This window comes from Cetorhinus maximus, chromosome 4 (assembly GCF_964194155.1).
Source record: "Cetorhinus maximus chromosome 4, sCetMax3.hap1.1, whole genome shotgun sequence".
Lineage (NCBI taxonomy): Eukaryota > Metazoa > Chordata > Chondrichthyes > Lamniformes > Cetorhinidae > Cetorhinus > Cetorhinus maximus.
In genome coordinates, this window is record NC_135882.1 from 73,980,015 (window position 1) to 74,556,730 (window position 576,716).

The 576,716-nt window shown below is 44.4% G+C and overlaps 2 protein-coding genes across 4 annotated transcripts; both read right to left on the bottom strand.

The window, feature by feature from the left end:
• Positions 1–2,836: 2,836 nt before the first annotated feature.
• On the bottom strand, positions 2,837–55,263 carry terf1 (telomeric repeat binding factor (NIMA-interacting) 1). Of its 3 annotated transcripts, XM_078540313.1 has the most exons (10): positions 54,769–55,263; positions 48,161–48,256; positions 42,979–43,112; positions 41,157–41,252; positions 40,808–40,957; positions 37,773–37,867; positions 22,465–22,530; positions 21,813–21,919; positions 18,849–18,934; positions 2,837–4,688 (listed from the first exon to the last, which is right to left on the bottom strand). In XM_078540313.1, the coding sequence occupies exons 1-10, from the start codon at positions 54,953–54,955 to the stop codon at positions 4,512–4,514; spliced, it is 1,194 nt and encodes a 397-aa protein (XP_078396439.1). In that variant the 5' UTR covers positions 54,956–55,263; the 3' UTR covers positions 2,837–4,511. The 3 variants fall into 3 exon arrangements, with proteins under 3 accessions (XP_078396439.1, XP_078396442.1, XP_078396441.1); XM_078540316.1 differs by lacking the exon at positions 18,849–18,934; XM_078540315.1 differs by lacking the exon at positions 48,161–48,256 and having other exon boundaries at positions 54,769–55,016.
• A 55,440-nt stretch (positions 55,264–110,703) lies between these two features.
• LOC144679689 (potassium voltage-gated channel subfamily B member 2-like) lies at positions 110,704–486,683 on the bottom strand. Its single transcript, XM_078540320.1, has 2 exons — positions 485,868–486,683; positions 110,704–113,221 (listed from the first exon to the last, which is right to left on the bottom strand). Exons 1-2 carry the CDS (start codon positions 486,444–486,446, stop codon positions 111,158–111,160), a joined length of 2,643 nt encoding a protein of 880 aa, XP_078396446.1. The 5' UTR covers positions 486,447–486,683; the 3' UTR covers positions 110,704–111,157.
• Positions 486,684–576,716: the final 90,033 nt, after the last annotated feature.

Below are 576,716 nucleotides of genomic sequence, written 5' to 3' on the forward strand. Positions count from 1 at the left end.
TAAAAATACTTTCATGGGATGTGGGTGTCACTCCCTCAGGCTCTACACCAAAGGACTTCTCATCCTTGGAGGTGATTTCAACCTCCATCTCAACTGATCATGTTCTCCATCCTTTGAGTTCACTGCCCTCTCATTCTCCCTAAATCTCCTAGATGTAAACTCCCCAACCCATATTCATAGTCACCCCCTTGACCTTGCCATCTCATGTGGCCTTGCTGGACCCATCATACCAATTACAGATAAGGCCAACTCTGATTACTTTGTTGTATCATCCGCCATGCACAACCCCCTTCCATCCCTGCCATTATATGGAAACAATTCTCATCAACGTCATTAATAACAGACTATGTGACTGTGGCAAAGATAAACTACCCCATCTCGTCATTCTTGACCTGCATGCAGCTTTTGATATGGTTGACTGCACCAGCCTCCAACACCACTCCACTGTCATCCAGCTGGGTGGGACTGCACTCACCTGTTTCCATTCTTATCTATCAATCACAGCCAGGGAATCACTTGCAATGGCTTATCTTCCTGCTCCTGCACCATTACCTCTGGTGTCTCCAGGGAATGATCCTCGGCCCCCTCCCATTTCTCATCTACATTCTGTCCCTCAGCAACATCATCTGAAGGCACAGCGTAAGTTTTCACATGTATGCTGGTGACACCAGTTCTACCTCACCACCTTCTCCCTTGACTTCTCCACTATTGCAAAATTTTCAGCCTACTTACCCGACATCCAGTACTGGATAAGCAAAAATTTCTTCCAATTAAATATTGGGAAAACTAAAGCAATTGTTTTTGATTCCTGTTCCAAACTCCACTCCTCCCCCTGGCAGTGGTTTAAGATTAAACCTGAGTGTCACATTTGATCCCAAGATGAAATTCCGACCTCACAATTGTGCCATTAATAAGACTGCTTTTTCCACCTCTGTAACATTGCCCAACTTCACCCGTCTCAGCTCATCTACTGCTGAAACCCTCATTCCCGTCCTCATCATCCCCAGACTCAACTATTCCAATGCATTCCTGGCTGGTCTCCCACATTCTACCCTCTGTAAACTTGAGGTTATGCAAAACTCTGCTCCTGTATCATAACTCACAGCAAGCCCCCTTTCTCTTATCACCCGTGCTTGCTGACCTACGTTGGCTCCTGGTCAAGCAACACCTTAATTTTAAAATTCGTATCCTGGTTTTCAAATCACTTCATGGCCTTCTTTTCTGTTATTTCCTCCAACCCTCCCAAGATATCCACACTCTTAATTCTGGTCTCTTGTGCATCACAGAGGATTGCATCACACTCCTGACTTGTGCTTTGTATATGGACAGGCTTTTGGAGAGAAGTGAGGTACTCGCTGCTGAATTCCTAGCCTCTGACCTGGTCTTCTAGTCTCATTATATAGTTGGCTGGTCCAGTTAAGTTTCCTGGCAATAGTAATCCCCAAGATATTGATGGTGGGGGATTCAGCAATGATTCACGGGGAGATGGTTAGATTGTCTCCTTTGGAGCTAGCCATTGCTTGGCACTTGTGAGACACAAATGTTGCTTGTCACTTATCAGTCCAAGCCTGTGTTCTTTTGTTGCATGAGGGAATGGACTGCTTCAGTATCACAGGAAACTCAAATCACAGAATTGTTATGGTGTAGAATGAGGCCATTTGGTCCTTTGTGCTTGCACTGGCTCTCCAAATGAGCAACTTACTGGTACTGAACGCTGTGCAATCATCAGTGAACAACCCCACTTCTGACCTTCTAATGAAGGGAAGGTCATTGATCAAACAGCTGAAGATGATTGGGTCTAGGACACTACCCTGAGGAACTCCCGCAGTGCTGCCCTGGCACTCAAATGATTGGCCTCCAACTACCACAACTATCGTCCTTCATGCTCCTTAGGACTCCAAATGGTGGAGAGTTTTCCCCTGATTTCCATTTACTTCAATTTTTCTAGGGCTCCTGAATGCCACACAGTCAAACGTTGCCTTGATGTAAAGGGCAGTCACTCTCACCTCACTTCTGGAATTCAGCTCTTTTGTCTTTATGCTGATTCAAATCTGCCACCAGGAATTATAAAGGTCATTGGCTGGTTGTGCATGCAATCATTCATTGGATCCTAATACATTCAATTAATTTGCAAAGAAGAATGCTATTGAAATTTGATATTTAGAAACAATGCAGAAGTTGGAAGTTGTAACTATACATTTGTAATAGGGGTTGAAATCTCTGTCCACCATCACTCTTCCTGTCACATTCTTTGATCCTATGTGGTATTCCCTAGCCTAGAAGCCAAGCTCAGGGCAAATTGCTCTTGGTTTGTTTCTTCCACTTGCAAAAATTGGGTGATCCTAAGAAAATCAGTTTATCCACTCTTGCAGGCATTGAAAGCTTTCCAGTTCAGATATGGCCATAGAAACCAAAGGTTTAATTAATTAAACAGGAAGGATGCAACAAGACAAAGTACCAGTAATACTCCGTTACAGACTGAAAAACTTGCTCAGTATTCTTGCTCAAGTGCTAAGCCCTTTAATTAACAGGATAATTCTTGACATTTACATATTCTCTTTTACTTACAATGCTAATTTACATGGGAAATTTGTCATGATAGTGTAACATGTTTAGGCTAAAAGTTGCTTTGAATTAATTTTTAAACATGACAGAGATGACATACATGAAGTATTGTCTTATCACTTTGGGTATACTGGAATTTATAAAATACTAAAGGTATGTTAACATTTTCAAAATTAAAAATGCAATGGAAAGAATTGGGAGTCAGGTGGGGGAAGAAATGTTAATAAAAACAACTACTGAAGCTTGTTATAACAAGAGACAAATGCTGTAATCTGATCTCATGTAAAACATTTATTCACAACATATACAGATATTGGAACTTGACAATGTTGCTACCATTTTATTAAAAAAACCTTTTCTCCCCCAAAATTTAAAGTACCAGCTTGTAATTCAATAAAAGCTTTGGCAACATGTCTCAAGTTGCCGCTCTTCAGTTTCCCTCCCTATAGTTAGCACTCCTGCAATTATACAAATAAACACCAGGGATACACTGTCTTCTTACTGCACATAAAGTACACAACAGATTTACACTGTGCAGCTAAACTGCATCACAATGTGGAATATGCATAAAGTTTAAGAATCATTTTTGAGATTCCAATAAAAATTTTGAGAATCCTAAAAAACCCCGAACTCCCAACATTTCACCTTTCGGCCATTTAGAACTTTTTTTCTACTGACAAGGTTTCTCTTTCAACTAGGGGAAGATTTGAACGGGGTTTGCAGACATTGTCACAGATCACTTTTGATTCATACGAAACTGAAAGAAGCTATCACAGCTTTATGGAGTAAAACTGGTCCTGCCAGTTTTTTTTTGTCTCATCACTACCAAACTAGGAGCCTGTAAAATTCATCCTAAAGGTTTCTTCCAATAATAGCCATTGAGACTAATGTTTGAATTCTATTCTCCTGGCTTTAAGTTTAACATTTTAATAGGACGTAAGACTGTCAAATTATTTTCATACCCCATTTCACACAAACAAACAATCACCATTCTCTACTCTGAAGGGGCGACATATGGACTCAAAAAATTAACTCTGTTTGCCTCTCCACAGATGCTGCCAGGCCTGCTGAGTTTTCCCAGCATTTTGTGTTTTTATTTCAGATTTCCAGCATCCGCAGTGTTTTACTTTTATTACTATTCTCTATCTGGTCATCACTGCCAACATGTTCCTTTATACCAATATTACTAAAATGCCATTATGTTGAGATATTTTGGTAAAATAATTTTTAACATGCCGCTCAATTATAACATGGTGTGAACTTTTCATTGCAAATTCTATGCTAAATGACAAACACCAAATAGAATATTCAGCACTTCCCACAAAACAGACCAATAGGCTCTCGTGTAAAAGACTACACTCTTCAGGACCCAGAAGCTGGCTTAGGTCTAAACAGGCTCTCGCATATGCAAGTCTTTGATAAATCGCTTCCCATTCACTAAGCTTGAACATCAAATTCTGGGAAAGATTGAAAAAAAAAGTTATGCCTTGATAATCTCTGCATTACTTTTAAGGAATGCATCATTAAGATACTGGTGGGGCAAAAGTGTAATGTGAGATGGTTGTTGACAAAAGGATAGATTTGGGGACTATCAAAATGTAGCTGCACATGTCCCCATTCCTCCCTGACTTGGCACATAGAACAGAAAAAGTATGCAATCCTCATATTTCACAAAGCATGCATTTAATTACAAAATGCAAGACACAATTTAGATAAACAGAAGATACAATGTGTACAAATAAATGCTACATATGAGAAACTTACTAGATGTGGCTGATAACAAGTCCTGCTCAAAGCTCACTGAATAAACATAGATGTTTCAAAGTGATGGATCTGGCAGTTAAGTAAAATGATCTACACGTTGCCATAAAAATGTGAAAAATATTGCCAGTCTATCCCCCTTCATTTATGGTGGTGGCCAATCACCTTCTGAAATTTTTTATTTCTCAGGTATCATCATCAGAGTTGATCATACAGAGCTTTTTCATGGTTCTCCACCTGTCCTTCAGCATTACACTGGTACGATTGTTGAATTCATAGTGCTCCAGGATCTTGGTCCAGTTTCCAGATCCAAATCTTCGCAATCCTAACTTTAGTTGTGTATCTTCTTCCCATGTCCAGGGCTTTAAAATAAATAAATGTTTATATAAATAGAGTAAAAAATGAGTTGTGGGTCTTTATAAATTGGATAAGTTATAACCATTCTCTTGTAAAAGTTAGAGGAGTTGCCTGGTACTAGATCATTCACAAGTGAATAAATTATATATTGAAGAATTTTTAAAATTGAGTGTGAGAGAACGTAACTATACAGGTGCTAGGACCTGCCCTATAAAAATTACCTGCATAGCATGGTAAAGCTATCCACACAAAATATTACAACATCTTGCATTTTGTGCTTCACATCTTATTCTCGCCCCTAATTAATTAAGTTTGGTTTGCTTATTTGGAAAAGAGGTTTTGAGATAATGGAACTGAGTATTCAAGATTATGAATGGAGCTGACAAACAAATTGTTTACTGCGGTAAAAAGTGAAAATACCAGAACAAATTGACATTGGGAAGTTAGTCATGTGAGGTAGAACTTCTTCAATCAGAGAATACGTGAGTTACCAAAGATCTTCACTGAAGACGACACTACACATTAAAGACACACCAACATATTCCAGTAAAGACAAAGGGTGGGACCAACAAATCCAGGGAACCCTGGATGTCGAGGGATATACAGGATTGGATAAAAAGAAAAAGGGAGGTTTATGGCAGATGCCGAGGGCTCAAAACAGCAGAAGCCCTGGAGGAGTATGGAATGTGTAGGGGGAACTTAAAAACGAAATTAGGAGAGCAAATAGGGGGCATGAAAAAACATTGACAGGCAAAATAAAGGAAAATCCAAAGTTATTTTACAAGTACATTAGAGTGAGAGGATAACGAGGGAAAGAGTAGGGCCCATTAAAGGGCCATGGTGGTAATTTGTGTGTGGGCCGGAAGATGTAGGTAGGGTTCTAAATGAATACTTTGTGTCGGTGTTCACAAGTGAGAGGGACGACAAGGGTATGGAAATCAGGCAGAAGGACTGTGGTATAATTAAAGAACTTAGCATAGAAAGGGAGGAGTTTCTAAGTGGTCTGGCAGGCTTAGATGTTGATAAATCTTCAGGCCTGGATGAAATGTATCCCAGGCTGTTGAGTGAGGCAACAGAGGAGATAGCAGGGGCGCTGGCAATAATTTTCAATACCTCTCTGGCCACAGGAGAGGTGCCAGAGGACTGGAGGACGGCCAATGTGGTACCATTATTCAAGAAGGGAGGAAGGGATAAACCAGGGGACTACAGGCCAGTCAGTCTAACCTCAGTGGTGGGGAAACTACTGGAAGCAATTTTGAGGGACACAATTAATCTACACTTGAAGAGGCAGGGATTAATCAAGGACAGTCAGCATGGTTTTGTTAAGGGGAGGTCATGCCTGACCTATTTGATTGAATGTTTCGAAGAGGTGACCAGGTGTTTAGATGAGGGCAATGCATTTGACGTAGTCTACTTGGACTTCAGCAAGACTTTTGATAAGGTCCCTCATGGGAGACTGATAACGAAGGTAAGAGCCCATGGGATCCAAGGCAATTTGGCAAGTTGGATCCAGAATTGGCTGAGTGACAGGAAGCAGAGGGTGAAGGTCGAGGAGTGTTTTTGTGACTGGATGCCTGTGTCCAGTGGAGTTCCACAGGGATCGGAGCTGGGTCCCTTGCTGGTGGTATATATAAACCATTTAGACTTGAATGTAGGAGGGTTGGTCAGTAAGTTCACGGATGATACGAAAATTGGTGGGGTGGCAAATAGTGAGGAGGATAGCCTTAGATTACAGGATGATATAGACCGGCTGGAGAGATGGGCTGATCAGTGGCAAATGGAATTCAATCCAGATAAGCGTGAGACGATGCACTTGGGCAGGACAAACAAGGCACAGGAATACACGATGAATGGTAGGACCCTGGGAAGTACAGGGGATCAGAGGGACCTTGGTGTGCATGTCCACTGGTCCCCTAAGGTAGTGGGACAGGTCAATAAGGTGGTTAAAAAGGCATATGGGATACTTACCTTTATTAGCTGAGGCACAGAATATGAGATCAGGGAGGTTATGCTGGAACTGTATAAAACACTGGTTAGGCCCACAGTTAGAGTACTGCGTGCAGTTCTGGAGTCCGCATTATAGGAAGGATGTGATTGCACTAGGGAGAGTGCAGAGGAGATTTACCAGGATGTTGCCTGGAGAGTTTTAGTTGAGGAGAGATTGAATAGATTGGGGTTATTTACCCTGGAGCAGAGGAGATTGAGGGGGGACATTATTGAGGTGTGTAAAATTATGAGGGGCATAGATAGGGTAGACAGGTAGGAACTTTTCCCCTTGGCAGAGGGATCAATAACCAGGGGGCATATATTTAAGGCAAGGGGCAAGAGGTTTAAAAGGAATGTGAGGAAGAATTTTTTTTACCCAGAGGGTAGTGGGAATCTGGAACTCACTGCCTGAAAGGGTGGTAGAGGCAGAAATCCTTATAACATTTAAGAAGTATTTCGATGTGCACTTGCGATGCCATGGCAAACAAGGCTATGGGCCTAGTGCTGGAAAATGGGATTAGAATAGTTAGGTCCTTATTTCACCGGTGCAGACTCGATGGGCCAAAGGGCCTTTTTCTGTGCTGTAGACCTCTATGGCTCTACTAATGGGTCCAAGAGAACTAGGTATGCGAATAAACAAATTCAGCCCTGTAAAAAGGTCAGGTCTTTTTCTGTCCCTTAAGGTCCTGGCATCAAAAACACATTTTGTTCAGAAAAATTTATGAGAAAAGAATGATCTTTAAAAAGTTACAGTCTGTACTGCTGAAACAACTGTCCTCTTGTGCAATGGTATCCCGCATTTGATAAAATAGAATATTATAGAGATCACTTGCAATGATCAGTCATTTGTAATGGCTAAAATCTGCTTTCCGAAACCACACTTCTGACATTACAATACAGCACACCCTAATAAAGGAAAAGCGGCATCACAGGTCGGAAGTTGAATAAAAGCAGAAAACTGAAATTTGTGGGTAATGTACGTTTTGGGGGCTGGAGGGATGTAAACAATGGTGCTTCTCCAGAAGTCAGTCAATTTGGAACAATTGCTCATTTTACATATATAAACAAAAATAAATAACGTAGACTTGAGCATCGGAGAAGAAACTACCAAAATATGCAGATGATACAAAAGTAAACTTTAACTTGTATGCAATTTCAGGTAGACGTAGATGGGGTGGTAATTTGAGCAGGTAAGTAGCAGATGAAACTTAAATACAGACCTAAGTATGAGTTGATTCTTTTTTTTTGGGTGGGGGGGAAAGAAGAGGGTGAGCGAATAAGGGTAAATATGCACTTATAAAAAACAGTTGAGTGCAGAAACAAGGATACCTGGGGATTTAGATAAACAAATCTTAAAAGTTAGGAAGCCAACTTAATAGATCAGCAAACAAATAATATTGATCCCAAGTTTTGTACATAGGGACATGGAACATAAAAGCAAAATTTTGTTTGTTTGTTTTCACCGTAGCTTGAGTGAGATGGAGACCGAGTGAGTAGTGAGTTAGGTTCACGTGGGAATTTGGTGCATAAGGGAAAGAGGCGCTTTAAGTAATGTTTATTTCAACTCGTAAAATGTGTTAAATATTAGTCAGATTTATCAGTACTAGCAAAGTTTATCAACAGCTGTAAGGTTTATTAAGTTAAGGCCAAGTAAAACAAAGTTAATGTAAGTGAAGTTAAGACATGGCAGGGCAGCTTGGTCGCATAGAATGCATGTCCTGTGGTATGTGGGAAGTTGTGGACGCTACTGGTGATCTAGACAACCACATGTGCAGGAATTGTAATCAGCTGAAGAAATACAAATTCCAGGTTTTGGAACTTGAGCTGGAGTCCCGGTAGCACATCCGCGAGGCTGACAGCTATGTGGATAACACGTTCAGAGAGGTGGTCACATTGCAGGTCAGGAGCATGGAGGCAGAAAGGGAATGGGTGGCCGCCAGGAAGTCCAAGAGAACCAGACAGGTAGTGCAGGATTCCTGAGGACCTGCTTGATAAATGGTTTTCCATTTTGGATACTGGTGAGGGCATTGGTTCCTGGGAGGAGTGCAGTCAGAGTCAGGTATGTTGCCTCCCTGGTGCCAGGGTCAAGGATGTTACAGAGTGGCTACAGGACATTCTTCTGGGGGAGGGTGAACAGCCAAAGGTCATGGTCCACGTTGGTACCAACGACTTAGGATGGAAGGGGAATGAGGTCCTGAAAGCAGATTCCAGGGAGCTAGGAAGGAGACTGAAAAGCAGGACCTTTAAAGCAGTAATCTCAGGATTACTTCCAGTCGCACAGATTGAACGGGTGGCTGGAGAACTCATGTAGGAGGGAGGGCATCAGATTTCTGAGGCATTGAGACCGGTTCTGGTGCAGGTGAGGCTTGTATAAGATGGATAGGCTGCATCTTAGCATGACTGAGGCTAACATCCTTGCAGGGAGATTTGCTAGTGCTTTTGGGGAGGGTTTAAACTAGATTGGCAGGGGATGGAAACCTGAGAGGGAGCTCAGATTTGAGGGAAGCAAAGCTGATAAAATGAAGTAGAAAAGTAGGAGACAGACGAAGTATAAACAAGCATCAAATAGGATCAGAATAGAGACAAATGTTAAAAAAAAGCAGGATTAAAGGCACCTGAATGCACGTAGCATTTGCAAAAAGTTTGGTGATTTGAATTCACAAATTGAGGTAAATGGGGTATGATTTAATTACCATTATGGGGACATGGCTACAGGGTGATCAAAATTGGGAACTGAATATCCGAGGATATTCGGCATTTAGGAGACATAGGCAAAAACGAAAATGAGGTTGGGTAGCACTCTTAACGATGGATGAGACCAGTACATTAGTAAGAGAGGATCTTAGATGAAAGGGTCAAGATGTAGAATCAGTTTGGGTAGAGCTAGGAAACAGCAAAGGGCTGCAAACATTGGTGGGAGTTGTTTATAGGTCGCTAAATTATAGTGCTAATGTTGGGCATGGTATAAATCAGGAAATTAGAGATACATGCAAAGTGGGTAATACAGCAATAATGGGCGACTTCAATTTACACACAGACTGTGTTAACCAAATCAGCACTATTGCTCTGGAGGAGGAATTCCTGGGGTGTACATGAGATGGGTTTCTGGAGCAGTGTGTTCAGGAGCCAACTAGGATCGGGCTATTTTGGATTTAGTGTTGTGTAATGGGAAAGAGCTAATTAATAACATTGCTGTAAAAGAGCCTTTGGGAAATAGTGAACATAATATGATAGCATTTTGCATTAAGTTTGAATGTGATAAAGTTCATTCTGAAATTAGGGTCTTAAATCTGAAGAAAGGAAATTATGAAGGTATTAGGGTCAAGTTGGCTATGGTGGATTGGGAAAATACACTAAGAGATTTGACAGTACACAGGCAATGACTAGTATTTAAAGAAATACTACACAGTCTACAACTGATACACATTCTTCTAAGGCACAGACACCCAGAGGGAAAGGTAAATCACCGTTTAACAAAAGAAGTTAAAGATTGCATTAGATCAAAGGAAGTGGCTTAAAAGGATGCCATAAAAACTGATAAGCCTGAGGATTGGGAGCAATTTAGAACCCAGCAAAGGAGGACCAAGAAACTGATTATGGGAAAAGAGAATATGAATTCAAACTAGTGAGGAACATAAAGGCTGCTTGAGGTATGTGAAAGGAAAAGATTAGGTAGAATAAATGTGGGCCCATCACAGGTGGGGACAGGAGAATTTATAGTGGAGAACAGGGAAATGACACAGAAACTAAACAGTTACTTTGCATCTGCCTTCACATAAGAAAATACAGAAAATATCGAGAAATACGAGACGACCAATGGACTTGTGAAACTGAGGAACTAAAGGAAATTAGTATTAGTGAAGAGATAGTACTTGAAAGTTAACTGGACTAAAAGTTGATGAATCCCCTGGGCTAGATGAGCTTCATCCCAGAGTGTTGAGGGGGGTGGCTAGAGATAGTGGATGCATTGGTGGTTATCTTTCAAAATTCTACAGATTCTTCAAAGGCTCCTGCAGACTAGAAAGTAGCAAATGTAACCGCAATATTTAAGAAGGGAGATAGAGGGAGAATGGGAAACTACAGACCTATTAGTTTGGTGTCAGTAGTAGGAAAAATATTAGAATCTATTAGAGGAGATGCTGCGGTAACTGGACATTTGGGAAAAAATGGTAAAATTGGGCAGAGTCAACATGGATTTATGAAAGGGAAATCATGTTTGACAGAGGAGTTTTTGGAGGATATTACTTGTAGCATTGATAAAGGAGAACCAGTAGATGTGGTATATTTGGATTTCCAGAAGGTTTTTGATAAGGTTGCACACAGGTGGTTAGCAAATAAAATTAGATCACACGGGATTAGGGGAAATATACTAGTATGGATTGAGAATTGGTTAACAGACAGAAAGCAGAGAGTAGGAATAAACGGATCACTCTCAGGATGGCAGTGGGGTACCACAAGGACCAGTGCAAGGTCCACAGTTGTTCACAATCTATGTAAATGATTTTGATGTAGGACCAATTGTAATATTTCCAAATTTGCTGATGACACCAAACTGGGTGTGAACTAAAGTTGTGAAGAGGATGCAAGGAGGCTTCAAGATGGCTTGGACAGGCTAACTGAATGGGCTGGAACATGGCAGATGGAATATAATGTGAATAAGTGTGAACTTAGTCACTTTGGCAGAAAACTTCTTAAATGGTGAAAGGTTGGGAAGTACGAATGTCTATGGGGACCTGGGTGTCCTTGTTCACGAGTCACTAAAAGTTAGCACGCAGGTGCAGCAAGCAATTAGGAAGGCAAATGGAATGCTGGCCTTCAGCACAAAGGGATTTGAGTACAGGAGTAAAGGTGTCTTGCTGCAGTTGTATAGAGCTTTGGTGAGATCTTATCTGGAGTACTGCATAGTTTTGGTCCCCTGCTCTAAGGAGGGATATACGTGCCATAGAGGGAGTGCAACGAAAGATTACCAGATTAATCCCTGGGGTGGTGGGATTGTCTGTATTCCCTAAAGTTTCGAAGAATGAGGGTTGACTTCATGGAACTTACAAAATTCTGACAGGGCGTGACAGGGTAGATGTACATGTTTCCCCTGGCTGTTGAGTCTAAAACCAGGGGACATAACCTCAGGATAAGGGGTAGGCCATTTAAGACTGAGATGAGGAGGAATTTCTTCGCTCAGAGGGTGGTAAATCTTTCAAATTCTCCAGCCCAGAGGGCTATGGAAGCTCAATCACTGAGCATGTTCAAAGCAGAAATCGATAGATTTCTGGAGACCAACGTCATCAAGGGATATGGAGATAGCATGGGAAAGTGGCATTGAGGTAGATGATCAGCCATGAACTAACTGAATGGTGGAGAAGGCTTGATGGGCTGAATGGCCTACTCCTGTTCCTATTCCCATCTTCAAACTCCTCCACTCCAATGTTGACAAATTACACGGCTGGCAAAATCAGGGGAGGAAACCTAGCCTTAATTATCTATGAAGAGGAATAGCAACGGTGCCTTTAATGTAGTAAAATGCCCTACGGTATTTCACAGGAGAACTATCAATCAAAATTTGACACAAAGCCACAAGTTATATTAAGGCAGATGACTGAAAGCTTGGTTGAAGAGGTAGGTTTTAAGGGGCTTCTTGAAAGGAGGAGCAAAAGGTAGAAAGGCAGGCAGGATTAGGAAGAGAATGCCAGAGCTTTGGGCCCAGACATCTGAACAATGGCTGCTAATGATACAGCAATTAAAATGAGGGATGCTCAATTGACCAGAATTGGAGAAGTGCAAATATTTCAGAGTTGTAGGGCTATCAGAGGTCACAGAGATAAGCAAGACCATGGAGGGATTTGTAAATGAGGATGCAAATTTTGCCAGACTGATTGCCAAAAAAACTGAAGAGGTAAGAGACAACATAAAACTAAAAGAAAAAGCGTACAGAAGTGCTACAAAAAGCATAGATCCTGGCAAATGGGAAAGGTACAAAGACCAGCAAAAGGGTGAAAAAAGACAGTGCGAGCCACAAAAAGGGACTATGAAAAGAATCTTGCAAGGGATGTCAAATTCAACACAAAAGAAATTACAATCACATTAGGAAAAAAAAGTGGTCAGGGACCCTTCAAACCTGATAACAGTGACATTGTCAATGAAAATAAGGAAATGACGTGCTGAATAATTACTTTGCTTCAATATTTACAGTAGAGGAAGTGGTCAGTGCATCAAAGCGTACCAAGGGAACTAATACTAAATCAGGGTCAGGGACTCATCCAAATTAATTTAAGCAAAATTCCAGTAATGAAGAAAATATTGGCACTAAGGGTGATAAATCCCCAAGACCAGGTGGCCAGCTCAGGATTTTAAAGGAAGTAGCTGAGAACATTGCAAATGTCCTAACTATAAAATTCCAAATGTCTGTCAACTCAGCAACTGTTCTTTAGATTGGAAAATTGTATTATGTCGCTAAACTATTTAAGAAAGGGAAGAGAGGAAAACCAGGGAATTATAAACCACTTGGCCTAACATCTGTTGTCAGGAAATTACTGGAGTCTGTAATTAAACTGGTGGCTAAACACCTTGAATATATTCAGCTGATCAGAGACCCAGTGTGGATTTGTAAAGGGGAAGGCATTTCTGATAGATACTCTAATTGGCAGGATATGACTAGTGGTGTCCCGCAAGGATCTTTGTTGGAGCCTGTACTATTCACTGTATTTCTTGACAACTTAAATGATGGGGTAAAAAACTACATAATTAAATTTGCCAATTACACAAAGATAGGTGACATTGTAAGTACAGACACAGTGTCTTAAAACTGGCAACCTTGGGACCAAGTTTTGCTGGGTTTTGGATCTTGCCAGTGTTCAGGTCGAGCGGTTGGGGCTGGGTCACATGTGGTCAAAGACCGCTTGGGCTCCTGAGCATGAGAAAATATAGGCGGGCGACGCTGACAACTAGTTGGCTTGCTTTTGCACCAATGTATACCTATACAAACAGGCCAGTAAGTTATTTTACTCATTTAATAATAATTAAGATTCATGCATGATAGCTTAAAAAATGCCCAGGTTTTGGGCATCGCTGGTTTTTGGATAGCCAGATCTGAGACACACCATCTGCAGTGTAGATCAAAGCGTAAAATTACAAAGCAATATTAACAGATTAAATGAAATGAATGGGCAGAACTGTGGCAAATGAATTTCAAGGCAGGCAAATGTGAAGCCTTTGGACCTAAAAGGGATTGAACAGGATATTTTCGATATGTTGAAAAGCTAGGAGCAGTGGAGGTCCAAACAGGACTTGGGGCTCCAGACACACAGATCATTAAAATATCATGAACAGGTACAGAAAAGTAATCAAACAGGCTGTTTGAATGTTGGTCTTTATATCAAGAGGGGTGGAACAGAAAGGGTTAAATGTCATGCTTCAGTTATACAAAGCCATGGTTAGACCACACTGGAGCATGCTAAACATTCTGGATGGAGTGCAAGATAGAATAACCACAACGATGCCTGCACTCCAAGGATTAAATTACGAGGAGAAATTACACAAACGTGTTGCATTTCATGGGATAATTTTCTTGAAGTTTTCACGATATTAACAGGAACAAACAGGGTAGATAGAGAGAAACTATTTCCACTGGTCAGGGAGTCTAGGACTAGGGGCATGATCTAAAAAATTAGAGCCAAGCTTTTTGGGAGCGAGATTAGGGAACACTTCTATACACCAGAGGTGGTAGAAATTTCAACTCCTTTTCCATAAATCAGATCAATTGCTAAATTTAAAACTGAGATTAAGAAGATTTTTATTAACCAAAGGCATTAAGGGATATGGCCAAAGGCAGGAATATGGAGTTGGGTCGCAGATCAGCCACCAAATGTCAGAACAGGCTCAAGGGGCTAAATGGCTATTTTGGTGGTGGAAAGAATATGGGACTGAAAGCTCAACTCAGAGACAAATAGGACATTATGGTAAAAGCAAAATACTGTGGATGCTGGAAACATGAAATAAAAACAGAAAATGCTGGAAAAACTCTGGTCTGGCAGCATCTGTGGAGGGAGAAACAGAGTTAATGTTTCGAGTCCATAAGACTCCTCTTTAGAGCAGGACACTATGGAAGCTGGTTCAGCCCTGGCAGTGGCCAGAAAGATGGATGAAGTTTGTGACGGAGACTAAAGATAATGGCTCTGGATTTCCTAATATTTGACTGTTGAAAATATCTACCTATACAGTACCGGATGTTAGGCAAGCAGCATGAAAAATTAGAGGCAGTGAAGGTCACAAGAGAGGTGGTGGTGAGCAGTGCTGTGTGTCATCAATGTACTTGTGGAACTTGATGTTATGGTTTCAGATGATACTGCCGAGGGACAGCACATAGATGAGGAATAGGAAGAGATCAAGGTGTGACCTGTGCAGGGCTCTAGAGGAAACGTCAGGAATGGGAAGAGGAGCCACTGCTGGTGTTTCTCTGGCTAGGGCTGGATAGATAAGAATAGAACTTGGCAAAGGCAGTCCCAGGCAGCTCAACAATGCAGGAAAGCTGTTGGAGCACGGTGCAGTCAACTGCAGAGGCTGAAGATAGGACAATAAGGGTCAGTTTACCATGGTCAGCCACATATGATGTCATTCACAACTTTAATAAGGCTCATTTCAGTGCAGTGTTAAGGGAGGAATTGCAGGATACATGGACACACAAATTCAGGCAACATATTGGAGATGGGCTGGTAGTTTACACGGGCAGTAGGATCAGAGGCTTGTTTTTTTGAGAAGTGAGGCAGATTTGAAGGGGACAATACCCAGGGTTGAGAATGGCTGAAGCCAAAAAGGTCTATAAATGTTTTGTGACAAGGACACTTTTTATGATCTGTAATAAATGAAAATGCTTCTAGGCCACTTCAAATAGGTGGAATTATGAGACTTTAGGTGGGTAAAAACATTAGTTTTCCCTTTGTTTACCTTCTATCATCATCAAAATTGTGGACAAATGCATTTGTATCCTGTCACAGTCTGTTTACCCTTTCCCATATTAATATTTTTCACTCTTCTCTTATCTCTACTGTTTGATTTACCACATCTTCTCATATTTGATCTCTTGCCCCCATTATTTAGTTGAAAACCCTCTCTACTTCCCTCATCATGCGGCTTGCTAGAACACTGGTCCCAGCACGATTCAGGTGTAGACAGTCCCAAGGGTTAAACCCTCACTTTCCTCAGTACTGGTGCCAGTGCCCCACGAACCAAAACCCACTTCTCCCACACCAGTCTTTTTGAGCCACACATTCATCTTGCTAATATTATTTGCCCTATGTCAATTTGCATGTGCCTCAGGTAATAATCCAGAGATTACCACCTTTGAGGTTCTGCTTTTTAATTTAGTGCCTAGCTTCTCATATTCTCTATGCAGAACCTCCTCCCTAGTCTTACCTATGTCGTTGATACCTACATGGACCACGACCAAAGGATCCTCCCTCTCCCACTGTAAGTCCCTCTCCAGCCCTGGGCAGATATCCTGAACCTGGCACCGGGCGGGCAACACAGCCACCTGGACTCATGCTCTCGCCTGCAGAAAACAGCATCTATCCCTCTGATTAAGCTGTCTCCTATCACAACCACATTCCTCTTTGCTACCCCCACTTGAATGGCATCTTTCACCATGGTGCCATGGTTGGTCCAGTCATCCACCTTGCAGTCCTTCTCCTCATCTACACAGGTAGCAAGCACCTTGTACCTGTTGGACAAAGTCAGGGGCTGAAGCTCCTCCATCACTACATACTGATTTCCATTACCTGCCTGACTCACAGTCACATCCTCCTGTCCCTGACCATTGACTAACTCTAAAATTCTGCCTAACTTAAGGGGAGTGACTGCCTCCTGGGACAAAGTGTCCAGGTAACTCTCCCTCTCCTTGATGCCCTGTAGTGCCCACAACTCAGACTCCAGCTTAGGAACTCGGAGCAGAAGTTGCCTAAGTTGCAGACACTTTCTGCAGATATAGTTGTCTGGGATTGCAATGCATTCCACAGGTTTCCACATGCTGCAGTCATGGCACACCACCAGCCCTGTCATTTCTGTCCAACCTCATTTATTTAATTAGTCAATTAGTTGACAATTTACACAGATAAAGTAATAGAAAGTTTCACTCATCTGGCTTGGAGACAAGGAAGAAAACTCACCAACAATCGGAGGCTGGAAACGAAGTAGAAAAAAAGAGCACCTCTTTCCTCCTCTGTCCCTAATTTCCACCTGAATCAAATTCTCAACTCCTCACTTAATCTACATCTCACTCAGGTGTGGTCTCGTGTGCATGTTCTGCTTTCCACGTACAAGTTTAAACTCTTCCTGCTTTTAAAATCTCTCTGCTTTTACACAAACTGTTGCAGCTAGCTGGATTCAAACCCTAGTTCCAGAGATAAAACAACAGCATGCTAAACTAGTGCAGCAGGAGTTCTCCTCATTTATTCCCCTTTTTAAACAGGAAATGGGGTTCTCAATTATTGTATCTTTGTCTGGATCTCTACTGGTACTCAGGAAGGTTTCACTTTATACTGGAGACTCCAACAGCAGCAGTAATATAGAAAGCACTTTTTTTTCCCACATCTTTGTAATGAACAGTTTTCATAAATTATTTTTTACAGCCAGGTGGATGTTAGTTGTGACAGTCAGAGAGAGGAACAAATGCAAAAAAACGTATAATTTGGCTAATTTGGCAAAATACCACTGTTACCGAATACGAGGGAGATAAGATTGTAGTTTTTTCACAAACCCTTCAAATCTCATTTGTAGCTGTATTAATAAGGAAGGTGTCATGCAGAGGATTGGTGCATGTCTGCACCAGGAAGAAGTGGAATAGATAGAAGAAACGAGAGTCATCTCTAAACCACAGTCATGAGCATTCTAACCAGCAGTTCAACATAGCATTAGAAAAAGTTTTAACATCCAGCTCGCCTGCTCTTTGCCCTAGCTACTGTTGGGGGAATCACAGAACACAAATAGGAATGTCAAGCACATCCAAAATCGAACCCAAAAAAAAAATCAAAATATTGTGAATGTTTGGACCAAAATGACACACTTAGCAACTACAGAAATACATCACAACTGGAGATACCGGAGACTTATGATGATTTTTATTTATTCACAGGATATGGGCATCACAGGCTAGGGCAACACTTGTTGCCCATCCCCAATTGTCCTTCAGAAGGTGATGGTGATACACCTACTTGAACTGCTGCAGTCCATGTGGTGTAGGTACACTCTCAGTGTGGTTAGGAAAGGAGTTTCAGGATATTGACCCAGTGATAGTGAAGGAACGGCAATATAGTTTCAAGTCAGGATGGTGTATGGCTTGGAGGGGAACTAACAGGTGGTGGGGTTTCCATACATCTGCTGCCCTTGTCCTTCTAGATGGTAGTCAAGGGCTTGGAAAGTCTTATCAAAGGAGCCTTGGTGAGTTGCTGCAGGGCACATTGCTGCCACTGTACATCGGTGGTAGAGGGAGTGGATGTTTAAGGTGGTGGATGGGTGCCAATCAAGTGGGCTACTTTGTCCTGGATGGTGTCAAGCTTCTGGAATGTTATTGGAGCTGCACTCATCCAGGCAATTGGAGTATTCCATCACAGACCTGACTAGTGCCTTATAGATGGTGGACAAGCTTTGGGGGAGTCATGAGGTGAGTCACACACTGCAGAATTCCCAGCCTCTCTTCTAGTCACAATATTTATATGGTTAGTCCAGTTCAGTTTCTGGTCAAAGCTAACCCCAAGATGTTGGACAGTGCAGGATTCAGCGATGGAAAATGCCACTGAATGTCAAGGGTAGGTAGTTAGATTCTCTCTTGTTGGTGATGGTCATTGCCTGGCATGTGTGGCGCTAGTGTTACTTGCCACTTATCAGCCCAAGCCTGAATGTTCCAGGTCTTGCTCCATATGGACACTGCTGGCTTCAGTATCTGAGCAGTCATGAATGGTGCAATTATGGATAAAATACGAGGAAAAGAAATGAAAGCCTAATGTACACCCTATAACCACACCCCGGAGGATTGGTAAATGAGAGAAAAATCTGTATATTGAAAAAATGATCAAATAATCAGCTCTCTTCTACCCTGTCATTAAAAAAATTGGCTTGGAAAGAAGCTTATGTTTCTTTTTAACTTCAACAACATAACCTTTCAGTTCACGATTTTCCCTTTATCAAGTGCTTACTCTTCTCTTCCTCGGCACTTCTGAATTAACTGATGTGTTTTGTTTTTTACTTTCCACCAGATGTCCATTACTGGCGATTTTCTTCTCTGTAAAAAATAGAAGAGACAATATTTGTACAGCTGCAAAAGCCTTTATCTTCCTCCAGATTATCCCAGTGGGTCTAAACTTTGCCAATTCTAACATTAGCATCCAAATTTCTAAATGGAACCGTGCTTTTAAATACAATGCCTCAACACTGTTGTGGCTTGGCTAGCTACACGCATACCAACAATTTGCACTTTCAAACAAGACCTTGTTTAACACTTAATATTTTTGCCCCTATTTCAGTGTTCCAACATCCTACTTCATTTCCAAACTGACAAGATGGGAAGGTCAACTGAGCCCAGATCCTTGTCAGTGCTATTTGATTTTGACTGTTTGAACACCTCATGAGTGGGGCGAAGGAGGTGGATGCAGGTGAATGTGCTCCAACTTTCTCTCCCATTTCTCTAGGAGGTGCATAGCTTCTGTTCTCTCACGTTTCCAGTGGCATAACAGAAATCAAGAGCTTTCAGCATGGGGAATTATGGGTACAAAGCTGTTTCTTACACCCAGTTACATAGTGCATTAGCTCCTAAAAATACTCTTGAAACAAGTCTGATTGGAGCTTATGTTAGTGAATTCAACTTTTAAAGTTAGGCTTGTGGTTCGAAAGATAAATTCTCTATTTTTTTTTAAAGTCTTAAACAGAAATGGGATGAAAGCTCAACTCACCAAAATAACATCTTATACTTTATCGTGTAACTTTATTTGAAAAAAAATTCCATTAATTAATGTTCATGGATCAACAGGCACATTGTTTAGACAGACAGAATCTGACAACTTGTATTTATATTGTGCCTTAATGTAATATAAACATCCTAAGCAGCTTCACAGGGATGTTATAAAGCAAAATCTGGCACTGAATCACAAAAGGAGATATTAGGGCAGATGATAGTTTTAAGGAGTATCTTAGAGGAAAGAGAGTTAGAGAGGTTTGGGAGTGGAATTCCAGAGTTTAGGGCCTAGGAGGCTGAAGGCACAACCATCATTAGCGAAGTGATTAAAATTGGGATGCATAAGAGGTCCAAATTAGAAGAATGCATATATCACAAAGAGTTGAGGGGCTGGGGGAGATTATAGAGATAGAGAGAGGCAAGGCTGTGGAAGGATCTGAAAAGAAGGATGAGACTTTTAAAATCAAGACATTGTTTAACTGGGAGCCAATATAAGTCAGCCAACATGGGGTGATGGGCAAATGGGACTTGGTGTGAATTAGGCCAGGGCAATGGGACTTTGGATGCCCTCAAGTTTACAGAAGATAGGTTGTGGGAGGCCAGCCAAGAATATATTTGAATTGCCACATCTGGAGGTAAAAAAAGGCACTGATGAAGATTTCATTGGCAAATGAGTCTGAGGCAGGGGTGGAGTTGGGCAATGTTGCCGAGGGGGAATAGGCCGTATTAGTGATAGGACAGCTATGTAATCGCAAGCTGAGCGCGGGGTTAAACATGACACCAAGATTGCAAACCGTTTGATTCAGGCCCATAACAGTTGCCAGGAGAGTATAGGGTCGTGGCAAGGGAAAAGAATGATTTCGGTATTCCCAATATTTAAGTTGCAAGAAACTTCTATTCACCTGGTACTGAATGCTGGACAAATAGTCTGACAACTTATAGTGGAGTCATACAGACTCGAAATGTTAACTCTGTTTCTCTGTCCTCAGGTGCTGCCAGACCTGCTGAGTTTTTCCAGCATTTTCCATTTTTATTATAGTGGAGGGGTCGCTCAAAATATAAGGCAACACTGCTTTCAGTGTTTAATTATTTGAAGTTGGGAAATTTGATGTGCTGGGAGGAAAAAGCAAGGGACTGGGACAAATTGGATAGCTCTTCCAAAGAAGACATGATGGGTCTATTAGCCTCCTTCTGTGCTGTATGATTCTATACTTGCAGGCCCTTGCCAGTGCCATGCGATTGTGGCAGCTGGAACACATCACAAGTGGCATGCTTTCCAATTCAAGATGATGTCAGCCTTGGCTCAGTGACAGCGCTTACCTCTAAGCAGACAGCTGTGGGTTCAAGCACCACTTCAGAGAAATAATCTAGGCCAACACTTCAGTGTAGTACTGAGGGAGTGCTGCATGCCATGAGATGTTAAACCCAAGGCCCTCATCTGCCCTTTCACGTGTATGCAAAAGATCCTTATGGCACTTTTCAAAAATGTGGGGGAGTCCTCCACCTGGCCTAGCCAACATTTATTCCTCAATCAATGCCACCAATACAGATTGTCTTGTCCTTTATCTTATTGATATTTACAGCATCTTGAGGTCATGGAGGTGTGATAGGAATGCAACCACCTTTGTATTTCTTTCTTTATTGACCTTTTATGCAGGGCCACATCCAAAACATCCTCAGGAATACTTCAACGTATTGGGCCATGGACCCAGGCCTAGAAATCTAATAGTGAGCTTCTGATTTCAATCATGCACTGCTGTCAGTTGACAAACGACCAGTAAAGAATTTCCCACAGGGAAAGTGAATAAAATAAAACAGTAGAACTAATTGTTCTATCTTAATAGGGCTCTTACAAGTTGGGAAAACCCTATTTGCTGACACTTCAATTATTTTTTCCATACAGCATATGAAGGAGGGAACATACTGATTTTCAGCTCAGTCAATAATCCACAACCAGGCAGATCAAACACATATTTCAAGTCATGAAGCAGTAAATCCACTTAGAACGACAGGTGAAGGGAAGGTTAACTGGCCACAATTCAGAGTACCACTGCAGCAAATTACTTTAGTTTCTTTCGACCTAGACCTTGTCTGTTATTCAGATTGGAAGGCTGCAATACAATTAACTATTAAATGCTTGTATTTAGACTAATCAATGCCAATTATTGAATCAGTTATTTTACCAATCATTACCTTCTGATATACCTACTTTTCACTGTTGACCTTTTTCTTTTTCCTGCAAAAACTTTGACTGTTTCAGACTTTATCGGTTTCCAAACTTGATGCTCAACAGAACTGTAAAGGTGTCTTTTAGATCTGCAAGAAAATGTATTTCACTTCATAATTTTGGTGGAATAATACTTATACTTACTAACATTTATAGAGGAAAGTATTTAAAACAGGAAAGCATCTATAACTAAAAGGTAACAATTTAATTTTCAGATTTACAAGCCTCTACATGAACCTCTGCATTTATCCACTTTGTAGGATTGATGGGATATTTGGTGCACAAAAGCACGATTTAGCATTTATAATCACAAGATAATTGGACTTTTAGCATTGAGTGGCAACTGCAAATAAAATCTGGATGGTTAGAGTAATATCGTAGATTTCTCTAGTTCTACAACAGTGGGAAAAAATAAAATACAAACACTTAATTTTAATGTTCATTCTCTTTTAAAGCTTGTTCTAATATCAGGAAGTTTAGAACATATCTAGACAGTAATTTCAAAGCTCTTATTTCAGTCACGTTATTAGCATTTTAAAAAATATATCTCACTTCTGTAATAATAGTTCCCAAATTCAAAAACCACAAAACAGAAAGGACAACAGGCAATTGGAACTGTACAAGCATAACAGACCTTTGTGCACTTGTTTTTATGTTATTCAACTCTGCATCTGCTTCTCCACTTGATGAATCTCCACTGCTAAAAACAAAAAGGATGGATTTTCACACAGCTCCAAACAAGTTGTAAACATAAGGAGCAGAAATTACCATTGCAGACAAAAGCAATGTTTTCTAGCTCAAGCAATATTCACTACTGTTGCAGTACTAAACTCTTGTTCATAACATGTTTTATAATAAATGGCAAAATAGTGCCGCAATGATCAATGCAATGCACTACTGGAAATGATGTGTCAGATGTCAAACATTTTCAGAAAGTTAGCATCTGAGATCACAGAAATTTTAAGTTATTTCCATTGGAGTGGGTGTGTGCCCCATGTGCATGGGGGCAGCAGGAGGAGCACACAAGTACCTTAAATTTATCAATTGAAAGATTAAACCCACATTTTTGAAGTAGGGGAACATTCACTATGGAATGGGAACCTAACAGAAGGAAACAGGCCACAACATGCACTTCATCCAAGCTCTTCTGGTTTTATAGAAGTGGCTAATCATTTCAGTTAGAGGCACCTGCATTAAAAGATCAACAGAATACAAGGAAGAATATATGCATCCTCCAGAACAGTACTAAGCAACAGAGGCCTCTTCAAATATCTATTCATGCTGCTTCAGGAAAGCCAACGGGAAAAGCAATTGCAAGTTAGAGTCAATTTTACTGTCTTAGTAAATTGTTCTGAGATGAGGAGCAATTATCATATAGAATGTGTTAAGCAATGAGTCCCCAGTTCAGCCCTCCCTGCACTGGCACACTATAGTGTTTCCTCTCCCAGTGGTGTGATGTGATACCCCTGGGATCGTTCTCCAGTGCTGGTAGATGTCCAATAATTCTCTGCTTCAGCTTTCGCCTACCCCAATATTGCCAGACTCTGGAATTTATTGCCACAATTCTGTCAGGTGCCATGAATAATAGGAGTTTATGGAACTAGGGTTGGGCAAGCTCAAGGAAGGAATTAAAGGTGACGATGAAGATTTTAAACTACCGGCATTGAGTGAAAGGGACGATGGGTGAATGGAGTCTAGTGCAGGACAAGATCCATGCAGCAGAGTTTTGGTCAAGTTAGTGTTGATACACAGACAGATGGAAGAGATGCAAGGAAAGTATTGAAGCAATTAAGACTGAAATTATGTGGGTTATGTGGAGGGACTGATTTACAGACACAGTATTGCAGAGGTAGTAGACAATCCGTATATCGGGAAGGATAATGGCCTTTTAAGTGTAGCTTGGGTCAATCAGTGCTTCAACATGATAAAAGTGAATCTGTTGCAACCGAGTAAAATTTGTGGCAGGATCTAAACAATATACACACTGTTGGAAATTGGAAGAGATAGCAAACTAACATTAGTTCAAGGTTTGAAACTTAAGTTTTGGTCCAAATTAGCAGAAAGCCCACCATTGAAATCTGACAGAAATTAGACACTAAGGGCGGAATTCTTCCAAAATGAAATTAAGCGCGGTGGCGGGTGGTTTTGGCAGCGCCCAGCCCGCCATCAGTAATGACGGCAATTCACACCCGATTCTGTGCTTGGAGCCTCTTAATTATGCAAAGGCACGTTTCGCTCCAAATCACCTGGCGGGTCGGGAGCCGTAGCTAGTGGGTTCAAAGGTCTGGGCGCTGTATTTAAGCGCTAGTCCAACACACAGTTTCAATCTCTCCAGACCACCAGAGATGACTGCAACCCATAAGAGAGAGAAAGGTCAAGAGCCTCAGGATGAAGTCTGCACCCCGGTTCACGTAGCAGGCCCTTCAGGCCTTGGTCAGAAGGGTGCAGGAACAATGGCATGTGCTCGGCCCCACAGATGGCTGCAGGAAGCACAGCAGCCTCACCTCTCGGGCCTGGTACACAGTGGTGGAGTAGGTCAGTGTTGCTGACACTTGCACCTGAAGCGCCACCCAGTGCAGGAACAGGACGAATGATCTCATCCACTGCACCAGGGTAAGTCATCCTTCAACACTCTCCAATATCAAACTCTCATCATGGCATTATGCACTCAAACAACTCCTCTCTTCAGGGGTTTCACCTGCCACCATTAACAACCATTAGCGGGGTACCCATATTAACACTGTTCTCTCACCGAGACTTTCACATTACCACCATCCCATCTATCATGTTGTCCATCCTCTTGCCCTTTTGGGGAGGGCTCACCACACACAGTGGACATGCATCTCACCCAACCTCTGCACCATCCCCACTCATCACATGCATGCCTTTCTTTTTGATACAAGCCAAGTTGGCGCACAATAGGCACGAGAGAGTGCAGACCTAGGGAGGGATGTCTGACATCCTCGCCCTCAGCGAATTCAAGGAGGCTGCAGCCAAGCTGGCTGGGGGCGACAGGCATCGCTCCTATGGGGAAGGGGAGATCAGCCTCTCCAACAAATCTAGTATGGATCACAGCTCCATCACCTCATCAAATCCTGACATTCACAGTGAGTCACGTGCAGTCTTATCTAGCTCATGCTCATTAACCAAAACTCTCTTTTCTATTTTTTAGGCACAAGCACAATGAGGCCCCCAAGCCATTCCAGCACCATCCGTGCGAGTCTCCCAACCTCATCTGAGGACGAAGCTCCAGAAGAACCGCCACGGCGCTCACGTGCACCCTCCACCAGCTCAGAGGCACACATGTACAGATGTAGATTAGGCTTGGCCTCACTTTCTAGAAAACACCTGACAGGTTCCTGCAGCAGTCGGAGGCAGGAACAGCCCAGGTCTCTGGCGCTCGGAGAGCTGCTGGAGACCAGCCACCTGCTTGGTCCGAGTCAGATGATGAGTCTCTGGAAGCGCCTGCCAAATGTGTGGAGATACAACGACAGGCGGTGGAACATCAGGCAGAGATTCAGCAGTCTAGAGCGAATGATGGTGGAGTCAGTCTACGTTCTGTCTGATGTTGTGGCTCCGACATGCAAGCGCCTCGAGGTCACCATGGGAAGCTGGCGACCCACCATGGAGACCTTGGTCCAGCAGATCTTGCCAGATTTGTGCTCAGCCCTCCACTCCATGGCCACACCCTGGTGGGCACCATCAGGATGTAGGCAATATGGGGAAGAGGCACCTTGACCCCCCTCCCTCCACTCCAGATACACAATCTCTTCCAGGAGTCAGGGTGGGGCCCTTGGGCACCCACAGGGAAGATAAGCGTCATCAGGACACCCCGGAGGCCTCCTCTCAGGACACTCCATGGGTGTGCAGCTGCTCACAGCCCCCTCTGCCTGTGACCCCATCCACTCCAGCTTCTCAGGCTGTTTCTGCCTCCGAGCAGGAGACCCTTATCAGGCCAAGGCCTGCCAGGCCACAGGCCACCAGAGGACATCCGTCAAGGTCATCACAGACATCAGGACATAGCAGTCAGCAGGCTGCCTCCACCTCTGCTATGGATGTTGGGGCTGCACCCAGGCAGCTCGAGTTACAAAAGTTATGAAAAATTGATGTTATTTTTGGGTCACGGGTGTGCTAGACATGTAAAAAAATTCCACTTTTATTAATACATTTTATGGTTATGTGAATGTTCCTGTCAACTGAAGGCGCTGAGATTTTGTACTTTGGAGTCCTTTTATTTTGAGGTTTAGCCTTCCTCCCACTCAGTGACAGTGCTCCACTGTGAGATTAACATTCTTGTGATGTCAACCTAAGTTGAACTAGTATCTTCACTCCTAAAATGTCAGGGAGATGTGTTTAAATCTTTATTGGAAATGTGTGATGTAAGTGTTTCTCACCCTTATTCCTCAAGGAACACCATTGAGTGATCAGCATTGATAATCTAGCGGCACGTGTGTCTCCTCAGTGGTAGTGGCAGAAGAAAAGACATGCCTAGGGATCTCCTCCTCCCGTGCATGTCCACATCTTAGTCGCAGCAGTGTTGGCATCATTAGATGGCAGCAAAAGCTTCAAGTCTTCTCTCGCATCAATCTTGTTCTTAAGTGGGCTTTCAGTTCTCAGAGTGAGCTCACTCACAGGGCGCCACAGACCAAAGCAAAGATCATGGCCTGGCGATTCATGAGGCAAGTGTGAATGCGGGACTTATTCTCGATGCAAGTGGGCGGACATCCCGGGTTGAAAAAAGACAGCATTGAGGGCTAAGAGAGTTGTGGCCATGATCCCCCACTTGACTTTACTCTTCCTGGAACCTGTCAGCAATTAAAGTATCATGAGCATGTCTCCCACGTCTTCCTTCCTCCATGGCGTGATCGCGCTCATACTGACCCTCAGCAGCCTCCTGAGGTTTCTGGGCCTCCAGATCTTCATCCTCTGTTGAGTTTTCATCCTCCTCCAGGGGGTCACCTCTTTGCAAAGCCAGACTGTGAAGGATGCAACACACTGCGATTATGCGTGAAACCCTGTCGGGAGTGTATTGGGGTGAGCCACCCGAGTGGTCCAAGCACCTAAAATGCATCTTCAGAAACCCTATGGCCTGGTCTATAATGGAGCTATGGACCTGTGAGCAGCATTGTAACTCTCCTCGGCACAACTCTGAAGGCGACGTACCGGTGTCATCAGCCAGCGCTTCAGTCGGTACCCCTTATCCCCAAACAGCCATCCCTGCAGATGTAATGGCCCCTTGAAAATCTCAGGCACCTGGGAGCGACTCAGGATGTAGGAGTCATGGCAACTCCCAGGGTACAGTGCACAAACATGCAGTATGTGCTTCCGGTGATCACACACCAGTTGCTTATTGATGGAATGATAGCCCTTGCGGTTTATAAACATTAGGGCCTTGCTGCCATGGAGCCTGTATAGCCACATGGGTGCAGTCTATTGCACCTTGCACTCTTGGGAAGCCTGAGGTGCCAGCGAAGCCAGTGAATCTTACAGCCTGGCTACCTTTGTCCAGAGCATGCCTGACATAATGATGGGCCTTCCTGTAAAGGGCATCTCTGACCTCCTTTATGCACGATGTGTTGAGGACTGAGAGATGCCGCACAGGTAAGGCTAAGAAATTGAGTGCCGCGGTCACCTTCAAAGCCACTGGCAAGGGATACCCTCCAACTCCACGGGGCATCAGGTCTTCACGAAAAACGTGGCATATGTAATGTACCAGATCTCGGGACAACAGACGTGCACGGCAGTGCCTCTCATTCATTTGTAAATAGGAGACTCTTGGATGATAAACCTTCGGCCTGGTGAGTCACCCCCGTTGTCTGGGTCTCTCCTCCTGACCCTCCTGTTCATGCTGTGGCTCCGCTTGACCACATCCCTCCTCCTGTAGCTGCGTGCAGAGACACCTCTCCCTCCTTCGCCTCCTCCATTGCATTAAGACCCTGACAAAGGTAGCATTGTGCCCTGGATCCATATCTACTTTTGTTTTCTCTCTGCAAGGAAATATTGAAGATATTAATGATTCAAGGGACAAGAAAGCAAAGCTCAGAGGATGACATGTTTGGAGACTGTAAGGGTCCATAGTTTTTCCTGTCCTACTTGTATGGTGGCTGATGCCACCTTGTCCCTGAGGCACTAGCACACACATCGAGGTGACCAACATGGCATCACAGATATGTAACATCTTGAGCACTGCATGGGATGCTAAAGTTTATGTGAGATGTTTGACCCAACCTAGCTCTGTGCTCCAATCTCTGATGTGGCATATGAATGACCAACAGTTGCTCATGGTCAATGGATCCTTTGGCCCATTCGGAGTATTACATCTGGTAAACACATGACAGGCCTTCATTGATGGAATGCCATATATGATACAGCTGTGTCTCCCTCACAATTGCCTGCATTCCCAAATTCTACATTCTTTTGTGTTACACTTGAGATGCAGTGACTGTGATGTGTAGCCACCATGTTCTGAGTAGCCCTTTAAAGTGCTAATGAAGCCTTTGGTTTTCAGTGGCTTTCATCACAAGGTCTTCCTCCTTTCTTTCTAAACAGACTCCTGCTCACTCCGGCGGCAACAAGAGGTTAGAGGGCAGCCCCAGAAAGGTCCTCATGATGTTTGCCCTTCCCCCTGACTGCCATCCACAGCTTTTCCTCCCCGTTGTCCCCTTCGTGTTTGCCAGCTCGACCCTCACCTCACAGCCCACCCCCAGTTGAAGTGCTAGTCTCTAAAAGTGGAGGCCTGCATTAGTACCACAGCACAGTGGTGTTCCTCGGGACAATGAAAGCAAAAGAGGAGCAGTCCAAACCTACAGCCCCAGCAGAGTGGCATTCATCGTAACAAGACTGGCGCAGCGCTATGGCAGGTATGTTCTGCTCACCTCAAAGTTACCAGCGAACTGAGGTCCGACTTGTGCAGGCCATCCCTTTTCAAACAGGTTTGATGCCGACATAATTTCCTGCTGGCGTGACGAAAGATTGGAAGACGTGGCATGACATGCTAATGAATGCAAATGGCGTTCACGCCACTAGTTGGCGGGATATCCGACCCACCATGAATACACCGTCGGGAGAATCGCGACCTGTTTTTACAACGGCAGATTTCCAATTTTTTGCCTCCTACTGGATTCCCCGCTTCCGCCTGCCATGAAGCCTACTTCCGGCAGGATGGGAGAATTGTTAGTTTCATTATGCTACATTGCCCTAGTTACTGGCACTATACGGTCATGTAACAAAGATTGCTTCCCGATTCAGACAGCAGGTAGGATTCTGCAGAAATTAAACAGCAGGTTTCACTTTTCAGTTTGTGTGCACCATCCAGAAGTAGTTGATGAACCCACCACATCAAGCCAGTGCATTTCTGTGAGATGACTGCTGTAGAATTCAATAGCAATAGATATTGCAGCAAGTAATACTCCAACATCCAAGAACCCTCCCCCCCAACTATACACCAGGCACCAACTTCCTACAGGTCCCACATTTGCAGACCACCATTCCAATATAACTAAAGTAATCCTGCTACAAACCTGCTTCGCCAACATGAAACATCTTCCCTTTCAACACTTAGATCAACCTTAGTCCTTAAAGAGACAAGATGGCCCACATATGTGAATAATCATCAAGGCGATTGATTTACAATTTACATGAAAATGTGGACAGTCATAAAATTTGAACCCAAAAGTGATCTAACAATGCTCCATTAAAATATAATTTTCAATTACTTAACTCTCATAAATCGTACAGCTGAACCTGACACACTGTAAGCAATATCAAGGGAGATATACCTAGAAACTGTAGATTTAAATAAATTTAATTTTTAATTTTATTGATTTGTGCCTCTGGAAGACTTTCCACCAATCTGTGTCCCCAGTGATATCCTATATTCCATTCAAAATTTAATTATCATGCCTTTCCCCCAGCAAGTTCCTTTGCAGTCAGTCCCTGACTGTTTGTAGTCTTTGGCATCTCTATCACTTCTGCTTCAATTTCACTTCTCCCCACTCCAACATCGATTCCCTGTTCTTCATGAATCTTTTTCTTCATCCCTGGTCTTAGCAGTGTGCTCTACAAGTATACAGCCCTCTGCATAAAAATGTTTCTCCTGCTCTCTGCCCTAAATCTCTTGTATTTAATCTTACATGCATGCTGTTTCATTCTAAACTCCTTAATCACTATTAATTGGATCAAAATCAAACAGCAGCAAATAAAAGCCCGTGAATTAGAAACATACAAATAAAAATATCACAGATTCTGACACATCTTACCCCAGTGCTCCCAGGGTCTTTACCCACATTGCTACATTCATTTTCTCAAAAATCATAAAACCGCTACTCAATCTGTACAATTATACACACATAAAACAGATATACATGCTTAATTTATCTTTTAATAAGTGTCAAGATGAAAGCTGCCTTGCCCCAATGAGTGCAAAATGGAGCTTGTTGCCAAAGATCTGAAAAGTGCCGGCCTGGAACTTTAATTCACAAATCAATATGTAAGGCAGAAAGGTTAGGAAAGGAATTCTAGAGGTGGACCTGGCAGGTCAAAGGGAGAGGGATTCCCAAGACACTGGAGTCAGGTCAATCTGACTAAACTTCATTATGGCATTGATGGGTATGCTAGGCCCAGACGAGGTGTAAATATTTGCTCAACTATTATGTTCAACAATAAGCAACTTGCATTTATCTCTTAACAGAGAAAAACTTCCCCAAATTGATGCAAAAAAAAAGATACTAAGTACAAGGAGGTGATTTTAAGGGGGGTGTTCAAAAGCCATGTTAAAGTAGTAAAGGGGAGGCAGAGATGCAGATGGTTTAGTGAGGCAATTCTAGAGATGGGCCTGGTGGGACAAAGGGAGGGGCGTACTCAAGATGCTGGAGTCAGAGAAATTGTGCACTTGGGAGAAGCGTGGAGGGGTTGAAGTGCTGGAGGTTACAGATTAGTGTGTATGAATAGATTTAATAGGCAGAAACGTGTATTTTACATTTGAGGCTGGGGAATCAGGAGGTAATGCAAGTCAGCAAGAACAGGGGTCATAAATTAGAGAGAATTATTGCAGGTAGCATACATACAGCAGAGTTTTGAATGGAGGTCAGCCACTGTAGCATTGGAGTAATAGAATCTGAATCTTAGATGCATGTATCAGTGTTTCAATGACAAATGAGTTGAGGTAGGAGTGGATGTGAGCACAATTAGAGATGGAATTAGGTGGTTTATGTGTTGTAGAAGACATGGAGTTGGAAGCTCAACTTTGTACTGAATAGGATGCAAAAGCTAAAAAGTCTGGTTTAAGCAGCTTGGACTTATATAGCACCTTTAATGTAGTAAAATTCTTAGCCAATGACAGTGTCAGGAAGCAAGATAGAGCAAGTGACAAGTATTCAGAGTTTGTGGTTGGGCTGAAGCTGATGACATTAGTATTTCCGGTCGTTGACAGGGCCCTCAACCGTGTCCGGCCCATATCCCGCGCATCCTCCCTCACGCCTTCTCCTCCTTCCCAGAAACATGATAGGGTCCCCCTTGTCCTCACTTATCACCCCACCAGCCTCCGCATTCAAAGGATCATCCTCCGCCATTTCCGCCAACTCCAGCATGATGCCACCACCAAACACATCTTCCCTTCACCCCCCGACGGCATTCCGTAGAGATCGTTCCCTCCGGGACACCCTGGTCCACTCCTCCATCACCCCCTACTCCTCAACCCCCACTTATGGCACCTCCCCATGCCCACGCAGAAGATGCAACACCTGCCCCTTCACTTCCTCTCTCCTCACCGTCCAAGGGCCCAAACACTCCTTTCAAGTGAAGCAGCATTTCACTTGCATTTCCCCTAACTTAGTCTACAGCATTCGTTGCTCCCAATGCGGTCTCCTCTACATTGGAGAGACCAAACGCAAACTGGGCGACCGTTTTGCGGAACACCTGCGATCTGTCCGCAAGAAAGACCCAAACCTCCCTGTCGCTTGCCATTTTAACACTCCACCCTGTTCTCTTGCCCACATGTCTGTCCTTGGCTTGCTGCATTGTTCCAGTGAAGCCCAACGCAAACTGGAGGAACAGCACCTCATCTTCCAACTAGGCACTTTACAGCCTTCCGGGCTGAATATTGAATTCAACAACTTTAGATCTTAAACTCCCCCTCCCCCCATCCCCACCCCGTTTCTCCCGCCTCCCCCATCCTTTTTTTTTTCAATAATTTATATAGATTCTTCTTTCCCCACCTATTTCCATTATTTTTAAAGCTAAAACTAAAACCTTGTTAGTCTGTCCACCCCACCCCCACTAGAGCTGTACTTTGAATATCCTGTCTTCCATTCTTAATTAGCACTTTTCTTAGACAAATATCACCACCTTCAACACCTCTTTGACCCTTTTGTCTGTGACATCTTTTGATTATCTGCTCCTATCACTGCTTATCTCCACAATCACCACACCCTCAACGTCTCTCTCCACCCCCCCCCCCCCCCCCCGCCGCACCTTAAACCAGTTTATATTTCTCCCTTCTCCTAACTATGCTTCAGTTCTGCCGAAGGGCCATGAAGGCTCGAAGCGTTAACTGATTTCTTCTCCGCCGATGCTGCCAGACCTGCTGAGTTTTTCCAGGTAATTCTGTTTTTGTTTAGTATTTCCAATGCTCAGCTGGAAGAAAACTGGCTTATCCAAGATTCAATATTGAACAAGAGGTCTGACAGCACAGATATATTGAAGGGATAAAGTGAGATGGTGGAGCTATTGTGATGGCCCCATGTCTGTAGATGAGTAGCTAAAGGTCAGCATGCAGCTGAGGATCAGGGGGCCAAGGCTGAATCCTTGTGCAAAGTGATTTTGCAGAGAGGGAAAGTGAATCCATTGTTACAGATGATCAGGTTATGATCAAATAGGTAAAAATGGAACCAAACAAAGGCAGTTCCACTGAGCTGGAAAATGGGAGAAGTGTTTGAATAAGATCAAATGTAATCAATTGTGTCAAAGACTACAGAGGGATAATGAATCATAGCCAGAGAGAATGTCATTTGTAGCTCTGGTTGGTTAGAGCTGTTTCAGTGAGGGAAGGATAGAAGTCCACTTGGAGGAATTCAACTGCAGTTGTGGGAAGATGGGCACAGGTGTGGGAGGTAATATGTTCAGGAGTGGGGAAGAAGGTTGAAGGTGAGGCAGTAGCCTGAAAGGACAAAATCGTTGACACAGTTTCTTTCTAAGGGAAAATGAGATGGGGAGTAAACTGCTTATGTCAGTTAGCAAGACAGCCAAGAAGGGAAATTGAGCAGTCAGAAATTTAGTGGGATTAGGATCAAGGGAGCAGGAGCTGGATCTCAGACGAGATAAGTTTGGAGAGGACATGGGGATAATGGGAGAGAAACAACAAAGATATGGGTTATTAGAGTCATTGAATTGGATTCACTGACAGTTCTTAATGCAGAGATCTCGAGGTTTGATACACATGGCAAGCTTTCCACCATCCTTAGGCTTCTTTAAATATTCTTTCATGGGATGTCAGTGTTTCTGGCACAGCCAGCATTTGTTGTCCATCCCTAGCTGCCCTTGAAATGGTGTTGGTGAACGACATACTTGAACCAGATGAAGCACATGATGAAGCTGCAGTCCATATGGTGCAGGTACATCCACAGTGCTGTTAGAGAGTTCCAGGATTTTGATCCAACTACAGTGAAGGAACGGCAATATATTTCCAAGTCAGGTTGGTGTGTGCCTTGGAGGGGAACATTTCTGCCACTGAGAGTAGGTGGTGGAGGGAGTGAATGTTGAAGGTGATAGAAGGGTGCCAATCAAACCAGCTGCTTTGTCCTGGATAGTGTCAAGTTTCTTGAGTGTTGTTGCAACTGCACTCATCCAGGCAAGTGGTTTTAATTTTATTTACATCGCCTATTTCATGCCACATATAACAGTGAGACAAGACTCACTGAAGAGGCACCTGCCTCACTCTGTGACCGATTTGACAATATATCCTCCGGCGTTTTGCATTAACTCAGTTACCCCAAGGCTCTACTCTTTCTTCCAGTTTGTTCTGCATCTATATCATAAGACCATAAGACATAGGAGCAGAAATTAGGCCATTCGGCCCACCGAGTCTGCTCCGCCATTCAATCATGGCTGATAAGTTTCTCAACCCCATTCTCCCGCCTTCTCCCCGTAACCTTTGATCCCCTTACCAATCAAGAACCTATCTATCTTGGTCTTAAATACACTCAATGACCTGGCCTCCACAGCCTTCTGTGGCAATGAATTCCATAGATTCGCCACTCTCTGGCTAAAGAAGTTTCTCCTCATCTCTGTTCTAAAAGGTCTTCCCTTTACTCTGAGGCTGTGCCCTTGGGTCCTAGTCTCTCCTACTAATGGAAACATCTTCCCCACGTACACTCTATCCAGGCCTTTCAGTATTCTGTAAGTTTCAATCAGATCCCCCCTCATCCTTCTAAACTCCATCGAGTATAGACCCAGAGTCCTCAAACGTTCCTCAGATGTTAAACCTTTCATTCCTGGGATCATTCTCGTGAACATCCTCTGGACCCTCTCCAGGGCCAACACATCCTTCCTGAGATACGGGGCCCAAAACTGCTCACAATATTCTAAATGTGGTCTGACCAGAGCCTTATAAAGCCTCAGCAGCACATCCCTGCTTTTATATTCTAGTCCTCTCGAAATAAATGCCAACATTGCATTTGCCTTCCTAACTATCGACTCAACCTGCAAGTTAACCTTAAGAGAATCCTGGACTAGGACTCCCAAGTCCCTTTGCACTCCAGATTTCTGAATTCTCTCCCCATTTAGAAAATAGTCTATGCCTCTATTCTTCCTACCAAAGTGCATGACCTCACGTTTCCCCACGTTGTATTCCATCTGCCACTTCTTTGCCCATTCTCCTAACCTGTCCAAATCCTTCTGCAGTCTCCCCGCCTCTTCAACACTACCTGTCTCTCCACCTATCTTTGTATCATCTGCAAACTTAGCCAGGATGCCCTCAGTTCCTTCATCTAGATCATTAATGTATAAAGTGAAAAGTTGTGGTCCCAACACTGACCCCTGCGGAACTCCACAAGTCACCTGCTGCCATCCTGAGAAGGACCCCCTTATCCCCACTCTCTGCCTCCTGCCAGACAGCCAATCTTCTATCCATGGTAGTACCTTGCCTCTAACACCATGGGCTCTTATCTTACTGAGCAGCCTCCTGTGCGGCACCTTGTCAAAGGCCTTCTGGAAGTCCAAGTAGATAACATCCATTGGCTCTCCTTTGTCTAACCTACTCATTACCTCCTCAAAGAATTCTAACAGATTTGTCAGGCATGGTCTCCCCTTGATGAAACCATGCTGACTTTGCCCGATTTTACCATGCACTTCCAAGTATTCTGAAATCGTATCCTTAAAAATGGACTCTAAAATCTTACCAACGACCGAGGTCAGGCTAATCGGCCTGTAATTTCCTGTCTTTTGCCTCACTCCCTTCTTAAACAAGGGGGTTACATTAGCGATTTTCCAGTCCTCTGGGACCCTCCCTGGCTCCAGTGATTCCTGAAATATCACCACTAACGCCTCCATTATCTCTTCAGCTATCTCCTTCAGAACTCTGGGGTGTAATCCATCTGGTCCAGGTGATTTATCCACCTTCAGACCTTTCAGTTTTCCTAGCACCTTCTCCTTGGTAATGGCCAACATACTCACCTCTGCCCCCCGACTCTCTTGAACTTTGGGGATGCCACTCGTGTCTTCCACTGTGAGGACTGACGCAAAGTACCTATTCAGTTCCTCCGCCATTTCTTTGTTCCCCACTACTCCTTCTCCAGTGTCATTTTCCAGCGGCCCAATGTCCACTTTTGCCTCTCTCTTACCCTTTATATATCTAAAAAAACTCTTGCAATCTTCTTTTATATTACTGGCTAGTTTACCCTCACATTTAATCTTCTCCCCCCTTATTTCTTTTTTAGTTGTCCTTTGTTGGTCTTTGTAGGCTTCCCAATCCCCTGGTTTCCCACTGCTCTTCGCCGCATTGTATGCTTTCTCTTTAGCTTTTAAGCTGTCCCTGACTTCCCTTGTCAGCCATGGTTGCCTCGTCCTCCCTTTAGAATGCTTCTTCTTCCTAGGGATGAATTTTTGCTGTGTCTCCCAAATTACTCCCAGAAACTCCTGCCATTGCTGTTCCACTGTCTTTCATGCTAGGCTCATCTCCCAGTCAATTCCCTCATGCCTCTGTAGCTGCCTTTATTCAACTGTAATACCGTTACATCTGATTCCAGCTTTTTCCTCTCAAATTGCAGGATAAATTCTAACATATTATGGTCACTTCCGCCTAAGGGTTCCTTCACCTTAAGCTCCCTTATCAAATCTGCCTCATTACACATCACTAAATCTAGAATTGCCTGTTCCCTAGTAGGCTCCACCACAAGCTGCTCCAAAAAGCCATCTTGTAGACATTCCACAAATTCCTTTTCTTGGGATCCACTACCAACCTGATTTTCCCAGTCTACCTGCATATTGAAATCCCCCATGATCACTGTAACCTTGCCTTTCTTACACGCCTTTTCTATCTCCTGGTGTATCTTGTGCCCCACATCCTGACTACTGTTCGGAGGCCTGTACATAACTCCCATTGTGGTTTTTTTTACCTTTGCGGTTCCTCAACTCTACCCACACAGATTCTACATCATCTGACCCTACATCATTTCTTGCTATCGATTTAGTTTCATTTCTTACTAACAAAGCAACCCCACCCCCTCTGCCAACCTGCCTATCTTTTTGATAGGATATATATCCTTGGATATTTAGCTCCCAGTCCTGATTCCCTTGCAGCCATGTCTCCGTAATGCCCACCACATCATACCTGCCAATTTCAATCTGCGCCACAAGCTCATTTACCTTATTTCGTATACTGCGTGCATTCAGATACAACACCTTCAGTCCTGTATTTCCCGTCCCCTTTCTCAATGTCGTCCCTTTATCTGATGTGCTTGAAGTTAGATTCCTAGCCCTTTCCAAACACTCTGTCCTATTTTGTGTTCTAGAGACTTTAATAGCCTCTCCTGGGCTCTCCTTTCTTTTCAGTTTTTTTCATAATTTTCCATGAAGTTGAATCCACCCCCCCACCCACGCTAACCTGCTGCTGTGTTTCCCATTAGTCATACTTCTTGGAGTTTTACCCTTCCCTCCCCCCCCACTTTCTAGTTTAAAGTCCTGTTGGCCACCCTATTTACCCTTTTCGCTAGAACATTGGTCCCAGATCAGTTCAGATGGAGACCGTCCCAACGGTACAGATCCCTCCTGTTCCAATACTGATGCCAGTGCCCCACGAAATGGAACCCCTCTTTCCCGCACCACTCCTTTAGCCACGTGTTTACTTCCCTTATTCTCGCGTCCCTATGCCAATTTGCACGTGGCTCGGGTAGTAATCCGGAAATTATAACCCTTGAGGACCTGTTCTTTAATTTAGTTCCTAGTTCCTGATAATTCCCAAACAGGTCCTCTTTCCTAGTCTCACCTATGTTATTTGTCCCGACGTGGACCACGACAACTGGATCCTCCCCCTCCCTCTCCAATATCCTTTCAAGCCGGTCAGATCATATCAATGGTTACTTTCACTCATGTTCAATCCTCTTTTTCTTTTGTTAATTATTTTACTTTTATATAATCTAGTTTCTCTTCAACAGTGCCATAAGTAGGGCAAAGAAAATTGTTTTTAACTATGCTAAGAGTTTCTTCACGTAACTCAAGCGAAAAATGCTACGTTTTAATCTTCGATAGCTCCACCTTTCATTTACCGATAGTTCAAATAGCTCCACTGCATTTCTCACCCCATTCAAAAATTGTTTTTATTTTGCAGATAGCAACACAAAATTAAAAAAAAAATCAAAACAGATTTCCTACTTATTTGCCTTAGTTAAAGCGTAATTGGTTCTTCACCTTTCAAAATACAAATGCTTCCTCAGTACCTAACACACTTACCTTTTTCCATGTTGGTGTTCACAATTACCCTCATCTTCAGAACTGTCCAGGTCTGTATCTCTTTTCTTTCTAGACTGCACCACTTTGGTTGCTGCCTGAAAACAAAAGATAGCTAGCTACATTATTAGTCATGCTAGCATGGTTAAATGTGGCTGTGATACACAGCCTGTAATATGTCAGAAAGCTGTTTACTTATTTTGCCTAATTTTCCAAAAAAAAAAATTGGCCTAAATCTTCTGGTCTCTGGATCATCAGAGACCGGATATACGACAGAAAATGCGTGTCAGGACCCTGCGGAACTCCTGTCGTGCTGACCTCCAAGGGAATTTCCCAGGAAGTTCCAACTTCCGAGAGGCAATTTCCCTGCTGTCTATAACCTCCACAAACGTCTCAGACACTGAGCTAGAGTCGGCGACTTCGGACAGTTCCAATGGATACACCCCCTGAGCCCCTCCACCCAACTACCTACCCAAACCCCGACTAGCAACCCCGCACCACCTGACTACACCCCTTTGACTCCTGCCCTAGCCACCCCTCCCGACCATCTGACCACACCTTCAACCCAACCTGACAATCCCCCGACCTTACTAGCCCTCCTACCCCCATCTCACCTCACTTACTTACCATCTCACCCACCTGACATCACACCACACTACCTACTTACCTTACCCTACCCATTCCTCCATTCACTAACAATCACACTGGAACTTTAAACTTACTATACAGCAACTAGTGCCATAAAAAAAGGATGTGTCCTGTCTTCCCAAACTCTCCAGTGTTGTGATGGAACTCTGAGGAACGCTGCGCTCTGCATTCCTGATTAAAGCCAGGCTTGGAAGACCCGCAAGAATGCAGAGCAGTGTCAAGGCAGGGCAAAGTTTGAGCAAAGCAGCAATCTGACGTTGATTGCCACTCCTAGGAAGATCTGGGGCTTTTTTTTTGTAAAAGGAGAATACCAACTACTGCTTGATATTTACTTTTAATGAAAACTCAAACAAACCCTAGTTTGCTTTAAAAAGAAAATCAGAGCATGTGGCATGGCTGGTTGTTTCCCCACCAAAAGAACATTTTCATAGTCAGTGGAAATTTGCTACTGATAAGTTGGTCAGTCAGTAATGAACATTTGAATTCGATCCATAGAGACTGAAGCCAACCTGCTTCTAAAATAAAAGACATTTGACTCTTATAGTTCAGTACAAGTGTCATTTTGCTTTCCAATACCCAGATTTTGGGACTAAGGCCATTTGTATTTATTACAACTTTTTAAAGGAAACCTATATTTGCCACATTAAAGTTGATCAATAGCAGGCCTATGAGCTAGGTCATGCAGGGCCTTGGTAGTCACTAATCATGGGAAGGTTGAGTGTCAGGGAAATCTTCAGACATCAGTCCGTAAATTACTAAATCACTCATCAGAATTTGTGAAAATATATGAAATTCCAACTGCAGGCCCAGCCAGCAAAGAAGGCTTCAGCTTACTTTTATCTTAGCTTGATAAAGGAGGGGGAAGTAGGAAATATGAATATCAGGGCCAAAACTGAGGACACACATAGAATAGTTAATACATACTTATAGGAAAGATATGACCATTATATCCTCCACATACAACAATATTCCAATGAATGACAGATATTAAAAAAAGACAAGATAAAGGGGTTCAAAATGAATAAGTGCCCAAGGATGGACGGTATTTACTCCATATTGCTAAAAGATTACAGGGGGTGAGGGTGTGTATGGAGATAGTGAGCTGTTGATAAAAGTAGGTTGAAGTTCAACTCAAAATGGTGGCAATTCAAAGTGCAAGGATGGATAAGGAATTACTGAAGAACAAGAAACACCATGTATTTTTTAGGGGAGTTTCCAAGATTTCCCTGTTCATCCACGTCCTTCAGTATCTCACCACTGAGCGTATTCTTTGTTTTGCTTTCCAAAATACATGGCCTCGCATTTATGTACATTAAACTGCCCTTGCCACCTGCCTACCCATTCTAATTGCTAGAACCCATTATAAAAAGACAAAATAAATTCACAGTTAACAGAATAATGATGTTAACCTGGTATCAAGAATGATTAAACAAATGGAAAACATGAGGACTTATATATCTTTAGACAGACACAGAGATAGTCATCACTTGGCACATTGGAGGCAATGATGAATTTTATGATTTATGCCTGCTTTCATCACGTGGAGCCCCCAAGATACAGAAAATGGTCCACATTTTCCAGGATCTCGCTGTTGATCTTAATTGAAGCAGGAGGTGTTTTGCTGTGGGAGCCAGTTGGAAGAGGATCTTAGTTTTCCGAGTGTTTAGTGAAAGGTCCATTTTTGCGTATGCTTTGGAGGAGGAGTTGACAATGAACCGGTGCTTAGTTTGAGTGAGTGCACACATAAGCATCATTTGTATACTGAAGCTCTATGACTGAAGTTGGAGCGGATTTATTTTTGGATTGAAGGCGGCGTAGGTTCAACAGTTTCACATTTTCTCTGTACATTATCTCCATGCCTGTGGATAATTTGCTGGAGGTGCTAATCAGTGAAAACCAGCTCCACTGGATGGGACATGTTGTTTGTATGCCTGACACTAGACCTCTGAAGCAACTGCTCTACTCAGAACTCAGTTGTGGCAGGAGATTCCCTTGGGACAGCAGAAACGCTTTAAGGATGTCCTCAATGTATCCCTGAAAAAGTCAAACATATCCGCCCACTCATGGGAGATCCCAGCTTGTGACCAACCAAAACAGAGAAGGCTCATTTGGGAAGGCACTGAACACATTGAGAGACTTCGTGCATAGGTGAAGTTGAGGTGTCAGGGGGAACGCACTAACCTCTAAACAACCCATCTACCCTACCTTTCAAGCACCACCTGCTCTGCACATGGTTGAGTCTGCAGAGCCTGCATTGGACTTAGCAGCCATTTTAGAACTCATCGAATCAACGTGGACAAAAAAGAGTCTTCAACTATTTCAACGGAATTACCTCTGAGCTGTGAGGTAACAAGAAAAAAAGTCATCTAGATGATGCAAGCAACACTTACTTGAATTAGGAAGTTTGACTCTTTCTCATTTAGTATTCTGTTTGCAAGAGACTCAGCATTTTCCACTAATCGTTTGTTGCTAAAGTTGTTAAGGAATTTATGGCATGGATCTTTCTTATTGATAATCAAGGACAGCTTCCTTTTTAAAGGCTGAAAAACAAAATAAAGCAAAGGAAATGATCAGTAAAATACCTAAGGTATACAAAAAGAACAGATTATCAGTAAATAACTGTCTCAAAAATCAATAAAACTGAACTGCTACATTGTGACACTTAACAGAAAATCTGCTGCTTGTAACAGGTGGTTCATTGTGACATCTTTAAATGCAAGAGATCTGAAACACAAATACCTGGTCTGATTCAGAGGCTACATTTTCTTGAAATTGTCGTTCCAGAACTTCAGAAGCTCTCTTGAAATCTCCCTTTTCCGTACAGACTGCCACACTCTACAAAGCAAAAGTAACAGGAAAGCTTTTAAAAATTATTTTAAAAGAGGTGCATATTCAATGTGGGAATTCGGAAGTATGAGGGGAAATTGAATGTGCCATGGCACAGCACACAGATGGTCCAGTTGCCTAACAATGTAATAAAATGTACTATTATCTCTAGCAAATGTCTGTCAATTTTATCCTATCGTATTGTTTAACTGTTCAGTGCACTCAGTCTCCATGGAAATATATAAAAAAACATTTATATAACATCTTATCCCATTTTCAAAACATTCCAAGCACTTTGCAACCAATTAATTACTTTTGAGGTGCAGTTACTGTTATGCAACCGATCCAGACAACCAATTAGTGCACATCAAATGAGTTGATTGGCTAGTTATTGTTGCCCAAAATACTGCAGGAACTTCTTCCTTTCCAGTGCCATGAGATCTTACATAATTCACCTGCAGCGACAGGCAGGGCTTCGGTTTAACATCTAGTTTGAATGGCAGCATTTCCAACAATGTAGTACAATCTCTTTTTGCAAAATCCAGCCACCATAAAGTGGCATAAAAGTGACATCTCAGAACATTTTAAAAAAATTTATGACATAACATTTAAAAAAAATCAACTGTACCCATTCCATCTCTCAAATTACTCCTACTCCTCCTTTCCACACAGGTCCTCATCAACCAGCCTTCACTCTGCTTGCAAACAACTTTCTGATCTTTAACACTGCCTTTATGCCCTGGCTCACCTGAGCATCAGCCTCCTGTGCATTGATAAGAATAACAGATGTATAATGTACAGCAACAGTCTACTGCTGCACAACATTTTTTTCCCCCCAATAGCGGTCTCATGCTCCAGAATTGCAGATTCCTCTTGGCCCTTTAGCAATGATAACCTGTATTGATAATAGCTAGTATTACTTGAGCAAGAGAGATGTACACATTTGTTAAAGATAAACAGCCTTACATGGCTAGGCATAAGCAGTAATTGCAGGCTAATTAACTACGGAGTCTTCCCTCCTCCCACAGAGGGTTAACCAGCGTGTCAGCAAGCATAGAAGCCACTTTGGTTCACTGACAGAAATAAACAGCTTGTGGGGACAGCTAACAAGTAAAATACTTCGTGAATAAATAAAGGAGCAAGTGGGAATTAAAGTGCATGAGGTGCATACAAAAGATAAACAAGAATGAGGAACTAGAAGATAAACAGAGTGAGGAACTAGAGGGAGGCAGCCTTACAGAAAGAAAGTTGGAGGCAATCACATGACGACAAAAGTTGAGAGGGGGCATATGTACAGACACAATGATTTAGAAAGAATTAGGGACACAATTTTCTATTTATGGTCTTAAGCAAGAGCACACAGCATCATCTATTAAAAGGCTCCTAAATATTTATAGAAAATATTACACACCAACCATTGCCACAGGAGCATAGAACACTTTAGATATGGACATATGTGCATGCACAAAAATGGTATCAATTGTAGATTTCATCACTTAAACAGTTAGACCTACTTCAGTTTTCAATTTACAACTTAAAATAATTTAGCACCAACCAAACATTAACTGTTTTACATTGTACACATATCCTGGTTGTTTATATTTCCTTTTATGAGTGCTAACAGAAGTATTTATCGATAAATTAGATTAGCACAGAATATGTTTAGCTACAAAATCAATAAGGTTTTCTCAATGACACCCTTCATCACAGTCACCACTCGAAGCACAGAACTAACCTGAATTTGAAGCAACTGTTTTAGGTCTGAATATAGCACATCTTTCTTTAGCTCCTTGCTATCTGCCATTTCAATCAAAACCAATAATGCAGATTCCAATGGAGTTATACTTTCATCTTCATCAAATTGGACATCTGAAGTGCAAAATAAAAAACAACCATTGCTTAAGAAAAGCTGATTTGTGAACTGTATTACCTTTATTTATCAATGTGTATTTATTTTAAGTTCTTGGCCCAGATTTTGCTGCCAAAATAACAGTTTAATTCACATGGCATTATTGTGTAAATAGTTTGGGACCTTGTGATAAGAGAGATACCCTGTGAATTTCAAATCGCCGTAAATTGCTGGATTACTTGCACCAACCTGCTGTCTTTAGCCTTGGAAAAACGGCAGATCGCCCTCATCCACGCTAAGTTTCATGAAATTGCTGCATTTTTAAAAATATATTCATTCATGGGTCGTGGACATCACTGGCAAGGCCAGCATTTCTATTGCCCATCCTGAATTGTCCTTGAGAAGGTGGTGGTGAGTTGCTTTTTAATAAAATAAAATACAGATGTTTTCCAGCTTTGGCATGCAGGGGCTGGAGGACATCAGTGTGTTCCACATCAACTACTACATCTTCAGTAAATGTATGCAGCTTGAAGAACTCTGACTCAGAGTTGATGAGCTGGAGTACAAGCTTCAGACACTGCGATGCTTCATGGAGGGAGAAAGTTACTTGGAGAAAGTTACTTGGACACTGTTCCAGGAGGCAGTCACGCCCCTTAAGTAATTCAGATTTGGTCTGTGGTCAGAGAAAGGATGGTATGACTACAAGTGAGGTAGATATGGGGATCCAGAAGGTAGTACTGGGGTAGTTTCAACCATTGCATTTGTCCAACACGTACAAGTTACTTGCTGCCTGTATGGACGAGAGAGAGGACTGCAGGGAAAATAAGCAAACTGACCACATCACCATAATACAGGAGGCCATTCAAGTTTGGGAAATAGAAAGGAATGTAGCAGTAACAGGACGGTATAGTTTTTGGGGGGCGGTGGGGGGGGAGAGATAGATAATATTCTCTGTAGCGAAAGCCTGAATCTCGAAGGCTGTGTTGCCTGCCCAGTTCCAGAATTAAGGACATTTCTTCATGGTTAGAGAGAAATTTGGAGTAGGAGGGGAGGGATCCAGTTGTCATTGTCCATGTAGATACCAATGATACAGGTCAGATTAAGAGGATCTGCTAAGGGAATATGAGCAGTTAGGGGCTATGTTATAAAGCAAACCACAACAGCAATCATTTCTGGAATATTACCTGAGCCATGAGCAAATTAGCTTAGGGTAAATAAGACCAGGGCGTTGAATGCTTGGCTCAAAGATCGGTGTGGGAGAAATGAGTTTTGATTGATGGGGCACTGGCAGCTGAACTGAAGAGAAGCAGTTCCTGTTGAGGAGCTTTACTTGAACTGCATTGGGACAGGTGTCATAGCAAAATGAATAACTAGGGCTGCAGAGAGGGCTTTAAATTAACTATTGGGGGGTGCGGGGGGAAGGGTTCATGCGGGGGAAGGTTTAGAAAGTTACAGAGAAAGGACAAGGCAATGTAGCAACATAGGTTATAATAATGGGAAGGGAAAACGTACACAAACATGAGTGCATCAACAAACATAGCCAAAATAGGGAAAAATAGCAATAAGATAGATTTAAAGGCTCTTTATTTATGAATGTAGTGTGCTAACTGATAACATAGATGAATTGATGACATAAATAGAAATAAATGGGCATAATATGATAGCCATTAGAGAGATGAGTTTACAAGGTAACCAAGTCTGGGAACTGAATATTCCAGGGTATTTAATATTTCAAAAGGATAGGAAGAAAGGAAAAGGAGGTGGGGAAGCTCCATTAATAAAGGATGAGATCAGTACAGTAGTGAGAAATGATCTTGGTTTAGAAGATCAAGATGTAGAATCAGTTTTGGTGGAGTTGATAAATAGCATAGAAAGAAGTCACTAATGCGAGTAGTTTGTAGCTACTTACAGGGGGCCTTAAAAGTAGGACAGAGTATAAAGCCATAAGTAATGGGGGCTTGTAAGCAAGGAACTGCAATAATCGTGGGTTATTTTAATTATCATAGAGCTTGGACAAATCAAATTGGCAAAGGTAGCCTTGAGGATGAAAAGTGCATTTGGACAGTTTCACATAACAATACATTGGGGAACTAACCAGGGAACATGCTATTTTTGACCTGGCAATGTGTAATGATACAGGATTAATTAATATCATAGCAAAGGATCCTCCAGAAATTCACTTTCAATTTAAGGGTGAAAAATTTGGACCTGAAACTGGTGCCTTTAACACAAATAAAGGAAATTACAAAGGTAAGAAGACATTCAAGGACATATTCCACAACTCTCATATATTCCATTGAGAAGGAAAATTTTAGAAACTAGCAAGGGATGACAAAATAATAAAGAGCAAGAAGGAGCAGACACAACAGCCCAAATGGCCTACTCCTATTTCTTATGTCCTTGTGAACGAATGCAATCAAGTGATGAAGGTATGGCCACAGTACTGTTAGGTAAGAAGTTCCAGGATTTTAACCCAGCACATTAATTGCCAATAAAGCTCACCACAGAAAGTTAGGCTACTAAGTAGATATGTCAAGAAATATTTGTTCCTGCAAAGCCACTCAACTTCTCTGGCCTCAAAGAGGGAAGAATGGAAAATGTGGCATTGCATTCCTGCAGTAGATTGTTGTTAGAGATTTGCTTCAATCTTATTGCACAATTTTGTCTTTTTTCTCTCTCTCTGCTAATCTTTATTTCCCTCTCTATTCAATTTCCACGTAATATTTGACTCTAATTCACCCTATTGCCTTCTCCTTGGTTTTTGTCTGAATTCTTCACTCAAATTGGTTAAAGGGACAAACTTACAATCCCTTTAATTAGCAAGATCACCTTGAATCAAAGAAAAACCTCACCATCATAGCACACCAAAAGGTGCCCCACTCTTGCCAAAATTGGCCATTATGTATACACTCAATGGAACATTTCAAACTATTCTGAAATAGACATATTCTTTTAAAACACAGAACTTTTGGAGTGTCAAAGAAAGAAAGGCTTCTGTGTATAGAATAAGGGCCGCTTTACAAATGATCTCATCCATCAGAGTTCTCATTTTGACTGCCCAATAGTAAACCTAGTTATGGTTTGAAAATAGATGACAGAATAATTGATAAAATACAGCGAATGAAAAATCAAAGCACAGCGACAGTGAAGGAACAGTGATACAGTTCCAAGTCAGGATGGCGTGTGGCTTGGAGGGGAATTTGCAGTGATGTTTGCATACATCTGCTGCCCTTGTCCTGGTCGAGGTTACAGATTTGGAAGGTGTCGAAGGAACCTTGGTGAGTTGCTGCAATGCATTTTGCAGATGGTAGACACTGCTGCCACCGTGAGTTGGTGGTGGAGGGGGTGGATGTTGGAGATGGTGGATGGGGTGCCAATCAAGCGGGCTGCTTTGTCCTGGATGGTGTCGAGCTTCTTGGTCTCCACCAAGATCATCATAATATATCTCCAACTCAGGACAGTGTGCAACTGGAAGAACTTTATAAAATAATTTATAATAATCACAAATGGTTTTTTACAATGTAATCATTACACTACTTAGAAACAAATTGGATGTGGCCAGTTTTTTATAATTTACAGCCAACCCAAAATTCACAATGTATAAATGGGTGTACAGGCGGTGGTGTGTCCATGTGCCCACAGCCCTTTACCTCCCAGGTGATAAAGGTCATAGGTTTGGAAGGTGCTATCAAAGCAACCTTGGCAAGTTACTACAATGCATTTTTTAGATGGTATACACTGCTACCACGGTGCGGCACAAGTGGTAGAGGGAGTGGCCATTTAAGGTAATGGATGGAGTGTCAATCAAGCGGGCTCTGTTTTGCTCTGGATGGTGTTGAGCTTCAAGTGAACAGCTTGAAGTTAAGTGCTATAGCATTATATCAAAGCAGTTAGAAATTACATCAGAATTCTACAAATATGTTTGTGAACAATGATTTTATAACTGATATAAAAACAAAATAATGCGGATGCTGGTAATATGAAAGAAAAACAGAAATGCTGGAAAAACTCAGGAGGTCTGACAGCATCTGTGGAAAGAGAAACCGAGTTAACGTTTTGAGTCTGTATGACTCTTCTTCATCTTATAATCTCTTATTTTATAACTGATCCTGGACTTCCATGCTTCTGAATGAAACACAGTCTTCAGTTAACATATTGTCAATACAAGCCCCTGCTGCATTGCCAACTATGATCACTACCGCCTGGGAGGAAAAGGGCTGTGGGCACATGGGCACACCACCACCTGTACACCCATTTATACATTGTGAATTTTGGGTTAGTTGAAAATTATAAAAATCTGGCCACATCCAATTTGTTTTTTAGTGTAATGATTACATTGTAAAAACCGTTTGTGATTATTATAAATTATTTTATAAAGTTCTTCTTCTAGTTGCACACTGTCCTGAGTTGGAGATATATTGTTATGATCCTGGTGGAAGCAAAGAAGCTCGATACCATCCAGGACAAAGCAAAACCCATACTCCACATTTACAAGAATTTTAATAAAGCAAAGTTAATAAGATTGTATCTCATGTTTATACTGCTGTCAATCCTTTCACTTAAAACCAGTTTACAACCAACAGAATATCTGAACTCCTGCTGGAATCCAACACTGGAATCAAACATTTTCATATAATTAAAATTCAGTAAAGTTCATTGCTCTGATTTGCAACTTTTTTCTGCCATTAATGCAGCAATTTAAGTTTTTTCTGCTTTTTAATAGAATGATTGAGAGATGCACGTCTGTCAATTGCCTGCAGATATGTATAACATGAATTACAAAATTAAAAATACTCAAAACAAAATATTCTGCTCCAGTTGTGATTCAACATGTTTACGAAGAATGTGATTTTAATAGTCTGTAGGTGACTTGTCGAAGTGCAATTGTTCCAATAGCTACCTTTTGTGCATTCTTTTCAAGCATGTGGCTACAGAAAAAAGTGCAGCTGTTAATTACTATAACTTATATCATTTTGATAAAACTACATATATCACCTAATAACTGGGATCGCAATTCATTTAAATCTTGCATTGGGGGCAAATAAAACCATAAAAGTAAATTAATTACCAAGATTTTTCCCTTCAACAATTCGAGACAGGATTTGGCAGATATGCACCTTCTTTGTCTGTTTGGTCTCTATAATGGATGGGTGCTGAACAAAACCTAAAAGAAAAAATATATATCTGTCATAATTACTGTCTTCTAAGTTTGCGTAACTTACTCAATAAATTAATTTTAAATGCTTTTTTCCTAAAAGCAGTCTTGTAGCCTTCCAGAAACTCACTCGTCAACAAGACAATGACGAATCACACTTCATTGCGGATGAATCTATTGACATCCTAGCTCTAGCATAACTCAGTTTGCGGCTGGCAATGATTGCCCTCTCACCAATGTTTTCTTGCCTGCTTGTTCTATCTCATGTCCTGTCTAAATTGATGAAGCAGTGGCTAACCACTTGTCATGGCGACCTTCCTAAAGGCATTTTTAAAACAATCAAACTGAAGGTGGGTTGGTCCTCCACTGCACGTTTTTCCAGGTCTTCAGAGGAGGAGGAAGATCAGGAAGTAGAATTAAAGTTTTAACTGGTAGATAAATGGAGGAATCTGTTTAAGAAATTGGTAGGCATCTCAAGCGACTGCTCTTTAAACATCTTGGAGTTAATTACAGCTAGAAGTTAACCTATGTTTATCTTACAAGGCCAGTGGTAGAAGTGTAAAACTTGAACAATGAATGATGCTTGTAAAGCACTAGGCTTGTAAAGGAGCCAAAAGGTCTAGACTCACTTCAATAAAGGATTTAAATTATGTACATAGTTCCCAGATCAAAAGAATGTAAAACCAGATTGTAAACAAGAGAGTTCCTTAACAGGGTCAGCAATCCCGGGAGGCACGATTATAAAACGCACTTAGCAATATAAATTGTTCTTATGAGTTACAGAATCAAAGAGTTGTGTTGAAGCTAAAATAATTTGTTTGCACCATCCCAAAGAATGCCAAATTGCCATTGAGATAGTGATAGGGTTGGTTGGAAGGTTCTTTTGTTTAATTTATGTCTGTGTGTTTGGTGACAGAAGCCAGCAGTAGGGAATATAGAGGGGCATCTGCAGCTTTGCTTTGGTATAGACTGCATCTCACCAGATTGAGAAAGCCAACAGGAGATCCGTCAGTTAGGCCTCCCCATCAAGCAAAGACAACACTATCATCATTCAACACGTTGAATGCGAGTAGGGACTCAATCTCAGTTTGGATTTCATGACAGGAAAGCAGCTGGAAGATTTGCTCTAGCCAGAAGAGATCTACAGTGGTCTTCACAGCGCTTTGTGCCAGGAAGTAGTCAGCAGAGTTAGCTTGGAAAGCTGTGAGATAGCAGTTGGGTATCTGCTGACAACCCAAGGAGCTAAGGCAGCCACAGTCATGAGGTTTATGAAGAAAAGGTGGAGGGTCACATAGCCAAAAAGCTAATGGAAGGACTTCAGGACCTCCATGGAATCTTACCTTAGAGGAACAGCTGGAATACGAAGGAGAACTAAAGTCAATTCTGGAGGGCTGTGGGATACATTTGAGTTGGTTCCAGGAAAAGTGAATGAATCTTCAAGATTTCCTAAGAAAAAGGAACTACTGTGGCGTAGCATAAGTCTTTATAAGCTATAGTGTTAAGTTAGTGGTGCTTGCTTTAATTTCTTTTTATATAAAGTTTGTTTCTGCTTAAATATATGAAATCTTGTGGGGTAGTTCGGTCATTTAATTTCTGTGTGTTCAGATTTCTTCTTTAAACATTAACAGTCCCAAATAGGATTGTAACAACACAAACATAGCTGGAGTCAACTTCCAAATAGAGCAGTGGAGATGAAAACTCTAGAATTTAAAAAAAATGTTCCTTTGCTGTTGGAGACACTAGACAGGTTGTATTTAACATCCTTTTCCAGTTGCAGTGAGATACTTTTAGTCACACCAGGTTGTCAGAACTGGCTTTGTGCAAGCTGGACATGGAAGCCATCCTGACACATTCCTTACGGTGAAGGATCCCATAGGCAAGCGTTCTTGGCTTTTAGACCATAAGACCTAGGAGCAGAAGTAGGCCATTCGGCCCATCGACTCTGCTCCGCCATTCAATGACATCACGGCTGATCTGATAATCCTCAACTCTACTTTCTTGCCTTTTCCCCATAACCCTTGAATCCCTTACTGATTAAAAATCTATCTATCTTAGCCCTAAATATACTTAATGACCCAGCCTCTACAGCTCTCTGCAATAAAGAATTCCACAGATTGACTACCCTGAGAGAAGAAATTCCTCATCTCTGTTTTAAATGGGCGACCCCTTACTCTGATATTATGCCCTCTGGTCCTAGTCTCTCCCACAAGGGGAAACAACCTCTCAGCATCCACCCTGTCAAGCCCCCTAAGAATCTTATCTGTTTCAATAAGGTTGCCCCTCAATCTTCTAAACTCCAATGAGTACAGGCCCAGCCTACTCAACTTCTCCTCATAAGAAAATCCCTCTGTAGACTCCTTGTGTCATCCACACCACTTGCCTTCCCACCTATTTTTGTGTCATCCACAAACTTGACGATAGTACATTCACTTACCTCATCTAAGTTATTAATATATATTGTAAATAATTGAGGCCCCTGCACTGATCCCTGTGGCACTCCACTAGTTACAGGTTGCCATCCTGAAAATGCCCCCTTTATCCCAAACCTCTGTCTTCTATTAGGTAGCCAATCCTCTATCTATGCTAATACACTACCACCAACTCCATGGGCTCTTTTCTTATTAAGTAGCCTTATGTGCAGTACCACATACAGTGCCAGGTTAAAGCCCTGACAGATGCACTCTGTCATTTTAACTGGAGTGACACCTATTTGTCATCATCTTGGAGCCCACTCAAGTGCAATGGAGGATGAATGCCTGGTGAACTGGACTAAGCTCAACATCAAAATCACTTCATGACCTGACATTGGTCTTGGCTACAGGGTACATCGTTGGTCATATACCAGTTGCTGGTCTGGTAACAGTGGGTTCATTTGATCCCTCCTCCTTGATCTGTTTGAAAATTCAGTGGAAATTTATTGATTTCTTCAAGACAGTGAGACGCACTAGGTCTCTGCTTGTCTTGAGTGTCCCACTTAGGGAAGGTGGCCAGTTGCTGATATGCGCTCACACCCAGGCTCTGGCATTGCGCCTTGAGATGCTGAAGATATACTGACACATTGAGAATCTTCCAAGGCTGTGTGCGCTGGCGACATTTTCTTCCACCAGTTGCATGGCCTGGATTCCAACAGGCAGTTTCCTTTACATCACTTTGCAGTGATTGTCCACGTTGTTGCAGGAACTGTGAGGGTGTTTTTCCAGGGATGATACAGAAAGTAAAGAGCCTCTGAGATGGCCATAAAGGGCCTTAAGCTGAAATGCTAAGTCAGCACACATTTAGAGCAAGATGCCAAAATGGTGAAGGGTTTGACATTTGCAACAGGAACAGCTATCCCTGGGATTAAGGGGTGGATTGGTATTAAAACTGATGTGGTGTATATGGAATTCCAAACGGCATCTGATAAATTATGACCTAACTGGCTTGTTTACGAAGGGGGTGGGAAGGGGGTACCTAGCAGAAATGGTATTAATCCTGTTGAATCATCTCCTCCGTTTACATGTTCAGCAATGTGAGGCTGGCAGAGAGAACGTAAACGAAAACGTAAGCACAGCTGCTCTATGATGATGCAGTAGGTAAATGTAACCAGAGGCAATAACTGCCTGGATGGCTTGGCATTACATCCACCCATCAACAGATCCACCTCAGAAACAAAGTTTCCAATGTCTCCTGAAACGGTGCATCAGGGAGGCTCAAACTCATGGAGCTTTTCCATCCAAGGTCACAGGTTTGGACAGAATAGGCAGACTGGGGGCAACCACCAATTTCAAATCTATGCACACTAAACTGCAGCTTGTGAAAGGTCCAGGTTTAATTCCAAGTCAGTAGTTGGTTTCAGCTTGATACTATTTGGCCTCCATGCCTTCCTAGGCTCAAGAGAAAAAAAAAATCAGCTTGAGTTCCTGCTTCTTGCTGCCATCCAGTAAACAGTTGTTAAGCTAACTGGTCTACAGTTAGCTGTCTTTTCTCTCCCTTCCTTTCTGAATAAGGGTGTTACATCAGCAGTTTTTCAATCATCTGAGACTTTTCCAGAATCTAAGGACTGGAAGATTACTACCAGTGCATCCACTATCTCTGCAGCTATTTCCTTTAATATCCTAGGATGCAACCCATCAGGTCCAGGTGACTTATCGTCCTTTAGACACATTAGTTTCCCTAGTGCTTTTTCTCTAGTGATAGTTATTGCATTTATTTCCTCCCCTCCTTTTGCCCCATAATTATTTAGTATTTTTGGTATGCTATTAGTGTCTTCTACCATGAAGACTGACGCAAAGTATTTCTTCAACTCCTCTGCCATTTCCTGGTTCCCTATTATTTCCCCAGCCTCGTTCTCAAAGGGGCCTATATTGACTTTGGCTTCTCTCTTCCTTTTTATATATTTAAAGAAGCTGTTACTGCCCGCTTTTATATTGCTTGCTAGTTTACACTCAAAGTTTATTTTCTCCCTCTTTATTTACTTTTTTGGTCATCTTCTGTTGGTTTTTAAAACTTTCCCAATCCTCTGGCTTACCACTCATCTTTGCCACATTGTATGTTTTTTCTTTCACTTTGATGCAATCCTTAACTTCCTTGGTTAACCATAGTTGGTTTATCCCATTCCTACAATCCTTCTTCTTCACTGGGATATATCTTTGTCGTGACTCATGAACTATTTTCTTAAATGTCCGCCATTGTTCATCAAATGCATTTTCTGCTAAACTCCTTTCCCAGTCCACTCCAGCCAACTCTGCCCTCATTCCTTTGTAATTACCCTTATTTAAGTTTAGCAGAGATGTTTCCGAACTAAGTTTCTTACAAAAGTTTCTTCAGTTACTCACAAACTGAATTCTACCATGTTATGCTCACTGTTTCCTAGGGGATTTTTTTACTCTGAGATCATTTATTAAACCTGTCTCATTACCAGATCCAAAATAGCCTGGTCCTTGACAAAAACAAAAATACCTGGAAAAACTCAGCAGGTCTGACAGCATCTGTGGAGAGGAATATAGTTAACGTTTCGAGTCCGTATGACTCTTCAACAGAACTAAGGAAAAATAGAAGAGAGGTGAAATATAAGCTGGTTTAAGGGGGAGTGGGACAAGTAGAGCTGGATAGAGGGCCAGTGATAGATGGAGATTGCAAAAAGATGTCATAGACAAAAGGACAAAGAGGTGTTGACGGTGGTGATTTTAGCTAAGAAACGTGCTAATAGGTGACATTAAGGGTAGAAAGCAGGACGAGCAAGGTACAGATAGCCCTAGTGGGGGTGGGGTGGGGGGAAGGGATCAAAATAGGCTAAAAGGTAGAGATAAAACAATGGATGGAAATACATTTAAAAATAATGGAAATAGGTGGGAAAAGAAAAATCTATATAAATTATTGGAAAAAAGGGGGATCAGAAAGTAGGTGGGGATGGAGGAGAGTTCATGATCTAAAGTTGTTGAACTCAATATTCAGTCCAGAAGGCTGTAAAGAGCCTAGTCAGAAAATGAGGCGCTGTTCCTCCAGTTTGCGTTGAGCTTCACTGGGACATTGCAGCAGGCCAAGGACGGACATGTGGGCACAAGCAGGGTGGAGTGTTGAAATGGCAAGCGACAGGGAGGTCTGGGTATTGCTTGCGGACAGACCGAAGGTGCTCCGCAAAGCGGTCACCTAGTCTGCGTTTAGTCTCTCCAATGTAGAGGAAGCCGCACTGGGAGCAGCGAATGCAGTAAACTAAATTGAGGGAAGTGCAAGTGAAATGCTGCCTCACTTGAAAGGAGTGTTTGGGCCCTTGGACGGTGAGAGGGGAAGTAAAGGGGCAAGTGTTGCACCTTCTGCGGTTGCACAGGAAGGTGCCATGGGAGGGGGTTGAGGTGTAGGGGGTGATGGAGGAGTGGACCAGGGTGTCCCGGAGGGAACGATCCCTACGGAATGCCACCAGGTGATGAAGGGAAGGTGTGTTTAATGGTGACATCATGCTGGAGTTGGCAGAGGATGATCCTTTGAATGCGGAGGCTGGTGTTGGATCCACAACAGATTGTTCTAGGAAACAGTCCCAAAAACACTCTATGACTTCTTCCTCCTGGCTACCTCTGCCAAGATTAAAGTCACCCATGATTAATATACTGCCTTTTTTACACAGCCTCATTATTTCCTGATTTATTCTCTGTCTGACTACATAGCTACTGTTAGGGGGGCTATAGACTACTCCCACCAGTATCTTCTTCCCCTTGTTATTTCTTACTTCCACCCATATGGATTCCGCATCTTCTGATCCAAGATCATTTCTTGATATCGTACTTATTCCATACTTATCCATCTTATTACCCCCTTTTTTATCCCCACCTTTTATCCCATTTTCTATCCTTACAGGCTCAAAACGTTAACACTGTTTCTCTCTCTACAGATGCTGCTACACCTGCTGAGTTTTTCCGGCATTTTCTGTTTTTGTCGTCCCATGAATGAAGTAGTCTGAAGTAATGAGAGTCTAGAAAGGAAGACGGTGGTTGACCCCAATGAGATAGAAAATCCATTACAGCAACGGTTGAATAGTAGATACTGACCGTTCATGGCGTCCCTCAACATCCTGAATTCGTCGTACATCCCTGCCCCAAAATACCGGCACAAACAGTAATACATGAAATCCATCATCCAGCCATTCGCCACCTCCACCATCTGGGAAAAATCATCCCCGAGAGGCAGGCCTCCGAGCCCCTCACCCCGAACCACACTCAAGCCACGGGCCTCCATTTCACCTCACTCAAAAACCGTCCCCCGCCCCCCTCCCGTGTAACACCAAACACCGTCCCCCTCTCCCCCCGTGTAACACCAAACACCGTCCCCCTCACCCCCCCGTGTAACGCCAAACACCGTCCCCTCCCCCCCACGTGTAACACCAAACACCGTCCCCTCACCCCCCCCGTGTAACACCAAACACCGCCCCCCTCACCCCCCCCGTGTAACGCCAAACACCGCCCCCCTCACCCCCCCGTGTAACACCAAACACCGTCCCCTCACCCCCCCCGTGTAACACCAAACACCGCCCCCCTCACCCCCCCGTGTAACACCAAACACCGCCCCCCTCACCCCCCGTGTAACGCCAAACACCGTCCCCCCTCCCCCACTACTGTACAACAACAAAGAAATCGGGAGCCATGGTGTAATTTGGTAGTTTTCAGATGTTTTGTCAGCTCAAATGTATCATTTAAGGCAGCTTATTTTCGGAAAGATCGTTAAACAGATGCTAGGCCGAACATCATAATATTTAAGGGGTCCCAAGACCTATTTTAAATTGACTCTAGAAACAATGCCTGAACCAAAATGGTTTGCCAAAATAAAAACAGAAATTGCAGGTCTGGCAACAACTGTGGAGAGAGAAACAGAGTTAACATTTTCAAAAAACTACTGCAGATGCTGGAAATCCAAAACAAAAACAGAATTACCTGGAAAAACTCAGCAGGTCTGGCAGCATCAGCGGAGAAGAAAAGAGTTGACGTTTCGAGTCGAAACCAGACCTGCTGAGTTTTTCCAGGTAATTCTGTTTTTGTTTAACATTTTCAATCCTTATGACTCTTCGTCAGAGGTAAAGAGAAGTGATGGATTTTATACTATTTGAGAGGGGGTGGAGCAAGTGGAGAAAAATAGAAGGTCAGGGATAGGTGGGAGCTTATGAGATTGACAAAGATGTCATGCACACAAGGTAAAGGGAGTGTTAAGAAGCAGTGACAGATGGTCCTAGAAGGAGGGGGGGGGTGGGGGGAAGGTTGGGTTCAGGGAAAAGGATTATAAATAAATATAAATAAATAAACATTAGATTAAAAAGGGGGTTAAGATGGAGGAGAGAGTTCATGGTCTGAGGTTTTTGAACTTAATCTTAAATCCAGAAGGCTGTAAAGTGCCTAATCCGAAAATGAGGTGCTGTTCTTCCAGTTTGTGTTGGGCTTTTATTTCAGATTTCCAGCATCCGCAGTATTTTGCTTTTATCTTGGTATCCTCTGGTTTCTGCCTAGTCAGATTTTTAGCCCGTAATGTTTTGACCCATTCAGGCAAAAATTAAAACAAAAACAGATAAATCTTCAACTTATATTTTCATGATTTTGCACATAGCTATTTCACGGCTAAAAATGAATGTGTAAATCATCTGTGCATTAAATTGAAAAGTAGATAGTTCACAGACATTGCTGCGATTGTATGTAACTGTGTATATTTTATTCGTTCATGGGATGTGGGCATCGCTGGCAAGACCAGAATTTATTGACCATTCCTAATTGCCCTCGAGAAGATTGTGGTGAGCCATCTTCTTGAACTGCTGAAATCCATGTAATGTAGGTACACTGACGGTGCTGTTAGGAAGGGAGATCCAGGGATTTGACCCAGCAATGAGGAAGGTATAGTTCTAAGTCAGTGTGTGACTTGGAGGGGAATTGCAGCTGTTGGTGTTCCCATATGCCGGCTGCCTTTTTTATGTCCAACTATCCTCAGCTGTACCTTCCCTCTATCATGGGGTCAGAAGTAGGATTTTCACCATGTGCCGGTTACCTTTTTTCTTCTAGATGGTTGCAGGTTTGGAAGGTGCTGTCAAAGGAGCTTTAGCGAGTTGCTGCAGTACATCTTGTAGATGGTACACATTGCAGCCACAGTGAAGGGACTAAATGTTTAATTTGTGGATGGGGTGCCAATCAAGCGGGCTGCTTTGTCCTAGATGTTGTTGAGCTTCTTGAACGTTGTTGCAGCTGCACTCATCTAGGCAAGTGGAAAGTATTCATTCACACTATTGTGCCTTGCAGATGGTGGACAGGCTTTAGGGAGTGAGCAGATGAGTTAGTTGCTGCAGAAAACCCAGTTTCTGGCCTGCTCTTGTAACCACAGTACTTAAGTGGCTGGTATAGTTGCGTTTCAGTCAATGGTGACCCCTAGGATGTTAATGCTGGAGGACTTAGCGATGGTAATGTCATTGAATGTGAAGGAAAGTGGTTATATTATTGAAGATGACCATTATCTGGCATTTTTGTGGCATGAATGTCCTTCCCAAGTGACAGCCCAAGCCAGAATGTTGCCCAGGTCTTGCTGCATGTGGGTATGGACTACTTCATGATCTGAGGAGGTGTGAATGGAAATGAACACTGCAATCATCAGTTAAAATCTTACTTCTGACCCCATGATGGAGGTAAGGTCATTGATGATACAGCTGAGGATAGTTGGACATAAGAACTACCCTGAGGAACTCCTGCAACAATGTCCTGGGATTGAATTGATTGGTCTCCGACATCCACAAACATCTTACCTTGTACTCGATATGGCTCCAGCCAGTGGAGAGTTCTCCTCCTGATTCCCATTAGCTTCAATTTTACAAGGCCTCTTTGATGCCGCATCCTGTCAAATGCTGCCTTGATGACATGGGCAGTCACTCTTACTTCACCTGGAATTCAGTTCCTTTGGTCATGTTGGTCCAAGGCTGTAATGAGCTCTAGAGTAGACCTAGCGCAACCCAAGCTGAGCATTGGTGAGCAGGTTGAGTAAGTGCCATTTGCTTACTGATACCTTCCATCACTTTGCTGATGATTGAGAATAAATACACTGATGGGGTGGTCACTGACTGAATTGGATCTGCCCTGCTTTTAGCAGACAGGACATAACTGGGCAGTTTTTCACGTTGCTGGGGAGCTGCCAATGCTGTGGCTGCACTAGAGCAGCTTGGCTAGGAGCATGACAAGTTCTGGAGTACAAGTCTTCAGCATCACAATGGGAGGTTGTTTGGGCATTTAGCCTTTTTTGTATCCAGTGTGCTCAGCCATTTTTTGATATAACTTGGAATTGTTGTGGAGTATCTAAAAAACACTTGACACAGAGTCGACTGTAAGTAGATTCAAGCAGCAGTTTTTATTTAGTACAAATGTGCACACAGGGTGTCCCTGCAGAATGCTCGAAAAGGCAATTCAAAGTTCCACAGTTTCTGTCGGTTATATATACCAGCTTTGGGATAACTCATCAGTTACTCATAATGTTCTCGTACGTCTAATTCATTACATCCTTAATTCCAAATGAGTTTACAACATTAGCATGGAATGACTTGTTCATCACCTCCACGGTTACGGAGGAATTTGTAAAACAATCATGGAATGACCTGACCTTTAGCACAAACGATGTCCACACCCACAGTTAATTTTAAAACATAAACTTTGCTTATCTTTCCTGATATTTTGCTGTTATGCCAAGTCATCTGCAGATCTTGACCCTGAGGTCAAGCTATCAGTTTATTACAGTATAACTCATGGACCATTCATTGATTTATTTTATCCTGACCCAAATGTCACATTCCTTAGTTTATCATGGGTTAGTCATCAGCTTCCAGGCCTGGCTAAAGGTCATATGCATTCTAGTTTTTTTCTCTGCAAACACTTTTAAAACTTATATCCACAACTTGGCCAAGCATGAGTAATCCCATGATGCATCCTGATATGCCTCTTCAGTTCCCCCCTTTTGGCCCTTGGCTATTGACCTCCACGATGGTCAACTAATGCTAAACTATCCTATGCTCCTCGCCCTATTATTGTTGGCCAGGGCGGTGGTTAGATTCACACAGTCGTATTTTCTAAACTACGTCTAGTGTACTGTTTCTCCCCAGGCTTGTGCAATGCTTTGGTTACTACTTTAGGAACGGCTTGGTTCTGGCTTTGCTGGCACCGGGTGCCACATTCGACCATAAATCCAATAGCAATTAGCAGTTGTACTACCACCAGTATATGAGGGGTAATTCTGATCCAAGGATGAATGTCCACCCTATTACCCCAGTCCCAAATCTCCCACTACCATGGTTTTTACATATTTTTCCAATTGCTTGACTTCCTGTTGAACTCAGTGATACTGCTTTGTTGCCCCCGCCAGGCCTCTTTCTGCACGTCCAGTGGATGTTCCGGCAACTTCAGGACTTGCTTCCCTTGGGAAGCAGGTATCTCAGTAAATCCTCCTTTAAATCATCAGTTATATTCACTTGCTTCTTACGAGGAGGCCGGATGTGGGTTATTGCTGAATGTCCGCATGTTGTTGGGGCCCGGGGGTGGAAGCAGAAACTCGAGTTGATCACTGGGCAGTGGATGTCATCTTACTGGTAATGAGGCCCGTTGGTGGTCATGCAGTATTCCCCTTCTCCATGGTATGCCGCCGGCATTGGTTCATGGCGGGCACTAGAAATTTCAAGGGTACAGTTTAGAATGGTGTTAAAACCGCATGTAGCTCTCTTCCTCATCCCTTTGGGATGTGGGCAGACAACATTATTCCCTTACTCCCTACACCCAACCAGCGAGATTCTTGTAAAGTGGGCTCTCCCCTGGGTTGCACATTTGGACACAGGGTAGTACTTTAGCCAATTGTCATCTCTTACGTTCTTGAAATTTTCCACCTCATAGAGGGGTTTGGATCCCCCTTCCTGTGAATTAGGTATGACCAGGACTATTGCTACTAATCGCAAGTGTGTGGTGACATAGTGTTTGACTGTTGTGTTCGCTTGTATCAGGTTTTGCAAGGAGCAATTTCCACCTTTGGGTGCCAAAGTCTGTAATGTGTCATCCGTGATCCAGTCCAGCACATATCCACTGTGGAATTGGGCCAGATTGTGCCGGACTTCTCCCACCAACCATGTGCCATAGGCTGTGCATACACAGTCTCTGCCTGTGCATGTGGAGGCCTGATGTAGGGATGCTGGGACCTGGTTAATGTTTTGGGCGTGGTCTTCTAGAACTTGCACGGATCCTAATAAGGTTCCGGCCAGGCTCTCTCCTGTCTGTCCTTGCTGTCTTTCCAATTCATTGTCTCATAACATAAGTTCCCACAATATGGAGGTCAGGTGATTAACCTTGTCATCTATCTCTGCTATGTCCAGGGAGTTAATGGTGGACATCCCTGCACCATAATTGCTGCATCATTAATTAAGCGTAGTTTACAGCAGGCGCGTTCCACCATGCGCATGGCCTGGATGCTCAGAGGGTGTCAGAGACTATCATATCAAGGAGTCGGTGATAGAAGGACCTTGCCTGTGTCTCTCATCACACTGGTAGTTCCATCTGACTAATACTAAGTACACCTGAGACTATCTCATGATGTATGTTCTCAAACAAGTTCATACTGGAGTCCCATACCACAAGTCCATTCTAGCTTCCAGGTTGGATTTGGGGGCACTGTAAGGGCTCCCTAATGGTTGTAGTCGTGGCCCAAGGGGCTGAGGTAACTGGGATCATGTGGGTGGTTGTGGTTGTGGGAGGATCCCTTGGGCACACTCTCCATCTGCCATACTCCCTCCAAAACTCCTTCGCACCATTCCCGGGACATATTCCCCAGCCTATTAAGTTGATGCTCAGGGGATCTGAGGTGGTACTGTCAGTTATTACACTTGGTGCACATACAATGCATCGTCTGGGAGGGTCAGACATTTCCCTTTTTCTTTGTTCCCTTTACTCAGGAGATTCCAAGGATACTTCTCATGGCAGCATAGTTGCACTGCCAAGTGTCCTGGGTTATATCTTAAACATACTTATTTGTTAACAGTGATATTTAAGGACTCCTGATCGCAGTTGGCATTAGTCAAGCTCTTGTAGAACTGGCCTGACTGGGTCCCTTGGTCAAGCGTCTTGGTTTCTTCTATGATGAGGCTAATCATGGTCATCAAACATATTAGCAATATCATGGTCTTCATGTCCCTGTAAGAGAGTCCATAACGGACACCGGTCATCACCAATTAGTCCTTATTATTCTTTGCACTTCCATACTTCTTAATCTGTGTCCAGTGTTTCCACCAGGCTCTCCCTTTCATGTCCACACATGTGCATGTATTGCTGGTCATTAGTACCTCGTAAGGTCGTTGCTAACAGGGCGCTAAGCCTGGTTTTGTGGGCAAGGCCCTGACCGTCAATTGATCCCCCACTTATGGCAATCTTTCCTTTTCTCCTGCCTCATCCATTTCCATATCCCTGATAATCTGCTGGTCCCTAACCTCTTGTCTCAAGTCATGCAATTACTTACACAACTCTTTGATGAATCATTTAACTCTTTCCCGAGCTGGCCCTATGTCCTCACTGCCCATAAAAATGCTCTGGGGCAGCCTCATGGCTCGTATGTTCATTATTTCGAATGTGGTTAGTCCAATCACTTGGTTAGGGATCACTTGGTTAGGAATCACCTGCAGCCTCATAAGGATACTGGGTAGCAGATCGGCCCAGCCCTTGTCACTTTCGGCAATGGCCTTAGAGGGTGACACTTTGCGAGTCCTATTCATGACCCCGCCTCCACCACCTTCTGAGGCAGAGAATTCCAAAGTCCCACAACCCTCTGAGAGAAAGAATTTCTTCTCATCTCTGTCCTAAAAGGGCAACTCCTAATTTTAAAACAGTACCCCCTAGTTCTGGACTTACCCACAAGAGGAAACATCCTTTCAATGTCCACCTTGTCAAGGCCGTTCAAGATCTTGTATGCTTCAATCAAATCACCCCTCACTCTTCTAAACTCCAGTGGAAATGAGCCCAGTGTGTCCAACCTTTCCTCATAAGACAACCCACTCATTCCAGGTATCAATCTAGTAAACCTCTTTTGAACTGCCCCCAATGTATTTACATACATCCTTAAATAAGGAGACCAAACTGGACAGAGTATTCGAGGTGTGGTCTCACCAATGCCTTGTATAACTGAGGCATAACATCCTTACTTTTATGTTCAATCCCTCTCGTAATAAAGGATAGCATTCCATTATCCTTTTTAATTACTTGCTGTACCTGCAAACTAACTTTTTGTGACTCATGTGCTAGAACACCTAGATTCCTCTGCACCTCAGAATTATGCAGCCGTTCTCCATTTAAGTAATACTCTGCTTTTTTATTCTTCCTGCCAAAGTGAACAACTTCACATTTTCCCATATTAAACTCCATTTGCCAGATCTTTGCCCACTCACTTAACCTATCTATATCCATCTGCAACCTCCTCATGTCCTCTTCACAACATACTTTCCTACCTATCTTGGTGTCATCTGCAAATTTAGCTACCATGTCTTCACTCCCCTCATCTAAGTCATTGATGTAAATTGTAAAAAGTTGAGGCCCTAGTAGAGACCCCTGTGGGACTCCACTTGTCACATCTTGCCAATCAGAAAAAGACCCATTTATGCATACTCTCTGCTTTCTGCCAGCTAGCCAATCTTCTATCCATGCAAAATGCTACTCACTATGCCATGTGCTTTTATTTTCCGTAATAATCTTTGATGTGGCACCTTATCAAATGCCTTCTGGAAACCCAAGTACATACGTCTACAGGCTCCCCTTTATCCACAGCGCTTGTTAGTCCTTCAAAAAAAATCCAATGAATTGGTTAAACATGATTTTCCTCTCACAAATCCATGCTGACTCTTCCCTATTGCCTTGAGCTCTTCTAAGTGCCCAGTTATAACCTCCTTAATGATCGATTCTAATAACTTCCCCTCTACAGACGTCAAGCTAACTGGCCTATAGTTTCCTGTTTTCTGCCCCTCCCTTCTTGAATAAAGGGGTTATATTTGCTACTTTCCAACCTGACGGAGCCTTTCCAGAGTCTAGCGAATTTTGGAAAATTAACACCAGCACATCCACTACCTCATTAGCCACCTCTTTTAAGTCCTTAGGATGCAGTCCATCAGGACCCAGAGATTTGCCAGCCTGCAGCTGCATCAATTTGCTCAGTACCGTTTCCCTAGTGATTTCAATTTCACCAAGTTCCTTTCTCCCGTTCACCTCCTGATTTGTAGCTATTACTGGAATGTTTTTTGTATCCTCTATAGTGAACACAGAAACAAAATATTTGTTCATTTCTTCCACCATTTCTTTATTATCTACTATTAACTCCCCACTGTCATTCTCTAGAGGACCAACACTCACTTTACTTACTCTTTTCCTTTTTAATTACCAGTAGAAACTCTTGCTATCCATTTTTAAATTTCTGGCTAGCTTCCTCTCATACTCTAACTTCTTTCTCCTGATTAACCTTTTAGTCATTCTCTGCCATTCTTTATATTCTGTCCAATCATCTGTCCTGCCACTCGTCTTTGCGCAGTTGTATGCTTTTTCCTTAAGTTTGATGCTTTCCTTAACATCTTTAGTTAACCACGGATGGTGGGTCCTCCCCTTAGAATTTTTCTTTATATTAGGAATGTACTTATTCTGAATACTCTGAAATATCCCCTTAAATGTCTGTCACTGTTTCTCTATTGATCTATCCTCTAGCCTAGTTTTCCAGTTCACTTCAGCTAGCTCAGCTTTCATTCCCACATAGTTGCCCTTATTTAAGTTTAAGATATTAGTCTTAGACCCGCTCTTCTCCCTTTCAAACTGGATGTAAAATTCAATCATACAGTAGCCACTGCAATCTAGGAGTGCCTTTACTCTGAGGTCATTAATTAATCCTGTCACGTTACACAATACCATGTCTAATATCACCTGCTCGCTGGTTGGTTCCAGAACATGCTGCTCCAAGAAACTATCTCAAAAACATTCTAAGAACTCCTCATCCAGGCTACTACTGCCAATCAGATTTTTCCAGTTTTCCAGTGGGGCTTGATATTACAGCACACTATCCCCAGTGAGTCATGACACAGCTAAGCAGTATGCCTTGCCTCGGCTGGGGGGCAATGGTCTGGTAAAGTCTATGTGAATGTGTTCCCAAGGTCCCTTGGGTCTGGGCTGATGGGCCATTTTGAATTTTCCAGCTTTACCAGCGTTGAACTGGGTGCAGGTGACGCATCGTTGACAATGCTTTCTACATCCCTGCCTGTTCCCGGCCACCACCAATGCCGCTCTACACACCCAAACATGGCGCTGCTTCCAGAATGTTGATTTCCATACATTCTGAGGCCATTACTCATCCATCCTTCCTCCAGTTTCTATACTCATCTTTACTCGCACTCCTCCTTTCCAACTTTTCCTTTTCTGTTCTGGGCGTCTCATCATATATTTTCTGTATATATACCTCCTCCGGGCCAGTAGCACGGGCTACCATGGGCTCCGACATCCCAGCTTCTGCTGCTTTCTTTCCTGCCACATCTGCCCACTGATTTCTCTTCTGCAGAGGGTCCTGAACCTTCTGATGTGCCTTAATTTTTATCACAGCAGCTTGCCAGGGTAATCGGACTGTTTCTCCCAATCCTCTTACCACCTCCTTGTGCTGTATATGCCCCCCACTAGGGACACATTGCCTCACCTAATCCAAGCAGTCATGTAGTCATGAAGACCCTGAAAGCATACTTGCTGTTGGTATAGTTATTCATGGTGCAGCCTTTGACTAGCTTGAGGGCTTCAGTGAGGGCCGTAAGTTCGGAAACCTGTGCAGAGAGGTCTCCTGGGAGACTTCTGTCAGCAACAATGACACCCCCACTGTCTACCACTGCCCAGCCTGTCCTCGGGGTTCTGCTCACATACTTTCGTGACCCATCCGCAAACAGAAGAAAACAAACAACAGAGGTTTTGCAAGCCATGAAGGCATCCTTTAAGCCCCAAGTGAATGTAAATTATGAATGATATGTGTTCAACATTAGGGCTCAAGGTGAAAAGGAGTCCATTGATCAGTATGTGAGTGCAGTAACAGAGTTTCCAAAATCATGTGAATTCAGGCAACTAAAAGAATCTGATTAAAGGCAAAATTATGTTAGGCAAAAGAGACCCTTCAATGAGAGCAAGTCTACTGAGAGAGGAGAAACTTATTCTCAAGAAAGCGATAGACATGTGCAGAAATGTGGAGGTTGTAAAACATCAGCTAGAGCACATGTATGGCAGAGCAGATCAGAAGATACATCATGTTGAGAGGCATCCCAGGCCAAAAGAGCTGAACAATTGCGGACAATGGGCAGGATGCAAATACTGCAGAGGACATCATACATAAAGAAAAGAAGGATTATCCGATGTAGGGAAAGCAGTGTTTTAACTGCAAGAAGCTGAATCATTTCGTACAGAAGTGTTTGGCTAGAAAGAAGCAAAACAAGCTTATATGGATGGCCACTGGAGAGATATCAGCAGAAGAATCTGTGAAGCACTATACACCATACAACAGGTCAGTTCTGTCACGTCTATAGTTGATAAGTGGTTTGTGACTGTTAGAAGGATGACCGCAGAAGGAGAGCATCAAGTGAACAAGAAGTGTCAGGTAGACACTGGTGAATCATGCCAACATCGTGACCTTCACAGACTTGTGTGAAGTGGCTCAACATGGCGATCCAAAAATGAAGCCCTTGAAAGTAAGGTTGAGGCTCTATGATGGCACGGTATTCATACCAAGAGGACAAATTAGTCTGAGAGCCCAGTGCAATAGCAAGAAGGAAGATCTAGAGTGCCATATCATGGACAGTACACAACAGCCACTCATCTCAGCTGGAGCAAGTCTAAAGACTGGACTGGTAACCCTGAATGTGCCAACAAAGATTTACAACATGTCACAGCACACTAAACCATTGACTGCTGAACAGATCCTAGAGGGGTACAAAGATGTGTTTACAATGTTTGGATGTCTATCAGGGGAATATCATCTAGAAGTAGATGAGAGTGTAAGACCAATTCAGCATCTGCCGAGAAGAGTTCCAGCTACCCGCAAGTCAAACCTAAAAGACAAGATCAAAGAGCTGGAAAAGAAGGGAGTAATTAAGAAAGTGACAACTCCTAAGACTGGATTAGCAGTATCGTAGCAGTAAAACAACCTGGAAAACTGAGAGTATGCTTAGCCCCAAAGGATCTAAATAAAGCGCTGAAGAGATCTCACTACTTCATGCCAACCATCCAAGAAATTTTGCCACAACTTGCCAAGGCAAAGATCTTTACTATCCTAGGTGCAAAGGATGGTTACTGGCAACTGAAGCTGAATGAAAGCAGCAGTTTTCTAACTACATTCTGGACGCCAGGAGATACAGATAGTTGCGCATGCCGTTTGGCATCTCCACAGCTCCAGAAGAGTGTCAACACAGACAGCATGAGATAGTCAATGATCTTCACCAAGTGGAAGCCATAGTGGATGATTTGCTAGTCTATGGATGTGGAGGCACAATGGAAGAAGCCATAGTGGACCATGATCAGAATTTAATCCGACTGCCAGAGTGAGCTCGCCAGATAAACCTGAAACTGAACAAGAAAAAATTGCAATTGAAGATGCTTGAAGGCAAGTACATTGGTCATGTACTGACAGCAAAAGGTCTTTGCCCAGATCTAGACAAGGTGAGAGCTGTAGCAATGATGCAGCAACCAACAGATGTGGATGCAGTGCAACATTTTTTGGATTTGTGAACTATTTAGCAAAATGTTTGCTTCATTTGTTGTCGGAGTGTAAGCCATTACGCAAGCTCACTGCTAAGGATATGCAGTGGTATTGAGGCACAGAACAAGAAACAGTGTTCACTAAAATCAAACAACTAGTAACGACAACACCAGTGTTGAAGCACCACAACATCAATGCTGAAGTCACCTTGCAGGGTGATGCCAGTGAGACAGGCTTTGGAACAACCTTAATGCAGCAAGGACAACCAGTTACATTTTCTTCTAGGGCATTAACGCAAACTGAAAAATGCTACACGCAGATTGAGAAAGAGTGCCTGGCTATTGTTTTTGCTTGTGAACATTTTCATCAACACCTGCCTGGGGGAGACAAAGTAACAGTGGAGTCCAACCACAAGGCACTTCAAAGCATTTTTCTCAAACTGCTACTATTTGCTCCAAAGCATCTACAAAGAATTTTATTTCATTTACAGAGATATCATCTGGATGTGACATAGAAGCAAGTGAAACAGAGGTACATTGCTGACAAGCAATCGAGAGCAGCACTCCCATGAAGAAAGTTGAGGATGAGACAACAGAATGTAAAATCTTCCAAATTCAACATGAGGCAGCAGCTTAACATGCTCTGGAAGTCATCAAACCAGCAAAGACATTGGATCTCACAGACAAGCGCCAAGCTCAAATCAAGTGAACTACCCAATGAGATGCAATTCTCTAGTGCTACAAGAAGTAGTGATGAAAGGATGGCCCGAGAGCATCGAGGCCACACCTGTGGTCACGAGCATATTGGGCATACCAAGACCAATTTACAACCCAAGATGGCACCCTGTACAAAGGAAATAGAATCATCATTCCTAATGAGATGGGAGGAGAGATGCTGAAGTGCATCCATACAAGCCATCAAAGAATTGAACCAAGTCTGAGAAAGGCAAGAGACGTACTCCACAGGCCAAACATTAGCAATGAAATTAAAGACCACATTGACCAGTGAGGTGCTTGTAACAAGTACCAGACTAAACAAACTAGAGAGCTGTTCAAAATGCATGACATCCCAGACAGAGCATGGATGAAACTGGGATTAGATGTCTGCACTATAGCAGGAAATGATTATCTTATTACAGTAGACTATTATTCTGACTGCTGGGAGTTAAATCAGCTGACTTCAATGATGACAGGAGAAATAGTAGAATGCCTGAAAGTACACTTCAGTCGCTATGGCATTCCAGACATTGTGATGAGTGACAATGGCACTCAGTTCACGAGTGAAGAATTCAGTCGCTTCACAAAGGATTGGGAAATTCAACACATTCGACAAATTCATCCTCTCCCAGTCAAACAGAATGACTGAGGTGGCAGTGAAAATCGCCAAAGGAATCATCAAGAAATCAAGCGAATCTAGCAAACATGAGCAATGAAATTAAAGACCACATCAGCCAATGTGGTGCTTGTAATGAGTACCAAGCTAAACAAGCTGGAGAGCTGTTGATGACACATGACATCCCAGACAGACCATGGATAAAGTTGAGAGTAAACTTCTTCACTATGGTAGGAACAGATTATTTTGTCATTGTAGACTATTATTCTGACTGCTGGGAGGTAGGCCAGCTGACTTCAATGACAACAGGAGAGATAATGGAATGCTTGAAAGCACACTAGAAAGGCATTCCAGACATTGTGATGAGTGACACTGGCCCTCAGTTCACAAGTGAAGAACCCAGCCGTTTCGCAAAGGATTGGGAAATTCAACACTATACATCACCCCTGCAGTATCCCCAGTTGAATGGAAAGGCTGAGGAGGCAGTGAAATTTGCCAAAGGAATCATCAAAAAATTGAGCAAGTCTAACACTGATGTATACTAGGGAAATCTAAAGTGGAGAAACACGCCGACTGAAGGCATGGAAAGTAGTCCAGCCCAAAGACTAACGTCATGCTGCACCCAAACTACTCTTCCAATTGCAAAAAAGCTCCTGAAACCAGAAGTAGTAACAGGTGTGAGTGAAAAAATCAAGGTGAAACAGTAGAAAGACAAATTTCATTTTGACAAGACCGCCAAACCATTGCCAAAGCTGTGCATTGGAGAACTAGTCAGGATACAAACTTTCAACACTCTCAATAGGAGTCACTCCACATGGCTTCTGGGGACATGCATAGAGAAGTTGTCACCTCGACTGTACGCAGTGGAAGTGAACAACCGAATATACCAGTGCAACTGCAGACATATATGAAAACCCGAGAAGCTGTTCCTTCACTGCAGGCAGCCAATCAGGAAGATGAGATCTCAGCAGCTGCACAGAGTGCAGAACAACTATCACTTCCAAAGGTCTACCAGTACCCAACAATGGAAATGGAATGACAGCAACAAGGACCACAGCAACAAGTGGCACAGGAATGACACTCCTCGGAGAGGTAACATCACCCTGGTGAACAGCCAATGAGAATGTGCGTACATACCATTAAGAGACCTGAACAATTTAAATACTATGTATGCAATGTAGGTGCAGAGACTGACTAGAATAATGTACAGCTTGTTAATGCATGAGAACAGTGGGTAAGTTGGATAACTCACAGTTACACATGACAGTGCATGCAAATTTGTCTGTTTGTTCGTTAGGAAAAGGGGTTGTTTGGGTTTTGAAATGCAATCAGTTCTACATGTCCTGTTTGGCTTGCTGAAGTCATGTGACCTCTGCCATGAGGGACGCCCTGCAGGCATCCATATTACACTCAGTTCAATAAAGGCACCACACAAGAAAGACTAATCTTTGAGCTCTTAACAGAAAAAATGCCCCCACTCATGAGAGGGTTGAGAACAAGAGGGCACAGATTTAAAGCGATTTTCAAAAGAAGCAAAAATGGCATGAGGAAAAGCTTTTTTATGCAGCAAGTGGTTCAGGCCTAGAAATATACTGCTTGAGAATGTGGTGGAGATGAGTTCAATTGAGGCATTCAAAAGGGAATGAGACTGTTATCTGAAAATGAGGAATGTGCAGAGTTATGAGGAGAAGACGGGGAAATGTCACTAGGTGAGTTGCTCATTCAGAGAGCTGGTGCAGACACATAGGCTGATCAGCCTCCTTCTGCACTATAACAATTCCATGATCCTGCGAAGTCTCCAAATGTTAGCAAGGAGAAGGTTACAGGGTTGACTGGGCTGGGTGTGAAGTTGACATGTCTGGTGCCTTGGTAGAGTGTGGTTAGTCTGTTCAGTTTTATTTGAATTAGGCTTTCTAGTCGCTTTGTTATAAGCCTTTACTTCTTGTTGATTTACTTTCTTTCAATCTCCGCAAATGATCTTTTCATTTTGCGTAGTCTGTACAGTTTTTCCATACCTTTGGTTAAAAGAATGTACCACGTTTTGCAACCTTTATTGCTTTTTAAAATCTGTATTGGATTGGGTACAGTCTGGACCCTGGGGTAGTATTTGCGATGGGCCCAAAGGTTTTACAATTTGTTTGGTTTTGTTACCTTTGTCAAAAATAACACTGCTGATTGCTGGCAAACCATCTGGCATCTGGGTACTGTAGGCTGTGAACTGAAATCCATCTTCTTCAGACCTGTATGTTTTTTAATGTCCAAGTCTGTGAAGAAAGCTTCAACCAGCCAAACATCTGAATAGTCATGAAAGACAGTTGAATTCTCATTTTTTTTAAATTCAGGATTACTTTTAACTCCACGTCCTTTTTCATGGTTTAATCATTCAGCATTCTTTTCCAGGTGACACAGGTGTAATCCCACCACCTCTCATGAAAGTAGTTCATTTTTCTGTTGAGTAAAACCCTCATTACTGGCTTTTAGGTCTTTGTTAAGGTTATTTCGATGTTCAGTTAAGAAAGCCTGATACTTTTTTTTAGTCAGTTCATAATGTTTTCTAATTTTGTTGCTTTTTGTCCTGCCACAGATTTTCGGCTTTGCCTAATTCCTGTCTAGCAAGAGCAATCGCCTCTTCATTTCGAAGTTTTAATTTACGTTCAAGAACATGGATCCTTCCTCGCAGCTATATTGTGTCAGCATTGAATTCAGCAGTTTTACTCTTCTTCAAAGCATTCCTTTCCTTTGCTTCATCATTAGTTTTGAATACTGTTGCCTGCTGCTTTATCACACCATGCTCACGTTTTTTTCCTGCAATTTTAATTCAGATAGCTTAACTTGTCTCCAACTATATTAAGCTCTTTCTTTTCAGCCTTATGCCCCATTGTCCTTTTAAAATTAGTAGACTGAGTTCCTCACTGTTTGGACACACCTCTAATTGAAACATTAATTTTCATAGCAGGGTTATAGGAAGTCATGGACACTTTTAAGTCACTCAGTTTTTCCTGTACAACTTCAGTTTCAACAGCCTCAAGGAGTAGTCCGAAACCACTGGAGACAGCAATACCTTATCCCCAGCCAGGTCGTTTCCTAATAAAAAATCCACACCGTCAATCAGCAAATAATGAACCACCCCCATAATTATAGAGGCAGTAATTAAACCACACTTTAAATTAATTCTATACAAAGGAATGATAAATAATTTCCATCAATACCCCATATCAAGATGTCTTTATTTAGAGAGGATTTATTTCTGGAGGGAAGTTCCTGTCACCTGCAACATCAGTGACTGTGCTGACCTTGTATTTCTAAGAATAACAATTGGCTTCCAAGCCTCACCAGCAAGCAATGAGGACAATTTACCTTTGAACAAAAAATTTTCATAATTTCCTGCGCCCGGACCCACTTTAGCGGTAAAAATAGGAAAACCCATAGGTTTTTCATCAGCTTTATCCACTGGGACAGTATTTTCCAGCGGAACAGTGTACAATCTTAAAAATACTACAGTTCAGCTTTTTAATTTCTAACATTCGGCCTTCAGATGTCCTTTTTTAATGACAAAGATAACATGTCAGTGCCCTTGAATCAACTTTAATTTCCAGACTGCCTTTCTTACTGCTCAGAGAAGAATGTTTCTTCCCCTGGACCATTTTCCTCCAATGATCAAATCTCTCCAATTTTGCTGTGAGTTCACAAACAAAGGCTTATTACTAACCTGGTTGTGAGACAACTCGTGGTCATCTGTGATTACTGCAACCTCCTTTATCATAGAAACATTATGGTCTTCCAGGTGGAACCTTATTTTCAAAGGGACACTATTTTTAAATTCTTTCATTAGCATCACATCTCTAAGGTTTTCAAGTCTGGTTCAACCCTCATAGACCTATACAACCTATCGAACACCGTTTCCTTTTCTAAAGCAAATTCCACAAAAGTCTGTCTCTGTTCCTTCCTTAAAATTCTAAATTTCTGTCTGTAAGCCTCTGGCAAACTCATAGGTGTTGAGAACAGCAGTTTACACTGTATCATAGCCACCAGACTGTTTGTCTGAAAGAGATGAGTACACCTCCAATGTACCTCCAATGTACACCTCCAGTACACCTACCAACATACCCTGCAGCAAAATAGGCCAATTTTCTTTTGGTCACTGCAGTTTTGTGGCAATTTTCTCAAATTATACAAAATACATTTCAACTCCTTCCTCACTAAATTTAGGCAATAGATGAATACTCCTATGCCAAATCAAAACCAGGGGCAGAATTTTGCTCTTGTCGGGCGGGCACGGTGGGCGGGCCTGAGAGTGGCTAAGAAACCGCCACCAGCGATCGGGCCCCGAGAGCGATTTCACGCTGGCTGACCAATTAACGGCCAGCCAGCATGAAGTGTGTGCTGCAGCGCTGCCAGTGTGGAGGCGGGAGGAGTGCGAGTGCTGGAGTTCGTGCTTGTGCATGGGTGCGTGCAGTAAAAGCTCCCTGAGGCACAGAGCTGCTTCAGGGAGCTGAAGATTTTTATCAATAAAAATAAAGATTTTTAAAATAATGAAAGCATGTTCTCTCATGTGACTTTTTCACGTGAGCAGAGACATGTTAAATATAGTGTAAAAAGATTTTTTTTTTTAATCACTGGTCGAAACCTCACTCTGCCCATGGCTTAGGTTTGCTAAAAATGCAAAGGCCACTTGGCCTTTTTGCCCACCCGCCCGCTAACTGAACGGTTGGACGGGCAGCGAAAAATTCCAATCAATTAGTTGATTAAGGGCCTTAATACTCCGCTTAATTGTTGGCGGGTACGCTGCTGACCCTTGTGTGTGCCTGCTGACCGAAATATCGCGCGAGTGTTCGATGACATTGGGACGCTCGCGTCATTTTACGCTCGAGCATGTCGGGCACACGCCCGCATGCCAAACGGAAAATTCTGGCCCAGGAGTTAATACTGAGGCATCCTCAAGTTTCACCGCCACCCCCTGTTCCTGTAATCTAAGCTTTTCTTTGTCCAGTTCAAATTTTGTCACCTCCTATTTGTATTTCTTTCCAAAAATCTCTGAGCAACAGAAGTAGCTATATTGAATTTACACAGAATACAGCAAAAGTAATTGTGAAGTCTTGTTTTTTTGAACTGTGGAAAATTCCACTGTACCCATTTTACATCTTCTGAATTTGACCCCACAAGAGCCCTCAATTTGTTTTGATCCCGCTAGAGACTAATAACTTTTAAAAAGAGATGAATTTCCCAGTGACCGACAGAAGTAACTGAAGGACAAGATTTCATGATTTAAGACTTTTACTGTATGACAAACTAAAATCAACATAGATCAAACATTACTTAAGAAGCAACTAATACAGCAAAATAAAGAAAAGGCACTCTCACATTAACTAACTAACTTAATTGAAATATATCTTACAACCCTTTTTACTGTGCACTGCATATCTGGAAGATGTGTAGCATTACAAGACAAAGTCCAAAGTTACTCCCGGCCCTCCAGCACACTCATATCTTCCTGCTGCACTAGGTAACAACTTCCAGTGTCCTTCGAAAATTGTTGCACTCAGCCTGATGCTTACAGATCCAATTTTCACCAGCAAGGCACACCTCGGCAACTTCTCGTCCCTTAAATCTCTGAAAGTCTTGCTGGTTTTGTTCCCCTTTGAATAGAAAACGAACCCTCACAAGCACCCTGCTTGGTTGCTAACACAAAATAGTCCTTCTTTGGTATTCACAGCTGTAGCTGCTTTGCTTCTCCACACAGCAGAATTTGTTTTTTCTCTCTCTGTGTCTCAAAAAGCAGCTGTCCCCTTTCTGTGAGTTACTGTGTACAGGTGTGAAAACTGTCACTTGATTTCAATAGGTTTCTGTTTGAGTTTCACCTCCGTGGCAACCAGTTCACATAGGCATGTCCCCAGCTGGGGTGCTTCCAGAATTTCCAATTTTACATTAAGTTAAAGGAGACATGTTACAGCATAACCGTCTTATGAAGTTCAGCATTCATAATACATGAATGAAGTCATACCTTATAAAATATACTAGAAGCATATTCTTTTTTTATATATGAAATTCTTCTATAGGCTATTTAGTGTCTTTAAAATAAATGAGTTTATGCCTTCATTAAAATTGCAGACAAATTAATTTGAATTAGTTAACATGATTGTTGTTAATATCCTACAGCATGATTTCAATGTCTCAATGCCCATTGTCAGATCGCTACACTGATCGGAAATAGTCTGGGAGTTCCTCATATTGACTGGACAAGTGCACACATGACAAAAAGGAAACAGCTGAGTAACTTAGTACGTACAAATAGTGAAATAAAAACATAAAATGCTGGAGAAGCTTAGCAGGTCTGGTATCATCCGTGGAGAGAGAAACAGCGTTAATATTTCGAGTCTAATATGACTTCTTCAGTGCTGGAAATTCTGAAGAGGAGCCATATTAGACTCAAAACATTAACTATGTTTCTCTCTCCACAGATGCTGCCAGACTTGCTCAATTTTCCCAACATTTTCAGCATTTAAAAGGAAATGATGGTTACAATCAGGTTTCTAACCTTTTATCTTTGCAGGCTGCATAGATGGAACAGAGCCGCAGAGGGTACATTTAAGGTGCATAATTCGTTAAGATCCGAAAACAGGTTCCAAGCAAGCTGTTGACTAGCTGCACTCTTGAGCTGCAGATGCAAAATCGTGAGAGTACAAGTTCAAGCTAGCTTGCCTCTCCTAATGGGCAGGTGCATTTTGGCTGGGGTGGGTACTGGAGGTCATTGTAAAAGTGAATCTGACCTGTGAAAGACACAAGAATGGCACAACATGGCTCAGAGCAGGTGCTAAGATTTTCTGAAGCCGCATTGGAGGCCTTTGTGGGAGGTGCAGACAAGGAACGATGCCATATATCCACAGGGGGAGGCAGAATGCAGTTGGACCAGATATTTGTGATGGTTAATGCCAGGACTATAGTTCCAAGGAACTGAATGCTCTGCTCCAAGAGGTTCAATGAATTCAATGGCCAAGATCAGCGACTGCATCTTCAAATGCCATATCCCATCAACTGTACCACTAGCCTCACACACTGCTCATATCTCCATCACTCTATCATCACACCATATCTCCATCACTCTATCAATCTAAGTCAATTATGACTTATTCCTAACATTTATAGCTTCACCTCATTCTCACAAATTTGGCACTGCTGCAAGCCTCACACCCAAATCTTGTAATGTCAGCTATTCAACCATGCCAGCTATATCATGTAAGCACGTTGCCCACTCTCACTGACACACTCCCCTCTTTCTTGCAGGACAACCACAGGCAAATCTGATCACCTAGCAAAGCTGCTCCTTCACCACAATTGGCTGGTCAGGGAGAAGGGATCTCACCAGCTGTACTGAGTTCAGAACTACCATCAAACCCAAAGGTCCACATTTCCCCATCAACTTCAATGGAACAACAACAATCACCAAGGCAACAAGTGCCAGGGGAATGACACTCTCCGGACAAGGAACATCACCCAGATGTACAGCCAATGTCAAAGTGCACACATTGCATTAAGGGACCTGCACGGTTTAAAGGCTATGGGTAGAATTTTGCCCTTATAGGGCGGGCGTGGCATGCAGGCCCAGGAGCGGTCACAAAGTCGACCGCCACCCGCGATAGGGCCCTGACATGTTTTTCATGCTGCCTGGCCAATTAACGGTCAGCCAGCATGAATTGCATGCTGCAGCACTTAGTGTTGCCAGGGTGGGAGCAGCAGGAGCGCGAGCTCTAATGTTCACGCATGCTTGCGGGCTCGTTCAGTTAAAGATTTTTGACATTACAAATAAAGAATTTTAAAATAATGACAACATGTTCCCTCATGTGGCTCTGTCACATGAGCAGGGACATGTAAAATATGTGTGCAAAAAGTTTTTATTTTTTTAAATCACTGGACGAAACCTCATCGCGCCTGTGGATGAGGTTTTGCCAAAAATGCAAAGGCTGCTTGGCCTTTTCGCCCGCCCGCCAACTGAATGGTTGGATGGGCAGTGAAAAATTAAAGTCAATTAGTTCCTTAAGGGTTTTAATAGTTAACTTAATTGTTGGCAGGCGTGTTGCCGACTCCTGCACGCGTCCACCAACCGAAATATCGTACAAGTGCACGATGACATCGGGACGCTCAACCGACGTCATCGTGTGTCATTTTACACTTGTTCGGGTCGGGCGCGCACCCACCCGATGAGCGCAATATTCTGCTCTATGTGTTCAAAGCATGTGGAGTCACTGACTAGAAGAACAAACAGTTGGTAATGCATGAGAACAGTGGGTGTATAGTGGGGAACTTGGGTAACTCACAGTCACACAGGATCGTGCATGCAAATGTATCTTTTTTTCTCTAGGAAAAAGTTGATGTTTGTATCTTTTGTTCGATATGAAAAGAGGGATGTTTGGGTTTGGAAATGTAACCAGTCTGACATCTGGCTTTCTGTAGTCATGTGACTATGCTATGAGACATCTTAAGCTCAGTTCAGTAGAGATAGACATTGATGAAGACTGCTGTCTTTATACATGAAACAAATCCAGATCTTCTGGTTCAGAGGTAGGTACACTACCCATTGCACCACAAGACCTCCATTTGAAACTTGCCAAACTTAAAATTTAATAGATCATTAACTACATTTCTTAGTTTAATCTGCTGCCCTAACTTAGAGAGAAAAAAAACAATGGTAATATTCATCCACCAATCATCTACTTACTGTAGTGTATTGTGTGATGTTATTCCTTGATATTTTTGTCAAGTATATGCTGCCAGTGGTCCTCCTCCTCCCACTGCTCAGGTCTGCATTGATCCGTTGGAGTCTGGAAGATACTGTGAGAGAATTTGGAGCCAAACTTTTTTCAAACTAAGGCACAATCCGGAACTGTTATAGTTTTTTCAGAAGTTCTTGACTGAGGGCGGAATTTTCCGTGCCTGCTGACATCGGGCATGTTTGGTGGTGTGAGCAGACAAGATGGTGAGAAGGCCAAAAATCACTTTCATGACGTCATGAAATCGGTTTGTAATTGCACGCTCTGCCTGTCAATGGTGGGCCGCGTTTCCCACCGCCGGACATCGAGAACCTCATTGCAATACATCTGCATATCATTATAAGACCAGCCCAGCGGAATCATGCCCCCACTGCTGGATCATCCAAGCACAACTGCATATATAAGGTGTGCATTTGGGGGGGCTGCACTTTGAGGGGAACTCGGAAGTGAGTGCACAGTAAGGTTGCACTCACGACTGCACTCACATGGTGCTCAGATCTCTGTGGCAACAAGCGGTCAACTACATCAGCCGCAAGGGCTTCCACTCGCTGAATGTTCAGCTGGTGTGCAACCACCACAAATGCACCCTGCAGTTGTGCGTATGGTTCCCAGGGAGTGTCCATGACTTGTCTTAGGTCCACGATGTCTTCCAGAGTCCACAGAGGCTGCAGGGATGGCTCCTCAGGGACATGGGCTACCCACAGAGGACGTGACTGATGACACCCGTGCGGTGGCCTCAGACTGCAGCTGAATGAAGGTATTGCGAGACTCATGCTGCAACTCACACCTTGGTGTAGCAGACCATTGGGATGCTAAAAATGAGGTTCTAGTGACTGGACCGTTCTGGTGGAACCCTCCAGATAGTCTGCAGAGGGTGTCATGCATCATTGTCACCTGCTACGCCCTTTGCAACCTGGCGCTGCAACTGGGAGATGAACTGGTGACGACGGAGGTGATGAGGCCATCGCACTGGCCAGATGAGGCGGGCGCACTCGGGAGGCTCTCCTAGCTGCTAGATTTGTGGAGGATGATGACGACATGCAGTGAGGAGACACCGTAGATCCTCACATTGCATCTTTGAACGTTTGACTCCAGTCTGGTTGATGGCAGCGCAAATACCCTCTGTGAGAACGTTCCTGTCATGGAGATGCAGCGGAGGCCCTAATAATCACTCGATTGCAGGAGGATGATGATAACGTGCAGTGAGTACACTCCATAGATCTTCACATAGCCTCCGTGAATGTTTGACTCCTGTCTGGCTGAGGGCAGCTCACTTGTGCTCTGTGATCAGGGTCATATCATAGAGACGCTGCCGTGAACCTTTGTCCACCTTCAGCACCTGATCCCTTTAAAAGCACAGGGTCACTGATCACAGATGCTGAAGAGATGGGAGTCAGTCCCACCTTAAAGGTGCTGAGAGCACTCAGAGAGAATGAGAGAACTCTGGAGTCTGCCCACGACATTCTGGCAGCAATGACAAGCATCATCAAGGTACAGGCGGCAGTAATATGTCCAGTGAGTGTGAGGTCAGACCATCACTTTGGTCTGAAGGCTGCACAAAGCACAGGGAAGAAGCCCTGGACTGAGACACCTGCCTTTATCTTGTGCAGGAATTAAGGCTTCACATCTGAGTGACATGAACATTGCTCACCAGAACAAGGAGCCATAGGCAGGGAGAAATTCTTGGGAGTTTATTTACAATAGTGAACATTATGTACAACTGATTAACACTCATGCCCAGGCTGTGCAACTAATTCATCTTAATTCTCCTAACCCTGCCACTATGTCTTGGTGCTCCCCTAACATCCATAGCGGTGGTAGAGGCAGCCTGCTAACTGGAATACCCTGTCTGTGACGGCCTTGGTGGGCATCCTCTGGAGGGCCGAGACCTGGAGGGCCCTGGCCTGTTTTCGGGATCCTGCTGTGTGGCAGTGGCACTCTTGGTCTGTGGAGCTGGAGCTGCTGAGGTCACAGGAAGAGGGATTTCGGATGGGCTGGACACTCCCGGAGTCACTTGCACGTATGGCCCTATGGGTGCCCAATAGTCCCTGGCTGACTCCTTGAGGAGAAGGGGAAGCTGGAGTGAGATTGAGTTACCCCACATCCCTCTCATGTACACACTGTTGGAGGCCAACTAGGACGTCAGCAATGGAGTTCAGCTGGCGCAGCAGTGCAGGACCAATGTCCTGGACCAAGGTCTCCATGGCAGCCTTAATCATACCAGCGTTGACCTCGGTGCATTGGCATGCCAGCGCCTGAAGGCGGATGGACTCCTCGATCTGAGGAGTGCAGCGGACATCCCTACCTGATGTTCTCGAGCTTGCCTTTGCAGCTCCAGCAACTGAGGTATGACCGAGTCCAGAGGCTTATCATCTGCATTGGACTCAGCAGCTTTCTGGTCTCCAGTGCTGGAGACCGGGGAAGTGCCTGCATCTACCTGCTGTGGATCAGCCAGTGTGACAGTGTGATGTGCTCACCAGGCTGTGATCCCGAGGCTACTCTAAAGCTAGGTCCCACTGAATTGTGTGTCTCTGTGCTCAAGGAGGGTGTGGGTGAGCGCTGTGATGGGTCTTCAGTGAAGGTGCTTTCAGATTCTTCTTTAGATGCTTCTTCGGGGCTTGATTGGAGGCCCTGGGTGGTGGACTTGATTTTCTCCCAGATGTGCCTGCAAAAGCAAGGAGAGATAATTTGTGCATGGCAGGCGACTGTGGAACAAGGAAGTGACTCACGGCATGGTTGTCTGATGGATGTTGCACTGCACCTCACTGGGTAGAACAGCGCCAACCTCACCGTCAACACAGGAACAGTCCAGAGCTTTGCAGGTCAGCTGGATGACTCTATTTTCAAAGTCCATGAGGACCTTGATTTCAGACATTCCTCCACCAGTCTGCAACCTCTCCCTCTTGTTGTGTGCCAGCTTGTCCTGCATGAATGCAGATGGGGAGAGTGTAAGTGGGACATCTGCCAGGCCAGAGGATAAATATGCCTGCTAATATGTAGGATAAGTGTGGGTGGTAAGTGGTCCCATGGACAGATGAGGACAATGAAGGTGTGTGTGAGAGAGTGAATGGTGATGCCCCTTGAACTAGCAGTGTTTGAGACCCCTGTGGATGTGTGATGGGTTTGTAAGTGTGCAATTTGGAAGTGATGAGAAGAATGACTTGCCCTGGCAGAACGGATGAGATCATTCATCCTCTTGTGGCACTGGGTGGCCGTCCTCTTTTGCAGGGCATTGGCACTGACCATAGCTGCCACTGCCTCCCAAGCCGGATTGGTGATGTTGCTGGCCCTCTTGCGGCCAGAATGGGGGTTGAGGACCTCACGGCGGTCCTCCACAGCGTCCAAAAGACGTTCAAGGGATGTGTCACAGAATCACCGGGTGACCGTTTTCGTGCCTTTCGGGGCTATGTCTTCTGTGGAGCAGTCCTGGGCTGGAGGCTCTGAGATGTGTGCATGTTGCTGCACTTTAAATATGGCACCCGGTGTGATGAAGCAGCGAGGTGATGGTGTGGCGGACGAATGAGAGCCTGCCCGCCATTGAAATGGCATGTTTCCTGGGAATGCATGATTAATGAGGCAGGATTGGGATGATACGGCGCAAAAACGCGCTTTTCCAGCTGGTGGGAAAAATGTTCTTTTTCCCACCCACTGCCGCACTTAGTGTAAATCTGAGATGATTTCGCCCCGAGTCTATGGAGGAAGTTACACTGCTGATCAATCTCAGGTCGCTCGTTCTTAGCTCCCTCATGTGGTATGGACAGTGTGATGCAGGAAACTGAGAAACAGGGGGCTGTCCCTCAGTTCCACGAGCAGAATTTTTCTCTCATTGGTTGGGTGTGCACCTGACCCGAACAAACGTAAAATGACGTTGGGCGAGCGTCCAGATTCCATTGTGCACTCGCGTGATATATCGCGGAGTCGGCAGCTCACCCGCTGACAATTAAGTGGCCTATTAAGGCCCTTAATCAATTAATTGGCTAGAATTTTTTGCTGTCTGTCCAACCATTTGGTTCGTGGGCAGGCGAAAATGCCAAGCGGCCTTTGCATTTTTGGTGAAACATCATCCATGGGCAGGATGTGGGTTTGACCAGTGATTCAAAAAAATAAAACCTTTTAACACTCATATTTGGTGATGTTGCTGGCCCTCTTGCGGCCAGAATGGGGGTTGAGGACCTCACGGCGGTCCTCCACAGCGTCCAAAAGACGTTCAAGGGATGTGTCACAGAATCACCGGGCGACCGTTTTCGTGCCTTTCGGGGCTATGTCTTCTGTGGAGCAGTCCTAGGCTGGAGGCTCTGAGATGTGTGCATGTTGCTGCACTTTAAATATGGCACCCGGTGTGATGAAGCAGCGAGGTGATGGTGTGGCAGACGAATGAGAGCCTGCCCGCCATTGAAATGGTCCCTGCTCATGTGACAGAGTCACTTGAGGGGACATGTTATCATTATTTTTAATATCTTTATTTTTTATTTTAAAAATCTTTAGCACCCTGAGGCAGCCCTGTGCCTCAGGGAGCTTTAACTGCACTCACCCACGCGCATGCCTGAACTTCTGCGCTCGCCCTCCTCCCCCCCACCCCCACTCTGGCAGCGCCAAGCCAGCCAGTGTGAAATCATGGTCAGGGCCCAATCACGGGCAGTGGGCAGGTTCCCGACCACTCCCGGGCCCGCCCACCGAGCCCGCCTGACGACCGGAAAATTCTGGCCTCTGTATTATGATCCCCAGCTGAGATTACCACTGGACAAGCCTGATCCCAGGTCGGAAACCAGCTGATTAGATCCTAACTTTGTTTGTTTAGATACGTGGAGAGGGTCTACTGAACAGAGTCATCGGAGTTAGCTAATGAAGTTTTAACAAAAGAATAAAACATTTGTTAAACAAGAAGAGGGAACCCTGCACCTTTACAGATATATACAGATGTGTAAGGATAACATAAGTTACAAAAGCTATCTTATACTGTAATGTTCACAGTAAATACACAGCCAATGTAAACCAATTGGCAACCCGTGGTCAGACGTACCACACTCTGAAACCAAGTGACAGATAACACCTCAGGGTTAAATTATATCTGCCATTTATCTGCCCGTTTGACCATCCCGTCTATATTTTCCTATAGCCCAAGACACTCAACCTCACTGTTAATCACCCGGCCAATCTCTGTGTCATCCGCAAACTTACTAATCCTATCTCCCACATAGTCATCTATGTTATTTATATAAATGATGAATAATAGGGGACCCAGCACAGATCCCTATGGTACACCACTGGACACTGGCTTCCAGTCACTAAAGCAGCCTTTTGTAATGACCCTCTGTCTCCTACAACTAAGCCAATTTTGAATCCACCTTATCAAATTACCCTGTATCCCATGTGCGGTTGCCTTCTTTATAAGTCTTCCATGTGGGACCTTGTCAAAGGCTTTGCTGAAATGTATATAAACTAAAACAAAAATAGCTGGAAAAACACAGCGGGTCTGACAGAATCTGCGGAGAGGAACACAGTTAACGTTTCGAGTCCGAATGACTCTTCATCAGAATGAAAGAAATATAGAAATGTGGTGAAATATAAGCTGGTTGAGGGGGGTGGGGCAGGTAGAGCTGGATAGAGGGCCAGTGATAGGTGGATGCAAAGAAGAGATTGCCAAATACGTCATAGACAAAAGGACAAAGGGGTGTTGATGGTGGTGATATTATCTAAGGAATGTGCTAATGGTGACATTAAAGATAGAAAACAGGACAAACAAGTGGCAGATGGCCCTAGTAGGGGTGGGGTGGGGGGAAGGGATCGAAATGGGCTAAAAGGTGGAGATAAAACGATAGATCAAAATAAATTTAAAAATAGGTGGAAAAAGAAAACTATATTTAAACAATATAAATTATTATATATAAGCTACATCAACTACACTACCCTCATCTGCACACCTGGTCACCTCAAAAAATTCAGTCAAATTTGTTAGGCATGACCTCCCTCTGACAAAGCCATGCTGACTATCCCTGATCAAACCTTGCCTCTCCAAGTGGAGATAGATTCTCTCCTTCAGAATTTTCTCCAATAGTTTCCCTACCACTGACGTGAGACTCACTGGTCTGTAGTTCCCTGGCTTATCTCTACAACCCTCCTTAAATAGCGGAGCCACAGAGCTGTTCTCCAGTTCTCTGGCACCTCCCTGGTGGCCAGAGGGGAATTAAAAATTTGGGTCAGAGCCCCTGCGATCTCCTCCCTTGCCTCCCTCAGCAGTCTGGGACACAAATGATCCGGACCTGGAGATTTGTCCGCTTTTAAGCCTGCCAACACCTCCAATACCTTATCACTCCCAATATCAATTTGCTCAAGAACCTCGCAGTCTCTCTCCCCGAGTTCCATACCTTCATCCTCATTCTCTTGGGTGAAGACGGATGTCAAGTATTTGTTCAACACTCTAATGATGTCCTCTGGCTCCACCCATAGATTGCCCCCTTGGTCCCTTATGGGCCCTACTTTCTCCCTGTTTATCCTCTTCCCATTGATACACTTATAGAATATCTTGGGATTTTCCCTACTTTTACCAGCCATAGCTTTCTCATATCCCCTTTATGCTCTCCTAATTGCTTTCTTAAGCTCCACCCTGCACTTTCTGTACTCCACTAATGCCTCCGCTGATTTGCTTCCCTTGTACCTGCTAAAAGCCTCTCTTTTCCTTCATATCGTATCTTGAATATCTCTGGTCATCCATGGTTCTCTGGGCTTGTTACTCCTTCCTATCACCCTAGAGGGAACATGTTGAGCCTGTACCCTCCCCATTTCCTTTTTAAATGCCCCCCTGTAGATTTCCCCACAAGTAGCTGTTCCCAGTCTAGCATGGCCAGATGCTGCCTTATTTTACTAAAATCCACTCTCCCCCAATCCAAAACATTTTTTTGCAACTTGACTATTTCTTTGTCCATAACAAGCTTAAATTGCACCATGTTGTGGTCGCTATCACTAAAATGCTCCCCCACCATCACCTCAGCCACCTAACTGGCTTCATTCTCCAGAATTAGGTCCAGCACTGCGCCGTCCCTTGTTGGACCCTCTACATATTGACCTAAAAAGTTCTCCTGTACACATTTCAAGAAATCCACTCCATCCAAGCCCTTAACACTATGTCTATCCCAATTAATGTTGGGAAAGTTGAAATCACCTCATATAATTACCCTATTGTTATTGGTTTTACACACCTGCGCAGATTGTGCACATATTTGCTCCTCAATTTCCCACTGACTATCTGGGGGTCTATAATAAACACCTAACAATGTGGTTGCCCCTTTTTTATTCCCAAGCTCTAACCACAAAGCTTCATTCGATGCCCCCTCCAAGATATCATCTCTCCCTACTGCAGTAACTGACTCCTTAACCAATAATGCAATGCCCCCCCACCCCCTCCCTATCTCGCCTGAAGATTCTATATCCCGGAATGTTGAGCTGCCAATCCTGTCCCTCCTTCAACCATGTCTCAGTGATGGCTACTATATCATAATTCCACGTGTCAATCCCCACCCTTAACTCATCCGTTTTACCTGTAATACCTCTGGCATTAAAGTAGAGGCCATACAGCCTTGCCTTACTCCCTTGAAACTTAATGCAGCGGTACTCCCTCTGACTTGCTTAATTTACTGTATTATGATGTGTCCCTATTCTGCTAACATTTTGTGTCCCCTCCCCCTGCTGAATTAGATTAAACTCCTCCGAACAGCACTAGCAAACCCGCCCGCAAGGATGTTAGTCCCGCTCTGGTTCAGATGTAGACCGTCCTGCTTGTATAGGTCCCACTTTCCCCAGAAACAGTCCCAGTGATCCAGGAATCTAAAACCCTCCCTCCTGCACCAACTCTTAAGCCACGTATTCATCTGTGCTACTCTCCTATTTCTGTGCTCGCTAGCACGTGGCACTGGGAGTAATCCAGAGATTACAACCCAAGAGGTTCTGCTTTTCAGTCTACTGCCTAACTCCCTGAATTCTTGATGCAAGACCTCATCCCTCTTTCTACCTATGTCATTGGTATAAACATGTACCATGATCTCTGCCTTATCACCTTCCCCCTTCAGGATGCCCTGCAGCCGTTCAGTGACATCCTGCACCCTGGCACCAGGGAGGCAACACACCATCCTGGAGTCACGTTGATGGCCACAGTAGCGCCTATCCGTTCCCCTGACTATAGAATCCCCTATTACTATTGCTCTTCCTCTCTTCTTCCCCTCCTGTACAGACAGGCTGCTTGTGGTGCCAGAAGCTTGGCTCTGTCTGCACTCCCTGGAGGAACCAGCACCCTCATCAGCCTCCAAAATGGAATACCAATTTGTGAACGGGACCCCAGGGGACTCCTGAACTACCTGCCTGTTTCTCTTGGACTGCCTGGTGGTCACCCATTCCCTTCCTTCCTCAGGTCCCTTCAGCTGTGGTGTGACCACCTCTCTAAATGTGCTATCCATGATGATCTCAGACTCGTGGATGCTCCACAGTGTCCCCAGTCGCTGTTCCAGCTCTGAAACCCAAGCTTCCAGGAGCTGCAGCTGGACACACTTCCTGCACACATGCTGGTCCCAGACACTGGAAATGTTCCCGGCTTCCCACATGGAACACGAGGAGCACACCACGGCTTTGAGCTTTCCTGCCATGACTTATCCCTTTAAATCAAACCTTTTAAATCAATTACTCTAGGGCCCTTCTTTCCTGATCCTGAGAATGCTATGAAGCTCCCTTTCCTGCCATACAGGGCCTTTGTCACTTGCTGATGCAGCAATGCATGGTGAATTGTGATATGTTGGCATCGCCAGGCCCTGTCTGAAAGGACCTGCTTGCATAGAAATTCAGGACAGTAGTTATCTTCATGGCCACTGGCCTCACCGGCTTTGCCCTGCTGTGAGGCTATAGGGCCGGTTGGAGGACGTGTCAAGTTACTGCCTCCATAGCGAAATGAAGCCATCTCAGACAATGTTTCTGGCTAAGATGGAAGTAGGAGAAGTGCTCCCCTGAATATCCTAGGTAGGTAAGGTCTATATTGAGAGCCCTCCTCCCAGCTGTCCACAACTTCACCTCACTAATACCTAAGATCCATTTCCCTGTCATTCTTCTCCAAGAGGGACTGCAACTATTGCTCCTATTAGCAACAATTGGCTTTCTGCGGACAGGCTTTAAAACTCCACTAACATCTTTGGCAAAGTCCAGCAACACTCCCTTCTGACACCAACAACTCTCAGAACTCTTTCCAACAACACTGAACACTGTACTTCTACTCACCCTGCAGCAGCAAAAGAGTCAAAGTACACCACCTGAAGGTCCCATGCTGATCTCTATAATAGCACTAGCGGTGCCAGGTTTGGGGTGGTTCCCTCATGTAGCTGAATGCACATTTAGCTGATAATGTTTAAGAGAGGATATTAACAGGACCAGCGAGGTCTAAAATTGCAGATCAGGCGCCGAATCAAAATTTGATGTGATTTAATGTCATAATCCGTCCACATCTGATGCATGCACAGTATGCCCTCACGAGCACCCTTACAAGAATGGCACACCATGTGGTCCTCGCTGAAATTGCCAGAAGTGGTTCAGCTGCTATTTCCCAATTTTTGGACTTTTCTGGCACCAGAACTAGTAACGCTTGAATTTTGTACTAAAAGTTTGACCTATTAATAAGAAATCAATCTTGAACTGTTAGAGTTTAGTGGAGTGTGATAGGCCAATTATGTGGAATTTATCTTCGGCAGGAGTTCAGTTTTAGAGGGGTCTCAACACTGAGATGCAAAGAAATTAATGTTTCTATGACACAAATAGAATTTGATACTGATTAAGGGTTTGGTGCTGATGGAAGTTGAGACATAGGATATCTATATTTTTAAGTTGGTCAGTTGGACACAGGATGGCAGCACAAGATGACCTGGTGATGTGTGTGGAGTGTGATATGATGACCATCACAGATCTCAGCAAATGCAGGGGTAGGACATTGACACTGATTGTAGGGAGAATGCGTCTGTGAAGCAGAAGATCTCAGTGCTTGCAGAACAATTGTCCTACACCCAACCATCTTCAGCTGCTACAACAATGATCTTCCTTCCATCATAAGGTCAGAAATGGGGAAGTTCACTGATGATTGCGCAATGTTCACCACCATTTGCGACTCAGATATTGAAGCAGTCCATGTCCAAATGCAACAAGACCTGGACAATATCCAGGCTTGGGCTGGCAAGTGGCAAGTAACATTTGCATCACACAAGTGCCAGAAAATGACCATCTCCAACAAGAGAGAATCTAACCATCACCCCTTGACATTCAATGCCATTACCATCACTGAATCCCCCACTATCCACATCCTGGAGCTTACCATTGACCAGAAACTGAATTGGACTAGCCATATAAATACTGTGGCTACAAGAGCAGGTCAGAGGCTAGGAATCCAGCGGCGAGTAACTCACCTCCTGACTCCCTAAAGCCTGTCCACCATCTACAAGGCACAAGTCAGGAATGCGATGGAATACTCTCCATTTGCCTGAATGAGCGCAGCTCCAAAAACACTCAAGAAGCTTGACACCATCCAAGACAAAGTAGCCCGCTTGATTGGCACCCTATCCATAAACATTCACTCCCTCCACTGCCGCACAGTGGCAGCAATATGTACCATATACAAGATGCACTGCAGGAACTCATCAAGGCTCCTTAGACAGCACCTTCCAAACCCGTGACTGCTATCATCTAGAAGGACAAGGGCAGTAGACACATGGGAACACCACCACCTGCAAATTCCCCTCTGAGCCACTCACCATCCTGACTTGGAAATATATCACCGTTTCTTCACTGTCGCTGGGTCAAAATCCTGGAACTTCCGACCTAACAGCACTGTGGGTGTACCTACACCACATGGATTGCAGTGGTTCAAGAAGGCAGCTCACCACCACCTTCTCAAGGACAATTAGGGATGGGCAATAAATGCTGCAAGAGCCAGCAATGTTCACATCCGGTGAATAAATAAAAAAAAATACTTCAACATCAGAGAGTTAGCTCCTGGATTGTACTTTCCAGAATTTGGTCACCCAAGAGGCAGTGGGCAGAATTTTATGTATGATGTGCAGGTGGCGGACCCCGCACTTCAGCGCTTAAAATGTCGCGTGCCGACGTCAGCGCGCGCCATCGCAATATTTAGCTGGACGCGCGCGCAATGAAGCGCGATGCGCACCCGCCATTAATTAATGGCCTTGTTAAGGCCCTTAACTTGGCAATTGACGCTGATTTTGAGGCGCCCGCGCGATCTTTGGCTTGGCGCATGGACGCAATGGGCAGGCAGGTAAGTGACTTTTTAACAAGCGTCATCACGGGTGGGATATGTGGGCTCAGTGGGGTTAATGTTTTATCTGAAGTTTTAATGGCAGCAAGTGTTTTAAACTTGCCTGTGTGATGTGTCGCAGTTCAGATCGATTTCCAGCAGGTTTCTCTGTACTTTGAAGCTTCAGCTCAGCACTCTGCAGACAGTAATCTTTATTGGGCCTGCAGCTTTCCCGAGGCCCCCATTTAGCATAGGGGTATGGGTTCTGACATCTGTACTGGAGGCAGCTCCTCTGAGGAGGAAGGGAGGGATAGAATAAGGAGGAGGCCAGGACTGGACAATCAGCCTCCAGGGGAGCCACCTTTGGGAGGCCAGGCGCAGGCACAAGGGGCGCAGGGCCAAGAGGTTGTTCAAGGTGGAAGGGGCCGCAGAAGACGCCACTATCCTGCTGCCAGGGTATACAGGTGGCGAAGCAGCTACCTCAATATGACCGAGGTGAGGTGCCGAAGGAGGCTCCGACTGTCAAGGGGGACAGTGAACTATATCTGTCAGATGATTGGCCCTGAGATCTCCCCTAACCATGTGGGTGGACACCCCATGCCAGCAGCTCTGAAGGTCACAGTTGCCCTCTACTTCTATGCATTTGGCTCCTTCCAGGGCTCAGTGGGTGATCTTTGCGGTGTCTCCCAATCAACTGTCCACACTTGTGTCAAGCAGGTTACAGACGTTCTGTTCAGGCGTGCATTGACCTTCATCCACTTCCGCTGCGACCAGGCAAGTCAGGCACAGCGAGCCAGAGGCTTCGCGGCCATTGCTGGCTTCCGCCACGTCCAGGGTGCAATAGACTGTACACATGTGGCCCTCAAGGCACCAGCAGGTGAGTCCGGTGCCTTCGTCAACAGGAAGGGCTTCCACTCCATGAAAGTGCAGATAGTGTGTGACCACAAGATGCAGATTCTGCAAGTTTGTGCAAGGTACCCAGGCAGCTCCCACAACGCCTACATCCTCAGACACTCCCAGGTGCCGGGGCTCTTCAGTGCTTCGGCCCGGCTGGATGGATGGCTGCTGGGTGACAAGGGCTATCCCCTCAGAAAGTGGCTCATGCCGCCTCTCCTCTATCCAAGAACAGAAGCTGAGGAGCGCTACAGTAGGAGCTATGGCACCACAAGGGCTGTGGTGGAGAGAGCCATCGGTCTTTTCAAGATATCGCTTCCGTTGCCTGGACCACTCAGGTGGCGCACTCCAGTACCCTCCAGATCACGTCTCTGTGATATTGGTAGCATGCTGCACTCTGCACAATCTTGCGTTGGAAAGGGGGGATGCAGTTGACGATGAAGACCTTGGCGCAGTGGATGAGGCTGCACATGATGAATCTAGCAGTGGCTCAGAGGATGAGGAAGCACAGGGCGATGATGAGGGGCAGCACGCCGACCCGCTATTACACCAAGGAGGCAGGGACATCCGGGACACTTTAATCCAACGAACCTTCAGTTAGCTCCACACACATGGATCTGCAGGACCAGCATTGCCTGGTGCTTCCACACGTGGCACTTAGGTGCTACATCTTCCACCTCATCAGCTGCAACTATGGGCTTAGTACAGAAACATCAATGTCCACTCAAACACTCATGATATGTCTGTGAAACATACAAATGCAGCACAAAGGAAACACCCTCAGCCATGATCACAAATGTGGACTTTATTGCCACCAAAATAAAGCACAAACGTCGCTCTAACGTACATAATGATATATTCCCTAATCTAGGGCCAACATAAATTCACTAGTGACAAACCCGTGGAGTGCCTAACGTGCCTTATGCTTATGTTTGCGGGTGCTACGTCTAGGTGCCGCCCCATCGCTCGAAGGGGCTTGTGAGACAGCCTGCTGGCTCTGCTGTCCTGTTGGCCTCGATGACCTTGGCGGCCGTCCTCTGGCCTGTGGAGCCTGTGCTGGCCCCGCCTGGGCGGGAGTGGCCAGTTCCAGAACTGGCACCTCCCCAGTTGTTGCAGCCTCAACGGATGCACGGTCACTGGCAGAGGGGCGGAGGAGCTGCCACCCTCATCCAGAGCGTCCTGAGAGGAGCCCGCAGCGACGACAGGCAGCTGCAACGCCGACGTGAGGTCACTTTGAACCTCACTGCTCACCGCAGATGGATGGGCACCGAGTTGGGACACTTGGTGCCCAGAACATCTCCCACATTGCGAATGACCACCTTTGGCCATTAGCGCTGTTAGGACTTGCAGGTCAGAGCGTAACCCCATCAGAAGCTGATCAATCCATTGGCAGCCCCTCTCCATGAGAGTCGCTAATCTCTCAGTGGAGGAAGCCTGAAGCTCTGTCCTGAGGTTCATGCCTTCACTGACACTCTGCCTGGATTCCTCCACCACAGAGACCAAGTGAAGCACACCCTCATGCAACACTGCCAGATGCTCCCGCGCACCCTGCCGCTTTTCCTGCAGCTGCTGCATGGCTGATATCTCCAGAGGCACATCATTACGGCCCGACTCAGCATGTGCCTGGTCCCCTGCAGACCTCCAGCTGCTGGCTCCATCGGCAATCTCTGTCCGTGCCATCTCCTCCAATGATTGTGAAGTGCCCTCTGCACTGTGCCCGGGACACTAGCCGATGTTATATTCTCCACCGATGTGGTAGTCGCTGTGCTGGTGCCTGGCCCGCTGAAATGGTGTGATGCAAGTTGCAAGTGACGCCCCTCAGGTGTGGAGTGGGGGGCTCCGGACTTGTTGGGCATGATCATGCGGTGGTGATGCTGAAATTAATAAGGACAGTGCATCAGTTAGCGTTCAGTCAGTAACACCTTTCATCCCTTTCCCCCCCCAGGCTCATACTGTGCTCAACCTTCAAGAACCTAAGGAGACCAACATTGGTGGGGTGGTAAATAGTCAAGAGGAGGCACAAACATTATACGTGCATACAGACAGGCTGGTCAGATGGCCTAAGGAATGCCACATGGAATGTTATGTGGATAAGTGTGCGGTTAAGCACTTGGGCAAGACAAACAAGGTACGGGAATACAGCAGAAATGGCGGGACTGTGGAAAGTCACGACGATTATAGGGACCTTGCTGGGCAGACCTGTTAAGATAGCAGAACAGGAACATAAGGCGTTTAACAAGGTAAAAGCCAGACTTGCCTTTATTAGCCGAGGAATAGAATGTAAGAAAAGGGAGGTCATGCTGCAAGTGCAGAAAATGCTGTCGAGGCCACAGCTACACTTCTGCATTCAGTTGTGACCTGCGCTTCATGGGAGGGATGGCATTGGAGTGGGGAGAGTGCACAGGTTCCTGACCTGGATGCATGCTGGCTTGGAGAGTTGGAGTCATGAGGAAATATTGCATACACTTGTGACATTTGCCGTGCAGCACAGGAGATTTACAGGTCACATTATTGACCTTCATACCGTTATGAGGGGCATAGAACGGGTGGACAGAAAGCAACATTTCTCCTTAGTGCAGGGATGACTAACTAAATGGTGGCATTTATTTAAGTTGAGTGCCATGAGGTTGACAGGTGAGGTGCTGAGGACCTTTTGGACAGAGTAGTGTGGGACGCAGTGGCTGAAAGGGTGGTGGAGGTACAAACCCTCCTAAGATGCAATAAATCTTTGGATGCGAAGCAGTGATGTTGTTAGGCCATGGGGATAGTGGACACAAATGCGATAAGGCGACTTTGTAAGGTGCTAGAGACGTGCATCCTCAAGGGGCCAAGGGACCTTTGTGTATGACCTACACGTCTGAGTGTATCAGTCTGTGAATGAGCAGTGTTGCTGCGTTAACGATTGCAGCAATCATCAGTGCTTTGGATGGTGGGGAGACAGAGTGGATGGGACTGTGGCCTTCAAATACCTGGCCGCTGCACCCCAGCCTCACCGCCACCTGCCGACCTGGCCGCCTGCCTCCTCCCCACTTCCATGGCCTGCTCCTCAAATGTGGTTACGTGCTGCAGCACGATGTGCTCACCACCAGTCCACAAACGCTCCTGGCTATTGTGTTCTGTTTTTGCCTACAGAACAGGGAAGAGCATTTATTGGGGCTGACCGCTCATGTACTCTGCACACACACGCCGCACCCCAACCACAGTGGCCCATCTGAGGCCTCCAGCGGCTCCTGTCCACACAGTATTGGAATGGAGGCCAGTCACCAGAAGATAGTACGGCTGCTCCCAACCCCCTCCCCCAACAGACACCTTGGACACATTCGGCGTCCATCACTTTGAATAACACACTAGTCTTAGCGCCCATGGCAAGGAGGCGCAACTAGGTGCGGCACCGAGGCCAGCAGATGGCTCTTGGCCACGACACCTTGAGGCTCCCCTTCCACCTTCTTATCACCATCAATAAGACATGTGTTGGAGTTCTGAGTTTGTGCCTAGCTGCATCCCCTGCAGGTTGCCCCCAGACTACTCAAATACGAGAAACACCAATATATGCTGCGGGGAGAACCCATCTTCTCCTCAACCACTAAGGCTGACGTAGGCATGGTCACAATCTGTTTGCCCACCCAGCGTGCACCAAATGCCCAATGCAGTAGCGACACTAAGATGTGGGGGTGGGGTTGGGGGGCGCTCAAAGGCTAAGGCTACCTGCTGGGTTAAATGGCCAAGGCCGACATGGTACTCACCCTTCCAGAGTTCAACAAATCATTGAAGCGTTTGCGGCACTGGGTTCCTGTGCACTGCACAGCATCTTGAGAAGTTACTACCTCCACCACCTCCTGCCACGCCTGCCTGGTGAAAAGGGGGGCCCTCCTCCTCCCATCCTTCGGAAACAAGACTTCCCGATGGTTGGACACCTCTTCGAGGAGGACAGCAAGGCAGGCACCTGAGAACCGAGGGGCACAGTGGCCTCCCGCTGGCCTACCCTGCAGCCTGCACCCCTCCTCCTCCTCTGCCTTCAGCTCTTGTGCTGCCCGGTGACTGGCCATGGTGAACAGCCTAAAGGAGGCTGCTTGGCCGCTCCCTATACAGACTGCCGGTTCCCCATTGGAACCGGCGGTCTGAACACGTCCACCACCGATTTAATTTTCCCAATGAACACGGGAGCCAAAACCCTGCTGGGTGGGCCTTAATTGGCCTGCCCACGCAAAATGGCGGCGCGGCCCGTTTTGGCAGTGGGGATTGGCTGCCCGCCCACCGCCGAGTCGGTCGGGCCCGCCCACTCGTCAAACGCAAAATTCTGCCCAGTGTTTGACAGTTCAGAGATACTGTAGAAAGGGGGAAGTGGGTGACCATTTGAACTCATAGATAATGAAGATGATTTCCCAATGTCTCATATCCTGCAATGACAGATTTAATTAAGTGGGTGGCCAAATGATTTTGTAATAGCATTGGATTGTCATAGAGTCATTACGACAAAGAAGGAGGCCATTCAACCCATTGAGTCAGTGCCAGTTCTCTTTAGAGAAATCCAGTCAGTCCCATTTTCCCAGTCCACCACTGTAATCTTGCAAGTTTACTTCCCCCAAATGCTTAATAGATTCCTTCTGAAATCATAGGAATATAGGAAATGGGAGCCTGCTCCACCGTTCAATTAGATCATGGCTAATATTCTAACTCAAAGCCATTTTCCTGCACTACCCCATTTCCCTTGATTTCTTTGCTATCTAGAAATCTGTTGATCTCTGTCTTGAACATACTCAATGACTGAGCCTCCACAGACCGCTGGGCTAGGGAATTCGAAAGATTCACCACTTTCTGAGTGAAGAAATTTAACCTCATCTCAGTCCTAAGTGGCCTAACTTTATCCTGAGACTGTGTCACCTGGTTCTAGACCCCCTCAGCCAGGGGAAATATCCTTCCTGCATGTACTCTGTTGATCCCTGTAATTATTTTGTATGAGTGAGAAACTGCATCTACACTTTTTCCTTTTGTGCTTTGGGGTTCTGCGGTATCTGGCCGTGAAAATATCAGCCATTCCATTGTTGATGAGGAGAAATCTAATTGCAAAGAAAGACTTGTGCATGAAAGTAAGTTAACCAATAATTTAAGCTGCATTGTCTACAAAGAGTTACTTAAAATTAATGAGTGATTCAGACCTCAATGCTATTGCATATGGGAAATCAATGAGCATGCTTATGACATTTCTGGTTTTGTAAATGCTTCCTCAGCGTTATCACGGGCAAATACAGTTAACTTTGGAAATAAAATAAGTCACTTTTTATTTAAAAGGAACAATGATTTTAATTAAAACAGAAGTAGTAGAAATAAAAGGGAATAATTTTATTTTAATTAGCTGTGTGTATAAAAATAGATTGTAGGAAATGCTTTTCCAGTTAATAATTTTTAACTAACTGTTAAACAAAAAATACCTTTCTTTGACAGATATCTGTATGATTATTCAATCTTGGATCAGAGGAATAAAAATGTTCTTCTATACAATAAATAGATGGAAAACTTGCCATTAAACTTCTATTGGACTTTCAACTAGAAGTTGATGATTAGAAGCTGGAGTTTGCATGTGAGCACTGACTGACAGCCATATCAGCCAATTTTATGTAGTATGAGCAACATCAAGCTTCAGCTGGCCTGACGATAATGTGAAGGATTATGAACATCAAGTGCCGTACTCCCAGAAATAATCCCTTCTAAAACAAACCACACAGAGAAAGACCCTTCGATACAGGGTCACTCAAAAATTTGTAGAGAAGTATGCACCCAAATTCTCGATATGACTTCCCAGCACATGACTCTTTTTCTCACAGGTTTTGTAGCTGTGAAAGCAAGGGGTAAAATATAAAAAACTCAGGCAGTGCATTCCAGATCTTAACTCTACACTATACTCTTCACAGTTCAAAAAACTTCCAAGTCTTGTATCAATTTATAGGGGCTACAAATCTAAGAGCAGCTTAGAATGTAAAATAATTAAGCTTTGTCAAAAATCTCCTAAATTTCTCCTGAAACAGTTGAAAAGTATAAAAATATAAAATATATTTGAATTAAACAGATTTGTGAGCAAAGTTAGAGCTCATGGAATAAAAAGGGCTGTAGCAACATGGATACAAAATTGATTGATTGATAGGAAACAGAGAATAGTGGTGAATGGGTGTTTTTTGGACAGAAGGAATGTTGATAGTGACATTCCCAAGAGGTCGGTGGTAGGATTCCTGCTCTTCGTGAAATACATAAATGACCGAGACCTTGGGGTACAGGGCACAATTTCAAAATTTGAGGATGATACAAGACTTGGAAGTTTTTTGAACTGTGAAGAGTACAGTGTAGAGTTAGGATCTGGAATGCACTGCCTGAGAATATAGTGTAAGCAAGTTCAATTGAGGCATTCAAGAATGTGCAGGGCTATGGGGAGAAAGTGGGGGAGTGGTAGTAAGTGAATTGCTCTTTCAGAGAGCAAGCACAGACACGACAGGTTGAATGGTTTCCTTCTATGCTGTAATAATTCTATGATTCATTCCATTCTAGACTTAGGATCAGAAATAACATTTATTTACATTTCTTGTAATTTCCAAAAATACAAAATAATCAAATAAAATCAGATTTTTATTGCTTTGAAGAATAACCATACTTAAAAGAAAAACACAGGAGCAACAAACTAAATCTTGCAAAATTGGCAGTTCTCACTGATCTTTCAATTGGTGTCAGATGAGATTGATTCTGTAATTGATAGAGCACAAGTTGGACAATGTCATGTTAAAACTTGTAAGGGATCGATGTTGCCTCGGGTGAGGATGGAGTTTGCAAGGGTCTGAAATGGAGGACACACAGCTATTCACAAGGGCAGCGAGGCCCAGCCAATTATAACATCCAGTTTCATTTAAATTCAGTAAATCTGTCTCCTTCTTAAAGCCAGTGGGATTGATGTTAGGGCTGGTGGGTTGGAACAGGAGAAGCGGGGGACCCAATGGAATGGTACCCAAATGGTCGTTTGGTAGTACTGAACTTGAGTATTACTGAAAAAAGAGGCATGTCAAAGCTTTTTGTCTTGCACTCATCAGGACACTTCACCAGAATGCCAATATAAGGGGAAAACAACAATTTATACTATATGAGAAGAGAATACTGATTGATTGGCAAGTGAACTCTGATTGGTAGAACTGTTGCCAAGGAGAATGCACCAGTGATGGTGACTGATAGTTGACTGCCAAGCATTGTTTGAAAGTTAAACCAGGCAGCTTGACCCTGATTGGTCAAGGCATTGCCCTGAGGAATGAGTCAGTGAATGGCTGTCACTTATTTTGTTTAGCTGAAACAGGTACAATTGTGTACATGTTCTTTCTGCCTGTAAAGAACAGGGCCCCTGTATTAATATATGTAGCTTCCAGTACACACAAATTCCATGATTGGACACCATTTGTTAAATAATCCTCAGTGTGCTAAGAATTACACTGACAACAAATTTAAGATTGTCAGTTGGGCTCGCAGTGTGGCACATTTGCGTGTACTGGAAACTAGATATATTAATACACAGGGTCCTGTTCTTTGAAGACAGAAAGAACATGTACACACATTGCACCTGTTTCAGCTAAACAAAATAAATGATAGCCTTTCGCTGACTTATTTCTCAGGGCAATGTCTTGACCAATCAGGGTCAAGCTACCTGATTTAAATTTCAAACACTGCTTGGCAGTTAACTTTTTCCAACTGAAGTTCCATCCCTCATGTTTCGAATCCACCCAGGATTACAGGTATCTCCCGGACATACAACATTCCTCGGACTTCTGTTCTCGCCGCATCCTGAGATCCACACTCAGTGCCATGCGCTGCCATATGAACACACTTGACCTCTCTCTCTAGCAGCACCGACTCATTCTACCTCAAAGCTGTCCTTGTACCCAGTTTCATTTTATTCTTCATCTCAACCGACACCTTAACAAGAAACCTTTCCTCTTCCTTTCAGGTGCTAAGAAATGCAAGCTCCAACAACTTATTGATACCAATGCCCACCAAGGACCCTCCATCCTTTCCCATCCCTCGGACCCCATCCCTTCTTCTAATCCCAGCCCTTGCCATGTATTCACTATACCCTCTGATCTTCCGCTCTCTGATGCTGAATGTTCAGTACTCAGTAAAGAACTCAGTTTCATACCTTTGTGCCCTCACCTCAATTAACTTTGGGCTCGGCACGATGCTGAACTCTTCTGCCGCCTTCATCTCTGTGCTCACTTCTTTGGGCAGGAGTCCTCTCCCCATTCCATGGATCCTTTCACCCGCCTCCAATATTCTCCCTCCACCTGGAACCCTCCCTTTGGCCTCTTACCTGCTCTTGATCTTTTCATTGAGAACTGTCGGCATGACATCAGCTGCCTCAATTTCTCTGCTCCTCTCACCCACTCTAACCTATCTCATTCTGAACTTGCTGCACTCTGTTCCCTTAGGTCCAACCCTGACTTTGTTATCAAGCCTGCCGACAAGGGTGGTGCTGTTGTTGTCTGACGTACTGACTTCTACCTCACAGAGGCTGAGTGTCAACTCTCAGATACTTCTTCCTACATCCCCCAGACCATGACCCCACCCTGAACATCAAGCCATTGTTTCCAGGACTGTCACTGACCTCATCTTCTCTGGAGATCTTCCCTCCACAGCTTCCAACCTCATAGTCTCCCAGCCCAAGACAGTCTGCTTCTACCTCCTCCCCAAAATCCACAAACAGGACTGTACCGGTAGACCTATTGTGACAATCCTGTCCCACGGAACTCATTTCTTCCTAACTTGATTCCGTTCTCTCTACCCTTGTCCAGTTTCTTCCCATCTATATTCACGATTCCTCTGATGCCCTACGTCATATCAACAATTTCCAGTTCCCTGACCCTAACTGCCTCCTCTTCACCATGGATGTCCAATCGCTCTACATCTCCATCCCCCACCAGGATGGTCTGAGGACTCTCCGTGCTTTCTTTGAACAGAGGCCCAAACAATCCCCATCCACCACTACTCTCCTCTGCCCGGCTGATCCTGTTCTCTCACTGAACAATTTCTCCTTAAACTTGTCTCATTTCTTCCAAATAAAAGGTGTGGCTATGGGTACCCGCATGGGGCCCAGTTATGCTTGTCTCTTTATGGGGTATGTGGAACATTCCTTGTTCCAGCCCTACTCAGGCCCCCTCCCACAACACTTTTTTTGGGACATCGATGACTGATTCGGTGCCGCTTCATGCTCTCGTCTGGACCTGGAAAAATTTATCAATTTTGCTTTCAGTTTCCACTCCTCTATCACCTTCACATGGTCCATATCTGACATTTCCCTTCCCTTCCTTGACCTCTTTGTCTCCATTTCTGATGATAGACTGTCCACCAATATTCATTACAAGCCCACTGACTTCCACAGCTACCTTGACTACAGCTCCTCTCACCCCGCTTCCTGTAAGGACTCCATCCCATTCTCTCAGTTCCTTCGCCTTCGTTGCATCTGTTCCGATGATGTCACTTTCCAAAACAGGGCTTCTGACATGTCTTCCTTCTTCCTTAACCGAGGTCCCCCCACCACGGTGGTCAACGGAGCCCTGAACCATGTCCAACACATCTCCCGTGCCTCTGCCTTCACCCCTTCCCCTCCCTCCCAGAACCATGATAGGGTCCCCCATGTCCTCATTTATCACCCCACCAGCCTCCGCATTCAAAGGATCATCCTCCACCATTTCTGCCAACTCCAAACACACCTTCTCCTCACCACCACTGCCCCCCCCCCCCCCCCCCCCGCCGCCCCCACCATCAGCATTCCATAGGGAATGTTCCCTCCAAGACACCCTGACCCATTCTTCCATCACCCCCAATGCCCCATCCCCTTCCCATGGCACCTTCTATAATTGCAGAAGGTGTAACACCTGCCCCTTTACCTCCTCCCTCCTCACCGTCCAAGGGCCCAAACACTCCTTTCAGGTGAAGCAACGCTTCACTTGCACCACCTTCAATTCGCTGCTCCCAATGCGATCTCCTCTACATTGGGTAGACCAAATGCAGACTGGTTGGCTGCTTTGTGGAACACCTTCGGTCTGTTCGCAAGCATGACCCAGACCTTCCTGTTGCTTGCCCATTTCAACACACCATCCTGCTCTCATGCCCACACGTCCATCCTTGGCCTGCTGCAATGTTCCAGTGAAGCCCAACGCAAACTAGAAGCAGCACCTCATCTTCCGATTGGGCATTTTACAGCTTTCCAGTCTTAACATTGAGTTCAGCAACTTCAGATCATGAACTCTCTCCTCTATCCTCACCCCTTTTTAAATCTAATTTTTCACATTCATTTTTATTTTTTATGCACTTATTTTTTTAAAATTCATTTATTCATTGTTTTATCCCATTTTCTATACTTTTGTCCCCAACACCGCCCCCTCCCCCCACCCAAACCCCAAAAGGGCCATCTGTTACTTGTTCCATGTTCTTTCACACAGCGCTTCCCCTTGTTCTGTTATTATCACATTCTGCTTTCTTACCTTTATGCCATGATCAGCACCTTTTTTAGCCCTTACCACTTACATTAACACTCCCTTTGTCCTTTTGTTCATGACATCTTTGTCTCTCCTTTGTGCCCACCTATCGCTGGCCTTCTATCCAGCTTCATCTGCACCACCTCCCATAAACAGTATAAATTTCATCACATTTCTACTTCTCTGTAGCTCTGAAGAAGGGTCATACAGATTCAAAATGTTAACTCTGTTTCTCTCTCCACAGATGCTGCTGGACCTGCTGGGTTTTTCCAGCATTTTCTGTTTTTGTCTTGGCAGTTAATTGTCAGTCACCATCACTGGTGCATTCTCCATGGCAACAGCTCTACCATTCAGAGTCTACTTGCCAACCAATCAGCACTCCTCATCCAATATAAATTGTTGTTCTTCCCCTTATATTGGTATTCTGATGAGTACAAGACAAAAAGCTTTGACATGTCTCTTTTTTTCAGGAATGGTACCCATTAGGAGGTAAGCCCTCAGGGTTGTGGTAGCTTGCAGAGCTGTTGCTGGTTGAGATGGGGAGTGGGAATGCTATGAATGGGGAAACCTAAGGACTCCTGCTCCACAATGATTTCCGGTAAAGGCGCATATTGCATGTTTATGCTATTTCTCAAGAGCAATTACACCACCACACTTGACAAATCATGCAGGTAATCTACTCCTCGACAGTTAGCCAGTCAACTTAAGGCAGATGCAATTTTGTTTTAAATGTAAGAATTTTAGGGGCAGAAGGTTTTGCCTTCCTCATTCTGTCATTAGTTTACATCCACCACTCTGGGGGTTGGCACATCTTCTGACAGATGGCAATTCTATTGAAATTTAGCTTGTTTTTCAGAACGGATGGAGAACTGGTGTTTCTGACTTACACTCCAAATTCCAGTTCCCAGCAGAACTACACCACTTTTCAATCAAAATAATATTGCTGGCTGAAACATCTGCTGCTCTGTTGCCGTAGTTTCGGTGGAAACCTAAATAGATGTAGTTATATATAGAAACAAACGTGATGGTTGTTGAACATTTGATTGTTTGCCATGTCAAAGTATTGTATGAAGTGCTGGAGGAGCTCTTTGCTTCTTACATAGATATAACCAACTGATCTTTAACTCCAGAAGCAAATCAATGACTATGGCATTGCTATAAGTTGGATATGAATGCTTTTCAGAGTGTACAGTGTTGCAAGATAGACATTATGAATGATGATTTGTATACACTTTTATTTGATATCCTGTTTATGCTAATAATTGTGATGGAGAACAATACTGTTAATTTTTACATACATTTTGACTTAAACAAGTATTCTGATGTCACATGAGTTTTATAGACAGCTACATGCACATAAATATGCTGATTTGTACAGAAACACTTTGCAGTTCAGTAAAATCTAGTAATACAAAAGTATATAATAGTAGTTTTAACAAGGTGAAATGCAGGAATATAGAAGACACCAAGACAAATTGGCTGAGAGAGGAGTCGGATTTATAATTTAATAGTGAAGTGCTGAAAAAAGCAAAATGGATTCACAAAATCTTGTCTAAAGAGAAAACATTCCACTTTCCTGGCCTGTAACAAGCCTTATTTTAACAATTAAGAAATCACTAATTCAAATACTCTTAGTGAACCAAACCTTTTTGTTCCAAAGTGTTCCGAGGAAGTCATGTTGAACTTGAAACATAAACTCTGTTTTTCTCTCTCCACAGATGCTGCCAGACCTGCTGAGTTTTCCAGCACATTCTGTTTTTATTTCAAACTTTTTGTGTTACAATTAGTAGAATAATTTATATAAAAAGGAATCAGAATATTTAGTCTCAAGTGACTTAATCCTTGGGCAATGCGGTAACCTTTCCAAACAAACAAAAAGTTCTACATTGTTTATTTTAAATGAAAACTTGTAACGGTAAAAACTCTATTGTGGATCAGCACTTGTACCTAACTTCATAATCTTGCATCTTGGATCTTCACAGATAGTGAAATGGATTGATCTGTAGGGGGTCTTGCCCATTGATCAATGAATCAGAGAACCCCTGTCAGTTACACAAGGGAGGCCCAATGGAATTAAGTGCCCTTCAGGTACTTAATGAGCCATTGTCAGGCCTCCCCTGTGAATGAGGTCTACAGCAGCGGAAGTCACGCCCACTGAGAGCTGCCAGCTAATCAGAGGCCGGCAGCTACGGGTTGCCCCCAGCACCAGTGGTGAATGCGGCAGCACTGCACCCACCAGAGGCCCAGGAACATCATGGGATCCCAGGCCAAAGGTGAGTGAGGATGGGATGGAGGTCGTGAGGTGAAGGTCGCAGGGGGAATTGGAGGCAAGGGTAGCTTTCAGCACCCCCCTCTTTTGATTCCAGGTCCTTTGATCAGGCACAGAGTGCCTGATAACAAGGGATCCCTTGCCCCATTCCCTCCACCCACCCCACCCCCAACTGGGAGGCCACTGGCAAACCAGACAGGGAAAGCTGTGTGCCTCCCATTAAATCCTTGGCCCACCACTAAATTGCGGTGGTCTCAGGGAATAATAGGTGTCTATAGGTAATAGGTCTCATTAATGAGTCCAGTTGACATCCTGCTGCTGGTGCTGGGAATCCTGTATCAGCCCCTTCTGTCCTCTGACTTAATAGGGAAGGTTCTCCCGCTATTGGGAGACTGATGTGGGACCTCTCCAGTGATTAAGCGGGCCTGGTTGCTATGGTTCCTGCTGTGGCAGGTTGGACTAAATCCATAAAATGTATGCTTCTGAAGCCTATGCAGAAAACTCTTTCTTCAGATGGTTAATATGTGCCATTTTTCCACTTTGTTGATATAACTGTCATTTCTTATGCATGAATAATAAAGGAGTCTTTCATTTTCATATACTGCTAGGTACCCTACATCTTTGAATAACTGGATTGAAGTATTTAGTTGCAACCAGAAAGATAAAACTGCAGGTTAATCAGAAAGAACTAATTTGTAAAATAAATAAAATATAATATAAAGGGGCATCACATATAATACTGACATTAGATAAGAGTTACTGACGAGCTGTAATGAAATAAAAACTTTCAGACAGATTTCTGCTGGTTTTGTTTTCTCCAGAGGGAGAATTTTTCTCCCCATCGGTTGGGGGGGGGGGGGGGGGGGGGGCGTTGTGTGGGGGTGGGCATGGGCGGGTGCGCAGCGATCCCTGTGCGGGCAGGCAGGGGGTGGGTTGCCTGAGTCGGGGAGTGCGCTCTTTTGCCTCAGGGAGATTACTCTCATTTATGAAACATTGAAGAAAGGTAAAAAAAAAAATTTAAGGACATGTCCCCTCATGTGAAACTGTCACATGAGCTGGGACACGTCCATTAATTTTATTAAAAATTTTCAAACACTTTAAAAACATTCATGAAATCTCATTCCGCCCGTGGATGAGGGTCCATGAAAAATGCGAAGGCCGCCTGGGCTCTTCGCCTGCCCGCCAACCTTAAGGTTGGATGGGCAGCTCAGCTAATTGCTTTATTGGCTTTTTAAATGGACTTAATAGGCCTTTGACAGTTCGGTGGGCGCGTAGCCGAGTTGGCTGTGCACCTGCCGAACTGAAAATCTAAATGAAGCACGGTGATGTCGGGACGCACGCCTGATGTCACCGTGCGTCATTTTACACCTCAGCGAGCGGGCCCCGCCCCTGCTCACCGAGCCGAAGATTCTACCCCAAGTGTACTCCTTTAGTCTATAGATGGCTGAGAACCTTTTCTTTAATTGTCTGCTGGATTCAGTTTGGTTTTGAATACATTTCATTCACAGACTGCCACTCAGTTGTGACATTATAATCACTCAACAAAAGTAAATATTACAGTAAAGACATGATTATATAGATTAATAACAACCAGAACAAATTTATTGAAACTTCAACATAGGTTTGTGCCTGTGAAAGAGATATGGTTGACTGAACACACTCTTAACAGCATCTAGTGAAGCTGCCGGGAGCAAGAAACGAGGCAGGTGAGGGCCCTTAATTGTGCAGGAGGTGAAATGTCAGCTTCTTGACAGGGGGATGAAATTGAGAAGAAAGTTGATGGCAGATTAAACATGAATCATGGTTAGCATGTCATGTATATCCATTGAATCACATAGTTACCAGATTAAACTGGACCTTTGCGATTAAGTCGGCAGCAAATGGGAAACACGTGCCTTCAGATTCATGACTGGTTAAAGGTGGTGTTCAGCAGGCAGTCTCCCTAGTGGATTTGGACTGAGTAGGGGCTGCTTTTCTTCTATGGGGGTTTTTGCTGGACCAGGGAAGAGGAGGCTGAGCTGTTGCATTGAGCTTGGGTGGTGTCTCGAGGGAGGTTGGAGCATGGCTATCCAAGGGAGAGAGGTCAGGTCATGATGGCCCAAAGAAGAGTCATGGGGGACAGGGGGAGGGAGCTGGATGACAGAGGGAAGGTTAATCGCTGCCGAAGGCAGCTCAAACCTCATAGAGGAGAGTTCAAAGATGATTGAGGCTAGGTCAAGGGTGAGGCTGGGAGAGTTAAGGGTAACTGACGCAGTCAAGGGTGATAAGGGGAGGTTTGAGGATGGGGTGGGGGTACAGGTCCAGAGTGCTGAGCGGAAGCTTGATGGTGATGGGAGGTAGCTCTAAGTTAACAGTTGATCAAGGGTGATGGTGGGTGGCTTAAGGGTCACAGAAGACAGGGCAAGGGTGATGGAGGGTTGAGGGTGATGGAGGAATGGTCAAAGGTGACCGAGAGAGTGTGCAGGGTGATGGCAACTTCTTGCACCCACCACCCCCCCTCCCCCCACCACACAATTGACCATGCCTCTCAGCTGTGCTAAGCTAATTGGCTGGCTGCCACATGATTGCATGTGGCCAGCTGTTCTGCCTCTGAGTGGAAGTCCTGCTCACTTCTAATGCTTCCATCAGGACATTTGCTGCAACATCATTCCGCTCATTGTTTGTACTGACGGAATTTTAACTCTTTCACATCCTAACTAACAGTCCTTTTCACATGGACTGAATGGCCCAGAACTTTGGATCTCTGGGGGAGGGGGTGGGGGTCGTACCCCAGAAGCTACGCTGGGGGATCCTGCAGAAGCCCCCATGCAAAGACTGCAAGGCAACTACCTGAGAAGTTTCAACATCTGATGGGCAATTACCCAGCACCAGGAACAATCCAACCCTCTGATCAAAATCAGAGACTTTGGATGGTTCCGACTCCCTTAGCAGAATAGTTACCCAAGAAAAGTTAGAAGGATTAAAACCACGTCAAACTCCTGGGTAACGATGATACTGACCACCCTGACTCCCCACTGGACTCCTCGACTACCCTCCCAACCTCCCCTGTCCATCCTCCCACTCCCTGACTGCCCCCTACACCCCCACCCCCTGGCAACTCCTCAACTATCCCCCCACCTCACCTCCAACCTCCCAACTGACCACGCAACATGCCCTGACCCATGCTATCCCCAATGCATCCTACCCCCTATCCCAGCACCCAACCCCGCACCCCCCCTCCCCACCCCACCATTCCTACCCACTTACCTTCTACCTGGTTTCCAGAGACCTAAACTTACCTGGTTTACGGCAGCTAGTGCCACAAGAAGGGGGCATGGCTTCACCCCCCTCCCGCCCCCCCCGCCCCCCCGCCCACCTCCCTTCATGATGCTGCACCTGGAGGCCTTCAGAACCAGTACGCTGCACATTTCTCACCAGACCTGAGTCGGAAGAATGGGCAAGAAATGTGCAGCTTCTAACCTGGGTAAATAAAAAGGAGTGGTGCAGCAACCTGACAGTGACTGCCACTCCTCGGGAGCTCTGGCTCAAAGTTTTCTGCCTTTCTTTAGTTAATATGTTCAGTAAAGGTGAATGACAAAGAATGACAACAGTTGGAACAGAATATAACAATACTTTAAAATAGATAAGCTTTTGCTCTCCATATGAGCAAATGTAACTAAACAAAAAACAAACTGAAATACTAAAGGTATACTGTCTTGTAGATGAACGACATTACTTTCAATGTAAGTAGCCAATAATCACATGTACTCGAGATGTAGTATTACAGTTAAGGTGTGCAATGGTACTGCTACAGAAAAATAATGTAATTACCTTTCTAACTAATCAGAAGATTTTTCAAAACCCCATGTAACTGCTCGTACATCTGACATATTACCAAATTAATTATGGCTGTCCTTATAGAAAAATGATTTATTATTGTGCTAGTGTTAAAAATCAATTATTGATATGGCATACTGGTAAGCAAAGCCATTTTAATATTTGACAGTAATTTATATCTGCTGTGCTGCAGCCATTATTTAAGTGCAAAGTGCCCATATGAATGCAAAGTACCAGTAAGTTGAGAAGTGGGGGGAGGAGGTCGTATTTTTACAAGCCAGGTGCCTTCAAGTGGCTGTGAGCTGGCATACTATTGGCTTTTAAAAATATACTTTTAAAGTGGCCAAGTGCAAAACCCTAATTCTACCACAAAAAAGAATACTTTAATTGATGGCACTGAACCTCTATATTGCCAATTTTAACCCTGTCTGACTGTGTAAACTGGACAGGTTTTCAATTAAAATGGGTGTGGTGACCTGGCAGCCGTGGTCTTGCTTCCTTCTTTCCTTACAGCAGGTGTTTTAACCTGATCTTTTTCACAAGTGAGTGGAAATCTGCAGAAAGGCAGAGTGGGGAAAGAGTCCTACTCTAATATGTAGATAGGTCTGCTAATGTCATGCTGATGGCAACCGGATGGTAGAGAGAAACAGGGCCAGAAGTGTTGTATAGCTAATTAAATGTATTTAATTTTATTTGGTTTCTTTGCGAGCCAGAAAGAGCATGAGCATTCCTCTAGGCCCCATGTGGAAACCTTGGCCTGGATTTTAGCCCGGAGCCATGTTCCATGTGGGGGCTGGGTGGTGTGGGCATTGGGTGGTGTGGGCATTGGGTGGTGTGGGCAGGTGCTGTTTTGCGGAAGAACTAGATTCCTTAAAGTACCACAATTTTTAACTGAAGGGCTCCTTTAATTTTTTTTCTGTCTACAGTCAGCCCAAATGATAGATTGGAGGCCTGTTGGGTGGTGAAGCCTGTAACTAACACAAGGTCTCAGCTGAGGAGGGCAACTCAGTCTAATTGGGGGGAGGGAGGGGTTGGCCCAATCACAGATGCATTCTTAATCATCGGGGGAGCAGTGGGATCACAGTGCAGGGATTTTCTATCATAGGACAGATCCAATGGTGGTCAGGGGTGGGGAAAACGGCTGGTATTTGGGGAAGCTAATGGTGAGCAATGGGGTACATGGTGGTGTGGAGCAATTGATGGCCAGGGGACGGGGGACAGGGGGTTGCGATGGTGAAGTGGCGGAAAGGGGTGGAGACACAGGGGTTTTTATGGTGGGATTGAGGAGCAGATGTTGATCAGGGAGTCCAATGATGGGAGGGAGGACCAGGTGGTAGGCGGGAAATGGGGAACAAATGGTGCTCGGGGATCTGATAGTGGTCCGGGGAATCCGATGGTGGCCAAGGATGCTGATGATGGGGTGTAGCATAAAAAAATGCATGGCCAATTACTGGCTAGTTTGTTGAGCCAGGAGAAAACACTCATGTTCCTGCTGGTCCATCAGCAGTGCTGAAGGGATTCAGCTGTTATCACTCACCTGCCAGGTTTCCTGAGGCCTTGGAAATCCAGTGAGTTAAAAAATAGTATGATAGTGTAGGCAGCAGCCTCATTATACAATTTAAATTACCAATCCCCCTGCTACGCACCTGCAAGTCGATTGGTCTGCCTTGTACTGCCTCCATTAAAACTGCAGGTGGGCAAGTTCAAAATGGGTTGATGTCCTGTTTCAGAATTTTAACCTCTGACTTGTCCCAACCCCCCCATTTGGGGAGTTAAGATGCAATTGTTTATGCTTACCCTCCCCTGGGAGGTTTTAACCCCTGAGCTTCATTTGCAATACCCACATTAGCCTTACCTCCTGGGGCTCAGACTGACAACTTCTGGCCAGAGTTAAAGTCAGGGTTCATGTTTTACAATGTGTATTGCAAAAATAGCTTAATTTTGTCATAAAAATAAAATGGATCCCTTAGCATGTTACAGATGTATTGCAGATCTGATGTTATTGATTTATATATGGACACTTGAATAAATAAATAAATTGTGACAGCATGGTTTTCCATTGGATCAGAAATTATTTGCTAGAGTCTTATAAATGTGTTATTAGTGCTAGAAAGTGCATTTTGTTTTTTCCCTACATAAGCTTTACATTTTAACAGTTTTGCCTCAATGTTTTTGATTAACAGTGTATATTAGTGGCCTATCTGAATACAAGCTAACATTTTGACTGTCTTAGGAATGATTCTTGCATTAAGAGGCACACAGAAAATCCCACCTGTTTTCATTCAAAGTGTTTCTGCTCTGGCAGATGAAAAATGAGTTGTTAATTGTTTTCCAGTCACTTTTCCTTTTTATGCCCCAACTTGCCCACTGAAGACACTTCTATTAGGAGTGCTCTGGTATTTTCATTTCATCAAAAGCTATTTTTTCATAAAACCACAAAAGATACTTTCAGTTTCAAGCTATATTTTACCTATTCAAATATCATTCACAATCTACCGATGCCTTCATAGCAATCTGTCTGGCATAGCCAGTATCAAAATGCTATCAAATGTAAAGATCTGGTTCCGTTATTTGAAAAAATATTCTGCAGTGCTATTTGTCAGTAATTAAGAAACAAAAAAAATGATGTTATTTGCTCAGTGAGAAAGAAACATGATATCACTTTCACAACTTAAGGTATCAAACCACATGTTGAACACAGGTTAAAGCCATTACAGTATGCTTCTACTGTGTTAGAATGTACTGATCTGTACAGAAAACACGGTCCAACAATTCAGGCATAAAGTGTCTGACTGGCATTAGTTTAGTTTATTGGAAAAATGTCTATCCTATCAAAGCTATAAATAAAACTTACTGAATAAAACAAACTGAAAGATTTGCTTTCAGTATTCTCTCATTAATTAATGGTTCAGAAGTATTCACAGTACACCACTTAAACAATGACATTAACCAAAGTGCAAATGAAATATGTGAAATCTTATATATTAGCAAGTACAGTAGCTTTTCAGCGACAAGAACTTAACAATCTATAGGGAAGTTTCCATGTGCACTATGTGCAAAAGAACTGTAAACATATTCGTAAAGAATAGCTTTACAGTTCTGTCACACATAATTTAGAAAGGAATTTTTCCAATATGATGAGAATTTATGACCATACACCAGGAATCTCCAGGATAAACTGTCAGATAGCTCCATAGGAAAATCTCCAAATGCAGATAATTTAAATTCTGACCACTGAGTAGTCATCAATTTTGAGGAAGTGGATTATATGTTTAACTACTTATCTTGTGAAGCACAAAAACTTAGACAAATGGACATTTAACATTAATCGTGGAGTCAGCAAAGTTTAGAAGGGTAACAATAAATAATTATTCCCCTGAAAACCCTTTAAACTTTTGTGGTAGTCTTGGGTCCTCCAAAATACACAAATATATTATTCAAATAACCCATAAAAATAGAATTCTGACAAGAAAAATACAGTTTATCCATTTGTAATGACTATTTGGCAAGTATCAATATAAGATAAACCAGTGAGAGACTAATGCTGTGCATTCTGATTCCTGGTCATTAAATCCTCCCCACTCTTTCAAAACTCAGTTTTAACAAAAATATATTAAACTAACATTTATGCAAATCTCAACTTAATATCCTCTTATTACAAATAAATATAGCCTACATAAAATAGTTTCTGCCCCTTTTTTAATGAACATATACCTAATCAGGATAGAATGAAATGATGTCCTGGAATTTCCTCCATGGGCACGATCGGGAAATTATGCCCAAAATCCGTCTGACAATGCGCCTAAACGGCTGAGGTGAACTTGCACTTCAATCTCCGTGTAAACTAATAAGCATAAGCCCTATCGTAAAATTTTCCATGAATCAGTGCAGTCAATAGCGTAATCAATTTGTCACTCAAGCAGAGCTCATGGGCGGAATCTTCCATTCTGGACTCTATGTTCGGTGTGGGCGTGGAAATGGGAATGATTTCCGACGGGGTTGGGGGGGGGGGGGGGGGGGGGGGGGGGTCTGATCCTGCACTGGTCAGCCTACTACCTATACATCCGTGCGGAGCATGGCAAATGTTGCGGCGAGGCGGACAGGAAGTCGCTGTCTCTGCTGTTACCTTATGGGGTCGAAGGTCCGGGCACCATACTTGAAGGGCACCCGGCAGCCTGCACTATCCCTTCCACCTTTGCCCGGCCACTGCCCCACCCTTCCCGGCTAACCCTTCCTCTCTTCCTTGGTTGTCCTTCTCAACTTGCACTGCAACCACCTGGTCTCAAGCATAGGCTGACATTTACAGACACTCTCAAAAGAGGATAATGTAGCAGCAACTCAGCGTTAATCATGGAAGAAGTTGACCTCACCAAGTGCATGCCATTTAGTTACAATTGTAAGAGTGAACATTCCGATTTCTCGCTGATGGAGAATTTAATTTGACAGGGGAACTTAATTCCAGTGAAGTGGCCTTTTAATGAGCACGCATGACTTGCTAATGCATACAAAAGGGCTTCCTGACATTGTTTGTTGGGAAGCTCGATCCACTTTAACTGGCCTTTAAAGTTCTGAGAACTTAATTCCTAAAGTTAATCCCGACACTGGGGAACTGAGTTTTGGCCTCATGACAAATTAAGTTCCCCTCCCGCCAGGTTTCCCGCTGCTGGTGGGACTGGAACATTCCATCCCATCGGTCCTCAAGGTGCTCGGGTGGGTTGATATAAATGTGAGGAAAAGATTTTCACGCGTTAGACCTGAGACTACAAGGTAATCAGCATTCATTTCTCTGTTACATTAACTTTACAATAATTAATTTAAATGGTTCTGTATAGAGCCTGAAGTATTTTTAATTTTTCCCTCCCAGCAGAGGAATAGCCAGAAAGTGGGCCTTCAAGTTTCTTTTAAAGATGTATGATTCCTGTCAGTAGGGCAGAAGCTTTACTTCACTATTGGTCATTATCAGTCAGCTGATTTGAGCTGGATTCATGTGGCCTTCGGTGCCTGTGCAAATGAGAATCTGGGTACAACATAATGAATTATCCCACCCCCAAAAAATCACAATTGGAAGAAACTCATGTGTTCTGGTGCTGGGGGTATAACCATTTTGTGAGTGGGGATTCACTTGGGTGCAGAGTTCAAAAGACACACTTAAAAGATAGCAGATACTTGGGCATATTGCAGTTGTGAGTATAAGTCATTTACAGCCAAATTTTAGCAATCTTTTACAGTGTTTAATTTATTTGTGCCCAAATTATCTTTGCATAAATCAGGAGGAAACTCCAGGTCAATATACTTGTTATTTCTGTTTACTGGTTGCACCTTTGCAACAACACTTTATAAACTTCCTCCAGGCATCGTGCTGTGAAGGAAAAAAACTGCATCAGAGTAATCGTTTTCTGTAATTGCTTCATTTTATGAAACCTTGGCATATTCCCAACTATTTACAAAGAATTATATTTTACAGGCTCTAAGCACCTCTGTTTCACATTGGTTTCCAATTCATGCACATATATGCTGTCCTCCCTTTGTGCAAATCCTAAAATATTCCAGTGTAGTGAACTTGTGGTAGCATAAAATGATTCTCATCTTTTTACTGGAAAGGTGAAAACATCTCCAAACTTTACAGCACATGGGCTCCACATGGAACCCTAAGTTTTGTCGCACTGTTCTCAAATCCCTTGTCTGCAGAAAAGCAGTCTCTGATGTTTTGAGTCAAACAGCGGCTGTATTAAAAGATTCATCATGCCATGCAAAAATATCATAGGCACATGAATTATGCCATTTTATTATATTAATAACAGGCATCATCCAACTAGCAGTTTTAAAGAACCAGAAAAATTGATTTTACTTTATCCATAGTCACATGCTGGTTTCGCATGAGGATGAATAGCCTCCTTCCCCAGGTGTCACATGAATTTCTGGTGTAAACATGTGATTTTCCATTTTGTATCCAGTTTGGTTATCGTCTTTTTTGCCATCTCCTGCTGCACCATATGTGCAGTTTGGACTGGTGTATTTTGGAGAAACAGCATCCACAACAGACACATCATCAATGTGGTTTTCATCCTTGCTGTGTTTATCATGCCCCCCACTGCAGCTGTTCTCCTGCTGGTTATTGGGTTCTTCCATCAGTAACTCTTCATCTTCACCACTGTCTATATCAATGCAACCCTTCCTCCCTTTTGTTTGGAAAGCAAAAAGTTGTGGTGATGCTTTACTGGATGTCTTATGAAAAGCTGGTATATCAGTACTCAAGGGTAGCCTCTCCTCCTGAGGAGAATTCTCCTCTAGCAGAATGGTACTGATGTGATTAGGTGTAGACAATGACATGTCTGTCACTATTACAGGTAATGGTCTGGCTGTACTAGGTGTCTGAGGGATGCCACTTTTAATTTCCATAAAATTCACTTTAAGTGACCTAGATTTCAAAGGATTCCTGCCTTTCAATGAGCTCTTGGGGCTTTCCACTGTGCTGTTTAAGTTGGAGCACCCTGGCTGCTCTGTGGCAAAACTGAAATTTTCATTTGCGTTGAGCTCACAAGTACCATCCTGGAACATGCTGTTTTCCCCGGTAATGAAAGGCTGATGCTCATTAAGGGGACTAGGACTAGCAAGCCATCTCAAGTGCACTTGCTCGGCTATTTTTGAAGGGTGTGAAGACCTTTCAGCTTCAGTAAAGTCAGTGATACAACTAGCAAAGCTGTCAATGCTAGATATGCTCCGCATGTCCAATATTGGCTCTGTGGGAGCAGTGAGCAATGGGTCAGTTGAGCAAGGAACATTTTCCATTTCTAATTCTTCTTCATGTGTAGGTGATTTATTAGACTGGTCTGTCTTGCCACTATTAATATTTGGTTGAGACTGTGTCTTTGTCATTTGATTGTATATTTCTTCCAGCTTCTGAGCATTCAGACGCTGTGGGCTAGGGATAGGGTTATTCAACCGTTCACTTGAGTTATGCCTGCTTAGCTCCTGGTATTTAGACTCACAGGACTTATTGGAGCTTGTTTCTGACATTCTCCACCTCCAGTTGCTTGGTGAAAGATGATTGTCCAGGGGTTTTTCTTGTTTAATCATATTATCCTTCCCTTTCTCAACCGCAATGTCCATAAGTTCCATGCTGCGAGCAAATGCATCTTTCAAGTTCATTGAGACAATACTTCCATTTCTTTTGGCTCTTTCAAGAGCTTCTCTTCTTTTAATTGCTTTCTCTTGTCTTTTCTGTTCTTTGTAGAATTCTGAGAAATTGTTTACAATGATTGGTATTGGCAGGGCTATCACTAGCACTCCAGCAATGCAACAAAGACCTCCAACTATTTTCCCTAACAATGTTTTAGGATATATGTCCCCATATCCAACTGTTGTCATGGTGATAGTGGCCCACCAAAAAGATGCAGGAATGCTTGTAAACTTTGTTGCATCTTCATCCTTTTCAGCAAAAAATACCAAGCTTGAAAATATCATAATGCCCATAGCTAAAAACAATATTAGCAAACCTAATTCATTATAGCTTCGCCTGAGTGTAAAACCCAAAGACTGCAGTCCTGTTGAATGTCGGGCCAGTTTAAGAATTCTCAGTATCCTCATAATACGGAATATTTGAACAACTCGTCTAACATTCTGGAATTGGAGCACACTCTTGTTTGATTCTGTGAGAAAAATTGTGATATAATATGGCAAGATAGCCAAAAGATCAATTACATTTAATGGACCTTTGAAAAACTTCCACTTATTTGGCGATGATAAGAAGCGCAAAAGATACTCCATTGTGAACCATGCAATGCACACTGCTTCAACATGGGCAAGTTGTGGATTGTCATTGGCTTGTCCAAACTCGTCTTTGTCCTGAAGTTCAGGAAGGGTGTTGAGAGACAAGGCAATAGTTGACAACACGATGAATAGGATGGATACGATGGCCAGAATCTGCAAAATACAACAAAACACAAAGAACTATTTAGTTTTTTGAATATCTGACAGGGAATGTTGTTGAAAGATTGCAGCATTATGAAATGTTTTACAAAGGTAAATGAAACAAGGAAACATTATTCTGAAGGAGAAAGCTTGATTTTCATGACAATGTAAAACAACAGTTTTGACATTTTGTTATTAAATTTTACAAATTGACAGAAGTTCACAGTGGTGTTTGTGTAATTTATTAATACATAACAGAGCAATTTTAGAAATCACTTTTCAGGCTGGTAGCAACACATATCAAAAAGTCACAAGTGCAATGCCCAGAATTTTCTGTCAGTTAATAAAGCTCCATTAATGAGTGAAAAATGATAACCAGCGTTCCTTGCCAGTAGTACACATTTGTAAAATGGGCTCTAACGTTTTTACTTTTAAAGAAATAAACAATTTTTAGTTAATTAAATCCATTGTTATTGAATTAAAATAGTATTTCCAGAAGAATCCTCCTGACAGGAATAATAGGAAGTGCCCAATATTAAGAGTTACAGCATTTTTCAGCAGGCTATTTTGTTTATCATTTTAACAGCATTAAACTGGTATAATAATAAGAAACAATACTGTGCACTTAACGGCAGAACATACTTACCTTACTTTGCTTTCTTTGTAAATGGATACATTCATCTCAAGTGACATTAGAGGTAGAGAATACGATGGTGCGTGCACAATGGTCTGAAACAGATTGGTGCCTGTTCCCAGAACGTTGGGTGCAGAAGCCTAAGGCTTACATTATGTGTAAGTGCACCCTAGTGCAGGCAGACAGCACAAAGAGAATAGATACTTGCAGGCAAATTGGACACTCGGCCTATGAAGCCACTGAACTCCGTGCAAATGGGATGGCTGCCCATAATGCGGCTAAAGATCCTGGGCAGTTCTCCATCCACACAGAGCCAATTTGAGGAATATAGGAGTGAAAGGGTGTAGAAACGCGTTCTGGGAGGTTTCTTAGCCAAACAAAACGAACCTTATTTACATGAGAGCTTCCGTGACTGCTTGTATCCTGCCAACCTCTCATACAGCCACTTTTTCCCAGAACCCCTCCCTAGAATTCATTCCCCTGTGCTAGCCACACACTGGTTGAACAAAATCACGTGACACCTACCTAGTTGAACTGATCTTAAAGCAAAGTCATCACAAAGTGGACACTGCCATTCAATTTTTTAAAAAATCTGCATTTTGTCTCCCTGGCTTGCCTAGCAGCTCCTTACTTGGTGTACCTGCTGCTCCTCTTAGATCTCTAGCCATTTTCTCTCTCTACCCCAGTAAAGTGTCTAATGCACAATTGGCAAGCAGCAGTTCTTCACTATTTGTTAGCACCTAACAATACATTTCTGGTACACAAGGGAAATCATGAGAGACCAGTAAATTATGCAATGACTAATGTGCTTTATGTAATAAGGTCAGCGTAATTATGTATAGTCAGGTTTATAGCAGCTGCATTGGGCTGGTCTTGTGGTGCCTGAATCATATTATTAATCCTTAAGCATAATTCTCTATTCTTGGGGAAACTTCCCTGCTGAGAAATGCATGCTGGCAATTCGGATGCATGTTGCATGTTGCACAAATAAAGGTTGAAAAATTGTGCACAATACGCACACGCATTTCTGATAACTGCCATAGGCAGGTGAAGATCCAACTGTGAGTACAAAAATGACCCTTGTTTTCACATTGCACTCCATGGGATGGAATTTAGTGGTGGTGATGTTGGTGCCATACACTGGTCTGAGGACTAGTGGGAGCCCCGCATCACCTTTCCACGGGAGGCCCGGCATTATTCCAAGGTAATCACTTCTCTGGACAGCGTTGGGCCTCCCACTGAATTAAGAGCCCAAATGGGTGGAAAATTCCACCCCCAAGAGCTGTTGGCCAATTAGAGGCTGGCAGCTTTTCAGCAGCAGCAATTCCACTGTGGGTGGTGGCCACTGCCAGTATTGCATAAGGTCTACCCAGAGAATTGGCGATGGATCCTCTGGAGTTGGGTGGGTGGGATGAATTAGGGATCCCAGGGAGGAGGGGCACCGGCTGGGTGGAGAGTGGGGAGGGGGTTGACAGTAAGGGCAGTGGGTGACTTCCTGCAGGCCCCTCCCCTTCCCAATGCAGGGTTAATCAATCAGGCACAAAGTACTTTTGAACAAGGGGCAAACCCTAGAAGGTTGCAGGAAAACCCAACAGGGTTTGCTGAGCGGCCACTCCGGATTTAATCAGAGGGAGGTGGGAAGGTGGCTGTATCTCTACCCTGTACCATCCTGCCCTATCAAACGGCCATCCCCTGAACTCGGCTGCGGAGGGGGGGGGGTAAGTGGGGGGGCATTATATTCCAGACCATGTATTAACTGCTGGCACTAATGACATACAGACGACACCATCAACTTGTTATTAATGTATAATTTTCCTTGGATTAAATAAGTAATTATTTTATGATTAACAGTTCAAATATAGACATGGCATTATGGCAGAAGTGGCAATTTTCCTGCTTTCTCCCTTATTTAATATTTAATGGCACTCTATTTAAAATTCAGTATCTTAAAAATTATTGAAATAGAAATAAAAATTTTAGCCTGTCTTTCCTTGTGAAACCAGTGAGGAGCCAACAACAGTCAGACATTATAGTTCTGACTTTTGATTTTGTCATTTCATGCTGTGTGTACGCTACAGGCACTAAAACATGGCTCTGTTTTATATTCTAAGATGTTAAATGATAGAAATCAATAATTTGATACACTTATTGAAATCTATAAGTTAACAAGATTTATTGACACTCCTAAAAGAATTGTAACCATGAAGGTTTATGGATAAACTCAGCAGGTCTAACAGCATCTGTGGGGAGAAAAAAAAAGAGTTAACGTTTCGAGTCTGTATAACTTCTTCAGAGTCATACGGACTCGAAACGTTAACTCCTGTTTTTTTTCACAGGTGCTGTTAGATCTGCTGAGTTTTTCCAGCATTTTCTGTTTTTGTTTCAGATTTCCAGTATCCGCAGTATTTTGCTTTTATCTTAAGGTTTATGGATATTTCTGTAGTTTGTTACAGATCTGATACAATAAAAAATGGCACAGATTGATTAACTTCAAGGGACTTGCTAGAACAGAAGTTACGGTCATTTTTTTTTTGCTTTTCCAATCTTTATTTCACTCCTACTTAACCCGATGCTTCTCTTCTCTTTATTTCTCCTTCTGTACCTGATTTGACAGTGAATTCGTCTGCTCTAACATACGCTTCGCAGTCCTTATGCTATTAATTTCACAAACCTAAACATGCAAGGGCAAGTCTAATGGTAGGCATTATTACATTCACTTTTACAGGAAATTAGGACACTATTGGGCTTTAATAAACTAACATGAGCATTTATAATTTGACCAAGTAATTATGATTGCGAAAAGCGAATGCTATAGTTCACACACAAATATACTGCATTGATTTAACTATTAAAAACATAGTTGTAGAATTAGGTCTGTGATTATATTCTGAATAAAATTTTGGGCCAAAATATTGCCGTCGGCGTATGGGGGCGGGACCGACATGATGACGCGCAACATGACGCACGGTGCCGTCGGGTGGGCATCCCAACGTCACCGCGCGTCACTTAGATTTTCAGTTTGGCTGGTGAGCAGCTGAGTCGGCTGCGCGCCCACCAAACTTTCAAAGGCCTATTAAGGCCTGTTAAAAACGAATTAAATCAATAAAATGAGCTGCCCGTCTAACCTTCAGGTTGGCGGGCAAGCGAAGAGCCCAGATGGCCTTTGCATTTTTCATGGAACCTCATCCACGGGCAGGTTGAGGTTTCATGAAGTGTCTAAAAATTCAATAAATTTAAAAAAAAATTCATTGACATGTTCCAGCTCATGTGACACTGTTACATGAGGGGACATGTTTTAAAAGTTTTTAATTTCTTCATTTAAAAGTTTAAACCATAAACTGATTTCTGCACTCTTTTGCGTGCATGCGCGAAAGAGCGCAGGCCACAACTCAAGGAACCTCCGCCCCCCTCACTGCACAGGGAGCGCTCAGCGCTTCCGGGCATGCGTCACGCTGGGCGGGCCTTAATTGGCCCGGCCACATAAAATGGCGGCATGGCCCCAATCGGGGGCGCTGATTGGGTTCGTGCCCACTCCCGCCCACCCCCACACAACTCCCCTGATGGGGAGAAAATTCTGCCCTCTGTTCCTATATCACAAAGTCCCCAAAAGATTTCGCAATGTTAGTGGTGGGTGAGAATTTGGAAAACCTATCTGAGGTGTCAGCATTAAGCATTCGCAGGTTAGGTGTACCTATTCAGCTGCAGAGTTCTGCCCTGCTTTTATTTTGTACCTTTGCAGAACAGGCACTGCTACACTGCTTTGAAATTTCAATTTTTCACAAAAGGCAGCTTTTTGACCTCTAAGTGAGATTCATACTCACTCAGAACTTGGAGACTACCCAAACTGAATTTACATAAGTCCTTTATAGCCAGCAGAGAAAAGAAACTGCCATCGCATGAGACTGAGCTGAATGTGATTGCAATTCCCAAAAGCAAAGATTCAGAGTACTAAATTACTGTGCCAACCTTGCCGCTCTCCATTATATTGTACTTTTAACTGGTTTTAAAGAGGTACAAATGATGAGACGGCCTCTTTTAAGGAGATTTTGATGTAATCTTGAGGAAGTTCCATTAAAAATTAACTTTACAATAAAAGGTAAATGCCATGGCAACTGATGGAATGCACTCTAGTATTAAACATTCAAAAGCTTTTACAGTATTTCCTTGCAGCACATCAGTGCAAAATTGCTTTATTGCTTCCTGCCTGCTGTACTATTACATCAACTGTGTTTTTGTGCATCTAATATGTCAAACAGTATTCCAGCATAATCAATACTTACAGCGACAGGAATAAAGACAGCTTTACTCAGTTCAGGTCAATGTAGACTTTGAATGACAAACACTGGCTTCTTCAAGCATGCGCAGATTCATGCTTTTGGAGGCCAAAAGCTTAAACCATTCTCATTAACTTTAAAAGCCTTGAAGATTTCCTCTACAGTGTGAGGAGGCAATTTTCACCATATACTTTAGATACTAAAGAACCTCTGAGATAGCCAAGATAGGGCCTTCAACTGTAATGTCTGTTTAACCCACTGTTAGCGCAAGGTGCCATCTTGGTAAAGGAGTTGAACCTTGAGCTAGGAAAGGCTGTCCCAAAATGGGTGAGTGGAGGCTGTGTATATCATTCCACGAAAATTGCTTCTAAACAGTGCTTGAAGACTAAATCTGCAGGTCTCCAGTTTAAATCATGGTAATCACAAATTAACCCCAAGATTATGAGTTAAAATCAGACTTTCAAACAGGTAAGTTTTATTAGCAAACCAACCAGTTAGCTCCCCTTTTCACATCTTTCTCCAAAATAACCCCTTGACTTCTTATGAGAAATCAAGATAATCAACAAGGGAATGTTGAACTTGGCTGTATGAAGGAGTTCAATTCACACAGGTAAGGACAACACAGGATGCTTTAGTAATATATGTTAAAAATCAGTAGAAAATGAAGTATATGTACAGGTGGTCTGAAAGGGACAGATAGGTCAAAGTAGTGTGTGTGATCCTTCATTAAGAAGGTTCTGATGAAGGTTTATGCCCAAATTGTTAGCCTATCTTTCTCTTTCACATGTTTATTGACCATCTATTCCAAACATTTTCTGTTTTTATTGCTGACATGCAGTATTCAGAGTTTTCTTTTTTACATTGACTTCAATAGTTTTGTTAATACAACTGCATAATAATTGCACTCTTGGATGTGCTTGTACAAGGAACACAAAGTTAGCTTGCAGGTACAGCAAGCAATTAGGAAGGCAAGTGGCACGTTGGCCTTTATAACAAGAGGACTGGAGTACAGGAATAAAGAAGTCTTGCTACAGTTGTACAGGGCTTTGGTGAAACCACATCAGGAATACTGTGTGCAGTTTTGATCTCTGCAACGGTAGAGGCACTGCCATGGAGAATGCTGAAAAAGGCACAATGCTGGGCATGTTCTTTCTGTCTGCAAAGGACAGGGCCCTGTGTGTGAATATAGAATAATTTAACTTAAAAGCTTGGCAGTGAACTATTCCCTGGTGCATTCTCCATAGCAACGCCTCTACCAATTAGAATTTACTTGCCAACCAATCAGCACTCTCTTCTCATAAGTATAAATTGCTATTCCCTTTGAGATTTGGAATTCTTGCGAATCTGTCCTGAGGAGTGCAAGACGAACAGCTTCAACAGCATTTCTTTTTCTATCAGCAATACTCAAATACAAGTATATTAAGGGTAATCAGAATTCTTTTGTCATCTATTTTTGTAAGTAGTTTATTTAGTTCCTATTAAGTTAGTGGTAGTGGGCAGGAAAAATGATGTTTTACACGCTGGCCGCAATGGCGGCTTTTCACGCCGAATCGTCCCAATTCCACCTCATAAATCATGCATTCCAGGGAAACAAGAAGACTGCAGCCCCCTGATTCAGTGACACATCCCTGGAATATCTTTTGGATGCCTGGAGACCCGCCGATATGTCCTCTACCCCCACTCTGGGTGAAGGCCAGCAAGCAAGGTCACCAATTCTGCATGGGAGGCAACGGCAGCAGTGGTCAGCACCAATGCGATGCAAAAGAAGACATCCACCCAGTGCAGAAAGAGGATGAATGATCTCTGTTCCGCCAGGGTAAGTCATTCTTGTCATTGCTCGCAATTCACACACTCACAAACCCATCACACATCCACAAGGATCTCACACCTCAAGGGACAACAGCACCAAGTCTCAAACACACCCTCACATCTCCATCAAGCTGATATCCTCTGGAGTTCACGTCCTCATCCCATCCATGGCTCCGCTCACCACAAAAGCATTCCATGCAGTGCCATGCGTCCTGCTCACACTCTCTCCATCTGTTTCCATGCAGGAGAAGCTGGCTCACGTCAGCAGCAGGGAGAGGTCCCAGACCAGTGGTTGGAGTAGCCCTCATTAGATCCCTCACTCACTTTGAGGAGTGTGCCATCGCACTGACCGGTGAGGATGTGGGCCCTGCCTGCAGCGACGGTGAGGTCGGCTGCGAATGCCCACATGAGGATCCAGCACCACATCATCCCTCTCTCAATGCAACTGTAAGTGCTCTCTCTCCTGCTTTTGACTCTGCTGCCATGCACTAATCATCTCTACTTTGGTTCACAGGGAGCTCTGCCAAGCAACCGACACCCTCAGCCAGCCAGACCCTCAGCTCCATCCATGTCCTCACCTCCAGCCAAGAGGCCACCTCCTCCATTGAAGAGCTGGAAATAAGCAGCCTGGAAGACCCATCACAGCGCTTACCCACACCCTCCACCAGCGCAGAGACACACACCTCAGTGGGACCTAGATCTAGAGCAGGCTCCAGAGGATATCAGATCTAGAGCATGCTCGGGTTCACAATCTGGTGGTCACTGCATGGGGATGTGTCTGCAGACGGAGGAGGCAGGATCAGCCAAGCTCCCCGGCAATTGGAGGACTGCTGGGGAAGAGGCATCTGTGAGGTCCAAGTCAGATGATGAGCCTCTGGATTTGGCCTTCAAACTCATCCTGGAGAGTCATTAGAAGGTGGGGGAACAACATTCAGAGCTGTTGGAAGCCCTCAACAGGGTGACACATGACTCAGAGGACTAAGTCCGCCTGTGCTCTGATGAAGTGGGTGCCTACATGTGCACATATGGAGGTCTCGATGAGAAGGATAGTGGGTGCATTGGAGACCCTCATCCAGCAGAACGGTGAGATGCGCGCAGACCTGCACTTCATTGCAGGTGAGTTCCTGGAGTGGCAATGCGAGAGGGAAACAGAGCACCTCGACACCCCTCTGAGTGCTCCTTCCCCTCAAGGAGTCAGGCCGAGGCCCTCAGACACCCGAAGGAAGGAGGAGTGGCAGCTGGACACCCCTGGGTCATCCACTCAGGAATCTCAGAGGCTGCCCTCTCCCTCCGAGTCCCCTTTGCCTGTGACCCCCTCAACCTTGTTCCCTGTCACTGCGGAGGGAGCAGTTGGCTTACAGGACGACAACCCAAGTCCTCGGCTCTCCAGATGACCCACGCAGACATCATCAGAGGTAACAGGGCCAACCATTGCACAGACTGTCTCCACCCCTGCTGCAAATGTCAGGGCAGCACCTAGAAGTGATAGGCCTTGAAAAGTTAAGGAATTCTGATCACAAGTGGTTACACGGGTAAACACATTTTATCACTTTGTAATCTGAAAATATAATCTGTAATGGTGTCTTTCAGCTTCATTTACAGGCTTCATGAGTCCTCCCTCTGCTCCCCCCCCTCCTCCCCCCCACCCCCCACAGCAGCTCAGCTACATGCAGCCGGCCCACAAGTAATCCTAGAGGAAGTGTGTGTGTGTGTGTGTGTGTGTGGCAGGGCCTTTTGGACCCTTGTGCAAGCACTCTCCCACGCATGCGGATCCTTCCTCCATCACAGTCATCTCAATGTCCTGAGCATTTTCAATGCTGCCTGCTGGGGTTCCCTTTCAGTTGTCCATCTGAGTTGAGCTGCATCTCCACCCACCCACTGATCACACTCCCATGCAGCACCTGTATCCATCCAGCACAAAGACATTTTTGTAATATGATACTGAAGTACGCCTTTAGCTCCCCTGTCCTTTCCCCTCCTCCAGTCGCCCATGTCCTTTCCCCCATCACTGTTGAACTCCCTCCATTGCATCACCTTCCACCTCCCCACTGTCATGTACCAGCCAGAACCCTTTTTTTCCCAGAATATCCAGGTGAACATGCACATTCCCTACCTTCCTGAGAATCCCACCCCATCCACAGTGACCTACCCCCCCCCCCCCCCCCCCACCCCGAGGGTCCATGTCTGTCTCCAAGTCACCCATCAATGACCCTCACTGTCCCTTCTACCGCTACTGTTGCACCCACACCCCCCCACCCTACTGGCTCAGCCTGCCCTCTCTCATTCTCATCATTCCTTCCTACCGTGCCAATCCTCATTTCACTCCCCAGGAGGCAGTCATCGACTCCACAGACCCCTCCCTTGCACGTTCACCTGGACATCCCCCCCTTACCCCTTCCTCCATCCTTACTCCTTAAACCCTTGGACTCCTTTCCCCCTGTGAACTCCTTCCTCCCCCTGGACTCCTTCCTCCTCCCGAAGTTCTGCACCCCTCCTTCCCTCTTCCTCCACCCGAAGTCCTTCTCCCCTCCGAACTCCTTCCCTTGCACCTTCCTTCCCCAGTTGCCGCCGCATTTTTCCCCATTACACTCTCCTCCCCCGTACTTCTTCTCCCCCTCCAACCTCAGCCCCCCAACACCTTCACTCCCCCCTCCCAATCTCAACACCTGCCCACCCCCGCTAATCCTGGTATACCTTCCTCTTCCAGTCAAACCTAGACCTTCCTCCCCAACCCTCCACGGTACAGCTGGACCTTCCTCTCCATCCCCTCGACGATCATCCGTAGCAGACCATGGCCAAAATGCTGGTCACGAAGCAGACTCTCAACGGTGACATTCCACCCTTCACAAGCTGCTTCACGGCTGAGCCATGTCCACTTAAATCCACCCAGCGTGCGATCCATGTGTTCCTCCAGTGTTCGTAACTGTAGTGCTCCAGCATCTTCTGCTTCTTGGATGTCTGCGATATGAGCAAGGCCCTGACGGTAAGTCCTGACTTCTGCATGTCACACTTGTCAATAAGTGTTCTGCACCGACATGTTTTCCCGCCAACGTGGGTGGTAAATTTGATATGGGGGGATGATTCCGGCAAGCAGGACTTATAATGATATGCAGATGTATTTAAAATGAAGTTCCCAACATCTGGCAACGGGAAATGTGGCCCGCCATTGACGGGCAGAGCTGACAATCGTAAACTGTTTTCATGATGTCATGAAACCGATTTTTGGCCTTCCTGCCATATTGTCTGCCATGATGCCCGACGCCAACAGGCACAGAAAATTCAGCCCACTGACTCAGCTGGCCGAGACCTGATGGATGCATCTTCCAGACTGCAGCAGGTGGCAGGGGAACCAACAAGAAGGAAAATCCTACTGGACTTTGTCATCACCAATCTGCCTGTCACAGATGCACCTGCCCATGACAGTACAGGTAGAGGTGACCACAGCACAGTCCTTGTGAAGGCAAAGTCCCTTCTTCACACTGAACATACCCTCCATTGTGTTGTTTGGCACCAACACCATGCCAAATGGGATAGATTTCGAACAGATTGAGCAGCTCAAAACTGAGCATTCATGGGGGCAGTGCACCATCAGCAGCAGCAGAATTGTATTCAACCAGAATCTGTAAACTCATGGCTTGGCATAGCCCCACTCTACCATTACCATCAAGCTGAGAGGATCAACTTTGGTTCAATTAAGAGTGCCAGAGGGCACACCAGGAGCAGTACCAGGCATACCTGAGGTATCAACCTGTTGAAGCTACAACACAGGGCTACTTACATGCTAAAGAGTGGAAGCAGCACGCGATAGACAGAACTAAAACATCCCACAACCATCCAGCCCTGCCACATCAGGTTGTGCATGAAGATGGAAAATTAAACAACTAACAGGAATAGGAGGGTCCACAAATATCCCCATCCTCAATGTTGGGAGAGCCCAGCACATCAGCGCAAAAGACAAGGCTCAAGCAATTGTAACCATCTTCAGTCAGAAGTGCTGAGACAATCCATTTCGGCCTCTTTCTGAGATCTCCAGATGCCAGTCTTCAGCCAATTCAATCCACCTCATGTGATATCAAGAAACAGATGAAGTCACTGGATACTGCAAATGAGCTCTGCCAATATCCTGGCAATGGTACTGACGATTTGTGCTCCAGAAGCAGCCACGCCCCTAGCTAAGCTGTTCCAGTACAGTGACAATTGTGCTGCCGTTTACCTGACAATGTGGAAAATTGCTCAGGTATGTCCGGTCCACAAAAAGCAGGATAAATCCAATCCTGTTACCCGATGCTCAGTTTGGGTTCTACCAGAGCCACTGGCTCCTGACCTAATTACAGCCATAGTCAAAACATGGACAAAAGAGCTGAACTCAAAAGAAGAGGTGACAGTGACTGCCGTTGACATCAAAGCAACATTTGACTGAGTCTGGTGTCAAGGAACCCTGGCAAAATGTAGTCAATAGGAATTAGGGAGAAAACTCTCCATCAGTTGGAGTCATACCTAGCACAAAGAAAGATGGTTGTGGTTGTTGGAGGTCAATCATCTTAGTCCCAGGACATCACTGCAGGGTACCTCAGGGTGTCGTCCATAGTATGTGCATCCTGCCCTTTGTCCGCAATTGTTCTGCTCTTTTGACCTGGAATGTCTCTCAGCATAATGTATCTCCTTGTCTGCTCTGCCATACATATGCTCTAACTGATGTTTTACACGCCCCGCATATTTACACATATCTATCGCTTTCCTTAGTGTATGTTTCTCCTCTTCCAGTAGACTTGCTCTCACTGAGGGATCTCACAGCCCTAAGACTATTCGATTTTTAATGAGATCATCTTCACATGATTCTGCAAGCTGCGCTACTACAGTCACATATTGATTAATGGGCTCATTTTCACCTTGAGCTCTGGTGTTGAATACATAGTGCTCATAAGTAACGTTCACTCAGGGTTCAAATCATTTCATGATTTTCAAAATCTCTGCCGTCTGCTTTCTTTGTTTGTCAGTTAGATTTAGGGTGGAATACAATTTGTAGCAGTCCCTCAGCAGAAGTGTTAGAAGTGTGGCTCCTCTTATCGGCTCTGACTTGTTAATTAAATCTTTTGCAAGTTCATATTTTTGCCATTGCAAGTAGAAAGGAGAGGTGGTGGCGTAGTGGTATTGTCACTGGACTAGTAATCCAGAGACACAATGTAATACTCTGGGTACCCGGGTTCAAATCAGCAAATGATGAAATTTGAATTTAATAGAAGTCTGGACCATGAAATGATTGTCATAAGAACTCATCTGGTTCACTAATATGCTTTAGGGAAGGAAAACTGCCATTCTTATCTGGAATGGCCTACATGTGACTCCAGACCCACACCAATGTGGTTGACTCTTAAATGCGTCTGAAATGGCCTGGGAAGCCACCCAGTTGTATCAATCCGCTAAAAAGTCTAAGAACTGGGTGGACCACCCGATATTGACCTAGGCACCGGCAAATTCAGCCCTGTCGACACTGCAAAGTTCTCCTTACTAACATTTGGGGGCTAGTGCCAAAATTGGGAGAGCTGTCTTACAGATAGTCAAGCAACAGCCTGAGATAATCGTACCCATGGAATCATACCTTACAGGCAATGTCCCAGACAGCACCACACCATCCTTCGGTATGTCCTGTCCCACTGGAAGACAGACCGAGTAGAGGTGGTGGCACAGTGGCATACAGTCGGAAGGGAGTTGCACTTGGAGTTCTCAAGATTGACTCCAGACCCCATGAAGTCTCATGGCATCAGGTCAAACATGGGCAAGGAAACCTCCTGCTGATTACCACATACCGCCCTTTCTCAGCTGATGAATACTCCATGTTGAACACTTGGAGGAATCACTGAGGGTGGCTAGGGTGCAGAATACACTCTGGGTGAAGGACTTCAATGTCCATCATCAAGAGTGGCTCGGTAGCACCACTACTGACCAAGCTGGCCGAGTCCTAAAGGGCATAGCTGCTAGACTGGGTTTGCAGAAGGTATTGAGGGAACCAACAAGAAGAAAAAACATACTTCACCTCATCCTCACCAACCTGCCTGACACAGAAGCGTCTGTCCATGATAGTATCGGTAGGAGTGACCACCGTACATTGTGGAGACGAAATCCCATTTTCACATTGAGGAGACCTGCCATCGTGTTGTGTGACACTACCACTGTGCTAAATGGGATAGACATTGAACAGATCTAGCAACTCAAGACATGGCAACCATGAGATGCTGTGGGCCATCTGCAGCAGCAGCAGAATTATACTCAACCACAATCTGTAACCTCATGGCCCGGCATATCCCCCACTCTAACATTACTACCAAGCCAGGGGATCAACCTTGGTTCAATGAAGAGTGCAGGAAGGCATGCCAGCAGCAACACTGGGCATAGTCAACCTGGTGAAGCTACAACACAGAACTACTTGCATTGCCAAACAGCATAAGCAGCAATTGATAGACAGCTAAGTGATTCCACAACGAATGGATCAAATCTAAGCTCTGTAGTCCTGCCACATCCAGTTGGGAATGGTGGTGGACAATTAAACAACTCATTGGGGGAGGAGGCTCCGCAAATATCCCCATCCTCGATGATAGGGGAGCCAGCACATTGGTGTGAAAGATAAGGCTGAAGAATTTGCAACAATCTTCAGCCAGAATTGCCAAGTTGATAATTCACCTTGGCCTCTTCCGGAGGTCCCCAGCATCACAGATGCCAGTTTTCAGTCAATTCGATTCACTCCATGTGATATCAAGAAACAGCTAAAGGCACTGGATACTGCAAAGGCTATGGGCCCTGACAACATTCCGGCAATAGTATTGAAGACTTGTGCTCCAGAACCTGCCGCACCCTGAGCCAAGCTGTTCCAGTACAGCTACAACACTGGCATCTATCCGGCAATGTGGAAAATTGCCCAGGTATGCCCTGTACACAAAAAGCAGGAAAAAGCCAACCCAACAAATTACTGCCCCATCAGTCTACTCTCGATCATGAGTAAAGTGATGGAAGAAGTCATCAACAGTGCAATCAAGTGGCACTTGCTTAGCAATAACCTGCTTACTGACGCTCAGTTTGGGTTCCGCCAGAGCCACTCAACTCCTGAAAAATATATATAAAAATTAAAAAATAAATATTTGAAAAAAGGGGATCAACATTAACACTCCTTTGATCTTTTGCTTATGACATCTTTTGCAATCTCTCCTTTGCCTCCACCTATCACTGGCCTTCTAACCAGCTTCACCTGTCCCACCCTCCTCAAACAGTATATATTTCACCACATTTCTACTTCTCTTTAGATCTGAAGAAGAGTCATATGGACTCGAAACATTAACTCTGTCTTTCTCTCCACAGATTCTGAGTTTTTCCAGCAATTTTTGTTTTTATTTCAGATTTCCAGCTTCCGCAGTATTTTCCTTTTCTCCTCTGAATTGGCTTCTCCTTACCATCATTGATAAAGGTATCACTGTAACCAGTTTGTGCTTTACCCCTTGGGAGTTGATTTCAACACCTGGGAGCAGACAGCAATCTCCAATGGCAATGTGTGTCAGGGTCCTGGCAGGATTCAACTGCCAGGTTTTGTTTGAAGCCCGCAGCTGCTCTGCCATTTCCGCCAATAAGCACCTACTGGTAGCCTGCTAGGGCGTGGGGTGCAGGTGATCCTGTGGTCTCAAAGCTAGGAAACCTGGAGTAATAATTGCCTGGACTGTCCCTGTGAGGATCGGAGGACCGCTCATGCACCTTACTAAGTATAATGTAAAATGAGTGTAAAACACGATTTACGTAATTCGTCAAAGGCAGCAGTATTTTAAATTACAAGCCTTTTAGGCATAGTCTCAGTAGCTTTTCCAACACAGACCTTTAATTCCTGTGTGATAAGCTTCCCATGCCTGTTGCCAAGAACCTAACTAAATTATGTAGTCTAAATGGTCATCAAAGCAATGAATGGAATTAATCATTGTCATAAATTATTTTCTTTAAGAATAAATTCTGGCAAGTGCAGTTTGAGAGTTGGAGGCAAGCTTTAATGTATTGCTTTTAATGCCAAATGACTGACTTCATTGATAACTGACATCTTATTTTAGCAACTTAATTTTCAGATACTTCATCAATTAAAAATGCAAAAAGTTTCTGAGCTTTTTTTAATAAAATATAAGCCTCAAAAGAGAGCTTTTTTTTAAACTAAATACATACAACTAAAAATTACCAGGTAAGAATGGTTACAGCACACAAGGAGGCCATTTGGTCCCTTATGTCTATGCTGGCTCTCTGTAAAAGCTATTCAGTTAGCCTACATCCTGCCTTTTACCCATAGCCCTGCAACTGTTTTCTCTTTTGTTAATTATCCAATTCCCTTTTGGAAACTGTGATTGAATCTGTCTACACTGTACTCTCAAACCTAGGCATTCCAGGTCCTAACCACTCTCTTTTTTTACTCATATTGCCTCTGGTTCTTTTGCCAATCACCTTAAATCAGTGTCCACCAGTTCTTGACCCTTCCACCAACGAGAACAGTTTCTCTATTTTTTCCATGTCCAGACCCCTAAAACAAACATCAATTCTTTATAAAGAAACAATTTTATTCTCTAGTCAGCTAGCTGAGTCACATCATTATTTCGCAGTACCTGTTAAGCAGATGTGTGGTGCTATGATAGGTTAATGTTCGCTGCAATATTACATGTTTCAAATAACACATGCAGTAGTCAACTGTCCTTAAAAGTGTGCATTTACATTCATACAAGCATACAATTTTTTTTCTTCTGGGATGTGGACGTCACTGGCTGGGCCAGTATTTATTGCCCATTCTTAATTGCCTTTGAGAAGGTGGTGGTGAGCTGCCTTCTTGAACCACTGCAGTTCATGTGGTGTAGGTACACCCACAGTGCTATTAGGGAGGAAGTTCCAGGATTTTGACCCAGTGACAGTGAAGGAATGATGATATATTTCCAAGTCAGGATGATGAGTGACTTTGAGGGAAACTTCTAGGTGGTGGTGTTCCCATGTGTCTGCTGCCCTTGTTCTTCTAGTTAGTAGAGGTTGTGGGTTTGGAAAGTGCTGTCTAAAGAGGCTTGGTGAGTTCCTGCAGTGCATCTTGTGGATGGTACACACTTCTGCCACTGTGCGTCGGTGGTGGAGGGAGTGAATGTTTGTGGATGGGTTGCCAAACAAGTGGGTTGCTTTGTTCTGGATGGGGTCAAGCTTCTTCAGTGTTGTTGGAGCTGCACTCATGCAGGAGCTGCACTCATGTAGCATATTCCATCATACTCCTGACTTGTGCCTTGCAGATGGTGGACTGGCTTTGGAGGGTTAGGAGCTGAGTTACTCGTAACAGGATTCCTAGCTTCTGACCTGCTGTTGTAGCCACAGTATTTATATGGCTAGTCCAGTTCAGTTTCTGCTCAATGGTAACCCCCAGGATGTTGATAGCGGGGGATTCAGCAATGGTAATGCCATTACCATTGGTAACCATCAAGGAGTGATGGTTAGATTCTCTCTTGTTGGAGATGGTCATTGCCTGTTACTTATGTGGTGTAAACGTAACTTTCCACTTGTCAGCCCAAGCCTGCATATTGTCCAGGTCTTGCTGCATTTGGACATGGACTGCTTCAGTAATCGAGAGTCATGACTGGTGCTGAATATTGTGCAATCATCAGCGAACATTCCCACTTCTGACCTTATGATGGAATGAAGATCTTTGATGAAGCAGCTGAAGATGTTTGGGCCTAGGACACTACCCTGAGGAACACGTGCAGTGATGTCCTTGAGCTGAGATGATTGACCTCCAACAACCACAACCATCTTCCTTTATCCTAGGTAAGACTTCAACCAGCAGTGAGCTTCCCCCGATTCCCATTGATTCCAGTTTTGCTGGGGCTCCTTGATGCCACACTCGGTCAAATGCTGCCTTGATGTTAAGGACAGTCACTCTCGCCTCACTTCTGGAGTTCAGTTGTTTTGTTCAAACTTGAACCAAGAATTAGGAGCAGGAGTGGGCCATTCAGCCCCTCATGCTTGATCTTCAATAAGATCATCAGTGATCTGATTGTGGCCTGAACTGCACATTCTACCTACCCCCGATAACCTTTGACTCCCTTGTTAGTCAAGAATCTATCTACCTCTGCCTGGAAAATATTCATTAACTCTGCTTCCACTGCTGTCTGGGGAAGAGAGTTCTGAAGATTCGCGATCCTCTGAGAGAAAAAAATTATTTCCATCCCTGATCATAGTAGCTTGCAAACTATGGAAAATATCTGGTTATGTAAATCAATAAGTTCTGACATTTTCCATCTGCAGGATATTAATTGATCCCTCCCCCCCCACCCACCAGTCCTCATTGATATCAAGGATATTTTAAATTTTGTCTTTTCTGAGGGCCTTTGCTAATGAGAGCATTTTTCAACTTCTCATCCGGTTTTCTATTCGGCCTTTTGAACTAGGCCCCTGTCTTGGCCCACCATTATATTTTTTCAAGTCCCTCCGTGAAGTTGCCTTCCCTGTCATCATTAATGAATCATGTTTCAACCCCCAAGGATGATCAGTCAGCCACCTTGCTCTCCTGCACTGTGCTTCCAGCTTTGACTTGGCCAAAGCACTTTCAGGTCAGTGTTCAACTTTCAGTGCAGCTATACCAGCTGAGGTCAAAGTTTTCTCTCAGGACTTGCTGACTCTTTATTTTGACCACATTGGTTGAAATGAAGCTCCCCATGCTGTGTGGTTGCTGAGCAGGCAGGTATCAGAAGAAGCTCAAGTGTCTACACTGTGGCTCCCAAAACCAGCCTCCCAACTGAAGCAGATTTCTACCTTCTACCTTGCTCAGTGAAGCAATTTGACTGTAACCAAGAAAGTTTTCTACCGAGCTCCCTCTCCCACTAAGGCAGTTTCTCAACCATAAGCCCATTACTGGCCATGATAGCTATCTGACAGCATAGCTACCCTGACCCCCTTGAACAGTGACTTGCCTGATCCCCACTAGCCCCTTCTCTTCCATCTCCAAGCTTTTCCTTCTGCCCCTTCCCCATTTCCATCAACTGCCCTCATTCACCTCCACTCCCCACAGTAACTGCCTCTACTACTCCATATTCCTCTTGCTGCTCTCGTTCACCCTCTCCTCCACTTCCCACACACCTCATTGCTCCCCATTTTACCTCCCCTTCTCTACGGGCCTCTCTTTCTTTGCTTTTCTTTTTGTTTATTCTCCCTCTCCTTTCACTACCCCTTCTTTCCTTCCTTCTCCCCTCCTGACTGCCTGTCTTATTACTCCCCACTTCTCTTCTGTCTCCCCTTCCTCACTTCCCTACTCTTATCTCTCCTCTCCATCTTGTGCCTTCTGCTGCTCTCTATCCTTTTCTCCTCTATCCTTCCCCACCTCTGCCTCTCTGCTTTTCATTTCCTTCCTCATCACCCTCCCCTGTTCTGACTCTCCCCTCCTCTCTGGAATGACCTCTTCTGTCTCTTCCTTTCTTCTCTTTCTCCCATTCCCCACCATGCTCTTATCCTCTCTCCCCTTCTCCTCACTCTTATCTCCCCTCCTTCTGTAGCTGCAGCAGCTACAATGTTCCAAGTGTGTGCCCAGGCCTTGAAAAATGTGGCACACCTCCAACATGGCCAGAGGGTTCTGGAGAGGAAAATCTACTTTGTAGTGTTTCCAAGCTCCCTTCAGTACACTGCAGCTTTGAACTGGACTCAAAGCAATCTGAGATGTGTATCAATCCTGACCATAAGCTGAATAAATAGGCTTCCTCAATTCTTAACATAATAATAGCATGCTGTCATGATGAGCAGGAATCCCTGCATGGTAGAAAACTTTTATGGCAGCTACAAATTAACCATGATTTAATTAGAATTTTTGCTGAGCAGGCTCTTCATGAGCAGTATCTTCATTTATGCATTAGAATGGAGTTATCTTATTACGATGATTAGATTAAATGGCCTACAGTATAAGAGGTCAGCAACAAACCTTTTATCATAATTATAATTAATCAATTTAATAAATGGCACTTCATAATACAACAAAAACACTCTGATTTCAAGTTAAATGTAAGAGGCCAGATAAAATTCAACAGTGAAACTTAAGTGACATGGAGTAAATATAAAAATTGATTCACTGACTAAGATATATCATAAAAAACATAATGGGATTGTTTTTTCTGTGCTTTGTGCCTGGGGCCTCATTTCCCTGATACAACATACAGAAGAAAGGGATGGGGATGCCAGATGTCTGCCCCTTTTATGTTGCCCTAGGATATTTGGAGCCTCCTATGAGGGAAAAGGAGAAGCAGACTGGTTGCAGCTACAATTGGCCGCCATGGCAATGAGACAGAATAGGGTGTTTCCAACGTTGATGGCCACATTTTCCTTCTCCAACACCACAAGGATTCTCATTTTGAAGGCATCTATAGAAAATGAGCTTTAGTGCCTCTACCCAACCCCTCTCCAAATGGATCAGAGACAGGCAGGCAGCAAACACAGCATGAGCTGAGGTACTTGTTGTTTTTGGACAGTAGTCAGAAGGTTCTGATGTCAGCAGCCATTCCTGTTGCAGCAGGTCTCTCAGGCTGACTTTTCACCCTGCTTCAATGCACGAAGACTTGTCTGACCTACATTTAAGAAACACAAGTCACTTCAGGTCATTTAAGGCACATGCCTTTTGCCTCTGATGAAAGGCCATTGACCTGAAATGTTAACTCTTTGTTTCTCCTTCCATAGAGGCTGCCTGATCTGCTGAGTTTTTCCAGCATTTTTTGTGCTTATTTCAGATTTTCAGCACCTGTAGTGCTTTTGAATGTCTATTGCTTGCCTGCAGTGGCCAGGCATAAAGTAGACACCTATTTATTGCACAGACAAATGTAATTCTGATCCTATTTCTGTATTTAGGAATAAAGAGTAAGGCTAGGGTGAGTATGCTCAATGAAAATTACTCCCTGCGTGCTCTATTTTAACAGTATTAAGAAGATATGTAGGAAATTTGAATTTAGTAAGTGATTTCTTTCCCTCCTTGTTTTCTGCTCATATCCAACGTTCTTCAATGATATGAGTTATTGGAATAACCCTCAGTGGTTTTATTCATTGATGTAGAAGTTGGAGTTGAGACCAACCTGGTTACAAATGTGGAGAAGCGGAGCTAAGAATGGCTGGGTACGAGCTGGTACTCAGCAAACATTAACTTTTCCTTAGCTTGTTCTGAAGGTAAGCTTGAGCAGTTCATTCAAACTCAACTACTATAGACTTACATATACACATAAAAGACTCACTCATTGAAATAAATGTTTCTAAAATTATAGTGGCAAAGAATCTAGTTTAACAGTAAACAGGAAATGGCTGAAAGGAGTATCCAGCAGATGAACTGGTTGCCATTACACTGAGGTGTACTAATTGAAGTTGTAAATTATGCTGGAGTATTACACACTTTTAAAGGTTCTACATTGATGCACACAGTTCTAACAACAACTTGTACTTATATAGCTTTCTTAACATAACAAAATATCCCAAGGTGCTTTGTGAGTGGGGAGGCTAGAACACCTGTGAGAATTTAGAAAGATTTGGGGTTATGACCAAGGATGCAGACTTAAGGAAAGCATGAGGAGGGATATGGCAAGGAGAACTACAGCAAGGCAGAGGGGTTTAGGGGGGGAATTGCAGAGTTTTTGGTTGTGATGCCTGAAGACACTGCCAATATTGATAGAAAAATGGCAGCATTGCATAGTACATTAGTGTAAAGAAATAAACTGAAATTTAAGACTGGAGAAGGTTGCAAAATTAGCATGCATAAAACCATGGAAGAATTTTCAAAGAGAAGTGAGAATTTTGAAATAAATATGCTGTAGGGAATGGAAAACCAATGGATATTGGTGAGTACAGGTCCCTGAAGGTGCTGGACAAGTAGATAAAGTGGTTAGGTGGCATATGGGATACATGCCTTTATTAGCTAAGGCATAGAATATAAGAGCCGGGAGATTATGCTGAAATTGTATAACACACTTTAGCTGGAGTACTGCGTGTAGTTCTGCCCACCACACTATAGGAAAGATGTAACTTCACTGGAGAAAGTGCAGAGGAGATTTATGAGGATATTGTCTGGACTGGAGAATTTTAGTTATGACAAATGATTGGGTAGGCTAGAGTTGTTTTCTTTGGAAAATGGAGGAGACCTAATTGAAGTGCATAAATTTATCAGCAGTGTAGATAGAATGGATAGGAGGGCCCTTTTCCCCTTGGTTATAGGATCCATACCTAGGCATGGATTAAGGGTAAGTGGTAGGAGGTTTAGAGAGGATTTGAGGGGAAATTTCTTCCCCCAGAGGGTGGCAAGGATCTAGAACTCACTGAAAGAGTGGTAGAGACAGAAACCCACATAACATTTAAAAAACACTTGGGATACGCGCTTGAAGTGCTGTAACCTACAGGCTACAGACCAAGAACCAGAAAGTGAGATTTGGCTGGGTGGCTCCCTATCAGCTAGCACAGACACAATGAGCCAAATGGCTTCCTTCCTTGCTGCAAATTTCTATAATTTTATGATTTTATGGTTTTGGGTAGGGGATGGAGTGGGGGAGATGTGAGAAAGAATTGTTTTATGCTGCCCTTGAGGGCGGTGGAAGTGGAGATGATGAATGATTTTGAAAGGAAATTGGAATGCCAGTTGAGGGAAATAGACTTTCAAGGTTACAGGAATAGAGCAGGGGAATGGGACTGACTGGATTGCTCTACAGAGTGTCAGTATGGACTTGAAGGGCCTCCTTTTGTGCTGTAATGACCCTTTGCAATGGCCTTGCAGGCAGGGTGGGCGTAAAATCGCGTGTATTCCAACATTAGCACATGAGGTACAGATTTAGCGGACAGCAAGTCAAGTGGGAACGGTGTATGGTTCCAACAAGGTAGTTAAGGCAATTAAAGTGGCAATTGAGTGGCATTTTATGTGTCAATTCAAATTTTCCAAACAGTACAAGGGGACCACAGGGCTTTAGAGCTTTGGTAAGTATATCAGGATAGCAGAGGTCAGTGCTGCATTTTGAAGCCGTTGGGTGAAGAAATGCGCCTTTACAGGAAGGCTGGGGAATAGCATTTTGCAGCAAGGAGGGGGAGTTCAGGTGCCAGGGTTTTGGGGTTGGACCTCCATCTGACTGCTGGCACTTGGATGTATTGAAAGGCAGCTGAGAGGGGTGGTTGGAGGAAGCATCTGGGTGAATGGCCCTTCGGACTGGCAGTGACCTGTCATGGGCATCACCCACTCAAGAGGAGAAGGACCTAAGAGGGAGGGATCTGGACAACAGCAACCTCATGGCGAACTTCAGGGGCAACCTCGGGGTGGGGAAGTGGCAAAAGGCCACAGAGGAGATCATGAGCAGGTGCCAGTGTGGAGAATAGCCCACAGCAAGGGTGTACAGACAGAGGGTGAACTACCTTCAGATTTCGGAGGGGCAGTATCGCTGAAGACTGTGCCTCTCCTAAGAGGCCGTCACACATCTTTGTGCCATGGTGACTGATGAGCTGAGTTCCATTGGCATTGGTAGCTACCCGATCCCAGTGCTGGTGAAAGTCCCTTAATTTCTACACTTCTGGTTCATTCCAGGTGGCGAGTTGAGATGTGTATCATCTCCCAGTCAGCAGCACATCATTGCATCAAGGTGGTATCCTTCAGGAGGGCCAGCCAATATATACAGTGTTGCAATGATCTGGACAGTCAGTGTGAGGCAGCCAAAGGATTTTCTACCATTGCTGGATTCCCCCAGGTGCAGGGTGTGAAAGTCTGCACGTCTGTAGCCATCAAGACTCTCAGTGGCCAGCTAAGAGCCTTCATTAACAGGAAGGGATTCCATTCCCTCAATGCCCAACCTGTCTGCAAACACCGACAGTAGATCCTACAGGTGTGTGGTCAGTACCCTGGAAGTAGTCATGCCATCTATATACTCAGGCACTCCCAGGTGCCCCAGCCTTTCACTTCCTCGCCTTCCCATCATCAAGGTTGGATTCTTGGTGACAAAAGCTACCCATTAAAGAGATGGCTACTGACACCAGTGAGGAATCCTAGGATGGAAGCAGGAGAGTTATACAACACGAGCCACGCGGTACCCCGAACCACCATCAAGCAGACCAAAGGTCTCCTGAAGATGAGATTCAGGTGCCTGGATTGTTCTGGTGGGACACTTCAGTATGCCTCAGTAAGGGCCTCACTGATTGTGGTGATCTGCTGCACTTTGCATGGCCTGTGATGACATTGGCGGCTGTCCTCTGGCTGCCTGAGGCCTGGCGGACCCTGGCATGCTCAGGGGTCCTGCACAGGTGCAAGAGCCTCCTCTGTCATCATGGCAACTTGAGGCACTGGCAGAGGGGCTGAAAAGCCACTTTCTACACTTGGAGAACCCTGAGAGGAGCTCCCAGATGAGGAAACCAGCCACTCCTCCTCCCTTGCAAGGCACACTTGCACCTCCCTGCTAATCTGAGATGGGTGAAGACCTGGTGGAGATTTCCAGTGCCTCATCCCCCTCTTGCCTTGCCACTGTACCACTGAGCTTCTGGACAAGGTGATGGGCATGCAGATCTGTGCACACCTCTGGCATCCACTCACTAGTCTGCTGGATGTGGCTTTCCATGAACGTCAACAATCTCTCTCTCAACGGGGGAGGTCAGGTGTGCAGACGAGCGGAAAATGCCAACAATCAGGGACTGGATAGACTCATCCACTGTCCGAACCAGGGTCTGCATACATTCTGGAATCTCTGCCAGATCTTCAAACACTTCATCTGCTGCCTTACTGCTGACTCCAAAGGCACATCATAAGCCTTGGGCTCGACAATGGTCTAGCCTGTGAGTGTCAGTGGCCTCGGCTGTCACAGCGTCTGATAACTGGTTAGGTGCGTGTGCGGTGCTCGTATCAGGTTGTGACCCTGAATTTACTGGTGAACACATAACCACCGAGGTGAAAATATCTGCACTGGTGGAGGGTGCAGGGGAATGATGTGATGCTGCACCCTCTGAGGCCCCTTCCTCCTCCTCAAAGGTGGATGACTGTCCTCTGAGAGGGCTCTGTTTTTGTGAATGACCTGCACAAGAAAACAGAAAGATCAGAGTTTTGCCCTTCAGAATTGGCTGATGCTCAGATCAATGTATGTACAGTGGAAGACACAGAAACACCATCCCTCATGCTCGCCTAAGGTTTCCTCATGCCCACTCATGGAGCTACTCACCCTTTTGCGACTGGACTCCAGCCTCACTGTCCATGATGGTGTGGCTGTCCTGCCAGTTCAAGAGCCTCCTCTTTCATTGGCATCAAGATCACAAGAAATGGCACCTTGTTGTCAATCCGGGCCATTTCTTTCCCATTGTGAGCCCTCTTCTCCTGCAGGAACATGCTGAGGATTGTCAGTTGCCCCACAATACCTGGAAGAGGAATGTTAGTCATCCCACAATGCCCTTAGGGTGGCACCTTAGCTGTTCACTTTGGGGCCACTCATATGGTTCCGACATTAGGCCACTCTGGAGTGACTTGCAAGTGTTGCCACCGCCAGGTTTTGTGACCCTGGGCTGAGCTGGATGCATTCCTTTGTCACCAACATGCTGGATTCTCCCTCTCCAGCAGTCGCAGCCTCACGCTTTTCCACTTAATAAGGAACGGAGGTGTGGGGGTACTCACTTTGGCAGAATGGAGAAGGTCATTGACGCACTTGTGGCACTGCAACCAGGGTCTCTCGATAGCTATTGAACTGCTCTGAAACCTGTTCCAGGCTTGCTTGGTTATTTGGGAGGTCTTCTCCTTCTGAGTTTGCAGAAGAGAACCTCCTGCCTTACCCGAGTAGCATGGGGGAGAACATGCAGGGAGTCGTCATTGAACCATGGGGCCACCGGGATCTTCCTTCTCCAATGCTGACAAGCTCCTCTTCCCATTGACCTTCACAATGCCTGCCTCGCCGACCTTTTGGCCTTCTCCCACTAGGGCTGCTCTGCTGGCTAGGTCTTCAGCGAATGGCTGACTTGACTGCAAGGGAGCTTTGGCTGCATTTCGATGCCAACAGCCCTTTAAAGAAGGTGGCAACACATCTGTTGGCATCAGCTGAAACTGTGGTCACTGCTTAAATACCTGCCACCAACTGCTGAATGGTTAGCCCCTCCCAACCTGCCAACAGTTAATTGATAGGCTGACATGAGATAGAGGTACGATTGGGTTAGGAGAATCAGTGCCATCCAATTCTGGCCCTAGCTCCTGAGCGATTCATGTAAAATCCCAGCCCCTGACTCTAGGACAAGTGTAGTAGATGACAGAGGCTTAGTATGGAATAGGATGCAGGTAGTGGAGCTCAGATGTGTTGGAGTTTGTGTTTGTTTTCCACTTAAGCAAGGAGCTGAGTAGGAAGTTAGAAAGAGGTTAAGATGCTTCTTTGTGTTTAATATAAGCAGAGACATTAACACTAAACAGATCCCAGGTGTGCAATTTACAGTTTTGAACTATCTACCTGGGGCATCAACAAGCATGAAAAACATAAACAGGTTCAAAGTGGGAAGTTCCATTTGTCATCTAGGCTATAGGAGATGGCCACATAGCATTAATGTATTCACTTTCTCTTTTGCTTCTGTTTCTTTCCCTGTCTGCTGTTTTTGCACTTTCTCTCTTCACCACCCACCTGCGTGTCAGGTTTTTTAGCACTTTCTTCAGTAGGCAGTGAGAGAAAGCGGAAGACAGCTATGGAGGCAGAGCATTCCTCAGCAGTAGTGAAAGGCCTCTATTAAAACCGCAGGGCTTATTGTTTTAAATAGAAGGCTTATGTATCACAACCTTCCATGTGAAACTCCTCTGCAGGGAACTTGATAGGATATGACAGCAAATATTTCACACAATATTACGTTAGAAAAGGGTTTAACTCTACACAGATTAATGGGACATTTTGTAGTATGTTCTGTTTTTTTGGTAATTGCATTATACCACTGCTTGGATAATAATAAGTACAACATGAAGCAATGCAATTTTAGCTATGAGCCTACAAGTATTAAAAACTGAACTTAACTGATGTTGATATTATTGCAGTATCACGTCAAACTTAAAATATCAAGTGGGTATCACATCTCTCTTCTGTGCCTCATGATAGGTTTTACTAGTACATTCATTTCTCCAACTGCTTCTTATGTCTGCCAGATCATGTTCTGGGTTGTTTCTGCAACAAGGACCCTTTTTATGTGGCAGCCCAACTCACAACTCCTTACCAGTAGGACAGGCTAGATGGTGGGCACACTCTGCTCCCAGCAGACACAAGAATCCTGCTGGAGGTCAACCCAGAACCTAGCGTTCAGAGTCTGGAACTCTCATCTCCACTTGCCAGGGTCATCTGAACGCTTAACCTGCTAATTTGGAAGCAAGAATTCTATCACTGAGCCAAGGCTCACACCCTGAGTATCACTTGGACAAGTAGAAATAGTGAGCGGGAAATCAGCAGCTCTTACAGCGCACTCCCGCTATTATTCTGGCAGAAATGCAACAGAAAGACTTAAAATTAGGTTGGGACCAAGATATGCCAGGTAAAATGAGCAAACAAAACATTGCAATCATACAAAGATAATAATAAGTAGTTGTTTTAATACAAGTTAGAGTGGAACTTACATGTTGAATGTGCTTTAATGATACAGCAAAATAGAAATAGGTGATAGCATGACTAATATGGAAGTCTGATAACCTCAGAAATTAAATTATAAATCAAATGAAACTTATTAAATAAATTATTTCATAATAATGGCTCTGAATGCATCCAATTTGTCATTTCATGCATATTAAAGTATTCTAATGGCTAGAATTCTGGAATCTTTCAGTACAAAAGAAGGCTATTCAACTTGTCACACTTATGCTGACTCTTTTAAATATCTGTCTAATTTAGCCCAAGGCCCTAGCTGTTTCCCCAAAGCCTGCAAAGCCCTCTTCAAGTATATGCCCAATTGTCTTTTAAACATTCCTATGAAATATGATTCCAACGCCTTTCAGGTAGTGTGCTCCAGATCTTAACAACCCCCTGTGTGAAGAAATTCTTCCTCATTTTCCCTCTAGATTTTTGGCCAATTATTTTAAATCTATGAATTACTGACCCATTTGCTAGAAGAAATAGTTCCTCCCTAGTAACTCGATCAAAACCTCTATTACATCTCTGCTCTGAGTGGAACAATCCAACTTCTCCAACCTCCCCACATCACTGACTCTCATCCTAGTTGGAAATCCTCTCCAGGGTCTTAACATCCTTCCTAGTGTGGTACCTAGAGCTGTACACAATACTGCAGCTGAAGACCAACCGGATATTTGTAAAGGTTGAGCATGCTTCCTTTTTTTTGAATTCAATGCCTCTATTTACAAAGACAAATATTCCATATGCTTTCCGAAGCATCATCTCAACTTTTCCTGCCACCTTCAAAGACTTGTGAAATGCAGCCCCCGGTCCCGCTGTTCGTATTCTGTCCCCCAAAATAGATTACATTGCCTCTCCATGTTGTTTCTCCTAAAGTACATCACTTTACACTTACGTGCATCAAGTTGCATCGGCCATGTGTCTGGCTATTGCACCAGTCTGTCTCGTCATCCTGAAGTTTCCTACTATCATGCTCACTATTTACTCTGTTGCCAAGTTTTTGTCATCTGCAAACTTCAAAATTGCACTCTCTATACCCAAGTCCAGGCAATTTAGTTTTAACAAGAAAAGCAATGATTCTAATACTGACTCCTGGGAAACCCCACTGCTTACTTCTCTACAGCCAGGCAATATCCTTTCACCAATACTCTCTGCCCCTTATCCCTTAACAAATTTAGAACTTGTTATAATTTGCCCTTTAACATCACGGCCAGAATTTTGACCTTGATGGGCGGGCGGGCCCTACCAGCTCGGCGGCGGGCGGGCAGCCGAATTCCGCTGCCGAAACGGGGCCAGCCACCATTTTATGTGGGCGGGCCAATTAAGGCCCACCTAGCGGCCTGCCTGAAAGGAAGCGCATAGCGCTTCCTGTGCAGGGGGTGGAGGGATTCCCCATCTGTCAAAGTGCACTCTTTCGCACATGCGCGCGAAAGAGCGCACTGCTCCCTGAGACTAAGTGCTGTCTTAGGGAGAGCACTGAATGATTAAAAAACTTCAAAAATAAAGAAAGAAAAAAATTATTAACATGTCCCCCTCGTGTCACACTGTCACATGAGATGGGACATGTTAATAAATATGAGTGAAACTTTAATAAAGTTTTTAAAAACTGAGATGAAACCCCATCCTGCTAGTGGATGAGATTTTATCTTTTTTCAGGAGCCTGTTGGGGCTCCTGGCCTGCCCGACAGCCTTAAGGTTGGACGGGCAGGTCTTTCAATGAGCTTAATGATCCTGTCAATGGCCTCAATTGATTTCGCCGTCCGCCCACCTTCCTAAAAATTTAAATGTACCGGGATGACGTCGGGGGTTCCTCCCGATGTCATCCTGCGTCATTTTCCCGTCGGCGAGTGGGCCCTGCCCCCAAATCGCCAACGGAAAATTCTGGCCCACCTGTTTCTAGTTCCCTAAAAAGTCTTTTCTGAGCTGCTTTATCAAATGCCTTTTGAAAGTCCATATACATCTACTACACTACTTTTGTCAGTCCTTCATGTTATTTCATCAAAGAACTCAATCAGTTTGTCTTTAACAAATATGTGCTGGCAGTCCCTTATTAATCCATACTCCACCAAGTGAGAATTAATTTTGTCCTAGACAATGATCTCTATCTGCTTTCCCACAACTGGTGTTAGACTGAATGTCCTGTAGTTACCAGGTTTATCCCTTTCCCATTTTTTCAACAAAAGTGTAACATTTGTAGTACTCTGGCACCTCTCCAATATCAAAGCAAGATTTAAAAATTGTGGTCAAAGCTTCCACTATTTTAATCCTAGCTTCCCTCAGCAACCTAGGATGCATCTCACCTGGACTGGGTTACTTGTTAACTTTAAGTAAGCCTATTCAGTACCTCCTTTCTATCTATTTTTGTCCTTTCCAATATCTCAACTTTCTTTTCCTCTCTGACATAAACTCCATTGTCTTCTTTTGTGAAAACAGATGCCTCGTTCAGTACCACAATCATGCCCACTCCCTCCACAAGATTTCCTTTTTTTGTCCCTAATCAGCCCTTTAACTATAATTTCATATTTTATATGTTTATGCAAGATTTTTGGTTTCCCTGTATGTTTATCTGCTGATCTTTTCTCATACTCTCACTTTGTCCATATATCCTTTTTCAATTTCCCCTTGCACTCTTTGTACTCTACCTAGCTTTTGATTGTATTCTGTATCTGACATTTATCACAAACTTTTTTTCTGTTTTACTTTAATCTATATATCTTCTGTTATTCAAGGAACTCTAGCTTTGGATGCCTCAACTTTTCTCCTTATGCAAATATGCTTGATTTGTACCTCAGCTATCTCTGATTGAAGACCTACCATTATTCTTATAAGATGGGAACAGATAAACACTTATCTCCAATTCAAATAATTCATCCCTGATGACTCTGACCTTGCAAACCACTACTCCACTCCAATCTCCTCTTTTCTTTCCACTCCAAAGTCCTTGGTTGTCACCTCCCAAATCCTTGCTGCAATTCCACGTTTAAATCTTTCTAATCAGGTATCTCCCCCTGCCACATCAAAGTCACAGAGGCATCCGCTGTGACCGTGGTGCACTATCCCTCCTCATCCTTTTCACCTGTCTGCAACCTTTGACACAGTCGACTCCAACATCCTACTCCAATGCCTCTCCTCCATTGTCCAGCTGAGTGAGTCTGTCCTTGCCTGGTTCCACTCTTATCTGTCCAATTACAGGCAGGGAATTTTTTGCAGTGGCGTCTTGCCTCCATACTGTCATCTCCCCAAGGATCGATTCATGGCTCCCTTATAATTCTTAGCAACATCATCTGAAAATGCAATGTTAGGTTCCACCTGTATGCTGATAATACCAAATGTCTACCCAGCCACCAATTCTTTTGAGCCCTGCACTGCCTCTTTGTTGTCACATTGCCTGCCTCACATTCAGTCCTGGATGATATTAAAAAATGAAGGATTATCAGTGCTTTTAGTTTCCTGGTTTGCTGTATGTGAGAATTCTTCGATGTGATTAGCTGCTTACCCTGCTTGATGACATCATTGTTCCTGGATGTCTGAAGATTCCTAACTTCAAATTAATGTTGGAGCAGGTGAAATCCATGCCATGGAGGTCGCTAGATCTTTGTGGGCAGCTTTCTTTGAGGCCAAAGGTGAGTGACAGTGCTTTGCTGCTGATTGCAAAATCTGGGTCATGTCTTCAGTCATCACTTCAAATTTCATTCCCAGTGACCAGTTACCTCCCGCTCCTTGTCCACTATTTCAGACTGAAGCTGTTTTGGTCGCCTGCCCCAATGTTTACTACTTTGGCCCAGTGTCAATTGATTACACTACTGTTAAGCACCTTGGGATGTTTTACTACATTAAAGGGGTCAAATGCAAGTTGTTGTTTCTTTTGAAATTTTTCAGATAATATAGATTATTAAACCTTTGCCTAGTGGAATCAAATGACAGACACATCCAAATCTCAAAGTTTTAAGCAGATAATGCTATTTTCAACCATTTTCAACATAACATAACTCATCAAATCTTCCAGAACATAGAGGGCAAAGTACGTTTTATGCGGAGAATTTTCTCCCCGTCGGGCAGGCCGTTCAGGAGTGGGGGCGGGCAGGCGCGGAGCCAATCGCCGCCCGCAATCGGCTCTGTGCCGCCATTTTACGTTGGCAAGCCAATTAAGGCCCACCCAGCATGAAGCGCGGCTCCTGAGGATAGCGGGAGTGGGCGGGCGGCAGCAGGAGTGCAATGAGCACTGGGTCCAATGGAGACCCGGCGGCCTGTTCAAATGGAGCGCTGGCAGCCTTGCAAAGGCTGGTCATCATGGCCAGCAGAAGGGCTCTCCAGAGCGCTGCTGGAGAGCAGGCCAGGCAGGGGGGTAGGGCAGCGCGGCAGTGTGCCCCTCAGTTTTCTGATGAGTGCCTAGCTGCCCTCCTGGGGGAGGTCCTCGATCCCAAGGACGGGAGGAGGAGGCCCTCCCCACCTGACTAAACGTGCCTGGGAGGAGGTGGCAGACATAGTCAGCTCACAAGACGTGGTGTGATGCACGTGGGTCCAGTGCCGCAAGCATTTCAACTTGCGCTCGGGAAGGGTGAGCATCAAGTTGGCAGAAGTCATTTAACATAGCAGGTAGGCTTTCCTCCCAACACCCCCCCCAACTCTGAGTGCAGTTACAGCATTGAATCCTTCATGGCATATTTCCCTCGCTGGATGGGCCAGCAGATATTGCCCATGCCTAGTTTGCCCTGAGAGGGTTGTGCTGAGATGGGTTCTGCTAGACTGACACCCAGAGTACTGTTTTGGGGGCAATCTCAAAGATCTGCACCTAGGCGTAATGCTGGAACTCCAAAACATGTCAAAGTCAGGGTGCTAACATGCTGGGATGGAAGCTTCCAGGTGGTGAGGCACCAATCCATCTGAGGCACTTGGTGTTCCACGTGCTTGTGCCTCCTTGCTTAGCAAGGTTAGACTATGTGGTGTCAAATGTGATGGAGGCAGCATGTGGGCAAGGGGCGGGGGGGTGGGGGGGGTGGGTGGAGGTCAGCCCTGGCTTCTTGGTGTGTGTGCAGCAGCTGCAGGGTTACAAATCACTGGAGGCCTGCAACGTCCCACTCTGGTTGGGGTGGCAGGGATGCGATGGGAATCCAGATACAGGGTGGACTAATCAATGCTCCTTGCTCCTTTTCAGGAGAAGACTGCACGCAATGCACCCAAGTGGATGCGGACTGGTGGAGGCCAGGCCCAGTTCGCCATCGTGACCAGGTACGAGCAGGAGGCGATGGAGCTGGAGAGGCGCCATGCGCCCAGGTTCACCAGTGGCGGTGAGGCTGGGGTGCCACGGGGAGGTAAGATTGCCGAGCACTGAGGTCACCATGTGTGTCCCAGCAGCCATGGCACTGCTGAATGTTCAGTGATTTAACCTTGCAACATAGCTTGACCATTGATTATGGAAGGATGAGCGCATACTGATCCGGGGGACAGGCATGCACATTGACATTGTCTCCACTTTAACTAATCAAATGTCCTTGTTCTTCCTTTCAGCATCACCGGAGCAGGGCCGGGAGGAGGTGGCAGAGGGGCCACCTCTGACACCCGAGGGCCCTGAACAATTGAACTTACTAGTGTCACACCATCTTTGCCAGGCAGGCACCAGCGCAGATACTAGCACCTCGGTGGGAATTAGATTGTCGACTAGTGTCCTGGGGCACAGCGATGAGGGCACTTCACACTTATTGAGGTGCGGGCGGAGACAGAGAGTGCCCATGGCGCCAGCAGTTGGAGGATTCCTGGGGACCAGGCATATGCTCGGTCAGTGGCTGATGATGTGCCTCTGGAGTTGTCTTTGAAGCAGCAGATGCTGGAGGTCCAGCAGGGTATGTGGGAGGATCTGGTGGAGATACATGAAGCAATGCGTGGCATGGTGCCCATGCTGGAGGAGTCCACGCAGAGCATCACCGATGCAATGAGCCTCATGGCCGAGTGCCATGCTTCCTCCATGGAGAGAGTGGCGACTCTCGTGGAGAGGCTCCTCCAGGAGAACAATCAGGGCCTCCTGGGGTTGTACTTGGACCTGCAAGCCCTCACAGCGGCATTGACCTCAGCTGGTCAGTGCCAGTGTGGGAGATGATTTGGACACCAAGTACCCTAGCTCAGTGCCCATCCATCCATGGTGAGCAGGGAGGTCCGGAGTGACCTCATGTCGGCGCAGCAGCTGTCTGTCATCTCTGCGGGCTCCTCTCAGGGCACTCCGGATGAGGGCAGCAGCTCTTCCGCCCCTCTGCCAGTGACTGTGGCATCCGATTAGGCTGCGGCGACTGGGGAGATGCCAGCTGTGGAACTGGCAGCTCCTTCCCAGGTGGGGCAATCAAAGGCTCCACGGGCCAGAGGACGCCCACCAAGGTCATAGAGGCCAACAGGACAGCACAGTGAGCAGTCTGTCTCCAATGCCAGTGCCAGCGAGGGGACAGCACCTAGATATAGCACCCAGAAACATAAACTTAAGGCACCTTAGGCACACCATGGGTTTCTCACTGATGGTTTTATGTTGCCCCGCTAGTAGTTGATGACCACTTGGTGTGATGCGTAACAACTTTGCATTCATTTTATTTTCTGCTTCACTTTGTTCAATCATTAAATTTTGATATGTGAGCATGGCTCAGGGTGATTTCTTACTTCTGCAGGTGGACGGGAACCCATGATGTTATGAGTGGCATGTTTGACATTGAGCTTTATTGACAAGACACTTAGTTAGTGTTCCTACCCAGGCAGATTTTGCACTCAGGTATAGTGGATGGAGCCTGCAGCCCTGGCTTGTGTTGGAGGTACATCTGAGGTGTGTTAGCTGAAGGTTTGTTGGATTAAAGCCTCCCGGGTGTCCCTGCCTCCCTGGAGTATGCCCGGGTCACCATCTACCCTCTCAGCGTTCTCCAGTGCGTGCTCATCCTCGGACTCACTGCTGGACTCATCGTGTGCAGCCGCAGCCACTGCGTCTACATCTTCTTCATCCACAGTGTCGCCCCTTTCCAGCACCAGATTGTGGAGTGCGCAGCATGCAACCACTATCAGCGGCACACGATCTAGGGGTTATTGGAGTGCGCCCCTTGAACGGTCCAGGCATCGAAGCACATCTTGAGAAGACCGATGGTTCTCTCCACCACAGCCCTTGTGGAGGTGTGGCTCCTATTGTACCACTGCTCAGCCTCTGTTCTTGGATGGCGGAGTGGCTTCATGAGCCACCTTCTGAGGGGATAGGCCTTGTCGCCCAGAAGCCATCCATCCAATCGGGCTGGAGCACAGAAGAGCCCCAGCACCTGGGAGTGTCTGAGGATGTAGGCGTCATGGGAGCTGCCTGGGTACCTTGCACAGGCTTGTAGAATCTGCAACCTGTGATCACACACTATCTGCACGTTTATGGAGTGGAAGCCCTTCCTGTTGACGAAGGCACCGAGCTCACCCGCTGGCGCCTTGATGGCCACATGTGTACAGTCTATTGCATCCTGGATGTGGGGGAAGCCAGCAATTGCCGTGAAGCCTCTGGCTCACTGTGTCTGGCTGGCCTCATCCCAGCGGTAGCGGATGAAGGTCAATGCACGCCTGAACAGAGCGTCTGTCACCTGCTTGACACAAGCATGGACAGCTAACTGGGAGACTCCACAAAGATCACCCACCGACCCCTGGAAAGAGCTGGAGGCATAGAGATGAAGGGCAGCTATGACCTTTAGTGCCACTGGCATAGGGTTCCCACCCACAGCTGGCGCAGATCTCAGGACCTATCATCTGTCAAATGGAGGTGACTGTCTCCCTTGAGAGACAGAGTCTCCTTTGGCACTGCATCTCAGACATATTGAGGTAGCTGTTTCGCCACCTGTAAGCCTTTGTAGTAGTATAGTGCGCCCCCTTCGGCCTTGGGCTTCCTGTTGGCTCTGCGCCCCTTGTGCCTGCTCCTCTCCTCCCAAAGGTGGTTCTCCTGGAGGCTGAATGTGGACTCCTGGCCTCTTCCCCCTTCTTGCCGTCTCTTCCTCCTCAGAGGTGCCTCCAGTGGAGAGCACAACTCCCATTCCCAGGCTAAAGGAAGGCTTCCTGAAACCAGCAAGGCCCCAGAGATGATGTTTACTCAGAGTCCTGACCTGAAGCTTGTTACTCCTGTCCAAGCAGCTGTGAAGAGTTTTGAAGTATTCTTGCTCACACAGGCAAATATCAGTAACTTTAAGCATTAACTGTCATACAAATAACACCCGCGACCCCACTCATCCCCCTTATCCCGCCCGTGGATGAAGTTGCCCATTGTGTCTGTGCGACGACCTGAAGATCGCACGGGCTCTGAAAAATCAGCGTCAATTACTGCCTCAAGGGCCTTAAGTGGCCTATTAATTAATGGTGGGCGTGCATCAGAGATCATCGTGCGCCTGCCCACCAAAATATTGTGATGGCGTGCGGTGACGTTGGGACGCTCGCACAACATCACAGCGCATCATTTTATGTGTCGGCGTGCAGGGCCCGCCCCCACACACAGACAAGAAAATTCTGGCCTATAAATCTCCAGTTCAGCATTGGGTAGACTTGGTTGCAGAGAGCATGAGGAATGTCATTAACAGCTTTTTCTAAAAATCATATTAGAGCTGTAACTAGCCTCTTTCTACTTTGGAGTTAACCCTGAGTTAATTGACAATGAGAGATATATTTGTATAGTGCGATTACAATTCTTCTTTTTTCATTCAGGGCCATTCAATTTCCTATGAAAAAGCCACTGCCTGTGCAATGTGATATATGAATTTCAGTGTCAGTGTGATGCTAGATATGTAGGCCGTACGCCCCAAAGACTGGCAGGTCGTATCAAACAGCATGTCCCTTTCGCTATTTGCAACGGGCAAGGTATGGACCGTATCCAACCAGCCCGTGCTTCCAAAATGCAGAACACTGTGTCCAACATTAGATGTGATTCCACAACTGGACAACATTTGCTAAATAATCCTCAGTGTGCTACAAGTTATGCTGACAACCAATATAAGATTGTCAGTTGGGCTTGAAGTGTGGCGCATTTGTGTGTACTGAAAGCTACATATATTAATACATAGGGCCCTGTTCTTTGCAGACAGAAAGAACATGTACACACATTGCACCTCTTTCAGCTAAACAAAATAAATGATAGCCATTCGTTGGCTCATTCATCAGAGCAATGCCTTGACTAACCAGAGTCAAGTTGCCCTGTTTCAATTTCAAACAATGCTTGGCAATTAACTGTCAGTCACCATTAATTGGTGCATTCTCCATTGCAATGCCTCTACCAATAAGAATCCACTTGCCAACCAATCAGCACTCTCTTCTCATACAGTATAAAGTGTTGCTTCCCCTACATTGATATTCTTCAGATTGTCCTGATGAGTGCAAGATGAAAAGCTTTGACAAAATGTCTTTTTGCAGCAATACTCAAGTTCCATTTGTGTAGAAAACATTTGATTTGATCTCAGGATGTAGGTGATGCTGGCAAGATTGTATTTACTTGCAATCTGAAGTTGCCCTGAAGGTGATAGTGAACCTTCTCCTGAAACTGCTGCAGTCTCAGTGCTGATGGTGCTCCCATGATCGTGGAATTTCAGGATTTTAACGCATGATGATAAAGAATTGGCATTTTATGTCCAAATGAGGATGATATGTGATTTTGAGGGCACCTTGGAAGTGATGATGTTCCCATGACACTAATGCTCATCTTTTTTGTGATAGACATCATGAGACTGGAAGATGCATTTGAAATAAGCTTGGCAAGCTGCTGTATTTCATGCTTTATATGATGGGGAGGCTTCAAAGAATCAGGAGATGAATTGTAGAGTACTCACCCTTTACTGCGGTCTTGCTGCCACTGTGCTGATAGAGCTGTTCCTGTCAAGTTTTGGATCACTGATAATCTCCATGAAAATGGTACTGTGGGACTCAGCAATGGTGCCATTGAAAGGCAGAGGTGGCTAATTGGATCTTTCATGTCACAGGTGGTTACTCTCTCACATTTTTGTGACAAGATGCTACTTGCATTTACAAGAAGTCTTGAATGTTGATCAGATCATGTCATAGGCTAGTATGAGTTGATTCATAATCTGAGGAGTTGGAATGAAGCTGAACAAGGTGGTAGCATTGGCAAACAACCTTATTGGCAGAGGGAAGGCCATTGATGAAGCAGCTGAAGATGGTTGGTCCAAGAATGCTTTATTGAGGAACTGCAGCAGTAATATTTGACTTTCACCAGCCACTTCCTTCCTTAGTAACTTATATAACTCTAGCTTTTCCCTTGACTCCCATTGGCTCCACAGTGCCATACTCAAATTGAATCCTACCTTGATATCAATGGCAGTTAGGTTAATCTCTCCTTTGGCATTCAGCATGTGTCCATGCCTGAACAAGGTTGTGGTGTAGTTTGCAGCCAAGTGATTATGGTCAAACCCAAATTGAGTGTTGTTAAGTAGGATAATGCTAAGTAGCTATTGTTTGATTTTGATGACTCCTTCTAGCATTTTGCTGGGGATTGGAAGGACACTCATAAAGCAGTCATTGGTTGGATTAGATTTCCCTTGTTTTTGTGGATAAGACATACGTGATAGATGTCAGTGTAACTGCTACAATGGAATAGCTTGGCTAAATGGGGTAGCTAGTTACAATGCGCAGATCTTCAGCACTACAGCCAGGATGTTGTCAAACAACACAGAACAATGCATTCAGGCACTTCTTAATCTCAGTCAAGATGGAGCAAAATAAAGCAAAATACTGCAGATGTTGGAAATCTGAAACAAAAACAGAAAATGCTGGAAAAACCCAGCAGGTCTGACAGCATCTATGGAGAGAGAAAAACAGAGTTAACGTTTCGAGTCTGTATAACCCTGCTTCAGGCTCTGAAGAAGGGTCATACGGACTCGAAACGTTAACTCTGTCTTTCTCTCCATAGATGCTCTCTGACCTGCTGAGTTTTTCCAGCATTTTCTGTTTTTATTCAAGATGGAGCAGTCTGGGACATTGGCTGAAGATATGACTTTGAGTACAACTATGTCAGATTGTTACTTGACCAACCTGCGGGATGGCAGCCCCAATTTATGCACCTGCCACTCTACATTAATGAATACTATAAGGGTCAATGCAAATGTCATAGCCAATATTTATCCCTCAATTAGCATCACTGAAACAGATTATGTGGTCATTATTACTTTGCTGTTGTGGGAGCTTGCTGTGCACATATGGCTGCTGCATTTCCTACATTACAACAGTGACTACAATTCAAAAGTACTTCATTGGCCTTAAGGTGTTTTGAGATGTCCGGTTGTCGTGGAAGGAGCTACATCAATGCAATTCTTTCTTTCACATTCTGCCACAGGCTTAAATGCTGGCAAGACACATACTTTACAGGGTAGCATCAAAGCGGGACCTGCATGCAGTGAGCCATGGGCATAAGTGATCTGCAGCCAGGGCAGGGGAAAATGGTAGCACAGGTGCCAGCTTGCCAGATGATAAGGCTGCACATGAATCTGCTGCAGAGGACTCGAATGAGGACTTTGTTGGGGTGGGTACAGGAAAAAATTGACGGGTATGCACACAGAAATGCTTGGTGCTGTCAAGCCTGCCAGAAAGCCTACAGTCACTGTCAAGGAACTTGGAGAGTCCAGCACCAACCTTGCATATGGCCTCGTGCAGAGCTTAGCACCCCTCCTTTCCATCCTGGAAATGGTGGCCAACTCCACTACCATGCTGTGGACCCAACATGATTTAGTGTCTGATGGTCAATGTCTCAGCTTCTAATGCAGCACAAATAGATGCCACCAAATGCCTGAGTGCTGCACTGGAGCTCAGACTTGCGTCATGCAAGCTCAGTTGGATGTCATGCAAGCTCAGATGGCTGCCATCATGGCTATAGACATCAGTGTTCAAGCAAACTTTCTGATTTTCACAGCAATTGACTGCCAAAACATTGCTAGGATTCTTATGTTCTGGGGCAATGGCAGTGGCACTTTGCCAGTGCCTCTGCTGTTGCCTGTCAGCCAGTTCAGACTGCTGTTGCTCACGCTGAGGTGGAGCAACCCAAACGTAGGCCTTCTAGGGCCAGAACGTCCCGCAAAGCTATCTACAGTATCCCCCACGGAAAGTCAACATCTTTCCATTAGCCATGCTGCCGCCACTCGAGTGTACTGAGGAGAAACACTTGGCCAGGCAAAGGCGCACAGAAAACAGGCACTTACGGAATCCACAAGGGAGATGAATTGACTTTTGCATGAAATATTGAATGGTTTGTTTTATAAAGTTGTTTTAGAATGTTTGTTTTGTGTTTGTTTTTATTTCACTGTTTTGGCCCAGAGGACACTGTGATGGTTAGTAACAAAGGGAATTAGGTAAAACATGGAATGGTTGATGATAGGATTGTATCATGGCACTGCGTGGATGTACTAATCACAGACAGCCTGGCCAGCAAGGGGATGTGTTGGTTACCTCCTCCTTTCCCCTCCTCCTCAGCTGGTCACTGTATACTTGGTGGCATTGTCTGTGTCCTCTTGGTGGTAAGATTGTGCAGAATGCAGGGCTTCTGCGGAGCGACCACAGTATGAAAACATTGCTTAAATATCCCAATGGTTTGTTCGATGACATTTCATGAGGCAGAATGGCTCTTGTTATGTGCACGCTGCGTGCGTGGATTATGCACTGGAGTCATAAACCAGGTAGTCAGCGGGTAGCCCTCATTACCCAGTAGATACCCTCTGGTTTGTTGTGGTGGATGTGGCCACAGTTGAGTGGTGCAGAATAAAGGCATAATAACTGCTGTAAACTACTTCCTTGACAAAGGAAAGTTGCAGTTAAAGGGTTATGTACTGCTAGCCACTTCACAATGCATATTAAAATAAAAACCAAGAAAATAGTTGCAGGAGTAGGCTATTTGGCCTTTTGAGCCTGCTCCGCCATTCAATATGATCATGGCTGACCCTCTACCTCAATGTCATACTCCCGTTTTCTCCCCATACTCCTTGATGCCTTTAGAGACCAGAAATCTATCTATTTCCTTCTTAAATATATTCAATGATTTGGCCTCCATAGCCTTTTGTGGTAGAGAATTCCACAGGTTCACCACCCTCTGAGTGAAGAAGTTTCTCCTCATCTCAGTCCTAAATGGCCTACCCCGTATCCTGAGACTGTGACCCCTTGTTCTAGACCCCCCAGCCAGAGGAAATATCATCCTTGCACCCAGTCTGTCCAACCTGGTCAGAATTTTATACGTTTCAATGAGATCCCCTCTCATTCTTCTAAACTCCAGTGAATACAGGTCTAGTCGGCCCAGTTTCTTCCCATACGACAATCCTGCCATCCCAGGGATCAGTCTGGTGAATCTTCGCTGCACTCCCTCTATGGCAAGTATATCCTTTCTTAGGTAAGGAGACCAAAACTGTACACAATACTCCAGGTGTGGTCTCACCACGGCCCTGTACAGCTACAGTAAGACATCCTTGCTCCTGTACTCAAGTCCTCTCACAATGAAGGACAACATACCATTTACCTTCTCAACTGCTTGCCGCAGTTAAGTGACAGATTTGTCATCGGAAGGGCAACCATTTTCAGATCATTCTGGGAATGTGGTAAAAACCTTGGTGACTAAAGGTTAGTGTCCCAGAGTGCTTTCAAATTCTGCAGGTTACATTCTCATTGCTCTGGGATTCATGACAGATTAAAAAGTCCAATTCTGAAACTAAACAGTTTGAGTAGATGTTGGGATGAACCCATATTCTGTGAAGGAAAACTAACTGTTCTTCTCTGTGAAACAATTCTCATCTCAGTCCGTTACCAAGATAGTCATAATATCTCTCCCAGCACACATATTTGGTGGAAGCTTGTTGAGGCGTTGGGGGTCTCGACTGCTAGCTGGGGAGCCAGCAAGAGACCTGCACTGCCTCTTTTCGAGAAGACCTGCTGAACCACAAGCCAATTAGGCAGTGGCGAGGTCAACGTGGAACTTCTTTGGAATCAAGACCCTAGGGGCGGAAATCTCGCCTACTAAGAGTTGCCGGCTAATCAGAAGCCAGAAGCACTTGTGCTCAGCAGTGCCATTGGGGAGGCCGTGGGTCCTACCAGAAGGACAGGCACCTGAGCCCCAGGATTACAGAGCAACCCAGTCCAGAGGTAAATAATATGGGTGGGTGGGGGGGTTGGTCTCGCAGGGTTGAGGTCACAGGGACAGGGGTGCTAGGGGTCAGCAAGGGCAGGGGGTGGGTCTCAATGTCCCCTTCTCCCTCCTGATGTCCAGTCCCTTGATCAGGCACTGGGTGCCTTTGATTGAGGGCCCCCCTCCCCAGAGGTGACAAACTGGCCGTACAGTTTTATATTGTGCACCCCTTATGACAACCGGCCTGCCAGCAGCTGGGTTAATACCAGAGGCGGTGGGACGAAGCCCTTAACTGGTCATTAATTGGCCACATAAGTGCCTCAATTGGCAGCAGGGCGGGAAGGTTGACCATGGGCCTTCCAATCCAGAAGTTAATTCTAACGAAGGCAGGAAGGTAGCAGGGTCTGGGTATGCCACCATCCTGCCTAAATACATGCCCTTCTTGACTCCAAGCTCACTACCAGTGAGAGCACAAGATTCCAGCCATAAATACAATCTATTTATATTGCCTTATTGGTATCCAGCAGAAACAAAAATGCTACAGTATTTGCCCCAAATACGTGAAAACAAGTTCAGAAATATTGTTTTCAAAAATCTCTATTTAGTCTTTGTTAAGAATACAGGAATATCTAACATGAAGTGACTAAGGTTTTCCAGAATTCCTACTAATGTTGGTTCTTAGGAGTTTTGTTGAAAAAAGAACAGATTACTTTATCTTCTTTCAGTTTATTCTCTTGGTCTTTCAAGCAGTAATTATTTTTCAACTCAACTTCAAAGTAATTATTGATGATCAAAATCAGTCAGCTGATTGTTCTCATGATATATATGCTCAATGTTCACATTCAAATCAAACGCACACTAAACAAAATATGCCAGTGTCTGAGATGTGAACATGCACGTTTTCCCACTATAATTTTTAAACATCTCCCCTGTGAATTTATTTCTTAGAATATTGAAGGAAATGTTTTTTAAATTGTTTTCAGGAGACTAGATTCTGTGGTAACAACATATGAATTCCATTGTGTTTACCAATTTCTTGGAAAAGCGCATAAATGCAAAGGAAGACAGTGTGCTGGAGTTTTGGGGGCAAGTTCACATCTGTTTTGAATCTACATATATGAAGGAAATTTAAGTTGTATGCTCTTTTGGTTGGGTGTGTGGTGGGGGGAGGGGGGGTTGCTATGCTGATGAGTGGTCAAGGAAGTGATTTAAAATTTTGGAGAATCATTATAAAAGCTTTGGGAAATTGAGGAGTTAACAAAAGAGCAGTTCTAAGCCAATTATCACTGAATTTCCTTGATTTTGTCCCCACCTGCAATTGGCAATGTGCCTTGAATATTTTTGGGTACAAATTAACAGTATATCATACTTAATGTTCAGATGATAATTTTAAACCCTTCACTGAAGAAAATCATGCTGTTGCTGATACTTTACAGCTAACTTGCAAATTCATGTAGTAGCTTTTGTAGTTAGTTGCTCCCAACTTTCGGAGCCTCAGCCTGTCTGTTGTTCTGCTGCTTAAGTGGAAATGATGGTATCCACCTTTCTTAGTTTGACCTATGTTTAATACAAAACAAGAGTGTCCTACATTATGAGCCACCACTAACCACAGAACATAATAGAATCATAGAATATTAGAATGGTAACAAGCACAGAAGGCCTTTCGGCCAGCCATGTCCATGCTGGCTCTCTGTAACATCTTTACATCTAGTCCCTGCCTTATCCAATACCCTTTTGAAAGTCATGATTGAATCTGCCTCCATCACACTCACGGGCAATGTATTCCAGATTCTAACCATTCACTGCATAAAATGTTTTTCCTCATGTCGTCTCTAGTTCTTTCGTCAATCACCTTAAATTGATGTCATCTGGTTCTCAATCCTTCCACCAATGGGAACAGCCTCTTCCTATCTACTCTGTCTAGGCCCATCATGATTTTAAACACTTCTATCAAATCTCTTCTCAACTTTCCCCTCTCTGAAGAGAACAGCCACAGCTTCGTCAATCTATCCACATAACTGAAGTCTCTCATCCCTGGAACCATTTTTGTAAAGCTTTTCTGCACCCTCTTCAATGCCTTTACATCTTTCCTAAAATTACATGCCCAGAATTGAACACAATACTCCAGTATTGCTTCTGTACTCTATGCCTCTATTTATAAAGCCCAGGACCCTGTAGGTTTTATAACCACTTTCTCAATCTTCAACGAGGTGCCTCTGCTCCTCCACCCCCTTTAGAATTGTACCCTTTATTTTATATTGCCTCTCCTTGTTCTTCCTAACAACGTGTATCGCTTTACACTTCCGTGCATTAAATTTCATCTGCCATGTGTCCGTCTATTCCACCAACCTGTCCATATCCTCTTGAAGTCTATAATTATGTTCCTCACAGTTCACAGTACCTCCAAGTTTTCTGTCAGCTGGAAATTTTGAAATCGTGCCCTGCACATCCAAGTCTAAATCATTAATGCAGATCAAGAAAAGCAGTGGTCCAAACACCGGCCCCTGGAAAACCCCATTATATAACTCCATCCAGTCTGAAAAACAACTGTTCATCACCACTCTGCTTCCTGTCACTCAGCCAACTTTGCATTCATGCTGCCATTGTCTGCTTCATTCCTTGAGCTTCAAATTTGCTGAAAGCCTGTTATGTGGATGAGATGAGCAATGAGTTAAGTGCAATTAAAATTAAAAAAAGCGCATTGGATAAATGAATCAAAATCAAAGAGGATAAAGCTCCTTTTCTGGATGGATTGCATCCACATATTTTAAAAGAATCTAGGGAAGAGATAGCAGAGGTGATACTCACATATTTAATAATTAGTTAGAAAAAGCTGTAGTGCCAGAGGTCAGGTAGACAACTAATGTGATCCCTATATTTATGAAGGCGGACAGAACATGCCCAGAGAATTATAGACCAGTCAGCTTAATATTGGTTTTAGGAAAAATAATAGAATCCCTACTGAAGCAGATAATAGAAGAAATCTAGAAACAAAAAAGTAAATATAATGAATAGTCAGCATGGATATCAAAAGGGAAAATCTTGCTTGACCAATTTTATTGATTGCTTTGGGGAGGTAATAGAGAGAGTAGACAATTGTAATGTAGTAAATGTAATTTATCTGGATTTTCAAAAGGCCTTTGATAATAGACTAATGAATAAAGTCAGAGAATGTGGGCAAGGGGACAAGTGGAAAGATGGATTGCTAGCTAGCTGCAAGACAGAAAGCAGAGAGTGGGAGTAAATGTTAGTTATTCAAAATGAGAAGCTGAGAAGCAGCGTTCAACAGGATCAGTGCTGGGTCAATTGTGTTCATGATTTACATTAATGATTTGGACTTTGGAATCACAAACACAATTTCTAATTTTGTGGATGATACCAAATTGGCAGGAATAGTGAATATTGAGGAGGATTGCAATAAATTACAGGAGGACATTAATATAACTTGCAGAATGGGCAAATAATTAGCAAATGATGGTCAACACAGATAAAAGTGAGGCAGTGCATTTTGGTAGAAAGATTAGGGAGGTCACTTATTACTTGGAGGGGGCAAGTCCAGGTTTGGTAGAGGAATAAAGTGACCTAAGAGTACAAATACCCCAGTTAATAGTAGTTCTGTCACAAGTTAGCAAGGCCATTAAAAAAATACAAATCAAACCGTAGGCTTTATTTCCACGAGGATAGAATTGATAAGTTGGGAAGTAATGTTAAACCTGTACCAAAACAGGATTAGGCAACACTTGGGGCGGGATTTTCCAGCACTGACACCAGTGGGCATTGTCACAGGCTCTCTAATGCCGATGGGTCTCCAAATTTTCCCGTCCTGCCCATGATGATGTCTGCCAGTGTCGGGGCCAGAAAATCCCAGCCTTGGAGTACATGCAGTTCTGGTCACCATATTATAAAAAGGATATAGAGGTACTGGAGAGTGTGCAGAGAAGATTTACATGGATGATACCATAACATGCAAGGGCATATATATCAGAAAAGGATAAACAGTCTGAGTCTCTTTTCTCTTGAAAAAAGAAGGTTGAGGGGCGACCTAATAGAGATCTTCAAAATTAAGTAAAGTTTTTATAGAGTGGATAGAGAGAGAATGTTTCCACTTGTGGGGAACAGCACAACTTGAGGTCATCAATATAAGATGCATGCATCTAGCCACAGTTCTAAAGGACCATAGGTATCTCTCTTCATCAGAAGACATTTTTGGCTACTGTTGGCTTGAGGGGTGCCACTCCACAAGTATGGGGCAAGACCTCCATGAACTACCACAGCCAGTATGGGGATTGAACCTATGCTGTTGGCGCCATTCTGCATCTGACTTTAGCCATCTAAGCTAACCGACCCCCCAATATAAGATAGTCACCAAGAAATCTAATATGGAATTCAGAAGAAACTTCTTTATCTAAAGAATGGTGAGAATGTGAAACTTGCTACCATAGTATGTGGTTGAAACCAATAGCATAGATGCATTTAAGGCAAAGCTCGACAAGCATATGAGGGAGAAGGGAATAGAGGGTAATGACGGGAGATTTAGATGAGGAAAGATGAAAGGAGCTGTGAGTGGAGCATAAACACTGGCTGGACTTGTTTGGCCAAATGGTCCATTTCTGTGCCTTATATCCCATGCAATTTATCAAATAACTTTTGCAAGCCAATATACATCTCATCAACCGCTAACCCTTCTCTGTTATTTCATTGAAAAACTCAATCAAATTATTCAAATATGATTGCCCTTAACAATCCTGTGCTGGCTTTTCTTAACTATTCCATATTTTTCCAATTGAGTGTTAATTCTGGCCCGGATTATCATTTCTAAAGCTTTCCATAAACTAATTGGTTTGTAGTTCCTACGTTTATCCTTACACTCTTTTTTGAACAAGTATATAAGATTTGCAATTCTCCAGTCCTCTGGCACCGCTCCTGTATCTAAAGAGGATTGGAAGATTATGGCTAGTGCCTCTGCAATTTCCAACCTTACTTCCTACTGTATTCTTGGATGCATCTGATCCGGTCTTAGTGACCAATCAATTTTAAGTACAGCCAGCCTTTTTAACCTCCTCATTATCAATTTTTAGCCATCCAGTTTCTCAAATACCTCCTCTTTTGCTACAACTTTGGCACCATCTTCTTCCTTGATAAAAACAGATGCAAAGCAGTCACCTGGGACTGCATTTTACAGGAGGGCGGACTGCTCACGCCACACCTGGAAGTAAAGTCAGCCATAACACAGTTGCAGGTAGTCTAATTTGGTGGAGAATGGGACTTCTGCCCCTTACTTGGGAAGAAGTCCCACCCTCGGGGGCTGCTGGCCAAACCGATTGGCCAGCAGCTCCATTACTCCTGGCAGCACTACAGCTGAGTAGTGGGCGCTGCCGCAACTGCAGGAAGAAAGCCGAAGAGGACCATGGCTGCCATGAGAAGGTAAGTCCTGGGATTTCAGGACAGGGAGGGATCCCAGAGCCAGGGAGGGGAAAGAGAGGGGTGGAGGGCCGTGTTCCATCAGGCAAGCGGTGTAGAAGGAAAGGGATTTGACATATTGTTGGGGCGATGCCCCCAATGTATGCAGGGCACCCCCCCAAATGTGGTGCGCTCCACTTGTTCCCATCTTTGTTCATGTGGCCTTTAAAAATGGCCTGCCCACTACCGCCTGACTGCCCATACCAACCGTGTTATGGCATGGGCAGTGTAATATTCAGGTCAATAGGCTTGTTAATAAGCCTAAATGACCCTTAATTATTTACTTACATATGGCGGGCAGGCTGCCAATCTCAGAGCCTGCCCAGCTTGCGTATTATGGGGGTGAGCTTGGGGGTGGGCAGGAAGGTGGCGTGCTAGCCACTCGACCTGCTTTTTCCAAAAACACACCCGGCAGGGGCACATAAACTCCAGCCAGCTCTCTGCTTCTGTACATCTTTTTTTTTTGGTCACTCATCAGCTCCACTGCTCCTTTTACCATTCTTCTATTATTTATATGCCTATTGGAGACTTTTGGATTCCTTTTTTGTTGACTGCCAGTCTCTTCTCATATTTTTTCTTAGCTGCTCTTATTTTTTTTAAAATTTCCTCTCTGAATAGTCAATATTCTGTCTGGTTATCACTTGTATAATTTACCTGACATCTATCATATGCATCCCTTTTCTGCTTCATCTTACTCTCTATCATTTGTCATCTAGGGGGCTCTGACTTTGTTTGTCCAACCTTCATCCTCATGGGAATGTACCTCGATGAGGTTTCAGAGCTGCTGGCTCCTTGATAGGGCTGGCAGCATCAGGAACCTGCCTGCCATTCTTCATTGGACGAGGTAACAAACAAAAAGATGAGGATTTCAGCATCAGATAAGCTGACACTTCATGATGGTTGAGTCCACAAGAGTGTTGATGGAATTAACCACCAGTTCCTTGCTAGAAAGGATACTGTGCAAGACCCTATGCCAACTTTGTGTCGGACTCTTTGACGCTGAATGCAAGCTTCCTAGCATGCTTCCCAATGCACCAAGCATTCTGGTGTGTGCACCTATCAGCCATTTTCTGTAGTCTAGACTTTCAAAGTCTTCATCTGAGTCCTGTGCAGCTGAACTTGTGTGCGGCTTCACCCTATGGTGAGCTGGCATGTGCATTGTCCTTGCCCCCCAACCCTGGCTGCAGTGCACTTGTGCCTATTGTCTTACCTCATGCATTTCACACCTCTATGCTATCCTCTAAGATATATTCAGTGCCAGTAGCTAAGCTGGTGGTTGCAAGTGAGAAACCAACTGATGGTGCATTTTCACCATCACTGTTTTCTTGATCTTCCTTCACTGCCTGACATCTTGGGTGCCTGGAAGTGAAAAAGGGACAAGGGGAAGGTTGTGGTGAGGAGAGAGGATAAAGTAAGAAGTGAATGCTTACACCATCTGCAATTTGCAAGGCAGAATAAATGGTGGGATGAAGGGAAACTGGGAAACGAGAAGAAGGATTAGTTATGAGGATACTATCATCTTCAATGGATTCACCACATCATTGACCTTGGAATCAGAGGCCTTCCGAATGTAGCCAGCATTGTCTCTTTCATGCCTCTCCCCCTGGTGTTAGTTCATGTTGTCTCCGGTTGTGTGTCATCTTCTATTGCAAGAGAAGGGAAGTGTGTCAGTGCATGCCATGCAATATGTTTGGCTGGTGTGTCTGTCATGGTCAAATAGCAGGAAGTGTTAGCAAGGTGTGACATTAATTGAGGTATAACATTGGCCAGGACACCAGGGATAATTCCCCTGTTCTTTGCAATAGTGCCATGGGATTTTTTTTTTACAGTTATTCACGAGAGCAGACAATTTAACATCACCTTGAAAAGGAAGCATCTCTAACAATGCAACATTCTCTCAGTACTGCATTGGAGTGTCAGCCTGGGTTTTATGCTCAAATCTCTGGATTGCGATTTGAAGACACAACGTTACAATGCAGAGGCTAGAATGCTACCAACTCAGCCAACAGCTGACACCAAGCAGCAAATGAACAACACTATTGTCACTGGCTGCATACAACAGTCATGAGAATGAACAGCATGAAGATGACATGTTACCTAGATTACATTGAACAGGTAATTGCACTTTGGAATCCCCATGCCAATTTTCAGGTGTTATCCAATTTAACCCCTTTCCTCTTATTAACTCAAGAATTTAGTGGAATGAAGCATCAAGCTTGTACTGCATATTTTGTGATGCTGTAAATGCATTCATCAATATAGCAAAATCAAGGTCGACAATGTAACAGCCAGCTCACAGATGTATAATCATAAGTGATTTTCCAGCTCGTGGGTTTATTTGTGACTTGAAGTTAGAGAAAACAAAATTAAATAAAAATCCCACCTAATCCCATACAGTTGAATGACAGGAAGACTTAGTATAAAATTTTATTTGTATTCCAGCTTTCCATGCCAATGTTGAAACTAATTAGAAAGTTTCCATTAGATAAATGATCACAAACAACACACTCCAATCAGGAAGTTTTGTTTCAAAAAGAAGATATACCCCAGAGCCCTAAGCATGAGCTGACATTTATTATTGTGTTTTTCATAACGTTCCTAGTCACCTTGAAGAGGGTGCTAACAACAGACATGAAATTGTGGGAGAGTGGAGGGTTGTTCAAATGTGCTTCACAGCTAATCTACATCACCATTATTTTTGGAAATGTTTCCAGATGGATTGTCATAGCTAGTCAGTGTGTAATGACATTGTCCGGTAGCACAGCTGAGCCTGTGACCTATAAAAAATGGTACCAGCTATTGCTGATTTTAATGAAAGCGAAAATGCAATGGGAGGCGGACAGGAAAGTGGAGTTAAGGCCACAATCAGAGCAGCTACGATCTTATTGATTGTCGGAGCAGGCTCGAGGGGCCAAATGGCCTACACCTGCTCCTATTTCCTATGTTCTTAAGATCTTGTGCACCTACTGCAATGTCAGCTGTGAAAATGATTAGCATCACATAAACTAGCTTGATATTTATAGAATTTTCTCTTAATCAAATAGAGTATTGCCTTATGCAGCTTTCAATGCTACATGTTCTGTCAACTGCTCCTTGAAAGTAGGAACCCTACCAAATTATAAATTGCACTGCTCACTCTTTTTGTCTTGCAGGTTCCATGAAGAAATAAATAAACTGTAAAGACTACCTGAATATAGCACACTAATGACTTTCTTTATATGTCTTAATGTGACAAATGCTAATTGAGGCTGTCTGAAAGAATACAGTTGCAAAAAAAAAATCAAGAGTACAAACAATGATGTTCCCCAAGTGGAAGTGGGCTGCGAGTTTTCTGCCAGATGCTGGCATGTCTCCAACAGTCTCCAAGGGGCTTGGGAGGAGGTGGTGGCAGAGTGCAGTCTTCTGATGTACTAACCAGCTGAGAATTCTACAAAAAGACCTTCTAAGTCTAAGAGCACTCTTGAATATTAATGTGTAGGAAACAGGGCCAGGGAGAGAAATTATGGGCCCCAATACTTCTTCTATTTCTGGGTCCTCAGGTGTGTCTGTGCAACAGAACTTAGCAAAGACTGGTTCACAATTGTATCTGTTTCGTGATCAGCAAGTCTGAAGTCTCTGCTGATTGCTACTTCTCACTACAATATATTTTCAATATCTACTATGCAACACAGATTTATCACGATATTTCAATACCTCAAAAAACTCATAAAAAGCAACAAGGTAGAGTGGGATAATAGGTAAGTAGGCAAAAGGACAAGATTGAAGTCAATAGAAAAGACTTGAGAATCATGTGCAGTGTAAAACAGGTTACTGATTCACTATGAGCCCATTACGCACTCCTGTCCTGGCAATCTCACCCCACAAAGCCCGCTCACAGTAAACTTTCATTAGCAACAAAATAAACAGAACTCCAGCCATGATTCCAGCCTCTATTCGCAAGATAGTAATGGATGACAAAGACCATCTAGCCCAGTTCATCTCACCCATCCCAGATGACATACGAACATACGAATTAGGAGCAGGAGTAGACCATTCGGCCCTTCGAGCCTGCTCTGCCATTTGATAACATTGCCTACATTATACCAGTGACCACAACTCAAAAGTAGTTAATTGGCTTGAATGCGATTTTGGACATCGTGAAAGGTGCTGTATAAATGTAGGCTTTGTCTTTCTTTCATTACGCCTGCATGCAGTAGGCAGAGTGACTGTAGCAATGGTGAAATTGCTGTGGGGAGGTGGTGGCATAGTGGTATTGTCATTTGACTAGTAATCCAGAGACCCAAGATAATGCTCTTGGGGCCAGCATCTGAATTCTGCCACAGCAGATGGTGAAATTCGAATCCAATAAAAATCTAAAATTAAAAGTTTAATGGTGACCATGAAACGGATTTTGATTGTCGTAAAAGTCCATCTGATTCACTAATGTCCCCTGAGGGAAGGAAATCTGCTGTCTTTACCTGGCCTGGCCTACATGTGATTCCAAACCCACAGCAATGTAGTTGACTCTTAACTGCCCTTTGAAATGGCCTCGCAAGCTACTCAGTTGTATAAAACCACTACGAGGCCTACAAAAAGGAATGAAACTGGACAGATCACCTGGCATTGATCTAGGCACCAGAAATGACAATGGCAAACTCAGCCCTGTCAATCCTTACTCCTTACAAACATCTGGGGGCTAGTGCCAAAATTGGGAGAGTTGTCTCACAGACTAGTCGAGCAACAGCCTGACATAGTCATCCTCATGGAATCATACCCTACAGCCAATGTCTTAGACGCCATCATCTACATCCCTGGGTATGTCCTGTCCCAATGGCAGGACAGACCCAGCAAAGATGATGACACAGTGGTTTACAGTCGTGAGGGAGTTGCCCTGGGATTTGTCAACATTGACTCTGGACCCCATTAAGTCTCATGGCGTTAGGCAAAGCATGGGCAAGGAAACCTTCCGCTGATTAACACGTACCGCTGCCTTCCCCACCGCCTCAGCTGATGAATCCGTACTCCTCTATGTTGAACACCACTTGGAGGAAACACTGAGGGTGGCAAGGGCGCAGAATGTACTCTGGGTGGGGGACTCAATGTCCATCACCAAGAACAGCTTGGTAGCACCACTACTGAATGAGCTGGCTGATTTCTAAAGGACATAGCTGGTAGACTGGGTCTGTGGCAGATAGTGAGGGAACCAACAAGAGATAGAAACATACTTGACCTCATCCTCACCAACCTGCCTGCCGCAGAAGCATCTGACCATGACAGAATCAGTAGGAGTGACCACCGCACAGTCCTTGTGGAGACAAAGTCCGTTCTTCCATTGAGGATACCCTCCATTGTGTTGTGTGGCACTACCACCATGCTAAATGGGATAGGTTTTGAACAGATCTAGCAATTCAAGACTGGGCAACCATGAGGTGCTGTGGGCCATCAGCAACAGCAGAATTGTACTGAACCACAATCTGTAACCTCGTGGTCCGGCATTTCCCTCGCTCTAACATTACCACCAAGCCAGGGGATCAACCCGGGTTCAATGAAGAGTGCAGGAGGGCATGCCAGGAGCAGCACCAGGCATAGCTAAAAATGAAGGGTCAACCTGGTGAAGCTACAACACAGGACTACTTGTGTGCCAAACAGCTTAAGCAGAGAGCGATAGAAAGAGTTAAGGGATTCCACAACCAATGGATCAGATGTAAGCTCTGCAGTTCTGCCACACCCAGTCGTGAATGGTGGTGGACAATTAAACAGCTCACTGGAGGAGGAGGCTCCACAAATATCCCCATCCTCAATGATGGAGGAGCCCAGCACATCAGTGCAAAAGATAAGGCTGAAGCATCAGCCAGAAGTGCCGAGTTAAAGATCCATCTCAAACTCCTCCGGAGGTCCCCAGTCGTCAGCCAATTCGATTCACTCCAAGTGATATCAAGAAATGGCTGAAGGCACTGGGTACTGCGAAGGCTATGAGTGCTGACAATATTCTGGCAATTGTACTGAAGACTTGTGCTCCAGAACTTGCCACGCCCCTAGCCAAGCTGTTCCAGTACAGCTACAACACTGGCATCTACCCTGCAATATGGAAATTGCGCAGATATGTCCCATACACGAAAAGCAGGACAAATCCAACCCAGCCAATTACCACCCCACCTTCCATCATCAATAAAGTGATGGAAGAAGTCATCAACAGTGCTATCAAGTGATGCTTGCTTAGCAATAACCTGCTCACTGACGCTAAGTTTGGGTTCCGCCAGAGCCACTTAGCTTCTGACCTCGTTACAGCCTTGGTTCAAACATGGACAAAAGAGCTTAAATCCCGAGGTGAGGTGAGAGTGACTGCCCTTGACTTCAAGGCTGCATTTGACTGAGTGTAGCATAAAGGAGCCCTAGCAAAACTGGCATCAATGGGAATCAGAAGGAAAGCTCTCCTCTGGTTGAAATCATATCTAGTACAAAGGAAGATTTTTATGGTTGTTGGAGGTCGACCAATAAGTTCCAGAACATCACTGCAGGAGTTCCTCAGGGTAGTGTCCTCAGTCCTACCATCTTCAACTGCTTCATCAATGACCTTCCTCCCATCGTAAGGTCAGCAGTGCGGATGTTCACTGATGATTGCACAATGTTCAGCACCATTCACAACTCCTCAGATACTGAAGCAGTCCATGTCCAAATGCAGCAAGACTTGGACAATATCCAGGCTTGGGCTGACAAATGGCAAGTAACATTCATGCCATACAAGTGCCAGGCAATAACTAACTCCAACAAGAGAGAATCTAACCATCGTCCCTTGACATTCAATGGCATTACCATCGCTGAATACCCCACTATCAACATCCTGGAGCTTACCATTGATCAGAAACTGAACTGGACTAGCCATATAAATACTGTGGCTACAAAAGCAGGTCGGAGGCTAGGATTCCTCTGGCGAGTAACTCACCTCCTGACTCCCTAAAGCCTGTCCATCATCTACAAGACATAAGTCAGGAGTGTGATGGAATACTCTCCACTTGCCTGGATGAGTGCAGCTCCAACAACATTCAAGAAGCTTGACACCATCCAGGACAAAGCCACCCGCTTGATTGGCTTCCCATCCACAAATATTCACTCCCTCCACTATTGGTGCACAGTGGCAGCAGTGTGTACCATCTACAAGGTGCACTGCAGGGACTCACCAATGCTCCTTAGACAGCATCTTCCAAATCCATGACCACTACCATCTAGAAGAACAAGGGCAGCAGACACATGGAAACACCACCACCTGGAAGTTCCCCTCCAAGCCGCTCACCATCCTGACTCAGAAATATATCGCCGTTCCTTCGCTGTCGCTGCGTCAAAATCCTGGAACTCCCTCTCTAACAGCACTGTGGGCGTACCTACACCACATGGACTGCAGCGGTTCAAGAAGGCAGCTCACCACCACCTTCTCAAGGGCATTAGGGGGATGGGCAATAAATGCTGGCCCAGCCAGCGACGCTCACATCCCATGAGCGAATAAGAAAAAAATTGAGGACCAATGGTGATTCACTAAAGATAATTAATCACAATTAATCACAGATCAATCAACTGATGTTAGGAAGTTGCCTACAAAGAAATCACCATATTTACAAAAACAATTCAAATTCTGTAGCTAACCTCCCCCCAGTGCCCCCATAGCCTTCCCACTATAACCTCCCTTGAACGTTCACCAATCCCCAGTCCAACCTCCCCCATAACCTCCCTTCCAACCTCCCCCAACATCTCTCCATTCTCCCCCAACTGCCCCTTTAACTTCCCCAAACCCCCCTCTGTCCTTCCCCTAACTGCCCCTCTAACACCCCCTCAATCCCCGCATCCTTCCCCCAACCCCACTCCAATCTTCCCCCCAACCTTTCCCACAACCCCATCCAACCTTCCATCCAACCCCTCTCCAGCCTCCCTCCAACCTACCCCCAACCCTCTCCCCAACTTGCCCTTCAACCTTCCCACCAAACCCCCTCCAATCCCCTATTCAACTTTCCCCCAAACCCCCTCAAAACTTCCCCCACCCTCCTCCAACCTTCCCTCACCCCTCAACTCCCCTTGAATCCCGCCCTCCAACTACCCACTTCCCCCCAAACCCCTTACCTCCCTGTACCCCCTCCCCACCTCCAATCTCCCCACAACCCCCCACCTCTCTACACTCCCTCCCCCAAACCCCCTCCAGCCTCCACCAACCTACCACATCCCTAAACCCCATCACTCCCCCAACCCCCCACATCCCTACACTCCCTCCCTCCCCCAACACCCCTCCAAATCCCCCCTAAGCCCCCAACCTCCCTACACCCCCTCCCTATCCCCAGCACTCTACCCCCACCCTCACACACACACACACACACACAAATGCACACAGCATCCAACTGGTTGTAAAATTACAGGGATTCATTTACCATTTTTCAAGAAGGAACACTCTCAGTTGCTGCTGTTGCTTCTCACCTTCGGGCAGCTTTGTGGTTTCCTCATGGGCTTTTCAGAAATAAAAATCGGAATCAGGAATGTGCCTGAAGGTTGGAAGTAGCAGCAGCAACTAGTGAAATTGACCTGACACTGACAGACCAGCTTAAAAAATATTGGAGCTCTCAGTTTTACAGGTCATTTTTTTAAAGCCGGTCTTTCAGATCTGTAACTCTGGCTGCTAAGCGTGGACAACAAGAAACTGTTTGAAACACTGAGCCTGGGTACAGGCTTGCATCCCCCCTAGACCCCTGACCCTATTGTTGGTACTATCGGCACTCCCCTCTCCCGGGCCCTGGTAGGAAACATAGCAAAGAAATTAGACTGGGCCTATTTTAGGAATAGAGAACTAAAAGTCACAACCTGCCTATGTTGGTTGGAAATGAGGTGGAGAGTTTCTATAGATATTTGAATAAGAAAGAGTTAACAAAGTGAGTGTTGGTCCTACAGAAAGTGAGTCTGGGGAATTAATAATGGAAAATAAGGAGGTGACAGATGAATTGAACAGGTATTTTGCATCAATAATAATAAAAACAGAAAACGCTGGAAAAACTCAGCATATCTGAAAGCATCTGTGGAGAGAGAAACAAGAGTTAATGTTTCGAGTCCATATGGCCCTTCTTCAGAGCAGGGGTATTTTGCATCAGTCTGTTAGAGAATACAAGTAACATCCCAGAAATAGCTGTAAATAAGGAATTGGAAGACAGGGAGGAACTCAGGAAAATTACGATCACCAGGGAAGTAGTACTTAGCAAATTGTTGGGGCTGCAGGCTGACAAATGCTCGGGTCCTGATGAACTTCATTCTAGGGTCTTAAAAGAATTGGCAAGTGAGATAGTTGATGTGTCGGTTTTAATTTTTCAAAGTTCACTAGATTCGGGGGAGGTTCCATTAGTTTGGAAAGTAGCAAATGTAACTCCTTTATTCAAAAAGGGAGGGAGAATGAAAGCAGGAAACTCCAGGCCAGTTAACTTAACATCTGTCATAGGGAAATATTGGAAGCTATTGCTAAAGATATTATGGCAGGACACCTGGAAAAATTCAAGGCATCAGGTAGAGTCAACATGGATTTGTGAAAGGGAAATCATGTTTAACCAATTTATTGGAGTTCTTTGAAGGAGTCACATGTGCTGTGGATAAAGGGGAGCCAGTGGATGTACTGTACTTAGATTTCCAGAAGACATTTGATAAGGGGATTGCGGAAATAGAGTCATAGAATCATAGAGTCATAGAGGTCTACAGCACAGAAAAAGGCCCTTCGGCTCATCGAGTCTGCGCCGGTCAAACAAATAACTAACTATTATAATCCCATTTTCCAGCACTAGGCCCATCACCTTGTATGCCATGGCATCGCAAGTGCACATCCAAATACTTCTTAAATGTTTTGAGGGTTTCTGTCTCTACCACCCTTTCAGGCAGTGAGTTCCAGATTCCCTCCACCCTCTGGGTGAAAAAATTCTTCCTCAAATCCCCTCTAAACCTCCTGCCCCTACCTTAAATCTAGCCCCTGGTTATAGATCCCTTCATCAAGGGGAAAAATTCCTTCCTGTCTACCCTATCTATGCCCCTCATAATTTTATACACCTCAATCATGTCCCCCCTCAAACTCCTCTGCTCCAAGGAAAATACCCCCAGTCTATCCAATCTTTCCTCATAATGAAAACTCTCCAGCCCAGGCAACATCTTGGTAAATCTCCTCTGCAATCACATCCTTCCTATAAAGTGGATTCCACGCAATACTCTAGCTGTGGCCTAACCAGCGTTTTATGCAGTTTCAGCATAACCTCCCCGATCTTATATTATATGCCTCGGCTAATAAAGGCAAGTACCTATATGCCTTCTTAACCACCTTATCTACCTGTCCTGCTACCTTAAGGGACCGGTGGACATGCACACCAAGGTACGTCCCTCTGATCCTCGGTACTTCCCAGGGTCCTACCATTCATTGTGTATTCCCGTGCCTTGTTTGTCCTGTCCAAGTGCGTCACCTCACACTCATCTGGATTAAATTCCATTTGCCACTAATCAGCCCATCTGACCAACCCGTCTATATCCTCCTGTAATCTAAGGCTATCTTCCTCGCTATTTACCACCCCACCAATTTTCGTGTCATCCACGAACTTACTGACCCTTCTACATTCAAGTCTAAGTTGTTTATATATACCACAAACAGCAAGGGACCCTACACCGATCCCTGTGGAACCTCACTGGACACAGGCATCCAGTCACAAAAACACCCCTCAACCATCACCCTCTGCGGAAAGTAAAAGCTCATGGTGTAGGGAGTAAAATATTGGCATGGATATAAGATTGGCAAGCTAACAGGAAACAAAGGGTAACCATAAATGGGTCTTTTTCTCGTTGGCAGGATGTAACAAGTGGTGTGCCACAGGGATCAGTGCTGGGGCCTCAACTTTTTACAATTTATATCAATGATTTGTATGATGGAACAGAGGGCATGGTTGCTAAATTTGCTGATGATACAAAGATAGGTAGGAAAGTAAGCTGTGTAGAGGGCATAAAGAAGTTATAGGGGGCATAGATTGGTTAAGTGAGTGGGCAAAGATCTGGTAAATGGAGTATAATGTGGGAAAATGTGAAAGCCCATTTTGCAGGAAGAATAAAAAAGATGGTGAGAGATTGCAGAGCTCTGAGATTCAGTGGGATCTGGGTGACTTAATGCATGAATCACAAAAGGCTAGTATGCAGGTACAGCAAGTAACTAGGCAAACTAATAGAATGTTATCATTTATTGCGAGTGGAATTGAGTATAAAAGTAGGGAGATTATGTTTCAGTAGCACAGCACACTGGTGAGATCACATCTGGAGTACTGTGTACAGTATTGGTCTCCTTATTTAAGGATATAAATGCATTAGAAGCAGTTCAGAGAAGGTTTACTAGACTAATACCAGGAATGGGTGGGTTATTTTATGAGGAAAAGTTGGACAGGTTAGGCTTGTATCCACTGGAATTCAGATGAGTAAGAGGCGACTTGGTTTAAACCTTTAAGATCCTGAGGGGTCTTGACAGGGTGGATGCGGAGAGGGTATTTCCTCTTGTGGGAGAATCTAGAACTAGTGATAACGGTTGAAAAATAAGGGGTCACCCATTTAAGACAGAGATGAGGAGAATTTCTTTTCTCCAAGAGGATAGTGAGTCTTTGGAACTCTCTTCGTCAAAAGGCAGTGGAGCAGAGTCTTTGAATGTTTTTAAGGTAGAGGTTGATAGATTCTTGAAAAACAAGGTAGTGAAAGGTTATTGGGGGTATGCGGGGGGAGGGGTTACAGTCAGATCAGCATTCATCTTATTGGATGGTAGAGCAGGCTCGAAGGGCTGAGTGGCCTACTCCTGCTCCTAACTCGTATGTTCGTATATAAAGTTTGTGTATCCGTCTCATTTCTCCGGTTGTAGCGTGGCCACGAGCAGCTCTCAATTTGTACTGGTCTCCATTGCACTGCCACATCCTCTGCACACTGCAGGAAGGGTGAGTATTGTGAAGAAACCGTGTGCTCCAGCCAGCCTTCCCTTTTGAAAGGTGCAGTCCCTATAAGAGAGTTGCAGCACTGCACTACAGGTTGCTGAATAATTACATTGCAGCATTGAAGAAAAAATAGAATGGCACAACATGCCAAGGAAAGAGCTTCCCACTTTAGTGATGCTGCCCTGGACTCACTGGTCACACTGGTCAGAGAGGTGGAGGCCAGGAAGGTGGCTTTGTTCCCACCAGGAGGCAGGAAACCTTCCAACCCACCTAGAAGAGAAAGGGGCAACAGAAATGTGGGAACCCTAACACTTCCAAGTTCCCCTCCAAGTCATATACTATAATGACTTGGAAATATATTGTTTTCCTTCTTCATCAATGGACCAAAGAAATTTCTGGAACTCTCTCCCAACAGCACTGTGGTTGCACTTTCAATAAAGACTGCAGAGGTTCAAGAAGGCAGCTCATTATCACCTTCTCATCACCTTCTCAATGGATATTAGAGGTGTGGAATAAATGCTGGCCTTGCCAGTGATGCTCACAACTCATGAATAAGGGAAAACAAAATACTCTGATCTATCACAAATACAAAGCAACAAATTCCTTGCAGGCTTTGCAGAACTTTTCGCAAAACTCTGTTAGCATTGGCTGTATGTTAATAAGTGCAATTATGAAAAAGGTCAATAAAATTCAAGGTTATAAAGATTTGTGGGTAGTAAAGAAGAATTGTGTTGTAATAGGATATGTAATTTGGCAGACAAAACTTGACAGGCCACCAGTCTATTCTCTATCTTTATTTAGCGAATATATAATGCAAACAAAATGCAAATATTTTGGTTATTATTCGAAACTTATTGGTCCAGTTAAAAATCAGAGTGCAGCTGATTAATTATCAACTGTTGTTGGAGAGGACATCCTGAACCAGTTTTCCTTTCCTTGTAAAATTCCTCAATATTCATCTCAGAGGCGGAAAGCAGGAGCCGGGGCAATTTTCAAGTCCTGGAACCACCTTTGTGGGAAACTGTTTAAAGTCAAGATTTTCATGTGGATGAGCCCTTAATTGGCATGGAGACAGGTTTCCTCTCAGGCAGACTCTCAAAGCTGGAGGGCGGGCTCCAGAAGCTTGAGGGCCAATGAGAGATCTCAATCATAGCACCTGGCAGCAGTACCTGGTAAGTGGGAAGGCGATTCATTGATAAGATGCTTTCAGCCACTTCTTAAAAATGTAATTAAAAAGCACAAAAAGGAGCCAGGCCACCATGTTGGGGGGTAGTCCGTCTTTAGGGTGGCCTTTGGTTGCACCTCTATCCAGGCAGGCAAGGAGGCTTGTACTTCTGCCAGGAGCACTGGACCCCAGCTTGTTGCTGGGTGTCCACCTCCAGGCAGTTGATCTGCTCTGTCGCGTTGGGAAACCGGAGACTGACTGGAAAATCCCTACTCAACAAGTCTTTTACCGACCCTTATTGCTTACCCGCTGCATGATGGGTGTTGGGGGTGGGGGGGGAGGATGTGGCCTTCCCAGACCCGGAACCCTCATAGGCCATAAAATAGGCCTGGAAATTCAGCCCAGCATTTTCTCTAATCAGACAACTGGCATCAAATTTTAATGTTTGAATTTTTGTGTTACCTTTAAAAAAGCAATGAAATTATGATAAAATTTATCCTTTAACATGATTTTAATACCCACCTAATCTACCTAAAGGTGTCTTTAGCTCTAAATTGACCACCCTGGCCGCTTTCTCCCAGTCCCTTCAGAGGTGAAACTTGAGGACCTCCTACCCACCTTCCCCCACCCCCCACCAGAAACATGACCTCCCTCCTCCTGTTGACCTCCATCACTAGAACCTCCAGCAACACATTTGTGAACTTAGGAGCCCTTTCAGGCAGTGAGTTCCAGACTCCCACCACCATCTGGGTGAAAAGATTTCTCCTCAATTCCCCTCTCAGCCTTCTACCTCTTACCTTTACATCTATGGTCCCTGGTTATTGACCCCTCCACTAATGGAAAAAAGTGCTATCCTATCCTCCCTATCTATGCCCCTCATAATCTTATACATCTCTATCAGGTCCCCTCTCAACCTTTGTTGCTCCAAGGAAAACAACACTAAATATAAAAGTCAGCATTCCATTTGCCTTTTTCATTATTTTCTGTGCCTATTCATTACATTTTAATGATCTCTGTGTGATTCTGTGAATTAAGTATTGTTGAAAAAAGGAGAATGTTGAATCTTTTTGTCTTGCACTCATCAGGACAGACTCAAGAATGCCAAATTTCAAATGGAGCAACAATTTACACTGCATGCAAAAAGGGTGCTGATTAGTTGGCTGGTTGAGGCATTGCCATGGAGAATGCACCAGGGAATGACCAGGGAAAGTAGGGAGAATCCCAAGATATTCTATTAGTATATCAATGGGAAGAGGATAACCAGGGAAAGAGTAGGGCCCATAAGGGACCAAGGGGGCAATCTATGGGTGGAGCCAGAGGACATTGCTAGAGTGTTGAATGAATACTTCACATCTGTCTTCACCCAAGAAAATGAGGATGAAGGTATCGAACTTGGGGAGAGAGACTGCGAGGTTCTTAAGCAAATTAATATAGGGAGTGACAAGGTATTGGAGGTGTTGGCAGACTTAAAAGCGGACAAATCTCCAGGTCCAGATGATTTGTGTCCAAGACTGCTGAGGGAGGCAAGGGAGGACATTGCAAGGGCTCTGACCCAAATTTTTACTTCCACTCTGGCCACGGGGGAGGTGCCAGAGGACTGGAGAACAGCTAATGTGGTTCTGCTATTTAAGAAGGGTTGTAGAGATAAGCCAGAGAATTACAGGCCAGTGAGTCTCATGTCAGTGGTAGGGAAACTATTGGAGAAAGTTCTGAAGGAGAGGCAAGGTTTGATCAGAGATAGTCAGCATGGCTTTGTCAGAGGGAGGTCATGCCTAACAAATTTGATTGAATTTTTTGAGGAGGTGACCAGGTGTGTAGATGAGGGTAGTGCAGTTGATGTAGTTTATATAGATTTCAGCAAAGCCTTTGACAAGGTCCCACATAGGAGCTTATAAAGAAGGCAAATGCACATGGGATACAGGGTAGTTTGATAAGGTGGGTTCAAAATTGGCTTAGTTGTAGGAGGCAGAGGGTGATGACAGAAGGTTGCTTTAGTGACTGGAAGCCAGTGTCCAGTGGCGTACCACAGGGATCTGTGCTGGGTACCCTATTATTTGTCATTTATATAAACGACATAGATGACTATGTGGGGGTTAGGATTAGTAAGTTTGCGGATGACACAAAGATTGGCCAGGTGGTTAACAGTGAGGTTGAGTGTTTTGGGCTACAGGAAGATACAGACGGGATGGTCAAATGGGCAGATAAGTGGCAGATGGAATTTAACCCTGAAAAGTGTGAGGTGATACACTTTGGAAGGAGTAATTTGACAAGGAAGTATTCAATGAACGGCATGGCACTAGGAAGTTCTGAGGAACAAAGGGACCTTGGCGTGTATGTCCATAGATCTGTGAAGGTGGAGGGGCATGTTAGTAGGTGGTGAAAAAGGCATATGGGACACTTGCTTTTATCAATCGAGGCATAGATTACAAAAGTAGGGAGGGCATGTTGGAGTTGTATAGAACCTTGGTGAGGCCACAGCTGGAGTACTGTGTGCAGTTCTGGTTGCCACATTATAGGAAGGATGTGATTGCAGTGGAGAGGGTGCAGATGGGATTCACCAGGATGTTGCCTGGGATGAAACATTTAAGTTATGAAGAAAGGTTGGATAGACTTGGGTTGTTTTTGTTGGAGCAGAGAAGACTGAGGGGCGACCTGATCAAGGTGTACAAGATTATGAGGGGCAGGGACAGGGTAGATAGGGAGCAGCTGTTCCCCTTAGTTGAAGGGTCATTCACAAGGGGGCATAAGTTCAAGGTGAGGGGCAGGAGGTTTAGGGGGGATGTGAGGAAAAACTTTTTTACCCAGAGGGTGGTGACGGTCTGGAATGCGCTGCCTGGGAAGGTGGTGGAGGCAGGTTGCCTCACATCCTTTAAAAAGTACCTGGATGAGCACTTGGCACATCATAACATTCAAGGCTATGGGCCAAGTGCTGGTAAATAGGATTAAGTAGGTGGGTCAGATGTTTCTCACGTGTCGCTGCAGACTCGATGGGCTGAAGGGCCTCATCTGCACTGTGATTCTGTGATGTATCTGGACTCCAAAGTCTCAGCGAACCTCTACTTTTTCTAGCTTTTCACCATTTTGAAAGTACCATGTTCTATGTTTTTAGGTCCAAAGTGGATGACCTCACATTTGCTTGCATTGAAATCCATTTGCTAAAGTTTTGCACATTCACTTAATCTATCTATTTGTAATTTTACACTTTCATTTACACTGACAACAATGCCACCTATCTTTATGTCAACAGCAACTTTGGATATGTGGCTTTCTATCCAATGTCTAAGTCGTTAATTAATAAGGTGAATAGTTCGGGTCCCAACACAGATCCTTGTAGGACACCAATAGTCACATCCTGCCAATTTGAGTATCTGCCTTTATCTCTATGCTCTGTCTACTGCCGCTGAGCCAAATTCCTAACCAGGTCAATAATTTGCTTTCAATTGCATAGGCTTCAACTTTTGCTAGCTATTCTTATGAGGGACTTCATCAAATGCTCTCTGGAAGTCCTATAACAATATGTGATGGAACCTACTAGGGATAAAGCTAACTTGGATCTAATTATGAGCCAGGGTTAATTAGCAATCTCATAGCAAAAGATCCTATTGGGGAAAGTAATCATAATACAACTGAATTCCATAATTAACTTTGAAAATAACACACTCCAGTCCCAAACAAAAAATTTAAACTTAAACAAAGTCAATTTTTTAGGAATCAGGGGAGAGCTGGATATGTTTGATTGGGTAAATTTGAGTAAAAGGTATGGTGGTAAATAAACAGTGGGAAACATTTAACAAAACAATTCAAATATTCAACAAAAACACACCTGAAAAGCAAAAACCCAGCAAGAAAGATTCATCCGTGGCTTACTAAGGGAGTTAAGGATAGTATTAGATCAAAAGAACAGGCTTATAATATTGAAAAAGCCTGACGATTCTGAATGTTCTAGAAAGCAGCAAAGGGTGACCAAAATTTTGATAAAAACTGAAAAAACAGAATGAAGTAAACTAGTCAGGAATATAAAAAACAGATTGGAAGAGCTTTTATAAGTATATAAAATGGAGGAGAGCAGCTAAAGCAAACTTTGGTTCCTTAGATATCTCTTGGACAGGAGAAATTATCATGGGTTGATAATGAGTCATTGAACAAATATTCATGCCTGTCTTTACAGTAGAAGACACAAATTACATACCAGAAATATAGGGTAACCAAAGGGCTAAGAAGAGTGAAGAACTTAAAGTATTTAATATCAGCAGAGAAAAAGTAATGGAGAAACTTAAGGGATTAAAAGCCAACAAATCCCCAGGACTTGATGACCTGCATCTAAGGATTCTAAAGAGGTAGCTGCAGAGATAGCGGATGCACTGGTTCTGATTTTCCAAAGTTCTTTGGATACAAAATTGTCCCAGCAGATTAGAACTTAAGCATTTTACAGCTGATAAAGTAGTTCTGAATTTTAGATACAGGTGTGATGTAGGAAATTTGCATACAGCAAACGCCCACAAACAGCAATGACCAGATAATCTGTTCTAAATGTGTTCACCAGGTTCACTCTATCCAGAGTTTATGTGTAATTTTTGTATCATGGAACAGAAGTTGTTGTCTTAACACTTAAGGAAAAAGCAGCCCACTTGATTGGCCCACCATATAACACCTTCAACATTCACCTCCTCCACCACCAATGCACAGTGGCAGTAGTGTATACCATCTACAAGATGCACTGCATCACCAAGGGTCCTTAGGTAGCACCTTCCAAACCAACGACCTCTACCATCTAGAAGGACAAGGGCAGCAAAAGCATGGGAACACTACTGCCTGCAAGGTCCCCTCCAAGCTACACACCATCCTGACTTGGAAATATATTGCCATTCCTTCACTTTCGCTGGGTCAAAATCATGGAACTCCATCCCAACAGCACTGTAGGTGTACCTAGACCACATGGATTGCAGTGGTTCAAGAAGGTGGTTCACCACCACCTTCTCAAGGGCAATTAGTGATGGGCAAGATAAATGCTGGCCTAGCCAGCAATGCCACCGTCCCATGGAAGAAAATAGAAACAAGCTCCCTGTTCAATATCTGTTAGTGTATAGTTATGATTGAGAGGTAGGCCCAGCCTATTGAGACCTGCAGACACCTGGGCTCAGCTCACTGGGCCACAGTTTGATTACTTGCTACTCAAGAAAGGAGGGGGAGTAAGAAAAGGAACAACAGGCCAGTTAGCCTGACATCAGTCATCGGGCAAATGCAGGAATCTATTACTAAGGAAGTCTTAACAACGCATTTAGAAAATCATAGCATGGCCAGACAAAGTCACCGTGGGTTTACAAAAGGGAAATTATGTTTGACAAATTTATTACTGTTTTGAGTGTAAGTAGTAGGGCAAATAAAGGGAAACCAGTACATGCTGCCTCGCGACTATATTTCTACCTATCTCACCATTTCTTATTCAAATCCCTCCAACTTGGTTTCAACCTGACCACAGCACCAAGACCCCACTGGCCAAAGTTACAAATATCATTTTGTGCAGATGTGACCATGATTCTACTCAACCACCTCGAGGTTCCCTGCTGCCAATGTCTCTTTCTCTGCAGTTCCTGCAGGCACAGCTCTCTTTTGATTTCGCTATTACCTAACTTAATGCAGCCATTAAATTGCTGCAAACACGCTTCTGCTTACATGGTCGCCTCTCGCATGTCCCAGGCGTCTCATCTTGGTTTTCTTTTTACTATCAACATGATCTTTTAGCAACATTGGGTAGGGTTTTCCTGCGGGCTTCGGGATCCCAACGCTGGGGTAAAGAGCAGATTCTGAGCGTACAATCGCCAGCAATGGCATTACCTCGGAATTGTCCTGGAGACTGCCTCCGCTCCTGCCAGCAGTGTCTGGTAAAATTCAGCCTGTCATTTGGATATATAGATTTACCCTCAACATATGCTGACATTGGTCAGCTCTATACCTTGCTGGCTCTTGTCACATTTTCAAATTGCCTGCTTAATATGAAGACCGGGATAAGCTGAAACTTCAACCAGCTGACTATCAGTAAAACAGGTCATCCTATTCACACTCCTTTCAAGTGAAGCAGCATTTCACTTGCATTTCCCTCAATTTAGTCCACTGCATTCGTTGCTCCCAATGCGGTTTCCTCTACATTGGAGAGACCAAACGCAGACTGGGTGACCGCTTTGCAGAACACCTTCGGTCTGTCCACAAGCATTACCCAGACCTCCCTGTCACTTGCCATTTCAACACTCCACCCTGCTCTCATGCCCACATGTCCGTCCTTGGCTTGCTGCACTGTTCCAGTGAAGCTCCATGCAAACTGGAGGAACAGCACCTCATCTTCCGACTAGGCACTTTACAGCCTTCCAGACTGAATATTGAGTTCAACAATTTTAGATCATGAACTCTCTCCTACATCCCCACCCCCTTTCCAATCCTCCCCCTTTTTTCCCAATAATTTATATAGATTTTCCTTTTCCCACCTACTTCCATTATTTCTAAATGTATTTCCATCCATTGTTTTATCTCTACCTTTTAGCCTTTTTTGATTCCTTCACCCCACCCCAGTCCCACTAGGGCTATCTGTACCTTGCTTGTCCTGCTTTCTACCCTTAATTAGCACACTCCTCAGATAATATCACCACATTCAACACCTCTTTATCCTTTTGTCTGTGACAACTTTTGGTTATCTCCACCTATCACTGGCCCTCTATCCAGCTCTACTTGTCCCACCCCCCCTTAAACCAGCTTATATTTCACCTCTCTTCTATTTTTACTTAAAGGGTCATTCGGACTCGAAACGTTAACTGTGCTCCTCTCCGCAGATGCTGCCAGACCTGCTGAGTTTTTCCAGGTATTTTTGTTTTAGTTTAGGTCATCCTATTTGATGACCTTTAGTACATCCAATCCCCTGGCTGTGAGACTATGAATCTCTGCCGTTGCTGATTCAACCTGAGTCAGAAATCCTGGCCTGTTTGACCCAAGGCACAACTTTCTTCCATACATCTGTTTTTGTTTTAAATATCGAAACCACTTTCTTCCACCCCCACAACATTGCCGGCTTCCAACCAATCTAGTCAGTAAATTGACTGACATCTGTTAGCATCCATGCAATGGAGCCTACAACTGTGAAGCTTATCATTGCCAGAGAATAGACTAATTGGATGGTTCAATTATGTTCCTAGTCTGCTTGTAGGAAAGGAAAAAGGATTAATATTTCTAAGGGATAATTTTTTGCTTTATGTATGGCCATCCTAGAGTCTCATCCACATTTTAGGGGTCTGTTGCATTGATTTTTGAACTATTGGCCCGGATCTTCTTGAGGAGCGGCAACCATTGTCAGATTGCCGCTCTGCTCGAAAATTTCCCCGACTCGACACTGCTCCACATTTCTTCCGGGACCTTCCGAGTCTGGTTTTTCCAGAAATGTGGAGCGCAGCATCCATTCAGGAAGTCCGTTGAAGCAGAGTAGAGGTGGGGGAGACTAGACACATTCCCTTTATACGGCACTAATTGACATATGGTAAGTTTAAATGTCCAGTCTGAACATTGTGAATGGATGAGTGGATAAATGAGTGAATGGGTAGGGTGGGAGGGTAAGTAGGTGGGTAGATGGGTGAGGTGGGTGAATGAGTAAGGTGGATGAAGTGGACAAGTGGGTAGGTTGATAGGCTGGGCGAGGTAAGTGGGTGAGATGAGTAAGTGGGTAGGGGTAGATGGTGGGATGGGTGAGTGGGTATGGTGGGTAGGTAGGAGGGTGGGTAGGTGGTTGGTGGGTGAGGTGAGTAGGTGGGTGACTGGGTAGGTGCATAGGGCAGTTAGGTGGGTGAGTGGATAGGTGGGTCGGGTTGCTAGTCAGATCTGGTTGGGGGGTAGTTGGGTGGTGTGGTGTAGTCAGGTTTGGTTGGGACAGGGGTAGTTGGGTCACGTGAGGGGTAAGACAGGTGGAATCGGGGGAGGGTGGTCACGCCAGGTGGGTAGTTGGGTGGTCTGGGAGGCAGCATGGTCGGGAGGGGTAGTTGGGTAGGGCCAGGTCGGGGGCTGGTCGGGGGTTAGTCAGATAGGGTAGTGGGAGTGGGGTTGGTTGGGGGGGTATTTGGGGGATCAAGGGGGTAGTTGGAGGGTCAGGGGGTGATTGTTGGATCAGTTCTGGAGTTACCCAGAGCTAAACTAGGTTTCAATCTGTCTGACATTTCCTGGTTAACTATTCAGGTAAGTACCATGCAACTGTCCCAAGCCTCCAACTCTAACTCAGAGTTGGAGACATTCATGGAGGGTCCCAGGGGGCGTGGGAATTGCCCATTGGAAGTTGAAACGTGCTGGGCAATTCCCACATAGGTCAGTGCGTCAGGACTTCCACAGGGTCCTGACGCACATCTTAGGTCATATGTTGGAGACTGGAAGATTTGGCCCATTATTTTAATTGGCTGTAAAATCATGGACAGCCTGTGTACCACCTCCACACTGTATAGGAACAGGAATAGGCCATTTAACCTATTGAGCCTGTTCTGCCATTCAGTGAGATCGTGGCAGACCTTAACACTTGAAAGCAGTGTAGAGTCAGAAAATTACCCCTCTGAAGATTTTTTCCCCTTTTAAAATTATCCTCTGACGCTAAATTCCATTTTGGAATGTCTAAGGTACTGCGAAATAACCATGTTAACAAGTTGAATCACATTTCTGCTGGAAATTGATTAGCCCAATAAATATCCCACAAGCTTTCATTTTCAGATAGAGGGTACATGATAGAGTGAGACTTAATTTTCACTTAAGGTACAAGATGAGTGACATGGCATCAGTCAGAATCACACACAGTGACAAACTGTATAATACTTGAATGACCACTGGAAACCAATACTGCTGTGAAACAAACCTCACCTTATACTCTGTGCATATGCTGGTTCTGGTAAACTCAAGAAAATTATAGCCCAGATTCAAAGAAAGTCACTTCTTTTTGTAGTAGACTGAGCAGATATCTGTCACCAACAGGTCATTAAGTTGCCTTGAGGGACCTGCATTAGTGAGTACTAGGCTGTGGGGGGTAAGGTAGGCATAGTGATATCTGCTGTTTCAGGCAAAGCTGTTTTGTTAGTTATTCTTTTATAATTATTGGTTTTATGTCAGTTGATTTTATAATTATGGTACGTTTTATTTTGTTTATTTTACTTAATTTTAGTTAAAAACATAGCTCCTATCAATGGATAAGGGGTGAAAGCAGGGAGCAAATCAAGTGATTAAGCATCATCTGTGGAGCAGTGATAGGTTTATTCTGGAATTGTGGGTGTCTGTCAAGAATGAATGAGTCCCGATGTTACTGCGCGCCATGCGATATTTCGTTGGGTGGGCATGTGATGATATCTGCTGCGCGTCCGCCATTAATTAACAGGCCACTTAAGGTCCTTGTCTCATCAATCGACGCTGATTTTTCTGCGCCCGTGTCCACGGGCGGGATAAGAGGGTTCACTGGGGTCGCGAATGTGCTCTCTCAAGTATTGATTTTTCAAAGTTATGAAACTTGCCTGTGTGATCTGCAATACTTCAAAACGCAAACCAGCTGCTTTGTCTGGACTCTTAACCTTCAGGTCAGCACTCTGCAGTGAGTAATCTTTTTTGGGCCTGCACGTTTCAGGAAGCCTTTCCTTAGCCTGGGAATGGAAGCTGAACTGTCCACTGGAGGCAGCTCCTCTGAGGAGGAAGGGAGGGCTAGAAGGGGGAGGAGGCCAGGAGTGCACTTTCAGCCTCGAGGGGAGCCACCCTTGGGAGGACAGGCGCAGGCACAAGGGGCGCAGGGCCAAGAGGTAGAGCAAGGCGGAAGAGGCCGCAGAAGACGCCACTATCCTGCTGCCAGGGTATACAGGCGGCGAAGCAGCTACCTCAATATGTCTGAGGTGCAGTGCCGAAGGAGGGTCCGTCTCTCAAGGGAGACAGTCAGCTATATCTGTCAGATGATGGAGCCTGAGATCTCCGCTAACTGTGTGGGTGGGCACCCCATGCCAGTGGCTCTAAAGGTCACAGCTGCCCTCAACTTCTATGCCTCTGGTCTCTCCAGGTGTTGGTGGGTGATCTTTGTGGTGTCTCCCAATCAGCTGCTCACACTTGTGTCAAGCAGGTTACAGATACTCTGTTCAGGCATGCATTGACCTTCATCCACTTCCGTTGGGACCTGGCAAGCCAGACACAGCGAGCCAGAGGCTTAGCGGCGATTGCTGGTTTCCGCCACGTCCAGGGTGCAATAGACTGTACACATGTGGCCATCAAGGCGCCAGCAGGTGAGCCCAGTGCCTTTGTCAACAGGAAGGGCATCCACTCCATGAACGTGCAGATAGTGTGTGATCACAGGATGCTGATTCTAGAAGTCTGTGCAAGGTATCCAGGCAGCTACCATGATGCCTACATCCTCAGGCACTCCCAGGTGCTGGGGCTCTTCAGTGCTCCAGTCCGGCTTGATGGATGGCTGCTGGGTGACAAGGGCTATCCCCTCAGAAGGTGGCTCATGATGCCTCTCTGCCATCCAATATCAGAAGCTGAGCAGTGGTACAATAGGAGCCACACCTCCACAAGGGTTGTGGTGGAGAGAGCCATCGGTCTTCTCAAGATGCACTTCCGATGCCTGCACCTTTCAGGGGGCGCATTCCAGTACCCCCCAGATCGTGTGCCGGTGATAGTGGTTATATGCTGCGCTCTCCACAATCTAGCGCTGGAAAGGGGGGATGCTGTGGACGAGGAAGACGTCGACACAGTGGCTGCACATGATGAGTCTAGCAGTGACTCCGAGGATGAGCATGCACAGGAAAATGCTGAGGGGGTAGGCGCTGACCCGGGCATACTGCAGGGAGGCAGGGACACCCGGGAGGCTTTAATCCAACGAACCTTCAGCTAGGACACCACAGAAGGACCTCAAGGACAAGCCTGGTCTGTAGGCTCCATACTCGATACCAAAGTGCCAAATCTGCCGGGTTAGGAACAGTAACTAGGGACCTTGTTAATAAAGCTGAACTTCCTACAAAGCACACATAACTTTTTTGGAAACCATGTACATGCAGAAGAAAAGAGGCACACTCAGCCATGGTGACATGTCTGAATTTAATATCAAGGGCAAAGAAACTTAATCCAAAAAAATGACAATGGTGTTCCAATTCAAAGCAAATCATAAAGACCTCATCTCGGGCCAACACAAAAACACCAGTGATAAACCTGTGGTGTGCCTAAGGTGCCTTATGTTTATGTTTCCAGGTGCTACGTCTTGGTGCTGCCCCATCGCTGGGAGTGGCATCTGAGACAGCCTGTTGACTCTGCTGTCCTGTTGGCCTCGATGACCTTGGTGGTTGTCCTCTGACCCGTGGAGTCTGCGCTGGCCCTGCCTGGGAGGGATCTGCCAGTTCCGCAGCTGGCATCTCCCTAGTTGTTGCAGCCTCACTGGATGCTACGGTCACTAGGAGAGGGGCGCAGGAGCTGCCGCCCTCATCCGGAGCGCTCTGAGTAGTGCCCGCAGAGACGACAGGCAGCTGCTGTGCTGACGTGAGGTCGCATCAGACCTTTCTGCTCACCGCGGATGGATGGGCACCGAGCTGGGAAACTTGGTGCCCAGACCATCTCCCACACTGGCACTGACCAGCTGAGGTCAATGCTGATGTGAGGGCTTGCAGGCCCGAGCGCATCCCCAGGAAACCCTGATGGGTCTCCTGGAGGAGCCTCTCCATGAGAGTTGCCATTCTCTCCATGGAGGACGCATGGCGCTCAGACATGTGGCTCATTGCTTTGGCGATCGTCTGCATAGACTCCTCCACCATGGAGACCAAGCCAAGCAGAGCCTTATGTTTCTCCCCAAGATGCTCCCGCACACCCGGCTGCATTTCCTGCCCCTTCTGCATCGCGGATGACTCCAGAGACACATCATCAGGCACCGACTGAGCATGTGCCTGGTCCCCTGCAGTCCTTCGACTGCTGGCGCCATGGGCCCTCTCTGTCTCTGCTAGTCCCTTCAGCAACTGTGAAGTGCCCTCATCGCTGTGCCCTGGGACACTAGCCCATGCTCTAACTCCCACCAAGGTGCTGGTATCTGCGCTGGTGCCTGCCTGGTAGAGATGGCGTGACACAGGTGAGACTACAGGGCTCTCAGGTGTGAGAGGGGGCCTCTGCTGCTCCTCCTCCCAGCTCTGCTCCGCTGATGCTGAAAGGAAGAACAAGGACATTGGATCAGTTAACGGGGAGACAATGACAAAGTGCATCCCTGTCCCCTGGATCATTATGCGCCCATCCTTCCATAAGCAATGGTCAAGCCATATTGCAAAATTAAATCACTTAACATTCAGCACTGCTATGGCTGTTGGGAGAACAATGGTGACTTCACTGTTGGGCATACATACCTGGCCGTGGCACCCCAGCCTCACTGATACAAGTGGACCTGGGCGCATGGCGTCTCTCCAAATCCAGGGCATTCTGCCCAAACCGGCTGAGAATGGCTAATTGCATCTGGCCGCCACCAGTCCTCACCCGCTCTGAAGCATTATGAGCATTTTTCTCCTGAAAATGAGAGAGGAGCATTGATTTGTGCAAATTGTACATGGACCCTCTTCGCAAGCGGCCCACCCCAACCAGAGTGGGACATATCAGGACTCCAGTGCCTCCTCACCCTGCTGCTGCCAAACACTCACACAAAGATGAGTTCCCCACCTGTTCCCCACCTACCCCACCGGACACATGCTGCCTACATCACATTAGGCACCACACGGTATATCCTAGGAAAGCCGACCTGCTGGGTTAAGTGACCAATGCCAACATTGTCTTCACCCTTCCAGAGCACAACAAATCGTTGAAGCGCTTGTGACACTGGATCCAGGTGCGCCACACCACGTCGTGGGAGCTCACCACCTCCGCCACCTCCTCCCAGGCACGTTTTGTCATGTGGGGGGCCTCCTCCTCCCATCCTGGGGAACCAGCACCTCCCGCCGTGCTGCCACCTCCTCAAGGAGGGCAACAAGGCAGTCATCGGAAAAACGAGGGGCACACTTGCCCCCCGCCCTACCCTCCAGCCTGGCCTGCTCCGATAGCCTACCTTCCGGCCTAGCCTAACCCGATGGCCTACCTTCCAGCCTGGCCTAAGCCGATGGTCTACCCTCCGGACTTACGTCACCTCCATAGCCCCTCTGCAGAGCCCTTCGTCCAGCCATTGCAAGCAGCCTTTCCAAGGTTACCAGGCCTTCCTTTATACAGGCCGCCGGGTTTCCATTGGACCCGGCGGGCTGAGCGTGCCCACTGCCACCCACCCTCTCCTGCTATGAATGGGAGTCGTGAAGTACGCTGGGCGGGCCTTAATTGGCCCGCCCGTGACAAATGGCAGCCCTCTGCGCCCCCCTGCCAGCCAGAAAATTCAGCCCTTAGTATACCATCATTTTTGAATAGTTAAGAAAGATAGCATTACAAAAGAAAATTATATTTTATAATTTAAGTTAATTTCACTATGCCATACTTGAAAGTGGACATGAGCAAATTTGGACAGTTTGTTGCTCCAAAACAAAATATTGATTTTTAACTTTATGCAGGAGAGACAGTGATAAAGACTGAGGATTGAACTCAAACCACAACCTTTAAGTAAAAATAACAAGGGAACAACTCCTCCAACTCCAAAAAATCTTGCAGTCAGGAATGGAAGTTCCAAGGGTGTCAGACCCTGAAGATTTTTGGTCCCAGGTGTTCCCACTCAAGCTTAAAATAACCAGCTTTTACAAACAGGCTAAATGTTTCAGCTATTAATCAAAAGTATAATACCACAGCTTTGCCTATCTGAATATGACGTTTCATTAAAATGCTTATAATAAAGAAATTACTAAAGCAATATTTTGAAGGAGCCTCATGAGGACTGTCAAATTTTAAAGCATACTGCAGATTGCCGAACCTTTACTTTCCTTTTGGATGAGACAGCAGCTATTAATAAACAGTAAATGTCTGAGTTCTGGTAGATCTAATGTCCATCATGTTTCAATAACTATATCCTTACTTATCTGCCAAATGCCTGAATGAACATTCTAACATACTTGATCTGAAGGGGTACTTTAGGGTAAAAGTGAAACAAAAGGCTCCACTAGGGAAATTATATTGCAACTTTTTGCATTTATGCAATGTAGCCACAGGACATGAAAAATGGTGAGAGGGCTCAGGAGTCACCTGATCTAACATCTGAGCACACCAAATCCATACAGTGTGATACCAGAAAAATCTTCTGAATTCTCACCAGTTCTGGTATAACTTTAGTTCAGTCTGAAGACATATTTTGGAGTCAATAAATAATCTGTTCATCTACTTGAGAATTCCTCTAACTTTGCAGTGATTTTTTTAAAATGTAAAACAAAATTAATAAAAATATACATCAGAAAGATGTGAGCTCTGTGCATGTGTCACAGCTGGTGCTGGTCAGATTTGTGTTGCTGTCTTAATAAACAATGAACATGATGGATATGGGTTAAGGAAGTTGTCATCTGATTGGGTTAACCATTGGATATTAGGCCATGATAGAGAAACACAATATGGCCATGCTGGCTATCTCTTTCCAAAACCATTTGCTTCAAATACAGCTTTCTGGGAGGAATAATTTTTCTATATTTTGTTTCTCCCCAGTGGCTTTATGCTTGAAGTTTACTGCTTCAAACCCAGCTACTAATGGCAATAACAACATTTTAGTATGCTATGGTTTATGTTGGTGTTGGAATAAGGAGCATGGGCTGAATAGCAGAGTGCTGCACTTTAATCAGTTTAGACACTGGAATTTTCTGTGTTACCACGTTATGCAAATCTAAATGAGTTGTCTACATCTGTTCATTATTTTCATCAACATTAGTAGTTTGAACCATAGTTTCACATAGTTTAAAATTGGACATCTTCCACTTTATTTTTCCAACTGCACCTTTGAAAAAATATGTTATACAGCAGTATCACTGCAGTGAGTGTGTGCACAAGCAGTTGAAGAGCTTCTTGTACGACCAATGCATCTTCTCTGTGGTGTAACTGCATGATTGTAACAGTAAACAGCAGTGAACTCTAGTAGGAATGTTCATTAATTACACATCTGGTGTGTCAACCAAAATGCCTCTTTTAACAAGAAGTTGCAAATGTCAGGAAACTTCAGCTACTTGATAATGTTAGTCTCTGGTCAATTTATAAGAGTGGAAAATCTGTAACAATTGATCATTGCTTCACTGATGATAATAATAATGTTGAACCTAGTCTTTAAAGGGGTGGTGTTGCCATGGAAAAGTGTCTTGTCATTTGCCCTGTTTATACACTGGGGTGAGTAGGATGATAGTTAATGCAGTGACTTTGTTGCAACTGCTGTTACAATTTCTGTTATATCTGAATTAGTGTCCCCAGAAAGTGATCACTGTCTTCCTTGTGTATTCCTTTAGCTTGCTAAACCTCAAACTCATCCTGTATTAATACAAACAAGTTAAATTGCAAATTGTCCAATTATTTCTTAATATATTTGACAAAATTAATAATACAAAAATTTAATCTAAACTCATGTTTACATTCAAACCAAAAACAGTGCAAAGGTTTGGACACAGGCACTGCCTAGTTTATTTTAATTGCATTTCATGTACAGTATCACATTTATCAAAAATGGAATTACCATTAAACATATGTATTTCTTCTCTTAATGTTTCTTGGTATGGGTTTAATCAACATACTTATTTCTGATCCGATTCTGTCTTTTAATCCCTGATGGACGACTCATGCCACTTGTTCTTCCCACACCTTCCATTACATAGGATTACATAGGATACATTGCACCGAGCAAGGCCATGCGGCCCAGCCAGTCCATGCCATTGTTTATGCTTCACTCGAGCCTCTTCCGATCTTTTCTCATTTAAATCTAGCATTGAAACCATCTATTTCCCTCTCCTTCATATACATGTCTAGCTTCCCCATAAATGCATCTATGAATTGCTTCAACCATTTTCTGTGGTAGTGGTTCCACATTCTCAACACTCTTTGGGTGAAGTAGGGTTGCCAACCCTCCCAGAATGACCAGGAGTGTATCGGATTTGCTATCCATCTCTGGCAGCTATTAAAATCAATCCAGGAGATTTTAAAACAATATTTCAAGCAAATGATGCTCATAATTCATACAGAACCTCTGGATAGTATTAATTCATTGAAAACGGTGATCTGATTGCATTCACAGCGTCATGAAATAAAAGGTAAACTGACCCATATGTGTACTGCACTGATGAACATCACTGCATTGCCTGTTTTCCCGCCGGCATTTAGCCTCGACCTTGTGAATAGGAGGAGGTAAAATTAGGAGCAAATGCTGCTGTAAGGGCAACCTAACCTAATAGCATTGGCAAGTGTCTGATTCTCTTCTCTATTGGATGTCCTGGTTTTAATGATGTGAGAAAATACTCAAAACGTTAAACTGAGTACTGGTGAGAAAGGTTTACAGCATGTGCCATTAGTTTCTGTTTGTTTTTACCTGTGTGTGTGTGGGGTTTGGGGGATTCCTCAGTCTCTGACCCCTGCAATCCACACAGAGCGGAGCTGGATGCTGAGCCATGGACGGCGCTGGAGAATAGGTGCTGAATCTGGGACATTTCACCCTCCTCCTGCTCATTGCCCATGGTTCGTGGGACTTTGAGTTAATGCAGGTGATCCCAGGATACAGACAGGACAACAGTTGATCCTAGAGAGATTTTTTTGTTGGGTTGAGGGAAAGGGAATCTGATTTTAATGGGATTTTTGGGGAGAAACCCATTGTACCAGTAGTGCAGATTTACATTGAGTCCCCAGGGACAGACAACGCTGCTGAACATCTTCCATGGTTTCAATGGGGAGGATTTTCCCCTCGTCGGGCCGGTGTGGCGGGGGGCCTAGGAGCGGCTGCACAACGGTCCGCTGCCTGTGATTGGGCCCTGACCGCAATTTCACGCTGGCTGGCCAACTAGTAGCCAACCAGTGTTAATCGCACGCTGAAATGCACAATGTTGCCGTGGTGGGGGGGTTGGAGGAGGAGGGCGAGTGCAGAAGTCAGTGCATGCGCGTGGGTGAACTCACAGAAAGCTCCCTGAAGGCACAGAGCTGCCTCAGGGAGCTGAAGATTTCTAACATTAAAAATAAAGATTTTAAAATTAAGGTAAACATGTCCCCTCATGTGACATGAGCAGTGACATGTTAAAATTGAGATTTAAAAATTTTTATGCTATTTTTAATTAACATCAGAAACCTCATTCTGCTGCTTGGCCTTTTTGCCCACCCGCCAACTGTAAGGTTGGATGGGCAGGGAAAAGTTCACTTTAATTAATTTATTAATGGGATTAACAGCCCTCTTAATTGTCAGCGGGCGTGCTGCCGACTCCCATGCGTGCCTGCTGACCGAAATATCGCGCGAGTGAGTGATGATATTGGGATGTTTGCCCGACGTCATTGCGCGCGATTTCACGCTGGTGCGTGTTGGGAGCCCGCCCGCCTGCCAAGCTGAAAATCCAGCCCAGTGAGTGATTCCCCAGAGACAGACTACGTGAATCTGTTGTGATGGTAGAATGAGTTTCTGCCTCTTTATCTTTTAGGCAGAAACTGATGGGAATGGGATTTTATTTTGGGGGGAAGAAAAAATGGATGAGATTTTAATCCAGGCAGGAGCTGGAAGCATTTACATGTTTTTCATGTTTCCGCTTTAATAAAAGATGAACCTCAGGGCGGTTCATTGAAATCCTGCATTATTGCTGGTTTACATAAAGCTGCCGTGAATGGACAATGTTGAATCCTCAAGTCTGCCCTGTACAAAAGAGATATATTTCCCACTCTGTACGAACAGGGACATTCACAATCTTTCTCCAGGGACTTGTTTTCCTTTCTTGTGCTCCTTTAGAAGCTGCTCATGCTGCCAGCTTTCCATAACGTCACTTCCACTGGCATCTCCCAGAATATGTTCAGCCAGAGTTGGCAACCGTAGGGTGCATTCATTTCTTCTGAATTCCCTATTGGATTTCTTAGTGATTATCTTATATTAATGGCCTCTAGTTATGCTCTTCCCCGCAAGAGGAAACATTCTCTCTGTATCCACTCTAACAAAACCTTTCATAATTTTAAAGATTATTTCACCCTCAACCTTCTTTTTTCAAGAGAGGAGACCCAGCTTCTCATTATACTTTTGATATCTCCCATGCTCCACTTCAGAATTTAATACTCCCCTTGTGGACGGACTGGGAGGCGGTCGGGGTGGGAGCGTATAATGGGACGGAAAGGTGAAGACCCTGTTGCCTTCCCTACTGCCCCCACCCAGTTAAGCCCTGGAAGGGGAGAATCGAGGAAGGCCTTCCCATTTGGAGGCCACTTAAGGGCCTCATCAAGATGCCACTGATATTCAACTAGCAGCAGGCGGGGTCCATGCCATGTGGGCAAACTTCAAGGCAAGCATTGGCAGGCATGCCAACAGCCTGGTGGGGGGAGGTAGAGTTCCTCCTTCTTGGGCATCCTATGCCTAATGGAAGGACCTGCCGGTGGCAAGTGAAGGACCCTAGCAAAGACACTCACTGCCCTTTACAATGAACCCCTTCCCCTTCCTTGTCAGGGCCTTAACTGACTGGCCCCGGTGTTCCTGCCTCACTCACTTTTGTGTTGTCATGAACAGCAGATCATAGCCCCGAATTACTTACAGGCATATTGAAATTTTTTAAAGAAGATTTTTTTTTAAAAAAAGGACCTACAAGCAAAAGCTGGTTGAGGCTGTAAAGTAACCACTTGCTGGAAAACCACCTCCTGTTGAGTTATATCCCAGACTGTGGACATGAACTGAGTTGAAAGAAAGAAATTTCTGGGCAAAAGACATGTTTGTTTTTCCCTTCCAGGAATACACAAGAAAAGGAGTTAAAAACCAACTACAACCTGGTCTCTGTGTGCTAGTTTTGGTGTTCCACGCCTGGTGTGCTGTGAAGGTCACAGCTGAAGAAATTCAACTAGGCATCCCTGTGATTGCAGGTAAAAAAGTCCTCTCTCTCTGATTGCTGGAGGCAAGTCACAAGTCAGCAAGTCACATTCAAAAAGGAAACAGGATAGCTGCTTTCAGCTAACCTGCAGAACCAAGAATCTCCAAACCCACTGCTCAACTGCCCAAAGTCAGCTCTACTGGAATCATCAAACTTAACAGCCGCAATATTTCATAATCTACTCCTTACGGACAAGCCAAAGACTGATTTGTATATCTTTTTTAAGCTTATATTTCTGGACTCACTTCTCATTTCTAATCTGTGTATATGTGTGTTGCGTTTTTATTATTTTTCTCCCATTTTAGTAACTAATAAACTCACTCTTTCTTTGGTTCAAAAAAGCCTGATTAAATTGGCTCCTTTTAAAACATAGGGGAGAATTTTCTCCCCGTCGGGAGGTTGGGCGGGAGCAGGCACGGGTTGGCGTGCAGCTGTTTGCCGCCCGTGATCAGCTGCGGGCTGCCATTTTATGTGGGTGGGCCAATTAAGGCCCAACCAGCGTGACATGCACCCGGAAGTGGGGGGGGGGAGGAGTAGGCTCAGTCAGGCCCTGCGCTCTTTCGCACATGCACACGAATGAGTGCAGAAGTCCCCCTGAGGCACAGAGCTGCCTCAGGGGGATTACTTTGGTTTTTAGAAATTTTAATGAAAGAAAAAAAAATTAAAGACATGCCCCCTCATGTGACACTGTCACATGAGCTGGGACATGTCTATGAATTTTATTAAAAATTTCTATTAATGTTTTAAAACCTTCATGAAACCTCATCCCGCCTGTGGATGAGATTTCATGATAAATGTGAAGGCCGCCTGGGCTCTTCGCCTGCCCGCCAATCTTAAGGTTGGAAGGGCAGCTCAGTTCATTATTTCAATTGGAATTTAAATGGCCTTAATAGGCCTTTGACAGTTCGGTGGGCGCGCAGCTGATTCTTGTGCGCGCTCGCTGAACTGGATATCTGAATGATGCGTGGTGATGTTGGGACGCACGCCCGATGTCACCGTGCGTTATTTTACGCATCAGTGAGTGGGGCCCGCCCCCGCACACCGACCAGAAAATTCTGTCCATAGATACATTTGGACTGAGAAAAAGTATCCACGAGGGAAGGGATCCTTTTAAAACTACCTGGTTGTGACCAGTCGAGGGGGTTGAATAAAGAAGGGGAGCCAGTTCATCCCTCCTCACCCGGGAACATAACAATTTGGGGTACCTCGTCTGCAATCACAACAAATTGTGGGACCTCGTCCAGGGACTGGTTGTAACAATGTTAAGGCTCCAGTGACAATCCACAGCCTTGGGTCTCCTGCAGTACTGCCAGTGCCCACCACTCCTGGTGGCAATGTCAGCACAGGAGACCTGCTATCCTCTGACTGGACAGCAGCTCTTGAAGGCAGGACATCCACCCCGCACCAGAAAGTGCAGTATGAAATTGCCCCTGGTGGATCTGGGAACCTTGAAGGCAGCCAATGAGCTGCCTAATTGGGACTTAATCCCAAAGGGGCTCCAGGAAATGGCTGCAGCAGAGTTGGATGGGCCAACTCCCACGACGATTAAATTCAGCCACATATTTCTGATGCCCTCCAAAATTTATGCACTTTATGTATGACGTATGGTGCACTTTATGTATGGTGTATGGTGCACTTTATGTATGGTGTATGGTGCACTTTATGCACCACAATGCTCTCTACGCTAGGAGGCTTCCCATATTTTAACTTTGATATATTTTTGATAATGGTCTCAAAATAATATTAATAAAATTAGAACCACCAGCTGTACAGCAGATATCCGCTTTATCATACTTATTTGTTGGCCATTATTTTGTCTTGCGATACTTCAGAATTTTATCCTTAATACTTTGAAAACAGATGTGATGATATCAATGTAAATTTCAGAGGTCCACCACCACCAGGGCAGCCTTGTATTCTGCAGGTGTAAGTAATAAAATTGGGTGTATAACCTTGCTTGCCTGATGCATCGCACACTTAATTTTCTGAGGCACCATTTGGTCTCATTTTAGAGGCTGCAGTATATTCATGTGTGGGTCTCACCAACATAACTAATTAAAGGCAAGACGGTCCTTCTAGCATAAGGGTGTTCAGGCATAGCAAGGGTTAATGTGGGACTGGGGAAACTGTGCCATTCATGGTATGATGTAGAGGGTCATATGTTGGTAGACTGTGTGTAGTAATAGTCTGAAAGAAGCCAGCATGGAGGCAGCACCCATGCTGGAGATGTATATAGTTATAGGTTACCAATAAACGGTTTATGTTCAAGCATATAAGCCTCCAGACCTCTTAGTGAGACACCAAACAATCTTACAACAGCGCCCTGCTGAATTTTATGATGTCAGGTAAGACAGCCCATTACATGGGCATAGGAATTTGGGAAGTTCACATTGAAGCAGGCCTCTTAAAGCAAGAAGGTAAGATTTTTTTAGTGAGCTTTAATTTTCCCTGTGCTGAATTTTGTCTTGTTTATTAGTTGATATTTTCACAGCATTCCTACATTTTTATTTTGTTCTCCCCATCAATAGTTTCTATTGCTACTCTGGAATAGCTTTGACATGATACTTGACAAAGAGGTGAGGATGGGTATTCCTTGGATGTTTCAAACATGCTGTGCAACTGTGATGATGAGAAGTTCACGAAGGGTCAAAAAATGCAGATGGTACAATCCCAGCATTGTTCTAGCCATAACCATAACAACTTCAGTGCCTACTTGGACATGTCCATCTTCTCTGCCTTGTGTGTTCTCCGCCTCCACTTCACAAGACAGCCTGTCAAGGGCCTGCTGCACAACAATATGTTCTGGACCAGGGGAAGTGCTTTCCATTGAGGCTTTCCTGCAGGCAAGCCAAGTCACTTACAAGTCACCTCAGGAGGCATCTGGTACACCACACATTCTAGAATGCCTGCATGTACCTTACAGAGCCTCTTCATCCTACAAACTAGGTTTTACTGAGCAGAATGGCTGCTGTTAGTGACCCATTCAGTGGTTACAATGCCACTGGAGTTCTATGGATTTTGTAGGACTATAATTTGCACCAGTACATGATGCTTTCACCTGATTCAGATGAAAAAACAGCAGCATTGAAATCATCACAGGGTGGGAAGGAGCAAAGTACAAAGCAATTTCTACACTCCAGGTTTCCTGGCCATGGATTGGATTTGGTCCCCAATATCCATCAAAAAGCTACTGTGGGACTTCCACACATTCTTTTACATGTTGTAATAACGTTCCCAACAGCTTCAGACCTCCTATCTGTTTTAAAACCAAACAGAATTTGGAGCCTAATTCTACACTCTCTTACTCCCTCTCCACGCACATGGGTTATAATGAAAAAGAAAATCGACCCCACAATCTTGGCACTAAATATGGCACAAGTCCTATCCTTTCAAGTTGTAAAACTTGTATATAAACAAAATGTAGGAGCAGCAATAGACTATAAGCTGCCTTGTTAAAGAAGAAAAATCAAATTAGCTCCCACTCTAAAGAAGAGTCATACAGACTCGAAACGTTAACTCTGTTTTTCTCTCCACAGATGCTGTTAGACCTGCTGACCAGAATCTTCATGTTGTCGAGGACATCTTCATGGGGTCGGGCCCCGCTCGCCGACACGTAAAATGTCCTGACGTCACCGCGCATCATTCAGATCTTCAGTTCGGTGGGCGCACACCAGGATCGGCTGCGTGCTCGCCGAACTGTCAAAGGCCTATTAAGGCCATTTAAATTCCAATTAAAATAATGAACTGAGCTGCCCGTCCAACCTTAAGGTGGCGGGCAGGCGAAGAGCCCAGGCGGCCTTCGCATTTATCATGAAACCTCATCCATGGGCGGGATGAGGTCTCATGAAGGTTTTTAAACTTTAAGAAAAATTTTAAATAAAATTCATAGACATGTCCCAGCTCATGTGACACTGCCACATGAGGGGACAATTCTTAAGGAATTTCTTTTTCCTTTACTTAAATTTTTAAAAATCAAACTAATCTCCCTGAGGCAGCTCTGTACCTCAGGGGGATTTCTGCACTCTTTCGCGTGCATGACCGCAGGCCCTGACTCAGCCTACTCCCCCCGCCCGCAAAGGGAGCTCTCAGCGCTTCCGGGTGCGCGTCATGCTGGGCGGGCCTTAATTGGCCCGCCCACATAAAATGGTGGTGTGCAGTCAATCGCGGGCGGTGATCGGCTGTGCACCCACCCACGCCCGCTCCTGCCCAGCCCACCCGACGGGGAGAAAATTCTCCCCGCTGAGTTTTTCCAGCATTTTCTGTTTTAGCTCCCACTCTATTTTATTTGAAATAACTTTAAATGCTACATTCTAATTCCATCCATGGCAAAGCTACACTAAATACGTTTGAAGTATTAGATGGTGTATGGCGCCCTCTAGCAATTTTTAATTCAGGATCTTGATATTTTACTTTGAATGAATGTGCTGCAATTTTGACAAATTAAGTGATTGTTGAAAGTACTCAAACATGGAGAGATAGGAATATGTTCATTGTGTACTTTAATTTAAAAATAATTTGAAGTGGTTTAGGCATTTAATGTGGTAAGGCACAGTGTAAATGGTGATTATTATTATACTAATTTGTTGAACTAATTTGTATAGCTTAATGCAAGCTCCATTTGTGAAGGATCTGGGCTTTCAGCTAATTCAATTCTACTGTGGTAGGGGGCAACCAGCAGAATTCATAAAAGTTCACTGATGTTAGAGTGGAGTGATATTGGAAGTTCTTAGCAGTTCATTTTTATGGCTACTGACAAGAATTGACTGTGTTGCTGATATAACTACTGTCTCCTCTTAACATTACTGAGGCTATCAGATGGACTTTAATATAAAATTGATGGATCCTATGCATTTTAAACTCACCAGTTTAAGACAGGCACATTGCCAAAAGGTATGGTGAACATATTGTATACACGTCAATGCTAAAAATATGAAATTAGATAAGGGCCTAATAACAGGAAGGCACAAAAACCCTCTTTTAGATATCTACTCCTTAAAATTGCCTTTCCGTATAGTGGGAGTTCGCAAAAGAGTGCAGAAATCTTCCTGAGGCACAGAGGTGCCTCAGGGAGCTCAGTTTTAAGGTTAAACAGTTTAATAAAGTGGTCAAAAAATTTTCATGATGTGTCCCAGCTCATGTGACAGTTTCACATGAGCTGGGACATGTGCATTAATTTTAATAAAAAGTTTTGTGAAAATTTAAAATCATTCATGAAACCTCATCCCGCCCGTGGATGAGGTTCCATGAAAAATGCAAAGGCCGCCTGGGCTCTTTGTCTGCCCGTCAACCTTAAGGTTGGACGGGCAGCTCAGGTAATTGCTTAAGTGGCTTTTTAAATGGCCTTAATAGGCCTTTGACAGTTCGGGGGGTATGCACCTGAGTCGGCTGCGCGCCTGCCGAACTGAAAATCTAAATGATACGGGCTGATGTTGGGATGCATGCCCGACGTCACCCCGCGTCATTTTATGCCTCGGCGAGCAAACCTCGCCCCCACTCGCCAAGCCGAAAATTCTGCCCTATATTACTTTCAACATAATATCACATGTGAGTGCTCCAGGGATTTGTTTTGCTGCAACTTATGTCAGTATCTTGTGTGGATTCAAAGGAAAAAATAAAGGTGATGCATATTTAGGATAAAATTATATCCCAGGCCAGATCCAAGAGCTCCACATGCACTATTTTCAATGGGCGAACTGCACATAATGGGCAGAATTTAATGACTATGGCGTGTTTGGTGGTGGAGGGCATTTAATCAGGAAGGAGGGTGGCGGATGGGGATCCCGCTGCCTTTCTGCCTCCTCCCTGATTAATTCTGAGGTGAGAAGGCCCATGGATGGCTGCAAATTGAGGCACTTAAGTGGGCAATTAATGCTCACTTAAGCATCTCATCCCGTCGCTGCTGGTATTAAACCAGGGGTGGGTGGGGGCCTCGCTATGTGGGGAGCATTACAACCAAACCCGTGCAGGGTTGTTTGCAGGGGGGAGGGGTGTGTCTTGTTCAAAGGCACTCTGTGCCTAATCGAGGGACCAAGCATTGGGAAGGAGGGGCCAGCTAAGAGCCACCCATTGCCCTTGCTGCAGACGCCCCTCCTGACATCACTCACTTGTGGTCTAGGATTCACTAACAATGCTAGGCCTAGTGTAGGTGTCATTCTGGCAGCAGCCACTGCCTCCCTGGTGGCGCTATCAATCAATAGAGGCTTCTGATTGCCCGGCAGTTCTCGGCAGGTGGGACCTCTGTCCCCAGTGTCTTTGATCCTGGGGAAGGCCCGTCACCAACCAGTTAAGTGCCTATGTGGTATTTAATTTGGTAGGACTTCCCTCAAGGAGGTAACCGGCTCTCCAGCCAGTGGGTGAGATCCCGCTCACCTCCATTACAACCAGCCCAATTTTTCTACATGTAGCACATCAATAACTGTAGATTTCTATATTGATTTGGGTAGTATTTTGCATTGTGACCCCATGTGATGACCTCTCGCTTACTTGTGGGAATAGACATATCCAAAAATCATAAAACTAGAAGGCTGTGACCAAAAAAACTGCTTCTCCTTTACATAAGGTTATGTTCTGCCAGCCAGTAGTAGTTAAAAGAGAAATCTGTTACTCAGAACATCCTCGTGGAAGTATGAGAGAGGACCCAGGGGAAGAAAGACAAAATGGGAAGGACGAATTTAAAACAAACAAAATAATTAGCTTCAGGTTGTGCAGTGGATTTTAATTTGATTAGTATAGTTCACTCTAGGGGCATAAAGCATTTCTGAAATAGTGCTGCTATCTGTGACCAACTTTTGGATATAAGGCTGTTTCACTGATATGCAGCTCATGTCATTACTATTCCAAATTTGCAATAACTGCCATTAAACCTTTAAAAACAACCCACAGGGGAAAATTTAAAAAATTGTGGAATGTGGGCAGCACTAGTCAACATTTATTGTTTATCCCCAATTGCCCTTGAGAAGGTGATGGTGTGCTGCCTGACATCCCATGTGACTGTGACAAAGGTAAACTTTCCCTCTTCCTCCTTCTCAGCCTGTCTGCGGCCGTTCAACACCATCCTCCTCCAACACCTCTCCACCGTCATATAGCTGGGTGGGACTGCTCTCACCTGGTTCCATTCTTATCTATCTAACCACTTGTAATGGTCTCTCTTTATGCTCCCACACTGTTCCCTCTGGTGTCCCCCAAGGATCCAACCTTGGCTCTCTCCATTTTCTCAACTATACGTTGCTGCTCAACGACATCATCTGAAAGCACAGCATTAGTTTTCACAGGTACATTGACAAAATCCCGTTTTACATCTCGGTTCCTCTACATTTGATAAATTATCAATCTGCCTATCCCACATTCAGTACTGAATGAGCAGAAATTTCCACCAATTAAATATTGGGAAGACTGAATCCATTGCTTTTGATCCCCGCTTCAAACTCCATTCCCTTGTGACCGACTCCATCCATCTCCCTGGCAACAGTCTGAGATTAAACCAGTCTGTTCACAACCTTGATGTCACATTTGACCCTGGGATGAGCTTCTGATTTCATATTCGTGCCATCACTAAGACCACCTATTTCCACCTCTGTAACACCACTGAACTTCGTCCCTGTATCAACTCATCTGCTACTGAAACCCTCATTCATACCTTCGTTACCTCTAGACTTAACTATTCCAACACATTGCTGGCTAATCTCCCACATTTTATAGACTCATAGGGCTGAATTTTCTGGTTGGCGAGGGGGCGGAGCGAGAGTGGGCGGACTTGATCGCCGCTTGCAATCGGGTCCGCATCGCCATTTTACATGGGTGGGCCAATTAAGGTCCGCCCAGCGTACTTCACGACTCCCGTGCACAGAGGGAGTGGGCAGGCGGTGGCGGGCACGCTCAGGCCACTGGGTCCAATGGCGACCTGCATAAAGGAAGGCCTTGGCAGCCTCGGAAATGCTGCTCTCAATGGCTGTGCAGAGGGGCAATGAAGTTCATGCAAGTCCGGAGGATAGGCCAACGGGGCAGGCCAGGCCGGAGGCTAGGTCATTGGGGCAGGCCAGGCTGGAGGGTAGGGCCGGTGGGGGGCAGTGTGCCCCTCGTTTTTTGATGACTGCCTTGCCGCCCTCCTCGAGGAGGTGGCAGCATGGCGGGAGGTGCTGGTTCCCCAGGATGCGAAGAGGAGCCCCCCCACATGATGAAACATGCCTGGAAGGAGGTGGCGGAGGTGGTGAGCTCCAACGATGTGGTGCAGCGCACCTGGATCCAGTGTCACAAGTGCTTCAACTACTTGTTGCGCTCTGGCAGGGTGAGTACCATGTTGGCATTGGTCATTTAACCCAGCAGGTCAGCTTACCTCCTGCTGCCTCCCCCTCCCCGCCGCCCACCCCACCAAGTCTGAGTGTAGTGACAGCATTGAGTCATTGACGGCATGTGTCCTTTGCTGGGTGGGCCAGCAGATATTGCCCATACTGAGATTACCCTGAGAGGCTGATGAAGAGATGGGTTTTGCCTCCGCAGTATGTGTTACATTGAGTCCCACATGACTGTTTTGGGGGCAACCTGGAGGAGCTGCACCTAGGCGCTGTGATTGACATGTCCAAGTCAGGGTGATGACATGCTAGGAGGGGAGCTCAAGGTGGCATGGCAACGAACCATCTGCTGCGCTCTGTGCTCCACGTGCTTGTGCCTCCTTGCTATGGAAGGATATACTGTATGGTGCCTAATGTGATGTAGGCAGCATGTGGCCAAGGGGGGATGGGAGGTGGGGAACAGGCCTAGGACCTTTGTGTGAGTGTTCGGCAGCAGCGACATGAGGAGGCTCTGGAGGCCTGATATGTCTTACTCTGGTTGGGGTGGGCCATGCGCGAAGAGAGTCCATGTGCAATTTGCACTAATCAATGCTCTTCTCTCCTTTTCAGGAGAAGAATGCTCATAATGCAGCAGAGTGTGTGAGGACTGGCGGCGGGCAGGCACAGATCGTCATTCTTAGCCGCTTTGAGCAGGAGGCCCTGGATTTGGAGAGGCGCCATGTGCCCAGGTCCACTGGTGTTGGTGAGGCTGGGGTGCCACGGCCAGGAACGTATGCACAACAGTGACGTCAGCATTGTTCTCCCAACAGCCATAGCAGTGCTGAATGTTCAGTGATTTAATTTTGCAACATGGCTTGACCATTGCTTATGGATGAACGCATAATGATCCGGGGGACAGGGATGCACTTGGTCATTGTCTCCACGTTAACTGATCCACTGTTCTTGTTCTTCCTTTCAGCATCAGCACAGCAGGGCCGGGAGGAGGAGCAGCAGAGGCCCCCTCTCACACCTGAAGTCTCACCGGCGTCACACCATCTCTGCCAGGCAGGTACCAGCGCAGATACTAGCACCTCGGTGGGAGTTCGAACATTGGCTAGTGTCCCGGAGCACAGCAGTGAGGGCACTTCACAGTCGCTGGAGGAGCTGGCAGAGACAGAATGCCCATGGCGCCAGCAGTCGGAGGACTTCAGGGGACCAGGCACATGCTCAGTCGGTGTCTGATGGCCTCTGGAGTCATCCATGATGCAGCAGGGGCAGGAAATGCGGCTGGGTGTGTGGGAGCATCTGGGGGAGATACATGAGGCTATGCGTGGCTTGGTGTCTGTGGTGGAGGAGTCTACGTGGACGATCGCCAAAGCAATGAGCCTCATGGCCGAGCGCCATGCGTCCTCCATGGGGAGAGTGGCGACTCTCGTGGAGAGGCTCCTCCAGGAGACCAATCAGGTCCTCCTGGGGATGCACTCTGACCAGCAAGCCCTCACATCAGCATTGCCCTCAGCTGGTCAATGCCAGTGTGGGAGATGGCCTGGGCACCAAGTTTCCCAGCTCAGTGCCCACCCACCCACAGTGAGCAGGGAGGTCCAAAGCAACTTCACGTCGGCGCAGCAGCTGCCTGTCTTCTCTATGGGCTCCTCTCAGGGCGCTCCAGATGAGGGCGGCAGCCCCTCCACCCCTCTTCCAGTGACTGTAACATCCACTGAGGCTGTGACGACTGGGGAGATGCCAGCTGTGGAACTGGCAGATCCCTCCCAAGCGGGGCCAGCACAGGCTCCACGGGCCAGAGGATGACCGCCAAGGTCATCGAGGCCAACAGGACAGCAGAGCCAGCAGGCTGTCTCAGATGCCAGTCCCAGCGATGGGGCAGCACCAAGATGTAGCACTTGGAAATGTAAACATAAGGCACCTTAGGCACACTACGGGTTTATCACTGGTGCTTCTGTGTTGGCCTGAAATGAGGTCTTTATGATTTGCTTTGAATTGGGACACCATTGTCATTTTTTTGGAATAGGTTTCTTTGCCCTTGATATTAAATTCAGACATGTCATCATGGCTCAGGGTGCCTCTTTTCTTCTACATGTGGATGGTTTCCAAAAATGTTATGAGTGCATTTTGGGACATTTAGCTTTATTAACAAGGTCCTTAGTTACTATTCATAACCTGGCAGATTTGGCACTTTGGTATCGAGTATGGAGCCTACAGCCCAGGCTTGTCCTGGAGGTCCATCTGCGGTGTGCTAGCTGAAGGTTCGTTGGATTAAAGCCTCCCAGGTGTCCCTGCCTCCCTGCAGTATGCCTGGGTCAGCGTCTACCCTCTCAGCATTTCCCTGTGCATGCTCATCCTCGGACTCACTGCTGGACGCATCGTGTGCAGCTGCTGCCACTGCGTCGACGTCTTCATCGTCCACTGCGTCCCCCCTTTCCAGCTCAAGATTGTGGAGAGCTCAGCATATAACCACTATCATCGGCACACGATCTGGGGGGTACTGGAGTGCGCCCCCTGAAAGGTGCAGGCATCGGAAGCGTATCTTGAGAAGACCGATGGCTCTCTCCACCACAGCCCTTGTGGAGGCGTGGCTCCTATTGTACCGCTGCTCAGCTTCTGATATTGGATGGCGGAGAGGCATCATGAGCCACCTTCTGAGGTGATAGCCCTTGTCACCCAGCAGCCATCGATCAAGCCGGGCTGGAGCACTGAAGGGTCCCGGCACCTGGGAGTCTCTGAGGATGTAGGCGTTGTGGGAGCTGCCTGGGTACCTTGCACAGACTTGTAGAATCAGCATCCTGTGGTCACACACTATCTGCACGTTCATGGAGTGGAAGCCCTTCCTGTTGACGAAGGCACCGGGCTCACCTGCTGGCGCCTTGATGGCCACATGTGTACAGTCTATTGCACCCTGGACGCGGGGGAAGCCAGCAATGGCCACGAAGCCTCTGGCTCGCTGTGTCTGACTTGCCTGGTCCCAACGTTAGTGGATGAAGGTCAATGCACGCCTGAACAGAGCATCTGTAACCTGCTTGACACAAGTGATTGGGAGATACTGCAAAGATAACCCACTGAGCCCTGGAAGGAGCCAGAGGCATAGATGTTGAGGGCAGCTGTGACCTTTAGAGCCACTGGCCTGGGGTGCCCACCCACACAGTTAGCGGAGATCTCAGGCCCAATTATCTGACAGATATAATTGACTGTCTCCCTTGAGAGATGGAGCCTCCTTCAGCACTGCACCTAAGACATATTGAGGTACCTGCTTCGCCGCCTGTATACTCTGGCAGCAGGATAGTGGCGTCTTCTGTGGCCCCTTCCGCCTTGGTCTACCTCTTGGCCCTGCACCCCTTGTGGCTGCGCCTGTCCTCCCAAAGGTAGCTCCCCTGGAGGCTGAACGTGCACTCCTGGCCTCCTCTCCCTTTTAGCCCTCCCTTCCTCCGCAGAGGAGCTGCCTCCAGTGGACAGTTCAGCTCCCATTCCCAGGCTAAGAGAAGGCTTCCTGAAACCTGCAGGCCCGGAAAAGATTACTAACTGCAGAGTGCTGACCTGAAGGTTAAGGGTCCAGACAAAGCAGCTGGAATGCGTTTTGAAGTATTGCAGATCACACAGGCAAGTTTCAATAACTTTGAAAAATAAATACTTGACAGTACAAACTCACAACCCCAATGAGCCCTCTTATCCTGCCCGTGGATTAAGTTTATACAAACGTCTTCTACCTGCCTGCCCGTTGTGCCTGTGCGCCAACCCGAAGATTGCATGGGCGCCAAAAAATCGGTGTCGATTGGTGAGTCAAGGGCCTTAAGTGGCCCGTTAATTAATGGTGGGTGCACATCGGACATCATCGCGTGCCCGCCCAACGAAATATTGCGATGGTGCACGGTGACATCGGGACGCTCACCTGATGTCACCGCATGTCATTTTACTTGCAGACGTGCGGGGCCTGCCCCCACATGGCAAAGGGAAAATTCTGCCCATAGACTCATAGACGTCTACAGCACAGAAAGAGACCATTCGGCCCATCATGTCCACGCCAGTCAACAAAGATCTGACTACACTAATCCCATTTTCCAGCGCTTGGCCCATAGCTCCGGAGGCTATGGCAATGACTATGGCTGTTGGCTATGGCTCTGGCTTTACCCTCTGCTAACTTGAGGTCATCCAAAGCACGGCTGCCCATGTCTTAATTCACACCAAGTCCTGTTCACTTATCACATCTGTGCTCACTACATTGGCTCTCGGTCAAGTCATGTCTTGATTTAAAATTCTCATCCTTGTTTTCAAATCCCTCCATGGGCTCAACCTTTCCTTTCTCTCCAGCCCCTCAACCTTCCACAATATCTGCACTCCTCTAATTATGGCCTCGTCAGCATCCACAATTTTAATCGCTCCACCATTGGTGGTTACGCCCTCATTTACCTAAGCTCTGGAATACCCTCCCCACACTCTCTTTACCTCATTTTCCTCCTGTAAGACGCTCCTTAAAACCCACCTCCTTGACCAAGCTTTTGGTCACCTGATCTAATATCTCCTTATGTGCCAAGCTGTCATATTGTGAAGTGCCTTGGGACGTTTTGTTACATTAAAGATGCTACATAAATTTCATTTGTTGTTGCTGTTCTTGAATTGCCACAATCCGTATAGGGTAGCTGCACCCCCAGTGCTGTTAGGGGAGGGAGTTCCAGGATTTGACCCAGTGACGGTGAAGGTACTTCGATATATTTCGAAGTCAGGATGGCATCTGTCTTGGACCGGAACTTGCAAACGGTGATATCCCCATCTGCTCACTGTCCTTGTTCTTCTAGGCTGTAGAGGTCATGGGTTTGGAAGGTGTTGTTGAAGTTGTTGCAGTGCATCCTGTAATGGTATACACAGCAGCCAGGGTGTGCTGGTGGTGAAGGGAGTAAATATTTAAGGTGGTGTTCTTGTAAAAATCCTCTTTCAAACTACATGAACAATAAAACTAACTATATTAATCTGCATAGAAACCATGGAACATGTCTTTTAAAATTCAGAATTTTCTAAAGCACTCAGAATGATTCCTTTAAAGACCTGATTAGTTGTCAATTCTTCAAGGAAAGGATAAGTGACTACTAAGAGCTTCATCACCTAAATGCTAAATATAGGAAGCAAATCCTATTACAATTATCCTGAAATATCCTCAGGCAGAACACAGCAACCTTTCTTCAATGATTTTTACAATAGCTCTCTGAACAGACTGAGACCAGTTTTGAAGATCACCCATAAGCAACCTTTCTAGAAGTGCTTTGTAGTGCCAGCCTCAACATTAAGCTGTTGCTTCACATTTGCTCATCTGCAAAAAATTAATCTGGACCCAGTTCTAAATGTGAACCTAGATGAGCTTCAGTGAGTGTATGCATGTATGGCTCTTCCTGTGGGGTTAACCAACCTGATTCTAGCTATCTATTGTAATGATGACCAAAAACTATTTTTCTGAAATATAATTTGCTTTATGTTGCATGAATTTCTCTGGGTAACTGAATGTTTTACTCTTGAAGGTTAATGATATTGTTTGTATTTAAAAGTACTTTTTTGCTATGTAGTTTTTTTCTTTGCTAGTATGGCCATCAATATGGCCTATTCGCAGGGTTCATCAAATTTGGAGGGTAAACCTCCCCCTGCGTGGGAGGCCATTAAAATTTATGGACACAATGGGCGGATCTTAACAGGACATGCTCGCACGTGGCGAAGAAGCTGGTAGTGGGTTGGGAACCTGCTTGTCATGAAGCAAGATTTGCTGTGTGTCTTTAACTCAGCCATGGTATTAGCATCCTGCTTCCAGATTTCCTGACCAATCAGAGAGGGTGGGCAGATGATGTGCCAAATCGGCCAGAGGAATCCAAGAAAGTAAAAGGTCTCCAGCTGGGGTCAGAATGGCTGAACTGTACATTTATGTCTGTAGCTTCAGCAACTACAGCAATGGAAAAGAGCCTTGGGAAGGCTGCCTGCCCCCCTACCCCCCGCCACCCCGGCTTTCCAGGTCTCAGACTCCAGCTGGAGGTCCTACTGTGGGATCTAAGGGACTGATATGAGGTGATATTTGCCAAGGAACAGAAAAGGATGTCAGCCTTTCAAACTAAGCAGATTTAAATGGAAGGAGCTGAGGAAGTGAGCAGTAGAAATGTGGTTGCTCAAACCTGAATAGAGGGCACCAAGAGTTTCACAGACATCAGGAGGGGAAGAAAGGTGAGTAGCCTAATACTTTCAGGTGCCAAGTTCCAAACTTTCCTAGCATCCTTCTGCTCCAGCTAACACACCATGCAGCTCCATTCACCCCTCTCTCCAGGTACCTCATGGGAAAAGAGATGAAATGGGGATGTGAGGAGGTACTTCAGAGCACTGAGGAAGAGTCATATTGACTTGGAACGTTAACACTGTTTCTCTCTCCACAGATGCTGCCAGACCTGCTGAGTTTCCCCAGCATTTACTGTTTTTATTATCCAAGAAGATGGAAATCATTTGTCAAGCAGTAAGAACATACTCAGTGAGGAAGTGCTATGAGCACCAGCCTCTCACCTAGGCAAGGCTGCAGCTAGTCAGTTTCACCTTTTCTAGGCTTCCCAGCCTGTCAGCATACCTCACAGTGTTCTTGCCTGGTTAGCGCTGGCAAGTTCCACAAAGCTCAGGAAACCCATGCACTGGCTGTCAAAGCCAGAATGCTAAGTTCAACTCATAGTTGAAATACTTTAATTACTCACCCAATAGCTCCATGGGGATTCCCTGCTCACCTGCAAACCCACCCAGAAGTGGGCGGGATCAAGTTGGGTTACTGGCCCGACACTAACTCTTGGGGCTTTAATCCTCCTGCCCAATCCCAAACCCGCCTTCTCTTGGCAGTTAAAATACTGCCCAACTTCATTTCAGATATATTCGTATATTTCATAGGGAAAAAATAATACTATTTAATGTTAAAAACTGCAGTTCAGCACTAGTTCCTTAAGGTTTCGTAAAGGCATTTCTAACTTTGCATTGGCACATTAGGACAACAAGATGATACTGAAGTGGAAATTACCTTCATAGAGGTGAGAAAAATTAATGGAAAGTTTCCCATTGGGAATCCTCTGTTCCATTCAGATCGACAAATTTGTATGTTCAATTTTCTTGTTACCACCATCAAGCATGGAAAATATCTCCAGCATTGTGATACTGGCATAATATAACTAAAGCACCATAATGGTATGCTCACTGCAGCAACTATCTACATTTCTACAGTGCTTCTCACATGTGTGAAGAGAAATTGCTTTATATTAAGGGGGAGAACCAGCAAATTCCTCATGGAATGGGAAAGAGAAAATAGACAGAGCATGGTGCTGAAGGCATGATAGAAGAGTGTGAAGGACATTTTTAAAAACTGGGTGGAAGTAGCAAGACAGAGTGATCAAGGCAAGAAGTTCCCAAGGCTGGCTGAGTCCAACGGGCAGTGCAGGGCATGAAAAACTCACTGTCAGATGAATTTAAAGTGGAGGGTGTGCACAGATAAGGTATATTCTGGGAAGCCAATGTGGTATCACCCACTTTATGCCCTTGTTAAAGTTGTAAGTACCACCATAGAGAAAATTACAATTAAAGTTTCATAAATTGTGTATATCCTCTGCTTGTATCAATTTAGATTAGTTCTAGTCTTGTTTGTATATGCAAAGGTTTATTTAAACAATCAGGTCAATTGAAAAGTAAAATATCAAACTGGAGATATAGCAAACTGTGAGGAAGAATGAATCAGATTTTAGGCAAGTGTCGAGAGATTATTGGGTGAGAAGACTGATGATAGATACAATATTCAATGTAGACAAATTGGGGGTATTAGGTGTGCAGGATGGGCTCTGTGCTTGAAGTATGTGCCCAATCATGTGACAACAAAGAAGCTCCAATTAATTCCCCTCATGAATTTAAAATAGGCAGACTGCCAGCATTACATTTGCTGTTTACTGGCAGTACGCTTAATTGGGAGTGTCAATTTCACACATTGCCGATGCCATTTAAGGACAGCCTGCATGTCTTGAAGGGGAGGTGTACTTTGGGGCAGACAGCTATCACTAAAGAAACTGCAGAGGCCTGCTAGTTTTTTGACACTGCTTTGAGCTTTTGGTGGAGGGTGTTGAGTAGGAGGATGGACATCTTTTATCTATTTTATCTACCAGCTGGCAGGAAGATTTCCAGGCAAAGTGCCTAGCACGAGCGGGCAGAGGCAGTAGAGTGCATCAGTACCAGATGTATCACCTCAATGACATGGTTGTAATGGTGAAAAGTTTAATGACCTACAAGAATAACTAAGGTAAGCCTCCTAACTTCTGTTCCTCATTACTCTCTTAGTCTTGCACTCTCTGTGCCCCCACCAGTGTCAACCCTTCTATCCCCAAATTACCAGCATTCGCTGCAGCACACTCTACCTCCTTCTGCTTCTACTTGAATAAACTGCATCTGTTTGTCTCCTCACTATTGAGCCTTTCACCTCCCTACATCTCTGCCATCTTGTAGAAGCCAGAAACATTATTCTACACTGATATGCATGTCCTCAAGGCTTCTAACGCTGAAAATCTTTCCTTCTTTCTTGCAGGACAAGCTTGTTTACAATAATAAGAAGCAAGCAGCCAAAGGAGGAGGGCCATGAATCATCCATGTGCTATCTCCAATTGAAAACAGGTCATGGACAGTGTGAGCAGGGGGCTGTGTGTGAAGAGCGTGACATTTTGAAGGGCTGCTGTCAAGTCCTATAGGGTTTTAAACCATCTTTCCTTCCTTCCCTTCTCACTTAAATTCATCTTTATACATGATGCATGACAAATTGCTTCTGATTTCAACAGCCAACCATCTGTCTCTGCTTAACCACCTCATTAAGTACTAACTCTTTCTTCCATTTCAGCTTGTTTGACAGCACCTGCCAAACCCGAAATCTCTACCACATAGAAGGACCAGGAGAACAGATGCATGGGAACACCACCGCCTTTAAGTTTCCTTCCACTCACCATCCTGAATTGGAGCTACATTCTTCACTGTTGCTGGATCAAAACCCTGGAACTCCCTTCTAACAGCACTGTCGGAGTATCATCACCACACAGACTGCAGCAGATCAAGATGGAGGCTCAGCACCTCAAGGGCAACTCAGGATGGGCAATAAATGTTGACCACAAATGAGAGAGATGTAGAAGTTCCAATCGTTTCTTGGGGAGCAGAACAGGAAGAGGGCAGCACTGTAGTACAGTGGTACACTCAACCGTAAACTTGCTGACACAGTCAGAGACTAGTACAGGAGATGCACTCAGCACAGGAGCAAGGGTAGGGCATAGGTCAGTCCAGGAAGCAGCTCAGCTCCGCTCAACCCACCACTTTAGTTTTCCTTGGAGGGGTGCGCAGCACTCTTTAGGAATAGGCAACTTGCACTGCAGAACTTAACATTTGGGGCTGGGCCAGGGAGAGAAATCATGAGCCCTGGTGCTTCTCCTGTTTCTGGGTGCCTAACTTCTCCCCCACACTTTAACCCTCCCCCTCAATCCGGCATGAAAAAGTTTTCCTCTTTCAAGATTCACCAATCAATTCACCAAACAATCACATTAAGGTTCTAGGAAAATGATAATGCTATATATCTTAATATGATCATGGCTGATCCTCTATCTCAATGCCATATTCCTGCTTTCTCTCCATACCCCATGATGCCCCTAATATCCAAAAAATTATCAGTTTCTTTCTTGAATATACTCAGTGACCTGGCTTCCACAGCCTTCTGTGGCAGAGAATTCCACAGGTTGACCACCCTCTGAGTGAAAAGGTTTCTCCTCATCTCGGACCTAAATGGCCTGCCTCACATCCTGAGACTGTGGCCCCTGGTCCTAGACTCCCCAACCAGAGGAAGTATCCTCCCTGCATCTAGTCTGTCTAGCCCTGTGAGAATTTTATATGTTTCAATCAGATACCCTCTCATTCTTCTAAACTCTAGTGAATAAATGCCCAGTTGAACCAATCTCTCCTCATACGACAGTCCTGCCATCCCCGGTATCAGTCTAGTGAACCTTCACTGAACTCCCTCTATGGCAAATCTATCCTTTCTTAGGTAGGGAGACCAAAACTGAATGCAATACTCTAGGTGTGGTCTCACCAAGGCCTTGTATAACTGCAGTAAGACATCCCTATTTCAGAACTCAAATCCTCTTGCAATGAAGGGCAACGTACCATTTGCCTTCCTAATTGCTTGCTGCACCTGCTTGTTTATTTTCCTTGACTGGTGTACAAGGACACCCAGATCCCTTTGTACATCCATATTTCCTAACAGAAACTTTTAGTTAATTGCTAAATTAAAGAAAGATTAGACTTTAGGTAGAATTTAACCTTTAAACTCCCTCAGTCACCAATCTCCAACTGAAGCTCTCTACTGCAGCCAATCACAGCACGCCTGTGCAGACCAGCATGGGTCATTAATATTAATATTAAGAGCAGCAACAATATAATGCAGTGTTAGTTTGTATGCACCCTATGGGTGACTATCCGTGACTATTAAACAAACTAGAGAGTAAAAATTTTACTTTAACAGTGTTAATTTGACAGGAAAATATCCCATTAGTTATTTATAACATCATGCAGTTGATTACATTGATTTCGGTGACTGCCTCAGCCCTCATTAACATGTTATACATTGCAACATATGGACACGGTGTCAGTAAATTTATATTTGGGAGGAAGATTCAACACTTGTAACCCAGATAAACTGCACAAGATCTTTTCCATTCTGTAGAAGACGACTTTCTTCTGCCTGGGTGCATGATATTATTCAATATAATTATTTCATATAAGGGGTATAATTGGATTCTATTTTATCAGCAATCTTACAGGGTAGAAAGATGGGACAGAGTCGTGCCCTTGTCGGGCGGGCTTGGTGGGGGCGGTTGGGAAGCCGACCACTGCCCGCGATCGAGGCCGGAAGGTGATTTCACGTTGGCAGGTCAATTACGGCCTGCCCAGCGTGAAACATGAGCTTCAGCGCTCAGCACTGCCTGTGCGGGTGTGGGGAGGAGTGTGAGCGGGGCAAGTGCAAACTTCGTGTATGCGCACGAGTGCGTGGTTGCAAATCTCCCTGAGGCACAGAGGTGCTTCAGGGAGATGAACAGATTTTTAAAAAAAGATTTTATAAATGGTTCTGTCACATGAGCAGGGCCATGTTATTAATTAAGTTTTAAAATTTTAATTTTATTTGCATTTGGAAACCTCAACCTGGCCGTGGATGAGGTTTCCAAAAAGGTGCAAAGGCCGCTTGGCCTTTTTGCCTGCCCGCCAACTGTAAGGTTGGACGGGCAGCAAAAAATTTATTTTAATTAATGTTTTAATGGCCTTAATAGGCCTTTTAATTGTCGGCGGGCACGCTGCCCACTCCGGTGCCTGCCCGCCGACTGAATTATTGTGCAAGTGCGTGATGGCGTCGGGGCGCTTGCCTGATTTCATTGCATGTCATTTTAGGCTCGGTCAGGCATGCGCCTGCCTGTTGAGTTAAAAATTTTGCAAATGAAATGACTCCTGAACAACAAAGTGGAATGATTGAACAACATAGGTCTTCACTGTCAATGAGAAGCCCTCAGGTGTCTCTGCAACACACCTTTAAGAGGCCAGAGGACAAAGACTGAATGGTTCACAATTGTATCTGTGCTTTTTTGATCAGCAAGTCTGAAGTCTCTGCTGATTGCTGCTTCTCACTACGATATATTTTCAATATCTACTATGCAAAACAACTTTATCACGATATTTCAATACCACAAAAAATTCATGAAAAGTACCACCATAGAATGGGATAATTGGGAAGTAGACAAAATCACAAGATTGAAGTCAATGGGAAAGACTCTTGAGAATCATGTGCAGTGTAAAACAGGTTACTGATTCACTATGAGCTCATTACGTACTCCTGTCCTGGCAATCTCACCCCACAAAGCCCGTTCACAGTAAACTTTCATTAGCAACAAAATAAACAGAACTCCAGCCATGATTCCAGCCTCTGTTCGTAAGATAATAATGGATGACAAAGGCCATCTAGCCCAGTTCATCTCACCCATCCCAAGATAACATACGAACATATGAATTAGGAGCAGGAGTAGACCATTTGGTCTCTCGAGCCTGCTCCGCCATTTGATACCATTGCCTACATTATACCAGTGTCTACAACTCAAAAGTACTTAATTGGCTGTAAAGCGATCTGGGACATTGTAACAGGTGCTTTGTAAATGTAGGTTTTGTCTTTCTTTCATTACATTTGCATGCAGTAGGCAGAGTGACTAGCAATGGTGAAATTGGAGGCCTAATGCTGATGCTCTAAGGATAATTAATCACAGAGCAATCAACTGATATTAGGATTGGTTGCTGCAAAGATATTACTACATTTACAAAAACAATTCAATGCTGTGGCTAACCTTCACCCTCTAACCTTACCCCGCAACTTCCAGCCAACAACCCCCCTCCAACCTTGCCTCCAACTTCCCCAGCCACCGCACCCCCCCCAACCTCTTTCCAATTTCCCCCCAACCCCACTCCAACCTCCCCAACTCCCTCAAATCTCCCACCCCAACCCCCTCAAATCTCCCATCTCAACCTCCACCTCAACCACCTCCCCAGCCACATCCCTCCTTCTGCACCACAGCTCCCTCCTCACACACACACAAACACACATACTGTTCAATTGGTTATAAAATTACAGGGATTTGATTTACCATTTTTCGAGCACAAATATTCTCAGTTGCTGCGCTATTGCTGTTGACGTATGGGCAGCTTTGTGGTTTTTTTGGCAGGCTTTTAAAAAAAAAACTCGGAATCTCAAAGCTGCCTGAAGGTTGGAAGCAGCAGTGTAACAACTCAGTAAAATTGACCAGGTGCTGAGAGATTGGTTTTAAAACTATTGGCACTCTCAGCCTGGGAGATCCGTTTTTTTTTCAGGTTTGCAGCTCTGGCTGCTCAGTGTGGAAGATGAAAAACTTTATTTACAACACTAAGCCTGGGCCCTGCTCTGGGGTAAGGCAAGTGCCCTATTATTGGCTTGGATGTTATGCCAAGTTAATCGAGGAAATTCTTACAAATGTCACTAACTTTGATGGCATCTGCACTGGAGGTCCCAAGTGGACACCTCCCAACGTTTAAGGCAGATGCTCCCTCCTCGCAGATTTGCAGCCTTGCTGGTCATTTTACAGAATAGCTTGGCTGAGTAAAAGGACCCATTTACAATGTCTATGCTGTCATACCTATCCAGATTTTTCTGAACAGTTGGTCTTGTTGCAGCAGGCCTAAACTGTAACATAAGGTTGTAAAAATGTAATATTTCAAAATGTCAAGGATTATATAATAGTCAATCTTATGCCAGTTAAATTGCCATATTGCTTTTACAGCGAACAAAACCCTCAGCTGTTGTGCAATTCACCCTATTATACTGTGGCCAAATTCCCACAATACTAGGGGAAATGGAGAAGCAATAAATAAGCATACTTACACATGATCAGTTATTTAAAAGTCCTGAATGACTTTTGTCCACGTTTATAAATCTCACACTGTATGTAACTCATCCTATATCTTGTGGCTGCCTCACGATTCTTCCCAAAGTGGGATTGTTCATTCTCTGCCAATTATTGTTGAATTAAAGGCAATTTTATACTGTAGTCACATCTATCAGGAAGTGGAATAAGATTAGCTTAATTTCTTTCTTAATTGCCTGCAAAAGAAGACATTTATCCCAACATTATAAGATGCTTTAAGAGGAGACTTTCATTAGTTATTATTTGTTGACTGCCTATTTCCATTGATTCTTTTGGATTGACTGTAAATAAATTTTACACAGGAAAGACAGTGCGACTGAGATTTTGTCAACACTGTGCCATTTGCGACGTCACAACCGGAACTTTGTGCCACTTCCACTTTCTTTTTTTGCTGTTTCTCACCCGATTATAATTAAAATTCTAAGTGCCAGCGGTGAGCATGGAAAACACATGCAATTTCAGGTCAGAGGAAGCTTTTCATTGGCGAAACCCACCGTCAGCTGACAATGCTGCATCGTAGGGGGCCTATTAAAAAGCCTCCTGTTCAAGCAGCGAGGCTGTGCATCACAGCCAGGATGCTCCACTATTTGAGAGTTCCATATTCTTTGGAAAGATGAGTGAGTGCTGAATCAGGCTAGCCCCACTGTTCAGCAATGTCTCCCTGCACGTTCTCCTCCAGGCTTCCAGGGAAAAGGAGAGGTGCTCTTTCCTGAAGATGGCATCAGTAGGCCCTCCCACCAGAACAAGGTGGCTGGACGGAGGTGACAGAGGAGGTGAGCAAATGTGGGGTCATGCGTCAAACCTGGGTCCAGTGCAGGAAACTGGTCAACAACTTGCTCCGATCCACATGGGTAAGTGCCAGTGTCGCATCTTCAACAGGAGTCTCTCATGCGGTCATCAGTAATGTATATATGCAAGCGGGCTGGCTATGCCAGAAGAGTGAATGACAGGACCATGTATGTGATGAGGGCACATGCAGTCAAGGGAGTTGGGTGTCAGTTGGCAGGTCACTAATTCGGCACTTTGTCATGCATAATGCCAGGAAGAGGGGACACACAAGAGGTGTTCCTGACCTCGGGCTCCTCACAGCCGAGGAGGAGGCAATGGAGATTGCTTGGGAGGAAGGAGCATGACCAGACACAGACGGTGAGGCTGAACCAGCTAGGAGTGAGGAAGACACACCATCCTGGTGGTGGCATGCAGGCACACAGGATGGATGCGATGAAATGTGAAGCGTTCAAACAGTGATGATTCTTAATGTGATTCTTTTTGTTCTCCACAGCAGGTGGAGGATATCCAAGGACCAGACTGTAGCCATGGGTGGAGCCCAAAGACTCCACCTCTGGGGATAAAGAAGCCAGTGCTCTAAAGGATGCGCTGTCATCTACCTCACCATTCACCCCTGCCACCACAGTTACACCCATACAGTCTGTGGAGGGGTCAATACACACGATATAATTTGTTTCCTGTAATCATTCATAATTATTGAGAATTGCTGGGGCATGTCATAGTATCAGATGTAATAGTCATGTTCCGGCTCATGCTTCACATAATGTGATGGCTAGAGAGGGGATAAAGACACAGGCATTATTCCTGAATGCGATGTGTTGTGTTTTTGTGCATTCTTCAATGTTCATGTGAATTCTTACTTCTATGATGATCATTCTGTGGAACATGGCTTACAAAGAAGGCAAGCTGGCCCCTCATCTATGCACCCAGGAGGATATTGGCCCACTTTACTCTCATTGGGTATAAATGACACAAATGCAATTGCATTCAAAACACTTGAAAGATGGTGCTGGACCAGAATATTTGGGCAAGGCGGGCTGTTACATGGGTGTTCACATATGCTTAAGATGCCCTTGGTCATTAATGGGTATGTGTGGTGATAAAGGATAAAGATTTATGGTTTACTAGGCAAGGAAGGATGGCAGGTCTAGGTCTACACCCCAGGAAGGTGATAGAGGTCAGGCAATGGAGTGATGGTCATGCAGATGCATCATTTGTTGTGCGAAACGTGTGTAGCTCAGGTTGTCTGTGGCATGCATTGCCTACCTCTTCATGGCCCTGGCATTCAGGAAAGGCTCATTTGGATTTATGGGCTCCTCCTCATGCCCCAATAAATCCTCATCATCTGAGGAGGGCTGATTTTCCTCACACTCTTATTCTTGCAACATCTGTCCACATTCCACCGCCAGGTCGTGCAGTGCACAGCAGGCCACTACTGTTTGTGACACCTTTTGGGGTGCGTATTACGGAGCCCCTGCAGACTGGTCAAGGCAACAGAAGCGCATGTTAAGAAACCCAGTTATGTGCTCGATGATGACTCTGGTGGATGCATATGCTTGAGTGTGGCGCTCCTGTGCCTCGGTCTGGGGATGCCTCAATAGCGTGTACCACAGGGCATAGCTCTTGTCACCGAGGATCAATCTGGGCTGGGGCTTCAAAAAGCTTTGGGAATCCATGAGTTGCACAAGATGTATGCATCATGACAACTCCCTGGGAAATGAGCACAGACATGCATTATTCTTCTCCTGTGGTCGCACATCAGTTATATGTTCAAGAGTGGAACCGTTTACAATTTGCAAATGCAGCTGGCTGTTCCCAGGGAGCTTTAATGGCCACATGCAAGCAGTGGATGACCCTTGCACCCGAGAAAAGCCAGTGATGCCACCAAACTCGGCTGACGTTGGAGCCTGGCTGTCTTCACCTGTGGCAAAGTGGTTAAAATCATAAGTAGGGCATCGGTCAACTCCTTTATGCACCTTTGTGCGGCAGTGTATGAGATGTCAAATGTCAGCCATCACACCCTGGGAGCCACCACTGGCATAGAAATTGACTGCCGCTGTAACCTTGAGGGTCTATGTGGCTACATGTCTTGATGAACAATGCAACATGTCTTGGTGACCAGTTCCTGGGGCATCTTCAGATGTCTCTGGCATCACCTTTGTGACATGTGGAGGTAGTTTGTTCTTGTCCTCTGGATGTGTTGACGTGCCAATGCCTGTCTTCGCCAATGCCTTCCCTGGATGTCTGCGTCCAAACCAGCCTCTGGTGCTGCCTGCTGTTAATCTTGTGGCCTCTGTTGTTGAACAGCAAGAGCTCTCCTTCACTTTCTCTCCTCCTGCTCCCAAGGTTGCAGGAATGTCGGATAAATGAGACCATGGTAATGGCAGTAATTGCACTGTGTGAAAAGGGCACAAATACACGCGAGATCATGCTTGCCCATGGTTCTCATCCATTTAACTAATTATCAAGGAGTCTCTTTAATTGGCCAGTTGTGCACAACATTAACTCCACCCACCCAAAATGACCGTCATTCCATTTCAATCGAACTTATATTCGGAAAAGCTATGCTTGAAAAAAGACAACATAATAATGGTGTGTTTTAAAGTTGAAACCTGCTCCTACACCTACAACAAAAACAGAAAATGCTGGAAAAGCTCAGCAGATCTGACAGCATGTGTAGAGAGAGAAACAGAGTTAATGTTTCGAGTCCGTGTGACCCTTCTTCAGAGCTACACCTTCTACCCTCCTCCATCCTTGACTCACCCAACGTAACCTTTCTTCTCCCTTCTGTTACCCTTGAACCTCCAACCGTTACCCTGGACCCTATTACCATATCCTTGTATATTCCATCTCTCCTCCCTGTGCCTACACTCGTGACCATTCCAATGCCTACTCTGATCTTGAAACATCTCGCGATCTTTCTCCATGCATTTGCTACTCACATGACCCACCCCATGAGGCCTTCCATTACCTGGCCTTGACTCTGTACCAGCCCCCATACCGAATACAACTCCCCCCTTTTTTGACTGTGACTGTTCCTTCCATCACTAAGCATCCTCAATTTGACCCTGAGGGCCCTACCATTGATAGCACTGACCCTGACCTTCATACCCTTCATCCATCTTTCAACCCCTGCCTTGACTGCTGTCCCTAACCCTTCCACACAACCACCTTACAAGACCACCACAACCAGGGTGCTAGGCCCTTCCCTCCACTGCACTTCCCTGCACATGAACACCAACCTTTCAACACACACTGCCTTGTGCAATGAGTTCAAGATGGACAACCGGTTACCCTAGTCACAACTGCACAAAACCGAATAATGCATACTACTTTTAAACGATAGTGAACCGGGTGCCACAAGATTCTTGTGCATCGTTAACTTTATCCGAGGGTAGGACTTGTTGAAAACTATTTCATGTTAAAGAGTATTCATGGCATGCAAATATATTACAAGTACAAACTCGCCATGGGCTGACGTAATGCCCGATATGCCACTGACTTTATCTCTGCATCTCAACCTGCCTTCGGGAAATTGAAATTTCCCATTCCACCTAATTAAGTTACCTCGTATACCATACTTCCCGCCCTTGATGGCTCCATAAAATCCCACTCCCGCCCCCTCCCCATCCACCCATCCCTGGGCTTCACACAACTGAAACAATTCTGCGATATGGGAAGGTAAATCAATTCTCTGACAGTTCTGTTTTAGGGCCGGACATTAGTATGCAGATGATAACAGCATTCTCCAAATGGAAAGCAATGAAAACATCCAAAGACGTACAGTAACCGTTACTGCAACTCAACCTGCGCTTCTCCAAACAGAACAGTCCCAGCTTTGCTAGTCACTCAACAAGTGGCATGAAAACAGAAGACAGAACATAATATGAATACTGATGTATGAATACAGATATATAAATAGTCCACAGAGGAAATCCCCCCCGAGGGAGAAATAGATAGAAACATGACAATAAACTAAGGAGTACAATGAAAATGGTAGCATTTGAGAGTGATGCAAAAAAGGAGAGATTAAAAATGAAAATAGAGCCTGAGAAAAAGCCAGACTTAGAATCATTGTCACAGTAACTACTGGAAAATTCTCGCTGTTTATTTAGTGACTACAGGATCATGTATAATAAGTACAGGATTATTTTTAATGGGTATATCTCTCTTACAAAATGGAATTTTAATTAGATTTTTCAGGATGTCATTATCTTGCTAAGTCCTTTTTAAATTTTATAATAAAATTGCATGGTAATATAGCTTTCATTGTTTTGAAAATATATTGAATCACAAAACTAAAATTTCATCCTAGTTCATAGTCAGTAATTGGAATCCGCTGTTATATAGTTTTAGTAATCCTGGAACTTATTTAAGATGATAGCCAAAGGAGAATGATAGCACATATGGTGTTGCAGCTTAGAAAATTCTGGGTAAACTGTTGGCTATTAAAAGATTCTGAGAGCATCTGAACCCTCGTACTGGCAGCCAAGAATGAGGTGAGGACAAGCAAAATCCCAGCGTGCTTACTGCTTTCACAAGGCAGTTGTAACAAGGCAGTTACAAGACACTGAAACAAAGCACAAAGGGGGAATTTTATTTCCAAGGATTGGTAGGTTGGGGGCAGGTGGGAAGGTAAAATTCTCACACCTGACCTCAACTTGCCAACTTTTGATTTTTATAGAGTGGGGGCCACGGGGGCGGTTGGAGTGAGCAACCTGCTCTCAGGAGACGGGTCAGTCACTTGAATCTTTTAAGGAGGCTGTTTGCCTCCATTTAAACTGAATTTTTATTTTTAACACATGGAGGTCAGCATTTGTGAATCTGGATAGTAAAAAGGAGCCAGAATGTTTTTATTGTAATTTCTGTAGGCTAGGAACAGTGGGAGTGTTTTCTCCAGACTCCAACATGTCATGCAATTGGACACCCATGAACAAACACCACGGGCAGAATTTTCACCTCGGCGGGCAGGCGTGCGCCCAACCTGTTCGAGCGTAAAATGACACACATCAGCCAAGCGTCCCGACGTCAACGCGCAATCGCATGATAGTTCAGTCGGCGGGTGCATGCGGGAATTGGCAGCGTGCCCACCAACAATTAAAAGGCCTATTAAGGCCATTAAAAAATCAATTAAGTCAAATTTTTCGCTGCCCATCCAATCCTAAAATAAAAATTTTAAAATTTAATTAACAATATGCCTCTGCTCATGTGCCAGAGTCACATGAGAGGACATGTTTTATTACATTTTTCAATTTTTTTTTTAAAACAAAACTCTTCATCTGTGCCTCAGGGAGATTCCTAAGCGCGCATGTGCGAAGTTTGCACTCGCCCCGCTCGCACTGCCTGCCGCCTGTAAAGGCACCGCTGAGTGCTGCCGCTTGTGTTTCACGCCAGGCGGGCCTTAATTGGCCCTCTAGTGTGAAATCGCCTTCCGGCCTCGATCGCGGGTGGTGGTCGGCTTCCCGACTGCCCCCGCCGAGCCCGCCTGACAACGGCTAAATTCTGCCCTTCATCTCCCTGAGGCAGCTCTGTGCCTCAGGGAGATTCTCAAGTGTGCACTTGTGCGCATGCGGGAAGTTTGTGCTCGTCCCGCTTGCACTCCCCCCTCCCCACCTGTACAGGCAGCGTTGCCTTCACATTTCACACTGGGTGGGCCTTAATTGGTCCGCCAGTGTGAAATCGCCTTCTGGCCTCAATTGTGGGCGGCGCTGGCTTCCCGACCTCCCCCTGCCCGCCCCGACCCCCAACAAGGGCTGAATTCTGCCCCATGTTTCCCCTCCCCCCTCCCCACTGGGATATCCGATTCACCCGAACTCTGGCTGTCACATAGGAAACCTGTTGAAAAATATAAAAGCAGTTCAGCCGTTAAATACAGCAGGACAAGCAGGAAATCTTCACTTGCAGGTTTCCATTCTAAAAATTCTCATTTCCTGCTCTTATCTTGGCTCCGCGTTATTATTGGGGCTATTGTGGCAAAAAGAAAGGAACATAGGAAATAGGAGCAGGAGTAGGTCATTTGGCCTGCTCTGCCATTCAACTAGGTCATGGCTTCTACCTCAACACCATATTCCCGCACTATCCCCATATCCCTTTAAATCTTTAATATCTAGAAATCTATCGATCTCTTGTCTTGAATATAAATCAATGGCTGAGCCTCCATGGCCCTCTGGGTAGAGAATTCCAAAGATTCACCACCCTCTGAGTGAAGAAATTCCTCTTCATCTTAGTCCTAAATGGCTTTATTCTGAGATGGCGTCCCCTGGTTCTAGACCCCCTAGCCAGGGGAAATATCCTTCCTGCATCTACCCTATCAAACCCTGTAGAATTTTGTATGCTTCAATGAGATCTCTTCTCCTTCTTCTAATCTCTAGAAAAACAGGCCCAGGATGGAGGAAAGGATGAAAGAAAAAATAGCAATTACATAAAGAACTTACACATTCTCATAAATTAAATGGGGGCAATTTTCATCTTCAGCTATAGACTGGCAAAGTGGATCACAATCCTTTAGAGATTGCGCCCAATTTTCATTTCCATAATGGAAATTTTTTACATCGGGGTGGCAGGTTGAAAGTCTAACCCAATTTCTTTTTAGCTGGCAAAACAACTAAAAACTGCTGTCTACAAATGCTACATTTCCTACAAATACATCTACTCAGGGAGGCAGGACATTTTTGAATCAAATTAAGGTCTATATTTCACCAATCTTTTTTTTTAATTTTTAAAGGAAAGTAAGTTACAGAAAATCTTTATTATCTGTCTGAACTATTCAAATAAAACAATGGTTAATGTTGGAAGAGATTTATTCCATTTTTCATCTGGCAACAATTATACAACATGAAATGATAATCTCACCTGAAAACTACTGGGTTAAGCTACGCTCCTAATAACTCACACAGTAAAGCTAAACAGAATGCTGGAAAACACTTTCCTGACAGTTGAGGAGCTCATACATATAGCCAGTTTCTTAATCTATGTGCAATGGTTCACAAAGGCAGCAGGAAGCAGTTGTCTGATACTAGCTTTTAGTCCTGGGTGCTGTAGAAACCATCTCATTTATATTGCACAGTGGTTTTCAGAAAAATCAGCTTAACTGTGGAGCTGATGGCTAGAACATGCTTAATGGCTGGACAAAGTCCATGGAAATTAGTGAGTACAAAACGGCTTTGCTCTGGCATATTGCCAGCCTGACGAGCTCATCCTATTTCTGAACAGCACATGTGGCAATCTGTTTTTACTGCTGCCAGAAAAACCAGCGGGGACCTCCTCTTTTGGTGGAACAATCTCCATTGGCAGCACCTGCACATTGTTTACTGGCTTGCCTCCAAGGGTATAGATGCTACTGGAGACAAACTGGCAAAGTGAGTGCAGCATTTAAAAAAAAACTACATGAGATCGAATCACAAGAGTGAAGTAAGAGCAACTCAGGAACATCAACTGAAGCCCAAGATTAGATTGCACTTGAAATCAGCCCCTTCTGCTAGTATTTATTATAACATAATGCTGGACATTAGCTAAGTGGTTAATTTTGTTAAACTTGCTGTTTCCATGCATAGCTCTCTGCTTGGAACCCAGGGAAGAGAAAGAGGCACTCAATAAAATTCATATCGGTACTTTAGGTGGTAATTAAAAAAAAATTCCTTGTCTTTTGTTCCTCCTGGTTGTATTTCTTTTCTCACTTAGGGTGGGTGAGGGGGAGGGTGGCACTGGTGGTTGTTGTTGGGTAGAGAGCTGAACTAATTTACTTCCTCCTATTGTTCAGGTCTTGCTGAGTAGCACATCAACCACGACTGAGAGGGCAGGTTGGTGAACTGCAAACAAACCTTTAATGGAGGCAATTTATAATAATGTTCCCATCTCTTGAAGAAGTATTGAGTTTAACCTTAGTATCCTTTAACCTTAGTAATAAACAACTCAGAAAAGCAATTAAATGGAGCAGGAATACGTAGGGCAAACTCATAGAAAGAAATATTCTCCTTCTTCTTAGGCAGTCCCTTGGGGTGACTTGCTTCCACTCTGGTTCGTTGGGACTGAAATGGCTGATAAGTCCAATGCGCAATCTGCAGACTCTGCCACATGTAGGGCAGGTGGTGCTTGAAAGGTTGGGTACATGAGTTGTTTGGTGGTTTGTAAACTCTCTCCGATGCCTTGAATTCACCTCTGTACCTTCTTGATGACGTCTCTCGATGTATTTGGTGCCTTTCCAAATGAGCCTTCTCCATTTTGGTCAATCACAAGCCAGGGTCTCCCATGAATTGGCAGGTATGTTTGACCTCTTCAGGGATGCTTTCAGGACATCCCTAAAGCGTTTCTGCTGTCCTCCTGGGAGTTTCCTGCTGTGACCGAGTTCCGAGTAGAATTTATATGGAGCTCTTCATGACCACCGGATGTCTCAAAGTGTTTTGCAGCCAATGAAATATTTTTTGAAGAGCAATCATTGTTATAATTCAGGAAATGAGGCAACTAATTTGCACTGTGCAAACTCCCACAAACAGCAATGGAATAATGATCAGATAATCTGTTTTTTGTGATATGCATTGAGGGATAAATATTGGCCAATACAGTGGGATAACTCTCCTGCTCTTTTTCAACACGGATAAGAGTGGCTGAAGACAGAAAGGTCTGAAAATGTTTTGTGACAGGAATCACGTACACATTATAGCACAAAGCAGCAAAGTCACTGCAGGGTGAGGATCTGGAAAATTATAACACTTATTATCATCTGGGCGAAATGCAGATGCTTCTAAGTCACTTCACATGGGTGGAATTGTAAAAATACCATGAGATAGATGCAGTTGGGATCAAATTTGGACTCTAAATCTAACAGCCACCTGATCTGGCCAGAATGCTGACTTTCCAGTTACCTCATGATAAAGGGACAGAACATGATTCTTAGTGACGTATCAGTGATACCCGGGGGAGGGGAGGAGGAGTTGGTTGGGATGGTGGGGCGGGAGAGGTGGGGGGAAGAGGAGGTAGGGAAGGCAGATGGGACAAGAGGAAGGGGGGAGGTTGGGAACAGTGGGAGGGAGTCTCCTGTGGGCAAGTATAAAAGAGGAAGAAAGCCATTGGAAAGGATTTAACTTTTTTCTTTTTTGTTTGGCGATTGTTGTTCTAGCAGTAAAGCTTGTAAACTCGAAAGTCAGGCCCAGGAGGAGGGCTTTAGAAGGAAAAATAAAAGAATTAGGAATCTTATACATAAATAAATAAAATAAAGTGAGCAATATTGCCTGTTGCCCATACTCTCTCTCTCCCTCTTGCCCTGAGAGGCCTCCTTCTTCCCCACAATCCCTCCTCTACTTCCAGAATGCATCTGTGTCTCTCGCTCTCTCCCATCTTCCCTTCGTCTCACATTCCCCCTCTTTCACAGTCACAGCTGGAGACATTTTATCTGCACTGGACCCGCTGCCATCTTGGCTTCCTGTCGTGAAGCTATTAATGTATATAATATTTTAGAAAAAAAACTTTCTTTTAAATTAAAGGTTTAGTCTGCAGGTCTGTCTTAATTTGATTAAAGTCAGCTAGTTTGGGTGCTTTGATATCTACTAGTTTTGATATGTAAGGGAGATAGCGTGCATTTGCATTTTTTGAATAAAGCATTCAAGAAGTGGGGTGAAAATTGACGTCTTTCTAGAAGTTACCAAGTGTTATGTTTATATTACTAATAAAATTGGTACTATGAAACGGGTTTTATTGTTAAAAGGTGAAGTTCATAGAGGTTGTGCATACAATGAGAATTTGAATTCAATGGGGCTGGTAGGTATAACTTCAGTAGTTTTTGGGTGTGCAGGGCAGAGGCAATGTAAGATCAAAAGGCAGCTGCAAATCTCCAACTGGCTCCCCAGTGAAAGGAAACTCATTTTGAATTCATAAGGTGAAAATGCTTTGCCTGGTGTTTGGTTAAGTCTTTGGGTTGCTGTTGCCTTAATGGAGATTAATTTGGGGATTTATTAAAAGTTATGATAGCAGTAATTTGTAGCCACATGTACATATATTTTACCCTGTGTAAATTAATAAAATGTTTAATTTAGTTTAATGTAAAACCTCGAAAACTAGTGGTCTGATTCCTGAATTTAGAGTTGCATCTCAAACATAACACTTAAAATTATACGTTATGACAGTTGTTTAAAGTTTCCCTCTGGGATTTTTAAAATAACTCCGCTTTACCAACTGCATTGGTCATAACACTTCCCTCTGTCCTCTGGATCCACCAAAGGCGGTGCCGAGACCCAATTCCCTTCTTTTCTTTGTCTGTTATCTTGAAATAGGAGGGTTGGTGTAACTGGGAGAAGGATGGGGGCTAGGGACGGCACTGTTTATTTATAAATAATTTTAAGAAGACTCACCTCAGTGCATCCTCCTCGGCAGCTGCCAGAAACAACCCTCTCCCCACTCAATAAAAAACACACAACTCTAAAAGGATTTTAAAAAATAAATAATTCCAAAAGGATGAAAAATAGTGTCAACTGTCTATGGACTCCCAAGTTCTGAGGTTCTGCTCTGAACAGAATTGTTTCCGTCTCTTTCTCCCTCTCTCTTAGAGTCGGGGAAAGTTTTTTTTTGGTTTCAGTTCTCTTGTCTCTCCCTTGCTGCTGCTCCAGATCCACCAATCACAGGCTCCGTCCCTTGCTGCATAGATTCTGTCTCTGGAGGAGCAGCAAGAGTGGGAGGGAGCGAACCTGTGATTGAAAGAGCTGTTACCCTTCCCGCCCTAGGGCACCTTAAACTTACCTTGTCCTCCCTGCTAGGAAGGGAGACCCCGCCATCGAAAAATTTAGGCCATAGTTTTCTGGTTCGGAAGACTTAAAGATTAATATTTGGTGTATCCATGCCTATGGTATACATTACCTGGCAGCTCTTTCCTCTGTGCTGTGTCTAATATCTTTATTCTTAATGTCCTTCTTACTTCTAACACCCAATGCCCCTTTATAACATTATCTTTAATGCCTCTAATTTGTATAATGCTTTCCAATATCTAGAGCTCTTCATGTCTCCTATCCCTTGCATATGAATGACCTTCCATCTGTTCATCTTCTAAAGAAAGCTCAGCTTAAATTACTGAAAACTCTGTTTTCTTCTTTCATGGGATATAGGCATCACTGGCATGGTCATATTTTATTGCCGATCCCTATACAATTAAATCGCTTTCTACTTCAGAGGGCAGTTAAGAGTCAACCACATTACTGTGCGTCTGGATTTACATATCATGCATGTGCATGCTCACATAGCGATCTGAAATTACTGGTAAACAGTAAAAAGCTAGTAATAAATTACTAATAAACAGGCCACTCACAACAACAAGCTCGAGTGGAGGATGGGCTGAGCATCAACTCCCAATGGGCAAAGCAAGAGCGGATAGAGAGAGTGCGAGAAAAACAGCAGGTATGATTGGAGGAACAGTATGTAGAGAGTGAATCTTTGGTTAGAGGCAGAGTGAGCATGGCAGAGAAGAAATCTGTGATTCGAGGAGCAATGAGCATAGGAGAGAAGGTGTCTTTGATTGAAGGAGCACTGAGTTCGAGTGTGGGGAGCGGCAGGTGTATCCAGAAGTGAGCATTTTGCAACACGAATGGCAGAAGGCCTGGAGCCGAGACAGGGCCTCAGAGTTCCAGCAGAGAGTGAATTTCAGGCTTCGGGTTCATTAGTTAGGGATGGAGAGATACTGCAGGAAGTTCCCCAGTAGCTGAGCTACATGAAAGTGATGGAGCCCACAGAGCATCTGGTTGTGAGCCCTGAATCAGAGCAGGACTCAGAAGTGATTCCCATTCAGCAACTCTCACTGCCCAGGACTCAAACTGCAGCTGAATAGCCCAGAAAGAGCCATAACAACGAAAGGTTACAAACCCAGTGGGCACGATGCATCATGGCCAGGTAAACACACAGTCTGGGGTGAAGTTTATCAATGAATTTCATCTCAGTGAGCACCTAATGCTTTCTGTTGGGTGGGTTTATGATGTAGATTTATACCAGCCTGGAAACAGAGGTTAATTGAAGCTGCCTAGGTTAATGGATAATGAATGAGTGGCCACATTATGGGCAGAATTTTCTGGATGGCGGGCGGGTGGAGCAGGAGCGGTCGCGGGCCCAATCGCTGCTCACAATCAGGTCCACGCTGCCATTTTATGCAGGCGGGCCAATTAAGGCCCGCCCAGCGTACTTCACGACTCCTGGAAAGGCTGCTAGCAATGGCTGGGCAAAGGGCGCTGCAGAGGGGCAACGGAGGCTACGCAAGTCCGGAAAGTAGGCCATCGGGACAGGCCAGGCCAGAGGGTAGGGTGGGGTTCCAGTGTGTCACTGGTCACTTAACCTAGCAGGTCGGCTTTTCCCCCCCTGCTGCCCCCCGCCCACCAAGTCTGAGTGTAGTGAATACATTGAATTATTGACGGCATGTGTCCTTCGCTGGGTGGGCCAGCAGATATTGCCCATGCTGAGGTCACCCTGAGAGGGTGGTGAAGCGATGGGTTCTGCACCCGCAGCATGTGGTACACTGAGCCCCACATGACTGTTTTGGGGGCAACCTGGAGGAGCTGCACCCAGGTGCAGTGCTTGAACTGCAGGACATGTCAAAGTCAGGGTGATGACATGCTGGGAGGGGAGCTTCAAGGTGGCGTGGCAACGAACCATCTGCTGCCCTCTGCGCTGCACATGCTTATGTCTCCTTGCTATGGAAGGATATACCCCGCGGTGCCTAATGTGATGTAGGCAGCATGTGGCCAAGGTGGGGGATGGGGAACTGGCCTAACACCTTTTTGTGAGTGTTTGGCAGCAGCGGGGTGAGGAGGCACTGGAGCCCTGATATGTCCCACTCTGGTTGGGGTGGGCCGTGTGCGAAGAGAGTCCATGTACAATTTGCACAAATCAAAGCTCTTCTCATATTTTCAGGAGAAGAATGCTCATAACGCGGCAGAGCATGTGTGGACAGGCGGCGGCCAGGCGCAGTTAGCCATTCTCAGCCGGTTTGGGCAGGGGGCCCTGGATTTGGAGAGGTGCCATGCGCCCAGGCCCACTGGTGTTGGTGAGGCTGGGGTGCCACGGCCAGGTATGTATGCCCAGCAGCGGGGTCAGCATTATTCTCCCAACAGCCATTGCAGTGCTGAATGTTCAGTAATTTAATTTTGCAACATGGCTTGACCATTGCTAATGGAAGGATGAGCGCATAATGATCTGGGGGACTGGGATGCACATTGACATTGTCTCCGTGTTAACTGATCCAATGTCCCCCTTGTTCTTCCTTTCAGCATCAGCGGAGCAGGGCCGGGAGGAGGAGCAGCAGAGGCCCCCTCTCACACCTGAGAGCCCTGAAGTTTCATCGGCGTCACGCCATCTCTGCCAGGCAGGCACCAGTGCAGATACTAGCACCTCAGTGGGAGTTAGGGCATTGGCTAGTGTCCTGGGGCACAGCAGTGAGGGCACTTCACAGTCGCTGGAGGAGCTGGCAAAGACAGAGAGTGCACATGACGCCAGCAGTTGGAGGACTGCAGGGGGCCAGGTAGATGCTCAGTCGGTGCCTGATGTGCCTCTGGAGTCATCCGTGATGCAGCAGGGGCAGGAAATGCAGCCGGGTGTGCGGGAGCATCTGGGGGAGATACATGAGGCTATGCTTGGCTTGGTCTCCTTGGTGGAGGAGTCTATGCGGACGATCGCTGAAGCAATGAGCCACATGTCTGAGCGCCATGTGTCCTCCATGGGGAGAGTGGCGACTCTCGTGGAGAGGCTCCTCCAGGAGACCCATCAGGGCTTCCTGGGGATGCGCTCTGACCAGCAAGCCCTCACATCGGTATTGACCTCAGCTGGTCAGTGCCAGTGTGGGAGATGGTTTGGGCACCAAGATTCCCAGCTCGGTGCCCATCCATCCACGGTGAGCAGGGAGGTCTGAAGCAACCTCACGTCGGCGCAGCAGCTGCCTGTTGTCTCTGCGGGCACCTCTCAGGGGGCTCCGGATGAGGGCAGCAGCTCCTCCACCCCTCTCCTAGTGACCGTAGCATCTGGTGAGGCTGCGATGACTAGGGAGATGCCAGCTGCGGAACTGGCAGATCCCTTCCAGGCGGGGCCGGCACAGGTACCACGGGCCAGAGGACGACCGCCAAGGTCATTGAGGCCAACAGGACAGTCAGCAAGCTGTCTCAGGTGCCACTCGCAGCGCCAAGACATAGCACCCGGAAACATAAACATAAGGCAACTTAGGCACTCCACGGGTTTATCACTGTTGCTTTTGTGTTGGCCCGAGATAAGGTCTTTATGATTTGCTTTGAATTGGAACACCATTGTCATTGTGTTTTATTAAGTTTCTTTGCCTATGATATTAAATTCAGACATGTGACCATGGCTGATGGTGCCTCTTTTCTTCTGCATGTGTATAGTTTCCAAAAATGTTATGAGTGCTTTGTGGGACATTCAGCTTTATTAACAAGGCCCTTGTTAATAACCTGGAAGATTCTGCACTTGGGTATCGAGTATGGAGCCTACAGCCCAAGCTTGTCCTGGAGGTCCATCTGTGTTGTGCTAGCTGAAGGCTCGTTCGATTAAAGCCTCCCATGTGTCCCTGCCTCCCTGCAGTATGCCCAGGTCAGCATCAACCCCCTCAGCATTTCCCTGTGCATGCTCATCCTCGGACTCACTGCTGGACTCACCCATGTGCGTCAACGTCTTCATTGTCCACAGCTTCCCCCCTTTCCAGTGCAAGATTGTGGAGAGCGCAGCATGCCACCACTATCATTGACACATGATCTGGGGGATACTGGAGTACCAGCTGCTTTGCCTGGACTCTTAACCTTCAGGTCAGCACTCTGCAGTGAGGAACCTTTTTCCTGCGAGTAGTCCAGGCATCGAAAGTGCATCTTGAGAAGGCCGATGGTTCTCTCCAGCGTGGCTCCTAATGTACTGCTGTTCAGCTTCTGTTCTTGGAAGGTGGAGAGGTGTCATGAGCCACCTTCTGAGGGGATAGCCCTTGTCACCCAGCAGCCAACCATCCAGCCGGGCCGGAGCACTGAAGAGCCCTGGCACCTGGGAGTGTCTGAGGATGTAGGCGTCGTGGGAGCTGCCTGGGCACCTTGCACAGACTTGTAGAATCAGCATCCTGTGAACACACACTATCTGCACGTTCATGGAGTGGATGCCCTTCCTGTTGATGAAGGCACCGGGCTCACCTGCTGGCGCCTTGATGGCCACATGTGTACAGTCTATTGCACCCTGGACGCGGGGGAAGCCAGCAATGGCTGCGAAGCTTCTGGCTCGCTGTGTCTGGCTGGCCTTGTCCCAACAGAAGTGGATGAAGGTCAATGCACGCCTATACAGAGTGTCTGTAACCTGCTTGACGCAATGTGGACAGCTGATTGGGAGACACTGCAAAGACCACCCACCGACCCCTGGAAGGAGCCAGAGGCACAGAAGTTGAGGGCAACTATGACCTTCAGAGCCACTGGCATGGGGTGTCCACCAACACAGTTAGGGGAGATCTCAGGCCCAATTATCTGATAGATATAGTTGACTGTCTCCCTTGAGAGACGGAGCCTCCTTCGGCACTGCACCTCAGACATATTGAGGTAGCTGCTTCGCCGCCTGTATACCCTGGCAGCAGGACAGTGGCGTCTTCTGTGGCTCCTTCCTCTTGGCCCTGCGCCCCTTGTGCCTGTCCTCCCAAAGATGGCTCCCCTGGAGACTGAATGGGCACTCCTGGCCTCCTCCCCCTTCTAGCCCTCCCTTCCTCCTCAGAGGAGATGCCTCCAGTGGACAGTTGAGCTCACATTCCCAGGCTGTGGGAAGGCTTCCTGAAACCTGCAGGCCCAAAAAAGATTCTTCACTGCAGATTGCTGACCTGAGGGTTAAGAGTCCAGGCAAAGCAGCTGGTATGTGTTTTGAAGTATTGCAGATCACACATGCAAATTTCAATAACTTTGAAAAATCAATGCTTGAGAGAGCACATTCGCGACCGCAGTGAGGCCTCTTATCCCGCCCGTGAATGAGGTTTATACAAATGTGTCCTACCCGCCTGCCCATTGTGCCCTGGTGCCGACCTGAAGATTGCACGGGTGCCGAAAAATTTGCATTGACTGATGAGTCAAGGGCCTTAAGTGGCCCGTTAATTAATGGCGGGCACGCATCGGATATCATCGCGTGCCCACCCAACGAAATATCGCAATGGCGCGCGGTGACGTCGGGATGCTTGCCTGACGTCACCGTGCGTCATTTTACGCGCATGCCTACGGGAAAATTCAGCCCTATGAGTTTCATTTCATTGTTTGGCAAGTTGAATGGATTTTCAAGGTTGTTTATGAACCAGGCTGAGACTTTCAAGCTGTGTGCATCCTCCCTGCTCCTTTCATATTTCATCATGTCTCATGAAAGTGTGAAATCTTTTTTTGGGAAAGAGGAGCTAAAAGCCTTCATGTGCAATATATGAGGGGAAGGTGAGGAGAAGTAGAAGGGGATGTGTGAGGAGAGGGAGAATAAGACCAGTGACTGGAAAGTTAGAATGGGACAAGCAAGAGTATAGGCAGGATGGAATGCAGGAAGAGAAGCAGAATGGAACGTGTGAGTTGAGACAGAATGAGGCTTATCTGGAGTGGTAGATTGAGGTGTATGAGGAGAGGGAGAATGGAACATGTGTGAAGTGGTAGTTGCGACATATGAGGAGAGGGAGAATGGATTGTGTGAGCAGAGGTAGAATGATCCTCTGAAGGGAGAGAGATAAGACCACTGTGAAAAGAGGAAGATTTGGATGTATGAGATTAGAAGTAGAATGTGACTTGTTTGTTTGGATTTTGAAGTACAACAGTACTATGTGTCCTATCTGGCTTGCCATAGCCATGCGTGACCCCTGCTATGGGGCAGTCTCTCTGCAAGCAGACATTTTACATGAGTTCAATAAAGACCCTCACTGAGGAAGCACTGAAATCATTGAACTTGAAACATGATGTCAGAAGTGGAGATGGAAATAGAGTTTTGGAAATTCTGCAGAAAAACCACAGCTCTGAAAGGCAGATAGAAATGTTCAAATCTGCTAAAAGCTGCTGAAAAAGGACAAGGAAATGAAAACGCAAACCAAAGGCTGCAAGTAAAATACTGGTTGAGTGAACATGGCTCTAAACTTCCCCCTCTCAGCTCCTGTCAAAATGAAAGGTGCTATGTGGAAGAGCTGGCAGTTTTCCCACTTGCAATGACAAAACTACGCACTGGCAATAGATTTAATGAACATGCCAGAGTCAATAAGAGTAGCCACACTGCTGGGGAGGGACTGCTACAAATTGTATTCCACCCTAAATCTATCTGATGAACAAAGGAAATGGATGGCAGAGATTTTGAATCCCTTGACCACACATTTTGAACCCTCAGTGAACGTTGCTATGAATACTATGTGTTCAACTCTAGAGCTCAAGGTGCAAACAAGCCCATTGCACAGTATTCGACCTCAGTAGTACAGCTTGCATAATCATGTGAATTCAGACAGGAGAAACTTATGCTAAGGAAAGTGATAGACATGTGTAGAAATGTGGAGCTTGTAAAACGTCAGGTAGAGCACATGTTTGCTGAAAGACATTCCAAGCTGAAAGAGCAGAACAATTGTGGACAAACGGCAGGATACAAAAAATATGGAAAAATCATACAAAGGAAAAGAAGGATTGCTCAGCATGGGGAACGCAGTGTTTTAACTGTAAGAAGTTGAATCATTTCACACACAAATTTTGACTAGAGAGAGGCAATGCAAGTCTTTACAGATAGCCACTGTCAAGATATAAGCAGATGAGTCTGATGAAGCACTATACATGATACAACAGGTTTGTTTTGTCAAGTCTATCGGTGATAAATGGTTTGTGACTGTTAGAATGATGACTGTAGAAGAAAAGTATCAAATGAACAAGAAGTGTCAGATAGGCACTGGTGTGTCATGCAACATCATGACTTTCACAGGCCTGTGTGAAGTGGCTCAACATGGCGATCCGACAATGAAGCCCTCGAAAGTGAGGTTGAGGCTATATGATAGCACGATATTCATACCGAGAGGACAAATTAGTTTGAGAGCCCAACGCAATGGCAAGAAGGAATATCTAGTGTTCCATATCATAGAAATTATGCAATGGCCACTCATCTCAGCTGAAGCAAGTCTAAAGCTTGGACTGGTAACCCTGAGCGTGCCAACAGAGATTTACAACGTTGCAGCACACTAAACCATTGACGGCCAACCAGATCGTAGAGTGTTTACATTGTTTGGCTGTCTATCAGGTGAATATCATCTAGAAGTAGATGAGAGTGTAAGACCAATTCAGCATCTGCTGAGAAGAGTTCCAGCTGCACACAAGTCAAACCTAAAAGACAAGATCAAAGAGCTGAAAAAGAAGGAAGTAATCAGGAAAGTGACAACTCTTACAGGCTGGATTAGCAACATGGTAGCAATAAAACAACCTGGAAAGCTGATCGTATGCTTAGACCCAAAGGATCTAAATAAATAAAGCGCTGAAGAGCTCTCATTACCCCATGCCAACCATCGAAGAAATTTTGCCGAAACGTGCCAAGGCAATAATCTTTACTGCCCTCGACGCGAAAGATGGTTACTGGCAAATGATGCTGGATGAAAGCAGCAGCTTTCTAACTACATTCTGGATGCTATTCGGGAGATACAGACAGTTGAACATGCCGTTTGGCATTTCCACAGCTCCGGAAGAATATCAACACAGAGAGCATGAGATAGTCAATGAACTTCACTGAGTGGAAGCCATAGTGGATGATCTGCTAGTCTATGGATGTGGAGACACAATGAAAAAAGCTATAGTGGACCATGATCAGAATTTATTAGGACTGTTAGAGAGAGCTTGCCAGATAAACATGAAACTGAACAAGGAAAGTTTGCAATTGAAGATGCCTGAAGTCAAGTACATAGGACTTGAGATCCCATGGGATACAGGGGAAAGTGGCAAGTTGGATCCAAAATTGGCTCAGCAACAGGAAATAAAGGGTAATGGATGTTTATGCAAATGGATAACAGTTTTCAGTGGTGTTCCACAGGGCTCATTGTTGGGGCCCTTGCTGCTTTTTGTATATATTGATGATTTGGACATAAATGTGGGAGGTATGATTGGGAAATTTGCAGGTGACACAAAAATTTGCCACGTAGTTGATAGTGAAAAGGATAGCTGTTGTATCCAGAATTATATCAATGGTTTGGCTGACAGCAAAAAGTTTCTGCCTGGATCCTGACAAGGTGAGAACTGTAGCAGCGATGCAGTGACCAACAGATTTGAAGGCAGTACAACCATTTGTTCAATTCATGAGCTATTTAGCAAAGCTTTTGCCTAATTTGTTGTCAAAATGTGACCCATTACGCAAGCTCACTGCCAAGAATGTATATTGGGCAATAGAACAAGAAGCAGTGTTCATTAAAATCAAACAACAAGTGACAACAACACCAATGCTGAAGTACTATGACGTCAATGATGAAGTCAGCTTGCAGTGTGATGCCAGCGAGATGGTCTTGGAGTAACCCTAATGCAGCATGGATAACCAGTCGCATTTGCATTCAGGGCACTAACGTAAACTGAACGACGCTATGCTCAGATCGAGAGAGCGCCTGGCTTTTGTTTTTGCTTGTGAGTATTTTCATCAATACCTGCTTAGGAGAGACAGGCCATGGATGAAGCTGGGAGTAGACTTCTGCACTATAACAAGAACAGATTATTTTTATCACAGTAGGCTATTATTCTGGCTACTGGGAGTTAGACCAGCTGACTTCAACGATGACAGGAGAAATAGTAGAATGCCTGAAAACACACTTCAGTCATTACGACACCCCAGGCATTATGATGAATGACAATAGCCCTCAGTTCACAAGTGAAGAATTCAGTCGCTTCACAAAGGATTGGAAAATTCAACACATTCAACAAATTCATCATCTCCCAGTCAAATAGAAAAACTGAGGTGTCAGTGAAAATCGCCAAAGGAATCATCAAGAAACCGAGCAAATCGAGCACATGTAAATACAAGGCAATCCTGGAGTGGAGAAACACACCGACTGAAGGCATCGAATGTAGTCCAGTCCGAAGACTAATGACATACCACACCCAAACTACTCTTCCAAAAGCAAAAAAAAAACTACTCTTCCAATAGTAATAGCATCCAGAAGCTGTAACGGGCGTGAGTTAAAAAATCAAGGTCAAATGGCAGAAAGCCAAATTTCGTTTTGGGAAGACTGCCAAACCATTGCCAGACCTGAGCATTAGAGAGCCAGTCAGGGTACAAACCTTCAACACTCTCAACATTAGTCAGCCCTCATGGAAACTTGGACACGTGTAGAGAAATTGTCACCTCGATTGTACACGGTAGAAGTGAACGACCAAATATATTGGCGCAACCGCAGATATATACGCACAGCTAACGAAGCTGTTCTTTCACAGCACAAAGCTGTTCCTTCACAGAAATAGGCCGGCCAGGGAGAAGGGATCTCACCAGCTGTACTAAGTAAAGAAATAGCATCAATCCCAGAGGTCCATGTGTCCCCACAACGGCAATGGAACAACAACAGTTATCATGGCAACAAGTGTCATGGGAACGACACTCTCTGGACAAGGAACATCACCCAGATGAACAACCATTCATACAAGCATGCGTACCATTAAGAGGCCTGCACAGTTTGAAGACTATGGGCTGAATTTTCTCCCCATCGGGGGCGGAGTTGAAGGGTGGGCGCACACAGGCGTGCTTCCGATTGGCGCCCCAAATCGGGGATGTGGCACCATTTTACGTGGGCGGGCCAATTAAGGCCCGCCTAGCGTGGCATCCACATGGAAGTGCCATGCACTCCCTGTGCGGGTTGGGGGGGGTGGAATCCCAAAATCAAGAGTGCGCTCTTTGGTGCATGTGCACGAAAGAGTGCACTCATCTCCCTGAGGCTAAGTGCAGCCTCAGGGAGATTGGCTCTAAATGTAAAAAAGCTCAAAAAAGAAAAAAAAAATTCCTAACATGTCCCCTCATGTGACATTGTCACGAGTTGGGGCATGTCCATAATTTTTACAAAAACTTTCTAAAAATTTTTTGAAACCTACATGAAACCTCATCCTGCCTGTGGATGAGGTTTCATGCTGTTTCTAATTCGTGTCGGGGCTCCTGGCCTGCCCGCCAACCTTAAGGTTGGACGGGCAGGTCCTTTAATTACTTAATTGACTCTGTCAATTGCCTCAATTGGCCATTGACAGGCTGGTGGATCCACAGCTGATTTCGCTGCGCCTCCGCCTTCCTGAAAATTTAAATGGGCACAGTGACGTCGGGAGTTCCGCCCGGCATCACCGCGTGTCATTTTATGCATCGGCAAGTGGGCCCCGCCCCCGCTCGCCGACGTGTAAAATCCTGCCCTATGTATACAATGCAGGTGCAGAGACTGACCAGTAGAACAAGAGTCATACAGACTCGAAACTCTGTTTCTCTCTCCACAGCTGCTGCCAGACCTGCTGAGTTTTTCGAGCATTTCATGTAGTTTCATGGTTACCATTACTGATATTAAGTTTCTTTAAAATTCCAAGTTTATTTAATTAACTGAATTAAAATCCTTGGGCAGAATTTTGCCCTTGGTGTGCAGGATTGGCGGGGATGGGCGGGAAACCGACCGCTGCCCGTGATCGACAGTGCACCGCGATTTCACGCTGGCGGGCCACTTAAAGCTCACCCAGTGTGATACATGAGCGACAGCGCTGACCTCTGCCTGTGCGGGCAGGGGGAAGAGGGCGAGCAGGCCTAGCGCGAACGTCATGCATGCGCGCGAGAGAGCGCTGAATAGTCCCTCTGAGGCACGGAGCTGCCTCAGGGGGATTAAGAAGATATTGAAAAAATTAATGAAGCACAGAAAAATGTAATGTAACATGTCCCCTCATGTGTCTCTGTCACATAAGCAGGAACATGTTTTTAGTTAAAAAATACATTTTTGTTTCGTTTGTATTTGCTTTTGGAAATCTCATCCTGCCCGCCAACCGTTAGCGACAATTGATAACTTACTGGCTTTTTAATTGTTGGCGGGCGCATTGCTGGCTCCAGTGCGCACCCGCCGACTGAACTATCGCACGACTGCGCGATGACGTCGGCACGCTCGGTTGACGTCATCACACGTCATTTCACGCTCGGTCGGGTTGGGTGCGTGCCCACCAGTCAACCTAAAAATTCTGGGCCTCGGCTATGGAATTTGAACTCATGGCTCTGGATTACTAGTCTCATAACATAGTTACCACGCTCCTGAACCTGTCTTTGTTTCTGCTTTTGTAATAAGTCAGTGAAATCTTCTGAGTTGAAGGATTGGAACTTTCTTTTTGAAGTGGAATTAGCCAATTATTTCAATATCAGTTCCACCTGCGATGGAGGCAAGATGTAGCCTTCTAGTGGTGTTCCATTACAGTGATTTGACCAGAGAGGGACTAGCAAAGGATACTGGGTGGGATTCAGGAAAAACCATATAAGGATAAAGAGGAGGTCAGGAAAGAAGCAGGGAAGCAAGCTCGGGAAACAGCACAAGACAGATCAAATGGAATACAGGAGAAAGACTGGCAGGCAGATCAAGAGCCTGTTTGGCCTGACCTCATTTTTATGCTGGGTACTGACAAAATATTAATTAGTCCTTATTGTGGCTGTCTTTGCAGCATCGACCATAAGCAGCTTCCATTTATTAATTGAAGGTTAATCTTTTTCGGAAGGTGAAGTAACTTGCACTTTTCTACCATTTTTAGTTACCAAGGATGCTCATTTCTCTACAGAGTATAGCAGTTGTTTAGATACGTCTTACCTCAGGGCAGAGGGTTAAAAACAATAAATCATTCTAGAGAGATTGGATAAAAATGTTTATCATTTGTGACTAATTAATTTTCTAAAGTATACTCCTCAAGGATCCCAGAATGTCTTCTCAGTGAAGCTCTTTTAGTTTGATTATGGATGCTGGCATAATCCCACCATTTTTTCAAGTGTTAAAAAATAACACTTGGAAGTCAAATAGTCAAGTAGGTAGTGAAGAATGAAGAAAATGAAAAAAAGAGAAAGAACATGACAGAAGAAATCACAGAAAAATGGAAAGCGAGAAAATGCCACTTCCGTACTACACTGTAGGAATCAGTATGGGTTCTATTTCACAATGATGTTGGTGAAGAGCAATGCTTTCAATGCTCACATTGTCATGGAATTAAGGGAAGTATTGCTCATGAATGTGTAATGACTGTCCTCCTATCATTGGAGTCAATTTTAATAACTGTATACAGAGGTGAAGAGGTCATCAGCTCCTTTCAATGATTTAACACTGTCTTTCAATTACACATATAAAATAGATCCTGCAGATAAAAACACCACAAAGCACTTTACAAAGGGAAGAAGGTGAGAAATTCTGAGGGGGAAACAAAATTATGGTAAAAAAATAGGCTTTAAATAAGCTTTTAGAAGAGAATTAGCTAAAAACAGAATTTGTATTTCATTTTATCTATCTCTTTTGCTGAGACTTTGCACCAGCTACGATTGTACTAAAGCCACTGCTTATCTTTTTGGACATCTTTACAAACACCGATATGCATTTGTCTCTTCTATACTGTATTTTGGCATTGTTGTGGCTGGACACAACATGACACTGAAAGTGAAAAATAAATTCAATGGATTAATACAAAATTCAGATCCCTTGCAGAAGTTATAGGATTAAAAGATGGATTACTATGTAACACAGAGATGTGAAAATTAAGGTTCAGGACAAGGTGGACTTATACTTATAACCAAAAAAATTTCCTGATTTAGTTGGTTGTGCTTAATTTTTGTGGGCTGTGCGACTGCATAACTGGATTAGAGGTTGAGACTCATATTCTAATGACAGGTCCAAATCAATAATCCCTGGAAACATTTGTCTATTCAGTTTCACACTAAACTGGGAAGTTCCATGTTTAGTCCGATAAGAGTAACATTTGCAAGGAGGCAATTGATAACCTCAGGCAATTGAGGTTACGCAACTGGTCATTTTCTGTCCACAAATATTAATGGGTGGAAAATTATGGGATGCAAACCTATGATTTCCTGAGATGTGATTCCTGTAAGAACCTCTCTTTACTGGGAGCAGATTAAAATAGAATAAACATCATGCAGACTAGGTTGCATGGTGGATAAGAGCACTGGTCTTATATCTTTGGGACCTGAGTCCAAATCCAATACAAACTGAGGAGAGGACAAGCAGGACATATTTTTCCTCTGTGATGGGAGCTGGAGGTCCACCAACATTACCATGCCGGTTTGGGAGTAGGTCACCAGTGCGGTCAGCACTAACGCACTCCAGAAAAGAACTGCCATCCAGTGCAGGAACAGGATGAATGATCTCATCCGCTCCACCAGGGCAAGTCCACCTTCTCCTCACTCTCAACTCACACTCACAAGCCCGTCAGGTATTCGCAGGGTTACAAGCCACAGGAATCTCACACACTACCAACACAAGGGACATCACCACTGATTCTCTCACACACACTGTAACAGCTTCATCTCTTGTCACATTCTATACAGTTTGCATCCTCAGCCCTAAGTGGATCTTATAGGGTTGAATGGTGACGTGCATTGCAGTCGTTCACAGTCGGTGCATCTTTCATTGGCCTCCATGTAGTGTCCGTCAGATTTGAGTGTGGTATACATATCCACCAGAACTAGGGTCACTCATGCGTCCCTGGCGGCCTGCAGCGTTATCTCATATCTGCAAGAACATTTAAAGATCAACCCAATAGTAGTCCGCACTTTTCCACTTGCGTGATGCAGAGCTATGGACCTCGCTGACACATGTTGAGCCTTGCGCTTCCTACTAGAGGGCTAAAACTAGGTGAGATTGGAGGTGTGCATAAAGGCCACAGATGCTGGACTTTGATATGGGAGGATGCTGTGCTGGGCCAGAAGGTCTGACACTGGGTTAGTGTCTCTTGACATTAACCCTGTGCCAGCTCTCAGATGGTCAGTCGACATAGTTATGTGCTCGTTACAATGGCATCAGTGTACCAGGTTTCCGTGTGAATGGGCGGAATTTTTCTGCTGTGGGGTTTTACGGTTCCATTGAATTGAATGGTGTTTAGAATGGCTCGCCACATTTTACGGCCCCGCTCCTGCAGTGACAGGGCCTTAAAATTTTGGCCAATATGTCAGACTGGTGGAATGAAAATGTGGAGCCTTCAAATGGGAGCGAAGCTCCAATACATCTGATGTGTGCTCTTTGTTATCAAAGATTAAAGTATTCAATGAAAAATGGAGTGTCAGCATTTTTGGGCCCTCAGATGCCAAGGCTAGGCTGTACGGGAACTTGATAGACTCCAAACGGAGGAATGTCATGCGTGCTTGACAGAGATCAGACTACAATGCTGCTGAAGCATTCACAGTCCACTGAAAGGTGAGCTGAAGTGGAACCAATTCCTGTTGATGAATTGTAGTGGATGTTCCAAGGGAGCTCTTAAAGCCACATGTGTGCAGTCAAAGGCACCCTGCACCCATGGGAATCCGGAGATCGCTGCAGATCCCACTGCTCTGGCAGCCTGGCTGTCTTCATCCAGGGAGAACTGGACGTAATTGTGTGCCTTGCTAAATAGGGCGTTGGTAACTCTCGGATGCACTTATGATCAGATGTTTGAGAAATTCCACTGAGGTCATCATTGGAAACCTCAAACGAACTACTTGCTTAAAAGTTCAGAGCGGCGGCCACTTTGAGAGCCACTGGCAATGGAGGGTCTCCCAGTCCCTGCAGCGTCAGCTCCTCCTGGAGAATGTGGCAGGTATGAGCCACCACGAGCCTTGATAAGCAAAGGCATCTATGGCACTGTCTCTCGCTCATCTGTAAATATGAGGAGCGTCTTTGGTACACCCTTGGTCATTCCAAAGGCCTTCATTGAATGGGGCTTCAGGGTCTTGAGGGTACCTCGCTGGCACTTGTTCATCACTTTGCCCAGCCTGACAGAAATGGGCCCTTCTTCTCCTCCTCCTCAGTTGCCTGATTGCCAGGCTAAACAGAACATTGGCTGCTCCATTCATTATGCCCTCATGCTTGTCTCTGCAGAAACATTGGACAGATACATGATTGCACTAGGACTGCAATGGTCACCTTCCAGTCGCAAGCTAGGGAGTCACTATGAAGCCCATGGGTTGCATTCATCCCAACCTTTCCATACCCACATCTTCCCTTGCGGCGGTATCACTGCCTCAAGGATCACCAGTAGGGACCCCTGTCCCCCACAACCCCACCCAGCATCCCCAGAAACGCCACAGACATGACAGGGCTTTCCCACAGGGGCTTCGATTTGACTGAGCACTGCCAGGTGATAGCAGTCTCAGTGAGGGCACTGTCAGACTGAACCCTGAATTGCACAGCAGCCCCAACTTACATTAATGTTATGATGGTATTGTGGGGGGGGGGGGGGGGGAAAGGGGTCATGGGGAGCAGAGGAGGTGGTGGTTTGCAAAGCCTGAACCTGCGAGCTGCGAGGTCTGGAGGTATTTGAGCCATTCACATATGCATTTTGGCCATTATCCCTTTACAGTTGGTTCCTTCTGACTCTTGTGATTTCCTAAGAAAGAGACAAGGGATCTTTGGAAGCCAATCCAAAAATGGCCCCAATCAGCAATAGGCTCTCGCAACATGAGTTAACGTGCCAAAATTCCTTAATTGGCATTTGGCTGTTCCTAACATTTCTCAGCTGTGCCCTCCTCTCCATTTGGTAAAGCAGAAATTAGTAGGGCCCAAAAGTGCAGTGGCCGACTCCTCCTACAAGCCCTAAGTGCCCTCCCTGGCGATTGAAGAGCATCATGTGCAAGGTTCCCTCCCTCCAATCAGTCTCCTTCCTCCCCCGCTCATCCTTGATCCCATGCCATTGTCGTTGATATTCCTGTTGTCCCCCTGAACCATTTGATTTTGATGTCTCACTGCCCCATGTAATCCTGACTCCTCCCCAACTTGAGGCCCATTTCACTCCGAGACATGCGCCCCCCCCGCCTTCATGAGACCACTGAGTGTCCCCCCCACCAGATTATCTGTTCCCCATAAACAGGCTACTGATGCCTCCCCTGACTGTGCTATCTGCGGCCCAGTATCAAGCTACCAATCGCCAGGTCTGACATATGTGAGGGACTGACCACGCCCTGTGCACCATGCTTCACATGACTGACACAGAGCTGACAGGTCCTCCATCTCCCAAGGTCAGGGCCAGCACAGGCTTGCCTAGCATAGCCCTCTAAATTGTGGCAGGAATCCCCAGAACAAACTATGCTTCCTGGCCCTGACTACTTCTTTCATTATTTCTCAGGACTGTCTTTGCTTTCTGGCTCTGATCACAATTTCCAACCCCACCCCCACCCCCGGCCATATGTCTCTGTGATCTCTTCCCTAGTCATTCCCCTACTCCACCAGCCAAGTCATGTACATCTGTGTACCCTTTTCCCGGCTCCATTTCCACACCCCTCCACCCACTCACCACCTCCACGTCCAAGTCAAGTTTTTGCTTCAAGCCCCTTCCCTTGCCTCTGTCTGTTGTCACGCCCACCCCTAGTCAAGCCTTTTGCCTACCAACCCCACCACCCCCGCCCCCACCGCCTTCCCGCTGGTCTCGCATGAGAAGCCTTGGCTCTGAGCCCTCACCTTACCTTCCCCTGGTCTTGCCTGAGCAGCCTTGGCACGGAGTTGGAACATACGCGAGCTTAGTGCAGTGAAAGGTAGGCGAGCGCTGCGCACACACACCTCGAGGTCACAAAAGCAGTGCCGTTCGCCAGGTGCACATCACTTATTTGTGGCCGTGAATCACACCAGCCTAATTAGTCTGATTAGGGTATGGTCATTTGATCTGGAGTAGGGGCGTGATTCTAGCAATCTGGGTTTTTAATGAGTATTCATTAGATTTAAATGCATGCAAATGTGGTTCCCGACAATCTGACCCACCATGAAATTCGAGAGTGTAAAATTTGAAACTATTTTACATTGGCGGGAAACTGCCTTTTGGCCGCACTCCGAATTTTCCAGTCCTGCCTGCCGTGATGCCCGCCACTGGCGAGACTGTAAAGTCCAGCCCTATGTGACATTAGAGGGGTGGCACCCTGAATGGCAAGTTCAGAGAAAAAAACTTGTGATTCACAATGCCTTACGTCAGATCACCAGAAATAATGCCAATTCATCCAGAGTATCCTCTAGTCTGTAAAAATTGCTGTAGTTATGAAAATGAATAGATTTTATCATTGGAAGTTTGTAGAAAGACTGCAGTGACAGACTTCAAGAAAATTCAGAAGTGCTTACAATGCACCTTAGGAGTCATGTGGGGTAAACCCACTATTTGTTCCAGTTATAATTACAGCCTTTAAGAAAGTATGAATTTAAATACATGCCTGGAAAGCTAATTTAGCATTTAGGTTCCATGCAAAGAAACAAAACCCCAGAGCTCAAATGATAAAGGAACATAAATCAACACCAAGCTTTGGACAGTTCCTGCTCTTCCAGTACATAAGACCTTTGATCCCAATGTGTATTACATTTTTAATAACATGCTGGATGCAACAAATTGTCAATCTTGTATTTAAAATCAAATCTTCTAACAGAATTTTTAGAGATAAAACAAGTCAGATAACTGCAATAACTCTAACATTAAGAAGATTATCATCTATTGTATCATTATGACATGAATATTGCCATTGATCTTTCAAAAAAGGATTGCTGTTTTTATCAATCGTATGCCCAGAATATGCTAGAATATTCTGTTTTATGTGATTGAATGTTGTGATACCTTGTCACTGAAGTATATTGATTGTACTGAACCCAATGGTTTGTCAACTGTGTACTAACACCGTAGGATCAATTGTTTTGTAGAATGAAAAGTAACTTGATAAGTGCAGTGCATTTAGTTATACTAATTGGTGAATTTAATATTAAAGAATGACATCAATTATAAAACAATTGAAATTAAAACTACCCTTTAGCACGACTGAGAAGGTGATAGCAGAGGGTTAAACAATTCCATTCAATAGAGCTTGAATATCCTTTGCCAACAAAAATGCAAAAACCCCTGTGTTTTTCCTCTAATTAATCACCCGCTGATGTGAGCAGAAATGTATAGCTTTAAAATATGCTATTTGTTAATTATGGATGTAAGCTGCAATTCTCCTGTTTTCTGTGGAAAGAGGTATTTCAATCTTTGAGACTGAATAACAAATTGCGTAAAAGAAATCTGAATAATACTCACAAATTGGAGCACAGGTTATGGAGTTTAAGTTTCTTGGTTTCAGCCAATTAAATAGAACATATTTGTGCAGGAAAAGCAATTAAAAAAATTGTGTGAACACAGCCATTCCTCTGAACAGCACATTGATATTCACTGTTAACAGACTTTAATGAACCAATCCAATATAGGCAACAACTACAGAAGTTCAGCAGGGAACACATCATTTGAAACAATTGGGGTCCAATTCCAAAATTTGTTCATCAGAAATTTAAAAGGAGGCAATTGATAACCTCAGAAACCACGAGGAAAGACTTGTTTTAGTGACATTGACTGCCTTTATCATTGTAGAAGTACCGGTCAGGAGGTTAGCAACTAACACAGCAAAAAACAAGCCTGAGAGGACATCGCTACCCTAGTCAACAAGTGTACCTATCACTTATAGAATCTGGTAGCAGGTCAGAATGTTCTCTGAAAAATACACTAAAGAAGCAAGCTTTTCTCCTACTCCTTGATGATCTCACAGATGCCCCATGATCTCTTGCCCAAGTTAATCCCTCAGAAACGCGCCCCCCCACCTCTCCCCACCCACAATCTCTCTTCTCCCTGTGATCTGCCTCCGTAATATCTCTGTCTGTGATTTTTCTCTCTCCCATGATATCTCTTACCCCCGTGACTCTTCCCCCTGGAATCTCTCTTCCCCTTGAGATTTCATGGGTCATCTGCAAAAATCTCTCCATCCTCCCTCCATGATCTCTTTTCCCCTGTGATCTCTCTGAGCCCTCCATTCTCTCTCACCACATGATCTCAACAAACCCCCATGATCTTTCGGATCCCCCCACCCCCCCCGTCGTGATCTGTCTCTCTTCCCACCACCTGCACCTCACCACAACTATCCATGACCTACCTGGTTGCCATCAGCTGCTGCCTTGTATTGCAGGCCTTCCTACCTGGCAGCCGGACAACCTCTCAATCTGATTGCTTGTTGGGCCAGAAATGGGGCAAGGCGGTTCTAATGAGGTCCATCTAGCTCGTACTTCATTGTTTCCCAGTCGCTGACAAGCTTTCTCCACTCTCTCCCTGAAAATACTGGGGTCAATGTCTTGGTTTATCTTGAGACCCTTCACACTATCCATTTGTCTATTCTGAGGAACTTTATGACATCAAATCACAACATTGTCATCCATCAACTCAGAAATGACAATAAATTTGTTAGGCATGAATTGCCTTTGATAAATTTCCACTGGCTTGTAATTACTGACATTATTCTAGTTAAATGCACTTGAGTTGGGCTTTCTTTATAATAGACTCCAATATTTTTCTCACTGTAGGTGTCAAGTCAACAGGCCTATAATTTTCATCTACATGTCTATGAGAAATAACTACTCTGCTATGTGGTTGTAGTGTTTTACAATTATTTTCAATGTCAAAAAACTGGTGGTAATTTTAACCTTGAGTGATAACCTGGAGTTGTAAAACGGGTGTTATCAATTCACCTATTTTCAGCAGAAGAAATATATATTATGAAGATGAATTGATATTGCTTGTTATATTACTATCCAAAGCCAAAATTAACCCCATTGAGATTACAGTGTTTGATTGGTCTCCCTTGTCTTGGGACAACAATGATGTTGTCCAAATCCTCTGGTCTCCGTTTATTATGAATAGTCAGGGCTTCACTGACTGAGTAGCTAAGCCATATATAGCAAGAAAGTCCTATGTTAAATCCCTGGTCCATGTTCAGTTAGAAATAAATAAACTACTTTCATTTATATGACACCTTTCACAACCTCAAGGCATCCTAAGTTGCTTTAAAGCATATTGAATACTTTAGAAGTGTAATCACTTTTGTAATGTAGGAAAAGGCGGCATCTAAATTTCATATAGCAAGACCCCATAAACAGTAACATGATAATGACCAGATAATTTCGAGATCTTGGATGATGAATGAATACTGGCCATGACACCAGGTGAATGTCCCTGCTCTTCTTCAAATAGCACCATGAAGTCTTTTACATTAGCTGAGGGACCAGATAGGGCCTCTGTTTAACATGTTGTCTTTAAGACAGCACCCCTGGCAATGCAGCACTCTCTCAGTATTGCACAAAGATGGCAGCCTAGATTATGGGCGTGAATATTTTTAAGGCTGAGCTAGGTCGATTCTTGATTAACAAAGGAATCAAAGGTTATAGGGGGTATACAAGAAAGTAGAGTTGAAGCCACAATCAGATCAGCCATGATCTTATAAAATGGCAGAGTAGGCTCGAGGGGCCGAATGGCCTACTCCTGTTCCTAATTTATGTGTTTGTATTTTCATTTGTAAATATGGAAATGCATGTAAGGGTAAATTCCATGATCCCACATCCCCGCAGGGAACAATGTTCTCAGGGAGTGTGGATCAGAAAAACAGTGTTATAGCCCTATCTCCAATCTGCGCTGCCCTTGAGCGTGACTTCCCCAATCGGAAAACAAGATTGTGGAATTTATTCCATAGAATATCCACTAGTAAAGGAACAGTGAAGGGGTGTGAAAACTGAACAAATATGGAAATGTTCCTTTTCACAGCAGGAACATTACTCACCTTATTAAGCAAAATTTTCAATAAAAAGAAAAAATCTGACAATTTAGGCAGGCTCTTTGAACATTGAGGATGGCATTCCATAAACTCAGTGAATCCTCCTAGTACTACAACTCATATACTTTGCCTGATGAACTGTCAAAGAGACTGTTCCATTTTCGCTGAAATGTTTGCTCTGTTCTACTCTGCAGTTGGCTCTTTATTTCCTCATACTAATTTGCTCACATCTCCTCTTTAAGCTGTTGAGCACTTAGCACCAGTTGCCATCCATTGCCTCTCTCAAGTAGTCAATAATTAGAATTCTGAGGGACAGGATAAATCTTCATTTAGAAAGACTGAATTAATCAAAGACAGTCAGCATGGATATGTCAAGGGAAGGTCGTGTCTGATTAATATGAGTGAATGTTTTGAGAGGGTAACAAGGATTGACGGAGATAGTGCATTTGATGTAGTCTATATGGATTTTAATAAGACTTTTGATAAAGTCCTATGTGGCAGGCTAGTCATGAAAGTAAAAGCTGCGGGATCCACTGCAAACTGGCAAGTTGGTTCCAAAATTGCCTCAGAGGCAAAAAACAAAGGGCAATAGTTGATGGGTGTTTTTGTGACTGGAAGGCAGTTTCCAGTGGGATTCCACAAGGCCCAGTTCTAGATCCCTTTTTGTGGTATGTATCATTTGGACTGGATGTCAGGGTATGATTAAAAAATTTACAGTCAATGCAAAATTGGCCATGTAATTCATAATGAAGAAGAAAGATGTTGACTGCTGGAAGATGGCAATTAACTAGTCAGGTGGCCAGAACTGTGACAAATGGAGTTCCAATCTGGAGATGCATGAGGTAGTACATTTGGGGAAGGCTTATGAGGCAAGGGAATACACAAATGAATGGAAGGATACTGAGAAGTGTAGAGGAACAGGGGGACCTTGGAGTGCATGTCTACCAATCACTGAAGGTGGTTGGACAAGTAGATAAGATGGTCAAGAAAGCATATGGGATAGTTGTCTTTATTAGCTGAGGCATAGAATATAAGTGCAGGAAAGAACTGTATAAAACACTGGTAGGCCACAGCTGGAGCACTGCGTGCAGTTCTGGTCACTGCACCATAGGAAAGATGTGATTGCACTAGAGAGAGTACAGATGAGACTAACGAAGATGTTGCCTGGACTGGAGAATTTCAGTTATGAGAAAAGATTGTATAGGCTAGGGTTTTTTTCTTTGGAACAGATGAGGCTGAGGGCGCCTAACTGAAGTGTATAAAATGATGAGCACTAGACAGAGTGTAAAGGAAGGCCGCATTCCCCTTGGTTGAAGGGTCCATAATGATTTAGGGGAAGAGGTAGGAGTTTTAGAGGGAATTTGAGGAGGATTTTTTTCCATTCAGTGGGTGGTGGGAATCTGAAACTCGGTTCCTGAAAGGGTGGAGCAGGCAGAAATCCTCATAACATTTAAAAAGTACTTGGATACGCACTTGAAGTGCTGTATCCTACAAGGCTATGGACCAAGAGCTGGAAAATGGGATTATGCTGAATGCTACTTGTCGGCTGACGTGAACATGATGGGCCAAATAGCCTCCTTCTGTGCTGTACATTTCAATGATTTCTATGTGAAACTTAATAATGAGTTATGCAGACTATTGAAGCAGAAGCGGAGCCAAATTACACTCTTGACATCTATACATTTCAAGCAGAGGTTTACTGAATAACAATCGAGACCAGGAACCTAGGTCAATTTTCCCCTTCCTAATCCAGATGTGCTGAGGCCATACCACACCATGATTAAAATCAGCTAACTCAGTTTTGAATCAGAAGATAGGGTTTCAAGTCCACTCAAGAGAAGTGAGCCCATAATCTAGTTTGCCACCTTTGTGCAATACTGAAACAGTGCTGCACTGTCGGGGGTGCTGTCTTAAAGATGGCATGTTAAACAAAGGCCCTGTCTGGTCCGTCAGGTGATGTAAAAGATTTCATGGTGCTATTTGCAGAAGAGCAGGGACATTCACCTGGTGTCATGGCCAGTTTTCACTCATCATCCAAGATCTCGAAAAGAAAACAAATTACCTGGTCATTATCATGTTACTGTTTATGGGATCTTGCTGTATGAAATTTAGATGCCACCTTTTCCTACATTACAAAAGTGACTACACTTCTAAAGTCTTTAATTTGCTTTAAAGCAACTTAGGATGACTCGGCCTCCACTGCTCTTTGGGGAAGAGAATTCCACAGGCTAACAAGCCTCTGCGAGAAAAGAAATCTCCTCATCTCCAACTTAAATGGAAGGCCCATTATTTTTAAACTGTGTCCCTTAGGTCTATTCTCTCCCATAAAGGGAAATATCCTCTCAGCATCCACTTTGTCAAGTCCCCTTAGGGTCCTATATGTTTCAATAAGATCACCTCTCATTCATTTAAACTCCAACAGATACAGGCCCAACCTGTCCAACCTTTCCTGATTAGCTAACGCCTTCATCCCAGGAATCAGTCAAGTGAAACTTCTCTGAACTGCTTTTAATGCATTTATATCCTTTCTTAAGTAAGAAGACCAGAACTGTACACAGTACCCCAGATGTGGTCTCACCAACACCCTGTACAACTTGGTGCACACGAGCTGTCACATATTCAGCCATTCCTCACAGCACAGATAGTTATCAAACAATTCCCATGACTTTTTGCACCACCCCTTCAAGTGTGCAGGCTGCCTTTAAATGTTTTACTTGTGAAATTGAGCTTTCTACTGAAATTGCAACCAATGAAAAACACATAGCTCTGGTTGAATGCAGCAATTATATAAAGCAGATGCAGCACCAATTTAACATGCTGCCTGAAATATCAATTGCTTAACTAAATACTGGATATCATATTCCAATAACTTAACAACTGCAAAGGAAGACCTTCCAATGCCAAAGACACTTGTTAGCCAGATTAGCTCTAAAGGATTGTGTAAATTGTTTCACTTCCACTTGTGGGAGTTCCACAAGATTAATCAAAAGATAACATTCTGCAGTATTATTCATGCCTATAGATACTTTCTATAGAAAGTAACAGCTGAAAATCCAGAATAGCTGTTGGGGTTAAATTGGATAACTCTGAAAAAAGGCATGGGGATTACAGTACATGACTAATCTGTGCCCATTCATTGAAATGTGAGAGTGTGCACCAAAGTTTTCTGATATTGCACTGGTCTGGGTGCAAGATGTGAAGAGGAGAAGGCATCCTGTATCCTGGGGTACAGGAGTCCCTCCAGACATATGCCCCCCACATTTCAGCATCTGGTGTCCAACATCACACCTTCCATTGTAGCACAGTTTACTTTCGAGCACAAACAGCTTCCGTCAAAGATTTGAGCGCTGAGTGAAACTATAAATTGGATTAGAATGTGCATTGCAATATTTTTATATTAAATACTTGTAGTTTCAAATTCTCAAGTTATGGCGATTTCATTCGGAACTGAGTGATAAATGCTATAAATGTAATGTAAGAATGGTCTATTTGACAGAAAAATAAATTAGAAAATACAAAGAAAACATTTTAGATGAAAGATCTGGTTAGCTGAGATTGTAGAATATGCCAAAATGACACTCATTTATTCTTTCGGGAGGATTAGACTTTATTAGGTTCAATTTTATTTAGAATTCTAGGGATGCGTTGCTCAAAAACACGTCAAGTGTCTCTAATCTCAGTCAAGGTCACAGCGTACGTATCAGCCATCACCTGTAAAGAGCAGCTAAGAGTGTCTTCACTTGATGCTCCAGCTTGGAAGGAATTGTTAGTTTGTGCCTGTAGCTTAAATTATGTTAGGTTATGATGATAACAAATGGCAACCCCTCATTTGTCTTGCTGTGTGGTTTCCTCTGAGGTGATAATTAGTGTCAAGAATACATTTGTTATTCCTAACAAGCCGATTAACCATTCCAGTGGTATCATAGCACAATCCATGCCGATAAGAGGTAAAAAAGTGCCAAAATTGTTAACCTAAGAAACTGTAGTTTCAGTTCAATAAAACCATGTTGTACATAAAATGTGATTTCAGTTTTATATTGTCAAATATGAATATTTTTAAAACTCCAGCAATTTATATATTACTCTCCTCAGGCCTTCTTGTGTCACTCAACATGGCCCAGGTGAGACGTAAGACAGTTTGGGTGAGAAATTGGGCTTGTTAGCACCATTTTTTATATACTACAAGAGCTCCAAAATGGTATGATTAGTGCACACGCAAATTATGAGGTAGACTGCACACCGTTAGTACGTCAGAAATATCCAGGGCAGGTAGGTCATGATATCAATCAGTGTTCAGTGCTGATTCAACACTATCGGTGACATTTTGGAGCTCATTGATCACAACTGCCAGCACTTGCTCCCGTCAAAATACACTACCCCTTTAAGAGGTGCAGGCTTGCTTTAAATAGTGCTATCCACTCACAATACTGGCCTCCTGCTGATGAGTCCAGCCAATGAACAGTGTAGTTAGTGCTGGCTAGACATAGAGATCATTCAAATAAGCATTTGGCATGTTGCCTGCATTCCCATTAATGGACAGTTCCTTTTCCCGCCCGCTACCACACTTAGTGCAACTCTGGGACGATTCTGCCCTTTGCATTTTATAACTGTCTTCATGGTAGAAAACACAAAACACATCCCAATAATAATAGAAAATCAAGGGGCAAAAGAGAGTGGGAACTTAAAGCAATCTCCATCACTACAGAAAAATTACTAGGAAAACTAATGGGGCTAAAGGCTGACAACTGCCCTGGACCTGATGGCCTGCATCCTAGGCCCTGAAAAGGGCTGCTGAAAAACTGGGTGCATTGGTTATAACCTTCCAAATTTCCTTAGATTCTAGAAAGGTCCCAGTGAAAGATTATTAAGAAAGTAGTAGCAGTTCATTTAGAAAATCATAATATAATCAGGCAGAGTCAACAAGGTTTAGGAAAGGGAAATCATGTTTGACAAACTTATTAGAATTTTTTGAGGATGTAACAAGCATAGTGGATAAAGAGGAATCAGTAGATGTAGTAGTGTATTTAGATTTCCAAAAGGCAGCCTATAAGGTGCCACATAAAAGGTTACAACACAAGGTAATAGCTCATGGTGTTGGGAGTAATATATTAGCATTGATAGAGAATTGGCTAACCAACAGGAAACGAAGATTAGGGTTAAATGGATCATTTTCAGGTTGGTAAACAGTAACTAATGGTAACAGTAACTAACAGTAACAGTAACAGCCACAGGGACCGATGTTGGGGCCTCAACTATTTATGTTAATATTAATGGCTTGGATGAAGAGACTGAGTGTATTGTCACCAAATTTGCTGATGATACAAAGATAGGTAAAAAGGCAAGTTGTGAGGAGGATGCAAAGTAGAGAATTTTACTGATCCCCAGGAGATGGGAATGGACCCTACCTGCAATTTGGATGCCTTTCCCTTTAAGGAACACCAGCGCAAGGACCATCTGGCAATGTCACACCTGTTGTTTGCAAAGTGATGCGTGAATTCACCAGGTCTAGTTTTGCCCAAGTTTGGGATCCTGGCATTGCAATAGCTGGGTTAGGCTGTGCGACATCAGGACAGCACAACTTTTAAAAAATTTATTCTTACATGGGATGTGGACATCACTGGCTAAGTTAGCATTTGTTGTCCATCCCTAATAGCCCTTGAGAAGGTGATGGCGAGTGGTCTTTTTGAATCGTTGCAGTTGATGTGGTGAAGTTACGCCCTCTGTGCTGTTAGGAAGGGAGTTCCAGGATTTTGACCAGCGACAGTAAAGGAACAGTGCTATAGTTCCAAGTCAGGATAGTGTGTGGCTTAGAGGGGAACTTGCAGATGGTAGTGTTCCCATGCATCTGCTGCTCTTGTCCTTCTATGTGGTAGTTGGTGGAAGTTTGTAAGGTGTAGTCGAAGGAACCTTGGTGAGATGCTGCAGTGCATCTTGTAGATGGTATACACTGTTGCCACTGTGCATCAGTGTTGGAGGGAGTGAATGTTTAAGGTGGTGAATAGGGTGCCAATCAAGCAGGCTGCTTTGTCCTGGATGGTGACAAGCTTCTTGAGTGTTGTTGGAGTTGCACTCATCCAGGCAAGTGGAGAGTATTCCATCACATTCCTGACTTGTGCCTTGTAGATGGTGGAAAAATTTTGGGGAGTCAGGAAGCAGAATTTCCAGCCTCTGACCTGCTTTTGTAACCATCATATTCATATAGCTGGTCTAGTTCAGTTTGTGGTCAATGGTAATCCCCAGGCTGTTAATAGTGTGGGATTCAGCGATGGTAATGCTATTGAATGCCAAGGGACTTGGCAGTCTTTTGGGTTTTTGTGTGCCCCCAGAAAGTGGCACTATACCTCTGTGTCACTGTCTTGAGCGATGCTGTGCAATTGAATTTCGTACCCAATATCTGGTCATTATCACATTCTGTTTGTGGTTCCCTGATCTGCATAAATTGGCTGCCATATTTCCCATTATTACAACTGTAACTACATTTCAAGAAGTATTTAATTGGCTGAAAAGCCCTGAGGTCGTGGAAGGCATTCTTGCTCTCCTTGACCAACCATTTGGCCAGCTACCCAATTATCTCCTTACGTGGCAAGCTGTAAAGTTGTAGTACCGTCACGAAAGTATAATAATTCTCATAATATTATTGTGATTTAATGTAAAAGTAGGTTAATAGCGGGGTTTAGATAGTTTCTCCCTGTGTGTGTGGGGGATTTAATTAAATTGGAGACAGCTAATCTGGATTCTTTGACTCATCATAAGAAGCTAGGTTTGAAATGCTAAATATGTAAACATGGCTGAATTCTTAGAATGTAAGGTGAGGAGAATTTGCATGTTTAGATAAATCAGGGCAGTTTGAATTTGAAAGAGGTGGTAGGATGTTTACACCCAGCTAGGGAAGCTAGGCCAAGCAGTGTGTTTGTTTTTCCCAAGGTTACTGACAATATTAGCACCATGAAAAGGTTTATATTTTGAGAAAGGTAAAGTTCCAAAGACATTTAGGAACAATTGAATTTACATTAAAAGGGAGAAACATTTATAAAAGAGAATGAGGCTTTGTGTCAGGGAAGGCATTGTAAGATCTACCAGAAGTGTGAGAAGCCTCCAGTATTTGTGCATTAAGCCTCCTGTCTACAGAAACCAAAGCTGGGAAAAGCCACTTTGGATTCTACTGTCCAGGGTAGTGTGTTGATTTGCCTGGGTCTGTTCAAAATCTATTTTTTTTTACTGTTGCCTTACAGAGGTGTAATTGGAAGCCAGATTAATTAGGGGTTTTAGGAGTTATTATAGTAGTAATTTGCAGACCTATGTATGTGCTTGAAATCTTTTCTTTTGTTAATAAGTGTTTAATTTAGTTTTTAAAAAAACATCTGAAGTCTTAGTGGACTTATTACTTCTGAATTTGGTGCACACATCTTGAAATAAATACAAATTGCAAAATCGTTGTGATAGCGTGATCAAGTTTCCCTCGTGAATTTGATCTGCCTGGCACACATCATCTGCCACGTCATAACAGTACATAACTCTCCTGTGAAGCTCCTTGGGATGCTTTAGTATGTTAAAAGTGTCAAATAAATGAAAGTTGTCGCTGTATATCAATGCAAGTCTTTTTTGTTGCATCATTTATTATTTTTAAGGCAGGTATAATGTTGCTTTCTGCATTGAATCTAGGTTCTAAATACAGTAAAATTTCTGTTATCTGGCACTGTACCAATTGGCATGCTCCAGTAACCGGAAATATATGTTCACCACTCCCCGTCTGACCCACTCTCACACAACGACCGGGATTTTCCATGCCTGCCGGCATCAGGCATGTTCGGTGGTGTGAGCGGATAATATGGCGAGAAGGCCAAAAATCGGTTTCATGACGTTGTGAAACCAGTTTGCGATCATCCGCTCTGCCTGCCAATGGCAGGCCGTGTTCCCCACCATCGGACTTTAGAAACCTCATTGTAATAAATCAGCATATGATTATAAGGCCAGTGCGCTGGACTCATCCCCCACGCTGGATTGTCTGCCCATATCAGTGGTAAAACATGCCGACATGTTTCACAATAGCATATATAAGGCGTGCACTTGGTGGGCTGCACTCCGCTCGGGACTTCGATGTTTGTTTGCCTATCTTGCTTCGGTCAGCACTTGCTGTCATCAGCGCCAGGCTTCACAGACAGCACCACATCACTTTTAGCGGGGCTCATGGGTAGGTCTCTACCTACCAGATCAGCCACATGTGGGTGGCTTTTCAATGGCTGCAGGGCTAGGGCTTGCTTGGGGAGGGGAGAGAAGTGGCCTCAGCCAAGGGAAGAGGCAGAAGGACAAGTGCTGTACTGGTGAAGGGGGTATCCCAGGGTGTACATGGGGGGGAAATGTTGATCTGTGCAAGTGGCCTCAAGATGGTGAGGGCTGAGGAGGCAGTCTCCAGAGGAGATGAGGCCAGATGGACATGTGAAGGTTTTGTGTGAGAATGGGTGATGATTGTCCCTTGAGCTGGCAGTGAGTGAGATGCTAGTGAATATGTGATGGGCTTGAGTGTGTCAATTTAGAGTGATGAGATGATTGTAATACCCTGCCTGCACAGATGAGATCATTCATCCTCTATCTGCATTGGGTGGCCAACCTCTTCTGTGCAACGTTGGTACTGATCACCACTTCCATCGCCTACCAAGCTGGAGTGGTAATGTAGCTGCCCCTCCTGCAGCTAGAGCAGGGGTAGAGGACATCACAGTGGGCCTCCACGGCAGCCAAAAGGCTCTCGAGGGCTGCAGTCTTCTTGCCTTTCTGGGCCATGTCTTCTTTGCTGCAGTCCTGGGCTGGAAGCACTGAGTGTGGATACTTTAAATGTTGTGCCTGGCATGATGAAGCAGCGAGGTGACGGTGTGGCAGGCGAAGCGGAGCCCTCCTGCCATCAAAATGACGTGTATTCCAGGACGCATAATTAATGCGGTGTGTTTGGGATGATAGAGCGGGAAAACCCACCATCGCAGCTGGCAGGTAAAACGTCCTTTCACCCGCCCGCTACCACACTTAGTGCAAATCTGGGACGATTCCACCCAACCATTCATAATTGCGAAATTCATGGGCAGTTGTTATCGGCGGCCTGCCCTCTCTCTGGTCTCAGCCTCCCACGGTTCTGCAGCACCACGATACCTTGGTGCTGCTCACTCAATTCGCATGCTCCTACACCTCTCGTGAGACCTCAACACCCTCATTATCATGAGATCACCCAGGAGCTTTCTGATTGGATGAAAACAGAGAACTCATCTTACCTATTAGTTAACCAGCATTTTGATTGATCAGAACCCCCCATTCCCGGAGCATGACAGATTACAGAAATTTTATTGTAATATCAATCTTTCCTCTAGATTATGTTGCATGAAGTCTTCGCTGGACTGTGTAGAGATTGGCAGTTAGATAGTGTGCAGTCTTTGCACACTAAATCCATCATCAACATCATTGTCTATCATTCACATTTGGGGTTTCGTTTTACACTTCCCTGTGATGGGTTTGAAGGCGGGTGCCCTTGCTAAATCCAATGGGTGACCTGCCTGCCACCTACCTGCCCACCTCTGCTGCCACTCCAATTATACCAGTGGTGGGGGTGGTGTCGGACGGCCCGCTACCAGTGGGCCAATTGAGGCCCTTAAGTGGGCAACTAATTCCCACTTAAGGACCTCATGCTGCTGCTGGGATTTAATCAGCCCTCATCAACTGGCCAGTTTGGCAGGTTTCCTAGTGCAGGCTAGTGGAGGATGAGAGGGATCCTCCCTTAATGGGGCCCCTGAGCCCACTGAAGGGACTCCCCCAAAGGTTTTATCACACCCCCAAGTTGCCCTCCCCACGTTGGCCTTTTAAATCTAGCTCCCATCCTCCCATTGAGGGGCCTGCCAGTTTGGCACCTGGCGAGACCCCCAACAACAGTCAAGAAGCTCGACACCATCCAGGACAAAGTAGCCCACTAGATCGGCACCCCATTGACTAACTTCATCATTCACTCCCTCCACCACCATCGCACAGTGGCAGCAGTGTGTACCATATGTAAGATGCACTGCAGTACCTTGCCAAGCCTCCTTCGACAGCACCTTCTAAACCCCTAACCTCTACCATCTAGGACAAGGGCAGCAAATGCATCTGGAACGCTACCACCTCCTTAGTGACACACCATCCTGACTTGGAACTATATCGTTATTCCTCTCTGTTGCTGGGTCAAAATCCTGGAACTCCCTTCCCAGAAGCACAGTGGGGTGTACAGTACCAGATGGGCTGCAGCGGTTCAAGAAGGTGGTTCACCATCATCTTCACAAGGGCAACTGGGGATGGGCAACAAATGCTGACCTTGCCAGCAATGCCCACATCCCATGAAAGAATAAAAACACTGACCCAAATCCTAATCCAACACTGCACACCTCTGTCCTGAAGTATTGGAAAGCTGCCAGCCTCCGATTGGGGAAGGAAAGTGGCTTATGTGCTGTTTTCAACCATCTCCCAGTCTGCCATACATCCATGTGCCAGAGGGAGCCAGGTAAATGCTCGCAGGTTCTAAAGATTTTCATCTTGGCCAGGTTGAAACGGGAGAAGCTGTGGCAACTCTTGCAATGCAGAAGTACATAGGCGGCTAAATCAACTGTGGCTCCAGGATCTTAGCCAACACTTGCAGCAGGGTCAAGAGAAAAGTGAACCGAAATTTCGATTTAAAAACTTAATGCTATGCTTCCATCAAGCTGCTACTGAATCACTCTGGCAGTACTTTTTAAAAAAAAAAATACATGAAAACTGCTCGGTCTGGGATTTCACATTCAGACTCAGTGGGGGTAATTTTAATACCCCACCTTTACATGAGGTAAAAAATAAAATGAGAAAATCACAAATCCATGCCCAATTCCATAATGTCCCATTTCCCCAACCAAACCCCACCAAGTTCTGTTCCTCTCACCACACTTCCCAGGACTTATCTGATATCTGCTTCTAAGCTGCTTTCCAGCCTGAAGACAGCTAACCTGACAGTTTGGCTGGCTGATCAGCGGCAAGCTTGTTGAACAAATTTTAAATTCATATTCAAACAAAAACAAAAATTGCGGGAAAAACTCAGCAGGTCTGACAGCATCTGTGGAGAGAAAGAGTAAACGTTTCAAGTCCAGATGTCTCTTCTTCAGAACTTAAATTCATACTTTTGGCTTTCCCTCAAAATCCTTCACCCTCCCCTCCCACCCCCGCTCATATGCTTGGTTCTGAGTTATTATCAGTCTCAGTATCTCCCAAATCTGACTGCACAGGTAACATTCCATGGTATTACATACATTTACAGTAAAGAAATAGGTCATTCGGCCTAAAAAATCTTCACCAGTTTTAATGTTTCAAACGAGCCTCCTCCCTCTTTAGCTCATCTCACTTCGCCCATCAGATCCTTCTAATCTTTTTTTCCTCATGTACTATCTACTTAAAGTCATGTATGTCAATGTCATCCTGGGATTTTGTAAGTCAATATTGCCCTCAGTTTCATGAAGTTAATATTGTCCTGCGGTTTCAACTGGAAATCTTAATGTTACTGATATTGGAGTATTGTTTTTAGAGATGCAAATCTGTCAAAGTCAGGACCTGCATGCAGTATTGTCGAGCCTGGGACTTTGACTTTGCTGCATACCTACATAGTTTTCCGGGTACAGGAAAGCTAATACAATAAAAACTCTATTTAATTTTATTTAATTGTTTTGAGATAGTATTCTTGATCATTGGCCTTCATTTGGGGGAGTTTTTCAGTTGCACGTAATTTTCCAGCTTTTCAGATATTTATTTATTTATTTTTGCGTACATCAACACAAGGAGCCGTGACCTGCACTTTCCTGCAGTCCTTGGAACATCTGACTGGACTGCAATAAGAAGATTAATTGAAAGCTTTGGATTGCTCTCCATTTAAACAGATTATGGGTTTCTGAATTCAGAATTAGTAACACACAACTTTAGAGATGTCTCTGATGTACAAATATTGTGTATTGGAAATGCAAAGAAAAATAACCACTTCTATGTTTTGCTTTCACACATAAGTAACTTTGGAGGAGTAAGTTATATCTGCTACCATTCCGTATGTTAATTTAATCACTACTGGTTTTAATCACATCACTCACACAGGATAGAAAACATCAAGGATGACACAGGTGCTTTATAGAATTCTAAACCTTTCACCTATGTGCAGCTTTATGACAAGGAAGAACTTAAAGTATTGACTAATTAAGTTTTTTGAACATGTGTGTGTGTAACTTCAATATCTTAACAGAAGACATTTATCCAGGAAGATTCTGCCCTAGAAATTGGATCATATGGTGGCCGTTTCCTATGGGAGATGCAAGTACAAAGTGGTCCAATTTAGGAAAAATGTCCAAATAGCATTGAAAATACATCCACTGCCATATTGGATCACACACTGCCTCAGCAGCTACTTAAAACAGATGATAATTCCCTTCAATATGCTAATGAGGGGCTTAATGCCTGTTTTAGGATACAAACCAACATATACTAAGGGCAGCAGTTATTGGGTCTTCTTCATTCAGGATTACCAGATACAGCCTAACTAGTGGTCATTAATGGAAGAGGATGTCACCAAAGAGGTAAGTGTATAAGAATTTTTTTTCCTGTATGTGCAGCCAGGAACATTGGAATATTCATCCAAGTTCTACATCAAATCCTGGGCTGCTGCCGACCACTGCTTGCTCCCCTCCCAATTGCCTTCTCTGAGATCCTTGACTGGTGTCAGTGCTGGATTACTTTTCTAACCTGGCGTGACTAGGACCTGCCTCTGAGGCTGTGACTAATGCTCATGGCTCACCTGCAATAAACAAATCTGCTGTGGTCCTGCTGCTCGCATACAATATCTGGATCATGACCCAATTTGGATGCAATCCAATTTCTAGACTACTGGGCATTTTTCACAGTAAAGAGCAGATGAAAAATCAATGGAAAAGAAACCTAAGTCAACATAAATCAACACCTTTGACAGTTGTTCATGGATTAATGTAATAGGTTTTCCAGACCAAACTGTTAGCAATGCCTACATAAAACAAATACTATATTTATATGGAAGACTGGAGCAGCCACAGTAGAATTCAACGTCTAGCTCAAGACGATATCATTCTGAATAAAATCCACTTTAAAAATTATTTTTTGGCTCATGATAACTATTTCTCCAAGCCTTTGGCTTTTACTTAAAACACATTCAGTAGAATGGCTGCTCAAAACTCAAAAGGTTTATGATAAGTACATTTCAAAAAGTATTATTTTCAGTTTTCTATAATTTTAATCATTGCAACATTTAGGCAAACAGCAAAGAAGCACTTTTCTTTGGCAAGTTACAAAAGAATAACTGAGCTAAAATGTTAGTGCTTAATCAAACATCACCAATGTGACATAAACATACAAAACTCAGTTTTCCATTTAGCTTAAATGCTGCATTTTAGACAGACAGGAAAAGAATAACAAATAAAAACATGACATAATATTTAGCCATTTAAGTAACGGCAGGATATATGCTGCCGGTAGCTGCAATTTTCCAAAATGGCTTCTAGCTCTCAGACCTGCAGCTCCATATTATGACAATCTCAAAACAACTTCTCTGGCGGAAATTCAACTACCCCATCTGTTGAAACCAGATGCAGGGGCTGGAGGCAGTATATGGAGCAGATGAATTATTTGCTCCAACCCCAAGCAATTCCAGTGGTAAAATACCTGAGTACTCAGGCATATGCCTGCCTGAGACTGGCGGAGCTCTCATTAATTTATCATAGCCCTATTACATCAATATGATCCTGATGCTACCTTAACCAGAAAGTCAGTCTGGCAAGAATCTGGTCAGACCATCGAAGAGGCCCTGCAAGCTAAGTTTAAAGAAATTTCCTTCATATGGATTGGAGCAGCAGAACTGTGGAAGCTAAAATTTTCACATACCTTTTTAAAAAAATTTTCATTGGTTCATTCCCTCATCAGTAACTCTGTGGCCATAAGGTGCTCTAACTGATGGCCAGTTACAAGAACTAATTCAGGTTGACCAATTGTGGCTGGGGCAATAAATGCAGGTAGCTGAGATTCCAATCTCCAGACATTTGGAGAGAACAATTCCTCTCTATATTATGTTACTGAAATTCTCAGCATTTTCTGTACAAGTGTAGATTTGTTGGTATTGGTAAACAAGTATTTAAAATTGGGAAGGCAAGCTGATGAGCTTTTGCTTACCAGTGTTTGCTGTAAATGTCAGCTAATAAGACATCTTGAAGGGCAGAATATCCTTTATGATGAACAGCATACCTTTCTTAAAGCTAGATCAATAGAATTACAACTCATTCTTAACATCCACGATCCAACCTATAAATTTGACAATCACATCACCACAGACCTAGCTACTTTATATTTTTCCAAGGCTTTCAACTGTGTACGACAGGTGAAGCTACTTTCCAAACTAGATCATTATGGAGTTTGAGGAAGTACCAAGCAATGGATAAGAATGTTTCTTACCAAGCGACAGCAAAGAGTCACTGTGGATTGGGACACCTCAAACTGGAAACCAGTCTTAAGTGTTGCGCCCCAAGGTACCGTCCTGGGCCCACATTTGTTTCACCTCTTTATAAATGACATCCAGACATCTTTGTAGATGACTGCTTTGTCTATAGAGCCATTACTGAAGCCATAGATGAGGTTCGCCTTCAGGGAGATCTAAGTAATCTTGTCAAACAGGCCAATATACAGGGAATGAAACTCAACGTAGAGAAATGTAACATCATGTGAATCAGCAATACTTGATGTCCACCAATACCAAACTACACAATGCATGACTCGCCCTTAAATTTACTAAAGAATGTCATTACTTCGGAATCCACATGCAAAATAATTTAAAGTGGAATGTACAAAATCAATACGTAGCCTCCAAGGCATCCAAAATGCTTGAGTTCGTAAAATGGAACTTCCATCAATACTCAGCTACACTAAAGGAAATGCTGTACGAGACATTGGCTAGACCACACTAAGGGCAGAATTTTCCACTCCTGCCAGTGGTGAGAATCGTGGCAGGTGTGGGCCCTAAATTTGTCATGAATGAAAAAATCAATTTCCCGCAGGTGAAAAAATAGTTTGGAATTTTGTTCTCCCAGCTTTCAAAGCAAATGGAGCTTCCCACTGAGTAATGTTGGGACCTACATTTGCATTCATTTGCATCTCATGAATGTTCATTAAAAGGCCAACTTGCTGGAATCACGGTCCCGCTCTAAATTAAGTGCCCCGCCAGTGGATAATTAGAATGTTCTGTTTTACAACTTATATAAGTGGCGTGCACCTGACGAGTCTCACTTCATCTATGACTTGGAGGTCAGTAGATGCTGTTTTCACATTCCTTTGATACCGTCACTGGTAAATATCAGGTGCCTGTAGCACAAGTTGTGCCAGACTGGGCATGGGAGGTACCACCAGTCGAAGGGGGGGTGGGGTGGGGTGGAGGGTTGGGGGGGTGGTGTGTGTGAGATGGAGGCAGGTCTGGGGGTGGGGGATAGAAACGAGAGGGGAGGGTGAGACGGAAACAGGGCAAGGGTGGGGAGACAAGAGGGGAGGATGAGACAGAGACAAGACAAGCTTGTTCTTTCAACTGTATCATTGATCACTGAATGAAAACATGGTGCTCATCACATTTGTAAGTGCGGCCAGCTTCCAATCTCCTCCTATCATCCACCAAGTTCCTCCCATCCTCCTCTATAGTCACTGCCTCCTAATACACACTCCTCCTGTAATTATCCAGCTTTCCCATTACCCTTGACCCCATCATTGTACATGTTGGTGTTCCTGTTCTTCCTGTTGAACCCTTCAATGTCATGGAGGGATAATGGATAGTCTCATGGAGGGTTCTCGAAAAGTAAGGGTGTAAGTTGCCTTGTGAAGGGGTGGGATCAGATCAATAAAGGACATGGGGACATCAACAGAGGTCCTAACATCCCCAGCGACCTTCTCCCAGGCCGGAGTGGTTAGGTGGGAGGACCACCTGCTCCCATCCCTCAGAAAGAGGACCTCCTGTCTTTCCTGGATGGCCTGGAGGAGAATCCCCAGGGAGGCTTTACTGAACCATGGGCCAGAGGATTTGTTTCGCTTCGGGGCCATTGCTTTCCTCTCCACAACAACACCCAGGCCTGCAGTGAGTGTGTATCTGTCCGAGTGCAGTTTAAATATGGTGCCAGGACCTTTGACCCCATGAGTTAGTAGTAGGGCGTATGGCTCCCGGCCCACCCCACTACAAGATTCGCAGAGCTCCTCACTGATGCATAACTAAAGAGCTAAAAAGCGTAAGATCATGTATGTTCAACTGCCCTGCCACACAGCAGGAATCATGCCAACTTTCCCGCCCGCCACCAGACTTAGTCTCCAGAATGGAAAGTTCCACCCTTGGTGTAGCCACTTGGGAACCATATACTGCTAAAAGCATTACCCTCCTTGAGAAAGTTCAATGCCGAGCAGCTTGTTTCATTACTCGCAAGATTCTAGTGCCTCTAAGATTGTCATGTCACTAGGCTGGCACAGTCTCCAGAACCGAAGAAAAGCTCATTGACTGAGATGCCTCTATAAAATTTTGAATGAGGAATTAAATACTTCTAAGCAGTACAATAAGGCCAAAAGTGACTGAGCTTGACGAGTTCATAACCAACAACTCCAACTCGAGTGCATTCATTGTGCACCTGGTGTGAAAATTCCCTGGCGAAGACTATGGAAGGGAAGCTTTTCAAGTGCCAAACATCAAGCTATAAAAAAAGACATATGAAATCCTGGTCTATATAAACAGGTACAGTGAGCACAAAAGGAGAGAAGTAATGCTAATCCTATACAAAATACTGTTTAGAGTACTGTGCCCAGTTTTGGGTGCCCTTCCATAAGAAGCTTGTCAAGGATATGGGGAGGGCACTGAATCGATTTATAAAAAATATATCAAGGAAGACTTTAGTTACAAGGAGACACTTTTGCTGCCACTCAATTTATTTTTGAATATTACAGTATTAGAACATTGCCATTTCTAAATGTTTATGGATAACTTTGACAACTCTAACAGATTGCATTTGGCAGGATTTTACTCTATAGCTGAAAGTTCAGTGCAGATACCTTGTGGATTGTTGTGTGTTGGTCATTCTTTGGATGTTAAATAATAAATATCACCTTTAAGTTGGAAATAGGGCAATTTATCCACAATAAAAAATGTAAGTTCAACGAACAAGCAAGTTTCACTATTTAGTTCTTTTTAAATTTTGGAAAGACTCATTGTGGGCAATTTTAAGTTTAGATGCACAGCAGGTGGTCACTCACTATGCACCTCCTGTGAAAAAGTGGAAGACTACGAAGGAAAACCTTACCAAGTATCAAGTATCAATCTATAAAAAAAGACATATGAAATCCTAGACTATATAAATAGGCACAGACAGTACAAAAGGAGAGCAAAAGGCAATCCCAGGGGAGAGCTGCACACAGTCTGATAATGGGCCAGGGTATTTTTCTGAGGCCAGAAGGAGCCCAACAAAAATGTAAGGTTAAAAATATTGTTTTGTTAACCACTGTTTAGGTTGGTACAAATGGAGAAAGTGGTAGTGCCATGTATCTGCTCACAGTGTGTCAAAATACAATCGGAGTCCTATATAGGCCAAATGAGCAAGTTTCCTTACCACTAGCAGCATTATGGCTGCTGATGGGTGCTTCTGTTGCCCTTCTCAGGATAGCAGCAGCTGAAGCACCAATGCAAACAGGGTGGTAAGTCAGTAGGTGTAACTTTCAGACTGTGACTACCCTGTTAATGCTGGATGAAGGTGCAAAACTAGGGAGCATTCTGCCTGCCAAAAACAGACACCTTCCAGAGCTTGGTATTTTGCATTTGGAATTTGACACCTGAAGATCTCCAGCTGTGATTTTCCTTTTTTAGACAACAATGCATGACAATTACATAGGGTTAAGAAAATCATTGTAATGGCCCATGAGCCAGTCTGTGAAATTATACTTGAATAGCTGTTTTGAAACCGCTGACACACGGTAAGAGATGAACTAAACAGTTCCATGAAAACATTTCAAAGTGGCCACCTCCACTGTATCTTCCTACTGGAAGATCTTACGACCAAGCCCCAGGAGTACCCATCATTCAGACTTATCTATATTTAAGTGGGAACTCTCAGCAGGCTGTTAGTGAACTGGTTTTGATAATACGGCTCCCATCCAAGAAGGAAAAAGGCTTGGATTGCTGCTCATGTTTGTTGTTGCGGAGACCCACAGAGATTGGTCGTGGCTAAATCTAGAGCATCAGGATGTGTGAAAGTAAGTGGGCTGCAAGAGAGAAAAAAGTACTAAAAAAACTGAAAACCAATATTTGTTTTTGCTTTAACTAACAATAAAGCAAAATTTTGGGGTATTGTGATACAGACATTATTTAATTTTCTGCCAGTAGTATTTAGACATTTTAAAGGCTAAAATGTTGAATATTGCTTGTGTACAGAGAAAAAAATTGAGAAAATAATTTAGAGACTTCTCATTCTCCATTGCCAGAGGTTTAAAACATCCTCACTGTGAGAACAACCATATTTACCCTGGGGCGTTGGCTACATTACGCTGTAAAACTCTGCTGTACCTATGGACCACATAACTATCACATTGCAAAATACTTCAAAGCACTTCACAGAGTGAATTACTTCTGGAGAGCAGTGGCTGTTGTTACCACATCTTTTTACATTATGAGTTTTCCCTTCTTCTGTTTATTATTATCCACAGCAAAAACTTAAAAAAATAAGGATGGTGGCGGCAGGAGGGAATATTAATCAGACTTGAATTCATTTGGCAATATCTAATAGCTTAGAAGTGAGACAATCAAGACAGTGAGTTTCTAAAAGATTGACAGTCACTAGAGTTCCCAACCCTTCCAGTTTGACTAGAGCCTCAAGAAATTGGTGATTCTTCTCCTAAGCATTGCTGCTGGCAATTTGGGAGGGAGATTTCTTGTATCGCTAATTTGCACATGTGCTCCAGCATTGCAGTCTAACTCTCCAATCAGGTTTCTGGCTGTACTGCAATACTGAAAGAGTCTTTATCAAAGTCACAAATGACATACTATGTGACTGTGATAAACTATCGCTCCTCATTCTTCTCGACCAGTCTGAACCTCTGACATAGTTGACTATACCATCCCCTTCCGACATCTCTCCTCTGTCATCTGGTTGGATAGAACTGCCCTGTCTTGGTTTAATTCTTATGTATCAATTTGTAGCCAGTAAATCACATGCAATGGTTTCTCTTCCCAGTCCCATACCATTACCTCAGATGTTTCTCAATATCTATCTTTGGCCCCCTCCTCTTTCTCACCTACATGCTGCACCTTGGTGACTTCATCTGAAAGCATAATGTAAAATTCCATGTGTACATTGGTGACACCCTGCTCCACTTCACTCTTGACCCCTCTACCCTCTACTCTACTGCTTGTCTGACATCCCCAGTGCTGGATGAGCAGAAATGTCTTCCAACTAAATACTGGGAAGACCAACATTTTCTTTAGTACTCACCACAAACTGCATTCCTTAACCACTGATTCCCTCTTTCTGGTAACTGTCTTAGGCTGAACTAGACTGTTCACAATCAAAAACAAAAAATGCTGGAAAAATTCAGCAGGTCTGACAGCATTTGTAGAAAGAAAGACAGAGTTAATGTTTCAAGTCCGTATGACTCTTCTTCAAAGAACTCGAAACGTTAACTCTGTCTTTCTCTCCACAGATGCTGTCAGACATGCTGAGCTTTTCCAGCATCCGCAGTATTTTGCGTTTATAGACTGTTCACAACTTTGGTGTCATATTTGATCACGAGGTGAGCTTCTAACCACATGTCTGTGCTATCATAAATTCATAAGAAATAGGAGCAGTAGTAAGCCATTCAGCCCATCGAGCCTGCTCCACCATTCAATAAGATCATGGCTGATCTAATTGTGGCCTTAACTCCACTTTCCTGCCTGTCCCCCATAATCCTTAACTTCCCTGTCAATCAAAAATCTGTTTAATGCAGCCTTGAATATATTCACTAAGATTGCCTATTCCCACCTCTGTAATGTCACCCTACTCCTCCCCTGTCTCAACTCATCTGCTGTTGAAACCCTCAGCCATACTTTTGCCACCTCTAGACCTGACTATTCCATTGCACTCCTGCCAGCCACCCATGTTCTACCTTCTGTAAACTTCAGGTTATCCAAAACTCTGCTGCCCATGACCCAGCACCAAGTCCTCTTCATCAACCACCCCTGTGCTTGCTGACCTTCACTGACTCCTGGTTAAGCAACTGCTCAATTTTAAAATTCTCATCCTGGTTTTCAAATCCCTCCATAGCCAAACCCCTCCATATCTCTGTAATCTTCTGGCAGGCCTACAGCCCTCTGAGATATCACTGCTCCTCTAATTCTAGCCTTTACGGCATCCCCAATTTTAATCAGTCCACCATTGATGACTGCTTTTAGTTGACAAAAATCTAAACTCTGGAATTCCCTCTCTAAATCTTTCTGCCTCTTTACCTCTTTCCTTCTTTCAGCTGCTCCTCAAAAGCTACATTTTAACCAAGCATTTGGTCATAAGCCCTAGTATCTCTTTTTGTGGCTCGGTGTCAAATTTTGTTTGCTAATGCTCTTGTGAAGTGCCTTGTGATGTTTTACTATGTTAATCACAGAATTGTTATGGTGTAGAAGAAGGATCTTTGGCCCATCTTGTCTGCACCAACTCTCTGAGCATTTTAACTTAGTGCCAATCTCCTGCCTTTTCCCCATAACCCTGCACATTGTTTCTATTTAGATAATCATTCAATGCCCTCTTGAATGCCTCAGTTGAACCTGCCTCCACCACACTTCCAGGGCAGTGCATTCAAAACCCTAACTACTCACTGTATGAACAAGTTTTTTCTCATCCCGCATTTGCTTCTTTTGCAAAGCACTTTAAAACTGTGCCCTCTGGTTCTCGATAGTATGTCAGTTGTGACTTTGATAAAGACTCTTTCAGTATTTACGAGTGGGAACAGATTCTCCCTATCTACTCTGTCCAGGCTTCTATCAGGTCTCCTCTCAGCCTTCTCCTCTCCAAAGAAAACAGTCCCAACTTTTCCAATCTTTCCTCATAACTGAAGTGTCTCATCCCTGGAACCATTCTTGTAAACAAATGGCATTGTTCCCTCTATGGAATGCAGCAATTGGGAATATGCTGCACAGCAAACAAACAGGCTGCGTTCAAACAAAGTTCCCTTTAAGATTTGAGCATGTATGGCAATTTGAAAGGGACCATGTAGTGTAACAAACCAGCCACACAGAAGTTAGAGGGAACATTGGTTAAAGGTGCTATATAAATGCTGTTGTTGCAGTGTGAATATATTCCGGGACACCACTTTATGCTCCCTTCAGTTTTCATTCAGGTGCCAGTTGCATGAGGCCCAAGTGCATAATTTCCCACCCCTAGCCTGGTGACACTGTACCCACCATCGCAGAGCCATGGGAACATTTGAGGATTAGGAGATAGGGTGGGGGGGAGGGAGCTGAGGAGTTAGCAATCAGGGATTGCTCAGGTATCAGGAAAAGGTGGAGGATGGGGCAATGGGAGTGAGGGGAGGAATGAAAGCATGCAGGTTGGGGGTGTTGGGGAGAAAAATGGTGACAGGACAATGGGAGGCTGGGGAGAGAGATAGAGTCTGGGGGTTGGGAACTAGGGGAAGAGATGGAGACTGGGGAGTAGTGGCCCATGTTGTAGGATGTTGGATACCGTTCAGTAGGTCTTAATGAAGTCTTCATGGTCTTAAGTACTTTAACTGTACGTATTTATTAACTACAAGAACTATGTACATATATACAGTAAGGGTTCAAGCTAGGAGCTGTCTCCATGCTTGCTTGTGCACATGGCTCTGTCTAACATGAAACTGACCCCGAGGTGCAGGTCATGTGTTCTTTTGCATCACTGTGTGGGTGGTATTGTACTCAGTCCCAGGTTAACCCTATATGTGCCAGACCCTTTTACTACACCTCCTCCCAAGTCTTTATCCAATGTATTTCAAGTTAATCTAGTTTACCCCATGTATTTACATTGTTATTGCTACCCCATCTCTCCCCTTCAATTCTTTGAATTCTTAGATTCAGGCGATCTGGAGGCCTTATCAACCTTCCATATCTGATTTGCACTACTGTCGGAGGAGTGATAGGCTCTGTTGCTGCAGGTCAACTCTGTTGACCTGCAGCAACAGAGCCTACAGACTCCCACAGTCTTGGGACAGTACAGGATATATGCCTGGTCACAGCAGGCATAGGTCCTGCTTGGTGCTTCAGGTGTTGTGCTGGGTGGAATTCCTGGAGAATCTGATGAATTCCTCCAAGTTTGGTGCAGGAGAATGTATATAAGAAATGGCTCCACCTAACCAGATTGGAATTTGTGACAGAATACAGAAGTGACAGAAACCTAGCGGATCCGCGTTCTGCTCCAGTTTTTGGTTCTGGTGTAGGTGAAACTCCCAATTTTTGCCTATCCCCAAAGGATAAGTTTCAGGCACTTTGGGGAGAATTTGAATACACTCTGAAAACTGGGTATAGATCACGCTGGGTAATTAACCTGCAACATTCACTGCGTTGCTGCCAACATTATTAATTGGCTGCAAACATCAGCAGAAGGAACAAAATCATGAATGGCTGGTGCTATTTAAATGCAATCTGTACCTCTTAAGGGGAGGTGCACTGTGGCTGCAAGAAATGGTGTGAGCTTTTTCAAAAGGCAATGTGAACTACAATACTTTGATAAATGGCTAAACATGCAGGAGGGTGCAAGGGCTAAGGTTTTAAGACAATGCACTAGGGGTTTTGGTCGAACAGGTATCCGCAACAGGGGCAGGAGAGCCTCCAGATACATGCTTAGGAGGTGGTGGGAACAGGTAGTGGTGAAAAACAATGGTGTTACTCCAAGAACATGGACACAGTGCAATAATAAGTTTAACAATCTGACACAAATTGTCAAGGTAAGTGAATTCATCTTCAAATAGCATATCCTACTAACTGCACCACTAGCCTCATCCATTGTTCAGTTTTCTAAACCCCCAACACCTACCTATCAACAATCGCTATCAATCAGTACTCAACCCAAAAATTCATATGCTTCGCTTTACCCTTACATGCTTAATATCAAGCAAGCTTTACATCCACAACTCGCAGCCCACACTCATTGGCACATCAGCCAAACATACTGCAGAGCACTCACTGACACACGCCCCTTGTTCATGCAAGAGATGATGATACATAACAGCTACCCTTGCCCTACTTTTGAGGTTGAGTTGTGGCTGCATAATTGGCCAATTTCAATCATGACCTCTTTAGTGAAACGAAAACACCTCAAGCATTGAAACTGAAGTTGAGGTAAGGAAAACGTTTCCCAAGGGCCCTCAATGGATGTGGCCTCCTGCTCACAGCCCTTATCCTCCTTCTCTCCCTCTTCTAGCAGCTTGTCCTGCTCTTTGTGGCCACTTTTCACTCCCCCAGTCTCTCAGGCCACCCATGTCTGGAAGCTTTAAAATGAATCAGTACTTCAGCCCAATCCAAAACTTATTTGTAGACTATTCAAAATTTAGATAAATGTATAAAGCTTCAAAAATGGTTGCCATTGCACCAGCAGCCGGAAGAAATAAGCCAGCGACTATCTTGCAAATAGTTCATGATCACTTTAAATAGCACTGGTAGGGGCTTTAATAATGTTCAATGTCATGTTCAGATGTGTGAAGTCAAGACCTTGGTGTAGGCAGAAGCGTGGTGTTTAAAAATGGCAGTGCTTCATACTGATTGTTTAATAACCTGCCTGCTCTATATGCTGCCCACGGTTGTTAGATGCATGCTAAATCACTTGACCAAAATGCGTGTATCCTAGACCCCATTTTCCAATGTAACACTGATAGGCACTGCAAACCCCAATTTCTCCCCCATAGTATTACATGTACACGTACATTTTAGACTAATGAGTGCCATTGTATAACACATCCTGCATTTTTTCAAATGTAATCACGAGAAGCAGTCAAACAACCAATCTATTATAGACGCTAATGACACTCATTAAACTAAAATGGAGTTAGCCTATATTTTTCTCTTTTTGGAACTGGGAGCTACAGTACTTGGCCAGCAATTTCTGTTTTAATTTCAGACCTAATTGCAGGCTTTCTATGTATAGATTTCCAAACAGATTTTCCCAGTTCACATTCAGCGAAGTTGGTTGAGCTACATTTGCAATAAAGTTATTTAAATGCACAAGATAATTATGGACGAGGGAGGCAATTTGATCTCTTAATTTACCCATCTACAAAGACACAAAATGCCTCCTATTGCTGCATCTAATTGTTTTGTATTTTTTTCAAGGATTTTGCCTCCACCGCTCTAGCTCGGAGCCCATTCTATGTGTTGATCTTCGTGGAAGAGCTTTTAAAAAGTTATTGAATTTATTTAGTGTTCTTTGTCCTACTCTCACACTTTGAAGTAGAGTTCTGGGTTTATCTTTTTCATTCCCTTAACAATACTACTATAAAATAATTTTAAAATCATTTTTGTAAACCTTTGAAGCCTTACAAGATTAAGGGGTGCATTTTTTTGAGGGTCCTCCTGGTCTTTTGTCATAACTTTGTCAAAAAAGCCATGAAAGCCATGGAAAAATTGTATAAATACCACTTTGTGCCAATTTTCTTGGATTTTTGTGGTTCTTCCATTGCAGTTACAGTGATGAGCTATTTCTTCGGTCTTTCAACAACAGTTTGCTTCTATATAGTATCTTTAACTCAGTGAAATGTCCAAGGTGTTTCCCAGGAACTTCATAAAGCAAAATTTGACACTAAGCCAAGGAAGGAGATATGAAAAAAGGTGACCAAATGTTTGGTCAAAGAACTAGGTTTTAAGGAACACATTAAAGGAACAAAGAGAGCTAAAGAGGTTTTGCGGAGGGAATTCCAGAGCTTGGGGTCTGGACAGATAGAAGGCACGGCTGGCACTAGTGAGGCAAAAGAAATCGGGGAAGTACAAGGGGCAAAAAAGTGGAACCCTGATTTCTTGGAGGAATGTAGGACTGGAGTATGTTGCAGAGATAGGAAGGTAAGCTTAATTGGATGAATGGTCTTTTCTTGCTCTGGACATCCTGTGTCCTGTTCTGATGTAACTGCATGCAATACATACCTCAGAAGGGTCAAGTAAGTCAAATGTCAGTTAGCTCAACTAGATGAAGCTGAACTTAAACTCTAAGGGTAACAGATTTCAATCCTATCAGGGCTTTGTATTCATGAGCAACATTCCTGCGAATTTTGTTTTGGAGTTCATGGATGATTTATGTACTTTTACGTACCCTTTAAATACATTTGTGCAGCTGCCAATATTGGGGCAGAATCTTGTGAAGTCATTGAGACTCTTGGTCACCCACCAGTTGCAGAGCTGGCAAGAATTCTGCATTGCCTGTTTTTGAGAAGGCCTCCGTATCTTGTGCCACTCAGGAACTTCACAGGTCAGCGGCAGGCCTTGCCATGGGATCAAGGACACTGGAGGCAGAAGTCTCACCCACCGTTGAGAGCTGCTAGCCAATCAGAGGCTGGCAGCTCTTCTGTACTCAGCAGCACCACCGGGGAGATTGTGGCTGATGCCGGTACTATATCCACCTGAGGTCTTGAATCGGAGAGGGCATCTGGCATAAGTGAATGATGGCAGAAAAAGGATTGTGGGGTGGGGTGTGGCATGGGGGTGAGGAGAGGGGTCAGGAGTAAGGGTAGGTGGCTCTCAATGGGCTCGCCACCATCCTACCTCACTTCCCCTCCCTGGGAGCCCACAAACAAATGCCAGGGTTTGCTTGTCATTGTCCCCACATTGCGAGCTCTCTGCCTGCCGCTGAGTTAATACTAGCAATGGTAGGATAAGGCCCTTAAGTAGGTATTAATTGCCCACTTAAGGGCATCAATTGGTGGCAGGGCAGTATGGCTGTCCACAGGCTTGGGAAGGCCATGGGCTTAATCGGGATAGAGATGGGAAGGTGGTGGGCTCCCTATGTCCCACTCGCTCACCTGATTAAATGCAATACGCCATCAAACTCGCCACGGGGGAGGGCACAAGATTCTGCCACGGTAACATAAAGTGGCTGACTTATGCACAACCTGCGCAGGAACTGTGGGAAGACTCTTCATAAGTACTGTCCCTGGCTATTGCCTACTGTTGGCAAGTAAAATACCATAAGATAATAAATATGTCATAAGGTGATGGTCCCAAGCTACTGCCTTATGGATGTGTTCTAGTCTGGTTAGAGACCACATCAGACATTAACAGATAACATTTATTAAATGGAAAATGCAAAATCACACTAAGTAGCTCCTAATCTGTCCTTATTATTAAGTTTCAATCTGTTCTTCATAGGTTTCGTATTTTTCACCTGATTTTAATAAGGCTAATCAATGGGAAATTGGTGATGTCTCTGCGCACCCATGCTACTGAATTGTCCTGATTCTCTCATCCAGTTTGGTAGGTTAACATATTGAATAATTTTAATAGTCTCCTTACACAGCTTGAGACTTGTGTTGGAAGTGTTCTTCAGGGACATGCATGGCATCCTGAGGGATGTGGTCAATTGAAGGTAAATGGCAGCATTGGAGGGGAAAGGCTTAAAATAGGTTTTAAACATTTGTCAGCCTTTTCAAAGGCCATACGGGTAGAGTATGGAGGGAGGAAATGACAAACATGAAGGGGAGTGAAGTTCAGTCCATGATGAGGCATAAAATTGGCTCTCTAGCTTTCAGCAGAGAAGTATAGCCCTTGGTTACCCTCTTTGATTGGCACTTCAGGGGTTCCATCCCTAAAAGAGTGTTGCAATATGCCATGGCAGGGGGACTGAACACTTTGCACTGTTGGGGAAAGGAAAAGGTTAATACACAATTTGCTGAAAACTAGGAAAGAAATAGCTGCTGATGTAATTTACTGGTTTATAGGAAAACAGGGCATTGGACACCGATGTGTCTGGCAGTTCTATAACTTAGCTGATAACGATAAATAAGTGATGACAAGCACAGGATGAAAGATTGTAATATGTAAATAAGTGAGTAATAACAAGCATGGATACATGTATCTTTACCCTATTAATTGCCTGTGATCACTTGTATCTATCGATCATTGGCTCTCGGGTCAGTGTCCCCAGCATATGTTGAATAAACCGGTCTAACTCTACTCTCTTTGGACTCTGTGTGGTAACCGATATATCCCACAACAGCACAAAGTCATAATTCAACATACAATAAAAGCCTTGCTTCCAATGTTTTCAAGTAGGACAAATATTACAATGATAACTAATTCTGAGTTATAGGCATAACTGAGGGCAGTGGTGATCTTGCCAGCCATTCATAGTGACATTTATATGTTGCAACAAATCATGGATTCATATACACACAGGGATTTTGCCAATTCAAGCTGTCTGTACTTGCTTTTTCAAAGAGCTATCTAATTAGTCCCACTCCCTGTTCCTTCCCCATAGCCCTGTAAATTCTTTCTACTGAATTTGTATCCACCACCCTATCAGAAAATGTATTCCAAATCATGAAAAAATGTTTTCCTCATCACCTCTGATTCTTTTGTTACTTATCTTATTTTACTGGCTCTTTCTAAACCTTTCATGATTTTAACATGTGTATCAAATCTCCTTTTAGCCTTCTCTGCTCTAAGGTGAACAACTCCAGCTTCTCCGGTCTATGCATATAACAGTAATCCCTCATTCCCGGATCATTCTAGTATTGGCATCCTTCTGAAAGTATGGTGCCCATAATTGAACACAATACTCCAGTTGGGGCCCAACTAGTGTTTTATATACATTTTGTATAACATTCTGATTTTTGTACTCTTTCCTCTACTTATAATGTCCAGGGCTCGTATGTTTTGCTAACCTGCTCTGCCACCATCAAAGACTTGTGCACAAACGCCCCCAGGGCTCTGTGTTCTCACAACACCTTTAAAATTGTACAATATCACATGTATTAACTTTTCTCATTATTCCTGCCAAAATGCATCACCTCACACTTCTCTGCACTGAATTTTATCTTTATGTGTTTATCCATTCTACCAGTGTATTTATGACCTCTTGAAGTCTATGACTATCTTCCTCACTGTTACATTTCCTTTTAATGTGCATTGAATTCTGACTTTGGGCCAAGTGATCAGTCTGCCTGCCAGAACATAGAAAGAACTAGGAATGATGCTCTGCTAAGGGATTTTGGTGATTTAGGGTCCGAATTAAAAAGTAGAAGCTCAAAAGTAATAATCTCTGGATTGTTACCTGTGCCACACATCAATTGGCACTGGGATAAGCAGATTAGAAGGTTAAATGCATAGATGAAGGACTGGTATGGAGGCAGGGATTTTGCTTGATGGGACACTAGTACTAGTATGGGGAGAGAGAGAGCTATCCCATTGTAATGGGCTCTAGAGTAGAACAGCATTTTGAGTAAAAGTAAGCAGAGTGGGTCACAAAGGGACAGTGAGAGCAACAGAGGTAATAGAGGATTAGTCACTAAGGCAACATCAGAGAAAATTAGAAAAAAGCCAAAAAGGCACTGGGCAGAATTTTTAAAAGGGATCGGGGTCTGGATTGGAGGCGGGCAGGGCTGCAATTTGGCACCACTGACCTCTGGCCCTGCTACAATCCATTTTAAAAGAGACCGGGTCAAGGTTTGATAGGTTTAAATCAATTGCCATTAACAAAATGTAATTAAGGACCTATTAAGGCCCCATTCCCTCACCGAGTGGTATTTCCAGTTAGCAATACAGGCAGCCCACATTCAGGCCAATGTGGTGGGCTCAGGGTGAAAAGGAGGCATGATGGATCGCACAAGGGATCCCCAACCCCACCCCCAAAGATCATGGCCAGGCAACTGTGGTATTTTAAAACTGAAAATAAAGTTACCGGCCCTTGGCCCTTGCTGTCTGCATCCTCACATCAGCAGCTCCCTGCCAATTGGTAGGGCTGCCAATTTCTGAGTGTTGGGTGGCCTCCCATTAGCTCTCCAGTGTCGGATGCCCATTTGCTGTCCTTGATTGGACAACAAGCCCACTCCCTGGCCTTTGATTGGCTGAAGATTTCAAAATAGCAGTGGACATATCTAAAGCACACTGTGTGGGGTTGGAACCCAGAACTAGTCCTCATTTTCAGTTCCAACTCCTGATTAAAAATTCAGGTCACTATATCTGAATGCACAAAGTATTCGCAACAAATCAGAATGAAATAATAGTACATATAGAAATTCATAGGTTTGATCTAATAGCCATTAGAGATATGGTTGCAAAGTGACCAAGTTTGGGAACTATATATTCCAGGATACAGAACTGTTCGAAGAGATAGGCAAAATGGAAAAGGAGTACCACCCTGATAATAAAAGACAGGATAAAGACAGTAAAGAGAAAGGATATTAGTGCAGAAAACCAAGAAGCAGAATCAATTTGGGTGGAGCTAAGAAACAACATAGGTCAGAAACCACAGGAGGGAGTAATTTATAGACCACCTAACAGTAGTTTCAGTGTAACACAGAGAATATATCAGTAAATTAGAGGCATATGTAACAAGGGTGATACAGTAATCATGGGGCTGGGGGGAATTTAATCTTCATATAGACTAAGCAAACAAAATTTACACTAATAGTGTGGGGAATGTGTTCATGGGATGTATACAAGATAGTTTTTCTAGATCAGTATGTCGAAGAACCAACTAGGGAATAGGTTATCTTGGTCTAGCATTGTGCAAGGAAGAAAGATTAATTAATGACTTTGTAATAAAGGGACCTCAGTGAAGAGTAAGAATAATATGATAGAATTTTACATTGACCTTGAAAGTGATTTAATTAAGTGCAAAACTAGGGTCATCAATCTAAACAAAGCAAACAATGTGGGTATGAAGAGCAATTTGTCTCAGGTAGATTGGGAATCACATTAAAAGATATGATAATCACTAGCATTTAAAGAATACATAATTTGCAATAATATACAATCTTAAAAGGCACAAAAGCCCCACAGAAAAAGTGGTCCAACCTGGCTAAAAAGAGGATTTAGAGATAGTATTAACTCAAAGGAAAGGCTTTGGATGTTGCCAAAAAGAAAAGTAAGCCTTAAGTTTGGGAGGGTTTTAGAATTCAACAAAGGAAAACCAAGAAATTGATAAACAGAAAAGAAAATATGAGAGTAGACGCACAAGAGAAATGAAACCAGATTTTAAATGTTTCTACAGGAATGCAATTAGGAAATTGAAGAAGGAAATTGTCAACCCATTAGAGACAGAGATGAAATTATAACGGGGAATAAGGAAATGGCAGAGAAATTAAACAAATACTTTGGGATGGATTTTCCAATCCCAATGCAGGGCTGAAGTGCATTGGACAACTTTAAAAATGGCAGGTTCTGGGATTTCCATCCCCATTCCTGATGCTGGCAATTTTCATCAGTGCAGGATAAATGGGTGGGTTGGGATCTCTTAGGTTGCTGTCCTATCATTGCTGGAACCATTGCAGAAGTGGGCATTTCCAAATTTCTGCAACTTTGATGGAGGAGGGCAGACTTTGGTAGGCAATGTGAATCACACCAGCATGGAAGTATTGTGAACCATGGGCAAACCATGTTTTGGAGGAGGGAACTGTATGAAAGATAAGTGCAAAATGTGTTGCCTACTTCACATCAATGAAATGTTGCAGCATAAGTTTTATCTGTTTTAGATACAGTGTTTCATCATAGTAGCTTTTTGCTTGAAAAGGTAAGTCACCATTAAATAACATGGTTGACAGGTTGTTACTTATGACAACTGGCAAACTGTCAAGGGAAAGAACAGCACTATGAAAGTGGAAAAGTCTTCAGATGCACTAGAGTACATTATACATGGATAAAGTGTTATTCTGCAGTGCACACTTTTGAAATCCAGATCAGATTATGTGAAATTTCCCCATTGCTTTAACTTTTCTCTTGAAGTTCAGCTCAGGCACCCGTTTGGCTATTTTAAAGATTTGACAAAAGGCTTAGATTCTGGCTGTGTTCAAAGGCTCTAATTGATTCTGTTCAGCAGGGATTGTTTATACAGTTGTTCAATGGAATATCATTGCAAATGCTTGGTAAGTCCTTCCAACCTACTAATGGATTCTGCTCATCAGGGTTTGTTTACACAGCTGTCAAGGGAATGTGAGCTTGTTTATTTTGACAGATTTATGAGCTTTAAAGAGAGTACTGCTTTTAAACTGGATATTCAAGTAATTTTGACAGATTTATGTGCTTTTCAGAGACTTCCAAATTTTATTATAGGACTCCTGAGTTCTGTTTATTGTGGATACTGAGTAAGTGGGCGAGGGAGTATGGCGGGATGAGGGGAAAATGGGGTGAGGGGTATTGGGGTTTGAACATATGGAGGGGTGAGGGGGTTATGGGGGTGACGGGGCTATGGGGAGATGAGGTGGGTATGGGGTGTCTGCGGGGTGTGGTAGATAGGGAGGGACTCACACTAATCTCTAGAACTGGGCCATTGTCTCAGTGAACAGAGGCTGGCCTGTTAACCTTGCTGCCTCAACATCAGTTTGCCTGTCACCAGGTCGTCCCCACCTCCCACGGATGAAAATAGTGTCAGCAGGCATTGGTGGGTAGAAGGCAGAATTGTGATGTCGACTCCCGATTCTTGCTCCAAAGTGTAATGTAGCCAAGTTTGTTGACAATACAAAGTTAGATGGGAAATTAAGCTGTGAAGGATGCAAATAAATTGCAGATGGATATAGACAGATTGGATGAGTGGGCAGGAACATAGCAGATAGAAATACATTGTGGCAAAGTGTGAAGTTATCCACTTAGGTAGGAAAAATAAAGAAAGCAGAATTTTTTGAATGTCAAGAGATGGGGGAAATGTTTGCATTCAGAGGGAACTAAATGTCCTTGTACATGAATCAAAGAAAGTTAGCATGCAGATATATCAAGTAATTAAGAAGGAAAACGTATGTTAGCTTTTGTTACGAAGGGATTTGAGTATAAGAGTAAAGAAGTCTGACTACAATTATTCAGGGCATTGGTGAGACCACACCTGGAATAGTGTGTGCAGTTTTGGTCTCCTTACCTAAGGAAGGACATAGTTGTCTTAGGGGTAGTACAATGAAGGTTCACTAGAGTGGTTCCTGGGCTGAGGGGATTGTTCTATAAAGAGAGATTGGGTGGAATTTTCCGTTCTGGAGACTAAGTGTGGCGACTGGCTGGATAAGCGGCGCGATTCCCGCTGGGTGGCGGGGCGAGTTCTCGCGCCCGATTATACGCTTGGAATCTCATTAAATATGATTGGTGAGCCGCTCTCCAAATCACATGGCTGGGCGGGCACTGATTTATCACCTTATGGGGTCAAATGTCCTGGCACCATATTTAAATGCCACCCGAACACACATGTTCACTCTCTGCAGCCCAGCTGTGTCGTCTGCACATTCTGAGATGATCCCAGGAGAAAGAAGCCATGCACCCAAGGTTCAGCCATGACTCCCTGTCGGCTCTCCTCAATGGTGTCTGCAAATGCCGTAATGTCCTCTTCCCGAGGGAAGGAACCAGGAGGTCCACCAATCTCACCTTGCTGGCCTGGGAGGGGGTTATAGCTGAGGTTTGTGTCACCAGGACCCAAAAAAGAAAGGCTGTGCAGTACAGGTAGAGGATGGATGACCAAATCCGCTCCGCTAGGGTAAGTCAATGCTCAATCATCTGAGTCAGATGACAAGCTTCTGGAAATGGCCAAAGCACACATGCTGGAGATGCAAAAACAGGCAGCGGAACATTAGGTAGAGTTGCAAGAGGCAGTCAACAGACTAGAGCAAAGGACGGAGGAATCCATCCGCATTCTTTCTGATGTCGTGGCTCTGACATGTGAGCATCTTGATGTAACTATGGGAAGGATGGTGGCCCTCTTGGAGACCTTGATCCAGCAGGTTCTGCCAGATTTACGCATGGACCCGCACTCCATCGTTATGGGAATAGGTGGGATCCATCAGTAGAAAGACGAGAGGGGGGCAGGGCACCTTGACCTTCCTCCAAGTGCCCTTCTCCGCAAGGAGTCAGGCACGGACACTCGGGCACCCAAAGGGTGAAGGACCATCAGCTGGAAACCCCAGGGCCATCTACCTAGGAGACTTCAAGAGTTTCCAGCTGCTCCCAATCCCCTCTGCCTGTGACCCCATCAGCTCCAGCTCCACAGGCCGAGGAGGGTGCGCATGCCACACAGCAGGAGACTCAAAGCAGGCCGGAGCCCTCCAGGCCTTGGCCCTCAAGAAGACATCTGCGAAGTTCATCACAGACAACAGGGCGTATCAGTCAGCAGGCTGCCTCCACTTCTGCTGTGGATGTTGCGAAGCACCTAGACGTACCGATAGGGCAAGAAAAACTAAGAAATACTGAGAGCACAACGGTGGGTATTCTCTTATTGTATATATCATGCACCTCTGTGAATATATTTTGGGTTCATGATAATGGTCTCATCATGTGAATGCCTCTTGCATATGAATCTCTGTGCCCTCTTATTGCGAGGGTGATCCAAGCTCCCACTCCATGATTGCCTCCCTTTTGTGTGCCTCAGACTCATGTGATGTTTAGCAGACTTATGTTTTTTTACTCGCCCCTTGTCTCATGTAAGGGAGATGTGTCAAACCATATTCTGAAAGTGACTGCACATTGAGATTTGATCCGTTAATCCTTACAGCACAGTACAGGATTGTATGCTCATGTGTCTTGGGGGGGTTACATGCAATGTTGTTTCATCAACACTGAGCTGTGTTCATTGTGAGTGTAAAAGCACATGACCTGGAGCCATTATGGTCTTTACAACCATGTGTAAATCTCTATTGCTGCTCCAGGGTCTCCTTCAGGTGGCAATAACTGCACAATATGCAGTTGATGCAGGGTGTGCGCTGGTGTGCTGCCTTTCATCTCGCACACTGACTTTATGCAGCTTTGGGTGCTGACCTTTCCGAGAATGAGGGACTCGTGATCCTTGAGGATTACAGGTCCAAGGCCGAATGCTGATCTTGCTTGTGATGTCACTGCATGTAAAGGCCTTTCCAATCACTGGCATGTCGCTAAGGGACAGGAGAAATGCGCTCAGTTTCTCTTGCCTAGACCTTATTCCTGCTGGAACCTTATGGCTATCAGTGTGCCAGGGGCACATCTTCCACATCATGCCACTGTGATGGCATCCTAACATGGAAGCTGACCATCATTGCCCTTCTCTGGTTCCTGCCCTTCCAAGTCCTCTTCGTTCAAGGAAATCTCTGCCTTCTCCATGTTTCCCTGTGGCAAATGATCTCCCAGGTTGTGGAGGGTGCAACAGACCATGATTATGTGGGACACCCTGTCCAGAGAGTCCTGCAGAGCCCCACTTGAATGGTCCAAACAATGGATGCGCATCTTCAGGATGCCAATGGTTTGCTTAATGGTGGACTTTGTCACAGGATGTGCTGTGTTATATCTCTCCTCCGAGGCACTTTGAGGACGACGCACAGTTGTCACGAGCCATCTCTTCAGCCAGCCCTGTAAGCTCTGCGGCCCTTCGAATATCTGTGGAACCTGGGAGTAACTCAGGATATAGGAGTCGTAAGAACTCCCTGGGAACCTGGCACACACGTGCATATCTGCATCTGCTGATCACAGACCAGTGAACGTTGATGGAGTGGAACCCTTTCCTGTGAATGAAGATCTGGAGCTGCTGCCAGGGAGCTCTTAATGCGACATGTGTGCAAATGATCACCCCCTGTACTCTTGGGAAGTCGGAAATTGCAAAAGAATTGAGTGTGGCGGTGACCTTCAGGGGTACTGGCAGGGGATAGCCTCCCAGTCCATGTGGCGTCAGATCCTCCTGCAGAATGTGGCAGGTATGAGCCACCACATCTCTTGACAATTGTAGACATGCATGGCACTGTCTCTCGCTCATCTCCAAATAGGAGATGCATCTTCAGTACACACTTACTTGCGCCACTCACTTCCATGGGATGGGTCTGACCTCCTCAGCCTCTGAGTCTTCCTGGGGCTCCCCTGGACCATGCACCTCAGGCCAGGGCTCTTTTCTAAGCTGTGCTAGAAAGCGCCGGACCCTTCTTCTCGTCAAACTGAGCACTGCCACCATGAAGGCAGCATTTACCGCAGCCTCCATTCTGCAATCCTCCTTCATCCTGTAGACAGGTCAATCCAAGAGATAAATGTATTTCATCCAACAATTACAGACTTCTCACTCTAAGCCAGAAAGCCACTGCCATTTCCTTGGGCTGCGCTTGCGCTATCTGCCTTTTCCAGGTCTACCCTTGTAGCTGAGGTGCTCCCTCAAAGGTCATAGGTGTTTAAGAAGCCAACCCAACAACGTGATGTCTCAATCCCATACAGGATGGGAGAGGGTTGAGCACAGCCATGTCATTTTGAGGCTCACGAAAGGCGTTCACACACTGCCTAATTTGGATTTGACATTACCCCTGCCATATACTTTTGGAAAGATTGGATGTCTTGTGCCCTGTGATCTATGTCAAATGGATAATGCAGCTTGGGCGGTTTGATAGAGCCTCTTACATTTATCCCGAGCTGTGCTCCCTTAATGGCTGGCTGCCTCTTCCCTTCTCACTTTCCTCTGATGGTTAAATGCTCAATGAGACCACCTCTAATATGACTCCAATGCCTAGTTTAGTCTCACGTAAAAGCACACGAGTTACTGGTTCCAACTCTAACTTTCCAATAAAGCCTTCATGAGTTCTCTCAGCTGAGCCTTCATCACCATGATGTTTAAATAAGTGGACTGCTCCTACACTGCCTCAGACGCCTCCCGTGATGATTTTTTTTTCCAGTTTCATTCTTAAACTGCTTCATTTAGTCGGGACCTCAACATGGTGCTGCACTTCTACTTCTAGGCCAGCTTTGACCCTCCCCCTGTCACCCTTAATGTCCCTCCGATCATCCTGGAACCCCACTATGTGCAGGTAGACCTCCCTCTGATCACTCTCCAGGCTTCCCCAGTAATCCTGGAGCCCTTAGTGATTGTTGTAGACACTCCTGTCCTGCTCCCTGAACCCATCACAGTGCATATCCCCATGCCCTATGTGGATCTGACCCCTCCCCATCTTGAGACTGTGTGCATGGTCACATCCAGAGGTGATCCCCCCACAACCCCCACGAGAGCTTCAAGTACACCCCCTGCCCTTATACTACGTTTTACCCATTTACAGGCTGCAGGAGCCTCCCCTGACCATGACTATTCCATCTGCAGCCCAGCACCAAGCCAGGCACCCCTAGGACCATTGTGTGTGAGGCACTGACCACATACTGCACACCGTGATGTGCATGACCTCCATTGAGCAGACAGACCTTGCCCCTCCCTGGACTGGGACCATGATGTGTGTGCCTTGCAGAGCCCTGTAGCATGGCCCACAAAGCCCTAGGTCTGCCTTTACCTCTCACCTCCACCATTTGGCATCAGTCCCAGGAATATGACTGTCGGACACTCATCCCCCTGCTTCCTTCAAAGCTCACCCCCACTTTCCCAATCGTGAGCTCTCCGTGTATCCCTCTCTTTCTTGTGCAACCACCCCAGTCGAGTCTGCATGCATCCCTTCCCTCTTGTGCAATACTAACCTCACCCACACCCCTCCTGAGTCTGCGTGTGCCCCTTCCATGTCAGGCTTCAGCTGCCCCACTCTCACTTATCCCACTGCCTGCCATCACCCTTCCCTCCCTTGTTCCCAATACCCCCACCCATCCCCAGTCATTTCTCTGCCAGCAATTACCCCCTCCTCCCCTGTTCCCTTGGCCCTCATGTCTCTGCCTTTCTTCCCACATCCCTCACTGTCCCTATGCTGGTCTCTGCTGGTAGAGTGCAGCTCTGCCTGCAGCCCACAGCACCCAGTGAAAGCAGCCCTGGCTGTGCCCCGCAGCACCCAGTGTGAGCAGTCCTGACTGCGCTTCGCAGCACACAGTGCGAGCAGCCCTGCCTGCGAACCCGACCAGTCTCATCTGAAAGAGCAGCTTTGGCAGTGGTGGCGAGTCGGAGCAGCGCTGTTGCAGGTAGGCTTTCAATGTTGTACCTCGAAGTCACGTGTGAAGTGGGCAGGTGCACACTACTTATATCCGATCGTAAATCAGACCGGTCTAATTTCCTGCTGGCACGCGCTAAATTAGGAGGGTGAACTTGATTCTGAAGAGCAGCATTTTTAATGAGTATTCATGACATGCTAACACATGCAAATGGAGTTCCTGACATTGATCAGTGGGAAAGTCGACCTGCCATTCGGCTGCCATGAAAGTGCTGAGAGAAAAATTTTGATTTGTTTTCCCGCCAGCAGAAATCTGATTTTTGGCCTCACTCAGAATTTTCCACTTCAGCCGCTATGACTCCCGTCACTGGAGGGGCCGGAAAATTCCGTACAGTAAAACAGACCTATATTGCCCGGAGTTTAAAAGAATGAGAGGTGATCTAATCAAAACAGTAAAAAAAAATTTAAGGGGTTTGACAGCGTATATGCTGAGGAAGTCTGAGGAATCTAGAACATGGGATCACAAGTTAGGGGAATACCATTTAGCACTGAGACTTCACTCCAAAATTTGTGAATCTTTGAAATTCTCTATTTCAGTGAGCTGTGAATGTTCAGCTGTTGTGTATATTCAAGGCAGAGGTTGATAGATTTTTGGGTATTAAGGGAATCAAGGAATATGTGGACAGTGTGGGAAAGTGGAGTTGAGGTATATCAGCCACAATCTTGCTGAATGATGGAGCAGACTTGAAGAGCCAAATCGTCTACTCCAGTTTCTATTTCCTATGTTCTTATGACCCTGAAGGGGCCATGAATACTCTGTTGAGAGCCCTGGTCTAGGATGACATTTGGTCACTTACTTGTGGTTGAAGTTTTAGCTGATTTCCATATCAGCACCAACAACACTTTCCTGAGCATATGTTCATGAAATCACATAACTCTAAATCACAATAACTTTAATCTAATAAGAACTTCATATGTGGCTGGAATTCACTCAGAACATCTGATGACTAAATGATTCATGTTTTAATCATTGGCTGCCCTTGGATATACTTGCTGGGAATTTCCTTGGGTTATCTCGATTGCCTGCTGTAGCTTTGGCGGAAACTCCAGATGGTCACATAACAAGATTTCATCCAAAGTTACGGCAACAGTTTGTACGATGCACTGGAGCTTTTAATATGGCTCAAACACTTGTGGCAGTTTTCCCAAACCTGCCTCCCTTAACAGGCCTATTGCTTTATGTACCTGTGGACATGTAGTCAAAGCCAACCAGCCCTGGAATGGGCCTTTACACAAATGGAGAAGAGGCCTCTAATTCTTACCAAACTACTCCTTTGCCAGAACTTGAACAGTGTGTTTCTGAAAGATGGCCAGAAACATGGGGAAAATTTTAATCTCCACGGAGAGGTGGATTAGGGTGGGAAATAAGAATTTTAAAAACTTCAAACCTAACCCCAACCTGGATCTAACCTGCCACTTCTGGCGGCATGTCAGTCAGTAAAAGTTTTTAAGGAAGTTGGGTGCCTCTATTTTAACAGAATATTTATTTTTAACCTATGGAAGCCAGGTTTCCAGAGCTCAAGAAACCAAACAGGTAATGGAAGTTAGAAGGGGAAGTGCTTTTACAGTGCTGCTTGAGGGCCAAGAGGACAAAGGGTATTTCCTCCAGGTACAACAAACTAGCCCCTTTACATATCTTGCGATTAGCTAAACCCCTAACCCCTTGTGATCTCCGGCTCCATCCCAGCAACCCCTAACTCGTCCCACCCTTGTGATCTCCAAGCCCTCCATCTCCACGATGTCCAAGTCCCCCCACATCCTCCACGGTCTTTGACTTCCCACTAGTCCCTCCAACTGCCTATTTAGCGGGCATCCTGAAAAATTTAAAAGACATCTTGCAGTTAATTTCAGCAGGGGCCCCAGGAAACACACAGCTCTAGTCTTCCCTTCCGGAAATCTTCCCTCCTGCTTCCTTCATAGTCTTGAGTAAACATTGAGGCCATGGCATAGGAGGAAAGCTTTCAGTTTCTTGTGGCATTGAATGATCAGTCACCAGGCCATTTAGGTAATGTTGGTTGAGGGAAGGATATTGACTAGGACACTTTTCTACAAAAAATGCCACAGGATCCTTTATGTTTAATTGTACAGGCAATTATGTACTTGGTTTAAAGTCTTATTCAAAAGATGGCACCTCCAAGAAAGAAAGAAAAAAAGGAAGTAAAGACTTGCCTTACATAACCTCAGGACATACCAAAGCCCTTTACAGACAATGAAGTATTTTTGAATTGTAATCATTGTTGTAATGTAGGAAATGTGGCAGTCAATTTGTGCACAACAAACTCCCATAAATAGCAATGTGATAATGAACAGATAACCTATTTTTTAGTGATGTTGATTGAGGGATAAATATTTCTTCTTCAAAATAGTGCTATGGGATCTTTTATGTCCACCTGAGATGGCAAACATCAGCCTAAAAAAAATCTTCCTATGATAACAACCTATAAAGGTAATTTAGTTTGGGAAATGGCTTAACATAAAATATTTTTTAAAATTATGTTTAAAATAGAATGATTTTAAGGAAGATTAATGCATGAAGTGTGCTAAACTGAACAGTTTAAATCGACTTGAAATGTAGTAATCTAGCATAACACATGATAGGGTGTTTACTTTATTATTGGGTGGGACAAGAGCCGATCAGCTAATAACAGCACATTAAGAAATCGAGTTGTGCCAGGTTACTACCTAATCATATTGCTTGTATATAATATCCATTAGATATTAGAACTGCAGCATTATACAGTATGGACTATAATTCAAAGATTTATGCAAGGCAAACTGAATAAGACGTTCTAATGCTTCTAAGGGTGAAATTTTCTGGCTCCGCCTGCCACTGGGATCATCCAGTCCCACCGAAAGTCAATTTGGCTGGCCTGTCACATCTCCTGCAGCGGGCCCCAATCCTGGCCTAAGTATTCAACTGCTTTTGTGGCAAAATCCACAGTCCTTAATTTGGATTAAAAAATAAGAAAACAGAATTTTGCATAGAAATGTGCAGTGAAAAATAAATATTCCCTCCCTGAGCTGCACAGACCATGAATTGATGACATGAGGGGTAATTAGGCAATATGATACTCCCAAAGGGGAGTGGCACTTACTGGGAGAACATCTTGGGAAATGGCAGATGTGCAACTGTGATTTCTTTTTGGCCATTTAGACTGATCTAAAGTGAGTTTGCCAAAAGAAGCATAAAATAGGATCAAGTTGAGGACTCCCTTTTCCCATCTGAAGTGGGTCTAATGAAACTCTCATTTTCCAATACTTCTGATAGCTTTTCTGGCATTTTTATTAAATAAATTTAAAAACACATTTTGGGAAATTTGTTTCTGTCCCTTATGTAACATTTACATGGAACTTAAAATAGCCTAATGTTGTCTCCTCATTCACCATAAAACTAAATGGAATTGAAGCATTTCTAAGACTTCAGTATGATAACAGCTGATAAAGGCGCACTTGGAATATGAACTTTCACTGGAACTCAGGTGTCAACAAAGCATCAAAGTGAAGAGTCTCTAGCGATTGGCTAGTGAAGTGATGAAGGTTGTTTTTCAAACACGGCAAGTTGAAAGAAACCAGACCACAGAGATCAAAAGGTAATAGAGCTTGTTTGCTTGCACCCACCATTACACCAACAACTATAACTGGCATAACTTTCCGACAATGATTGTGGTGAATTGGCTCCCCAGGGTCTAGACCAGCATGCAGCTACTTGCAGATCTATAGCAAGGACACCTGCAGCTAACTTGTACAATTCATACGGCATTGACAATGGTAGTAAAGGTTACCTTGCCCCTCAAATTCTTTGCCTCTGCTTCCTTTCAAGCTAGCATAGGAATCATGCGCAGTATCAACCAATCTGCTGATCGTGATTGCAGCAAACAGGCGATTAATGTATTGATAATGGGACCAATACTTCTATTTTCTTTTCCACTAAATGATAACACAACATGAAATGACTGTCCAGTATCAGCACAGTGCTGTCACTTCCCAAAGTAGAGAGGTCATTGATGGCAGTTATGTGCCATTTTACTCATGATATTATTCGATAATCAACTTAATGGAATTCTATAGCTGATATGCAAGTGTTAAACTGATAACCAGACTGCTTACTGCACCTTTAAATAAGATTATATCACACAGTATTCAATTCTACAGAAAGTTTTAGAAAACAAATGCTTTATACTAACAATGAGCTTGTCGACACAGCACTTTATTAGCTCACCAGGCAATCACAATGTTTATTCAAGTAACATTTCAGTAAAATGTTTTATTTGTCTCTGTTCTCTATCACTCAGTTGTCCTACAGAGCCACCCTATCATTAGTTGTTGCTCCTAGATTTACCTTGAATTAAGCAAGCTGTGTCAAATACATATTGTTCAGTGGCCCTCTGCATTAATAATAGGTAATGTAGCACATCAGAAAATCTATAGGGTCTATTCTAATTTCAACACACAAGATTTAGCAATGTAGATTGGAATTCGGGGAAGTGGGCATAAAATTAATACTTTTTCAATGTAAGTGGAACATATTTTGCAAGGTGCCACACTCACAAAGCAAAAATAAGAGTAGCCCAGCAAAGTGGTGTGTTCCTGTAGAAGAGCAAATCCTGAAGCAATGTCAATCTATTCTTGTATGCCATTTTCATGTGAATGAAAGGACTGAGTGATTCAATGTGTTATACAATGGTCTTTCAATCCTGAGATCTGAGAATAATAACTAGCAATAAAAGCCAATGCAAAATTAGCTTGATTGGTTTCTAAGTGGGTTTTGACTCAAGATACAAAATTGTCCTTAACTACTACTAATCTGGCAATCTAATTCAACTAGTCCCACAGCGTGGCTGTTGCAGCACAGGAGAACTGTTGCAGTGATGGGAATGAGGTTGAACAGAGGGAGATTTATTTGCATCTAGCCACAATATACTGGCTTGGGGGCATGGTTTCTGACACTGCTTGTCTGAAAACAAAAGGGATAACAATAATATAGTACAAGGGTCTGGCACATAAAGGGTTAATGTGGGACTTAGTACAGTACTGCCCACACAGTGATGTAAGAGAACACATTACCCACACCTAGGGGTCAGTGTAGTGTTGGACAGAGCCGTGTGTAGAAGCAAGCATGGAGACGGATCCTAGCTTGGACCTTTACTGTGCATGTATATAGTTGCTAGTTGTTAATAAATATTTACTGTTGTACTTCCTAAGACTATGAATTCCTTAATAAGACCTACCGAATTACACCCAACACCTTGCAACAATGAAAAAAGAATTTTCATTTATATTGTGCCTTTCACATCCTCAGGGCTTCAAAGTGCTTCACAACCAATGAATTAATTACTTTTGAGATAACTATTTAATGATCTATATTTATAAGTTGGACAAAGGGACCAACAGTATTGTAACCAAATTTGATGATACAAAAATAGGTAGGTAGGCAAGTTGTGAAGAGGACACAAAGAGTCTACAAAGGGATATAGATAGGTTGAGTAAGTGGGAAAAAAATTGGCTGATGGAGTATAATGTGGGAAAATATGAAGTTTGGCAGCGACAATAGAAAAGCAGAATATTATTTAAATGGCAAGAGATGGCAGAGTGCTGCAGTACACAAGGATCTGGGTGTCCTTGTACTTGAATCCCAAAAGCTAGCATGCAGGCACAGCAAGTAGATAGGAAAACAAATGAAATGTTGGCCTTTGTTGCAAGGGAGAATGGAGGATAAAAGTAGGGAAGTCTTGCGACAACTGTACAGGGCATTGGTGAGACCTCATCTAGAGTACTGTGTACACTTTTCTTCTCCTTACACAAGGAGGGATATGCTTGCATTGAAAACTGTTCAAAGAAGATTCACTAGGCTGACTTCTGAGATGAAGGGGTTGTCTTATGAGGAAAGGTTGAGCAGGTTGGCCTAAACTCATTGGAGTTTAGAAGAATGATAGGTGATCTTATTGAAACATATAAAATTCTGAGAGGGCTTGACAGGGTAGATAATGAGCGATCTTACCCCTCAAAAAGGGAGTCAAGGATTATGGGGGACAGGCAGGGATGTGGAGTTGAGGCCACAATCAATTCAGCCATGCTTTTACTGAATGGCAGAGTAGGTTCAAGGGGCCAAATGGCCTCCTCCTGCTCCTATTTCTTATGAGCTTATGAACTGTAGTCTCTATTCTAATAAATTGTATGGGTTGGATTGGGGAAAGGTTGGAAGTGCTGTACTTCCAAGATTTGGTCCACTTTCTAAGGCAGAAAACCCAGATACCTTCCAACCTAGTCAAGAGAGAATGCTACTGGGTGGAACAGGCCAGTAGGTGGAATAAGCTGGATATAATCCTTCCCATCCACCATTCCTGTTGGGCTTGGAGGGGGGTATGGCAGGGAGGTTAACTATTGACCATTCTACTGAATAAAGTCCCTTTCCCTTCTTTGAAATGGTGCCATTGTATCCTTTATGTCCACCTGGGAAGGCATATGGCCTTGGTTTAACATATCATCTGAAAGACGGTACCTCCAATAATGCAGCACTCCCTCAGTGTTACATTAACATTTAACTTTAGATTTTGCTCTGAATCCCTCAGGAGTGGGGCTTGAACTCAATCTCCTGACTCAGAGTTGGAAGTTATGATACAGTGCATAGCGCAAAAGAATTAAATAAATAGGGCAGAATTTTATGGGGTCCTGCCACTGGGTGTGTGGTGGGGGGGGGTGGGGGGCAGGGGCTTCTATAAAATTACCCAGGTAGCCTCGCCACCTGCTACCTGCCTGCACCTGAATTGTCAGAAATTTTACAGTGGGCGGGCATGACTTGGATAGGCGAGCTGCCCTCGCCCTCGTGGCCAAAGGAGTGGTGCGGGAAAGAGGGGTTCCATTTCGTGGGGCACTGGCATCAGTATTGGAACAGGAGGGATCTGTACCGTTGGGACAGTCTCCACCTGAACTGATCTGGGACCAATGTTCGAGCGAAAAGGGTAAATAGGATGGTCAACAGGACTTTAAACTAGAATGTGGGGGGGGAGAGGAAAGGTTAAAACTCCAAGAAGTATGACTAATGGGAAACAAAGCAGCAGGTTAGCATGTGGGGGGATGGATTCAACTTCATGGAAAATTATGAAAAAACTGAAAAGAAAGGAGAGCCCAGGAGAGGCTATTAAAGTCCCCAGAACACAAAATAGGACAGAGTGTTTGGAAAGGGCTAGGCATCTAACTTCAAGCACATCAGATAAAGGGACGACAATGAGAAAGGGGACAGGAAATACAGGACTGAAGGTGGGCATCACGGAGACATGGCTGCAAGGGGATCAGAACTGGGAGCTAAATATCCAAGGATATACATCCTATCGAAAAGAGGGGGTGGGGTTTCTTTGTTAGTAAGAAATGAAATTAAATCGATAGCAAGAAATGACGTACGGTCAGGTGATATAGAATCTGTGTGAGTAGAGTTGAGGAACCGCAAAGGTGAAAAAACCATAATGGGAGTTATGTACAGGCCTCCAAACAGTAGTCAGGATGTGGGGCACAAGATACACCAGGAGATAGAAAAGACATGTAAGAAAGGCAAGGTTACAGTGATCATGGGGGATTTCAATATGCAGGTAGACTGGGAAAATCAGGTCGGTAGTGGATCCCAAGAAAAGGAATTTGTGGAATGTCTGCGAGATGGCTTTTTGGAGCAGCTTGTGGTGGAGCCCACCAGGGAACAGGCAATTTTAGATTTAGTGATGTGTAATGAGGCAGATTTGATAAAGGGAGCTTAAGGTGAAGGAACCCTTAGGAGGAAGTGACCATAATATGATAGAATTTACCCTGCAATTTGAGAGGAAAAAGCTGGAATCAGATGTAACGGTCTTACAGTTGAATAAAGGCAACTGCAGAGGCATGAGGGAGGAGCTGGCCAGAATTGACTGGGAGATAAGCCTAGCAGGAAAGACAGTGGAACAGCAATGGCAGGAGTTTCTGGGAGTAATTTGGGAGACACAGCAAAAATTCATCCCTAGGAAGAAGAAGCATACTAAAGGGAGGACGAGGCAACCATGGCTGACAAGGGAAGAGTGGGACAGCATAAAAGCTAAAGAGAAAGCATACAATGTGGCGAAGAGCAGTGGGAAACCAGGGGATTGGGAAGCCTACAAAGACCAACAGAGGACAACTAAAAAAGAAATAAGGAGGGAGAATATTAAATATGAGGGTAAACTAGCCAGTAACATAAAAGAAGATTGCAAGAGTTTTTTTAGATATATAAAGGGTAAGAGAGAGGCAAAAGTGGACATTGGGCCACTGGAAAATGACGCTGGCGAAGTAGTAGTGGGGAACAAAGAAATGGCGGAGGAACTGAATAGGTACTTTGCGTCAGTCTTCACGGTAGAAGACACGAGTAACATCCCCAAAGTTCAAGAGAGTCGGGGGGCAGAGGTGAGTATGGTGGCCATTACCAAGGAGAAGGTGCTGGGAAAACTGAAAGGTCTGAAGGTGGATAAATCACCTGGACCAGATGGATTACACCCCAGAGTTCTGAAGGAGATAGCTGAAGAGATAGTGGACGCGTTAGTGGTGATCTTTCAAGAACCACTGGAGTCAGGGAGGGTCCCAGAGGACTGGAAAATCACTAATGTAATGCCCCTGTTTAAGAAGGGAGTGAGGCAAAAGACGGGAAATTACAGGCCGATTAGCCTGACCTTGGTCGTAGGTAAGATTTTAGAGTCCATTATTAAGGATGAGATTTCAGAATACTTGGAAGTGCATGGTAAAATCGGGCAAAGTCAGCATGGTTTCATCAAGGGGAGGTCATGCCTGACAAATCTGTTAGAATTCTTTGAGGAGGTAATGAGTAGGTTAGACAAAGGAGAGCCAATGGATGTTATCTACTTTGACTTCCAGAAGGCCTTTGACAAGGTGCTGCACAGGAGGCTGCTCAGTAAGATAAGAGCCCATTGTGTTAGAGGCAAGGTACTACCATGGATAGAAGATTGGCTGTCTGGCAGGAGGCAGAGGGTGGGGATAAGGGGGTCCTTCTCAGGATGGCGGCCGATGACTAGTGGAGTTCCGCAGGGGTCAGTGTTGGGACCACAACTTTTCACTTTATACATTAATGATCTAGATGAAGGGACTGAGGGCATCCTGGCTAAGTTTGCAGATGATACAAAGATAGGTGGAGGGACAGGTAGTATTGAGGAGGCGGGGAGGCTGCAGAAGGATTTGGACAGGTTAGGAGAATGGGCAAAGAAGTGGCAGATGGAATACAACGTGGGGAAGTGTGAGGTTGTGCACTTTGGTAGGAAGAATAGAGGCATAGACTATTTTCTAAAGGGGGAGAGAATTCAGAAATCTGGAGTGCAAAGGGACTTGGGAGTCCTAGTCCAAGATTCTCTTAAGGTTAACTTGCAGGTTGACGCGGTAGTTAGGAAGGCAAATGCAATGTTGGCATTTATTTCGAGAGGACTAGAATATAAAAGCAGGGATGTGCTGCTGAGGCTTTATAAGGCTCTGGTCAGACCACATTTAGAATATTGTGAGCAGTTTTGGGCCCCGTATCTCAGGAAGGATGTTCTGGCCCTGGAGAGGGCCCAGAGGAGGTTCACGAGAACGATCCCAGGAATGAAAGGCTTAACGTATGAGGAACGTTTGAGGACTCTGGGTCTATACTCGATGGAGTTTAGAAGGATGAGGGGGGATCTGATTGAAACTTACAGAATACTGAAAGGCCTGGATAGAGTGGACTTGGGGAAGATGTTTCCATTAGTAGGAGAGACTAGGACCCGAGGGCACAGCTTCAGAGGAAAGGGAAGACCTTTTAGAACAGAGATGAGGAGAAACTTCTTTAGCCAGAGAGTGGTGAATCTATGGAATTCATTGCCACAGAAGGCTGTGGAGGCCAGGTCATTGAGTGTATTTAAGACCGAGATAGATAGGTTCTTGATTGGTAAGGGGATCAAAGGTTAGGTAAGGGAGAAGGCGGGAGAATGGGGTTGAGAAACTTATCAGCCATGATTGAATGGCGGAGCAGACTCGATGGGCCGAATGGCCTAATTTCTGCTCCTTTGTCTTATGGTCTTATGGTCCCATTTGAGGCCCTTAGTGACCAATTTTTGGCTGCAATTTTGAAGCCGGCAGGAAGAGGTCAGAGATTGGAGGGAAACTTGGCACGCAAACCTACTGGGGCCTTGGGTGGAAAAGTGGGGAGGCATCTCCATCACTGGCCCACGTTTCCCGATCGGGCACCCCACCTAAAGTCTAGCCCCCTGAATATCATCTCCCTTCTGGCCTTTCCAAAACTACGCCCACCCACCCCCCCGCCAACCCCCTGGGCCTCCCTTCTCCTGGGGCTTCCCCCTCCTGTCCCCACCACGAGATCCCTCAACTTACCTTTGTCCTGGGCTCCCAGCATATAGACTGGGATTTTCCGGCCCTGGCGCGGTAGGCCCCGCTACAGCAGATGTGGCGAGCTAGCCAAATGGTCATTGACTTCGGTGAGACTGGAAAATCCTGCCGGCGGGCGGGGCCAGGAATCCTACCTTGGGGCAGAATATTAAGCTCGGCGGGCGGACGTGCGCCCGACCCGGCTGAGCATAAAATGACGCGCGATGATGTCGGGCGAGCGTTCCAACATCATCGCATAGTCCCGCGATATTTCATTCGGCGGGCGCGCGCCAGAGTCAGCCGTGCGCCAGCCACCAAAATTAAAGGCCCTATTAAGGGCATTTAAAAGGTAATTGAAGTAAAATTGTCACTGCCCGTCCAACCTTCCGGTTGGCGAATAGGCGAAAAGACCAAGTGGCCTTTGCACCTTTTTGGAAACCTCGTCCACGGTTGGGATGAGGTTTCCAAAAGCAAATAAAAATTAAATAAAAACTTTCATTTTTCATAAATAACATGTCCCTGCTTATGTCTCAGAGTCACATGAGGGGACATGTTTCATAACATTTATATATTTTTTGAATCAGTTCATCTCCCTGAGGCAGCTCTGTGCCTCAGGGAGATTATGTAGGGCGCACTCGCCCGCATGCGCGAAGGCTACGCTCGCCCAGCTCGCACTCCTCCCCCCACCTGCCTGGGCAGTGCTGAGCGCTGCCGCTCGCGTTTCACGCTGGATGGGCCTTAATTGGCCCGCCAGCGTGAAATTGCCTTCCGGGCCCGATCGCAGGTGGCGGTCGGCTTCCCGACTGCCCCTGCCCACCCCCGTTGAGCCCGCACGCCATTGGCAAAATTCTGCCCTTAGAATCTGTGGACAGCTTGTAGTCCCAGCAGTGGCCACTGCTCCCAAACAGACTTTGCCATAGTACCAAGTTTTGATATAATTGAGCCTATCAAGACCTTATTTGTCACTATTTTGCTAAGCCAAAGCAGAAATTGGGGAAAAAATCAACTTCTCTTTCTCTGTTATACGTTCAGTGTATAGAGTTCAATTAGTTATATATGTTAGAGCCAAAAAACATCAGGTCTGCAACAATCTTCACTGAGTTAATATTTAATAATTATGTTCAGTGCTGCCAAGTAATGCATTTAAATGCGGAGCCAAATTATATAGCTCTGTGTATCTATGGGTAAGTATGCTTGGCAACAGTTGCCTGGAACGGAAATGGCAAAGTGGCTAATAATAACGCTATGAGGAGGAAGCGTCATAAAAAAAAAACTGTTCTATTACAAGCAGCTTTATATTTGCATGGGTATTTTTTTTACCTTGGTATAACCACATTTTCTTTGCCACTAGAATTTTGTTTTCTCTTCCTTTTGTCTTTACGGGAAGTCTGTCATTATTCATCCTTCTCCTAGAGGGAACAGAAAGTCTATACTGGAGACATTTTACAAATAATTAATTTACTGATTTAGTAAAGTTAATTTGCTGATAACACCAAAGTGCACTGCTCTTGTCCAAACTCAGATGTACTGACATGTCCTTCCCCAAGAATTTGTTAACCATTGCACCCAAGTTCTCCAACTGACACTCCTGTAGAGTGAGATTTCACAATGGTGAAGGAGTTTCACATGTTATCCTTATAGTTAGTGAAATGGATGCCGTTCGATTTTTAAAATTTCTTTGTGAATGTTATACTGATGCTCTGGGCTGGATTTTACAGCCCCCCCAGCAGCAGGTTTGTAGGCGGGTGTCTGTAAAATGTCATGGGTACTGTGCCTGCTGCCTACCTGCCTGCCCCTGACCCGCTGCAATTTTACCAGTAGCGGGGGAGGCGTCAGGTGGGCTGCCTTTCTGTGGGCCAAATGAGGCCTTAAGGGGCGAGTTAATGGCCAATTAAGGGCCTCATCCCACTGCTGCTGGGATCTAACCAGTTGCGGGAGAGGCCCATGCCAAGCATCCAGCCTGGCAGCTTTCACTGAGCGGGCTGATGGCAGGGGTGTCTTCTTGACAGGCCTCTAGGCCCATTGGAACGCATCCCCCAGGTCGTTCTCCCCGCCCCTCAGTCCCCCTCCCCCTGGCCTGTCTACCTCAGACCCCAATCCACTTGCTTGGGCCTTCTAGCCACCCCTGCATCCTCCCTCCACTTATCTTTAACTCCAGCTCTTTGACTTTGGGGACTGTTGTAATCCCAACGGTGGCCACCTCTCACATTGGCGCTGCTGTGACCAGAGAGCTGGCTGCCCTTTGATCTCAGAGGTGGGTGGAATCTCAGATGTGGGTGTAAGTCCCGCTGTAAACCAAATAATGGACCAACAGCCTTTAAATGTCTGTGGGGCAGCCCACTAGAGTGGAGGCTGGCTCAACGCCCACCCTGACTCGCTGGGGGAGGGTAGTCAGTGATCCTGGCATTCCATTAAATCCAGCCCCCTGTGTCTCTCTGGGACAATATGATGGAGGTCAATTTTTTAAAAATTTAATACGAATGCTATACACTTCTGTAAATATAAGGGTAACATGTGAAACTCCTTCTTCAACGTGGAATCTCATTTGACAGGAGTGCTAATTGGAGAACTGGGTGTAGACGTTAACAAAGTCCAGGGGCAGGACATGTCAGTACATCTGGGCTTGGACAAGAGTTTGATGTTATGAATGAATCAGCTTTACTAAATCAGTAAATGAATTATTTTGTAAAATGTTTGCAAATTTGTTAAAACCGAAACACAGAGTAAAATATCAGCTGGGGAATCTTAAACTGTCACAAGTCAAAAGTCATTCCACCCTTTGATCCATTAAAATAAACGTTTGCATCTTACAGCAGCAGAACCATTTAATTAGCTTTGTCATAACGTTTCCTTATAACTCTATTACAGACATGAGTTAATGATTCCCAAATATCCTGCTTCCCTGTTACTATCACATAAAACAAACTGAAAAGACAAATTTGCACAGCAAACATATATTTGCAATTTGCATCAGATTTGGATGAGGAGTTCATAGAATGCTTTTGAAATAGATTTTTTGAGCAGCACGTTCTGGAACCAACCAGAGAGCAGGTTATATTAGACTTGGGGCAGGATTTTCCCTTCATCAGGTGGGCAGGACGAGCGGGTCCAGGAGCGGACGCAAAACAGACCACCGCCTGCAATCGGGCCCCGACAGCGATTTGAAGCTGGCTGGTCAATTAACGACCAGCCAGCGTGAAATGCGTGCTTAAAATCTCAGCGCTGCCATGGTGGGGGGTGAGCACTAAAGTCTATACATGCAAGGGGGAGCGCGCACTGAAAGTTCCTTGAAGGCACAGAACTGGCTTAGGGACTGGAAGATTTTTACAATGAAATATAAAGGTTTTAAAAATAAGGGAAACATGTCCCCGCATGTGACTCAGTCACATGAACAGGGACATATTAAAAATAATGTTTAAGAGTTTTTATTTTGTTTTAAATTACTGTTGGAAACCTCACCCCGCCTGTGGACGAGGTTTCCTAAAAAACACAAAGGCCTATCAGCCCGCCTGCCAACCGCAAAGTTGGATGGGCAGCGAAAAATACAAATTAATTGCTAGTTTAATGGCCTCAATTGGCTTCTTAATTGTTGGCAGGCGTGCTGCCGACTCTTGCGCACGCCCACCAATGGAAATTTCGTGCGAGTGTGCGATGATGTCGGGACGCTCGCCCGAAGTCATTGCGCACTATTTTACTCCTGATTGGGTCAGGCGTGTGCCCGTCTGTGGGACATAAAATTCTGCCCTTGGTATTGTGTAATGTGGCAGGATTAATTACTGACCTCAGAGTGAAGGTACCCCTAGGTAGCAGCGACCACAATATAATTGAATTTTGCATCCAGTTTGAAAGGGAGATTAGTGGATCTAAAACTAGTATTTTAAACTTAAATAAGGGCAACTATGTGGGGATGAAAGCTGAGCTAGCTGAAGTGAACTGGGATGCTAGGCTAGGGGGTAAATCAATAGAGAAGCAGCGGCAGACATTTAAGGGGATATCTCAGAATACTCAGAATAACTATATTCCTAAGAAAAATTCTAAAGGAAGGACCTGCCATCTGTGGTTAACTAAAGAAGTTAAGGAAAGCATCAAACTTAGGGAAAAAATGTATAACTGCACAAAGATGAGTGGCAGGTCAAATGATTGGTGAGAATATAAAAAGCAGCAGAGAATCACTAAAAGGTTAATCAGGAGAAAGAAATTAGAGTATGAGAGGAAGCTAGCTAGCAATGTAAGATAGTAAGAGCTTCTTCAAGCATTTGAAAAGGAAAAGAGTAAGTAAAGTGAGTGTTGGTCCTCTAGGGAGTGACAATGGGGAGTTAATAGTAGATAACAAGGAAATGGCAGATGAAATGAACAAATGTTTTGCTTCTGTCTTCACAATAGAGAATACAAAAAAATTTCCAGTAATAGCTGTAAATCAGGAGGTGGAAGGGAGAGGGGAACTTGGTGAATTTACAATCAGGGAAACAGTACTGAGCAAACTGTTGGAGCTACAAGCTGACAAGTCTCCGGGTCCTGATGGGATTCATCCTAGTGTCTTAAAAGAAGTGGCTAATGAGGTAGTAGATGCATTGCCGTTAATTTTCCAAAATTCCCTAGATTCTGAAAAGGTTCCATCAGACTGGAAAGTAGTAAATATAATCCATCTATTCAAGAAGGGAGGGAGGCAGAAAACAGGAAGCTATGCCAGTTAGCTTGATGTCTGTCATGGGGAAGGTGTTAGAATCGATCATTAAGGAGGTTATAGCTAAGCGCTTAGAGAAACTCAAGGTAATCGGGAAGATTCAGCATGGCTTTGTGAAAGGGAAATCATGATTAACCAATTTAATGGAGTTCTTTGAAGGAGTAATGTGCACTGTGGATAAAGGGGAGCCTGTCGAAGTGCTGTACTTGGATTTTCAGAAGGCATTTGATAAGGTTTCTGCGGAAAATAAAAGCTCATGATGCAGGGCGTAACATATTAGCATGGATGGAAGCTTGACTGGCTGGCAGAAAACAGAGTGTGTGCATAAATGGGTATTTTTCTGATTGGTAGGATGTGAAGAGTGGAGTCCTGCTGGGGTCTGTGCTGGGAGTCCTGCTGGGGTCTGTGCTGGGGCTTCAACTTTTTACAATTTATATCAATGACTTAGATGAGGGGAGTGAAGGAATGGTGGCTAAATTTGCAGATGACACAAAGTTAAGTAGGGAAGTATGTTGTGTAGAGGACATAAGGAGGTTGCAGGTGAATATAGATAGGATCAGTGAGTGCGCAAAGATCTGGCAGATGGAGTATAATGTGGGAAAATGTAAAGTTGTTCACTTTGGCAGGAAGAATTAAAGCAGAGTATTACTTAAACAAAGAACATCTACAGAATTCTGAGCTGCAGAGGGATCTAGATGTTCTCGTGGATGAATTACAAAACGTTAGTATGCAAGTACAGCAAGTAATTAAGAAGGCTAAGAGAATGCTATCCTTTATTATGAGAGGAATTGAACATAAAAGTAAGGATGTTATGCTTCAGTTATACAGGGCATTGGTGAGACCACATCTTGAACATTGTGTGCAATTTTGGTCTCCTTTTTTAAGGAAGGGTGGAAATTGGTTGGAGGTGGTTCAGAGGAGGTTTACTAGATTGATACCTGGAATGAGTGGGTTGTCTTATGAGGGAAGGTTAGACAGACTGGACTTGTTTTCACAGAGTTTACAAGTGTGAGGGGTGACTTTACTGAAGTATATAATACCCTGAACGGTCGAACTTTTATAAATTTTAAGGAACTCTCATGAAACCTCACCCCGCCCGTGGATGAGGTTTCATGCTTTTTCTGAAGCCCGTAAGGGCTCCCAGCCTGCCCACCAACCTTAAGGTTGGACAGGCAGGTCCATTAATTGCTTGAATTACTTTTTAAATGGCCTTAATACTTAATAGACCGTTGACAGGTCAGCGGGTGCACAGCTGATTCGGTTGCGCCCCCGCCAACCTGAAAATTGAAATGTGAAATGACGTGGGGTGACGTCGGGAGTTCCGCCCAACATCATCCTGTGTCATTTTACGTGTTGGTGAGCGGGTTCCGCCCCCCGCTCGCCAACCTCAATATCCTGGCCATGGATGGGAGCAACAGAAGGCATCTATATGTTCCTTCTGATAGGGTCCTGCACTTTCCATCGCCAGCCTGTGCACCACTAATGAACATTTCCAATTTTCTGAGCCCTCTACCATAGTTGACTCCCAAGATGCTCTGCCAATAGTGCGGTCACCTGTCATTTACAAGCTAAACAGAGGACCTCTACCTGGTTATGACAAGTGCAAAAGTTCTGACTTGGACAAATCTAACAAGCTCATCCAGAAGCCCATGCTAATACCCAGGGGACACGGGTTCAAATCCCATCATGATAGCTGGTGGAATTTGAATTCAATTAATAAAATCTAGAATTGAAAGCTAGTCTCAGTAATGGTGATCTTGAAACTTCATTGATTGTCATAAAAACCCATCTGGTTCACTAATGTCCTTTCGCGAAGGAAATCTGCCATACTTACCTGGTCTGGTCTACATCTGACTCCAGACCCACAGCAGTGTGGTTGACTCTTAACTGCCCCCTGAAATAGCTGAGCAAGCCACTGAATTCAAGGGCAATTAGGGATAGGCAACAAATGCTGCTCTTGCCACTGACTCCCACATTCCATGAAAGAATAAAGTAAAAAACAGAGTCAACAGTGCAGGTCCCGGAGGGAGGCATCCCAGTATATATGCTGGAATCTGCTCCATGCTCCTGTACAGGTTTTTGGGGCAAAAAGAGTTTTATAATTTAATGGTCTTAATACCCAGTATTTCAAAGCATGTGCATTGATACCAAATTAAGCACCTTCCAGCCATTTATAAATTGTTCTACCGAGCTTTTTTAATTACAGTTATGGAATTATTATGGCACCTTTACAAAATGTAGCTTGATGTGATTAGGAGACGACATTGCGCAGGATTTGAACAATTTTAAATACAAACTAAGCACTGCATTTAGATAGATGATAATTGAAATGCCAGATGGCGACTGATAATCAAGAGCATTCGGCATAAATATATGCGACAATATTGAATTATTCATTTATTTTTCACTCTGCCACTGAAGGTGGGCAGAGGTAATGTTTTCGCCCCTGGTTATTAGTCTGTTTGTCTGTGAACAATATATCTCAAAAATTAATGGACAGATTTCAACAAAATTTGATACACAAATATGCTATAGCCCAAAGAGGGTCTGATTAGTTTTTGGCAAAGGTTCAGTTCTGGATCCTGGAATTTTTTAAAGGATTCCTTAACATTGGGAGATAGGGGGATCAACTTTTTTTTTAGATTGCTGTTGATTGTTTTAGAATGGTGTGGATTGATTCACGGTGGGGCCATTTGTCACAGCTGTCAAAATTATTTTTTTATTCATTCATGAGATGTGGGTGTCGCTGGCTAAACCAGCATTTATTGCCCATCCCTAATTGCCCTTGAGAAGGTGGTGTTGAGCTGGATTCTTAGAAGGCTGCAGTCCATGTGGTGTAGGCACATCCACAGTGCTGTTAGGTAGTGAGTTTCAGTATTTTTATCCAGCGACTGTGAAGGAACAGTGATGTATTTCCAAGTCAGGATGGTGAGTGGCTTGGAGGGGAACTTCCAGGTGGTGGTGTTCCCATGTATCTGCTGCCCTTGTCCTTCTAGATGGTAGTGGTCGTGGGTTTGGAAGGTGCTGTCTAAGGAGCCTTGGTGAGTTCCTGTCGTGCATCTTGTAATTGGTGCACACTGCTGCTACTGTACTTCGGTGGTGGAGGGAGTGAATATTTGTGGATGGGGTGCCAATCATGTGGGTTGCTTTGTCCTGGATGGTGTCAAGCTTTTTGACTGTTGTTGTTACTCATCCAGGCAAGTGGAGAGTATGCCAACACATTCCTGACTTGTGCCTTGTAGATGGTGAACAGGCTTTGGGGAGTCAGGAAGTGAGTTACTCGCTGCAGGATTCCTAGACCCTTACCTGCTCTTTTAGCTACAGGATTTATATGGCTAGTCCAATTCAGTTTCTGGTCAATGGTAACCCCCAGGATGTTGACACTGGGGGATTTAGTGATGGTAATGCCATTGAATATCAAGGGGCGATGGTTAGATTCTCTCTTGTTAGAGATGGTCTTTGCCTGGCACTTGTATGGCATGAACGTTACTTGCCACTTGTCAGCCGAAGTCTGGATGTTGTCTAGGTCTTGCTGTATTTGGACTTGGACTGCTTCAGTAGTCCTCGCAGCTGAAACCCTCACTTATGCCTTTGTTACCTCTAGACTTGACTATTCCAATGCACTCCTAGTTAGTCTCTCACATTCTATCCTCCATATACTTGAGGTCATTCAAAACTCAGCTGTTTGTGTCTTAACTTGCACCATGTCCTGTTGTCCTGTTTATCTATCTGTGCGTGCTGATTTGCACTTGGCAAACCCTGGTCAAGCAATACCTTGATTGAAAAATTAACATTCTTGACTTCAAATTTCTCCATGGCCTCATCTTTTCCTATCCCTGAAGTTTCATCCAGGTCCACAACCCTCTAATTGTGGCCTCTTGAGCAGTCACAATTTTATTGTTCCACCATTGGTAGCTGCGCCTTCAGTTGCCTGGGCTCTACACTCCCTACACCTCCCTACATTGGGGAGGCGGTGGCATAGTGGTATTGTCACTGGACTAGTATTTCAGAGACCCAGGGTAATGCTCTGGGAACCCAGGTTCAACTGCCACCACAGCAGATAGTGAAATTTGAATTCAGTAAAAATCTGGAATTAAAAGTCTGATGACAACCACCAAACCATTGCTGATTGTCATAAAAACCCATCTGGTTCACTAATGTCCTTTAAGGAAGGAAATCTGTCATCCTTACCTGGTCTGGCCTACACGTGACACATAACCCACAGTGATGTGGTTGACTCTTAAATGCCCTCTAAGCAAGGGCAATTGGGAACGGGCAAGAAATTCTGACCTAACCAGCATCACCCACATCCCATGAATGAATAAAGGAAAAAAACATCTACCCCTCTATTTTGCTTTCCTCCTTTAAGACACTCCTTTAAAACCTATCTTTTTGACCAAGCTTTGCTCGTCTGACCTAATATCTCCTTATGTGGCTCAATGTCATACTTTGTTTTATAATGTTCCTGTGAAGTGCTTTGGAACATTTTATTATGTTAAAGGTGTTAGATAAAAATCAGTTGTTCTGTACACCATACAGGGTTGCCTACTCAAAGCAGCTAAGTGGAAGAAGGCTTAATTATTATAGTTCATGAAACATTGAAGGTCCATAAGCAGTGCATGAGGTTGTTGCTATAGTAAGTAGGATTTAGGGCGTATACCAGGATAATTAAAAGCAAAGGTACAATTCTTGCACAAGGCCTTGGTTCAGCCACATCAAAAATACTGTATCCAATTTTGGATCCCTTACACGGCAAAGGACATTAAGGCCCTGGAAACGATTCAAAGAAGGGTGGATTGATTGTTTTTGTTATTATGTTTGTTAATGCACTTGGCTGAGTAGACAGCAGCAGACCTGGGAGCCCTTGAGTTTGGGGAAGAAAAAGTTGGGGAAAAAAAAATCAAACACTGATACCACAGCAAAGCTGTTAGTTGATTGGCTGATGAGTATTACTACTGCTTCCCTTTCTCCAAAGTTAGGGGTGGAGTCTAAGCAGCTGAGAAATTAAAATTAAACATGTTAATTTTTAAGTAAGGCATTCAGTTATAATCCCTATATTTAAATGACATCAACAGAAGGGAAGTGAGTAGTTGGTGAGTCTTCTTTTTTTTAAGTAGCAAAGCTTATTAATAGTAGCAAGGTTTTTATGTGTTAGAGGGATGGCAGGGCTGCTTCAACCTTTAGAGTGCTCATCCTGTGCCATGTGGGGATTCAAGGATGCTTCCTGTGCCCAAGATAACCACAGGGGCAGACGGTGTCGTCAGCTGCAGCAGCTCAAGCTCCAGGTTTTGGAGCTTGGGAAGCAGCTAGCAGCACTGCAGTGTGTCTGAGAGGTTGAAAGCCTCGTGAATAGCAGGTTTGTAAATGTGGTCAACCCGCAGCTTAATAGTACGCAGGGACAGAGGGAATAGGTGACCACCAGGCAGTCAAGAAGAAACAGGCAGCTAGTGCAGGAATCCCCTGTGTGCATCTCACTTTCCAACCAGTATTCGGTTCTGAATAATGATGAGAGTGATAGTTCTTCTGGGGGTGCAGCCAGAGCCCATGGCACCACAGTTTACTCAGTTGTACAGGGGTGGGGGGGCAGAAAGAAAACTGGAAGAGCAATAATGGTAGGAGATTCAATAGCTAGTGGAACAGACAAGCCTTTCTGCAGCCACAAACATGAATCAAGGATGGAATGTAGCCTCCATGGGCAAGGATCAAGGAAGTAATTGATAAGGCTGCAGAGCACCCCAGGGGGGAGGGTGAACAGTTAGCAGTCCTGTTTCATATTGGTATCAACTACATAGGCAGAAAGAAGAATGTAGTCCTGCAGTCAGAATTTAGAGAGCTAGGTAGGAAATTTACAAGCAAGACCTCAAAAATAGCAATCTCCAGATTACTCCAGGTGCCACACACTAATGAGTATAGAAATAGGAGGATAAAGCAGATGAGTGCAAGGCTGGAAAGGTGGTGCAGGAGGGAAGAACATTCCCTGTAATATTGGGACCAGCTCTGGGGGAAGGTGGGACCGTACAGCTGGACTGGTTGCACCTAAACAGAGCGAGGACCAATTTCTCTGCGGGGCTATTTGCTATGCTATTGGGGAGGTTCTAAACCAACTTGACAGGGGTGTGGGAACCAGGAGATAATATCAGACAGAAATACCAAGGTGCACAGAATACTGGGAAGGCAGATGGTACTAGCGTAGGAAATACTAAGCTATTAGGTGGGGTCAGAGTAAGGGATAGAGTAATACAGTCTAAATTAGGGTTACTGTGCATGTATGCGAATGTGCGGAGTGTGGCAAATAAGTCGCAGGTGCAGATAGCCATGTGGAAGTATGATGATGTGGCTATAACGGAGGCTTGGTTCAAAGAAGGGCAGGCCTGGGTGTTAAATATTCCTGGGTATAAAGTGTTCAGGAATAATAGGAAAGGAAAGAGAGGAGGAGGGTGGCAATATTGATGAAGGAGAGCATTGCAGTGCTGGAGAGAGAAGGATGTCCCAGAGGGGTCAAAAATAGAATCTATTTGGCTAGAACTAAGAAAGAAAAAAAGTGCAATTACATTGCATGGTTTAGTCTATAAAACATCAATTAGTAGGAAAGATGTAACAAATTTGCAAGGAAATTACAGAGATGTGCGAGATTATAGAGTAGTTATAATGGGGGACTTCAATTATCCGAATATAATCTGGAATAGTAGTAGTGTAAAGGGCAGAGAGGGGCAAGAGTTCCAAGAGTCTGTTCAGGAAAAAAATGGATCTGACCCAGATAAATTGGAATCAATAGTTGGCAAGCAAAACTGTAATTCAACAATGGAATGACTTTAAAGAAGTGATAACTCTGGCACAGTCAAGGTATATTTCCACAAATGGGAAAGGTAGGGCAAGCAAATCCAGAGCTCCTTGAGTGACAAGAGAGATAGAGATTAAGATGAAGAAGAAAAAGTGTGCTTATGGCAGATGTCAGGTGAATAATAGAACTGAGAACCAGGCTGAATATAGAAGATACAGAGGGTAATGAAAAAAGACAAATAAGAGGAGCAAGGAGGGAGTATGAGAAGAGACTGACAGCTAACATAAAAACGAATCCAAAAGCCTTCTGTAGGTATATAAGTAATAAAAGGGTTGTAAAAGGAGCACTGGCTGATTAAGGACCAAAAAAGAGGATTTGGGCATGGAGGCAAGAAGCATGGCTAAGGTATTAAATGAATACAAGGAAGAAGATGCTACCCAGGCCATGGTGAAGGAGGTGGTAGCTCAGACACTAGAGGGGTTTAAAATTGATAAGAAAGAGTTATTGGATACATTGTCTGTACTTAAAGTTGATAAGCCACCAGGATTAGATGAAATGTACCCAAGGTTGGTTGAGTGATAGGAAACAAGAGAGTAATGTTTAATGGATGTTTTTTGGACTGGAGGCAAGTTTATAGTGGAGTTCCTAAGGGTTGGTTTTAGGACCCCTGCTCTTCCTGATGTATGTAAATGACCTAGACCTTAGTGTACAGGGCACAATTTCAAAATTTGCGGATTATATGAAACTTGGGAACATTGTGAACCGTGAGGAGGGTGGTGTAGAACCTAAAAGGCCATGGAGAAGTTGGTGGAATAGGCGGATAAGTGAGAGATGAAATTCAATGCAGAGAAGTATGAAGTGATTAATTTTAGTAGAAAGAACGCGGAGAGACAATATATAATAAAGAATAAAATTTTAAAGAGGGCGGAGGGACTTGTGTGTATATCTGCAGAAATCATTGAAACTGGCAGGTCAGGTTGAGAGAGTGGTTAATATAGCATATAGCACCTTATGTTTTATTAATAGGGGCATAGAGCACAAAAGCAAGGAAGTTATGTTGGACTTGTAAAGATCACTGGTTCGGCATCAACTAAAGTATTGCATCCAGATCTGGGTGTCAGACTTTAGAAAGAATGTGAAGGCATTAGAGAGGGTGGAGAAAATATTCACGAGAATGGGAGATGAGAAACTTCAGTCACGTAGATAGATTGGAGAAGTTGGGACTGTGTTCCTTGGAGAAGAGAAGATTGGGAGAAGATTTGATAGAGGTATTCAAAATCATGAGGGCTGGACAACATAGATAGGGAAAAACTATTCCCACTGGAAGGATGGAGGACAAGAGGGCACAGATTTAAGTTATTTGCTGAAAGAAACAATGGTGACATGAGGAAAAACTTTTTCATGCAACGAGTGTTTAGGATCTGGAATGCATTGCTGAGAGTGTGGTGGAGGCAGGGTCAATCAAGGAATTTGAGGGAATTTGATTATTAACTGAAAAGGAAGATTATGCAGTGCTAGGGGAAAAGGCGGGCAAGTGGTACTAGGTGAATTGCTCCTTTGGAGAACCAGCTCAGACACAATGGGCTGAATGGCCTCCTTCTGTACTGTAACCAACCTGTGATTCTGAGGAGTCACGAATAGTGCTGAACATTGTTCAATCATCAGCAAACACCTCCGCTTCTTACCTTATGACGGCAGGTAGGTCATGAATGAAACAGCTGAACATGGTTGGGCTTAGGATACTACCCTGAGGAACTCCTGCATTGATGTCCTGAAACTGAGACGATTGACATCTAACAACCACAACCATCTTCCTTTGCGCCAGGTATGACTCCAACCAGCAGAGAGTTTTCCCCCTGACTTCTCATTGGCTCCAGTCTTGCTAGGGCTCCTTGATGTCACACTTGGTCAAATGCTGCCATGATGTCAAGGGCAGTCACCCTCACCTCACCTCTTGAATTTAGCTCTTTTGTCCATATTTGAGCCAAGGCTGTAATGAGATCAGCACCCAAGTGGCCCTGGTGGAACCCAAACTGAATGTCAGTGAGCAGGTTATTGCTGAGCAAATACTGCTTTATAGCACTGTTGATGACCCCTTCCATCACTTTACTGCAGATCGAAAGTGGGCTGATGGAGCAGTAATTGGCCGGGTTGGGTTTGTCTTGCTTTTTTGTGTACAGGAAATACCTGGAAAATTTTCCACATTGCCGGGTAGATGCCAATGTTGTAGCTGTACTGGAACAGCTTGGCTAGGGGCGTGGCAAGTTCCAGAGCACAAGTCTTCAGTACTATTGCTGGAATGTTGTCAGGGCCCATAGCTTTTGCAGTATCCAGTGCCTTCAGCCATTTCTTGATATCACGTGGAGTGAATCGAATTGGCTGAAGGCTGGCATCTGTGATGCTGGGGGCCTCTGAAGTGACAATGTTAGAAATGCAGGTCCCTTTAAGAGTAAACCAGGACAAGCTTCAGAGTGAATTCAGAGCAGGTGATGCTCATTAAAGCCTGTAGTTAAGAGCTGGGTTTTTCCCCAGTAGGGGATGTTTCCTTCTGGATGGGAGAGGATCCTGAAGTGAAGAGTAGAAACTGGTACATGTACTGAACTATAGTTTACCAATAAAGCAGCTGTGATTCACAGAATGTCTTCTGCTGCCTGATTCGGTAATGGATATCCATCTATGAAACACGGAGGAGGTCGAAATGGATCATGCACTTGGCATTTCTGGCTGAAGATTGTTGCAAATGTTTCAGCGTTGTCTTTTGCACTGATGTGTTTTGCGCCCCCATTATTGAGGATGGGGATATTTGTGGAACCTTCTCCTCCAGTGACTTGTTTAATTGTTCACCATTCACAACTGGATGTGGCAGGACTACAGAGCTTAGGTCTGATCCATTGGTTGTGGAATCACTTAGCTCTATAACTTGCTGCTTGGCACGCAAGCGTTGTAGGCTTCATCAAGTTGACACCTTATTTTTGGGTATTCCTGATGCTGCTCCTGGCATACCCTCCTGCACTCTTCATTGAACCACAGTTGATCCCCTGGCTTGGTGGGTAATAGTAGAGTAGGGAATACACTGAGCCATGAGGTTACAGATTGTAGTTGAGTACAATACTGCTACGAATGGAGTTTTCAGAACAGGTTGTTTTTTTAAAAATTCTTTCACAGGGTGTGGGTGTCACTGATCAGGCCAGTGTAGCAATTATGGTTTTATTTAGTTTGCAATGTACCTTTAAGAATAATACTTGTTAGGCAAGACCACATGGTCTGTAGTAACCAATAGGAGAGTAGCGCAGGCTACCTCAGCAGTCCAGTGTAGAGATAGAGGGAGCTGAAAGCACACGTGTAGTTGCTGCTGAGTATGTTGTGAATAAACTTAATGTTTCCATCCAAGAAGTGTCTGCAGATCAACTCTATCATTTATAGCACAACTTGGCCACCCTACAACAAACTGGTGATGAGGATGAAACAGGATTGAGCAGCAGAATTCAACTTAAAAAGAAATCAGTACTGTACCTCGCCCAGTGATTGTAAGTAGCAAGCTCTGTTTGAATTGAAGAAGTTATCCCCTCTCCGAATGCCACAATTTTGGTGAATTGATTCTTTTGAACCTGCCACAGATAATTGGTCTCATACACAGAATGCCTCAAGATCTTTTTTCAAGTAAATGAGATTATGGGGGAAGGGAAGAGGTGAGCGATCCTCTTGGGTACTTGTAGGAGCAAAACCTACAGTCTGATTTGAAGTTTGATAGAACCCAGTGCCCTAGATTTGAAGAATTTCGATGAATTTGGGGACCTCGTGAAGGGTCACTTTCAACCAAAGCCCTCCGTCCCGATGCAGAGGTCCGCGTTTAATTGGTGGAATAGAGCAATGGGTAAGACAACTGCATGCTATGTGGCAAATTTGAAGCAGCTAATGGAACATTGTGAGCTCGGTATGACTCTGACATGCTCAGAGATCGTTTAGTTTGTGGTGTGAAAGAGGACACTATTAAGAAAAGATTATTGCCCAAAGTGAATCTGGATTTCAAGAAGGCACTAGAGGTAGCGCTGGCCGTGGAAAGTGCAGTAAGAGATTCAAAAGCAATACAGGGTGTGCAAAATGGCACCGACCCCCACATTGGGTAGAACATCAACCAAAAGTTGCGCGAGAAAGTGACTCTGCTGAAAAGTGGGAAACAGACCCTGCTAGCCGAAGAATAAAGAAAGATAACTTAGCAGCGAAATAGAAGAATAATTTTAATAGCGGTGGAAGCAAGCAGTCTTTTAGCAATTGGCAGTTTTTAAAAAATGGTATGCTACTATTGCCTTAGAAATGGACATATGACGAGGCAATGCAAGATTGATTCAAGCAGGTTTGTGAACAAAAGAAGAAGCCCAATGAAATCTACAATGTAGAAGAGCCTGAAGCAACAAATTCAGACATTTACTCATTGGTTCTGTCTTTCGAAATTCCAGATTGAACAATGTTTGTCACAGCAAAAGTTAATGGCAAACCTGTTAGAATGGAAGTGGGCATAGGGGCTTCCACTATAGTAATTGGGGAACATTCAGATATCTGAATAATGGTGAACATCAATTAAGTTGAGAAGAAACAGCCGCCAAGCTAAAAACACATAAGGCTAAAGACATTCAAATAAAAGGCATAAGCAGAGTAGCTGTCCATTATGGAAGCCAATCGGCAAAGCTACCCTTGACGGTGGTAGCAGGTGATGGGCCAAGGCTCCTAGGGTGAAATTGGTTAAAGGAGATTAAGTAGAATGGGCTGAAATTTTCCAGTTGAGTGCAAGTGGGCTACTAGAGCTACTTAGAAAGTACGCCACTGTCTTTAAGGACAAACTGGGGAAAATCCAGATCCTGTAATCCAAGATTCATGTGGATCTGGTAGCAACCCCTCGCTTCATGAAGGTGAGGTCGGTCCATATGCCTTGCGAGGGAAAAAGTCGACATTGAACTGAACAGACTAGAGAAACTGGGCATTTTACAACCTGTTCAGTTCTCAGAATGGACAGCACCCATATTCCCCATCTTTAAACCCAACCAAAGCATCCGAATTTGTGGAGACTACAAACTGATGGTTAATAAAGTAGCTGAGCTAGACAGGCACCCTATTCCAAAAATCAAAGACCTGTATGCCAAGCTGGCAGAAGGGGCAATGTACACAAAGCTTGGCATGAGTCATGCTTATCAACAAATAGAATTGAATAATGTCTCCTGGGAATTTGTCACAATTAATAACCACAAAGTGCTGTACCAATATACATGATTGCCTTTCGGTGTCTCCTCCACTTGTGCCATCTTTCACAGAACAATGGAAATCTTAATGCAGGGACTGCCCCAGGTTGCAGTCTATTTAGATGATGTATTGGTGACAGGATTCATTGAAAAAGAGCATTTGGCAAACTTAGAAGTCTTAAAACATTTCTAGCAAGCTGGAGTGCATTTTTAAAAAAAAAAGAAAAGTGCACGCTCCAAGTGAGGCAGTTAATCTATTTGGGTCACCGGGTAGATTCACAGGGCCTCCACCCGGTTAAGGAGAAAGTGAGAGGCACCTGCGCCGAAGAACGCCTCAGTGCTCAAATCATTCCGAGGAATGATCAACTATTATGGTGGTTCTTATCCAATTTGTGTACAGTGCTGGTCCCTCTGCATTCTCTATTCAAAAAGAACCAACGTTTGTCTTGGAAGACGCCCCAGAAAGAAGCTTTCATAAAGGTGTAACAATTGTTGCACTCATCCAAACTATTAGTGCATTATGATCAGATGAAAGAATTGGTGCTGACATGTGACGCATTTCCCCAGAGTGGGAACAGTGCTCTCTCATCTGATGGACGATGGCACAGAACAACCAATAGGTTATGTATCAAGAACACTTACCACAGAGGAAAAGAGATACTCGCAGATAGAAAAAGAAGGCCTGTCCATCATCTTTGATGTTAAGAAATTTCACCAGTACATACATGGCTGTACACAGTTAAAAGTGCTGAGTTTCAACGGTTTATCATCCTCAACTCGTGAAAACTGCACCGTACAACCATTCCTCAAACGGACTGGCCAAAAGGGCAGTTCAAACATTCAAGGCAGGTATGAAGAAGTTAACTGGTGATTCCTTGGTAACCAAGCTAGCATGCTTTTTCATTACAAGACTACCCCTCACACAACAACAGGTGTCGCACCTGTGGAGCTATTGTTGAAATAATCTCGTCTGAGGACAAGATTGAGCTCAATAATGCCGAATTTAGAGGGGAAGGTGGAAAGGAGTCAGGGAAGCCAGAAAACTAGACAAGACTGGCATAGTCGCCAGAGGAAATTTACCGAGCGAAAGCCGGTATCCGTGAAAAAGTGCAGGGAAGGACTAAAGTGGTTACTGGGTGAAACAAGTGTGGTGACTGGACCTCTATCTTACCACATGGAGGCAGAAAGCAGGATCATCTGTAAACATGTGGGCGTTTAAGGATGAGAGAGACAAATCACCAAGATATGGTTCCACCAGTGATCATGACTGGATGAGTTTCCTGTTGAGGATACTCAACCCAGGACAGACATGTCTGATGTTCCTGTAAGAGTTGAGGATACAGAACTGCAAGTGCCCACCGGAGCACCTGATGTTCAGGCAACTCTGGAAAAGGAGGTTCCTGACAAAGAATTTGAAGTTGTGGAGCTGAGGCGTTCCACACGCACCAGGAAACCACCTGAAAGACTGAACTTGTAAATTCCTTACCCAGTGTAAATATTATGTTGTCTTGAAAAATATGTACTTGTAAATATATGTATAGCTGAGTTAAAGGGGGAGGAATGTAGTAATTATGGTTTTATTTAGTGTGCAATGTACCTTCTAAGAATAACACTTGTTAGGCAAGATCACATGATCTGTAGTAACCTACAGGAGAGTAGCGCGGGCTACCATGTAGTTGCTGCTGAGTATATTGTCAATAAACTTAAATGTTTCCACCCAAGAAGTGTCTGCAGATCAACTCTATCATTAATAGCATAATTCGCCAACCCTACAACAGCCAGTTGTCCATCTCTTGAGAAGGTGGTGGTGAGCTGCCTTCTTGAACCGTTGCAGTCCATGTGGTGTAGGTACACCCACAGTGCTGTTAAGAAGGGAATTCCTGGATCTTGATCCAGCGACGGTGGAGGTACGGTATTCTAGCTCCATGTTAGAATCGTGTGTGGACTGGAGGGGAACTCCCAGGTGGTGGTGTTGTCCCCATGCATCTGCTGCCTATGTCCTTTTAGGTGGTTGAGGTTGTGGTTTGGAAGGTGCTGACAAAGAAGGCATGATGAGGTTGCTGCAGTACATCTTGTCCATGGTACACTGCTGCCACTGTGTCTCAGTGGTGGAGGAAGTGAATGTTTGAGAAGGTGGATAGGGTGCCAATCAAGTGGGCTGCTTTGTCCTGGATGGTGTCAAGCTTCTTGCATGTTGTTGGAGCTGCACTCATCCATCACACTCCAGACATATGCCTTGTAGATAGTGGACAGGCTTTGGGGAGTCAGGAGGTGAGTTACTCTCCATCAAATTCCCAGTCTCTGACCTGCTCTTGTAGCCACAGTATTTATATGGCTAGTCCAGTACAGTTTCTGGTCAATGGTAACGCCCCAGGATGTTGATACTGGAGGATTCAGCAATGGTGATGCCATTGAATATCAAGCAGATGGTTAGATGCTCTCTTGTTGCAGATGGTTATTGCCTGGCACTTATGTGGTGTAAATGTTACTTGTCACTCATCAGTCCAGGTCTTGCTGCATACAGACTGCTTCAGTACCCGAGGAGTCGCGAATGGCGCTGAACATTGTGCAATCATCAGTGAGCATCCACATTTCTAATCCTGTGATAGAGGGAAGGTCATTGATGAAGCAGCTAAAGATGATTGGACCTTGAGGAACTCCTGCAGTGATGTCCTGGAACTGTGATGATTGACCTCCAACAACCACAACCATCTTTGTGCTAGGTATGACTCCAGCCAGTAGGGAATTTTCTCCGATTCCCATTGACTCTAGTTTTCCTAGGGCTCCTTGATGCCACACTTGGTCAACTGCTGCATTGATGTCAAGGGCAGTCCCTCTCACCTTATCTCTTGAGTCCAGCTCTATTGTCCATGTTTAAACCAAGGTTGTAATGAGGTCAAGAGCCAGCTGACACTGGCAAAACTCAAACTGAGCTTCAGTGAGCAAGTTATTGCTAAACAAGTGCTGCTTGATAGCACTCTCAATGACACCTTCCATCACTTTGCCGATGATCCAAGGGTAGACTGTGGCAACTGGCCGGGTTGTATTTTTCCTTCATTTTGTGCACAGCGCATACCAGGGCAATTTTCCACATTGCTCGGCAGATGCCAGTGTTGTAGCTGTAGCGGAATTAGAAGCACAGCTAGTTCTGGCACATAAGTCTTCAGTGCTATTGCTGGACTGTTGTTAGGGCCCATAACCTTTGCAGTATCCAGTGCCTTCAGGCGTTTCTTGATATCACATCGAGTGAATTGAATTGGCTGAAGACTGGCATCTGTGATGCTGGGGACCTCCGGAGGCTGAGATGCATAATCCACTTGGCACTTCTGGCTGAAGATGGTTGTAAATGTTTCACTCTTGTCCTTTGCACTGATGTGCTGGGCTTCCCCCATCCTTGAGAATGGGGACATTTGTGGTGCCTGCTCCTCTGGTTAGCTGCTTAATTGGCTGTGGTTTAGTCTGAAACCTCCACAGTGAGGTGGAAGCTCTTAATCAAAAAGGTTTTTTCTTCCGGCTTTGTAGTTACAGAGCACCAACCGGGCAGGGAATAGCCTCCAGGAAGAGCTGCGTAATTGTAATAACATTGAGTTAAGACATCATGGCTGAGGTATGCACTCTACTGAGTGCCCTCTTCACTTGCAGTATGATATACTACTACTGTATGATTTTAGAGTAATTCAATATTAGATATTAAATATCCAACCATGGATTATAAATAAAATCAAGGGAGAATTCTAATGACCACATTGGGGTTGTGGCAAATATTCAGTTTAGTTGCAATGGTTTTATTGTTCTTAGTTGTTTAATCTGGAGGGTGAGGTTGTAGCAAAAGGCCAACTATTCGACTTTTACAAATTCATTAAAAATGTCACTGAGTTTAAATTGTGCCTGTTGACTTCCACTAGACTATAGGTCAATAAAAGGGAAAATGCTACTGATTCCTTTCATTTATCTTTTCTTTATTTTTAATTGTAATGTATTTTTATTTTTTCCGCCAGCCTCTGATATTTTTTCCTACACCATGCAGCTTCCCTGTCAAAGAGGACGTTGCAAGCTCACTGCCTAGCCTCTGTCAATGCCACTTTTAAGCTAACTGGTAGCAAGTAGATGAGAGGGGCAAGGGATGAAAGAGACCTCTGACCCTATGGAGAATCACCTGCATGACATCTTGCCTCTTGTAACACAAGGCAGAATTTTCTGTGCCTGTTGGCGTCGGGCGTGTTCAGTGGCGTGAGCGGTGAGAAGGCCAAAAATAGGTTTCACGACATCGTGAAACCAGTTTGCAGTCGTCTGCTCTGCACGTCAATGGCACGCTGCATTTCCCGACATCAAAAAGGTGATTGAGGGACACATCATTAAACCAGGGAGCTGTAGTCGTCTTGCTTTTTGGGGCCATGTCTTCTGTGCAGCAGTCCTGGGCTGGAAACACTGAGAGGTGTGCACATGGCTGCACTTTAAATGTGGCGTCTGGTGTGATGAAGCGGCGAGGTGATGGTGTGGCAGGTGAATGAGAGCCCGCCCACCAACGAAATGGTGTGTTTCCTGGGAATGCATGATTAATGAGGTGGTGTTTGGACAATACGGTGCGAAAACTGCCATTGCGACCAGCAGGAAAAACGTTCATTTTCCTGCCTGCTACTACACTTAGTGCAAATCTGGGATGATTCCTCCCACAGTTTTAACATGAACTCCTGGTCACAAACTGTTAACCTACTGTTAATGGCACAACATATTAAAGTTCCAATGCACTGTATCTCTGTCATTTGCCTCTGCCATTTTAAGATTTTTTCAAAAGAATTCCACTGCAGTTTTTTTTTGTAAATCTTTTGTGCTAAACTTTTCCTTTTTATTCCATTTTTGCTTTTTTACTACGCTGAAACACTAAGTTTGTCAGAATTTTTTCCTTGAAAAAACTGGAGCAGGGACAGGCTTATTTTATGTGATTTGCACAAGCCTACTGGTTAAAGTAGCTGCCTTTAACTGATTCACTGGGCTGCCATATAACTACTACTTATTGTGAGGGGCCATTTTGTGATAAATAACAAAACTTTTAGGAATTTTACATCAAAGACATTACTTCTAAATGGAAACATATGTGCTATCCATGATTGACAGTGACCCAAATTCATTAATTAGATAACTAAACTCATCAAAAAAAAAGGAGCTGTATTTTTGTTGCTTCACTTGGTTGTAAATTGAAAGTACTATACTGTCCGTCAAGGGTGATTAGTGGGCCATTTATTGCTTGTCATTCAATCTGAAATGTAAGAGAGCATAATACTGGACTGAATTTTCCCAGTCCAGCAGTAGCAGGATAGGAGCCAAGAGCAAGAGCAAACTGAGAAGACAACACGTTGGGGCAGCTACCCGACACATTCCTCCGTCGAAGTGATCTTGCCAAAGGTGAGGTGAACGTGGCAGAGGCTAGATGCCCAGCAGCAGCAGATAGGCAATTACACCCATTATTGGACAAATGGGGGAGAGATGCTGCTGCCACCGTGATCTTCCTGACAGCAGCCGAGCTATCTGTTGAGGCTGGAGCTCACAACCGAACTGGACAAGGCATCCTAGCAAAGGCCTGCAGGGCCATCAATGCCTCCTCTCCATCGGCGCAGCTTGGACTAGCTGGGATGCACCTGCCGCAGCTGTAGCTGCAGGCCATCCTGTGGAGGGGTTCATTGGCTTCTGAATTGTTTGCAATTTTCCTGGAGGCCAATGTTCCCCCAACACCAAATCTGGGTTCTCGACCCGGAATTACACCCAATGTTGGGGTCCTGATGACCTTGACAAAATCCAACCCACAGAGAACAACTGTTCTTGCAACACACATATGCATTCCTTTTCAAATTTTCTCCGTTTCTCCTCTCACAAAGATATTAAGGCACACCTAAACTCACGTTTAAGCTCAAGTTTGCCCAGTGGATACAGGACTGTAAAGGAGTTAAAATCATAGCGGTGGGTTTAGAGCTTCATCTCATGCCTGCCGCCACATTAGATGGCCGAGGTGGTGCCTTAATCAGGTAGGACACTCATGAACTTATGAAATTGAGGTCCCATCACATACAGGCCTCTGAGAAAAAGATAGGATTTTATAACAAAGATTTGCAACACTATAGAGACATTGTTATCAGGAGGTTTAATAATTTTGCTCTAAATTACCTACTTTTATAGGTTTATTATGTTATAAATGCTACTTATTTAGGTATGAAGTAGTTTGGCTTAAAAGTTCAAATCACAGCTGAATCGGTGTGAAAATACCTTTTGAATTATTTCATTGGTTTGATTTTTGGTGCTTGTTGGATGATGGTTGCACATTGCTAGCTACTACCCAGCTGTTTGGTAAATTGTAGGGTGATTCCTTGTTGTAGTTTTCTCCTACCAGAAAGCAAAATTTTACTCAATCAGCATTGCTATTAAACACAATGTAGTTTATGACATTTCAATGTTTTAATTGATATTTAAAGTAATTGTATTTTTATCTACATTAGAGGTGTGATGCTCCATGGGCAAACACAATGGCCTAGAATTTCAGCCTCTATGGGGGTCAGGATTGTAGGCAGGTGGATGCTAAAAATAGCCCTGTTGGGTGGTGTGTCAGTTCTCTGACTCTATCCCGGCCCCAGGCCATTTTTGCGGAGGGGTGATGGAGGACGGGGATGTGGGGGCAAGCAGCAGGAAGTCAACATGGCTTGTTGAGGCCAATTAAAAGGAAGTCCACTGGAATGAATTTACCAGACACCTCCAGGGATCAGTTTAATTGTCTGAAAGAGGCCTCCAGTAGCAGCCTGCAGTGAAGGCCTGGGTGTAAGATCTATTTTATAATTTAAGTTTTAAAAAAATTGGAGAGGGGCACCTCCATTTTGAAGCACCCTCTCCCTTATTTCCCAAATTGCAGTCTGCTGCTCCTATTAAACTGGAAGGCTTCTGACCCTCCAGCTTCATAAGCCTGCTCATCGTCCTTAATTGGATGGGGTGCCCATCTCCAGGACAGTTAATGGTGTGCCCCCCTGAAAATCAGTGCTGGTGACCTTTCCCCACCAGGGGCAGGTGGACCAGGAAAAAGTCCCAAATTCTGCTTCCCCCCTGGAGGGAAACACCTGCCTTATATATCAGACTTTTATATAACCACAGATATAGTTGGATTGGATAACAGATGACTATGTTCCAGGCTTCAACATACTTCAGGATCCAAATAAAATACACAAATGAAGTTTACGCTGCTTATAAAACTGATCTCAGCATAAGTTGGGTTGTAGCCTGAAGAGAATGGTATGCAGTTGTTTGTTTTTGTTAAAGGTTTGTTAGCAAGGCTTTTGGAAGATGAGGTCAACAGTGTGTGGGAACTGATGAGACAGAGTGAGAGTTGGCAGCATCCTTAGTACAATTATCATGGCTGAAGACTGGTTATTACACTCTTGTGACTCACAACTAAATGATAACATATTTTCAAATCCGATATAGGTATTAAGCACTTTTATTTCTCAATTTAATGCAGAGAATTCAGTCCCTTCTATGTATTACACAAAATACTTAATTTGTTGCTTTAAAAAATTGGGTACGGAATAAATGTTATTTCAAAATCTATTGTCAAATTGCCTCAATAAGATATATGGTGGGATTTTGTAAATTTTTTTGTCAAATCTTAATAAATGAAGCAAATTAAATATGTGAACCTTCATAGAAAATCCTTCAAAATATTCCCCTCCACCCCCTCCATGAAGAGCTATAGGTCATCTTGGTAAGGATAGCTGTAACCACAGAAACAGGTGGCGGCTACTAGATTGTCCTTCAGCTATTTTTGTAACAGTCTATAACAGGCTAGTTATTAGGTTACACACAACTAGCTACAGCACTTGTAATACTACGTAGCAGTAATTATCAAGAACTTTTGTTTGAAGGGATAGTTGATTCTGGAGTAAAATGCACATATCAATGAGTCAAAATCAGAACTAAGGCTTTAAAACAATCTTTAAACAAGAAAGTATCACTCCCTAAAAAAATGTTTTTGCAAGCTGTAGAACTTTCATATAATTTTAGTGTACCTTTGGTGCAAAGGGATGTCTGAAGTTGGCTCAGAGCCTTATCCACTGGATTTCCACTTCTTTACCACTGCCTGCTACAGTGCATAGCTATTAATGGAGTCCGGTCCACGTTTGTCAATGTTTTGAACTGACTCAAATGGTGAAGTGCTGTATTTATCCAATTTTCCATGGTTAGTTTATTAGCATAACCTCGGATACAGGTGGGGAAAGGAGCACACCAGAAGTGGCAACATACTACTGAATTATGGGTTAATATCATAATAGGGATCTCAACCCATTAGAAGCCTTTTCAGGGCTGAAACTAGAGTGAACTAAAACATGGCAGGCAGGAAAAAATAAAGGAAATCCAAGGTGCTAACTTCAGCTGCAGACAAGTAAGGGAGCAGCTTAACACTCAACTCCTTGTTTGATGACTGCTGAGGTCAAGAAGGTACTATATGGTGTTTATATCCAGCAATGCCACAGATTTTCAATCCAGGCACCCAGGCCGAATTAGACGTCAGGGTGGGTGATCCAGGACAAAGTGAGGAGGATGCCAGGTGCAGAGGCGGGTTGGGTGGAAGGCCTGCCTTGGGGCTCAGGCACTGCGTCCAAAATATTTTTTAAAAATGAAACATCCCTCCAGTTCTCAGTGCCCCACATACTCCCCAAGCCACTTCATGCCCCCCACCCACCCCTACATGGTCCCTCATGCCAAATTATCCCCCCACGACTTATGGCCCCTTATTCCCCCATGCCAAGCTATGCCCCAACTCACTCGCTATGGCAACTCATACCCTCCATGCCAAGGACAGCACCTTCCAATACCACAACCACTACCACTTAGAAGGACAAGGGCAGCAGATAGATGGAAACACCACCATCTGGAGGTTCCCCTCCAAGGAACTCACCATCCTGACTTGCAAATATATCACTGTTCCTTCACTGTCGCTGGGTCAAAATCCTGGAACTCCCTTCCTAACAGCACTGTGGGTGTACCTACATACATGGACTGCAGCGGTTCAAGAAGGCAGCTCATCACCACCTTCTCTAGGGCATTAAGGGGATGGGCAATAAACGCTGGCTCAGTCAGCGAAGCCTACATCCCATGAATGAATTTTTAAAAAGGCGCCCCCTCTTAGCAACCCCTATGGACCCTTATGCCCCCATGCCAACCTATGCCCTCCACCAGCTCCTACTGGCTCTTTTTAGTCTCTGTATCAACCAATGCCCCTCCACCCACCCACCCCCATGGCCCTTTATAGCCCCTATGGCTACTTAGTGCCAATCCATGCCCCACACACATCATCCTTTGCCCTTATACCTACCATGCCAACTCACCTAGTATCCACCATGGGCAGACTTCAGAACCTATGCAGAGATGAGATAAAATAAAGTTCTAAATATCTATTGCAGACTTCACTATATTGAAAAAAAACACCCTCATTCATAAAAACCCATTTACTTAATTTATATTCCTTCATAAAATAAAGCCTTACAATAAACATTTCATTCAAGTTCAAGTTCAAGTTCAAAGCCTTATAGCAACACGCATTAGAATTCATAGTCCCACATCAAAGAGTCTATAACCACTTATTGTTGTCAGTCAAACTGTGAAATGGCAGACACCACAGGCACCCTACTGTGATAATGGATGGTTGTGAAATCAGTCATGCAGCACTAATCCAGTAATGGAAATCCTCAGACTTATATTAATACAGTGAAATAACAAGCATTCATCTTTTTTTAACACCCCAGGCATTTCTTTCAGAGATTTAAAGGTCAGGACTTTTAAATGCCTTGACAGCTTGACAGCTCCCTTTGACAGGTGCTTTTGGCAGCTCCCTTTGACAGGTTCTTTTGACATTTTTGACAGATCCTCTTGACATTTTTAACAGGTCCCTTTGACAGTCCTCTTGACAGTTGCTTCTGACAGTTTTGACAGTTGATTTTGACTGGTCTGTTGACAGTTCCAATGAGCTTGACAGTAATGAATGTATGCACTTTTTACACAAATTTATGTATACTTTTAACAATTCCAAAGGGCACCTGCCCTCATCGAAGGGCATTTTACCTCCCCCAAAGGTGTTTTGAGTCCCTGGAGAGCGAACATATGGAGGAAGTATTTGTGAGTCCTCAACATGGGCCAAAGGCCTGCCACCTACATAAGTGTTGTGCTAGGCTACATGGGGAAACAAACACTGTTCTGCTTGCAGAAGAAATGAGCACAGAACAATAAAAAATGAACCAAGACTGGTGGAGGCCTCTCTGTCATTCAAGTTCTGACCCCAGCAGAGGCCGAGACCTTGGAACTGGTTGACTTGTGGGGTGGCTGAGCGACTGCTGATGGAAAAACAGGAGCGTTAACCTAAGACATTGAGTGAAGAGTACAGGGGCACAAGGGTGCATTGTGGTGACATGAGGCTCAGTGCTCTTGTGCCCACCATTGGATATATGGAGTTCCATATCAGGTTTGTTTGAGATGAGGAAATGCGAGCCCTTAATCCCTAAATGTCTGTGTTCTCTCATGCAGATTTTGATTCCTGAAGGATGACAACTGGAGAGATCCAGAGGGGAAAGGGTCATCCGTTCACCTCTGAGGAGGAGGAGGGGACCTCAGAGGGTGCACCATCATATCATTCCCTCGTACCCTTCAGCAGCGCAGATATTCTCACGTCAGCGTGTATGCCTATGCACTCAGGATTAGAATCAGAGTCACAAGCTGGTAAACACATCAGAGACAAATTGAGCAGCTGTCAGAGGCTGTGGAACTGAGGTCAGTGACAGGCAGAGGACTGTGGGAGTCCAGGACCATGCTGAACTCCAGGGTTATGACATGCCTCTGGAGTTGTCCGCAGCAAGACACTTGCTGGAGCTGCAGGGAGAGGTTAGGAAAAATCTGGTGGAGCTACCAGAGGCTATGTGCATCCATTACAGACAATGGAGGAGTCTATCCAGATGATGAGTACAGCCATGAATCAGGCGTGTACATGCATGTCTTCCTCCATCAAGAGGCTGACAACCCTCATGGAGAGCCAGTTCCAGCAGACCAGTCAGTGGCTGTCAGAGATGCATGCAGACCTTCAAACCATAACCTTGCCCATTAGCTCCATGCAGCAGTAGCAAGGTGAGAGGGAGACTAGGTGCCTGGAGTCTCCACCAGATGTTCACACTTCTCAGGTGAGCTGGGAGCTGCAAGGGTGTCTTGCAAGGGAGGAGCAGTGGCTGCCTTCTGCATCTGGGGGCTCCTCTCAGGGCGCTTCTGCTGGGGACTTAGGCTCCTCAGCCCCTCTGCCAGTGTCCCTGGTGCCTCGAGCAGCCGCAATGCTAGATGATGGTCCTGTACCTGTGCATGAACACCTTAGCATCAGGTGCCCATCAGGGTGTCAGACAGCCAGAGGAGAGCTGCCAAGGTCATCCCAAGGCATGGGGCAGCAATAACAGCAGCCTGCCTCCACCTCAGCTGCATTGCATTGTTGGAGGCGCTGTCTCTTGGATGAGACATTAAACCGAGGCCTTGCCAGCCTGCTCAGGTGGATGCAAAAGATCCCATGGCACTATTTCAAAGGAGAGCAGGAGAGTTATCCCCACCACCTTGGCCAATATTTATCCGTCAATCAACATCACAAACAACAGATTATCTGACTATTGTCACCTTGCTGTTTCTGGGAGTTTGCTGAGTGCAAATTAACTGCCCCCTTTCCTACATATAACAGAGATTACACTTCAAAAAGTTCTTCATTGGCTATAAAGTGCTTTGAGATGTCTGGTGGTCATGAAAAGCCCTATATAACTGTAAGTCTTTATTTCATACACAAAATTCACCTTGCAATTAGTCCTTCCAGTTCTGTTTTCAAATCTGTGGCAAAATCAGACCTATACCCCATGGTCCCTTCCTGCCTCTTCCACTGCCTCTAATCATACTTTCTCACTTAAATTCAGACGTTTTCCTTGCTATCTACCAGGGCATTACCTAGGGGAAGCCTTTGTAATTTAAAGTGCAATCATCATTGATATTGTAAATGCTGACTAAAATCAGCAATTACTGCTTAACAGCAATGTGTTTTAAATGACAGGCTTCCCGAACTCATCACTGGGGTAATCTATTTTACAAACTTTTGAGGAAGACGGAAATTAATGATATTTACAAGTAATTATTTTTTTTTAAAAAGTGCTCAAAGACAATGAAAAACTATTCCTGCTTAGTGCAAGTCTTGCTGGTTAGAGGAACAAAGGGATCAAGGGGTACATCACAAAAAGTTGCATTACAGGCTATCAAAGCATTAAAAAAACAAACAAGCACTAGGCTTTATTTCTAGAGGAATAGAATTGAAGAGCAGGGTAGTTATGCTAATCCTTAGTTAGACCACACTTAGAGTACTACATGCAGTTCTGGTTGCCATATTATAAAAAGGGTGTGGAGACCGGAGAGGTTGCAGAGATGATTTAGAAGGATGATATCAGAAATACATGTGTATACATAATCAGGAAAGGATTGACAGGCTGGGTTTCTTTTCTCTCAAAATGGGGGCAGCTGATGAAAAGAATGGCATCGACATCATGCATCATGACATCGCACCTCTGTTCCCAACCCTAATGATTTTTGCAAGGAGGAGAGTGGGGGGCGGGTGGGAAAATTAAATCACCAAACAACCTGCATTGTTAATTGGGCGCATTTAGATAATTAAGCAGCTCCTTAAGAGCTCGCCTTCTAAGGTCCCAAACTTTTCACTGGGTGGGTGTCGGGAGCTGCGTAGAGTTGAACAGCTCCAACCTGTCAGGAACAGGGTTGGTAGCATGTAAGAAGTTTTACTTGATTGAAAAAAGTAGAAGCTTCGAAGAAAAGCTCTTTCACAGCATTAAATTTTAACAACACGAGTATTTCTTTACCCCGTCCCACATTCTAGCTCTCCATCTGCCCTGGCCAACTTGCTAATTCAGATGCTTTCTTTTTTTTAAACCAGCCACAGCAATGGCTGCTGAGTCAGGCCAGAATGTTGCCTGCTTCCCTGATGTCCCACCTCCAATCCCATCATCCCCACCACTAATTGGCTGCCACTCTCAACAGTTCACCAATTAACTTCTCGCCTTCACCAAAATTGGAAGCTTTGTCTGCTTCTTGTTGGGGCCGGGTTTGGGAGAAACATTTTATTCCTTAGGAATCAGTTTGTAATTCTGTTGGAGACATTGTAATACACTACAATTGTTTACATTTGAGGCTTAGGAACAGGCTGCCTGTTGAATCACATGTAGGAAGTGTGTGGCTGATGGGATATTTATAGGACAGTAAAATTGGAGAAAAAAGAGGGTGGATGGGACATAGGGTGCATCACCTCAAAAATGAAAAAGGATAAACCAATCTAACCATACAACAAAATAAAAATAGGTCAGTTCAATTAAAAGCAAATGTAGAAAGACAGTAAAAATTGAATTTCTAATTATAACTAAGAGTTCAGCGACAGAATACAAAACGCATACGCAATGTGTAGGGGAACACTACTGCAATTACTAAAGTGAATTAAATGAAATTTGTCGAGTCGAAGTGGGAGGTTGGCAGTTCGGTAAAAATGTTAATGCTTTCATGGTTATTGGTTTCCAGTTTTCTGTTTTTCCTCAGTTCCCTGTTAATGATGCCTGTACAGAAATTCTACCTCAATTACAAGCAATTATAGTGCATTACAGAGATACTGTAGCCAATGCAACAGAATTACAAACTGATTTCTAAGGAATCAAATATGGCATTAGATAACTTTGGTGCTGTTTCATTTTTCATTTTTGGTGCTGCATTTTGTTTCACCTTAGTTCAGTGCAATAGTCTTGAGTATAAAAAAAATGCTTGAATGCTTATGCACAATTTAGAAGAAGCGTAATGGACCACAGTCTATAAAAATTTGTCTGACTTTTTTTGCCTGATGAAGTAAATCACAATGAAATGCACTGTCATATCACTTGTGTGCAACATCATGATGAAATTAGCTCACACAATTCTATTGGCTCTTAGCCCCTAAAGTAAAAAGAGCTGTTGAGCACTTTTGCTATGATGGCAATGTCACTTTAACAATTATAGGTAATAAAAATAAATGCATCCTGTGGCATGTTAAATACATATTCTAGAGGAGAAACATATCGTAACTTTTACATTTATTTATTACTGCAGCATTTACATTTTATCATGAGGTTGATGGTTTTTTCGCAAAGGAACTGAGATGTAGGGCTGAATTTTCTTTCCCGAGTACAGATCCTGCCATCAGGAGGAAATGTGAGTCGGAAACCGATAAAGTTCGCGTGGGGACCCAGGGGGCAATTTTCGAGGAGGCAGCCAGTTGTGAGCTCTGTCCAATTAAAGATGGAGCGCGGGCGCCTTAGGCTGGAAGGCCAATGAGCCCCTTCAGCACTAAAAGATCAGCAGCCCCATCTTCAGAGGTGGGAGCTGTGGATGTAGGTAGGGGAACGGGCAGGTTCTTCAAGATGGTGGTGGCCTCTGAAGAGTGTCCCAAAGAATAAAAATAAAAAAGTGGTCACATTTTCCAGGCTATCATTGAGGAGGGGGAATCTCGCCGCAGGAAGTCCTGCAGCTGTAGCTATGTACCTCTGGCAATTGCAGGTGGTTAACTTTAATGATGGAGTACTGGACCCTCCTCTGTCACCAGGAAGTCGTCTTCATTCATCGGCTGGGTTGCAGCCTCAGTAGAGAGCCTGCATGCAGGTTGAAAACTTCCAGTCTGTGTCAGAAGAGTGGCTCAACAGGCCCCATAATTAGCTTAAAATGACTATCTGCTGCTTGCAAGTAGGTAGCTGTTACCTTCTCTAAGCAGTTTGTTCTAAAATAGCCTGGAGGCAGGAACATGCCAGCAGACTAGTCTCAGAAAATTATTGGCCCACTTGCCTCCAGTCGCACCTTCACAACCAAATAAAAAATCAGTCCGTAAAGTGCAGAACAGAAATATATTGGTAATAAGCAAGCAATAAAACATATTTAAAAAAATATATTTTTAACTCATATGTCTTGTACAATATTCGTATGCTCTAATTAATCCTTTTAAAACAAAACATTTTATTAATTTATTTTAAGGATGTCATGCATTGAGTAACTTTGCTGGAAGTGAAGCAAAATCCACAATGGAGTTTGTGCTGCACTCTTGGTGAAGGTTTTGTCATCTGAGTGAGATCAGGCCCGAGAAAATCCATGTCATTCTCTCCAACCTTTTGTCACATCCCTTTTATCCTTTCTCATCTTACACTTGGGCAGTTTTATCTGTTCTAAAATAGATTAGAATTAATTTAGAATTGCTTCCTAGATCAGTATATTTCTAGCCAAACAAATAACCAACAAATAATCTGTTTAAGTTTGCACAACAAGTTCTATTTCCTCATGATCATATTTAGCATTGTTAGCCCTGGTTTATCATATGCCTCCTTTTTACATTGCAATTTAATTTTAATCTCTCGATTTAGCCATTGCAATGCCATATCATCAAATCCCATGTCATATGTTACCTGTTAGGAAGCAACATTTTTGCTTTCCTACTGTCGCTTGTGCCATGGAAAGATATATTAGCCGAAAAATTGCTATGGCTGACCAACAAACAATATCCATTGCTCGAATGGCCCTTGCCCATTCAATATTGATAATTGGATACTGCAAGTTGCTGAATTGTTGGGGGTACTAGATGAAATCAATGGGTGGAATCATCCCAGATTTGCACTAAGTGTGGTAACGGGCAGCTAAAATTACGTTTTATCTGCCGACCACAATGGCGGCTTATTATGCCATATCATCCCAAACCCGCCACATTAATTATGCACTCCCAGGATACAGGCTGTTTCAATGGAGGGCGGGCTCCGATTCGCCTGCCATGCCATCACCTCACTGCTTCATCACACCAGGCATCACATTTAAAGTACAGCCACGCTCAGTGCTTCCAGCCCAGGACTGCAGCAAAGAAGACATGGCTCAGAAAGGCAAGAGGACTGCAGCCCCCGAGCACCTTTTGGATGCCGTGGAGGCCTGCTGTGATGTCCTCTATCCCACTCTGGCCGCAGGAGGGGCAGCAACCTTACCACTCCGGCTCGGTAGGCGATGGCACAGAAGAGGTTGGCCATCTAATGCAGATAGAGGATGAATGCTCTCATCCATGCCTCCAGGGTAAGGCAACCATCTCTTCACTCTAAACTCACACACTCAAGCCCATCACACACTCACTGGCATCTCACTCACTGCCAGCTCAAGGAACACCACTACCCATTCTCACACACATACCCTCACGGGTCCATCTGGCCTCATTTCCTCTGGAGACTGTCTCCTCAGCCCTCACTATCTTGAGGCCACTTGCACAGATAAATATGTGCCCCGGCACACACCTTGTGATACCTTCTTCTCCAGTACAGCTCTCGTCCTGCAGCCTATTCCCTTGCCTGAGGCCACTTCTCCCCCTTCTCCAAAAAAGCCCTAGCCCTGCAGCCATTGAAAAGCCATCAACATATGGCTGACCTGGTGAGTAGAGACCTACCTGTGATTCCCCCTTAAAAGTGATGAGGTGTTTGTTGTCTGTGAAGCCTGGCACTGATGACTGTGAGTGCTGACCGAAGCAAGGTAGGCAAACAAACCTTGAGGTCCTGAACAAAGTGCAGCCCACCAAATGTGCGCTTTATATATGCTGTTGTGAAACACGTTGGCAGGTGGGCGGACGATCCAGCGGGGGGGGTGGTTTTGGGGGGTGGGGGCGATGATTCTGGCAGACTGGCCTAATAATGATATGCAGATGTATTACGATGAGCTTTCCGACGTCCGATGGCAGGAAACGTGGCCTGCCATCAGCGGGCTGAGCAGATGGTCACAAATGGGTTTCTTTTTCAAAAATTAATTTACGGGATGCGGGCTTCGCTGGCTGAGCCAGCATTTATTGCCCATCCCTAACTGCCTTTGTGAAACCAATTGTGCCATATTGTCCACTCATGCCACTGAACATGCCTGATGCCAATGGGCAAGGAAAATCCCAGCCTATGCTGCAAACTCTACAGGGCATCTGGAATCTGGGTGAACAGAAAAAGCAAGTGTGTATCTCCTTAACCAATTAGATTGAAGGATCTTGTGAATTCAATGTCAAATCAAGTATGGAAAGAGAAAAAAAGAGAAGGGAAAATAAAATGTGTAACAAGAGAGAAAAAAGGAGACAGAAAGAAAAAGTATTTTTTATAATTTAAAAAAAATCTCCAACAATTGAAGTCTCCAGGAGTTATACTCCACAGGTAATATTTAGTTTTCCATGCCAGAGAGATTGATTGGCTGTAATTAACACTTATCACATCATTAGAAGTGTATTTGAAACGACTTGGAATAACTGTGCTGTGTTCACATCCTTTCTATTGTGCAAGTTTTTAAAATCCATTTATGGGATGTGGGCATCACTGGCTAGGCCAGCATTTATTGCCCATCCCTAATTGCCCTTGAGAAGGTGGTGGTGAGCTGCCTTCTTGAATCACTGCAGTCCATGTGGTGTAGGTGCACCCACAGTGCTGTTAGGGAGGGTGTTCCAGGATATTTACCCAGCGACTGGGAAGGAACGGCGATATATTGGCCTTCATAGCCAGAGGATTCGGCCTTCATAGCCAGAGGATTTGAGTACAGGAACAGGGATGTCTTGCTGCAATTGTACAGGGCCTTGGTGAGACCATACCTGGAATATTGTGTGCAGTTTTGGTCTCCTTATCTGAGGAAGGAAGTACTTGCTATAGAGGGAGTGCAGTGAAGGTTTACCCGACTTATTCCTGGGATGGTGGGACTGACATATGAGGAGAGATTGAGTCAATTAGGATTATATTCACTGGAGTTCAGAAGAATGAGGGGGGATCTCATAGAAACCTATAAAATTCTAACAGGACTAGACAGGGTAGATGCAGGAAGGATGTTCCCGATGGTGGGGGAGTCCAGAACCAGGGGTCACAGTCTGAGGATATGGGGTAGACCACTTAGGACCGAGATGAGGAGACATTTCTTCACCTAGAGAGTGGTGAGCCTGTGGAATTCGTTACCACAGAAAGTTGTTGAGACCAAAACATTGTATGTTTTCAAGAAGGAGTTAGATATAGCTCTTGGGGCGAAAGGGTATGGGGAGAAAGCGGGAGCAGGCTATTGAGTTGGATGATCAGCCATGATCATAATGAATGGCGGAGCAGGCTCGAAAGGCCGAATGGCCTAATTCTGCTCCAAGTTTCTATGTTTCTATTTCCAAGTCAGGGTAGTGAGTGGCTTGGAGGGGGAACTTCCAGGTGGTGGTGTTCCCATGTATCTGCTGCACTCGTCCTTTTGGATGGTAGCAGTCGTGGGTTTGAAAGGTGCTGCTTGAGGCGCCTTGGTGAGTTCCTGCAGTGCATCTTGTAGATGGTACACATTGCTGCCACTGTGTGTCAGTGGTGGAGGGAGCAAACGTTTGTGGATGGGGTGCCAGTCAAATGGCTGCTTTATCCTGGATGGTGTCAAGCTTCTTGAATGTTGTTGGAGTTGCACTCATCCAGGCAAGTATTCCATCACACTCCTGACTTGTGGATGGTGGACAGGCTTTGGGGAGTCAGGAGGTGAGTTACTTGCCACAGGATTCCTAGCCTCTGACCTGCTCTTGTAGCCACAGTATTTATATGGCTAGTCCAGTTCAGTTTCTGGTTAATGGTAACCCCCAAGATGCTGGTAGTGGGGGATTCAGCGATGGTAATGCCATTGAATGGTTGTTGGAGGGAGGGGTGAGAAAAAGGCTGGCAGCAATGGCCGCACTAATCTTTTTCCCTTAAAAAGTATAGTTTTACTGGCTTTTGGGTCCTCAAATGATTAATACCTAAGTAAACAATGTAATAGCAGAGTTAGAAATAATAGTCAACACACTTTTTTAGCGCTCCGACACCTCAAATTTTAGCACTGAAACCAGGAATGAGGCTGTTATGCTCAGGGTGGAATCAGGTGAAGACCAGCCAGCATAATTTGTGCAGAGTGCCTTGATAGATGTATAGGTAATTAGCCATTGCACACAAGAGACTGTAGGCATCTCTCTCTATTAGAGAGAGACAATCAGTTATACAGCTTCAGAGGCACTACTCCACATCAAGCATAGGGCAGGCAAGGAAGCAAATCCCAAGTTTACCTCAGCCAGAGCAGGAATTGAACACCCACGGTTGAAGTTATTCTGAACCTCACACAAGCCAACTGAACTAACCTGCTGCATAGTACCTTGATATTACCCTAAAAAGAAAAACAGAGTTCAAATGAAAAATAGGCTCAGATGCTGAATGCAGATAAGATCAAATGAATGCTGGCATTTAGTATTTTTACTGTGTATGGTGTGAAGTTAAATACTGTATTCTAAAATGTGTGCAATTAAAAAAGATCAGCAAAATAACTTCAATTTCCTCAAATGAAACCAAAATAACATAAATATAAAATACTGAAGATGCTGGAAATCTGAAACAAAACAGAAAATGCTAGAAATAAGCATGTCAGGCAGCATTTGTGTACAAAGAAACAGAGTTACTGCTTCAAATCAATGACCTTTCTCAAAATTGAACAATCCTCAACCTAAAATGTTGGGTAGAATTTTCCCAATCCGGGCCAAACATTGGGACCATTTGCATGTTGGGAACCCCAATGCTGAAAGAGTGGGATTTGCCAAGGCATTGTAACTGATCTACAGCAATCACATTCTGCCTACAGGTTCCCAGACCAATTAGGCAGCGCAGGCGGGATGACCTGCTGGATCTGTCAAAGGAAGTATTTCTGAGTAAGGGGACCATGACATGGGTTACAATCGTTCACCAGCACTTAGATCTTTCAGGCGGCAGCAACCACAAGAATGGAGAGAGGAGCCTGGGGATGTTGCCCCCCACCCCCCGTCAAACAGGCATGGTGGAAGTGGTCGAGGAAGGCAGCAGCAGAAGTGTGGTCCCTCCAACCTGCAGACAGTGCACCAAGAGGATCCTGGGCCACAGAAGGGTAGGAAAGAGAAGCGGCAGAGCACTTACAGGTGCCAAGCCCTACACTGACTTTCCCAGCATTCTCACATATAGCACTCATCAAGACATTACACCTTGCAGCTCCACTCATTTCTCTCACTTCAGGCATATCCTCACATCCCCAGCTGAGCAGCCAACACTCACATTAATCCAATTACCCTCTTGTACCATGCTTCACAGTCTTGATGTCAGCAGCCAATGTGTACAATGGCGCCTTACTTTGACAGTTCTAATTCATCTCTTTCATCTCCTACAGGCGCTTCGAGCATCCTGCAGCAGGTAATACGGGAGGGGGATGAAGGTTCCTCAGAGGAAGTCATTTGCTCTGAGGATGCACCAGCTGGACTCATGCACACAGTCCATCAGCTCAGATACACACTTTGGTTTAAAAAGGTCATAAGAAAAAGCAAATTTTCTTTTAATCGGTATTGCCCAACCACAACCCCTCTTACCTTCCCTATCTTTCTTGAATAGAACATTTTGTATCTAAACATGCCTTTTTTTGAGCCAGGTATCTGTTATCACCACAACATCATATTCCTCTGTGGCTATTTGAGCCCGCAGCTCACCAACCTTATTTACTATACTTCATGCATTTGCACACATGCACTGCAAACCTATCTTAGTCCTTCTTCTTTTTTCTCTTAGTCTGATCCCACCTAATGCCTTCCGTAATGCTATCTGTCTCTCCCAATCCTTAGTGCACCCTGTTTTACCTTTCTAATGCTACATCTTGGTACCCACCCCCCTGACAAATTAGTTTAAATCCTCCCCATCAGCACTAGTGAACCTCCCTGCGAGGACATTGATCCAGCTCTGCTGAGGTGCAACCCATCCAGCTTGTACAGGTCCCACCTCCCCCAGAACTGGTCCCAATATCATGAGTTGCCTACTCTGCTTACTTCTGATGGGCGTTCACTGCATGCACACTAATGCCCTCACCACTATGGCATTCAGCACGATTCACCCCGCAAATGTGTGCACATGGTGCGGACGCTATTTTGGAACTCTAAGAACACATGTAGCACCCAAACATCTGGCACTAATGAGCCCAATTTCTTACCTCCTGGACCTGCTCCAATGAAACAACTAATAGTATGTCTGTATTCCTTGTTTATCTGCTGCAGCAGTGCCACTTGTCATAAAACTACAGAAATGTGAAGGAAGTGCTGCAGATTAGCAACTTCTATCCAATGTGAAAACAAAGTTTAAAATGATCATAATGTTTATATAATGATTATATAAGTGGGTTGATAAAGGTGAATTTATGTTCATCATCTATATTCTTATCTTGCCACTCTGTAGGATCGTGCAGTAGTAACAGTGAACCTTTCAGAGAATTTGACAGGTTGTTAATCAAATTTTTTGAGGCAAAACAGCAAGCTATACTTAGGCCATTGATGTACCTACAAAGGCACAGTGTACACTTATTTTTAAAATGTAGGTGTATGTATATGTAGGAACTTAATTTAATTTAATTTCTAATGACTCTCAGTTAGTAAGACCTTCAGCTTCCACCATTATTCAAAGATAAGAGCTTGACTTCAGTCATGGCATAAATCAGTGCTCAGTTGCATTTCATTAACTTTATTAAAGGAATTATTTGCAGTAATTAGTCAATGATTACATATTAATTTACTGCAAACTTCAAATTATAAATCACACAACTATATAAACAAATGTGACATTGTCAGCAACAATCACTTGCACTTATAAAGTGTTTAATGTAGTAGAACATTCTTTGGTGCTTTACAGAGCCTAACGGACAAAATTTGACACCGAGCCATATAAGGAGGTATTAGGACAGATGAAGATAAACTTGGACAAAGACGTAAGTTTTAAGGAGTGTCCTAAAGGGGGAAAAGAATGTAGAGAGGCTGTGAGGTTTAGGGAGATAATATCAGAAAGCATATGGTCTCGACAGTTGAAGTTATGGCCACCAATGGTGAAGCTAGTAAAATTTGGAATCCACAAAAGGTCAAACTTAGAGGAATGCTGAGATCTGAAATGTTTGTTAAGCTACAGAATGCTACAGAGATGGGGTGGGGTGTTGGGGTGGGAGCAAGGCAATGGAAGGATTTGCTGACAAGGATGGGAGTTTTAAAACTGAAGCATTGCTGGACCAGGTGCCAATGCTCTTACGCCATGGGTAGAATTACAGAGAGGTGCAAGAATTATAGAACAATTATAATGGGGACTTCAGTTATCCAAACATAGACTGGGTTAGGAATAGTGCAAAGGGACAAGAAAGGCCAGAGCTTCTGGAATGTCTTCAAGATAATTTTCCACGGCAGTATGTTTCCGGTCCAACGAGAGGGCTGGGTGTTTGGCCAGGTTCTGGGGAATGAGTGGGCCCAAGTGGATCAAATATCAGTGGGAGAGCATTTAGGGGACAATGACCATTGTGTCATAAGGTTTTGTTTGGCCATGGCGAAGGACAAGGAGCAATCCAGTGTAAGGGTAATTAATTGGGGGAAAGACAAGTTTGATGGGATGAGAATGCATCTGAGTCGAGTGAATTGGAATCAAATGTTGGTGGGAAAGATGGTGGCTGAACAATGGACCTTCAAAGAGATAGTATTGCAGACAATGTCAAGGTATTATCTCTCGAAGAGGAAAGGTAGGATAAATAAATCTAGAACACCCTGGGTGATGAGAGAAATAAAGGTGAACATGAAAAGGAAGAAGTGTGCGTATGACAGATGTCAGGTAGAAAATACAATGGAGATCAGGCTGAATATGGAAGGACCAGAAGGGAAGTGAAAAAACTAATCATAAAAGCAAGGAGGGAGCATGACAAGAGACTAGTAGCTAACCTAAAAGGGAATCCCAAGGTTTTTTTAATAGCATGTAAATAATAAAAGGGTGGTAAAAGAAAGGGTACGGCAAATTAGGGATAAACAAGGAGACTTGCATGTGGAGGCAGGAGAAGTAGTGGAAGTATTAGACGAGTACTTTGCATCTGTCTTTACAAATGAAGAGGATGCTACCCAGGCTGAGGTGAGAGAGGAGGTAACTGGTATACTCGAGAAATTTACAATTGAGAAGGAGAAGGAATTGGAAGGCTATTTTTACTTAAAATTGATAAGGTGCCAGGGCCGGATGAGATACATCTGAGGATACTGAGGGAGGTGAGAGTGGAAATTTCAGAGACACTGGTGATAATCTTCTAGTCTTCCTTAGAAACAGGGGTGGAGCCAGAGGATGAGAGAATTGCAAATGTTACACCCTTGTACAGAAAGAGGTGCAAGGATAATACTGGCAACTACAGACCAGTTAGTTTGACTTCAGTGGTAGGGAAACTTCTGGAAACTATAGTTCGGAACAAAATCAAGAGTCACTTGGACAGGTGTGGGATAATTAAGGAAAGCCAGCATGGATTCATTAAGGAAAAATCATGTTTAACTAACTTGCTGGAGTTTTTTGTAGTGGTAACAGAGAAGGTTGATAAGGGCAATGCTATTGATGTGGTGTATATGGATTTTCAAAAGGCATTTGATATAGTGCCACACAACAGGCTTGTGAGAAAAGTTCCATCTCATGTAATAAAAGGAAAAGTGGGCACTTGGATAAGAAATTGGCTGAGTGGCAGAAAACAGAGAGTAGTGATAAATGGTTGTTTTTCAGATTGGAGGAAGGTCTGTAGTGGAGTTCCCCAGGGGCCAGTATTGGGAGCCTTGCTCTTCCTGATATATATTTATGACCTAGACTGTGATATTCCTGGGTACAAGGTACTTAGGAGAGACAGGAAAGCAAGAAAAGGGAGGGGGTGGAGAGCAGGGCATGATTTCAAAATTTGCAGATGATACGAAGATTGGAAGCATTCTCAACTGTGATGAGGTTAGTCTTGAACTTCAAAAGGACATAGACATATTGGTGGATTGGGCAGACAAATGGCAAATGAAGTTCAATGCAGAAAAGTGTGAGGTGATTCATTTTGGCAGGAAGAATGTGGGGAGACAGTGTAAAATAAAGAGAGAAACTCTAAAGGAGGTGCAGGAACAAAGGGACCTCAGTGTACATGCACATAAGTCATTGAAGATGGCAGGGCATGTTGTAAGGGCAGTTAGTAAAGCATATGCTATCCTAGGTTTTATTAATACGGGCATTGAGTACAAGAGTAAGAAGGTCATATTAAGCTTGTATAAGACACTAGTTAGGCCTCATCTGGAGTATTGCTTCCAGTTCTGGGTGCCATATGTGAGGAAGGATGTGAATGCATTGGAGAGAGTACAGAGGAGATTCACAAGAATGATTACAGGGATAAACAACTGTAGTTATGAGGATAGATTGGAGAGATTGTGTCTGTTTTCCTTGGAGAAAAGAAGGCTGAGAGGAGGCTTGATAGAGGTGTTCAAGATCCTGAGGGATATGGGCAGGGTAAATAGCGAGAACCTGTTCCCACTCAAGAGTACACCAAGAATTAGAGGACACAGATTCAAAATAATGGGCAAAAGGAGTATAAGTGATGTGAGGAAACTTTTTTTTCACCCAAAAGGTGGTTGGAGTCTGGAACGAACTTCCTGAGAGGGTGGTGGAGGCAGGTTCGATCAAGGCATTCAAAAGGGAATTGGATTACTATCTGAAAAGAAAGACTGCGCAAGGTTACGGGAATAAGGCAGGGGAGTGGGATTAGGTAAAATGCTCTCTCAGCAAGCCAGTGCAGACTCAATGGGCCGAATGGCCTCCTTCTGCACTGTAAAGTTTCTGCGATTCTGTGATAGAATTACACATATCAAAGGATATGGGGTTAATGCAGGAAAATGGTGTTGAATTTGAAGATCAGCCATGATCTCATTGAATGGTGAATGGGGCTCGAAGGGCTGAATGCCCACTCCTGCTCCTATTTCTTATGTTCTTACATTCTTATGATTAAGAATCCAACATTGGGAAGGGGGTGCCCATTAACTGCCATCTCCCTACCCTTGCTACTGACCCTCCTCCTTCCTCCTTACCCTGACCTCCATCCTGTGACCCCTCTCCTGCCATCACTCCCCCGTGGCTTTGGATCCAGTGATGATGGTAGACCTCGGGTGGGTGCATATTGGCAGCACCCACCACCTCCCCAATGGCGCTGCTGTTCAATACAGCGTTCGGCCTCTGATTGGCCGGCAGTTCTCAGTGGGTGGGGTTTCTGTCCTCTGGGTCCTTAGAGGGAGGCTTGCCACTGTCCAGTTAAGTGCCTGAGTGGCACTTAATATGACAGCTATCAGTGGGCGGAACCGGCAGATCCGGCAAGCGAGACCCCCATCACTTCTATTAAATACCCTCCTTAGTGATGACTGACATTGAATTAACATAAAATTGATCTTAATTTTTTTTTGTTTACAGAACAATATTAACTATTAACTGCCTAAAACTAGTCAGGATCAAACCCTGGAAATACATTTCAGGTCTTCACTCGGTCTCTGTGCTCCAAACCATTCTTCAGGACCATCTCAGTGACTCTATCAAGTTTTATTTGGTAGTTAAATACATGGCTAATATTTGCTAGGGTGCCATTGCCATGATTTTCAGTAGAAGCATAATGGGGTAGTTTTCATACATTTTAAAACACGGAATGCATTATTAGAAGTAACAATTGGGCAGAGATTATAATATAACTTAATAATGGAACTGGATGAATATTTTAAAAGAAAGACACTTGGATTTTCCATGGGAATGCTTCTGATCACCGTAAATGAGCATTATTCCAATTTCTCAGGGCTTCTGCCAATCATCTGCTAATGTTGCAGCGGTAAATTGGGGAATCCCTCTAGAAAGTTACCTCAGAATATCAAACAATATGGATGAGGGGATAGGGAAATGGGATTAAAGTAGTTAGCTGCATTTGAAGTGCTAGCACTGGCATGGGCATGATCAACTGAATAATCTCCTCTTCTGCCATGAATTCTATGGTTCTATGCTAGACAGAGAAATTATATATAGTGTGATTTCCACAGATTTTCAGATGGATTTGGCAATATTCTGCACAAAAAATTACTAGTAATTATTGAAACCCATTGAATTGGAGGCAACCTGGGAGGTGGTGGTGTAGTGGTATTGTCAATGGACTAGTAATCCAGAGACCCAGGTAATGCTTTGGGGACCAAGGTTTGAATCCAATTCACAGCAGATAGTAGAATTTGAATCAATCAATAAAAAAAAACAGTGAGTTAAAAGTCTATTGATGACCATGAAACCATTCTCGATTGTCGTAAAAACCCATCTGGCTCACTAATGCCCTTTAGGGAAGGAAATCTGCTGTCCTTACCTGGTCTGGTCTGGTCTACATATGATTCCAGGCCCACAGCAATGTGGCTGACTCTTAACTGCTATCTGAAATGGGCTATGGAGGAATGACACTGGGTGGAGTACCTAGCATCGATCTAGGCACCAGAAATGACAATGGCAAACTCAGCCCTGTTGTCTCTGCAAAGTCCCCATTACTAACATCAGGGGGCTTATAGCAAAATTGTCCCACAGACTAGTCAAGCAACAGCCTGACATAATCATACTTACAAAATCGTACCTTATAATGTTCCAGACACTACCATCACAATCCCTAGATATGTCCTGTCCCACCGGCAGGACAGGCCCAACAGAGGTGGCGGCACAGTGGCGGCGTAGTCGGGAGGGGTTCTCTGGGGAGTGCTCTACATCAGCTCTGGACCCCATGAAGTCTCATGGCATCAGCTCAGACATGGGCAAGGAAAACTCCTGAAGCATGTACCATGCTCCACCCACACTCGCTCCCCCACCACCCAACCACCGCTCAGCTGATGAATCAGTGCTCCTCCGTGTTGAACATCACTTGGAGGAGGAATGAGGGTGGCAAGAGTGCAGAATGTACTAAGGGTGGGGGACTTCAATGTCCACCACAAAGAGTGGCTTGGTAGCGCCACTACTGACCAAGCAGGCCAAGTCCTGACTGGATCTGCAGCAGGTGGTGAGGGAACCAACAAGAGAGAAAAACATACTTGACTTCATCCTCACCAATCTGCCTATTGCAGATGCATCTGTTCACGACAGGATTGCCTACCGCACAGTACTCATGGAGACAAAGTCTGTCTTCACATTGAGGATACCCTCCATTGTGCTGTGTGACACTACCAGCATGCTAAATGGGATAGATTTCGAACAGATCTAGCAACTCAAGACTGGGCAACCAATAGGCGTTGTGGGCCATCAGCAGCAGCAGAATTGTATACAGCCACAATCTGTAACCTTATGTTCCAGCATATTTCCTGTCGTGAACAGATGCATCTGCGATAGGCACTCTACCTTTATGATCAAGCCAGGGGATCAACCCTGGTTCAATGAAAATGCAGGAGGGCATGCCAGGAGCAGCACCAGGCATACCTAAAAATGAGGTGTCAGCCTGGTGAAGTTACAATACACGACTACATGCATGCCAGACAGTGTAAGCAGCCTGCAATGGACAGAGCTAAGCAATCCCACAACCAATGGATGAGATCTAAAATCTGCAGTCCTGCCATATCCAGTCGTGAATGGTGGTGGACAATTAAACGACTCACTGGAGGAGGAGGCACTACAAAAATCTCCATCCTCAATGATGGAGGAGCCCAGTACATCAGTGCAAAAAATAAGTTCTGAATCATTTGCAACAATCTTAGCCAGATGTGCCGAGTGGATGATCCATCTCGGCCTCCTCCAGAGGTTCCCAGCATCACAGATGCCAGTCTTCAACCAATTCGATTCAATCCATGTGATATGAAGAAACAGCTGAAGGCACTGGATACTGCAAAGGCTATGGGCCCTGGCAATATTCCAGCAGAAGTACTGAAGACTTGTGCTCCAGAACTTGCCGCACCTCTAGCCAAGCTGTTCCAGTACAGCTACAACACTGACATCTACCCGGCAATGTGGAAATTTGTCCAGGTATGTCCTGTACGCAGAAACAGGACAAATCCAACCCGGCCAATTACCACACCTTCAGTGTAATCTCGATCATCAGTAAAGTGATGGAAGGGGTCATCAACAGTGCTATCAAGCGGCACTTGCTTAGCAATAATCTGCTTACTGACGCTCAGCCTGGATTCCACCAGGGCCACTCAGCTCCTGACCTCATTACAACCTTGGTTCAAATAGACAAAGGAGCTGAACTCCCGAGGAGAGGTGAGAGTGACTGCCCTTGACATCAAGGTAGCATTTGACCGAGTGTGGCATCAAGGAGCCCTATCAAAACTGAAGTTAATGGGAATCAGGGGGAAACTCTCTGCTCGTTGGAGTCATACCCAGCACAAAGGTTGTGGTTGTTGGAGATCAATCATTTCAGTTCCAGCACATCACTATAGGAGTTCCTCAGCTGCTTCATCAATGACCTTCCTTCCATCATAAGGTCAGGAGTGGGGATGTTCGCTGACAATTGCACAATGTTCAGCAGCATTCACGACTCTTCATATACTGATGCAGTCCATGTCCAAAATGAGCAAGACGTGGACAATATCCAGGCTTGGGCTGACAAGCGGCAACTAACATTTGTGCCACACAAGTGCCAGGCAATGACCATCACCAACAAGAGAAAATCTAGCCATTGCTCCTTGACATTCAATGGCATTACTATTGCTGAATCCCCCACTATCAACATCCTGGGTGTTAACATTGACCAGAAACAGAACTGGACTAGCCAGGTAAATACTGTGGCTACAAGAGCAGCTCAAAGGCTAGGAATCCTACGGCGAGTAACTCACTTCCTGACTCCCCAAAACCTGTCCACTATCTACAAGGAACAAGTCAGGAGTGTGAAGGAATACTTTCCACTTGCCTGGATGGCTGCAGCTCCAACAACACTCAAAAATCTCAACAGCATCCAGGACAAAGCAGCCCACTTGATTGGCACCCCATCCACAAATATATACTCCCTCCACCATCGATGCACAGTGGCAGCCGTGTGTACCATCTACAAGATGCATTGCAGGAACTCACCAAGCCTCCTCAGACAGCACCTTCCAAATTCATGGCCACACCATCTAGAAGGACAAGGGCAGCAGACATAAGGGAACACCACCACTTGGAAGTTCTCCTCCAAGCCTGACTTGGAAATGGCAGGTGGTTTGTAAATGCTAAGCTGCTCAAATTTCAAAGGGAAACTTGAAACAACTGCCACAACTGTTTTGCAATTTTGTACATAATTCAAGATGCGGGCTTTAAATTCAGTAAAAAGGCCACCAAGTCTTATAGGTTTCTTACAAAACTAAATTAAACCTTTATTAATAGAAAAAATGATTTTAAGCACATACAGAGATCTACTTTTGATAACTTTTAAATCCCCTAAATAATCTAAACCCCAGTTACATGCCTGTTAAGCAACAGTGAGACACAAAGATTTTTAAAAATCCAGGCAAAGTAACACACCCTGAACAGTTGAATTCAAAGTGAGTTTTCTTAACTTCAGTTCTTTGTAGACAGCAGCTTCAAGCTTAGATGCTGGGGGCTTTTCACACTTGTTACATTGTAGTATTCCTGCCCTTACACACAGCCCTCTCTCCTTTATACATATTTTCCCCTTTGAATGCAAATTCCCATTGTTTCACTATGTCTTTGGACTTTACCTCTCTAATTATAAAAATCCAATTTTACCATTAATCTTTGGGAAAAATAAACGCAATGGACAGGATTTTTGCCTTGTCAGGTGGGCATGGAGGGCAGGCCCGGGAGTGATCATGAAGCCAACCGCCGCCCATGATCGGGCCCCGACATCAATTTCATGCTGGCTGGCCAATTGACAGCCAGCCTGCGTGAAAAGCATGCTGTAGCTCTCAGCGCTGCTGGGGTGGGGGGTGGGAGAAAGGCGAGCATGGAGGTTCACATATGCATGTGAGTGCGTGCAGTGAAAGCTCCCCGAGGCACAGAGCTGCCTCAAGGAACTGACGATTTTAAAAATCAGAACTAAAAAAATTATCACTGTTAAAAACATGTCCCCTTATGTGAAACTGTCACATGAGCAGGGACAGGTTATGAATGAAATTTTAAAATTTGTATTTAATTTTTAATTGCTGTTGGAAACCTCCAGTGGAAATCCCGCTAGTGGATGAGGTTTCCTAAAAATTCCAAAAGCCGCTTGGCCTTTTCGCTTGTCCGCCAACCGTAAGGTTGGACAGGCAGCGAAAAATTTCAGTCAATTATTACTTTAATGGCCTTAATAGGCCTGTTAATTGTCGGCAGGTGTGCTCCTGGCCATGGTCACGTTGCAAACGCCATTTCACGCTGGATGGCCAGTTAAGGTCTTCCCTGCATGAAATGAAACTTCTCAACGGTCGGGATGGACCAGGCGGGAGCGGGAGCCTGTCGGATTCCAGGTCAAATGATGACCCAGCGGGTGCTTTAAAACTGGCAGCGGCAGCTCCCTGAAAGCTGCCAGGGGAGAACCTTTGGAGTCTGTCCAAGAAACCAATTCATTCGAACAATGGCTTCACCAACAGCTGGAAATGTCAGGCGGAAGGGCAAGTCGGGTAGGTGCTCGGCCCTCTGTTTCTTGGACGTTGTGCCTCTAGTCCTTGTGGAGGAGGTCGGTGTCAGGCGGGACATTCTAGTACCCAGGGATGGCAGGAGGAGGCCACAGGGCCACAATATCCGAATTGTGCGGTGCACATGGGTGCAGTGCCACAAGAGGTTCAATGATCTGCTGCGCTCGACAAAGGTGAGTACCGAGTTGGCATGATCAGTGTGGAGAAGTGTTAAGGGCTGGACATCACCCTGTGGAGCCCAGGGGTGTTAGAGCCTGAGTGCCAACTGTCACTGACACCGGCGCGGGCCAAGGGGGTGAGCCCTGGCCGCTTGGCCTGAGTGCCTTGTGGGTCAAGAGCCATGACTCGGATGTGTTCTGAAAGATGTCCGAGGTTGGGGGTGGGGGGTGGTGGGGTGGAGTGGGGGTTTGCCAGGCTGCAATGACGCTACAGGTAGAGAGCGAACAAATCAATGCTCCTCTGTCATTTCAGGAGAAGAGAAACCATAACACCAATGAAGAGGCCCCCCCAAACCTCCTCATTTTGATGAGGTACAAGATGGATGCCATGGAGTTGGATTACCTTAGTCAGCAGGTCGTGGAGAGGCAGGGCTCTCTGATGAAGGTAACAGTGCAGTGCACAGAAGTGAGAGTGTCCGATTGTGCAAACATTCTTGTGCAGTCTCATCATTAATGGGAGCCTCAAACCTGGAGTCCCGATTGATCATTGAAAGATGATGGCAACCATGATGCAGATCTCCATTGTCTCACTAGGGCACTTGGCATGCACAGTGACAGTGTGAAGACTTAAACTGACATGTCGTTGTCCTCCCCTAGAATCGTCAGCTCGCCCATGAATGCAGGGCCCCGAAGAGCCACCCTTGACGCCAGAGGACCACTGGACTTTATATGCATCCACTCTCTGAACCAAGCACCAGTGCAGGTACCAGCACCTCGGTGGGCATTAGATCATTGGTTAGAATGTCAGTGCATAGCAGTGAGGGCATTTCACACTTGATTGAGGAGCAGGCAGAGGCAGAGACTGCCCAAGGCGCCGGCAATCGGAGGACTGCTTGAGATCAGGACGATGCTGATTCAAAGGCAGATGATAATCCCTGGAGTCGTCCATTAGCCGCAGATGCTGGATGTCTAGCTGGATGCACGGTACGATCTGGCGGAGATACATGAGGGTATGAATACCATGTTCTCTGTTGTAGAGGAGTCCACGCAGAGCATGAGCACTGCGTTAACCCTGACGGCTGAGCGCACTGCCTCCTCCATTGACAGAGTGGCAACTCTCATGGAGAGGCAACTGCAGGGACAGAATCAGGGGTTCCTGGGGTTGTGCTCGGACCTGCAAGTCCTTACACAGGCAATGGCCTCAGGACGATCCAGCGGGGGGGTGGACAATTCCGGCAGGCTGGGCTTATGATGATATGCCATCGGCAGGCAGAGTGGACAATCACTAACTGGTTTCACAATGCTGTGAAACCGACTTTTGGCCTTCTCGCCATATTGTCCGCATACGCCATCGAACATGCTCGATGCCAGCGGGCACGGAAAATCCCAACCTTTGTACCACAATAATCTACTCCCCAAAGTGTTGTATGTGCAATCTATTATTCTGACATGTGGAACTTTCTTGATTTACTTTGTAAATACAACAACATTCACAATCTCCGGTATGAATTCAGACAACTGCACTCACGATCACATACTGTTACATAAAAAGTAGAATATTGGTAGCAAATTTTAATTTGCACAATGATTTGATGCCACTCTGCATGGCCTATCAAACACATAAGAAAGGATTGAAAAAGGATAAAAAGGCCAATCAGTAAAACAGATAGAAAAATTCATGGCAATTTGTCTCCTACAAAGTGGATGTCGCATGACAGAAATGTTTCAATGTGAATTGTGAGGCTGTATACTGAAAGGCCAAAATTGTACACAGCTTGAGTGGGCGCGCGCCCGATCCAAACTCGTGTAAGAAGACTTCAGGCGCACGTGCTAACGTCATGGTGCCCTCACGAGATATTCCGCTGGGGCGGGCGCATGCAGGAGTCGGAAGAGCGCTCGCTGACAATAAAAGGGCAATTAGGACCATTAAACGTACAATTGTCTCAAATTTTAGGTGGCCCGTGCACTTTTACACTTCGTGCATAGACCAGTCAGTCAGGCAGCATTCGTGTTTTTTTTCACCATTCTCGATCCAGGGCTGGATAAAAGGCTTGAAAATGCTTGAGGTTTGATGATTCAGGAATATTGCTGTTGGTTGTTCATTGTGTCATTATTGATTGTTTGGGGCATTTTTTGTGTGCTGATATCCCTCCAACAATTCTGCAGCTTCCTGACACATCTTCATAGCAGTTGTCAGCCTTCAGAGAACTCGTGTGATTGGCGCCGGCATTTAATTGACCAGACAGCGTGAAATCGCTGTCGGGAGCCAACGGAGGGCAGGAGAGGATTTCCCATCGATCCGCTGATCGCACTCCTGCACCAAGCGTTAAATTCAGACCATAGCTTTTTGTAAAGTGTATTTTAGGCTACCTATTATTGCACAAAAATTGAATGCCCAATGCTCAGAATAACATAAAACATGAGAGTCAGATCAGTGAGCAATAATACATTTTAAAAGTTGACATTTTGTCCTCTGACTTGAGTACAACACAAGTAAGGCTTTTTTTTAATGGTGAGTTCTGGAATAGCACCAATGATGGCTGTGTTCTAGCCACAACTCTAAGGAAAAAAGGTGCCAGAAAAAGACAGTCTTGGGGATATTAAGCAGCAAACTGGAAAGCAATAGGTACATTTAAAATAAGATATCTTTTTCCTGTTTTCAGGATTTCAAGATCTGTTATTTAATAAGTTACCATCACATGATTTTGAACAATAATTATTCATTGAAATATTAAAAGCAAAGTAAAATTTAGCTCTCCTCCTTACTAGGGCTAGCATTTTGAATCTTTTTTGAAGGAAAGCAGTCTCTGATAAATTGATTATGTACCTGCAGCTTTGCAACCTGGTCTTATTTTCCTGATAATGCAAAGTTAGTGTTGAATGCAACCAACTCACTGCCATGTTTGGCATTTTACATGATTCCTAGAGTACATGAAATCATCGATAAACTGATAAGAACACGGTGGGTGCTATAAATATGATTTCAATGAATGTAAGAAAGTAAAGAAAAGCATACTTATGGTAAGGCTAAATAAAAATAAGTTGTTCTTTTTGTCATGCCAAGCAGACATGAGGACATTACATTCTGCTGAAGGGTCACGAGGACTCGAAACGTCAACTCTTTTCTTCTCCGCCGATGCTGCCAGACCTGCTGAGTTTTTCCAGGTAATTCTGTTTTTGTTGAGGACATTACAAATGCTTCAAAACTTGTATGCCTGTTTTAAAAAAGGACACTGCTGAACTTTAAGATGGCTACCACAGGTCCCTTACTTTTGGAACTGCAAGTTGGCCAAGCTTCTGGAGCTGGAGCGACAACTCGAGTCACTGTGGCGCATCCGCATGGCTGAGGATTAGATGGATAGCATGTTTAGAGAAGTGATCACACCGCAGCTAAGAAGCATGCAGGCAGAGAAGGATGGACGACCGCCAGAATATCTAAGAGAAACAAGCAGTTAGTGCAGGAATCCCCTGAGGCTATTTCGCTCTCTAACTGCTTTTCCATTTTGGATACTGAGTGAAAGGACTGTAGCAAGAGCCAAGTGTGTGGCATCACGGGTGGCTCAGCTGCACAGGAGGGAAGGAGGAAGAGTGCAAATGCTATAGTGGTAGGGGATTCCATAGTTAGGGGAGCAAACAGGTGTTTCTGCGGCCGTAGACATGACTCCAGGATGGTGTGTTGCCAGGGTCAAGGATGTCACAGAGTGGCTGCAGGGCATTCTTTTGGGGGAGGGTGAACAGCCTGAGGTCATGGTCCACATTGGTAGCAATGACATAGGTAGGAAAAGGTGTGAGGTCTGGAAAACAGATTTTAGGGAGTTAGGAAGGGAATTAAAAAGTAGGACCTCAACAGCAGTAATCTCAGAGTTACTCCTCGTGCCATGTACTAGTGAGCATAAGTATAGGAAGATCGAGCAGTTCAACATGTGGCTGGAGAAACAGAATAGGAGGGAGGACTTAGATTCCTGAGGCATTGGGATCAGTTCTAGGGCAGGTAGGACCTGTACAAGAAAGACGAGTTACACCTTAACAGAACTGGGACTAATGTTCTCCCAGGGAGATTTGCTAGTGCTGTTGGGGAGGGTTTAAACTAGATTGATAGGGGGATGGGAACCTGAGAGGAAATTCAGAGTGGAGAGGAGAGAAACTGGCAGTGGGAAGTAGAGAAGTATTAACTGCTAAGGGGGATATAGCAGAGAGTAGTATCAAGTTAGATAGAATACTTGGTGAGTTTGATAGAATTAGAATAGGCAATAGTAAGTCATTGGATGGGGTCAGGGTAAAGGGGAAAGTAAAAAAGCCTAAATCAGGGCTAATGTGCATGTATGTGAATGCACAGAGTGTGGTTAATAAGATTGGTGAACTACAGATTAACAAATGGAATTATGATACTATTGCTATAACACAGGCCTCACTCAAAGAACGGCAGGACTGGGTGTTAAATATTCCTGGGTACAAGGTGTTTAGAAAAGACAGGAAAGGAAGAAACTGGGGGTTGGTGGAGGGTGTTGGGGAGTGGCAGTATTGATTAAAGATAGCTTTACAGTACCGGAGAGAGAGGATGTCCCAAACGGGTCAAGGATAGAATCTCTATGGCTAGAGGTATGGAATGAAAAAGATGCAATAACAATGATTGGTGTAGTATATAGACCACCAACTAGTGGAAGGGATATAGAGAAACAAATTTGCCAAGGAATTATAGAGGGGTGAAAGGATTATAGAGTCATTATAATGGAGGACTTCAATTATCCAAATATAGACTGGGATAGGAATAGTGCAAAAGGACATGAGGGGTGAGAGTTCCTGGAATGTGTTCAAGACAATTTTCTGCAGCAGTATGTTTCCGGTCCAAAGAGAGGGAAGGCACAGTTGGACCTGGTTCTGGGGAATGAGCCAGCCCAAGTGGATCATATATCAGTGGGAGAGCATTTAAAGGACAGTGACCATTGTATCATAAGATTTAGGTTGGCTATGGAAAAGGACAAGGAACAATCCAGAGCAGGGATAGTTAACTGGGGGAAAACCAACTTCGATGGGATGAGAATGCTCTTAGTTGTGTGAGTTGGAATCAAATGTTGACGGAAGACAGTGGCTGAACAATGGGCTGCCTTCAAAGAAAAAGTATTGCAGGAAATGTCAAGGTATATTCCTATGAAGGGGAAAGGTAGGACAAATAAATCTAAAGCGCCCTGGATGACGATAGCGATAGAGGTGAAGATGAAAAGGAAGAAATGCATGCACAACAGATGTCAGGCAGAAAATACAATGGAGGATCAGGCTGAATATAGAAGGGCCAGAGGGGAAGTGAAAAAAACGAATAAGAAAAGCAAGGGAAGAGCATGAAAAGAGACTGGCAGCTGATATAAAAAGGAATTCTAAGGGCTTCTATAAGCAAAGAAATAATAAAACAAAGTGAAGGGCCAATTAGGGATAAAAAAGGGGACTTTCATATGCAGGAAGGAGAAATAACGGAGGTATTAAATGAGTACTTTGCATCTGTCTTTACAAAGGAAGAAGATGCTACCCAGGTTGAGGTGAGAGAGGAGGTAACTGGTACACTAGAAGAGTTTATAATTGAGAAGGAATAGGTTTTAGAAAAGCTATCTTTACTTGGGCCAGAATTTTCGGCTCGGTGAGCAGGGGCGGGGCCCACTTGCCGAGGCGTAAAATGATGCAGGGTGACGTCAGGTGTGCGTCCCGACATCACCGCGTGTCATTTAGATTTTCAGTTCAGCGGGCATGCAGATGCGCACCTGCCGAACTGTCAAAGGCCTATTAAAGCCTGTTAAAAACGAATTAAACTAATAAACTGAGCTGCCCGTCCAACCTTAAGGTTGGCGGGCAGGTGAGGAGCCCAGGTGGCTTTTGCATTTTTCATGGAACTTCATCCACGGGTAGGATGAGGTTTCATGAAGTTTTTAAAAATTGAATAAAATTTTTTTTAAAAGTTCATTGACATGTCCCAGCTTATGTGACACATGTCTTAAAATTTTTTATTTTCTTTATTCAGATGTTTAAAACGTAAACTAATCTCGTGCGCATGCATGAAAGAGCACAGGCCCTGACTCAGGGAATCCCCCCTGCCGCCTGCACAGGGAGCGCTCAGCACTTCCAGGTGAGCGTCACGCTGGGTGGGCCTTAATTGGCCCGCCCACGTAAAATGGCAGCACGGACCCGATCGGGGCGCCGATCAGGTTCACGTCCGCTCCCATCCCCGCACAACCTCCCCAACGGGGGGAAAATTCTCCCCTTGAAGTAGAGAAGGTACCAGGACAGATGAGATGTATCCAAGGGTACCGAAGGAAGTGAGAGTGGAAATTGCAGCAGCACTAGTGATAATCATCCAGTCTTCCTTAGACACAGTGGTGATTCCAGAGGACTAGAAAATTGTGAATGTTACATCCTTGTTCAAAAAGGAGTGCAAGAATAAAGCCGGCAACTACAGACCAGTCAGTTCGACTTCAGTGGTAGGGAAAGTTCTGGAAACTATTGTTCGGAACAAAATCAATAGTCACTTGGACAAGTGCAGGACAATTAAGGAAAGCCAGTATGGATTCATTCAAGGAAAATCATGTTCAGCTAACTTGCTGGAGTTTTTTGTGGCGGTAACAGCAAAAGGTTGATAAGGGCAATGTTGTTGATGAGGTGTACATGGATTTTCAAAAGGCATTTGAAGTGAGGGGAGAAAAGAGAAATGTAGGAGTAATAGGGAGCATAGTGAGGGGAATAGATGCTGTTCTCTGCAGCAAAGACAGAGCATTCTGAAGGCTGTGTTGCCTACCTGGGGCCAAGGTTAAGGACATCTCTTCTGGGCTGGAGAGGAACTTGGAGTGGTACGGGAAGGATCCAGTTGTTGGGGTCCATGTAGGTACCTATGACATAGGTAGGACTAGGAAAGAGGTTCTGCTGAGGGACTATGAGCAGCTCGGGGCTAAATTAAAAAGCAGAACCACAAAGGCAATAATCTTCAGATTACTACCTGAGCCATGTGCAAATAGGGGTAGGGTAAATAAGATTAGAGGGGTAAATGTGTGGCTCAAAGATTGGTGTGGGAGAAATGGGTTCAATTCATGGGGCATTGGCACCAGTACTGGGGAAGGAGAGAGCTGTTCCATTGAGAGGGGCTTCATTTGAACCATGCTGGGACCAGTGTCCTGGAGAATCGTATAACTAGGGTTATAGGTAGGACTTTAAACTAATTAGTGGGGGGAGGGTTCAATTGAAGGAAAGTTTAAAAATTCAAAAAGAAATGAGAAAGCAAAGGTGCAGGGTAGTGAAGAGAGTGAACGATAATCAAAGTGTGACATGAAGGGACAGAAAATATAAGCAGAAAAGTGCAGCAGAAATTAGAACCAGAATGAGTAATAATGGTAAAAAGTCAAAGCTTAAGGCTCTTTATCTGAATGCACACAGCATTTGTAACAAAATAGATGAGTTGACGGCACAAATAGAAATAAATGAATATGACTTGATAGCCATTACAGAGAAGTGGTTGCAGGGTGACCAAGATTGGGAACTCAATATCCAAGGGTATACGACGTTCCGGAAAAATAGGCAAAAAGGAAAGGGAAGTTGGGTAGCTTTGTTAATAAAGGAAGGTATCAGTACGGTGGTGAGTAGTGATATAGGTGCAATAGGTCGTGATGTGGAATCAGTTTTGGTAGAAATAAGGAATAGCAAGGGGAAGGAGTCACAGGCGGGAGTCGTCTATAGGGCCCCAAAGAGTTGCCTTACTGTAAGACAAAGTATAAATTGGGAAATAATGGAGGCTTGTAAGAAGGGCGCTACAATTGTCATGAGTGATTTTGATCTGCATATTGTCAGGACAAATCAGATTGGCAGGGGCAGCATGGAAGATGAATTTGTAGAGTGCATCAGGGATTGTTTCTTAGAGCAATACATTGCAGAACCTACCTGGGAACAGGCTATTTTAGATCTAGTAATGTGCAATGAGGTAGGATTAATAAGATTTATCGTAGATAAGGATCCTCTAAGGGGTAGCAATCACAACATGGTAGAATTTCAAATTCAGTTTGAGGGCGAGTAACTCAGGTCTCAAACCAGTGTCCTCAACTTAAATAAGGACAATTACAGAGGTATGAAGAAAGAGTTGTCTAAAGTGGGCTGGGAAAATAGATTAAGGGGAAGGTCAGTGGATGAGCAGTGATAGACATTTAAGCAGGTATTCCATAATGCTCAGCAAAAATTTATCTCGGTCAAAAAGGACTCGATGAGAAGGATGAACTACCCATGGTTAATAAAGGTAGTCAAGGAGAGTATCCAATCAAAAACTAAGGCATACAAAGCAGCTAAAACTAGGGGTAGGCCAGAGGATTGGGAAGTTTCTAGGAACCAGCAGCGGATGACTAAAAAGCTAATAAAGGGGGAGAAAATTGATTATGAAAGTAAATTGGCAAGAAATATAAAAACAAACTGCAAGAGCTTCTACAGGTATATAAAAAAGAGTAGCTAAAATGAGTGTTGGACCCTTGGAGGATGTGACTGGAGAATTGATAATTGGGAACAGGGAAATGGCAGATAATTTAAACCAATATTTTGCATTGGTTTTCACGGTGGAGGACACTATAAATATCCCAAAGATATCAAATAAGCAAGGAGCTAATGGGAGGAAAGATCTTGTAACAGTCTCTATCACGAGAGACAAAGTAATTGACAAACTAATGGGACTAAAGGCAGACAAATTGCCAGGGCCTGATGGCCTGTATCCAAGAGTTTTAAAGGAAATGGTTATAGAGATAGTGGAGGCATTGGTCGAAGTATTCCAGAACTCACTAGATTCCGGGAGGGTCCGAGTGGATTGAAAAACCGCTAATGTGACGTCCCTGTTCAAGAAGGGAGGGAGACAAAAAGTGGGAAACTATAGGCCAGTCAGCCTAACATCTGACATTGGGAAATTGCTAGAGTCCATTATTAAGGAAGAAATAGCAGGGCATTTAGAAAAGCTTAACAGAATCAAACAGGTTTTGTGAAAGGGAAATCATGTTTGACAAATTTGCTAGAGTTCTTTGAGGATATAACAAGCAGAGTTGATAAAGGGAAATGGTAGATTTCCAGAAGGCATTTGATAAGGTGCCACATAAAAGGTTATTGCACAAGATAAGAGCTCACGGTATTGGGGGTAATGTATTAGCACGGTTTGAAGATTGGTTAACACACAAGAAGACAGAGAGTCAAGATTAATGGGTCTTTTCCAGGTTGGAAAGATGTAACTAGTGGAGTGCCACAAGGATCAGTCCTAGGGCCTCAATTATTTATAATCTATATTAATGACTTGGAGGAGGGGCAGAGTGTAATGTATCCAAATTTGCTGACGATACAAATATATGTGGGAAGGCATGTTGTGATGAGGACATAAGGAATCTGCAAGGGGGTGTAGATAGATTGAATGAGTGGGCAAAAACTTGGCAGATGGAGTTTAATGTAGGAAAATGTGAGGTCATGCACTTTCGTAGGAAGAATCAAAAGGTAGACTATTATTTAAATGGAGAGAAACTCCAAAAATGTGCAGCCCAGAGGGATCTGGGTGTTCTTGTGCATGAAACACAAGAAGTTAGCATGCATGCAGCAAGTAATTAAGAAGGCAAATGGAACTTTGGCCTGTATTGTTAGGGGGTTGGAGTTTAAAAATAGGGAAATCTTGTCATAATTGTACAGGGTGTTGGTGAGGTCGCAGCTGGAGTACTGTGTACAGTTTTGGTCCCCATATTTAAGAAAGGATGTGAAGGCACTGGGGGAAGTACAGAGCAGATTCACAAGAATGATTCCAGGGATAAAGAACTGTAGCTATGAGGATAGATTGGAGAGGTTGGGACAATTTTCCTTGAAGAAAAGAAGGCTGAGAGGAGGCTTGATAGAGGTATTAAGGTTCCTAAGGGGTATGGATAGGGTAAATATTGAGAAACTATTTCCACTCAAGGAAGCATCAAGACTTAGAGGGCACAGATTCAAAATAATGGACAAAAGGAGTAGAAGTGATGTGAGGAAAAATGTTTCCACCCAGAGGGTGGTTGGAGTCTGGAACGAACTTCCTGAGACGGTGGTGGAGACAGGTTCGATCGAGGCTTTCAAAAGGGAATTGGATTGCTATCTGAAAAGAAAGGATGTGCAAGGTTACAGGGATAAGGCAGGGGAGTGGGAATAGGGAGAATGCTCTTTCAGAGAGCCAGTGCGGACTTGATGGGCCAAATGCCCTCCTTCTGCACTGTATAGATTCTGTGGTAGCTTCTAAAAGGTGGATTACAATGAACATGTCTAGACCATATTCTTGTGGAATGTCACACCTACATTTATCAGGACTTATTCCAAACAGCAAAGGCAATAAGGTCTCAGACCTTCTGTCCCCAGGACCACCAGGTAACAAAGTAGAACTAACAAAACTGATTATGCACAAGGGAAGAGTAAAGGAGCCCTATCTGCCTCTATTGTGTGTTGATGGTTTTTGACTATGGCAGATGGAAACTCCTTCGTTAACATGAATGGACTATTGATTGTTTTCCATCGTGTATCAATAGCCAGTTGCCACATGACCAAAACCCTTTAATTTTTAAAAACCTTTTATTGTTATGACCGCAGCCAATGTTATTCACTGAGCAAGCCAAATCCGAGGGGGAGACTTGTTTTACTGATCATAACTTTTTTTTTGCATTTTGAAAATTAGTGGAAAATTACTAATCCCAGACGCAAAGAATCCCAGTAACACTTTTAGGATTTTAAAATTAAAACATTTATTAACAATAGGAAAAAAACTTAAGCACACAAGATAAAAAATTACACAGTTGAAACAGTCCTATAAAACATTCCCACAAAAAAACCGCTTGGCCAAACACACAAGTAAACTACTTGGTAACAGCTCCCTTATACAATATTAACCATAAAAATCCAATAATATTACCCAAGGCCAAAACAGCTGCAACTGTTCACTCTCTCCCACTCTGCTGTTGAAAAAACCGAAGAAAGTTCAGGAACAGACTGCTCTCTGAAAACAAAGATTTCTCTGGCTTGAAACTGGATGGCTGCTTCAAATTCACAACTTTTCTCAGCACAGAGCTGGCCTCAGGACATCTCCCTCACACAGGCAATGCAACTGAATGAAACACCTTTCCTTAAATATCCTTTTCCCCTTTGATCTTAGATTCCATTGTTCTAAGCACTTCTTTGGACTCAATTTTTCCAAAATATAAAAAAATTTCATGCCTTCCTATTGCCGCCACTTTCAGGTAAAATAAAATAAACCTTCTCTCATTTACCTATGAAACATTTGTAAGTTCTAAAAGTCCTTTGTGACTTCTAAACTCCCCTTGAGGCTTAACAGCTAAAAAGTTAAGTTCCTACTTATCTTATAATGCAAATTTCAAACCCAACCTATTTACTCACACATTCAACTTCACCATAACCACTCATTACAAATGCATGTATTTAGCACCTTTACCTTTTATCTCTCTGCTCCTACAGGAAAGCTGTCTTTACTAACTTTCCCCCAGCTTAATTACACACACACACGCACACTCACAGCCTTCTTTACAGAATACTACCGTATTCCCAAAAATATTGAAAAAGAAATCCATCTTCACATTATTATAAGCCCTGCTTGCTTTTTACAGTAGATCACCAACTTCAGAATGCAGGAGTAACATGAGAAGGAACATCACTTCTGAAATAAGGCTATGATATTTAGCCTCCTACCAAGCCACAAGGCTTAAAGTTTTAAAGCCTCCTTAAAAGCCTGTTCCCAAAAGATCCCGAGTTTGCCTGGAAAAAGGAAACTGATCCTCTGGCTACAAGTATTATCAAGGCTATCTACTCTACTTGCTGTGCATCTCTTATCCCCAAGAAACTCCGCAAAATCCTGTCTTCAGCTGTCTGGACTGAACTTCAGCTCCATAATGGAAAAATGCCTCTCACTGGATTCTTACAAACACATGCACTGTTAACTATTCTGTTTAGTTTTAGTATTCATAGAAGTGAAATTCCTTCCTTTTACTGTATCATTCTTGTATGTGGTGTATAAAGTAAAGGTCCTGGTTTAAAAATCCATGAAAGTCTGCTACTAGTGACTTTGTAAAGGCTGGCCACACACAAATGGTGGGGGTTGGAGGGGATGGTGAGGGCGTGGTTGGGAACACACCTCAGCCTTATCTAAATCAAACCACAATGATTGCCCATAGAAGGGTAGAAGAATTAGGGGGTTTCATACGAGCATACAAACATACAAATTAGGAGCAGGAGTAGGCCATTTGGCCCCCTCAAGCCTGCTCTGCCATTCAGTAAGATCATGTCTGACCTGATTGTGGCCCCAACTCCACTTTCCTTCCTACCCCCCACACCCTTTGACTCCCTTGTCAATCAAAAATCTATCTAATTCACCCTTGAAAATATTCAATGACCCTGACTCCACCACCCTCTGGTGAAGAGTTCCATGGACCCATGACTCTCTGACAGTAAAAAAAAATGTCCTCATCTTTGTCTTAAATGGGAGACCCCTTATTTTTAAACTGTGTCCCCTAGTTCTAGTCTCTTCCACACGGGGAAACGTTCTCTCAGCATCCATCCTGTCAAGACCCTTCAGGATCTTATATGTTTCATGCTCCTAAACTCCAATGGGTAAAGGCCCTACCTGTCCAACCTTTCTCAATAGGATAACCCCCTCATTCCAGGAATCAGTCAAGTGAACCTTCTCTGAACTGCTTCTAATGCCATTATGTCCTTTCTTAAATAGGGAGATCAAAACTGTACATGGCACTCTAGGTGTGGTCTCACCAATACCGTATACAATTGTCGCAAAACATCCCTACTTTTATATCCTATTCCCCTAGCAACGAACAACAACATTCCATTTTCCTTCCTAATCACTTGCTGTATCTGCATACTAATTTTTTGTGATTCACATACCAGGACACCCAGATCCCTCTGAACCTCAGAATTCTGCAATCTTTCCCCATTTAAATAATTGCTGCTTTTTTATTCTTCCTGCCAAAGTGGGCAAATTCACATTTTCCCACATTATACTGCATCTGCCAACCTTGAAACTTAGGCAAATGAGTCTTGATTGCATTTATAATAGGTAATTTACAAAGTGATCAATCAATATGTAGAGTTAGGTGTCAGCTGTGGCTCAGTAACAGCACTCTTGCCTCTGAATTAGAAAGTTGTGGATTCAAGTCCTACTCCAGAGATTTGAGTACATAAATCTAGGCTGACACTTCAGTGCAGTATTGAGGGAATGTTGTAATGTTGCAGAGAAAGTCTTTCAGATGAGACATGTATATGAACACATGGAGCATGCTAAATAAGGTTGCTGTGGTGCGGCACAGATTGCCATGGGAATATTATGTCATGGCGATAATGGAGGCCTCGTTCAAAAATGGGCAGGTCTGGGATATTAAATAATACTGGATACAAGGTCCTTAGGAAAGATGGGGAAGGAAAGAAAGGAGGAGGAGAGACAGCGTTAATTAAGGAGAATATTACAGTGCTGACGAGCGAGGATGTTCTGGATGGGTCAAGGACAAACTGGCCTGTATTTTCCTTTCTCAATAGTGGTGAACACTGAGAAGTTCACTGCTATTGAAGGACACAACTGTACTGCAACTTCTGGTGAGTTCACTTATGCTGAGGTCTGGAAGTTGTGGTGCGCCTGAATGGGCTCTGCCATGCTGATGATCCTGCTGTTCCTATTTCTAAAGCAGTAGAGACCATTAGTTCGAAAACTTTGCCTGTTTGTCCTCAACTGGATTTTTCCATGCAAAAGGTTAGGGCTGATAATCACAGGTGTAAATCAAAGAGTCAGCCCCCCAAATGCTTATGAGCCTATCCACAAATTAAACAGATAAACGGTAATTGTGAATAAAAGTCATTCTTCCCCCACAACCCCCTCACCCCTGGATTCCCCCGAACACCTCTATGCGCCCCCCGCCCCCACCTCCTGGCTCCTTCCATCCCTCCTCCCACTCCTCCAGATGCAGCCTCCCACCTTCACCGGCTCTGGCAACCCTGGCTTTGCTCCAGCTCCCCCCAAACCCATTCCCCAGGCCTGCTGATATCAGAAATAGCAGTTGATGGAAAGGAAAAACTTTTCCCTCTCCATCAAATGCAGTGTCCAACATTGGAATGGGTGAACCAAAAAGGGAATTGAGGGAGTGAGGGCATTAGCTGCAGGTTGCGGGGGAGCCATGGAGGAACCATGGGTGTGGGGGAAGGGGTAGAGGAGCTGGGGATGGCAGGGGCACAGTGCAGTGAGGTGGAGAGGAGCTCAGTGTCATTAATAACTGAGAGATATACCCCAGAAAACTTTTAAAAGCTGTTACAAAAATGTTAAATATATCGGAAAGTTTATAACAGTTTTTAAAAAGTGTCCTAAATGTTTGAAAATATTAAGAGTCATTAAAACAAAATTTACCAGTCGTTGAGCTGAAGGCTAACCCTAAGGGACAAGTCTTCAGCTCATGATATCAAAAGGGGGCATTGCTTCATCAACAATGAAGCTGGAAGACCTCAATTTTTATCCTGACGTTAGGCTCTGCTGTGGGAACCTAGGAACATCGGACTTAGGAGCAGGAGTAAGCCATTCAGCCCTTTGAGTCTGCTTCGCCATTCGAACAAGAGGATGTTTTCATTGCAGTCTATGGACAAAGTAAGTATGGATTGTTTTAGGGTAGTCAGTGGTGAATGCTGACAGTTTGTTGCTAAGAGAAAAATCCAAACCAATCTATTTGGTTAGAGCTAAGGTACAGTAGGGGTACTGATTCATACAGGGTGAATTGTATAGGACACCATCTAACAGGAAATAACACAAATTTGCAAGGAAATTACAGAGTGGTGCAAAAAACTATAGTGTGGCTATAATGGGAGACTTTAATTAGCTTAATGTAGACTGGGATAGCAATTGTGTAAAGGGCAGAGAGGGGGACGAGTTTCTGAAGTGAGTTCAGGAGGATTTTCTAAATCAGTACATTTCTGGCTCAATCCCTTGATCTGGTTCTGGGGAATGAGATGGGTCAAGTGGATCAAGTGCCAGCAGAGGAACATTTAGGGAACAGTGATCATTATATCAAAAGGTTTAGGTTAGCTATGGAAAAGGACAAAAAGCAATCCAGAGTTAAAACAACAAATTGGGGGAGGGCCATTTTCAGTGGGGTGAGAATGAATCTGGCCCAGGTAAATTGGAATCAAAGATTGGCAGACAAAACTCTAATGGCAAAATGAGCTGTCCTTTAAAGAGGAGATGGCTTGGGCATAGTTGAGTTATATCGCCTGAGGAAATAAGGTAGGACTAACAAAGCCAGTGCTCCCTGGATGACAAAAGAGATGGAGAGTCATATGAAGCAGAAACAGTGGCTCTCTGACAGATGTACAATCGATAAAAAAAAGTGAGAACAAAACCGAATGCAGGAAGTTCAGAGGCCCAGTGCAAAAAGAAATAGAAGAAGCAAAGAGAGAATGTGAGAAGTAATTGGTAGCTTACATAAAAAGGAATCCAAAAGTCTTCTATAAGTATATAAACAGTTAAAGCATAGTAAAAGGAGGTGTGCAGCCAACTCAGAACCAAACGGGGAATTTACACATGGAGACAAAGGGCATGGCTGAGGTACGAAGTGACTACTTTGCATCTATCTTTACCAAGGAATAATATGCTGCCAAAGTCAGAGTGATAGAGGAAGTAGTTGAGGTGCTAGATGCCTAAAAATTGATAAAGCAGAAGTATTAGAAAGGCTGGTTGTACTTAAATTACCGGGATTAGATGAGATGCTTCTGAGAACACTGAGAGAATTAAGGGTGGAAATTATGGAGGTGCTTGCCGTAACCTTCCAAGCCTCCTTAGAAACAGGAGTGGTGCGAGGAAAATTGAAGGGTTTCAAATGTTCAAAAAAGGTAAAAGGATAAACCCAGTTACTACAGGCTAGTCAGTTTAATGTCAGTGGTGGGAAAGCTTTTAGAAAAGTTAATATGGGACAAAATCAAGTCACTTGAATAAATGTGTAGATTTGCTAGATTCTGGAAAGGTTCCATCAGATTGGAAACTAGCAAATATAACCCTTCTATTCAAGAAGGGAGGGAGGCAGAAAACAGGAAACTATAGGCCAGTTAGCTTGACATCTGTTGTGGGAAAGCTTTTAGAATCTATCATTAAGGAGATTATAGCTGGGCACTTGGAAGAACTCAAGGCAATAGGGAAGAGTCAGCATGATTTTGTGAAAGGAAAACCATGTTTACCCAATTTATTGGAGTTTTTTGAAGGAGTAACATGTGCAGTGGATAAAGGGGAGCCTGTAGATGCATTATACTTGGATTTCCAGAAGGCATTTGATAAGGTGCCACATCAAAGGTTATTATGGAAAATAAAAGCGCATCATGTAGTGGGTAGCATATTAGCATAGATAGAAGATTGGCTGGCTGGCTGGCAGACAGCAGAGAGTATGCATAATTGGGTCTTTTACTGATTGGCAGGATGTGATGAGTGGAGACCCACAGGGGTCTTGTACTGGGGCTTTAACCTTTTACGATTTACATCAATGACTTAGATGAGGGGAGTGAAGACATGGTGACTAAATTTGCAGATGACACAAAGATAGGTAGGAAAGTATGTTGTAAAGAAGACATGAGGAGGTTGCAGATTGGTATAGACAGGTTGAGTGAGTGGGCAAAGATCTGGCAAATGGGGTTTAATGTGAGAAAATGTGAAGTTGTTCACTTTGGCAGGAAGAACAAAAAAGCAGAGTATTACTTAAATGAAAAAAGGCTGCATAAATCTGAGGTGCAGAGGGATCTAGGTGTTCTAGTACGAGTCACAAAAAGTTAATATGCAGGTACAGCAAGCAATTAAGAAGGCTAATGGAATGCTATCCTTTATTACGAGAGGGATTGAACATAAAAGAAAGGATGTTATGCTTCAGTTAATTCAAAAAAAGCATTCCAGAAATTGCAAGTACTTCAACTCTAATTAAACACAAAAGCAACAGTCATATACAGGGCATTGGTGAGACCACACCTCGAATACTGTGTGCAATTTTGGTCTCCTTATTTAAGGAAGAATGTAAATGCATTGGAGGCGGTTCAAAGGAGGTTTACTAGATTGATACCTGGAATGAGTGGGTTGTCTTATGAGGAAAGGTTGGACAGACTGGGCTTGTTTCCGCTAGAGTTTAGAAGAGTGAGGGGTGATTTGATTGAAGTATGCAAGATCCTGAACGGCCTTGACAAGGTGGACGTTGAAAGGATGTTTCCTCTTGTGGGTAAGTCCCGAACTAGGGGGCACTACTATTTTAAAATTAGGGGTAGCCCTTTTAGAACAGAGATGAGGAGAAATATTTTCTCTCAGAGGGTTGTGCAACTTTGGAATTCTCTGCCTCAGAAAGTGGTAGAGGTGGGGTCATTGAATATTTTTAAGGCAGTGGTAGGTGGATTCTTGTTAAGTAAGGGAATCAAAGGTTATCAGGGTTAGATGGGAATGTGGAAATCGAAACACAAGAAGGTCAGCCATTATCTTATTGAATGGTGGTGCAGGCTCGAGGGGCCAAATGGTCTACTCCTGTTCCTACTTCTTATGGTCTTATGTGTATTAATTAAGGTAAGCCGTTGCATACTTGTGGAAGACAAGCTGTATTTAACTAACCTGTTTGAGTTTTTTGATGAAATGACAGGGAGGGTTGATGAGGGCAATGCAGTTGATGTGGTATACTTGCACTCCATGAAGACATTTGATAAACTGTTGCATAATAGGCTTGTCAGCAAAATTAAAGCCCGTGGAACAATAGGGTTAGTGGCAGCATGATATTAAGTTGGCTGAATGACAGAAAAAAGAAGGCAGTGGTGAACAATTGTGTTTCAGACTGGACGAAGGTATACAGTAGGGTTCCTCAAGGCTTGGTACAAGGATCATTGTTTTCTTTGATCTATGTTGATGACTTGGACTTGTGTGTGCAGGACACAATTTTAAGTTTGCAGATAACTCAAAACTTGGAAGTATTGTGAACCATGAGGAAGATAGTGGTAGACTTCAAGAGGACATGGATAGGCTGGTATACTTACTAAGTGGACACGTAGTAGAAGAAATTTGATGCAGAGAAGTGCACCTTTTGGTAGAAAAAACAATATAAGGTAAAGGACACAATTCTAAAGTAAAAGGGGTGCAGGAGCAGGGTGACCTGTGACCATATACACACAAGTCATTGAAAGTAGCCGGGTAGGTTGAGAAAGCAGTTAATGAGGCAAGCAGGATACTAGACTTTATAAATAGAGGCATAGAGTACAAAAGCAAGGAAGTTATGGCAAACCTTTATAAAACACTGGTTCAGCCTCAGCTGGAGCATTGTTTCCAATTTTAGGCAGCATGCTTTAGGAAGGGCGTGAAGGCAGAGGATGCTGAAAAGACTTATGAGAATGGCTTTAGGGTCGAGGGACTTCAGTTAGGTGGATAGATTGGAAAACGTGGGACTGTTCTCCTTCGAGAAGAGATTTGATTGAGTTGTTCAAAATGGTGAGAAGTCTGGACAGGGTAGATAGGGACAAACCGTTCCCCTTGGCAGAAGGATTGAGATTCATTAGACACTGATTTAAAATCAATGGCAAAAGAACCAAAGACATCTTGAGGAAAATCATTTTCAGGCAGCATGTGGCTGGGATCTGGAATGCACTGCCTGAGAGTCTGGTGGAGGGAGGGTCAATCATGGCTTTCTCAAGTGAATTGAAACATTATCTGAAGAGAGACAACTTGCAGGGCTATAGGGAAAGGGAGTGTAACGGGACAAGCTGGATTGCTCTTTCAGAGAGCCGAATGGGCGCAATGGGCTGAATTGCCTCCTTCTGTGTTGTAACCATTTTATGTTTATATATTCTAGATCAAGGACCTGTCTGTCATCTCAGGTGGACATAAAATATACCGTGTCACTATTTTAAAGAATGGCAAGGAATTCTCCTTTGAATTAATAGTTATCCTGCAAGCAACATCTAAAGCCAGATTATCTAGTCAAAGTCTTATTTATGTTTGTGGGACTTTGTTGTGCGCAATTTGCTGCCACACTTCCAACATTACAACAGTGACCACACTTCATAAGTACTTAATTGGCTGTAAAGCCTTTAAGATACCCTGAGGTTGTGAAAAGAGCTATATATAGGCACATTTTTATTTCTTTTAAACTCCAGAGAGAGGAGCAAAGACAAAACCCTGGAATTATTTAAGAAACAACTAGATGCTACAATGCTAAAGAAGAATCCTGGGGTACAGGTGGGAGTGGGTGGGGAGGGGGGAGCTGTGTGGTGGGAGTGGGGTGGTGATTGTTTGCATCGCTCAAATAGGGCCTTTCTTATCCATAATTATCCTGGGTCTTCAGATCGGCAAATGTGACACATTGTGTTTGGCACTTTAGCATATGTTATCTTCAAAACAGGTTTTAGGTGAAGGTGGGTGAGTAGGCAGTTAAACAATCCTACAAACATGGAGTAAGAAAGCTTTAAGTGCAGTATTTTCAGTACTAGATAAAACAACCAATTAGGGTCTCCGCTTGAAGCTATAGATTATCGGGGGACCTAACAATGTGTCAGAAAAGTTCCATTCACGAAGAATAAGATCGTCAGTTTGGATCAGGCAAAGTTAGTACATAGCTGTACTGAGCTGATAATAAACTTTACCTGCTCTGGTATCAATACATTGGCTACCATCCCAGTTCGAAACACTGATCTCTGTGTTAGTGAATTGAACTGTTCCAGTATGCAAATGGCCACTCCATAATCTACATTATGGAAGTGCTTTCAAGTGCAAATGGGTTTTCACAAGAGTGAAAGTGACTAATAGAAAATTAAAGACTTTTTTAAAAATTCAGATACTTAGGTGAAGTTCTGTCATATAAATTACTGCCACATCTGCAAAAAAGTGGAAGAGTCTATGCGATAAAAAGGGAAGCAATTGATGCTTAATCTGGGTTTTGAAGGTGAAGACTGTACAAGAAATAAAAAGCAGTTCTGAGGCCCTGGGGAATAAATGATCTTGAATAGAGGATTTTAGCACAATGAGGATATAGAAAGGAGGAAAACCATGTATTATGATATATATATATGTTATGGATTTTAAACAATAGGAGGGGAAAGCAATGACAAAGCAATATTGAAAAAAATGAGGGAAAATAAGGAACGTTGCATCATGAAAACTAGGGCATTCTGCATACATTTGTACGAGATATGACATTCTGTACATATTAAAGACATTCTGAAATTCACCAAAATAGTTAATCCTGTATACTAGAAAATCTGGAACATAGAAAAGGAGCTAATGCCTCCTAGGGGAGAATTTTCGGCTGTGCGCCACCATTTTACGTGGGCGGGCCAATTAAGGCCAGCCCAGCGTGACGTGCACCTGGAAGCACTGAGCCCTCCCTGCGTGGGCGTGGGGAGGAGGCAGAGTCGGGGCCTGTGCGCAAAAGAGTGTAGAAATCTTCCTGAGGCACAGAGCTGCCTCAGGGAGGTTAATTTCACTGCGAAAACCTAAAAAAAAGATTTGAAGAAATTAATCGGACATGTCCCCTCATGTGACAGTGTCACCTGAGCTTGGACATTTCTATGAATTTTATTAAAAATTTTTATTAAAGTTATAAACCTTCATGAAACCTCATTTCGCCCATGGATGAGGTTCCATAAAAAATGCGAAGGCCGCCTGGGCTCTTTGCCTGCCCACCAACCTTAAGGTTGGATGGACAGCCTGGGAATCAGTTTAATTAGTTAATTAATGGTCTTAATAGGCCTTTGACAGTTGGGTGGGTGCACAGCCGACTCCGTGTGCGCCCGCTGGACTAAGAATTGGAATGGTGTGTGGTGACGTCAAGATGCACACCCAACGTCACCCAGCATCATTTTACGCATTGGTGAGCGGGGCCCACCCCCGCACGCCAACCAGAAGATTCAGGATCTAGTATTACGAGGTGCTTTTAATTTAGCTTGCCACTTGGAGGAAGCACTAAGGGTGACAAGGGCACAGAAAAAAACCCTGGGTGGGGGGCTTCAATGTTCATCACCAAGAATGACTCAGTAGCAGTGCTGGCCAACCCCTGAAGGACATAGAGGGAAGATTGGATTTGTAGCAAGTGATGAGACAACCAACAAGATGGAACAAACTGCTAATTCTCATTCTCAACAATATATCTGTCGCAGATGCATCTGTCTATGACAGTACTTGTAGGAGTGACCACTACACAGTCCTTGTGGAGACCAAGTCCCATTTTCACATTGACAATACCCTCCATCATGTTCTGTGGCATTACTAGTGTGCTAAATGAGATAGATTTCAAACAGATCTAGCAACTTGAAGCTCTGTGGGCCATCAGCAGCAGCAGAATTGTATTCAACCACAATCTATAACCTCATGGCCTAGCAAATCCCCCACTCTACCATGACCATCAAGCCAGGGATCAACCCTGGTTCAATGAAGGGTGCAGGAGGGCATGTCAGGAGCAGCACCAGGCATACCTAAAAATGAATTGGTAACCTTGTGAAGCTACAACACAGGACTGCTTACGTGCCAAACAGCAGAAGTAGCATGGGCTAGACAAAGCTAAGGGATCCCACAACCAACGGATCAGATCTAAGCTCTGCAGTGCTGCCACATCCAGTTGTGAATGGTGGTGGACAATTAAACAACTAATTGGAGGAAGAGGATTCACAAATATCCCCATCCTCAATGATGGGGAGCTCAGTACATCAGTACAAAAGACATTGCTGACACATTTGCAACAACCTTTAGGCAGAAGTGCTGATTGATCCATCTTGGCCTCCTCCTGAGGTCCCCAGCATCACAATTGCCAGTCTTCAGTCAATTTGATTCACTCCATCTGATATCAAGAAATGGGTGAAGGCACTGGATACTGCAAAGGGTCCTGCAAAATTCTGGAAATAAATCTGAAGATTTTTGCTCCAGAACCAGCTGCGTCCCTGGCCAAGCTGTTGCAGTGCAGCTGCAATGCCAGCATCAACCCAGCAATTGTCCAGGTGTGTCCCGTCCATAAAAAGCAGGATAAATCCAACGTGGTCAATTACTGGCCCATCAGTCTACTCGTGATCATCAGCAAAGGGGTCGTTAACAGTCCTATCCAGTGGCACTTACTCAGCAATAACCCGCTCACTAACCCTCAGTTTGGTTTCTGCTGGATCACTTGGCTCCTGACCTCATTGCAGCCTTGGTCCAAATATGGACAAAAGAGCTGAACTCATGAGGTGAGGACAGATGACTGCCCTTGACCGAGTGTGGCAACAAAGAACCCTAGCAAAACTGCAGTCAATGGGAATGGATTGGAGTCACATACCTAGCACAATGGAAGATGGTTGGAGATCAATCATCTCAGTCCCAGGGTATCACTGCAGGATTTGCTCAGGGTAATGTCAGAGACCCAGCTATCTTCAGCGGCTTCATTAATGACCTTCCCTCCTTCATAAGGTCAGAAGTGATAATATTTGCTGATGATTGCACAATGTTCAGCACCGTTCACGACTCCTCAGATACTGAAGCAGTCTGTGTCCATATTCAGCAAGGCCTGGACAACATTCAGGCTTGGGCTGACAAGTGACAAGTGCCAGGCAATGACCATCTCCAACAAGAGAGAATCTAACCATCTCCCCTCGACATTCAATGGCATTACCATCACTGAATCCCACACTATCAAACTTCTGGAGGCAACCATTGACCAGAAATTGAACTGGACCAGCCATATAAATACTGTGGCTATTACAGTGGGTCAGAGGCTAGGGATTCTGCTGCAAGTGACTCTCCTCCTGACTCCACAAAGCCTATCCACCATCTGTAAGGCACAAGTCAGGAGTGTGATGGATTACTCTCACCTTGTCTGGATGAGTACACCTCAAACAACACTCAAGGAGCTCAACACCACTCAGGACAAAGCAGACGCTTGATTGGCATCCCATCCACCACCTTAAACACTCACTCCCTCCACCACCAATGTACAGTGGCAACAGTGTGTACCATCTACAAGATGCATTGCAGCAACTCACCAAGGCTCTTTCAATAGCACGTTCGAAATGCACAACCTCTACAACCTAGAAGGACAAGGGCAGCAGATGCATGGGGACACCACCACCTGCAAGTTCCCTTGCAAGCTACACACCACACTGACTTGGAACTATATCACTGTTCCTTCATTGTCGCTGGGCCAAAATCCTGGAACTTCCTAACTGCACTGTGGGTATACCTATACCACATGGACTGCAGCGGTTCAAGAAGGCGGCTCACTACCACCTTATCAGGGACAATTAGGGGTGGGCAATAAATGCTGGCCTTGCCAACAACACCAAGGTCCCATGAAAGAATAAATAAATAAATTTGAGCAAGTATGGCATCAAGGAGACCTACTAAAATTGAAGTGAATAGGAATCAGGGAGAAAACTCTCCAATGGCTGTAGTCATACCTAACACAAAGGAAGATAGTTGTTATGTTGGAGGCTAATTACCTCAGTCCTAAGCTATCGCTGCAGAAGACCCTGAGGGCTATGTCTGAGGCAGAACCATCTTCTGCTGCTTCACCAATCACCTTCTCTTCATAAGGGCCGAAAGTTCACTGATGATTGCACAGTGTTCCGTTTGATTCAGGATATCTCAGCTAATGAAGCAGTCCATGGGCCTGCACATAGTGAAACCTACCTTCAGGATTGGGATAATAAGTCACATTTGTTCCATACAAGTGCCAGGCAAAGACTATCTCCACAAGAGAGAGTTTTAGCACCTCCCTTTGATATTCAATGGCATTACCATTGTTGAATCCCCCATCAACTTCCTCATGGTCACCGGGAGTGAGATGGAATACTCTCCACTTGCCTAGATGAGTGCAGCTCCAAAAACACCCAAGAAGCTCAATAGCATCCAGGACAAAGCAGCCCACTTGATTGGCACCTAATCCAGCAGTTTAAAGATTCACTCCCTCCACCACTGGTACATCATGACTGCAGTGTGTGCCATCTGCAAGATGCACTGCAGCAACTTGCCAAGGCTTCTTTGACAGCATCTCACAAACACGTGACCTCTAAGGAACAATAAGAATAGAAGGCTCATAGTTGGGAACGCCACCACCTGCCAGTTCCCCTCCAAATCACACACCATCCTATGGAAATATATCACCGTTCCTTCCTCATCATTGGATCAAAATTCTTGAACTCTCTACCTAACAGTGTTGTGTACCTTCACCAAATAAACTGCAGCGATTCAAGAAGGTGATTCACCATCACCTTCACAAGGGCAATTAGAGGTGAGTAATAAATGCTGGTCTTGCTAGTGTTGCTCACATCCCATGAATAAATTTTAAAAAGACATGTGTGCATGGTTAATTAAGATAGGAGAAGATGACTGAAGAATAACTATAAATAGTGACTTGCAGCAGGCATTTCCAGAGGTAAATTCCAAGCATCTCAGGGGAAGGCAGAACATCCCAATGTTACAGCAGCCAACCAATTACAAAAGATGAGGTTGTATGTCTTATCGTATTACCGCAGAGGGATAGCCTGAATACTTGAAATGTATTAGTGATACATTAAATGCCAGTCAACTTAATCCTGCTAAGCCATTCTGTAATCTTGGACATTGAACGTCTGTCATAGTGGTATTATATAAAACCTAAGTAATGTTAAGATATCGTGACACTTAAGTTACTGTTGTGCTTGTGAAGGCCTACACTCTGTCAATTAGTAGTACATATCCAAATACTTTATACAATTCTCAATGCTTAGCGTTGTGATGGTTTTTGTTGTATAATCATAGATATTACTGATGAGGTGAACCTCTGCGTCCATCTGTGTCCTTTCATGAGTCTGACAAGTAGGAGTTAAGTACTCTTTGTTGTGGGATCTCTTTAAGAGACTTTAAGTGGTGAGTCACTTAAGGAAGTGATGTCAGTTGTGGGTGCAGACTAACAGAATAAGATGTGTGTAGAGCGTGCTCCTGTAGCTATGGTGTGTATTTATGCTCCAGTTTAAGTTACAATAAATAACCAATGTATTAATTGCATATTATCTGCATTCATCTGACTCTTATACCAGGCATACACTAAAGGAGCAAATAATATAACATGGGGGCAGCAGTTGAGAAATTTTGAAGAATACCACATACAACAGAGTGACAGCACTGGAGAAATTCTGATCATCATGTCTGATAAACTGACAGCTGGTGCCTACCAGGATTCAAGAATTCAATAGTGCACAAGAAACTACCACAGACAGGATCCTAGGAGGTTAAAAACTGTGTGAGTACAGTAGCCATACGAAAGTTGTAAAAGTGGTTGGGGGTAGGTGCATTGTGGGCAAGTTAATAGCCATGCTATTGGCGTGATTGGTGTCCTCGACTGTTCTGGCAGTGGGCCATAAATCAGAAACAACAGCGGGTTGCAATTGCTGCTCTTGGATTTCCCCCTCCGTATCACTTCAGGGCCTGCTCTGAAAGCATGGGAACGGTTTCACAGCACCATCGGAGGAGTTGTGGTGTAGCACTCTAAAAAGACAGGCCTGAAACAAAACGAGCCTAAAAAAAAAAACGAGCCAGTGCACAAGATACCCCAAAAATAAAAAAAGCCAAGCCTGTAGAAATACTGTGCCTAAAAAAGGAAAAAAACTGACAAAGCCAGTATTTTTAAAGAAGAAGGAACACTGAGAACATGACACTTAAATACTCACTCATGAACTGGAAGGCACCAGACGTAGTGCATGAGTTCAAATTATTTCACCAATGGATGGAACTGTGTTTCCTGGATCAGGGAGTGAATGTACCAAAGAAACAAGCTGTAAAAATAAGATTGCAATGGGCAATGAAGGGCTGCTCTGGATCAACACATCAGGATTGATGACTGAGGATCAGAAGGACCCTAGCAAGATATCGACAAACCTGGAAATCAGCTCTCAAATAAAGGTCAACTTCCAGATCCATAGGTTAGAGCTGATGACATAAGGGCCAAGATGAGTCCGTCAAACAGTTTGTGGTAACGCGCTGGAACAAAGTCCAGGAGCGTGACTTTTTAGAGATTGAATTGTCAGAACGGATTTTGGGACTAATCACCTCGTCCACCTCAATACAGATCTTTCAAAAAGACCTTTAGAGAAGAAGAAAGGATACAGCATTGACGCATTACTTAACAACAGAAGGAAATCTGAAGCCATCCTAGCTGGCTACCAACAATTATAAGTGTTGGGGATGCTTACGACAATTGGTATGGTAACCAAGGCTTAGAAATATGCTAAACCTTGTGGTAAATTTGGCTTGATTTATACAATTTGCAATTACCAGCATATCAGGGCCTGTGCACTGCATGTGAACACTGGGAAAGGCAATGCAGGGGGCCAAGCTCAGAGGATGCATCTAAAAATGGTGATAAGTCACGTGGAGAGGAAAAGCTTGCGAAACACAGCACCAACTGCAGTCAAAGGTATGCCAACACACGGCAGAAGTCTAAGCAGATGCACCAGGTTGATGAAGAGAATCTGAATGAGAGCCATGTTCAGGACAAGCGTTCCATATTGTCAACGTGGATCAACATGTTGATGCTATTACGCAGTCTGAGGCATTCACCACTACTGGGATTGTAGTGGTTAGCATTTTCTTGAGGTTAAAATCGATATGGGAGCAAGTGCTAATATTTTGCCTCTCTGTACGTTGAACGCTATGTATTTAGAGAGAAGGGAATCTACAGTACAACCCACCATGGCTTGGCTGATCAGTCAACTGCCTACAGTGAAATAAAAACAAAAAATGCAATGTCATCGGCTATACAGGTCCACCCCGGGACATTTTCCGTTATTCTGTCCAAGTATTGTTGGAATAAGTCTTGGCTGACACAGAGTCCAAATGGTAAGGAAAGTTGTGAGTAGCTGAGACTTTTTGACTAAGTGGACAGGGCAATATCCCTGCTTCGCGCGAGCTTTGAAAATAGCGCCAGTGAACTTAGGGACCCCACAAATGTGAGCAATTAAGAGATCAGCTGGCTCGTGACTCTACTTTATCGTTGTTTTGGAGGGTGATTCTGGAAGGATGGCCTGACACCATACAGGAAGTAACTGAATGTCTACACTGTTTCCGGCTGCATCGAGACGAGCTTGGTATATCCCAAGGGATGATTTTTAAAGGGAAACGTGCCCTGATATCCAAAGCTCTGCGTTCTAATATTCTAATCCAATTAGATCAAGGGCATTTAGGGTTTGAATGTTTCAGGTGTCTTGCCAGAGAGAGGGTTTAATGGCTGGGAATCAACAGTTTTGTTGAGAAAGTGGTGAGTTTCTGTGAGGCATGTCAGTTATCAACCAAATCAACAGAAACCCGTGATTCCGCATGAAACCACTCCACATCCATGTACAAAGATTGGCTCAGACTCATTTCATGTTTCAAGGTAATAATTTTCTCCTTGTTATGGATTACTTCACAAAATTTATGATCAGCCTGCTACACGATATATCAAGTGCGGTAGTTGTGGATACGACCGGTGCTCTTTTCAGCTTATTTGGCATGGTAGAAGAAATAATCTCCAATAATGGGCCGTAATATGTTGGCAGGCTGTTTCTAGACATGTGTGCCAGGTGGGGAATCTGTCTCATGACATCATCGTCACATTATCCAAAATTTAATTATATGGTTGAACACATGGTTTGTACCATCAAATCATTAATTTTAAAATGTAGGCAGACAGGAGAAGATATTAAGGTTGCAATGCTGCACCTCCGAGTTACTCCTTTGGACATGGGTATAATGTCACCTGCAGAGTCGATGTTTGGGAGGCAAGTAAGAACTACCCTGTCGAGTCACCATCTTTCTACGTTTTCAACAGTAAGAGAAGCACTCCTTTCAAACAAGGGAAGATGAAAGTGTCATATGATAGGCAAGCAGGACCAGAATTGTCTTGATTACCAATAGGACAGAAGGTCACAGTTCTCAATCATTCATCAGGAACTTGGCATCCTACAGAGGGTGCGACCAACTCAGATCGTACAAGGTCAAGATACCATATGGTGCGATTCTCAGATGGAACTGAAGTCAACTTGGAGAGTTATATAATGTCACTGCATCTGTCACCTTTGTCGTACCATGGACAAGGGTCAGAGACAAGGGGCCAAATCTTCTGGTCTCTGGATCGTCAGAGACTGGACATACAACCGAAGATGCGTGTCAGGACCCTGCGGAAATCCTGATGTGCGGGCCTATGTGGGGATTGCCTAAGAAGTTTAAACTTCTGATGGGCAAAACCCCGGCTCCCCTGTACCCTCTGCAAATGTCTCCAACTCTGTGCTAGAATCAGAGACCTGGGAGACATCCACAGGACTTAACAAGAAATATTAGATAGATTAAAACCTGGTCTAACAACTGGGTAAATCCAATACCAGCCCCCAAGTCATCACCTGACCCCAACCACTTGACTGTATCCTTGACATGACCACCACCCCAACTACTCCTGACCCGACACCCCTGACCCGACCACCCCCACCGACCACCTGGCCACCCCTCCAGCCTGACCCGGCTACCCACCAACCACCTGACTACCCCAGACCACTTGACTACCCCACAACTGCCCAACTACCCCACTGACCAGACCCAACTACCCCGATCACCCAGCTGATCCAACTACCCACTCACCCACCTTCCCACCCTACCCACTCACTCACCTAATTACTCACCCACCTTACTCACCTACTCACCCACCCACCTACCCATCCTATCCACTCACCCACCCACCCACCACTTCACTTCCCTACCCACTTCATCCACCTAGATAAAGGCAAAATGCTGTGGATGCTGGAACTCTGAAACAAAGACAAAAAGTGCTGGGAAAACTCAGCCGGTTTGACAGCATCTGTGGAGAGAAAGACAGAGTTAACGTTTCAAGTCCGTATGACTCTTCAGAACACAGTTCTAACTGTTCTGAAGAAGAGTCATACGGACTCGAAACGTTAACTCTGTTTCTCTCTCCATAGATGCTGTCAGACCTGCTGAGTTTTTCCAGCACTTTTTGTTTTTGTTTCATCTCATCCACCTACCCATCTCAACCACCTGCTTATCTAGCCACCTCACCCACTTACCCAATTCGCTGACTCACCCACCTACCCATCACTCACTCACCCATTCATCCACCCACCATTTGTCTATTCATGAAAAGATTGGACCTTTAAACTTACCAGAATACGGCAGCTAATATCATAAAAAGGTGTCCCCTCTCTTCTCCCGACCCTACTCTGCTCCGACTGAGTTTCCCGAGCAACACTACGCTGTGCATTGCTTTGTCAGCTGGAATTGGAAGATCCCGGAAGAAACACACAGCAGCATCGGGTTGGGAAAATCTTCGTGCTCAGCACTGTCGCTGCTTGGAAGATTCAGCTCATTATTCAATGACAAGAACATGGATGCCACATGTTCGAATGAATAATAGGTTGACAAAAGTTCTGAGTTAATGAATCAGAAGAGTCGTGAAGATGATCACAGTGCTGAGCAGAGGTTTACAATCAAAAGATCTGGTCGAATAAGTAGATGCCTTTACGTTTTTGAGATTCTTAGTTTTGTGTACTTGTAAATTACATTTTGTTTTATTCCTGTATAATTATTCTGAAACACAAAATCATTGTATATTGTAAACATGTTTTCTGATTAATGGGATATTTTGATATCTTTGGAAAAGAAGGGGAATGTTGTGAGGTCACTTTAAAAGACTGTAATGGGAGCGTCACTGAAGGAAGTGATGTCACCTCTCACATGTCCTCAGACTTGTGGGTGTAGACAAACAGAGTAAGCTGTATGTAGAATGTGCTCCTGTTCTTGTGTGTATATATGTTCCAGTTCAAGATACAATAAAGAACCCACATATTCGTTGTATGCTGTTTGTATTCCTGTAACTCCTGTATCAGCCATACTCGAAAGGAGCAAATATAATACACTTCACTTAGCATTTTACTGCAACTCTGTTGAATTTTGTTTAGGTTTTATTTGGACTGGGCTGTGTAGAACAGCCCAAAGGCAGATTAATTTGCACATCTTATAACTTTGAACATGCTCAATGGATTCCAATCAAATTTTCTGATTTGTGTGCCTTAGAAGAGGGAGGGAAGATGTGGGTGACTATAATTGATATGGATCACATACTGGGAATCAAATACAATCGTTTATATATTTAAAATGGTGCTTAATCACAATAATCTAACATTTGCACCAGTGGGTTGTACTGAAATCATAACATTAGAAGATATAATGCTACATTACAGGTGCATAAAAACAAATATAAGTAATCTACCTCTGATATCATGCAAGAGGAAAACATGTTTAACAAAATGTTTTAAAAATTTGCAAAGAATGTTAAAATCTGCAAGATATTGCACATGGAAAATCAATAAATAGATGAATTAAGGAACAATTTGAAGGGGACTTGCAGCCAGCCATGGTTAAGCAAGGCTTGTAAAAAGATAGCTGGATTGCTCATCGTACCACAAAAGCAGTAATTGCACCTGCAGTAGGAGAAATAAGTTGCAAGGATGGGGGAGTGAGACTAACTGGATTGTTTTTGCAAGAACTGGCACAGACTTGACAGGTGAAATGGCCTCTTTGTATGCTGTGCTATTCTATGTGGAAAATTGGATAAGACCCAAAAACGAATAAACCATGCCTGTTCACTCCAATAATTTAAATAATAGCAGTGTGCAGTCCACCGCTAAATGCACTGTAATGTGGCTGCACACCTCAGCAGGAGGTCAATATTTGTGGGAGGCTAGTGCGTGTGCTGCTTAAAGCCAGCCTTAACACGTTAAAGGGAAGGTGCATTTGACAGTAACAGGCACTGGAAATGGTTGCAGAAGAAATTCTGGGCAGGAAGAAGAGTGAAAATGGGACAACATGACGGAGAGCATGATCCAAAGTTCCCAGATGTAGCAGTGGAGGCCTGTATACAGCAAGTGGACAGGACGAGAAAGAGTTCCTCTACCCACAGGAGGGCCAGGAGGCCCTCCAGGCAGACATTGAAGAGGAAGTGGAACCAGAAAGCCATCTCTGTCAATGCAAGCAGTCTAACCTCTAGTACCATAATGCACTTCAGGAAGAACTCACACAAGTGGTCAAGACCAGTGAAAATGAACATACATATGAACATACGAGTTAGGAGCAGTGGTAGGCCATTTGGCCCCTCAAACCTGCTCTGTCATTCAATAAGATCATGGCTGATTTGATTGTGGCCTCAACTCCACATTCTCCCTACTCGCTTTAACGCATCTTTAATTGTCATATCCTTACTAATAACCACTAGCCTCATATGCTGCTCCACCCACCACCATCCCTTCAATCGCTTACCAACATTCTCTACCAAACAGGACCTGTACCTAGCATTCAAAACTTCACCTCTCCCTCGCACACTTCGCACTGCTGCCAGCCCCACAACCACATTTCAGCTTGGGCATACTGCTAACTATTCAACTATAACAGGTGAATCACCCAAACGCAGTGCACCATGCTCACTGACACACTTGCCTTCCTCTTGCAGGACAAGGTGGCGCACAACTACAGGCAGGGGCGTCTAACCTATGGGGGATGGACTTGATTTCATGTCTTCACCCTCATGGCAGTGCTTGCCATGATCAGAGTGGTCACAGCTCAGTCCTTAGCCAGTGGTAGAACTAAAACCAAAGAGATGGTGTTATGTTCCTACCTAATCAGCCTTCTCACATCTCCTTTCCCCCTCATCTCCCAATCCTTTCTAATTTACAAGTATGTACCTCTTGTTTTCCCCCACTTCACTCGCTGCAATGCTACCCCTATGCCTTTCTCCTTTCAGATACCCAAGAACTGCTGCCTGGCCAGGCAGTGGCATGGGAGCACGAAGTCCAACAGGAGCAGGAGACTGATGATGATGAAACACCCTCACTTGACCTCACATTTGCAGCCAGCAGCTCAGATACTGGTACTGCATGTTCTATAGAAGGTAGCATAGAGGCAGGATTTGCATGTGCTGAACCAGTGGACATAACTGGCCTGTAGCCAAGGCAAGAGAAAAGGGTCACACAGGTGCCAGCTTCCCAGAGGGCGAGGTCGCACAGTAATTCTGCTAGAGAAAACTCAGATGAAGACTTCAAAGAGGCAACATAATGAAAACGGTTGACGGGCATGCACAATGAAATGTTTGATGCATTGATGTGTATACCAGAAAACCTGCTGTCATTGTCAAGAAGTGCCTGGCACCAAATAGGTACAGGGCTTTGTGCAGACATTGCAGCCTATCGCCTCCAGTTTGGAAGCTCTGACCAACTCCATGAAAACACTTGCCATGATGCAGTGGCTGACATCTCAGCTTCCATTTTGTTAAAAGGAGAAACCACCCAACATCTGAGTGCTGCAGAGGAAGCTAAGACAGTGATCATGCAATTTCAGTTTGTTGCCGTGCAAAGCTCAAAGAGATTTCCAGTCTATCAGAGCAGTCCAGTAATCTGTTCACCAGCACACTGCTAGGGTTTCTGAGACGCCACCCTGGGGCAGTGGCAAAGACTCCGTGCTCCCATCACTGCCACTCCAACAGTAACCTAGCTGTCGCCCCTCAGCCAGTCAACCCACATTCCTGTTACCCATGCCAAAGTGTTGACGTCTGAAGATGGGCCTAATATTCCTTTCCGCTGGCATTTTTATGACCTTATCCACTTGAGATGCATCTTTTAATGTCTGTGAATCTAAACCTCCAATTCCTCTGCTCTTCCACGTCACTCAGTCTTTCCCTCATTCAAAATAATCTGCCATAATGCTGTGGCAGGGTATCTAATGGATGTCAGTCATTAGTTAAACTTGCCCTTGCATGTTTGGGTTTTTAACAGTTTTGAATGTTCAATTGCAGAAAGTGTGAGATGATAATATCGCAGTGAGTGAAACCAGGCATCTGTAATTTGAGTGAACAGGGCAAGTAAGTGGGAGGATTATGGAACTAACAGTACAAGCAGAGTAGGGAGTGTAAGTTAGACTGGATGAATTCAACGTTAAATCAGGTACAGAAAGAGAAATAAAGGAAAAGAAAGACTGGAGTAAGGGAGAGAAAAAGAGAGAAGGGAAAGGGTAAAAATAACTTATATTTTTGAAATCTTGAACAACAAGACTATACATGTAGATAAAAGCAAAAAACTACGGATGCTGGAAATCCAAAACTCTTCTGTTGAAGAGTCATACGGACTCGAAACATTAACTGTGTTCCTCTCCGCAGGTGCTGTCAGACTATACATGTACTGGCTAATTTACAGTGCCAGAGAGGTTGCTGGGCAGTAATTAACACTTCTCACGTTGTTAATTGGGTTCTTAGAGGAAATGGGTAAGAGTTAACTTTCTGCAGCAAGCTCAGTTCATCTCTACTCAGCAAATATAGGAATTTCACAGCTTTCAATACATCTCAATATTGAGACAGACAGCAATTTTTTTTTAATGAAGCTTATGGCAAATGGCACACTATGGACAGCAACCTTTGGATTTCCAAGTTTAACCACGGCCTCACCTAAAGTTCCTGTAGCATTTTCATTTTCATAACAATAATCCTTTATTTTGACAGCAAATTATGAGCCATCGTTACTACTTTAAAATTTTTACCAAAATGTACCTTATCACATTTACTGACATTGATTTCCATCTACTACTGTTCGCTCAGTCACCTTCATATCCTCTTGCAGTTTCCTCGGTTTCTCAGAATATTCACCAGACCTCCTGTTCTAGCATTGGCTGAAATTTGGATATCACTCTCTTGAATCCTATGTCCTAATCATGGATGCACCATTGAATAGAAGCAGTCCTAACACACTGTCCTTAACACTTACTTTCTGTTTCACCCATTGGCATCAGTTTTTAATCCAGGTTCCCACCCTCTTCTAGTTCCATGTACCTTAAGATGGTGGCATAGTGGTAATGTCACTGGACTAGTATCCTAGAGGCTAATGCTCTGGGGACAAGGGTTCATATCCCACCATGGTAGCTGGTGGGATTTAAATTCAATTAATAATCTGGAATTGTAAAACCAGTTTCAGTAATGATGACCATGAAACCTTTGTCAATTGTTGTAAAAATCCATGTGGTTCACCAACGGCCTATAGGGAAGGAAATCTGCTGTTCTTACCTGGTCTGACCTACACATGACTCCAGATCCACAGCAATGTGATTGACCCTTAATGACCCACTGAAATGACCTATCAAACCACTCAGTTCAAGGGTAATTGGGGATGGGCAACAAATGCTGGCCTTGCCAGTGATGCCCACATCCCATGAAAGAATAAAGAAAACAAAAATAGGCATCTTATCAAATGTTTTCTTAAAGTTCAAGTGCATCACATCCACTGCATTTTCCCAGCTCCTCAAAGTACTCTTATCACGCTTCTCAAGCATACCTTCCTTTCTGAAATCTATTTTTGCTGCTTCTAATTATTTTCTATTCAATTAGATACTTGGTAATTTCATCTTCAGTTAAAGATTCCAACATTCTTCCTATCACAGATGTTATACTAATTGGCTGGGTCAGCTTTGTTTCCATTTTTGAAAATGTGCATTACCTTGGCCATTCTCCAATACGCATGCACTCATCCACCCTCAACAGAATTCTAAATTTTCTCCTTCTGAAGCCAAAGATACTGAGGCCAGCTGTAGTACTCTACCGATACATTGGCTGAAATATGAAAACTAGTTTGTATAGTTCAATAACTCGGTTGGTAAGCTCACTCTGCCACTGGAGGAGCACAGCATCTCCTTTATAGCATCAGCAAAATGTAGTTCTGTAGCGCCCATTTTATGGTGCTATGGGTGTGGTTTGTGTTCCAAAGTGGCATCTGTGCTTTGCACACACTTCTGGTGGGGGCCATGCTAGACGTCATCTTGGGTAAGGTGTTAGTGCAGGTGCAGGGAGCATGTGCCAGATATATGCAGAGTAGACAGAACATGGCATCAATCAACATGTAATGATCATTTGATGACAGTGGTGCCATTTTGGAGCTCAACGTTAGCTAATGTCCTTTCTTAATTTCACACAGCTGAACATGCATTCAGCAACAGGCAGGACTTCACACTGATGCTATTTAAAGGTGTCATCAACCACTTTCAGGTTAGTTGCTAATGGACTTCTACTGTTGCTGAGTTTATAGAAGTGTTCGGATATTTACACCGTTATTTAAAGGTTCTGAAGTCTAAAGCGGGTGCTGTGGCACGTGCTGAAAGACTTTTCTAGCTAACTTCAAGGTTTCAGCACAGACCAGTTGCTCCAAGATATGGGTGCCCTAATAGATCTTCTAAATGGAATTGAGCATGACTGGGAGAATGAAGAGAAGCCACACAGAGCAGGAGAAGCTTCTAAATTAATAAGGGAGAAGAAGGGCTCTCCGCAGCTGGCTATGTCTGCCAAGGGTGCTCAGGAATCAATTCCCCAACTTCAATCTCAGTGAGGAACAAAGGGCAGAATTTTCCCTTCCTGCCTGTGGTGGGTTTCGTGGTGGGCGGGAGCAGAGAATCCAGCCGCAGGCAAAACGTTATATATTCCCCGTCGTAAAAATAGGTTGCAATTCTCCCAATGGTGTGTTTATAGCGGGTCGGTTATCCTGCCGACTAGTGGTGCGAAAGCCATTTGCATTCATTAACATATCATGAATGCTCATTAAAACAGCTGCTCGCCAGAATCTTCCCAGGCCTTCCAATCTTGCATCACGCCAGCGGAAACTTAAGTCAGCCTCAAATCGATTTGAAAAGGGGTGGTGTGCATGAGTCAGACCTCAGTTTGCTGGTAACTTCGAGGTCAGTGGAACGTACATAGCCTACCTGCCATAGTGCTGCGCCGGTCTTGTTGCAATGAACACCCAGTCTGCTGGGGTTGTAGGGTTGGTCTGCTTCTGATCTTTGCCTACATTGTCCTGAAGAACATCACTGTGCTGTGGCACTCATGCAGCCCTCCACTTTCAGAAACTAGCACTTCAACTGAGGTGGGCTGTGAGGTTAAGGTGGGGCTGATGAACACGAGGAGGGCAACAGGGAGGGAAGTCTGTAGAATGCCAGTGAGGGGGAAGGGCGAACACGAGGGGGGAAATGGGGAGAGAAGGCTGTGGAATGGCAGTCAGGGGGAAGGGCGAACACGAAGGGTGAAATAGGGAAGGAAAGCGGTTGAATGGCAATGGGGGGAAGGGTGGAGACATGGGGGTCCTTTCTTGGGTCTCTAAACTCTTGTTGCCACAGGAGTGAGCAGGAGTCTATTTAGAAAGAAAGAAGGAAGACCTCCTTGCGATGAAAACCATTGAAAGCCAATGGCTTCATTAGCACTATTAAAGAGCTGCTCAGAACTCTGGCTTCACATCACAGTCACTGCATCTCAAAAGTAACACATAGGAATATAGAATTTGGGAATGCTGGCAATAGTGAAGGAGGCACAGCTGTATCATACATGGCATTCCATCAATAAAGGCCTGTCACATGTTTCCCAGATGTGACACTCCGAATGGGCCAAAGAGCAGCCACTCATTGACCATGAGCAAGTGATTGGTCATTAATATACCACAACAGTCTCCAATTTACAGATGAGTGAGAGGCAATGCGGTGCACGCCTGCGTTTGTCCTGAGATCTGGTACATCACATATTCCACATTCTTCCTGAAGACCTGACGCCCTGTGGAGTTGGAGGGTATCCCCTGCCAGTGGCTTTAAAGGTGACTGCTGCACTCAATTTCTTGGCCTTTAGTTCTTTCCAAGAATCAACAGGCGACTTGTGTGGTATCTCTCAGTCCACAACACATCGATACATAAAGGAGATCACAGATGCCCTTCACAGGAAGGCCCATCATTATATCAGGCTTGCTCTGGGCGAAGATAGCCAGGCTGTGAGGTTCACCAGCTTTGCCATCATCTCAGGTTTCCCAACAGTGCAGGGTGCAATAGGCTGCACCCATGTGGCTATACGGGCTCCATGGCAGCAGACTCTAATGTTTATAAATCGCAAGGATTATCATTCCATCAATGTTCAATTCATGTGTGATCACCAGATGCACCTATTGCACATTTGTGCATGGTAACCTGGCAGTTTCCATGACATCTACATCCTGAGTCACTCCCAGGTGTCTGAGATTTTCAAGGGGCCATTACTTCTGCCAGGATGGCTGCTTGGGATAAGGGATACCAACTGAAACTTTGGCTGATGACACTGGTGCATCGCCCTCAGAGTTGTTCTGAGGAGAGGTACAACGCTGTTCATAGTTCCACAGCTCCCTTATGGAACAGACCATAGGGTTTAAGATGTTAGTTACGCCCTTCACAATCTGGCTATGCAAAGAGGTGAACCCCAGCCAGAGAATGAACTGGAGGAGGATGAGAGCTCATTGGAGGATGAAGATCCGGAGACCCAGGGACCTCAGGAGGCTACTGAGGGTCAGTATGAGCGCAATTACGCCATGGAGGAAGTAAGACGTGGGAGACGTGCCCGTGATAAGTCAATTGCTGACAAGTTCCAGGAAGAGTAAAGTCAAGTGAGGGAATATGGCCACATCTCTCCTAGCCCTCAATTCTTTTAATTTGAGAAGTCCACCCACTTGCAGCAAGAACAAATCCCGCATTCACACTTGCGCGTTCCGACCTCATGAATCGCCAGGCCATGATCTTTGCTTTGGCCCGTGGGGCCCTGTGAGTGAGCTCACTCTGGGAACTGAGAGTCCACTTAGGAACAAGAGTGATGCGAGAGACTTGCAGCCTTCGCCCCCATCTAATGATGCAAACACTGCTACGATTGAGATGTAGACATGCAAGTGATCTCCTCCTCCCGTGCATGTCTTTTCTTCTGCCACTGCCACTGAGGAGACACAAATGCCACTAGATTATCAATGCTGATGAGATGCCTTCACTCAATGGTGTTCCTTGAGGAAGATGGGTGAGAAACGCTTACATCACACTTTTCCAATAAAGATTTAAACACATCGCCCTGACAGCACACAAGGGGTGCGGAGACTAGTTCAACTGAGGTTGACATCACAGAAATATGAATTTCACAGTGGGACACTATCACTGAGTGAGAGCAAGGCTAAACCTCAAAGGAAGAGTATTCCGAAGTACAAAATCACAACACCTTCAGTAGACAGGAACATTCACATAACCACCAAATGTATTAATGAAAGAGAAATTTATTTACACATCTAGCACACCCAATCTTTTCATCCCTTAGGAGCACCCACCTGCAGTTGGATCAATCCCTAAGGGGCACCCATTGCTGCCTCTGGAAAATGCACCATGTCCCTCAGTGGCTCCAGTCCTTGCTGCACATATAATCAGCATGTCATGCCAAAGGTAGGAGAAAGTGAAAAAGAAGGGAACTTGGTGAGAAGCAAAGAAGAGGGGAAAGCACTAACTCTACCACTAAGCCTGGGTGCAGCCCTGACATCCGCAGCAGAGGTGGAGGCAGCCTGCTGACTGCTATGTCCTGATGTCTGTGATGACCTTGGCGGATGTCCTCTCGTGGCCCGTGGCCTGGAGGGTCCCGGCCTGATAAGGGTCACCTGCTCAGGGCAAAAGCGCCCTCGGCAGCCTGAGAAGCTGGAGTTGAAGGGGGTCACAGGGAGAGGGTGCTATGAGTGGCTGCACACCCTTGGAGTGTCCTGAGAGGAGACCCCTGGGGTGTCCAGATGATGCTCATCCTCCCTGTGGGTGCCTGAGGGCTCCACCCTGACTCCTGCAGGAGATGGTGCACCTGGAGGGGGGTCAAGGTGCCTCGTCCCCCTGTTGCCTACATCCTGATGGTGCCTACCAGAGTGTGTGGCCATGGAGTGCAGGGCCGAGTGCAAATCCAGCAAGAGTTGCTGGACCAAGGTCTCCGTGGTGGTCACCAGCCTTCCCATGGTGACCTCAAGGTGCTCGCATCTCTGAGCTACGACATCAGACAGGACACGGATGGGCTCCTCCATCATTCGCTCTAGCGTGCCAAGTGACTGCCAAATCTCTGCCTGATGTTCTGCCACCTGCTGTTGCATCTCCAGTATTGAGTTGGTGGCTGCTTCCAGAGACTCATCATCTGACTTGGATTGAGTGGGTGGCTGGCAGCCAGTAGCCCTCTGAGTGCCAGAGACCTGGGCTGTCCCTGCCTCCGACTGCTGCGGGGACGTGGCAGTGAGGTGTTTCCCAGAAAGTGAGCCCGAGCCTAATCTACAACTGTACCCCACCGATGTGTGTGTCTCTGAGCTGGTGGAGGGTGTGTGTGTGCGCCGTGACGGTTCTTCCAGAGCTTTCTCTTTGCACGTGGTCTGCGGCTCGCACTGGTGCTCGATTGGCATGGGGGCCTCGATCTGCTGGTGCCTAGAAAATAGAAAATAGAGTTTCAGTTAATGAGCATGAGCTAGATAAGACTGCATGTGGCTCACTGTGATTGTCAGGATTTGATGAGGTGATGGAGCTGTGATCCATACTAAGTTGCTGGGAGAGGCCAATCTCCCCTTCCCCACAGGAGCGATCCCTGCTCTCCCCAGCCAGCTCGGCTGCAGCTTCCTCAAACTCAGTGAGGGCAATGATGTCGGCCGTCCCTCCCCTGGTGTGTGATTTCCTGTGCTTGTTGTGTGCCAGCTTGGCCTGTGTGAGGAAGAAAGAAAGGCATGTGATGAGAAGGGATGGAGCAGAGGATACATGTTCCCTGTGTGTGGTGAACCCTCCCCAGAATGGCAAGAGGATGGAGTGTGAGCAACATGATGGATGGGATGGTGGTGATGTGAAAGTCTCGGTGAGAGAACGAGAATTGATACGTGTCCCCTGCTAATGGCTGCGTGAAACCCCTGAAGAGAGTAGCTGTTTGAGTGCATGATGCCTTGATGAGAGTTTGATGCTAGAAAGAATTGAAGGATGACTTATCCTGGCGGAGTGGATAAGATCATTCATCCTCTTCCTGCACTGGGTGGTATTTCGAGCACAGTTGCCAGCCACTCTGACCTGCTCCGCGACAGCCTCCCAGGCCAGAGAGGTGAGGCTGCTGTGCTTCCTGCAGCCATCCCTGGGATAGAGCAAAAAGCAAAAAAACTGCGGATGCTGGAAATCCAAAACAAAAACAAAAACAAAAATTCTAGACAACAATTTTAGATCATGAACTCTCTCCTCCATCCCCACCCCCTTTCCGATTTTCCCCCTCCTTTTTGTTTTTTCCAATAATTTATATAGATTTTTCTTTTCCCACCTATTTCCATTATTTTTAAATGTATTTCCATCCATTGTTTTATCTCTACCTTTTAGCCTATTTCGATCCCTTCACCCCACCCCACCCCCACTAGGGCTATCTGTACCTTGCTCATCCTGCTTTCTACCCTTAATTAGCACATTCCTTTAGATAATATCACCACCTTCAACACCTCTTTGTTCTTTTGTCTGTGACATCTTTTGGTTATCTCCACTTATCACTGGCCCTCTAGCCAGCTCTTCTTGTCCCACCCCCACTTAAACCAGCTTATATTTCACCTCTTTTCTATTTTTACTTAGTTCTGTTGAAGGGTCATTCAGACTCGAAATGTTAACTGTGTCCCTCTCCGCAGATGCTGCCAGGCCTGCTGAGTTTTTCCAGGTATTTTTGTTTTTGCCTGGGATAAAGCACGTGCTTTTGCGCCTGCACCCCTTTGATCAAGGCCTGGAGGGCCTGGAGGGTGAAGCGGGGTGCTGCCTTCTTCTTTAGGCTCTCGGCCTTCTTCTTCTGGCTGCCAAGTATCTCTGATGGGCTGGGAAGATTGAAATTGTGTGTTGGGCTGGGCTTTAAAAATGGTGCCAGAACCTTTGAACCCGCCAGCTGATGGCAGCCTCACGAATCAACTCCCGACCTGCCAGGTGATTCGGACCGATACACCCCTTTGCATCATTAAGGACCCTCCAAGCGCAGAATCAGGCATGAGTTTTCACCAGTCCTGGCAGCAAAAACCGCCTGCCACCGCACTTAGTCTCATTTATGGAAAATTGCAACCAATGTGCCAGGTGTCTACACTTCACTCAGGAGGTGCTTACTGAAATCTGCTACTTGCTGCAGTCACAGCTGCAGCCTGAGAAGGGAAAGTACAGCATTGTCAGTGGTTCTGAAGCTGAATGTGACAGCGACCTTTTATGTGATTGGTTCCTTCCAGGCTGGAGAAGACAATTTTTCCCAGCTCACCATCCACTGTTGCACAAGGGAGGTCACTGAGGCTCTGTCGAGAAGGAGAACAAAATACATTTTGTTCACTTTGGTCAGAAAGAAGCATGCCGACTGGCACAAAGCTTAGTGAGGATTGCAAGCTTCCCTATGGTGCAGGGCACCACTGATTGCATGTATATCACTCAACTCTGTTCTATTCCAGAACCAAAAGAGATTCAACTCCCTCAATGTGCAGCTGGTATGACAACATACTCTGTATCATGCAGATGAAGGCTTGGCATCCCAGCAAGTCGCGATGCCTTCATTCTGCACAACAGCAGTCCCCTATACCATCTGCATTTGAGACACCATGACAAACCAGAAAGTGGCTACTAGGTAACAGGGGCTATCCACTGACTATATGGCTCATGAATTCCAATGCACAGCTAAGGCACACGTCGACAAAAGGCATATAATGAAAGCTATGCTGCCGCATAAAATGTGATAAAGCAGGGTGTGATAGAGCTTAGAGCTGCCTGGGCCGCTCTGACTGCGGTCATGCACACAAACTCAACTTGCTGTCCTGCAAGCTCAGACTGCTGCCATCATGGCTGTGGATTACAGTTTTCACAGGGGTTTGCAGGATGTCACAACAGTCCAGCAACCTATCCTTAACATAGGCTTGTCCAACATGCGACCCGCAGGCCAGATTGTGGCTCCCGAAGCCATTCTATGTGGCTCCAGAGCCACTGTTCAAAATGCTGGTCAGCCAGATAAGCGAAGTTGAAGGTTCTGCAAGGGGTTGTTCCTCCAATCACAAGCAGTTCCTCTCCTGCGTTTGCTGCTTATAGGCTCAAAGTGAGCCTATCAGCAGCAAATGTGGGAGAGAAACAGGCTGTGATTGGAGGAGCAGTGAGCACCAGCAGTAGTGAGTTTGCAGGGAAAACCAAGGTTTTCAAAGGGTGAAGAAGAGAGGCTGCGTGGGCCACGGGGGAAGGAGAGAGAGAGGCTATGGGGGCCACAGGGGAAGGAGAGAGAGAGCCTGTAGGACCACGGGAGAAGGAGAAAGACTGCGGGGCCACTGGGAACAGAGAAACTGCAGGGCTCATGGGAAGGAGAGACTGCAGGGGCCCATCACTAAGATGCTAGCTGCATACAAGGCCAGTGGGGAGACGCTATAGAGCCCGGGGTCAAGTTGGGGGAAAAGGCTGGCTGGTGTCTGTGAGAGAGATTGAGTGTGAAAGAGTGTTTGTGTTTGAAAGTGTGTGTGTATGTAGGAGTGTGTGTGTGTGCAAGAGAGAGTGAGTGTGTGTGTGAGTGAGTGTGAGTATGTCCATTGACTTTGGTGGGACCTTAAAATCTGTGTGAGTGTGAGAGAGTATGTGTGAGTGAGAGAGATAGAGTGTGTGAGAGAGAGAGTGTGTGTGACTGAGAGAGATAGAGACTGTATGTAAGAGTGAGGGAGAGAGTGTGTGTCAGAGTGTGAGTGAGAGAGAGATAGAGAGTGTGTTAGAGAGAGTGAGAGAGAGAGAGAGAAAGAGTGTGTGTGTGTGTTTGGTTCACTCCCAGTCTTACAATTCTCAATCACCCTCATTCCCACACACCAACAGAAGTGGGTGAGGGTGAATAAGTGCACACACTGAGACTGGGAGTGAGCTGGACACACATACTCTGACCTTCTCACACTCTAATGATCATTTTTATTAATTACTCTTTTTTTTAATCATCAATTTATTGCTTTGACATTGCTTTATTTTTGCTCAGCAAGTTGTTTCTTTTCTTCATACCCAACTTCTTTTTGAAATTCATGTATCTTCCCGAAATTTGCTCATGAGCACTTTGAGTGAGAAGAAAATGGAAAAGTGCCCCCCACCCATGCAAAAAGGTTGGACAAGCCTGCTTTAACAGATTACTAGGATTGCCTGGGGGAGTGGCAGTGGTTCCATGGAGCATGAATCTGCTGCCCTCTCTTAGGGAAATCGCATGTATCCTCCCACCTCTGCCACTCTGCCAGTGCCTTTGCTGTTAGCTAGCCAGTCCAATCTGCTGCTGACCATGTCTAGATGGTGCAAACCGCAGCTGGCCCTTCCCAGACCAGAGCTGCTCAAGGTCATTTTGTAAGGCCATCTGCAGTCTCCTCTACTGAAAGATAGCAGCCTTTCACCAGTCATGCTGCAGCCATTTGGGTAGCAATGCTTAATTGTATAGGGCAAAAAAATGCACAAGGAAAACAGGCATTAAGGGGATGCATAAGGATGACTAGTTGATGTTTGTATGCAATATGGAATGAATTCATTTATACATTTGGTTTGGAAGCTTTATTTTGTGGTGGCTTTTATTTTTGCATTGTGGTCAATTGGACTCTGTCATCATCAGTGACAGAGGGAATGTAAGGTATGGTCTGGTTTGTGAATGGGGAATTCCGGTTGCAGTTACTTGGATAACTTCACGGACAGCCCATGCAGAAAGAGGCTGTTTAGGTTGTCTCCTCCTCTTGCTGCTCCTCTTCACTGCCTGTTGCTTGACATCATGATCAACCTGCTCTGCATATATCTGGCAAACATTCAATGCACAGTCTAATGCCTTCACCAATATTGCATCTCGCACGATTCGCCCCACAAGAGTGTGTGCGTTCCACAGATGCCATTTTGGAGCTCTAAGTGCACTTAGAGCACCCAAAAAATGGATGCAAACGATCCCAATTTCACGCCCATGATCTGCCAACTGGCTCTATTGTAGAATGGTATAGTGTAGGACGACCTGAGGATCCAGGGCAGAAATTAACAAAGAATAATGTAAAAATAAAACACTGATCAATGGGGGTTGGAGGGGGAAGAAAGAAAATGTACTTCTTTCTGTGCCACAAGATGAAGTAGACTGCAAAATAGTTTTCGCAAAAGGATCTGCATTTAATATTTTTCTTACATATAGTGTAGTTTTCCATAAAATTAGAAATACTGATAAAACTACAGGGTGTGATGCTGAGCATTTTGTTATAATATTTATAGACTACGGATTTCCAAAGGATTATAGCATTATGTAAAGTTACAGTTGCATTAGCTTTAGCATAATTCTGCGAGATCTTTTTATTCTCAGCTAATGGTACTGCATAATAACCTTTCTGCTGTTAAGAATTTATAATGGTTCTTTTTGGCACCAATAAATAAATGGAGCTGCCTTCTGATAGTCACTGTGCTCTTTTATTTTTATAATTAAGGTAATGCGTTTTTGGAAGAATATTACATTTTTAGAAAGGGAGGAGGTGGTTCTGACTTCAATTCTTCTGCAAAGGTTTCATCTCTTAATCTGTAATTATCTACAATATAGAAAATGTAACAATAATTTTGCTAAAAATGTCTGATCAGCTGAGGTATTTTTTAAATTTTCAGAAAGAGAATATTTGAAATTACTGAGTGTGCACCTGCAAGTTTTTATTCAATTTCTTTTTCAATGAAAATGTTTTATTCTTTCACTTTTCTCACAAACAAACAATGTCAGCAGGATGGTTGGGCCTGAGTATTTCTTTATAATGACAGTCACTGCTTCTCTGCAGGTGGACTCAGATAAGCATGCTGAAAAAATATCAGATTTTCTTTCTCCTGGTCTTATGAACCTATTCCTCGCAAGAGAGAACATTGTACTTCAGCAGCGTATTTTCATTTCAGCAAGTTGACTACTTGTGTCTTTTTATCATTCCCCATACCACCCAAATACCATATCTGCATTAAACTGAAAAACAATTACAATCTGTGCTCCTTCAACAGCATGAATTAATATTCCCTCTGTTATAACTTCTCAGAGCTCAGTAAATGAGGCCATAACGCAACATACAAAGGTATATAGTGTTTATAAAGGAGTAGGTAGTATTGTACCTACTCATGTGTTGGTACAATAGTTTTAATTGTTTAAATTGTCACCCTCCAAAACATACTCGGATTGATTCAAATACTCAGTGGTTATCACAGAACTTTGTGCTTATCATCTGCTTTGAATAATTAATTTGTAGAATTTTTCTCATTCTTTCCCATCTTTCAGGGGATATAGGTGTCACTGGAAAAGCCAGTATTTACTGCCATCCCTAATTGCTAGGCTATTTAGAGGGCAGTTAAGAGTCAACCATATTGGTCTAGAGTCACATGTAGGTAAGGATGGCAGATTTCCTTCCCTAAAGGACATTCGTAAACCAGATAGGTTGTCACCAGCTTTAAATTCCAGATTTATTAATTGAATTTAAATTCCACTAGCTGGCATGGAGGCATTTGAACTGATGTCACCAGAGCATTAGCTTGACCCTCTGGATTATTAATCCAGTTACATTAACACTACGGCATCCTTTCCCCTCATGAAAGTCATGCATTTTATCCTTCTTCGGTCTTGTTCATGTAACACATAGGTAAGAGCTATCTAACCAATCTGGAAAATTATTTTCTTCTTTTTCTTTTCAAAGAAACCCAACCTAGCTTTCCTTTTCCAGCCTTGTATAACACTTATTATTTTGACTAAAGTAGGGCTAACACAGGAATTACACAAGTATCCCATTTCTTCAGATGAAATTAACATCTCAGCTTCTGCCTTTGCATTACTTATTAGTCAAGCTTAACTATAATAAAATGCATAACTCTATGTTAACTGTAATAAAACTTACCCTGCGAGAATTGCTCCAAAAATGTTGCATTCAATTGCCATAAATTAAGACACATGAGTATGACAGGCATAGATGATCTAATGTAGGAAAGCTATTAAAAGTACTGAGATGCCTGAAATTCACACAGCGCAAAGATCCATTGGGACCTGTATAATTGGGATATTAAGTGGAATAATTATTTGTGAATTAATTATTTGTCAAGGTAATTCTCCTGGCCAACTGGCAATAATACATAATGTAATCCACCAACCAATGTGCTTCTCCGTTTGGCAATAGGGTTACAAAGTTTTTTGGTTATACTGTTTTCAAACTGATTTCGGAACCACGCGTAGGTATACATATACAGTCAGAATGCCATATCACTCACTACTGCATTAGTCAGTGTACCAAAGCAACAATGTATCATTCACCCTTGCCCTTTCCTCGATCACCCTCGACCTTCCCTTGGTTGCCCTTGATCTGACCTGCAATGCTTCTCAGCCTCTTCTCTACTCTTCAAAGTAGCATTTAATTGCAAACCTTGTGTTTTAATGAGTATTCATTACATGCAAATCCATTATAATTACCTTCTGGCTGCTTGACGATGCTGCCCCGCTTCCAACACACTGCCTGAAGAATTTGGTGCGTCTATCCTGACTTTGGGAACTTGAAACTTTGCTTCTTGCCCTATTCAATGCTCTTTCTCTGCTCCCACAGCCAGCATTAAATCCGCCCCATTATTTTAATTTCCTACCAGAAGGGGGGTCTGGTGTTAATATCTGACATTAGCAGGAACAGAGCAGGAAATAGAGTGGCTCCATTTTAACTCTTCGCCTACTCTGTTTCGCTCAACTGGGGGAATTAAAATTTCCCCCAGGACTTCCTCACTATTCAGTAAATTATTGAGGTAGGTCATTGAATTTTGGCATCTCTGTACTTCACTGAGTTGAGAAAACCCTTTAAAAATAAGCTTTTGTTGATGCAGGGACAGGAGAAATTAATTAACCAATGTGCACAGGAAAAAGGAGCAACTTTGTTCACAAATTTACAGGCATGCCACAAGAGACTTGGGCTGGAATTTTCCAGCCGCCCAGCGGCGGGCTCCCCCACGGCGGGGCCAGCAAGCCATTGAAATCTCCATTCATTGAAATTTCCATTCACATCGACGGGACTGGAAGATCCCGCCAGATTGAGGAGCTGAAAAATTTCAGCTATAATTTCCAAGTAAAATTAAGCTTCACTTGCAATCTCGCCATAAAGCTTTAAAATCTCAGGATTCTTCACAGGCATTCTTAAAACATGCCTTCTGCAGGCTGCCACATCCTGCTCTGGCCCTGTACCCAGGAACAGCCACTCCTGTATTCCCACTCCCGATAGCCACTTGACTATCACTGTGAAACACATGTGTTACCAAATTATATTGTTATTTGATGCTGTTAGGTGCATGTGTGCCTGTGACACAAGAGCAGAGAGCACTTAAATTTCTGTCAGAGATTCAATAAACCACTAATGAGGTTTATAAACCAACCATAAATCTAAGTTAGGTTCTGTCTAAAGGAAAATACTAGCTATCAGATGGCAATGATTTTTACATCAAATCTTTTGATTTTTAAGAGTTTGTCTCTTGATTTATTAGATGGTGGGGTTGGCATGTCTGTTTACACTCAAACACAATGAAGTACAAAGCCTTGTAAAAGATTTTGATCAGTAACCGACAATTTGATAGTTTTGAGGTCGTAGGGATAAATCATGGAAATAGGATACTGTGTCCTGATCCCTGAACAATGAAGATGAAAAGAGATGTGCCCTAGCCACTTTCATTCCCGATGGGCAGAATTTTACGGCCCCCCCACAGGCGGGTTTGCAGGCTGGGTGAAGCACTGTAAAATCCTGCGGGTTACTTTCCTGTCCCCTGCCCACTCACCCACAGCATCGCTGGAATTATACGAGTGGCAGATGAGGCCTAGAGGTGCTCACCTGCCCTCACCTCAATTGAGGCCTGTAAGTGACAAATTAATGGCCACTTCCCACCCAGGTCACAATTTTGCAGTTGGCAGGAGGTCAGGAATAGGGGAGATGGAAGCCTGGCAGGGTAGCCTGTTCAGGCCTTGGGTCGGAAAGGGGAGGTACTTCCTTCAGTGGCCCTTTTTGTGATTGGAGTGCCCCTTGCCCCAACCTCTCCCCCAGATGCCCCCTCCCAGCCTGGCCTTTGAGCTGGGGCTCCCCCAGGGCCTGTGGTCCTGGCCCCGCCGAGAGCCTCTCAGTACTCACCTCACATCTAGCTCCTGGCTCCTCGATGTCTGGGATTTGGTGCAGTCTCACCAGTGACCACCGCTCCCAGTGATGCTCCTGGAACATAGGAGCTGCCGGCCAAATGCTCCTCAGAGTATTAAACGGCTGCAGGGCTGCCATACGAAGTGGGGGTGAGTTCCCTGCTGACATTTTCTGCAGCAGGGCAGAAACCTCACCACCCATTAAATGCTGCCCTATGTATCTGCTAGTTTGAGTGAAGTGTTTTAAAAAGCTTCTGTATACATCATAAGTGACATTTTAATTCCTGTTAACCTCTAGTCATAACACAAACTGCAAATTCTCATGAATATGCTTATTTATCATTGTAAGAGAATAGTATTATTGTGTAAACTTCGTTTTAGGGCATCTTCCCTAGAAATGTTAGTCAAAGATGCTATCAGGGAATTGTTAAAATTAGGAACATTCTGCACATTCACTTCACAAATGATGCAGCTATTAATTAACTGCACCTGCTTGAATGGAGAAGGAAAGACAACTTTATGACCCATGAAACTATAGAGACCAAGAATAGTGATTTTTAATTAACAGAAAAGCTATGGCAGATGGAGTATGATGAACCATTGTGCAAAGGGGATAAGCATTGCAAAGACTTCATTCCCAGTTTGAAGGCTCCCTGCAGAATGTGGGCTGACCGTGGTCAAAGTTGCCATGATTCAAAAGGGGAATTGATAGTTGGAGATTTTAGCCTATGTAAACATTAGTTGATGCACTGGCAGTTATTGCTGACTTCAATTGATGCAGGATAGGGCCAGGGAGTGAAAGATGCCAGTTAAATTTAATCAGTGTTCAAAAAGAATCTGTGAATGAAGACTAATAACCTATTGGAAATGGTACTGCGCCAAACAAAACACATTGAGGGACAATTTGGATTTCACTGAAAGCATGACACATTCAATAATGAATCGGCAGCCCTTATCACACTGCTCAATTTTCTTTTCCATTGAAGACCTGAATTTATATGATATCTTGTCAGATTTCAAAGAAACATCTCAAAATAGCCCATTATATAATTATTTACTTTGAAACTTGTGACGTGGACAAGTATGTCAGTTAATTTTTCACAAGTAAAAACCAATTGGTTGAATGGGCAACCTGTTGATTTTGGCAATGGTGGTCAAGGGAATACTATTGGACACAGCCCCAGAGAATTTCCTGCATTTGTTTAAACTGTGCCACAGGAGTCTCAGCTCAAGTGAAAGATGAACAGGCAGACAGGGGTAAGTTTAATGGTTGGAATTTTTAATAGTGGGGGTGTTAGCCCGCCTCCTCAGGACCAGGAAGCATTGAGCTGATTTAGCTGGCTCAGGGTGAAACTTTCACCCCAGTGAAGTGGCTGGCAGCTCTCTAGTACCAGCAGCACCACCAGGAGCAGTGGCTACTGCTGGGACTGCATCCAGTCCCCAATGGCAATCATTGCTGGAGCTGGATTAGAGGGTAAGAGGAGGGAATTCTGCTGGGGCCAGGCTGGCAGGCCTGCAAGGAAATGGGCAGCCAGGATTGGGAGGCCAGGGTAGGGGGGAACATGCATGGGCATGTAGTACCATGGGAACAGGGTCATGTACCAGCGCCCCTGGGAAAATGTCCTTAAGTGGCCAATAATTGGCTATTTAAGGGCCTCAAGTGGCCCAAGGGGAGGTGGGCTGTCTGGTACCTCCCTTACCACTGGTAAAATACCAGTGGAGGTGGGTAGGCGAAGGGTATGGTGCCTTTGCCCCACCCCCTCCCATCCTCCACCTTCCAGCCACTCCTAAGGATGGGGGGGTGGTGTAAATTTCCACGCAATGTATCACATGTTAAATTGTGACTCTGTCTAGGTTACCAATTGCCCTCCAAAACCTCATTCTGTATGCAAGAATGCAGTATGAGAATACACAGTGTGTGTTGGCTGGCAATTTGACCATTCAATGCAAGTGCACCATAGTTGAGCCCAATCTTTTCTTCACCTAGTCCCTAGAAATGCACACTTGCCATCAAGGGTCATTGGATAATACTCAAGAACAGGAACAGGAACCCAAGTTAATTTTGTGCCTCCCTAGCCAAGGAGCACTACTCCATCATCTGAAATCATACAATTTACTACAGTTTAAGGTTTGAACCTGAGACCTGCCTTATTCTATGTAACTCAGTAATTCACTATCTTTAACAAGTGAGCCATCAATGCAGTTATAGTCATGGTTTTGGAAACATTTGGATCGATTAATATCTTGAGCAGGTGAGGACTACACACGCTGAAGCCACTGCTCTGGTTGCAGAGCAAAATGTGCCCGTCACAAAGATTAGTACTGAGTAGGGAGATTATTTAGCTTGACTGGTTCATTTTCTTGACTGCTGCTGAATTTTCTACATCTTTGTCTTATCTGGAAGATATCACTTTGCGTGAAGCAGTGTTTCTTGACCTTAATTCTGAACTTATCATTTACCATTTTACACCCATATCATTTGTAGTTTAATTTGAAATTGTGCTCTGGGTTAACTCTTTCTAATACATTTAGTATCGGATAGGATCTCACGCTCCTTCTTTCAAGTCTGAGAAGTCCAAGTACTTCACTCAGTCTCAGCCTCTTGCCTCGTCTCTGCACTACACCTAAGCATTGGATTCTCTCTTGTAGCTTGGTGACCAGAAATGAATGAAAAATGCAAGCTGACCAGAGCACGATACAGCTGCAGTGTGACGGCTTCCCACATAAATCCTACCGATGTGGCAACCTGAGGAACCTTCACTGCCAGCACATATGCAGAAAATGACCCCTGTAATATAGCATTCTGTATACTTTGCATCTCTTGTACAATCAGAAAACATCAAATTTAAGGTTTCTAGTTAGAAATCATTATTGGCATATCTGCAATGTCCCCAAACACCTCCAGTGCTGTCAAGCTCATGTCCTCCCTCTTCTCTTATTGCTGATAGTCACAGCATTCCACCAGTGAGTCAACCCCAGGTTCAACCCCAACCCTCACTCACACGCATGTTCTGCCAAATCTCAGGCTACGTCTCGGCGGTATACCAGGCCAAAGGCATCCTCTTCCATGCTATCAAACCTCGGTTTCTTCACTGTAACTCTGTCAAACTCAAGGACCCTCACCCTAATATTATTATTAGTGCTAGTGCTATACAAGTGTAGTGCAGTTAAACCCCATGCCACTACCCAGTACTGCTAACTTACAGATATCAAAGCCCAGCTGATGGATTTTGCATACCAACGAGCTGTGTAATCAACACTTTAATACTGGGCAGGGATAAAAATTGCATACAAATGAAGATATATAAAATGAATATCACGTATTTACATATTTCACAGATTAAAGTAGATTGCAATAAAATTTGATTCCAAAATGCCAATAAATATGACAGAATACCATTTAATAAGAAAGCAATTTATCTTATTCATTTGCTGGCAATCACCAGCCCTGATGTTTTCATGCATATTGCATAAACGCACATATTACTTCAGAATAATATAACATCTTGAGAGATCCTCTATTAAAATGTTCAACAGATTTGAATTTCCATGTGGTTTCTTGGTTTAGGCCATTTTTTCTGGAGTCTTTGCAGCTCCTACACTCAAATGTTGGCAAATGAGTGTGAGAACCCCTGAAGAAATTCATTGACAAGATTTTATGTCTAGCATGTACTTCCTGATTCCTGGAGGAAGTTTTCATGACAATATTTTCATCCCTTAGGAGCACCCACTTGCAGTTGGATCAATCCCTAAGGGATTGCTGCCACTGGAAAATGAACCATGTCCCTCAGTGGCTCCAGTCCTTGCTGCACATATAATCAGCATGTCATGCCAACGGTAGGAGAAAGAGAAAAAGAAGGGAACTTGGTGAGAAGCAAAGAAGAGGGGAAAGCGAGAGAAATAGGGGCTAGACCAGAAGAGTGAGAGCAAAATTGAAAACGGGGGCATACAAGCAACCTGAACACGATTGACATAAGATAGAGCATAGTCTCAAACTCACTGTAAACAATGCCATGAACTATTCACTTCTGTACATTAAATCTTGTCTATGGGCAGAAGTTTTACCTCGGTGGGTGGGTGCGTGCCCAACCCGGTCAAGCATAAAATGACATGCGTTGACGTCAGGCAAGCGTCCTGACATCAACGCGCAGTCGCGCGATACTTAGTTCGGCGGGCACGTGTGGGAATCGGCAGCGCACCTGCCGACAATTAAAAAGCCTGTTAACAAGGTAATTGTAACAACTTTTTCACTGCCCTTCCAACCTTACGGTTGATGGGAGGCGAAAAGGCCAAGCGGCCTTTGCACTTTTTTGGAAACCTCATTCACGTGCGGGATGAGGTTTCCAACATCAAATAAAAATAAAGTAAAATTTTTCAAATTTCATTTATAACATGACAGAGTCACATGAGGGGACACATTTTATGACATTTTTAAAATCTTTATTATTTTTGTTGAAAACTCTTCATCTCCCTGACGCAGCTCTGTGCCTCAGGGGATCTTCAAGCGTGTATGCGTGAAGCTCGCAATCGCCCCGCTCGGCCTCCTCCCACGCCCTCACAGGCAGCATTGAGCGTTGCCGCTCGCGTTTTACGCTTGGCGGGCCTTAATTAGCCCACCAGTGTGAAATCGTGGTCCGGCCCTGATCGCGGGCAGCGGTCAGCTTCCAGCCCACCCCCACCGAGTCCGTCCGACTAGGGCAAAATTCTGACCTATGTGTCACATTTACTTCCTGCAACACTTTGGGCAGATGTTTTAGCTTGGCAGGAAGGTGTGCGCCCAACCCAATTGAATGTGAAATTGCATGAGATGACATTGGGCGAGCGTCCTGACATCATCACGCGCTCGTGCGATATTTTGGTCAGTGGGAGCGCACAAAAGCCGTAAGCACGCCCGCCGACAATTAAGAGGCCAAATAAGGTAATTAAAGGTGCAACTGTCTTCCATTTATTCGTGGTCTGTCCAACCTTACGGTTGGCAGATGGGCGAATCGGCCAGGTGGACTTTGGATTCCTCATGAAACCTCATTCAAGGGTGGGATGAGGTTTCCATTATCAAATGAATGAAAAATAAAAGTCCATGGACACCATTTTTATCATATGTTCAGGTGACTGATTGTGATGATTGCACATTTTTCCCCTGATTTTAAAAACTTTATCTAATATTTTTCAGGTCTTCAGCTCCCTTTGGCAGCTCTCTGCCCTTCAGGGAGCTTTCTGTCAGTGCTGTCCCGCGCCCATGCTGACGTTAGCACCAGCCCTCCTCCCGGCCCCACCCGGCAGCGCTGAGCTTCTCAGCATTCGTTTCACGCTGGCTGGCCGTTAATTGGCCAGCCAGCGTGAAATCGTGTTTAGGAGCTGATCGTGGTCCGTGGTCCGTTCCCAGGCCGATCCCGGAACCGCCAATCATGCCCGCCTGCTGACGTAAAAATTCTGCCCTTTGAATTTTCTGTCATAATAGCCCTGATATTCACAAACAGATGAAGAGTGTTTAGGAATGGTTCAAAACAGCCAAGGAAACCAGCTATATATGTGGTGCTCCAGCTGAATTTAACAGCAGGACAGCAGCCCGTTTTACATCTCTCCCAATTTTTATTTTGACTGACTTAGATGAGAAGTGTAAAAATTGATTGCCAACTCTCTATCAGTTTTACATTATCACACAAAGTGAGATCTACCCCACTGATTTCTCCAAAATTTGGTGCGATGATTGCCTTAACAGAGTCTACCCAATTTTACATCCATTAACTTAAATGTGGATGGGTAGATCGAACAGGATAGGAAGGGGCTAATGAGGGGAACATAGAACTTTAATCTTTGTACACATTATGGGATATTCTAAAATGCACAGATGCTCTGCAGTACTGTCTTGATACCATGCTTGCATAAACTAAAGAGCATCTGGTCTAGGGATTAGAAACAAACTCTTGCAGGCATTTAGGAAACAATTATGCCTGGACACTTAGGTGACATATGACACTTCTGTGGGCTCCACAGCAACCAGGATCCAAAGCTCTGATTACTTGAATATTCATATAGATGCAAATGAGCTGCAGACACATAGGCCCGATTATTTCTCTCGTTGGGCACACACGATTGGCGGGCCCAGGAGCAGTCAGGAAACGGGCCCTCGACCGCGATCGGCCCCTGGCCGCGATTTCACACTGGCTGGCCAATTAACGCGCGCTGAAAAGCTCAGTGCTGCCGGGGTGGGGGTGGGAAGAGAGCAGGCAATGTCATCACCGCTGGCGCAGGTGAGCGCTTCGAGTGAACTCCCTGAAGGCAGACAGCTGCCTCAGGGAGCGACAGACCTGCAAATAATAAAGCATAAAAAAGCTGCAAAAAATATCCATGCAGCACAATCAAACACCTGAAAGCATATCTCATAAAAATGCTGTCTCCAGTTACTTCTTTATAGTTAATTTCCTAACAGAAATTTCATCTTTTGGATGAGGTTTCATGAAAAATGTAAAGGCCCCCAACTGTAAGGTTGGACAGGCCACGAAAAATCACGTTCAATTGTGCCGTTAATAGGCTTAACTGCCTGTTTAATTGTTGATAGGCATACTTTCAACTGCAGCGTGCGCCCGCCGAATGAAATATCACGCGAGTGCGCGATGACGACGGGATGCTTACCCGATGTCATCTTGCACGATTTTACACCCGATCGGGTTGGGCGTGCGGCCACCCGTGGAACGTAAAATTCTGCCCATAAAAATAAAATGTGCGGTATGTTGGCCAAAAAGCTCTCTGTATTTCTCCGCTAATATTCTTTGAAGTTCTTGGTTGAATCGGAAAAAGGAACATGCTTTCTAAAATTGTTCCAAACGTTTTCCATTAACAATGCAATGCAACTTACTGCAATATCCAAAAAACATAAGCACTACCTAAATGTGCAGTGACATTCTAAAATCTGTTTTCGCTGAATATATCCAATGCGATTAGCATATTATTTATTTTTAATTATATTATGCGAACAAATAAAGTTGTAACTGTGTCATATGGGACAAACAATGACTGTAATACGTGAATTATTAAACGATTTTAAAATGTTAACACAGATGACTTATCGCCAATTAATGGCAAGGGTATAGAGGAAAATGTCCTGATGGTGGTAGTCAGTCAATCAGTAGAAAAGCTCCGACTTAGCCCACTGTGTGAAAAGGTATCTCACTTCCCATCTCGTTCTTTTGCCAATTATCTTAAATCTCTGTCCTCTGGTTGCCAACCTACTTGCCTAAAGAAACAGTTTCTCCCTAATTACTCTTTCAAGAACTATCATAATTTTTGAATACCTCTATGAAATTTCCCTTTAACCTTCTCTGCTCTAAGGGGAACAATCACAGCTTCTCTAATCTCTCCACATAACTGAATCCCCTCATTCACATTGTTATGCTAGTAAACCTCCTCTGCACCGTCTCAAAAGCCTTGACATCTTTCCTAAAGTGTGGTGCTAGTGGACAAAATACTCCAGCTGAGGTATAACCAGTGATTTGCAAAGGTTTAGCATGACTTCTTTGTCTTTGTATTCAAAGCCCTTATTTACTAAACCAAGTATCCCATTTGCTTTTTATCCCTGGTAGAAATATTTGATATTGCTGTCAATGACTGATCCAAAATAGTGCATGTAAAATGCTCAGCTGTAGATTCTTGTTAACTGCCCGTGGGAATGTCTGACCAAAGACTATACTTTACATTCTGCTGGCTGTTACTGCATTTGCAGCCATCTGTGGCATATAAATAGTAATATAAACATAAATAATGAATTAGTCTTGTTTGCCTGTTGCCTTAATTGCCTTTATAAGTGGGTAACCTCACATATTGCAGGAAAATTAGGAGTACCAGCTAACTTCTGGATGATCAGCATATATAGCCTCATTTTCTTCTCAGTGCTGCAACTAATGTCTGGCACCATACTGCATAGCCAAATGATTTTACTCAAAATATGACTCCAAGCACTGCACTGGAAACAATAATTCCAGACAGCAGAAAGCCAATAACTGTCATATGATTTAAGGTATATAGAAATATTAATGCCAGATAGCAGAAAGCTAATAACTGTCATATGATTAAGGTATTTGGATAAATTTATTTTTGTACTTCAGTAGGTGAAATATTTGTGATTATAATTTCTAAATTATAAAGTTTTATCTCTTAATAGTTAAACATAGGTTCACCTTTACAAGGAAATGTTTGAAAAGCTTATTTTTTTGGTGTAATCAATCAACAAGCATCTATGAAAATGAAGTGTTCTTTGTTAGGGAAGGATATCAATTTGAGCTCAATAATGCTATGAGTGAAAGTACATTGGTCCAGATTTTCCTATCAAAGTAATGGTGAAGTTAATTGTGCTGTTATTTATGCATAAATGCTACAGCATCTTCAGAAGAGAGGCAGATGTGCAGTTAGTGTCAAAGACCCAAAGTGCTGAGTTATTCCACTGTTAGCTTTGTGAAAATAGCATATAAATATCTGCCTCAGCATTGAAATACATTGAAAAGTGTTGTAATGGGTTAACATCAGAAACACATGAAGCTGATCTAATGATGATGGAACATAACATGATTGAGTAACAGAGATCTGGGGGGAGCAGAAGTTCCAACCTCATGCATAGGTCCCTATACATATATAGTAGCTGTAAAAAAAGAGTAATGGTTTTAATAAACTACATGGTGGGATATTTTGACCCTGCCCACCTCCAGGATCATCCGGTCCCGCTGAAAGTCAATGGACTTTCAGCTGTCCTGCCGCATCCCCCCGCCCCGGCGGGTCCCGCCATGTTGGGGCCAGAAAACGCCAGCCTCAGTCTCCAGCAGCTTTCTTTGGGACAATAGACAAGCCCCAAAGAACCCTGCCTAGACTCTGAACACACAACAAAGCATGGTGGCAGCAGAAAGTGAGTAAAAGATCCAGAAAACTTTAAGAAGCAGCTACCGACCTGGCAAATCAAGAGATCCTTAAAAGGACGATGGAACAGAATCAAGTGGATGCAGCAGATGCAAGCTGAACATAGACCCAGAGTCTGGACAGCAGTGAGCATAGATGGGAAGCAATAAGCAGCACCAATGAAGCAGCAACAATTCCAGGGCTCGGTAGAAGCATGGAATCCACACTGCCACTCCCAGAACCATTTATGAGCACTGATGGTTTACAACAGGCCCAGAACTGGGACAACTGGAGAAAGAGATACACGAGAAAGAGAGCTGCTTCTGGTTTGAACAAAAAAGATCAAAAGGATCAGGTCAGTACATTATTTTATACAGTTGGATCTATTGCTAATGATGTGATGGCAAGGCAGGGAATTGATGAGACTTCAACTTCTTACGAAGAAGTCCTGCTAGTATTTGATACATATTTCAGCATTCACAGCAATTTATTTATAAAAAGGACAAAATTTAATAAGAGAAAACAAAGACCAGATGAAAGTATGAATTCATTCATCAACGATGTATAAAGGCTGAAAGGGGACTTCAGGGGATCGTAAGAGAGGAACTGATTCGTGATCAAATGGTAGTTGGGATCCTAAACAAAGCATTATCAGGCAAGATAGGATTTAAAATTAACAAAATCAGGACAAATCGCGAGGCAAACTGAGTTTAGGAAACAAAATTGGGAGTTTGTTTGCAGAGAAGGTGAGGTCCCTTGGAGAGGATCAAGTGATACCATTCAGTATGTAGGCTATAAGAAAGTGCGCCAAGCCTAATCCCACCAAAACAGGCAAAAGTACGCCAACCATCATCTTGAAATGTCATTGATGTCATGGGAATAAGCTGCACAAGTCAGAAGAGTGTCCATCAGGTGGAGGAGAGTACCATAATTATGGCAAAGTATGACACTTCAAAACTGCCTGTCCTTCAAAACTGCTGACAACCTGTAAGAAGAGGGAGAAAATTTTAAACCAAAGCCATATACAAGAAGTGGAAGAATCACAAAGGAAGTAGCCTTCTAGGAAGATAAATGATGCTGCAAATAAATACTGAAGTGTTAAACTGGAAGTGGATGGACACCCCACAAAGTTTAAACTAGGCACAGGAGCAGGTGTTTCTGTTTCATCATAAATAAAATGGCTCAAGCAGATTACACTGCAACTTTCATCTATCAAATTACAGGGTCCTGGTGAGACCACATTGAAAATCAAAGGCTAACTCATGGTGAAGTTGAAGTACAAAGAAAGAGAAATCTTTGTATATCTCTGTCATATAAAATCAAGAATGCTTTCTACTAAGCAGAAAGGCATGCTTAAAATTGAAGCTAATTTATAAAGTGGATGAAATTTCTGATGAGCATTACAACAGCACATTTAGGAATGAATTTCCAAAATTATTTACAGGCCTAGGGAAACTTAAGACCGAGTACCATGTTACTCTATGAGCTGATGCTAAGCCAATCTGCCTCTTCACACTGAGAAAAGTCCCTTACCCACTTTTGGACAAAGTCAGGGTGAATTGAGAAGATGCAACAACAAGGAGTTATTTCACCAGTCACCATACCAACAAAATGGTGTTCAGGAATGGTCAAGGTCCCAAAGCCAAACAGCTCTATAAGGATCTGCGTGGATTTAACTCAACTAGATAAATTAGTGGAACATAATTCCTACTCGATGGCCTTAGTGGATGAGAGTCTTGCCAAACTAGCCAAGAGTACTCTATTCACCAAACTGGGTGCAAATTTGGCAGTTGCCTCTGGACAAAGAATCCAGATTGCTGATGACATTCATAAATCTATTTGGTCATTATTGTCTCAACAGATTACCATTTGGAATTGCTCCTGAAATTTTCCAGCGAACAATGCCTCAAACCCTAGAAGGCATGGAAGAGTAAAATGCCACATAGATGAAATACTTGTACATGGCTCCACAAGGGAAGAACATAACTGAAGATTTTGAGCAGTTCTAGGAGTCTTATAGGGTGCAGGCCTAACATTAAATGAAAAATGTGAGTTCGCCAAACCTATGATCAGATTTCAAGGTCACACAGTACAAGCCGCTGGATTCACAGTTGATCCACAAAACACAAAAGCAATCAGAGGATTCCCACAACCCAGGAACATAACTGAGCTTCAAAGATTCCTCGGGATGGTCAGCCAAGTGGGCAAGCTCCTACCAAATTTGGCAGAGGTCAATGAACTGTTGAGATAGCTGTTGAGACAGGGTCAACAGTGGTACTGGAATGTGGACCAGCAAAATGCTTTTGAAAAGGTTAAACTTTTAATCCCCTCTGAAATTTTGGCACATTACGACCCAGAGTTACCGACCATAGTAGCAGATGCATCATCAACAGGTCTGAGGGTAGTATTATTCCAAGTGCAGAGAGGCAGTAAACGTAGACGAGTTTACTATGCCTCAAGATCACTATCAGAAACTGAACAAAGGTATGCCACAGTCAAGGAGGAAGCACTAGCAGAAATGTGGGCATACAAAAAAATTCTCAGACTGTGTGGTAGGATCGTTGTTCAAAATTGAAACAGAGCCACTCATCTGATCATGAAAGAAATTGTGAAGATATGGCCCAGAATTCAGCAGTTTAATCTTAGCCCTGATTAAGATTAATGAGATATGACTCCATAACAGAGTATGTTCAAGGGAAGTTTCAAACAACAGGAGACGCACTGTCAAAGATACCATTAGAAGGAACCAAGCAAGAAGATCTAGATTTCCTCGAGGAGGTGGAACACCTACCAGCTACTGCAAAAATGTTGCAGGAAATAAAACAAGTAAAGCAGCAAGATGACGAGTGTCTCCAGATGAGAGAATATTGTCTGGAAAACCAGACTATATCCCCAATAATCCAGTGCTACACCAATACTTTGAAGAGCACAAGCACCTCACAGTCATTGACAATTTACTAGTCTTCAATGAAAGAACAGTCACGCCGAAAGCACTTCTGCTTGATATTGTTCAAAGGCCTCACCAAGGAATAGAAAAATGTTGAGTGAGAGCCCAGCAATCAGTCTGGTGGCCAGGCATTACTCGTTCTATAGAAGAAATGATTTATAATTGTCTTACGTATGCATAAAACAACCAAGAGCAAAAATAACCACCATCACCTTCTACTTTTTCAGCAAGGTCAGGGAAAGCCTGGGAATGGACTTATTTGATTTTAAGGGGAAAAAAATTCCTTTTTGTCATTGATTACTACTCAAGGTGGTTTGAAGTTAACAGATTGCATAGCATCAGGGTGGCAGCAATCATTCAATCACTGAAGGGAATTTATGCAATACATGGCATTCTGCATGTTGTGGTGTCAGATAATGGGCTGCAATTTGCTATAGAGCTATTCCAAAATTTTGCTCAGGAATATGGATTCATTCATGTAACCAGTTCACACCGTTAGCCTCAGGTTGATGGAGAGGCTGAGAGAGATTTGCTGAAGAAGATTGAAGACCTTAATCTAGCTCTTCTGAGTTACTGAACCTCACCACTACAAAATTATTTCTCACCATCTGAGTTATTGATGGGAAGGAAATTGAGAGAACACAACTTCTACCTCTGACATAGAATCTTAAATCCAATATCACCTCGAACGAGCACGAGAGGGTAAAACAGCATGACGAAGAATCGAGCAACAAGCAGGCAAGTAACTTTAAACACAGGCACAGAGCACATGAATTACCAGTGCTGAAACCTGGGGAGAGCGTATGGGTACAAGACAAACAGAGAGAAGGCGCAATAATCAAAAGAACTCCACAACTGAGATCATACAAAATTGAGACAGACTAGCGTGTCATAAGGAGAAACCGCAGCATCTTAATATCCTTGGAAAGAAAGCCAATAAAAACTTGGGCTTACTACTAAGATCCTGAAGAGAAAGAAGAAGTAAGACAAAGCACAACAGCCACCCAGGAGAAGAACACAAAAGAAGGGAGAGTATGGAATATCCTCAACCTCAGAAAGAGATCAGAACACGATCAGGGAGATGAGTCAAGGCACCTCAGAGACTAACCCTGTGAAGTCTGAGACTTTGCGGGGAGATGTAGGTGGATTTATTATAGGGGTAAAGACTTTGCTGGAGATGTAGCGTACGAGGTTAACATCAGAAGCACATGATACTGATGTAATAATGATGTAACATCACATGACTGAGTTACAGATCTGGAGGGAGCAGAAATTCCAGCCTTGTACTGAGTACCAATATGTATATAGTAGCTGTAAATAAAGAGTAATGGTTTTAACAAATTACAGTCTCGAGCTTCTTTCTTTGGGAGAATAGACAAGCCCAACAAAACCCAGTCTAGACCCTGAACACATGACAAAACAAGTGTGAAGTTGCTGTACTTGCACAGTCGATATGAATTAAATGTCACAGAAAGTTATATCTTGTCCATTCCCATTAAAGTACTTTATTAATAACAAGATAAATGTTAATTACTATCACACAACCTCTCATTATGACTATAATGAAACAATTCCATACTTCATTATAAGTATGAAATCTCATTCCTTTGGGTTTTAATTGTTGTTGGAGATTTTAAAAATGTAAAATCTTAATTTGGTTTTACTTTTCTTATTCTGCTTTCCTCCCTCTTGATTCAATCTTTCTTTCACTCTTTTTTTTTCTCTTTGCACCTTATTTGACATTGAATTCACTCAGTATAACATACCTCCTTCTTAGGTCTTGCATTGTTAATCTCCTTCTTAGGTCTTGCATTGTTAATCTCACAATCCTTTAATCTGATTGGTTAGTAGATGCACTGGTGCTTGCCACGTTCACTCAACTCCTAAATGCTAATTCCCTCATTATAATGCTACTCGCCTGCACTTTCAGTAACTTTCCACATAAAAATATTCATGGGCATATCTAGATAAGATAAACGCCAAAACATTTCCTACTGCAGCAAAATTGGCCTATTATATCTCAAATGCGTAAAATATAAATTATATTTTCACTGGAAAAACATCAGGCTGCAAATAAAGCATTTCTTGAATAACTGTTCTTTAAGGGATCCTAGTTAAAGGTGCACTGCTGTGACTGATTTAAATCTAAAATAAATTTAAAATTAATATTATATATGTTGCTCAAGTACAGCATCCATTTTGAACTTTGTGAAGTCATGGATGTGATTTTCCACTACTTTGTGGTGTGAACATTTGGGTATAAATATAGATGATATCAGTTTGTACCCTTACACATATTGTTAACTAGTCCATTAGTCCACACAAGTAGCCTATGCATGGTTTGGCATGAGTTTTGAGACAGAATACAGATAAAGCTAACTTTTGAAAGCTTATGGATTGTTGTTCTGATGATTCCTGTAGAAAAGCCAGTATAAAAATCAGGAAGATACCAGATTAAATGTCTGGTCTATGATTAGTTTTTTGATCTGTGAGTGAGGTGATCTCACTCCAAGTGCAAGTCAATGTGACATAAGCTGCAGCAAACTACAGAGTCACTGCCACTGTGAACTGACAAATGCTTTCAAACAATCAAGAAATTCTTGTTGCATTGTCCAAACGGAATTCAAAATAGTGCTAAAGTGAAGCTGAATGATTCCTTTAACTCCTAATTAGGCACTGCATAGGGCCTGCCTTTGACAACCAGGAGTGTTGTGAATGCTGAGGATATACTGTGCTGAAATGACACAAAATCTGTGCTGGGAGTGTAAATTCATAAAATTTGCCCTTTTGAGAACCCTACTGGTGTCATTACAATTTTCCTATGAAGGAACATTTTGTTTAGTACTGTTCTGAAACATCCTAGCATCTTTCAGTCACAAATGGTCAAAATCATAAAAGTATAGTGTAGTGACACAGAACATAATGCTGATGACTCATGTGTGGTTTATTTTAGGCAAACAAGCTTTTGGTTTTCTGTGATTATCCGTTGCTATGGAAGTCCTGCATACAACATCCTATCAAACTCAACATTTGCTGAATTCACTGTTTTTCAGTATATTTTTATTTTAATCAATTAAGTAACTGTTCGAAAATTGTATGTGTTTTTTATTCAAAATATATGTATAGAGTCGAGGAAGCACCACAGTAATATTTTAAAATGTGTCTTAATAAGCAGACACTATTTGCAAATGTTAACTTAATAAGATTTTAGAATGTTAGGCTCAAAGTAGGAAATAATCTGTTTCTGAATAAAGAAACCATCTATCCATATAATTCATAGAATTTCATTACTGTTCCGCATAATAGTTCAGGATAATTACAGATTTGTTTGTTTAAATATAAATGTTAACGTCAACAAGAAACAAGGGAAACTGATGGTAATATTTGATAAATAGAAAACATACAGATGAAATGATCCAATCACTGTAGTGCAATTCAGTGCAATGCTGGACTGCAGCCAAATGCTAAAGACCACACTGCTGATACCATTTCCAACAGCCATACCAAAAACAACAAAGTTTTCTTAACTTCAAAGGAATATTTTGAAGAATTAAGCATGCAGCTGGTATGCAAATGAACCATATGAGAATTTGGTTCTCTTTTAAAGGTGCATTTCATTTTATTAGCAGGCACTTTGGAGATGTTCTTTAAAATCAGACTTGTGCAGTCCAGAGAACAGGCTTGCAAGTAGTTGTGTCCTGAATTTTACTGTCCTGTTCACTTGGGGGAAAAAAACACTATCAGCATACTTCTGGAGTAAAAAGAAAACATTGAATTCTGGATATTTTTACATATATATCTTGTATACAGAGCATGTTATAAGAACAAAGGAATTGCCAGAAGAAAAGACCAAGGTTCATCTTGTTCACCTCTATCATCCTGGTAGTTGCACATTACAACAATAACAGAGTTAAAAACTAAGCATGGGAATATGGAAATCAATCTCTATCAATTGATCTGCAACATGTTCAGACATGGGGCGAGGAAAATGTGCCAGTGGTGAAAAAGTGTGAAACATAGGATTACAATGGAAAGATATCTGTCCATTTTGGATTTGAACGAATCAACACTCCCAGAAATTGGCAGAAACCAGGTGGGCGCAGTTAAAATAGAGTACAGGACTTTGTTCCCATTTGGCCGATTGTAATTTTAAATTGCGTGAGGCAAAGATACCTGCTTAAAGCTAATGTATTTAGATCAGGCACTGAGCAATGTCATTGGAGTTCGATCCGCTTTTCCAACCTGAGGCCTGAGTAGGGGAGCAGTGGTAGCTTGCCCACCAGGCCAAACAGGCTGAAAAACAGGAGCCAGAACCTGATGAAGCCCGGTCAGTTAAGCTTTTAAATTTCTTTTAGTTTTCCTGTGGGTCAGGAGGAACAAGAATATGTGCATTTCTAGCATTTTGGGGCCAAAAATACTTTATGAAACTGGAAGCCAAATCCACATTTGATTTAAGACGCAGAACCTTCTTTTAAGTGTAGAGATAGTTACATAAAGAAGCATGGAACTCAGAGAAGCTTTTGGGCAACTTCAAACAAAATTGGCAGAGCCTCAGACAAGCTGGTAACTCAAGGAAAACACAAAACTCAAAAACAGCTCTGGGTAAAGGCTCATAACTAAGGCTATTACTTAAAATAACTGAATAAGGTAAACTTCTTTTAGTTTTAATTCTAATTTATAAAATTTTAGGACTACGTCCTGCAATTGAGTTTGTTTCTTTTCTTGAAAGATGAAAATGTAGCAGGTAGCGTTGGTGGGGGAGTGCAGCAGGCAGGGAACTGGTCAGTCCCTGTGGTCTCCTCCTTGCAGGCTGGAGGGCGGAGCCAGGTGCCATGAGGAGCAGGCAAAAAGAAGAAGGTGGGGCTTTGAATAGTGAGCTACAGTACGGTCAGAGTAAGATCCACGGACGAATAGAGCAGCCTGAAGCCTTTGTTGGTGTCCGGAGAACCAGTGAGAGAAACTGGAGCAGGCATACAGCTGCTAGAAACCAAACAGGACAATCTGGACAACACAGAACCCCCTGAGTCTGAGAAACCCCGAGATAAAGTTGGTACCCTTCATGGTCTGGATGGCAAGCTAATCTAGCTCACACAATTGATGTGATTAGCAATAAAAGCTCCATGAACCATCGCTTCAGCTGAATACAAAGCATCCCTGCTCTCACTGCTCTACAACCAACTCAGCCACCTGGCTGATTAGAGACCAGGAGTTGAGCTCTCAATGGTTTCCTGATGTGTCTGGAGCACTGGGGCCATGGTCGTCCATTGTAATTAGCTCGTCCTATTAGTTAAGCTTCTTCAAGAGTATACATAAAGATTTGATGCTGGTGGAATAACTTCCACGCAGTGTGTGTGTTTGAATCTCATATTACAAAAGCATTTCCATGCTTCTCATTTACTAACAGAGGTTTCAAACCTCCTGAAGATAGAACAAGAGACTGTTCAAGAGGATGTATCTCCATTGAACAATTTAACCCATTCACAATAGCCCACTCAGTTACCCTGTAAAATGACAACATAAGCAGCTCATCCAGATGTGCCAGAAATGTACTGAATGTGCCACATACCCGGTGCTCAATGTGTTACCCATGTTACTGTAAAGACATTACTCCATGTAGGCAAACTCAGGGAAGCTGAATTCAACATGGATAATTTATACATCTGATTAAATTTTATACACTTACATCACCAATGTTCCAACATTACATACTATAATAAAGATGCTCCAATTTCACATGTATAAGGGTCTATATAGTAAGCCTGTACTTTAATTATCCAAATTCAACTCTGAGGTTTCAGAGGACAGGTAGCACTGAAATGTGCTTTTATAGCCTAAACATACCGTGCTAATTTAAACTGATACCAAAAACTTACATCCTTAACGCCTATCTGAATCCAACGCAAAGGGCTGAATTTTCCAACGGGTGTCAGGACCCCAACACTGGTACATATGAGGCTCTGCAGCCCTCCCACGTTGCTACTGCACTCGCTGGTGCAACCTTCCTGGAGACAGCTTCCTAGTTGGCTGCTTCTACACTCGCTGTCCTCATAAGGATAGTGGGCAGGTTGCCAAGGCTGGAGGCTCAATCAGAGGGCCCTGAACGCAGAACAGCTGGCAGATCAACTGGAAGAGGTGGGCATTGCTAAGGCACAAAGGTCAACATGAGAGCACTTCAAAATGGGGGTGCCCTCGGCAGCCAAATTCCTTTTGCAAAGAAGTCAGCAAATGAAGAGACTTAAAGTCAATATGGCTGTCAGGTTGGAGGGAAGCTCCTCTGCAGGACATGGTTTTGGACATAGTTGCAATTTTCATTGCAGTGGCCCTGTCATTGGACAATGTGCCTTGGGCTCAGGTGGACCTTGGCCTGCTGTTGGGACACTGCTTCAAATCAACTCGCTGGTTTGCTTTCATATTCTATTTTCTCCTCATTTATCAGTTTCTTGGTTGTCCTTTGCTGAATTCTAAAATGGTTCAGACATTTATTTATTATAGAGGATGTGATAATTGGACACTTAGAAAATAATGGTAAGATTGGGTAGCATCAACGTGGGTTTATGAAAGGGAAATCATGTTTGACAAACCTGTTAAGAGTTTTTTGAGGAGGTAACTAGCAGAATGGATAAAGGAGAACCAGTGGATGTGGCGTATTTGGAGTTTCAGAAGGCTTTGGATAAGGTTCCACACAAGGAAAGCAAAATTACAGCACATGGGACTTTTTTTATTCATTCATGGGATGTGGGCATCACTGGACAAGGCCAGCATTTGTTCCCCATCCCTAACTGCCCTTGAATTGAGTGGCTTTCCACACCATTGCAAAAGTCAACCACATTGCTGTGGATCTGGAGTCACATGTAGGCAGATTTTCATCCCTAAAGGGCATTACTGAACTAAATGGGTTTTTACGGCAATGACTTTATGGTCACTTTACTGAGACTAGCATTTTCAATTCCAGATTGTTGCTTGAATTCAAATTCCACCAACTGCTATTGTGAGATTTGAACCCTTGTCCCCAGAGCATTAGCCTGGGCTTCTGGATTACTAGTCTAGTGACATTAACACCACTGTTATGCCACCACCACTGACATGTATTGAGGATTGGTTAACAGACAGAAAGCAGAGAGTAGGAATGTCATGAAGCTTTTATGTATATAATGTTATTGGAAATTATTTTTTTAATAGAGGTTTAGTCTGTGGGTGTGTCTGTGTGTATCTTAATTGGATAAAGCCAGCTAGTCTGGGTGCTTTGATGTATAGTAGTTCTGAGATGTAAACAGATGTAGAGGTACATTTGCATTTTGTTGAATAGAGCTTTCAAGTGTGGGAGTGACATCTTGCACCTAGCTAGAAGACACCAAGCAAAATGTTTATATTACTAATAAAATTGGTACTATGAAAGGGGTTTTATTGTTAGAAGAGGTGGAGTTCAAAGGGCCTGGTGATACAAGAGAATTTGCATTCAAAAGGGACCACTAGGTATAACCTGAGAGGAGTTTGTGTGTGCAGGTCAGATGCATGTAATATCTAAGCAGCTGTAAGCCTACCACTGTGTCTGTGAAGGAACAAATTGAAAGGAACCACATTTTGAATTCATAAGATGAAAATGTTTTGCCTGGTGTCTGGTTAAGTCTATGGGTTGCTGTTGCCATAGTGGAGATTAATTTGGGAATTTGTTAAAAGTTATGATAGTAGTAATTTGTAGCCATGTGTATGTGTTTAATTTGTTGTAACTTAACAAATATTTCATTTAGTTTGATATAAAAACCCCTCGAGAACTGGTGGTCTTATTCCTGAATTTAGAGCTGCATCTCAAACATACCAACTGAAAATATAGGTTATGACAGTCGTTTAAAGTTCTCCTTTGGGATTTTAAATAACTCAGTCTTTACAAACTGCTGTGTCATAACAAGGAGTAAACAGGTCATTCTCAGGTTGGCAGCCTGTGACGAGTGGGGCACCGCAAGGATCAGTGCTTGCATCCCAGCTATTCACAATTTATACCAACGATTTGGATTTGGGGGACCAAATGTAATATTTCCCAGTTTGCTGATGACATGAAACTAGGTGGGAAAGTGAGTTAAAAGGAGGATTCTAAGAGACTTCAAGGGGATTTAGACAGACTAGTGAATGGTAAGAACATGGTGAATGAAGTTATCCACTTTGGTTAAAAAAAACAGAAATGTAAAGTATTTTTCAAATGGAGAGAGATTGGGAAGTGTTCAAGTCCAAAGGGAACAGGGTGTCCTTGTTCACAAGTCACTGAAAGCTAACAAGCAAGTGCAACAAGCCATTAGAAAGGCAAATGGTACGTTGGCCTTTACTGTAAGAGGATTTGAGTACAGGAGTAAAAAGGCGTTGCTGAAGTTGTACAGAGCCTTGGTGAGACTGCACCTGAGGTATTGTGTGTAGTTTTGGTCTCCTTACCCAAAGAAGGCTATTCTTGCCCTAGAAGGAGTGCAATGAAGGTTCACAAGACTGATTCCTCTGATGGTGGGATTGTCCTATGAGGAGAAATTGAGGAGACTTGGCCTGTATTTTCCAGGGTTCAGAAGAATGAGAGGTGACCTAATTGATATATACAAATTTTTACATGACTTGACAGGGTGGATGTAGGAAGGATGTTTCCCCTGGCTGGGGGAAGGGGGTCTAGAACTAGGGTACACGGTCTCAGAATAAAAGGTAGGTCATTTAGGACCAAGATGAGGAAGAATTTCTTCATTCAGAGGGTGATGAAGCTTTGGAACTCTCTACCTCAGAGAGCTATGGAGGCTCAGTCATTGAGTATGTTCAAAATGGATGGGTAGATTTCTAGCTATTAAAGACATGAAGGGATATGAGAATAATGCAAGAAAGTGGCGTTGAAGTAGTGATCAGCCATGATCTAGTTGAATGGAGGAGCAGGCTTGAGGGGCCGAATGGCCAACTCCTGCTCCTATTTCCTATGGTCCTAGGAACTGCCGAGTTCCCCAACCTTTGGGGTGGGAGGCAAGGGACTAATGGCGGGAAACTGCCAGCATTCTGGAAAAATGGTCCCTAAGCAGGGCCTTATATGTCCTCATTGGCTGCCAACCACTGTGGAATGGGCAGCCGACCCTGGGAAAATCTCTTAGGCCAGGATTTTCCCGTTGGTGTGCAGGGGCGGGATCCGCATGACGACGCGTAAAATGACCCGCGGTGACGTTGGGCGGGCGTCCCAACGTCACCGCACGCCATCGCGATATTTCGTTGGGCAGGCGCACAATGATATTCGATGCGCGCCTACCATTAATTAACGGGCCACTTAAGGCCCTTGAGGCGCCAATCGACAGCGATTTTTCGGCGCCTGTGTGATCTTTGGGTTAGCGCAGGGGCGCAACAGGCAGGTGGGTAGGACACATTTGTACAAAACTCACCCACGGGCGGGATAAGAGGACTCAGTGGGGTCGCGAGTGTGCTCTGTCAAATATTGTTTTTTTCAAAATTACTGAAACTTGCCTGTGTGATCTGCAATACTTCAAAACGCATACCAGCTACTTGGTCTGGACTCTTAACCTTCAGGTCAGCACTCTGCAGTGAGGAATCTTTTTTGGGCCTGCAGGATTCAGGAAGCCTTCCCTTAGCCTGGGAATGGGAGCTGAACTCTCCACTGGAGGCACCTCCTCTAAGGAGGGAGGGCTAGAAGGGGGACGAGGCCAGGAATGCACATTCAGTCTCCAGGGGAGCCACCTTTGGGAGGACAGGCGCAGGCACATGGGGTGCAGGGCCAAGAGGTAGTCCAAGGCGGAAGGGGCCGCAGAAGATGCCACTATCTTGTTGCCAGGGTTACAGGCAGTGAAGCAGCTACCTCAATATGACTGAGGTAAAGTACCGAAGAAGGCGCCGTCTCTCAAGGGAGACAATCAACTATATCTATCAGATGATTGGGCCTGATCGCGAACTGTGTGGGTGGACACCCCAGGCCAGTGGCTCTTAAGGTCACAGCTGCCCTCAACTTCTGTGCCTCTGGCTCCTTCCAGGGGTCGGTGGGTGGTCTCTAGTGTCTCCCAATCAGCTGTCCACACTTGTGTCAAGCAAGTTACAGACACTCTGTTTAGGCGTGCATTGACCTTCATCCACTACCGTTGGGACCAGGCCAGCCAGACACAGCGAGCTAGAGGCTTCGCAGCGATTGCTGGCTTCCCCTGCGTCCAGGGTGCAATAGACTGTACACATGTGGCCATCAAGGTGCCAGCAGGTGAGCCCGGTGCCTTCATCAACAGGAAGGGCTTCCACTCCATGAACGTGCAGATAGTGTGTGATCACAGGATGCAGATTCTACAAGTCTGTGCAAGGTACCCAGGCAGCTCCCACAACGCCTACATCCTCAGACACTCCCAGGTGCCGGGGCTCTTCAGTGCTCCAGCCTGGCTTGATGGATGGCTGCTGGGTGACAAGGGCTATCCCCTCAGATGGTGGCTCATGACGCCTCTCCGCTATCCAAGAACAGAGGCTGAGCAGCGGTATAATAGAGAGACACCCCTCCTCAAGGGCTGTGGTGGAGAGCGCCATTGGTCTTATCAAGATGCACTTCTGATGCCTGGACCATTCAGGGGGCGCACTCCCGTACCCGCCAGATCATGTGCCGGTGATAGTGGTTATATGCTGCACTCTCCACAATCTTGCGATGGAAAGGGGGGACGCAGTGGACGACGAAGATGTAGACGCAGTGGCTGCGGCTGCACACGATGAGTCCAGCGGTGAGTCCGAGGATGAGCACACACAGGGAAATGCTGAGGGGATAGACACTGACCCAGGCATACTGCAGGGAGGCAGGGACACCCGGGAGGCTTTAATCCACCGAACCTTCAGCTAGCACACCATGTATGGGCCTCCAGGACCAAGCCTGAGCTGCAGGCTCTATAATCAATACCTAAGTGCAAAATCTGCCTGCATAGGAACATTAACTAAGGGCCTTGTTAATAAAGCTGAATGTCCAACCAAGCACTCATAACATTATTGGTATCCATGCACCTGCAGAAGAAAAGAGGCACCCTCAGCCATGGTGACATGAATTTAATATTACAACCAAAGGAACTTAAGAAAACAAAATGACAAAGGTGTTAAACATCACACCAAATCAGAAAGACCTCATTGCGGGTCAACACAAAAGCCCCAGTGATAAACCCGTGGTGTGCCTAAAGCGCCTTATTTTTACATTTTTGGGTGATATGTCTTGGTGCTGCCCCCTCACTGGGACTGGCATCTGAGACAGCCTGCTCACTCTGCTGTCCTGTTGGCCTCAATGACCTTGGTAGTCATCCTCTGGCCCATGGAGCATGTGCTGGCCCCGCCTGGGAGGGAGCTGCCAGTTCCACAGCTGGCATCTCCCCAGTCATCGCAGCCTCATCAGGTGCAACAGTCACTGGCAGAGGGGCGGAGGAGTTGCTGCCCTCATCCAGGGCGCCCTGAGAGGAGCCCGCAGAGACAACACGCAGCTGCTGCGCCGACATGAGGTCGGTTCGGACCTCCCTGCTCACTGTGGATGGATGGGCACCGAGCTGGGAATCTTGGTGCCCAGACCATCTCCCACACTGGCACTGACCAGCTGAGGTCAATACCGATGTGAGGGCTTGCTGGTCAGAGCACATTCCCAGGAAGCCCTGATTGGTCTCCTGGAGGAGCCACTCCACGAGAGTCGCTGCTCTCTCCATGGAGGAGGCATGGCACTCGGCCATGAGGCTCATTGCATCAGCGATAGTCCGCGTAGACTCCTCCACACAGACACCAAGCCACGCATAGCCTCATGTATCCCCACCAGATGCTCCCGCACACCTGGCCACATTTCCTGCGTTTTCTGCGTTGCGGATGACTCCAGAGGCACATCATCAGCCACCGACTGAGCATGTGCCTGGTCTCCTGCAGTCCTCCAAATGCTGGCGCCATGGGCACTCTCTGTCTCTGCCAGCTCCTCCAGCGACTGTGAAGTACCGGGACACTAGCCGATGATCTAAGTCCCACCGAGGTGCTAGTATCTGCGCTGGTGCCTGCCTGGCAGAGGTGGTGTGACGCTGGTGAGTCTGTGACTTCAGGACCCTCAGGTGTGAGAGGGGGGCCCTGCTGCTCCTTCTCCCAGCCCTGCTCCGCTGATACTGAAAGGAAGAACAAGGACATTGGATCAGTTAACATGGAGACAATGTCAATGCGCATCCCTGTCCTCCGGATCATTATGCGCTCATCCTTCCATAAGCACTGGTCAAGCCATGTTGCAAACTTCAATCACTGAACATTCACCACTGCCATGGCTGTTGGGAGAACAATGGTGACCTCACTGCTGGGCAAACATACCTGTCCATGGCACCCCAGCCTCACCGACACCACTGGACCTGGAAGCATGGCGCCTCTCCAAATCTAAGGCCTCCTGCTCGAAGCGGCTGAGAATCGCCAACTGGGTTGGCCCTCCGCCAGTCCTCTCCTGCTCGGCAGCATTATGTGCATTCTTTTCCTGAAAAGGAGAGAAGAGCATTGATTAGTGCTATTTGTACCTGGACTCTCTTTGCGGACGGCCCACCCCAACCAGAGTGGGACATTGCAGGGCACCAGTGTCTCCTCACCCCACTGCTGCCGAACACTCACACAAAGATGCCAGGCCTGCCGCCTCCCCCCACCCCCTTGGCCAAATGCTGCCTACATCACATGTGGCACCACATGGTCTAACCTTCCATAGCAAGGAGGCGCAAGCACGTGGAGCACAGAGGGCAGCAGGTCGATCCGTGCCATGCCACCTTGAAGCTCCCCTCCCAGCATGTCATCACCCTGACTTTGACATGTCCTGGAGTTCCAGCACAGCCCCTAGGTGCAGCTCCTCCAGGTTGTCCCCAAAACAGTCATGTGGGGCTCAGTGTACCACATGCTGCGGGGGCAGAACCCATCTCTTCACCACCATCTCAAGGTGGCCTAGGCATGGGCAATATCTGCTGGCCCACCCAGCGAAAGACACATACCGTCAATGATTCAATGCGGTCACTACACTCAGACTTGGGGGCAGGGGGGGGTGGGGTGGCGGCGTCAGGGGGGAAATCCTACCTGCTGGGTTAAGTGACCAATGCCAACACGATACTCATCCTTCCCGAGCGCAGCAGGTTATTGAAGTGCTTGTGACACTGGATCCAGGTGCTTCGTACCACGTCGCGGGAGCTCACAATTTCCGCCACCTCCTCCCAGGCACGCTTCGTCATGTGGTGGGGCCTCCTCCTCCCGTCCTGGGATATGAGCACTTCTTGCCGTGCTGCCACCTCCTTGAGGTGGGCAGCAAGGCAATCGTCCAAAAACGACTGGCACAGTGCCCCCGTGCCCTACCCTTCTGCCTGGCCTGCTCATGTTTGACAGCCTTTGAAAGGCTGCAGCAGCTTTTAAACAAGCCGCCGGGTCGTCATTGGACCTGGCGGTTATTGCAGTCCCGCCGCCGTCCGCCCACTCCCACTGTCCACGGGAGCCGGGTTTCACGCTGGGCGGGCCTTAATTGGCCAGCCCATGTAAAATGGCGGCGCGGACCCGATTGGGGGCGGCGATCAGTTCCGCGTCCGCCCGCCCCCGCTCCCACACCACCTGCCCGACAGGCAGAAAATTCTGCCCCTCGAGATGGGAATGCATCGGTGAGCCGTCCCAAAGCGGCTCCCCCAATTTTCCTGGCCCCTCTAACCCCGTTTCCACAGGGTTAGGAAAATTCAGCTTCTGGTTGGCATCCACACAACAAAACATTTTCTTGACTTTGTTTTGTTGCGACATGTACAATTCGAAATGTTTGCCTGTTCTTTGTCTGATTGTATCAATCCTAGCTGCCCAATGGGTCTCCCTAAAATGCAATCTCTATCCACTTTTCACTTGACTCGAATGTGTCAGCTTCACACACCAATTGAACTTCAAACCCAAACCAGCCCCTAGCCCATGTTGGAATGCTTCAAATAAAGACTGTAAAAGCGAATGTCCATGCAAAAATAGACAGTTAGCAACTAAGCTATAAAATGAAAAAGATTCCAAGAGTAAAGTTTTTAGCTCGGCGGGCAGGCGCGCGCTCAACCCGGCTGAGCATAAAATGACACGCGATGACGTCGGGCGTGCAGCCCAATGTCATTGCGCACTTGCGCGATATTTCAGTTGGCGGACGCGTGCTGGAGTCGGCAGCACACCCACTGACAATTAAAAGGCCTATGAAGGCCATTAAAAAGTTAATTTAAACAAAGTTTTCGCTGCCCGTCCAGCCTTACAGGCAGTCTTTCCCCTTTTTTGGAAACCTCAGAGTAACATGAGGGGGTATGTTTCATAACATTTATAACATCTTTAATTTTTTTTTAAAATCAGTTCATCTCCCTGAGGCAGCTCTCTGTCACATGAGCAGGGACATGTTATTAATGAAAAAATAAAGTTTTTATTTGATTTTTGTTTTTGGAAACCTCATCCACGCCAAAAAAGTGCAAAAGCTGCTTGGCAATTATGTAACGTGCACTCGCGCACATGCGTGAAGGTCACGTTCACCCCGCTCGCCCTCCTCCCCGTCCTCACAGGCAGCGCTGAGCACTGCTGCTCGTGTTTCACGCTGGGCTGGCCTTAATTGGCCCGCCAGCGTGAAATTGCCTTCAGGGCCCGATCGCAGGCAGTGATCGGCTTCCTGACCACCCCTGCTGAGCCCACACGCCAAGGGCAAAATTCTACCCCAAGACATTTCTATGAAAAGTTTCTGCCTAATAGCTTTACTCTTGCAATAAAATAAAACATTCAACCGAATTCTAACTGGACCCCAGATGTGTGAAAATGAATTCAGTTTCATGTGATCCATGAAACAAAGGCCTGGATTTTTCCTAAATACAATGAGTATAACAGGGCTCACCATAATGACAAAGAAAATTGGGCAGCAACTTCTGGCTTCTGCTTATGTGCAATTACAGTGGAAATCTGGATCGCTGTTAGATACTCTACTCCTGCGCAGAGTGCCCTGTAATAATCCTGACCGAGAGATTCGACAATGAAATTACTGACGATGTGAATTTTGGATACTTACCCACTAGTCCCTCGCTAAAGATACCAGAAAAAGTTTGGTTGGTGCATTCAAAAGTAACTGAATTTTTAACAGCATGATAAGTGACCATTATTGTCAAACAACTTCTCTGGCCCTAAAAATGCAATTTAACATTTGTAGAGTCTCTCTCTTTCAGAAGTTAATTGTTGTAGAGTTAAAAAATATATGTTTTACTTTTACGGTCTGTCTCTTTTATTTCTCTCTCTCTCTTAATCCTATCTGTATTTCCTAATCTTTATTTCTCTGTTGAAATGGTGGCTTTAAATTCATCCTTATGAGGAAAGTTTGGACAGACTGGGCTTCTTTCCACTGGAGTTTAGAAGAGTGAAGAGTGATTTCATTGAAGTATACAAGATCCTGAATGGCCTTGACAAGGTGAACCTGGAAAGGATGTTTCCTCTTGTGGGTGAGTCCAGAACTAGGGGGCATTGTTTTAAAATTAGGGATCACCCTTTTAGGATAGAGATGAGGAGAATTTTTTTCTCTCAGAGGATTGTGCGACTTTGGAATTCGCTGCCTCAGAAGGTGCTGGAGGCGGGGTCATTGAATGTTTTTAAGGCCGAGGTTGATAGATTCTTGTTAGGCAAGGGAATCAAAAGTTATTGGGGCTAAATGTGAATGTGGAAATCGAAATACAAGATCAGCCATGATCTTACTGAATGGTGGAGCAGGCTCGAGGGGCCGAATGGCCTACTCCTGTTCCTATTTCTTATGTTCTTATGATTAAACTGCCTGGTTTAAACAACTCTGGTTGCTAGGATATTTAAACTCACTAAAACTATTAACACAGCACATTTATTTTACAACTCTAGTTAGCTGATTAATTACTGATGTTTCAGTTAATTATTAATGAAACATTTATACAGAGGAAAAGCAGCATTTCATGTTGTATATTTTTGCTATTGACCAAAAGTTTGACTTGTTGTAGAGAATTGTATTGTGATCTGGTAAAGGTGAATGCATGTATTGCTCAAGATATAATGGGTATTGCCAGCATATAGGGTAAATCTACCTAAGCTATTAGCTGTGAGCTGGTATGATCTATAGATTTCTGAATTCTTGAGAAAAATGGCAGAAGAAGATTTCACCTCCTTTCACTATTCAAAATAAAGGAGCCTCCCCTTGACATTTGGAGTTTGCTTTTATAAAAATAACAGCTTAGGATATTACCATTATTTTAGAGAATTGAGCAGAAGCGCTTTTAGTTGTTCAGAAGATCCCCACTTGGAATGAGGAATCACTATTGGGCAGAATTTAATGCCCCCTGCGGAGGCAGGTTTAGAGGTGGGAGGTTGCTGTTCGTTCAGGCAGTAGGGTGTGGGATAGAGACCCTGCCATCTCCCAAACTTCCCATGGTCAAACTCTGGAGGGCAGCCTTCCCACTCAAGAGTCCAACTGAGGTCCCTAAGTAGCTACTTAAGAGCCTTATCCTACCGCCGGTGGTATTCAACCATTGGCAGGCAGGGAACTCCCCATCCAGATGTTGAGTTTTGTGCAGCCGAATAGGAGGTCCATCATATTCAGGCACTCTGTGCCCGATCAAGAAACCCAGTATCAGGACAGGGCCCAAAGAAAGTTACCGCCTGTCCCTTGCTTTCGACTGCCATCCCCCCTTGCCAGTGGCCCCTTCCCTCCTACCCCCATCCCACCCACACTCAATTCTCTCCAGTGTCCGAATTTTCACAAGGACAGAAAGGGTCTCGGACTTAGCCAAAATGACACTGGAGCCCCAATTCCAGAAGTCCTGCACCCAAGCCCAGCACCCACCATTTTGGTAGGAAGCAGGGGGGGAACCATGGACAGGTAGTAGTTTGCACATCCATGTTTCATGGAGGCAGCTGCACATGTGAAAGTGGAGCTACCTTCAAACAGGTGTAATTTTCTTTAGTGCGATGTGTAAAACATGACTCATGGGCTTTAGACATTTGAGAGGTAGGGTACCCTTTTGGGAGAGATAAGGGACCCTTTTTGGATAGGTCCAGGTATCCCTTTTGGAGCAGTAAGGTGTCCCTTGGAGAGGTAAGCTGCCTTTTAAGAGAGGTCAAGTACTCTTTAGGATTGTTAATAGTGGACAATATGCATTAAAAGTGGATAAACTCATTGGAGCTGTCAAGGTATTTAAATCCCCATGCCCTTTAGATTTTCTTTTAAAAACAGCCTGCTGTGTCTGCTTGCAATTTCACTATGTCTGTTGATATAAGCCTGGGAGTTATCATTATACAATTAGTGCTTTATGACTGATTACACAACCTATCATTATCACAGTGGGGGACCTGTAAGTTCACAGCTTGACTGACAGCTCCAAGTGGTTAAAAAACCTTTGATGTGGGGCTATGAATACAAATACTTGTTTTATCAGGGATTAAGTACTTGAAGTTAAATGTTTGTTTTCATAAACGATTAAGTAGTTGAAAGGACTTAAATGTATTGAATGGTTTTTTATCAATGAGAGTGTGTTTTTTAATAGTGAAATCATGGATGATGTAAGGGCAAAGGGTGCTGGGTGGAGAGGTGATGGGTTGACATGAGTTGGCACTAAATTGGCATTGAGGCTATAAAGGATCACTGGGTGGGTAGAGGGACATAGGTTTGCATGGAGGGTATGAGTAGCCTTTGAGGGATGGGTGGAGGGCACGAGGTGGCATGAGTTGGACAGGGCATGGGGAGTGTGTGGGTTGTGAGCGAATAGGGATAAAAGGCTGTTTTTCTTTTGGTTTTATTGTTCTTTTTACAACAGGGACCAAGTCTCTAAGCACTGAAGTGGACCTTTTAAACAGCCTACCTTGGCACCCCCCCCACCCACCGAGATGAAAGTCAGGCTGTTTGGGGCACTTACTCCCAAGCCAGGTTTGTGGAGTCAGGAGTTTTCCCGACTCTGTGCTCCCTACTTGAGAATGGAAATTCGAACCCAGGGTTCCATTGGTGATCCCTCCTGAAGGCCTGCTTGCAATACAGGCAGTGGTCACTGCTCCCAGTGGTGTTGCTGGTACTGATTGGCCAGCAGCTCTTAGGGGCAGGAAAACAACAGGATAATGGCGTCCTCTACAACCTTCAATAGGTTATCATATGGAACACTTCGGAAATAGCTAAAGAAAATATTTCAATAAAAATGTGGGTGTAATCATTGAGAATATTATCAGAATGTTCATTGAAGAGATTATATATTACAATTAAAAAGGCTCCAATTGAAATTAACCTATCTTTCTCTTTCAATTGCTGACTGACCTGCTGTCCATTTCACAGAAACACAGAATTTTAACGGCACAGAAAGAGGCCATTCAGCCTATCGTGCCTGCACCGCTCTCCAAATGAGCATGATGACCTAGTACCACTGCCCTGCCTTTTCCCTGTATCCCTGCACGTTGTTTCTATTTAAATAATCATCTAATGCCCTCTTGAATGCCTCAATTGAAACTGCCTCCACACACTTCCAGGCATTGCATTCCAGGCCTGAACCACTCGTTGTGTGAAAAAGATTTTTCTCATGTCACATTTGCTTCTTTTGCAAATCACTTTAAATATGTGCCCTCTCGTTCTTGATCCTTTCATTGGTGTTTTCCATTTTATTTTAGACTTATAGCATTTATAGTTTAATTTGTTGGAAGGATATTATGGGCAGAATTTTACGTCCCTTGGGCAGGTGAGCTCTCGATCCGATCAGGCGTAAAATAGTGCGTGATGCAGTCAGGCAAGAGTCCTGATGTCATCGTGCACTCGCGCGATATTTCGGTCGGCCGGCACACGCAAGAGTCGGCAGCGCACTCGCCGACACTTAAGAGGCCTATTAAGACCAATAAAACAGCAACTGACGACGAATTTTTGCTGCCCGTCCAACTTTACGGTTGGCAGGCGGGTGAATCGACCAGGCGGCCTTTGCATTTTTGAGGAAACCTCATCCAAGGGCAGGATGAGGTTTCCGATATTAATTTAAAAAAAATGTTTGGGCAAAATTTTTATAATCTATATGTTTAGGTGAGTGAGTCCGATGTGTGGATATTTTCTTCTGCATTTTAAAATCTTTATTTGGTGGTTTTAAATTCTTCAGCTCCCTGAGGCAGCTCTCTGCCTTCAGGGAGCTTTCATTACGCGCTCCCCCGCGCTGACTTCAGCGCTTGCCCTTCTCCCGTCCCCACCCAGCAGCGCTGAGCCAATTAACGCCAGCCAACGTGAAATCGTTCTCGGGTGCTGATCGCGATGGCGGGCTGTTTCCTGGGTCTGCCCACCATGCCCGCCCGACGACCCGAAAGTTCTGCCCCATGTTTCTCAAACCATTAATATTTTGTAAAATCGTCTCATATATTTATGTTGTGATATATGCATTTATTTAAATTTTTCACTGATTCCTTTCATCAATTTTATTCATTTTTAGTCCCTGGGGTTGATAGATTCCATCAGATTGTGTCACTGATGTCTGATCAGGGCACAGAAAAGAAAAGTGATGAACAGGCTCTCAGTGCTGACTTAGTGTTGTTGTGGGTGTAACACATGTAGGGCTTAACATACCAGACAGAAGAACAGGTTATATGTAACGAACTGATAGCTCACATAAACAACAGCTAAGTCCTAGCACATACACAAACATAACTATATTATACATATTTCCCTCTGCATTTTAAATGTCAAACTCTTGTGTTTAACACCAGCTATTTTGATAATGATTTTCCTCAATTCTACACATGACAGACTGTAAAACCTGTAATGCTTATTTGCTGGCATGTCATGGAGCTGAACAGCTGTCAAAAGTCTCAGGGAGTCCATGACCTTTTTTTCTGCTTCCCCAATTGCTGGATGATGCATGAACAGAACAGATTAAAAAAGGGAAATGAATTGTCAGTAAGATAAAGAAAAAGTTGTTTGACCCACTGTAGTAAATTTTAATGACAGGAACAAATCAAAAGAATGAAAAGGAAGACAATTTAATTATAACTCTTGAACTCTAAGGATTTAGTTTAATACTGTTTGTACAAGATTAAGTCTCCTTCCAGAAACTGCTTTTGAGTGTCAATCAAAAATGTAAATCCTCACACATTTTAGCTATGTCAGAGTTCCAAAGGGAGAACATGTACTCACTGCTGATTAAATTAAAGATGCAATACAAATGTACTCCAAAAATTATATTCAGGGCAAGATTTTAACTCAAAACCCATCCACCACACAGTCTTAAAATTGGGTCCATATACTCTCATCCAGCGCATAAAAAAAAGCTCATTCGGAATGGCAGAGATTATGGGCTGGATTTTCACATTAGAAGCGGTTAACAGGAATCAGGAAAGATCCCGGCTTGGCACACCTGCCTCAGGGAATAGTGCCTCAAAAGGCCCAATTTTCGTTCCGGGGAAGGTCGGTGCATGCTGGAGTCAGGCCTGCCAGCCCCAGAAACAATTCGGAGGCGACCACAGTAGCTGCCGTTTGCCAAGATAGGCTGCTTAAAAGGCCTGCCTTGGTTCTCTGGGACTTTGTCCCAGTTATTTTGTTCAATATTAGGCCTTCTAGCCATCTCCCCTCACATTCCCTAAAACCACCCCCCCACCCCCCCACTCCCCATGCCCCATCTATGCCAACATATGCCATCCATCCTCAAAGGCCTCCCATATCCTCCATGCCAATCCATTCCCTTCCACCCACCCCCATGGCCCCTACTGCTTCTGTGCCAACTTAGTGCCAACTCATGCTCCCCACCCTTTTTTCCCTTACAGCCTCCCAGTATTCACCATGGGCAGACCTCAGAAGTCATGCTGAGATGAAATAAACTAAAGTTCTGAGTATCTCTTACCTACATCATTATATAAAATAACACTCCCATTCATGAAAGCCCATTCAATACATTTAAATCCCCTCAAGTACTTAATCCCTGATAAAAACTACTATTTGTATTCATAACCTACATCTAAGACAGCTAATTCTTTAATAACCCCCTAGTGTTATGTCAACAAACATCTATTGAAACTATTAGAACCATTTTTTTCACACTCAGAGACACAGGCAGTTTTTTTTCAAAATGTAAAGGGTAGGGGATTTAAATAACTTGACAGCTTGACAGTTCTACGTACCTTATACCCCCCCGCACCCCCCCACCGCCCCTCACAAGCATTTAGGTCTCCACCATGAAGGAACACAAATTGTGAGTTGAGGTCATTCAGGGAGTGAAAATTATGTCTGTTTGTTCTGTGCACTGAGTTTCAATAGCCCAGTTGATTCATAATTCATGCCAGTATGCTTCCTGCCCCACCCACTTTCCCCAACCCACAACAATGGCGTGTGCTGGAAATGAGGGGGGCGGGACTTCTGGATCAGAGTACCGTTTGCCATTCTTAAAGTTCTCCGGAGTCTCCCTGGCTCTGCAAGCCCTATGTAATTAGATTGTACAACATCAACCTACACTTTGATAGTTCTGTTACCATACAAAATGTGCTACAAAGAGGAATGTCAAATAAAGGGAATGGTAACATTGGGCAGAATTTTTAGGTCAGTGGACAGGCGCGATCGGCGGGTCTGGGATCGGCCAGGGAACAGGCCATCGACTACGACTGGCCCTCGACCGCAATTTCATGCTGGCTAGCCAATTAACGGCAGTCAGCGTGAAGCGCACGCTGAAATGCTCAGCGCTCCTGGGGTGGGGGCAGGAGGAGGGCAGGCACTGACATAAGCGTGGGCGAGTGCTGTATGAAAGCTCCATGAAGGCAGAGAGCTGCCTCAGGAAGCTGAAGACTTGAAAACAATGAAATAAAGTTTTTAAAATCAGGAGAAAAACGTCCAAGCATCACAATTAGTCACCTGAACATATACATGATAAAAATGCTGTCCATAGATTTTTATTTTTTTAACATTAGTAACGGAAACCTCTTCCCGCCCTTGGATGAGGTTTCATGAAAAATGCAAAGTCCGCCTGGCCGATTTGCCCATCTGCTGTAAGGTTGGATGGACCACGAAAAATCTGAGACAATTGCAACTTTAATTCCACTAACTGGCCTCTTAATTGTTAGCGGGCGTGCTTCTGGCATTTGCGCATGCCCGTCGACCGAATTATCATGCGAGGTAGGGATAACGTCGGGAGGCTCGGCCGACGTCATCTCGTGCGATTTCGCGTCCAATCGGGTCAGGCATGCACCCTCCTGCCAACCTAAAAATTCTGTCCATTGTGTGAGGGTTAGAGGAGGGGACAAAAAGACTGTTTTTAAGTAGGTCTTTGAAGATGCAGAGATAAGTAGATAGTAATGCAGTTTAGGGGGAAAGTTCTAGAGAATAAGAATGAAGTGGCTGAAGGCTTTGCAACTAATGCATGTGGGGTGTGGGGAGGAATGCACACAAGTTGGAGAATTGATTTGAGGGGGAAGGCCTCTGAGAGATCTGAAAAGGAGAATGAAAATTCTTTAAGTGCAATGCACTGCAAGTCAGGAAATCAATATAAGTCAGCAAGGGTGAGGTGTGATGAAACTCGGCATTATACAGGAAATAAGGAGATTGATTTTTTGACAAGTTAAAGGATGAGAGGCCACAAAACAGGATATTGGAGAAATTTAAAGGTAACAAAAGCATGAATAAGGGCTTTAGAAGCAGTGCGGTTAAAGTAAGGATAGTCAAGTGATGTTGGAGAGGCAGTAGTGAGCAGTCTTGATGATGATTAGGTATTACGTATAAAACTCCACTCTTAGGCAAAAAGCTCATCCTTTTTGGCATGGTCTGATAAAACCTAAACCAGTGACCAGAGAGAGAAATAGATTCAATGACAGGAGAATGCAATCCCTGGTGGTGGCTGAAAGCAAAGCCTCTTTCCAGTATTCATTAGGAAGAATTTTTACCCATCCAGAACTCAGTGTCAGACTGCTGGCATGGACGTGTAAATGGGGTTGAGAGAAATGGTGGAAAGATAAATTTGGGATCTTCAGCCATATAATGGAGATTGACTTCAAGCATACAGGAGTTGTTACGGAAGAGTAACATATGAAGAGCAAGATGAGGAGACTATGGATTGTGTGAGGTGGGAAATAAGCTATTGCTGGTAAATTACTGGTTACATTGAAAGAGGGAGAAATGGAATCTTATAAGGACAATTTCATTGAGCTAGGCATCAGAGGAAAGGCAATTGCAGAGGATGCCATGGTCAACTATATTAAATATCATGCAGTGGTTAGTTTCGTTTTTAAGGAAGGGTGACTGTAATTAAGCAAAGGGAGCCAATAACAATATCAGCGAGTGGGTGGCAGGAGGTGAAATTGAGTGGAGAGGAGTTTGAGGGAGCTGAAAGTGAGACTCATGGCACAAGTGAGGTTGGAGAAGCCAGAGAGACAGATGAGGAAGAAACTGTAGGGTGGATTGAAGTTGAGAGTGGTTAGAGCAAAGGAGAAAATGAAGCTTAAAATGGATTTAGAGATAGCTGCACAAAGCATCTCAAAGCTAGTGACAAAAATGTTATATCCACTTCACACTTGTTATTGGAAGTAATGGTGGAGGGGATAGGGGCAAGAAGTTTGAGGAGAGGGTTCATTGTTGAGAAAAGGCAGCTTGCACTGTATCACCCTCCATGAGAATCTGAGTGGTTGGAAACCTTGCCTGAAGAGAAGCTGGCATGGAAGTGATTCAGATTTGGTGATAAATGACCAGAACAGTCATGTGCCAGGAACATTTACGTTTGATGCCTCAGACTTAAGGCCATGAAGGTGGGGACATAATGATGGAAAATGGCAGGGTGGGAAATAATGCATCATTTGGTGGAAATAAGGAGAAGGTTATGGAGGAGAATAGCAGGTTTACAGCACTAACGGTACAAGCCAGGTATTTTTCTTCAGTTTTTGAAACTAAGAGAAGGCTCAGGTAGACAGTAAAGAAGCAATTAACATCCTAAAGGGTACTGACAAAGGCCAGATTTTGTGGTCAGCAGTGATTGAATGCCACTAGCTATTAATTACAATCCTTGCCCATAGACCTTTTATATGCTCTTGCACTGGAAGTTCCTGTCAACCAATTATCAAAAAAGCGCAGCATCCTCTACAGAGCACCTGAGACCTGTGTAAACCGGGCAAGCAGATATCATCTTAACCAATCAGACTGAGGAATTATTAACGAATGGCACAGTCTGAATCAGGGAGTGTAGGTTAGAACAGTTAATTCAATGTCAGATCAAGTACAGAAAGCAAAATAAAGAGAAAAGGAGTAAGATTGGATTAATTATGAGAGAGACTGCATTCAGCACAGTTCAAGTTTCCATGATCTTTTGTGCTAGTTTGTAAAAATTTGCACTATAAGCAGTGCATGCCAACAGAACTAGACACGCCCCCAAGGTGAACTAATCACCATTGTGAGTTTCTACTAATTGTGTTCCTTGCAGACATTTGAGGAAGCTATAAAATTCAGCTGCACTTTTTGGCCACAAGGACACAAATAGCTTTGTTTTAAAATGTTTTGCATGTATTTTTTTTAATTTATGAAGGAGCTGACTACTGTACTCTGAACCAATTAGAAAATAGTTTTGTAGAAATTTTAGAAGTCACTTTAAATCATGCTACTCAAAGGTAATGAATTCACAGTGTGGGCGAGATTTTGCTGTTCCAATGCAGGTTTGGAGGGAAAAGAGTCGACGGGACCTGAATTGCTAAACTGCCACCTGATTGCTGCTGGCTGCCATTTTGGCCAGTGTGGGAAACATTGTGGCTCGCAGCCCAACGCACAGGAAATTGGATATCAGAACTTCCACGTTGCCGCCTACCTCAATTTTAGATTTCTTGGAGTTTGAAACTTTCAGCGAGGTGGGTGGATTTCTGAAATCTGTGTGAACCACATCAGGTCACAGGGTTCGTGAACCATGGCTGAAGCCTGTTCTGGAGCCGGGAACCATTTCACAAGTAAATTTAAGGCCAGAATTTTTTGCTCGTTGGGCAGGCACGCACCCGACCCAAACGAGCGTAAAATGACACGCGATGATGTCGTCGAGAGTCCCGATGTCACTGCGCGCCATCGAAATATTTAGGTGGGCAGGCGTGCAATGTTCTCGGATGCGTGCCTGCCATTAATTAATCACCCAGTTAAGCCCTTGAGGCAGCAATTGGCTACAATTTTTCGGGGCCCATACTATCTTCAGGACATCACATGAGCGCAATGGGCAGGCGGGTAGGAGACATTTGTATAAACCTCATCTACGGGCTGGATAGGAGAGGTGAGTGGTGAGTGAGGGGCGAATATTATCTTTCAGGTATTTAAGTGTGAAAGTTACTGATACTTGACTAGGTGAACAGGCATACTTCAAAACTCATACCAACTGCTTGGACAGGAGTAAAAGCCTTCAGGTCAGGACTCTACAGTAAAGATCATTTTTGGGGCCTGCATCTTTCAGGAAGCCTTCCCTTAGTCTGGGAATGGGAGTTGTGCTCTCCACTGGAGGCACCTCCTCTGAGGAGGGACGGACAAAAGGGGGAGGAGGCCAGGTGTCCACATTCAGCCTCCACCTTTGGGAGGAGAGGCTCAGGCACAAGGGGCGCAGGGTCAACAGGAAGTCCAAGGCGGAAGGGGCCGCAGAAGATGCCATTATCCTGCTGCCAGGGTATACAGGCGGCAAAGCAGCTACCTCAATATGTCTGAGGTGCAATGCCGAAGGAGGCTCCATCTTTCAAGGGAGACAGTCACCTCCATTTGTCAGATGATAGACTCTGAGATCTCCGCAAACTGTGTGGGTGGGCACCTTATGCCAGTGGCGCTAAAGGACACAGCTGCCCTCAACTTCTATGTCTCTGGCTCTTTCCATGGGTCAGTGGGTGATCTTTGCGGAATTTCACAATCAGCTGTCCACACTTGTGTCAAGCAGGTGACAGACTCTCTGTTCAGGCGTGCATTGACCTTCATCCACTACCGTTGGGACCAGGCAAGTCAGACAGAGCGAGCCAGAGGCTTTGCAGCCATTGCTGGCTTCCCCTGTGTCCAGGGGGCTATAGACTGTACACATGTGGCCATCAAGGCGCCAGCAGGTGAGCCCGGTCCCTTCATCAACAGGAAGGGCTTCCGCTCCATGAACATGCAGATAGCGTGTGATCACAGGATGCAGATTCTACAAGTCTGTGCAAGGTACCCAGGCAGCTCCTGCGACGCTAACACACTCAGACACTCCCCGGTGCCGGGGCTCTTCAGTGCTCCAGCCCGGCTGGGTGGATGGCTGCTGGGTGACAAGGGCTATCCCCTCAGAAGGTGGCTTATGACGCTTCTCTGCATCCAAGAAAAGAGGCTGAGCAGTGGTACAATAGGAGCCACGCCTCCACAAGGGCTGTGGTGGAGAGAGCCATTGGTCTTCTCAAGATGCGCTTCCAATGCCTGGACTGCTCAGGAGGCGCACTCCAGTACCCCGTAGATCATGTGTCGGTGATAGTGGTTGCATGCTGTGCTCTCCACAACCTGGAAAGGGGTGACGCAGTGGACGAAGAAGACATAGACGCAGTTGCCCCGGATGCACACGATGAGTCCAGCAGTGAGTCCCAGGATGAGCATGCACAGGAGAACGCTGAGGGGGTAGACGCTGACCCGGGCATACTCTAGGGAGGCAGGGACACCCGGGAGGATTTAATCCAAAGAACCTTCAGCTAGCCCAACACAGATGGATCTTCATCACACGTCAGGGCTGCAGGCTACATACTTGATACCTGAGTGCTAAATCTGCCTGGATAGTAACTAACTCAGGCTCTTGTCAATAAAGCTCAATGTCAAGCAACTTACTCATAACATCATGGGTTCCTGTCCACCTGCAGAAGTACCTGAGGCATGGCAACATAACAAAATTTATTGAGAACACAAATGTAACTTAATAAACCAAAAAAAAACGGTGTTGGACAACACACCAAGTCTTTAATAAACTACCATGGGTCAACATAAAAGCACCAGTGAGAAACCTGTGGTGTGCCTAAGGTGTCTTAAATTTACGCTTTCGGGTGCCATATCTAGGTGTTCGTCCCTCACTGGCACTGGCATTGGAGACAGCCTGCTCACTGTGCTGTCCTGTTGGCCTCGATGACCTTGGCAGACATCCTATTGCCCGTGGAGCCTTTGATGGCCCCACCTGGGAGGGAGCGGCCAGCTCCACTGCTGGCTTCTCCCCAGACGCCGCAGCCTCATCAGATGCCACGATCACTGGCAGAGGGGCAGAGGAGCTGCTGGCCTCATCCGGAGACACCCTGAGAGGAGCCCGCAGAAATGACAGGCAGCTGCTGCGCCAACGTGAGGTTGCTTTGGACCTCCCTGCTCACCGTGGATGGATGGGCACCAAGCTGGGATACTTGGTGCCCAAACCATCTCCCACACGGGCAATGACCAGCTGAGGCCAATGCTGCTGTGAGGGCTTGCAGGTCTGAGCGCAACCCCAGGAGACCCTGATTGTTCTCCTGGAGAAGCCTCTCCACGAGAGTCGCCACTCTCTCCATGGAGGAAGCATGGCGCTCGGCCATGAGGTTCATTGCATCGGTGATGCTCCGTGTGGACTCCTCAAGCACGGGCACCATGCCATGCATAGCCTCATGTATCTCCACCAGATCCTCCCGCACACCCTGCTGCACTTCCAGCATTTGCTGCCTCATGGACGACTCCAGAGGCACATCATCAGCCACCGACCAAGCATGTGCGTGGTCCCCAGCAGTCCTCTGACTGTTGGCGCCCTGGGCACTCTCTGTCTCTGCCCAAACGAGTGTAAAGTGCCCTCACCGCCGTGTCCCAGGATGCCAGCCGAAGATCTAAATCCCACCGAGGTGCTAGTTTCTGCGATGGTGCCTGCCTGGCTGAGATGGTGTGATGCTGGCGAGTGGATTTCCTCTGGGCCCTCAGGGGTGAGAGGTGGCCCCTCTGCCTCCTCTTCCCGGCCCTGCTTCAGTGATGCTGAAAGGAAGAACAAGGACATTTGATTAGCTACAGTGCAGACAATGTCAATTTGCATGCCGCTCCCCCAGATCATTATGCGCTCATCTTTCCATAATCAATGGTCAACTCATGTTGCAAACTTCAATCACTGAGCATTCAGCAGTGCCATGGCTGCTGGGACACACTTGGTGACCTGAGTGCTCGCCAAACATACCCCCCCATGGCACCCCAGCCTCACCGCCACCAGTGGACCTGAGGGCATGGCGCCTCTCCAGATCCATGGCCTGCTGCTCAAAATGTGTCAAGATCGCCAACTGGGCCTGGCCTCTGCCAGTCCGCATCTGCTCTGCGGGATTGTGCGCAGCCTTTCCCTGAAAAGGAGAGAAGAACATTGATTAGTCCAGCGTACACCTGAATTCCCATCGCATCCCTGCCAACCCAGCCAGAGTGGGACATTGCAGGACTCCAGTTCTTCAACACCCCACAGCTGCCAGATACTCACGCAAAGAAGCCAGGGCTGACCCCCCTCTTGCCCAAATGTTGCCTCCTTCACATGTGACACCACAACGTGTAACTTTCCTAAGCAAGGAGGCACAAGCATGTGGAGCGCAAAAGCCAACAGATGGATTGGTGCCCAGCCACCTGGAAGCTCCCCTCCCAGTATGTTTGCACCTTGACTTGGACATGCTTCCCCCTTCCAGCACTCTGCCTAGGTGCAGATCCTTGACTTTCACCCCTATTCTATACTCTGGGTGTCAGTGTCACATATGCTGCGGGTGCAGAACTCATCCTAGCTTAACCCTCTGAGGGTGAAGGATTCAATGCCATTACTGTACTCAGAGTTACCAGGGGGGTGGTGCTGGGGGGAAAGGGTGACAGTTGCATTAAGTGACCTCAGCCAACATGGCACTCACCCTTCCTGAGTGTAGGAGGTCGTTGAATCTTTTATGGCACTGGACCCATGTGCACCGCACCACATCATGGGGGCTCACACTCTTGGCCACCTCCTCCCACACACGTTTGGTCAGGTGGGAGGCCTTCGCCTCTCGTCTTGGAATCAGGACCTCCCACCGCGCTGCCATCTCCTCCAGGAGGGCAGCTAGGCACTCGTCAGAGAAACAAGGAGCCTGCTGGCCTACCCTCTGGCCTTGCCTGCCCCGCTGGCCTACCCTCCAGACTTGCGTGATGGACAGTAGCCCTCCGCTGTGCTCCTCTCCCGGCCATTGTGAGCAGCCTTGCAAAGGCTGCCAGGCCTTCATTTAAACAGGCCGCCGGGTCACCATTGGACCTGGCGGTCTGTGCACGCCCGCCGCCGCCCGCCCACTCCTGCTATCCTCGGGAGTCGAGAAATACGCTGGGCGGGCTTTAATTGGCCCGCTGACATAAAATGGTGGCGCGGGCCCGATCGTGGGTGGCAATCGGGTCCACGCCCGCCTTCACCTGCTCCCGCACAGGCTGCCCGACATGGGTAAAATTCTCCCATAAAAGTTGTTGCCAGCTTGACATGTAATAATTAGATTCTGTACGATAATTACCTCCGCTACTGACGTGGGTGGAGGTAATGTTTTCATCCCTGTTTGTTAGCCTGTTGTGAACAATATATCACAAAAACTAATGGGCTAAATTCAATGATATAGATAGGGCCCAGTCCAAGGAACAACTGATTAGCTTTTAGTAAAGACGTGGGTCCAGATCCGGATCCTGAAATTTTTTAAAAGATCCGTTGAGGTTGGGAGATAGGGAAAATTGTTTTTTTTTAGAGTGTTGTTGATTCTTTTCGAATGTGGAAATTGTCTCAGCTGCTGTGATGGAATTTTTCAAAACTGTCAAAATATGAGCAGAGTTTCCAGAGCAGGGCGTTGACTGTTGATTGGTCTGAAGCCACCTCAATGAGATGGAAACTCTTCATAAAAAGATTTCTTTTTTCAGCTTTGTATTTATAGAGCATCAACTTGCCAGGGAAAAACTCAAAGAAGAACTGCATAATTGTAATAATGCTGAGCCAACACAATTTGGCGAAGGTATGTGCTCCGCTGAGTGCCCTTTTCAATGGAGTGATTGACAACAGGGCTTTGCTCTTAAAAGGTAAGTGACCCATTAAATTGACAGCATTGTGAAAGTTTTCAGATGCAGTAGAGTACATTATCCAGTAGATAAAAATGCTCTCCTGCATTCAGCATTATTGAGATGTGTCATTTGGACCCTTTGCTTTAATCTTTACATTGATTTACAGACCAGCCATCTGTTCCACGACCCCCTATCAACTTCCTGGGGTTACCATTGAGCAGAAACTGAACTGGACCAGCCATATAAATAACTATAAGAATAGGTCAGAGGCTGGGAATTCTACAGAAAGTAACTCACCCCCTGACACCCCAAAGCCTGTCCACCATCTACAAGGCACAAGCCAGGTGTGTGATGGAATACTCTCCACTTGCCTGGGTGAGTACAGCTCCAGCAATGCTCAAGAAGCTCACAAAGCAGCTCACTTGATCGGCACTCTATCCTCCATCAATGCACTGTGGCAGCAATGTGTACAATCCACAAAATGCACTGCAGCAACTCACCAAGACTCCTTCAACAGCACCTTCCAAAACTGCAACCTCTACCATCTTGAAAGACAAGGTCTATGGGAACATCACTACCTGCAAGTTCTCTTCCAAAGTCACACACCATCCTAACTTGGAAATATATCACCATTCCTTTACTGTCGCTGGGTCAAAATTCTGTAACTCCCTTCCTAATAGCACAGTGGGTACACCTACACCACATGGACTGCAACAGTTCAAGAAGGCATTCACCACCACCTTCTCAAGGGCAATTAGAAATGGAAAATAAATGCTCGCTCAGCCAGTAATGCCCACATCCCATGAAAGAATAAGTTAAAATAAAGGCTTGAATGTATTCAGTCGCGCCACATGTTCAGCCTTTTGAAACAGTGGAGTAAATGGTGATCTGTTCCACTACTTCAAAAGGCTGTCATGTTATCAGCTACAGAGGCCTTATCTACTTAGCTGTGCTTCAAAATCCCATTATGACTGCTTGGCTGAATTACAAATCCACTGATGGATTTAGCTCAGCAAGGATTGATGACACAGCTGTCAAGGGGCTTTAAAGTTTGTTTTGACTGACATCTTTATGAGCAGTTAATAGCACTAAAATTATTAGGAGATTTATGAGTGGCTGTTTGTTAATTTTGACCATTTTATGAACACTTAAAAGGATTAACTTTTTCAAGTTGAGTTTCAATGGTTGTGTATTTGATTGACAGTTTTATGAGCTCAAAAGGATTAAAATTTTTTGAAGAGGTTCTTGAATTGCTGTTTGTTTATTTTGACAATTTCATTACCATCACAAAGACTTCCCAATGTTATTATAGGGCTCATGCATTCTGTCCATGGTGGATACTGGATGAATGGGCATGGTGGGTTTGGAAGGGGCATGGAGCTATGGAGTGGGCATGGCAGTAAGGAGGAGCATGGGGTGTATGGAGGGGACATGGAGATGCATGATGGGTGAAGGGGTTGAGGGGTAAGAGCTAAGCTATCCTACATTCATGTGCATAACTTGGTCTACGTCTGAGTGAATGGGAGCAGGTTTTCTATCCTTCCTGCCTCAGCATCCATCTATTCCTGCCTTAGGCCTGCTTCAGCCTGGCCCGTCAATGGTAGGTAAAAGTTTGGTGAGCGTGCAGGGCGCATTAGGAGGTGGGAATGTGATGTTGGGACTTGGCCCGAACCACTATTCCCACCTCAAAGTGGAAAATCTGGCTCTGCCATTAAAAATGCTTGCTTTTTTGTGAAAAAAAATCAGCTGTATTAATCAAACTTTACCAAGTTACCACTCTTAAATATAATCAAGGATTACTTGGTTAAAGCAATTTTTAAAAATTACAATTTAAAATGCTGCCCAATTGCACTGCTTCATGACAATTTTGTGTTCAGTGAAATGCAAATAAGTTTGAGTGGAAGCTCAGGGGGCAAAAAAAACACTTCTTGAAATGGGCACAATTTGCGCAGGAATCGGCACTGCAGCCAAAATAGGAATTCTACCCTAACGTCTTTAAGAAGGGCCCAACAGTTTCAGGAAAGAACTTACTGCAAATGCCCTCAAGTACTAACTGTCAGCCACAAAAGGGGAAGAGACCAGACAATATAGATTTCTACCTCTTCCTCCACACTGCTGTACTCTGTTAACATGTAGGTAGGTAATTAACCACAGTCACACAAGGGGCCAAACCAAATTAGAGAGAGACAATTGTTTACATAGCTTGAGGGGACCACTTCACATCAAGCATAGTACAGACAAGAAGGTAGGTTCCAAATCTACGTCAACTGGAACAAGAATTGAACCCTCACTATTGGTGCCATTCTGAACCACATGCTAGCCATCTATCCAATTGAGCTAACTGGTCGCTGCTGTAATTATGTAATGATATTAAAAAATCCCCAATTCTTCAGGTTTAGCATTTTTACTTGTGGAATAGGCTGTTACCAGGCCCTGTAGGTGCATGTTCAGTTAAAGCAATCAAAAGAGAATTCTATCAATTCCAGAATCAGCAAAGAGCAAAGGAATATCAATTTAAGATCAAAAAGCCATGTCTGGTCAGATCAGATTTCAAAACAGGAGCTGGATAATAGTGAACCAATGCTTTTGTCTTATAAGTTACTCACTGCTTAACTGTCATATATATGGATAAATAGCAAAAATAACTTTTGCATACTAATAGTGCATCAAAGCAAAATAATATTATTCCTGTCTGCTTTGGGGAGGAGCAAAATACATCATGTGCACCCAAAAATTCAATTTACTAACTGAATAACTGTCTTTGCTGCAACACATTATTACTCCCATAAAATACAGATCCATTGACATGACAGTCACATTTTCCATTCCTGAAAATGCTATCATCAGCAAAAAGGAAACTAAATTGTAATGGTTTGGATGTTAAATGCAACCAATAAAATGAATTATGCATAAATAAACAGACCCTTAGGAGAACCAGATAGTAATGAATAGCATTACGGAGCCAAAATGAAAGGAATTTAAAATTGATCTTCTAATATTCATATACAGAATTTTCTTGGATGATTAGCCAGCCTAGCCCAGACACACAGCATTTGACTGTCATGTGACTCAGATCATGCATTGCATTATTAAAGCTCAGGGTCAATAACAATAAGCCAAATATAGCCATAACGGCAAATCTTGTACTGAATGGCAGTCAATGGACTTTTTACCTTAGTTCATATCATGCTATATTTTCACCGCAAATTGCTACATCATAATGCAGAGATGTGAATACTGTATCTGGGTCATCATGAACATCAGGCTCAATGACTTATTTGCTTAACCACTGAGGGGTGATTGGAGAAAGCCACAGAGTGAAAGACAGAGGAGGAAGTTGCATTGGAGTTAAATTAGGGACAGAAAGAGAAAAAGAAAGAGAGAGAGAAAAAAAGAAAGAAAGAAAGAAAGAAAGAAAGAAAGAAAGAAAGACAGACAGACAGACAGACAGACAGACAGACAGAGGGGAGAACTTTCTCCCCATCGGGAAGGCTGGGCGGAAGCAGGAGCGCAGCTGATTGCCGCCCGCGATCGGCTGCATGCCGCCATTTTACATGGGCGGGCCAATTAAGGCCATGAGCTGGGACATGTCAATGAATTTTAATAAAAATTTTTATTCAATTTATAAAGCCTTCATGAAACCTCATCCTGCCGGTGGATGGGGTTTCATGATAAATGTGAAGACTGCCTGTGCTCTTCGCCTGCCCACCAACCTTAAGGTTGCACGGGCAGCCCAGACAATCGGTTTAATTAGATTATGAACAGCCTTAACAGGCCTTTGACACTTCGGCGGGCACACAGCCAACTCCAGTGCGCACCCACCGAACTGAAGATCGGAATGACACACGGTGATGTCAGGACGCATGCCCGATGTCACCACGCATCATTTTACGCGTCAGCGAGCAGGGCCCGCCCCCACACGCCGACCAGAAGATTCAGGCCAGTGGGTTAAGAGAGGGAAAAAAAAAGAAATGGAAAGGGAAAGTAATGAAAAATTAAAAATCAGAAGGACATTGTGTTTGGGAATTGCTGTATTGGTCCTTGAGAAGTTGAGTGAATAGCAAAGTAGGCATGTAAAATGTACAATTATTCTTGGCCCAATTGATACATCCTTGCACTGCTTTCATAGGAACATAGAAATTGTTAGACAAGAAGAGACCATCTGTCTTTTCCATTCTGATAGTCTCATGACATTATGATAATGGAGATATTGACTAATCATTGCAATTAATCTCTATCAATTAGTCTACAAGTGACATGAGGAAAGCCCCAGTTGTGGAGAACTTTGGGAACCCTAAGATCACCATTTTCCTTCCAAGTATGGTACACTTGCCTGCCATATCCCAAATTATTAACATACTGCACTAGTAGTGTGATGGCAAGCCTGGTACAAAATACTGCCAAAATAGATAAAAAGTTTCACAAACCTCTAGGAACAATCCAGCTGTTAGAGTGAGGCTCCACAGCTTCGCTATTTCATTTCTGGGCCTGAGTGTTATATCAGGGCTATATATCACTTAATTAATAGGGTCCACAATTACATTAATTATGAGCCCTAATGGTCATGGCAGGAATAATTCATACTAATATTGTAAATCCAGCAATTTCATGATTGCCATTAACTTCAATGGTCAGCCTCACAGTGAGAAGGTACTTTAATCGGATTTGGTGAGACTAATAGCATAATGGCACAAATCATCCAGCAATTTGCGGAGAATTAGAACGCACGCCACATCACTTTTACACAGCAAATTGTTGGATTTTTTTACATACTAATGAGGGTATTGATGCACCCAGCAATTTTTAGCCTATTGTTTTCGTCAACAAAATAGATCCTAAAGAGTTACACAGCAACAAGACTTCATATTAGCAATCCAAAAACCTGAGCCTGTAACTAGTTCAACCAGAGACTTTGCTGTGAGTTTGACAAAGCTCCTTCATTTTTGTCAGGCTGCCAGCATCACATTTTGAAACATTTACTGTAATTACAGAGACTAGCGAAGAGCAATAAAACGCCCAAGTGACAGGAACCAACTGAAATTTACAAAATAGTGTAGATCTTAACCACCGGGCAGCCCATGAAGATAAGGAATCCATTCCTGGGAGCAGAAACCTTGGGATTTTAGAGCGGCATATATTGTTAAGAGGATCATGATGAAGAGCAGATAGAGAAAATGTAGCAAAGTTTGAAAAGATGTTCACTCGAGGTAAACATACTTCCATTAGGGTTATGCCAAAAGTGTCGCAAGGCATAACTTCTATCTGATGTGGTACCAAATCCCAGGCCAGTGTCATTAACATTTTGGGGGTGAGTACTCATGACAGCAGCAGCTCGACAGAAGCAGATGTGCGGGATGTCAAAGCTCCGTAAGACGGATCCATGGGCTGTTCCAATTCAAATTTCGCAGGCAGAAATTTACTTTCTTATTTGAACCCTAGCTGGCTGATCCAGAATTAAAGATCAATGAATCCTTAGATGAGTGCACATCTGGCTCAGCTGTGTCTGCTTTCTGCAGCTGTAGGTACCATTAAATGCAATGGCTGGATGTTAAGCAGTATTTTTAAAGGAGTCTGAGATCATCACAAGATACATCCTAGCTGAAGTCAAAACCGGGTGACTTGGAAGCAAAAACACAGGAAATAGTAGGCCATTTGGCCCTTTGAGCCTACTCCACCATTCAACGAAATCATGGCCAATCTTCTACCTTGTGCCATTTTCCTGCACTATCCCCATATCCCTTGATGTCTTTAACATATAGAAATCTAATGATCTCTGTCTTGAACATACTCAATGTTGAGTCTCCACAGGTCTCTGAGATAGAGAATTCCACAGATTCACCATTTCCTGAGTGAAAAAAATTCCTCCTCATCTCCATCCTAAATGACCTACCCCTTATTCTGAGACTGTTTCCCAAGAGATCCAGCCCAGCCAGGGGAAACATGCTTTCTGTATGTACTCTGTTGAGCCCTGTAAGAATTCTGCATGTTTCAATGGGATCACCTGTCATTCTTCTTAACTCTAGAGAATATAGGCCCAGTCTCCTCAACCTCTCCTCATAGGATAAGCCCACTATCCCTGGAATCAGTCTGGTGAACCTTTGTTGCACTCCCTCTATGACAAGTATATCCTTCTTTAGGTATGGAGACTAAAACTGCACACAATACTCCAGACCTGATCTCACCAAGGCTCTATACAATTGCAGCAAGACATCTTTACTCCTGTACTCAAATTATCTTGCAATGAAGGCCAACACACCATTTGCCTTCCTAATTGCTTGCTGAACCTGCATGTTAGCCTTCAGTGACACTGAAACACCCGTGCTCATCAACAAAATTTATCCTAGCTGTTTCCATGGGATGGAAATCTGGCATGAAATGTTCCACCCACCCACCGCCAGTACTACAACAACTTCAGGTTAAGAAGGAGCAAAGCTCATAGCTCTTGTATTCAATTAGATAAGTGTAGATAATCATGGGTTATTTCTGAATTCATATTGTTCCTTAAAACTGTCAAGAAAAAATCTGACACTAGTCTAGTTAATAAGGTTGCTGCCATAAATTAGAATACAGAGGAATTCCAGGAAAGCCAGGAAAGAAGCCATTACTTGTAGAAGTATGGGTTTTATTGAAGAGGTGGCTGTGATTGTGAGTGGGTTCTCTACAACTCCAAGGATCCACTGCAGTTTCAGAAAAAAATATATTTTTCAAAGAATATTAGGGATTCACAGAGAGTCGCGTTTCAAGTATTGCCCTTTAGGGTATCATATGGCACACAATGGGCGGAAATTCCCCTGGAGGTGGGTTCTGAGGTGGTGGGGTTGGGTTTATGATAGCCGGAGAGTGCAGCGCCACCTTCCCCCAACCAATTAAGTCTAGGGCGGGATGGCTTGTGGGCGGCCTTCCCACCCAGCCACTAATTGAGGCTCTTAAGTGGGCTATTAATGTCTACTTAAGGGACTAATCCCGCCACCACTGGTATTCAACTAGCACCCGGTGGGGTACTTGCATGCAGGGAGAACAACAAGCAGAAGTTTGCTTGCTGCCTCCCAGATCGGCCAGGGAGAGGGGTCCCTCAATGTAAGGCACAGTGTCTGATCAAGGGACCCGGGAAGGTGGGAGGCCCACTGAGAGCCACCGTCTACCCTTTTTTCTGACCCTCCAGCCGGCAACCCAATCCCATGCCCCCCCTCCCCATCACTCACCTGTGGCCTGGGTCCCTTAGCAATCCTAGGTCTCTCCATGGCTGCTTTATTGGCAGCAATCACCACTCTAAGTGGTGCACTTGGCAATGGATAGCTGCCTGCCTCTGATTGGCTGACAGCCCCTGGGGTCCTGAGTCTTGGGAAAGGCCCAATGCTAGCCAGTTAAGTGCCTGACAGGGCAATTAATTCCGTCAGGCAGCACAGGCAATGCAAGATTCCTGCCTGTTGGAGTGAGACCCCTTATCACCAAGATTAAATTCTACTTTGTCTCTTGTCCCTATAGCAACTTTGCAGCACTCAATGTTTCACATCCTACAATGCATGCCAACACAATGAAGTCTCACAGCCTGGGTCCTCGCCCTCTGACATCATACTGTCATCCATTACACCTCTATCCTGACTGTTTCTGACTGCAGGATCTGGAGACTGCAACAGCACATTAACACTGCATATTCATGCAGAAAAAGACAGCACACAATACCAGGAATGCCAGGAGGGTGGGCACTCATTCAGTATTTAACAATCATAGAATCAAGGTATAGCAATTAGATGGAAATGTGACAGTAGTGCCTTCAATGGGTTCATCCGAATGTAAGAGCATATATTTAATTTTTTAAATTTTTTTAATGTTTCTATATATTCTTCAATTTCTTCATCAGCTATTTTCTTTATAACAGATACACAAAGTAGCATTTATGATAGAGTACTACTCAAGCACACAAACTTAATACTCGTGTTTTTTGCTGCCAAGAAACTATAAATTAAACTACAGCAGAGAAGGTAATAAGAAGAGGCTGAGATATCTAAATAATATTGCTGTTCATTTGTGAAGGTGTGCAATGTGAGTCTGCTTAGTAACCATTGTACCTGCTTTCTCTTTATCAATGGCCAAGTCCACACATCAGCAGTTCATTATTAGTCCCTCTGATGTCCCCTGCAATACCTATCAATAGACCTCCAGATAGATCTGTAGCAGTTCTGCTGGTTTAAGTTAAGTACCAGAAGGGGGTAGACAGTAGTGTGGGCCTAATTGGGAAATCGAGCTTTGTACCAAAATCTTTTAAAATTATGAATTTCCATCAAGAAATATATTTAGTACTAGCCTTTAAACACAGAGATAAAAAGATGAACCAAGGGCACAATCCCTACAATCTTTTGATAACCTGCCTGTTGTTTTTGTTTCTTAAATTTGTAAATGGCATGGAATAGCCACAGAATTTGGCATCTTAGTTGATGCAGAAACTCTATTTGAGAGGTTGCAAAATGCATTCTTTGTTATAAAGTGTGTGGGTAAATCATGGAATTTGAATTACTATCCATTTAAATTATTTGGGAACTAAATTTATACGACACAAAAAATGTTTTTACTTTAAAAAAAGAGTAACCAAGTCTGCTTCTCTTTTTAAGTCTTGAGGCTAGAAATTTGTTTGCCTAGTGCCACTACAAGCAGTGCTATAGAGACCTACCGCCATGTCTGGGGCCACTTAATCCACGGCCCTTGCAACGTTGCTAAAGGAGAAAGGTGCAAGCAGCAGCGCCCCCGTAATGCATCGGAAGACCGTGAATCAACACTATCCTCATGTCACACAGCCCTACCAACTGGTGTGAGGCTAGGATTCCATATGTAGACAAAGCATGTGCAGGAAGCTTCTTGGTTGTTCACTCTGCAAATAACAAGCATGAAGCAGCAAGGTGGGCCCAGCACCAAAGTTATTTAAAGAGCCAGGCATCTAAATTACTGGTAAAGTAAATTTTTTGGAACTTATTCTGTTGCAAAGTGTCTAGACTGTCCTGGAAGACATTGTGGTGAGTTCCTGGATTTTCCAGAGTGTTGCCACAGGTTTGCAGGGAAGGCAAAGGAGTATGTGATCTGTCATTCAACGCACTGCCTCTGGTTCTGCGACACGTCAGGGCGATGGAGCAGAGGCTGGGGAGAGATCAAGCTCTGTCAAGTTGAAGCTGGGTTCCTTCATGCTCATTAACAGTGATAAAGGGTTGTTTGACAGGCCAGACAATGTACCCAGCATCTCGATGAGCATGTCCATCAGCATCTCGATGTGCATGTCCATCAGCATCTCGGTGTGCATGTCCATCAGCATCTCAATGTGCATGTCCATCAGCGTTCTCCTGTATGCCACCCCACCGAGCTCCACAACTGAGTCTGCTGCAACAAGCTCATCCGTGACCGTGCCCTCCAGTGAGCTGGCAAACAAATCATCCTTGCCCCCTACCAGGATGGCTCACCACATGTTGATCCCCAACTTTATACTACCCTCCAAGGTGTATGTAGTGTATCCAAATTGGTGGCTGTGAGTGTCAGATCAAGGGCCTCGTCTCGTGCTGTTGCTCTCTCTCCTCCTTCTGCGGCTCTGGAACTGGTCAGGCAGCAGCTCTTGGTGTCTGAAAGCAGGAACTTAAAATGGGAAAGTGATGTGAGGGAAAGGAGTTGGGATGGGAATCAAGGGATTCGTGATCACACTATCAGCAGCTTGCTCATCCTGCCAGAAAGCAGGAAGAGGATGAGCTGGGAGTTCAGAGCGACATAAGGCAGGAACATGCCATCACCCTCAATGTTCTCAGCACTGCTGGATGCCATGGACCATTGCAACTGGTCCCAGAATGCAGACAAACATCACCCCCATGGGGCTCATGAGATGCAGGCATTCTGGTCCACCAGTTCTGCTTTGCTCCCTTCTCACCTTGTCTTGCATGAGAGATAGTAGAGTGGTTGTGCAACACTGTCTTTGGGTGATGTACCTGCCAAAGTTGAATAGTTGGAGGTACGTGGATGTAGCAAGCAATGAGTGTATGGTTGGTAGCATTGATAGGTGTGTGAGGTTGTCCATTAGAAAACAAAAACTTGGGTAGAAAGATCCATCTGTGGCTTACAAAGTAAGTTAAGGATAGTATTAGATTAAAAGAAGAGGCTTATAATGTTGCAAATAATAGTACAGTAAATTATGTGTTATCCAGCACTCTACCAACTAGAATTCTTTACTAGTCGGGATTTCTGATGTTCCCCTAAGATGATCACTACCAACCAGAAGCAATTACTTTATACTTTAATTTTGTTTTAATGTACTGTTGAAGACTTAGAAGTAAAAAGAATGCTGTTCTTTACTTTCTGAATACTTGCAACTTAGTTCAAGCTACAAGTATTGTGCTGTATTCCATTGGTAAATTGAACTCTCAGTTAACTGGAATTTTTGATTAGGCAGCATCACCCATTCCCTACGCATGGCATGAAATAAAGATTTCACTGCAGTAGGCTTGAGAATTAGGAATGTCTTAGAACCAGCAAAGGACGAGCAAAACATTGATAAAAAGGGGAAAAAAATCTTACAGATTGTAAGAGCTTTTACAAGTAAATAAAAAGGAGAGTTGCTAAAATAAATGTTGGTCCCTTAGAGGCAGAGACAGGGAAAATTATCATGGGGAATGAAGAAATGGCAGAGATGTTGAACAAATATTTTGTACCCTGTCTTCAAAGTAGAAGTTATGATTTACGTACCAGAAGTAGAGGGTAACAAGGGCCTGATGAGAGTTTTATTTTTAATTTATTCTTTCATGGGATGTGAGTGTTGCTGACAAGGCCAGCATTTGTTGCCCATCCCTAATTGCCCTTGTACAGAGTGACTTGCTAGGCCATTTGCTTCCCCATCCACAAATATTCATTTCCTCCACCAGCGACACACAGTAGCAGCAGTGTGTACCATCTGCAAGATACACTGCAGGAATTCACCAAGGCTCCTTAGACAGCACCTTCCAAACCCATGACCACTACCAGCTAGAAGGACAAGGGCAGCAGACACATGGGAACACCACCTGGAAGTTCCCCTCCAAGCAATTCACCATCCTGACTTAGAAATATATCACTGTTCCTTCACTGTCACTCGGTCAAAATCCTGGAACTCCCTAACAGCACTGTGGGTGTACCTACCACATGCGGTTCAAGAAGGTAGCTCACCACCACCTTCTCAAGGGCAATTAGGGACGGGCAATAAATGCTGGCCCAGCCAGCGATGCCCACATCCCGTGAATGGATTAAAAAAAATTTCAGAGGGCAGATAAGAGTCAACCACGTTGATGTGGGTCTGGAGTCACATGTAGGCTAAACCAGGTGAGGACAACAAATTTCCTTCCCTAAAGGACATTAGTGAACCAGGCGAGTTTTTACAATAATCAATGATCGTTTCATGGTCACCATGACTGAGACTAGCTTTATATTCCAGATTTATTAATTGAATTTAAATTCGGCCAGCTGCAATAGTGAGATTTGAACCTATGTCCCTCAGCTGGATTATTAGTCCAATGATATTACCACTATACCACTATCTCCTCCAAACAGTGAGGAACTTAAGGTAATTAATATCAGCAGAGAAAAGGTATTGAAGAAACTGAAGCAACTAAAAGCCAACAAATCCCCAGGACCTGATGGTCTACATCCTAAGGTTCTAAAAGAGGTAGCTGCAGAGATAGTGGATGCATTGATTCTGGTGTTGTGATTTCAGATATTTACAATCTATATTAATACCTTAGACGAAGAGACCTAGAGTAACGTATCCAAGTTTGTTGATGATACAAAGCTAGGTGGGAATGTAAACTGTGAAAAAGGCAGAAAGAGGCTGTAAAGATATATTGACAGATTGAGTGAATGGACAACAAGGAAGCAGATGGAGTATAATTTGGGGAACTATGAGTTATTCACTTTGGTAGTAAAAACAGAAACCCAGAATATTTTTTAAATGGCATTCAAAGAAACTTGGGTGTACTCATACAGGGAGCACAGAAAATTAGCATGCAGGTGCAGCAAGCAATTAAGAGGGCAAATTGCATATTGGCCTTTATTGCCAGGGGGGTTGGAGTGCACAAGTAAGAAGCCTCCATTGGAAATGCTTGTGAATAAATACACAAGGCTAGTCAATGTGAGGGTCAATGCACCTTCAAAGGACATATACCTATGATGAATCACGGCATTAAAAACACATCTACATTACAATATAGCATCAATCGTGACACTTGAAGGTGTGAAAACAAACTTTACATTTACTTTTCAGATATTCCAGACTTGTCAGCAGGCTTTCCATTTTCTTCATAAACTCTCAAACCTGAAGCGGAATCATCCCAGATTTGCACTAAGTGCAGTAGTGGGCAGGTAAAACAACGTCACACTGTGTCATCCCAAACACACCGCATTAATTATGCATTCCCGGGATACATGCCGTTCCGATGACCTTATAATGATATGCTGATGTATTACAATGAAGTTCCCTACGTCCAATGCCGGGGAATGCGGCCCGCCATTGGCGGGCGGAGAAGATGTGGCCTTTTTGTTATATTGTCTGCTCATGCCACCGAACAGGCTTGAAGCCAGCGAGTGCAGAAAATCCCAGCCTTGCTGTGCTTAAAGGGCTTCCAAAACCAAGCACCACCTGATGAAGATGGTGTGTGACATGAAATCCAATTTTTATTCTCCATTTAAACCCTGACCTCAGAGGGGCAGGTGTGCATTTGCAAACTAGACATTCCCAACCCGCAAGAAGGCCAGGAGAAAATGGTGTAGGTTTGGGAATGCAGAGGGAAATTAGTTTTTTTTGGAGGAAATCCAAGTGTGACCATTTGCACAACAAAACATGCCTCCACATCCAGATGAAAATTCGGCCCCTTGTCTGACAATTAGTGTTAAAAATGTTCCCCAGTTTCCACCTTTGCCTCTGATTACAGCCCCACCCCAGGCACTGTTTGAGGCTGAATGACTGTTCACTACTTCCGCAACTCTTGGCATCCTATTCAACCCTGAGCTGAGTTTCGAACTTCATGTATCCTCCTTCACAAAGAGTGTGTCTGTTCACCTCTGTAATATCAGTCTATGAGTCACCTCCAACCCTTGCTAAGCCCATCTGCTGCTGAAATCCTCATTTGTGCCTTTATCGCCTCTAGATTGAATTATTCAAATGCCCTTCTGGCTGGCTTTGCACCAACCATTCTCCATAAACTTTAGTTCATCCAAAACTCTGCTGCTCATACACTATCCTGCACCCAATCCTGCTGATCCATTGTCCCTGTCCTTGCTGATTAGATCCTGGTGCCCCAAACCTCTCATTTAAAATTCACATCACATTGTTTGGCTCACATCATGACCTGACATTTTGCTATTGCTGTAACCTTCCTTAGATTTATCATCCCACCAGATCTCTCCTTTCCTCTGGTTTTGGCTACCAAATTGGCAGCTATGCTTTCAGCTATACAGACCTTAATTCTTTCCCTAAACCCACAAGCTTCTGCATCTGCCTCCCCTTCTAAAGACTCCCTATTAAAATCCACCTCTTTGACCAAACCTTTGATTGCCCATACTAATATTTCCTTTTGCTTGGCATCTATTCTTGACCGAATTGGTCTCTGTAAAGAATCTTGGGATGTTTTTTCTGCATTAATCCTTTTGTGAATGTAAGTTATTGTTGTAGAGTATTTGGATTTATTTTCAAACTTCTAAAAGGAAGAATGAAGTTGATTTTTTTTGTATTTTAGTTCTTCCTTCCCTTTTCATAGGAGTAATAGCATATTAAGTGACGAAGAGACCTTACCTGAAATGCAAACTTGTCTATTCTCTTCACAAATCCTGATTGGCCATTATGTGTTTCTAGCATTTTCAGTTTTCTAGCGACTGCAGCAATTTGTTTTTCACATATGAGGTTATTGGGTTTCAGATTTCACTGAAATCCAATCTAGTAAAGAGGATCTTAACTTGTTTAAATGCCGTCAAGTAGTATTATTATATATGCCTGCTTTTTAGTTGTACGTTTTTTTGAGTCATCATTTTTTATGACTTTAGAGCATGTTGGTAAGTATGGTGCATTCTTCCAATGAATATCACCCTGAAATGATCTTAAAACGCTGGGCACTGAGGCCTAACAGGTGAATCCAGTTTTCAAGTATGGTAGTCCCACTGGGCCTACAATTTGGAACAGGGAGGGGAGGGTGGGGGGGCATGTTGGATATTAGGAGGTAAGGACATTGCCAAGCACATCTCAGAGCAATTTTCTGGCTGAGTTTACCCCCGAACTGCCAAGAAACTGGCGGAAGGAAACTGCAAGATCCAGGACTCTGTTTATCCCAGGAAATAAGGACTTGCAGCTTACAAAGTTTACAAGTCACAATCGTAGCAAAATTGAGAAATGGTGATTTTCTTTTCAATTTTTTGTCATTGAAATCAGTGGGGGAAAAAAGACAGCATGTAAATTGGCTGCCAACCTGGCTGTGGGCCAATTTAACCCCCAATTTGTGCAACGCCGCCCATGCATACTGCAGAGCCATTTCACAAACATTGGATCTTCATTCTGATATAACAGTCGATTAACTTTCAGGTTTCCAGAGAACGATCCCAGCTAAAGCATGGATGGATCAATGCAGGCATCCATGGGAAGACCATCAAGCACAAGAAAAAATGAGGTTACGGCCGTATTCAGGTAAGTTTTAAAGGTCTCCAGTCTTTCAGTAAGTGAATCAGTTAATGAATGGATGAGTGGTTGAGTGAATGGGTGAGTGGGTTGGGTCAGTGGACGAGTAGTTGGGTCGGGTGATTTTGGGTCCGGGGGGCGGGGTTGATTTGGGGCATCAGTTATTGTGTTCAGTTCAGTTGCGCTGGCTAATCACGGAGTTAGACCAGGTATAAATCAGTGTAACATTCGCAAGGTAAGTACACAGATAAGTCCCGCTTATCTGGCCCAAGTCTCTGACACTGAGCTCAGTGTTGGAGACATTTGAGAGGGCCCGGGCAGCCGAAATCAGCCCATTAGAAATTTAAACTTCCGGGCAATTTCAGTGCATGTGTGTGCGTCAGGACCTCCGTGGGGTCCTACGCGCATCTGCCAACTTATGTCTAATTTCCGATGATATGATATGGATACCAGAAGATTTGGGTCATTATATGTTTAATAGATCGCTGGACATTCAAAGGTACATGATTTCCTTAAAGAACCTGATTAGCCCAGGAATAATTTCAATCTAAAATGCTCCTGAAAGCTACATAATAATAGTGCCTTCTTGGAAATGTAATTGCCAAACATTTTTCATTTATTTTCAGATATATATTATGTGGACACAGATTACTGCATCACTTGTGTACGAAGCCAAAGGAAAACTATACACAACTCTTCTTTCAGTAATACTTCATAAAGATGCAATGGCAGTATTCAAAGAAGGGCAAGTTGTTCCCAATGTTCTGGCCAAAATTTATCCCTCAGCCACCATCACTAAAACGGATTATCAGGTCATGATCACATTGCTGTTTGTGGGACCTTGCTGTGCATAAAAGTGATTGCTGCATTTCCCACATTACAACAGTAACTGCATTTCAAAGGTACTTCATTAGCTGTAAAGCACTTGGGACGTCCTTAGGCTGTGATAGGCGTTATATAAATCTAAGTTCTTCTTCAAGACTCCCAAAATAGAATCCATGCCTGTTGAGATCAGACATGGAAACTGCTGGAATAAAAACAGAAAATGCTTGAAAAACTCAGCAGGTCTGACAGCATTTGTGGAAAGAGAAACAGGGTTAACGTTTTTAGTCCATATCACTTACTCAGCTCTAAAGAAGAGTCATACGGATTCAAAACGTTAACTCTGTTTCTTTCTCCACAGATGCTGACAGACCTGCTGAGTTTTTCCAGCATTTTCTGTTTTTATTTTAGATTTCCAGCATCCGCAGCATTTTGCTTTTATGGAAACTGTTGGGCCTGACTAATGGTAAGCTCAGCAGAATTCAAGAGTGAATGCAGCTCCAGATGCATTCCCCTACTTACCAGGACATAAGGGGGTGCGGGCAGAAGTACCTTTCCTCCCACCAAACTCTCACAGGGTTGACAGCTTCAGCTTTATGTAAATCGTGGAGAAACTTGGGGGTTCAGACTGCAACCTACTACTTACGTTTCACTAGAACTGGAATTCCTAACCCAATCATTTTATTTCTTCCTGTAGCTTTAACTTAATATCTTCCATTTTATGTGACAAATCAATATTCATTTCATAATCCATTCCCAAAATATTCTGTTAGTATCAAATGCTACGTAAAATATTTTCTGAGATGATATTTTAATATTAAACATAACATAGATCTGGGGCGGAGTTTTATGTCGCCAAAGTCAATGGAGTTTTGAACGGCTTTCCACATTTTAAGGCCCCACCCCCGCTGCAAAGGGGCCGTAAAATACTGCCCCTGGTTTGCAGTGAACAAGTTTAAAACTCTATATTGAAAGAAAGCAAAAGTTGACCATATTTTAAAATTGTAGCATATGTTTTCAAGGCAGATTATTTCTTCTAGTTTCCTAAATAAAATCTAACCAAAATTTGAGGTTGGAATGATATTTATTTTTCTTAATATAAATGAATTTCTGAGCAATGATTTTAAATGCAAATTAAACAAATTTGACAAAATATTTTGATACCAACATTAACAGCACTTCATCAAAAGCAATCCTTTGGTAATACGAATTTGGGATATTCTGGGATCTGATATGGTGCTATATAATTTTAAGTTGTTTCTTTCTTTTCCTTTACTATACATGCATATGTAAAAACATTAGCCTGTGTAGCAGATAGCAAAGAGGGCTGGAAATTCCCATAGAAACTTTGAAGGTGGATATAGTTATTGCCACTTCCACTAAGCTTTTCCATGTGTTTTCATCAACCTGTTCAGTGAAAAATCTTTTCACATCCTGCAAACTCAATTATCACAGTTATTATATGATTATATTTCCATTCATTCCCTGAATTTGGCTTTTTTCATTTTTGTGGCATTCATAATATTCTTAAAACATTCCACATGAAAGCACCACAGTTAACTTAGCCTTTAAATTTTCCTCCCTTTTTGCAGAGAAATGTCTGGCTTCCACCCCCATGGTAGTCGGGCTGAGAGCTGGAGCTTGCCCTGTGGGGTGTGATCCTACATCCTAGGATTCCACGGTACAATGCATTTGGGCTTCAGAATGCTCTGTTTCATTACCATCTACTGAAGTTAGATCTTTAAAGCCAAATTTACTACGAAAACAAAGTTAATATTTACATCTACATTATGAGCATATGCTTATTACACTCTGTGAAGACTACCCTTATTGTACTGTAATATGGGGCTGGATTTAGTCCTGCTGTTGTGGTACCCACCAGGTGGCCCAGAAGTCACTGGGGTTCTGATGTGGCTCCTTGGCAGTCGGCTGAACCTGATTATGTGGCGGCAAGCTCATGAATGGAGGTGACGGGCTTATCTCTGGATCACATGACAAGGGGCAGCTCTGACATTCGCATCATCTGATGGCTGCTGGATGCCATATTTGAAGGGCAACCAGCCTTGTGTTAGAGTTGAAAATCACTTTTCAGGCTTTTTAAGGAAGCTTCGCAGTTTGAATCTCCAGCATCTGAATTTCTGTTGCTCTAGCACAAAAAGATGTTACAAAGACCAGGGAGAAGATTCCTTTGCCATCACACAAGATCACTCGATGGCATCAACGGTTTGAACTGAGGTCTGAGACGTAATAATTCAGCCAGCTCATCCCCTCCAGCACTCGAGGATGAAGAAGGACGGGGTGGATGATTTCCACGCTGCCCTTACCTCTCCATTTCCTTGCAGGCAGCTTCCTAAGTGTCCTTCCCTTAGGGAATTAGATCTATGATGTCACTTTAAGGAATGGCTCCTCGGCAGCTAAGTTGTGCATCTACCCTTAAAATTTTGGACCCAGTGCTTCTGGATTCTAAATTTCCTGCCTGAGACTCCACCCCTCAGAGTGTCAGCTCAGCAAGCCTTTACACAGAGAAAACGTCTCCAAGGTCAGTTCAGCGCCCTGCACTCACTCTCCTGGAACTCCAAAGTGAGTCAAAGAAGCCACTAATAAGGCGACATATTTCACTGGGTGGGTTAGCGAAGGCATGAGTGACACATGTGAGGTTCACTAAATCGGGCTGGCAGGATTAAAGTTGCGTCGCATCGCGTTTAAATTATATATTCCCTTTTATTACCTTCCCACCGCTGACCTAGTTGCTTATAGTTTTAGAGCTGGAAATAAATTCTCTCCCTACCATTTTGACTGGGGAATGATTGGAAAGCTGAGCAAAGAAAAATTGCACACGTATAAAAATAAATCAGTGGAAGGGAAAAAAATGTTCCTTTGGTTGCTAATATGAATCAAAAAGTTGGTGTGTTTTCTCAATGTGTGATTGTCAAATTTTCAGCAAAATTTGAAGAATATAGCAATATCTAAGGATTTTTAAAAAATGTTTTTTCTTTAAATTACATCACAATATTTACAAATTAATATTTTGTTGTAAAAGGAATATCTCCACGACAGGCTTTAGACTTTATATTCTAACAACACTTCATTATTTTTAATCAATCATCCATTAAAAGTGAAGCAGAAATCAGCTCATTCACAGAATTCTTGAATCGTCAGTGTACACTCCACAAGCCTGACCCAGCAGAGATCTGCGGATCTTATCATCAGGTACACTTAATCCGTGTCACAAACATTTTTGTTAGGGTTGCAATTTGACTAACAAAGTTATCAGTCATTTATCAATTCCTGTACATTTAATAAATTTTCCAAATGTACACATACTTTTGTCCTCATGGAATTAGATTTTCTTTGGTAGAGCACTGCTCAATGTACTTGCATAAATTTTTTCTATGGGCAGAATTTTCCCGTTGGCGTGCGGGAGTGGGCCCGACACGCGAACGCGTAAAGTGATGCGCGATGATGTCGAGTGTGCGTCCCAACGTCACCGCACGCCATCGCGATATTTCATTCAGCTGCATGCCCTCCGAAATGTAAGCGGCCTATTAGGCCATTAATAAATCAATTGAGCCGGTAGCTGAGCGCTACTGGCCGCATATTATGCTGGGCAGGCCTTAATTGGTCCGCCACGTAAAATGGCAGTGTGGAGCCAATCGCAGGTGGCGATCGGCTCCATGACTGCCCCCACCTGCTACCCGCTAAAGAAAAAATCCTGGCCTATGTTTTATTCTAAGCAGGTTAACTGTGCTAAAATAGCATACAAAGTTTTTTTTTGTGAATGGGTTTAGTGGTGCACCACCAATAAGTAAAATTCATTAAGTCAACTAATGCAAGGTGCCTCTAAAATAACTGTGTGGGATTAAAAAATTAAAGGTTAATAATCTTCTTACTTTACCACTTTCAATCCCAAAAACTGTTTTATAATTCCACTATTTATGCTTATGTATTGTTTACACCTTCAAAAAGGAATTGGCACATTTATATTAAAATAACTCTAAACAGCTGGGAGTAATCAAGAAGGGAAGCTGTAACTCAGGGCACGTTAGTTGATCTTCTACACTTTGTCATTACAGCAAACAGGACATGAAGATTTCCAGTCAGACTTTGCATAATTCTTATCTACCTTCCACAATGTATTATCAGATTAGGTAAAACGATTGGCAGAAGATTATCAGACATCACATGATCTGTTTACGTCAAGGATGATCTTTTGACTTTCTTGCTTATATCTTCACAAATTCACCTATTTATAGCAGAGGTAAATTATTTGCTTTACTGTTTGTGAGAGTATGTTCCCACTTCAAAACAGAGCAGTAATTTTAGTATTTTCATTTCTGTGAGACTATGCCGATATTTAAAACAATCAAGTTAAACTACAAAGAAAAACTTTACAATTCTACAAGATTTCATGCCTTTTTCCCCAATTTTCTTTCCTCACCTACAGGCACGTTTGCATACTAGTTAAGCATTCTCATTGAGTGGAATGCATTGGCAGGATGGTTCATTCACAGTAAGCTGTCTGCCTGGATTTTGACCCAGCAACAGTGAAGGTACGGTGATGTATTTCCAAGTCAGGATGGTGAGTGGCTTGGAGGGGAACTTCCAGGTGGTGATATTCCCATCTATCTGCTGCCCTTGTCCTTCTAGATGGTAGTGGTCGTGGGTTTGGAAGCTGCTATCTAAGGAGGCTTGGTGAGTTCCTGCAATGTATCTTCTGGATGGTACACACTGCTGCCAGTGTGTCGCTGGTGGAAGGGGTGAATATTTGTGGATGGGCGGGCTGCTTTGTCCTGGGTGGTGTCAAGCTTCTTGAGTGTTGTGGGAGTTGCACTCATCCAGGCAAGTGGGGAATATTCCATCACACTCCTGATTTGTGCCTTGTAGATGGTGGACAGATTTTGGGGAGTCAGGAGGTGAGTTACTCGCCACAGGATTCCTAGTCAATGTCCTGCCACAGTATTTATATGGATAGTCCAGATCAGTTTCTGGTCAACAGTAACCCCCAGGAATTTGATAGTGGGGGATTCAGTGATGTTAATGCCATTGAATGTCAAGGGCCGATGATTAAATTCTCTCTTGTTGGAGATGGTCATTGCCCAGCACTTGTGTGGCGTGAATGTTACTTGCCACTTGTCAGCCCAAGCCTGGATATTGTCCAGGTGTTGCTGCATTTGGACATGGACTGCTTCAGTATCTGCGGAGTCATAAGTGGTGCTGAACATTGTGCAATCATCAGTGAACATCCGCACTTCTGACATTATGATGGAAGGAAGGTCATTGATGAAGCAGCTGAAGATGGTTGGGCCTAGGTTCCTACCCTGAGGAACTCCTGCAGTGATATCTTGGAACTGAGATGCTTGACCTCCAAAAACCACAGCCATCTTCCTTTATGCTAGGTATAACTCCAACCAGCATTGACTCCAGTTTTGCCAGGGCTCCTTGATGCCACACTCGGTCAAATGCTGCCGTGATGTCAAGGACAATCATTTTCACCTCACCTCTGGACTTCAGCTCTTTTGTCCATGTTTGAACCAAGGCTGTAATGAGATCCGGAGCTGAGTAGCCCTGGCTGAACCCTAGTTTAACTAACACAGCAATCTATCTTGGGTCTTGTTATATATCACTGAGAACAACATCAAGAATTGCATTTATTCATTGGGCCATTCACAAGATTTCTGAACCACTTCCTTTAATTAAAAGTTTGTATTTGAAACTTTTGAATGGTTAACACCTTTAGATAGATCTCCAACCTTAATCTTGGTTCAATGCTTGGATGAGATAGAATGTTTTCTATGTTTTGTATGGAGGTACAGATTGTAGCAAACTCTTAAGTCTTATTTTTAATTCTGCCAGTTAACAATTTGGATAACTAGACATTTTACCATTAAGTGCAAAAATTAAATTAACTACAGACATATTAAATTATCGTAAATAAACAGTAATGTGTTAATATCATATTCAACGGAAGTGCAGTGAATGGCTCCTGTGCATGGATCCATGGAATGGCAGCATGCCAATTCACAGCTACAAACACAAAATACACATCACTGAATTTGTCAATCTCAGCTACTTTACTTTGAGGAGGCACCAGTTGGAGGTCAAACTTTTTCCTCTTGGATAGGAATAATCAGACGGCCATCAAATGACCAATCATCTATAACTCAGTCGATGACTTAGAGTTTCAGAGATTTAGATGTTGACGATCTCAGAGATGTAGAGGAAAATAAATTTAGGGATAAAGGAGGGGTAGCACTATCACCCCATATCTCTAGTTACCAAATCATCTTGTAAAAATTCTGGTTTTCACACCTGTTATCTTGATCAGTATGCAGTATTCTTAGCCGACTTTATCTGAGCTTATTATATTAGTGTATCTACTTTTAGAGCTGCTAAACATAAACTTACTGAAAAGAAACATCATCTGTTGTCTTCCTGCCTCTTCACCTTTTCCTTCTGCTTTCTTGCCAAAGTTATCTTTAATGATTTCTGTGAATTTTTCTGTCTCCTATTTTTCTGAAGACATAGTTGCTACCTCTGCTAAACTGAAAGCTGACCTGGTCAACATGCTTTTTCACCCTGCCACTGTAAACATGATTTCTTAGTAAATGGCTTTCCTTCATTGCTGTTGCTATTTTACCATTAAGACTGTTATCAGATCTTAACCTCATCATTTAGATTTTCTGCCCCAATGAGACCGCTGATCTTGCAAACCTCCTGCCATCTTTGCTGTGTGTGCTTCTGAACATACCCCTCCTATGGTGTGTCCCTTAATCCCAATCCACTTTCCTTCTCAAACATTAGCCTATGTTCATCCTATCCCTATCCCTAAGAAAGGTGGACTCATTCATCTTTTGCCCTTTGGCCTCACATTGGCACTTTCTAAAGTGTATCTGCTTCCCTTGGCCTAATTATTGGCAGTTGTACTTTCAGCCTCCTAGAACTCACTCTGGGGAATTCTCTCCTCCTGACCACTCCTTTTGTCTTTTACAATCATCCCTTAAGCTCACCTCTTTAACCAAACTTTGGGCAGCCTTCCTAATACCTCATTCCTTACTTGACATCTACTTTTTTACTATGTGCCTCTGAAATGACTTGGAATGTTTTCTAGAAACATAGAAAATAGGAGCAAGGGTAGGTCATTCGGCCCTTCGAGCCTGGTCCGCCATTCAATATGATCATGGCTGATCCCCTATCTTAACGCCATATTCCCACTCTCTCCCCATATCCTTTGACAATTTTAGAGTCCAAAAATCTATTTCCTTCTTAAATATATTCAATAACTTGACCTCCACAGCCTTCTGTAGTAGATGATTCCACAGGTTCAACACCCTCTGAGTGAAGAAGTTTCTCTTTATCTCAGTCCAGTATGCTGAGACTGTGACTTCTTGTTCTAGACCCCTCCCCAGCCAGGGGAAACATCAATCCTGCATCTAGTTTGTCCAGCCCTGTCAGAATTTTATACGTTTCAATGAGATCCCCTCTCATTCTTCTAAACACCAGTGAATACAGGCCTACTCGGCCCAATCTCTCCTCATATAACAATCCTGCCATCCCAGGAATCAGTCTGGTGAACCTTTGTGCACTCCCTCTATAGCAAGTGATTGGTGTACAAGGACACCCAGGTCCCTTTGTACATCAATATTTCCCAATCTATCACCATTTAAATAATACTCTGCCATTTTGTTTTTCCTACTGAAGTGGATAACTTCGCACTTATCCATGTTATACTGCATCTGCCATGTATATGCCCATCACTCAACCTGTCTAAATCACCTTGAAGCCTCTTAACACCTTCCTCATCGCTCACATTCCCACCAAGTTTCATGTCATCAGCAAACTTGGAAATGTTACATTTGGTTCCCTCATCCAAATCGTTGATATATATTGTGAATAGCTGGGGCCCAAGGGTTGATCCCTGCGGTACCCCACTAGTCACCGTCTGCCACTCTGAAAAAGACCCGTTTATTCCTTCTCTCTGTTTCCTGTCGGCTAACCAATTCTCAATCCATGCCAATATATTACCCCCATTCTCACGTGCTTTAATTTTGCACACTAACCTATTATGTGGGACTTTATCAAAAGCTTTCTGAAAACCCAAATACACCACATCCACTGGTTCACCCTTATCTATTCTGCTAGTTACATCCTCAAAAACCTCCAGTAGGTTTATCAAACACGATTTCCCTTTCACAAATCCATGTTGACTTTGTCTAATCCTGTTGATATTTTCTATGTGTCCTATTACCACATCCCTTATAACAGAATTTAGCATTTTCCCTACAACTGATATTAGGCTAACCGGTCTGTAATTCCCTGGGCAGGATTATACCGTTGGTGAGAGGGGGCGGGGTCCGCTCGCTGACTCGTAAAATGACATGGGATGACGTCGGGCGGAATTCTCGACGTCACCCCATCCCATTTAAATTTTCAGGAAGGCGGGGCGCAGCAAAATCAGCTGCTCACCCGCCGACCTGTCAATGGCCAATTGAGGCCATTGACAGGATCAATTAAAGTAATTAGTGGACCTGCCTGTCCAACTTTAAGGTTGGTGGGCAGGCCAGGAGCCCCGGCAGGAAGTAGAAAAAACATGAAACCTCATCCACAGGTGGGATGAGGTTTCATGTAGGGTTTTAAAAATTTTAATAAAGTTTTGTTGGAAATTATGAACATGTCCCAACTCATGTGACATTGTCACATGAGGGGACGTGTAAGGGAATTTTTTTTTTCTATTTTTAATATTTTTTCACGTAGAGCCGATCTTCCTGAGGCTGCACTTAACCTCAGGGAGATGAGTGTGCTCTTTCGTGCGCATGCGCGTAAGAGCACACTCTCGATTTTAGGCATTCTCCACCCCCCCCGCCTGCACAGGGAGTGCATAGCGCTTCCCTGTGGATGTCATGCTGGGCGGGCCTTAATTGGCCCGCCCACATAAAATGGCGCCGCGCTTCAGATCGGGGGCGCCAATCGGAAGCGTGCCTGCACGCGCCCGCCCATCAACTTCCCCCGTGATGGAGGGAAAATTCAGCCCCCTATTTTCTCCCTCCCTCCTTTTTTAAATACATTAAAAACATTACAATGGTGTAAAATTGAGCTCCAAGGTGCTGTTGGTTTTGTCTCTATGGGAGCCCAAAGGGACTAAGAAACGGCTTAGTCAACCCAAACTCTCCTATGACTTCCGATGTAGCCCACATCAAGACCCATGCGAAGAAAGGCAATAACGCAGGCATGTGTTCGTGCATCAGAACCATGCAGAGTTGGCGGACTGTGATTTCAGACAGTTCCTAATGCTGATTTAGCACCTGATCTGTGATTTTGGTCCTCACAGGTCCTAATAATACCCTCTCTCAAACATTCTCAGTTGAACGGAAGAGCCCACCTCTAACTAGTGCTATTTAAAGGGATTTTAAATATTTTAAATTTAAAGGGATTTAAATATGGGATTTTCAGGTGAGTTTCTTTCAATTTTCACTTGCCGTTGCAGAGTTAGTGCAAGTTGTTGGAGGAAAACTAAAAGAAAGACTTACATTTACAGAGCATCTTTCACAACAACAGGGCATCTCAAAGCACTTTACAGCCACTTAAAACTTTATACCTTTAAAAACCCAGCTTAGTCACTTGTTCCTGAGTTGCCTTGTGTTGTCCCTTACTCTATTCAACCTTGGTGGTAATTAATTCAAGAATTTGATTTCTCAATTGAAATCAAAATGTAATTTAAATTGAATTTGTGTTCCATGTTTGTTGTTAACTTTGTAAAATCAATTAGATTTGTCCTGTTAAATAAGTGGAAAGGCTGCAATGAGAAATTTTTGTGTATATTTAGAACTTGCATTTTGGTAATGGCTTTGGATGTATTCCTTAAAGGAAGTTTCCTGTACCTAATTTGTTATTTATTCACAATTGGATTATTCAAATTGTGGATAATTTTTAAGGTCATGAACTCTTAGAAGATATTATTTTCCACAATTTAACAAACTCTGAAGGTCTTTTTTAACAATGATATTTTATTCATCACAATCTCCTTTGCAATTGCCTGTACATGATAATTATTTGAGATAACTAGATTTCTTTCACACAAAATCAAAAAGGACACCTTTTTCAGATCTCACACTTGCAACACCCTAAATAACAGGATTAATCAGCATCACATTAATGTCACATGATCAGCTCCATATGGCTTCCTTAACACAATTTCTAGATCACGACTGTATGAATTCTTAATCCAATTAAATAGTGAATGACAAATTTTCACACATAGCTAACCATTGAAATGTTTTTTTTCCAATTCTCCCTTGTGCTTAAAATGTTGTAAGCTTTGTGTTGGCTTCAAGATTTTGTTAAATTTATGCTTGTATTAATTTTCCAAAATGTAGTAAAAGAACCATTGCACCACCAACTTTTAGCAAAAATTAGATTATGCTACATGCACCCTAAAGAGCGGTAAGAACTCGCTACCACAAAGATTAGTTGAAGCAAATAACATAGATATCTTTACGAGGAAGCTAGATAAGCACTTAAAGGAGAAAAGACAAAGCTGATACATTAGATTAAGATGGCTTGCAGGAAGCTTGTGTGGCGCTTAAACGTCTGCATAGACCAGTTAGGCCAAATGGTCTGTTTCTGCTTTGTAAATTCCAAGGCTGGGATTTTTTGGACCTGCCAGCGGTGGACATTGTCACGGGCGGGATTGGAAAATTTGGAGGGCGGCCAAAAGTCAATTGACTTTTGGCAGCTCTCCAAATTTTCTCGTCCCATCCGTGACATTGCCCACCGCTGGCGGGGCTGGAAAATCCCGGCCTAAGTAGTTATATCCGATCTTATTACAAACTCAATACATAGCAGACAAGGAAGAGAAATAGAAGTAAACATCAAATATGAAACCTCAGCAAGATAATGACATGATGATTGTGAGTTATTAAAATTATTCACCTGTTATATAACATTACATGGAGTCAGGTCAAAGACTCAATACCTGAGATCAACAAGGATTAGAAACAATGAGGGTTAAATAAAATCTATAAAGACTAAACTCCAATAGTCCATCTGTTGGTAACTGGGTGTAACTGAAATAAGTAAATTTTCGGTTGTTGCTATAAGTCATACTAAAAACAAATAATTTTATTTTGTGAACTTGTGTCCACTCGGAACTCATTTGTACCCAAATTCATTGCATCATAGCTATCAGTGAGAGACAGTTATCCTTCGAGTCTGGTACACATTTCAAAAAACATGTATCAGAGGTGAATGAACATTATTTTAATTGAAACTCCGTTTAATTTTAATACTTGTATGTGATATATTTTCTGTTGCTTCCAGATCAGCATAGCCTGATTTCACAATAGCTCCTATATTTAAAATCAACAATGATTGACAATATAATCCTGTAATGGACTTGCAGAAGATTTACCATTTAGGCAATGGAACAGGGGAATCAGTGATAACAAAGAGGAAAATATGTGGCTAAAGGAGATGAAGTTGCATGGATCAAGTTTTCCCCCTTCTCTCACTTCAATGGACCAAAATTACTTCAGTTATCACTCCACACTTTATCTTAAACAGAATATACCATTATTATGAATTACTCCACGTAATGGTCTGATTCAAAGCTAGGAAATCCTGCCAATTAAGAATGAATGCACACTAGATTTGAATCTAGTATTTTACCACTAGATCTACCAAGCCAACCAGATACAGTGAAAATAATAAATTGGCTCATTGAATGAAAAAAAAGTTGATGTAATTTTAATGGCAACGGTGTCGAAAAGTGGGGAGATGAACAAAACATATCCACAAGTGTTCTATTCCCTAGCACTAGGATCCCTCACCTTGATAAGCACAGCATTTACAAATAGGCTCCTAAATCTAAGTTCAAAATAATAAGAATTGTTTAGTTGACTTGTCCTGAACATGAAAAACTGCAATTAGTCAGCCCCAACTGTTTTGAAATATTTATGCAAAGAAATTGTAACTGATTATAAAATATGGGAAAATTCCCATCTTTGAGAACTGATTATTGTTATGTTACCTTCTGGAGAATTGGCTAGTAAGTGTAAAGCTGTATTTATTGAACTGTTATTAAATTTTACTTAGTCATAATTCCACAGTAAAGGATAATATTTGAATCTATAATTACCTTCACATTTCTAATCGGAAAAAAATGTTAATGATAGATTTTTAACTTATCCTGGATACTTTGTTTGAATCAATAAACTATATTGAACTGGTGAAAGAATGTATAGGCAGAAAGGAGAGTTTAGAAATACAGGCTGTCAAGCCACAATGGCAGTTGATGCTTGGCAGGGCAGAGTTTCGAGCTGCTAGTTTGGAACATCAAACCCGTGAGTGAAGGGAATTTACATGAAGAGGAAAAGTGCTTGAGGAGGGGCAGAATCTTTGGATTATAACTTTGTCATAATGTTAAAGAGGTCAGTTGTAACAGTAAAAGGTGACTTGAAACTGCTAAAACTTTCATAATTTTCAAGTGATGACTATCTTTATTCAGTCACTCAGGAGCAATAACCATTGTTTTATTTTGCCTTAAAATAGTGGCTTTGCTCATGGGCTTTCATTTGTGTTTTTTCCCCATTATATAGATCATAGAAATTTACAGCACAGGAGACAGTCATTCGGCTCATTGTGATATGCACTCTAAGACCTCTCTGTTCCTCTACAATTCTCAGAATTCTATCATTTATTATATATTCCCTTGCCTTGTTTGCCCTCCCAAATGTATTAACTCACATTTCTCTGGACTGAATTTTATTTGCCACTGTTCTGTTGACTTGTCTAGTTCATCCATATCTTACTGAAGTTTACAGCCTTCATTCTATCAACCACATAGCCTATTTTTGTATCATCTGCAGACTTCTAAATCATGTCTCGATATTTAAGTCTGAATCATTGATATATGTGAAATGTGGGCTCACACTATCTCTGTACCTTTAACATATTGGGCTATTTGCGAGATCAACTTAACAGCTTAAAACAGCTTTCAGCTTTGCTGAACAGGAATTCTTCATGAAGCAGGCCTTAGGCAAAGTTGAGGAGCTGAAGAAATGTGTGAAGGTCAATTGTCCAAGTCCAAAGGGTCTTGGGACGTTGTTTGAGTCACTGTTTATAGTAATGAAGTTATTGAAAAGCCTAAGTGGACCATAGAACCATGGTAATGGAATCATTGGGGGAGAGTTTGAGAGGACATAAGTGTGTCTTCTTGGCTCCATGTATATCTGATATCTGCATTGTATGTGTTTTGTTGTAAAGTGATTTAGTAGTAGTATGCATAGAATGTAGAGGTCAAGGGTAGAATTGGTATCAGCATTTTGAGCAATTCATTGTATGCTGTAGTCAGACTGGATTGTGGAACATGATGTACCTGAGTTCTAGAGTAAATCGCGAACTCAATAATAAAGAATTGCATAATCATATTGGAATAGTTTAATATGATTTACCTGAGCACTCATGTTGCATTGCAAGAACACAAGAATACAAGAAATAGGAGCAGGAGTAGACCATATGGCCCATCAAGCCTGCTCCACCATTCAACTCCATTTTCCTGCCCGCTCCCCATATCCCTTAATTCCTTGACAGACCAAAAATCTGTCTATCCCAGCCTTAAATGTATTCAATGATGGAGTATCCACAACCCTCTGGGCTAGAGAATTCCAAAGATTCACAACTTTTGAGTGAAGTAATTTCTCCTTATCTCAGTCCTAGATGATTGGCTCCTTATCCTGAGACTGTGCCCCCATGTTTTACACTCCCCAACTGGTGGAAACAATCTCTCAGTGTCTACCTTATCAAAGCCCCTCAGAATTTTGTATGTTTCAATGAGATCACCTCTTATTCTTCTAAACTCGAGAGAATATAAGCCCAATTTACTTAGCCTCTTATCATAGAACAACCGTCTCATCCTAGGAACTAATCCAGTAAACCTTCGCTGTACCGCCTCCAATGCAAGTATATCCTTCCTTAAATGTGGAAACCAAAACTGTACACAGTGACCAGAAATTTTAGCTTGGCGGGTGGGTGCACGCCTGACCCGACCAAGCGTGAAATGACATTGGTCGAGCATGCCGATATCAATGCACAGTCGTGCGATAGTTTGGTCAGCGAGCGCACGCCGGAGCTGGCAGCGCGCCCGCCGACAATTAAAAGGCTTGTTAAGGCCATTGTTATCAATTGACTTTAATTTTTCACTGCCCGTTCAACCTAACAGTTGGCGGGCAAGTGAAAAGACCAAGCGGCCTTTGCATTCTTTTGGGAGCCTCATCCACGGACAGGATACGGTTTCCAAAAGCAAATACAAATAAAATAAAAACTTTATTCTTTAATTAAAAACATGTCCCTGCTCATGTGACACAGTCACATGAGGTGACATGTTTCATTACATTTTTCTGTTCTTTATTATTTTTTTCAATATCTCTTCATCTCTCTGAGGCAGCTCCATGCCTCAGGGAGAATATTCAGTGTTCTCTTGCGCACATGCGCTAAGTTTCTGCTGGGCCATCTCTCCCTCCTCCACCGCCCGCACAGGCAGCACTCAGCGCTGCCGCTCGCATATCATGTTGGGCAGCCTTAATTGGCCCACCAGTGTGAAAGTGTGGTGCGCTGTCGATCGCGGGCAGTGGTTGGCTTCCCAACCACCCCCGCCCACCCCCGCGGACCCCGCACACCAAGGGCGAAATTCTGTTCAGTATTCCAGATTTGGTCTCACCAAAGCCCTGTACAACTGTAGCAAGACTTCTTTGTTCTTGTACTCTAATCCCCTTGCAATGAAGGCCAACATGCCTTCCTGATTGCTTGCTGCACCTGCATGCTAACTTACTGCATTCCTTGTACAAGCACACCGAGTCCCTTTGAACATTAACTCTTACAATTTTCACACCTTTTAAAAAATATTCTGCTTTTCTATTCTTACGACTAAAATGAATAACTTCACACTTCTCTACATTATACTCCATCTGCCATCTTGTTGCCCACTCACTTAACCTGTCTATATCTCTTTGCAGCCTTTCTGTGTCCTTCCCACAGCTTACCTTCCCATTCAGCTTGGTGTCATCAGCAAACTTTGAAACATGACTCTCTGTTTCTTCATCTAAATCACTGTACAACAAATGAGCTCATTAAGGACCTGATTCTGAGATTGGTACCATGGATGCATGTGTAGTCCTGTAACAAAACTAAATAAAACACTAAAACAGATGCCAACAATTTTTCCAAAACAAGCAAGGGACCTTGTTTCATGTTTAAGGACAGCTGTACTTCTTCAGTGTGTTCTCAGTGAGAGGCTTTATTGAACTGATCAGAATTGGCAGCCTACAGTGAGGCTTGCCTCATGGCGAGTCACATGACTACGGAATTCAGGTGTGACATATAGACTTACTACATTTCAAAACCCAAACAGACTTAATACTAAGCCTGAAATGGCCTTCCAGTCGCCAAAACACCTCTGGACCATTACCATTTGCTTCCTGCTACTGAGCCAATTTTGGATCTAACTTGCCATTTTGTCCTGGACCCCAGTCTGTCTTGTGGGACCTTGCCAAGAACCTTGCAAAAATCCATGTAAACTACATCAAATACACTACCCTCATTGAGCTTCCTTATTAGTTCCTCAAAAATTTCAATCTAGTCCTTCCCTTAACAAATCCATGCTCACTGTCCTTGATTAATATGTGTCTTCCTAAATGATGATTAATACTGTCCCTCAGAATTATTTGCCAATAATTTTTCTACCACAAAAATTAGGCTTGGCCGGCCTGTAATTATTTGGTTTAACACTTACTCCTTTATTAAACAGCAGTACAACATTAGCGGCCCTCCAATTGTCCAACATCAGGCTTGTTGCCAGTGAGGATTGGAAAATGATGGTCGGAGTCTCAGTTATTTCTTCCCTTGCTTCTCTTAAAAGCCTGGAATGCCTTTCATCCAGGCCTGGTGATTTATCTACTTTCAAAGATGCTAAATGCCTTCATAATTCCTCCCTCACTATGAGCGGAATTTTCCATGCCCGCAGGTGTTGGGCATCATGGCAGGCATGAGCAGACAGTATGGCAGGAAGGCCAAAAATCGGTTTAACGATATCATGAAACCAGTTTGCAATCTCCGCTCCACTTGTCAATGGCGGGCCATGTTTCCGGCTGCCGCACAATGGGAACTTCATTGTAATACATCTGCATATCATTATAAGCCCAGCTCGCCGGAATCAACCCCCTCACATCCAAGCACAATGGCCCTGTTTCCCTATTGTACATAAGCGACATGCACCTGGCGAGCTGCACTTCGCTTGGGTCTTTGAGGCTTGTTTGCCTATCTTGCTTCGGGCATCACTCGCGGTCATCAGTGCCAGGCTTCTCAGGCAGCACCACATCACTTTTAGGGGGACTCACAGGCAGGTATCTACTTACGAGACCAGCCGTAACACGGGGGTGGCTTTTCAAAGGCTGCAGGGCTATGGCTTGCTTGGGGAAGGGGGAGAAGTGGCCTCAGGCAAGGGAAGAGGCTGCAGGGCTAGGACATTACTGGGGAAGGGGAAGTATCACAGGGTGTGTGTGGGGGCACATGTTGATCTGTGCAAGTGGCCTCAAGCTAGTGAGGGCTGAGGAGGCAGTCTCCAGAGTCCTGATGGAGATGTCAGGGTGTGTGAGAGAGTGAGTGGTGATGTCCCTTGAGTGACAGTGAGTGAGATGCCAGTGAATGTGTGATGGCCTTGTGAGTGTGTGAGTTTAGAATGATGAGATGGTTGCCTAACCCTGGCAGCACAGATGAGATCATTCATCCTCTTTCTGCATTAGATGGTCAACCTCTTCTATGCAGTGTTGGCACTGATCACCACCTCTGCTACGGCTCCCAAGCCAGAGTGGTGACACTGATGGGCCTCCTACGGCCAGAGCGGGGGTAGAGGACATCGCAGTGGGCTCCAATGGTGTCCGGAAGGCATCCCAGGGGTGTGTCACTAAACCTGGGGGCTGCAGTCTTCTTGCTTTTCAGGGCCATGTCTTCTGTGCAGCAGTTCTGGGCTGGAAACACTAAGCTGTGTGTGTGGCTGCACTTTAAATATAGTGCCCGGCATTAGGAAGTGGCAAGGTGACGGCGTGGTGGGCGAATGAGAGCTCACTCGCCATTGAAACGGCACTTTTCCCAGGAATGCCTGATCAATGAGGCGGGTTTGGGACGATATTGCATGAAAAGCCGCCATTGCAGCTGGCGGGTAAAACATTCTTTTTCACGCCCACTACTGCATTTAGTGCAAATCTAGGACAATTCTGCCCTATGTCTATACTATCCAATATTGCACACCCCTCTTTCTTAATTACAATGTCTGCAAGGACCCTGTCTTTTGTGAAAGCAAATACAAAGAGCTCATTAAGAACTATAGCTGGTTTCGTCCCCATGCACAGATTAACTTTTTGGCCTCCAATAGACCCTTCTCCTTCCTTAGTTATCCACTTACTTTTATGTATTTATAAAACAGATTTGGATTTTCCTTGATTTTACTTGGTATTATTTGTTCATGCATTCTTTTCTTTCTTAATTTCCTTTTTCATTTAAACCCCAAAACTCTCTATCCTCCAATAGGCTTTCTGCAGTATTGATCTCTTGTTTTCTGACATAAGCTTTCTTTTCTACCTTATAGTATATGATCCAGGGGGCTCTAGGTTTGGGAGCATATTTGTTCTAAACCCTCACTATCTTCTCTCTGTTTGGCTCCCACTGCTTTGACGCTGATTTATCTTTAAATAGCTGTTTCCAGACAGAGATTTTTAACAAATCAGATAGGAACTCATCACAGAAACTTCAAGTTTGAGTGATTACCTTTTGGGTGAAAAACAGTATGCAATTACTAATACACTGTAGTGTGACATATTGCTAAATATATTGTCTAAAAGCAACAAGTTTAGTAATATTTCATAATGCAGCACAGGGACTTAGCAAATGATAGCCTCCTTAGGCACACCTCGCGTAGTTAAGCAGGTTAAACAGCTTTAGGCCCATAGCTTGACGTCTGTTGTGGGGAAGGTATTAGAGTCAATCATTGAAGAGGTTATAGCTGAGTACTTTAAAAAGCTCAAGGTAATTGGGAAGAATCAGCATGGTTTTATGAAAAGGAAATCACGTTTAACCAATATTTTAGAGTTCTTTAACATGTATGGTGAATAAAGGGGAGCCTGTAGACGTACTGTACTTGGATTTCCAGAAAGCATTTGATAAGGTACCACAGCAAAGGTTATTGTGGAAAATAAATGCTCATAGTGTAACATATTAGCATGGATAGAAGATTGACTGGCTGGCAGAAAACAGAGAGTATGCGTAAATGGGTCTTTGTCTGATTGGCAGGATGTGATGATTGGAGTCCCACAGGAGTCTGTGCTGGGGCCTCAACTTTTTACAATTTAGCTAAATTTGCACACGACACAAAGATAGATAGGAAAGTATGTTGCGAAGAAGACACAATGAGTTTACAGACGGATATAGATAAGTTGAGTGAGTGGGCAAAAATCTGGCAGATGGAGTATAATGTGGGAAAATGTGAAGTTGTTCACTTTGGCAGGAAGAATAAGAAAGCCGAGTATTACTTAAACGGAGAACAACTGTAGAGTTCCAAGGTGCAGAGGGATCTAGGTGTTCTCGTGCATGAATCACAAAAAGTTAGTATTCATGTACAACATATAATCAAGAAGGATAATGGAATGCTATCTTTTATTATGAGAGAAATTGAACATAAAAGTAAGGATGTTATGCTTCAGTTATATAGGGCATTGGTGAGATTGCATCTCGAATACTGTGTGCGGTTTTGGTCTCCTTATTTAAGGAAGGATGTAAATGCATTGAAGGCGGTTCAGAAGAGGTTTACCAGACTGATATGTAGAATGAGCATGTTGTCTTATAAGGATAGGTTGGATAGGCTGGGATTGTTTCCACTGGAGTATAGAAGAGTGAGGGGTGACTTGATTGATGCATACAAGATCCTGAATGGTCTTGACAAGGTGGATGTGGAAAGGATGCTTCTTCTTATGGGTGAGTCCAGAACTAGGGGGCACTGTTTTAAATTAGGATCGCCCTTATAGGACAGAGATGAGGGGAATTTTTTCTTTCTCAGAGGGTTGTGCGACTTTGGAATTCTCTGCTTCAGAAGGTGATAGAGGCGGGGTTACTTAATATTATTAAGGCAGAGGCAGACAGATTCTTGTTACACAAGGAAATCAAAGGTTATCAGAGGTAGATGGGAATGTGGAACTTGAAACACAAACAGATCAGCCATGAACTTATTGAATGGCGGAGAAGACTCGAGGGGCTAAATGGCCTACTTCTGCCTTTGTAAGTTTGTATTTAACCCCCAACTCCCCCACTAACTACCCCCTCTGACCATCTGACCCCCCCCACTGACCACCCGACCACCCCCACTGACCATCTCCCACTGACCCTCCCACTGATCACCTGACTATCATTCCTTGACCATTCCGCCCACTGACCACCCCTCACCCATTGACCACCTGACACCTCCACCACACCCACCCACCCCCCAACCTATCCTATCCAAACCCCCACATCCTATCCACTTACCTTACACACTTACCTTCTCTGTGGCCTCTCAAAGTGGCTGGACCTTTTAAACCTACCTGCTTTATAGCAGCTAGTGCCATAAAAAAGGGGTTGTGTCGGATCATGTCTTCCTTACCCTCAACTCATCTGCCCTTGACACAAGGCCTTGGGAACCCGCTGCTCTGCACCTTTCTCATCTGGCCGAGTCAGAAGGTCAGGCAAGAGAAGTGCGGCTGCTCTTTCAGGGTAAGTAACTAGGAACAGAGTGGCAATCCATGGAAGTTACAGCCCTTAGTGTTTTCTTCACCAGTTAGTACAAATTATAGATACAAAGCAGAACACAGCAGATGATGGAAATATAGAACAAAAGAACAGAAAATGCTAGAAACACTCAGCAGGATGTGTAGCACAATGGGAGACAATATACAAACTGTTTTGGATAGGAACCACTCCTCAGGACTGGAAGCTATTACATGAGCAATTACGCCAGCAATTCCAAAGGAACAGAAAGAAAAGAAGGGGAGAAAACAGCACATCCGCATGTATGGAAAAAGAAGCAGGATGGAAGTTTCAAGTGAGGGGAGCCCAGCGTCATATTTGTGAACAGAAAGGTTGTGTTCAGCAAAGTAGTCAACTCATCTTTGTTTGAACCCTGACTGCAACATGAGCAGAAAACAGTATATCAAGTTGGAGGACATGCTGCTGAATTGATATATCAACCAGAAGGAGTGTTTCAAGCTTCAGACAATGATGTAGGAGGAGATAAATGGACAGGTATTGCATCTCCTGTGCTTGCCAGGGAAAGGATGCAAGTAGTAGCAAGTCATCTTACTTAAAAACACCTCCACAAGGATGAACAGTGGATTGGTTACTGCAAGTAGAACAATAACTTTGTGAAGATTATTCCAGTGAGTGCAGCAACTGAACATTATTATTTTCTTTTGGCTATGTATATGGTGAAACATTTGTCATGGCATTTACTTTTTGTTGCACGTTGCATCATTTTTGTTTCTTTAACTTTGGAATGATTGATGCATTACTTTCTGCACATAGAAATATTGATGGATAATATTCAAAGTGAATTAATTTTACATGTTGAATGAGTTTGGCTGCTGTGTTTGCCAATTCTGTGTTACGAAATCTTCTTGCCAGTTGCGGATGTACCCTATTGTTAATGCAGACTAAAATACTGATTTTATGAATACGTGCTCCTGGTTCACATAAGCATGCATCAGGAATTGTAGATGCAATCCCCACAATTATCCATCCATCATGCAGATCATGGGAAGTGTACCTGCAACTGAATCACAGAATAGTATAGCACAGACAGAGGTCATTCAGCCTATTGAGTTTTTCGAAGTGGAATCGAGTTTTTCGACATGGAATCCAGTTCGTCCCAATCCCTGCTGTTTCACCATATCCCTGTAGCATTTTTTCCCTTCAAGTATTTACCTAATTCTCTTCAGAAAGTTGCTATGTAACTGTATCCATCATCCTATCAGACAGTGCATTCCAAATTCCAACCACCTGCATGAAAGAGTTTTATTTCATGTTGCCTCTGGTTCTTTTGCCAATCACCTTAAATCTGTGTCTTCTGGTTTTCAACCCCTCAGTCATCAGAAACAGTTTATCATTATTTACTCTATCTAAACTTGTCATCATTTTAAACACCTCTATCAAATCTCCCCTTAACATTTTCTGCTCTAAGGAGAACAACACCAGCTTCTCCTGTCTATCTACCTAACTGTAATCCCTCACCCCTAGAATCATTCTAGTACACTCTCCAAAGCCTTCATATACTTCCTAAAGTGTAGTGCCCAGAATTGGACACAATACTCCAGCTGGAGCTAAACTAATGTTTTATATAATTTTAGCATAATTTCCTAGCTTTAGTACTCTATCCCTCCATTCACAATGCCCAGGGCCCATATACTTTATTGACCGGTCTGTTAACATATCCTGCAACCCTCAAAGATTTGTGACTAAGTACCCCCAGGTCTCTGTTCTTGTATCCTCTTTAAAATTGTACAATTTAGCTTGTACTGTCTCTCTTCATTCTTCCTACCAAAATGCATCACCTCACACTTTACTATGTTGAATTTCAACTATCAAGCATCTGCCCATTCACCAGCTCCTGCCTTCCCTTCTGATTCTATGGCCTCTTCCCTTCCTCTCCAACATGCTCTCAAGGGCCACATGAAATTCCACCAAATAGCACTGATAGAAATTAAGGGGTTTAATCTAATGGCCACTATGAAGACATGGCTGCAGAGTGACCAAGGTAGGAAACTAAATATTCCAAGATACTTGACTTTTAGATGAAAATGGGGAGAGGTAGCTAGGATAAAAAAGGACGGGATTGAGACATTAGAGAAAAAGGATCTTAGCTCAGAAAATCAAAACGTAGAATCAGATTGGGATCAGCTAAGGAACAACAAAGGGCAGAAAAACAGTGCAGGAAATAGCTGTGGTGTCAGGCATAGTATAAATCAGGAAAGTAGAGGTAAAAAGGGCAATACAATAATCATTACATAATCAAATACAATAACTGGGCAAAAGAAATTTGTAGTAATAGTGTGTAGGACAAGTTCATGGAATGTATACAAGATAGTTTTCTTGATCAGTATGCCAAGAAGCCAATGAAGAAACAGTCTATTTTAGATCTAGTATTGTGCAATGAGAAAGGGTTAAATAATAATCTTGCAGTAAAGTAGCCTCTAGGAAATAGTGATCATAATATGGGGAATTTTATATCGAGTTTGTGAGTGATTTAGCTAAATCTAAAACTAGGGTATTAAATCTGAACAAAACAAACTATATAGGTAAGACAGGTGAGCTGGCTAAAATAGTTTGGAAAACTGAATTAAAGATAAAGCAATAGATAAGAAATGGCAAATTAATCATTTTCAATAAATATGCATTTCCTTAAAGAATAAAAATGCCATGGAAAAATTGGTCAAATCATGGTTAACAAGAGAAGTTAAAGTTGATATATGACTAAAATTAGAGATTTATAATGTTGCCAAGGAGAGTAGGGAACCTGAGGATTAGGAAGATTTTAGAAGTCAGCAAATGATCATCAAGAAATTGATAAGAAGGGAGTTTTGCAATAAGTAACTCACCTCCTGACTCCCTAAAGCTTGTCCACCATCTACAAGACGCAAGTCAGGAATGTGAGGAATTCCTTTCCACTTGAGTGCAGCTCAAACAATACTCACGAAGCTCATCCAAAACAAAGCAGCCTGCTTGATTGGCACCTCATCCACCACCTTAAACATTTACACCCTCCACCACTGGAGCACAGTGGCAGCAGGTGCTTCATCTACAAAGTGCACTGCAGCAACTCGCCAAGGTTCCACTGACAGTACTTTCCAAACCCGTGACCTCTACCGACTAAAAGATAAATGGGATCAGATGCAAGGGGACACCACCACCCACAAGTTCCCCTCCAACTCACATGCCAACCTAACTTGGAACTATATTGCCATTCCTTTTCCATTGCTGTGTCAAAATACTGGAACTCCCTCCCTAACATCACTGTGGATGTATCTATATCACATGAAGTGCAGCATCTCAAGTTGATGGTTCACCACCACCTTCTCAAGGGCACTTTGGGATGGGCAATAAATGCTGGCCTTACCAACGAGTCTCACATCCCATGGACGAATAAAAAAAAATACAGTACTTTTTTTAAATTCAGTCCTCAAAGCAAATTAACCAGGCTAATTATTTATTTAAGCTTAACAAGATCCACTGAGATCAGTTATTAGGTAGAGATACTTAACCTAAATATTTACCTTAGGGTCCTTGGATCCTACATCTCCATTCCTTCTTTTGAGTTTGGTGTGAGAAACCACCTTCCTTCTTTCCAATGAATTTATATTATCACCAAATTCTCAGCTACCACTCTGATCCACTCCAACTGTACCCCTGACAGGTGAGGCTTTATGTTGGAAGCTTGCATAAATTAACTTTTAAAAGCTAAACATTAAGTAAGGCAAGAACTGGTTCTAAATTTTAATCCATTACTGATTGTGCTGTAATCATCCATTCTGAAGTGGATCTACATTATACTATCGATTAGTTTGCTAGGTTGACCTGGAATTATTGAATATCAACTTAAAGGCTGAAGAAGAGTAGCAGACTGTATTAGTTAATCTTAGAATAAACCAAAGGTCCTGCTAAGGATACAAAGCTAAATTCAGTGAACTTAGGGAGTATTCTGAGTCCCGATACATAGAAAATAAATATTATATGAGAAAGGTAATGCTTGGTATGGCTGCTTGTAAACAACACAGTCTGAGCTAAAATCAAAGCTGTAAGGTCAGTTGATTGTCAGCACATGAAACAGCGAGAATCATTTCACCAAAGGCATGTACATTCTCATGAAAATTAAGTAACAAGAGAAAATGATGAACATCAAAGCTCTGCAACATGATAATGCGACTAGCACAGTCATATCTTTACAGATAGAATTCTGGTAGGCATGTTGTTCCAATCTCAGACACAGCTTCCAAAAGCAGCAATTCGCAGCTCTCTCCCTCTCTCTCTTTTAATCTAATCTTTCTTCCCTCTTTATTTCTCTTCTTGTATCTAATTTGTCTCTAATTAATGTTATTGCCTTCTCTGTTCCTGTTTCCTTCTCAGTCCTTAGATCTCATTGGTGAAGGAAATGAACTTTTGGCCCAGCATTCGCCAAGATCCCAGATATTCCATGGACCTCATTGACCATCATTAGTTTGCACTTCCAGCAATTTGCGGAAGTTTTTGGGGGTTGAAAGGTGAGGTAAAGGTCTAACGAATGGCGTGCCATGGGAAATGCCCCACTCCAGCAAAATCTGGTTCAATGTTTTTCAACTGAGCTTCAGAAAGGAGTTGATGAAAAAGGATTTCTAAATTTTAAAATGATGCTCTAACAAAAATGAGATGCCACAGATTCAATCTATTGTCCTTAGAATGAATTCATTATTATTATAATTTAAATGCAGAAGACTCAACTTGGACAGCTGACAGTGGTTCAATTGAGATTAGTTTCCCCTATGCTGTCAACAAGCAACATCTAATTTGAAATTGCAACTGTGTCACACTAGGATGACACTAATCAAATTCTGCTCAGGATAAGGTTTGTAACAAGGATTTCACAGTACAGATGAGCCTCTATGCATTAAAGTACAAAACTAGTTTGGACATACGAAGCCTGAAGGGACTTGTATAGCTTGTCAAAAAGTTGCTCTTTTTCCTTCGTGATTGAAAAAGTTTCTATGGAAACAATTCACCAAAGACATGTACAATCTAATTAAAATTAAGTTACAAGAGAAAGTAATGAACATCAAAGTGTTGCAACATGATAATATGACAGTCATATTTTTACAGTTCTGGTAGTGCATGTGGTTCCAGTGTCAGACACAGCTTCCTGAAGCTTCATTCTATGGCCAGCTGGCTTTTTTGTCTTTCTTTTAATTTAATCTTTCTTTCCTCTTTATTTCTCTTTCTGTACCCGAGTTGCCCTATTTCCTTCTCTGCCATTTCTCTGTTTCTTTCTCAAAACTTAAATCTCGTATAAAATGACCAGTCTAAAACATCAAAACATTTAATGCAATACCTAATTGATTTTAGGGCAATTTTGGTTTCATATACCCAATGGTAGTGATCATGTCAATGTGTTATGGTGGCAAATTCAGTTAGAATTGTTGCATTTTAAGGTAATGGTTATTCAAGCCTTTTCCTGGAGTGCTTGCGTTGTTTTGATATAACCACTGAAAGGCACCACATAACGCTACAAATTGACAGTAATTCCATAAATTAAATATCAGCTGTGCAAAAGAGTGATGAGTGAAGAACCTTATTGTTATTATCCATTTATCAAAACATTGCATTCTGTAGCATGATCTCTTTCCATTAGGTTTGCCAAAAGGTTGCATTTTTTAAATTATCTCAGTAAAGCAATAATATTGTCTGGTGCAAAGTTTCTTTAAAAAAATTAGTTTTCAGAATAATCATCGTATAATGCCTTTGTTATATTGCCACAAAGGTACGAGCATAGCTGGACAAGAGCCTGTCTAATGTTGATATAATGTTGGTATATGGATATTATGCTGCTATACCTAGTAGCAGTAAGTGAGGCCGAATTTCTCATATCAGGATTCTTCACGGCTGGGCAGGGCAGGTTATACTGACCATAAATCCTAGCATATTGCTGTTCCAAGTTTTGTGGCAAACTGCAGCACCATGATATATTCACTCAAAGATGCAGACTTGCACCAACTGGTAAAAATAAATAACTATAAGAATGAAGATCATGATGCCAAATGCATTCTGGATATTGTGGCAGCTCCTGTATTAGGTTAGCACTAGCACAACACTACTCCATCACGATGAACTTATTTGACTGGATCTTGCTACATTCAGGAGTATTAGTTTGAGCCACCAGTAGCTGGAATTTAAACAATATTTTTATGACTGTTGAAAAAATCTTTTTGTAACAAGTGTCATCATTGGTAGCACTTGCTGAACTATAAAAATATCATGTTATCTTCACTTACTTTTTAAGGATAGAGAACAAATCAGCAACAACCACAACATCTTGCATTTATTTTGGGCTACTAGAATACTATAATATCCACAGAGCTATAATTAGGCAAAAACGAATGCTAGGCCAGAGAAGCAGCAATTAGTGGGGATGGTCAATGTTTAGTTACTGTTTAGATGGGTTTTAATCAGAGTCTTAATATTTTCGGAGCTGGGTTTAGGGAAGAAATTCTAGATGGCTGAAGGCAAGACCACCAATGGTGGGACAAAGAGAAGTGGGAATACACTAGAGGCCATTGTCAGGAGAATGGAGCATTCAGAGAGTGGGTTGTAGGAATGGAGGAGGCTACAGGGATAGACAACTTTAGTTTATTCATTTATGGTGTGTGGGCGTCGCTGGCTAGGCCAGCATCTATTGCCCATCCCTAGTTGCCCTTGAGAAGGTGGTGGTGAGCTGCCTTCTTGAACCACTGCAGTCCATATGATGTAGGTACACCCACAGTGGTGTTAGGAAGGGAGTTCCAGGACAGTGAAGGAACTTAAGTCTATAAAGGCATTTGAACACATGGATGAGAATGTTATGTTGGAGATGTTGGGAGATTGGAAGTTAATGTAGCAAGGGCATAGGTGATAGTTGATAGGGAAAAGAAACAGGCAGTAAAGTTTTGGACAAGCTGAAGCTTATGGGTGAGGAAAGTTGAGAGATTGGCCAGCAGTGCATTAGAATAGCCAAGTCTGGAGGTGACAGAGGCATGGATGAGCATTTCAAAAGCAGAGGAAGAGGCAGTTGATGTCATGAAAGTGAAACTAAGGGGTCTCTGTGATGGGAAGATATAAGGGGTCAAAAGCTAATTTAGTTGCCAAATAGAATGCGGAAATTGCAAACAGTTAGGTTCAGTCTATGACAATAACCAGGAAGAGGGATGAAATCAATGGTGAGGGTGTAGCGTTTATGGTGGGGGTAAAAGCGATAGTTTTAGCCTTCCGCTTGTTTACAAATACTTACTGGCATTATTACAGATATTTAATAATTCATTAGAAAAAATTATAATGCCAGAGAACTAGAAGATACACCTTTTAAGAAGGGAGATAGATTGTCCAGGAAACAACAGACCAGTCAGCTTAGCATTGGCAGTAGGAAAAGTAATGGAATCCAATTGAAAAGAAAGAATATACAACTATCTGGAAATCAAACAAAATAATTTTTCATATGGCAGGCGGACTCGGTGGGAGTGGGCCCGGAGGCGATTGCAGGCCGCCATTTTACACAGGCGGGCCAATTAAAGCCTGCCCAGCATAATACGCGAGTGGTAGCGACCTGTGCAGGCAGGGGGGAGGGGGAGGGGAAGGGAGAGTCAGGGCCAGCCCTCTTTCACCCATGCGCGTGAAAGAGCGCTTCAATCTCCCTGAGGCATGGAGCTGCCTCAGGGAGATTGAATCGATATTAAAATGATTAAATAAAATGTTTAAAAATTAATTTAAACATATCCCCTCATGTGACTGTGTCTTTATATTGATGAAAATGTATTTATTTATTTAATAAAAGCTTTAAGAAACCTCATCCCGCTTGTTGATGAAGTTTCCTAAAAAACGCGAAGGCCGCTTTGGCTTTTCGCCTGCCCGCCAATCTTAAGGTTGGACAGGCAGCGTTCACAATCACAATAATTACTTTCTTAATGGCCTTAATAGGCCCTTTAGATTTTGGTGGGCACGCGCCGGAGTCAGCTGTGTGCCCGCCGAATGAAATATTGCGGGACTGCGCGATGACATCGGGATGCTCGCCCGACATCATCGCGCGTCATTTTACACGTCAGCGTGTCAGGCTCGCCCCCGCTCACCGACTGTAAAATCCTGCCCAAAAACATGATAATGACAAGTCAACATGGATTTCGCAAAGGGCAAGTCTTTCTTGACCGACCACTCAGTCAGGGAAGGGTGACAGTGCAGAAGGAGGCCATTCAGTCTGTCAAACCCGTGCCGACTCTCTGCAACAAAAATTTAGCTAGTCCCATTTACCAGCCCTCTTCCCATAATACTGCAAAATTTTCCCTTTAGGTGCTTATCCAATTCCCCTTTCAAAGCCACAACTGAATCTACCTCTAACACACTTTCAGACGGTCCATTCCCAATCATAACCATTTGCTATGTAAAAAACCTTTTCTTCATGTCGCCTTTGGTTCTTTTGTACTTTAACTCTATGCCCTTTGGTTCTAAACCTTGCTGCCAATGTTAAAAGTTTCTCTCTATCTGCTTTATATCCTTCATGATTTTGAATACCTCTGTCAAATCTCATCTCAGTATTCTGTTCTCTGAGGAAAACAACCCCAGCTTCTTCAATCTATCCATATAACTTAAGTCCCTCTGTTCATGCACCCCTTTTAAAATTGTACTCTTTAATTTATATTGCTTCTCCTTATTCTTCCTACCAAAATTGATCACCTCACACTTCTCTGCATTAAATTTCACCTGCCACATGGCCACCCATTCCACCAGCCTACCAATCTATCATTATCCTCCTCACAGTTCACAATATTTCCAACTTTCAAGCCATCTCCAATTCTTTAAATTGTGCCATTTAAACCCAAGTCTAAGTCATTGATATATATCAAGAAAAGCAGTCATCCCAGTACTGACCCTTGGGGAATGCCACTGTATACCTTCCTCACTCCGAGAAACCACCATTCACCACTACTGTGTTTCCTGTCACATTGCATATCCAATTTCATATCCATGCTGTCACTGAGCCTTTTATTCCAATGGGCTTTAACTTTGTTGACAAGTCTATTATATAGCACTTCATCACTTTTGGAAGCCCATAAATACGATATCAATCGCATTACTCTCATCAACTTTCTCAGTTACCTCATCAAAAAACTCAAGTTAATTAAGCACAATCAATTTTTAGCCCATCCAGTATCTCAATCATCTCCCATTTTAAACCTGGCAGCGTTTTCTTTCTAGTAAAGACAGATGCAAAGTACTTATTTAGTATCTCAATTATGCTCTGGCCAGGATTTTCCCCTCGGCGATTTGGGGGTGGAGCCCGCTCGCCGAGGAGAAAATGACGTGGGATGATGTCAGGAGGAATCCCCGACATCATCCCAGGCCATTTAAATTTTTAGAAAGGCGGGCGGACAGCTGATTTTGCTGTCCGCCCACCGACCTGTCAATGGCCAATTGAGGCCATTGACAGGCTAGTTAAAGTACTTAAAGACCTGCCCGGCCAACCTTAAGGCTAGCGGGCAGGCCAGGAGCCCCAGCGGGCTTCTGATTATTCATGAAACTTCATCCACTGGCAAAAATAATAAAGTTTATGTGTTCTTTATTAACATGTCCCATCTCATGTGACATTGTCACATGAGGGGGACATCTTAATAATTTTTTAATGTTTCTATTTTTAAAGTTTTTACCACTGTCAGTAATCTCCCTGAGACAGGACTTTGCCTGAGGGAGAAGTGCGCTCTTTTGCGCGCATGCGTGAAAGTGCGCACTTTGACAGTTGGGGAATCCCTCTCCCCACCGCACAGGAAGCGCACAGCACTTCCTGTCGGGGATGCCGCTGGGCGGGCCTTAATTGGCCCACCCACTTAAACTGGTGGCGGGCCCCGTTTCAGTGGCGGGGGTTGGCTGCCCGCCCACCGCCAAGCCGGTGGGGCTCGCACGCCACCTGAGGGCAAAATTCTGCCCTCCCTCTCTCCATGCATAGGTCTCCCTTTTGATCCCTATTTGGCCTCACCTCTCCTCTTAATACCTTTTTACTATTTATATGCCAAATAGGACTTTTGGTATGGGGCAGAATTTAGTTGAGGCAACAGGGAGAACCAGTGGGAACCCCATGTCATCATTCCATGGGAGACCCAATACTATTTAAGTGCAAACGGGCACTTACCTAGACAGCATCGGGCCTCCAATTCGATGAAGGCCTCAACAGAGTAGAAACTCTGCCCTGAGAGCTGTCAGCCAATCAGTGGTTGGCAGTTCTCCATTATCGACAGCACCATCAGGAGCTGCCGGTAATGCACTGAGGCTTTAACCAATGATCAATGCTGGATCCCTGGAGAGCAGTAAGTGTGGTAGATAGGGGTAGTGGGAAGGGGGATGAGGGGAGTTGGATGCAAGAGTAGGGGGGTGGCTTTCAACAGCCCTTCTCCCACGCTTCCCAAGTTAATGGAAATGAACTTAAGGCTTAAAAAAAAATCAGCAACTTACTCAATAATCAGCTGCTTGCCTTGTTCTGATGTCACTTTAGGCCTCGTATAGCACTAGTATAGGGAATATTATAGAGAATAGTAGTATAGAGAACACTAGTATAGAGAATAGTAAGTTAATAGATAAAGTCGGGGTGAGGGAGAATGTAACAAAACCTAAATCAGGGTAACTATGCATGTATGTGAATGCACAGAGTATAGTAAATAACATCGGGGAGTTACAGGTACAGATTGCCATGTGGGAATATGATGTTGTGGCGATAACAGAGACCTGGCTCAAGGAAGGGCATGACTGGGCGTTAAATATTCCTGGGTACAAAGTGTTCAGAAGAGATAGGAAAGGAAGGAAAGGAGGAGGGATGGTGGTATTGGTTAAGGAGAGCATTGCAGTGCTGGAGAAAGAGGATGCCCCAGATGGTTCAAGGACAGAATCAATTTGGCTAGAGCTAAGGAACAGAAAGGGTGCAATTACATTGCTCAGTGTAGTCTAAAGACCACCAAATAGCGAATGTAGAAGAACAAATCTGCAGGGAAATTACAAAGAGATGCATGGCATTATAGAGTAGTTATAATGCGGACTTTAATTACCCGAATGTAGACTGAGACAGTGGTAATGTAAAGGGCGGAGAGGGGAAAAAGTTCCTAGATTCTGTTCAGGAGAATTTTCTACAGCAGTAAGTGTCCAATCCAACAAGAAAAGACACACTGTCGGACCTGGTTCTTGGAAATGAGGCGGGTCAAGTAGATCAAGTGTCAGTGGGGGAACATTTAGGAGAAAGTGATCATTGTATTGTACATTTTAGGATGGTAATAGAAAAGGATGATAAGCAATCTAGAGTAAAAATAATTAACTGGACAAGAGCCGACTTCGATGGGGCAAGAACAGAGCTGGGCCAGATAGTCTGGAACGAAAGATTGGCAGGAAAAACTGTAGCTGAACAATGGGCTATCTTCAAAAAAGAATTGGTTCAAGCACAGTCAAGGTATATTCCATAGAAAGGGAAAAGAAGGACAAACAAATCCAGAGCTCCCTGGATGAAAAAGGAGATTGAAATTATGAAAAAGAAGAAAAAGTGCACTTATGACAGGTGTCAGGTAGAAAATTCAACTGAGACCCAAAAGGAATACAGAAGGTTCAGAGGGGAGGTGAAAAAGCATATTAGAGAAGCAAAGAGGGATTATGAGAAAAGTCTGGAGGCTGAAGTGCAATTGCTATTTTCTAGGCAAACCAGCCACCTGTGTATTGTGTACAGATAGCTTACATTCTGTACAAATGTGGCTAGAATTATATATTATCAAATTAATTTCAAACTTACCTTCTGAAAGGCACTTACATAATTTATCCTTGCTTTCTGAATGATATGAATCCCCTATATCATTGTCATCAACAAATGCCGTAATATTATCAAAAATACTCCAGTCAGATTTATACTCTATCCTGCTCCACGGTGTTTATTCATACTATTAATGGTGGGTTGTCTGATGAGACCTCTACAGAACTCCATTGGTTATTGCTCCCGAAATGGCACTGTGTATTTATCATTATCTTCTGCTTTCTTTTACATTTTTATTGATTTCTATTTTCACTAAAAGTCTAAAAAGCAGACTTGATCAAATACCTATTCCAACTTAATCAGATTCCTTCTAAACATGCACATAAATTATACGCAGTGGATATCCCTTGTCCGCTAACTTCACTTCCATCTCAAAACTTGGCATAATGCTAAAATAAATCATTTTTTTCTGATGTAAACAATCCACATTTATAATTTCTTTTACCTAACATTTTTTTGTTATTCTTAGCTGACTTTTGTATCTCTCCCTATTCTCTTTATTTCCGCCTTTTAAAATAATTCTTCAGGTTTTACATTTTTCTCAGCTTCTTTATTCAGCCAATGTGGTTTTAAGGTGTAAATTACCTAATCAATCAACTCTACATTATCAAAGCTGATTCACACACCTGTCAAGTAAGGCTCTGTGCCAGATCAGGAATTGTACAAAATTGTCATTTATTCCTTTCTGTGCTGCTTATCTCTATCTTTTCTGATTTATTCAACAAATTATATTTAAGCTTGACAACTTTCCTACAAAATCAAAATTGACTAAAGAAATAGGTCTGAAATTCTACAGGCATCAATTCAAGCACTTGCACCAGGATCACACATGCTCTCCAGCACTGACCCACAACCCCCATCACTGGAGTTTTTGGCCTAAAAATCCATTAAGGTCCATTATCGGGTGTCAGGGTCACAATTTGCCCTCTACCCAAACCCATGAGGCAGGCAGCACACAAACTTTGTGCTGCCTCTTCATTTAAATAATTGTAGCATTGGGCCTAACAGGTTGCCACAACACTCAACAGGGGGCTGAGCAGCTTGCACTGATATCACATGGTGCAGCTAGCCTACTCCCTTTAGTCTGCCCCTCTTAAAGGGGAGCTGAACTCATTGGAAGAGAGCTGCTGCTAACTGCCTGTATTAACACTGGCTGTAAGTAGGAGCCGCACAAATGGAGCAGCAGGGGACAGAAACAGCTCCTAGGTTCATGGATGCAGTGCTGGAAGCCATAGTGCATAGCGGTGGAGATCGACTAGAGAAGAGGGTTATATTCTGTGGAGGGATGGGGGTGTGTGTTGGGCATCAATGCCCAGAATCTGGCCCTAAGGACCTGGCAGCAGTGCCACAAGAAGTTTCAAAGACCTCATGTGGGTAGTCAGGGTGAGTGAATACATTCTCACATGACATCTACCCACTGCATCACACATCACGCACCAATCTCTCACATGCTCAAGACACCACCAACTATCAGCGTCCCTGGAACTCAGACCTAAAATCCACCTCGCCCTCACTCACATATCAATGATGCCAGCCTCACCCACACCTCCCACTAGCCATATAATTCCAGCTGTTCAGTTGTGGCAGTCACATTACCCAATCACAATGCAACATAATCACTGACATTCTTCCCTCTCTCTTGCAGGACAAGGTGCTGCATAACAGCCGGATGCAGAGCAAACTGGTGAGAGACAAGTACACCTGCATCTCCTGACACGTAGGGAGGATATGATTCTCTGCATCTTAGGGCTAGCTGCAAAAGGCATCATGCATTGCTGAAAAAATTGAAGGAGATGATATGATTCCGCCTTATGTCTCTTCTTTTCCTCATATGATGTGCAAGCTCCAGATCGCATGATCATCCACATCCTGCTTTCCAAACCACACGCTTCCCTCACAACAACTTTCCCATTCTGACTTTATGTTTTCAGATGCCCAAGTGCTGCCACCTGCCCAACCATAGCAGCATCAGGCAGAAGGACAAGAGCAACACTGCAGCCCTGAAGAAGCACCATCACTTGATCTGACACTTGTAGCCACTAACTCAAATACCGATACTGCGTTGCCTTTAGAGAGATAATGTAGAATAAGGATTGGCATGTGGTGAGTCACAGGCATGAGCAGGCTGCAGGCAGACCAGAGGAAAAGACTTTCATGTGTGTGAGACCACTGGATGATGAGGCTGCAGATGAGTTTTACTGCAGGGGCCTTAGATGAGGCCTTTGATGGGGTGGCATACAAGAGAATGCTAATGAACAGGCACACTGGGATGCCTGAAGCATTGGCAGGCCTACAAGAGATCCTGGTATCACTCTAAGGAGCATGGGGGATCTAGTTCCAACTTGGCACAGGGCATGGTGAAGAGCTTGGAGCTATCCTTTCCAGCATGAAAGTGGTGGCCAAACACTTGACAGCACTTTCAGATGCACAATACACTGTCCGGTGGTTGATGTCTCAGCTTCTGCAGCACAGGTGGAAGCCACAAGACATCTTAGCATTTTGCCCGAAGTTCAGATGGAGGTCATGAAATCCATGCTGGCTGCCATGGAGACTCAGACCACAGCCATTGTGGCTGCAGATATCAGTGCTCAAAGGGCCATACAATGGCACTACAAAGCCAAATTTTCGCCCTCTGTGTTTAGTGGGAGGGAACTGCATCTAGATTGGGCCAGAGCCAGCATGTGGAAGTGCCACATGGGTACTTCTTTGGCAACTATCTGCCCCATGTTAACAGAAAGTCATCTAGCCACCTGCCCGTGTTGTGCACCTGACCCAGGGCTGCTCCAAGCAAATTTTAAATTCAATATTTGAGGGCCAGGCCATTTGCCAGGTCTTAATCCTAATGGTGGAGTACACATACATTTTTACGAAAGCTGCTTTGCCTTATCTGACCAGCCTGATCCATTGTTTGTCTTTTTAGGGTTGGACAGAGGTCCCAAAGATGCAAGTCAAATTGGAAACTGGAAGAAATGGCAGAGTCCTGGCATAAATAAAATTTCACTGTTTCCTTGGGAACTCCGTCAGTCTCCTGTCAATGTCACCTATTCAACTGTAGCCAAACTCAATAATGCGACCACTGATTCCATCCTCTTCCTTGGTTATTATCTGAACCAGAATATTTGCAATCTCAGTATCTCTCAAGTGAGCTTCCAGCCCCATCACGTCTCCCTCCCAAAGACAACCTACTTCCAACTCCATAACATCACCTGCTTCTACACCTGTCTCAGCGCATCTACCACTGAAATTCTCAACCAGGTCCTTGTGACTTCCAGACATGACTCCAGAAGCAACAGCTCTCACTACTGACCTTCAGGAAAGCTGCCCACAAATATCTAATAATCTCTGTGCTGTGGATTAGTTCTTTCCTAATGTCAGTTTGAATCTAGAGCCAAGTTAAGGATATTTCCAGGTGACCAGCAACAGTGATGTAAGTGTAAGGAGCCAATCACATCAAAGTATTCTCATATGCAGCAAACTAGGAATTAAAATATGCTGGATTTTTCAATTTTAATTTAAAGATCTACAGATTGCAAACTAAATGATTAGGATATACACGTAGGGATAGGGTGAAGCTGAAATGTCATAAACCATCTTTGCAAAAAAAGTATTTCAAAAACATGTAAAAATGTTTACCTTAATGGAGAAATTTGATAACCCACAAATATAAAATTAGTTATTCAGGGCCAGTAAGGCTGTTCAGCAGTAATCATTAACTTTGTACACCATTAAAAATCCAGTTACATCTCATTAAACAAAAGTTAACTTTTTCCAAAGGTTTTCATAGATCAACAGCGCAATAGTTCGCATTTTTGATAATTCAGTGATTCCTATTTGATTGCCATCTGGAGGGATTTCAACAATGCACCCCTATGGGGAAGTGTTGAATCAATGATAGTAACTTCTAGAGTTCTGTATTTAACTTTGCATGTGCTTACTCTGGAAATTGATATCAGTTTCAGAAGAATAATGATGACGTACACTGACAGTTTTGCTGCCATTGCTACCACAAAATGCTGGTCAATGTACCGTTGCTACCTGGAACAGTTAGTCATAGAACCCATGTCAGCAGGTGATATTAACCTGATAAGAAGTAGCAACCATGAATGGTGGAGGTCAGAGTCAGAGAATACCTGGACAGCAGTGACAACAATATCAGAGCATTTAGGATTAGGCTTATCATGAAAAAGATAATGTTGTTTCCACAGTTCTTTGGAAGAAGTTATAATGAAAAACATTATTGGAGAAAATCACCCACAGTGAGTACAGTATTAGCATTTAGCCTTAGAATAGAAGATTTTGAAAGGATGAAGGGATGAGTTAAGGAAACTAGATTAGACAGCATTTTAAAGGGGTAAATCATCAGTTGTGTTCTCCTCTCGATGGTGAAACCGCATTGCAGCAGGTTTGTTCCTGAAACTCAGGAATCATCGAGATCCCAGCAAGGTGTGGCTTCATTCTGTGCTACTTGCCATTGGTTGCTGTCAGAGACAGGGATTAAGGGAGGAAAGGAGGTGGATGCCTCCAAGGGACAAAGCTGGTGGATGGCAGCCAACTCACAACTCTAAGCCTCCATTCTCCTGAGTGAATGGTCATGGCTGACAAGGGATCATGTGATTAGTCTTTCTATGTTGCCAAGGCAATGGTCTCTGTATAGAGTCTTGAGAGTGGTGGAGACAAGCAGAAAATTGTCTGCATCAGGCTTCTAGCTCATGGCTCTCATCACCCTGGTCAAAGTACAATGCCTCCATATGTATTCATGTATGAACAGGAGGAACACCCAACTCTGGTCCTCCAGGATGTCTTTTACCTGGAAGGTGTAGGGTGGGGATGCCATGTCTAGATGGAGGCCAGGTGAAGTGCTTAACACTTGCCTGCTGGCTTTGAGATAAAGGGAAACCTGTAAAGGACATGCTCACTCAATGTATCACTTCAATTCATTCACAAATCCAATGAGGCATTGATGATGCAGGCTGTAGGCAACCCTGCCTTGGTAATTGCTCTAATCCAGATGAGGAGAAGGAGGGCTCATCGCCGTTTGGCACAGGGCCAGGAGGAACAAGAGCCTGAGCAGCGAGGAGCAGTGAGGCCTCTATAAGGTCAAGAGGCTGACAAACATGGAACGTTGCAACGACGAACATTGGGCCGACCATGGGTGTATTGCCAGCAGTGCGCTTATCGAGAGGTGAGTGAAAGACCATGCCGGAGTTGTCTTCGTATATCCCAGGATGTGATTGCTCACATCTGCGAGCTTCTGCAGTCAATACTGCAGCCACAAGGACTCTGGAGTGTGGAGCTTCTGGCCTGCAATATGTGAATGTGTGTCCAGGTGCCCTTTAAATATGATGCCAGGACCTTTGACTCTATGAGGTACAGTGGAGTGGGCAACTTCCTGCCCACCCACCACAAGATTTGCCAAGCTTCTCACTGATGCATAATTAATGAGCTGAACAGCAGAAAATCGCATGTGTTCACCCGCCCGGCTGTCCAGCAGGAATCACACCGACTTTCCCACCCACCACTCGACTTAGTCTCCAGAATGGAAAATTCCTTCCAATGATCCAGGTACAGAAGAACTTCATACAACTGTACGTAAAAAAGTCACAAGCAAAATCAGTCACATCTTTGTCATTTTCATTAGGAAATCATTAAAAATGTATTAATGCCTAAGGATTGGGAAATAGTTAATAGAATATTTTTTTAAAAAAGGACACAAGCAACCTAGCAAATCAGAGGCCTAACATTCATTGTGAAAAATGTACTGGATTGTATTGTGAAAGGTGGATCTTGAAACACTTAGGTAAGATGATGTGATAGAAGAGGTTAGTACAGATATATGGAAAGAACATCTTGCGTGAAAAATATACTTTTTTTGAGGAAATTAAAGATTTTATTGACAACAGGAGTTCTATGATGTGATATATTTAGATGCTGATTAATCTATATTGTTGGAAAAGATGGAATAGCAGGCAAGCTGCTGAGGCTGACTGAAAATGGACTAAACCAAAGAAAGCAAAGGATTGTTATGAGTGGAGTTGTGTTGACATGACATGGGGTCACTCATTGCTGTTTACAGTTTATACAACTGATTTGGAACTGGGAGACAAACACAGCTAAGTTTACAAAAGACACTGAACTGGAGAAAGGGATTCAGATAATAGGAAACAAGCAATGAAATACAAAGGGATCTGGACAGGATAGGAAGATGGGCTGAAGAGTAACAAATGGCATTTAACATGCACAAATGCAAAGTATTGAGACTATATGCATAAGGGAAATAATCATTGGAAATATAAACCAAATGGCTTTAGGGTATGTGTTACAACACTGAAAAGAGCTTTGAGGATATTACTGGATAGCTCATTAAAATGAAAAATGCAGTGATTAGCAATATTAAGAAAAGCTAATTGAATCTTGAGATACATAGTTATCTAGATAAAGTATTAACTCCAGGAGGTAATAACGAATCTTTATAAAGCACTGGTGCTGCCACACCTAGAGTATTACGTATATTTTGCTCACCATACTGCAGCAAAGATATCCATGAGTTGGAGACAGTGCAACAAAAGGGCAACTTTAAGAAATAGCTGAAGACATTTGAGTTACGATTATAAGTTGAAGAACCTGGAATTATTTAATGCGGAGAAGACAAGGGCTCAGAAGAGATATTCTTCATGTATTTAAGATTCATAAATTCAATATATTGTCACAAACTCTAGAACCAGGAACATGGGTTTAGAAATGAGAACACATATAACCAATTTAGAATTAAGTATTTTATAAACAGTAGATGGTGATTTGAGGCTGCTCGAATGAAAAAAGTGAAGAAACCAGCAAAGAAGCAATTGATACATCAAGTAGGCTAGGCCAAAGTAATATTGCCAGTTTGATGTTGATGTAAAGTGGTTTTGGGTAAGCATCAATACAAATGTACAAACTTGGCTACAAATTCTCATTTTGAGACCAGAGCATACTAAACTCTGCCAGAAAGCTGTATCACACAGGTTAGAGTTTGCAGCTGCAGTATAACTCCAGCTTGGTGCAAAGTTGCAGTTTAAAATATAAGGAATATTTGTAATGCTATTAAAAAGAAACACCTACTCTCCTAGCATTAAAAATGAACAGTCCTGTGAGCAGAGTTCTGCATTTTTGACAAATATGAGATATGCACAGTCCCTTTATGGTGGACTTTATTATGATCTGGGTATATGCACAACTGACAACACAACCATGCTAGAATCTAAGCAATCCAGATAATAAGTGGAAACTGTTAGTTTCAAAAGAGCTATAGTCTTTGGGTGCAGTTATACAGTTGTTTTTGTATCACGACACAGCATTTCCACTTGGGTTTGACACATGTGGAATATAAATCCAATGAAGTATTAAGCAACTTGTTCTAGTAGTAAGTTGGGTCTTCTGTGCACTATAGAAACTTAAACAGTTTTTTTGAGTGTTTTGAGAAAGCAGATGCTACCATCCATGCTGCTAAAACATTAAAAAAAATTCTGCCAGCAAATTGCTCTAAGCTACCTCCTGTTGGCCATGACATAATTCTCAGCTAAGTAACATAACAGGAGTGTCGCCAGTTGTAAATCGCACTCTGCACTTACTGTTGGCAGAACAATAATGCAATATAAGAGCTAACAGCCTTACAGTTTTCAGAGATAAAAGGATGGTATTGAAACAATGCACTGCAGAGCTGGAGAAATGTGAGTGAGGTACTTCATTGCAAAAATGAAGAATGTCACTGATAACTTGTTAATAAACAATTAAGAAAAGGAATATACTGCAAATCAGGAGAGTGTTACCTGTGGTTCTCCCTGCACCCCACTTGCCCCCTTGCATTTTGCTCCTTTTAAAATAAACAATGGCTGTAAAGCTTAATGGTAGCGGTAAATTAGCTGGAATTCCCTTTAATTCCGGAATTCTTCTTAGGGTTCTCTTTCATTAGGCATTCATTTGACTGTGTGTTTAGTAGAGGGGAAGAACACTTTCTAAGTGTTATAGAGTCTACTTTGTTTTGTACTTGACCATGCCGTAATAGGCAATAATCACTGCCCACTTGGATATCAATTTTTTAATTTTAATAATTTATTATTTTATTATTCCCATCATTTTAGATGTATCTGAGTGATTAGCTTAGACAGTGTAACTTTAAAACGGATGAGAAAATGTGTGAAATTGTGATCCACATTCGATTCCTAAATATTATGTCATTCTAATTTTAACTCAATCTCATGAAGAATCGCCTAAAAGCGATCATTCTTGTGGAAAAGGATGGCTGGTTTCTTGACTCTTTGGTTTCTTAGTTTGGTGGGGGGGAGGGGGGGGTGCGCGGGATGTGCGAAACAAGAAACAAGACAAAATAAACATGTAGTGAATACAAATAAAACGGAATTCCTAAATGCGAACGCTTAAAGGCAATAAAACACGAGTTTTAAGTTTTATCCTTTGATAAAATCCCTGTTTGTTAAACAATATAACGTCTTCCTTGCGGATCCAAATGTGTCACACGAATCCTACCGACATTACTTTAACTTTTCTAACCTTACCATTAAAATCTGCGTCGCTCTATTTAAATATTGCAACAGGACAAGTAATATTTACAAGCCTCAAATCACCATAACAACCGGCTTCGGCGCTGTCTCCTTTGAACTGACGCCTTGGTTAATACGCAACGGCAAAAGGTTCAGAAGTTTATCAATTTAAAACTCCAGCGAGGAGAGAAAAGGGCGATTTACACCCTCAAGAGTGACTCGGTTAAAAGGACGAACTGACATACAGGTTTATTTTCATCCTGAGTATGACTGTGTCTGCCTGCAAGTTTGTGCTGGTGGAAGGATCGAGCTGCCTGCGTCTTTCTGGGGAAGCCCATCGGCACCTTACCTTAGCGGCCACTGAGGAGCCGGGTTTTTCCAGCAAATCCCACAACTTCCTCCTTTTATCAGGACAGCACGACTCATCAAACTCTTCGCCTTCTCTCTCCCTCATGGTCTCAGCCTCACGCCTCAGTTCGTCGTTCATTTGCTCCTTTTTCTGGTGGTACCTGGCTTGGCAGCAGGACTCCAAGTAAATCTCATCAATCCCCCAGTAGTCGAGTTCCTGGCCGAAGGAGAGCGCGCACATCTCCTCCATCATGTGCAATTTCCCAGTGCGGTAGAAATTCAAAATCGACGTGAAAGCCCCCGGGTGCCGATCAAAAAAGTACTCGTTTTCATCGAGGTTATAATCATCGCAGGTCTCCAGCAGGGATTCGTGGGTGTTGCAATCCCTCAGTTTCCCCAAACGAGTCCGGGGTAACCTTTCCAGTGTTCTCCACAATACTTCGTGGTTAAGTCCCCCAACATTGATTCTTACCCTCCTGAAACAAGTCTTGCTCCTGATTATCTCCATTGGCTCCGGGGGGAGAGAGGCTGTGGATCGGGATGCTTTCTTGGGCACTCCTGATGGGATCCTTTCTGCCATAGCAGCAAATCGGAGATGTTTTTTTATTTTTTTCCTTTGTATATAAGATTAACGATAATAAATATATCAAATCAATTTCTCAGGTGGAATAAATATAAAATAATACATTAATAATATTTTAGAGCACTTTAAAAACGAAGCCCGCACGGGGTAAAGTCAGATCCCGTCACTCAGCTCTTCCATTGTCGAAGCTACAAGGAAAACAACATGCGAGTGCCTTGGTGTCTATTAATCCTCACCGGCCAGTCACTTTCATTCAGCGTTATCCCCGCAGTCAGCACTGAGCTGCTGAGGAACGTCAGGGGCACGCCGCCCTCTCGCTAACGTCCGCGGCACGGGCGGGGTCACGTCGACGTCGGCGAGCGGCAGCCGCGCTCCCGCCTTCTGTCCAGCGTGCGCCGCACCCCCGAGCGCGTGCGCCCCACCCGCCAGCCTAGGTGCCGCACCCGCCTCACCCCTCCCCAGCTTGAGAGTGTAACGGTCGCCCTGACAATAACGGCACAATAATATCCTCTGTCTCTTGCGTTTATGGCAGAGTGAGCAGGTTGGTTTATGTCGTGGACAGCAGCAAGTTGCGATTTAATGCGGAATCAAAGGATGGTTGGAGGGCAGGAGGCGACCATTCGGGCTATCCACCTCTGCAACGGGCTCTCCAAATGAGGATTTCACCTAGTGCCATTCTCCTGCTTTCTCCCTGTAATCCTGCAGGTTGTTTCGTTTCAAATAATCATCTAATTCCCTCTTGAATGCCTCAATTGAACATGCCATGATGCTACAAAAATAAACAGCCACCTGATGTTAGAAATTTGTTTGCGCCATGCCCGTGGTTTCAGGCGCGAAACATGCTCCCAAGCATCTGATATGGCGCATGAGGCATGTGCACATTCTTTTGCTTGTTCATGGGATGTGGATGTCACTGGCTAGACCAGAATTTGTAGTCCATCCCTAATTGCCCTATTGAGTGGAATTTTTCTGAGCCCCACCCGGGGGCTTCATGGAGAGAATGGAGGAATTTCTGAAAAAAAATATTTGTCACATCAACCACTGGATACGTTCCTGCCTCCGGATGACTTTCCCAGGGACAAGTTAGCACCTGGAGCTGTGCATAGTGTAATGAAATCCATGTGTGTCCCTGGTTGTTAAATTGGCAGTCTGTGGAGATTGTAAGTGTGCTTGTAAGCTAGTGTTGAGTGCACTCAGCAATCTAAGGAGAAGGAATCTCAGAAGGCGAGATTGAAACACTGTGAGGTAGCTGTTATTAAAGCCGTCTGAGTAGGATCTTTGAAGGTGAAGCTGGGAATCCCTCCTGAGACAGAGTTTCAAAGAGATTGTTTGACTTGGTGTTTACTGATGCCTGGGTGGGTTCTTGAGAAATCCATGGACTCTGTCTTGGTTGCATCTGTCATTTACTCTGTAGTGTGGTGTGTTTGACCACAATTTGTCTGTTAATTCACATGTATCTCATACTTACCCTGGATGTTAGAGTATACAATACATATTGTAAATTATTTTATCTTCCTGTAACTTGTGTAGTAAAGTTTGTTTTTATTTATTCAAAACACGTGGAATCTTGTGGCTTTATTCCAAAAGCAGGTGTCTTGAATCTCAACCTTTACCGGCTTTAAACAAAGCACTATTGGGCCCTAACCAGATCTCACCCCCTACCATGTCCCGGGGTCTGGAAAGGATCATAACAGTAACCTATCTGCATAATTAAATGCCTATTTATGGGCTGATTGGGCATCTGCTGGGATCTGCCCAGCAGACAAGCCCCACAACTGAGAGTCAAGCCTGGCAGCTGCCTGGAGGTAGCTCACCAGCGACTGCCTGGTGGGGCAGGGTTGTGGGGGGGGGGGCGACTCCTCCAGTTTTAATCCCTTCACTGGAGATGTGGCCACCAGTGGACCACAGCATTTCTCCTCCACAAGGTTGGCCTTGCAGCTGTGGCCACCATTAGTTTAATTTAGTACCTCTTCAGAAGGTACCTCAAAATGGAGGTGCACTCAGGTTTCCCCTCCGACAATGGCAGCATCCACTTTTTCCAGTGATGCTCCCATTCTTCCAATGCTTTAGGCCTTCTGTTTTGGCCTGCAACTTCAGGGACCAGCCCACCCTCCTTAATTGAATGGCAAACCCAGAGGCAGCCTCTTAATTTCTTCTCCCAGCCAGGCGTCCTGACAGAGCAGGTATGAGACCTGAAAATGGCCCTGAATCAAAAACTTAAGAGCAGAAGATTCTGCCCATTAGGAGCTGGAAGTATGCCAACTGTTGTATTGGATCTGGCTGCACTACAAGCATCCAGGATGGATAAAATATTAAAATTAGGATGTTGTTCTTGTAGCACCTTTTTCTGATATTGATATGCCCAGGCTCAGGGTTTATGACAGTAGCGCTATTTAAAGAGCTTATCCATTAGTTGCAGGTTAGTTGCTGGTTTGTTATTTGAAGTGGGTGATTAAACATTTGAATGTGTTTTAACCTGTTTTCTGACGGAAAATTAATGTTGTCGGCAGAGAAGATTTTGGTTGTGCTGCACTGTTTTTTCTTTTTCTGCGTTCTCCAGTTCTTCGGGAATCATGGGTGGCCTGGTAGATCTGCTGTTAGAGATAAAGAGCAGGGTGCAGAAGAGGGAAGAGGAGGACACTGATGGTTGTCAGCAATCACTTCTGCATTAACATCTTAGAGGAACAATGTCTCTTGTGTCTTTACTTCACAAATGAGGCTGTAAGTCTGCTATAACACTTGCTGCTACCACAAGTTGAGCCTCAGACCAGGTAACCTGTTGAACCCCATTCGCGACAGGGATTGGGTATTGCAATTATTCCGTGGTGTCATCATGCTCCTTAACTTTTATGTCACAGGCTCCTTGTGAACTGCAACAGGTGACATTAGCAATATTCCCTAATTTGCAGTCCATCGCCTTATCAACAAGCTGACTGAGATCGTCTACACCATGAGGAATATTTCCATCTCTTGAACCATGGATAGACCAAAGCACGATGAGAGAGTATGAGGCTTTGCACACATGGCCATTAGCTAAACTCATATCGTCTTGTGTGCTTCCCATCAGCATCCTGGAATTTTTGTCAATAGAAAGGGATTCCACTTCAATGTCCAGTATTTTTTAACCACTGGCAACGTACTATGCAGACCTGTGCCAGTTTCCTACCAGCATCTATGACTTATTTATCCTTTCTCAGTGCTCTGTGCCACTTCTAGCCAAGCAATCAAGTTATGAGTTGGCTATTAAACAACAAAGGCTATCTTCTTCACACTTGGCTCAGGACTCCTGTCAGGTGCAGAGCTGGCTTATGATGAAAACTATTCTGCCACCAGATTAAGCAGACAATTGGCCTGCTAAAGCATGCTTCACAGCGTGGACCACTCAAGAGGATCTTTGAAGTACAGCCTTGAACAGGTACTTGATTTGTGATAATTTTCTGTTTGTTCCATAACTCTGTCATCATGGGAGAACAGCCCTTACTACATTATCGACATTAAGAAGTACAGCAGAGGAGCAACATCGTCCACCAGTGTCCCAAGTTGTCAGTGCTCTCAGAGCAGCTTAACAAAGAACATTCATGTGAACATTTCACCCCATTCCAAATATATAAACAGTATTACAGTCTTTATCAATCATCTTTCTTCAGTCCAGTCCTAAGGGTCTTTCCCTCACTTCACTGCAAATGTAAACCACAATATCAAATCCAAACAAAAACAAGTTTATCAAACAACATGAACTGGACACAATCCTATTTGTATCTAAGTTACGGAAATAATTATAACTGACCTTGTCTTAATCCCTGTGTTTTGTTCATGTTTTGCCTATGTTAATGTTTCTACGGTGTTTCTGCAGTGACTACAATTTGAGAGGTAGAGAAGCTTGCACTGAGGACACCTCAGATGACCATGCTGCGTGATCTGAGTAGTTCTGGGCATTGAGGGCCCTGCTGCGAACTGAAGCCTCTCAGCGAGGGTTAGAGCAGGACTGCACCTCTGACACCACAGCAATCATGTTGTCTGCCCCCAAATATCATTCCCTCCCTTTTTGTAGCATGTTTCAATTCCCCCCTCAGGACTTAACCCAAGTGCCACTGCCGTAAATAGGCCCAACCTAAAATCTACCCCGTGGATTTAAAGAAGGGTCTCAAAGGAGATGGTGAGACAGAGAAGTTTACAGAGGGAGCTCCAGAGACTGAGATTTAAGCGGTTGAAGGCAAGACCAGCAATAGTAGAGGTGAAAGGATTGGAGAAATGTGCAAGAGACTGGCGTCAGAGGAAAGAGTTCTGAGGAAGGTGGTTGTTGGCTAGAGGTGGCTATTGTGACGAAAGGGAGGAAGACAGTGGAGAGATTGAAACACAAGGACAAGAATTTCACATTTCTAGTCTTGAAGAATCAGAAGCTAATGCAGGTTAATAATGATGGGGATGCTGGTTGAGCAACACTTGGTGCAGGATAGACACAAGCCGAGAGTTTTGGATGAGATGAAGTTTATGAAAGGTGGACGGTGGGAAGCTTGCAAGAAGAAAATTGAAATAATCTAATCTTTAGTAAAGAAGTTGGGTACATAATGGGATCATCTAGGATTTGGAATAAATGATATCATAGAAATATAATGCTCAGGGGAGTATGCAAAAGGAAAGCAATATAAAATATTAGCCTTTAAAAGAGCAGACTGCGAGTAGTATAATATAAGTTTGTATGAAACGCACGATGGTAACACAAGGAACAATAGTTGGAGCGGCTGCAGTAGAAAATTGGGATGTATTTCAGAAAAGAATGATGAAGCTACAAGCACAATTAATTTAAATCAAAGCAGATTAAGGAGCATGCAAGGCAATGTGGTTATGTAGGAATATTAAGAATAGCAATAAGGATCAGCAGAAAGATTAATAAAGTACAAATTATCTAGTAGTTAAGAGGATTGGGTAAATTATAATGATAAATAAAAGCAGCTGAAAAAGTAATGAGAAGGAAATAGAAACAAGAAATATATTAGTGCTGAGAACACCTCAGCAATAAAGGGATTTTCAGGTACTTTTCAGTAAACGGTGAAAGGAAAGAGGAAAGCTCAAACCCGTGGAACAAGAATAGTAAATTAAATATTTCCCACTGTTATAAAACCATGTTTTATATTAAAATGACTATACTTATTAAGTGACTGAAATCAGATTTTTAAAAAGACTGACAACAGTATTTTAAGTGACCTAAACAACAGTTCTTAAAATGGCTGAATATCGACATAACTTCACCTTGCAAATTACAAAACTATCAGAAAGCAGTAGTGTTTCCTGGAAGTAACCCAACTGGACAATCAGCTTAAACGAGTATGAATGGCCCATCCCCTGAACTACTCACAGACAATCAGACATAATGGGCAGAATTTTCCGTGCCCGCTGGCAGCAGGCATGATAAGTGGCATGCGCGGACAATATGGCGCGATTGGTTTCACAATGGCAAGAAGGCAGGTCGCGATCGTCCGCTCAGCTGCGTTTCCCGCCAACGGTCATCAGGGAGCTCTTGTAATACATCAGCATATCATTAAAAAGGCCATCCCGCCAGGCTCTTGGACCCCGGCGGATCGTCCGCCCATGTCAGCGGGAAAGCACATTGACATGTTTCACAATAGCACACAGGAGACATGCACTTGGTGGCCTTCACTTTGGGGAAACTGGTCCTCCAGGACGGGAAGTGTGCGGTGTGCTTCCTGCAGGAAACCCATAGCGTTCCGGGAGACAAAGCTACATGGCTCCTGGGGTGGCAAGGGGGCTCTACATGAGGCACCTAGCCTCCAATTCTGGCGGGGTGGCTATTTTGTTGGCCCCACATTTTCAGCCGGAGATCTTGGGAGTCAAGGAGCTGGTGCCAGGCTGGTTGCTGCACCTTACTGTGCGCCTGGGGGGCACGGCGCTTCACTTTGTGAACGTGTATGCTCCCCTTGGCTCCCAACAGCAAGCAAGCTTCTTTGAGGAAGTGTCCACTCATCTGGGCTCCATAGACGCGGGCGAGTACGTCGTCATTGGGGGGATTTCAACTGCACCCTCGAGGCCCGGGACCATCACGGTACCCAGCACCTCACGTTAGGTGTGAGTAAGTTGCGGGACCTGGTCAGGTCCTTTGACTTGGTGGACGTCTGGCGAAATCTCCATCCCGACTCCAGCGTTTTCACTTTCGTGTCACCTGGAGTCGGAGCGTCAGACTCGACCGCCTTTACATTTCGAAGGCGTGCGTGTCCTGCATTCCGTCAGCTTCTGTGCAGTGAGTGCCGTGCACGGACCACCGTCTGGTGTGGGTGGAGCTCGCTCCATACTGCTCCGGACGGGGTCCGCGTACTGGCACTTTACCAACCTGCTGCTGGAGGATGAGCAATTCCTGGACTCGTTTCGTCATTTCTGGGCCAGCTGGAGAAGGAAGCGGGGAGGCTTCCCCTCCTTGAGGCTATGGTGGGATGTGGGCAAGGTTCACGTCCACGTTTTCTGTCAGGAGTACGCAAGGGGGTCGACAAAGAGGCGGAAATCCAGGGTCGAGGAGTTGGAAAAGGAGGTGCTCGACCTGGAGGCACGTCTCCATTAGCCCGACGCAGACCCGGCCCTGCGGTTGGTGTACGATGAGAAGAAGGGCGCGCTGTGGGACCTGCAACTCGTCGGGTCTCACGGCACATATGTGAGGTTGCAGATCCGGTTCTCGAGGACCTGGACCACGGCTCCCCCTTCTACTTGCTGGAGAAAAGGCACGGGGTCCATCAGCATCTCCTTACACTGCTGGCCGACGATGGATCCTTTGTCTCGGATCTGGAGGGCACCAATGCCATTGCCAAAACCTACTACACTGCCCTGTTCTCTCCGGATCCATCCAGCGAGGATGCTTGTAGAGTTTTGTGGAAGGATCTGCCGCAGGTCGGCCCGGAGGGTTCCGGAAAACTTGACTCCCCTATAAGTCTGGGGGAGCTAATCGGCGCCCTCGACAGTCTCTCTAGGGGCAAATCCCCGGGGCTGGACGGGCTGACCATGGAGTTCTTCAGGGCGTTCTGGGACGTCCTGGGAAGCGACTACACGGGAGTCCTTCGGGAGAGTATTGCAACCGGTTAGTTGCCCCTTTTGTGGTGCAGGGCTGTAATTACCCTGCTGCCTAAGAAGGGGGATCTCCACTTTCTTAAAAACTGGCGCCCGGTCTCCCTCCTCAGCACAGATTCCAAAATTTTTGCCAGGGCCATGGCTTCTCACCATGGCACTATGCTGGACCACATGATCCACCCTGACCAGTCCTACTCTGTCCCGGGCCGTACCATCTATGACAATATTCATCTGGTCTGGGACACCGTTCATTTTTCCCAGAAGGCTGGTCTGTCGAGCGCCTTCCTGTCTCTTGACCAGGAGAAGGCATTTGACAGGGTGGATCACAAATACTTATTTGGGACTCTGCGAGCATTCGGGTTCGGGGCGCATTTTGTTGCCCAGATCTGACTTTTTAACACTGCCGCGGAGTGTCTAGTTAAGGTTAACGGGTCCCTGACTGCGCCCCTTCACTTTGGGAGAGGGGTGCATCAGGGCTGCCCCCTGCCTGGCCCATTGTATTCTATTTGCGTGGAGCCTTTCCTGCGCCTCCTGCGGAGGAGGTTGTCGGGATTGGTTCTGTACAGGCCGGACATTGGGGTGGTCGTTTCGGCTTATGCTGATGACGTGCTCCTCATGTTTATTGACCCGGCTGACCTGCAGAGGATGTGCGAGTGCCATGAGGTCTACTCTGCTGCGTATTCTGCCAGGATCAACTGGGGTAAATGTTCTGGACTCCTGGTCGGTCCATGGCAGATGGATCCCCTACCCGAGGAGCTCAGGCCTTTCACCTGGAGGAGGACCAGCCTCCTCTACCTGGGGGTCCATCTCTGCCCTGCTGAGAAATCCTGGCCGGCGAATTGGCAAGAGCTGGAAACCAAAGTTACCACTCACCTACGGCGCTGGACAGGACTGTTCTGAGTGCTGTCTTACCAGGAACGGAGTTCATAAATCAGCTGATTGCCCCCATGTTGTGGTACCGGCTGGTCACTTTGACCCCTCCTCCGGACTTTGTCACGAAAATCCAGAGAATGCTAATCGACTTCTTCTGGGACAAAAGGCTGCACTGGGTCACTGCTGAAGTTCTGAGTCTCCCACTTAGGGAGGGCGGTCAGGCGCGGTTGTGCCTACGCACCCAGGTGGCGACCTTCAGGCCCAGGCAGCAGGCGACCAAGGGGGTCGTTCGACCCGACTGTCTGCCCCTTTCCGTGGCTATGTTCGCGGCCGGGTGTCCCTGGAGAGGGAGCACGCGGTGTCTGCCGGCACCGTCAAGGCCTTCCATGCCCGGTGGGCACCGCGGGGACTGGGGTGTTTTATCAACCCTCTTAATCACATTTTTATTTGATGTTTGTAAGTTTCCTTTAAACTTTGACTTTGGTTTTACAGTTACCTTAAGTTAGTGGCTGCGTTTTACTTTGTCCCTCATTTTGTTGATTTAGTTTATTTGGTTGACTCTAAAAGAGTTAATTCTCCTTATCTTTCCTAACTCTACCGCTACATCTTGATGCTCCCTGGACATCCACAACGGAGGTGGAGGCAGCCTGCTGACTGCAACACCCTATCTATGATGACTTTGGCGGGCATCCTCTGGAGGGCTAAGGCTTGGAGGTCCCCGGCCTGCTATCGGCATCAAACTGTGTGTCAGTGGCACCCTCCACGGCCTGTGGAGCTGCAGCTGATGAGGTCTTAGGAAGAGGGGAGTCAGATTGGCCAGCCGCTCTCGGAGTCACCTGGATGGATGGGCCCAGAGTGTGCACCTGCTAATCCTCCTCCCTATGGGTGCCCTGGGGCCCCAGGTCGACTCCCTGAGGAACAGGGATAGCTGGAGTAAGATCATGCTGCCTGGCACCCCTCTCACGTACATACTGTTGGAGGCCAACTATGGCCTCAGCAATGGAGTTGAGCCAGTGCAGGAGCGAAGTCCTGAGCCAAGGTCTCCATGGTGGCCGTCATCCTACCAGTATTGACCTCGGTGCGTCAGCATGCAAGCGTTATCACCTCAGCTTGAAGGCGGACAGACTCCTCCATCATGCCTTGCAACCCAAGGAGTGCAGCGGACATCCCTTCCTGATGTTCCCAAGCTTGCCTTTGCAGCTCCAGCAACTGTGACATGACCGAATCCAGAGGCTTGTCATCTGATTTGGACTCAGCAACGTTCTGGCCTCCAGCAGTTCTCTGAGTACTGGACACCTGGAAAATCCTTGCTGCCGCTGCTGTGGATCGGACAGTGCGATGTGCTCACCAGATTGTGATCCTGGGCCTACTCTAAAGCTGGGTCCCACTGAGGTGTGTGTCTCTGCGCTGGTGGACGGTGTGGGTGAGCACTGTGACGGGACTTCAGGGAGGGTGCCTCCAGATTCCTCTCCTGAGGTTTCTTTGGGGCTTGATTGGAGGCCTGGGGTCATGGGCTCTGTCAGCTGTTTGGCAGATATGCCTGCAAAAGCAGGGACAGATAATTATTGCATGGCAGTGGCCTGTGAAAGAGGACTCATCACTCATGGCATGGTTGTCTGATGGATGTTGCACTGCTGGATTGTCACTTGGTAGAGCAGCGCCAACCTCACCGTCAGGACAGGACCAGTCCCGGTCATGGCCGGCCAACTGGATGGCTGTGTTTTCATAGCTCATAAGGACCTTGATTTTGGGCGTTCTGCCACCAGTCTGTGACCTCTCTCTCTTGTGTGCCAGCTTGTCCTGCATGGATAGAGATGGAGAAAGTGTAAGCAAGATATCTGCCAGGCCAGATGATAAGTATACCTGGCCTTTGTAGTCCCATGGATCAGATGAGAACAATGACGGTGAGTGTGAGAGAGTGAATGGTGATGTCACTTGAACTAGCAGTAATTGAGGGCCCTGTGGATGTGTGATGGGTTTGAGAGTGTGTGAGTTGAGAGTGATGAGAAGAGTGAATTACCCTGGCGGAACGGAGGAGATCATCCTCTTGCAGCACTGGGTGGCTGTCCTCTTCTGACGGGCGTTGGTGCTGACCACTGCTGCCATTGCCTCCCAAGCTGGATTGGTCATGTTGCTGCCCATTCTGCGGCCAGAGCTGGGGTACAGGACAGCCCGGTGGGCCTCCACGGCATCTAGCAGTTGCTTAAGGGTCCTGTCATTGAAGCAGGGGGTTACTATCTTTTTTCCTTTGCTGGCCATGTCTTCCATGCAGCAGTGGTGAGCTGGAAGCAACGAACGCTGTGCTTGCAGCTGGACTTTAAACATGGCGCCTGGTGTGATGTGGCAGTGGGGTGATGGCCGGCGGGCGAATGAAAGCCCGCCCGCCATGGAAACGGCATGTTTCCTGGGAGTGCATAAATAATGAGGCGGGTATGAGATGATACAGAGTGAAAACTGCTATCACGGCCAGTGGGTAAAATGCCCATCATGCAAATGCAAATCTGGGAAAATTCCATTCAATCTGTTTATTTAGGTGGGTGCAGGCCAAGTAGCTAACTCAATAACTTTAGACAATGGACCCAGCTGAGAAGGCGGACTCACCAACTATTTAATCTAATCACTTTAAACAATGGACCTGGAATGATAGGTCCCCAGCTTGCTGACCATACTAAGTAACTGGCTAGTTTGTGAATGAAGGCATGTGATGGCAAGCTAACCTTTTATGTTAAAGAAGACATTACTTTTCCTGGGTCAGAGTCAGGTAAACCATGAGTGGGTAACAGAGAGAACTCGTGATCTCTCTCTCTCTCTCTCTCCAACCATTCTGTAAACGTGGGCCCTGCTTGTATCTGACCAGCTGACACTGCAGGCAGGGTCTTCAACGTAAACCAAACAGCTACTGACTTAAAAGGAAACAACAGTGGTGGTCTGTGAAGACTTCAAATTGTCCCTTTACAGAATCTGGAAGAATCACTGAACACAGCCTGATACCATCCAACACATCAACCTACAAGATCCATATATGATTGACCTTCTTTTGGACACTCAAACAATTTAACCTACCCTCCCTCCTGTCTTTTTTATTATTTTTATCTATCAGGTGTTAATGACAATGAACAGTGTTCCCTTTTCTTTTAAAGCTTACAAGAAAACTTGTCTATCTATCTTTTATGGTCACAGCACTTAAACAGTTGTGTACTTACTAAATTAATAAACAAATTCTCTTAAAAACACCTGTTGTGGTCAACCGATAGGCGGAAAGAGAGGGGAGCCATTCTACCGCTTCTCACTAACTATACATTAAATTTTGTGGGATAGGGAATTTTCATAAGTCAGAATTCAATTTTCTAGGGCAAGCAGAGGAAGAGTGAGACCGTATGCAAATGACAAAGGATATAGTTCTAAAAGTTAAATAATCTTAAAATAAGTACCTGGTCTACACAACTTGTACCCAATAATGTTCAAGGAGATAGAAAATGGAATTAGTGAAGTTTTAACAGGGGCAGAGTTTTTCAGTCGGCGTGCGGGGGTGACCCCGACACGCTGACGCATAAAATGACACGCGATGACGTTGGGTGTGCGCCTCGACGTCATCGTGCAGTCCCACAATATTTCATTCGGGAGGCGTGCGCCAGAGTCGGCTGAGCATCCGGCGATATGTAAACAGCCTATTAAGGCCATTAAGAAAGTGATTGATGTCATTAATAATGCTGCCCATCCAACCTTAAGGTTGGTGGGCAGGCGAAAAGGCCAAGTGGCCTTCCACAAGCAGGATGAGGTCTCCTAAAGGTTTTATGAAATAATTTAAAAAATTTCCTAAGTATAAAAACATGTTCCATCTAATGTGACACAGTCACATGAAGGGACATGTTTAAATAAATTTTTAAACTTTCTATTTAATTTTTTGAACATCGATTCAATCTCCCTGAGGCAGCTCCGTGCCTCAGGGAGATTGAAGCGCTCTTTCGGCGCATGTGCGAAAGAACGCTGGCCCCGGCTCTCCCTTCTCCCCCTGCCCGCGCAGGTAGTGCTGAGTGCTACGGCTCACGCATTTCGCTGAGTGGGCCTTAATTGGCTCGCCCGTGTAAAATGGCAGCATGGAGCCAATTGCAGGCAGCGATTGGCTCCACGACCGCCCGCTCCTGCCAAGCTGGCCCGCCGCCTGAAAAATTCAGGCCCTGATATTTTTGATAGATTGCTAAACCTGGCAGAGATTCCAGACTATTGGAGGATGATAAAGCATACTCAGCATGCTTTGAGGAAAGAGAGGCCCAATACAATTAAAGTTATAGGCCTGAATCTTCGGTTCAGTGTGCGGGAGCAGGCCGACGTAAAATGATGCGCAGTGACGTCGGGCGTGTGTCCGATGTCACTGCGTGTCATTCCGATCTTCAGTTCGGTGGGCGCGCACCGGAATTGGCTGCGTGCCCGCCGAACTGTCAAAGGCCCATTAAGGCCATTTAAAAACTAATTAAAAGGATTAAAAGAGCTGCCCATCCAACCTTAAGGCAGCCATTGTATTTATCATGAAACCTCATCCACGGGCGGGATGAGGTTTCATGAAGGGTTTATAAATCAAATAAATTTTTTGATTAAAATTCATTGACATGTCCCAGCTCATGTGACACTGTCACATGAGGGGACATGTCTGAACTTTTTTCTTTATTTAAATTTTTCATTATGAAATTTAACTCCCTGAGGCAGCTCCGTGCTGCAGGGAGATTTCTGCACTCTTTCGTGCATAAATATCGCGATGGCACGTGATGACGTCAGGACACACGCCTGATGTCATTGTGCGTAATTTTACGCGTCGGTGTATTGGGCCCCGTATGCTAACCAGAAGATTCTGCCCTTCATTTTAAAGAGAGTGAGAAGACTTCATTTAAAAAGAGCGGGGAGACTTAATTTAAAAAGAGTGTGGAGAGCAAGGAGACTTCATTTTAAAAAGATCAGGGAGACTTAATTTAAAAAGAACGCAGAGAGTGAGGGAGCTTCATCTTAAAAAGAGCAGGGAGAGCGAGGAAACTTCATGTTGAAAAGAGTGTGAAGAGCGAGGAGACTACATTTAAAAAGAGCACAGAGCGGGGAGACTTTATTTAAAAAGTGTGGAGAGCAGGGAGACTTCATTTAACAAAGAGCACAGAGAGTGAGGAAACTTCATTTTAAAAAGAGCGGGGAGACTTAATTTTAAACGAGCGTGGAGAGTGAGGAGATTTTGTTTAAAAAAAAGCGTGGAGAATGGGGAGACTTCATTTTAAAAGAATGCGGAGAGTGGGGAGACTTCATTTATAAAGACCGAGGAGACTTCATTTAAAAAGAGCGCGGACAGCGGGGAGACTTCATTTAAAAAGAATGGGGAGAGCAGGGAGACTTCATTTAACAAAGAGCACAGAGAGTGAGGAAACTTCATTTTAAAAAGAGTGGGAAGACTTAATTTTAAAAGAGTGCGGAGAGCGAAGAGATTTCATTTAAAAAAAAGTGTGGGGAGACTTCATTTAAAACAAATGCAGAGAGCGGGGAGACTTCATTTATGAAGTGAGGAGACTTCATTTAAAAAGAGCACGGAGAGCGGGGAGACTTCATTTAAAAAGAACGAGGATACTTCATTTTAAAAAGAGCGCAGAGAGTGAGGAGTCTTCATTTAAAAAAGAGCCTGGAAATTGGGGAGGCTTCATTTAAAAAAAGCGAGGATACTTCATTTCAAAAAGAACGAAGAGACTTTATTTTAAAAAGATTGTAGAGAACGAGGAGACTTTATTTTAAAAAGAGAGCAGATAGTGAGGAGTCTTCATTTAAAAAAGAGCATGGAAATTGGGGAGGCTTCATTTAAAAAAAGCGAGGATACTTCATTTTAAAAAGAACAAAGAGACTTTATTTTAAAAAGAGTGCAGAGAACGAGGAGACTTCAGTTTAAAAAGAGCAGGGAGACTTCATTTAAAAAGTACATGGAAAACGGGGAGACTTCATTTTAAAAAGTGCACGAGGATGAGGAGGCTTCATTTTAAAAAGAATGCAGAGAGCAGGAATACTTCATTTAACAAAGAGCACAAAGAGTGAGGAAACTTAATTTTAAAAAGAGCAGGGAGACTTAATTTTAAAAGAGCGTGGAGAGCGAGGAGATTTCATTTTTAAAAAAGTGTGAAGAGTGGGGAGACTACATTTAAAAAGAATGCAGAAAGCAGGGAGACTTCATTTATGGAGAGCGGGGAGACTTCATTTATAAAGAGCGCGGAGAGCGAGGAGACTTCATTTAAAAAGAGTGTGGAGAGCGGGGAGACTTCATTTAAAAAGAGCGAGGACACTTCATTTTAAAAAGAGCGTGGGGAGTAAGGAGACTTTATTTTAATAAGAGCACACAGAGTGAGGAGATTTCATTTAAAAAAGAGCACGGAGAGTGGGGAGACTTCATTTTAAAAAGAGCGCAAAGAGCAGGGAAACTTCATTTAAAAAGAGTGTGGAGAGCAGGGATATTTCATTTAAAAAAGAGCAGGGAGACTTCATTTATAAAGAGCGCGGAGAGCGGGGAGACTTCATTTAAAAAGAGAGTGGGTAACAGGGAGGCTTAATTTTAAAAAGTGCATGGAGAATGAGGAGACTTCATTTTAAAAGAGCACGCAAAACGGGGAGACTTAATTTTAAAAAGTGCACGAGGATGAGGAGGCTTCATTTTAAAAAGAATGTGGAGAGCAGGGAGACTTCATTTAACAAAGAGCACAGAGAGTGAGGAAACTTCATTTTAAAAAGAGCGGGGAGACTTAATTTTAAAAGAACATGGAGAGCGAGGAGACTTCATTTTTAAAAAAGCGTGGAGAGTGGGGAGACTACATTTAAAAAGAATGTGGAGAGCAGGGAGACTTCATTTATAAAGAGTGCGGAGAGCGGGGAGACTTCATTTAAAAAGAGCATGGAGAGCAGGGAGACTTCATTTAAAAAAAGCGAGAATACTTCATTTTAAAAAGAGCAAAGAGACTTCATTTTAAAAAGAGCGCAGAGAGTGAGGATACTTCATTTAAAAAAGAGCACGGAGAGTGGGGAGACTTCATTTTAAAAAGAGTGCAGAGAGTGAGGATACTTCATTTAAAAAAGAGCACGGAGAGTGGGGAGACTTCATTTTAAAAAGAGCGCGGAGAGCGAGGTGACTTCATTTTAAAAAGAGTGCGGAGAGCAGAGGACTTCATTTAAAAAAGAGTGGGGAGACTTGATTTAAATATAGCATGGAGAGCGAGATTTCATTTAAAAAGAGCACGGAGGGCAGTGTGACTTTAGCTTGAATTTTTCTGTCAGCGGGCGGGCTTGGCGGGAGAGGATGGAGATTGGCTCCATGCCACCATTTTACGCAGGTGGGCTAATTAAGGCCCGCCCAGCATAATATGTGAGCGGGAGCACTCATCTGTGCAGGTGGGAGCAGGAGGGCCCAGTGCTCTTTTGTGCATGCGCACGAAAGGGCATTTCAATCTCGGGGAGATTGAATTGATGTTCAAAAAATTAAATAAATGGTTGAAAAATGTATTTAAATATGCCCCCTTATGTGACTGTGTCACATGAGATGGGACATGTTTTTATGTTTAGGGAAGGAAGGGAGACGATGGCGTAGTGATATTTTCTCTGGACTAGTAATCCAGCAACTCAGAGTAATGATCCGTGGATACGAGTTTGAATCGTGCCACGGCAGATGGTGGAATTTGAATTCAATAAAAACCTGGAATTAATGATCCAATGATGATCATGAAACCATTGTTGTAAAAACCTATCTGGTTCACGAATGCCCTTTAGGGAAGGAAATCTGTTGTCGTTACCTGTTGTGGCCTACATGTGACTCCAGAGTCCCACAGCAATGTGGTTGACTCTTAAATGCCCTCTGAAATGGCCTAGCAAGCCACTCAGTTGTAACAAACTGCGACAAAGACACAAAAAAGGAATGAAACTGGAAGGGCCACCTGGCATCGACCTAGGCACTGGAAATGACAACAGCAATCGCAGCCCTGTCGACCCTGCAAAGTCCTCCTTACTAATATCTGGGGCCTAATGCCAAAATTGCGAGAGTTGTCTCAAAGACTAGTCAAGCAACAGCCTGACATAGTCATCCTCATGGAATCATACCTTACAGATAATGTCCCAGACTCCACCATCACCATCCCTGGGTATGTCCTGTCCTACCAGCAGGACAAACCCAGCAGAGGTTGCGGCACTTTGGTATACAGTCAAGAGGGAGTTGCCCTGAGAGTCCTCAATATCGACTCCGGACCCCATGAAGTCTCATGGCATCAGGCCAAACATGGGCAAGGAAACCTCCTGCTGATTACCACGTACCACCCTCCTTCAGCTGATTAAACAGTGCCCCTCCATGTTGAACATCACTTGGAGGAAGTACTGAGGGTGGCAAGGGCGCAGAATGTCCTCTGGGTGGGGGACTTCAATATCCATCACCAAGAGTGGCTTGGTAGCACCACTATTGACTGAGCTGGCTGAGTCCTAAATGACACAGCTGCTAAACTGGGTCTGCGGCTGGTGGTAAGGGAACCAACAAGAGGAAAAAACATACTTGCCTGCCGCAGATGCATTTGTCCATGACAGTGTTGGTAGGAGTGACCACCGCACAGTCGTTGTGGAGATGAAGTCCCGCCTTCACATTGAGGATACCTTCCATCGTGTTGTGTGGCACTACCACCGTGCTAAATGGGATAGGTTTCGAGCAGATCTAGCAACTCAAGACTGGGCATCAAGACAGTCTTGTTACCATCAAGACAGGGGATATCAACCCTGGTTCAATGAAGAGTGTAGGAGGGCATGCCAGGAGCAGCACCAGGCATTTTTAAAAAATGAGGTGTCAACCTGGTGAAGCTATAAAACAGGACTACTTGCATGCCAAACAGCATAAGCAGCAAGTGATAGACAGAGATAAGTGATCCCACGGCCAAAAGACCAGATCTAAGCTCTGCACTCCTGCCATATCCAGTCATGACAATTAAACAACTCCCTGGAGGAGGTGGCTCCACAAATACCCCCATCCTCAATGATGGAGGAGCCCAGCACAGCAGTGCAAAAGGTAAAGCCGAAACATTTGCAACAGTCTTCAGCCAGAAGTGCCGAGTGGATGATCCATCTCGACCTCCGGAGGTCCCCAGCATCACAGATGCCAGTCTTCAGCCAATTCGATTCACTCCACGTGATATCAAGAAACGGCTGTAGGCACTGGATACTGCAAAGACTATGGGCCCTGACAACATTCCAGCAATAGCTGAAGACTCATGCTCCAGAACTTGCCGTGCCCCTAGCCAAGCTGGTCCAGTACAGCTACAACACTGGCATCTTCCCGGCTATGTGGAAAATTGCCCAGGTATGTCCTGTACATAAAAAGCAGGACAAATCCAACCCGGCCAATTACCGCCCCATCAGTTTACTCCCCATCATCAGTAAAGTAATGGAAGGGGTCAACAAAGGTGCTATCAAGCAGCACTTGCTTAGCAATAACCTGCTTACTGATGCCCAGTTTGGGTTCCTACAGGGCCACTCAACTCCTAACCTCGTTACAGCCTTGGTTCAAACATGGACAAAAGAGCTGAACTCCCGAGGTGAGGCGAGAGTGACTGCCCTTGACGTCAAGGCAGCATTTGACCGAGTGTGGCATCAAGGAGCCCTAGCAAAACTAGAGACAATGGGAATCAGGGGGAAAATTGTCTGCTGGTTGGAGTCATACCTACCACAAACAAAGATGGTTGTGGTTGTTGGAGGTCAGTCATCTCAGATCCAGGACATCACTGCAGGAATTCCTCAGGGTAGCGTCCTAGGCTCAACCATCTTCAGCTGCTTCATCAATGACCTTCCTTCCATCATAAGGTCAGAAGTGTGGATGTTCGCTGATGATTGCACAATGTTCAGCATGATTCGCAACTCATCAGATACTCAAGCAGTCCATGTCCCAATGCAGCAAGACCTGGACAATTTCCAGGCTTGTGCTGACAAGTGGCAAGTAACATTCACGCCACACAAGTGTCAGGCAATGACCACCTCCAACAAGAGAAAGTCCAACCATCACCCCTTGATGTTCAATGGCACTACCATCACTGAATCCCCACTATCAACATCCTGGGGGTTACCATTGACCAGAAACTGAACTGGACTAGCCACATAAATACTGTGGCTACAAGTGCAGGTCAGAGGCTAGGAATCGTGCGACGAGTAACTCACCTCCTGACTCCCCAAAGCCTGTCCACCATCTACAAGGCACAAGTCAGGAGTATGATGGAACACTCCCCACTTCCCTGGATGAGTGTAGCTCCTACAACACTGAAGAAGCTGGATGCCATCCAGGACAAAGCAATCTGGAGGCCAACTGAAGGAAGTTAGACAAAATTTTCCATTTGTTGATGGTTGTTAATGAAATGAGATGTGGCATTTATCAGAGATTGCCTTTAGTCACAGTAGCAGCAGTGTGCACCATCTACAAGATGCACTGCAGGAATTCACCAAGGCTCCTCAGACAGAACCTTCCAAACCCATGACCACTACCATCTAGAAGGACAAGGGCAGCACACAGATGGTAACACCACCACCTGGAACTTCCCCTCCAAGTCACTCACCATCCTGACTTGGAAATATATCGCCGTTCCTTCACTGTCGCTGGGTCAAAGTCCTGGAACTCCCTTCCTAACAGCACTGTGGGTGTACCTACACCACATGGACTGCAGCGGTTCAAGAAGGCAGCTCACCACCACCTTCTCAAGATCATTAAGGGGATGGGCAATAAATGCTGGCCCAGCCAGCGAAGCCCACATCCTGTGAATGAATAAAAAAACATATTTATTTCATAACAACTTTAGGAAACCTCATCCCGCTCGTGGATAAGGTTTCCTAAAAAACGCGAAGGCCGCGTGGCCTTTTTGCCTGCCTGCCAACCTTAAGGTTGGACGGGCAGCGTTACTAATGACATCAATTACTTTCTTAATGGCCTTAATAGGCCATTTACATATCAGTGGGTGTGCAGCCAACTCCAACGTGGGTCTGTACAATGACATCGGGACGCAGGCTCGACATTATCGGGCGTCATTTTACGTGTCGATGTGTCGGGCCCACCCCCGCATGCCAACTGAAAAATCCTGCCCTTTATTTTAAACAGAATGCGGAGAGTGAGGAAAATTAATTTAAAAAAGAGTACAGAGAGCGAGACTTCATTTAAATAGAGCATGGAAAACGAGGAGATTTCATTTAAAGAGAGCGCGGAGAACGGGAAGGCTTCATTTAAAAAGAGCACGGAGAGCGAGGAGACTTCATTTTAAAAAGAGAATGGAGAGCGAGGAGACTTCATTTTAAAAAGAGCGCGGAGAGCAAGGAGACTTCATTTTAAAAAGAGTGGGGACACTTTATTTACAAAGAGCACAGAGAGCGAGGAGACCTCATTTTAAAAAGAGGGGGACACTTTATTTAAAAAGAACACAGAGAGCGAGGAGACCTCATTTTTAAAAGAGTGCGGAGAGCGGGGAAACTTCATTTAAAAAGTGCGCCGAGGGCAGGGAAACTTCATTTAAAAAGAATGTGGAGATTGAGGAGACTTCTTTTTAAAAAGAGTGGGGAGAGCGAGGAGACTTCATTTAAAAAGATCGCGGAGAGCGAGGAGACATCAGTGAGACCAGCGGCGGATTGACGTCACAAACCACAATGTGGCGCGAGTGCAGGTAAAGCAGCTGATTGGTGAGTATTTTTAGTCTTTAAAGTAAAAGTAAGGTCTTTAGTTTGTGTTTAGGTCTCTAGACTTTTTTTTACCTCTTTTTCTTAAAAATAGCTTGTTAAGTGTTAGATCGATACTGGTGTAAAAAACATTAATTACAATAAAGTGTGAAAAGTGGTGGATTCTTCAAGTATAAAGAGCAGGGATACTAGAGTAATTAATTAATAAATTAAATAAAATATGATAGTGATAGCAGGATGGGTGATGTTTGCTGCTGCAGCATGTGGGAGCTGCTCGACACCAAGGTAATCCAGAGTGAACACATCTGTAGTAAGTGTTTGCCGTTCGAGGAACTTCGGATCTGAGTTGAGGAGCTGGAGTCCGAGCTGCAGACATTGTGCCACATCAGGGAGGGGGTAACTTACCTGGACACTTTGCTCCAAGGGGTGGTTACACCCCCTTAAATTAGGTAATTCCAATTTGGTCTGTAATCAGGGACAGGAGGGTGTGACTGCAGGTGATGCATGCATGTGTACCCAGGGGGTATAGTTCAAGGAGCTTCAGCACCTGCAATTGTCTAACAGTTGCGAAGTTCTTGCAAGCTGCATAGTCAAGAGTGGATACTGCAGGGAGGATGAGTGAACTGACCATGGCACCATGGTACAGGGAGCCATTCAAGTGGGGGGAGGAAATAGGAATGTAGTAGTGGTAGGGGACAGTATAATTAGGGGGATAGATACTGTTCTCTGCAAGCGTGAGCGTGAGCCCCAAAGGCTGTGTTGCCTCCTCGGTGCCAGGGTTAAGGACATCTCCTCAGGGCTGGAGAGGAACTTGGAGTGGAAGGGGAGGGTTCAAGTTGTCATCATCCACGTTGGTACCAACGACATTGATAGGACTGGAAAGGAGGTTTTGCTGAAAGAATTTGAACAGTTAGGAGCTTAAAAAGCAGAACCTCCAAGGTAATAATTTCGGGATTACTACCTGAGCAACAGGCAAACTGGCATAGGATAAATAAAGTCAAGGAGTTAAATGTGTGGCTCAAAGATTGGTGTGGGAGGAATGGGTTTCAGTTCATGAGGCACTGGCACCAGTGCTTGGGTAGAAGGGAGCTGTTCCGGTGGGACGGGCTTCACTTGAAACATGCTGGGACCAGTGTACTGCTGAATCAACTAAGTAGGGCTGTAGCAAGGGCCTTAAACTAAATAGAGGAGGGAGGGTTCTGGAGAGGGGATATGCAGGCTTACAAAGCAAAAGGATATGGCAGCATTGCAGGGTAGCTATTTAGGTAACGATACCCAGAGTGTGACAGGAAGTGACAGAGTATACAAACATTAAAAAAAAAATGGCAAATAGGGTCAAAGGGGGAAAAATGGTAAAATGGCAAAATTAATGGTTCTTTCCTTAAATGCACAGTATTTGGAACAAAATAAGTAAACTAACGGCACAAATAGAGGTTAATGGGTATGATCTTACAGCCTTTACAGAGACATGTTACAAGGAGATCAAAGCTGGGAACTAAATATTCAGGGGTATGTGACTTTTCAAAAGGACAGGCAGAAAGGAATGGGTGGTGGAGTAGCTTTGTTAGTACGAGATGGAGTAAGTATGATAGCAAGGTTTAATAAATGATCGCAGAGTAAATGATCCCCGAGGAAACAGCGACCATAACATGGTAGAATTTAGCATTCAGTTTGAGAGTGAGAAACTTGGGTTGGAAACAACTATGCTAAACTTAAATATGGTAATTACGAAGGAACAAGGGCAGGGTTGGCTGGAGTGACTGGGAAAGAAGCTTAGCAGAAAAGACGGCTGATGAACAATGGCAGACATTTAAGAAAAGAGTTCATGACTCACAACAAAGATATGTCCCAGTGAGTAACACCCTTATTCAAAAAGGGAGGGAGACCACAAAACAGGTAACCAAAGGCCAGTTAGCTTAATGTCTGTCACTGGGAAAATGTTAGAATCTATTATAAAGGATATAATAGCAGAGCATTTAGAAATGCATAATATAATCAAGCAGAGTCAGCATGGCTTCATGAAGGGGAAATCATGCCTGACAAATTTATTAGAATTCTTTGAGGAAGTAACAAGCAGGATAGATAAAGGGGAATTAGTAGATGTAATATATTTGGATTTCCAAAAGGCATTCGATAAAGTACTGCACATAAGGCTACTTAATAAGATAAGAGCTCATGGTGTTGGGAGTTGTTTATTAGAATGGATAGAGGACTGGCTAACTAATAGGAGACAGAGGCCTGAATTTTCCCCTTGGTGATTTGGGGGCGGGGCCCGCTCACCGATGGGAAAATGACGCAGGATGACGTTGGGAGGAACCCCCGACGTCATCCTGGACCATTTAAATATTGAGGAAGGCTGGCGGACAGTGAAATCAGCTGTCCGCCCGCTGACCTGTCAATGGCCAATTGAGGCCATTGGCAGGATAATTAAGGTAGTTAAAGGGCCTGCCTGTCCAACCTTAAGGCTGGCGGGCAGGCCAAGAGCCCCAGTGGGCAATAGAGAAAACATAAAACCTCATCCACTGGCGGGATGAGGTTTCATGTCTGCTTTAAAAATGTTTAATAAATTTTATGTCATATTGTTAACATGTCCCATTTTGTGTGACATTGTCACATGAGGGGGACATGTTAATAATTTTTTTATTTTTCTATTTTTTAAGTTTGTAAACCTTTCAGCGCTCTCCCTGAGACAGCACTTAGTCGCAAAACAGCGCACTTTGACAGTTGGGGAATCCCTCCCCCCCCCGGCACAGGAAGCACATTGCGCTTCCCATCGGGCAGGCCGCTGGCTGGGCCTTAATTGGCCCGCCCACTTAAAGTGGCAGCGGGGCCTGCTTTGGTGGCAGAGTTCGGCTGCCTGCCTGCCACTGAGCCGGTTGGGCCCGCCCGCCAACCTAGAGCAAAATTCTGCCCAGAGAGTTGGGATAAGGGGAGCATTTTCAGGATGCCAACTTGTAACTAGTGGAGTGCCTCAGGGATCAGTGCTGGGGCCACAATTACTTATAATATATATTAATGGCTTGGATGAGGGAAGTGAACGTATATTAGCATGGATAGAGGACTGGCTAACTAATAGGAGACAGAGACCTGAATTACCCAAGTTTATGGGTAACACAAAAATAGGTGGAAAGGCAAGTGGTGAGGATGACACAAAGGCCAGAATTTTATGTTCGGTGTGTGGGCTCGGCAGGAGTGGGCAGGGATGGTCGAGAAGCTGACAGCTGCCCACGACTGGCTTTGGGCAGTGGGCAGGCCAATTAAGGCCCTCCCAGTGTAAGATGTGACAGCGACAACAGCGAGAAGGGCACGGGCCGGGTGGAAGCTCAATGTCTGCCGGGCCCATTGGCGACCCAGCGGGCGATTCAAAAACGGTCGCGGCAGCCATGTGAAAGCTGCCAATGAAGCAGACAAATCTCGTCATGGAGCTCGTTACTGGTGAACACGGCAGGTGGGAGGGCAGCACGGCAGGGCAGTTGGCCCCACGTTTTTCTGGTGAGTGTCGCGCTGCCTTCCTGGAAGAGGTGGCAGCACGGAGAGAGATCCTTGCCCCATGGTCGGGAGGACGAGGCCCCCCCCACCTCACCAAAAATGCCTGGGAGGAGGTGGCATCCAGGGTGAGCTCCCATGATGTTGTGAGGCGCATATGGGTGCAGTGCCTTAAGCGGTTCAATGATCTCCTGCAATCGGGAAGGGTGAGTACCATGTTGGCATAGGTCACTTAGCACAGCAGTTAGGAGCTGCCCCCGGGCTGCCGCTGCCAACCCCCCACCCCCCTTTGGACCTCAGAGGTCTCAGAGTGTGAGTGGCAAATGTCAATGAGGCAACATCCGGGCAAGGGGGTGAGCCCTGGCTGCTTGGAATGAGTGTCTTGCAACTCCATGGTCACGAATCGGCTGAGTCCTACGAGGTATTCCTCAGGTGGGGTTGGCCAGGCTGCAATGGCAATGCAGGTACAGGTTGGCTAATCAATGCTCCTCTGTCCGTTCCATAACAACGTCAAGAGGTTGCGGACTGGCGGAGGACCGCCCCACCTACTCATTCTAATTTAATATGAGCAGGAGGCCCTGGAGCTAGAGAGGCGCCATGCACCTAGATCAACCAGCCACGGTGAGGTTGGGATGCCACAGGGAGCTAAGAGTGTTGTGCACTGACGTCAGAATGTCTGCAATAGCAACCATTCCACTGTTGTCTCTATGTTGATGTGAGCCTCGAACATGGAATCCCCATTGATAATGGAAAGACAAGGGCACCCTGATCCGGGTGCCAGGCACGCACAGTAACTGTGTAATGACTTCAACTAATGACATGCCCTTGTTCTTCCTTTCAGGCTCACCAGCAGCCTATCGGGGTGAGGAGCCTGAAGCCCCACCACTGACTCCTGAGGACAGCAACCATTGAAACACACCTGTGTCACACCCTCTCAGCCAGGCAGACACCAGCGCAAATACCAGCACCTTGGTGGACATTACAACAGCGGCTAGTATCTCGGTGCACATCAGTGAGGGCACTTCATACTCGCTCGAGGTGCAGGCGGAGGCAGAGAGTGCCCAGGGCGCCGGCACTCGCAGGACTGCTGGGGACCAGGAACATACTCAGTCAGTGTCTGATAGTGTGCCTCTGGAGTTGTCCCTGAGGCAGAAAATGCTGGAAGTCCAGCAGGGTCTGCAGGAGGATCTGGCGGAGATGCATGAGGGAATGTGTGCCATGGTCTCCGTTGTGGAGGTGTCCGTGCGCAGCATGAGCAATGCAATGACCCTCATGGCCGAGCGCACTGCCTTGTCCATGTTGAGAGTGGCGGCTCTCATTGAGGACTTCCAGGAGCTAAATCAGGGGTCCCTGGGGATGTGCTCGAACCTGCAAGCCCTCACACCGGCAATGACCTCAGGGCGTCACTGTTAGTGTGGGAGATGGATTGGGCACCCAGTAACACAGCTCAGTGCCCATCCATCATTGGTGAGCGGGGAGGTCCAAAGCGACCTGAAGTTGGCGCACAAGCTGCTTGTCATCTCTGTGGGCTCCTCTCAGTGCGCTCCGGATGATGGCAGAAGTTCCTCCACCCCTCTGCCAGTGACAGTGGCATCTGATGAGGCTGCAGTGACTGGGGAAATGCCAGCCATGCCACTGGCCACTCCCTCTCAGGAGGGGCCAGCACAGCTCCACGGGCTAGAGGACGCCCGCCAAGGTCATCAAGGCCAACAGGACAGCAGAGTGAGCAGGCTGTCTCCAATGCTGGTGCCTAGCGAGGGGGGAGCACCTAGACGTAGCACCCACAAGCGAAAACTTCAAGCACCTTAAGCACAACATGGGCTTATCACTAGTGATACTTTTTCCCCCACTTTTATGTTAAATGTTATTTGGTGTGACGGATAACACCAATCAATTTAATTTATATTATGTATGCCAGGCACCACATTATTAAATGTGTTTCTGTTCAACAAGTCTCTGGGTGCTTCAATAGTTCTGCAGGTGCAGGGCAACCTATGATGTTATGAGTGACTTGTTTGTCATTGAACTTTATGGAAATGGCACATAGTGCATGTTGTTCACCAAGCAAATGTTCCTGTCAGATATTGAGCATGCAGCCTGCAGCCCTGGCATGTGGTGGTGGTTCTTATTTGGTAGGCTAGCTGAAGGAGCTTTGGATCAAAGCGTCCCAGGTGTCCCTGCCTCCCTGGAGGGTGCCCAGGTCAGCGTGTATCCCCTCAGCGTTCTCCTGACCGTGCTCGTCCTTGGACTCACTACTGGACTGTTGTCAGAGCAGCTGCAGCAATATCTTCTTCCGCCACTGCGTTCCCCCTTTCCAGTGCTAGATTGTGGAGAGCACAGCATGCAACCATTATCAGTGACACACGATCTGGGGGGTATTGCAGTGGCCCCCCTGAACAGTCCAGGCATCAGAAGCGCAGCTTGAGAAGACCTATGGCTCTCTCTACTGCCGCTCTTGTGAAGGCATGGCTCCTATTGTACCGCTGCTTGGCCTCTGTTCTTGGATGGCGGAGAGGCGTCATGAGCCACCTTTTGAGGGAATAGTCCTTGTCACCCAGCAGCCATCCACCCAGTCGGGCTGAAGCACTGAAGAGCCTTAGCCCCTGGAAGTGTCTCAGGATGTAAGCGTGATGGGAGCTGCCTGGGCACCTTGCACAGACTTGCAGAATCTGCATCCTATGGTCACACACTATCTGCACATTCATGGAGTGGAAGTCCTTCCTGTTGATGAAGGCACTGGGCTCACCTGTTGGCGTCTTGATGGCCACATGTGTACAGTCTATTGCACCCTGAATGTGGGGGATCCCAGCAATCGCTGCAAAGACTCTGGCTCACTCTGCCTGGCTGGCCTCATCCGTGCGGTAGTGAATGAAAGTCAATGCACTTCTGAACAGAGCATCTGTCACCAGCTTGACGCAACTCTGGACAACTGATTGGGAAACTCCACAAAGATCACTCACAGACCCCTGGAAAGAGCCGGAGGCATAGACGTTGAGGGCCACTGTGACCTTCAGCGCCATTGGCACAGTGTGTCCACCCACACAGTCAGAGCTGATCCCAGGGCCAATCATCTGACAGATGGAGGTCACTGTCTCCCTTGAGAGGTGGAGCCTCCTTCGGCATGGCACCTCAGACATATTGAGGTAGCTGCTTCGCCGCCTGTATACCCTGGCAGTGGTATAGTGGCGTCCTCTGCGGCCCCTTCCACCTTGAACTTCCTGTTGCCCCTGTGCCCCTTGTGCCTGCACCTGTAATCCCATAGGTGGCTCCCCTGGAGGCTGAATAGGGACACCTGGCCTCCTCCGCCTTCTGGCTCTCTCTTCCTCCTCAGAGGAGGTGCCTCCAGCAGAGACTACAATCCCCATTCCCATGGTAAGGGAAGGCTATCTAATACCTGGAAGGACCCAAGTGTTATGACTCCTCCGGAGTCCTGAACCGAAGCCTCTTATTTCTGTCAAAGCAGCTCTGAAGCGAAATGAAGATGTCCTGTTCACACAAACAAGCAGCAGCAACTTATAAGCTAAAGTACAAACAACTTGCATTAGCAATCCCACTCACCCCTCTTATCCTGCCTGAAGTTGAGGTTTTTGAAAACGTTGCCTACCCGCCGGCCCGTTGCGCCCATGCAACGCCTGAAAATCACACAGGCTACGTAAACTCTGAGCCAATTGGTATCTCAAGGGCCTTAACTGGCCCGTTAATTAATGGCGGACATGCTGGCCTAGTGAAAGATTGCGAGGGCGCATGGTGATGTCGGGATGCATGCTTGACGTCATCGCGTGTCATATTATGCTCGGGCTTGTTGGGCGCACGCCTGCATGCCCAATGTAAAATTCTGGCCAAAGAGTCTGCAGAGGGATATAGACAGGTTAAGTGAGTGGGCAGAAAGTTGGGCAGATGGAATATAATATGGGAAAATGTGAGGTTATGCACTTTGGTAGGAAGAATAGAGGAGCTGAATATTATTTAAATGGAGAAGACTGCAGAAAGCTACAGCACAGAGGGATTTGGGGTCCTCATGCATGAATCACAAAAAGCTAACATGCAAGTTCAGCAGGTAATACAGAAGGCAAATGGAATGTTGGCCTTTATTTCAAAGGGAATGGAGCATAAAAATAGGGAAGTCTTGCCAAAATTAGACAAGGCACTTGTTAGCCCACACCTAGAATACTGTGAACAGTTTTGGTCCCATTATCTAAGGAAAGATATACTGGCATTGGAGGCAGTCCAGAGAAGGTTCACTTGGTTGATCCTGGGTATGGAGGGATTTTCTTATGAGGAGAGGTCGAGTGGGTTTGGGCCTATACTAATTGGAGTTCAGAAGAATGAGAGGTGACCTTATTGAAACATGTAAGATTCTTAGGGGGCTAGACAGGGTAGATGCTGAGAGGTTGTTTCCCCTTATGGGAGAGTCTAGGACCAGAGGGCATAATCTCAGCGTAAGGGGTTGCCCATTTAAGGCAGAGAGGAGGAGGAATTTCTTTTCTCAGCAGGTAGTGAATCTGTGGAATTCTTTACCACAGAGGGCTGTAGAGGCTGGGTCATTCAGTATATTCAATGCTGAGATAGACAGATTTTTAATCGTAAGGTAATCAAGGATTATGGGGAAAAGGTGGGAAAGTGGAGTTGAGGATTATCAGGTCAGCCATGATCTCGTTGAATGGCGGAGCAGACTCGATGGGCTGAATGGCCTTCTTCTGCTCCTAGATCTTATGGTCTTATGAAAGAGGATAGAAAAGGTTGGGACTGCTATTTTTAAAATACAAGTATATCTCAGGGGTGTTAAAACATAGAAAATTCAATGTAATATCAAAAGCACTATTGTTTCATGGTGACCGAATAAATGAAATGTGTTTTGCTACTTAGCATTCGGGATTTTTTAACCAGTGTTTTGGGCATTGAGCCTTTAGATTCCATTGATTTTCAGTGAAAACTAAATCAGTGGCCTTGATTATGATAATTACCTTTATTTGTCCATGCAATATTTTTTAACATAGAACACAGGGTGAGTAGGGTTAGGTAACTGGTATTTAGCAGTATTGGTGAGGGATGGATGTGAGATTTATCAGGGTTGGGAAGAAGATTCAGGCTTTGACTACAATGGTGATGGTCCAGACTTTCAATGGAGCTGGGGTGGAGTCCAGAAGGTTGACAGCAGTGTGGTAGACAAATATAAATGTTTGGAGTGCTTGGGTGAGGGCAGGGGCAGCAGTTCCTGGTACTTAGTAGTACAGGTGGGAGGCTTTGCGGTTGGATAGCCCTTGCCTTGGTTTCTGGACTTTGGTAGCACTGGAAGATGATCTTAGGATTTGGCAGAACTGAGTTATGGATCCTGGAGATTGGCACGACTGTGATGGTGAAATTCTTAGAATATGGTATTAGTGAGGTGATAACCTTGGGGTTTGATGCCTCTAGAGCAGAGATCTTGGGATTTGTTAGGACTTGGGTGGGACCACTGGAGTTTGGAAACAATGGTGGAAATACTAGGGTTTGGCAGCAATCGGTGAGTTATCAGGATGGGAGAGGGGACTTTTCTACCATTACAGATTGACAAAAGCAAATTAGAGGCCATACAATTGCGGTTCTGTGACATAAAAGAAATAAGGAGGCTGCAGTTTTTATGAAAGTTCCAGGTTCAGTGGCCAGGAAGACTGCCTTTATGCATTGGGCCAACTACTCCCATGCAGCTTACAGGGTGCCTTTCACTGCTCCAATAAACCACTCTTCTTCACTGCATGTCATGCAATAGCACCTTCAACAACTCATCATTGGAAGAGGGAATTTTTGATGCAGTCATTGCACAAATGGTGCTCGTAACCCTGTTTGCTCTCTTCAACCCCCAAATAACAATTGTAAGCAACTTATCTTTAGGTTGAGCCAATATGTTGAAATCAAACAGCTTTCAGACTAGACCTTATGCACATTTTTCCAACACAAAATTTGATGAGGCCACCTCTTCCTACTACTAACACAAGTGTGTCTATGCCATGGCTAAGTACAGCCCCAATTTTGCTGGACTTGCAAAAACTGAGGTTCCTAAATAGGTTAGAGCGACAATTATATATGTTTTTGGTATGAGAAGATAGGTTGATGGGGCTCATCTCTTAAAATAACACTTTAACCTTACATTGCCTTATTTCAATGCAATGAAAGGTGAAGAAGCATTGATTCCCCTCAGATGGGCCTCAATATCCTAAATTTGTTATATAAAAATTCATTCCCCTTTTAATAATTAATACATTTCCTTCAAGTCTGAGACTTCAGTGCTGCTCCACTTATGTTACTTCCATTTCACTTTTGGACAGAATAGAAAAAGAAACTTTTTGGCTGACGTGATCTTCTCATGTCTAGCTTCCAGCTACCAGTCTCTCTTCCTGTCACTTTTTCTTCATCTTAATATCGCATTCTAAATTGTATGATTTCAGTTGATTGCCTGTAATTTTGCATATGACAAGTGTAGTCTTAAGGTGAAGTGGGATGAGGCATAATTAGACCAAAGGAGTAATTCAGGCCCACTTAAAATTATTCAATCTGTCCTCATTTTTAAATTTCATTATAAATTTTTGTGTTTGCTTCTATAATGAAAAATATCTGCATATAACAATGTGGCAACTTTACATTAGGAAGTTTCCATTATAAAGGAAGACAAAGGAATTTATAATAGGATAAGTCAGGAAAGAAGAAAGAAAGAAGTTGCCTTTATATTGTCAGCATGATCCAAGGTGTCCCAAGCCAAAAAATTACTTATGCATCATTGGCTCTGATATTAACCTGAAGGTGTTGTGGAATTGTTTGGGTGAAATCCAACAATCAGTGGGTTGGAATCTCAGATTGCAATTAAATTGAAGCATCACTGGAATTACTGCTAGATGAAGTCAGAACTAGGAGGAATATCCTTTTCTCCAACAATGAAAAGAAACCTACATCTCTCAAGAAGGCATGGTAAGTGGTAGGTGAGGAGATTAGCAGCAGGACTATTGTGCTCCAGTCTTGGATGCGGTAGAGGAAGAATTCAATGACCTGACCAGGTGAAAAATGAGTACATTTGCTGATTCATCTACATCCTATGGTTTGAGTTCCCCTCCCACCTTTTACCCTGTCTTGTCAAATGTATTCCATCATGACACTCCTCACATCAAATCAACTTCCAGCAGCACCCAGCCTCACTTTCTATGCACTTCATCAGTTCCGCATTTATCCATCCAGCATTAGCATTTACCCCACTCCTTATGCAATGTGATGCATCTATTTCAGAGTCACCCTCATCAAATTCACTGCATCCATTGGGTGAATCTGTGACCATCACTCACTCATTGGTCTGTTTATTCACCCCCTCGTAGGAGAACAAAGTGCAGGTAGAGGAAGGGGATTGGAGGTGGCTGTCCACAAATAGTCCAGCTAACATATGCAAAGGAAGATGCCCTGGAGATAAATGGCATATCTGAGTCTCACTCAATTGGACATGGAGGTGCAGGCAGATAGCTGGTGACAGAATCACAAGCATGTCTGATATGCAAATGATAATTTATTTCTTCAATGACTGAATTATGAGGGGTCTGAGTATCGTGATTATCAAGATTATGATTTTGCCATGACTAAATCATATCTCTTTAGTCTTCCAGGCATGTCATGAGGACAGGCCTGAGGATGGCCCCTTAGAGAACCTCATACCTTCTGTAGGGTGCATTGACAGAGCAAGTACAACTACACGGCAATGCAAATGCTTACACTTTAATGGGTCCAGTTAGACAGTTAGTTTGGTTTTCACTTTATCATTCACAACTCACAAGTGAGCATGAGCAGGTACTGGTGGCAGGGTCAGTTGTGGAGACTCTGTGTAAGAAACATAGAAAACAGGAGCAGGAGTAGGTCATTCGGCCCTTTGAGCCTGCTCTGCCATTCAATATGTTGGTGGCTGATCCTCTATCTCAGTGCCATACTCCCACTCTCTCCCCATATCCCTTAACGCCTTAGAGTCCAGAAATCTATCTATTTCCTTCTTAAATATATTCAGTGACTTGGCCTCCACAGCCTCCTGTGATAGAGAATTCCACAGGTTCACCACCCTCTGAGTGAAGAAGTTTCTCCTCATCACAGTCCTAAATGTCCTGCCCCATATCCTGAGACTGTGACCCCTTATTCTAGAACCCCCGGCCAGAGGAAACATCATCCCTGCATCCAGTCTGTTCATCCCTGTCAGAATTGTATACGTTTCAATGAGATTCCCTCTCATTCTTCTAAACTCCTAGTTGACCCAACTTCTCCTCTTACGACAATCCTGCTATCCCAGGAATCTGTCTGGTGAACCTTCGCTGCACCGCCCCCCCTATGGCAAGTATACCCTTTCCTAGGTAAGGAGACCAAAACTGCACACAATACTCCAGGTGTGGTCTCACCAAGGCCCTGTACAGCTGCAGTAAGGCATCCTTGCTCCTGTACTCAAGTCCTCTTGCAATGAAGGCCAACACACCATTTGCCTTCTTAACTGCTTGCTGCACCTGCATGCTTGCTTTCAGTGATTGGTGTACAAGGACAACCAGGGCCCTTTGTATATCAACATTTCCCAATCTATCATCATTTAAATAATATTCTGCCATCCTGTTTTTCCTACTGAAGTGGATAACTTCACACTTATCCACATTATACTGCATCTGCCATGTATTTACCCACTCACTCAACCTGCCTAAATCACCTTGAAGCCTCTTAACACCCTCCTCACCGCTTACATTCCCACCAAGTTTCGTGTCATCAGCAAACTTGGAAATATTACACTTGGTTCCCTCATCCAAATCATTGATATATATTGTGCAGCACCTGTGTCCAACTTTGCTCAGTTGGACACAGATGCTGCACCCCAGGGGCTACCTTTGAGAAATACACTCTTCAATATAGCAGAGAGAATGGAAATATCCATCTCAATTGCTAGTGGATTAGTGGCACAGTGAATTACAAGCCTGTTATTGACAGAATAGCCACCTCTATGGAATTTCTCAAGTGAGTCCATCTGGACCATGACCCTGGACGTGCAGGAAATGCCTGTAGCCTTAAACAGGATGAACGATACCTTATTTGTGGTCTTCGTTTATGACAGATCACAGACCTCAAATTTTAACTCAGTTTTTCTCTCCATAGATGCTGCCTGACCTGTTGAATATTTCCAGCATTTCTGTTTCTATTACTGATCTCCAATAAGCTGGTCTGCACCAGAGTAGTAGGAATGATGTGGCACTGGCCCAGGAGCGGTGTGATGTTGATGGGGGTAATGGCAGTGGGAACTCTACTCAAAGTGTTTCCACTTCTTGCCTACTACTGCACCCCACATCCCCCACCCCCACAACACCCAGCAAGCACCTAATATGCTGCCTGCCCTTCCAATGGCAGAGTCTGCCTCTTCACAGGTGCAGGGGTTAAGCCCTCAATGCAGAGTGCAGGCTAATGGCAGTTCAGTAGTTGGGTCAGGAATCTGAACAGCCTGCTTCAACCTCTGTTGATACAATATAAGATACACCATGGAGAAGCAGTATTAAATGTGAGTTAAAGCAATTTTAATTCACCATGGGTATCTACAAAGGGTATTTTACAGAATGTTATGTTGTTTCATTTTTTTATAACACCACATAAAAATTTATTGATCAGCATCACTTGTGCCACTTGCCTTTTCACGAGTTTCATGATGAATGTCAATACATGACTGGACCCACTGGTCAGATGCACAATGGGTGGATGCATGGTTCAAGCTCGCTTTATTGCAAAGGGAGAGAACAGTGGTTGTGGGAGGTGGGATGAAGGATTTCTGTTTTGCTGTACGCTGAGCCTTTGCATGCTTGGAGCATTCCAACCAGCAATCTATTTGCTGGTCTGACGAATGGTGCCAGATCTCCTCATCAGAAGATGAGTGATGGGTCCTTTTGTCCTCCTCCACCTGCAGTCTCCTCTCCTGTGTAATATTGTGCAGGACACAGCACACCACAGTTATTCTGGAGACCATCACTGATGATTACTATGTGCAACTGAAATAGCCCTTCAACATTCTGATAGCTTGCTCTGTGACAGACCAGAAAGTCATGTGGTTCTCATTATAGCACTCCTGCGCCTTATTATTTCCTCAAAGGTGTCATGAGCCAAGTTTGAAGGGAGTATCACCTGTGCTCCAAGAGCCTTAATTTCTGCATCTTGGAGTGAAAATTCCTGGAATGATGGCCTGGGCAGCATGAATGCATCATGGCAGTTCCCAGGAAATTTGAAGGGTTCGGATGAAAGGCTGCAACCTGAAATGTCAACTTTGTTTCTCTCTCCACAGCTGCTGCCATACCTGTTGAGTATTTCCAGAATTTTATGCTTTTACTTCAGATTTCCAGCATATGCAGTGATTTGCTTTGACAAAAACAAGTGAGTTCAGTGTGTTGTAAAACCATGGGTGGGATTTTCTGGCTACGCCAATCGCCGGGATCATCCGGTGCTATCAAAAGTCAATGGACTTCTGGCTGGGCTGCCGAATCTCCTGTGGCGGGTCCCGCCATGATGGGGCCGGTAAACCCCGGCCCATGTTTTATATCAAAAATTATTTTATTTATTGAATGGGCTGAAACCCCAGGATATGGTTAAAAAGACTGACAACAGCATTCTAAGTGGACTATGCAGCAGCTCTCAAGACGGCTGAACATGCACATAGCTTTACCTTGCAAATTAGAAAGCATCATAAAGCAGCCAGTCTGTCTGGAAGTAGTCCACCAGAGACAACCAAGTAAATGTGTATAAATGGCCTATCCCCGATCCGTTCACAGATATCCAGACATAATCTGTTTCAGGTGGGTGCAGATCAAGCTGTTAAACTCAATCACTTTGGACAATGGATCCCATCTGAGAAGGGGACTCCACCGGCCATGTAATCTAATCGCTGTGAACAATGGACCTGGAATAAGAGTTCCTCAGCTTGCTGTGACTATATTTGGTAAATGGCCAGTTTGTGAATGGAGGTCATGTGATAGCAAGCTAAACTTTTTTGTTTAAGGAAATTGCTTTTCCAGAGCCAGTCTGAGACCAGAAGGACCTTAGCCAGAATTTCCCGCTGGCAGTCGTGTTTGGCGGTGTGAGTGGAACATATCACAAAATGGCCCTGGCCATGTTTCCTGGTGACGTAAATCCAGTACCCTTCTCCCCGTCAGTGGCAGGTTGCGTTTCCACCATCCAACTTCAGGAACTGAATTTTAGTGCATTTGCAGTTCATTACTGTGCCCGCACGCTGGAATCAGCCCCGCACGACAAATTTAACTTCCATGTCAGCATGACTTCAGACCGGCATGATTTACAACTGCTTTTAGAAGGCATGCATCTATGCGGGGCAGGACTCCAGTGCGGGTGAGGCCAGGCAGATTGCAAGGCAGCACAGGCTGATGGAAATACATAAGCACATGCCATGCCGGAGGAGTGGGGGTGGAGGGTGAGGGAAGCGGCCACGCACTTGGAAAAGCTTGTCAAAAACGAGCATTCTTCTACAGCTGAGGATGTAGGAGTTGTGGATGCTTCCAGGGTATCGTGCGCAGACCTGCATGATGCATTTGTTGTGATCGCAGACCAGCTGAACATTTAGCGAGTGGAAGCCCTTGCGGCTCATATATTGGACTGCTTGTTGCCACAGAGATCTAAGTGCCACGTGAATGCAGTCGATGGGACCCTGCACCCTTAGAGATAAGGGGTCTAGTCACCCCCATGCGGATCTGGGTGGGCCAAACTATGGAGGGAAGCATCATGGGAATGAGCATCCTAACAAAACTGGGGGCCTTAATCAGCCCCAGGATGGTAAGATCATAATGCAAGACCCACTTAAGAAGAATCGATCACCAATGTTCTTATGTAACATAGCCACAGTAAATGAGGCTGACCCAGACCCATGGGAACACCATGGGCAGTGGGATGCTTCCCTCCATTGTTTGGCCCACCCATATCTGCATGGGGGTGACTAGACCCCTTATCTCTAAGGGAATAATCTCACTCTGTTTTTCCCTAAGGTGTATCCCTCCTATCTCAGTCACCGTTGTTGTAATATGGGTGGTTGGCAAATCCAGGTCCATGATTGAAATGGATGTTCCTGTGTCTATCAACATACTGCACTGCCGGCCTCCTAACAGCGCGTCAACAAACATAGGGGAATCCCCAGTCCTGGGTGTTCCGAGGCAAGTGACCGGGGTTTGGGCATGGCACATGCACAACTGCAGGAGGGTTAATATGACGCCAATCCATATTCCAGGGCCAGCACGCTCTCTGAGGAAGCAGCACCCCATTAAACAGGAGGTACAGGAAGTGGTGTGGGGTATAATACAGAATCTTTAGCAGGGCAGAATAGTTAGATGGACACAGTGCACAACTAACTCCTGCATTTGGCCTGTTCGGAAACTGGGTGGGACCTATCGACGGACCATTGATTATACAGCTCTAAACGAGGTGATGCCTGGAGAACATCCAATGGTAGCCAGCCCTGCTACAATATTTAACAGTTTAGGGTCAGGTCACATGATCTTTTCAGTATTAGACATTGCAAATGGGTTTTGGGGTATTCTGCTAGATACGTTATCTCAGGATAAGTTTGCTTTCACAGTGGGACACCGGCAGTATACATGGACCCACCTGCTGCAAGGATTTCACAATAGCCCAACTATTTTTCACCGGGTGATGAGTGACACCTTCAGCCATGCAAATCTGGGTAGGGGCAGCACGGTAATCCAATACGTGGATGACCTTTTGATCACCTTGGAAACCACTAAGCAACACATTGGGGCTTCACTACATAACCTCGAACTGCTAGAAACAGCCAGTTTTAAAGCCAGCCTGAGAAAAGCTCAAATAGAGAAGCGGGAAGTTCAATATTTGGGCTATATGATGTCACAAGGTAAACGGAAACTTCCTTGCAGCCGGAAGGAAGCTATAGAGAGAATGTCGAGGTCCGTGGATGTGCGAGTGGTGAAACAGGTTATGGGATTGATTAACTATTGTAGGACCTTTGTGGAGGACTTTGCTAAAATCGCCACACATACAAGAACCGACAAAAGTGGGGAAGGCATCGCAGGATCAGATAAAATGGGGACAAGAACAGGAATTAGCACGGCATTAAAACAGGCACTCGTCCGAGCGCCAGCGCTGGAGTTACCTTGTATGGGAAAACCTTTTCACTTGCATACTCACAATTAGGGAGGATTTTACAGCGCGGTACGGGCTCAGGAACAGGGAGATCGGATGAGGCCAGTAGGGTGCTTTTCAACAAGGCAACCCCCCATGGCAAGTGGGATGCCCCGATGTGTAGCAACAATTGACTGCATGTCATGGGCAGTGAAGGCCTGCAAGCCCATAGTAATGACAGGGGAATTGATACTGGACACGAAACACACTATAGCAGAGTTGCTCAACACCATGAAGCTGAGAACTGTGTCAGATAGCAGGCGAGAAGCATGGGGAGCCATGCTATCACCAAAGGACAAATCAGTTGTAATAATCAGCGACTCTCGGGTCAATCCAGCAGAGAGCTTATTGTTAGAAGGGAAGGAACATGTCATTGAACTAGAATCTAATTGCCTGGAGATAGATGAGGAAAGCCTGGGGACTCTGAGGGAAAATAAGCTAGGAGATGGGACTTCCAGATACATTGATGGGATCCCCTGTACTGCATGGGCTGTTGTCGATGGAGAAGGATGAATCTTGGGCAGGGGTAAACTAATAGGGGACCTTTCAGCCCAAGTAGCGGAGTTGGTAGTGTTAAAAGAGGCCTTGCATATGGTAGAGGGGAAAAGAGCTAATATTTATACCAATCATAGATATGCCTTTGGGGTAGTGCACAATTATATAGTTGCTTGGAGCCGGAGAGGATGTTACATCAGGAGGAGGACACGTTACATCAGGAGGGGTCTCGTTACATCACGAGGAGGACACGTACAACATGAAGCGATAGTTAAGGAACTAGTGGAGGCTGCAAAGCTACCACTAGAGGCAGCAGTAATAAAGATCAAGGTCCTCCAGAAGGTGGCGGACCCCATTGAATTGGGCGACATATGGGTGGATGCAGCAGCTAAGGAGGCTGTGGCAACCGGCCCAGGGTACCAGGTGGCCGCAACAGCAATTGGACCTGAGGAGGTGATTATGGCTGATTTACATAGAGACATTGAGGGAGAAGAGACCAGTCAGTGGGAAAGACAGGGGGCAGACAAAGACACTGATGGAATTTGGCGAAAGGAAGGAAAGGTTGTAGCGCTCCGCTGTATACAAATATACCATGGAATCACCACCATGGGAGAGAAGTTAGGCTATGAAGGATGGGCAGGTGCTGGTGGTAGCAGGGAATGGGATGAGATATTGCCAAATACTGCCAGCAGTGCCTGACATGTGCGCACCATAACCCAAATAGACCCATCAAAGTTCGTATGTCACACCAACCCTGACCAAGGGGTCCATGGGAGCAGATACAGATAGATTTCACGGGACCTCTCCCACCAAGCCGAGGGAAACAATATTGTTTGGTCACCATTGGTCAATTTACTAGATGGGTAGAAGCGTTTCCCACGCGTGATTGTTCAGCCACAACTGTTGCTTGAATAATGTTAGAGGAAGTGATTCCCTGCTGGGGGATACCATTACAGATAGATTCAGATCAGGGTACAAATTTTAAGAGGCGAGTGATTAAGGAAGTGTGTAAATGGTTAGGAATAAATCAGAAGTTTTGGCATGGAGGGGTTTCCTGTATGGGCTGCTGCTGCACACCCTTCACTTCCTTGCCCTCACCCGCCGCCCGGACACGCCCTGGCGTGCCTTGTTGCCATCTGGCAGTGGAGGTCCCCAGTGGGGAACCCTCATAGGGGGCGTCCTCCCGCTTTCCATCAGGGACCTGGGATGGAGGGTGTTGCACGCAGCAGTCCCATACAACTGTAGATTGTGTCACGGACTCCCGAGATACCTGCACCTTTTGCGGCCTTGTGGGGTCTGTGGACCGTTTTTATATAGAGTGTTGTAGGCTGCACTCCCTTTTCAGTTTCCTGAAAAACCTTTTAATGATGTTTCATTTGCACTTCAGTCTCACACTCCTGATCTATGGGCACCTGGTGCAGAGGGGGGCTGGGATGGAGGAGGACCTCCTTGTGAACTTGCTCCTGGGCCTGGCCAAGTTGGCCATTAACAGGCCTAGGCAGCAGGCGATCAAGGGGGGTTGTCTGACCCGGCTGTCTGCCCCTCTTCCGCGGCTATGTCCGCGGCCAGGTGTCCCTGGAAAGGGAGCACGCAGTGTCTGTTGGCACTGTCTAGGCTTTCCACGCTCGGTGGGCACCACAGGGACTGGGGTGTTTTATTGACCCTCTTAATCACATTTTGGTTTAATGTTTGTAAGTTTCCTTTAAGTTTTGTCTTTTTTTTCGGTTTCCCTAATTTAGGGGGCTGTGTTTATTTTGTCCCTGATTTTGTTAATTTAGTTTATTTGCTTGACTCAAAAGAGTTAAAACAGGAGTTTCACATCCCCTACCACCCACAGGGCTCGGGCATAGTCAAGTGAATGAATAGAACGTTGAAGAAAGCGCTGGCCAAGGCCATTCAGCACACAGAGTGGGGGAGGGTGGATTTGTTACCTAGTATCTTGATGGGACTCAGGGCAACATCCAGTAAGATAACTAGATCGACTCCATATGAATTGATGACAGGAAGAGCTATGAGATTGCCAGGAGATGTTGTTACAGGGAGTGAAGATGTAGGACCGGTGAGAGAAGCAATTCGTGCGGGAGCTGTGCAAGCAGCTGCATGAAGTGAGACAACAGATTACAGACCAGCAGCCTATAGGTGATATTGAGGTAGGGGTAAGAGAAGAACTGGCTGAGGTACCCAGCACGGAGGACATGGTAATGGTCAGGGTCACACCCAATAAGCCAGGATTTGCACCCAAGTGGGTGGGACCATACGAGGTAAACATGACCAGTGATACGTTTGCCTGCGTGGACATTAGAGGAAAGAGGCGCTGGAAACATTGGTCACAGCTGAAGAGTTTTACTAATTAATTAATTTTGTCTTACAGAACTAATCTTCACCGACCGGGTGATTGGTTTAATTTACAGAATGTCAACCACCATATCAATACTCATGGCACTGGTAATCCTAGTGGAGGAAACAGAGAATACCGCCCAGCAAACACCACAGACGGGACTATGGTATACCACAAGCAGTGCGGAGTGCAACACCCAATATGGGACACTGAACTTAACAATAGGAGAGCAAGTAACTTTTTATTGCTGTATGGGTCTACTTAAGTTCGGATGTGGTAGCAGTAACGACTTGACACACATGGACAGTTGATGGGGATTCTTTAGTAAAACCGGTTTATTTGTTAAATTCCTGAGTCTAACTGATGTATGTTTTAAACATTAGGAATGGGATGATTTTGTTTGTGAGAAAGGAAGTCACATACATTTGGCATGCCTGACAGGGTATGCCCAGTTTTTACTCATTCTCCCCCCAAGAATCAGGGATGGGACACTTGTGGTCCAAATGACATTAATAGACAAATGTGGGCACAGGATGATGATAGGTGGTCATGGGGATACCCCAAGGAAAGAATTGTTATAACCACTCCACCACCTTTCACGACAACAAGACGATCAGTCCCAGCAGATGCATTTAAAGCACCACAAACCACACCAACTGACCCACCTTGTTCAATATTCAGCCGAGGACCAGAAAATGGACTTGTGCTGATTAATGATAATAAGATTTTGTATGATAATGTACACCATGAGCTGATACCCATGGCCCTAAACGTTTCCAACATAACCCTGCCCCAATGGTGCTCGACTCATATGCCAGCACTGTATACAGTCTTAATGGATCAGTTAATGATAGAAGTAGCCTGGTTCAATGTTGGAACATGGCCAATGGCACAGGGGAAGAACCTGCTGAAGCGCAGCCTGGTAAATGATGTCGCTACAGTGTTTAATATAGGAACCCTGTTAGTTAATTCCATCAACCTAGCTACTGTGGACCAAAAGGTCCGAACCCTAAGTTCGCAGCTTAAGAAAATTTTAGGAAAGGGGCAAGGGATCCAAGGCACTCAACCAAGACCCGACATGAATAGTTCAGAACTTGACCACTGTGCTGGCAGGTCATGCGGGCACTATTAACAAATTAATTGGAATGGGTAGGAACATCTTGGATGATGCAAATAGGAACAATGTCTGCAGTACCTATGGATCATGGGCGCTTGAACAAACAGGGAGCATTTGAGACAAATTCATGAGGGTATGGTCCCTCTATGGGTGAAAAATACACATCTTTTTAACCTTTCACGACACAGACACGATTTGACTGGTTGCCAGCTCAGGGGTTTAGCACATTTGTATGGAACTGATGCAGAATATATAATGGATAATAACATGTTGATAGGCATTGTCTTGTTAATACCCGTTATACCCAAGTCAACACCCAGCAGGGCGTAATATAGGGTAGAGAATATAATGGTAATCAGGGGGAATCATTAAAAAAGATATCACAATACACTGCCATGCGCAGTAGAGATAAAGGGTAATATGGTTTGTACTTCATTAGATGGATGCAGTGTAGAAACCACCTCAGTAGTATGCACTCATCCAATATGCGAAACAGAAGAGGCAAGGTATGGATTTAATGCTACAGCCAATTATACAATGGACACTATATGAACTGCAAAGGAGCCAGCCCACATGGCATACATGGGTAATGGGAGATACTGTATTACCACGAGGCAGCAAGAATTCCGGCACAGGAACAACTAGTCATGCCCCATGTACAACCATTCAGTGTTCTTACACCCACAGCTGCTGGCAAGACTGGGGAAGGTTGAACTGGTTGAAATATATGAGAGGAACAGTTAATGTTCAAGCTGAGGAAAGTGTAAAAGACAACCTGATGCAGTACTGGAGCCAGTTCTCCTATGCTATCCCACTATTGCCTAAACAGCTCACCCTAATCTGGGATGAGGTCCAACGAGTGTATAGGGCATATTATACACTCCAGCAACAGACTCAAGCCTTAAATGATGACATTAGACAAATGGACTCTACCACCTGGTAGGAGGAACTGCGGAATTGGGGATCGAATGTTTGGATACACCCGTATACTCAGATTATCTCCCATACTCTGGTTATTGCCGAACTGTTAATAATTTTATATTTAACATGCCTGATCTATCACACCAGGAGGTCACACAGGGAATGACGATGGGGACTTAAAAGTTGGGGCAACAAAGTGTTAAATCAGGGACCAAAATTGAAGGACCAGCTAGTACAGATGGTCTGACCCAGTACCTTTACAACCCTAAGCTGGATACCTGGCCAGTATCAATGGGCAGCAGAGCATAAAGGGAAAGGATAGTACCACTGAATTAGCTACCTTGGGGTAGGCCAAGGGCCAAAAGGGGGTACCGTAAGAGTTAAACAGGGACTTCTATTAATAAAACCAAAGATCACCATTGGGCTGATATTAGCAGAACTCTCCAGAAAGACCTTAGAGGTCACAAGGGATTAATTAGAGAGAAGGCATTAAGGGGGGATGAGAATAGACAGATAAAGTAAAGGCAAACAATGCCAGGTTGGAACAAGTTAAGGAGGCCTTGCTTGGGTAAGGAAAAGATATGTACCTGGGACTGGGAAAATCTGCTTATTATGTGATTATGTATGGACAAGATTGGAATTTGAATAATGTGTGCGTGACTAACACTTTATAAAAAAGATGGTTTTCCTGTAATCGGTAGAGTCCTGTTTTCGCTAGTCTATGGCAGACTCTCCCTGCATTCACTGAATAAAACGATTGTCAACCTGTATCTGAGTCTTCTGTGGTTGATTCTGAGAAGGTACCACAACAGTCGGTGTCTGTGCATTCCTCTTCCGAGGTGTCCTGGGGGCTGGAGACAACAACCTGGCTCATTGCTGCCCTTGGCTGCTTCCTGGATGTGCCTGCAAGAGAAAAGAGAAATAATTAGTTCATGGCAGGGGACTGTGAAATAGGACACATCACTCACAGTATGGTTGCCTGATGGATGTTGCAGTGCAGGATCCTCACTTGGTTGAGCACTGCCAACGTCGCCTTCTGCGCGGGAATGGGTCCACATCCTTGCCAGCCAGCTGGATGGCTCTATTTTCAAAGGCCACGAGGACCTTGATGTCAGGCAGTAGGAAGAAAAGTAGGAAACTATAGACCAGTTAGTTTAACACTGGCCGTTTGGAAATTGTTCGAATCCATTATTGAGGAAGTAGTGATGGGGCATTTGGAAAGTCAAAATACAATCCATCAGAGTCAGGCATGCCCCTCTTGTGGGCTAGCTTATCCTGCATGGAGACTGATGGAGAGAGTGTAAGCAACATGCCTGCCAAGCCAGATGAGAAGGATACCTAGCACATGTGGAGTGTGCGTGGTGCCATGGACGGCATGAGGACATGATGGGCAGGGGAGAAGAGAGTATTTGTGAAAGTGAGTGGCGATGTCCCTTGAGCTGGCAGTGAGTGCGAACCCTCTGGATGTGTGATCAGTTTGTGAGTGTGTGAGTTGAGAGTGATGACAAAAATGACTTACCCTGGCGGAATGGAAGAGATCATTCATCCTCTCGCAACACTGAGTGGATGTCCTCACCACCTGTGCCAAAGCCTCCCAAGCTGGATTAGTGAGCTTGGTGGCTGGTCTTCACCAAAGTGGGGATAGAGGAGTTTGTGGTGGCTTCCACTGTTCCCAGAAGGCACCCAGAGAGGCGTCACTAAATTTGGGGCTGCCACCTTCTTTGCTTTCAGGGCCACCTGTCACCTGGAGCAGTCCTGATCTGTAGACATAAAGTAGGCTGCGCTCTGGTATGCTTTAAAATGGCACCCGAAGCGAGGAAGCGCTGAGGTCATGCCGTGGCAGGCAAATCTGAGTTCACCCGCCAGCGATTCAGTGTGTTTCCCGTGCATGCATTTTTAATGAGGTGGGTCATGCCAGGAAGTGGCCGATACAGTGCAAAAAACCCGTCATTGCTGCCGCTGGGAAAATGTCTTTTTTCACACCCGCCACCGCACTTAGTGCAACTCTGGGAAAATTCCACCACTTGAGTGGGTAACAGCAAGAGGAGGACTTGTAGTCTCTCTCTCTCCTCTCTCTGCAGCCATTCTGCAAGCTTGTGCCCTTCCTCTATCCGACTTGCCAAACATCTCAGGCAGTATCTTCAACCTAAACCAAACAGCTGCTGACTCCAGAGGAAAAGACAGAGATTGTCTTTAAATTGTCTCAATGCAGAATCCTGATAAAGCACCGCACATGGCTCCAAACCACCCAAAGCATCAATCTCTAGGATCTGTATAGTAAGTCCTCGCTTAAAGTTGTGGCTGCATTCCTGTAAATTGCAACTTAAGTGAAACAACTTTCTGACTCATGGGTTCCCATAAGAATCAGTGTTAAAACTGGAGTTAGGGTTACTTCTGACATTTCTTGACAGGAAAAACCAATGTACAAGTTGAAAAACTGTACTGCACATGCGCAGCACTGGAATAGCTTGCAAAATAAAATAAATCACTGAATATGACAGAAATATTAAATTCAAATGAGGTGACACTAAATCCCCCAAACAAGCCCTGAGTAGCACAACTTTTGTGGTTCACCCATAGCACTTCTGAAACTCAGCTCAGCTTTTTGCTTGCTTTCCTTTACGACTCTGCCTCTCTTTCTCCCTTCCCACTCTGTCTGTTTGTCTGTCTCTCCCCTTTCCCTCTGTGCCTCTGTCTCTCTGCCCAGAACCTGGAACCCTTCCTGACAGTTTGCAGGGGCTGAGCCCCTGTGCCAGAGGGTGCTGTGGGTGGAGCCGGAAGGAGGTGGGGTGGTGGGGGGGAGAGTTGGTGTTGCGGTATCTTATACTTCAGGTTACTGTACGCTCACTGCACTTGCAGATATTATCAAGCTGAGGAAACCAACCTCTTTTCAGCCTGGCCTAGTGATGTGCAATGAAGTGGAGTTCAGTTCAGAGGAAAGGAGATGCTGCTCAATGCATGTTGAGGAAGGAATGTACAGTACAAACAGCAGACTAAAACTCTTGTTGCAGATGCACTCTGTTCAGTCACAAGGCTTGGACAGTAAATCAGCCAGCATCATTCCCTCTGGGTCATTGTGTCAATGATGTCTGGAAAGGCAGGGAGAGATTCCTAAGTCCTATGACTAAACAGAGTGTATCTGCAACAAGAGTTTTTGTCTGCTGGTTTGTACTATACAATGAGCAATTCCAGAGAATTGAAAAACTGGCCTCTTACCTTGTTCCCTCGGTGTTTGGTACTGTCTTGAGTCCAATACTTGGGGTACTCAACAAAGTCTCTTCTTTCCTGTGAATGCTCTGCAAAGGTGCAGGTGGAGCAGTCTTTGGCAGGTCCCTCATGGGCTCCAAAACCTAGATGTCTTCAGCCAAAGGCATCTCAGCAGTCAGGCCAGTGATCTGAGCCGCCTCCCTCGACCTCCCCTAAAGACCCAAGGGTTGCACCACATACGAGCAAAGGAAGAGTAAAACTTTGTATGTAGTTGTACAAGAGTATGCATATGGATGAATGAGATAAATGGTATTTTCTTAAGCTTCTATTCTTCAGTAGAATCACTAATTTTTTGCATCATTTTCTCGTTTTGCTCATTCTTGATTGTCGAGTGACAACTCAGCTTTTAATTGCTTGTTGATGAATGGGAAGATAATTAAGAAGTGTGGAGTGCATGTTTGCATGCCTGCTTTGTGTCAGCCAGGTTGGGGTAGGGAATGATGGGTAAGGGTGTCAGTGAATGAGAGTGGTTGTTGGATGTGGATGCTATATTGGTCTAATTGTGGTTAATAACTGAATTACAGCTATAAGGGATTCTTTGGCATCCTGGACAACAATGCAAGTTGCTGGTTCTGAATTTAGATTGCCAGCTTCCTTCTGTGCTTTCTCTTCTTCCTCTTCCTTGGATATCTCCACAGATGATATGTGCTCAGCAGTGTGTACCTCTTGTCATTTCATTCCTCACCACTGCACAATGCACAGCACATCACAATCTTTCTGAAGACCTTGGCTGGTGAGAACTGAAGGTAACGCCAAGCTCTGTCAGGCATTTGAAGCACATCTTAAGCAGGCTGACAACCTGCTCAATGACACATCTGATTACTATGGATGTCTTTGTCCACCCTTGGGCATCATTGCTTGGTTTGTCATGTCCAGTGAAGGCATGTCATATTCATAACTGTTAAGATATGAGCTTTATTCAATGTGGACCCTAAAATCAACATTTTCTTTTTAAAATTAACAATGTGGTGCTGCAAAGATGGCCACCCAAGGTTAGCTGACCTGGCTTCTAAAAATAAGAACTAATTCATGTCCCAGGAAAGTCATATAAATGTAAATGTCTGTGGATGGAGTCCCCCGTCACCCCACCCCCCCACCTCCCCCCAAGGCATTCTGGATATGAAACCACTTTTGAATTTACAACTCCGAATGTCTGGACATTTACAGAAACTCAACTATAATTGTCCCTCAGACTCAATGCCTGCGAATACAAAGGGAGGTGTGGAGAAACCAATTTATCATAAGCAGATATGGATGGCCATAATTTGTCCCCCATTGTGTAGCAATGGCTTCTAACTTTGAATCATTTGTGTGGACAATAGAAGTATTGATCCTGTGGTCACATGATTGAAACCGGCTTCAGATAGCACATCTTATTATTCCTAGGACCAAGCAGGGCAGTTCAGTCTGGAGACCAACAGGATACAAGAGAGACCATCCTCCAGCAACAGGACAGAACACTGCCAAATATCCAGTTAACCAAGGCCGTGAGAGAGGGGCTAATTTGTTCCCACATGCAACAACAGTATATCACTTTTCCAAATAAGCTTGCCCACAACTTCATTGGAAAGCCAGAGACTTCCAACGACTATTTACTTTCAAAGAACCATGAGCGAGGACCCAATCCAGGCCTACAACAATTTCATCTTAAAGAACTAATTTAAACACATGATTTGTTTTCTTGTTATTGTGTTCATAATCAAAGTGCATGCATCATCTGGAAAACTTTTCTTGTGCGAATGTGTCTGTGTATCTGAGGGAGTGAGTGTTTCATTGTGTTTATATTCCGGATGTTGTGTGAATAAACTCTTATCTTTTCTTTCGATTTAAACTTACCAGAAAGCCTGTTCACATCCATCCTTTGAAGTCACAACACTCGAAGGGTTTAAAACACTCCCTCTAAAATATACATCTTGTTTCGAACAACAAAGAGGTGAGGGAAAAGGAGAAACGTTATCCTGCCATCTCTCCAGTCCTATAATGGGGGGTTTCTCACAGACACTATAGTTTGAAGCGGGTATCCCTTGGACCCAGCAACCACTCCTTAAATCTGCTTACAGGACTCAAAGGTCAGGAAACATGGACTGCTACAAGATGAAAGCATGATGGTAACTCCCTGAGAATCTGGTGTGCACCTATATAAACCTTTTCTTGTGTTTGCACAGCAGCAGCATATTAATGGAACAGTTTCGCCTCGTGATTTATGAATACTCCTGACTGATCTGTGGCTGCACGGATTGTCATTCATGTGCAGATCATGATGCCCTAAACCTGTGGAAAGCCAACCAGAGACACAAACCCAAGCACTTGCTCGTTCTGACTGGTGTATTCACAGGCGAAGTTGACATTGACAGCTTTGGCAGATAGATGGGGACACCACCACCTGGAAGTTCCCCTCCAAGTCACTCATCATCCTGACTTGGAAATGTATTGTTGTTCCTTCACTGTTGTTGGATCAAAATCCTGGAATTCCCTCCCTAAGAGCACTGTGGGGGTGTACCTACACCACATGGACTGCAACTGTTCAAGAGGACAGCTCACCACCACCTTCTCAGGGGCAAATAGGGATGGACAATAAATGCTCCAGCCAGGGAAGTCCACATCCCGTGAATGAATAATTAAAAAATAAGTTCCAGGATTTTGACCCAGCAACAGTGAAGGAACGGCGATATATTTTCAAGTCAGGATGGTGAGTGACTTGGAGGGGGACTTCCAGGTGGTGGTGTTCCTATCTATCTGCTCCCCTTGTCCTATCAGATGTTAGTGGTCGTGGGTTTGGAAGGTGTTGTCTAAGGAGCCTTGGTGAGTTTCTGCAGTGCATCTTGTAGATGGTACACACTGCTGCTACTGTGTGTCGGTGGTGGAGGGAGTGAATGTTTGGTGAAAGCTTCCAGATGTGAATGCGTTTTCAGCCAGTTTAACACACAGCTAAAGCATGAGCTGCTCCAGGTTAAAATTCTCCCCGAGTATGAGTTTTTGCTAAGTGGCAGCACTCTTTCTTCAGAGCCAGAAGGTCATGGGGTAAGCTAACATTCAGTGCAGAGTGTTATATTGTTGCCATAGCTGGCCTAGAAACATGATGACACCACGCTTATTTTTCTGATGTAAAACAGGTGCCTAAGCATCCAGTATGACAAGTGACATCTGTGCACTCATCATATGCCCAAAGTGCACCAGCTACCATATTGGTAAAGGTTGTGTAAGTGCCCAGGTCCTAAAAGAGGCATTAAGCCCTTTGCATATGCAAATAGGATGTGTAACGCCTGTTTGAGGCATCTTTTATAAACTTTTTTAATAACTAACCACAGCATGTGGCTTTGCATTTTTTATATTCATTCATGGGATATGGGTGTCATTGGCTAGGCCAGCATTTATTGCCCATCCCTGGCTGCCCTTGAGAAGGTGGTGGTGAGCTGCCTTCTTGAACTGCTGCAGTCCATCTGGTGTAGGTACACCCACAGTGCTGTTAGGAAGGGATTTCCAGGATTTTGACCCAGCAACAGTGAAGGAACAGCGATATATTTCCAAGTCAGGATGGTGTGTGCCTTGGAGGGGAACTTCTAGGTGGTGGTGTTCCTATCTATCTGCTCCCCTTGTCCTTCTAGGTGGTAGTGGTCGTGGGTTCGGAAGGTGCTGTCACCAGGGTAAGTCACTCTTCTGATCACTCTCAACTCACACACTCACAAACCCATCACACATCCACAGGGATCTCATTCACTGCCAGTTCAAGGGACATCACCATTCATTCTCTCACACGCACCTTCATTGTCCCCATCCTGCCCGTGGGACCGCTCACCACCCACACATACTTATAGCCTGGCCTGGCAGGCATCCTTCTTACACTCTCCCCATTTCTATTCATGTAGGACAAGCTGGCACACAACAAGGGGGAGAGGTCACAGACTGGTGGAGGAATGCTTGAAATCAAGGTCCTCACAGACTTTGACAACAGAGCCACCCAGCTGGCTGGTGAGCATCTGGACCGTTCCTGTGTTGACGATGAGATCGGCAGTGCTCTACTAAATGAGGGTCCATCAGTGCAACATCCATCAGACAACCATGCTGTGAGTGTTCCCATCTATCTGCTGCGCTTGTCCTTCCAGTTGGTAGTGGTCGTGGGTTTGGAAGGTGCTTTCAAAGGAGCCTTGGTGAATTCCTGTAATGCATCTTGTAGATGGTACACACTGCTGCTACTGTATGTCGGTGGTGGAGGGAGTGAAAGTTTGTGGATGGAGTGCCAATCAAATGGGCTGCTTTGTCCTGGAAAGTGTCAAGCTTCTTGAGTGTTGTGGGAGCTGCATTCATCCAGTCAAGTGGGGAGTATTCCATCACATTACTGACTTGTGCCTGTGGACAGACTTTGGGGAGTCAGGAGGTGAGTTACTCGTTGCAGGATTCCTAGCCTCTGATCTGCTCTTGTAGCCACAGTATTTATATGGCTAATCCAGTTCAGTTTCTGGTCAATGGTAAGTCCCCAGGAAGTTGTTAGTGAGGGATTCAGTGATGGTAATGCCATTGAACGTCAAGGGGTGATGGTTATATTCCCTCTTGCTCGAATTGGTCATTGCCTGGCACTTGTGTGGCATGAATGTTACTTGCCGCTTGCCAGCCAAAGCCTGGATATTGTCCAGGTCTTGCTGCATTTAGACACGGACTGCTTCAGTATCTGAGGAGCCGTGAATGGTGCTGAACATTGTGCAATCATCAGCGAACACCCCCTCATGATAGAAGGAAGGTTGTTGATGAAGCAGCTGAAGATGGTTGGGCCGAGGACACTACCCTGAGGAACTCCTGCAGTGATGTCCTGCAGCTGAGATGACTGACCTCCAACAACCACCCTTAGTGCTTCCTCCAAGTGGGGAGATGATGGCATATGGTATTGTCACTGGGCTAGTAATCCAGAGACCCAGGGTAATGCTCTGGAGACCCGGGTTTGAATCTGCCACAGCAGTTGATAAATTTGAATTCAATAAAAATCTGGAATTAAAAATCTAATGATGACCATGAAACCATTGTCAATTGCTGTAAACATCCATCTAGTTCACTAATGTCCTTCAGGGAAGGAAATCTGCCATCCTTATCTGGTCTGGCCTACATGTGACTCCAGATCCACAGCAATGTGGTTGATTCTTAAATGGCCTAGCAAGCCACTTAGTTGTATCAAACCGCTACAAAGTCTCAAAAAAGGAATGAAACCGGATGGACCACCTGGCATTGACCTAGGCACCTGTGGTAATTATGGTTTTATCTAATATGTAATGTACCTTTAAGAAGAATACATGTTAAGGAATATCACATGATCTTGAGTAACCAATAGTAGAGTAGCGCGGGCTACCTCTGTAGTTAGTAGTCAGTAGTGTAGAGATAGGGTTTGAATTGAAAGCACACATGTAGTTTCTGCTGAGTACATTTGTAAATAAACATAATGTTTTCCACCTAAGAAGTGTCTGCTGATCAACTCTATCTATAGTACCCGGTCAGCCACAACTTACAACAAGTGTGCAACGAGGGTCCACAAGATGCAAAAAACTGGCGATGAGGATAAAACAAGGATAAAGTGAGGATAAAACAAGTTAATGGAAGAAATCAAGAGAAAAGAAATCAGGCTGCACCTCGCACAATAATTGTAAGTAGAAGTTCCGTTTAAATCGATGAAATAACTCCTTCTCAGAATGCCACAATTCAGAAGAATTGATCCTTTTGATCCAGCCACGGACGATTGGTCTCATTACATTGATCACCTTGTGTTCTTTGTCCAAGCGAACGAGATTATGGGGGAAGAGAAGGGGTGGGTAATCCTCTTAAGCACATGCAGGAATAAAGCCTACGGCTTGTTTCCAAGTTTGACAGCACCCAGTGTCCCAGATTCAAAAAACTTTGATGTATTGCTTGACCTCGTGAAGGGTCATTATCAACAAAAGCCCTCAGTAACGATGCATTGGTTCAAGTTTAACTCGAGAAATAGAGCCCCAGGGGAGACAGTTGCTTGTTAAGTGGCAAGTTTGAAGCAGTTAACGGAACATTGTGAGGTTGATACATCTCTAAACGACATACTCAGAGGTCATTTAGTGTACGGTGTGAATGAGGACATGATTCAGAAGAGATTATTGTCCGAAACAAATTAGGATTTTAGGAAGGCGCTAGACAAAGCACTGACAATGGAAAGCACTGCAAGGGATTCAAAAGCCATACAGGGAATGCAAAATGGCGCCATCCTTCACTTTGGGCAGGAAGCCCCAGCCAAAAAGGGCGTGAAAATGCAAGACTCTGCTTCTAGGAAACAGACCCCGGCTTGCCGGAAAATGAGAAAAAATGACTTAGCAACGAAAACAAAGAATAATTCCAACAGAGGTGGAATCAAGCAGTCTTTTAATGATTGGCAGTTTTAAAAAATCGAATATTTTTATTGTCAAAGAAATGGACACATAATGAGACTGTGCAAAGAAAGAGTCAGGCAGACTTTCAAACAAAAGTAAAAAACCCAGTGAGATCTACAATGTAGCAGAGCCTGAAACAATAAATTCAGATATTTATTTGTTGTTTAATTTGAAGGTTGGAGAGATAGAACCAATATATGTAACAATGAAAGTAAATGGCAGAACTGTTAGAATGGAAGTGGACACAGGAGCTCCGATTACAATAATTGGGGAACATACCTTCAGATATCTGAATTATGGTGAACATCAATTAAATTTAGAAGAAACTGATGCCAAACTAAAAACATACGTGGGTGAAGACATTCAAGTCAAAGGCATAAGTAGAGTAATTGTCCATTACGGAAGCCAATCAGCAAAGCTACCGGTGTTGGTATTGAGAGGCAGAGCACCAAGCCTTCTAGCACGAAACTAGCTAAGGGAAATCAACCTTGATTGGCCACTGAGATTCCAAAAGGAAGCTGTAAATGTTCCTGTTTTCGAAAAGGAATATGTAAGAACACAATAACCTCTGGAAAAGCAGGCTATCTTAAGCCGAAACATGGTAGAACAGCAGAAGGCACTTGAAGAGTCCATGCTTGGTGACAGAGTTCAAGACAAAGTGAGTAGCTTTCAAAAGCAAAAAGAAAACCTGCTGAAAAACCTTCACACACTACAAGATTCCCTCAGGTCAAAACTTGTAACACTGGGAAAGTATGAAGAGGAAAATAAATAATTCAGCACTTCCCTGAATTAAATGAAGACACAACAATGTTTAATTTTCCAGGAGGCAGCAAACAAATACAAAAAAGAAATGGTAGAGCTGAAGAATCAGCTAAATGAAGCCAAAGAGGTTTTGGAGGTAAAAGTCACAGAATTTTCTAAGAAGCAAACGGCTGATGAAATTTTGGGAGACTGAACCACTGAATTCACTGTGGTTGAGCTTACATCTGAGAGTAGTCTGGCCATTATTGAAGTTGAGAAGAAGACCGAGATTAAAGTCAGTGCTAGAAAGAAGAAGGCACGTAGAAAGAAGACACAGAAACACAAATAAGGCTTTAATCCTGGCAGCATAGGAGTATACTTTTGTACATAGGCCTGGAAATCAAACTAGAAACTCTGATGCACTTAGTCGTTTGCCTTTACAAGAAAATGATGAGGATGTTTTTTTACGCAGAGGGTAGTGAGTGTCTGGAATTTGCTGCCAGAGGAGGTGGTGGAAGCAGGTACGATAGTGGTGTTTAAGAAGCAGCTTGACAAATACATGAATGGGATGGGAATAGAGGGATATGGACCCCGGAAGTGCAAAATGTTTTAGTTGACGGGCAATATGATCGGCGCAGGCTTGGAGGGCCGAAGGGCCTGTTTCTGTGCTGTACTTTTCTTTGTGCTTTGTTCTTTATGTGCCAGTTCCATAAGAGATAGTTTTGTTGTTAAATTTCTTAGATTCCTTGCTGGCATGTGCTTGACAGATCAGAGACTGGACAGGTTGGGACCCAGTCCTATCTCAAGTATGAGAACAAGTGCTTCATGGTTGGTTACAAAGGCCTGTAACTGATGTAATGAGACTGTACTTCAACAGAAGACATGAAATAACCAGCCAGAATGGCATCTTATTGTGGGGAGCACAAGTAATAGTTCCTCCAAAGGGAAGAAAGCCATTGTTAATTGAACTACACAGTACACATCCAGGAATTTCCCGAATGAAGACCATAAAACACAGCTATGGTGGCCTGGGATAGATGAAGAAATAGAGTTTAGTGAAGAATTGTGTGCAACGTCAGCAACTGCAAAAGTTACCTTCAATAGCTCTGTTGCACCCTTGGGAGTGGCCAGGAAGACCATGGGTGTGGTTACACATTGACTATGTTGGACCTTTCATGGGAATAATGTTTCTGCTCATTGTTGATGACCACTGAAAACGGATGGACATGTATGAGGTGAAGTCACCAACGTCTTATGCTACAATTGAGAAGCTACGTTAAAGTTTTGCCATTAACGGACTACCAGCAGTAGTCGTTTCTGATAATGGCACGGCATTTACGAGTGCTGAGTTTCAACGGTTTGTCAGCCTCAATGGTATCACTCATGTAAAAACTGCACCGTACCATCCTTCCTCAAATGGACTGGCTGAAAGGGTGGTTCAAATGTTCAAGGCAGGCATAAAAAAGTTAACTGAAGATTCCTTAGCAACCATGCTTTCTTTTTCATTATAGGACCACCCCCTCATACAACAACAGGTGTCACACCAGCGGAGTTATTGATGAAACACCATCTCAGGACGAGATTGTGTTTAATAAGGCCAAATTTAGGAGGGAAGGTGGAAAGGAGTCAGGGAAGTCAGAAAACTAGACACTATTGGCATAGTCGTGAGAGGAAATTTACTGTGGGAGAAACGGTATACGTGAAGAACTTTGGAGAAGGGCCAAAGTAGTTACCGGGTGAAGTAAATGCAATAACTGGACCTCTTCTAAGGAAGAAAGAAACAAATTGACTTACCTGGCTAGATTGGAAAATTTACAAATCTTCATTGTGAATAGTTGGTGCTCTCTAGTGATCATCTGGTGGGACACCTGATGCTGTCCCATGCCAGGGGGCCCTTTAAAGTGTTGGCCGTTACCTTGCTCCAGGTAACAGCCTGCAGCCTCTGAGACCAGACATCCTGCCCTCCAGCACTCAGTGCGTAGATGATGGCTTGTAACCCGCTCTTGCCGCTAATTGGCGGCAACTGGCATATTATCAGGCATGCAACAACGACGAGACTAGAAGACGGAACCTGCCTTTGGCGTGCGAATGTATTTTTCGGCCCCTGGCCTCTGCCAGCAGCTAAGTTGGCTGTAGCTCATCAGTAAACAAGTGAAGCCCGTTGACCAGTTTATCTGGTCCTGCCACACTCTCATTAGACATGTTCAGTATACACAGCACTGAGAAAGCAGCCCGACTGCAGGCAATTCAATATTTAAGCTGCTGATGGATGCAGTGTTAAACCAGGATCCTGTCTACTCTCAAATGGATCTAAAAGATCCCATTCTATTAAATAAAGGAGAGTGAGGGAGATCTCTCAGTCTCTTAGCAAAAATTTGCCTCTCAATGAACAGCACTGGATGAAAAATAAGTAACGAGTCATTTATCACAGATGTTTGTGATATCTTGTTGTGTGTAATATGGCTGTTGTGTTTTCCTACATTACAACAGTGATTATGCTTCATTGACTATAAAGTACTTCATTGTGGAAGGTATTACAGAAGTGCCAACTCTTTTTATATGATTTCATCCTGTGTCTTTCATTCCTTGAAAAAAGCGCGCATTCGCCCTTGGATTTTTAAGCTCTAATTCCAGCTCTTGTTCTAACCAGGAAATCTCAATGGAAAGTAATGCATATTTGTTCAGCCAATAAGGTGTCAGGATCATAAGATATACATTTCAGTTCTTTGGATCCCAAGGTGAGACAGTAACAGTTGTTGATATTAATTAAAGACAAATAAATATTAAGACAGCTCTGTGGCTGGTATTCAACAATATAAACAATTAAAAGCATGCTTATAACTGCAGAGCATAGTCCAGAATGCCATTGATCTGGGAGAATCCGAGTGACTATCTTGGTACCTCATTGTCCTCTTTGTGTTTTTGTTCGAGGCTTCTTAGCACTCAGTTATTAGCTATTCCACTGCAGTGCTCTTTTGTCTCCCTTCAAGTTTGCATTCTCTTTTTTTAATATAGTTTCTAGTGAGCTCTTGTTTACCTTGCTATACATGGCATTGGATATAGGTATCAGTTGTGGTCAATACAAATAACAAAGATCAGTTGCTGATTGATGCGATTATTAATACAGTTTCAACATCTCAGCACTTTAGTTGATCTCGAGCAAGAGACAAGTCTGTTCAAGTCCGTCACACTCTGAATGATCATTTCTGTGTTGATTGCAGAGAATCCTGGTTCTTACAGCGGGACTCATAACCTAAAGCTTTTCTGAAAATCCCTGTGTTCCTCAGGCTGAAGGCCACACAATATCCATCTCATATGACTGGTAATCTCCGTGGAAAAAGAGATTGATTGAGTTAAGGTCTTTGGGGAGTTGTTAACCCTACCTGCATATCAGAAACCAGGCAGATGAACAGTTAAAATTGCCCAGGTTACTTACCCTTGGAGCTGCCAGGAGCCAACTGTTCCCTATTTTTAAGGTACTGTACAGAGCAGGTGGCAAGGACACCCACCCAAAGTTGGTGGGATTCTTCTTGCATATGCATGCCTTGTTCTGATAATGCCAGGATAGCCTGAGTGAGAAGCCAGCAGGTGAAGAAAGAAGAGGCAGAGGAGCCAGGGCAACCAGGCTGTTTAGGGGAAGTACAGAGGTAAATGAGTGGCTAGATTTGGCTGTTCTGTATACTGCCATCACATGGGTTGAATGAAGTATTTCCATAAAATAACTGATTTCGATGTAAATATCTATTTCAGCACCATCAAGTGGTAATACTTAGTTCTTACAACAGTTTCAGAATAGCCAATCTTCAAGGGAGGATTTTTCTGCTGGAAAGGAGTAAGTATGAAAGACAATTGGAAGATATTTCATTTAATCTGGAAAAGTGTTTTTTATTGTCTAGTCTTTAAAGTTTCCACTTGAGACAAGATGCAGTGATATTATAAGGGAAATGTAATAAAACAAAGAGAAAATTAGAATAGTGAAACAAGACAATACAAACAACGTAATAGACATGCAATGCCTTGGTTCACCAGTTGCAATATCACAGTGGAATGGACTGTGGTGTAAATGTTGAATTTCTTGAGTTAGCTACACTACTGGATGATGAGATACTAAATAGAGCAAATGGTCAGAGGGGAAATTGTTTTCAATCCACTATTTTATACCCCAGTGGCTGGCTGAAGAGTAACTTTGGCAAAGACCTCAAAGCTGGATTCCTATTTTCCAGCGCTCTCTCTGTTACAGAAAAGTAGATTGGTTCTTAACATCATAAAATATTTTAAAAGAGACAAATTACAAAAGGGCAAAGTGAAGCAAAAGTAAACACTTTCTATGATTTCATTTAATATCTTTAAAGGTAGAATAAGTGGATTTTTCTGACAGATAGGTTGGATAAGAAGCAACAAAAAGTTTCTGAATTTAGTGGATGGCAGGGTTTCCCACACCACCACCCAAAGAGTCGATGGTGAATGCATCCCTGCCGATGCCAGCTGGCTCACAGCCATTTAACATTGGCTGGAGGCGAGACTTCTGCTCCTCATCAGGAGGAGGTCCTGCCTCTGATAGCTGTAGGCCAATCTGATTTGCTGGCCGCTCTGTAGTCCCAGCAGTGTCATAAGGAGCAGTGGCCACTTCTGAGACCATAAGCAGTCCCACCACTCACTCCCGGAGCCAGGTTGGAGGTTTGTGCCATGGGCTGAGAGAGGGGGGTAGTTAGAGGTGCATGGGGATCTTGACAGAGAGCCCAGGAGGGGAGGGGGTTTGGGGGATGGAGGGAACACCTGGGAAGGGGTTCAGACCTTGGGGGAAGCCCCCAAGGGAGGAAGATAGCCCATGAGGGAGGTGCGCTGCCATTTCTCACTCAAGGCCTGTTGGGTTTCCAAAATTGCCAAAATTGCCAATGTCAGAAATGTGATTGGGAACCGCCACGATCGACTGGCCTCTTAATTTACATATGGCCCCATTCACCTCCGTTCCTGACCTCAAAGAGGTCCAAAAATTCAACCCTTATTAGCTACCTCCTGATTTGATTGATAGTCATTTCACTCACAATCCAACGTCTCCCTTTGTGAAATAGAGCAATAATTCCTTGGAAGATATTTAACAAGGCACTGATATGATTGTTACTTCATACCTTTGCAATTTACAACTGCAGGTGTCAGGCTTGACCAGATGTTTGAATTTATTCTCTGTGGACTTTTGCATCCTTCCTAAAGCTTCATACCTTTTTTTTACTTCCAATGCAGGAGACTTTAGACAGAAAAAAGACTGCAGAGAGGGCAAAGTGAAGAAAATGCAAACTTCATTTGGGCACCTGACTCCAGAAGTTGCAAGAATCATCCTGGTTTTAAATTAAAATTTGTGATTACTTTGGTTAAAGCTAATAAATATGACTTCTAATATAGGGAATATCTTTCTTGTCCTTTCCTATTTCAGATACTCCATGATTCATTATGCCATTATTCATTCCCGGCTTTCAAGGGTTTGACAAATGTTACTATATTTGTTTGGCATTTGCTCCTGCTGCTGTGATTTTCTAATTGCTGGATTCTGCAGAGACTGTCTCTTCTTAAGTAATTATGATGTCACCACCAAGCAGAGAGGGAAGATTGTGGATTAGAGAAGTAAGGAATTCTATATTTATAACAAAAAACTGAAGTAATCAAAATAGATAGCAGAAATGCCTCATCCCTTGAAATCAAGGAATTTTTCAGTATAAGTTATCTTTTTTATTTGTTCAAGGGATGTGTATATCACTGGCAAGGCCAGGGTTTGATGCCCATCCCTAATTGTGCTTGAGACGGTGTTGGTGACCTGCTTTCTTGAACCATTGCAATCCATGTGGAGTAGAAACAACCACAGTGCCATTAGGATTGGGAATTCCAGGATTTTGACCCAGAGACAGTAAAGGAATGGTGACATAGTTCTAAGTCAGGTTAGTGGATGGCTTAGGGGGGACGTTTGCAAAGGTGATGGTGCTCCCATCTGTCTGCGGTTTTTGTTCTTCATTGTGTGTCGGTGGTGGAGAGAGTGAATGTTTAAGATGGTCAGTGGGGTATCGAATATGTGGGCAGCTTTGTCCTGGATGGTGTTGAGCTTCTTGAGTGTTGCTAGAGCTGCACTCATCCAGGTGAGTGGAGAGTATTCTATCGCACTCCTGGCTTGTGCTTTGTGGATGCAAGACAGTCATTGAGCAGCCTGGAGATGAGTAACTTGCCATGGAATTTCCAGTCTCTGATCATCTCTTGCAGCCACAGTATTTATATGACTGTACCAGTTAAGTTTCTGGCTAATGTTAATAGATTCTCTCTTCTTGGAGATGGTCATTGCCTGGCACTTGTGTGGCATGATTGTTACTTGCCATTAACAGCCTAAGTCTGAATGTGCTCCAGGAATTGTTGCATTCAGGAAAAGATTGCTTCGCGGAGTCACAAATGGTACTGAGCACTGCAATTATCAGTGAAGAACCTACTTATGACCTTATGATGGAGGGAAGGCCATTATTGAAGCAGCGGAAAATGTTGTGCCTAGGATCCTACCCTGAGGAACTACCCTGCGGACACTACCCTGTAGCAACGTCTTGGGGCTGAGATGATTGATCTACAACAGCCACAACCATCTCCCTTCGTCCTAGGGATATCTTGAACCAGTGAAGTGTTTTTCCCCTGATCCCCATTGATTGCTAGGGTTCCTAGGTATGACACTCAGTCAAATGCTGCCTTGATGTCAAAGACAGTCACTCTCACCCCACCTCTTAAATTCAGCTCTTTTATCCATGTTTGGACCAAAGCTGTCAGGAGCTGACTGACTCTGGCGGAACCCAAACTAAGCATCAGTACGCAGGTTATTGCTGATTAAGTGCCTCTCAATAGCAGTGTTGGCAACGCCTTTCATCACTTTGTCGATGATTGAGAGTAGATTGATGGGATGGTAATGGCTGGATTGGATTTGTCTGGCTTTTTATGGATAGACCATTACTGAACAATTTTTCATTGTTGGGTTGATGCCAGTGTTGTATGTGTACTGGGACAGCATGGCTAATATGCAGTCAATTCTGAAGCAACAGCCTTCAGTACTACAGTTGGTATATTCTCAGGATCCATTGCCTTGCTGTATGCAGCACATTCAACTGTTTCTTGATATTACATGGAGTGGAAGAGTCATACAAACTCGAAACATTAACTGTATTCTTCTCTGCAGATGCTGTCAGACCTGTTGAGTTTTTCCAGCTATTTTTGTTTTTGTTTCAGGTTTCCAGCATCCGCAGTATTTTGCTTTTAACTGGCTGAAGACTGGCATGTGTAATACTGGGGACCTCAAGAGGAGCCAAAATGGATCATTCACTTGACATTTCTGCTGAAGATTGTTGCAAGTTCTTCAGTCTTGTCTTTTGCACTGATGTGCTGGTTCCACCATCATCGAATATGGAGATGTTTGCGGAGCCTTCCCCACCAGCTAGTTGTTTAATTGTGCACCATCACTCATGACTGGATGTGGCAGGACCACAGACATTTGATCCGATCTGTTGGTTGTGGCTTCTGTTGTTTAGCAATCATGTAGTCCTTTGTTGTAGCTTCACCAGATGAACAGATGGATTTTTAGGGCAATACAGTAGTTTCATTGTCAGTTACACAGACTAGCTTCTTATTCTAGCTCTGCCAGCCATAATGGCCCTTCAGCATTTCCACTTCACCAAATTCCTCATGTTCCAGGCAACTGTGTTAGCTTCTCACTTCTTTTTAAAGCAGAATGCACACTTACTTTGTTTCAAGATTTTTCAGTGATTCTAAGTGAACACAAATCCTTGCTGTATCTCAGTTTGTTTATTTCAGAAACTTACAAAATTCAATTGGTTTCCTTTCTGCCCTGGAAAAAAATCAAAAATACTTTCACAATAAGCTTTCTGTTAAATTAAACTGAAAAAACTTGCATATTTAAAATGATGATTAAACCTGTCTCTCTCTAGTTGTTTCTAACTCATGCTGTTTTTCAAGTAGAAATTAAGGGTTGAAGTTTTATCCTTGTGTTGGGTGTCTTGGATGTTGCAACCAATGGAAGTGAAGCAGCATAAAATGGGTTCAACTTGTTTCTGCCAGGATTCTCTCTTGCAGACAGGAGGTTGGGAAATTCTGTTAAGAGGGCTGTAGAATGACTTACTGCCAGCATTCTGAAGCATGGGTGGCATGACGGAGGGCATTCCTGGCTTTGCCAGGAATTCTACAGACTGCGGCTTCATTATGGCTTCAATAAAGTAATCAGAATGTTAGAGACAGCGGATAATTGATTTTGTAGAGGATCAATTGTCTTGTGGAAGTGGCCTGATGGTTCTTTTGAAAGTTATAGATTTGGGATTCCTCCATTCTACTCTGTTAATATTTATTCATAGCCTCAGTTGGAGTGGGCACCACTAATGCACCCACTGATCATTCCGATATGGACCTTGTTCTCACAACTTGGTATGGAGCCAGTTGCATACATTCTGGGTGGCTATCGGGTCCAAGCTCTGCCATACTTATATTGGTGGAGCCAATTGGAATGTTGGCATTTAGTGACTGTTAAAATGTGAAAGGTTACCTGAACTTTTAGCATGTAAAAATTCTTTACATGGTTATTATGTAATTTTGAAAAATAAAAACAGTAACATAAATTCTCTCACACAATAAGGATAAATTCCTATTCTCTTTGGGAGCTGTCTTCATTTACATTAGGGGGCTGCCCCCAAAATGAGTTTGGTAAGGACTGGATACTAAAGGGTTTCATCCCCATCTCTGAGCCATGTTTTAACTCAATTCCCTACTCGCTCTGAGCGTAACTTGCTGTTGAAAATTCAGGGCTGGATTTTGTGGTTCTTGCTCACCAATCTAAAATCTACAGTGTTTATCACCTATTCCCAAAGACAATTTCCATGTTCTAATGAGCAAAGAGTCAGGAATTAGAAAAAAAAAGCCACTGAGTGGCGAAGGCAGAAATCCTGCCTCCAGTTCCGCTTATGGCTTTTTTCATTGGAGCACGAAAGGGATGGGTTGGGAAATCCACATGTTTCTATTTGGAAGTTGCCAGTACCATTTCAGAATTTCTGCAAGGTGGCCATATATTGGAAGCTGTTTTAAATCACACCTGCAGAGTGGAAGCGTGAACCATGGATTGGAGGCAGGACAAGTGCAAAAGGTGAGTAAAAATGGTGTTGCCTCCTTTACAGTTCTTCATGAAATGCCATAGCCTGAGTTATATCTGCGTTTATGAAAGTGAGTGATGGCAATACTGTGATTAGAAAAAGTAAGCGACCATTAAATAATGTGGTTGTCAGGTTGCTGTTTTGGACAACTGTCAAGCTGAAAAGTGAAAGAAGGGCATTGTGAAAGTGTAAAAGCCTTCAGATGATTAGAATAGATTATCCGCTGGACAAAATGCTATTCCACATTGTACAATATTGGAGGACAAGCACAGTGTGATATCCAGAGCTAATTCATTAAACTCCTCTTCCCTCATGATTTTCATTCTTCCTTTGCAGAAGACGTCAGCCATCATTTGGCTGTTCAAAATAGGTCTGGAGCTTTTATTCATTCTTTGCAGAAGAGCTCAGCTATCTGTTTAGTTGTTTGCAAGCTTTGACAGGTGCATGAGCCTAAGGCTGCATTCAAAGACACAAATGGATTCTGAAATGCAGGGTTTATGTACACAGCTGTCCTGGGGAATGTGAGTTTGATGGTTTGACTGCCTTCCAAATCACTAATGAATTCGGATTTGCAGAGTGTGTTTACGTAGCTGTCCTGGGGAATCAGAGTTTGATGGTTTTGACAGATTTATGAGCTTCTGAAGAGGATAATGGCTTTTAAGTTCTTATACAAGTGATGTTTGTTCATTTTGACAAAAACCTCTAAATGTTATAATAGGGCTGATAAGTTCTGTTAATAAAGTGGATACCAGGTGAGTGGTTGGGGTTGCTAGGGTATTGAATGGTGGGGGGGTGAAAGGAGGATGAAGGACGATGAAGGTAGGTGGGGAGATTAAGGGGGTGAGGGGGCTTTACACTGGTCCTACGGATTAGACCAATTTGTAGATGCAGAGGCTGTGGGAAGGGTTTTGAATGAATATTTTGTCTCCGTGTTTACAAAGGAAAGGGAGGATGTAGATATAGTAGTCCAGGAGGAACACTGCGAGATTTTGGACAGGATAGTCATAAAGAGAGAGGAAGTACTTGAAGGGTTGAAATCCTTGAAAGTTGATAAGTCATCAGGGACAGTTGGATTGTTTCCGAGGCCGCTGAAGGAAATCAGGGAGGGGATAGCAGATGCTCTGAGGATGATTTTCCAATCTTCACTAGATACAGGGGATGTACCGGAGGACTGGAGAAATGCAAACGTTGTTTAAAAAGGGATCAAAGGAAATGCCAAACAATTATAGGCCAGTTAGTCTTACATCGGTGGTGAGCAAATTAGTAGAATCAATCCTGAGAGATAGGATTAACTGTCATGTGGAAAGGCATGGACTAGTCAGGGATGGTCAGCATGGATTTGTTAAAGGAAGGTCTTGCCTCACAAATTTGATTGAATTCTTTGAGTAAGTGACAAGAAGGGTTGATGAAGGTAGTGCAGTGGATGTTGTGTACATGGATTTTAGCAAGGCATTTGACAAGGTCCCACATGGAAAATTGGTCAGGGAAATAAAAGCCCATGGGATTCAGGGTAATGTGGCAAACTGGATAAAAGGTTGGCTTTGTAACAGGAAACAAAGGATAATGGTCGATGGATGCACTTGCGAATGGAAAGTTGTCTCAAGTGGTCTTCCACAGGGCTCAGTGTTGGGACCCTTGCTGTTTGTATTATATATTAACGATTTGGATGTGAACGTGGGGGGCACGATTGGGAAATTTGCAGATGACACAAAGATTGGCCGAGTGGTGGATAGTGTAGAGGAAAGCCATATTCTCCAAAACGATATAGATGGGTTTGTGGAGTGGGCGGTAAAATGGCAGGTGGATTTTAACGTAGAGAGGTGTGAGGTCATACATTTAGGGAGGTCAAACAGTTAGAGGGATTACACAATAAATGGGAATATACTAAGAGGGGTAGATGAAGTGAGAGATCTTGGCATACAAGTACACAGGTCCTTAAAGGCAAGGTTGTAAAGAAGGCATATGGAATGCCCTCCTTCATTGGCAAAGTTATAGAATATAAAAGTAAGGATATAATGTTGAAATTGTATAAAACACTGGTGAGGCCACAACTGGACTATTGTGTGCAGTTCTGGTCACCACATTACAGGAAGGATGTAAAAGCTCTGGAGAGAGTGCAGAGGAGGTTTATAAGAACATTGCCAGGTTTAGAAAAGTGTAACTACGAGGAGAGATTGGATAGGTTGGGGTTATTTTCCTTAGAACAAAGAAGGCTGAGAGGTGACTGATTGAGGTGTGCAAAATTATGAGGGGAATAGATAGAGTAGACAGGTTAAAATTGTTTCCCTTGGTGGAGAATTCTAGAACCGGGGGACATAGATTCAAGGTAAGTGGCAGAAGGTATAGGGGGTACATGTGGAAGAACTTTTTTACGCAGTGGGTAGTGGGTGTCTGGAATTGGCTGCCCAAGTTGGTGGTAGAGGCAGAAACTCTAAACTCTTTTAAGAAGTACCTGGATCTGCACCTTAAGTGCTGTAAACTGCAGGGCTATAGGCCGGGTGCAGGAAGGTGGGATTAGAAAGGGCACTTGGTGTCCTCGGGCTGGCTTGGACAAGATGGGCCGAATGGCCTCATTCTGTGCTGTAACTTTTCTATGGTTCTGTGGATCTATGGTCTGTGAATGGAAGCAGGACATTTTAACTTTGCTGCATTGGCACTGCATCTCCGCCTTAAAGGCAGCAAGCCCAACTCCAGGGGATGAAAATCCCACTCACCAGCACTGCTGGGATGGAGTTGGGATCATGACTAGGAGAGAATACATGAATCCTGATTCCTGCTTCCATGATGAAAATCCAGCCTTTAAGGTGGAAATGTCTTAGATTTGCACTAAGCGCAGTAGCTGGCGTTAAAAAAAAGTCATTTTACCCGCTGCCGCAATGGCGGGTTTTCGTGCCATATCAACCCATTTCCAATATGTCCCACCTCATAAATAATGCATTCACGACAAACACTCTGGATTATTGGTGGGCAGGCTCGGGTTTGCACACCACGCCATGACCTTGCTCTGGGCCTCATAGTTAAAGTGCACCAGACCACATACCTACCTCATGTCTTCAGACCAGGACTGCTCCAGGTGACAGGTGGCCCCGAAAGCAAAGAAGACTGCACCCTCCAAATTTGGTGATGCCTCCCTAGGGCGCCTGCTAAATGCAGTGGAAGGCTGCCGTGATGTCCTCTATCCCTGCTCTGGCTGCAGGAGGCCCACCATCAGTCACCAATCCAGCCTGGGGAGCCATGGTAATGGCAGGCAGCATCACTGGAGCATAAAGGAGGTCAGCCATTGAGTGCTCGAAGAGGATGAATGCTCTCATCCATTTCACTAGGGTAAGTCAACCACCTCATCACTCTCAACTCAAACACTCATCCACAGTGATCTCACATCACAAGGGACAACCCCACTAACTCTCACACACACCCTTACATCTCCATCAGGCTCATATCCCCTGGAGCTCATGTCCTCATCCTGTCCATGACTCCGCTCACCACACAACCATACCATGCCGTGCCATGCAACCTGCTCACACTCTCCCCATCTATTTTCATGCAGGAGAAGCTGGCTAACAACATCAGGTAAAATTCCCAGACTGGGGGTGGTGTAGCCCACATTAGGCCCCTCACTGACTTTGGGGAGTGTGCCATCGGGTGACTGGTGAGGACTGCGGCAACGGTAAGGTTGGTGGTGAACACCCACGTGAGGATTGTGCACCACATCATCCTTCCCTCAGAGCAACTGAATGCTTTCTGTCCTGCTTTTGACTTTGCTGCCATGCACCAATTATCTCTAATTATCTCTACTTTGGTTCACAGGACGTGTTATGAGACAGCCTTTTGGTAAAGCTGAATTATTTAAAAATCCCAGAGGGAAACTTTAAACAACTGTCATAACCTATATTTTTAAATGGTATGTTTAAGATGCAACTCTAAATTCAGGAATCAGACCACCAGTTCTCGAGAGGTTTTATATTAAACTAAATGAAACATTTTATTAATTTACACAAGCTAAATACATATACATGGCTACAAATTACCACTATCATAACTTTTAACAAATTCCTAAACTAATCTCCATTAAGGTAACAGCAACCCATAGATTTAATCAGACACCAGGCAAAGCATTTTCACCTTACGAATTCAAATTGAGTGTCCTTTCACTTTGGTTCCTGTGGAGACAGTTGTAGGCTTACAGCTACTTTGATCTTGCATTGCCTCTGCTCTGCATACACAAAAACTGCTGAAGCTATACCTAGCACAGCTCATTGAATGTAAATTCTCATTGTATCACCAGCCTCTCCGCACAATAAAACCCCTTTCATAGTACCAATTTTATTAGCAATATAAACATATTGCTTGATCTCTGCTCGATAGGTGCTAGATTTCACTCCACTTCTTGAATGCTCTATTCATGAAATGCAAATGCACTCTACCTCTCTTACATCTCAAAACTGGTACACATCAAAGCACCCAGACCAGCTGGCTTTAATCTAATTAAGACACACCCACAGACTAAACCTCTATCTTAGAAGAAAAATATTTTCCAATAATATTATACACATTAATATCTTCATGACAGGGAGCTCTACCAAGCGACCGATGCCCTCAGCCAGCCAATCCCTCAGCTCCATCCAGGTCCTCACCTTCAGGGTGAGGGCGCCTCCTTCATCGAAGAGCTGGAAATAAGCAGCCTGGGAGACCCATCACAGCACTTACCCACACCCTCCACCAGCGTAGAGACACACCTCAGTGGGATTTAGATCTAGAGCAGGCTTGGGTTCACAATCTGGTGGTCACTGCGCAGACATGTGTCCACAGCAGGGGAAGGCAGTTTTAGCCAGGCTCCCTGGCACTCGGAGAGCTGCTGGGGAAGAGGCATCTGTGAGGGCCGAGTCAGATGACAAGCCTCCAGATTTTGCCTCCAACTCATGCTGGACACTCAGCAGAAGGGGTGGAATCATCATGCAGAGCTGTTAGAAGTCCTCAACAGAGTTGCACGTGAGTTGTGCGTACGCCTACTCTCTGCTGAAGTAGTGCCCCACATGTGCATGCATGGAGGTCTCCATGGGAAGGATGGCAGATGCCATGGAGACCCTGGTCTAGCAGAATGCAGAGATGCACGCAGGCCTGCACTCCATCACGGGAGCCATTGGTGAGTTCCTACAGTGGCAAAATGAGAGGGAAACAGGGCACCTTGACGTCCCTCCTGGTGCTCCTTCCCCTCAAGGAGTCAGACCGGGACCCTCAAGCGCCCGAAGGGAGGAAGAGCGGAAGCTGGTCACCCCTAAGTCATCCATTCAGGAATCTCAGAGGTTGTCCATTCCCTCCGAGTCCCCTTTGCCTATGACGCCCTCAATCTTGTCCTCTAGAACTGCAGAGGGAGCTGCTGGCCCACAGGAGTCCAGCCAAAGCTAGCCGGGGCCCCCAGTCCTCGGCTCTCCAGCAGACGCACACCGAAATCATCAGAGGCAACAGGGCCAATCGATGCACAGGCTGTCTCCATCCCAGCTGCCGATGTCAGGGCAGCACCTAGAAGAAGTGGTAGGTCTGGAAAAGTTAAGAAAATCACAAGTGGTTGCACGGGTGAAAACATTTTGTCAATTGATAACCTGAAAATTTATTAACTTTTACTGAATAATGTATAATGTTGTCTTTCAGCTTCATTGACAGGCTTCACAAGTACTCCCACTGCATTCCCCCACTAGCAGTTCAGCTGCATGCAGCCAGACCATGAGTGATTCTGGAGAAAGAAGTATGTGTGTTGGCAGGCCTTTTGTTGCCTCATGCCAGCACTCCACACATACGGAGCCTTCCTCCATCACCCTCATCTTACTGTCCCGAGCATTTTCAATGCTGCCTGCTGGGGTTCTCTTTCAGTTGTCCATCTGAACTGACCGACATCTCCGCCCACCCACTGATCGCACTCCCATGCAGCATCTGTGCCTGTCCAACACGAGGCTCCGCTCACTTCTGATTTCAGCAGCCAAGGGAGCCGTTAAGTTTTTGGTCAGCTTCTCCTTTCTTTCCCCTCCCCAGTCACTCATGTCCTTTCCCCCAATCACTGTCGATCCCCCTGGCACAATCTTCCACCTCCCCACCGTCACCTACCAAACCGAACCCTTGTCTTTCCAGGATATCCAGGTGAAAGTGCACATTCCCTATCTTCTTGAGAATCCCACCCCCATCCACATTGACCTCCCTGACCTCCTTCTTCCCACCCCCAGAGTCCGTGTCTGCCTCCGAGTCCCCACCAGCCACCCTTGTTGTTCCTTCTACCGCTACTGTCGCACCCTCACTCTCCCACAATACCAGCTCATTTCACCCGCTGTCATTTTCACCATTCTCGCCTACCATGCCCACCCTCAGTTCAATCTCCAGGAGGCAGTCATTGACTCCACGGAACCCTCCCTTGCACATCCATCTGGACAACCTCACCCCTTCCTCCCTCCTCCACCCCTTCCTCCCTCCTCCACCCTTCCTCCACCATCCCCTGGACACCTCTCCCCCTTCAACCTTCTTTCTCCCCCCCAACACCTTACTCCCTCTGGACAGCTTCCACCCTCTGAGCTCTTACCCCCTCCAAACTCCTTCCCCCTCAAAACTCCTTCCCCCTACAAACTCCTCCACCTCCAAACTCCTTCCCCCCTCCGAACTCCTTCACCCCTCTGAGCTCTTTCCCTCTTCCAAACTCCTTCCGCCCTCCAAACTCATTCCCTTAAACCCTCCCTCCCAACTTACATCCACTTTCCCACTTGCTGCATTCTCCCCATAACATCCTCTGTCCCCCCTGTACTCCCTCCTCCATCCTCCCAACCTCATCTCCGCCAACAACTTAGTGCCCCCCTACCCCACCCTCTGATACCTATGTTGCCCCCACTACCCCCAACATCACCCCCTGACATCTTTGTGCACACCCTCCCAACCTTACCACCCCAGTACACCTTCCTCTCACCCCCTCGCTGATCATTCATAGCAGCCCATAGCCAAGAGAGCAATGTTCTGAAGCAGACCCAAGGCATCAATGGAGACCTCCCAACAGCTGTGAGCTGCTTTATGACTGAGCCATGTCCATAAGAATCCAACCAGCATGCGATGCACATGGTCCTCCAGAGTCTTGTAGCTGTAGGGCTCCAGCATCTTCTTCTCCCCGGATGTCTGCGCTCTGAGCAAGGCCCTAATGGTAAGTTCCTACTTCTGCATGTCACAATTGTCCAGACCTGTTCTGGGCCGGTGTGTTTCCTGCTGGTATAATGGTAAATCGAGCGTCAGGGGATGATTGTGGTCCATTACCGGGATACAAATTGAGTTAACCCTGGCCTCCAGCGGGATTCGTATTCCACCATAGCGGACACCATCAGATGATCCCACAGTGATTTTATGCTGGTGTGAAACCAATTTTTGGCCTTCTCGCCATATTAAGCCACCCCTCTGGCCATGATGCCCGACACCAACAGGGATGGAAAATTCCGGCCTGAGTGTCAGCGAATCCACACATAAGTTGCAATGTAAAATCCAGAAACTTGTAAACTAGAACATTCTCAAATTCCCTGTGTTCAGACAAACTTGACTAACTTTCTTTCAACTGTTCTGGATCGAAAGATATAATCAAAGACCAGGCTTTGGGAGTGGGCTGAGATCTTGATTAAAAAGCCTTAATGAAGGTATTTAAAAAACACAAAAGGCAGTTCAGTGTTAAATTTAATTATATTATTATAAAATACGTAATCTTTTGTGTTTAGAATGTTTTTAGAAATTAGGGACAGGAATTTCCCCCCGCTGGGGGGGCGTTGTGCAGGGGCATGCGCGAACCTGATCATGGTCCCCAATTGGGTCCGTGCCACCATTTTACGTGGGTGGGCCAATTAAGGCCCGCCCAGCGTGACGTGCTCCCGGAAGCGCTGAGTGCTCCCTGTGCGGGCAGGGGGGATTCTCTGAGTCGGGGCCTGCGCTCTTTCACGCGTGTGCGCGAAAGAACGCAGAAATCTCCCACCTCAGGGAGATTAGTTTAAGGTTTAAAAGTTTAACTAAAGAAAAGAAAATATTTTAAGACATGTCCCCGCATGTGACAGTGTCACATGAACTGGGACATGTTAATGAATTTTTTTCAAAATTTTTTATTTAATTAATAAACCCTCAATGAAACCTCATCCCGTCCATGGATGAGGTTTCATGAAAAATGTGAAGGCCACCTGGGCTCTTCGCCTGCCCACCAACCTTAAACATCCTTAACAACTTTAATTACTTTCTTAATGGCCTTAATAGACATTTGACAGTTCGGCTTGGCTGCGCGCCTCCCGAACTGACAATCTAAATGACGCACGGTGACGACGGGATGCACGCCCTGCTTCAGCGAGCGGGCCCCGCCCCCATTTGCCAACCTGAAAATTCTTCCCTCGAACTTTAAGTAACTGCGACAAAATAATTAATAAGGAGAATGTTTGAGGAAAAAGCATTTCAATAATTCAGTTTTGAGTTGTTCCATTTAATGGAGGAATTCTTACCAAAAAGTTGTGGCCAATAGTTATCCCTCAATCAATATCTCCAAAACAGCTTATTTGGTTATTATCATTGTTTGCAATATCTTTGTTAAGGCACAGCTAATGGTAAATGCTGAGTTGCTCAAATCCCAAAGGGAAACTTGAACAACTGTCACAACTGTTTTGCAATTTGTATATATTTCAATGTGTGTGCCTTGAATTCAGCAGTAATAAGACCACTGAATCTTATAGGTTCCTTACAAAACTAAATTAAACCTTTATTACATTTTTAAAAAGATGACTTTAAGCACATACATAGCTTTCCAAATTACTACAATGATAACTCCTAGCTCCCCTAGTTAATCTAACTCCCAGTTACACCTCTGTTAAGGTAACAGTAAAACTACATAGATTTAAACAGACCCAAGCAAAGCACACACCCTGGACGCTCAAATTGAAAATGAGTTTTTCTCATCTTTGGTTCATTTTAGACAGCAGCTTGAGGCTTTGATGCTGGAGGCTTTTTACACTTGTTAGGTCTTAGCATGCCTTCTTTCCTACACACAGCCTCATCTCCTTTATACTGATTTCCCCTTTAAATGCAAATTCCCATTGTTCCCCCATGTCTTTGGACTTTACCTCTCTAATAATAAAAATCTATCATAGTACCAATTTTGCCAGTAATCTTTTGGAAGAATAAACATACTGTTTCTTAACTTCTCCTGGCTAGGTGAAACATTTCACCCCATCTTTTGAATTCAAGCCAGTCTGGTTTATTTAAAAATGCAAATGTTCCCTTTACACTTCACATTCTAAAACTTCACCCCTATTTACCTGCTTAACATTTCAAACCTAGCTTATGTTCTGATACATCAAAGTCTTCAGACCGGCTGTCTTTAATTCAATTAAGTCGCACACGCACACACAAACACACACACACACACAGATTCATAGACACATGCCCCACTATTACTCTACATTACAATAAATTCCAATAACATTAAGAAAATTATTATATCTTCCTGACAATCTTGCTGTGTGAAAACTGGCTGCCATATTTTCCACACTGCAGCACTGACTACACTTCAGATGTACTTAATTAGCTGTAAACCGTTTGGGATGTCCTGAGCCTGTGAAACGTGCAACATTAATGCAAGCTTTTCTTGTTGATGTTAAGAACAATGTGTATCTTTAAGCTTAAATTATATTTGTGTAGTAAGAAAGGTGGATCGTGGTTTCAGTTCCATTTAGTTTTTTTGTGTTCTTGGTGCCAGAAAGTCTGGAGGAACTCCAGTGACACACAGACACAGGGAAAGACAGGAGAGAAGCTCAGAGCATGTGTGTCAGATAGTGAAGACAGGAATTCTAAGCTCTCTAGTAAGAAATTGTACAAAGCTGCTTGGGCACTGAGTTTAGGGAACTCATGTACTTACTCTAAAGTTGAAGTAATAGTGAATTTAGAATGTGGTTTTGAGTATCTCAGGAAGTTGGGGGAAAGCATCTGGTGAATGCTCGGAGTTCTGCTGGAAGAAAACCATTTGCAACTGGGCCAGCCCAAGCAAGAAGCCTTGGTGTTAAAATAGCGGTAAATCTTCACTGGGGTTTTGTGTCTGTAGGGGTATTGCTGGGATAAAAGGAATGGTGTGAGTTTGAATCATTTTCTTGCATTAGTATTGAGATCTTTCCCACCTTTTTGTCTGGTATAATATAGTTCATTCTTTTTGTTGAATAAAATACATTTTATTCGTTATGTTAAAAGTTCATCAGTAAACTCCTGTACTTTGTTCAGTAACTCAAGTCTGGGCATCCATGAGGTGCTGTGGGTCATCAGCAGCAGCGGAATTGTACTCAAGCACATACTGTAACCTCATGGCCCGTCATATCCCCCACTCTACCATTAACATCAAGCCAGGGGATCAACCTTGTTTCAGTGAAGAGTGCAGGAGGGCATACCAGGAGCACCTACGGGCATACCTAAAAATGAGGTGTTACCCTGGTGAAGCTACAATACAGGACTACTTGCAGGCCAAACAGCATAAGCAGCAAGTGATAGACACAGCTAAGCGATCCCACAACCAATGGATCAGATCTAAGCTCTGCAGTCCTACCACATCCAGTCATGAATGGTGGTGGACAATTAAACAACTCACTGGAGGAGGAGGCTCCACAAATATCCCCATCCTCAATGATGGAGGAACCCAGCACATCAGAGCAAAATCTTGAAGTGGAGGAAAAAAAGAAAAAGAGAAAAGAAAAAAATCTAATTAGAAAAAAAGGTGAAAGAAAGAGCAAAAGAAATGGAAAAACCGTGAGCTTGAGCTTGAAAGAGAGAAAGCAATCAGACAACATGACTTGGCTAGAGAAAAGCTTAGAATAAAAGGAAGAAGAAATAGTAGTTCAGGGGCAACATTTTCCCCCTATCGGAGGGGAAGTGCAGGAGTGAGTGCGGATGGACGGGCTTCCGATCGGCGACCCCAGTCGGGGGCGTGTCGCCATTTTATGTGGGCGGGCCAATTAAGGCCCCTCCAGCGTGGCATCCGCCAGGAAGCGCTATGCGCTCCCTGTGCGGGTGGAGGGGGGAAGTGGAGATTCCCTTAGCCAGGGGTGCGCTCTATTGTGCATGCGCATGGAACAGTACACAGATCTCCCTGAGGCAAAGTGCTGCCTCAGGGAGATTGGCTCACATTTTAAACTCTAAATAAAGCTGAGAAAAAAAATTCCCTGCCATGTCCCTTCATGTGACACTGTCTCATGAATTGGGACGTGTCCATAACTTTTATTTTAAAATATTGTGAAATTTTTAAATCCTCATGAAACCTCATCCCACCCGTGGATGAGGTTTCATGCTTTTTCAGAAGCCTGCCAGGCTTAAGGTTGGACGGGCAGGTCCATTAATGATTTCAATTACTTTTTTAATGGCCTCAATAGGCCATTGACAGGTTGGGGGGCGTTCAGCTGGCTCGGGTGCGCGCCCGCTGAACTGAAAGTTTGAATGACACGCCGTGACATCGGGACGTACACCCGATGTCACCGTGCATCATTTTACACGTCGGCGTGCGGGTCCCGCCCCCACACGCCGATGGAAAAATTCTGCCCTAGATAATGATTCTGATTTCTGTGAGAATTTTGATTTAACTAAAAATCTTTGATTAGTGCCTGAGTTTACAGAGAATGCTAATCAATATTTCACCTCATTGGAAAAGATAGCTGTGAAGTTGAAGTGGCCAAAAGATGCTTGCCCTTAATGTTACAAAGTGTTCTCTCAGGTACAGCTATGAATGTGTACAATAGTCTGTCAGAAGGGCAATCTGCAGACTATGAAGTGGTTAAAAGGGCAAAACTTGATGTTTATGAGCTTCACCCTGAAGCTTATCAATTATCACAAAACTAAAATAGGTTTCATAATATTGTTGTGGTTTATTGTAAAGTAGGTTTTTTGCATGTGAGTACAGATGGTTCTGTCTGTGGTTTCATTAAATTAGAGTCAGATAGGCTGCAAGCTTGAAAATATCAAAAGACGTTAGGGATGAAAGGCATTTGAAATGCTAATGAGTAAACATGAATGAGGTCTTAGCATGTAGGATGTGAAGGAAATTTGCATTTTTAGATAATTGAAGGAGTTGTTTGGGTTTCAAAGGGATGGTAGGATATTTACAACTAACAAGATAAATAGGGCAAGGTCATTATGGTTATTTTTCCCAAAAGGTACTGACCATACTGGCAACATGGAAGATTTTTATATTATAGGAAAATACATTCCCAAAGGAAACAATGGAATTTACGGATTAAAGAGATAAACGTATGTAAAGAAGGAAGGAAGGTGATGTTGTGGGGCCATATAAAATCTAACAGGAGTGTGTGAAACAGCCTTGGGGAATCCTCCAGCCATTTTTGCAAAAGCCTGCTGTGTCTAGTGACTAAAGTTGGAGAAAGCCTTCGGAATTCCACTGTCGAGTGGATGCTGCCATAAATGTGCTGACTTGCTATTTAAATTTTAAAAAATCTATTTTGGATTGTTGCCTTAAAGGTGGTGTGTAGTTGGGAGTCAGTTTAATTAGGAATTTTGGGATTTGTTGTAATATTAAGTAACTGTAATCTTATGTATGTGCTTGAAATATTTTCTTTTGTTAATAAATATTTTAATTTAGTTTTTTAAATCTCTAAAGGTGTTAGTGGACTCATTACTTCTGAATTCAGTGCCCAAATCTTCTCTTAATAAATACAAATTGCAAAACCGTTGTAATAGCATGGCCTGGATTTGGTCCAACTGGCACACAACAGTTGCCACGTCATACCACAATTAAAAGTTTAGGACATAAGAAAGAAACCTAATCAGACAATTGTAGAATTTGCAAGAGGAAAAGAAATGCTGTGGGATCAGTTGTTTTGATCATTGAAATTAGAGAAAAATTTTGAGAATTTGAGGACAATCATGATTATGGAAGAATTCCAAAACAGTATTCCAGTAACCATTAAGACTTATTTAGATGAGCATCAAGTAGCAAAGGTCCGAGAAGCAGCAGTTTTGGCTGATACGTATGATTTCTCACTCAGACAATTGCCTGTGGGGAAATGGTCATATGGGAATTATCAAGGAAATCAGAGGGATAGAAAATCTGGTGATGGAAAAGGTACTAGTTCTAGGGAACCGACAGAAGGACACCAAAATTGTAAAGGAATAGGCTATAACCTAAAAGTGATACAAAGAAAACAGTGTGCTTCCATTACAATAAAACTGGACTACTAAAGCTAATTGCTGGAGATTAAGTGGAAAAACTATTGGTAATAGGGATACCTAAAGGATCTTTAGGAAAATCTAACTTAGGGAAGGAGACAAAAACAAATTATGGAAAGGTTTAAAGATTTTGTTTATAGAGGAGAGGTATTCCTTTACCTTCTAATCAATGAGGCAAACCAATAAAGATATTGACAGCTACTGGGGCAAGTCAGTCACTGATGCTGGCTGATGATATAATTTGTCTTCCAGTGGGGCTAATGAAGGGGAAAAAAATAACTGGAAGTATCCACAGAGGTCATAAACTGATCCCATTATACAGAGTTGGATTAAAGAGTGATTTAGTAAGTGGAGAGATTACAGTTTGAGTAGTGCATCAAATCCCTATAGCAGGAGTTGATTTTATCTTGGGAAATGACCTGGGTGGCTCAAAAATATTAGCTTTACCGAGGGTGTTGTAATAACCAGTGTAAGTGAAAGAAACTGGGACACTACAGGAGGAACATCCTGCATTGTTTCCTGACTGTGTTGTGACTAGATCTAGATCTCAGGCCCATAAAATTAGACAGGAAGAGGAAGAAGTTATACAAAAAGGAAATGATTAATTGGCCAGCCAATATGAAATTGCCATCGGAGCCTGATCACAGGTGGTGGAGTGTTGCGCATCCACTCCTGGGCCCACCCACTGTGCCCACCCAATGGGGGGAAAATGCTCCCCGAAGTTTAATTTATATTTGCATATATGTGTTAAAAAAGGTAGAACATGCTTTCAGTTTTGTTTAACTTTTTTGTGAGCTTGGTGCCAGGAAGTCTGGAGGGCCTCCTAGCAAAAATATCATGTCTCCTGGATTTGTTTGTGCAAGTGCATTTTTATTGAGGTTTTACAACCCTTGAAGTGATGAGATTGGTTACAAAGGGGTTAGTAATTTTATGATTTTTCATGATCACACGTCCACGTTGAAATAAAAGTCCTGCCCTGTTTTTTTCCAAAATCATGAATCAAGCTCACAAAAAAACTAAATTAAATTGAAAGCATATTCTACCTTTCTTAACGCACAAACACAGATATAAATTAAACTTCGGGGAGGATTTTCCCCTCATTGGGCGGGCATGGTGGGCGGGCCCAGGAGCGGCTGCGCAACACTCCACTGCCAGCGATTGGGCCCCGACCACGATTTAACACTCAACGGCCAGCCAGCGTGAAAGTTGTGCTGAAAAGATCAGCGCTGCCAGGGTGCATGCAGGAGGAGGGCAGGTGTTGACGTAAGTGCGGGCACGGGGGAGCGCGGAATGAAAACTCCCTGAAGGCAGAGAGCTGCCTCAGGGAGCTGAAAAATTTAAAAGCAATGAATGAAGATTTTAAGATGCAGAAAAAAAAAATGTCCACATATCAGAATCAGTCACCTGAACATATAGATGATGAAAATTCTGTCCACAGATTTTTATTTTTATTTTTTTCTTAATTGATATCAGGAACCTCATCCCGCCCTTCGATGAAGGAACATGCAAAGCCTGCCTATTAAGGTTGTACGGACAATGTAAATTGGAGTTAATTACAAATTTAATGTCCTTAATAGGCCTCTAAATTGTCGGCGGGCACACTTCCGACTAGCGCGCGCGCCCGCCAAATGAAATATTGCGCGGGATAATTGCCCGACATCATCATGCACTATTTTATGCTCAAGTGAATTGGGTGCGTGCCTGCATGCTGAGCTAAAAATTCTGCCTGTAAAATAGAAAGAAACTGTGCTGTTACCTAGTGACAGGGGCCTAGTGACACAAGGAGACAGAGGGAAAAACAGGAAAAAAGTTCAGAGTATGCATGTCAGAGAGTGGAGACAGGAGTTGTGAGCTCTCCAGTAAGAAATCATGCAAAGGCTGCCTGGGAATGGAGTTTAGGGAACTCATGTGTTTGCTCTGCAGTTGAAGTAGTAGTGAATTTAGGATGTGGTTTGGGGTGTCTCCGGGAGAGGTAACAGTTGGGGAAAATACATCAGAGTTCCGCCTGCAGAAAGCCATTTGCAACTGGGCCAGCCCAAACAAGAAGCCTTGGTATTAAGATAGCTGTAAATGTTCACTGGGGTTTTGTGCCTTTAGGGGTATTGCTGGGATAAAAGGAATGGTGTGAGTTTGAATCATTTTCTTGCACTTGTATTGATATCTTTCCAAACTTTTTGGTGTAGTATGGTTAGTTTTTTGGTGTTTAATAAATGTTTTATTCTTTATGTTAAACATCCATCAGTAAACTCCTGTGAATTTGTTCAGTAACTTTCCTTTTGGCTTCAAAAAAAAACAAAGTTAGGATCTATCAAGCCAGGTTTCACTCTGGGGTCTGACTTGTCCAAAATTAAAATCAGCTGGGACCATAACGATAGGCTCACCTTACTGATCATCCTTAGTACTTTTTCATTGTCAGCCTTAAGGCATTTATTTTCCTTCATTTTGATTCAGATAAGCATAGGCCAGAATTTTACACTCTAGGAGCAGGTACTCTTCTGACCTGAACTTGAGTGAAGTTGTGCGAGAAACTTGTATGTGTCCGATATCATCGCGCAATTGTACCACGTTACAGTCGTGGACGTGCACAGGATTTGGAAGTGTGCCTGCCGACAATTAAATGGGCAATTAAGCTCATTAAAAAGGCAGTTGTATGACATTTTATGTGGCCTGTGCAATTTATCAGTTGGCAGCCATCGTGTTTTTAATTGAAGCCGAATCCAGGGTGGGATAGTAGCTGACCAGAGCCATGGCAATGTGAGTGGGTGGGAGTTTAGGTATAGTTGGTTGTAGGTGGCTTTCTAACAGTTTATTACATTCCTTGCGTTCTCTGCAAGACTCTTTGGCTTTTAGGGCAGAATTTTACGCTGATTGGGTGGGCGCACGCATACCCAACCTGATCTGCTGTGAAATCGCATGAGATGACATTGGGCGGGCATCCCGATGTCATCCCGCGCTCGCACAATATTTCGGTTGGCGGGCGCGCCCAAGAGTTGGAAGCACGCTGCTGACAATTGAGAGGCCAATTAATGTCATTAATGGTGAAATTGTCCTTAATTTTACATTGCCCGTCCAATTTACGGTTGGCGGATAGGCGAATCTGTCAGGTGGCTTTATATTTTTAATGAAACTTCATCCAAGGGCGGATGAGGTTTCCATGATGAAATAAAATAAAAATAAAAATTGGTGGACAGCATTTTTATCATGTATATTTTCAAGTGCCTGATTAGGGTGCTTGGACATATTTTTCCAGATTTTAAAAGCTTGATTTAATGTTTTTCAGGTCTTCAGCTCCCTGGGGCAGCTCTCTGCTTTCAGGGAGCTTTCTGTCACTGCTGGCCCGCACTCACATTGAGGTCAGCGCCCACCCTCTTCCCGCCCCCAACACAGCAACACTGAGTTTTTCAGCGCGCGTTTCACGCTGGATTGCTGTTAATTGGCCAGTCAGCGTGAAATCACGGTCAGGGGCCAATTGCGGTCAGCGGTCCGTTCCCCGGCCAATTTCAGGCCTGCCGATCGTGCCTTCCTGCCAACCTAAAAATTCTGCTCAAAAGCTTTCTTAGAGGCTTTCAGCTGAGCACACCCTTCAGTGCACTATCCTGTGCCACCTGTATTCCAGCAAATGGGGATTGTCTACTCTGCTGGAGGGACATCCTCTGAAGAGAAGGAGAGGAGGCCTAGTATCTGCAGGCAGCGTACCAGAGGGCGACTGGTGGGAAGGGAGGTGCAGCCAAAGAGGGTGCAGGGCCAGCATGAATTGCAAGGTGGAAGGGTTCGCAGAAGACGCCATTATCTTGCAGCCAGAGTCTACAAGTAGCACTCCAGCTACCTGGACATGTCTGACAACCAGTGCCGAAGGAGGTTCCACCTCTCTAGGGAGACTGTGACCTCCATATGCCAATTGATTGGCCCAGAGATTGGCTCAAATTGTGTAAGTGGCCGCCCTATGCCAATGGCTCTTAAGGTAACAGTGGCCCTGAACTTTCTCATCTCCGGTTCTTTCCAAGAGTCAGTGGGAGATCTATATGGTGTCCCAATCTGCTGCCCACAGCTGCGCCAAGCTGGTCACTGACACTCTGTTCAGACGGGTCATGAACTTCTTTCATTTCCGGACCGGTGAAGCCAGCCAGCCTGTGTGAGCCAGAGGCTTTGCTGCAATTGTTGGCTTCCCCTGCATCCAGGGTGCCATAGATTGCATGCATGTGGTCATAAAGGTGCCAGCGGGTGAGTCGGGTGCCTTCTCCAACTGAAAGGGCTTCACTCCATGAACATCCAGATTGTTTGCAACCACAAGACACAGAGACTAGGTGCCTCATCCATCTCTCACACTGGCAGTGACCTCAGCTTGCAGGCCTGAGTGCAGCCCCAGAAACCCCAGATTCTGTTTCATGCCTAGCCATGAGAGTTGCCACTCTCTCAATGGAGAAGGCAGTGCACTCAGAGCTCTAGGTCAGCGCAGTGCTCACACTCCACATAGACTCCTCCAAGGCACAGGCCATGGCGCGCAGACCCTCAGGGATCTCCGCCAGATCTTCATGCACATCCTGCTGGATAACTAGCATCTGCCGCCTGATGGATGACTCCAGAGGCTCATCATCTGCCTCGGACTCTGCATGGTCCTGGTTTTTAGCGGTCCTTCAACTGCCGGTGCCCTGGGTACTCTCTGCCTCCACCAGCTCCTCATGCAAGTATGATGTGCTCTCACCAGTGTGCACCACCATCTGATCTGATTTGCCATTGACCACCAGCATGCCTGTGTCTGCGCTGGTGCCTGGTTCAGAGAGAGGATGTGGCACAGGTGTCTCTGTCCACTGCTCCTCCTTGGGTGACAAGGGAGGGTCCTTGGGGTCTCTCAGGCGTCATGAGGTTGGCACACCTGAGGGAGGGAGATGATATGTCAATTGATTGCATTGCAGCAAAGTGACTGTGCATGAGCTAGGGTTGCCTGTCACAATGGGCAACTACTTCATTGAGGCACTGTGATTGGACTAGCAATGGGGGCTCTTGATTTGAACTTCCCATTGGAGATGCCATGATCCTACATTCCTTACACACTACCCTAGTCTCTCAACTGTCCACTAGAATCTTACCTTCCTCCGAGACCCCTGCCTCTCCACGATCTGTGGACCTTGCTACACACTCACATTCCATGTCCAGGATGTCCATCTCAAACTTGGAAAGTATTAGCAAGTCGGACACCTCACCACCCATTCAAGCACACTCCAGCCCATTATGGCTTCTCTTCTTCTGTACGGACAGAAGTGCATTCATTAGTGCACCCTCTACTTGCCACACCATACTAACCTCGCACCCCCATCCCAAGGAAACCCAGGTTGAGGAGCCTGTCAGATTAGCACTCCTCGCTCTTCTATACACCCAAAGCAAGGGGGCACATCTCTCAGCCTTTGCCGGCACAGGGATATGTGTCATTTGGCATTCTGCAACTCACACCCCTGAGCGCCACAATGAACAGCCACCCTCCAAGACATCTATACACAGTTCCATGCAAAGTTGGTCCTCAACCTTGTGGATTGCAGAAGATCATTGAACTATTTCTGTCACTGGATCCATATGCCAGCCAGTGTGAAATCGTGCCCAGGTTGCGATCGCGGGCGGGGGCGGATAACACATCCACTTCCGGGCCTGCCGATCGCACAAGCACATCATACATAAAATTCAGGCCATAGTTCTGACCTTCTGCACTGTAACTGGGAGCCAATTAAAATGTGTGGTGGAGTCAAGAAGGAGAAGAGCAATATTTGTTGAAGTGAACATTCGGGGTCTTGGTGAGTATATCTGCTGAAGCATGTTTCAGACAATGTAAGCCACTCATATATGCACTGAATATCAGTCCCGATCATGTTCTTAACTCCAGGAGTAGGGTTTGAACTTACAACCTCCTGACTCAGGCATGTTAATGTATTTGTGACCTTTAAGAGAGCACAGCCTGAATATAGTCCCGCTAATTTTTAAAATATATGCTGTGAAATACCTGAAGTGCAGAATGTAATTTCTGATTTCCATCTGCTGCCTTCTTCCCAGGCATGGTTGAGATTAACATTATTATTCCTCAGTGAAACAGAGTGGCATTCCATGGTTCATTTTCAGAGCCTTGGCTAGTTTCTCAGGTAGCATTGCTGAATCCAGCAAACTGCTCAGTTAACAAATTGCCAGTTTGCATGTCTTCAGACGTGCAGTATTTTTATAGGAATAACAGTTAGCATTGTGGTACTTTGGAACTAACCCCTTGAATGTTTGTGTAATGAATATGTACAATATAAATAATAAGATATGTGGTTATACATTTGTTATTGGACTAAATAAGATCCAAAAAGAACAATTGATGTTAAAATGTTCAGCTGCTAGGCTGGTTTACTATTTCCTTGTGAGCTATTTCTGACCATGCACGTGTTCATTGCTTCTGGTATTGATCCAGATTTCAAGCTCTGAAATAGTAAAATTGTTAACATCTGCTATTGCTTTTCAGGGCAGTCATCAGCATCACAAATAGATTTCCTTTTATAGCTTGAAAATGCTGGATCACAATGTGACCTCCATAAATCATTCGAAAAATAAAGGCGTCAATTTCAAATGTGAATGGTTGAACAAGTGACATTGTACTTGAAGGAGTGACTTTATTACCAAATACATTATTTGTTAAATCAGGGGTGGTCAGGGCTGTAAGTTTCAGAAAATGTTCAACGATGCACTGCATTTCCTCCTTTTGACTTTCCTTCCCAATTAACTGCTCCTTGAACACTGCACTGAGGATGTGCCAATTGGCCATGATTTCCATTTCATGAACATAAGACACAGGAAATGCCTATTGAGCTCAAGGTTCAAGCGTTTTCATGTTGGTGACTAAGTGCCCCAAAGCATTTTTGACTGGTTTCAATAAACTCTTAAGAGTTTGAGAATGCAATGAAGAGAAGGGCAATAAATGGATTTTTGAAACCTCTGTTTTTGGAGGCAGACTGTGTCACTCTGCTGAGGCAGACTATTGAGATCACAACAAAACTCTGGCCCCCAGTGACCACCTCTAAAATGCCACTGGCTGTAAAGCCAGAAGATTGGCTAACATGATAGGATGCATCTTTGTGATTGACAGGAGTACTGCCCCGCACTCCACTAGAGTTGTGCACCAGTGGATGCAGAAGAGCCTGGTCAAAATGTATAAGGTTCAGGGGAGAGATTTAACAACAACAACTTATATTATATAACAGCTTTAACTTAGTAAAACATCCCAAGGTAATTCACAGGAGAGTTATAAAACAAAGTTAACACCGAGCAACATTGGAAGATACTCGGATAGATTAGCCAAAGAGGTAGGTGTTAAGAAGTATCTTAAGGGAAGAAAGAGAGGTGGTGGAATGGTTTAGGGGGGCAATTCCAGAGCTTAGGGCCTTGGCAGCTAAAGGCATGGTCACCAATGGCTGAGGATTAAAATTGGTGATGGTCAAAAGGCCAAAACTAGAGGAATACTGCATATAAAACAATGAATGAACAAAATAGGACCTACATTTCTGTGGGTCTTCCAGTGCACTCTTGCTGTAAATCAATTGGGAGCATAGTGGTAGGATTGGAAAATATACCTGGACCCAGATAAGCTGGGTCCTAACAATTTCTGTCGACTCTTTTTGGCGTGGAACCTTGACAATCTCAAATTACTACATTCATGTCAGAGGGCCTGTAATGAGGGAAAAGGACACTCAGGCCAGGAATTTCTTCTTACCTGGCTTGGGATCTGCAAGATAGAAGGGATAAACTGCCCTCCCACTTAGCAACAATGGCCAGGATTTTCCATTTGGCGGTGGTGGGGGAAAGCGGGAGCAGGCACAGGCACAGGCGCGGCCAGGTCCGCGCTGCCATTTTACGCGGGCAGGCCAATTAAGGCCCGCCCAGTGTATTTCTTGACTCCCGCGGGTAGCAGGAGTGGGCAGGCGGCGGCAGCCATGCACAGACTGCTGGGTCCAATGGCGACCCGGCAGTCTGTTTAAAAGAAGGCCTGGCGGCCTCCTGTAGGCTGCTTACAATGGCCAGTTCCAGGTCACAGCAGAGGTGTTCGGGTGAACAGGCCTGGCTGGAGGGTAGGCCAGCGTAACAGGCCTGGCTGGAGGGTAGGCCAGCGGGGGGGGCCAATGCGCCTCTCGTTTTTCTGATGACTGTCTTGCTGCCCTCCTCGAGGGGGTGGCAGCACGGTGGGAGGTGTTGATCCCACAGGATGGGAGGAGGAGACTCCCCCACATGACGAAATGTGCCTGGAAGGAGGTGATGAGTCCCGCAACGTGATGCAGTGCACCTGGATCCAGTGCCGCAAGCGCTTCAATGATTTGTTGTGCTCTGGCAGGGTGAGTACCATATTGGCATTGGGCATTTAACCCAGCAGGTAGTCTTACCCTCTGCGGCCCCCCCCTCCCCCCAACACCCCAAGTCTTACTGCCGTGACTGCATTGAATCATTGATGGCATTTTTCCTTTACTGGGTGGGCAAGCAGATAGTGCCCATGCTGAGGTCAGCCTGAGTGGCTCATGAGGAGATGAGTTTTCCCCCGCAGCATGTGTTGATCTGAGTCCCACATGACTGGTTTGGGGGCAACCTGGGCGCAGACTCAGAACTCCAGGACATGTTCTAGTCAGGGTGATGAGATGGTGGAAGGGGAGCCTCAAAGTGGCATGACAACGAACCATCTGCTGCCCTCTACGCTGCATGTGCTAGCGCCTCCTTGCTATGGGAGGAAACACCATGTGGTTCCTAATGTGATGTAGACAGCATGTGTCCAAGGGGGCGGTGGGGGTTGGGGAGCAGGCCTAGCATCTTTGTCTTAGTGATCAGCAGCAGTGGGGTGAGGAGACACTGGAGGCCTAATATGCCCCAGACTGGTTGGGGTGGGCCATGGGCGAACAGAGTCCATGTGCAATTTGCCCTAATCAATGCTCTCCTGTCTTTTTCAGGAGAAGAATGCTCATAACGCGGCCGAGCGTGTGAGGACTGGAGGCGGCCAGGCACAACTCTCCATACTAAACCGCTTCGAGCAGGAGGCCCTTGAACTGGAGAGGCGCCATGCACCCATGTCCACTGGTGTCGGTGAGGCTGGGGTGCCACGGGCAGGTATTTGAGCCCAAAATTGAGGTTAACATTGTTCTCCCAACAGCCATAGCACTGATGATTGTTAAATTAGTTATTGTTGCAACATTGCTGGGCCATTGGTTATGGAAGGCTGAGCGCATAATGAGCCGGGGGGGACAGGGATGAACTTTGTCATTGTCTGCATGCTAACTGACCCACTGTCCTTGTTCTTCCTTTCAGCCTCATTGGAGGAGGGCCAGGAGGAGGAGCAGCAGATGCCCCCCCTCTCACACCTGAGGGGCTTGAAGTCTCACCAGCGTCATACCATTTCTGCGAGGCAGGCACCAGCGCAGATACTAGCACCCCGGTGGGAATTAGAACAACGGCCAGTGTCCCGGGGCACAGCGGTGAGGGCACTTCACACTTGCTGGAGGAACTGGCAGAGACAGGGGGTGCCCATGGTGCCAGTAGTCTGAGGACTGCAGGGGACCAGGTACATGCTCAGTCGGTGCCTGATGATGTGCCTCTGGAGTCGTTTGTGATGCAGCAGGGGCAGGAAATGTAGCCGGGTGTGCGGGAGCGTCTGGGGGAGATACATGAGGCTACGCTTGGCTTGGTGTCCGTGGTGGAAGAGTCCACGCGGACGATCGCTGAAGCAATGAGCCACATGTCCAAGCGCCAAAAGTCTTCTATGGAGAGAGTGGTGACTGACGTGGAGAGCCTATTCCGGGACACCCGCCAGGACTTCCTGGGGATGCGCTCTGACCAGCAAGCCCTCACATCGGCATTGGCCTCAGCTGGTCAGTACCAGTGTGGGAGATGGTGTGGGCATCAAGCTTCACAGCTTGTTTCACACCCATCCACGGTGAGCAGGGAGGTCCGAGACGACCTCATGTCGGCGCAGAAGCTGCCTGTCATCTCTGCGGGCATTTCTCAGAGCGCTCCTGGTGAGGGTGGCAGCTCCTCCGCCCCTCTCCCAGTGACCGTATCGTCCGGTGAGGCTGCAATGACTGGGGAGATGCCAGCTGTGGAACTGGCAGCTCCCTCCCAGGCCGGGCCAGTACAGGCTCCATGGGCCAGAGGACACCTGTCAAGGTCATCGAGGTCATTGAGGTCAACAGGACAGCAGAGTCAGCAGGCTGTCTCAGATGCCACTCCAAGCGATTGTCAGCACCAAGACGTAGCACCCGGAAACGGAAACATAAGGCACCTTAGGGACACCACGGGTTTTTCACTGGTGCTTTTGTGTTGGCCCGAGATTAGGTCCTTATGATTTCTTTTTGATTGTTTACACTATTGTTTTCTATTTGTGATAACCTCTGCTTCACACATTAAATGCCCGAAGTGTGACCGTGGCCGAAGGTGCCTCATTTCTTCTGCATGCGTATGTTTAAGAAAAGTGTAATGAGTGATTTGTTGGACAGTCAGCTTTATGTACAAGGTCCTTAGTTAGTGCTGCTGACCTGGCAGATTTTGCATTTAGGTGTCGAGTATCGAGGCAGCAGCCCAGGCTTGTCCTGGTGATCCATCTGTGTTGTGCTAGCTGAAGGTTCATTGGATTAAAGCCTCCCAGGTGTCCCTGCCTTCCTGGAGTAGCCCTGGATCAGCGTCTACCCGCTCAGCATTTCCCTGTGTGTGCTCATCCTCGGACTCACTGCTGGACTCATCGTGTGCAGCTGCAGCCACTACGCGACATCTTCATCATCCACTGTGTCCCCCCTTTCCAGCGCAAGATTGTGGAGAGCGCAGCATGCAACCACTATCACCGACACACGATCTGGGGGATACTGCAGTGCGCCCCCTGAGTGGTCCAGGCACCGGAAGCGCACCTTGAGAAGACCAATGGCTCTCTCCACCACAGCCCTTGTGGAGGTGTGCCTCCTATTGTACCTCTGCTCAGCTTCTGTTCTTGGATGGCAGAGAGGCATCATGAGCCACCTTCTGAGGGGATAGCCCTTGTCACCCAGCAGCCATCCATCCAGCCGGGCTGGAACACTGAAGAGCCCCGGCACCTGGGAGTGTCTGAGGGTGTAGGCATCATGGGAGCTGCCTGGGTACCTTGCACAGACTTGTAGAATCAGCATCTTGTGATCACACACTATCTGCACATTCATGGAGTGGAAGCCCTTCCTGTTGACGAAGGCATCGGGCTCACCTGCTGGCGCCTTGATGGCCACATGTGTACAGTCTATTACACCCTGGATGCAGGGGAAGCCAGCAATGGCCGCGAAGCCTCTGGCTCGCTGTGCCTGACTTGCCTGGTCACAGTGGAAGTGGATGAAAGTCAATGCACGTCTGAACAGAGCGTCTGTAACTTGCTTGACACAAGTGTGGACAGCCGATTGGGAGACATCGCAAAGATCACCCACCGAGCCCTGGAAGGAGCCAGAGGCATAGAAGTTGAGGACAGTTGTGACCTTCAGAGCCAATGGCATGGGGTATCCACCCACACAATTAGGTGAGATCTCAGGCCCAATCATCTGACAGATATAGTTGACTGTCTCCCTTGAGAGTTGGAACCTCCGTTGGCACTGCATCTCAGGCATATTGAGGTAACTGCTTTGCCACCTATCTACCCTGGCAGCAGGATAGTGGCATCTTTTGCGACCCCTTCCGCCTTAGACTACCTCTTGGCCCAGCGCCCCTTATGCCTGTGCCTGTCTTCCCAAAGGTGGCTCCCCTGGAGGCTGAATGTGCACTCCTGGCCTCCTCCCTTCCTCCTCAGAGGAGCTGCCTCCAATGGACATATCAGCTCCCATATCCAGGCTGAGGGAAGGGTTCCTGAAACCTGCAGGCCTGGAAAAGATTCCTCACTGCAGAGTGCTGACCTGAAGGTTAAGAGTCCAAAAAAAGCTGCTGGGGTGTGTTCTGAAGTGCTGCAGATCACACAGGTAAGTTTGAAAAGCTTTCACCAATAAATACTCCACACAGCAAATTCACTACCCCACTGAGCCCTCCTCACCCGTTCGTAGATGAGGTTTATACAAATGTATCCTACCCGCCTGCCCGTAGCGCCCGTGCGCTGACCCGAAGATTGCACAGACGCTGAAAAATTGGTGTCAGTTGAAGACTAAAGGGCCTTAAGTAGCCAGTTAATTAATGGCGGGTGTGCGTTGGACTTCATCGCGCGCCCGCCCAGCGAAATACCGTGATGGCGCGCAGTGACGTCGGGACGCTTGCCCAACATCACCGCGCATCATTTTATGCGCAGACGCGCCCCACGTGTGTCAAATGGAAGATTCTGCCCAATGTGTCCTAATTGAAACTAAGCCTGGACACCTGAAGATTTGTCAAGTTTCTTTTCAGCTCCTTGAAAAGGGCTGATGGACCACAACTTTGAATCACCAGCCTCCTCCTGAGGCAGCTTTCTGGCACTGCAATATTTACCTCTGCCAAATGGTAGGCTTCCCAAATGTGTCAAAGGGTCATGAATGCCTGCCAAGGATATTTAAATTGGTTAACCTCTGACTGAACTTGTATACTATGGTGTATACAATGCATCAGCAGCAGAAATCCTGACTGGGCTCATCCTGGCATTTAGTCAGGATTGAGGAACTGCAGATATTTGAACCCATAGGTGGTTAAATGGGACAGTCCCTGAAAACAGGCTTGTGATTTGTGATTAAACTATGCCTGTTGAATGGAATGCAATTTTGTTCAGCACTGCTTGCACTAGTTAAAGCGAGCCTGTATCACTTGAAAGGAAAGTGCATTGTAGCTGGAGAGGATGCTGGGAGTTGTTCTACAAGTGAATTTGACCTGGAAAAGAGCGAAGACCAGCTGAGCAAGTGACAGTGTGGAAACCCAAGTTTTCAGATGCTGCACCAGAGGTCTTGTTGGAAAGGAACAGAAAAGTCCTGTGTATCCTCAAGATGACAGGCAGCCTTTCAGCCACAGGATGAGAAGGCAATAGAAAAGATAACTGCGAAGGTCAATCCCAGGAGTAGAACTCCAAGGACATGGATGTAGTGTTGGAAGAAGTTTAATGGTCTTGCACAAGTGGTCAAGGTCAGTGAATGAACTTCAAATGCTTACCAACTGCACCACTAGCCTCAGCCAGTATGCTATTCACCACACTCCATTACTCACCTACCAACAATCTCTATCAGTCGTGACTTACACCTAATGTTCATAGCTCTACCTCACCCCCACACACTTCTCATGGTCGTGTTGCGGGCTGAGATGAGAGGGCCACACTGTTAATTTTTGTCCAACTTTTCCACAGGTTTTAACAATAGTTTAGATGTTTAATTCACCTACAAAGCTGACCAATTGTTACCCTTTGATACTGTTATTCCCAGCATAAATAGACTCTAACCAGGCTTCTTTCAGTAAACACAAAAAAAAAATTGATTTATTATAAAACAAACTTCTTTCTTAAAAACAAGTTAATAAACTGGTTAACATAAAAATTGTGGTTTAGAAGTGTAATGATTTTCCCCCTTTTAAAAACCCCCCAGATATTTGAACCCCCATGCACTGACAAACAAACACAAAACAGGACAAAATAAATACATTCCCTGCAGAGGCTAGAGATTTGGAAAGTTTCTTTTAAAAGGATAAAATTTGAAGCGATCTCAATGCTGTTGGTCTAAAAGAATTCTGGTCTCAATGGACCTGGAAATTATTTCAGATGGATTTGTTGGGAATCCGTCCTTGATGAATCTTACTTATCACAACTTTGCAGACTTTTAAAAAAATGAGTTATCCTAATGAGATGTTTCTGAGGGAAGATTAACACAAAGGTGGGGCAGAGAGAGAAGGAAAGAGAGAGTCTTTTCCTTGCAGCCTGCTTCTAAGGTACCCACACTCACTCTCCGAGAGTCTTAAAGGCCAAGATATTCAAAGGATATGAATATATAGAATATATATAACATACTTCTCTCAGGCCGGGTGTTTTTAACCAATCAGCAAGAGCCTTTAGCCTGGCAGCAGCAGTTCTTTGTTAACTTAGATATACAACATATCTCTTCCCTTTCCAGATGTTTCCTGCTGGACATCTGGCTTGACCTGTAGTTTTTTTTGAAGAATGGCATATTCACGGCCTGAAATGAATATTGCAAACTTTTGAAAATAACTGAGGAGGAAGAATGTCCAAAATTCCATGTCCTTCAAACTTTCCAAAAACGGGTTCCTCACTGTAACTATTCAACCATGACAGCCACATTACCCAAACAGATTGAACTATAATTGATGCTCGCAGGAGAATGTGGTGCAAAATAGGTGGCAGCAGGAACTGACCAGAAAGGGAGAGGCAGGCCTGCCTGTTGTGACCCCCTACTGAAGATACAGTGCTGGCCATTATGGGGAAGGACATGGCTGAATCCATGGCTCCAATGCTGTTGAAATTGACAGTTTCCATATCCCTAATCCTTCTTCCTACATCCCATTTCTCCCTCATCTTTCAATCTCTTCTGATTTACAAGGTGCAGATGGTGTAAACATGCAATTACTACTTCCTTCTCTCCCCTCACAATGTTTTTACATTACAATAGTGACTACACTTCAATAGTACTGGTACTTCGTTGGCTGGAAAGCACTTCCAAACCTCCAGTGGTCATAAAGAGTGCTATTTAAATGCAATGCAAATCCTTTCTTCTCTCCCGCCCTCCCTTCATTCCTTCCTTCCTCAACAGTGGTGGAAGAGCAGGAAAACATTAAAGGTGAAGACACACCATTGCTTAGTTTCACAGTATATAGGTGTTTGTGTATGTAGATTATTTTAATTTATCTTAACACTTAATTATGCAATTATCTAACTTCAGATTAACCCAATAAAATGAATTAAATGTTTTGGTTTAAACAAGACATAATCATAAGGCAAGATGGACTCTCAAGTAGTAAATTAAAAAGAGAAAGTTTATTTTCAAAAAAAAGTATACTTAACAACACAAAATAGACTTTACAGCTTCAAACGAGTGATCAGGTCACTGAAGAGTAAGGTTGTTCTCTAGTTCCTTCATTGACAGCAATTCTTTCAAATTCTGCTTTGGGAGCATCCAATACATGACTAGCTAGCAAAGATGTCATTCAAAGCCCTTTTTTTAAATCTCTTAAATTATCAATACTTCAACTCAGACCATGCCTGTGTAATTTCATAATTGGTTCATTTAATAGTTGGTTTGTTTAAATTGGAGTTTAACTATATGTGTACATTATCACTTGAAAGAACAATGTTTCTTTTGCACTGTCTTTTGTTATCTGACTTTGCACAATTGTCTACTGTCCATTTGGTCACAGCTTTTGTTGAGCTTAGCACAAAATATCTGATTTATATGCATCCAAAGCAGAAATATTAAAATAGCGTTTAAACTTTTAAAATTTTCATCCAGCTTTAACATAACCACTTGATTAATTACTATTTCTTCAATTATAAATTAATTGAAGTATGCTACTTGGTCAATCATCTGTTTCTGGCTGGTTCCTAATCATGTAATAACCCTTAATTAATACATGTGAGTAATTATAAAAAACAGAACACAAAATGGCTTTTTATCTCAATGTTAGCACAAAATGGTGTTTTGACCTTGTTACCGTGTACAGTGAATGTAACGTGAAATTAATCTAAAATTGTTTGAGTTACACTAAAATCTAGTACCCAAGCTTACTTACAAGTATCAGCCACCAGCTCAGGTATTGACACTGCATAATTTAGAGGACAGCATAGATGCAGCTTCTGCACATGGTGTGACATTGGGAACAAGTGCATTGCAGTCAGGAACAAGGATAGCTCAGAGGGCAAGGTTGGCCATCATTCTATTGAAAATAACTCAGATGAGGACTTTGATTGGCCATACTACAGAAGAAAGCTGATGAGTATACATGTCTAATGATGATGCATTGGAAACCTGTCAGAATTGTGTTCAACGTCAAGGGGTACGGAACAGTTTGGCAACAACTTGGCACAGGCTTTGGGAAGAACTTGGAGCTCAGCCTTTTAGTGTGGAACTGATGACCACCTCGATGAAATTAATCATGATATAGCTTTGACTGCAGCACAAACAGCAGCCACCCAATTTCTCAGTGCTGCAATGGAAGCTGAGACTGCTGCCATCATAGCTCTGAATAACAGTGTTAAAAGGGGCTTACAGGGTGTCACAACAATTCAGCAATCTGTTCTCCAACAGATTACTAGGATTTATGAAACAATGGTGAGGAGAGTGGCAGTGGCTCCTTTGAGTTTGAACCTGTGTCCTCTTTCAGAAAGAGCATCCATGCCAGCCTGCCATTTTCCTTGCTGTGCCCATGCTTAGAATGTGCAGCCTGAAACTGGACCTACTAGACCCA

Bases quoted from the DNA above. Each gene is read 5' to 3' on its own strand.
- LOC144679689 (XM_078540320.1), bottom strand. From the start codon at position 486,446: ATGGCAGAAAGGATCCCATCAGGAGTGCCCAAGAAAGCATCCCGATCC. The intron at 113,222-485,867 runs GTAAGGTGCCGA...TGTATTTTGCAG, and splicing joins GCTCCTCAGTGGCCGCTAAG to ATTCTGGCCATCGTATCCAT.
- terf1 (XM_078540313.1), bottom strand. From the start codon at position 54,955: ATGGAGGCCCGTGGCTTGAGTGTGGTTCGGGGTGAGGGGCTCGGAGGC. The intron at 40,958-41,156 runs GTATTTGTGTTT...TTTGTTTTTCAG, and splicing joins TAGCCTCTGAATCAGACCAG to CCTTTAAAAAGGAAGCTGTC. The intron at 18,935-21,812 runs GTAGGTATATCA...TATTTTTTACAG, and splicing joins AAAAAGGTCAACAGTGAAAA to AGAAGAAAATCGCCAGTAAT.